The sequence below is a fragment of the Sminthopsis crassicaudata genome, chromosome 1, assembly GCF_048593235.1.
Source record: "Sminthopsis crassicaudata isolate SCR6 chromosome 1, ASM4859323v1, whole genome shotgun sequence".
NCBI classification, from domain to species: domain Eukaryota; kingdom Metazoa; phylum Chordata; class Mammalia; order Dasyuromorphia; family Dasyuridae; genus Sminthopsis; species Sminthopsis crassicaudata.
The window spans coordinates 281,694,033-282,204,551 of NC_133617.1; the positions used below are offsets into that span (position 1 = coordinate 281,694,033).

The 510,519-nt window shown below is 34.4% G+C and overlaps 1 protein-coding gene across 10 annotated transcripts; it reads right to left on the reverse strand.

Annotated features, from left to right (window-relative positions):
• Window positions 1–15,636: 15,636 nt before the first annotated feature.
• STAU2 (staufen double-stranded RNA binding protein 2) lies at window positions 15,637–470,467 on the reverse strand. 10 transcript variants are annotated; one of them, XM_074278883.1, is made up of 15 exons: window positions 470,341–470,467; window positions 432,828–433,030; window positions 431,511–431,656; window positions 408,803–408,962; window positions 404,598–404,733; window positions 329,502–329,661; window positions 326,593–326,700; window positions 325,845–326,057; window positions 294,863–295,000; window positions 289,936–290,067; window positions 286,206–286,376; window positions 254,484–254,544; window positions 229,483–229,787; window positions 50,383–50,471; window positions 15,637–16,186 (listed from the first exon to the last, which is right to left on the reverse strand). In XM_074278883.1, the coding sequence occupies exons 2-15, from the start codon at window positions 433,006–433,008 to the stop codon at window positions 16,183–16,185; spliced, it is 2,004 nt and encodes a 667-aa protein (XP_074134984.1). In that variant the 5' UTR covers window positions 433,009–433,030; window positions 470,341–470,467; the 3' UTR covers window positions 15,637–16,182. The 10 variants fall into 10 exon arrangements, 9 of the variants coding, with proteins under 9 accessions (XP_074134984.1, XP_074134982.1, XP_074134983.1 ...); XM_074278881.1 differs by lacking the exon at window positions 15,637–16,186 and adding an exon at window positions 47,659–48,767; XM_074278882.1 differs by lacking the exon at window positions 15,637–16,186 and adding an exon at window positions 47,659–48,767 and having other exon boundaries at window positions 431,511–431,641; window positions 470,341–470,466.
• Window positions 470,468–510,519: the final 40,052 nt, after the last annotated feature.

Genomic DNA, 510,519 nt, shown 5'->3' on the forward strand with positions numbered 1-510,519 from the left:
AATTATTGCTCTCTCCTCTAGAAGTTATATTACATCAATAAAATCATTGATTTAGAATTGGGTTAGACTTTTGAGGTTAATCTGTCTAAATTCACAGTTGTGGGTTCTTGAAATATTTGTTGTTCTTCAGTCATTTCAATTGTGTCCAACTCTTCATGACCTCATTTGGGGTTTTCTTGGCAAAGATCCTGGAGTAGTTTGCCATTTATTTTTCCAGTTCTTTTTACAGGTGAGGAATTGAGGCAAATAAAGTTAAATGACTTGCCTATGGCCATACAGCTAGTAAATATTTGAGGTCAGATGAGTCTTCTTGACTCCAGGCCCAGAATTCTACCCATTGTACCACCTAGCTGCCCCTCTTAAAATATACTATGCCATATAGGTGTCTGTATCTACATTTCCACATAAGTTAGGAATTGATTGTCTTGAAGAGCTCAGAGTTGGTCCTCTTTCTATATACTGAGCCCCTCTCTGTTGTGCTGTATGCTTCCATGTTTGATTCATGTGTGTAAATAACTAGTTCTAGATTTATGCCTTGCCAATATAGGCCATGAAATATCATATTCAGTTGAAGAACAATATATTTAAATTCATGATCTCATAATTCTACCTATAATTTATCTATTTCAACCAATTCATTTCAGCTTCAGCCTCAGTTTTCTCACTGATAAAATGGAGATAATAATAATAATGGTACCTACTTCACAGGTTATTGTGAAAATCAAATGAGATGATAAGTGTTTCCCTTTGGAAACCTCCCAATACCATATAAATTTGAGCCACATTGGGATAGAGAGGAGGATGCCCCCAAAAACTTTAGTAAAAATTGACAGTCTATGGAGACTAAAAGACAGATACCTGAAAATGTACAAGGAAAAGACTTTAGATGCAAAATAGACATTCCCCTCCCTAGAAGGAGCTGAAGGCTTAATTAATTCAACTGTTTAGGAAGAAGCCAGTGAGACAATGGCTTACTAAAATGAACAAGCAAGAATTATTGAAAAGGAGTTGTAAAACCTCTTTTATCTCTTGCCTAGAGTCAAGGTGAAATAGCCTTTGCTAAAGAACTGAGTCTACCAGCTGGCTGTTAGGGAGAAACACACTGATGGGGGCTCATGGATTCGTATTTAGGTGGATAACAACCCACAGCCTTACCTATGGAATCCTGAAACAGTATCAGTTACCCCTCCTGAGACAGTGCCGTGTGAGTTGAGCAAATGAGCCCTAGAGACTGTTACAAAAATGTTGTTGCTTTATTGTTATTGTTAGTATCTAAGGTGTATAGTTTTTCTTTCCACAATACTGGGAAAGATACTGGGCCCAAATGATTGTTGTCAAAGTTCCTTCAAGCAATACTAGGGATGGAGAGGGTGTTTAGGGGACAGTCAGTGACCAATTAGTGCCTGAGAATCTTCATCTGAGCCAAGTGTCTTGGTCCAGAATCTAAACCACAGAAACCAAAAATGTCATTGGGGAGGGGAGGGGAAACAACATTGTTGCCCTTGTGTGTATGTTCAACAGCTACAGACAATTTGTATTCTTGGATTTGTTAGTGTTGTTCAGCTGCTCTGTTCTGGGGTATAGAGACCAAAAGGAATCCAGACCTCTGTTCTCAGCTCTTTGCAGGGTTTATAATTACAAGAGATCCGGAGAGAGCTCCCAAGCAGGCTGGGGCCAGCCAGAGACCAGCTGTTCTCACACACAGGACAGTTTGAAGGCAGACCTGTAGGACAGCGATGCCTGCAGACAGTAAAACATGTTCTCATATTAGCATCTCACTTATGAGTGCTTCCCCCACCACTGTTAACACAGCCACTGGAGTCAAAGTGGTTTCACTGTGTGTGTTTCTCCCAAGAACTTCAACACCCCCCCTTTTTTTTAACGTGGAGTTTTAAATTTCACGTTCTGTGATCTAACTTCTCATTTCCCACTCACAAACAAATGACATCTGGCCACTCTCAACAATAAACTTGGAAAGATGAGACATTTCCTGTTAGTTCTCCATGTAACCCCTGCTTAAACTTTCAAATTCCTTAAAGAATTGCTTGAAAAATAAATGGGTCATTAAAAAGCAAGGAAGGGGGGAGGAAGAAAACCTCACAAAAGCCCTTTGACATTTAACGCTGATAAGTTTTGGTCAGTATTTTAGCACTCCATATTTTAACAGCCAAAAAGTACAATTTGACTTAATACATGTATTTAGCTATCTCATTTAAAACCATTATGAGTAAAATATTCTACTATATTTAAATGCTATTAATTGTCTGCTTCCATTAGCTGGTCCTAGAGAATATTATCATACAGTAATATCTACATCCTTGGCCCTCAGTCAGCCCTTCTCTCCACATTTTCTCCCTTGGAGGTTTCAGCAAGTCTTACTGGTTCAAAAATTTCCTCTTCAGGGAGAACAGGCCATCTCCAGTTAACCTGATCTTTATCTGGCCACTGGATGGAGATAGCTTCTGAGGAGAAAGTGAGGCTGGTGACCTTGCCCAGCCTTCCCTCACTTGTATGTCATGGTGTCTCCTTCCCAACATCATGGTCTTCTTCCAGAATGAAGGACAAACAATAACTTCTGTGAATAGGAATAGGAGTTGCCCCACTGGGAACCAAATTAGAACTGGTCAGTTGGTCAACATAGCTTCTTTGCTTTGCTTTTGTTTTTCTTCTTTCTTCTTTCTTTTCTCTTTGTCCACACTGGATGTCATTTACCTGTGATAGCTCTGTCCAAAGGAATGTAAATTTTGATCACTAAAACTTTGCATGATATCTTGGGGTTTATAGGTTAGGACCATAACTTAAACCCCAATCACTCTGGCTCTCATTGATTGACCAACACAGGCCAAGCTCCACTTGGTCATTGATTGGGTTATGATTGCCTCAGAGTCAATGCAAATAATGATTATTATTATTTTGGTCAGAAATCCTAACCCTTTTGACTAGATAAACAAGGCCATTCTCTGCCACATTTCTTACCTAGCCTTAATCGTTGATTGGCATTGTCTCTGTCAAACTGAGACTTCTTAAAAACCTTAGCTTAAAAAAGGCCAAGGTCTCCCATTGCATCTAAAACATTTACAGTCATCCTGTTGTATATCTTGCCTCTGAACCCAGATGGCCCTGGAGGAGAGAATGAGACTGCTGACTTAGTACAGTCCTGTCTTGTTTAAATCCAAGTCATCTGCATGTCAACTTTAAGAATAAATTTAAAATTTCATCTCTGAATTCTGCCTTCTTTCCTAATGTTCAGACTTTTAGCTACAGAGGGAAGTTTGGAAAATGCAGCAATTTTTATCTAAAACAATTTTTGAAGACATCTCCTAAAGTTGTAAAACGGTTGAGATCTGTCAATGGCAGTGTTCTCATGTAGATGAAGTTGAAGTCTTATTAATACTTGGAAATAAAAATGGTCATCAGTATAAGCCCTCACAGGTTCATTGAAATCAAGTTCTACTAATCTCATCTCTCCTTTTTTGCTTATTTCTTCTTTTCCTCCTCTTCTTCCTCCTCCTTCTTCTTTTGGATTGGATAGATGGGGTGAATAAGGCTCCAGCAAAAGAGGAGGTTCTTGGTAGCTTAGGTAGACCATATGGAGGGGCACTGACAAGAGGCCTTGAGTGGGCCTTTATTGCAGTGGGCCCTTTTATTCTCACAGTCACTGTATATAATCAGGAGGCCAAGCTACTCTCCACTAGCAGGAAAGGGCATTGAAAGCATTATCTTTATCTTAAGCAAGCCTTTGTTGTAGTAAATCCTTGTTGAATTCCTTATATTAACAAGGTTTTCTTGATCTCTACAGTGTATCCAATCTGGAGGCCAAACCTTAAATATCAACTCCCAAGTTATTCTTTTACTATACAAGGCCTTAACCTCTTCATTGCTAATTGAATTCTGCCAGGGTGCCATTTTCCCCCTCATTAATGGCAGGTTCATTGGGAACTTTGCTTGTCTTATGGCAGCAAATTCTCTAGGAATTTTGCCTACTTTATGATGTCAAGTTATTCCTGTCTTTCTCCTTGATAGTGGTGAGGCTAATGCCTTTTGGAACTTAACCCACCAGTCAATGATGTAATAATAAAATCTTTGCTTCTTGATTTGGAGATGGACTCTAAGCCTATAAATTCTTTTGAGACACCTTTTGAAACCAGCCCAGATTCCCAATATTTTGGGGGTTCCCCCTGTACTCCATCAGGATTATTAATATATTAGTAATGTAGTGCTAGTGGTAGTGAGAATTGAGGTGGGGAATCTCCTCTGGTCGGCACAGGTCCAATATGGAAGAATTCACAAACCCAAAACCTGAATGGCAAAAGGGATTTTTATTGGCACTGAAAAGCCAGCTTTGCTAGGAAGACAGACTTCTTAGTGGCAAGATCCTGTCAGGGAGAATGGCAAAGGTTAACACTGAGAAGAGAATATCTTCACAGCAGGCAGGAGTCCTGGCAGGCAGCTGTGCCAATAAGAGAGCTTTGTTGGCAAACATCCTACTTCAGATTTCTGCAAAGATTTGGGGTACAGAGTTGTCTTTTTATTGGCAGTCTGGGGGTAGGGCTTCCACTGAATGAGATTCCTTCAATGTTGTCAATGCCCCCAGGCCTAGATTTCCAGTGGAAAAGAGAGTACTTGGAATTTCAAGACACTCAGTAACTGGGAGTTGGAGCTACTGGGAGTGGTCCTGGACTAATCTTCAACTCAATAGAGGCCATGTCTCTGACCAGATCTCCTACTGAATGAGACAACTTCACTGCCCTGAAGGGTGGGTCTGTGTCAGAGGAGAGTTTCAAGGTTCACCCCATTATTAGGAACTACATGAAAATGGTTTTGATCTACATTAGTGGAAACTTTCCTCATCTGGGAGTTCCTTATACTAATGGAATCATAGGTCTAATCTTACCTTATCTATCACATATCTACATACATAATTATCGACATAATATTTGTTTTTGGCTCTGGTGTCAAAGATCATGAATTAAGATCCCATCTGGGTACTACTTAGGGGATGTTAGGAAAGTTATTTAACCTTTCTGGGTCTGCTTTCTCACCTAAATGGATTCCATGGTCCCTTCTAGCTAAAAGTCTATGACCCTTCCTAAATGATTAAATGATTTCAGCAAGACATTTGCAAAAGCCTCTTATGACATATTTATGGACAAGATTTTGAGATGTGGACTGGATAATATAGTTAGGTGAATTTAGAAACACAATTGATGTCAGTCTGGAAGGAAGCTTTCAGAGGAATACTGCCAGGCCCAGTTCTTGACCTAGTTTTATACAACATTCTTATTAATGACTTGGATGAAAGCAATAGATGGCATGTTAAATATTTGCAGCTCATGTGAAGCTTGAAGAAATAGCCAATATTGAATACTGCATTCATTGAACTGGATTTCTAAGAGGATCTTGATAAGCTGGAAGAGAGGATTGAAGCCACAAGATTATGTTTATTAAGGATAAGTAAAATCATGGCTTGGCTTAAGAAAATCAGCTGCTTTTATAAGATCTTAATATGTAAGTATGTGAGATGAGGAGCAGATGGAGATATGGACAGAAAAACATTCCATGTGAAAAGGACTTACAGGTTTAGTGGGCCAAAAGCTCAGAATGAGATAGGAGTTAGATTTTGCAGTCAGTAAAAACTAAGATAACTATTTGGGCACATTAAAAGATGTGTACTCCCTGGGCAATCTTAATCTCTATCTCAGTTTTCTCATTTATAAAATGCAGATAATAATAAAATCTTAATTCTTATATCAATGTTGTGAGAATAAAATGTGATTACATATATAGAGTACTTTACAAACCTTGAAGTATGCTATCACTGCATTATTCTGTATAAATATACAGAGCAAGGAAACATAGTACAACTGCACCTCAAAGAGAAAAGAGGCTTAGGATATATGGAAAGCAATGAAATCTGTCCACATGTATTTGAAGGGTGTGGAATCATATGGAAGAAGATCCAAAGCTTATTCGCAGAGGGCAAAACTAAGACAATATAAAATTATATAAGGCAGATTGCCCCTCAATATAAGGAAAAACTTCCTAATGATGAAACTAGAGACCCTTAACATATAGACTACAATTTACACATCATTTACCTCTTGATATTATATATTTTGTGATGTTCCTTAGCTGTTTACCTGATAAGGTCTCCACCATCAGGCTACAAAGTTTTTTTTTTTTGGGGGGAGAGGCAATTGAGGTTAAAATACCTTGTCTAGGGTCACTCAGTTAATAAATATCTGAGGTTGGATTTGAACTCAGATTCCCATTACTCCAGGGCTGATGCTCTGACCACTGCACCATGGTACATGGTTCTTGAGGCCAGGAGCTGCTTCATGTATCCGTACAGTACATTCAGCATAGTTATGGGAACATAGAAATCAACAATCAACTGGACAAATATTTCTTGAGCACTTACTATTTATAAAGCCCTGTAATACAGCAGCATTTCTCAAACTTTTGCTCTTATGAACTTTCCCTCCACTTTTCCTTCAAATTCCCCTCCCCTATCATCTTCCTTCTCCTCTTTCAGAAGCAATTAATTAAGTGACTTGCCCTAGCAACTGAGGCTGGGTTACAAGTCAGGTCCTCCTGACTCCGGAGCTGTGCTCTATCCATTGTTTCACCTAGCTGCTCCTCTCTTTTTTACTCTTTAAAATCACTGAGAACATCTTAAAGAGGTTTTGCTTATGTGAATTATAGTTATTGATAATTATATTAGAAATTAAAAGTGATGAAACTTTAAAATATTTCTTTATTAAATCATTTCATATACAACAACTGACCACTACATGACAATCCAAACAACACAATTTTATGAAAAGGAACTATTTTCTAAAACAAAAAATATTTAGTGAACTGAGTTGCATTGTTTCACATCTTTTTTGCACCTCCTAAAGTTTACTGTAGTTGAAGACAGCTGGATTCTTATATCTGTTTCTTTATTCAGTCTGTTGTGTTATGGTATTTTGATTGAAGTATATAAAGATAACCTGGCTTTATAAAGCTGTATATTTGGAGAAAGGAGGAGCATTTTAATAGATAAATAACATCTTAATATTATTATGAAAATAGTTTTGACCTTGAAGACTCCCTGAAAGGGAACTCCAAGAGACCATATTATATGCTATGGATATAAAAATAAATAAGACACAGTTCCTGCCCTCAAAAAGCTATCAATCTAATGGCAAAACAAGAGCAAAAATGACTATTTCTCACTAAACTTTGCCTGACCCTGTCCTTTGCATTTACCTACCTCATCAATGATTCAGTGAAAATTGGGATAGTGGCCCCAGACGTCTGTGCTTCATCCTATGTTGTTTGACACTTTTAATCAGTGAATTTGATAAAGGCATTTTTTATCATATTTGAAGATAACACAAAGCCAGAAGGCACAGTTAATCCATATATATAGACAATAATGATAATATCATTTATGTAGCATTGTATAGTTTGTAAAATGCTTTATAAATATTATTTCATTTGATCCTCAGAATAAACTGAGACACAAATGCTATTATTATCACCGTTACAAGTGGGTAAACTGAGGCAGATAGGGGGTTTGCCCAGGGTGCTATAGCCAGGAACTTGTGAAACAGGTTTGAATACAGGCTTTCCTGACTCTAAGGCCCATGGCTCTATCCACTGTGCCACCTAGTTTCACATAGATGGAGATGTCCAGCAAGCATTTGGTGATGAAGAGCTGGTGTTCAGGAGATATTAGAGTTGGATATATAGATTTGGGAGTCACCTGAATACATCTCATAGAATTAATGAGAACTGACAAGCTCACTAAGGAGAAAGACCTTGTGAAAAGAAGGGATTCAGGACAGGATCTTACAAGTGGCCAAAACTGAGGATGATCTAGCAAGAGAGGGGAGAGGAGACAATATATGCCATTTGTATGACTCAGCAGCTAATGCAAACATAGACTGCATTCAGAAAGGCTTCATGTCTAGAATTAGGAAAGTGACAGTCTCACTTTGACAGGGTCAAACCTTGTCAGACAGTTTTTAGAGTATTGTGTCCTGTTCTGGGTGCCACATTTTAGGCTATACACTGATAAGGGAGGGAATGTCCAGAGGAAAGACATTAGGATGCTGATGAACCTCAAGACATGCCACATGAGAAATGAAGATTGAAACTGGATAAGAGAAAATGTGGGAGGAGGGGAGACAATAATTGTCTTCATGCACTCGGAGGGCATTTGGAAGAAGGGTTTAGACATTCAATTTGGCCTCAGAGAGAGCTAGGTACAGTGAGTAGAAGTTGAAGAGATGCAAATTTCAGCTGAATGTCAGGGGGGAAAACCCCCAAACCTTCTTAAAAAAACAGAGCTATTCAGGGAGGTGGTAAGTCCCTGCTTAGTAGAGGTGCTTTAAGCCATTAATGAACAATTGTCGGAGGTGCTGTAAAGAAGATTCCTGTTCAGGTATAAGTTGAATTTTATCATCAAAGCTTCTTAAATTGTAGGTCATGACTCCATATGGAATCATGTAACTGAATGTGGGGGTAAAGAAAAATTTGGCAACAATAAAAGGTATCAAATATTCCACCAAGATTTAATCCTTTATGTAAGAATGTAATGCTGGAGAAACTGAGGCAAGATAGAGATAAGAGAGTTTTTAGCATTTTATTTGAGGGGGAGGTTGATTGGGAGCAAAAGAGGATCCATATTGGCTGGATGGGACTCTTGTCTCAAAGCATTCAGGAGAGAGCAAGGGACTCCAGAGACTCTTATAGGGCTCCAACTATCAGGGGAACAAAGACAGGGTGGAGTTAGAGCTCTGGTGAGCGGGAACTTCCAGGAATGGACCATAGATTCGGTTCTGACAGATTGGGGATTAGGAAGGATCATAAATTCTGAGAAGTTGGGAGGCTATGAGCCACTGAGTCTGAGATAGGAAGTATTCCCCCCACTCCCATCCTGAAATTAACCACCTGTAGTTTATGACTTTTTGGAATGCTACAGTAGCCAAGGCTCCCAGCCCTAATTATCTCCATCCTAATGATCAGGAAGGGGAGTTGATACCAGGAATATTGAGGCAGAACAATTCAGGGAAACTGAGGCAGATCAATTAAAGGAAACTGTGGCATAATATTAATAAGCAAGTACATTCTTCTCATCAATATGCAAATTTGCTTTCATCTTTAATAAATGGTAAAAATTATATGTATACCAAATAAATTTAAAATTTTTTAAAATTTAAAGTTGTAAATAAATATTTAAAATAAAATAATTAGTCATTTTAATTCAATTAATTAATTAATTACATTACATTATCAGTAAATCTTTGATTTGTATATCTGTTTTATATGATATACCTTTATAACTAGGCTCATATTAACATTTCTCCAGCAAAAAGAGGTCATGAGTGGGAAAAGTTTAAGAAGTCCTGAAGTGGATGACCTTGAGGGCTCTTCTAACTAAGACCCATCTAGGTGGTACTCTAGACCTGGGATCAAGAAGATCTGAATTCTAATACTGCAGTGACACTCTCTGACACTTCCTAGCTATGTGATTTACTCAAGTTACCCATGATCCACTTCAATTTCCCCATCTGTAAAATGGTGATATTAATAGCATCTACCTCCCAGTGTTGTTCTGAGGATCAACTGAAGTAATACATGTAAATCATTTTGTAAGCCTTAAAAGGCTATATTAATGTTAACTATATTTTAAAATTCTGTTATTTCACCCACTGTGACAGTAGTCTTTATCAAAGTACCTTTTTATCCCTATCCCTAATACAATTTTAGAATACAATAGGTATATAATACCTTCACCACTCTCACATCTTGTCTCTCTTTTCTTCTTACAATGAGTCTATTAAATGTCAGTATTTGTTGCAAGGATGCATCCGTGAAGTTTTATTGCATTTAGGTAAACAGAAGACAGTGATGGTAATGGCAAGGACATAAGATTCTACTGCTTTGTCACTTGCCTGCAGCCACAGGATTTTGAGGTAGATAAAAATGATAAAGTAGTATAGGTGATATCTCTTGACACACATAAATTGGATTTAAGTGAGGCAGAATTGTTCAAAGTCATTAATTTCACTCTTTCTTCCAGAATAATTGGAATCCAGTGGCAAGACAAAATTCAAAATTATTGCTGATGGCTTGGGGTGTGGTGAATGACCCTGGCAGCTTCAATATCTAACCAAGTTAGATTAACCAAGTTCTAATCACCAAAGTAACTTCAGACACCTTTATGGGCATTGGAATAAACTGTTCTCATCTCCCTATTCCAATGAGGAAAGTTTTCACATGCTTACTATAGATATCCTCTTAACTCATTGGTTACCCTCATTCTGGTTTAGCTCATCTGGAAAAGTAGTTTACTGAGATGTGGCCACCATATATGTTACATCTTCTTGGTATGACTGGTGAGGGTTTGGATGACTGGTTGGACCCCAAAGTGAAAAGGGTTTGTTAGCCCTCACACCAAAGGTACTACTCTTCCTGAACAACCGTATGCGCCACTGTTTCATGAGCAGCCAACCTGGAGGAAAACCACACAATAGACCAAATAAAAGAAAAAAGTTTTAGATGAAGATATTTGAAGAAGGGAAAAATAGGACTCTTGGAAAAAGTCAATAGCATTTGTGTGAACCCTCCATTTTCATGTCACACATAAACATATATGCCCCTAATTGTTACACAATATTAGTAACAATAAGGGTGACAATAACAATAATTATAATTTGCATATGTTATATCACTTTAAAGTACACAAAATCTTATTTCACCTTCATGACAATCCTATGAGGCAAAGAAAATATTATTGTTCCCCATCTGCAAATGAAGAAATGAACGTCAGAGAGATGAAGGGAGTTAGTGATGATCTCACAGCCCAAAAGGACCTTGAACCAGGTTCAGTGGTGAAAGATTCTTCTCCAAATTTCTTAGTTTCAATAAATGCCACCTGTCCTCCACAGCCTCATCTACAGGTGCTATCCTAACCTCCATTTTACTTACTTTTTTATATTGCTCATTCTTATACTAAACTGGTAGCTTCTTGAAGGTAGGAACTAGGACACTTTTTTATCTTTGTATCCTAGATGCCTAGTATAGGGCTATGTCCATTAGCAAGTACTGAATAAAAATTCTTTTAAAATTGAATTGACAGAGGAAGGAGCAGGGCAGCTAGATGGTACAGTTGATAAAGCACAGATCTGGAGTCAGGAGGATCTGAGTTCAAATCTGGCTTCAGATTCTTAATATTTACCAACTGTGTGACCCTGGGCAAGTCCTTTAACCCCAACTGTCTCACACAAAAAAAGAAAGAAAAAAGCTCCCATCTTTGGGTTGGAACATGTGAGTTTGGGTCTCAGTTCTGGCCCTTAGCAGCTATGTGACTGAAGACAGCTTTTGATCTCTCTGGGCCTCAGTTTGTGGCTCCTAAAAATAGGGATAATAATACTCTCACTACTTACCTCATTGTATTATTATTAGGAAAGTACTTTATAAAACAGCGAACTATGTCATTACTATTTTAAGTCACTGAATGGCTAGAGCTTTTGTTACCCTTGAATTATAAATGGTAGTAACAATAGTAATAAGTGATAATAAATTTAATGTTGGAATGAAAAGCGACTACTTGAGGGGGATCAAGTGGGTAAATGATGAATTCTCCAGGGTTCTCAAAGGAGAAGTGCTATTGGTCTTTTCTTTCCATGGCTGACAGTAGGGAGAAGACACCAGTAATCCTGCCTTTTTTTTAAAGGTCATGTTATCACCCTTAGCTGAGAAGTCAAGTAATTGGTTAAGTCCCAGGAGTAAAATAAGCTCTAAGTAAAATGAACAGTTAGACTTAAGGACTGGCTGCAACTTCTCAATTAAATTCTTGGGATCCTGGGCCAAGAAGACAGCATGGGCAGTTAGTGGAAATGATGCTTAATCCCTGAGTCAGATTGTGCTAGGGAACTGTGTGTTCAGAGGCATTGCTACAAGAGAGATGTCAGAGACATGTGAAAATACAGCTCATACAAGAGCAGAGGAGCAATAGTGGAAGTCTCCCAAATGGCACAGAAAAAGAACGGGGGAGGGGGGTGCAATGTGTAGCCTTTTCAAAAAGACCAACAGTGATGAAGAACTCCTTACTTTTTCAGAACAGAACATCCTACATCTATATAGCTCTAATTATTAAATTATTTTTTTCTTCATTTGGATCAAAATCTGCCTCTTCAGATAATTTTTCAATTGTATTCATACAACTTTGAATCTAAGTGCAGCCCTAATAGATCTTATTTTTATTAACTTTTATGCATCATTTTAGTCCACTGAATTCTTTTTGTAAAAATCTCTATTTTGTCAGCTAGTCTTCAAGCTATCTTTACCAGTTTCATGCCTCTACAAAATTGACAACAGTGTCACTTAAACTTTCACCCAACTCACTGGTAGAACGGTTGAAAAGCCTGGTTTCAAGGAGAGATTGCTGGTCCATTCCACTAAAGAGCTCCTTCTAGGATAGTCTTTATACAAGTCATTCAATCAATTCCCAATCCACCAAATTGTATTATTGTCTAGCTCCCAGCTTCTTAAACTGTGAGTCACAATCCCATATGGGGTCTTATAACTGAATATGAGAAAGAAAGAAAGAAAATATGAGAAAGAAAGAAAGAAAAAAGGAAAGAAGGAAAGAAAGAAGATAGGGAGAAAAGGGGGAGAGAAGGAGGGAAGGAAGAAATGAAGGGAGGGAGGGAGGGAAGGAAGGAAAGAAGGAAGAAAGAAAGAAAGAAAGAAAGAAAGAAAGAAAGAAAGAAAGAAAGAAAGAAAGAAAGAAAGAAAGAAAGAAAGAAAGAAAGAAAGAAAGAAAGAAAGAAAGAAAGAAAGAAAGAAAGAAAGAAAGAAAGAAAGGAAGGAAGGAAGGAAGGAAGGAAGGAAGGAAGGAAGGAAGGAAGGAAGGAAGGAAGGAAGGAAGGAAGGAAGAAATGGCACAATATCCTTGCTGGTTCTTATTGATTACTCCTTCACTTTGCAAGTATTCACAGACCAATTCTTTAGGAATATATTTTAGAATTTTGCTGAGAATAGAAGGTGAATTTGCTAACATGGTTTGATGTTTCCATCTTTCTGAAAAGCAATTTCTATTCCTGTGACATTCATCTAAATCTCTATTTTTTTTTCAAAGATGACAAGAGTGGATCAGTAATCCTATCCAACAATTTTTTTTACTTGTCCTTAAATAACAGATTGTCATTCATCCTCCACACCACAACAATTTTTTTCCTCATAAGTGCTTTTTTCTGGATTTTTCCCCCTGTCATGTTTTTTTTTTAATTTATTTAAGGTTCAAGATTCCTTGACCTCTGCACAATGGTGGGGAAAGGTAAAGGGTTTGTTCCTGACCCCCTTCAGATAGTACTTAGCATTTTGTAGACCTGTTTGGCCATGATGATTCTGGCTACTTTAGGCCATGGTGGCAAGCTGTAACTTTAGAGCAGTGATAACAGTTGAACTCCCCATCTCAAAGGGAGAAAGGAAAGACTGAAATTCTTATGTCTTTGAAAGCAGAATTTCTGGCTCCCACCTCAGGAATTTGACCATCACAGGCTTTCTTTTACAAAGTAGGCTGTTGTTCACTTGGCTGGTCCCTAGGTGAAACTTGGGCTTCGATTCCTGCTACAGAACTCTTAGTCTTCACTTCAGGTGTGCACCCTCTTTGGCTATTCTTGGAATAAGGTACAAATAAGAAGTGGTAATGAGGGGTCCACAGCTCTACCATCTATTCTACCTGTGGCTTGCTCCAAAAATATTAGGAGCCATCAGGTTAGGATAGGAGAACTGATGATGCTAGGCAATGAGTCCAAATGCACTGAAGTCATGCTTTCTTTTTTTTTTTTTTAATTTTATTTATTTATAATTTTTTTTCACAGTATATATGCATGAGTAATTTTTTATAATATTATCCCTTGTATTCATTTTTCCAAATTATCCCCTCCCTCCCTCTACTCCCTCTCCTAGATGACAGGCAATCCCATACATTTTACATGGGTTACAATATAACCTAGATACAATATATGTGTGTAAATACCATTTTCTTGTTGCACATTAAGTATTAGATTCCTAAGGTATAAGTAACCTGGGTAGATAGACAGTAGTGCTAACAATTTACATTCATTTCCCAGTGTTCCTTCTCTGAGTGTAGTTGTTTCTGTCCATCATTGATCAACTGGAAGTGAGTTGGATCTTCTTTATGTTGAAGATATCCACTTCTATCAGAATACATCTTCATACAGCATTGAAGTGTACAGCGATCTTCTGGTTCTGCTCATTTCACTCAGCATCAGTTGATGTAAGTCTCTCCAAGCCTCTCTGTATTCTTCCTGCTGGTCATTTCTTACAGAGCAATAATATTCCATAACCTTCATATGCCATAATTTACCCAACCATTCTCCAATTGATGGACATCCATTCATCTTCCAGTTTCTAGCTACTACAAAAAGAGCTGCCACAAACATTTTGGCACATACAGGTCCCTTTCCCTTCTTTAGTATTTTCTTGGGATATAAGCCCAGTAGTAGCGCTGCTGGGTCAGAGGGTATGCACATTTTGATAACTTTTTGGGCATAGTTCCAAATTGCTCTCCAGGATGGCTGGATTCTTTCACAACTCCACCAACAATGCATCAGTGTCCCAGTTTTCCCACATCCCCTCCAACATTCATCATTATTTGTTCTTGTCATCTTAGCCAATCTGACAGGTGTGTAATGATATCACAGAGTTGTCTTAATTTGCATTTCTCTGATCAGCAGTGATTTGGAACACTCTTTCATATGAGTGGAAATAGTTTCAATTTCATCATCTGAAAATTGTCTGTTCATATCCTTTGACCATTTATCAATTGGAGAATGGTTTGATTTCTTATAAATTAGGGTCAGTTCTCTACATATTTTGGAAATGAGACCTTTGTCAGAACCTTTAACTTTAAAAATATTTTCCCAATTTGTTAAAGTCATGCTTTCTTGTAACTGTTCACTCATAAATGACAAATATCTCCAAGAAATAATTAGAATAAACCCATTCTCCTTCCTTGTAAATATACATAATTCAGACCTTTCATTTTATTTTACATTTATGTGGTTTCCTAGGTTTTAAACAAATTGAAGGCAATCTTACTAGTCCTGAGCAGTAACTAGGAAAGGGTGGCTTGGACTATGCCCTAGAGCACCGAATTTAATAGTACTGAGGCATTTGGGCATCTAGAAATGAGAGGTTTAGCCACTAGTTAGCAAGAATACAAAGTTAAAATGGGAAAATTCCAGAAAACACATTTTAATCTCCTAGAGACTCACCTTTGCTAAATTTTGTCTCTGTTCCCTTCCCCCTACCATTAAGCCCACTTGAATGAAGACAGTTACTAAAGGCTGATGGATACAAAAATTTCTGGTTACATCTATAGTCAAGTAGAAGAGAAAAAAATCCCACCACCAAAACCTTTATTTCTATTTCCCCTGGCTCCAAACAAGTCACTAGGAAGCTCTGTCTAAGCAATAGGTTGTTACCTTGACACGCAATCTGTATTCAGTGGAACCAAAGGTTTTGACCCCACACCAGGGCACCTTAAAGGAAAACTACATTTCAATGAAGAGCTGACCTCTTCTGCAAGAAGGTGCAATATCACTATCTAATGGTACTCATTAACAGAGCCATGCTTGGCCAAGACAAAGTGTTCCAGGACCAATGAGTAGTGGGACTTATTTGTTCCATAGACAGCCTTTGTCTCACACAGATTACAATTAGCATGCTTTTGTAAGTGTTCAAGCAAGTCAACTTTTAGGAAATTGCTTCCAGAGTGAGGGAATAGAACAATTAGTTGTTATCCTCAGTGTAACGAATTAACCATTGAATTTGCATTTCTGGGAATGGAAATGGTCAGTACTGCTGTCCATGGTGCATTGTAGTATGTATTGGCGGTTGGATCCCTGCATACTAAGAATTTGATTTTTCCACTAAGTCTGACTGGGGAGATTTATCTGTCCCAAGGAACTCGTGCTCCAAAAGGTTGCTCAAAAACGGCTATCCATGATGAAATCTTGACTGTCAAATATGTCGGTTTCTTCAGTGGTCCCAGGCTTCAGAGATTACATCTTTAACACATCAATAACTTAGCCTTTGGTTAGCGAGGTTCACTGGGGCATGACTAATCAGCAGATGAAAGTGTCTTTGTGGGGATTAGCTTTAATGAAAAGAAAAGGGATAGTTATTTGGGGAGTTTGAAATCTTTCATAAATCAAAGCAAACACTGACAAAGCAGGTTCATAAGGTAAGAATGAAGCCATTGTAGGGAAAATGAAGGGCACAGCAACTTTGTATATAAATCACAGGTCAGGACAACATTAGTAGAAGAATCCATGGGAACAGGATCATTTAACTTCTTCAGGTGTAAATAAGTGATGTTTAGAGGCAAACAACATTTCCCTAAAAAAAACCAGATGCCTCAATATCTTTATTAACTCTTTCTAGAAACTTTCAGGGACATTCAACAGCTGGTTTACTTAATCTTTGAGACAGTGGTCACACTTGTCTAGAGAGGAAGAAAAGAGAGGGAAGGAGAGAAAGAGAGAGACAGAGAGAGAGAGAGAGACAGAGAGAGAGACAGACAGAGAGATACACAGAGACAGAGAGAGACAGAGAAGGAAGGAAGGAGGGAGGTAGGGAGGAAGGAGAGAAATGGTAGAAGTATAGATTTGGAATCAGACAAAGTAGCTTCTAGAGCATCTAGATAGTGTAGTGGATTAGAATGCTGGCTTGGAGTCAGGAAGATTATCCTCTTGAGTTCAAATCTTGTTTCAGACACTTACTAGCCCAGGGTCAAGTCCCTAAACCCTTTTTGCCTCAGTTTTCTCATCTGTAAAATGAGCTGGAGAAGGAAATGACAAACTATTCCAATATCCTTTTTTGGATATTTATTTTCCCCCTAATTACATAGAAAGACTCTAATATCTCTGCCAATAAATATTAGAGATACTGAAGACTAGAACACAACTGAAAATGACTAAATAATCAGGTCTCATCTCTGATACTTACTACTATGTAATTTGGGGCAAAGCAAGACCCTCTGGGCCTCATTTCATTCATCTGTATAATTAGGGATTTGGACTAGATGATCTCAAAGGTCTCTTCCAACTCTGTACTTGGTATCTTGTGATACCAGGAAACCTGTTACAATATTCCTTTAGGCCAATGGCATGTAGCTCTGCACAGCATAATAATATCAAATCAAAGGAGAGGTTTCTCTGTTCTGTTGAGGGTTCAGGAATTAGGATTTCATGTTATTATATAATAGGGATGTTCTGGGATCATTTGAAAACTATAGAAGAGGGGAAAAGTTCCAATCAGTGGCTTCCTGAGTACTGGAAGTTCCTTAGCTGGATTCCAGCAGTGATGCAGTCATAGTCTACAGACCAGTGAAAGTGTATATTGTGAAAGGGAAGCTGCCCAGTCTTCCCTCCAAATCATTTCCTCTGAATCATTTTTAGATAAGCAAACTGGAAAAAGGATCCATATCTTGGCTACAGGCAACCTTTTTTGAATGTTTAATTAAGGACTATTGCAATGAGTAGTTTTTGATAATGAAGGAAACCAGTAACCCAGTGTGTGAAGCAAGAGCCCATTTCTTGGAGCATTACTGATTCTGATGAAAACCACATTACATTTATAAAAACAACTACAGTATGTTAAATTCTGGGCTTCCCAGAATGCTCTGTTCCAGCTTAATGGTTCAAAATAGGCTAGCTCTCTAGTCTTTTATTTATTTGCATAGATTCCTGGGATCATTTCCTCTCTGCTGGGGCACCTTTTTTTGGCTGACTTTTCTTTCTAATGCCCTAGTATGGGAAGCTGCCTGAAAGTAGCCTGCCAAGTCCCCTGGGGTGTTTGATATCATATCACAACACTCATAAATATTGTGTACATTAATTAATTAATACATTGCTGTATTACTCTCTTCTCTATGAGAATGTTCAAAAAGGAAAGAGTGTAAAGACAGGAGAGAATATTTTCAAAAAAATGTTAGCTTGAGTAATTGCAACATCCTTGAAGAAAATGTAACAGAAAATTCTCTGGACTAGAAAGCTGGAGATCTGGGAACTAAGCTATGTTGTGTCATAGAGCCTTAACTAGTCTATGGTGAATTGACCTAGGATCCTGGTGGGAGGGAAGTGCTTTCTTGTCTGGAGAGTATGTTCACTCTGCATTGACTACAGTCCTTTAGCCAACCTTAAAATCATATATATTAAAATCAAATATATATATTTATTTATTTATTTTTGGTTTTACATGTACATTCTTTTTTTTTTTTTTTTTTTGAGTTATATTGGGAGAGAAAAATCAGAACAAAAGGGAAAAACCACAAGAGAAAAAAAAAAAAAACAACAAAAAAGTGAACATAGCAGTATTAATTTACATTCAATTTCCATAGTTCTCTCCCTGGATGCAGATGGCATTTTCCATCCAAAATGTATTTGGATTGCCTTGGATCACTGAACCACTGAGAAGAACCAAGTCTGTCATAGCTCATCATCATAAAATTTTGCTGTTACTGTGTACAATGTATTTCTGTTCTACTTGTTTCACTCAGTGTCAGTTCATGTAAATCTCCCCCAAACTTTCTAAAATCATCCTGTTTATCATTTTGTATTGAACAATAATATTGCATTACTTTGATACACCATAAAAATTCAGCCATTTCCCAGTTGATGGGCATCCATTCATTTTCCAATTCTTTGCCACCACAAAAAGGAAGCTACAAACATTTTTGCACATGTAGGTTCTTTTCCTTCTTCTATGATTTTTTTGGGATCAAACAGTATACACAGATTTATACCTCTTTGGGTATAGTTCAAATTATTCTCCAGAATAGATGGATCATTTTACAACTCCGCCAACAATGCATTAGTGTCACAGTTTTCCTACATCCCCTCTAACCTTTATCATTATTTTTTCCTGTCATCTTAGTCAATCTGAGGGGTGTGAGGTGGGACCTCAAAGTTGTTTTAATTTTAATTCTCTAATAAATAGTGATTTAAAATCATATGACTTTAGATGACTTTAATTTCTTCAAATAAAAATTGTTCATATTCTTTGACCATTTATCATCAGTTGGGAAATGACTCATTCTTTTAAATTTGACTCAGTTCTCTCTATATTTTAGAAATGAGGCTTTTATCAGAAACACTGGCTAAAAATTTTTTCCCCAGTTTTGTGCTTCCCTTTTAATCTTGGCTATATTGGTTTTGTTTGTGCAAGATCTTTTTAATTTAATGTAATCAAAGTTGTCCATTTTATATTTCATAATGGTCTCTAGTTCTTGTTTGGTCATAAATTACTCCCTTCTCCAAAGATCTGATAGGTAAACTATCCCTTACTCTCCTAATTTGCTTATGATATTCCTTTGTGCCAAATCATGTACACACTTTGACCTTATTTTGGTATGGAATGTGAGCTGTAGATCTATCTAGAGTTTCTGGCATATTATTTTCCAGTTTTTTCAGAAATTTTTATCAAATAGTGAGTTGTTATCCCAGAAGCTGGAGTTTTAGGCATGGGAATGTTTAAAAAGCAAGTATTTTAAAGAAATTGTAGTTGAGAAGTAAAAGGACAGATAGAAAATGCCAGAGAGAGAACTATGGAGACAATGCAGATTGAAATATAGTATTTTCATCATTTTGTTGTTGTTGTTGTTGTTAGTTTTTTTTCAGTCATTTGCTTTTTCGTTTTCATGGTTTTTCACTTTTATTTTGATTTTTCTTTCAGAACATGACTAATATGGTACTATGTTTAAAATAATTGTACATGTATAACCTATATCAGATTGCTTGTTTTCTTGGGGAAGAGGATAAGGGAGGGAGGGAGAAAAAAATTTGGAACTCAAAATCTTATAAAAATAAATGTTGAAAACTCTTTATGTGTAATTGAAAAAATAAATTATTATTGAAAAAAATTTTTTAAAAAGAATATCTATTGTTCGCCTTAAAAAACTCAAACCAAACCAAAACAAAAAAATAAAGGACACCATGCTTAGGGATGATAGGGCACTGATTTAGGCTTCTTGACCTTCTGGTTTCTAAAAAAATATGAGCTTTACAAGGACAGGTCTAAAAGTTGGAGTAGACTGTACTATGGATGGTTTCCCTTTGGTTTCTAAGAGAAAGTGTTCTCAAAGTTCCCATGCTGATATATATACAGTACTCTCAGGAGACTAAGTGTATAGCCGTCATAATGAGAAACTATATTCTTCATGCATCCTGTTCATTCTATGGATTAAATCTTTACCTCTGTTTTATCATCCCTAGTTGACAGCACTGAGCTGATAAAGCAATTGAGGAAGTAGAAATAAGGAAAATCCCAGGTTTTGGTCTGTAGGAGTTTGTGAAGTGGTAGTCTGGGAAATGGATAGTGAATTCTGACAATGTCTATAGTTTTGTTTTTGTTTTTTGTATCCTGTTTTAAGTAAGTGGCCTTTACTTCACTATTTAGTCATATTCTGAATTTTGTTCATGGTCTTCTGGAGAGTAAAAAAAAATGGAAGTTCAAAATTATGAACCATACCTTGAAGATTTTAACTCTTTCATCTTCAGAACTTTCCCTCTTCTCCCCAAACTCCTTAATAATTACCTCACCAGCTGAGCTATTTCAGGAAGACCATGTTCACTTTACTTTCTGATCATTCTCAATAACCTCTAGAATTGGCTTGCTGCCCTCTCTCATAAAAACCCCATTTCAACTGTACATGATCCAATCAACTCTCTTGTTTTTTTCTGGAAGAGGTTTACCAATCTGTTCTTCTATGATACTATTCCCCAAAATGCTCCTCCCTGACCACAACTTCCCCTTATATTATCTATATTAGACTGTAAGATTATTGAAAACAAGAATTATTACTTTATTTGCATCCTCAATACTTAGCCCAATACTCAAAACATTGTAAGCATTTAATCAATTTTTTGTTTTACTTATTCATACATCTATAATGAACTCAGTTTCATCTATGAGGCACTAAAAAATGAAAAGGGATGAAATTTTTAATTAACTTCTAAGTTCTTTATTAAGCTTCCTTCCCACTCTAATTCTTCAAGAATAGCTGTTTTTTTTTCCACTTTTTGAGAGCACTTTCCTTGCCTGGTGAGGATGAGTACATGGAATTAGAAAAGAAAAAAGTATTAGGATTTCATTAACTCCTATGCTTTATTCATATATAGACATCCTCAATGATATGAATCTGGTTATCAGAGTAGTTTGTCCAAATATGCCCTTTTCCAGGCCTATTAGGGAATTTGTAGATAAATTTTCATTGTGTATCCATATATAGTATGTTATTTGGAAAAAATCTAACTTATTCTTCCTCTTGTCCCCAAAGAACTTTCTATCTAAAATGTTTTATTTTTCTCCTAACCTTCTTTGCCTTCAGTCATCTCCTCTGTGGAAAAACAGAAACAATATTATCCAAATGGTCCCTTAAAGTTTACTGACTTTGGGAAAAGGTTGGGGTTGAGATCTAGTTAGAAAGGGCCAGGCTGACCTTCCCTCCTTCTTCCCCAGGCCCCTAGCAAAACCAAAGAGAGGAAGTTTGTACCACCACACACCCGTCCCTCTGTCATCCAGCTGGAGCCCTGAGCTGGCAGCCCAAACCCATTGAGTTTTTCTCCTGGAAATTGTTTTTATGGAAAGTTTGGAACTCGACAAAGCCACTGAATACAGAGGGGAAAAAACAACAGAGGAGTGAGATGAACAGTGAGAAAAAAAAGACATCAGGGGGTGCCAGACAGCAGGCACTCTGCCTGGCAAAACACACTGTTTCAAACCCACAGCATAATTGCTTTGAAAATAGATCCTACAAACTTTAAGATCCAATGCATACTTAACCCTGAATTTTCTCAGAAGTATGATATGAAAGCACAATGAAATATATCAAATGTAAAGTATTAATAATTATTAATAATATTGTTTTCATCATTATTATTTTCTTGATGCAGATTGGAGAACAACCAGAAGATGAGAGCACAAAAGAAATTCAATAAAGCAATTTGTAAGCTTTTTGGTGTCCCAAAAGTCTCAATGCAAAAAGGAATCAATGGAAGGGAGTTTAGAAACTAATCCAATTTTTTCATTTTACAGACAAGAAAACAGAATTCTCAAGAAATTAAATAGTTCATCCAAGATGATAGTACAAGGGACACTCTGGAGCAAAAGATTCGATCTCAGTTCCCTAATTTTTGTCTCTGTACAACTTGAAGCTACATACTGAAAGAAAATAGTTGCAGAATTTCACTAGTAAGAAAAAAAAAAAGTGCTCACTATAAAATGCTACCAATTTGAATTATAATAGTTTACATTTCTACAACAATTAGGAATTTCTCTAGTGGGGTGTGTGTGTGTGTGTGTGTGTGTGTGTGTGTGTGTGTTGTTTGTTGTTAGCTTTTAGATTCAAGGTACTGTGCTCTATGCTAGAAAAAAAAAAAAAAGAAACAACCCTTGCCCTTAAGGTGCTTACGTTCTGTTATTTGTTCCAGGATATCTTAGATGGAGGAGTTTAGCTAAGGCTAAAGGACCATTTTTTCTTTCTTTCTTTTTTTTTTTTTTAATTAAAAAAAAAATATTTCTTTTATTAAAAAAAGTATAAAAAAAAAAAAAAAGAAAAAAAGAAAAGGAATAAAACCCCAAACAGAACATTACCGTGTGCCTAGCAGGAAATCAGGGAAGATTCTAAATATATAACAATAAATTACCAGTTCAAGAAAAGATATATAATAATGAAATAAATTATATTCATAAGGGTCCATCTTTTCTTCCTTGTAGGTTGTTCTTTTGTTCTGTGCTGTTCACTTTTTTTACTTTATTCTTTTTTTTTTTCCCCCTTTCATTTCCCCATCCTCCTAACCATCCTCAAGCAGACTATAGTTAAGCAAGGATATATTTATGTATACATATGTAGATATATACATTCACACATCTTTCCTATCCCTAACTTTTTGCTTTTTTAAAAAAAATTCTATTCCTTAACTTGCCTTTGTATTACCTGACCTCCCTAACCCTTGTCTTCTTCCCCCATCTTTTGCTTCCCTATCTGCCCATCCCTCCCCCTTTATTTCTTTATAGATTTTTGAGGGCACTATACCCTTCCTGGTATATAGGTAGTGTTGTATATGTGATTCATTCTTGATGTGAGTAGGTTTTCAGAACTACTAGCCCTCCTCCCCCTCTAATGCCTCTTTGTCTATTCTTCTTCTGTACTTCATTTACAGAACATAATTATTTTTTACCTTAACTCTGTCCCAATCTTTATTTTGAGCTACCCTGTTGACAATGTCAACCTTAAACATATAGTATATATTTTCATGTAAAAAACACAAACAATTTGTCTATGTTAAGTTCCTTGAAATTGATTTCTGATATTGGCTCATATATCTTAAATTTTCCATTGAGTTTGGGTTTGGTTGATAAAAAAAATCCTGAAAATTTGCAAGTTCTGTGAATGTCCATTTTTTCTTTATTCAAAATTATGGATAATTTTTGCTTGATGTAATATTTTTGGCCATAGGCCTAGATCTTTGGATTGCCAGTGCATATGATTCCAGGATCTGCAGTCTTTTATTGTGGCTGCTAAGTCCCTATACAATTCAAAATGTAGCTCCAGTGTGTTTGATTTATTTTTTTCTTGTTTCTTGCAAAATTTTTTCTTTGATATAAGGATTTCAAAATTTGGCAATAATATTCCTATGTGTTTTCCACAAAGAATTTCTTTGAGGTGGTGATTGATGGTTTTTTCTATTCCTACTTTTCTCTCCTATTCTATCACTCCAGGATAATTTTCTTGGATTATTGTGACAAGGTTCTTTTTTTGGCCATAGCTTTCAGGTAGTCCAATTATTCTTTTATTTTCTCATCTTGATCTGTTCTCCAGATCTGATGTTTTTCCTATGTTTCACATTCTGTTCTATTTTTTCATCCTTTATATTGTTTTGCTATTTCTTAATCATTTTCACTGGCTTCCCCTTGCCCAAGTCTAATTTTCAAAGAGTTATTTTTGTCTTTAAGACTGTGTCTCCTTTTCTAGTTGGATAACTTTTTATATATATATAATCTTGTTTTTTTGGATGGTATATATTTAGTTTTTCATCAATGTTTCTCATTTGTTTTTTAAATTCTTTTTTGAGTCCTTCTATAGAATTTTTTTGGGCAGGAAGCCAATTCATGTTATTCATTGGGTAGAAGCTTTTTTTACTTCAGTGTCCTCTTCTGAAAATGAACCACAGTCTTTCCTATTCCCATAGTAAGTTTCTATGATGGAGTTCTCCTTTGCCAGTCCTTTTTTTTTTTTTTTTTTTTTTAAATAAGAACTATTAGTATAACCATCTCTAATCAAGGAATGGAGAGTTGGTGCCTCTAGCTTCACTTCAGCTCTCTCCTCTGACCTAGAACCCCAAATCAAAATTTCCCTCCTCCAACAAGTGCTTGCAGCCAGCAGTGTCACTTCCCCCTGCCCCCTGCTCTACTGCCTCTGCAACTTACTGAGCATGCTGGTACCTTCTGGTCCAGGGCTGTGTCTCTGCAGTTCAGCTGGCCCTGGCATTTCTAATTAGCTGAGGTTCACTCAGTCTTATTGAGACTCAAATCCCTGATTCTATGAGCAATCTTGGAAGGAAAGTCTCTTTGGTTCCTGCTGAGGCTCCAGCCATACCCAGATAGCCCCAACGGTCTCCACTTGGTGTTTCTATGGAGCTAGGCCAGGAGTATTTGCACTTTATATGGGTTAATCCCAGCTTGGGGTCTTTCTTTGATGTTCTCAGGTTGTACCTAGAGGACCCCAGTTTTGCCCCCAAATCTTCTTGATCTTTCACCAGTCAATGTTCACCCTGAAGCACAAACTTATATATTTGTGGGAGAAATCTGGAGAGCTTAAAATCCACATTCTTCCCAGAATCCTCCCAGGACTTTCCTTTCTAAGAATTTCCATTAGCTTTAGTAACTTTCAGTCTGCTTCTAATTAAATTTTCTGGATTCAGAGGTTATATTCAGTTCAATTAATCTATAAATACAAAGACAATTTATTCAGTACCTACTATGTGCATGATACAATACTAGATTTTAAGGATGAAATCTTTTTAGATGATATAGTCCCTTCCATCAAGAAATGAATAGTCTGCTTAAGGCAGAAAAGAATGCACAAATGAATAAAATACAAGGCACATTGTGATAGTCAAAAGTAAAGCAAAGCAGAGTACTAAGAGAAACTTGAGAAGGAGGGAGTTCACATTGATGTGGAGCATTTAGAAGGCTTCCTGGGAGTTAGGTCTTGAAAGAAGCAAAGATGTTGATTGGCAGAATCTATTAGAGCATAGTGGATGGTGTGAACAATGAAGGGAGGTGAGGGAAGATGAGAGGGAAAAGCATAGCACTTCTAAGTCAAAAAGTCTGGGATCTATAAGCTCCCAGAGACTTCAGCTTGTTCATCTTTCTATCTCTCACAGCACTCAGGATGGTGCCCTGTACCAGCAGGTGCTCAATAAATGTTTGTTTGTTGACCTGTTGAATTGGCCAAGAATATTCAGAACAAAGAATAGGGTTAGGTCTTTCTTTGCTAATTTTGTATGTGTAACAGGTTATTGGCCAATGAGCCCAGACTTATGAACATGCACAGAAGGCCACTGATACAATTCTCCATGTGGAAGAGACTGGGGATACTGCTGTTGAAAGAACTATAAATGTGTGTAATGAAAGGAGAGTAGTGATGACATGGAATGGAAGGGGAGAGTAATAGGATGGAAGGAAATGGCAATAAATACCTTGGAGAGACTTTGCAGCACACAAGGGCATTCTAACTCTAGACTGCTCCAAAGGAGGACTTGTTTTGTTTGGCTATGGGTAAGCTCAGATAGAGCCTCCTTCCATCTCTTGGTTAGATTCCCTTCTCTTCCTTCGAGTTCTTCCTGAGAAGAGAGGTAGGGGGAGAGACCTTGGGATCTCATCCGACGAGTGATATGAATGCAGACTTCTATTCTTTGCCTGTCTTGCATTTTTTCCCCTTGATTTTCAGCGAAAGAGATTAATCTGAAAGCTACAACTTTGTGGATTTCAAAAGGTCAAGAGAGTGAGCTGCCACTTAGGAGTCTGGGAGCTGAATCCATGTTGGGTTTGCAGTCAACCCAGCACTGATGCCCCAAGGATCAAGGAGGGACTTTGAGAGCCAGCCCATTGATAGATGAGACAAGGGCTAAGCTTTTGAACTTGTGAACTTGGTGGGGCCAATGCTATGGAGAAACTTCATTAAGTCTGAACCAACTTTCCTCAGAGATCAAGGTGTTATAAAGAAAAGAATGCCCCCTGAGGTGTTAGGGAGAGATGTTAGTCCTTATATTCTTGCTATAACTTTGACATGGATATCTCTTTGTAAAAGCTAATGGATGTTAATTGGGTAAGTGGAAGTAAGGGTGTGGGGGAGAGGAACCACACTGGAATAGAGATTTGAGCCAATGGCATTAGAGAAGATAGATTCTAACCCCTCAGAAAGGTCCCTAGTGCTCTGAGAGAATGCCTAACCCAGAGAGGATGAGGCCACAGAGTATTAGTTACCTAGGAGGCCTTGATACCGCCTATTTTTATCATCACAGAAACCTCGTGAGATATTATTCCTATTTTATAGGTGAAGAAATGGAAATAAAGTTAAATGATTTTTCCAAGACAAAATAATAAGCAGCATAGCTGGGATTGCAACTCAGATCAATGCACATAATTCATTTTTTCTTTGGTTTCAGTTACTTTAAAATAATGCACAAATCTAGAATAGAAGATCCTAGAGTCTCTTTCAAATTTTCTGAGTAGCCTTTGTCTATTTGACATTGATCCAAACACAGTACTCAGGAAATTAGAAAGAGGATCTAAAATCTGCTATATTTTATAGAACATCATTTTAATTACCCATCCAGTAAAAAGACATTTAGATTATCTCTTTTTGTAATTAAAAATATGGACATCACTGTATATGGAAAATCTACTTCCTTCCTAAACTTTGTCCTGGATATACTCTATTATAACTACCTTTAGGGAGCACACATCTCTCTGCTTTATGTATCATGTGATACTGATAAAGGAATATTGAGTCGTTATCTCTTTGGTTATATCTAACAAGGGATTTTTGCATGACCTTAACATAGATACATGGGAAGCCTTATTTGTGGGAGAATAGAAAAATGCATTTTGATGTGTATGAGAGAAAGGTGGGAAGAGAAAAAGAGGGAATGAGGGAGATAGGTAAGGAAGAAGCATTTAGTTATTTAGGTCAATGACTCAATGATTCGAGTCATTTCCGGTGCCTTCTGTTTCTTTCCTTTCACCTTCTTTAAACCCTTTCCAATTTGCCTTCCAGTCTTATCCCACTGAAACTACTCTCTCAAAATTATTAATGGTCTCTTAGTTGCCAATTGCAATGACTTTTTCTCAATCTTCTGAAGCCTATGGCATTGTTGATCACTCTTTCCCTTGATATTCTCTTCTATCTAGGTTTTCAGGACACCTCTTTCTTCTGGTTTTCCTTCTACCTATCTGACAGTTCTGTCTTTGTCTCCTTTGCTGGATCCTCCCCCAAATCAAAGGTTCCAATTATCCATGTGCCTCAGGGTTCTGTTCTGGGTCCTCTTCTCTTCCACCTATCTGTACTTCACTGGATGATCTCATCATTTACCACCAATTTAATTCTGATGAACCTCAAAACTATTTTTCCTGCCCCAATCTCTCTGCTGACCTTCATTCTTCCAACTCCATTCAGTTGCATCCAAACTGGATGTCCAGAGACATCCAAAAAGGGAGCTTGCTCCTTTCCCCCAAACTCTCTTCCTTACCACTTCCAACCTTCCATATTACAGCGAGGGCAATACCATCCTTCTAGTCCCTCAGGCTTTTAATCCAGGAGTCATCCTAGACTCCTTACTATATCTCACCTGTCCATAACCAATCTATTGCCAAGGCCTGTCAAATTCATCTTTGCAACATCTTTTCAATGTCTACTTTCCTTCAACACTGGCCCATGCTGGTGCGGACACTTGTTACCTCACTCCTGGATTATAGTAATGGCCTGCTGATAACTCTGCCTGTTTTAAGTCTATACCCATTCTAATCTAGCTGCCATTCAGCCATTGAGGTAATTTTTCTAAAGCACAGATTTGAAAATGTCTCACACACACATATACACACATACACACATACAAACCACATCCTATTCAATAAACTCCTGTGGCTTCCTATTGCCCCCAGGAACAAATACAAAATGCTTTGTTTGCCAATCAAAGCCCTTCATAACCTAGTTCCTTCCTACCTTTCCATCTTCTTAAGCTCTTATTCCCAATATGTATTCTTTGTTCTAGTGATAATGGCCTCCTGGTTATTCCACAAACAAGATACTTTATTTCTCAGAATACTCTTCCTCCTCCATCTGATTACTAACCTCCCTAGTTTCCTTTAAATCCCAATTAAAATTCCATCTTTTACAAGAAGCCTTCCTCTATTCTTTTTTTCAGTGCTTCCCTCTATTAATTATCTCTTATTCATATTGTATATACTATATCTTGCTTTGGAAATATTTGTTTGCATGTTGTCTCCTCATTAGAGTATAAGCCTCTAGAGGACAGGGAGTGGGTTGTATTTTTTGTTGTTTTTTGTTTTTGCCTCTTATTGTATCCCCAGTACTTAGCACAGGGAACAGCACAAGGGTGCTTAATACATTTTTAAAAAAATGATTCATGTGTAAATGAAGGGTCAACAACTAGAGTGGTGCACTGGTAATTCCAAAAAGTTCAGACAGAAGGCCTTTAATCCATTGGGTAGCTCTGCCATAGTGACTTATAAGGTGTGATAAGAATTCTACAGGATTAGAATGTGTGGATGAGTTGCTCTGGGATTAGAAACACTTATGTGATGCAATCACAGATATATTAAATCATGATGACATACTAAAACACAGTGTTTTGAATAGTGAATATGATTTTTCAATAGCTTTTCTGAAATTTCAATAGTTTTATCAGGATTGCTTTGGACAGGGGCTGGAGATCCAATTTCTGAACCACACTGTGTTCTTAGCTGGTTCCATTCTCAATGCCCTTGAGCTACAGTCTATACCTACTGCCACCACTGCCCGGATATCTCTCAACAGGTCACTCCAGGCCAGGGCCTGTGAGGGTTCACAGCTTCACACCTCCCCCTCTCATGCCCAAATCTTGCTTCCCTCACTTGTGGCTCAGACAGATCCTATTGGTCTTATTTATTTATTTTTATTAATTTTATAATTATAACATTTTTTGACAGTACATATACATAGGTAATTTTTTACAACATTATCCCTTGTACTCCCTTCTGTTCCGAATTTTTCCCCTCCTTCCCTCCACCCCCTCCCCTAGATGGCAGGCATTCCCATACATATTAAATATGTTATAATATAGCCTAGGAACAATATATATGTGCAGAACCGAATTTTGGTGTTGTTGTTGTTGCAAAGGAAGAATTGGATTTGGAAGGTAAAAATAATCTGGGGAGAAAAACAAAAAATGCTTATAGTTTATACTCATTTCCCAGTGTTCCTTTTCTGGGTGTAGCTGATTCTGTCCATCATTGATCAAATGGAATTGGATTAGCTCTTTTCTATGTTGAAGATATCCACTTCCATCAGAATACATCCTCATACTGTATCATTGTTGAAGTGTATAATGATCTCCTGGTTCTGCTTGTTTCACTCAGCATCAGTTGATGTAAGTCTCTCCAAGCCTCTCTGTATTCATCCTGTTGGCCTTTTCTTACAGAGCAATAATATTCCATAACATTCATATACCATAATTTACCCAACCATTCTCCAATTGATGGACATCCATTCATCTTCCAGTTTCTAGCCATTACAAAAAGAGCTGCCACAAACATTTTGGCATATATAGGTCCCTTTCCTTTCTTTAGTATTTCCTTGGGATATAAGCCCAGTAGTAGCACTGCTGGGTCAAAGGGTATGCACATTTTGATAACTTTTTGGGCATAATTCCAGATTGTTCTTCAGAATGGCTGGATTCTTTCACAACTCCACCAACAATGCATCAGTGTCCCAGTTTTCCCACATCCCCTCCAACATTCATCATTAGCCAATCTAACAGGTATGTAGTGGTATCTCAGAGTTGTCTTAATTTGCATTTCTCTGATCAATAGTGATTTGGAACACTCTTTCATATGAGTGGAAATAGTTTCAATTTCATTATCTGAAAATTGTCTGTTCATATCCTTTGACCATTTATCATTTGGAGAATGGCTTGATTTCTTATAAATTTGAGTCAATTCTCTGTATATTTTGGAGATGAGGCCTTTATCAGAACCTTTAACTGTAAAAATATTTTCCCAATTTGTTACTTCCCTAAATCCTACTGGTCTTTACAGTCAACCAATGCTACTCACTCTTGCCCCACTACAAAGCCACATCTTTTTTTTCTCCCCCATCATCACTCTTTCCTCACTTTCAGTTTTGTGTGATCCCCTGAGGTAGCTCTCTCAGTGAGAGCTACAGGATTAACCAAGGATTCTTGAAGACTTTCCTAAGTAGGGAGTATATCAGTTCTAATTGTGGTTTGTCATTGAGCTCACTACACCCAAGCTTTCTGTTTATTCAAATCAAATCACCAAGTACTTAATGAATGTCAACTGCAATTATAACTGACATTTTTTTAGTGCTTTATGTTTTACAAACCTCTTTCCTCATAATAACTCTGCAAGATAACACAAGCATAATTTTCTCCATTTTTTACAGATGAGCCTGCAGCATATAAATTAAATCACTTGTTTATAACTGGCGACCTAACAAATAGAAGGGCTAGTCTCAGTTCAAGTTTTGTGACTCCAAGACCAGCAATCTTTCCACTTTACTAATAAGGAGATGTATAAGACATACTCTTTATTCTCCAGGAGTTTATAATCTATGCAGGTATACAAGATACATTGTTGTTCAATCATTTCAGTGCTGTTCGATCCTACTTGGCAAAGATATCAGAGTAGTTTGCCATTTCTTTCTTCAGCTCATTTTACAGATGAGGAAATTGAGGAGAACAATGTTAAGTGACTTGCTCAGGTCACATAGTTAGATAAGTGCCTGAGGCCAGATTTGAATTCATGAAGTTTAGTTTTCTTGACTTCAGGCACAGCACTCTATCAACTGGGCCATCTAGCTTCCCTGTAGACATATACATATGGAAAAGTTATATGTTTTTGCAAAAAACAAAAGGCACAGTTGCTGGTAAAGAGATTAGCCAGAGATATTGTAAGATCCTCCTTAGCTGCCTGCTCTACTCCCATCTAACTCATATATCTACTGGTCCTGGGTCCCTCTGGCTCAAGTGCTTTATCCTTTTTGTCACTTGCTTGACCCCAAAGGAAACTCTTGAGAGGGCCAAGGAGCCTCTGTCTAGGAGTCTATATTAATTATTTGAGGAAACAGATAGACAACGGTTAAGTGACTTATCCAGAGTCATCCAGCTAGTAGCGTTTGAGGCTGGATTTGAACTGTGATTTTGCAGCACTCTGTTCACTATACAACCTAGTTGCTTTCTAAGCAGGACTAAGGCAGGCTGATATCAGGGGAAAGTAGAAGTTATTTGGCTTAAATGACTTTGGTTATTTAGGGAGCCCCACAATGAAGACTGTCACCTGTGTAATAATGGGGTGGGGCTAGAGACAGAGTGAGCCTATGGAGTGGGCCCAGGCTAAGCCACCCTAAGATGAAGGTTTCTATGTTAATATTAGGAACAAGGTGGTCTAGTTGATTATATAATGATATAATATATTGAAATATATGTACTACATATCATACTAATAATGCCATATATATTACTAATATGTCTTTATATATTATAAATTCTAGAATTTGTATGATGTAATTATATAATATACATTCTGTATATAATATAATTATAATAATTACATAAAATTAGTTATACTATAATTTGTATTATACAATTATGTATAACATGATATATAATTATATGTAATATTTAATATACTTAAATGAAGATTATGAAATTATATTGGCTGGGACAATGTTATTTAGGGTATACTGATTACAGTAAAAATAAAAATGAAAGAATTGTCACAAGACAATAACATGCACCAAAAAAAAAAAGAAAAAAAAAATGAGGCAGCTAGGAACAGTGGAAAAGTTTCAGACTTTTAATAATTTTTTTTTATTTTTTAAACCTTTTCTATACTGCTTAATTAAAAAAAATTTTTTTGGATAGTAGTTTAATTTTCCAATTACATGTAAAGAGAGTTTTCAACATTCTTTTTTTTTAAGATTTTGAGTTCAAAATTTTTTTCTTACTTCTTCCCTTACCCCCAAGGCAGCAAATCTGATCTAGATTATGCAATATACAATCATTTTTAACATTGTTCCATAATAGTTATGTTGTGAAAGAAAAAGAAAAAAAAAACAAAGAGGAAAAACTACAAGAGAAATAAAAGCAAAAAAAAAAAAAAAAAAGGTGAAAATAGTATGCTTGGATCCATATTCAGTTTCCATAATTCTCTCTTTGGATGTGAATGGCATTTTTATCCCAAATCTATTGTAATTGTCTTGAATCACTGCTTTGTTGAGAACAGCTAAGTCTATCATAGTTGATCCTCACATAGTCCTGGATTTTAGCAATGGCCTGCTATTGACTGCCTGTTTTAAGTCTATACCCTCTCTAATCCAGCTTCCATTCAGCCATTGAGGATGGCTGTTACTATTTGCTATTACTGTGTCCAGTGTTCTCCTGGTTCTGCTCACTTTACTCAGCATCAGTTCATGTGAATTTTCCCAGTTTTTTCTGAAATCAGTCTGCTTATTATTTCTTATAGAACAATAATATTCCATTACATTCATATAACTTATTTAGCCATTTCCCAATTGATAGTCATCCACTCAATTTCCTATTCTTTGCCACCAGAAAAAGAGCAGCTACAAAGATTATAGCAAAAGCACGAGTGATCCTTTCCCCTCCTTTCAGATCTCTTTGAGATTCAGACCTAGTAATGACACTGCTGAATCAAAGGTTATGCACAATTTGATAGCCTTTGGGCATAGCTACAAATTACTCTCCTGAATGACTGTGTCCCAGTTTTCCCACCCTCCCTCCAAAATTTATCATTATCTTTTCCTGTCATTTTAGCCAATCTGATAGGTGGTACCTCAGAGATATTTTATTTACATTTCTTCAATAAAGAGTAATTTAGAGTATTTTTCATATGACTTTAGATGGCTTTAATTTCTTCAACTGAAAATTGTTCATAGCCTTTGATGTTTATCAATTGGGGAATGATTTATATTCTTATATTCTACATATTCTTAGAAATTTGACTTTTTTTTTCAAATACTTAGAAATGAGGCCTTTATAAGAAATACTGGCTGTAAAAATTTTTTCCCTTCTAATCTTGGCTATATTAGTTTTGTTTGTGCAAAAACTTTTTAATTGAATGTAATAAAAATTATCCATTTTATATTTTATAATGTCTTCTAGTTCTTATTTGGTCATAAATTCCTCTCTTCTCCAAAGATCTGACAGGTAAACTATCCCTTGTTCTAATTTGCTTATGGTATCACTTTTTATGTCTAAATCATAAACCTATTTTGAATGTCTTGGGATAGAGTGTGAGATATTGGTATATGCCTAGTTTCTGCCATATTATTTTCCAATTTTCTCAGAAATTTTTCTCAGAAATGGTACGTTCTTATCCCAAAAGCTGGAGTCTTTGGGTTTATCAAACATTAGATTACTATAGTCATTAACTATTGTTTTTTGTGTAAGAAGGTTGTAATATTCTTCTCTCAAATGCAGCCAGGGATTAAAGTCCAAATACATTATCGTTTCCTTCAAAATCTTATCTCCTTCACTTGGGGCTTGGCTTGTTTTCTGGAGGCCTTCCAAATCTTGCCTCTAGTCCTTTGCCTCTGCAGCTTCTGTCTCTTGCTCCCTCCTAATGTCTCTGAATCCAAAGGTTTGTACTTCAGCCTCCAGCCAGCACAAAGGTAGAAAATGGAATGAGTCTGTCTTCCCCTCCAAGAATGGGCTTCTGTGTCTGACCCTGAGAGCTTCTTGTTTATATGCTGTCCACTAAGTAAACATCAATCATTATATCACTAGGAAACCATTATTTGTTGTAGGATTAAATCAATGCTAAACTAGATTTAATCACTGTCTCCTCAATTCCACTTAGTACCTTGTTTCAAGTTCTGGCCCATAACATCTCCTTGTAGGATTAAATCAATCATGCCAAACTATGCTAAATTAGATAACTATTGTCTCTCTCAATTCCACTGACTTAGTACCTTGTAAGAATCCTTTGTTTCAAGTTGAGAGTTCTGGCCCATAACAGGAACTGATCATCTCATTGTTGAAGAGAGCCACATCCATCAGAATTGATTTTTGTATAATCTTCTTATTGACCTGTACAATGATCTCCTGGCTCTGCTCATTTCACTCAGCATCAATTCATGTAAGTCTCTCCAGGCCTTTCTGAAATCATCTAACAGGTCGTTTCTTACAAAACAATAACATTCCATAACATTCATATACCACAATTTATTCAGCCATTCTCCAATTGATGGGCATCCACTCAGTTTCCAGTTTCTAGACATTACAAAAAGGGCTGCCACAAACATTTTTGCACATACAGGTCCCTTTCCCTTATTTAAGATCTCTTTGAGTACAAGTCCAGTAGTAACACTGCTGGATCAAAGGGTATACACAGTTTGATAACTTTTTGAACATAGCTCCAAATTGCTCTTCAAAATGGTTGGATCCATTCACAGTTCCACCAACATTATATCAGTGTCCCAGTTTTCCAACATTGGTCATTATCTTTTCCTGTCATTATAGCCAATCTGAGAGATGTGTAATGGTATCTCAAAATCTTAATTTGCATTTCTCTGATCAATAGTGACTTGGAGCTCCTTTTCATATGACTACAAATAGTTTCAATTTCTTCATCTGAAAATTGTCTGTTCATATCCTTTGACCATTTATCAATTGGAGAATGGCTTGAATTCTTATAAATTTGAGTCAATTCTCTTATATATTTTAGAAATAAGGCCTTTATCAGAATCCTGAATGTAAAAATGTTTTCCCAGTTTATTGCTTCTCTTCTAATCTTGTCTTCATTAGTTTTGTTTGTATAAAAACTTTTAAACTTAATATAATCAAAATTATTTATTTTGTGATCAATAATGATCTCCAGTTTTTCTTTGGCCACAAATTCCTTCCTCCTCCACAAATCTGAGAGGTAAACTATCCTATGTTCTAATTTGCTTATAATATCATTCATTATGTCTAGTTCACGAACCCATTTTTACCTTATGTTGGTGTGGGTCAATGCCTAGTTTCTTCCATGTTAGCTTCCAATTTTTCCAGCAGTTTTTTTCAATTAGTGAATTCTTATCCCAAAAGCTGGGGTTTTGGGGTTTGTCAAACACTAGATTACCATAGTCATTGATTATTTTGTCCTATGAGCTTGACCCATTCCACTGATCAACTAGTCTATTTCTTAGCCAGTACCAAATGGTTGTGATGACCATTGCTTTATAATACAGTTTTAGTAATTTGTATTTTTTTCATTAATTCCCTTGAAATTCTTGACCTTTTTTTCTTCCAGATTAACTTTTTTTTATTTTTATTTTTTCTAGATCTATAAGATCATTTCTTGGGAGTTTGATTGGTATGGCACAAAATAAGTAGATTAATTTAGGTAGTATTGTCATTTTTATTACATTCCCTCGGACTACCCAAGAACACTTGATATTTTTCTAGTTGTTTAGACCTGACTTTATTTGTGTGGAAAGTATATGTAGTTATGTTCAGATAGCTCCTGACTTTGCCTTGGCAGGTAAATGACCAAATATTTTATATTATCAACAGTTATTTTAACTTTGTATCTCTTGTTGGTGGACTTTGTTGGTAATATATAAAAATGTTGATGATTTCTGTGGGTTTATTTTGTATTCTGCAACTTTGCTAAAGTTGTGGATCATTTCTAGGGTTCTCTAGGGTTCTCTAAGTATATCATCATATCATCTGCAAAGAGTGATAATTTGGTTTCCTTATGCACTACTCTAATTCCTTTCATCTTTTTCTTCTCTTATTGCCAAAGCTAGCATTTCTAATACAATACTGACTAGTAATGGTGATAGTTTCACCTCTGAAGTTAATGGGAATAGTTTGTTTATCCTCATTACATATGATGTTTGCTGTTGGTTTTAAATAGATGCTTCTGAGCATTTAAAGGAAAATTCCATTTATTCCTGTGCTCTCTAGTGTTTTTAATAAGAATGGGTGTTAGATATTATCAAATGCTTATTCTGTGTCTCTTGAGATAATCATATGGTTTTTGCTAGTATGGTTATTGATATAGTCAATTATGCTAATAATATTGAGCCAGCCCTGCATTCCTGGTATAAGTCCTTATTGGTCAATGGTGTATTATACTGGAGATGATTTTCTGTAATCTCTTTACTAATATTTAAGATTTTTGCATCACCTGTTTTTCTAATCCCATCTCTTTCCCTTAGTTTCTGGGTGTTCCTGGGCAAGTCACTTAATGTCTCTTAGTCTCACTTTACATTTCTTTAAAATGAGGGGGATGGGCTAGATGGTGTCTAAGATCCCCTTTAGTCTTAAGTCTATGATCTTATGAATACCTTAAGATCAGAAGAGGAAAAAATCATTGACAGTTGCTATAGCCTGGGAAGGCTTTATAAAAGAAGAAAAACTTTATCTAGGTGTTGAAAAATGAATAGGAGGGTAGTTCTCAAACTTTATTTTGCTCACAGAACAACATTCTTTGTAAGGAGGATTGCTGAACAGTCTAGAGGCCTACAAGCTTCTCTTCAACAAGAAGAATGCTTTTTTGGTTGTTTTTGGGGAGGTGAGCTCAAGGTCTGAGGGATTTTTGAAATTAATATTTATGTCAGACTAGACAAATTAGGTTTATAATTTGGGAATGTTTTAGTTATCACTCTAAATATTCTTTACACACAGAGAATAGCTCTTTTTCTTGTGAATTTGATTCAATTTCCTTTCTCTTCTGACTATACCACATTGGTTTTGTTTGGGCAAATTTTATTCAGTCAAAATTGTCATTTTACCTCCTAAGATTTTCTCTTGGTAATAAACTCTTCTTTTATCCACAGATCTGATAGGCAATTTCTTCCCTGTTCCACTAATTTATGTTTAAACATGTACCATTTTGAGCTTCTCTTGGTATATGATGTGAAATGTTGGTCTATACCTAATTTTTGCCAGACAGTTCTCCAATTCTCACAGCAGTTTTTCATTGAGTTCTTTCCTCAATCACTTTTGAAGCACTATGGTTTCCTGCTATTGTCCAGTGTGAGCCTCATCTCTTCTGCTGAGCAGTCTCTCTTCCTTCCCCAGGACCCAATTGTTTTGGTGATTATGTTTTGATGGTTGAGTAATTTGAGAGCTGGCACTGCTCTCTGACCCTGTCTCCTCTATTTTACTCTTTTCAAGGCAATTCCTGAAGCCGAAATATTATGGTATCATCTATAAAATGTGTGGAAAAGAATCTCTTCCTCCCCAGGCTACTGGGAGTCACTAATGAGATTTCAGGAGCTTATCAAACCTTTAAGGTTCTAGAAAGAAGCTTTAGTTGTTATTATTTCATCCTGTTGGCCCAGTGCTGTATTCTGTCCATTTCATCATATTATCTCCCCTCCCAGGTTTGTGATTTCCATGGTTTTAACTGACCATTATGCCTTGTCTAAACCAGTGATGAAAATACAAAATGGCACCACATCAGATTTCTGGAAATTTCTTTTCACATTTATATCAAACTATCAATGACTGATATTTGACTTCTGAATTCATTTCACTATATTATTTAGTTTGCATGGGGAAGCCAGATGACACAATTGACAGTGCTGGGCCTGAAGTCAAGAAGATTCATCTTCCTAAGTTTCAATCCAGCCTGAGACACTAGCTATGTGACCCATGGCAAGTCACTTACCCCTATTTGTCTCAGTTTCCTTATCTATAAAATGAGTTGGAGGAGGAAATAGCAAACCACTCCAGTATTTCTGCCAAGAAAATCAGATATGACTAAAATGATTGAGCAACAATGTGTCTTATGAAGAGTCAGACAGAACTTTGAAATTCTTGAATAATAAAAATATTCTGGGTAAGTAATAACACAATTATTTAGAAATTTTCTTTTATTTTCAATAACATCTCCCATTTTGTGGCACACTTAGGGAAATTTGTGTACACCAGTGATCTATGGTATAGCTTTTTTTTTTTTTTTTTTTTTTTTGAGGCTGGGGTTAAGTGACTTGCCCATGGTCACACAGCTAGGAAGTGTTAAGTGTTGGAGACCAAATTTGAACTCGGGTCCTCCTGAATTCAAGGCTGGTGCTCTATCCACTGTGCCAAGCTATGGTATACCTTTTGAGTGGGATAGGATTTGACTATGACTATGGAGAAGGCCAACCCAGTCAGGAGAAACACAGGAAGCTGAGGCACACGAGGAGGAGGAGGAAGATACAGAATATATTTCAGAGACAGCCAGGAACAATTAAGTTATTTTGCAGCAAAGATTTCTTGTAAATAGGTAAGCCAGAAAGGTAGTTTGGGGCCAGGTTGCAAAAGGCTTTGAATATCAGTCCAAGGAATTTGATGTGGTTTGGCCTCTCTTTTTTTAGAGAAGAAGTGAAAAGAGTGATCAACAATTAAAATCCTCTGGCCAGTCAGAAAACTAGATGCAATTAAGCAGGCCTTCCCAAAATGTTCTTAAATTCTGAATCACACACTTATTTTTTTTTCTGAAATTTTGGATTTCACTATTTAGAATATGTGACTTTCCCACTCTTGTGAATGTAGTTTTTTTGTATAGATTGACAAAAGCTGAACAGGGTAGGAAACCTTTCCTTATAGGTTATGCAATTGTCCTTTGTAAAGGGGACAGTATCCCTTTTTGTTTTTAATCAGTTCTACAACTCACAACAAACTGAACACAATTGAAGAGGCCCAAGGAATATGGGCCTTTAGCCAAGATAGTTAAATCTGAACACTCTGAGAAGGTTGTGTTCCATTCTATGAGTCTTGTCCACACCACAGACTTGTACCTAATGGATTGGCTAGCTCTTTGGGATTCCAAAGAACAAAATGAAATAATGTTTCAGGCTCATTTACCAAGCATTTCTGTGACAACAAGGATCTTATTCCTCATATCCCCCCCGCCCCAGGTTTTGCTTAATAATTATCATTTTCTATAATTAGTTAAGTAAAAATCTTATTAGAGTATTTATAGTACATTTAATTCCACAAGCATATATTAAGTGCCTACTGTGTGGGACACTGTGCTAAGCCCTAATGGTATGAAGATTAAAAAATAATATAGTTCCTATTCCTTGATGAGCTTAATTTACAAATTGTTAGGAGGACATATTATTGTTGTCCAGTCATTTCAGTCCCTTGTGACTCCATTTGAGGTTTTCTTGGCAGAGGTATTTTTTAAATGACATTTTAAATGACAAAAGTGGTTTGTCATTTCCTTCTCCAGCTCATTTTACAGATGAAATGAGGAAACAGGGTTAAGTGACTTGCCCACGGTCAAACAACTAATAAATGTTTGAGCTTGGATTTGAACTCAAGTCTTCCTGCTTCAAGGCCTGGCACTCTGGCATGTATACAAATAAATATGAATGTAAATGGGGCAAAGGAAAGCTCCAAAGTTCTGTAAGAAAATTCAAAGAAGGAGAGAATAATTTTATTACAAAGGAGCAAAGAATGTTTTAGAAGGTGTGTGAGCTGTGCTTTGAATGAAGGAAAAAATAATACAGTAGAAAGGATTTGGGATTCAATTCTTTGCTCTATTCTGTCCTTCCTCCTGTCATTATGGGCCAGTTAACCTCTAAAAAAGCAGTTTCCTCATTTATAAAATTAGGAATTGGAAGTTGACTTCTAACCACTCTTCCCAACTCTGAAAATCAGTAGAATGATTTCAGTATGATGAAGAGAGAATGCCTTCCTTACATGGGATCTTCACACATGAATGAGAGTGGAAGATTAAGAGGTGAGGCTGAAGTCCAGTTTAATGGCTTAATTGAAAAATATTCCAACCATATCTGGTAAGTCTTTACAAGATGCTTTGGTGACCAACACTCTAAATGACATTTTCAATAAGCAGACATCTTGGAGCTGTAGTTCTGAAGTCTCATCCTCAGTTACCTGAACTTTTGGAGAAGTTAAAAAATTTGGTCTAAATAGATTAGGTTCACTGATATTAGTGTCTTCATTGAGTTATATGAACTTTTCCACCCAATTAATTTTTCTTTGACTTTAGAAGATAAGAGCTTCCTCAAAGTTCTCTATTGTCTGCAATGATGGGTTAAGAAAAAGAAAACATTTGACCTGAATTACCAGGTAAAATGGTGGAGGGAAACCAGATGGTATGGAGCAAAGAATGATTCAAAGACCCTCAGAACGTTGAGTCTCCAGGGATTTAACAGATCATTTAATTGAGGACAGGAAATGTTGGCTCAGGGAAGGGGGCAGGGTTTGTATGGATTGATAAAGTTTAAACAAAAAATTGGTGCCAGTGTTAGATGACCATGGCATGGGTAGTGGGCACCTCACAAGAGGGGATTATATAGCTAGAACTGGAAAGGTCCTTGGAGGTCATTGATTTTTCTTCCTTACATTTCTGTTAGAGGAATGCTTGATAGTCAGGATTTCAGTGCACTTTTGCCTAAATAAAGAAATGTTTTCAACAGTGAAAGTAGTCAATGTCCTCTGGATCTCACTGCTTATTAACAATACAGCTGAGAGAGGCCAAGCAGATGGCAGTGGAACTGAGTGGGGGAGATGCCGTGGGACAGCATTCAAGATCGGTGGCTTCTGGATGCAGCTGGCCCAGTAGAATTGTGTCAAGGGGAATTTGAATTGCACATTTTTGTTGCAAAGACTTTTTCTTCTTGATCAGCATCCATGGTCTTTTATAAGACTAGATTTCTAACATCTGTTTTATTTGCTAGTTTCAAAACCAAAGCAAGCAAAGCCATTGACTCAACCCGATTCTCCAGCCGGCATTTAAGAGGTCGTCAGGTTGTTATAAACTTGTAGAGGCCTTATGTTGGGATACTCATTTTGGATGAGAAAAATATATTTTCTTATATCATCTAGAATGAAGGGGTGGTACCCATTAATCAGTTTGTCAGTTGCAGTGAGAGATAGAGAGCTAAATTTGGACCCCAAAGGTTCAAGTCACAATTTTCTAATGTCAGCAGATCCAGAATGTGTGGCAAAAGTGGTAAATGTGTGTGTGTGTGTGTGTGTGTGTGTGTGTGTGTGTGTGTGTAAAACTAATAAATTGGAGAGAGGAAGTCTGCCTGGAGTTCATATTGGATAAAGTACTAGAAGATAAGTCATCTAGATTGGGTTCAAATCTCATCTGTACACTTATTAACGTGATTATAAACAGATCTATCATCTCTGAGTTTTGGGTAACTTTTTGATATTCTAAATTATTCTCTACAAATGTCATCCTAATCCTGTTAAAAACCAAAGTCTATGACCAACTTTTAAAGACAATTATTTATTTGAAAAATTTTTGAGTTCCAAGTTCTCCCCTTCCCTCTGGCCCCTCCCACATCCATTGAGAAGACAAGCAATAAGATATCAATTATACATATAAGATCATGCAAAACATTTCCATATTAGCCATGTTGAAAAAAAACAATAAAAATGAAGTAAAAAAAGCATGCTTTATTCTGCACTCAGAGTTCATCAGTTCTCTCTCTGAAGATGGATAGCATTTTTGTTCATGAGTCCTTTGGAATTTGTCTTGGATCATTGTCTTAGAGTAGCTAAGTCCTTCACAGTTGATCATTGTTACAATATTGCTATTGCAACCTTTACTTTGTATCTGTTCATAAGAGCCTTCTCTAATACAATCATGGGTTTTTGAGGAGGTATAATGTAGGGCAAAGAATACTAGATTTGGAGGTGGGGGTTATGGCATTAAATCCGATCTCTGCCACCAGCCACTTCATTCCCAAAGGATTTCATTTTCATCATATTCTAACTCTGTGAGCCTATGATCAGGTAAAATGATGGAGGGAAGGACTTATAGAACAGGTCTTACCAAGCTTCTGCCTGAGAGAGTTGTTTTGGATGAAGGCAGAATGGAATGTTACCCTGCCTTAGGTTTGGGGAACCTGCTGTGACAACTGTCTCTTTAGTGTGGAACTCCGCATGACTGAGAACCCAGATGACTGACCAACTTTCCATTCTTGATTTGTATCCATGTGGCCCACAGCCATTTATGACTGTCTGGCTTACTTCGAGTTCCAGCTAACATCCTCCCCTCTACAGGATGCTAATCCCTACAGGATCTCCTCATCCTTAATTCTAGTGCCTCCCTTCTGTTCATTGTTTCCTATTTATCTTCCATAGGTTGTACACAATCCCTTGCATATCTCCATTAGATTGTGGGTTTGAGGGCAAGGATTTACCTTTCTTCCTATCCCCAGGGCTTAGCACAGTACTTCACACACAGTTAAGTAGATACTTAATAAATGATTATTAAATAAATTGACTGCCTGACTTCAAGCCAGTTCAGGTGCCAGCCTTCAAGAAGGTTTTACCAATTCCTTTAATTGTTAGTGTCTCTTCTCCATCAATCATTATAATTAAAATATGTAATAAGTTGGCTTGTTAGGTATATATGTATGGTATTCATTTAATTTTTAAGTAAACTCCTAATTGTATCCTAATCAATAAAATGTAAGCTTCTCAAGGGCAAAGACTGCCTCATTTTTGCACCCCTAGCACAGTATCTGAAACATGATAAGAGTTTAATTAATACTTGTTTATTGATTAATTCATTTGTTCTGAACACGAATCACCTGTGCCTTTTGCTATTTAGTTTATGGTCTTTCCCGTCTTCTCTCCTCCCTGTCAGTCTTATAGCAACAAAGCACCTTTTAAAATAAAACAATTGACCCTTTGGGACATATTGTTGAATTTGATGCCCATAACCATTAGACAATCTCAGGTATTTGTTCTCATGCTTCCAGAGGCAGCCAAGAGATACAATGTGTTCTTGGTTACAGAATAGACAGCATGACAAGGAAGTAATTCAATCTAGCAGGTTATGGTGAAATTGCCAACCAAAAGAATAATTTATGAGATCATCCAAACCTGGAGATGGAATTAATTCTGTGTACTGTAACTCACTACAGACCACTTTGTTTCAGCACATTTATTTTCATAGCACTAAGAACCTCCCCTTTCAAACACACAGACACACTATAACAATCATGCTATCGTGACCATAAATATGAATCCAAGGATCATCCAGGTGAAAAATGAAATCTTAGCAAATTGTAAGTATTAGACCAATGGCTGACAATTATATAATGACTTCTCCAGGATCAAATAGTAAATGTCTGAACTCAAGGCTTCCTGATTACCAGCTCACTTAAACAACTGAATCTTCAAAGTGCTTCCATGCTCCCCCAACAAGTCAAGAAGGTGCATTATCGCAATACTGCAGATGGAAGCTGGATCAGAGAGTTTTAAGTAACTAACTCACCATCAGAAGGCCAAGTGGTATTTAGAATGCCAGTGGCACTTTGAGTTCTAAGCTTCTTGAAGGCAGATTGTGTTTTTGTCTGGTCTTTGTATTCCCAGGACTTAGCATGGTACTGGTACTATGTTTATAAAACTGTAGTGGATCACCCCTTAAACCTACGTCTTATGTTTTCCAAAGAAAATTCTTTCTGCTGTACTGTGCCTAAAATTCCAAGTTCACTTGAAACATTATTTGAAGCCCAAATATCTCTCTGGCCTATTCCATTGTGTTGTCCTCCCATATTAGAATGCAAGCACCCTATGGATAGGGCTTATGTTGTTTTATATTTGAATCCTAAAAGCTTAGTACTGTGTCTGACACATAATAAGCACTTTATTGATAAATGAGTTTTTTCACTCTCTCATTTGAATTGTGATAATTCTTATTAGCCAACAAAGATTTATCAAGTGCCCAGCACTGTAGTAGATGTTGATTACATAAGACAGCTGTTTTTTAGATAGGTAATGCACTGGACTTGGCATTAGAAGCACCTCAGGTCAAATCCTGTGTTGGGATGTAGATACCTAATAGCCATGTGACTAGGAGTTGACACCTATCAATTTTGTGGCCCTTAATAAGTCACTTAACCTTTGTCTTCCTCAGTTTCCTCAGGGCTAGTGATGATAATAATAGCACTTACCTCCTAGGATTGTTAAAAGGATCAAATGAGATACCTCTTTCAAATGAATTATTTACAAATCTTAAAATGTGACATAAATGTGGCATCACCACCACCACCACCATCATCAGTCTTTTACCACCGAATTTCAAGTAACAAAGATTCTATCCTTACCTGAAAAGAGAGATAGCGCAATGATAATTATTTACTCTTCTTGGTTAAGATAGAATTGTGAGCAGTGAAGAGAGATTTGATGCTTTATTTCAGTCTAAATGTTTCACCAACAGTCCTAACTCTTCAGCATTAGGCATTCCACATTATTAGCTTAAACTTGCATCAAATACATGGCTGAACTCATACCAGTTTGTATCTGTGGAGATGAGCTAACTTTTTGAAGTTGACATGTTAAATTTGGAGCTTGATGGCTTTTTGAAATAAACTGTTCAGTTTGTACCATTTGAGTGAGTTCTCCCTCAGTTTGAGAGCGTTGGTTAACATCAAGCATGGCAATAAACCTCACCAGGAAATGAATGTGTGAAAGTATGTATTTGTGTCTGTGTGTATGTCTATGAATATGTTTTGTTTTCTTTTGATCAAAGCAGAACTATCACTCTTGGAAAGCATGAGTCAATCGATTGTCTTATGCATCCACTTATCATTCTTGTGACTTCCTCAACCAACACATCCCTCCCTGGTCTCCTCTCCCTTGAATTGTCTTATCCTATTAGAATGTAAGCTCATGTTGGACAGGAATTGTGTGTGTGTGTGTGTGTGTGTGTGTGTGTGTGTGTGTGTATTTGATCTAAGAGCTTAGTACAGTGTCTATTACATAGTAATCACTTCATAAAATGTGTTTTCATTCATTTATTTGGATGGTGAAATGAAAGATTATGCTGGCCAATTGTTTTTTGTGGAAGCACTCAAAACTGATAGAAGCCTTTAGCTAGCCTTAAGCTGTCAGGCTACTTTTCCATCATGCTTTTTTGACACTACAGTTCTGCGGTTCCTTGTACAACATTCAAGATCTATCAGCAGCTTCAACCCTGTTGGATTGATTCTGATATGGGTCTGGAGTTGCCAAAGGATAGGGGTCTTTTTTCTGATTTGGGCTTGCTTGAAAGTTCCACAGAATTACTGTTTGTTCAGAAGCTCACAAAAGCTTACAAAAAAAGGTGTGTGTGTGTGTGGGGAGTGTCTACTGATCTATAACAAGGCCCATAGGATAACTGGAGGCATCCTAAGCCTATTAAGATAACAATATTTTCATAATCATAAAGGCATAGGTAATCCAATAAAAAGTATGGCTAATCTTACCATGGGGTATGTGGCAGGGAGTTTAGGTACTTTCTTATCTTAATCATATAGCACTATGTAATTCAAGGCAATCCCCACTCCAGTGCCTTATCCTAGGTGAGTACTCAAAACAAACAGAAACAAACAAAAATAGTTACCACAACAGTTTTCTATTGTCTTTGTCTGTAGAAGTTGAAAGGTCTTCTTTACTCTTGGTTTAAAAAGATAATTGGTAATGTTTGAAAATTAAGTTTAAGAATGCTAATTATATTATAATTAGGAGGTACTGTGACAACTCTACTCTATCAGAGTTTGGGGAAGAAAAATAAAAGAAAATGTGCACATCAAGTTTTATGGGTCATCAGATGTAACCAGGAAAATGAATCTTGTCAGTCTCTGGAAAATAAGGCTTATTTTTCATGGACCTGTTTTTATTTTTCTGTGTGTTCAGGAAATTGGTTACTGTTTTCAGAACTCCACCTTTAAGAATATTTGTTAGAGAGAAGAATGTTAAAGCAACCCCTTGATCAGGTCACATAAGGAAACAATAGGAATAGCGGTGTCACAGTATGATACATGGTGTCTCAATGCTGAATCTTTGGAAAGTTGTACTGGAAGAGGATGGCCCAAGTTCGAAAGGGATTCTATATTCTATTTCCAGATTGAAACACTAAACCAGACCGTTTTATAAAACAGGCTGGCCCCGACATTGGGAAGTGACTACAAAGTAATACTGATTGAGAAAAGCTGAAAGCAGAGACTGTAATTGATAAAGGAGATAAGTCAATCTGTATTCCTTTAAAGAATAATGAGTTCCATTTTTCATCAAAAGATCTCTTTGTGCTGAAGAAACATTCTCTCAATAAATCTAGTTAATGGTTTCCCCACTAATGATATATAGCATCACACACTTCCATGCACTGACTCTTGGCAGATCCATTTCTATGCATCGCTAATTTAATCCAAAGAAAAACACAACATTTCACTGGAAAAGGCAGGAGGAAAATCAGATCTTTGGGGGCTTTTAAAATCTATAGAGAAAACTGGATGTTGGATGCCTGATACATCTTTACCTTTTCTGTTGCAGTAAGACTGATATCTTTGTTGTGCTCTAGAGGTGAGGTCAGCACCTTGAGGATGCTGAGATTACAGGACAATCAAAGAGCTAAATGCTTCAAATACTTCAGTCCTGAGAAACAATTAGCTTTGTTTATTTCTGAGCTCATCACCCTCCCACAGAAATGATTGTGTTTGTGTTATTCCAGGCTGTCTGCTGCAGAAGCTGGTCTGTGTTTATTGCGTTCAGTAAAATGAAGATGAAATCTACTCTTGAACCCTACTGTTAATACTCCTCCTCTATATCCCTGGGGATATTGATTAGACAAGTGAATCTTTCTTGGTTAAATCGATCTGTCAGTCCTTAACATGAATCTCACGTGGTGACGTCCGATGGGAAGAGTGCTATTAAGGATGGCTGACGGTTGGTACTTCAGGTGGGAGCCCTGACTTTGAAACGACGTTGAATGTTTCTTGAAACTGTTTTTGTAAGCCACAATTTAACAGATGTTTTGTTATTTCCATGAGCGCATACCTTTTTGTAACTAGATCTATTTCATCTAAGGGTACCTAACCCTCCAAATTCTGTTGGACTTCCCCACATGGGACTAATTAAAAATATCCCTGAAGTTATTTCCTTATGTTGCTGTTTGTTTATTCTCTGGTCGCGTGTGAGTCAGCCAGATCATGATTTGTGGTGGTTTTGCTTGTGAAATCTTACATAATTGTATTCCTATTGTCATGCTGGATTGAGCAGTTAAAATTGTAGACTGCTTTCTTATTGCGCAAGATTTGAAAATTAATAAAGAGAAAGCGAGCACAATAAGATTACACTGCTTGGTCAAGGACACTGCCCCCGGCCCGCAGCCCTCAGGGAGGCAGGCAGGTAGGCACTCAAGCCAGCCCCGACGGTTCATAGGTAAGGCAGCATGTGTGGCACAAGCACCAAAGGCATTTGCATTACTACCCATCAGGGAGGTGATTTTTTCCCTTACCTCACTGGGTTAATATTTTAAATGACACTGAAAGAAAAAGACCACAACTTGCATATGGACTGACATGGTTTTACTGGTTGGCCACATGTGGAATCCCAACATGCGGGTACAGAATCAGAATGCAGCTCCAGGTTCTCACAGGGCCAAAATGATCTCTAGATTTCTTTCAACAGTTTTTCTTGTCTTTCCTACAACATTAGCGGTTTCATTTTAATTCTGTCTACAGTCCCAGGTCATATTCAGTTATTAAAAATACTTAGTTGATACGAATAGTGGTTTGATACAACTACACAAAATGGGTGTAAGATGTACACAACAGAGAGTAGACTCAAGAGGAGAACCGTTCCCTTGGAGGCAAGATGCCTTATTAATTGCCAATGGAATCATGGAACTCAAATATCATAACTGCTTTTACCTGGAGTATAGTATAACTGATTCTTATTGACAGTTCATGTTGGATGCAGATACTTGTCATGATTTAAGACATTTTTTTGCATACAACTCTGAATAGTGCATCTTAATGTCATAATATTCATACTGCATGAACAATGCATGATTGCATAAAAAGATGAGCTGTATGATTATATATGAAGACAACAACTACAGTTTTCACAGCACTGCCATTGGTTAATTTTAAAATACTCAAACAGTGTGTTTTTTTAAAAAAGAATTGAACTTGAAACTATACTATAAAAAAAAAATCAGACTAAGTGAACCAAATCCATCCTTTTCTTCACTATTCATAGATTTTAAACTTGATCTCTTTTTTTTCTAACACTTTTCCACTAATTGTTATTTTAAGCTCCAGTAGCACGATCCGATTTCGGCTGCCTCTGGGCAAATGAGTTATGATTTGATATCAAGTTCCAAGGAAAATGCTCAAAGTTTTATTTTTCCCCAGTTGAATAAACAGTACCATGTATATTATCTCTTGTGTTAGAATAGTGTTGTCTTCACATAGGATTCAAATAATGGTATTAGTCATTCATTTCCTTGAACACATACACCCTATTGCGTGTTGACAGGTTTATAAGGATGCAGTGGCAGCCGTGGGTGCTGGGAAGCTCTAGACGACAGCCTTTGAATCCTTGCAGTCATGAGCCATGGTGCCTGAGTTAGTCTGTTTATTGTCTGCTTTCTCTCCCAGATGCTTGGCTTGTCTGAAAGATTAATACATTAACAAGAGCTTAAGGTCCAGGGTTGCACATCTTAAGACATGTTTATTAGCAGATGGCACATAAGATTCAAAGGTCACCACAAAAGTGACATTTTAAAGTGAAACAACAATATTTATGTTCAGATAGTCTGCTGATGAGATCATGTGGAAATGTTTTTGATTAAATTAACTTATAAATACTTGCCAATCTATAGACAACTTAAAATACCCTCGAGGTCTTTTCAAAGATTTTCTTATCATGTTATTATCAAAGTTGCAATTAAACCAAATACTATTTAATTTTTACATTTTGATATTAAGCATAGAATAAGTTTACCAGAATAATATATAACCCTACAGGTATAATTTTCTAAAATATTTTAAATATCCTACAATTGTTCTCTCTTACAACATATTATAAATCAAAAATCTAGGAAATTGTTCTTAAAACCTGGAATACTATTGTGTAAGCATAATTGCTTTCAAATTTTTAAAATAATATCAACTATTTATGGATTACAAGTTTAATTTATTATACAACACAACATAGCAAAAGCTGTGAAACAAAAACAGGTGAACCGTAGAACAAAGAGAAAAAGATCATTTATTTAGTTGTTTTCTGTTTCAATCAGCACCAACAAAACAAATGGTGCCATTTTGGCAACACTTGGGTGTCGGATGGTAGAAAAGGTGACAAATTTGGAAAGGAGAGGGCAAAGGTATGAAATGTTTCTTCCTGACTTCTTTGCCTCATTCCTCTATTATACCCACCACATTTAGAAGCTGAGTGGGCAATCTGAAGAGATTCCTTTCTAAATATTTGGGGTGATCATTTTTCAAGTCATCCTTACTTTTAATCATTCTATTTGCTCTGTATATTTTGTGTTAATTCATCAAAATTTATATATAAAATAGCAAACACTAATAATTCACACAGATAAAGACTGATAAAGACAAAATATTTATGAACAAAATTATATGTTAGTTTTAGAAGACTAAGAGGATTATGATGGAGTCATATTCAACCATGGCTGAAGCCACAGTTCCAGAGATTGTCTAATCTACCACGTCATTTGATAGGTAAATTCTGAGTTTGAATAACTTGCCCAAGGTTGCATGGGTAACAAATAACAAACAATTGGGATTCAAATCCAGCACCCCTGACTCTAAATCCTGAAGTCTTTCCCTCCATCATTCTCCATCCTACCACCCTCTGCCTCCCAAAATGTTTTTCAAGAATTGACAAAGTTTATATCAAACTATTGAACACATAAGCTTAAAAAATTCCAGAGATAAATATCAGTAAGGCTACTCAAATCTTTCACAAGTTATTAACAGAGGATCTTTAAGTTGTTTTGGTTACTTCAATTTACTTTAGAGAAATTAATTAATTTAGAAAGCTATTAACATGATTTTGAATTCAGTATGTATTTACTATGAAGCTATATGCCCAGCATTTTGCTAAGGACTTGGGATACTATGACAAACCAAAAAAATAATCCTTGCCCTCAAGAAGTATTTATTTTTTGCTTTTGGTGGATCACACTTGTACAGAATATCTTGCACAGAATGGAAAAGAGGGTATTAGAAACCAGAGAAATAGCAGAAATGGTACCTACTGTTCAAACGATCCATTTTCAGTTTTTATTGCCCCTTCTAGAGGATCAAGACCTTGCTCCGAAAACTGTTTCAAGGCATTTAAAGCAGCCTAGAAAAGAAGAACATGGTGAAATTTCATTAATTTTAATATAACAGGAATAACATTGTGCATGTAACCAGATAAAAGCAGCAGCAGCAGTTGGTATATAAACCAACCCGCTTTTTCATTCTGAATACCTTTTGCCAACTTAACTATAGACACAAGTAATATTTGCAAATGTATATATGTATATATAATTGAAGCCTTCTGTTTTTATATCCTTGCTTCCTCCACTATAATTCCCATATAAAGATTAAAGAAAAAAAGGGAAAAAACCCAACTGACACACTCACCACATTTGATAATACATGCAATATTCCAGGGAATAAATACACTTTGGGTGTACCTAAAATCTTACAGCTTTAATAGCTTACAGCAGCACTAATATTTTTAGGACACACTGTATTTTGGAAAGCTGAAATAAGCCTATTCTCTACTTGCTTTTTACTGCAGAATATATTGATTGGTGAGACACAATAGACACAGTGTTAGAGCTGTAAGGATTTTCCTTAGGGCAAAGGGTCTAGGACCCAGAAGATGTACATAGAATGTATGTTGTTCTCTAGTATTTGTACAAACATCATAAAGGCTTTTCTCAGTAAATGCAGAGACAATTTAGTATAACTTAAGCATAAATTTTTCTAAGATGTCTTTTTTATAAACTGGGATGATGTTTGTCAGTGAAGGCTGCATAGTAACATTTTCTTTCTTTTAGCTTTAAAAAGTTATTAGCCTGTGAATAGCATTCACAGCAGTAGCTTACCCGTTACCTAGTTGTAACAGCATTCTTATTAGCAAGGAAACTTAAAAAATAGATAATGGAGCAAATAGTGTTGTAGAAGGAAGAAGAAATCTGTGAGCTCATCTTAGAGGTTTTGGGAGGTACAACCTTCCACAAGGGCTAGATATTTCTGAGGTGTTGATATACTTTATGATGCGTGGGTTGGTGAAGGGTGTTGACAGGATGGTGGAGTCTAAGCTGGATATCTGGGAGGCACCAAAAATGCAATAATGATAAGATCTACATAACTTGTTGACACTCTTGTGCACTTTCCAAACTGTTATTTCTCTGAGTAAGAATTCACATCTCCCCCCACCCCCAACTTTTTTTTTTTTTTTTAAGCTTGATTAGAAACTTTCTATTGAGTCCAGAATATATATATATATGAGCAGTCGGGACTATTTTTATAAGTGAGAAATTCACTGCTTCAGGCTCTGGTTAGCATCCCCAGATGACTGAACAACAGCTGATACAGATAGCCTTTAGCAGCATTTCCCTAATTTTTCTTCAGGGGCAGCTCAGTGGCATAGTGCTTAGAATACTAGAGGCTGGAGTCAGGAGGATTGGAATTTAAATCCAATCTCATATACTTTATAATTTTGTGAGCCGTGCAAGTCACTTAACCCTGTTTATCTTAGGTTCTTCATGTGTATAATGAACTGGAGAAGGAAATGGTAAACCACTCCAATATCTTTACCAAGAAAACCCCAAGAGAGGACCCAAAGAATCAGACATGACTGAAATAACTAAATAACAACAATTTCTCCCCTGGCTTGAAGTTTCTATTCCTGTCCTTGAATCCCTCCCTTCCTACCTCCTCCAGAAGCTTATCTGTTGGATCACCCTAATTTTCAAACTTTTCTTATCCACTGGTTCATTCCCTGCTGCCTACAAACATGCTCAGATCTCCCCATTCTTAATTTTTTTTTATCTGATGCTACCTCAAACTCTTATCCTCTATCTCTCCTCACAAGTTACAACCCCCTAAAATTTTTTATTAGATAGTTGCCTTCACTTTATTACTCACTTCTAAACCCCATTATAATTTGGCATTTGGCCTCATTTCTCAACTGAAATTGATCTCTTTTGGATTATCAATGACCCATTAATAGACCAATTTAATGGCTATCTCTTAGTCCTCCTATGTCTTGATCTTTCATTTGGACCTATTGACTACCTCTCTGGATTTTAATGACTTTGCTCTCTCCTGGTTCTCCTCCCATATGTCTGTCTGATTCCTTCCTAGTTTCTTCTGCTGTTTCATCATTCTTGTCCTGCTTATTTGAGGGTATATACCAGAGCTCCGTCTTGGGTCTTTTTATAGGCTCTCTTTTGATGATCTCATCACCTCCCTTGAAGTCATTTCTTACCTCTAAGATGATTTTCAGATCCTTAGTCATATCTCTCTTTAACTTTAGTCCCATATTTATCCCAACTTCATATTAGACATTTCCAGATAAGTATTACACAGGCATCTCAAACTCAACATGTCTAAAACAAAGTTCATTATCTCTCCTACTTTGCCAACCCCCCATCCATTCTCTAGTTGTTTTTTCTTTTTTTCTTTTTCTTAACTTCTATTAAGGGTACTGCCATTGCTCTAGTTTTCTTATGAAATCAAGACCTGGATTTTAGTGTCACAGAAAACTGGCACTTGGGAAGCTAGTGTAAGCATGAAATTTATCACTGTGCAGTAAATAGCAAGCAGGCAGAAATAAAAGCACACACACACTATATAACAACACAGACAAGCCATTCAGCTTTTTAAGGGCCAGAGTCACTCATATGTGGGAGATGTGTACAACAACAAAATCTTGGTGAAAATATGCTCAGTGATGGGTCTGAGAAGGGAAGTTTTAAATACCTTAAAGATGGAGTGGGTTGAGAACAGATAATGCTAGATATGGCAAGGGGCATTTCTAATCAGATGCAGATGTAGTGGAGAGATTCCCTATGATGTTTATCAATGTCAGACTCAGATGGGGGAATTTCCTAATTGGGACCAGAAATTAGTTGAGGGTCTGAATCTGTATTTGGGGATCCCAGAAATGGGTGATGATACACAGCTGCTGGGGAGCCTGGGCCAATCAGGAGCCATGATAGTTTACATATTTTACATAGGGTCAGAATGAGTCAGAAGAGTAGAAAAGTACAGATTGTTTGTTATAATTCATATGTTTATGGTCATTAGCACCACTTAGCTTAAGTGTTTCTATAATCAAGTGCTATCATTTGTAACTACAAGATCAAACAATAGATTTCAAAAATCTCAAAGATCACAACATTCTTCTAGTTATCTAGATCCACAATTGTAGTGTTTGACTCTTCCTTCTCTCTTCAGCCCTCACATCCAATCAGTTGCCAAGTCTGGTTGGTTCTATCTTGACAATGTCTCACATCAATCCTTTTGTTTTCACACAGACATTGCCCTGGCTCAAGCCTCATCACTTTCCATCAATTAGCCTCCTAACTGACCATGCCTCCAGTCTTCCCATCTCTCCCATACCTTTGACAAAGATGCCAGATTGAAGTCTCTAAAGCACAGGTGTGATCATATAACTCCCCTGCTCAAGAATCTCTAGTAGTTCCCTCTTGTATCTAGGATAAGACTTTTTAGTTCAGTCATTAAAACCCTTTACCATCAGGTTCTAGCTTACCTTTTAGGGCACATTATTTCATTCACCCCACATTCTAGCTTGCTTGCAATTTGTAGATGACACTATATTTCCTGTCTTTGGCTTTTACAATAAGCTATCCATCATGCTTGGAATGCATCCCCTCTTCACCTCAACTGTCTGGTAGAATCCTTAAGTTTCTTTTAAACCTCAGCTCATCACTTAGTTCAGTGATTCCCTCCTTTCAACTCATCCTCAAATAAGGAGACTTCAACAAATGTATTGTTATTCCCTCAAATACTCTAACCTCTTTCACCTAACCTACTCCTCCATTCCACTTCAGCTATACCCAATGATACGGCTAAGAATCTGAGAACCATCTATTTAGAGATAAGAAATGACTCAAAAGAGAGCATATAGAGAAGACCCAAGATGGATTTTGATCTTGCTATCACCCATAAATGTTCCACTTCTAAGTTCATGAAAACTCTGAAATTCTTTTATCTGATCACAATCTCATCATTTTCTTTCTCCCTCCTTCTTGGGATGGAGGGACTCCAAATCCTGTTCTTTGTCTTAAGTAAGATCTCCAATCCCCTCTTCCCCACAATTATTTTTAAAGTCATACCACTTGCATTGATTATATTTTGTTATCCCCAACTTAATCCCTTGGTTAACCAGTTCCAATCGACACTATCCTCTTCTCTTGCGTTCCTTGCACTCATCCTATTGAAGACTTTGCACTGCCAAGCCTCGTCCTTGCATTACTCCCTCCATCTGTTGCTGAACAAAGTTGTAGAAAATTGTGAAACCATTGTTGACTGGGTCTACTACAAATTTGTGTTACATAATTTCCTGAGCCCTCACTATGGCAAGACAATCCATGTATATCTTGATTCACTATCCCACTCATCACAGCTATCCCTTCCCTCGCCCTCTCAGCTGAGAACAGTCTCATATTTTACTAAAAACTGGAGGCCATTTGCTGAGGGGATCCTTTTCTCCATTCTTCATATCTCCTGCCACTGTCTCTCCTTCACTCTTGTCTCGTAGGAAGACGTGGTTTTCTCCTTGTCAAGGAGAACTCCCTACAAATGACTCTATCCTATCCCATCTTCTCCAGCAGACTGCCCCCTTTATTATCTTTACTCTCTCATGACTGTTCAATCTCTCCCTCTCTACTGGCAACTTTTCTACTGCCTACAAACAAATTTATCTCTTCCCCATGCTAAACAAACCTTCACATCTCACATGATCTATCCATTCCCTGTAGCCAGTGTCCCACATCTTTTCTCCTTTTTATGACTAACTTCCATGAGAACAGTTTATAATTCATCCCTTTATTTCCTTTCCTCTCATTCTCTTCTTAGTATTCTGTGTGGCTTTTGATTTCATCATTCAACTGAAATTGCTCTTTCCAACAATACCAAGCACCTCTTAAATGCCATATCCAATGGTCTTCAACCCACCCCAGTGGTCTTTTTTTCAATCCTCATTCTTCATCATTCTGTAGCCTTTGTCACTGTTGACTATCCTCTTCTCCTCCATACCCTATTCTTTCTAAGTCTCTGTGACACTGCTCTCTTGGTTCTCCTCCTATTTCTCCAACTGTTTTTCAGTCTCTTTTTCTGTATTCTCATTGAGGTCATACCTGCTAAATGGGGATGCATTCTAAGACTCTGGTCTAAGCGCTTTTCTCTTTTTCCCCTATAATATACCCCTTGGTGATCTCATCACCTTCCATAGATTCAATTATATCACTATGCTGAGGATTCTTATCTTATAGCTCTATCCAAAGGTATTTATCCATCCTTAACATTCTCTGGACTTCTAGCCTTATATATCCAATTGCCTATTGGACATCACAAACTGAATATTCCACAGACATATTAAATTCTTCACTCTCATCACACTCCTCCAACTCCCATTCCAAACCTGTCTTATATTTGTCCCTTTCTGTTGACATCGCCATCACCCTAGTAAAGGTCCTTCCCACCTCACACTAGACTACTGAAATAGATTGCTGGCTGGTTTTCCTGCCCCCTCTCTCCTCACTCAAATATCAAATCCTTTGTTTGGCTTTGGAAATCTTTTATAACTTGACTCCTTTCTACACTTCTGGTTGTCTTCCATCTTATTTCATCCCCTAATTCTCCATTCCCCAAATCTGTGATCCAGGGGCTTTCTTGATGTTCTTTCCATGCAACATTCCACCCTTGACTCCAGACATTAAAGCTTTTTATTTTCAAAATATATACATAGTTTTCTTTTCCTTTTTCTTTTTTTTTCCCCTGAGGCTGGGGCTAAGTGACTTGCCCAGGGTCACACAGCTAGGAAGTGTTAAGTGTCTGAGACCACATTTGAACTCGGGTCCTCCTGAATTCAGGGCTGGTGCTCTATCCACTAAGCCACCTAGCTGCCCCCCATAGTTTTCAACATTCACCCTTGCAAAACTTTGTGTTCCAAATTTTTCCTCTCCCTCCCTTCCTTTCCTCTCCTCCCCTAGATAGCAAATAATCCAATATAGGTTAAACATGTGCAATTTTTCTATGTATATTTCCACAATTATCATGCTACATAAGAAAAATCAAATCAAAAAGGAAAAAAAATGAGAAAGAAAAGAAAATGCAAGCAAACAACAACAAAAAGTGAGAATACTAGGTTGTGGTCCACACTCAGTTCCCACAGTCCTCTGTCTGGGTGCAGATGACTCTCTTCATCATAAGATATTTGGAACTAGTCCAGGAATTTTCTACCAAGCTTTGAATTCTTTCCCTCTTCATTGTTTCCTCCTGATTTTCAAGGCTTCCTTCCTTCAAATCCCATCTTTTACAACAAACCTTTCTGAGATCTCCTTAATCTTAGTACCTTCCTTTTGACACTATTTTCAATTTGCCCTGCATATATTTTGTTTCTACACATTTTTATGCATATTGTCTCTCCATTAGACTATGAACTCTGTGATAGCAGGGACTTTTTGTGTCTTTCTTTATATCCCCAGTGCTTAGCACATTATTAACCATATAATAGGTACTTAATAAATGATAGTTGGCTTGTTAACTTGGCTACAGGAAATAAATCCTGATCCCCTTAGTTGCTAGTTTTCTCTTTTCATGAATTACTTTTTATACAGTTTATATTAAATTTTCTATGTACTTGTGGTTTTTAATCCAGTTGGATGAAAAGAACTGGAGATCACAGTGTTTTAATTTTGAATAGTATCTAGTACTATGTAGATACTTAATAAAAGTATGTTGAATGAATGAAGGATTATTATTTGCCTTAGTCATAATAGCAGACCTTTGTTTTATACTTTCTTACCTACCACAAGTAAGTATTTGCCTTTCTTCCCTTCTTTTCAGAACATCTACTTCAACCTTACAACTTTAGGCCACGAGAATTTTGTATCACCATAATGGCCAACGCAGTAGACTGTTTCTTTTTTTAAATTTCTAACTAAAATAATAATCTTTTGATAAGTTACATTTAATTCAAGTTAAAAGGAGGGCTTTTTAAGCTAAATATTTGTTGTCTGGCTTAATGCAAGCATGATACTTGCTACGAATAGAAGAGACAGCAAAAAGAGCCAGAAAGTGACCTTTTTTTAAAAAATTAATTTAATAATTATAACATTTTTTGACAGTACATATGCATAGGTAATTTTTTTTTACATTATCCCTTGTACTCCCTTCTGTTCCGAATTTTTCCCCTCCTTCCCTCCACCCCCTCCCCTAGATGGCAGGCATTCCCATACATATTAAATATGTTATAGTATAGCCTAGGTACAATATATATGTGCAGAACTGAATTTTGTTGTTGTTGTTGTTGCAAAGGAAGAATTGAATTCGGAAGGTAAAAATAACCTGGGGAGAAAAACAAAAAATGCTCACAGTTTACACTCATTTCCCAGTGTTCCTTCTCTAGGTGTAGTTGATTCTGTCCATTATTGATCAATTGGAATTGGATTAGCTCTTCTCTATGTTGAAGATATCCACTTCCATCAGAATATATCCTCATACAGTATCATTGTTGAAGTGTATAATGATCTCCTGGTTCTGCTCATTTCACTCAGCATCAGTTGATGTAAGTCTTTCCAAGCCTCTCTGTATTCATCCTGTTGGTCATTTCTTACAGAACAATAATATTCCATAACATTCATATACCATAATTTACCCAACCATTCTCCAATTGATGGGCATCCGTTCATTTTCCAGTTTCTAGCCACTACAAAAAGAGCTGCCACAAACATTTTGGCACATACAGGTCCCTTTCCCTTCTTTAGTATTTCCTTGGGATATAAGCCCAGTAGTACAACTGCTGGGTCAGAGGGTATGCACATTTTGATAACTTTTTGGGCATAATTCCAGATTGCTCTCCAGAATGGTTGGATTCTTTCACAACTCCACCAATAATGCATCAGTGTCCCAGTTTCCCACATCCCCTCCAACATTCATCATTATTTGTTCCTGTCATCTTAGCCAATCTGACAGGTGTGTAATGATATCTCAGAGTTGTCTTAATTTGCATTTCTCTGATCAATAGTGATTTGGAACACTCTTTCATATGAGTGGAAATAGTTTCAATTTCATCATCTGAAAATTTTCTGTTCATATCCTTTGACCATTTATCAATTGGAGAATGGCTTGATTTCTTATAAATTAGAGTCTATTCTCTATATATTTTGGAGATGAGGCCTTTATCAGAATATTTAACTGTAAAAATGTTTTCCCAATCTGTTACTTCCCTTCTAATCTTATTTGCATTAGTTTTGTTTGTACAAAAGCTTTTTAATTTGATGTAATCAAAATTTTCTCTCCACTATACCATTCTGCTGCCCTAATAGAAATAACATAACAGGTTTCGTATATATATATATAGGAGATTGTGATTAGAGAAATTCCAGTATTTTCAATGAGAGAAGTAAGGTTACAGGTAAGATTAAGGATATCTAAAGGGATAGAGAGAGAATTGGTTTCAAGTCCAGGGAAATGAGTTCAAGCTGTGCTTCTGACAGATATTAGCTATGTGACACTGGGTAAGTCACTTAATTTCTTTGTGTTTTAAGGTAAGAAAAGAATGCTTTAAAATTTTGAATTATGCTGCAAATGCTTTTTTTTTTAAACAAGTATAAGATATTAATTTGGCTTTAAAAAATATTTTACCACTTTGTGTTTATTTTGTTTTAAAATTAGTAAGTAATAAGTAAATTGCAGTGTAGAGGGAATTTTTTCACCTCAAAGTTTCCTCTACCAATGAAATAATGGGTTTCATCCATATCCTTCCCCATTCCTAGGCAAATGGCTCCCAGACTAATATATTCAGCCTTGATTTCTCTCCTGAACAACCACCAGGTTTGTAATTTCCTTCACATATCCAATATATGTTCAATAAACATTTATAATTACACATAAAATAGAACCAATAATCTTTCCCCCTGAAGTCACCTCATTCTAATTTCCTAATTCTATTCTGTTCTAACCGTCATCTTTCCAATTATGCAGGTTCATAAGCCTAGAGTCTTCCCTAGTTAGTTCTATCTCTACATTTCCCTCACAGATCTTTCATTTCCACATTCTTTGAATTTATATGGCTTTAATTTAGGGCTTTACTACCTCTCACCTATGCTACTACAAAAGTCATAATTGGATGTCTTACTTCCAATCTTTCTCATTTCTAATCCATCTTCTGCAGAGCTGACAAAATAATGTTCCTGAAGTACAGATCTACGTATTTTCCCACACAATAACATTTAAGGACTTACTGTTTGTCTCTAAGAAATTTACAAATGTCTATTTAATTTTAAAATAAAAAAAATTTTAAATTTTTTTTTTTTGCTCTTTAAATTTTTTTTCTTTAATTCTAATAGGAATTCTTGTTGGGATTGTATCCAGTTTGCATTTTCTTTCCCTCTGAGGATTTGCTTATAGATGTTTTCAAATCATTATCTTCTATGTTAGTGACTGGAGCTTCCCCATTATCATAGTAGCTTTTTGTGGTTTTTGTTTGTTTGGTTTTGGCTTTTGTTTGTTTGTTTTGCTTGTGCTAATTTTCCCAGCATACTTGACTTTGCATGTTATGTTAATGTTAGGTTCTGCTCACTTCAGGGGGAGAGAGGAGCTGATGTCTAATCTGAGCTTCTTTTTTGTGCTTCTGCTGCTCTCATAGTTCAGTGTGGGAGCTTGTAAGTCTCCAGTGCTTCCAAAGTGGCATGATCTGGGAAAAGGTCTGTTCATCACCTTCCTGCCTTATGCTCTGCAAATTCCTGACTCAGTTTGGGTCTGTTGGTTTGTGTGTGATTGAGTTTCTATATCTATAGACTGTTGCTGGATTGTGAGTCCACTATGAGGTTCTGCATGTACGAAGACTGAATTACTGACTCCTTTGTAGTTTTGGTCTTCTGTTCTGGTTTGTTCCATTATAGGCTTATGTGCACAACTAAAGGCTAGAGCTGAGCCCCCACTCTGTTATTGGGCTCAGAGCCACACATCTGTTTTTAGAACTTGTTCCTTGCTCCATACACAGGAAGGGCCTCTTCTCCCCCCAAACCACTACTCTCTGCATTCCTGCTCCCAATACTAACACAGGGGTATCTGGAGATCTCTTTATGCCTAGATGCTAGTGCCATTACCATCCTTGGATGCGAGGTTACTCCTTGCTGATTGGCATTGGCTGCTGCTCTGCTGCTGAGCTGGACTACTATTAGTTGTTGTCCTTCATTCTCAAAGAGGACCAAAATGACATCACTATGCTAGAATCAAGTTATGAGTTAGAGTTGACAGACTGTGGCTGATCAATATGAGCTTGGAATGCTCTGCCACAGGTTGGATACAAATGGTTCATGTGAACTTTGGGGGTAAGTTCTCTAATTTTGAGCATCTCGCATTTCCTTTGGGCTAATTCAATTTTGCTTTGCTCATAGAGCATAGGACCTTTCTTCTCTGATAAGGGCATGCCATGCTGGGTGGTTCTGTGCTAATGTCTCCCATGTCATACAATCAATTCCAAAGTTCTTAAGAGATACCTTGAGTGTGTGCTTAAATCACTTTTTCTGACCATCATGTGAGGGCTTGTCCTATGTGAGTTCTCCATAAAATAATCTTTTAGGCAAGTATATATTTGGCATTTGAACAAGAGGGGCACTCAACAGAGTAGCCCTTTCTTCAGTAGAGTTTAAATGCTTGGCAGTTTCATTTGAGAAAGACCTCAGTATATTGTATCTTCTCCTGACAGGTGATCTTCAGAACCTTCCTAAGCCATTTTAAATGGCACAATTCAGTTCCCTAGTGTGGCAATGGTATAATATCCAGGTTTTTACAGGCATACAACAATGTGGTCAGCACAATGGCTCTGTAGACCTTCAGTTTGATAATCAGTCTAATGCTTCTTCTCTCCCACACTTTCCTTTGGAGCTTCCCAAACATTGAGCCAGCTTTGAAAATGCATGTGTCAAACTCATTATCAATGTGTACATCTCTGGAAAGCATATTGCCTAGGTAAGGAAACTTATCCATTGTATTCAAAACTTCTCCATTTGCTGTAACTGATGGTTCCACCTATGAATGATGTAGTCCTTGATGGTGAAGTACCTGTGTCAGATCAAAATTACCACAAGCAGCAGAGAATATATCCATATTTTGTCTCATTTCAACTTCAGAGGCTGCATTGAGTGCACAATCATCTGCAAATGAAAAATCATGCACCAACACTATTTCCATTTTAGTCTTGGCTTGCAGCCTTTTCACGTTGAAGAATTTACCAACAGAGTGCTATGTTTGTTCTCATTGAAGGTGTCTGACAACATGACTGAAAAGATCATGCTAAAAAGCATGGAAACAAGCACACAGCCTTTTTTCCTTCCTCTGGTGACTAGGAAAATACAAGAGCATTGACTATTATCCAGAACCTGGGCAAGCATGATGTATAATACTGATGAACTAAGGCAATGAACTAAGTCCTTCTGACTGACAGTATCAAAGGACTTGGTCAGATCTATAAACATTGTGTACAGACCTCTGTTCTGCTCCTGGCATTTCTCCTAGAGCTGTTGAGCAGCAAACATCATATTGACCACTCTTCAGCCCCTTCTGAAGACACACTGATTCTGAGGTTCATGATCATCATCCAAGTGAAGGATCAGCCTTAAGGAGCACTCTGTCAAGAATTTTGTCCGCAATGACTAAGAGAAAGACTCCTCCCCCACTCTCTGTGATTGTCATAGGACAATCTATTCCCTTTACCTCTCTAGAGATGGGCAATGGCAGTGTCCTTGAATTCCTGAGGGAATAATCTCTTCTTGGAGGAAAATTTCAGTCAACTTGGAAACTTTCTCTTTTTTTTATTATAGCTTTTTATTGACAGAACATATGCATGGGTAAGTTTTCAACATTGTCCCTTGCACTCACTTCTGTTCCAACTTCTCCCTTCCTTCCCTCTCCCCTTTCCCCTAGATGGCAGGCAGTCTCATACAAGTTAAACATGTTAAGATATATCTTAAATATAATATATGTGTATATATTTGTACAGTTCTCTTGTTGCACAAGAAAAATCGGATTCAGAAAAGTAAAAATAACCTGGGAATAAAAACAAAAATGCAAGCAGTCCACATTCATTTCCCAGTGTTCCTTCTCTGGGTGTAGCTGGTTCTGTTCATCACTTATCAATTGGAACTGAACTGGATCCTCTCATTGCCGAAGATATCCATGTCCATCAGAATACATCCTCATACAGTATTGTTGTTGAAGTGTATAGTGATCTTCTGGTTCTGCTCATTTCACTCAGCAGCAGTTCATGTAAGTCTCTCCAAGCCTCTCTGTATTCCTCCTGCTGGTCATTTCTTACAGATCAATAATATTCCATAACATTCATATACCATAATTTACCCAACCATTCTCCAATTGATGGGCATCCAATCATTTTCCAGTTTCTAGCCATTACAAAAAAGGACTGCCACAAATATTTTTTTTGCACATACAGGTCTCTTTCCCTCCTTTGGGATATAAGCCCAGTAGTAACATTGCTGGATCAAAGGGTATGCACAATTTGACAGACCTTTGGACATAGTTCCAGATTGCTCTCCAGAATGGTTGGATCCATTCACAGTTCCACCAACAATACATCAGTGTCCCAGTTTTCTTGCATCCCCTCCAACATTTATCATTATCTTTTCCTGTCATCTTCAACGTGTTAACTTTCAGTCAACTTTTATATGAGCTTGTGAATCTAAGCTAGAAAAAATTATCAGCATCGGGTGCTTTGCCATATGAAAGGAGCTAAAGGCATTCAAAACTGCTTCTCCAGTTGGAACGTCAGCTAGGGAGGGATTAATTTCAACCTGAGGTAAATGGTCAGGGGTTTCAGCATTGATTGATGACATCTTGTTGAGACCCCTGTGGAAGTGTTCAGTCTAGGATCATGTCCTTATCTCTAATCAATGTGGCTCCATCAGGACTGAGCAGATGAGATGCTCGATGGATCTTTGGTCCACAAATAGCTTTCAGTGCATCATAAAAGCACTTTGGATTGTTACTATCAGCATAAAACTGAATTTCATCTGCCTTTTTTCTAAGTTTCACTTGTATTTTACTTTTGATGGAATTAAATGTTGCCGTCTTAGAGATGGATGAACTATCTTTCTGGTACATCCTGGGGAGTTCTTGTTTTTCAGTTAGCAGCTTCTGAATTTCCCCATCATTTTCATCAGTGCAGTCTTGATGTTTGCAAGTGTTCTGAGACAAATCAGCAAATACAGCGCTGTACACCAAGTCTCAGAAAGTTGCCCATTCATTTTTCTGCTCCACTCTTGGCAACTGTATGTTGGCTTCACTTTTCCTCCAAGTTAGCACCAAATTGTTCCTGCTCAGAGAAGCACTCTAATTTGTTGACATTTAATTGTTCTGGTAGTCATTTTGCCTTGGGGGTATTGCTTTTGTTGAATGTGAATATTCAGCTTGGACAGGCTAAATCTGTGATTAGTCTAGCACTCAGCACCACACATTGCCTTGGTTACTCTCACATCCTGTCTGCCTCTTTTACTTACAATCATATAATCTATTAAATGCCAATGTTTGCTGCAGGAGTGCATCCACAGTTTTACTGCATTTAGGTAAACAGAAGACAGTGTTGGTGATGAGAAGATCACAAGATGTACAAATCTTCAGTAGTAAGTGACTATTGCCGTTATTGTTTCCAACTCCATTCCTCCCAAGGACTTCCTTTGTCAGGTCTACCAGTTTGAAGCTCTCCTGGCATTACAGTCACTTAAAATTACAAGCTTGTCTTTTTTTGGTACATTGATGATAAGGGTCTCCAGGGCTTCATAAAACTTTTTTTTTTTCTTTCTTAATCTCATCAGGGTTCATTGTGGTGGGAACATAAACACTGATGATGGTGGTGTGATATTTTCTTGCAAGTGGTAATTTCATTGTCATAAGCCTGGTATTCATTCCTTCGGGTAAGCATATAAGCTTGTAGACTAAATTAGTTTTGATTGAAAAATCTACCCCAGATTTATGGCACTGCCCTTCTCTGCAGCCACTCCAGAAAATTATGTATCCAGCTGTGACTTCAGTGAGCTGGCCTTGATTTGCCAGCCTTGTTTCACTCAGGACTGCTATTTGGATGTGATACCTGCTGAGTTCTCTCACAACAAGAGCTCTTTGTCTTTCAGGTCTCTGGACTTTATATTGTCTATAAGTATGCACACATTCCATGTACTGATAGTAAGTGGAATCAACTTCGCAGAAGTATTTTTTGCATGTTGACCACAGGCTGGGATCCCTTCTTACTACAATAATCAGGCCAGTTTGGATAAGCAGGCAATTTTTAGGGCATCTTTTCTAGCCTCTTCCTCATACCAGGAGATAAGCAGTGCAATTCTTAAATGTTTGCTTAGACACTGAGGAGCTACTAAGTCCCACTGCTGCTTCCAGTAACATGGCCCTGTGGCCTGAGCTGTCTGTAAGCAGGATTATGACTGCAGCTCCCAGTATATCCTTACTTCTTCATCACTTGATGGTTGCCACAGGATTTGAGATAGGTGGAAATGGTAAAGTGGTATAGGTCATGTCTTTTGATTCATGAATACATTGGATTTAAGTGAAGCAGAATTTCACAAAGTTGTGGCCTCCTTGTCTCTTCCAGTGACAGACAGAATCCTGAAAATTGGTAATGGTTTGGATGCAATAGATGACCTCGGTGTCTTCAGTTCTCACTAACCTCTAAGAGCTTTCAAAGTACCTGTGTCAACGGTTTTCATGGCTGTTGGAACAAACTGTTCTCATCCACCTATTCCACCAGAGGAAGTCTTCCTTCATATACTTGGAGTAGACACTCCTCTAACTCACCAGTGGGTCTGAGAGCTGGTTTCAACCTGGTTTAGTCAATCTGTTGAAATGGTGCGGTGGCTATGCATGCTGTGACTTCTTGAAGCCACAGGTAAGCATTGGGTGCATCAGGTAGACACCAAAGATAGAAAGTATCCTATGAAAAGGTCCTGGCAGTCCTCACAGCAGAGGTACTAGTTTTCCCTCAACACACCCTTGGCTACCCCAGTGTCTGTATCCTTCTCTATTTTTTTAAGATGCTTGAGATTGGAAAAATGACTCACTGTGACTTTTCCTTGGTTTCCTGATCAGAATTCAGTGTTCCATGTTGCTGTAGAGGAGGTTGTGGAGGAGCTAAGGCAAAAAATGCTCTCTTTTACTCTGCCATCTTGACTATAATCCATAGAATACAAGTTCCTTACCTTGCAAAATATGGCTCTATCTTATCTTTGTAGACATATTTCATGTTATTCTCCTTCATACAATACTACAGTCCCAAAATTTGGTATTCCATTTTCTATCGCTATCAACTAATCAATAAGCCTCTTTAAAGTGCTTACTATGATCTAGGCAGTGTACTGTGGAATAAAAAAAAAAAAAAAAAAAAAAGAGAGATAATCCTTATACTCAAGGAGTTTATATTCCATTGGTGGGAGAAAGGCAACATATATATACATATATATATATATATATATATATATATAAAAGTATATTCAGCATAAATACAGAATGAACACAATGTAGTAAGTAAGGAGGGTACTAAAATTGGGGTAGGGTTATCAGTCTACATTTTGGGTAGAAGGTATACCCGCACACAAGCTTCCTGAAGGCAGGAATTATTTTAAAAAATTATCTATGCAGACCCAGCATGAAGTAAAGTGCCTTACACAAAGCAGATGCTAAATAAATGCTTATCACATTGAATTGGAATGGAAGCAAGCTTTGGAAGTTAGGCATTTTATTCACTGAAGACCTGGCATGGAATGATTATGAAACTCATAGATACCACAATCTGACTCAGCCCCATAAACCAATGGCACCTGTTCTAATTTCATATCAAATCTCTAATCTCTAATTGTATGTACATAATCAAGTCCAGACCTCAAAAAATATGCTAAGTATTTTAGCTCCTGCAAAATTTTATGATTTTTCCCCCTAACATTTTATTTCTCTCATGCATTGTCAAACTAGCTGTCATCACTTAAGAAATTTTATGCAGGGCTGCCAGCAAGCTCTAAAAGCAGTACTGTCTTTCATTCAGCACTACACACATGTTATCTGAATTTGTCTATAGTCCCTCCCCCACCAACATATGTTTACATAATTTAAATGTATCTATAAATTCCAAATGTTCTTAATCACTACAATCTACAGACAATTTATAGCTAAGGATACAATTATTTATAAGGTCTTTTTTCTATCTCATATCTATCTATAAAGTTTTTCTTTCTCATTTGCTAACATGTTATGAAGATGGTTTAACATTTCCTGAATAAAATAATTTACCTTTCATTTCCCTAGAAACTTTAAAGAACATTTTTTTCTTTCTTTTGCTAATTCGAATTGTCAATAGGAGAGGGAGAAAATGTCCTTTCCCCTTAGTATTGGATTTAGAGTCAAGAAGACCTGGATTCAAATCCTACCTCTGGTTCTTAAGTACTTCTGTGGCCATGGATAAGTCATTTAACTTCTGATCTTCAATTTCCTTAACTGTAAAATGGTGATTAAGAATATCTGTGCTAACTAACTCATAGGGCCATGTATGTATATATCAAAAGATTTGCAAATATTAAAGTGTAATAATATATATTGTTATTATTTATTAAATGGGGAGGGTTAGGCAAAAAAGGAGCTACTCCTTCATCTTTCCTCAGTTATACACAAGGATGGTCATATCTTTGATCTTGTCTCCACTCACAAACACGCCACCCTCCAGAATTCCCTTATCTGCCCATAATCTATTGACTGTACATCTCTCTCCCGGTTTCCTTCCATAAATGTGCTCTTTATCTGTATTATGACCTCTAATCCCTTAACCCCTCAATATTCTCCCAGGCCATCTTCCCTGCATCAATTCAACTCACCTATCCTCCACTCTTGTTTCATTAACTCCTTTATCATATCACCAATCTTAATTGCCTAAACAAGCCAAGCCTTAGATCACTCCCACCATTTATTGCTTTCACACTCCACATGTGTTGATGAATAAAGGCGGAGAAAATCCTGCAACCATGGCTAGATTCACTACAAATTTATATTAGATAATCTCAATTGGGTCTTCACTGCTGTTAGGCAATTCTACCATATCTCCCTAATCAACACACTATCCCTCCTTCCACAGCAACTCTTCCAAACCTTTTCATCCCTCTTCTAACCTCCTCTGGGTTCTCTTTCCCGCACTTTCTCAACTGATTACCTTGTTTCACATTTTACAGAAAAGACTGGAGCACTCCATCATGAGCTCCTCTCCTCTCCCTCATGTCCCTTTGACTTTCTCCTTTTCACCCTTGTTTTATGTAATTAAGTGGCTTTACTCTTTACTAAAGCTAATCCCTCTACTTGTTGAAGTAATCCCATACCATCTCGGCTTCTCCAAAGATGGCCAGCTCTGTCACCTCCATCATTTCACGTATTTTCATTCTTTTCATCTTCACAGACTCATTTCCTACTGCCTACAAATATGCCCACATCTCTTCTAACTTGAGAAAAACTCAATCCTGCCATCTACAAGTATGTTTCTTTATCTCTTGTGCCCTTTAGAGCTAAGTTCCTCAAAGGAGTCACCTACACTAGGTGCTGCCTCTTTCTTTCCTCTCTCTTTTCAACCCCTTACAATCCTGCTTGTCAAGCAGCTCTCTCCATAGTGACTAATAATCTCTGTGTGGCCAAATCTAGGAGCTTTTTCTTAATCTTCCCTCTCTCCCAGTCTTTGCAGCCTCTGACACTGTTAGTCTCCCTCCTTTGACACTCTTCTCTCTGCAGGTATCCAGGACACCAGGTTTTCTTCCCTGGTTTCCCTTCTATCTCCTGTTTCCTTTGCTGGATTCTCCTCCAGATAACGACTTCTAACTGCAGGAATCTCTCAGGGTTCTGTCCTGGATATGCTTCTCTTTCCCCTCTATATTTTTTCTACTTGATGGTCTCATCAACTCCCATGGATTTAATTGCTACTCTAATGCTGCTAATTTTCACATACTGCAAACTGGATATCCAGTAGACACTTTAAACTTACTATGTTCAAAAGAGAACTCATTATTTTTTCCTCTAAGTCCTCCCTGTCACCTACTTTCCCAACACCATCCTCCCAAAGGTTCAGGCTTGAAAGCTAAGTCATCTTGGATTTCTCACCATCTCACACTCTACATTCAAGCTATTGCCAAAGTCTGACAAACTCACCTTTGCAACATTTCTCAAATATACCCCCTTCTCTCCTTTGACACTGCCATCACTTCATACCTAAACTACTGCAATAGCTGATTGGTATGTCTGCCTTCCTCAAATCCTTCCTCACTCCAAATAATTTTTTTTTCCATGCAGCCACTAACATGAATTTCCTAAAATGCAAATCTAGTCAATTCATCCCCGCACCCCTCACTCAATAAACTCCAGTTTATTGCATCCAGGAGCAAATACAAAATAATATTTGGCATTCAAAACCAGTGACACTGGTCTCCTGATTTGTTCCACAAATAAGTTACTTCATCTTCTCTGTCACTTGCATTTTTCTCTGGCCATTACCTTTTCCTGAAACGTTTTCTCTCCTTGATTCCAACTACTGAATTTCTTGCCTTTAAGTCCCAACTAAAATCTTATTTTCCACAGGAAGTCTTCCCTAAATCCTTTTAATTCTTCTTTTAATTATTTCCTATTTATAGCTTGTTTTGTATATATTTGTTTGCATGTTGCTTCTCCTATTAGATTATAAATTCTTTGAAGGCAGGAACTATCTTTTTGAGTCTTCATGTATTCCTAGTGCTTAACACACTGCCTGGTACACTTAAATGTTTATTGATTGATTGATTAAGAAATGAGAGAGAGTACTTTTTCTAGCTTTAAGTATAATAAGAAGTCTTTGCACCAATACACCACTATGTTTAAATGATTTGGAAGATGTTAACCTTTTGACAGCCCAGTCCTAGAAGCATTATGCTTCCTCTCATACATATGTAAGTAATATTACATGACTGTTGTCTCTGTCACTTGTCATAGTTTCAGCTATTGAGTCAGAATATCTCTCAATTCATTACCTACTCTCTCCCTGGAAGTGAACTCAGAAGTTAAGAAGGTCTACGGAAGAATATGTGTTTTATTCTGTTTCACCACAGAGAAATAATAAGATAAATGATCTATACAGAAATGCCTTAAATAACCACATTAAATTTAAGGAAGAGTCTACCACAGACTGATGTCAATATAAAAATGTTAGGTAAGAAAGAGTAACATAGATGTCTTTCAAGCAAGACCAAAACTATAGCAGCAAACAAAAATGTTTTATTATCTATTTAACCTAAAGAAAAGTTGAAAAATAAACATTATTCTCATTTTTTCATCACTTACCCTGAAAAATTGCTGTCAGAGACCAGTTGTTTTTTGCACAGCTATTAAATAATACTATTCAAAATCTTATCAATATGATTTGAGATTAGATTTGAAAATAAAACTACTATTTCTTATGGGAAAACAAATATAATAGCAGCAATAACTAATAGGGTCCCTGACACAGAGGCTGTTAATTTTTCTAAGGTTCTGCAGGGTGAAGATTAACCTAAGGATTAAAACTTCATTTAGAGTAGGCTAGGTTTTCCTTAACTTCCTTTATAATTAATTAGGGTTAAGACTTGACTTCTCATGCACATTAAGACAGCTCTGAGATACCACTACACACCTGTCAGATTGGTTTGAATGACAGGAAAGATAATGCGCAATGTTGGAGGGGATGTGAGAAAACAGGGACACTGATACATTGTTGGTGGAATTGTGAATACATCCAGCCATTCTGGAGAGCAATTTGGAACTATGCTCAAAAAGTCATCAAACTGTGCATATCCTTTGACCCAGCATTGCTGTTATTGGGCTTATATCCCAAAGAAATACTAAAGAGGGGAAAAGGACCTGTATGTGCCAAAATGTTTGTGGCAGCTCTTTTTGTGGTGGCCAGAAACTGGAAACTACGTGGATGCCCATCAGTTGGAAATTGGCTGAATAAATTGTGGTATATGAATATTATGGAATATTATTGTTCTGTAAGAAATGACCAGCAGGATGATTTCAGAGGCCTGGAGAGACCTACATGAACTGATGCTGAGTGAAGTGAGTAGGACCAGGAGATCATTATATACTTCCAACAACAATACTGTATGAGGATGTATTCTGATGGATGTGGCCATTTTCAACAATGAGATGAACCAAGTCAGTTCCACTAGAGCAGTAATGAACTAAACCAGCTACACCCAGTGAAAGACCTCTGGGAGATGACTATGGACCACTACATAGAATTCCCAATCCCTCTAATTTTGTGCGCCTGCATTTTGGATTTCCTTCACAGGCTAATTGTACACTATTTCAAAGTCTGATTCTTTTTGTACAACAAAACAACGGCTTGGACATGTATACATATATTGTATTTAATTATACTCTAGCATATTTGACATGTATTGGTCAACCTGCCATCTGGGGGGTAGGGGAAAAATTGGAACAAGGGGTTTGGCAATTGTCAATGTTGTAAAATTACCCATGTATATATCTGGTAAATAAAAATTATTAATAAAAAAAAAAAGACTTGACTTCTCACACAGCTTCTTGGCAACCTATGTGAAAAATGGAGAACCCAAGGAGGTAGGAACTTCTCCTTGAAACCATTCCAAAATGGCTAATTCTGGGGTATGGAAGTTACACTCAACTGAATCAATGTTGTATCATTGCTGAATATCTTTTCTATGCCATGGTTAGGTAAGCCTTCTTTTCTAACTGATAAATTCCCTATGAGTTTCTCATTCTATTCAATTCTTGAGTTTTAACTACCAGATTAGCCTTCCTCAGGTTTGGCCCATGACATTTAGCTTTAGTTAAAAGGATTAGATTAGAATGACTTGGTGAAAATTGATAAAAGATTAATTTAGAGGTAGAAGGGAAATCCCAAGTGGTCAGTGTGGACTCTGACACAGACGTCCTGTACCCAGGGGTCATGATGCTTCAGTGACCCATGAATGTGAGACGTCAAATTGCCTATGAATATTCAACAATTAGAAAATGGATGTGAATGTACTCTGTATCTCTAAGAACTGGATTATAAAGATGATACATGTAAATTGTTCTCTGAAACTTTTCTTTTGGGGGTGATAATGATCACCAAATCTACCAGTTGTGATTGGCTTGAACTCTCCATAAAACTGTCATTTTGGGACTCTTAGGGAAGAGAGGTGCAGTGGTTTAGTACTGGCCACACTGCAGGTGAAAAGTAGAAAAATATATGGCAGTACTGGGACCAAGCAACCTTCTGATGTTGATACACAGGGACAGCTCTCTGGCCTGGAAAAAGAATATTTCCCTCACTTCCTCTTAGCTTAGCATGCACTGGGGTGGCAAGGACATAGTCCTGGGTACAATACTCAGGTCTGAAAAATGAAATGACATTGCAGCATTAGTGGACCCTAGCACGGGGGTCACTGCTTGGCTTGGGTAGCAACACAGGCAAAGAAGTGTGCAGCAGCTTAGGTGCTAAGCACAGCAGGCAGTGGTGTGAGCCTCAGCAGTAGTAATGTGGATCCTAGTGGCAGTGGAGAAGGCAGGCCCTTTCTTCTATAAAGGAAACAATTCTTAGCAGAGGCCCCCAAAAGGAAAAATACCTTTATAAAAAGATATTCTTTCATAGAATTCCCAAGGAGGTGAAGGTCCTATCTGATGAATTGAGGAACAATGAGTTGGTAATACTACGGGGCAATTTTTGTATTGATCATGAAATCTGAATAAGCTTCATATGAAAGAGAGTATTGATCTCTCAGCTATCTCTCTTCAGATGACTTTTTTAACCTGTGATGTAAAATAGTGACTTTACTTGAAGTCTTATCATACAAACCGGCCTGAGATTCTTGGTGCTGCTTCTGATTATTATTACTGCATTACTCAGGAAAGCCACTATTAACTGCAAGACTGGGCATCATCCATCACATATAAGATATAAAACTGATTTCTGTTCATCATTCTGTTAGGTTACTCCTTCAAGATCAGTGTTTGTTTTGGTTATCTTTTTTGTTTTTGTTTTCCTCCTCCAGTGCTGCTTATAAAACGCTTCCTATATCTCCAGGGCAGGGAATTGTCTAATAACCGTTGTAAGGCTTTTTCAATGATAGAAGATAATTTAGAACAACAGAGGTGTGAAAATTATGGCCTGTAAAACTCCTGAGTGTGACCCAAATAAAATTTAAAAATATTTGACAAAGACAAAAACAAAAACAACAAAAAAAAAACACACCCCAAACCAAAACTATATAACCAATAAAATTAATTTGTGACTTTCTAAGTCAATATGTGCTGTGCAGGGAGTGGTTTCTGATTAAGTTTGAAGCCATTTGGATCTTGCCACCAAGGAGTGGAGTATGTTAGGATCAATTTCCTGCAATATCCTTGCCAAATAGGCTAACTAGTTTTTCTCAAGGTCCCGTTCCATGTGGGCTAAGTTAATTTTTCTTTGAATGGTACTGAAAGTATTCTTGAGACGGAATTGGTCCAGCAGGTTAAGGCTCAAAGCATTGAAATAACTTCTTGGTGGCCCAACTACTAAAGCCACCAGAGGAGAAATCAGGAGCTTCTCCTCCGGCATGACTAGCATATCAGCATGGTGAGCACAAACCCAGGGAAACTGTACAGATGAATCAGTGCTATACTTTTGTTGAATATCTTATCCATGCTATGGTTAAGTAAACCTCTTTTTGCTAACTGTTAGTATACATGTATCTCATTTCATTTCATTCTAACTACAAATCTGAACCAAGAGACTATAAAGAATCAGGCCTACCCTACAGTAGCAAATCAATTAATATTTAATTTGTAAATATGGAACTTGATGAAATAGCACATCTAAAATGTGATATATAGAAAAAAGAATGGAGCAATAAGGTTTGAATGCTAGTTTATTCCTACTGCCTTCAACTCACCATGCTTGATGGAGTTATTTTGTAGTAATAAATGTAAACTAATCTCTGGGAGGCGTGGGAAGGAGGTAAATCTGGCCTCTCTAATGAGGAACATCCTGAATGATAATTCAACCCAAATTGTGCAACTTCCCACACAATGTGGATTAGAGCATTTCAAAGCTACATTAATTCAAGTAAGTATACAGAACCTTTCATAAGTCTTTGGCTATAAACAAATAGAAGTCTAAATTATTTCTTTTCCAAGGGCACAAAATGTTTTCCTAGCGAATCAAAACAAACTCTTAGCCGGTATCCTTTTGCACATTACCACAACTTACCAAGTAGATTTTTAAAAAACTTAACATTACAACAATTGAAGTACTCTGTGGTGATGAGAAGTAATAAGCAAAGCAATAAATGTAACTTTCACAAAAGCAGCTCTTTTCTGTTTAGTTTGTAAAAAGAAAAACTGATGTCACATTTGAACAATCAGAAATCAAAATGAATTGAGTGGCATTTCCTATTCTTCACTGGTATCTTTACAACTCAATACTTTAATCAATTTTTTTTTCTTCCTTCGAGGAGAGCATCTGCATAGATACATGGAAATACTTTTGCCCCCCAAAGATTTTATAACAGTTTTGTGAGTAAAGTCCCACAGGTCCCGGAACAGATGTTTTTACACACTTCATGTTAGTATCACTTGTTTTCTGTGTAGTTATAGCAATGCCAGAAGCATGATGCCAACAGGACGCACTCCACTGCTATTTGTTTGTCTTGGCTGCTATTCCCTATGTAAGTATGTGTATGGCTCATCTGTGTGGAGGTGAGTGTTTCCAGTCATTTCTGTAATTTCTAACTTTCCTCCTGTCACTTAACAATTAGTAAATACTGCTGAAGCTTGTTAATATTCTTCCTGCTTCCTTCTACAGGGATTAAATGTTTTGTAATGACAATTCAGCGGTATTAGATCATTCTCAGAGAAACAACAGAAGTCTTCATTACCAAAAAGTGAATCTTAAATCCTGTAACTTATTAAAGTTTTCAATGTAGCCTCTGATCACCAGGACCATCAGATAATTTTCCTTTTTTATACATCAATGTTTCCCACTAAACTTCAAAATATTGTCTAAAAGATGAAATAATTTCCCATTAACTATAATAGTAATGTCAAGATTGTGTGTCAAGATGTGCCCTACACATTCCAAAGTGCTAATGCTATGGGTATTTGTGGTTTTAATTTTTTATTTTCATATCATCTTCATTTCCAAATATAAACATTTCCTGTCCCTTGCCTTTCCTTGTAAAAAAGGACAAAAGAGAGAAAAAATGCAGTGCAGCAAAACTAATCAATATATTATCCAAATCTGAAAGTGTATATGATATTCCACACTCCATGGTCCTTTACCTCTACAAAGAGGGGATGGAGGTACATTTTTTCATCCCTTTTTCATGACCAAGTTTGGTTATTATAAGTTAATCAAAAAGTCAAAGACCATTTATTGAATGTCTATATGTGTCAGCCATTAGGTAGGTACAGGAGACCCAAAGACAAAAATAAAACAATCACTACCCTCAAGGAGCTGAGATTCTTTTTGGAGGATTTGTTTTGTTTTTCTTCTAAAACAATTAAATTAGATAGGTAGGAAGGTAGGAAAGATTATTGATTTATTTCAGAGGACATACAAGTACTTTCTCCCCTGACCCCAACTTCTCATTCTCTCTCCATACATTACAAACATATATAGCTATATCATGCTTTTGGTTAATGAAATCAGTCTTGCTATAACTCCTTTAAAAAGAAAATGTTGATGTATGAGACTGCTTGCCATCTAGGGGAAGAGGTTGAGGGAGGGAAGGGAAAAGTTGGAACAGAAGTGATTGCAAGGAACAATGATGAAAAATTACGCATGCATATGTTCTGTCAATAAAAAGCTATAATAAAAAAAATGTTGACTGATTTCTAATTAAAATAGCCACATTTTCAAGCAAACATCAAAGAGGATTATTCTGATAACTATCTGATCACTGTCATTAGAAATTAGATTGTCTAGAAAAATTAACCTTATTTATAGCATTTGTAGACTTGATTCTCAAAGTATGCTTATTATTGCTTATCTAAATTATTGTTTTTCATATTTCTAAATTTCTCTATTTTTTGTGAGATTATTTGCTACTGTTGAAATTTACTAGTAAAGTGTGCTATTAGCTTCAATTGAATTATTTCTTAATATTTATGCATCCACATTAAGCCAATTATATCTATGTAAAATAAGGTTATATTCTAAATTAAGGAAGATTACATTTTAATATAGTTGTGAGGCTTATAAAATCCTAAAGCTGGAATGGACTTCATAGGCCATATTAACTACTAGTCCAAAATCACATAGTAAAATCAGAAGCAGGAGGATTTGAACTCAGGTCCTCTTTCTCCTGTGCTTTGCTATCTTTATCTTTTTGACCATGTCTTTTTGTATGTACTCCATTGAAGATTTACCCAGTGTGCTCAACTTTCTTCTGGCTTTCCAGGAAAAAAAAAGGAAGAAAGGATATTATGTCAGTAAATTAAAGCATTTAGAAAAGTTTTTGGACATGGCAGAATTCTATCAGCTTGGTTAATTTGTATTTGTGTACATCTGAAATGGATTACTCACTGCACAAAGAAATCTATTTGCTATACAGAGGCAAGGGCAATTGTTATTACAAGAGAAAGACAGAGACAGAGACAGAATATGTTATTACTTCTTATCTAAGAACAGAATTCAGAGAATAGGATTCAAAGCATAGAACCCAATTGGGCATATAAACTAAGGAAATCCACAAACATTTCTAACTTGATCAATCCATTCGTGCCATTTTTATTTAGACGCTAGCTTTGAAAGTTATGCCGGGTAGAGCTTTAAATAAAAATAATCTATGTTTGAAGGATTTTTCTTATGCATTAAGAACATCTATCCAAAGCTCTGTCTTCTTGCAAATGTTTTCCTTTTCTTTTATCTCATCATAAATTTAAATTGAAACAGCTTTCTTCTGTTACCAATGATGTCTTAATTACCAAATAGTCTTTTCTCAATCTTTCTCCTTCTGGACTTTTCTGTTGATTTTGTCAGTATGATTTGGTCATGCTCTTCTCCTCGACATTCTCTTTTATGTTTTTGTGACACTGTTCTCTTCCAGCTATTCCTCCTTCCCCTCCAATCACTGTTTTTCAGGATCCTTTGCTAGATTTTTTTTTTGTCCAAGTTCACTTACTAACTACACTACTTGACTTGATGACATCAACAACTCCCATAAGTTTAATCACATCTCTATGCTGATGATTCTTAAATCTACTTATCCAGTTCTAACTGAATCCAGTTTTGTAGCTTTAGCTGTCAATTGGACATCTAGAACTGGATACTCTATAGACAGACATCTTAAACTCAATATGTCCAAAACTGAACTCATTCTCTTTTTCCTCAAATCATCCCTTCTTCATAATTTTCCTATTTCTGATGGGAATAACATCCACCTCTCAGTCATTCCAGCTTGCAACCTAGGTCATCTCTGACCTTTCAGTCATATCCTGTTGCTCAGTGCTGGTGACTATCTTTTTGTAACATTCCTCATACAAGCTCATTTTTGCTGTTTTTTTTTTTTTTTTTTTTTTAATTCTGAAATTGCCAATACCCTATTGTAATTCCTTATTACCTCATCTGTTATTTTGCAAATAGCTTGCTGGTTGGTCTCCCACTCCAATGTATTTTCTATTCAACTCTCAAAGTGATCTTCTTAAAAGCACAGGAATCATACCTCCCTATTCCAAAAAATTTCAGTGACTCCCTATCACTTCTATAAGCACATATAAAATTCTGTTTAAGTTTCCAAGACATTCATAATCTATTCCTCCAATCACTTTTCCAGGCTTCTTACACCTTATACTTTTTGCAATTCAAAGACATCATCCTCTTTTCCTTCCACACATAGGACCAGATGTTTTACTGTCTCTTCCCCATCCAGGAATGCTCTCCTTTCTCATCCAAGCTTCTAGACTGACTTGGCTTTCCTGGAGCTCCCTCCTAAAATCTCATTCTCTACAAGAAAGTTTTTGTGATTCCTTTTAGTGCTAGAGACTTCCTTCTCTTTATTATTTCCTTGATTGGTTGTTGTCCTTTGTTCTTGAAGAGGACCAAAATGACATCACTATGTTAGAGTCAAGTTACAAGTATATCCGACTATGGCTGATCAGACCAACATGAGCTCGGAATGCTCTGCCAAATTCAGACACAAATAGTCCCTATGAACATTTAGAGTGGCTTCTCTAACTTTGCACATCTCCTAAATATATTTTTATCCAGCTCTACTCTTCTGACTTCCAATCTTATAACTTTAGCTGTCAATAGATACCTAGAACTGCATTAATCTCTTAAATATCTTATTTATAAATAGTTGTTTGCTTGTGATCTCCCTTTAGCTGAAGAGTTCCTCAAGATAGTAGGTACTTAATAGATGTTTACTGCAATTTCTTCAATTATTCAAGAAAAAATTCTGAACCATTTAGTCTGGATTTTTAGGTCATTCACAAAAATATATTCATAAATTTTCCCTAAAGTTTTATTGATGCTTTCTTTTATATCATAATCATTTCCTGATAAGATTTTTCACTGAAATCTACCTTATGACTTTCCTAATTAGCTCAAGAACAGGGGCTATTCAGCTATTCTTCATATTATACCTGACAAAACCTGTATTTACTATTTTGTTAATGCTGATTTTTTTCTAATTACTTCTGGTAATTCTAAATCTCAATTCAAAAAAACATACAATTAAATGGCATTAAAAAAAATCCAACATGACCCTTTACCTAATAAATAAAAATTATCTTTTAAAAAGGCTGGGACAATATACATTTTTGTCTTGTGAAGTTTTCATTTATGATTTCTTGAAATATAGCTCTAAAAAACAGGCTTTTAAAAAGTCTATTAGATTTCAAATGGAGCTACTTTCTAATGCAAGCCTCTAGACTAACCTGGCTTTTCTGTACCCAAATCTCTCAGGCTTTCATTGAGCGCCAAAAATAGGCCTAGCTTCATGGCTCATTGTTTAGGTTCCAATGGTTTAGAATGAATGTAAAAAGAAATTGTTTTCTGTTCTGGCCAGAAAGTTTGCGTGTTCTTTCTTCCAACATTGATATTTTTTTTGATGGTCAATTAGGCCAGTCTTTTGTCTCAGTTCTTACCTATCCCTTAGTAATGAATGAGCATTGGCTCAGACAAACGGACTTGGGAAAGACCTTGACTTAGAAAGACCAAGATCACCCACTGCATCCCAGACCATAGCTAATCATCTTGACTTCTGTCTTGCTTCCGAAGGCTTTGGATGATCTGGGAGGAGAGAGTGAGGCTGATACTTTGCATAGCTCTGTCTCAGTTAAATCCTATGCAAGCACAAGTCAAAACATCACCCTGGTGATGCTGCTGTATCTCTTCAAGAATGAAGGATGAGCAAAAACATAGACCACCACCCACTTTGCTTCTGGAATCCTTTGTTCTTTCTTCTTTCTCTTTGTCAGTATTTATATATTCCCCCTTAATTCTATGTTTGTCTTTCTGTTGATTATTTCCAATTTATCTTGCATACATAGCTTTTTGGTACATAGCTGTTTGCATGCTGTTTCCTCTATCAGACTGTGAGATCCTTGAGAACAAGGACTGTGTTTTGTCATTATTTGCATATCCACCACAGAGCCTGGCAAATAGTAGGTACTTGATAAATTTTTACTGATTGACTAACTGAATTCTAATCACAACATATTTCATTCAAGGGTAATCTATATCTTCCAACCTGAATATATATTCAGATTGTAATCAAATAGCCACTGCAGGTTTTTAGGGTTCTCTGTTTTTTTCTTCCATAACTTGCCAGTTTCCTACTCCAATGACTCATTGTGGTGCTAAAGTGATCCTGAGTTCCTGAAAGCTAAGCCAATGGACTGAAAATTCTGGAAGTTTCTGCCATGGTGAAAACATTTTTCTGAACATGGATCAGCATAGCAAAGTATGGACAGGTGCATCAACAGAAACTTGAACACTGGGTGACAAATATTTTCAACATATCAATCGATGAAGCAGATGAAAATGCAAAATGGCCCGTGGGTCTTTAATTTCTCATTTCTTCCACTTTTGCAGACAATGGAGCCTAGACAGTTCCTAGGCTGACATCCTCTCAAAGGCAACAAGAACTATAATATCTTGTGCCTTTCTATAAGTTGTTTTCTAAGCCTGAAGTACCCTCTGTTTCCTCTCTTCTGCCCATGAGAATCCCTAGCTTCCTTTAAAATTGAATTTAAATGCTATTTCATAAAGGAAGCCTTCCCCAATCCTTGCAGTTGTCAATACCCCACCTCCTGAAATTACTTTGTATATGTTTTTAATGTGTTTCTCTGTGTATGTGTTGTTTCCCTCATTAGAAAGCAAACTTCTTGAGGAAGGGTCTATTTCATTTTTTTTCAATATCTCCAACATCTAGAACAGTGACTGACACACAGAAAACACAAGAGATTTTTTTAATGAATGAGACAAATGATCATCTTGTCTTGCACTGTTCAAAATGAGAATAAGCAAACAGAATGCCATTACAATAACTTCAATTTTATGTTTCTAAATATTGCAGAATATTAAGAAATAGAGAAATTCTATTAAGAAGTTGGCAAAATCCTCTAGTCTTAAGTCAATACATATCTGTGAAGATGGCACATGGAAACAGGATGAAAACATTGTTGGAAAATGTATTTTGGCACAAACATCTATAAATGACTCAGAAGCCTTTCACCTGTATTTCACAATTGTCTTCTATATAACTAGGATTTGAAAATACTGGATGTGATGGCACTAAACATGAAACTGACCATTAAGACAGGACACAACAAGTAATTCATATGGTAGTCATTTCAAAATCTGTCTGCTTGCAGTCAGGTCATAGATTTGAGCATAAGTTAAAGGTGAAACCAACTTTGAAGGGGGAAGTTAAGAAGACAATAGATGCAATAACAGTAGATACTATTCAATCTTCTTAAATAAGTTTTTGAAATGAAAATGGGAAAATGACAAAAAATTTATCTCCATTTCATAATTTTTTTCCCTTTAATATTAAGTAAAATGGCTGCCATAATAACAAAGATAGAATTCCCTTTGGTCAAACAACATTCGATCTCCTGCCCAAGCAAAAAGAGAGCTGCCTAGCATGAAACCTTAATATCCTAAATCTTTAAAATATAGATAAAACTTTCTTTTTTGGGAGGGAGGGTTTAAGTGACTTGCCCAGGGTCACACAGCTAAGAAGTGTTAAATGTCTGAGGTCACATTTGAACTCAGGTCCTCCTGAATTCAGGGCTGGTGCTCTATCCACTGGGCCACCTAGTTGCCCTTAGATAAAACATTTATCAGGGAAATATTCCAATATCTTTCTATAAATGAATCAATCTATTAAGGCATAGAAGAAAAAGCACTAACATTTGATAAAAAGACTTTCTAAGTATGGATTCTTTTTAATGTTGCAATTCTTCCATGAGAAAATTTTCAAATATTCTGAATTTATTTGATATAAATTTTTAAGTTTGATTTAAATTATATTAAAATTAGACCTCTTATTTCAATTACCTAGAAAACCTAAGTTTTAAAATGTGACATAGACACAAATTTAACTTTAAAGTTCAAGACAAAGTTCTTTTGTACTTCACTCAGTTAAATCTCCAGAGAAAATCCCACAGAAATAATGTCACATTTCAGTTTGGAAAATTTTAGGGATTATAAATAATTTTTTTACCAGTTGAGAAACTACTCCACTTGTAATTTTTGTGGTACGTTTCCCCAGAAATTTCCTTTGGTATAGAAGCATATTGATTACAACCAGACTATCATAAAAATATGTTTTACTTTCATGCAGATGAGTAAGCGAAGAATGATTCTTTTACCTTTAGAATACATCTACAATTTTCTCCAAAGTTCTACCCCCAAATGGCCCCTTTTCAACAACAAAATTGTTCCACACCAATTGAGATATAAAACAAAGTTCTTTCTAATTGTTTGGCAACATATATAGATTTTAAATCATAAGAATTTATGTGATCCCTAGCAAAATCCTACTACATTAACGACACAGAAATAAATGATAATCCACTATGAAACAGAGTAAAAGAGTCCATTTTTATGCCTAAAAACAATGTTTACAACAAGATTATATGATGATCAATTCTGATAGACATGGCTCTCTTTAACAATGAGATGATTCAAACCAGTTCCACTTGTTCAGTAACGAAGAGAGTCATCTACGTCTAGAGAGAGAACTATGGGAAATGAATGTGGACCACAACATGGCATTTTCACTCTTTCTGTTATTGTTTGCTTGCATTTTTTGTTTTCCTTCTCAGCTTCTTTTCTTTCTTTCTAGATCTGATTTTTCTTGTGCAGCAAGATAATAGTATAAATATGTATACATATATTGGATTTAACATATATTTTAACATATTTAACATGTATTGGATTAACTGCCATCTAGGGGAGGAGGTGGGGGAAGGAGGAAAAAATTTGGAACAGAAGGTTTTGCAATATTGCAAGTCAATGTTGAAAAATTACCCATCCATATGTTTTATAAATAAAAAGTTATAATTTAAAAAAAAACAAACAAAAACCATAATGTTTTAAAATAATTCTGAACTAAAAAGCTGGCACTGATATGGCATTTGCATTGATGTATAAATCTTTAAAAAAATTTAAAGTTTACAAAGCACTTTGCAAACATTATTGCATTGGAACTTCACAAGAAGAAAGATTTTATCGCTACTTTTACAAATGATAAAACAAAGAAGTTAAGTGGTTTATCAGTGGTCATGCAGGTAATAAGAAGCAGGATTCATATCCAGACTTCTTGTCTCAAAGTGCAGCAATCTATTTGCTTTGCTGCTAACTTATACCTAATATAGTACTTTGCTCCTTTCTTATTATTATCCTCATTTTATAGAATCAAGACATGAGATATGAGATATGAGAATCATAGACATGAAAGTCATGTAAGTAGATGAGGTCACTCAGGAAGAATTTATAGAGAAGACAGAAAGAGACTGTTAGTGACTTCAGGGTCCATTAACAGAGGCACATTGTAGATGTCTAGCAAACAAAACTAAGAAAAATTGTCTGGAGAAGCAAGAGAAATTGGTATCATGAAAACTCAAAAAAGAGAGACTATTTAGGAGTATGCCAAGTGCTGCACAGAGGTCAAGAAGGATGATGAATGAGAAAAGGTAATTTTGCAATTAAGAGATTATTGGTAAGTATGAAATTGGCAGTTTTGGTTGAGTGATGATGTAGGAGGCCAGACCAGAGGAAATTTAGAAGAGAGGTAGTTAAAACTAAGAGAGATAATTAAGAAAAAGCATAGGTAGCTTTTTCGAGGAAAAAGCTTGAAAAAGCTTTCTTCTGGCTAAGAAAGAGAGAAACATCAAGAGATTGTAGGATTTAATGGGAATTTTTTTAAGGGGGCTTGGGGATGTTTAAAAGCAGTTAGGAGAAAACTAATAGAAAGGTATAGAAAGGGAGAGTTTGAATATTGAAGACAGATATTATAAGAATAATCTTGGAAAAGACAGAAGAGTATTTGATGAAATATATACAGAAATTATCTTTGTCAAAGAGAAGGACTACCCACAGAGACTGGTATCTAGAGCAAGGAGAGATAGGATAATTTGCAAATACCATAAGATGATGAAAAAAGTAAAAGAAGAAACTCAAGGAGACAGGCTCCTATATCCTCAATAAAATATCAGGCAAGGTCTTTAGTTGTGCTAATGAGCCCATGGGTACAGTGAGGATGGGGAGAGCAAGATGAGAAGGTATAGAATAACAGTTTTGGAGAATGTGATATAGAAACAATTAGGGAGAAGTAACAAGGATACAGTGTCATTGTGGACATTCCTGTCTTTGGAAGTCTAAAACCTCTAAACAATCTAGAATAATTTTCATGGTCTGGTAGTAGCAGGCAGGTATTTATATAGTGTTTTTAAATTTGTAAAGTGCTTTATACATGCTATCTTGTTTGATCCTCACAACAGTCCAGTAAATAAACTGTTATCCCCACTTTTTAAATGAGGAAACTGAGGCTAAGAGGAGTCAAATGATTGAACCAGGGTCACACAACTATTAATCTGCCTGAGGACAGAATCTGAACTCAACTTTTCCTGATATGAAACCCAGTGCTTTATCCATTGTGCCATATACACACTCTCATATAGAGGTCCTATGGAAGTGATTGAGGGTATCTGAGGGTTCTAATATCAAAGCAAATCTACCAGATCCTACCAAGACAGAAAAGCTTTGACAGACTTAACCTCAAATTCTTTAGAGAAACCAACCCACCCTTCCTTCCTTCCTTCCTTCCTTCCTTCCTTCCTTCCTTCCTTCCTTCTTTCCTTCCTTCCTTCCTTCCTTCCTTCCTTCCTTCCTTCCTTCCTTCCTTCCTTCCTTCCTTCCTTCCTTCCTTCCTTCCTTCCTTCCTTCCTTCCTTCCTTCCTTCCTTCCTTCCTTCCTTCCTTCCTTCCTTCCTTCCTTTCCTTCCTTTCTTCCTTTCTCTTTTTCTCTTTCTTCTCCTCTTCCTTCCTTCTTTTTAACCACTTCTTTCTTCTAATTTTTTTTTTCTTTCAAAAAAATACTCCCTGGGGCAGCTAGATGGTGCAGCATATAGTGCACTGGCTCTGAAGTCAGGAGGACCTGAGTTCAAATTTGACCTCGCACACTTAATACTCCCTAGCTGTGTGACTCTGGGCAAGTCACTTAACCTAATTGCTTCAGCCCCCCCAAAAAAAAAAAACCCCTAAAAAAAGACTTCCTAAATAGAGGCATTTATATTTCCTATTTAAAAAATTATTTCAAGAATTAGCTATTTCAAGAAATATAAAGCACTACTTAATTGCCCAAGAAAGGGAAGTAAGAGCGGTAATGACTTCTATTAGGAAGAAAGAAGAAAAACAATAACAAAGGGGAATAAATGTGTCAGACCAAAAAAGGTAGTCCTTGTATTGGGAGAATTCTCTGGTGCTGGAATAATGCATAGTCCAGAACAAAGGTTAAACCTAATCTTTCTAATGTACTTTTTAAAGTTTTCCATTAGAGGTAAGGGTATAGATTAGAGAGTCATTTCAGTTTCAGTCGTAGTAGACTGATAAAGGGTTGGTTGGTTTGTTTTTTGGTCAAGTTTATAAAACAAAGAAAAAAATTAAGATAGAATATTAGGCTAAGTATACATTTTCTTCAAAAAAAGATTTAATTGTCTTGCTTCACTGAGAGCTGAGTAGTTACCCCATGATTTTAATAAGAAGGAAACTCCCCAAATGATTTCTAAGTACTCTTTGCTTCACCCTACACTGAAAATGACAGGTGGCTTTGGACCCTTCGGAAATACAGCCAGTGACAAAGCTTCATGGTGGAGCGAGCGTTCCATCTAATTTCCTTCTGGGGAAGGAAGGATTGGAAAACAGAGTCATTTCTCCAAAAGTCAAATAGAGATCCTGAATCTATGGTTCCTGAAAGTTTTTCCAGTTACAGAACAATTTTAACAGAAATATATCCTTAATATCGTGAGTAAGGGGAGTGGCTTGCCAAAGATAAAACATTCCTATGATGTCTAATGGTGGCCCTGCTGGGTCCTTATTGCTCCTCAAATAGGACACAGATGACCTAAAAGGGGAGGAAGAGTGAAATATGCCCAAGCTGTACCATAAGTCTTAGTGCATTTTCTATTATTAAAATATTAAAATAACATTAGGCTTTTGGGACTTTTGAATAATGCTTCAGTTTTGTCACTTGTTAGTAGCAAAGTCACTTAACTTCTACTAGCCTCAGTGGCCTCATCTGTAAAATGAGGTGTGGGACTGCATGGCCTTTGGCCTTTCTTCCTACTCTAAAACCATGAATTCAAGTGATCTAATCACAGATTCTCCACAGGTGCAGACTACTAAAGAAAACATAATTACAAAATTCAGAAATATTTAAATTGCTTTAATAAGATAGTATTATAAACTTAGAAATTTAGTATAAAATGTCTCTTCTCTGAGGGAAATGAGTGAAGTAATTACCAATAACACTAAATTACCTCAATATTCCTATAAATTGAGCAAGTGTATACCTTATCTGAGAAATGAGGAAACAAGCACAAACAAATTTAATGTTTTATTCAAGGTTCTCATGCTGGGTCTAGAAAGGACTCTTAAATTCTCAGGTGACAGCACATATCTTTGCTATGTGACTGGGCCTCAAAGGGGGACAACTGGAAAATAAATCCAAGTTTCATGATTTTTTTGTCTAGGTCATCTTTCATACTAGATAACCGGGTCTCCACAATGAAAACAACTTGAATGGCTAAGTTGCATTCCAAATAAATATTTTTCTTAAGTCCATGTTACTCATTAATAATAGTTTCAGGGAAATTATTTCAAAGAACTTAGCTGTAGTTGCTCTTATACTAGGAATGAATTAAATTATCAAATTCAAGGTTCTAACATATGACAAATCAATAATGCAAAGAAAAACAAATACTTTTCCTTTCAAGATAATTATACTTTGATTTTAATTATTCATCCACTTGCATGAAAACAATCCTGAAAACTTCTTTTTGCATAACTCATCATCTCAAGGAACCAGCTCAATTTTTCCCTATTGCTTCCAACCTTGGATTTGTTTATTTAAACCTAATAATATGGTCCCCCTCCAAAAAAAAGGCATTTTGATAGTATTTGATAGTATTTTCACTAGAAAACATATGTGTGTATACACATACACACATATGTATACACACACACATATACATACATATATGAAAAAATGTGTTCTGTCTTTACTCCAAGCTGGCTGGATGCTTCTAATATTATGTATCGGACACAGCAGGGTGTGGTGGCACAGTGAACTATATTACCACCCTTTGGGTGTCTTGGGAGACATGAAGGTGACGGCATTTTCAGTTACCAATTTACCTCTTTTTTTCTCTAGATGTTTTTGTATTAAACATTCAAATACCAATACACAATGATATGAAAACCACAATCACAAGATAAAACTGAACACAAAAATACTGTTCTTTGTGTGTGTATTTTATATCTTGTCCATGGAAAATTTAAGTAGTGCATATCTGATAAGCATTTTTGCTTTTCCCTAATTTCTCTCTTTGAAAAAGAACTGTTTCAACAATTCCTACATGATTGTGTGCCTGCTAACTTTTGGTGAGTTCTTTTTGCTCATCCCATTTGAACTTAAAGCCATCAACTCCTTTAATGGGTATGTCTATAAAGACCTGCCCTAAAATATGCTTTTCCACTGCACTTAATGTCTTTCCAATTAAATCCAGATGTGAAAAGCTGAAGGAACAGTTCTCAGGACTGAAAAAGATGACATAAATCTTGCAGCTGACAGAGATCCCACTGAGCTCAGTTGGGGAAACTCACAGTGGACTTGTTTTGGGCCAGAAAAGCTGCTGGGTATAAAGACAGATGTGTACACTTTGATTCAAAAAAATATTTTTAAAAAGAAACCCCCCTACTATAAAGCACCTACAAATATGACAAGAGGCATTAAATAACCCAGAGAATAGCTAGTTAGTTTAACCCCTCCTCTCTCTACCCCTTCCTACATCTAAATCAAAGGCATTGATTGAAAAGGTTTTCTTAGGAAGGAAAAAAGACAAATACAGTCATACTTTCTGTTTTTTGGCTATTTTCACTTATCAGACAGGAAAAGGCTCATGACTTAAATGACTATTGTTACAAAGCAAGAGTAATTTGTGGAACTACACAGTTACAGTTTGGGAAAGCTATCAGCTATCAGGTATTGTGTACTTTCCAAAAAGTTCATTTTTTAAAATGGTACATCCTTACTCTTCTCTAGATGCTAGGAAGTGTAGGTTCAATCCAAACCAGGTCTATCTCAAAGGGGCAGGAAAAAATTGGCACCACTACAGTGATTACACAATACTGGCATGTAGTCTAAGAAATCAAGAATTCATTTCTCTTACCTTCCCAGCACTTTTTTTTTTAAACATTTGGAAAGTAAATATCAAAAGATCAGTGTAATCTACTATAGTATGTAGAAGAAGCTATGAGTCAGAAGATAGTTCTATTTAACAAGCATTCATCAAATATCTGCTCTAAACCTAAGCATTAGGTCAGGTGGCAGGGAAGGCAAAGATTATAGATAAAACACCAGTGTCTGCCCTTGTATAGCTTATGGTGGGAGACAAGATAAACACAAATGACTAGAATACAAAGAAATATAAAACTTTCAAATCCTTTTAATGAAAGTCTAACTCTAGTTGCTTTTGTATAAATGTACAATCCTTCTTGGACTTATTATCTGAATTTTATTAGCTTCTTAAGGGCAAGAAGTATTTTCTGAGTTTCCTTGGCACATATGCCAGACCCCTGCTATGATCTCTCCAATTATGCTCTATGTTACTGAGCTTTAAAGTACTTAACAAATATTTTGTTCAATTGAACTAAATTAAATGTTTACTATTTCCAAGGCCACAAAAGAAAGGAACTTTCTTCCATGGGGACATCTTTCAATTCCAGGATTCAACTCAGTTTCTCAAATCTTTGCTTAGAGCCTCAGGATTTAAATTTCCTGATTTGTATCAACTAGAATAAGTTCTAATATGTCTAGACACACAAATCAAGGACAAGTTTTCTACTCTGCCACTTATCAGATACTTCAGCATAATCATCAATAAAATCAAGCGGTTGTATTGGCTAGTCTCTATGATGCTCTAACATTCTGTGTTTTGATTGAAACCTCTAAACATCAGAAAATCATGGAAAGACTGGCAGAGAATTCAAAAAGTTAGTTGTTGGGAAAACAAAGCATTCGATTAGAGGAAGAGACTATCTGTCACTATGATGAGAGGACAGTTGTAGTATAAAGACTATTTCCATCTGTAGTAGGGCATTTCATTTTTCCAAGGATTTCAAGTTCTTAAGAGAGCTTGTATGTTTCCAAGGGATTTTTTTTGAAGGGAGAGTTTGGAAGGAAGAGAAGATTTTGTCGACATTTTCCTTTTTTTCCAACCATTTTTACCCACATTTTGCTGGACTGTTCTGCAAGAAAAGACACAATTTCTTCTAAAGTTCAAGTCGATTCATTTAGGGGACTTGGTCAAGTGATGTTTTTGTTTGTGAAAGCACTCTACAGCTTCACCAAAACTGGCTCAGGGAAATAAGGACTCAATTCAGATATGTACTGAGAGGTTTTGCTCCAATACTGATCTTAAGGCCAGGCCTAATTATATATTATATTTTATTTACATTGTTCTGACCTTTCTCATTTTCTCCCTGGAATAATATCTTTTAAATGGCTCCTTGTCTTCATGTGGGGAAGAACAATGCTGTTTTCCTCTTTCTGTTTCCTGTTTGCTAAATTTCTCTCTTTGTACTGGTTGTCTTAAAATTTTAGAAAGTGAGACTCTGGATCATGGAACCACATAACTTTGACCACTTATGTTTTCCATGTACAGATAAAAGCCAAAACATCTTTTTTTCATTTATTTTAGTACTGTCTTTCTGGGAGAATTCTAGGTATTGTTAAGATGCCTTCAAAGATGGACAACAATTTAACTTTAAAGAAATTGAAACAAATTATAGCATATCTCAGTTACATGCTAATTTATGGCACCTCATGAATACAGTTCAAGGTTCTTAAAAGGCAGAAGGAAGTCTGTGGATTGATGGTTTGTGGCAAGAAAAGATTTAGAGCCAATAAAATGTAGCTAAGATTTTAGCTAGGAAATGAAAAAGAACTCATTTGTTCCAGGTTACTGAGTTTTTAACTTATATCTGTTTTAAAAATCTGTTGCTTTCTCTACTAGTAGTAGCACTGATCCTAACTCTATCTTTATGGGAAAATTGTAAAAGAGAAAGATAATATCTCAAGGATCATGGTACCAGGTGACATGGGATAAATAGGTAAATTTTTGCATTCCATCTTTTAAAAAAAGTTTCACAGTATAAGTTTGAGGAAAATAACACAACTGTCACTCCTGAAAAAAGAGTAGATATACCAGCACCTACAAAGTTTGACATTTTAATAAGTTTGTTGTAGACATTTTAAATTCCAGTTATAGTTATTATAGTTACTGAGCTAGAATGTCAAACCTATGGTGAGAAACTATCAAATTAATGCAAAAGTATGAATTTTTATTTCTCAGGTCAATAAAATTGATATTTATTTAGGTTCTGAGGTGTGAGTAGAAAGAGTTAATAGAAGGAATATGTTGCAAAAATCTAATCTTGTAAGAACTGGTATTCTGGCTAGTAATAAGCTTGGTGCTTTAAGATATGAGCAGCTAAATCAGCTTGAAAATTGTTCTCTCCTTATTAAAAAAAGGCAATGAAAGGCTTTTGTTTGGATAACACAAAATTTTAGTGGGGGAAGGGGATGTTTTTCATCTTGAGCCCAAGAAACATAAGCTCTGATTTGATAATTCAGATAACACCTCTGATTAAGATACATCAGGCTGCCAATTTTCTTTAATTTTAATGGATCCAGCTCCTGAGTAGGCACATATTTCTATTTCTGTTTGGAAATGAAGTTTTCCAGCTACATGTAAGCTGTTTGTTCAGAGACACCAGCAACCAGGTACCAGCTTTTCCTGAGAATTCTAATTCTTTGAATTAAGGAATTTCTCCAGCTGGCACTCAGTACTAGTGATCAAGGCTACTTATCTCCAATTACTCAGCTTGCATAATGGTAGCCTTTATAGATGCAATTTCTAGCTAAAAAGCAAACAGACTCTGTGAAGTAGTGGAAAGGGCACTGATTTGGAGGCAGAAGACCTGGATTTGAATCCCTGGTCTGTCATTTACTTGCTATGTGCCTGAGTATAAATACCTGAAATTCTCTGACTCTCAGTTCCTTCATGTAAAATGAACAAGGGAAGAAAACAAGCATTTATTAAGTCCTTGTTATGTGTTTGGATATACCCAAATACAAGCAAAGAGACAATTCATATTCCAAAAAAGCCCTTACATTCTGATAAGAGAAGACAACATATAAAAAGGAGATGAGAAGTGGGAAGGCGTAAGGGGAGGAATGAAGGTAACCCATGTCGGGGCACAGTTTTCAAGTCTGGAAAGTCAGGAGCAGAGCCAGGAGGGGAGTGAAATTTGGCCAGCCTGAGTAAAATGGAGGCTCCAAGAAGAACTCACCAATGGGACAAGGGGGCTGGCTTGAGGGAGGGATATTCCAGGATGAGAAAGCCACAGGTGTGACTGGATGTGCCAGGAGAAGGAGGCTAAAATGCAGATAATGTCTCTGCCATCAATCTCAAACAGTTATGGCTGGGATCAAATGAAAAATGCATGTAAAATGCTATGTAAGGTGAAATACCATAAATGTCATAACCATCAGCCACAGACACATAAGATATATAGGCAATCAAACAATACAAGGTAAACTTTTCATCTATAACAACTTACAAAGCCATTGTGTGATCTGCTCCAGTGCTAAAGTGATTTGCCAAAAGTATATCTGACTACCATTATCCCACTCAGTAAACTCTACTGACTCCCTAACAGCAATAAGATCAAACATATATATTCTTAGGTAGGACATTTAAAGCCTTTCACTGTCTACTTCCACCTACTTTTTCTTTTGTATGCGTGTAGTAATTGGGGTTAAGTGACTTGCCCAGGGTCACACAACTAGAAGTGTGAAGTCTTAGGTGTCTGAAGCTGGATTTGAACTCCTGACTCCAGGTCAGTGCTCTATCCACTGTGCATCTAGCCGCCTCCTTGTCCTCTCTTTGTAGCACTTTCACCATATTCTACAGTCCAAACATATGGTGATTTATCAACTATATCCGAGCCTTTTCTGAGTTGTACCCCTTGACTAGGATGTATTTTTTCCTCACTTGAACCTTTCAGAATCCTTAATTTCCTTCAAAGCTCAGCTTAATCCCCACTTATATAAAATCCCTCCTGACCTTCCAGTTGCTGAGCCCTCCCAAACCAATTACCTTGTAATAAATGTACACACATACACACACACACACATACACACACACACACACACACACACACACACACACACACACACACTCTCCTTAATATAGTAACAGGATCAAATTATACATATACATGTATGTATGTGTACATATGCAGGCAACTAGTGAATTGATCCATGAATTCTCAAGACAGGAAAACTAAATTTCATGAGTTCAAATCTGGCCTCAGACACTTAACAAGTGACTCTGGGCAGGCCATTTAATCCTGTTTGCTTTAGGTTTTTTTTAATCTATAAAATGAACTGGAGAAGGAAATGGCAAACCACTCCAATATCTTTACCAAGAAAAACCCATGGGCAGTATTGGCTTGCTATGGTACACGAGGTCATGAAGAATCACAAATGACCGAACAATTGAACTCTCTCCATATATTTAACATGATAGGGGCAAATAACTAAAGGAGAAAGGATTGAGCTCTGGCAGAGAAACCAGAGGGCCCTCCAGGCGTCTTGGAGCAGAAGACTCACAATGACATCACCATTTGTACCTATCTCCTCAAGTCCTGAGAAAAGTTTAAGCTAAATTATGTTTTCTCCCAACTTTCTCTTCCAGTTACTTTCTATTAAGAGATTTGTAATATACTGTGCTATACCCAAAGGTTTTCAGTAATCTGAATTTTGCCTTAACCACAATGAGGCCAAGGTTAGCTAGAGATTAATAGAAATGTAAATTAAAGCAGAGAACAAAACCTCTGTATTTTCCTAATGAGAGGAGGGCCAGGGCAGGAGGGGGAAGGTTGGAGGGATTATGATTACTCTCCTAACATTTCAATTAATTTAAATTTCCTAGAATAGCAGAGAAGGGAACCACATGGACCTCCAGGGCCATGATTTTGTTCCAAAGCTTAAAAATGCTAATTATTGTAATAAAGCACAACCCATATTATTGTTGACAGCTTCCATAGTAGTGTTAACATTTGTCTGTATTTTAAGAAGTTTGATTTTGTGATTAAGCTCTATCCACCAAAGCTAACCACAACTTCTTTAAGACACAGCAGATAATTTTCGAGAATTGATATAGATAAAAAAATTCATCAATCTGTGGCCCACCTACTAATGAAAACTTTCCTTCATTTAATTAGGGAATTAATTAAGAGATGTTAGGAATATTCTCTTGGCCCCTGTGAAAAACCTACTCATTTTATTAGGATTTGCCTACCTTTCACTCCTTCAAGTTGATATTCCACAATGATCCCATCAATGATATCCCACTATAAAGCACTGTAAAAGTATTTTGGTAGAAGAATGGAATAGGACATGATTTAAGAACTCAGGATATTTTGGAGCTGCAGTAGCCTATGGTTTAAGATAGGGAATTGTTTATTTTCAGGCAGATATCTAAAACCAAGACTAGTAATAAATGGGAATTTAAATAGCGCAGGAATTATAAATATATTGTCATACTCTAATGATATTTTCTTCTTTGGTTCAAAGCCAACTTGGAAAAGAGTTTCCATTGTTATGCCTCAAGGTTCTATGTTAGGCTCTGTGTTAGGATGTTTTGTCCTTCCCTGGTCTGCTTAGCATCCCTGATTCCCTTGAAAACTCGACTTAAGTGACAGCTGTTTCTAAAGGCTCTTCTTGATTCCTTAGTTTGTTAATATTATCTCCAATCCTAAAATGCTTTATTTAGTTGTCTATGCACATAAAATGTAAACTCTTCAAGGACAGATTATTTCCTTGACTACAAGTCTCTGGCACATGGTGGGCAAATAATAACATTAAATTGATTTTAATCATTAGTTACTTGGATAAAAGTATAGATAGAATTGTTTACCATATTGTCTATAGCACATACATGAATGAATGAATGAAAAAAAAAAACATTTATTAAGGGATGAGGATGAATGATTAATGTGGAGGGCAGAGAAAAACTAAAGAATTGCCCTAAACTAGGGTAGGCAAGGAAGGGCACTGATAGAGATCAGTTTAGCTCTGGGGGGATCACCCTCTGGGGAGATTGTCCAGTCAGAAATCCAAATTATAACAAATCCCTGAGGCCCATTCTCTGTAGGAATTTTGGGCAGCCTCACCTTGCCATTTCCTGTCAGGTGTGTAGTGGTATCTCAGAGTTGTCTTAATTTGCATTTCTCTGAGCAATAGTGATTTAGAGCACTTTTTCATTTGATTAGAAATGGTTTCAATTTCTTCATCTGAAAATTGTTCATATCCTTTGACCATTTATCAATTGGAGAATGGCTTGAATTCTTATAAATGTGAATCAATTCTCTATATATTTAAGAACCTTTGTCAGAATCCTTAAATGTAACAATGTTTTTCCAATTTATTGCTTCTCTTCTGATTTTGCCTGCATTAGTTTTATTTGTACAATTTTTTTTAACATAATATAATCAAAATTATTTATTTGGTGTTCATTTATGAGTTCCAGTTCTTCTTTGGACACAAATTCCTTCCTTCTCCATAGATCTGAGAGGTAAACTATCCTATGTTTTTCTAATTTGCTTATAATATCACTCTTTATATCCAAATCATGAATCCATTTTGACCTTATCTTGATATATAGTGTTGCCTAGTTTCTTCCATACTAGTTTCCAATTTTCCCAGCAGTTTTTGTCAAAAAGTGAGTTCTTATTTCAAAAATTGGGGTCTTTGGATTTGTCAAACATTAGATTACTATAGTCATATTTTGTCCTGTGAACCTAACCTGTTACACTGATCAACTATTTTTTAGTCAGTACCAAATAGTTTTGATGACTGCTGCTTCATAATATAGTTTTAGGTCTGGCACAGCTAAGCCACCTTTATTTGCATTTTTTTTTTCATTAATTCCCTTGAAATTCTTGATCTTTTGCCCTTCCAGATGAACTTTATTATTTTTTCTAGGTCTGTAAAATAATTTCTTGGGAGTTTGATTGGTATGGCACTAAATAAGTAGATTAATTTAGGTAGTACTGTCATTTTTATTATATTTGCTCAGCCTACTCATGAGCATTTGATATTTTTTTTTAGATTTGACTTTATTTGTATGGAAAGTACTTTATAGTTGTGTTCATATAGTTCCTGACTTTCCTTTGGTAGATAAGATTCCCAACATATTTCCCATTCCTGGTGTCTATTGTATCTCATCATTTTGTCTGTAACCCATTCCCTAAGAAAACCTGCCTTCTGTCAAAGAGAAAGGGCACTATGAATTCTTCACATTACCAAACCCCAACTTTTAGTGCTTGCTGTCATCTGGTCTCTACATCAGCCACATCATTAAGTGCTTATTATGTTTAAATCACTATGCTATGTCCTGGGACACAAATGGAAGAATTGAGATGATAATTTCTGCTTTTGAGGTACATTCTAATCAGAAGAGACAACAAATATAAGATAATTCAACGGTAAGGCCCTGGAAAGGTCTGGAAAGCCTAAAGGTACACTGTGCAACTGATGACAAGCCTTGACTTTCATTTTCCTGAAAGGTTTCTATCTGGTAATTCATCATTCATTTAGATGTTTTTTTGGGGGGGGGTTAGGTTTTTGTTTTTTAGTTTAGTTTTTTTTACTTTATTCTTTTTTCTTCTCTTTTTTCTCCCCTACCTCTTCCAAGTAGGTGTAATTAAACTTAGATATATTTATATATAGATATGTATACCCTGCCATAAACACAGGCACACATACACATATACACATGCCTTCATATATTGATATACAGTTCATTTATATGCATATACACATACATCTAAAACAATATTAATATGGCTGATATATGATGTAGATTTCTCTCCTGATTGAACCTTTTTAAAGTTTAACTTTGTCTAAGATTACTGTTTGCTACCTCATCTTTTTTTCTAATAAATTCTATTAATGATCATAATTATTTTGTTTGTGTGTATCTCTTATTTCCTATTCCTGCTAACTCTTCTACTTTACTTCCGTCAACTTACTTTACAATTACTTAACAACTCCTCATCACTCCCCCCATACAACCCTTCTTTATGCCCCCACTTTTTCTCTCCCTTTTTATTTTATTTCTATTAATCTACATACCTTATCCTGCTCCCATTAATCTAAACACCCTTCTGAAAACCACTTTATCTTATGTCCTCCTTTATCTCTTTCCTATTAATCTATACATCTTATCCCTCTTCTATTGATTTACAATACCTTTTTATTATATAATATACATATACAAATACAATACTATCTTATCCTATTCCCTCCCCCCTATTTCTTTACAGAAGATTATAGCATATACTCTTCTTGGTGTGTATGTGCATACACACACACACACACACACACAGACATACACATATATTGCTTCTTTTCTTCTTTAACCCATTCCCAATTTGAGTAGATTTTCAGAACTACTAGCCTCCCCCCCCCTAATTCCTCTAGGTTGATTCTTGCTATCTTAACTTCATCCATGTAGCATAATTACTATTTTTACCTTTTCTAAGATAATTTTGCTTTTTGGAGTCACATCATACTCAGCTCTACCCAAATCTTTCTTTTGGACAACCCCATTACTATTGTCAATCTTAGACATATGGTTTATATCTCCATTTATAAAATAAACAACCTGGCCTGGAGAGACTTACATGAACTGAGGCTGAGTGAAATGAGCAGGACCAGGAGATCATTATATACTTCAACAACAATACTATGCGATGATCAATTCTGATGGATGTGGCCATTTTCCAACAATGAGATGAACTAAATCAGTTCCAATAGAGCAGTAATGAACTGAACCAGCTACACCCAGCGAAAGAACTCTGGGAGATGTCTATGAACCACTACATAGAATTCCCAATCCCTCTGTTTTTGTCCACCTTCATTTTGGATTTCCTTCACAGGCTCATTGTACACTATTTCAACGTCCGATTTTTTTTTTTTTTTGTACAGCAAAACAACTGTTTGGACATGTATAAATATATTGTATTTAATTTATACTCTAACATATTTAATATGTATTTGTCGACCTGCCATATGGGGGGGGAGGAGGGGAAAAATTAGAACAAAAGGTTTGGCAATTGTCAATGTTGTAAAATTACCTATGCATACATCTGGTAAATAAAAACTATTAAAATATAAAAAAAATTAAAAAATAAAATAAAATAAATATCTTGTCTTTAACTGAGTCCCTTGAAATTAGTCTTTGATGTTGGCTGTTATGTGTTGAGTTCAGGTTTGAGACAAAATCCTGAAAATCTAAGAGTTTGTTGAATGTCTTCCTCCCTCCCCCATTCAATATTATGCTTAATTTTGCTGGACATAATATTTTCAGCCACAACCCTAGTTCTTTTGATTATCATCATATAGTATTCCAAGACTTGTGATCTTTTATTGTACCTCCTAGTAAATCCTGGGTGATTCTTATTGTAGCTCTAGTATATTTGAATAAGATTTTTGTTTTTGGGTTTTTTTTTTTTTTTTTTTTTTAAAGAGCAAGCAAAAAGGAATTAACTCAATCATAGAAAGTTACCATGGGAATAGGGAAGACAGGTTCATTTTCAAAGAAGAATATTGAAGTTAAAAAAAAAATCTCCCCTAACCCAAAGAGTATAATGTTCTGTTGTCTCTAATTGTGATCATTCTCTGGGAGCAGATCTCTTGGGGAGCTTCTGGAGGCAGCCTTAGTTTTCGTTTCAGTTCAATAATCCCAAAATGCAGCCAGGAGTTAAAGTCCAGATCCTATGTTGTGTACTTCAAAGTCTTGAATCTTTTCCTGTCAGAATGTCTCCAGCCAGCTTCAGTCTCTAGCTCCCTCTGATTCCAATGCCTCCAGCCAGCACGAAGGTAGATGTGGGAATGAATCAGACTCTGTCTCCAAAAGTGTGGGATTGTGGGTTTCCCAGAAGTCAATCCTAGATGTGAATCTCCTGGAAGTGCATGAGCAGGCTTTTTCTTTAGACTTGTGAATCTGCTGGACTTGCAAATCCTCTGAATCCTCCCTCTGAATCTCTTGGAGCTTCCCTGACGTTCTCCTGGGAAATCCTGTTCTTGACCCATTCCAGACTGACTTCCCCACTCAATATTGGCTCCTTATATCCTCCGAGAGAATGGGCTTGTGGGAGCTCTTTACAGAACTAATGAGCAAACTCCTTTAAAGGTGTGAACTCTGAGCTAGAGAATCGTTAAGTACCATACAACTGACTTAGCACCTGGTAATAATCCTAACAAAAGAGTAATGTTAAATGACAATAATAATCACCTGGGGGGCAGGGAAAGGGGAAATAGTGCCTCTTGAAATTTGCTTCTGCACTCACTGGTTTTGCTGGTTCTAGAGCAGCATCTCAGCAGCACAACTGGGCCTGCTTTCCTTATCATCAGAGGTTCTCTCAATCTTCCCCAAGAGTTAGGACCTGAATTTATTCTAATCTGGATTCATTCTACTAGACTATTTTTTTAAAAATTTCTGGCATATTTATTCTCTGCTTTGTTAAGAGATTTTCCCACATAGAACCCAGTAATAGGAAAAGAAAAAGAAAATGAAATCTTATTTGATGAAATGTATATGAATATAGGTTGTCTCAGTAGCAGTTTCTTAACAGCAGAAGGGAAGCTTGGTGGAGAGGAAGGTGTCCTGGTTGTAGAGTCAAGTCTGCATATATTTGCTATGTGACTCTAGGCAAAGACTATTACTTCTCAGAGTTGCAGTTTGTTCACATATACAGTATGTTGGAATGTAACGTGCTCTCCTGGCAGTTACAATTACTAGTCTGTCCTAGACCCACCAGAGTACCTTTGACCACTGTCCTTTGCAGTGTGAACTCTACCCAGCTCGCCTCCTCTGAGGCCTTCAAAAGTCTCTGGCCACAATCTCTTGAATTTATAGCTTAATAACCGGTAGTGCACTCAAGAACAGCCACATGTAATCTTAAAAGCCTTTATTATACCTACTCACATAATGCCCTAATTGATGCCCTGACTTGTTGGTTCCCAAGTGAACACCTGGTCAGAGGACCCACGTGTTCACTACCAAACCCTTACCTCTTTCGGCTATCCATCTCGGCTTGGCCACCCAGGCTAGGGAGCCAGGGTGAAGAGCGCCAGGTTAAAGAGAGTGACTGCTGCCTGCAGTGGGCTTACATAGGGCCTGTGAGGTCACACACACAGCCAATCAGCGAGAGAGTCACCCATTACGAAGCTATCTCAAAATGGACAGGATCCCACCTACAAGGCAGTCCTAATATCCATAGAAATTACTTCCGGGCCTCAATGATGCACTGTGGCGCAGCCCATTTAAAGGTCCCTTACATCTTAAATGACTTCCAGAAATTGATAGGAGATATCCAATGGATGCATCCCGTGCTAGGCTTGACTACCTGTCAATTGCAACCATTATATGACATTTTAAGGGGAGACAGTGCTTTAAATTCACCACGCCAGCTTACAAAAGAAGCTCAAGAGGCTTTGAGACAAGTTGAACTGGCTTTATCCAATGTGGTTGAATGAGTCACTCAAAAACCCTTGGAAATATCAGTTTTTGCTACACAAGAGGCACCCACAGCAGTCCTTCATCAAGAAGACAGTGTGATAGAGTGGGTGAACCTCCCAGCACAACCAGAACAAAGCCTTATTCCTTACCCAGTGCTTGTGGCTAGAATTTTATTAAAGGCCATTAAACGAGCAGTACAATTATCTGGGACAAGACCTGACAAGATATACACCTTTTATACTAATGCACAAGTTAATGTGTGCTGCGAAACCATCCCAGAGTGGCAAATTTTATTAACCATGGCTCCAAATTTTGCACACTGGTCTCCATTAAAGATAACCAGACTGCTAGATAATTGGCAATGGATTCTTGAAGAAAAGGTTTCTAAAGTTCCTCTTAAAGGACCAACTATCTTTACAGATGCATCCAAACATAATATTTGCGCTGTGTATTCTCGTGACTTAACTATAAAGAGAGTAATCAGAACTCCTTTTCAGTCCACTCAGCAGAATGAATTGTATGCAATCATTCTAGCTCTTGCTTATTATCCGGGAGACATAAATATAATATCTGATTCGGCCTATTCAGTAGGTGTGGTACAAAGAATTGCCACAGCCCAAATAAAATTTGTAGCCTCCAATATATATCAGCTCTTTAAAGAGCTTCAAGAGCAAGTGAGAAAGCATCCAGGTAAGATTTATATTTTGCATGTCCACTCCCATAGTGGACTTCCAGGTCCTATTTTTGATCGTAATTCAAAGGCAGATAGCCTTCTAACCATGCTGGCCAGTACTCCTTTATTTCAAGAAACACAAGAGTCTCATTCTAAATATCATCAGGCTGCCCGAGCTTTACGTTTGCAGTTTGGAATAACAAGAGAAGAAGCTAGGAGCATAGTAAAAGCCTGTACAGCTTGCCTTCCTTTCCATGCTCCTACACTCCCTCCAGGGAAGAATCCTCGTGGTTTGAGACCTAATGAAATTTGGCAAATGGATGTGACCCATTATAATTCTTTTGGTCGTCTATCTTTTATCCATGTCGTGGTAGACACCTTTTCAGGATTCACATTTGCAATGCCAGCAGCAAAAGAGACAGCCCGAGTGGTAATTGAATTCCTTATACAAGCATTTGCAATTATGGGTGTGCCACAAGCAATAAAAACAGACAATGGACCTGCATATACTTCTAAACATTTTACACACTTTTGTGCACAGTATAAGATTTTACATACCACGGGCATACCCTTTAATCCTCAAGGGCAGGCAATAGTAGAGAGAAGAAACAGAGATATTAAGACACTCCTCCAAAAACAAAAGAAAGGGGGAGCCACGGGTAACCCTAGAGAACTTCTAAATTTAGTTCTCTATACCATTAATTTTTTAATTTTTGACAAAGATGCACTGGCTCCAGCAGACAGGTTTTATAACCCACCGGAAGGGCAGTGTCCAGTGCAAGCAGCTCCACTGTCTTTAGATAATAGCCAAGTGATGTGGAGAGACCCAGAAAGTGGTGAATGGAAGGGACCAGATAGGTTAACTGCTTGGGGGAGAGGGTTTGCTTGTATCTCTACAGATGGAGAAGGAATCAGATGGGTGCCAACGAGCCGTATTCGCCTTGTCCATCGGAGAGAGACGGAGCAGACCCTTGAAACGAAGGAGAAGACCCAAGAAACATCGGGTGGTTCCGTTGCTGACTGTGCCCACCATTGAAAGAACCTGGCAGTTATGGCGTTTGACCCATGGACATCAAAAACTGTTGGACTTGAAAATCCTCAGGAATCATTGGATTCTCTGAGACATCATAAGACTATTGTAGGACTGAAATCCTCAGGAATCATTGGATTCTCTGAGACATCATAAGGCTATTGTAGGACTGAAAGTCCTCAGGAATCATTGGATTCTCTGAGACATCATAAGACTATTGTAGGACTGAAATCCTCAGGAATCATTGGATTCTCTGAGACATCATAAGGCTATTGTAGGACTGAAAGTCCTCAGGAATCATTGGATTCTCTGAGGCATCATAAGACTATTGTAGGACTTGAAAATCCTCAGGAATCATTGGATTCTCTGAGGCATCATAAGACTGTTGCTGGACTTCAAAACCTTGTGGGGATCATTGGATTCCCTAACATATAAAAAGACTGATGTGGGATTTCAAAACCTTGTGGGGATCATTGGATTCCCTAACAGTGAAGCAATGGACAATAGATTGGTTTTGGACTATCTCTTGGTTGCTGAAGAAGGGGTATGTGTGTCTGGTGTTTACATACCCTCCTTCTAGGACTTCTGGAAATCTCTTACAATACCATGTTGATTTATATTGTTTGTTATATCACTACTTGCATGTACAATTCCTGTTTGTTACACCACATCGAGTCTGCACTTACTGTGGGGAGAGTCACCACTAATAGCCTCTGCGTTATTGCTATGTGCTTGTGTAATAACTCCCATGCTGATGGGTTTGTGCATACTTGTCTCTAATAAGGCCCTTCAACCCAGAAACCCGCTAGCAAATCCCCACTTCTCTTTGGTGCTTTTCATCTCCCTTCCTGAGATGTCAGGGGGGGCGTGATCATCTCCTTTTTAGTGCTTCCATCTCCCCTCCTGAGAAGTCAGGGGGGGCGTGATCATCTCCTTTTTGGGGTTCTCACCTCCCCCAAAAATCAGGGATGGCGCGACCACCTGTGGTCTAAAACAAAAGAAAGCGGGAGATGTAAAGGGCTAGAACTGAGCAATGCACTTGGATAATGAAGCACGTGAGACTAATTGCCAATTGGACGGTTCCCTATTAACTTGTTTGAAGGTTGACCCTCCCCAGCTGTTCTGTGCTGACTTGATTGGTGGGACAAAGAGGGGGAAGTGACTTGTGTGGGAGGAGTAAGAGAAACTTGGGTGGTGGAACTCACGCTCTCTGGCACTCGTGACCTGGCATTGGAGGCGACGGTAAAGATCTAGAATAAAGACATTTAGTGATCCTGACTCCTGCTGATTTCTGGGAAGATAGAGTTCCAGCATTGGAATGATAGTATCTATCTAAAGGATTGTCATGGAGTCTAAATGGAATAATGTATATTAAGCCCTTTGAAAAGCTTAAAGTACTGCATAATGCGCAGAAGTGGCAGTTAAAATATTTTCTTAAATATATAAAATATTAAATGATTTCTTGCTAACAAATGAATTCAATAGGTTGAAATATATCAGAATAGAATATACAAGCATATAAATATGTGATCTCCCTTAATAGGTAAAAATAATTATTTAAATGAGCGCTTATTATTTTCTAGAGAGAATAAAGTCCATTCCCATAGAATGATCTCAGAATTGGGCTGGGCACCTGGGTGAAACTGACAATAAAGTAACTTTCAAAGATTAGGGGAAACAATTATCCAAGCTAGATTGTCTTTTGTGATTTATTTTAATTTCTTCTGCAAATGGTGTTAATAGTAATTTAAAGAAATAATTTTAAAAATTCATGAGATCTATGATTTTACTTTATATAGAATCACAGAATGAAAGGACTTTCACAGTAATTCCTTAATTTTATACCAGTAGTGACATAACTCCTTGAATGTTAATTTAGTGGCCTTTGCTTCATTTCAGTTTCTATGTGACTACTCAACTTTTTTCCACATTAGAAAAAGAAACAGTTTTGTCAGCTGAAACTATGATAATGAACACTAACAAGACAAAAAAAAAAACAAAAAAAAAAAACCCAAAAAACCCCAAATAACTCCACAAACCCACAACACAATAATTCATGTTATGTTAGTATCGAATGAAGTACCCCTGGGAAATAATGATCACGAAAAGATCATGGAAAGGAAATTCAGAAAGCATATGTATGAAGCATAGCATAGATTATTCATGCCCATTATTGCCTTTTTCTGGGCTGGACCTAAGATTGGCTGACTAAAGCCAATCCCCTGGAAGTTTAGGTTTAATTCTAGAACAAAATACTCTATAACATATTCTATAACTATAACAAAAGATTCACTTAGCCATAACAGGAGAAGAATATTTAATAATGACAAACATTGAGAATTCCTTGAGTTGATTCATTTGAGAGAAGTTCTTATTGAGATCCATCATTCAAGCATTTCAGAGCCCTTCCATTTTTTTGCTTTTACTTGGTACTTAGGAGATCAGGAAGTGACATAACTGTCCAAACCAACCAAGTTTCAAAGAATATCTTAATACATTTTAGGGAAAGGCTAGCCTTAACTGCATGATGGTTAAAGGGTGGAGGGAGAAATGGCTAGGAGATTGTTCCTTCAAATACCTCTACATCTTTTATTCTCTAACACTTAGGCATTCCTGGATAGAGTATGGATAGACTCATCTTCCTGAATTCAAACATATCATCAGACACTTGCTAGTTGTGTGAGGTACTTACTCAAGTTCTTCCTCATATGTAAAGTGAACCAGAAAGGAAATGGCAAACCAATCTAGTATCTTTGCCAAGAAAATCCCATATGGGGCTCCAAAAAGTTGGACATGACTAAACAACTACAAAACACTCATTTTTATGCTTTTTCCTTACATTCTCTATAATCTATCCAAACCCATCTCAAATTCTTCTTCCTCCATATATGTTGGTCTGATTTTTCTAACTAAAGTGTGAATTCTTTTAGAACAGGGCTTATAACTTAAGCTCTTCCTGTATATGTCATATCACTGAGCAGAGTGAAATGTATATAATAATTATTTAGTAAATATTTGCTGAATCAATAGATACTATTTATATGTTAGATTTCAAAATTGCTCACCCACAGTTCAGTGGAGTCAGTGTGGTAGTGGGAAAAGTACTGGATTTAAGATTAGGAGAACTGAGTTCAAACTCTACTAAGTAACTTCCCCCTTTTGGGAACTCATGTTCTTCACAGGGTGTTTTGACTAGATGACTTCAAAGGTCTCTCCTAGTTTTAAAATTCCATGACATTAGCATCAGTTTCTTACTCTATATAATTATCTACCAGTCACATCTTTTAGTGAGTTCTCCTTCTTTCTGGAAAAACAATGAGTGCAGAATACAGCTCAAGGCACAAAGTATCTTGCTTTTTAAAAATATCTTATTAAATTAGGTATCTACTAGAATTCTTTCATATTTTCAGATACAAAACTATTCTCTTAAAATCATTTTCCTAAAATTAAAGTCATTCCCTTCTGTTTTAAAATTATTTGATTCTATCATATGATATCATTTTAAAATATTTGGATATTTGTATTTATTTATCTCCAATAACATTTTGGTGAGTTTTTTGAAAAATAAAGTAGTTTTGGGGAGGCAAGATTATTTATCCCACAAAAAGAAGAGATATGAAATTAAAAAAAAAACTTTATATATATACATAATATTTATAATATATATTATATTGGATATAATATATATATTATATTAATATATATTTATAAAATATATTTATATTTTAGCAAACCTCTAATGATTAAGGGCCCTGAAAGGGGGGAATATTCCTTTGAAACTTTCTCCATTAAAGTTTTGGTGTTTTTTTTTCAATTGAAGTAATTTTGAGGAGACAAGATTATTTGCCCCATAAAAGAAAATATATATATATATATATATACCTCTAATGATTAAGGGCCTGGGAGTGGGGGAGGGGGAAAACCATAAATGATTACAATGGAATAAGGAATCTATTTTCTGATCGGAAAAAAGGCAAGAAGAGAAGGGTATTTAACTAAATGTAAGCATGCATAGAAAGAAACCTCAACAACCAAGAAAGCAGTTCTATTATGTTATTATAATCCAACTGTATAATCTAAATGCCAACAAGTAATGTAATAGACTATAAGCACAGGTTTTTAAAAGAAGGGATTGGAAACCACAATGCTCTTATGGTGAACCATTTTTATTAAGACTTGACTTGCTCAGCAAATGAAATAGTCAAAGAAAGGCTGACAAAAACTACACAGAATTTAATTTTGAACTTTTAAACAAGTGTTTTAGCAAAACAAATTACTTGCTTTAAGCAGTCATTTTTGACAGCAACTGTTTCTAGAAAGAAAATAATACTATCAAATAAAAAACTGGAAGAACAATTCAAATTTCATTCTACTCTACTCTGAAAATTAAATTGTTTATATTAAGTTTGGCCTCATTTTCCAACCAAACTATAAATATTCTTATAACCACTCATATTTCAATTTGTAATCTTGTAATGAAAAATTTAATTTTGTGCTTCTTCTGAGACAAGGTGATATTTTTGATATAAATGGCCTGTATCTATCAACAATATCTGAGCATAAAAGATATTGCCATGATAGGAACAAATGGAGGTGGCGTGAGGGGAAGAATTTTTGTGGACTTCTATGGATTTGTAAAGTAATTAATCAACTGAAAAAAAAAGCTATGGAATGACTTTTTTGTCGTCTTCTAGTGAAATCTAATATGATTAGGTAGCCTCATCTACTGCTTCCACATTTTCCTGTCCACTAGCATATTATTATTTTCTTCTTTCATCAATATGATCCTTAATTCACTAAACAAAATTTGTGTCCTTCCTTTGGTTTGTTTACTTTGTTTTGCTTATGTTTCTTTTCCATTTCTGCTGGTATCTCCTATTATTTGGTCATTTTCTTTAGTAAGGACTTGAGATATGACTCATAACTCTGGAATATAGGCTTTGATGTCATTGGTCTATTCAAGAACTTTTGTACCACAAAATCTGCTCTTGAACAAATATGATATTTGTAAACCTTTTCAACTTATGGAAAAGTATTACACTATTAATTTGTACAGCAAATTTTGGTCACAGAATTTCAATGCTCATCAAGCTTTCAAAGGGCACTACAGACCAACCTATCCAGCAACTTACCAGGATGTTGGGTCATTCAATTGGAATAGAGCTCAAAGTGAATAGCTCAATTTGACTGAGCAAGGCTAACTAACCTAGTCATAGTTCAGAAGCATATGTCAGACCTTCATTTCCCCTTTCTACTTTCCCCTATCAAACCAGAAGTGGATAGCAAAGAGCCACAGGCATTGTGATAAGGTTTCACTTCTCTTGAATTCTAGAGAGTACTAAAAGACAATCTCAAAACTTAAGATCTTGCCCAATGAGATTAAGTTTCTTGTTTCTTCCTTCTCCTATACCTTTCAATGACTTAAACAAAGAGTCTCCTGGCCCTGAAATGACTCACCTTTTATTTAAAAGTTAATTAATAAAAATTCTCTAAGAAATTGACAATCCTTTTTCATACGACATTAGCCCAAATATTTTTCTTTATCTCATTTATATCCTAGTTCATTAAAAAGTTTTACTCTCTTTGGTCTTGAAACAACTATATGCAATTAAGTTGAGGGACAAAATTACTCTGTAGCTCTAAGTTTCTAAGTTCTCATTATAGTTCTCCATTTCATTTTGTTTCTCTGAAACGTCCTTTCATATTTCAAGTTTTTAATAAAATAATTCCTCTATCCTTCTAAAACCATCATACTATTTTCATACAAACATCACCCTGCATAGTTTATAATATCTGTCTTTATATTTATGCCACAATTAACTTTCTGCCCAAACCGCTTATAAACATATATTGATAGATTTTATTAAATCACAGTTTTTTTCTTCCTATTCCTTTTAGGGATCAAAATGTGCATTCATGACAGCAGTAATGTTTGACATTCTCTTCTTGTTGTCATAACTATTTTTATTTATAGAAAAGTTCTTTTTTTCTGCTCTTCTCAGTATTAAACTACTCTATGTAAAAGAGCCAGACAATAAAATTTATTAAATGCCTATTATGTGCCAACCACTTTACTAAATCTGGGAATGAAAATAAAAGTGTTATCACAGTCTTCACCCTCAAGAAATGCACAATCCAATGAAGGAGTCAATATGCAAATTACTATTTATAAAATTCTCAATAAAGGGAGGCATTACATTTAAGGGGGATTGGGAAAGACAGATTACATAAAGTGGGTTTTGAAGAGGGACTTGCAGGAAACCAGGGAAAGAGATGAGGAGGGAGAACAGGGAGACTCCATTGCAGGCACAGGGGACATGGTAGAAGGAAAGTAGAAAATATTTATTAAGAGCCTACTATATGCCAGGCACTGTACGAAGTACTTGACAAATATGATCTCATTTGATGCCCACAATAACCCTATAAGGAAAGGGCTGTTATTTACACTCTACAATTTTACAAGGGAATTGAATCAGGCAAAGGCTACGTAACTTGTGAGAATAACAGAGCCTCATAAGGATCTGAGGACTGTGTCTGAGTGCAGTTCTTTCTATCTCTAAGCCCAGAATTCTATCCTCTGTGACACTTCTAGCATCTTAAAAGGGACAGAATCTTATACCATTATATAACTTTCACTAAGATCTATTAATTGCTTTTACTTCTAAAATCTTCACTGCTTACTTTGTTAGTTTTAAATTGTTTTTAACTTGATGACAGGAAAAAATAATGACGAATGTTGGAGGGGATGTGGAAAAACTGGGACACTGATGCATTGTTGGTGGAGTTGTGAAAGAATCCAATCATTCTGTACATCAAGTTAAAAAGCTTTCGTACAAACGAAACTAATACAAATAAAATTAGCAGGGAAGCAACAAACTGGGAAAACATTTTTACAGGTAAAGGTTCTGATAAAGGCCTCATCTCCAAAATATACAGAGAATTGACTCTAATTTATAAGAAATCAAACCATTCTCCAATTGATAAATGGCCACAGGATATGAACAGACAATTTTCAGATGATGAAATTAAAACTATTTCCACTCATATGAAAGAGTGTTCCAAGTCACTACTGATCAGAGAAATGCAAATTAAGACAACTCTGAGATATCATTACACACCTGTCAGATTGGCTACGATGACAGGAAAAAATAATGATGAATGTTGGAGGGGCTGTGGAAAAACTGGGACACTAATACATTGCTGGAGAGTTGTGAAATAATCCAATCATTCTGGAGAGCAATCTGGAATTATGCCCAAAAAGTTATCAAACTGTGCATACCCTCTGACCCAGCAATTGTACTACTGGGCTTATATCCCTAAGAGATACTAAAGAAGGGAAAGGGACCTGTATGTGCCAAAATGTTTGTGGCAGCCCCTTTTTGTAGTGGCTAGAAACTGGAAAATGAATGGATATCCATCAATTGGAGAATGGTTGAGTAAATTGTGGTATATGAATGTTATGGAATATTATTGTTCTGTAAGAAATGAGCAGCAGGAGGAATACAGAGAGGCTTGGAGAGACTTACATTAACTGATGCTGAGTGAAATGAGCAGAACCAGGAGATCATTATACATTTCAACAACAATACTGTATGAGGATGTATTATGATGGAAATGGATATCTTCGAGAAAGAGAAGATTTAATTCAGTTCCAATTGATCAATGATGGACAGAATCAGCTATACCCAGAAAAGGAACACTGGGAAATGAGTGTAAACTGTTTGCATTTTTATTTTTCTTCCCAGGTTATTTTTACCTTTTGGATCCTCTTCCTGTGCAACAAGAGAACTGTTCAGTTCTGCACACATATATTGTATCTAAGATATACTATAATGTCTTTAACATGTATAAGACTACCTGCCATCTAGGGGAGGAGGTGGTGGGAGGGAAAGGGAAAAATTGGAACAGAAGTGTGTAGCGAGCTGTCGTCTCCAGAAGCTGCCGGATCACTCTCTGGGAAGAGATCTGCTGTGTCTACTCAAATCTTTCAGACAGATTCTTCTTCCTGTAGTGAACCGTTGTCTCCAGGCAGTTGCTGTTAACTCTTGTCCTTAGAAGTGACTTCCCTTCCTGCAGAGAGCCCCGTCAGGCCTGATGTAATGCAGAGAGTCTTCTTCTTTCTCTGAGAGTCCTCTCTTTTATTCTCCCAGAGAATGGGCGTGGGATAATGCAAGGGCTTCTGGGAAGAACCACCCCAGCCAATGAGCTTGCCCCCTCTATCAAGTCAACCTGAGTTCTCACCTTGTAATTGTCCAGAAAACCTGAATTCTCACCTTGTCACTGTCCAGACAACCTCAGTTCTCACTTAGTAATCCTAACATCTCCCCCTTTCTTTTGATTTAGAACATAGGACAGTCATGACCTTGAAACATAAATCCATCAATATGGGAAGTATTACAGATAATTACATAAATGACCTTGAAACATAAATCCATCAATATGGGAAGTATTACAGATAATTACATAAATTACATAAGCATATAGTAACATAGTAACATAACACATGCTAGAAGTATATAACATAATCATAAATTGAAAATTTATAAATGTCCATAAGTCCATTGTCCATTAGTCTCATCTTGTGTGAGGAAGTCCAATGATTCCTGCTGGTTTTTAAAGTTCTTTAACAGTCTTCTTATTATCCATGCTCTTTCAGTGTCAGATGTTTCTTAGATCTTCTCCTTTATTTTGAGGTCTTTCTCTTTTTCTGTCTCTCTCTGGTGGACAAGGCGAATATGACTCGTTGGCACCCATCTGATTCCTTCTCCTGCTGAAGAAATACAAGCAAACCCTCTCTCCCAGGCATTTAACCTATCTAATTTTCTTCTATTTACCACTTTCTAAATCTCTTCTCATCATCTGACAATTACATTGGAGTTGTTTGCACTGGGCACAGCCCTGTTGGTTTAAAAGGCCTGTATTCTCCCCAAGTGTAATCCATTTTTGCAATCTGATTGCCTTTTGACTGACTTATCAGGTAATCCTTTTCTGCCATGTGATTGCTTCTCTGCTGATTGATTAAATCAGAGTCCTGGCCTTCTAAAGGTTCTTTGGGTGTAACATCAGCTGCCATCATGCCCCAAGTCTTTTTTGCCTGGGGCCCTGGACCTGGGCCCCTCATCCCATTTCCCCGAATTATTCTACACTCTGATGCCCAATGGAGTCCTCTGTTGCATTTTGGACATGGGGTTTTAGGTCTTCTTTTACCCTGTCTTCTCACTGTATCTCCATACCTACACTGAGCTCTTAGATGTCCAATTTTTCCACATTGAAAACATCGCCGAGTTTCTCTAGAAGGCCCTTGCCAGGAGGGACCCTGTCTTTCCACATTCATCATTGTCCGGGTGTAAAAAGCATTTGTTCCCACTGTAGCACAGCGTCTTATGATCTCCTCTAAAGGAGCATCTTTGTCTAATCCCCATATAATTCTTTTGCAAATCTCATTGGCATTTTCCTTAGCCAGATGTCTGGTCATTATTTCTGTAGCTGAATTTTCTCCAATAGTTCTTTTGACAGCAGTTTGCAAACGTCCCACAAAATCTGCAAAAGGTTCATTGGGACCTTGCTGTATTTTAGTGAAAGCCTCTCCACGATCTTTCTGTCCAGGAAGGACACCCCAAGCTTTTATTGCAGCCTTAGCAATTTGTTCATATATTGTCATGGTATAATTAATCTGTTCCGAATTCTCTCCATACTGACCTTCACCAGCTAAGTGCTCAAAAGTGAATTGTGTGTTAACTCCTATTTCCAAATTGCATCTGACTTGAATTTTACATAATTCATGAAATTCCGCAAGCCATAATAAATTTTCTCCAGGTTCCAGACATGTCCTTGCTATGGATTTCCAATCATTTGGGGTTAGGACTTCATAAGACAAACCATCTAGTAACATTTTGACATAAGCTGATGTAGCCCCATAAAGGGTACAACCTTTTTTCAAATCCTTAATTTTATTCAAATCTAAAGGTGCATATCTTCTCCTTTTTTTACCTACAGAGTCAGTATTTTCAATCACAGGATATGCATGTATAAAATCACTTATATCCTGTCCTTCTCTCTTAGCTTTAACCAATGCTTTTTCTAATCTTGTCATAGGCTTAGGCTTCTTCACAGGCAATTCTGTTTGTGTTTCTGCCTCTTCCCCTCTTTCTTCCTCCATCTCTGAAGGTGGGGTTGATGTGGGCCTGTCAATAATCTGTTCTCTAGGCAGGGTTGAAGCTTCTTCAAGAGAATCATACCATAATTCCTCATTTAAATCCTCTTGCTCTAGGGCAAGATCTTGATCTTTCCTTTTTTCCTCACAATTCCTCCTCTGTTCATTTTTAAAACTTTTCCTTCTCCTACAACTTGCTTGATAGTTTAAGGCTAATTGAACTATGTTGTAGATATAAAATACTTCTGCAGAAATTGAACGAGGCCCATTTTTTGCTTGAAATTCTTTCATTTCATATCCCACTAGCTTCCATTTATCTACATCTATCTTTTCTTCCTCTAAGAACCAAGGGGATGTACGTCTTAATGCAGCCAAGAGTTTAGCAATCTGTACCCAGGTTACAAGTAAACTCTGCTCCTCAATTATCTTGATTATACTCTCTATAGTACCACTCCTGAATGGAGCTGAGGTTGTGTCTGGGGCTGGGGATGAGTCGGCTGAAGTCCAGGGATTGAATATAGCTAACATCTGCCCCATTTCAGCTATAAGAGATTCCTGGTTTAGCCCTTAACAAGTTAAGTTCCTTATTTATCTATTAGCACGCTCACTTAATCTTTAACAAAGTTTCCTCGTTACTCACGGTTCTGGGTCAGAGAGACTGAGATCTATATCGGAAGCTTTTCCACTGGAATCAGGACCGTGTCTGTCCCTGTTCGGGCGCCAAATTGCGAAGGTCTGGTCTAGCTCCTCTTGTCAGGATAAGCAAAAGTCCTTGCCCCACGTTGGGCGCCAATTGTAGCGAGCTGTCGTCTCCAGAAGCTGCCGGATCACTCTCTGGGAAGAGATCTGCTGTGTCTACTCAAATCTTTCAGACAGATTCTTCTTCCTGTAGTGAACCGTTGTCTCCAGGCAGTTGCTGTTAACTCTTGTCCTTAGAAGTGACTTCCCTTCCTGCAGAGAGCCCCGTCAGGCCTGATGTAATGCAGAGAGTCTTCTTCTTTCTCTGAGAGTCCTCTCTTTTATTCTCCCAGAGAATGGGCGTGGGATAATGCAAGGGCTTCTGGGAAGAACCACCCCAGCCAATGAGCTTGCCCCCTCTATCAAGTCAACCTGAGTTCTCACCTTGTAATTGTCCAGAAAACCTGAATTCTCACCTTGTCACTGTCCAGACAACCTCAGTTCTCACTTAGTAATCCTAACAGAAGTGAGTGCAAGGGATAATGTTGTAAAGAATTACCCATGCATATGTAATTCCAATAAAAAGTTATAATAAAAAAAGACAAAAAAATTCCAATACATTCCTAAGTCGTTCATTTCCAAAGGTTTTATGACAGAAAACCACAGTTTGTGTGGTTTTAGAATCTTTACTACTATCTTTTTTTGTATAAGTACCCCATGATCTAGCCTTTCACTCTCCATTTTGCTTTCTTTAAGTATATATATATATATATATATATATATATTTATACACATATACTTCATATGTAGATAGATAACATATGTGTGTATGTGTGTATAAATAAAGATGGTTTTCCTACTGACATATTTGACATATATTCTCATGGACAAAAGATCCTGATAGATTAATTGTAAACTTTTGGTTTAAGGATTAAGAGAATGACTTGTCCTTGGAATATTAAATATTGTCGGGACACAAAATCAGAATCATGGTATCTCACAATGGGAAGTTATCTCACAAACTATCTGGTCTAACCTTCCCCTCTACAATATTCCCAACAACTGGCCAATTGATCTTTGTTTAAAAAGCTCTGAGGTAATAGAAACTGTTATTGCTGAAGACAGTCTACTACATTTTTCGATCACTCTAATTTATAGCTCATTTTTCTTTCAAGAGGGTGAAATGTGTCCCTCTGTTATCTATTGTTTTGTCCTCTGGAAACAAGGAGAATTAATCTAATCCCTCTTCCACATGATGTACTGGAAAATAACTATTGAGTCCCCCAATATCTTCCCCTCTGGATACCATAGCTATTGATGTCTTTTTAAAAATGTGCTACCCAGAACCAAAAAGAGTATTGCATATGTGGTCTGATCAGGGCAGAACACAGCATGACTGTCATCTGTCTTGATCTCTTAATAGCTTTTTTGGCTGCCATAACACACTTGACTCACATGGAACCCACAAACTACTTACACCCACAGATATTTTTCAGATGAACTGCTATCTAGCTACACCTCCTCTATCTTGTACTTACAAACTGAGTTTCTGAAGCCAAGTATAAGACTTTACATTAATCCCTAATAGACTGAACACTGTTAATGATTTAGTTCAGTGTTCCAAGATCTCTGTGAATTCAGACTGTCATCTGAAATGTTGGGCAATATCTCCCAACTCTGCATTATTTGCAAATAGCATAAGCATGTCTTTATACAAGTCATTGATAAAATAAATAAATAAATAAATAAATAATCAGTGCATGATCAAGCACATCTCCCTGGGGCATTCTTCTAGAAACTGTCTTTTAAAGTTATTTAAAACAATTAATGGTTACTCTTTGGGTTTGGTCATTCAGCCAGGTCCAAAACCATTCCTTTTATTATTGCCTAGTCTTCAATTTTTCATCTTGTCAAAATCTTTTACTCAAATCTATTCAAATTCTAGAGCAGTCTAAGTAAGTCTGTTAGGAAAGGAAATAAGTCTAATCTGGCATGATTTGTTCTTAATGTGGCTATGTTGGCTCTTTTGGAGAACTACTTCCTTTTCACTTAACATCTCCATGATAATATGTTCTAAAATTTTGCCAGCAAAGTCAAATTTATCGAGCTACAGTTTTCAAATGAGACAATTGTAAAGGGCTTAGTGGTGTCTGGAGCACAGTAAGTGCTATCCAAATGTTAACTATTATTGTTATTGTTATTTTCAAACTCAACTCTGCCTTTTCTTGAAAAATGAGATATTTGCCCTTCTCTCATTCTTCAATATCTTTTCAGTTTTCAGGATAAAGATCTCATTTAGAGGGGCAGAAAAAGCTGGGTTTAAGTTCTGACTAACATGTATTGATTGTGTGTCATTGAGAAAATCACTTGCTCTCTACTTTTGTTGGTAGAGGGATTTCTCAATTGGATTTTCACTAAACCAATTAAATTATAGGTCTAGGTCCTATCCTTATCGCTATTCTTATCTCTATCTCCATCCTTCAAAGATTTACTAAGTATTCTTAGGTAGGAGAATTCTACTTAGACATTTAGTTAGTCCAAGCCTAGTAATTTAATAGCATCAAGGGAATCAAGGCACACCTTTTCTTTGATTTCCTTACTTTGAGTTTAACTTCCTATTTGCCATTTTTGTCCTATTCTCTATAGACCCAAGATCATTATACTTGGCAAAGAATACAAGGGAATTGGATTTAGTTATTTCTATCTTAGATTGAGAAAGCATTTATTAAGCACATATAATGTGCCAGGCACTGTTAAACATTGAAGATTTATGAGCAAGAAGACATTCCTTATAATATATAACTTACATCCCAAGAGGGGAACAGGAAAGTGGAAGAACCGCTGGAACATCAGTGGTAACATGCCATGAAGATGGCCAAGAAATGGTGCAGAGACCTGATTTGGGACAATCTGAGACAAAAGTTCATGGCTCCCCAAAGACAGTCTAAGGGGCCTGATGAAAGAAAGATGAGGATAATGACAAATGACTGGGGATGGCCTTATTTACATTGGCCATTTTTGCTGTACAATATCCACTCTGAGAACATCTTATGCCTTTTTTGATTTCCTTTTTTTTTTTTTTTTTTTTTTAACACTGCTTTGAAAATCACTTTTCTTTTGGTCTTTACCATTCTTCACCAGCTTTGGTTCATTCTGAGGTTCTTTGACACTGATGACATGTTTACAGAATATTGCTATATATAACTTAAAAAAAACAAAGTTGGTTAATGATTCTTCTGGGTACTCATATTTGTCTTTTAAAACAGATGTTTTTTTGTTTTGTTTTTCTAAGTAGACTTTAGCTCTTTTTTTTTTCAGACCTTTATTCTTTTATTCTTCTATTCTTTGTTCTTTTTTTTTTTTTTTTTTTTAGGATGTGTCTTACTAAACCTAGGAATTCATTTTCTTATTGCAGATTTTAAGATGATCTATCATTTTCCCCAAAGGTTTTTGTCAATTCTTTTTTCAGCAATCAGTTCTTTTTAACTAAACTCCTTGTTGGTCAGAATCAGGTTCAGAATACAATTAATTCTCACACATGTGTGGGTGCATGCACATATATACACACATACACACAATGTTATTCCTTTCCTTCCCTTTTTCATGCAAAACTCTTCTGATTAAGTTTGCAAGACTCCAAGCAAACACATTTTATCAATCCTCAGTTCCATTGCATCTCTGGATGAGAACATATCATTTCTATATTTTAGGCTATGCTCTAGAAATTCAAACTCCATTCACAAATGCCACCTTACCTAATTGTGTACTTCAATCTACATATATAATAAATATTATATTGGATTCAGAGATCAAATTTCTTCTTTTCCTAGCAATTGCCTCAATTTGTAGTTTTTAAAAATTTGTCCCCTTATTTGTTTTGTGCAAGTACAAATTTTGATGAATGGGTAGATGCCATTATTTTACTTTATTAGTAAATGTTATAATCAAACACAAAGTATGTTACAATTAAAAACTTATATTTTTAGGTTTTTAAAATATGTAAAATTAATCAGATACATTATTTGATAAAATTAATCACATATCAAATTGAATTAAAATGATTCTTCATTTTCATTCCTTTGAATGATAGATATGATGTGTGATACTATTTGATATCATTCATTAGCACTCTTTATCATATTAGTTGCAGAATGTCCAGAAGATAAAGGAAACAAATCAAACCCCTAAGGGTTCCCCTAAGGAACCCTTTTCACAGATAATCTTGCTCTAACTACAAAAATGAGGACTCATCTTGTCTCTTTAGCATATCTCTTTTGCCTATAAGAAAAGAAATGAATAAATGAGATAAGAATTTATAAATTTATAATGGACACTTATCATTCAGCAAATACTCTAAACATTTAAACTAGTAATATGCAAGACCTGATTCCCAACTTGGCCACCTGTAGCTACCCAAATGGAGAGAGAGAGAAACTGCCTTTTTGTTTCCAATTACAAAAGAAGTCAGTTTGTTATATAAGCCTGTTTTCCTTTCTGATAAAAGTTCCAGAGATTCAGTCACCTGGTATGGCCCAAGAGTGTGGCAGATATTTTATATGTACTCTGAAAAAGGGAATGTAGAAAGTTTTACCCAGATATAATCAGAACCAAAATGGTGTAACTCAAACTCTTAATACAGACAGAACAGGAAGAAGCTGATACGAGTCAGTGGGTGGATGGCATTGGAGAAGGACAATAACACTTGACATTAATTATATATCGTCCCACCCAATCCTAGTCAGGGTATATGCCAAGAAGTTCTTACATTCCTGTGGCCAGGAAACAGGGCCACACTAGAGTTTCATGGAAAACAAGAGTGCATTATAAAACACTTTAATCACTATATTTCCTTGCAAGGAATAAGTAATTTAACAAAAAATATGTGAAATATAATCAAATTCTGATAATAAAATATTTTTAGACATCTAAATTAGAAGCTAATCTACTAGATTCATATTTTTTTCTTAATTAATGGCATAAAATTAATTTGTCAAGATTTTTGTGCCCTTATACTTCAAGCGAATTCAAATGGAATAACAAGGCACTAAAGGGACTGTCACTTTGAGTCTGTGGAAAGGGAAAATGGGAGGACTATGCCATCCTATTCCTAGCCAGAAGTATCAAAGTATAAATTTTTTTCTATGAAAAATATACAAAAGCATTTATTTTGTTTCTTTTTGTGAAAAGCATCTACAAAAGTGTGTTTACATAAATATTTACATATATGTATGTTTATGCATATATATTATATACATATACACACATATCTGCAACTAAACACATAGATTTTGTTGTCAGCAAAGGGGTTTCAGCTTTAGAAAATTCATTAAGCATACTGAAACTAGAAACTCCTATAATACCTACTGTAATATTCACTTAAATATTTCAGTTCTTTTTCAAGAAAAAGCTTCAAAATGCTTCTACATTAATTAAGATTTCTGATACTCACAAGTACAGGGGTTGAATTTGTACTCCTGCTTTGTGTCAGGAAGTTGAACCTCCTACATATCTTTAAGATGATACCCTCCATAAAGAGTTCCAAACTGCAGTCCTAACACGTGCACAACTCCCACTGAAATAAAAACCAAACACCAAACTCATCCAACTCTGCCCCCCTGATATCACCACATTCCACACATGCTGCTGTCATCACATCCCACACCATGTTGTCACAACATTCAACTGGTTGTTACTAAGGACCTTGGTATGTTACAGAATATATGCATTAAATAGGAATTTTGAAAACATATTTTAGAAATACCTGCCCTTGTCTTAGCATCTTCATGCAATGAATGGGGTTACTGTCTTTTAAAGAGCTTGATGGGCAACTCTTATGCAAGCAAGTCTTTCTTTAACTTACCAAGGTCCCATGCTACAACTGGTACGAAGCAGTTAATGCACAGTGGAATTTAAAGGAATCTACTATAATTCATAGTAAATCATTTCCTTTCCATCAGACTATACAGATAGTTCATCAAAAGTACATCATCATCATCTCACTGTAGACTGCCAACTAAAGATCAGATTCCATTTTAATTTCTGATTTTATCTTTTGAAAGCTCTTGAGGATTATCTGAGATACTTGGATATACTGGCTATCATTTGCTTGGATAGAACTGATAAAGAACTTTCCTACCTTTACCTCTTTTCCACATTCTGTTCTTGTCATCTCTCATTCTGCACATTCTCCCTTGACAAACTCTCGCATGACTCCATAAGTTTGGAGCTAGAAGGGACTTTAAAGATCACTCATTTTACAGCTGAGGAAACTGAAGCCTAAAAAGGTTAAGAAAAGTTTTTGATATGTTAAAAAATTAGGGTGGTTTGGACAACATGAAATTTAATAGGTGGACATAAACTCTTACTTTTGAGTTTGAAAAATCATATTTACAAGGAAAAAAATGGGAAAAGCATGGCTGGACAGCAGTTTGTCTAAAAAAGATCTTTGATGGTTTTAGCATCTAACAAATTAGCTAATGAGTCAACAATATGATGAAGCAAAGAAGCTAATGTGATCTTGAGCTCCATTGAATAGTCTAACTACCAGGACTAAGGATATGATGGTGTAGCTATACTCAGCAGTAATTAGGTGACATCTGGAGTAGTATGTTCAATTTTGGCCCAAGTCTTGAAATTTTTTGAAGGATATGGATAAGCTTGAGTACATCAAAAACTAGGATAGTGAAGAGGCTTGAGTCCAGGTCCTACAAGGATTGGTTGAAGAAGCTGGAGTTGCTTAGCCTTGAGAAGAGAGGACTTGTGAGAGACATAATAACTGTCTTTCAGTATCTTAAATGATGTTAAAAAGAAAAGGTGATGATAAGGAAATATATTTCAAGCATGAGGAAAAGTTTACACATAAGCATGAGTGATGGAGGGAGAAAGAGAAGACTAATTCATTGAGAGCCTACTATATGTCAGGCACTATGCTAAGTGCTTTACAAATATTAACACATTTGATTTGAAATGGAAATGGAATGCTGAGTTTGAGGAATAGCAAATAGGCTAGTGTGGTTAGAATGTAGTTTGTAGAATGGTAAGTGAAGTGAAATATGTCTGTAAAAGTTTTAAAGGATTTAAAATGGCAAGCTGAGGAATTTATATTTTATTCTAAAGACAAGAAGGAGCCCTTAATGGTTCTTGAGTAGAAGAAAAATATGGTGAGACTCATAATTTGGTAAGACTAATTTGGTGGCATTGTGGAAGATGGACTGGAAATAGAAAAGACCAGAAACTAAGAGTATAGTTAAATAATAGTATAGATTAGGAATAATAAAGGTCTGAACTAAAGCACTAGCCATTTAAGTGAAGAATAGGTATGTAACAGATATTGTGGAAGAAAAACTAATGGGACTTGGCAACTAATTTGGCATGGAATAGGAGAGGAGGAGAAAGGGTAGATTTGAAGATGATTCTAAGATTGCCGAGTTGGATGAATGGAAAGATGGCGACGCTCTCAAAACAGGGAAATTTTGCAAATTAATTTATATGTATTATATTATTTTATCTTTACATCAGCACTATAAGATAACTTTTATTATTATTATTAGTTATTCCCATTTTATAGATGAGGATACTAGGGGTGAGATGTTAATTGATTTGTTCAAGATCACATAGCTAGAAAGTATCCGAGATAGGATTTGATCTAAGATCTTTTTGACTCCAAGTTCTATATTCTCTCTCTGTTTTGCCACCAAAAGCTCACTAAGAGAGTCAGTGGGGAGAAAAGAAGACCCAGGATACAGACACGAGAATATTCATAGTTAAGAGGTTGGACATGGATGATGGTCCAGTAAAAGATTGGAGACAAATCTGACAGGTAAGAGGAAAGGCAGGAGAGTAGTGTCACAAAAAGCCAAGTAGGAGAATAGTCAACAGTATTAATGCTAAAAAATATCAATTAGGAAAGAATAAAAGGATTTCCAGATAGCACTAGGGGACTAATTGAGTTCATATAACATAAATTTGTGGTGGACCCTGTCAACATAGTTGTGTGACTTTAGCAGCTTGTTTATAAGAAAGAAGAAACTTTGCTAAAATGAATTTCTTAGTGCTGTCATAGACTTGATTTTTCACTGGATTTAACCCTGACCAAAAACTAGAATTTTGTGTTAATGATATGGGACTATGAGGGACACCTATACTACATTCTGGCAATGAAACATTTGCAAAAGGACAAGCCTAGAGAAAACTTGCTTAGTGAGTCAATATTTTTATGTATATATTTGAGTCACCCCTCTTGTTTAACCTGTATGTGAAATTCTGGCATAGAGTGATACAATAGTTTTCTTGAAGTTTGATGATATTAAGCTCAAGGTCTCATTTTTCTTTCTTGTAAGTTGTTGATACTTGACCATCTTGCTTCATGAATAATTTGAAAGGAGGATTGAAATTAAGATTAAAGGTAACTATAACAGAAACTGTTCCAATATTTTGGGAAGTAAAGCATTTACCTGGTATGGAAGAGATATTTTGGAGTATTCTTTGGAGGCTTTAATTACCACTGAGGTTCATAATCTTCTGGTTTCCTGATTGCTTTGGGGATCCAAATAATGGAAGTTAACAAAAGCACTTCTTCTCTATTTATGACTTTTATTTGAGGTGGGAATCATATTTCTTGTTTTCCTAGTCTTCAGATTTAATTATTTTAAAAACTCTCCCTAAAATTATATGGTAATAATTGTAACGAATAAAGTACATTAGTCACTCCCACGTAAATTTCTAATATACTTCTGCGAAAGATTAAATTCCTGCCAATTAGCATAACTTCATTGATATTTCCCTAGCTTTTCAGTTGGACCTGTAATGTCTGGTATTCTTTGTCAAATGAACTGGTATTCATTAAAGTATCAATAAAGCTTCCTCTCCACATTACCATCACTCAGAATTTTAGAAACTGGTAAAACTGGTAAAACTGGAAAAATATATGTTCAGTCATTTTAGTTTGGCAAATATGTAGTTGCTTAGAAGAACTTCTGTTTACAGAAACTGTTATTTATTAATAATTTCTTAACAGCACTCGTTAGAATTTTTCTATAGATCTTGAGATAAGCAGAATTTAGCTGTAATAGTTGTTATAATCAAAAGTGAAATAAAATATGAAAGAAGGTATAATATCAAAGAGAAAGTTCCCACTTTATCTCTGTGCCTGAGTAGATAAAAACCCAAGAGACAAATCAAAATGAGATAATATATGAGATTTAGGCTATGTTTACCTAGTGGGAAAATTAGTTTGCTGAAGACCCTGAAAAGCAATACATTACTGGATATCTGAGGAAAGAGGGAAGAAGCCATAATATTCAATTATCTCTATAAATGTAGTTTTAGGGCATAAGGAAATATGTTATATTTAGGACAGACATCTACTCTGTAATGAGAACATGTATTAAAATATTATTTGTCTACTAAGTGACCTCAAGGCATCCCTGTATAGCAAAATGGTAGGAGCGACTTGAGATTGGTTAGTAGAACAATAACAGAAGGAAAAACAGAGGAATCATCATCAGGATTATGATTCACTGAAAGGTCAGGAACCCTTGCTTGGAAGGAATCATGTTGAGCTCCCAAGGGAAGAAATTATTCAGGATAGTCTTAGATGAAGGCTTTACTGCTGGCATCTCTACTATGACTTATTAAAGGCTTGACCCTGAGGAAACCATATGTCTATCAATTAGTAGTCAAGGACTCCTGGGGAACATAAATTCTTAGAAAGGGTTAATGTACGATACTCAGGCTATACTTAGCAAAAGATCCTGCTGGGTAATACTAGCTAGCTAGTAGAAACCCTTCCTTGGATAATGTCAGTGTTACTCATTTACACAAGTCCTCTCATTTTGAGATCATAGAAAGGCAGTTAGGGACCACATGTATTGGTACTAAATCCTCATCAAACTCATCTCCAAGGCCAATAGAACATATATTTGTGAATACATCCACATGATAAGGATATCATCAATCAATCAATCAACATTTATTAAGTACCTATATTAAGTACCAGGCACTGTGCTAAACTCAGTAAGATACAGTAAGAGACAAAAGTAGTTCCCATCCTCAAGGAACTCCCCAGTGAATGGGGGGAGACAACACACAAACAAATATACACAAACCAAGCTATATAAAGAGTAAATAAGAGATAATTAGCAGAGGGAAGACATTAGAATTAAGAGGGATGGAGGAAAGCTTTCTATAGAAAGTAGCATTTTAGTTGATACGTAAGGAAACCAGGAGGTCAGTAGTTGGAGTGGAGGAGGGAGAGCATTCCAGGCCTGGGGGACAGAAACAGAGGATGCCCAGAACTCAGAGATGGAGTGTTTTGTACTTGAAATAGGCCAGGAGATCAATATCACTAGATCACAAGATAGGCATTGGGGAATAAGAAAATGGAAAGGGAGGAGGGGACTAGGTTATAAAAGTCTTTGAATGACAAAACAGTGCATTTTGCATTTGTTCTTGGACTCCATAGGAAGTCTTTGGACTTTACTGAATAAAAGGCTGAAAAGATGAGACTTTGGCTTTAGGATAATCACTTCAGTGGCTTGAATGTAATATTGGAGTTGGGAGAGACTTGAGGCAGGCGGACCCACCCAGTAAGCTATTGCGATAATCACTGTGTGAGGTGGTGAGGTCCTGCACCAGAGTATTGGTAGTATCAGGACAGAAGAGGCCATACCTAGTATAATTATGTAATAGCATGGAAAGAGTTTAGCAACGAGAAGACGAAACATGGCAATAAAAAGTAGGAGGGAAAAAAGGAGGCGAAAAAGGAGGAAGAAACAGAAGATGAGGTAGCATGCTTTCACCCATCTGGCTAGAGACTTGAAGGAATGCAGGGGAACTCTAAAGTAAGAGCCTGCAGGGATAGAACAGGATAGAGGAAATTGGATCTTTATGGTTGGGACTGTACACATTCTCACCCAGCCACACCCCAGTCTTCTATTGTTCCTGGTCCTGTTTCATTCCAGCCCTTCCCACTTTGTTAATAGTTTCTCTTAGCTAATAGTTTGCTGTTAGTTTCAATTTTGTTAGTTCACTCTGTCACATCACCAGTGTCTCAGCCCTACTTAGTCGAAACTTCTCTTCCTGTTTCCCTTCAGAAAACTACATTAAATTTTTTCCCTTTACTTCTTCTCTGGGTTGGGGTTGCCATCTAAAGTGGAAGTCTCTCCAACATTATGAAAAGCAATATTTTTTTCAGTTTAGTTTAGTTTAGTTTAGAGTAGCACCTAATATTTTCAGAATAAAACAATTTTCTATTATACAATGTTCCTGATTTATAAAGACTGTTATGCTGGCATGTGTCACTCATGTAGACATCATCAGAAGTATTTTTAGTGTTCACAACTATTCTTATTAATTATCTTAATCCTGTTTAGAGAAACTAAATTTCACTAAATGATACATTCTTTTCACCCATTGCTTCAGTTATGTCAGTCTACTAATTGACTCTTATAGTGGCTTCTCAGAGAACAAGAATTAGAACCAATATTCTTGCTCTCTGTGTCAAAATCTTTTACAAGTGAATATCTCATTCACTGAATTTGTCCTATTCCCTGACTCATCACCTCTCCTTTTTAAAGCAAAACTGTTTGATGATCATTTTATCTAGTCTACCATGGGGCACTAGATCTATATGTAGGTGTCCTTGATCTTAACATCTTAAGAGGAAACAATTCTTAGATACTTCAGAATTTTAAATATTTAATTGGAATAAGAAGATAGAATTTTGAGCATATTCCAATTTAAAATAACAATAGTATGCATTTTAATATCACTTTGTACTTTTTCAAAGTACTTTCAAAATCTCATTAACTATTATACAAATGCATATAAACATGTAATATATATTACATATATGTGTATATATATGTATGTGTCATATATGTCATTCTTCATATGAGAAAATGATGATAATTCTGACTCTTAAGTAGAAGGATTCATTGTTACTGTTATCTTCAATAGTGGAAACAGATTCAATATGGTCCCTTTCTATCCCATTAAGACTGATGACATGAAAATGCAAGATAAGTTAAAATTATATAACCAAACACAAAAGAAGTTTATTACCTGTTTTTCTGTTAATTTGTGTTAAGCAGCATACATGATTATAAAAACCATTTTTGTAAGTTTTTATGTGTGAGTTTTTTGATAGGATCATAGATTAAGAGTTCGAAGAGGCTTAGAAGTGATTTAGTCCAGCTGTATAATCTTTCAGAAGAAACTGAAGTCCAAAGAAGTTAAAGGGCTTGCCCAATATTTCACAAATATTAAGAAGCAGAGCTAGGATAGTAGAGGATATTGTTCAAGATAGATTATAAAAGAAATTAGTCCATTTAATTAGCCCATTATGCTAGATGTGATGATATAAAAACTTAGAAACAAATGTTCACAGTTTTAGGTTTGAGTTTTTCTCATTGGTCAGAACTTTAGCTTGATTTTCTTCCCATCCTAAAAGTATATTTGTTGATATATAACCCAAGAATTTGTAATTCTTCCTTTTATGGGAAATTTATGCTGAAAAGGCATTTGAGATACCACTACTTCATTTGGAAGGTGATTTTCAAGAAGGTCAGATTCCTTGGTCTAGATTTATCTCATATCTGGAATAAATAAAAGTCTAGTGGCTTTTAAACTATTTCTAATCAGTGAGCAGCTGCAAGCTAAGGTCTTGATCTGTAAGCTAAAAGAACAGAAGAGGATAACACTACCAGTCTTAAAAGACTAGCTTTAATCATTCCTTTTTTGGACCTTGCAAAACATGTTCCAGTTGTCTTTTCTCTCTTTATCATCACCATCTTGGAAACTTTAAAACAAGGCATCTTGAATCTTTACATCATGGTTCTGACTTGGACATGAAACCTCTCTAGTTAAGTAGAAAGGGCTAGTTTTCAGCAAGATGTTGGGGCTGAAGAGGAAAACTTTATGCTGCCTACTAGCTTAAGCCATGGGTTTCAGTTTTTTAATTAAACATTTCAGTAACATTGTCTAATACAGGAGACCCTTCTTTTATTTACTTTTTTCCACATGACCTCTGTTTTTATGAATGCAGTTAAGAAATAGGTTGGCAGGGAAACTATGATGAAACCTATTAAGTCCTTCTTGTCTTCCATTCTCATACTAAAATGCAAAGTTGGTTCTCAGCAGTCTCCACTTTCTATCTGAATCCTTTCTGAATGAAGGTTCTTGCGGCTGCTTATTATTCTTTTAGAGGCTGACACCTATTCTCTATTCTCCTTAACTTTGAATATCATTTTTCAAGCTTTCTGTGAAGTGCAGTTACACTTCTATGAAGAGAATCCAACTGCCGGTCTTGAAAAATTCTTTGAAACCAGTAACACCAGGTGCTCTGTTCAAGAAGGGAGGGCAGGCTGTTCTATATAATGTACAATACAACATTTGTTCTGAGGCAGCATTGGATTCACACACACACACACACACACACACACACACACACGGCCTCAATAGCTCAATGTTTCCCATTAAGCATTCTAAAGTCTTCAGAAAATGCAAGAAAACTTAAAATACAGCATCAATAAATGGAAAAATAGAAAATAAATATTTTAAAAGGACTCCAAGTTTAACATAGTTTATCATAACATTTTTAATAGAAAGGAAATAAGATGAAGTTATACATTAGATTAGCAAACACACAAAAAAAATCTCTTTACAAAAAGAGAACATATATTTCATATGTGTAGTTTTTAATGGAACTAATTTGTCTGCCATCTGATAAAGATAACATATAGGAAAAAGAATTAATTGACAATTAGAGGTTTTTCCAGTATTTTCTCAGTATAATTTATTCAAGTCATCTCCATCTTTCAAGAGAAGGTCTTATAAGGAAAATGATAGCTATAAATAAAGATATTTTCAAGGTGAGGATGATCTGTTATAACAATATGTTTATCATACATTTATAAATATCTGTGTACATTTTTTAACAGAAGTGACTACTTTTTTTTCAATTTTTATTCTGCCTTGAATTTCAAGGAATTAGAGAAAAGAGAAGTTGTCAGAGAAGTCTGCTGATTCCCACCCTATAGCTTTGAGAACCATACCTGATGAACTTTTGAATAGGGAGCAGCAGGTCTATAGTAAAAACAAAGATGTATTTTTAAAAGACTCAATGTGTTTAAATTAAATGTCAATTGTCAAAATTCATTTAAAGATTTCATATTCCTTCACCTATTTAATATTATCTTTGTTAGACTTTAATTGTATTTTTTTTTCCCCCTTGAGGCTGGGGTTAAGTGACTTGCCCAGGGTCACATAGCTAGGAAGTGTTAAGTGTCTGAGACCAGATTTGAACTCCAGTCCTCCTGAATTCAAGGCTGGTGCTCTAAACACTGCGCCACCTAGCTGCCTCCTAATTGTATTTTTCTATTAACATTTCTCTTCTGACATACAAGGCATCTCAAATCTTCATGCCTTGAGCTTGCCTATGATTCACATATTCTGGTAACAAAATTTCTCACTATGAATCAGAATGAAAGAATCCTGCATTTGGGAGGAACTTCAGAAACAATCTTTCTAGGTTCAAATCACACCTCAGAAACACACAGTGTGATCTCTGAGTCTCTTCTATAAAATGAGAATAATAATAGGGTTTTTGTGAGGATAGAATGAGTTAAAGTATGCAACATACTTTGTAAATTTCAAAGTACTATATAAATCCCAACTATTACTCCTACTAACAATAACAACAACAACAACAATTTACAATCTTAGACTTCTTCTATAAGTGGTTATAATGGCTTTAGCTTGACCACTTAAAAAGGCAGGGAAGCCATATCTTCTTCATTCATTAGAGAAAAATTCTAATTATGAAAGAGGTTTTTTCCTTAAATCATACCTACACCTGCTTCTCTGAAACTCTATAGTTTAGAGGAGGAAGACTACTTAAGTCATTACCTAGTTTAAACCTTTCATTTCACAAATAAAGAGGTCTATCTGGAAAGCAAAGTCAACCAACATTTAGTGCTTTGCATGCTGCAGTTACTGTGCTAAGCACTGAGGATACAAAGAATGACAAAGAACAGCTCCTACTCTCAAGGAGCTCATAATGGAGGAGACGAGTGAATAGTCACATACAAACAAGATATATACAGGAGCAAATCTTAGAAGTTAAGTTGGTTTGTCCAATATCATACAGAGTAGTTAAGTGGTAGATTTTGACTTAGGTTTTTTAAATCAAAAATCTGATGCTCTTTATTACTACTGCTGTGGCCAAGTACAAGTCTAATTCCTCTTTTATATGGCAACTTTTACAATGCTAAATAGCTATTATGCAGGCTAAACATTCTCAGAGCTTTCAAATGATCTTCAACTAGAATAATCTTGAGATTCTGGTGAAGTTACATCCTATGTAGTCTAAATCTTATTAATGATCTTAAAATGTGGTGTCCAGAACTAAATAATACTTCATGTATGGTCTGACCAGAGCAAAGAACAGCAGGGCTGTCACTTTCTTCCTTCTGCCTTTTTTTTTTCTAATAGAGAGCTATCTATCTTCAGGGACCTGAAAGATTATCATGTAGAAGAGTTATGTATCAGATCTGTGATTGGCCCTGTGAGAACAGAATTAAAGGCAATGAAAGTTGCAAAGAGGCAAATTTAAGTTTAATGTAAAGAAAAGAATTCAAATAATTAGAACTATTTAAAAGTAAATTGTCTATCTTAGGAAGAAATAGAGAATAAAGAATAGAGAATAGAGAATAAAGGTCTTCAAGCAACAGCTGGAGGACCACCTATTAGGGATGTTATTGTGAGGATTCTTTTTTGGGTTGGGTATGAGCTATAGACTGCTGAAGTCCCTTCTGGCTCTGAGATTTTGTGACTTTTACTGCAGCCTACATTTTTGTTGTTGTTGTTGTTGCCACAACAGTGTTAAGTCATGCTGAGTTCATAGTCCACTAAAGCCCACAGATCTTTTTTCACACTAACTGCTGCATAGCCCTAGCTCTTTCATCTTACACTTACAAAATTTTGAACCAAAATGTAACTAGTTTGTAAAGATATTTTTACTCTTTCAAATTAAAACTCACTCTCTGAGCTTTGTATCAGCTACAAATATGACAAAGTCTTCTACTCAAGTCATTGATAAAAATGTTAAACAACACAAAGGCAATCAGAGATCCCAGAAATGCCTTACTAGAGATCTTCGTCTAAGTGGTTTTCAATTTTATAATCACTACTATGGATCCAGCTTTTCAGTTAGTTTATTTTTTAATAGTACTTTATTTTTTTCCAAATACATGCAAAGATAGTTTTTAACATTCACCTTTGCAAAACCTGGTATTCCAAATTTTTCTCCTTCCTTTTCTCCCTTCCTTCTTCCCTCTTTCTCTTTCCCCTCTCCAAGTCAGCAAGCAATCTGATACAGATTAAACTTGTATAATTCTAATATTCCATATTCATCACACTGCACAAGAAAAATCAGATCAAAGAGGAAAAAGCCACCAGAAAGAAAACAAACAAACAACAACAAAAGTGAAAATACCATTCTTTGATCAAAACTCAGTCCTCACAGTTTTCTCTCTGGATGTGGATGGCATCCTCCATCCCAAGTCTATTGGAATTGCCTTGAATAACCTCATTGTTTCAACTAGTTTCAAATGCAACTAACTATATCATCAGTTATCTCTCTCCTTCCTGTTCCTGATAGCAGGAATGACTCTATCAAGGCTTTGAAGTATGTAAATGAAATTATCTTCATTAATAGAGGTATTACTGTATCTAATTTCATTTTTCTTAACTTTTTCAAAAACAGTTTTGGGGGAAGGAAGGAACTCACCAATTAATCTCCCTATGCTATTATTTAAAAAAGCTTTTTCCTATTTCAATCCTTTACATGTTCTTATTCTTTCCCAGATAAAATTCAAAACATCCTTGTTTCTTTCTGTCTTTCCTGACAAAAATTTAACAGAAAATGCCATTCAAATGAAAATCTCTAGGCTCCTCATTCCAAGTATATTTCATTATATCTTTTTCACATTGCCCAAATTTCTATTACCTTGGTATTTATTTCCTTGATTTCAATATGTATTGAGATGGACACTGTATAGAACTTGTTTAACAGTATAAATATCTGGGACAGAAAATATGAATGTACAATGAGTCGTACCCAGAGTTAAACAGAAGAATAGACTGGTATGCTTTCAGAAAAAAAAAAAAAAGCTTTTAATATCCATCTTTTTAATACTAACATTCTACTAGTGTTGTAATATGGCAGCAAGATATTGACTACAACTGCCTCTAAAGAACCAAAAATGAGTTATCATACAGAAAGAAATGCAAAAGCACATGAATATGTGTGACCAGAACACAACATATATTCAATGATGAATTTTAAAGAACAGGACTAAAATCCATCATCAAAGAGTTGTATTATTCTTGGAAGTTAACAGAAGAAAGAAGAGATGTTTAGATATAAACAATGAGGGAAAACAGTTGACAGTTGCAATGCTAGGAGAAAGGCCTCTACATGAAGTATATCTTCTTTTGAAAAGATGAGAACAAGATGGGCATACATGGACAGCTTGTGATCTACATTTTTTTGGTGGTAACTCTAGAACTTAAATGATCACAGATTCATTTAGGCATTTGGCTATTATTTTAAATTTTATTGAGACCATAAAACAATAGAAAAAAGTCTTGCACAAAATTTTCTAACTTAAAAATTAAAAAAAAAATAGAAAAAAATGTTATTTGCGATAAGTATGTCAGATCAAAATTTGACATCCAGAATTTTCACAGAACTTATACATATCTCTGAGGCTAATAATATATTCACCCCAATGGAGTAATAGTTAAGAACATGAACAGACAATTTGTGAAAGAATAAATACAAGCTATTAATAACTATGTAAAATATCCTTAAATGAACTAATAATAAGATAAATCCAAGCCAAGAAACTTTAAATTATTATCTTATACGTATTAGGATGGTAATTTTGGACCAAAAAGATAAAACCCTTTAGATGGGCTGAGAAGATGTGGGACAAAAGTTGACAATGAGTGGAACTATACACTGCTACAAACATTTTTCAGCGAGGTATGATAAAATAGAATTACAAAACAGAAAAAAAGGACCTATTTATGAAAAAAAATCACAGATAAGCATAAAAGCAAATAAACTGGAAACAACTAATAACCAATAACTCCGGTAAATAATAATAAAATATATTAATGTGATATAATTCAGGGGTATAAATAAGTATGATTCATATAAGGAAATATGGAAAGATTAATAGAAGATGATACAGAACCAAATCATCTGAAATAGAATTGTACACTCACTAACTATAATAATATATATTTTTAAAAAAAACAAGAAAACAGAATTAAAGATGATCTAATTTTCTGAAAAGCTATCAGGGGACACAAAACAAAAACTTTCTTTTGCTTATTTGCTAGTTATTTTGTTTGATATTCCCTTCTTAGAGGTTAGGCTTTACATTAAGATTTTACCCATTGTTTTATATGTTTACTCTTTTAAAACATTAATATTAAGCTTTTAAGTTAAATTACTAAATAGATCCTATAAATATTCAGTTCGTGAATGAAAGACAATTGAAAGTTTATTATCCTTAAAGAAAATTAAATCTACTCTTTCAAAAAACAATGAAATAAGGAGGGGATAGGAACAGCAATCTAGGATGCAATAGGTAATAGGAAAGGGGGTAAGATAAGGAATAAATTTTTTGTATTGATTTTTTGTATCAGTGTGCTTACTTTTAATGTTAGAAAATTCTTCAGGCATATACTTTTGTATTTTGCAATAATACAATTATTATATTATAACAGTAAAAGTTAAAAGGCTTTGCTTGATCAAAATTTTACATATATATATACACACACGCATATATGAGTCCATTTTGAATCTTCCCAGACCACAATATATCATAACCTGGCTTTATGTCTTAGAGATATATACAGTTTCAAAAATTCACCCTATGATCATAGATTTAAGACCTGAAGGAATTCCTTCATGCTTCCTGTGAAGGAAAGATGAAATAACTTAATGAAGGCCCCATAGTAGCAAAAGTAGAACAAGATTAGAACCTGGGTCCTATGATCCCAATCCAATATTTTTAGTATATCATGCTGCCTTATCTATGTTTTTCATATTTAATTTTTTTATCTTTTTCAAGTATACCTTCTCAATTTAGTTTTGAATTATTTTTCATCTCCTTCAAAATTTGAGAATTATAATATATTCTTCTTCCACTATCATTTTGAATTTTTCTCCCTTCCTCCACAGGGATCACTTTGCACTGATTATTGACAAATCCAGATTAAATAATTCTACACATTTACAATAGATTTGAAATAGCTGTATCTTTGTATTGCTATTATAATGATTGCCTGGCCTTCTTATGTTCTTTCTTTATGGTCAGAGAAGAAATGCTTGGGAGGAGATAAAAACAACACAATTATTGCCAATCACTTGCCTCATTTTCCATTTTAATTCAATATTGTAACTGAATTTATATATTTATAAACACAAAGTATCCTAGAGTTTTAGCATTTGATTTTGTTGATCACCCCATATTCCTGTATATTCTTTCTTCCTTGTGTTTTCCTGACATTGTGCCCTCAGGATTCTATTATTTATCTGACTATTCCTCAATCTTCTATGGCAGATAATCATTCATGCTCTCCTCTACCCAGCATTTGTCTTGTGTTTTCTCTTCTTGCTATATTCTGTAGAGAGCCACAGACAGTGGGGATACTCTGGGTGAGGTATAAGACCCTTCAGCCCAGAGGGGACCTGCTGACAATGTCTGGTTCGACTCCCCAACTTCCCTAAGGGCTCTCAGCCTTCCAGAGAACTTGGGAGGGGGATGTGACAACTTGTATTCTACTTGAAATAGAGATACTTGCAATAAAGAGGCATTTACATATTAATAGCAAGGTGCTTATAGTTAGCACGTGCCCAGTGTGCTGTAGTGATATAATTGTACTAAGGTATTTAGATCTGAGAGAACTTGAAATGAAAGGACTCCATGTTTGACCATCCACATGGATCCCCACCTCATCACTTCTCCTCTAAGACCAAGGACTCAGGCTGATTTTTATCAGCAGCATCCACCATGGAACCTGGCATATGGTAGACAATCAATAAAGTTTGTTGAAGTTAACTGAATCTTCAACTTTATCACTGACATCTCTCACTGAGAACTGCCAAATCAAAATGCTGATCTGCCTTACCTATTTATTGAACCATGAGCTCCCATAATCTTCTTATGAACAGGATGGCTTTTGATAGGTAGTTTAGATCTGCCTTTTATTGGACTTTTTGTTGTTGTTGTTTTTTCAGTACTTTTAAAAAATATTTATTTTACTTTAGATTACATGTATACATTAATTTTTAACATGTTTCCACATAAGAAAAATCAAAACAAAAGGGAAAAATCACAAGAAAGAAAAAAAAAGGTGAAAATAATATGCTTTGATTCATATCTAGTTTCCATCGTTCTATTTCTGGATACAGATGGAATTTTTCATCTAATTTTTATTGGAATTGCTTGAATCACTAAATTGCTGAGAAGAAGTAAATCTATCATAGTTGATCATCATAAATCTTGCTGTTGCCATGTACAATGTTTTCCTGGTTCTGTTCATTTCACTCCATATCAGTTCATGTAAGGCTTTCTAGACTTTTATGAAGTCAGTTTGTTCATCATTTCGTACAGAACAACAATATTCCATTACATACTTTGCCACCACAAAAAGAGCTCCTACAAACCTTTTTGCATATATGTGGGTATTTTCCCCTCTTTTATGATCTTTTTGGGATACAGACCCAGTGGTGGCACTGCTAAATCAAAGAAATGCACAATTTTATAGCATTTTAGTCATAGTTCCAAATTGCTCTCCAGAATGATTGGATCAATTTACAACTCCAACAACAATGCATTAGTATTCCAATTTTTTTTATATCCCCTCTAACATGTATCATTATCTTTTCCTGTCATCTTTGTCAATCTGATATTTCTGAGGTGGTACTTCTAAATTATTTTAATTTGCATTTCTCTAATCAATAGTGATTTAGAGTATTTTTTAATATAAGTATCTTTTCTTGGACTCTTTAAAATTATCTGAAATTTCATACTTAGAAATGGAAATGAGCAACTTATGAAAAGAGCTTGTTGAAGAAGATCATAGAGAAGAGTATTAAAGAAATATAAGGGTTAGTTTCCTAAATAAAACAGAAAATAATGGACTAGTGGATTAGGATATAAAAAATGATGCTTTATCCTTTATCTTCCTCAGAACAATTACTTGCATATAGTAGGTGCTTAATAAGTGTTTCCTGAATTGATTTAAATTCTTGGGGCCTGTATCCAAAATATAATGATGAGCTTTTGGGACCTATCATAACTGATGAGTACAATCCATTTCTGGGAATCCTGGAATGAATGATACCATCAAAAGAAACCTGGGAAGAATCTCTAGGGATTAAAAGGGGTACATGGAATGTTTTCGCCACTCCTGCCAATTAAAGGGCAAGGATTTTAGAAAGAAAAGAGGATATGGGAAGTCAACAGCTGGCTAGGAAGTTAAATTTCTGATTTCAGCTTTCTAGAACATGGCTGGGAAAAGGAATACATTTAACAAGTATTAGAATAAATGTTTGCCTGAAGACTCACTGAACTAATAAAGGGAATTTATTGGAAAACTGCCAAATTGGAATGTGTGGCATGTGATAGATATAACAGAAAAGGATGACTGGGAGTTGAGATGCCCAGTAATTAACAGAAAAAATTCTTCAGAAGGACAGAAATGATACTCATGGCCTCATATGTTTATACACAATGAAGTGTAATAAAAAAAACCTAGATGGTACAATGGATAGATGGAATGCCAGGAAGTCTGGAAGTCTGGAGTCAGGAAGATCTGAGTTCAAATCTGGTCTCAGATACTGGCTATATGACTGGAAAGGTCAATTAACCTTTTTTCCTTAGTTTCTGCATAAAGTGAGCTTCAGGAGCTGGCAAACCAATGTAGTATCTTTGCTAAGAAAAACTCAAATGGGGTCATGAAACGTTATAATCAAGGCTGAACAACAGCATCAAAATAAAAGTGAAGATGATGAAAAAGCCTTTGACTACACAAGTACTTTCAAGATTTTCAGAAACATGTTAATGGCATGTGATAGTGAAAGGAAGTTTTTCTTTTAACAATATATTAGATTGGTGTTGGTGGTGGATTGTAGAGAAGAATTGGAATAATAATATGTTTTGAGAAGATATATGGGATTATCCACAAGTCTTTAATAAACTAAAACTGTGCTAAGGTTTTTGAGACATATATAGATAGCTCTCTGAAAATCTTGGAATTTAAGAGCAAGAATAGTGGAAAGTGGTGAATGAAGGCAAAGAAAAGGAGAAGGAACACAAGTCATGTCTTTGTGAGAATGACTGCCAGGACAGCTGGAAGAAATGGATGACAAATTCCTAAGGAAGATAATAAATGGGCAAAGGATAAGGATACAATTGTGCTGGGGAAACAAAAATGATCTAGATATCTGCTAGAGGTATGCTTAAAAGTACAGTGTTTGATAAATGTTTGAATTACCTTATTGATAACTTCTTTTGAGGGTAGATGAAGCAGTGAGAAGAGCTTTAATTTTGGACCAAATTCTGATGAACTTATTGGAAGAACTGAATGAATTTTAAATGACTTCCCAATAGGCTAAGAAGGGGAAAACTGGGCATAGTTTGGTGATGTTCTAGAGATAGAAGATGAATTAATTTAACAGGAATGAGAGATTCTCAAAAATGAAATTCTGATGATGCACTTATAAATACTTCAAGTAAGGAAACTAATGTGATTACAAAATGAGTTTAACTTTAAAAGAATATATACAAAAGATAGGAGGATAAGCACTTGACATATGTGAATATAAAAGATAGCACAGAACTAGATTACCTTTCAGACCCCTTTTAAGGATCAAGTTCTATTACTTTATTTTCTTTAAAAGAGGCTTCTTTTTTGTCTTATTCCTAGTTTTTTTATATGGAGAGAATTTGAAATTTTTTGAAATGTTTTCCCTAACTGCAGTATTCTTCTTATTTCACAAAAACATTAAATTGTAAAATAGTTCTAGATTAGTGAAATCTACCTACCACACTGCTTCTGCAAGAAAATACATTAGCTGTCTCATGAAAATGTTCGCCTTCTAATTCCAACTGAAAGCATAGTATAATGCAAATAATATTAGACCTGAATTAGAATAATACTAGTTCCCTGGCCCAGTAGTAAGTCAGAGAGAACTAGCTTCCTCCACAAAGCTTGTACATAGAGATGATTTGATGGTAGTATAGTCATCACACAACATACCTAACTTCATTCTGTGGATGTCACATAGGTTGTCAGTTTGGGAGGAGGGATACCATAAAAAAACAGTATTGTTAGAGCCAGTGGTCAGTAGAGGGAACTCAATATTAGGTGAGCTAGAAAGGAAAATTTCAGGTCAAATTAACAATAAGCTGAAAGCAATGACAGTGTAATGGAGTAGTTCACCTAGACAAATGGCTGAATCAGAATTTTCAAGGAGAATGCATATAGTACTTCATCAAAAAAAAAAAAAAGTAGATGTAATATGTCTCCCATGATCCTTATTTTCTCCATCTATGATTTTTCATCACTTTCATTTTCACTTCGTTAGCAACACACTAGCAATCTTCTGATGGCTCAAGGAGCTTTCTTCTTCTTCTTCATAAAGATCCACTTGTCATTATGAGTTACATATTTACAGGGCTCTATTTTCTGCTACTACTAAAGTGATAAAATAATTTGAGCAAATGTACTAATAATGGTTTAATTGCCTTTACTCCCCATTAGTATTTTCAATTTTGTAGCATCCTTCAATGCCTTAATCAAATGGAGTAAGTATGATGGGAATTTTAGGCATCACTGAGCAGAGGTAATGGAAGAGATATTGTTGAATAAGGAAGTTGTAGTTAACATCTTTCAGCTTTTAATACAAAAATAGTTACCTAATCTGCTTGTGTATAAGACTCATCTTGAAAACAGAGTTCAAGAGTGATAATGAAGCCAAAAAATACAAATCACTGAAAAGTCAAAAATAATAGGTTTCTTTTTTCCTAATCAGTGAGTTTATGAGTGGGAAATCAGTCAAAATGCAGAAGGAAAAGAGAAGTATAATATGCAAAGAAGATATGATATTAGGTTGGTATAAGCTTTTCAATTGGGTAACCACTGATCAATAGCCACTCTTTGCATAGAGATATTTGCTATGAAATGAAGGCACTATAGGACAATGAAATCAGAGGAAAGCACTGATTCAGAATACATTAAATACAATGTTCTTGGCTTGCTTCTTTTCCAGTGAAATAAATTTTTTTTGGCTTGTGTACTTAACAAGAACACAATTTAATTGTGTGTCCCATTAAAAAACAGAAAATGAATACAATAAACACCATCCCTACAACTAATGTTATATGCTAAAATGAAAACTTAGGGAATGATTATTCACAATATGGAAAGTTACCAATTTTCTAAAAGTTTCAAAATTCCTTTAAATATCTTCCCTAGTGTATTTAAAGTATTAGTTAATTTTTACAAGCATTATTTTAAAATAAATTTGTAACTTGTTTATTAATGTTCAAAGCTGTTAAATAAAGGATATGTGTATAACAAAGGTAAACATTTCAATATTCTTATTTGGATCAGAAAAACTAAAAATATGCCCATTTGTAAATAAAGAAGCATGGAAGACTCAATTTCCATTCCTATTATATTGAAATATATCTTTATAGCCATAACTAAACTCTTTTTACACAAGGAAGAATTAATTACAAATTGAACAATTCAAAAAGTGACATAAATAAGATTTTTAGTAAAAAAACTATATCAAGATGCAATTCAGTATCAACTTTAAGAAATGAAACAATGTGCAATAGGATTTTTTCATAATTCTTGCTTATTTGGCAAATAACATTAAGTAATAAGGAGAGTACATATAAAAATGATGGAGGCTCATTCCTAAAATAGTATGACAGTACTGGCAGTTTTAAGAAATGTCAGTGATGATCTTAATGATGTTGGCAATGAAAATTGATATTACTGATAAACCTAAGTAATATTTTGAAAATTTTCTGTATTGAAACCTTGCTAGGAGGCAGCAGTATAAGGAGTAGAATATAGTGCCAAGAATAAAAGTCTTGAATTTAAGGGTTTTGATATGATATACAACAGCTATGCGACCTTGGACAAGTCATATAGAACTCTACTTATTTATCTATAAAATCTGCCCTGATTACATCATTGTATCATTATTAAGATAAAAAGCTACACAGTACAGGAAAGTGCCTTGAAATCTGTAAAGTATTATTCAATTTAATGCAACATAAAATATCATATGTCTACTCTGTGCAAAACACTAGATTAAGTAATGGCAAAAGATCAGACAAACTATTCCCAGACCTTTATCAAAAGTCTCTACTAACATAGATCAGCAACTACTCTGAAATTTATAATCTAAAAGAGTTGTTGGGCAGGCAATGTGCCATAAGGATAAAAAGCTAAACCTAGCACGAGGATGATCTGAGTTTAAGTCCTGCCTTGGACACATATGACCTTGGTCAAGTCACCTAACTTAATCAGTATCCTTAGTGCCTCTAAGACCAATACTGATGGTAAAAGACAAAATAATTCGTGCTAAATAGATTATAAAGGTGAAAAATACATTTTTTATGTGAAGTTCAAAGGGGATCAGAGAAATCTTCATAGAAGAGTTGTAATATGATTTGTGCTTTAGAAAAGAAAGGTTAACAATTCAATAACAGAAGAGGAGGAGGGAGAAAAGATATTCAAGGCTGAGAGAGCAGGATAAGCAAAGGCATTAGATGACTAAGAGCACAAGCTTTTTTTAGGACATAGAGAGTGGATTAATTTGGCTAGAGCACAGAATGAATACAAGAAAGGAAAAATAAGAAGTAGAGTTGGAAAAATTGGGAGGCACTAGACTGTGGATGGCCTTGAATACCAGGAAAAGGAATAGGGACTTTATTTTTTAGGAAGTATAGAGCCACTGAAGATTTCTGGGTAGAGAAGCATATTGAAATCAGGTACGTGTTAAAAAATATATATAAAAAAAGATTATTCCAGCAATGACATATGGAAACTGAAATGGGGTGGGATGAGTGGAGGTGCAAAGGGCTATTGTAACAGTCCAGTAGATGATAAGAAAAGTAGTAGTAGTGTTGACAGTTATTAGGAAGTTACCACAGAGAAATAAGTAGAACCAATATTATTTGATAACTGAATGACTATGAGAAATAAAAGGAGAGATTTTGACTTTTCAAAGATAATGATAAGATTCTGAACTTGGGGAGCATGGTAAAATATGATGGTACCACTGACTAAAATAGTGGTGTCAGACAAAAAAACAGCTTAAGGTGGAAATATAACAAGTTCTGTTTGAAACATGGAGTTTAAAGCTCTGAATGGAATTTCAGGTAATTGGAAATGAGGGTTCAGAGCTCAGGAGAGGTTTGAGCTAAATACACAGATTTAAGAGTCATTTACATAAAGGTGAGAGTAATGAATGAATTTAGGGGGTTAATGTAGAGAAGAAAATAAAAAAAAAGGCAAAAGAGAGAATCTCAGGGAAAAGCCTCTCCAAGGGATTGGAAAGAGAACAGAGAGCAAGCCAAGACAAAATAAAAATAGTAAGAAGGCAAGAGAAGATCCAAGAGTGTATGTTATTTCTGTCGTCAACAGAGTAAACAAGATTTGGTAGGAAGAAATTGTCACCTGTGTCAAATAATTCATATGAGGCAAAATTGTTCCAATAATTAGAAGCATCTTAAAAAACAATGGGTTGCCCCAGAATGAAACTATTATTGAGAAATTTTAAAGCAGAGGACTACTTGTCAGGTGCTTTATAGAGAAGACTCTTGCTCAGGTATAGGTTAGATGATGATCTCTAATGTAATTTTCAATTCTGAGATTCTATGAAATGCCTGTAAAAAGTATGGGTTTGAAGAGGTTGTAGACTTAAATTCATTTCTATCCTTTGATATAGAAAAATGACTCAATCAAAGTTTTGAAGCTAATTAACACAAAGTCAGAATTAAAACCCAAGTTTCCTTTTTTTCTAGGTTCAATGCTCCATTACCTCACTATTGTCAAGAAAATAAATAATGGCAGACAAGGGATTCTTTATTCTTTGTAACAGAATTGTAATACAGTAATGCTCCACTTATGTCAAAACTCTGAGTTGTATCCAGATCTCATCACTTTGTTATTCTCTCCATTGGTATAGTTAAACACTCTAGCAACACTTTTAATGCTGTGCAAACATTGTTTACACCTTTCTATAAATCCTCCAGAGAGAATCCACTCAAGTTGAACTGTTTTCTTAAATTATTTTAACATTTTGTGAGTTGTAGTATAGTACTGAAATGGCTTATTTCTTATTCCTCATAAGTGAGGCACCTCTTTTTCTAACCATGTATATTCTGGACAATGTCTTTTATGTTACTTGTCATATGCAAGTCATTACTGCTAATAAGATATTGCAGCCTTCTTATACCCATGATGAACTTTCCATTACTCTTTGGGTACTCTTTTACTTTCAATTTTTATACAATAAGAATCTTGGCACCAGGATTCACAACTAAATTGGAGATTATAGATGTCAATTGGAACCAGTGGATGTTAAAATGATTCTTTTTTTGTGTGCATGTAGCAAAAAGCACTTTGGAGTCACAATGTATGGCATATTCCCTAAATATGATTTATATCTGATCTCTATCTCCTAATTCAATTCTGATCCCAGTCAATGTCCATATGTAGGATCAACATAAAGAACTAACTCATTTGAAAGGTGTTTAATTGTATACCTTAATCTGAGAAATATTCCATTTATTTTCTACTTTTTTCCATATTTTCCAAATAATTTTATAATGCATTAAAAGGGCTTTGCAGTAGTCTAGAGCTCAAAAGAATCAGTATGATATATATTAATAGGCATATTTGGAGAATGTTTCTATTGATAGGGAATTCTTATTCTACTTAGAATTTTCACACATGATTTAGGTGCATTGATGTCTCCCTGTTTTATGACTTATTTTATAAAGAAACAGCAGAACACTGAATAAAATATGTTCATAGTCACTATTCCCTCTGTCATAGATTTCAAAGATAGGGAATACTATGGAGGAAAGATAATCTTATATTAATTTCTACAGAATCCATGTAGCTCTGACTAGTAATTGGGGTGGGGATTTGCTGTACAAAATAGCTTAAATCTAACTTTCCCTATGAAAACAGGACTTCTTATTCTATAAATTGCTTCACAATCTCCAATCTCTGTGGGTATGGCTCTTCCCTCAACCCTCCACAAATTTCACTTAAGTATTAGTTCTGGAAATATATATTCTGTATAGAGTATATACTCTGTATAGTATTATTGTTAGAATATCTCTAGATATTTATAGATACATATAGCATATATATATAGTATATATAGATATATAATAACTGTAACAAGATTGTATAATATACTATAACAATGATGTCACTGTTGTGACATAGTTTTTTATTGACAGAACATATGCCTGGGTAATTTTTACAACATTGTCCTTTGCATTCACTTCTGTTCCAACTTCTCCCTTCCCTCTTTCCACTCCCTCCCCTAAATGGCAAGCAGCCTTACACATGTTAAACATGTTAAAAATATATCCTAGATACAATATATGTGTGTAGATATGTACAGTTCTCTTGTTGTACAAGAAAAATTGGATTCAGAAAGTAAAAATAACCTGGGAAGAAAAACAAAAATGCAAGTAGTCCATATTCATTTTCCAATGTTCCTTCTTTGGGTGTAGTTGATTCTGTCCATCATTGATCAATTGGAACTAATTAGATCTTCTCTTTGTTGAAGATATCCACTTCCATCAGAATACATCCTCATATAGTATTGTTGTTGAAGTCTACAGCGATCTTCTGGTTCTGCTCACTTCACTCGGCATCAGTTCATGTAAGTCTCTCCAAGCCTCTCTGTATTCATCTTGCTGGTCATTTCTTACAGAACAATAATATTCCATGACATTCATATATCACAATTTACTCAGCCATTCTCCAGTTGATGGGCATCCATTCATTTTCCAATTTCTAACCATTACAAAAAGGGCTGTCACAAACATTTTGGCACATACAGGTCCCTTTCCCTTCTTTAAGATCTCTTTGGGATATAAGCCCAGTAGTGACACCTCTGGATGAAAGGTATGCACAGTTTGATAACTTTTTGAACATAATTCCAAATTGCTCTCCAGAATGGATGGATTCTTTCACAACTCCACCAACAATGCATCAGTGTCCCAGTTTTCCCACATCCCCTCCAATATTTGTCATTATCTTAGCCAATCTGACAGGTGTGTAGTGGTATCTCAGAGTTGTCTTAATTTGCATTTCTCTGATCAATAGTGATTTAGAACACCCTTTCATATGAGTAGAAATAGTTTCAATTTCATCATCTGAAAACTGTCTGTTCACATCCTTTGACGATTTATCAGTTGGAGAATGGCTTGATTTCTTATAAATTAGAGTCAATTCTCTATATATTTTGAAAATGAGGCTTTTATCATAACCTTAAACTGTAAAAATGTTTTTCCAGTTTATTGTTTTCCTTATAATCTTGTTTGAATTAGTTTTGTTTGTATAAAAGCTTTTTAATTTGATATAATCAAAATTTTCTATTTTGTGATCAATAATGACCTCAGTTCTCCTTTGGACACAAATTTCTTCCTCCTCCACAAGTCTGAGAAGTAAACTATCCCATGTTCCTCTAATTTATTTATAATCTTGTTCTTTATGCCTAAATCATGAACCCATTTTGATCTTATCTTATCTTAGTGTTAAGTGTGGGTCCATGCCTAATTTCTGCCATACTAACTTCCAGTTTTCCCAGCAGTTTTTGTCAAATAATGAATTCTTATCCCAAAAGTTGTGGTCTTTGGATTTGTCAAACACTAGATTGCAATAGTTATTAACTATTTTGTCCTGTGAACCTAGCCTATTCCACTTAACCACTAGTCTATTTCTTAGCCAATACCAAATGGTTTTGGTGACTACTGATTTATAATATAGTTCTAGATCAGGTACAGCTAGACCACCTTCATCTGACTTTTTTTCCATTAATTCCCTTGAAATTCTCGACCTTTTGTTCTTCCATATGAATTTTGTTGTTATTTTTTCTAGGTCATTAAAATAGTTTATTGGGAGTCTGATTGGTATAGCACTAAATAAATAGATTAGTTTAGGTAGTGTTGTCATCTTTATTATATTCGCTCGGCCTATCCAAGAGGACTTATTATTTTTACAATTGTTTAAATCTGACTTTATTTGTGTGGAAAGTATTTTGTAGTTTTGCTCATATAATTTCTGACTTTCCTTTGGTAGATAGATTCCCAAATATTTTATGCTATTGACAGTTATTTTGAATGTATCTCTTTGTATCTCTTGCTGTTGCATTTTGTTGGTGATGTATAAAAATGCTGAGGATTTACATGGATTTATTTTGTATCCTGCAACTTTGCTAAAGTTGTGAATTATTTCTAATAGCTTTTTATTAGAATTTCTGGGATTCTCTAAGTATACCATTATATCATCTACAAAGAGTAATAATTTGGTTTCCTCATTACCTATTCTAATTTCTTTAATTTCTTTCTCAACTCTTATTGCTGAAGCTAGCATTTCTAATACAATATTGAATAGTAATGGTGACAGTGGGCAACCTTGTTTCACTCCTAATCTTACTAGGAATGGTTCCTGTTATCCCCATTACAAATGATACTTACTGATGGTTTTAAATAAATGCTTTTGACTATTTTAAGGAAAGGCCATTTAATCCTATATTCTCAAGTGTTTTTATTAGGAATGGATGTTGGATTTTATCAAATGCTTTTTCTGCATCTATTGAGATGATCATATGGTTTTTGTTAATTTGGTTATTGGTATAGTTAATTATGCTAATAGTTTTCCTAATATTGAACCAGCCCTGCATTCCTGGTATAAATCTCACTTGGTCATAGTGTATTATCCTGGGGATGATTTTCTGTAGTCTTTTTGCTAATATTTTATTTAAAATTTTAGCATCAATATTCATTAGGGAGATTGGTCTATAATTTTCTTTCTCTGTTTTCAATCTACCTGGTTTAGGTATCAGTACCATGTCTGTGCCATAAAAGGAATTTGGTAGGACTCCTTCATTCCCTATTTTTTCAAATAGTTTATATAGCATTGGAGTTAATTGTTCTTTAAATGTTTGGTAGAATTCACATGTAAATCCATCTGGTCCTGAGAATGTTTTCTATTTCTGTTCTATTTCTTTTTCTAAAATGGGACTGTTTAACCAATTTATTTCTTCCTATATTAATCTGGGCAAGCTATGTTTTTAAAGGTATTCTTTCATTTCATTTAAGTTATCAAATTTATTGGCATAAAGTTGGGCAAAGTAACTTCTAATTATTGCTCTAATTTCCTCTTCATTAGTGGTGAGTTCTCCCTTTCCATTTTTAAGACTAACAATTTGATTTTCCTCTTTCCTTTTTAAAATCAGATTTACTAAGGATTTATTTATTTTGGTTTTTTTTTTTTTAATAAAATCATCTCTTAGTTTTATTTATTAATTCATTAGTTTTTCTACTTTCAATTTTATTAATCTCTCCTTTTATTTTTAGAAGTTTAGTGTTTGACTGGGGGTTTTTAATTTGTTCTTTTTCTAGCTTTTTTAGTTGCAAGCCTAATTAATTGACCTTCTCTTTCTCTATTTAATGCAAGTTGGCCTCTAGAGATATACAATTTCCCCTTATTACTGCTTTGGCTACATCCCACACATTTTTGTATGAACGTCTCATTATTGTCATTTTCTTGGGCAAAGTTATTAATTATATTTATGATTTGCTATTTCACCCAATCATTCTTTAGGATGTAATTATTTAGTTTCCAATTATTTTTTGGTCTATTTTCCCCTCGCTTTTTATTGAATGTAATTTTCATTGTATCATGATCCGAAAAGGATGCATTTACTATTTCTGCCTTTCTGCATTTGAATTTGAGGTTTTTATGTCCTAATACATGGTCAATTTCTTTCTCCATTTAGTCTTCTCCAAAGATCTATCATACCTAACTTTTCTAGTATTCAATTTATCTCTTTGACTTCTTTCTTATGTATTTTGGTTTGATTTATCTGAGAGTGCAATGTTGAGATCTCCCACTATTATAGTTTTGCTGTCTATTTCCTCTTGCAGCTCTCTTAATATCTCTTTTAAGAATTTAGCTGCTATACCACTTGGTGCATATATGTTTAATATTGATATTGCTTCATTATCTATGCTACCCTTTAGCAAGATATAATTCCTTTCCTTATCTCTTTTAATTAGATCAATTTTTGCTTTTGCTTGATCTGAGCCTGGGATGGTTACCCCTGCTTTTTTGATTTCACCTGAAGCATAGTAGATTCTGCTCCAGCCTTTTATCTTTACTCTGTGAATATCGACCTGCTTCAAGTGTGTTTCCTGTAAACAACATATTGTAAGATTCTGGCTTTTAATCCAATCTACTATCTGCTTCTGCTTTTGGGGGGAGTTTACCCCATTCATATTTATGGCTAAAATTACTAATTCTGTATTTCTTGCCATCTTGTTAACCCCTGCTTATGCTTTTCTCCTTTCCTTCCCCCTTACCTCCCTCCCCAGTGAGCACCACTTGCCTTTCACAGCCTTCCTTTTTAGGTTCCTTCCCCCCACCTTAGAATTCTTCCTCTTTTATTACCCCTTTTCCTCATGATTTCTGTATTCCCTTCCATTTAGCTTACTCTTTCTCTTTTCATTTTTCCTCTCCCACTTTTTCAATGAGGTGGGAAAAGTTTTTCTGTAAATCGAATATGTCTAATATTTTTCTCTTTACGCCAATTCTAATGAGAATAAGATACACACTATGTTCATCCCCCTCCCTTCTTTACCTCAGGTATAATAGGTTTCCTTTGCCTCTTCGTGAGATGAAGTACCCCCACTTTCTCCTTTTTCTGGTACAATTTCCTTTCAATTTCTAGTTTCTTTTTTATAACAGTAAAACCAAATTATACATGTGTTCTTTATGTATATTTATAACAGAAATATAGTTCCCAAGATTTCTTTTTACCTTTTTATGTTTCTCTTGAGTTCTATATTTGGAGATCAAAATTTTTATTTTTTCATCAAGAATAGATGGAATTAATTTATTTCATTGAATGTCCATCTTCTTCCCTGGAAAACGATGCTCATTTTTGCTGAGTAAGTTATTCTTGGCTGCATACCAAGTTCCTTAGCCTTTCAGAATATCATATTCCAGGATCTTCAATCCTTTAATGTGGACACTGCTAGATCAAGTGTAATCCCTATTGTGGCTTTTCTATATTTGAATTGATTTTTTCTAGCAGTTTGTAATATTTTTTCCTTGGTCTGATGGTTCTGGAATTTGTCCACTATATTTCTGGGTGTTTTGATTTTTGGGTCCCTTTCAGTAGGTGATTGATAAATTCTTTCAATTTCTATTTTACTTTCTGTTTCTAAAACATCTGGGCAGTTCCCTTTGATAATTTCCTGGAAAATAGTGTCCAGGCTCTTATTTTCATCATATTTTTCAGGGAATCCAATAATTCTCAGATTGTCTATCCTAGATCTGTTTTCCAGGTCTGATGCTTTCCCAAGTAAGTATTTGACATTTTTTTTACATTGTTTTTTTTTTTTTTTTTTTTTTTTTGGTTTTGCTTGACTGATTCTTGGTGTCTCCTTGAGTCATTCATTTCCATTTGTTCAATTCTGATTTTTAATGTATTATTTTCTTCACTCACTTTTTTAAAATATCTTTTTCTAATTGTCCAATTGAATTTTTAAGTGAGTTGTTTTGTTTTATGGATTTTTTTTTCCATTTCAACAATTTCATTTTTTAGACAGCTATTTTCTTTTTTTCAACTCACTAATTTTGTTTTTCAAGGATTTGATTTCTTTATCCACTCTATCTTTAAATGAGTGGGGTGACTTATCCAGACTCTCTTGCCAAGCTTCCCTTTCCTTTTCCCATTTCTCTTCTAGCTCTCTTGTGAAAGCCTTTTTAATTTCTTCTATGACATTTTTGTTTGTTGAGGAGCAGATCATATACCCCTTTGGGGATTCCTCTGGAGACAGTCTGTTTTTAGTCTCCTCAGGATTTAAAGTCTGCTCTCTATCAGTATAGAAGCTATCAAAGTTAGAATGCACTTAAATTTTTTGCTCATTTTGTCAAAGAAGAATCAAAGAAAACAAACAAGTAAAAAGCAAATGCAGCCTGCTTTTTTGGGGGATGGGGCTGGATAGTATTACCAAGCTTCCTCTACAGACTGCAGGAGGGGGAAGGGTGGGCAGCAGTGAGGTACTAGCAGGACAGAAATGGCTGCACTGTGTCAGAGCTCTGAGACTCAGAGCATGTTGAATCACTGTGGATGGGTGTGGCCACATCCCTAGAGACTCTAGCTTTTTGGGGTTATGGTCTTTACCCCCTGTATTTATAGCTTCTCTGCTGGTTATTGGCTTGCTGCTGACAAAATAGCCACACTGTGGTAAAGTTATCCCCACAGATGTTCTGCTGGTTGAGATCACACCCCTCCCCATTTTGGTCTGCTCAGTATGAGCTGCCTTCTGTGCTCTCACTGCTTGCCTGCAGTCTGTGCCTGATCTAACTGTCCCCACCCACGAGCAAAATCAGACCTTTTCTGGCAAATCTGGAGGATATCTTCTGTGTGTATTTGTGGGTTTTTTCAGTCAAGCACTAATTCCTAGGCCTTGTCATGAAAAAAAGTATTCTGAGGGCAAAAAAAAGCTTAGATAGATGCGAGTGTCCTCTCTGCCATCTTGGCTGGAAGTCACTGGTACTTTTTAAGAACAAAAGATGAAGGTTTGTGAGGGTTATGGTATCATTAGCATAGCTTTTCATTCAGTCTAGGCTCTTAAAGAGATTTCTCCATTGTTCTGGGAATGATACTGAAGTATTTGGGTATTATTCAGTTTTTTTTCTCAAGTTATCTAGACCTAATCTCTGCAAGTCTGTTGGTAGCCTTTCTCTCTTGAGGGTATCTTGTGACATGTTATCTATGAATCCTGTTATGCTGGACATCCAAGGTCTGTTCCATCTGTTCCTACCTTCTCCTGCATTTCTTGAGATACAATGCTTATGAAAGGTTAAGTCTGTACATTTACAAAGATATAACTGAAACCATTAAGATTTTTACAAATACTATGTAAGGGATTTTCTGTTTTCTAGCTTTGTAATTAGCTTTTGTATCTACCTCTGCTTAGTTTAATATTAACACTAATAATAGCAAGTATTTATATATTGCCTTAAGGTTTATATATTGCTTTACACTGTTGTTGTTTTTTTTTTCCCTAAGTATAAAAATATTTATTTTACCTCATTTTATTGTGAACAAAGCCCTGGGAGATAGGTGCTATTATTATACAAAAAGGCTGGAAGATCTGTGTTGTGTGTGTGTGTGTGTGTGTGTGTGTGTGTGTGTATGTGTGTGGTAAGTATAAATAGTAGTAGTAGTAAAGACATACTGAAAGCTTGTATTGTTGTACACTATCCCTCCCCTACAAAACTTATATTGTTGTTCCATCTTTTGTTCTTGAAGAGGACCAGTGACATCAGGAGGGTGAAGTCTTGATTTACAAGTGAATTGGATTTAAGTGAGCTGTGAAAAATCATCAGCCTCACTCTCTGCTCTACAGTCCAGTGGCAAGACATAGGTCAGGATGACTGGTGAAGACCTAGAAACAATGGCTTTTTAAAACTAAGGTCTTTCCCAAGATTTAGTTTGTCTGAGGCAAACTACCCATTTAGTAGTTAAAGGCTAGATGAGAATTGAAGCAAATGATGGCCTATTACCATTAGCAACAAAACCATCCTTCCAGTTTCTCAGACTTGCAACTGAGAAGTCATCTGGGACTTTTCACTATCTTTTACTCATATGCAAGCTATTGCCAAGACCTATAAATTTCACCTTTGCAACATCTCTCCAGTAGACCCCATTCTCTCCTCTAATACTGCTGGTGGGTCTGCCTGCCTCAGGTCTTTCCTCACTCCAATTCATCCTCCATTCAGTCATTAATTTTCCATAAAGCACAGATCTAGTCTTATCACCTCCTCTCCCCCACTCAATAAACTCCAGCAGTTTCCTGCTACCTATAAGATCAAACCCAAAATCCTGTTTGGCATTGAAAAACCTCTTTATAACACAGTTCCCTCTTACCTTTCCATTTTCTTATATTATTCTTTGTCACATACTATTCAATCCAGGGACACTAGCCTCCTGGCTCTTCTACAAACAAGATATTCCATCTTTCAGTTCCAAACATTTTCCCTGTTTATCTACCATGCTGAAAATGCCCTTCCTCATTTCTGCTGACTGGATCCCATAGTTTCCTTTAAATTCCAACTAAAATCCCTTCTTCTACCAGAAGTCTTTTTTCAATTCTTCTTTTTTTTCTTAATTATTTTTTATTTCTCCTATATATACATATATATTTTTGTACATATCTATTTGCTTGTTGTCTCCACCACTAGATTGTGAGTTACTTAGGGAATGGACTGGGATTTTTGCTTCTTTTTTGTATCCCCAGTGCTTATCACAGTGCCTGGCACATAGTAGTCAATTAATAATAATAAGTTAATAATGATAAAATAAATTAATAAGTGTTTATTGACTTAATATATTGCTGCCTCTTTCATATAAAGTTCTTCCATTATAAATTAATGAAAACAGGAAATAAAATTATAAAAAGCACAAATTATCCTGCCTAATTCATAAAACTTAAAAATATGTAATGATGTGATTTAGAGTTGAAAGGAATCTAGTCTCTCATTTTATAAAGAAACAGAGTCCAAAAGGAGACACATAACATGTCTGGAAGAAACTGATGCTCCTTAATAATTGCTAGTACCTTCCTTTTTTTGAACATCTCCAACTCAGTTTACATATACTCATTTATACTCATATACATATCTCATTTACAAATAGCTGTTTGCATAGTCTCTCCCCTTAAACTGTGAGCTCCTTGAGGAAAAAAAATTTTTTTCTTTCTTTGAATTTCCCAGAGCTTAGCCCAATATTGGATATGTAGTAAGTGATTAATAAACATTTGCTGACTGACAAATAAGTAGCAAGAAACAGATGTGTTTTTTCAAGCCACTAACTCCAAATCTAGAACTCTTGTAACCAACTTTTTTGAAATTGCTCTGCTATGCTATGACATATGACATGAAGCTTATAATGATCAGTGTGGGTCATAAAAAACTCAATTATGTTCAGAAAACTATTAAACAGAGGGGAATATATAGTAACTGTTGCAAAAGATTTCTACCAAAGCCAGTTACAATTAAAATACTTTGATGTTTAAACATATACACTTTTAGTTCCCAAGATAATATGGAACTTGACAATTCTCAGATATAGATAAAACATTTTAATAGAGCACTAATTCCACTGCCATGGACACTCCCTTAACTATTCTCATGGATTATATGCTAATAACTGCCTTATCTATGTACTATTTATGCAACCCTCATCTCTTTCCTAAACTATAATCCCACATTATCCATTGAGTGCTGAGTGTCCTAAATAAGACTTTTTAATCTTACCACTGCCCCTTCCATCCCTGAATGTGCCCAACAATCTGTCAATCAGGATCATATTTTCAGTCATTCTTGACTTTTTTCACATCTGTAAACAGAGGTTACATTTTCTGTCCTTGGATTTTTGCACAGGTAATCCTGTGCCTGCAAACAATCATTCCCTTCTCATCTCAGCCTAGTAGAATCCTTAGCTTCCTTGAAGATTTTATGTAGGTACTACCTCTATGAAGTCTTTTCTTATTCCTTAAGTATTTTATTCTTCCAGAAAGTACCTTGCATTTACTCATTTCTTTACAAGTATGTCCCCCTCCTGTCACAACATTTTCCTCACATTCATTCCTTTCTTTCCATTCATACTGGTTACTATTGTAATTCTGATCCTATCATTTCTCATCTGGACCATTATTATGCTTCTCATAGGTCTTTCTGCTTCCAGTTTCTCCCCTTTTCAATAAATCAATTGCTCATCCAGTTGCAATCATCTTCATAAAACAGAGGAATGATCATATCACTTCTTGGCAGAAATATTTTGTTGCCTCTAAGATTATGTAAATTCCTCAGCCTGACATTTAAGGCTCTGCACAAACTGGTTTCAAATCTACCTTTTCACATTTATTTTAAATTACTTCTCTTCATGAATTTCACATCGCAGCCATACTGGACTATTCATAGTTCACTAAATTGATCATTCTATGTCTTGAAGGTGCATTTGCTCAAGCTCTTGGCCAGACTTGGAATTCACTCTCTCCTCACTTGTCCATGCCTTTCAGAATCCTTATCTGCCTTCCAGTGTCATCGATTGAAATGCAATATTTTCCAGAAACATTCCCTGCACCTCCCAGACATTAGTGAACTAATTACTCATTAATTACTGTTGTAATTAATCTAAAATATTTCAGAAATTTCCAAGTAACAAACCATACTTTTAAATCACTTTGTATTTATTTATTTGTGTATGTATTACCTCAACAAAGAAAATGTCGGCTTCTTGAGAGTAGGAATGGTTCTTATTTTGGGGAGGGAAGTATTTTTATCTTCAGCATTTGATACAGAGGTTTGCCCATATAAGCTGATAAATGTGTAAGGATGGAGGGGGCCCACGGATCAAGCATCCCACTTAACAGTAATGACTTGGCTTAGCGAGAACACTTTTTGATTACATCAATCAGAATCAGCTGTGAACTAGGCCAGGCTATTTCCTTGACCCAAACAAAAACATTTCAAATGGGTGGGACGGGAAGTCTCTTCAGACAGATGGAATGGACTTGGTTCTCAAGAGATCTGAGTGCCTGACAACAGAGTGGGGAGAGCATTCCAGCTAAATTATTGTGAAGAAAACCATTGTAGGATAGGAGCAAAGCCTCAGTGTCACATTTGGTCTCTTCCCTGTCTTGGGTAGGGGAATCTGTAAACTTGGAAGAGCCTCAAGGATTGAAAATTTTGCCTTACAGTTTTAGAGGCATCTCTAGAACAGCCCATAATAAGGGTAGACTGAAAACAATGAGGAAAGCAGGCTCTTTACTATACCTAAAGGGAACATTTTGAGGGCTCTAGCAAAAGGATTTCATGGCCTGAGTAACCACTTTGCTAAATATTCTCAAACTTGAGCCCACTTTCCCCTAAACTTTAGTAAACAGTCCTTTACAAAAGCTAATTAAGTCTCAGTGACTGATATCAATGATAGTTAGGGTGAAGCCTTAGGAGTTACAGTCTTAGAAAGGCACTTCCCCTCAATTGCTCAGGATTAACTCTACAACACTGATGGGATGTAGGAATCACAATCTTGAATTTTGTGACTATATAAGTGGAGGTTGGGATAAGTACTCCCAAAGCAGTTAGTACAAATGTTTGTTTAGCTGAATTAAACCACTACAGGCCCCAACCCACAAGCCTTCTCATTCTGAGGGATGTTTGTCCCTGTCGTTATATAAATCCAACACATAAAATTAACCCAATATATAAAAGGCTTCCTTCTATTACCATTGTTATCCTTCAAAACCCTACATCACTTGTCCACATCAATTTCCAGTTATACATATCTTTGATGATGTATATCTTTTTTATATTTTTATATGCAAATCATTATTGTTAGCATGAGGAATCCTAATTTACATTTATCATGTAACTTTCCATAGTCCTTCAGTAGTCCTTCAGGTCATTTGTTTTTTTTGAAAATTGAGTTGTTTCATGATTCACAACCAATTAGCACCCTTGGGAGAATACTGCTCTTGAAAAAATTGCCTTTCATCGAAATTATTCAATTAATCAAAAGTGTTTATTAAGCATTATGTTCCAGGCATTGTGCTAAGAATTGGAGACACAAGAGAAAACATATATGTAAATAGGTATATATAGAGTAGATAGAAAGTAATGTAGAGAAGCCTCAAGAAAGAAGAATAGAATCACTGAAGTGATTTTGTAACTTCCGAAATGCAATCTACTCTGCCTTTCTTCTCTCTCTTTAATGCTAGGCCCAGCTCACTCTCCATCTGTAGTGTCAGTCTAAGATATTTCTACTGAAAGAGCAACTTAAAGAACTATTCAACTGAGTTATAATCAAGGCAATGTGCATTCTTCACTTTTTTTTTTTCCACTATGGATTGCTAGGATGAATTCTTTGATGGTTGTACCATAGTATCCTAGGGCTTGATAAAATCAGCTCGATATTAGTTATAGACAAGAAACTGTCACCATCTATGGAGAATTTCTCTCCTATTTGGACTCTGAGCAGACATTTACAAAACAACAAGTAAGAGCAGTGATAATTATATGCCTTCCCATTGCATGCCTCAAATAATATTTGTAAATAAAAAATCATTTATCAAAGATATGTTTGTTGTTACATTAAGAAATTTTACATGACCTTTACACATAAATGGGCAATGCCTTGTTAGAGCATATCCTCTTAGGCATTTTTTCTTCTGACTCAATTAGGCTTTAAAAATTAGTTTTTTATTAAAAATTTAGTATTAAACATCAATACAAATATATTTGTTTGATAACTATTCATCTTTATGTTAATTCAGTTCAAAGGACAAACATCCACAGATATTTTTCAGATTTTTCCTTAACTACCTTTAGTTAAAAAAAAAAAAAAAGAAGAATCTAAAAAAAACAAAACCCAATAGATACAATGGGATCTCATATTCTAGCTACTTCAATATTAATTGTAATTGTTAAGGTATTCCTTGCTTTAGACACTTGTCTATGGAAACATTTCCCTGTCATATTTTCAACAAATAAATCCTTTATGTATGTATATGTACATGTACATGAACATATAGGTGTATATAGCTTATTATAAAGATTTATAGAGATCAGAAAACAGGCAAGTGGTATTAGCTAATGTTTATTTTTGGGGGAAAATATTTTTATTCATGATTTTTAACTGCTATGAAGTCTTTTCTCTTTGGGATATCTTGAAAATCAAATCCTTAATGCATTTAGAGTTTTATCCCCTCCACCAAGGATTTCCCTCATCTGTCAGTCAGTCCCACCCCTTCTTCCATCTCCCTAAATGGCATTTCCACCTCCCTATGTAATATATCAAATCCTGAGGTGCTAAAGTCCAGTCATTTTCATTGTCATTGGTGACAAATAATAAATCACCATGGAATAATAAATCACAATAAAGAATAAATCACTATTTGTTTCTCTATTTCTTGTTTTACATCTGTTTAAATACTCTTAAGATTATCTGGTTTAGCTGGACCTCATATCAAGTTATTATGTAGTCTCATCTTCTCCTGTTCCTGGTTGTTATTGTTGTTGTTGTTGTTGTTTTTTAACTGTTTTGTGAGAAAATACTGTACATAATCTAGAGGAGATAGTTTCTGAATTCTTGCCTTCTTTGTTGTGGTGACTACTTTTGTATTGGTTAAGCTTCTTTAAGAAAGTTTATGTTTATAGTCAGAAACTTTGTTCTTTAATCCAGTCCCTATTTTTTCATAGTCAATAGCTTATATAAATATCAGGTTTAATGTATTAACTGAGTAAGTGTCATTTCTATAACTTTTCTTTTCTTCTAATTTGGAATCATTTTGACTTTTTTCTCTAAACAATAATATGACCACACACAGACTGGCTGATTCTGATTCTGAAATTACTCTTAAATAGCTAACTATTTCCTAGCTGTTAAAATGTAATCAATTTCTTTCTTTTTTTTTTTTTTTTGGTGATGTCATTTGGTACTTTCAATGGTCAGAGACTTCTGACCCCCTTTTAAAGAAAGTGAGTATGACATATGTAGTGTTCTCTTCTCTAAATTATAATCATTCTCTGCATGCAGGTTTCTTGGGGAGCTTCTGGAGGCAGCCTTAGTTTCAGTTCAGTTCAATCACTCCAAATGCAGCCAGGGATTAAAGTCCAGATCCTTTATTGTGTCCTTCAAAGTCCTGAATCTTTTCCTGGGTCCAGTTAGCTTTCTTAGAGGCTTATCTCTCTCCTTGGTTCCTGAGAGCTCTTGTCTGAATGTCTCCAGCCAGTTCAAAGGTGGAAGTGGGATTTAATCTTGACTCTGCCTCCCGAGAGTGGGATTGTGGATTTCTGTGGCTTGTAAATCTCCCTGAAATCAATCCTAGTTGTGAATTTCCCAAAATCCCCTCTGGCCCCAAGAACTTCTTGCTTATATGATACATACCAATCATTTCATCACTAGGAAACCATTATTTGTTGTAGGATTAAATCAATGTTAAATTAGATTTAATCATTGTCTCCTTAGTACCTTGTTGCAAGTTCTGGCCCAAGATCTGGGTCAGATCAATCATACTGAGCCATGCTAAATTAGATAATTATTGCCTCTACTCATTCCATTACTTAGCACCTTGTAAAAATCCTAACAATATATAAGTATGAAGCTTCTGAGTTATCTATAAACCTTTTTGCCTCTTTCATTTTTTAAAAATCCAGAATCATTTTCCAACCCTTTTTTCAGGATCCTGTGCCCATTTTGGATCATTAAGTATCAAAATTTATATCTGTCTCAGTTTGGAGGATCCTGGTCAATTTTTTCAAAAATCTTTTTACTTTAAAATAGGTACATTTAGGGGTAGCTAACTGGTTCAGGATAGAGCACCAGCCCTGGAGTCAGAAAGACTTGGGTTCAAATCTGACCTCAGACATTTAACACTTACTAGCTGTCATTTTATCTCAATTGCCTCACCAAAAATGAAAATACACACACACACACACACACACACACACACACACACACACACACACACACACAGAGATACATTTAAATTCATTGAAGTGGATAAACTTAAGGTATAGAAAGTGATTTCAGATCATTCAACAAGGATTAAAATGCTAAGAAGATTGTGTCAAGTCATAAACTATTATATAATAAACCAATAAAAAAATGTCATGCAAATTTATATTATGCTAGAAAGTATATCCATCTCTCAGTAAATAAAAGTACATATTATTACCAGGGAAGAACAAATGGAGGAATTATTTTTTTAATTCCAAAATTATAGTTTTCATTACATTTTATTTTATTGACTCCTCTGTTTTAATTAAAATTTGTTTTCTCAACTGAAATCATTAATGGCATGAGTCAATAAAAGTATACTTGAATTTTCATACAGACATTAAATTTCATTGAAGGGATTCTGGTTCACACAAACATTTTCATATAGTAAAGTCTATAATTAGTGTGCAAGATTTCATTTAAAAATAATTATCATTCAAAATGGAAATGTAAACAGAACTATTTTAGGAATTTGTCAACTGATTTTCTTTTCAACATATATCCATATTAAAATAAAACAACAGCATTAATTAACTATAGTTCTGAAAAAATAAGTTGTGAAAAATATATGACCAACCCATAAAAATAAAGTTGGAACAAATCTATATTATTCTAATGGATATTCTTCAGAGATTTAATCAAATATATATTTTTAATCAAATACATATATACTTCTTGCTATAGATATTCATTTATATCCAAGAAACTTTCAAAAATTCAAATATGTCTGATTTTAAAGTCCTTTCCATCTAGTAAATATTCAGCTTAGGAATCAAAACAGAAATTCTAAATATTAAATATGAGCCAGGCAATTTAGTTTATAAGTGGGATAAACTAAAACAATATGGAGGATACATTGTTATTTGAGTTTTTTAGTTTTTTTTTAATCCAGATATATAAAACTTTTAGATATTTGATAAAACAGAATTTATATTTCCCATAGTCCTTAATAAATTGGACCATCAAGGATGTTTATAATATACAACTATTATAAAGAATATTAAGTTTGCACAAATGCAAAAAGAGCAAAATAGGAAAAAGGGATGGAGATAAAATTTTCACGTTGCTCCTTGATAATGCTGAAGCATAAATTTAAAATGCTTTTTTTAATTTGAAAAAGTAATTGAATGTGTTAATATATAACTAAAGTTAATAGTCACTGGTTACCAAAAGGATTTCTTTGCAGTTACTTCTTAAGCCTGTCACTGCTGACAACTCTGGCAAGATTTTAACTGATGAGTCTACTGTCCCTGACAACTGGAGGGGGCTGCTCCACCCATTTCAAATCCAGTCCTGAAAAATGAAGGTAAAGAAAGATAGACTTGAAATGGACACACTCACAATTTCTGGCTGTCAGGGATAGCATTGGCTTTTTTTTTTTTTTTTTTTTTTTTTTATTCTGAGGCTGTAGTTAAGTGACAGCTAGGAAGTGTTAAGTGTCTGAGACCAGATTTGAACTTGGGTCCTCCTGAATTCAAGGCTGGTGCTCTATTCACTTCGCCACCTATTTTAACACACATTTCATTCTCTGCTTTCTTTTTATTTATTTCTGTACAAGTTTTATCTCTCCTAGAATAAGAGAATTATAGACCAGAAGCTTTTTGAAGGCAGGGGCCATGTATTATTCATTATTGTGTCCTCCATATCTCCTAATTTGTGTCTTGCATGCAGTTAGTACTCAGTCTGGAAATTATGAATGCTAGACAAAAGAAGTAAGTGGAATAACCAAAAAGTTTGATTCCTGATTGTGAAAGGAATTTCTTCAACTAAAACATTTATATATTTTTGCCTGTACTAAAAAAAAAAAAATAGTATTTTTATGGAATATGAAAATTACATTACTTATGATTAAAGAATAATATCAGAGCAAGAAATTATGTAAGGAACCAAAAGAATATATTTGTTTCATTTGGAACAGCACTGGGCTTCAGAAATTTGAAAAATAAGTATACTGTCTATAAATATGGCTGAATAACTAATTGAACAAGGGACTTAGTCATTACTTATAAGTTCATTTGTCATGGATAAATGAGATTTAAAGGTGGGAAAGTATTACTTTTGGAAGCATCATAATGAATTTTCACCATATGTGACAAGTGAGTCTTGGGAATGGCTCACTAAATTCCCTCCCCCTCAAACAACTCCACAGTGTGGAACTTGTTTTCCTTGAGATCTTGTGCAGTAGGTGGGCCGTTCTCTGAGCAAAATCTCCCTACTGTGTGGTCAGTAAGTATATGCAGTCTTTTGAGAGTTGTACCACACAGGTGGTTTTCTTCAGGGTTTAATTTGTACATGGATAAATCCTTGTTTGCTGATGTGGCTGAGGGTTATAACCTTTAAAAAAAAAAAAAAAAAAAAGCTGTTGTCCTGAGACAGGTCCCCCCAGGAAAAAATAACAAAAGTGGTTTCAGTTCACCACTACCATTGAAAAGGTACCTATATTAAACTAGCTTAAATTAAAGTTTGGTTTTCTTTTAAATAAAAATCCTTTGTAACTAAAGTTATCTAATATTTTTAAAAATTATTGTACCTTAATTAAATCAACAGTCATTTCCTAATGATTCAATAAGTCTATTGTATGGGTGTTAATATGAATTTTGATGTTTTAATTTAATAGATATTTTGTTAACAAAATCTGCCTACTCAGATATTAAGGGTTCATTTTTTATACTACATAGAAAAACTGGGACCATATGAGGTGTATTTGTAGTAACAGTGAATGAGAATTCAAGCATAGTGTTTTGTCAACTATGACATCCATTAGTTGCTTTCTCTTGTGTGTGGGGGAATGTTATGTGGAACTTGCATATCTCTTTGAATTTTCTTCTGTTAGAAACAAAGATAACATTAGTTTAGCTAGACATTTATTTTTCACCTTATACAATAAAAGGAAATGTCTCCCAAATTATTTTCTTAAAAGAATGAAAATATCTTAATAGCTGAAAGACTTAGCAATTCATTATGCTAAAGGGGAAATATGGTTGAATTATTTCCATTCTTAATTTAAAGGGGATATAAATAAAGGTCCTAAAAAGTATTATTTTTAGTGTGCTGAGACTGATAGTTAAGAAACAAGAATATTCATAAGAAAATAACAATTCAAGGAGAGAGGGTAAACAATAAAACCAAAGAAGTATATTTCTAAGATACAGAATTTGAAGAATTCCTGGGGGGGAAGGGGTGCAACATTTCAATATTTAAACAATATCTACCAATCATTTTCTTGTATCCTTTTTAAAAGCTTTGTTTATAATTTGAGATTAATTTCTAGTAAAGTGTTTGATAATTATTTGGTGTCCTAATCTATGACTCCAGAGGTTAAGTAGTTAACAATAGTCAATGAGCTTTGCTTGACATTAAATTTAGTTTAGTTTTTTTTTTTTAAACTAGAATTTCAGATTTCACTAATGTACAATTAACTTACATTTAAGTGAAACTAACCCTTCTGGAGAAAGTGCTTTCTTTTCTGATTAAATTCCAATTATTAAGCATTTAAAAGAATGACTATTTGAAGCACTTCATAAAGAGATTATCAACATACATTATAAAAGTAAGTACAATATTGCTTGATTGAGAGAATGTTCCCTTAAAAAGCTAGCACAATTTAAAAAACAGAGGAAGTATAAGATTATTGAAACAACTATAAAGAATTCAATTAAGGCCCGAGGCCAGGTATGTGACAGAGGTGTGAATGACATGCAGGACTTGGAGTAAAGCATATGAAAGTTCTGTCTCTCTGTACCTAACAATGTTCATATGGGAAGAGAATTTGGAGTAATATTTATTTTAATCATTTTGTCTATTTTTTTATCTTCAGTCCTAAAGATTTTCTCTTATTCACCTCAGTTTTAGTGCAAAATGTTTAAAATACTATCAACAAAGAAGCATTTTCATTGGGGAAAGGGAGAATGCAGCAATGCATGAGTTAGTCTTACTTTAAAACCTACATTTTTGGGGGATTGGCATTTGTTTAGGTAAATCTTGATAAGGAACAGGTACTCACTCAATACATATCTAATCTGCTTCTTGGTTTAATATTTTTAGATACGGGTACGGGACATTTAGTGGCTAAATGATTTACTCAGGACCACAAAGCTAGAAAGATAGAGGATGAAGTTAAAATTACTGACCAAAGCATCTTCTCTGTCTACTATACTATTCTACCTCAAATACAAGTGGGACTAGATAGATTTCTATAATCACAAAACTGACAGAAACAATGGGTTTGTGTAAATCAGGGTTCTTAATCCTTTTTTGTGGCAAAGACCCTCAAATGGTGAAAACTAGTGATTCCTTCTCAGAATATTTTTTAAATCATTAATTGAAGGAAATGTTGAATTTCAGATATTGGCTAGCAAAAATAAAGATGTAATTATTTTTCTCATCAAAATTATTGGACTCCCAAAAATCTAGCCATGGATCCTTGTGGATCAGTGGACTGTAAGTTTAAGAATCCCTGATCTTGATAGAACAATTGTATTCAATGTCACAGCTTTTTTGCATGTATTAAATTCAAAAAGCATGTCTTCATTAACATGTAAGAAATGTAAAAGTTAAAATGAAGTAATTCTGCCCTCAAGGAGCTTATATTCTATTGGAAGAAAACATGAACAAAAATATGCTATGCATATGAAAAATTGAGAAAGGAAGGAGAATACACTGACAACTGTGGGAATTAGAAAGGATTCACATAGGAATTGACACCTGGGTTGAGCCTTAAAGGAAGACAAGGATATTGAGAAGCAGAGATAAGGAGGAAATGCATTCCAGGCACAGAGGACACCTTGTGGGAATGAATGGAGGTAGGAGATATAAAGTTGAGTTCAAGGAGCAGTTAATAATACCGTTTGGCTGGAATGCAGAGTTTGTGAAGGACAGCAGTATGATTTTTTTTTTTTTTTAATGGTTGTATGATAGAACAGAGGATAGTGAATTGAATGGCTTTAGATATTCTCAGACATCAGACTATTCCTTGTGGATTAATATGGAGATAAAATGTCTCTTTATTATAGAGATTCTAATATGGTCAGTCACAACCTGCCTTCCTGCCATGAAAAATACAAGCTACTTCTACTAAAAGCATGAAAATAGGAATAATTATTCTACCTATAGTGAGAAATCTGTTGTAAGATAGATTTCTAGTGCTACATAAATGTGATCATGTTGTACATGTTGTCTGGACTAAGAACTAAGTAATTTGAATTTGAGTCCCAACTCTTCTACCAACTTATATGGTAATTTTGACAAGTAACTTAAATCCATGCCTCAATTTCTTGTCTTTAAAGTGTTATCACTTTAAAAATTGGATATGCTGGAAGCTAATTCATTCCATTATACAATGGATGCTTTCCCTTTTCTCTAGGCATGATGAGACCTTGTTTTGCTACTCACTGTAACAGAAAAAAAAAAAATTTAAAGCCAACTCTATTATCTAATTTATCAGTTGGCAGGTATACACTGTGCTATTTGTTCATTTTTTTATTCTCATGCTAAGTTTAGATAAGAAAAGTAATAATTTCAAGGTAACCAAATGCCACGTTATAGTTTAGCTATGCCAATCATGGGATTGTTACTTAATTCAGTGCTTTAATTGTAGTGATACCTTATTATATTTCTGGATTACATTCATTATTGCACAAGACAAAAATATACTTTTAGATGCAAGGAGATGCTTCTACTAATTAGAACAATATAGATTTAATTTCAGAAGATCAAAAATTGAGAGCTAGAGGAACATAGAACATCTAGTCCAGTTCTCACTTTATTGGTAAGGAAACTGAAGGATGGTAAATAATGTTGAACTCAACTTAAGAACCAAAGATCTTTAAGATAATGTATTTGTATAAGAAGTAGAGAAATATTTTCTTGTTTCTCCAGAACAGAATTTAAATAATCTTTGCCTCTTCGGTTCTTTCCTACATAATTTCATTATGCTTCCTAAGGCTCACTTTAAAAAGATTTTTTTTTTTTTTTAAATACTACGCATCTAAGAAACTCTTTTATAATGGCCATGGAAAACCAGATTTGGCATTTTAAAAATTCTCCTTCTCATACTTGGCCAATGAATTCATGAGAATGGTGGGGGCGGGAAAGGGGAATAAGTTCCTCTCCCCACCTATATTATCAGTCAGGCAAGGAAGAATTTTAATGGAGCCATGTCCTAAGGACACCCAAATCTTTTTACTGCCAATCTTATTTGTAGGTCAGTTAGGAAGCTGAAGCAAAGATCTTCCCTTCACAGGATTCTTCAGAAATAACCTGTTAGCAGGGTTTCTGGTGGGGAGAGTGGGAGAAATAAGGCAAGCCCATGTTTCACATGGCACAGTGTTAAGATCTCTTATAATTTTGATCCCAACCTAATACTGGAAGATGAACAGATAACTTCCTAACAATTTTTAATAGAGTAGGACTCCAAACAATTATAGATGAATTGCCTTCTTTCCCCCCTCAAAATTACACATCTTTTGATTTGTTTATTTAATGTTTAAGCTTTATTCTAAGGCAGAAGAGCTTTTCTTCTAATGTAAGAAGTTACTTATTTTTACAGACTGCCCATCATGGTGCACCATGAGTTTTCTCTACCCATCAAGATAGCTGCAAATAAAACAGTGCAAGGTAGTGATTTTACTGCTTTCAGCCTTTATTAATAGGTCATTCTGCCCAAGCCAAATTAGCTTGCTACAGAATAAATTAATAATCCTTGGTAAGAATACCATACATATACATTATTAATATTGAGGACCTGGAAAAGAAAAGGTTAATATTCAATTAGTATCTGACTTAAAATTAGAACATATACATATATATATGTATATATATATATATATGTACATAATATATGTAATTAGTTTGTGCAATGCCCATTTTAACTATATTGTTTTAGACTCCATTTAGTGAGATACTTAGAGGGAACTTATTAGTAAATATAAAAATTATGTTATTCAGTTAGAAAGAATCATAATGTTCTCTGATTTTCTTAGCAAAATGTATATTACATAATATAGCCATAGGTAGGTGTTGGCTAAAGGTGACAATCATGAGAAGTAGATTAAAAAGATATTTTGTAATGTTTCTGTTTGCTAATCATCAGAACAAATTTTCATGTAATCTTGTGATAACAGAATTTTTAAAAAATTACTTATAGTAAAAAATCTGGGAATAACATAGAAAATGTTTTATATACAATTAGACTGGTTTTATAATAATGTAATTTATGTATTCTTAAAAATAAAAATATGTTTAAAATCTTTAGATTACTATATTAATCTTAAAAATAGATTTTGATAATATGGAATATAGCATGAACATCCTTTCTTGTTCAAGGAAATAAAGGTGTAATAAATTGTTCCAAAGCAAAGTTATAATGACCATGCAGTACCACACAATTAAGCAATAACTTTTAAAATCACCCTGAGGTTAAAGTCAGAGGAAATATGAGGAAGAGAGCAATTAAAGATCAGTCTTTTTAATCTGAGGTCTCCACCTCTACAATCAAAAATTTAGTTACCTAAATTGTTTTTCATTATTTCATTAATGAGTTGCTTTTAACAATATTTCATCTCTCAACAAGGGAAGTAAGGAATGCTCATTTAAACAAAAAGCTTTACTAGGCTATCAAAATCTTTACTAGGAAAAATAAACTAATCAAGATTGATCTGTTGGGCCTCTCAAAAGTTCACAAATTCCAAATGTTCACATAAATTTCGAAAGAGAAGAGAGCAATAAAATGTCTTCATATTGGAGTATTTAGTATATTAGTGTTCATGTTAATTACATGTAGGCTAATAATGAAAATATTTAATAGCACACAAAACTATTATGAAAATATGTACACACATTCATCTCTTCAAAAAAAAAGTTGTTTTTCAAAATGGGAAATAAGTACAGCTGTGTTTTGCTATGTAAACTATTATTTAAACCTTAAATAACTATTAATTCTGGGAGAAGAGACATTCTCTCCAAGTGCACTAGTTTTAATAAGCCAATAATAGAGTCTGATAAATATTTCAGTCATTATATTTATTTCATAAAAGTAAAAGAAAAAATTTCTTCTACTATATTTTCTCCTTTATAGGCTTTATATGTATGGTCTTTCACAGGACAAATACAAAGTACAGAATGTCCTCATATCTTATGGTATCTGAGATACAGAATATCTTTCCTTGCTTTTGAATATTAGCTCTACTTCTGAATTCTGAATTACACCATAGCTTACGACACAAATGAGATGGATAAATAGTTAAGTATAACTAAGGGATAGCTTAATCTAATGCACTGTTGCCTGTCAATTAATCTCTCCAGGTTTAACAATCTGAGTTTAACTACTTCATGATGAATGAGACAGGGTACAAAAAACTTGAGTGCTTCAGCACCATAAAACAAGCTTACTAAAATAAAACCTACAGATTTGATCATTGACTTTATATTTGGCACAGATCAACAATGCAGTTAAGTTTTTCAATGAAGAATAGATCATAAAGGAATTCTATAAAAAACTATACTAGTTTTTTTATCTTACATAGATATTATATGTAGTAGACCCAATTACACAAAAAAAATTTACATGGTGTTGATCTGGAAAGTCATAGAGCCTAGAGTAGGAAATTGTAGAAGGAATCTTTATAGAATACTTAGGATTACAAAGTTCTCTATACATTCACATATAGCCTCATTAAGCATAAGAGATCTTCTAGGTATTAACAGTTAGTTGAAAAGTAGCAGGCATATTATTAGTCAAGCAGAACTATTATCTCATGAGATTCAGATTAGTCTCAAAGATAGGGAAACATTTCTTGTACTCTGCACAGAAAATTCTCTCTGAAGACATCTGTGATTTTTAAAAATTCCACCTACTTCTACTACAACCTTTGCTAATTTTCTACAATTTTCTGCTCTGCTAACTTAAAAGTAATTTCCTTAAGAAAACAGATGACAGACAACTTGAGTGACTGATTATATTGTGCCATCACTTTGTTTTTCTCGGGGGCCTTGGTTTAAGAGGATGGATGTTAGTGTAAATGTCAGAAAGGGGAGCTTCGCATAGGATTTCACTTCTGTTCAAAGACAAGCTAATGTAACCTCACCGAGGTGCAATCAACTTGACAAATGGATGCTGTGCAACCCTCTGCCTCCCACTGAAACCTGAGAGCCTGATTTATACAATATTCTCCCTGTAAACTGAAGGAAAGCCAGATTCCAGACAGACTTAATGCTTCTATGCTGTATAATGGGTTGATCTGATAATTCTTTCCATTATAATGAAATCTGATCATATGAGGGAGAAATGCATCAGAAAGAACATAACAAGTTAATGAACTTATAAAACTACACTTAAGTCTTTAAAATATTCAATGAACAGAAAGGGAATTTAGCTTGGACCATAATTATTTATACACAGCAGTTCTCATATTTAACTATGCAATTAATTAAAGATACATGGATTTTATTTACAGTTACTAGAAGATTCTACCTCTAAGGAATGGCAATCTATCTAAACAACATGATAGGCTTTGTGAGACATTTGTGTGCCTGCCTTATCTCTAGTATCAGTTCATGCAGATCTCCAGTCTCTGAGTCTAAGAATGCTGCATTACTTTGTCCTATTACATTATTTTCTAAAGCAATAAGCATTTTTTCTTTCAACATGGATAATTTAAAAAGAAAATTTACAAAACCAGCATGGATAAAATAAAATATGGCTAGTTCACAGGGTTTTTTTTTTTTAAATGACTGTTAAGTCCACAAATATTATTCTATAGAAACATCTCCATTTTAAAGAAATGGTGACAAATGTCAAATTGTTTTCCAAGTTACAATTGTGTTGGCAACATTAAAAAATATTAACTGGAAAGTACCTTTCCAGTAGGCTAAACTGTTTCCAAATATGTTGTAATAAGTGTCCATTGGCATTACTGCCTACAAATAAACACTGTGGATGTAAACTGCAATCAGAAGCAGTTTTAACACATGTAAATGTTGAATGAAGTAGAATTTTAGTCTTATATTTACTTTGCTGTTGTCACAAATAAAAAAAGCCCTTAAAAAAACATTTCATGCTGAAGTGAATGGATTTCAACAGCTGCTGATTTGGTGACATTGAGAACCCCAGTGGAGATGTCCTGCTGAATTAATGTTTTGGAAATGTTAAAAAGAAACTTCAAACAGACCTTGTTTAGCAGGCGGTCAAAGATTTTGCTCTGTGGGGATCATGTGAAGACTAGTAGAGCAGTCACTCAGTCATGAATCAGACCTGTCAATAATTGCCTATTTTCTCAACAGGTGTCTCAATTATCCATATAATCCATTTCCTCTAATTTTTCTGTATGTATTTATTGCAAAAATTCTCCTGACACTTCTGAAATTTCATTATTTGGGAAGGAACAGCAAGACAGTGAAGGGAATTTTGGTTTTAGAGGTAAGTTACACATTTTTGTATCTATACTTCTAATTCAACAATCATTTATTAAACACCTATTACCTGCAAAGAGCTGTGGAGATAAAATGATAAACTAAAACATAGTTCCTACCTTCAAGGAATGCATTTTGTTTTACACAGGTGAGAGGGATACAATATATCAAAAGGTAATGAAAAACAGGAAAGCTTCAGTAGGGACAAGTACTAAGGAGGATAAGAAAGTCCATATAGAAAAAAAGGTGGGACATAGTTTGAGCTGGAAATGATGCAAGGGATTCAAAGAGGTAAGGGTGGGGAGAGAGTATGTTATATAGACATGTCTATGTAAAGAAATAGAAGTGGGAGATGAAATATTAAATTCAACAGATAGCAAGTAGAGCATAGTATGTAAAGAGTAGTTACGTTAAATAAGAATGAAAAGTTTTTTTTTTTTTTTTTTTTGAGCATGACTGTGAAGGGTTATAGACTAAGCTGAGTTTATATTTAATCCTGGAGGCAATAGAAGAATATCTGAAGTTTCTTGAGTAGGTTCACAACATGACTAGTCTTGTGTCTGTAAGGTTATTTTAAAAGCTGTGTGGAGTATGGGCTGAAAAAAGATGAGATTAAAATCCAGGAATCCAATTAAGAGACTGTTGCAGTAATCCAGGCAAAAGTTATAAACAGCCCAAAGCAGGGTGATAATTGTTTGAATGAAAAATAGCAGATAGATGCAAGATAGTTACCAGTAAAATCAATAAGAAGTGGCACCTGGGCAGATAAGAGAGTCACAGGATTCCAAGGCTGTGAACCTGCGTGATTACGAGTATAGTTTCAATAAAATAAGAGAAGTTAAGAATGAGTACTTTTAGGGCATAAGAAAATGAGTTCTCTTTTAGACATGTGGAATTTGGGATGACTAATAAACATTCAAATGGAGATGCAGTAATGAAACTCAGGAAAGAATTTAGAGTTTTATGTATATATGTATATTTTCATATACATATATATAAATATAAATATATGTGCATATATGTTTATATGTATATATCTATATCTAAATTTATATCAATTTGGTAGTAATCTGCATTGAATTAGCTTACAAAGATTAATGAGATTATCAAGAAAGTCCAGAACAAAACCCTGAAGAACTCTCAAGATTTAAGCAAGAGATGTAGGTAGGGAGTGGGAGGGATGAGAGTAAGAAGCTAGAGAAGTGGGAGAAGAACCAAGAGAAAACAGTGTCACAAAAATTGAGGACAAAGTATATCCAAAGGGAAGGCATGGTCAAGAATGTTTATTGTTGCAGGGTGATCAAGAAAGACAAAGACTGAAAAAAAAAGAAAACCATTGGATTTAGCTATTAATGCATGTTTGGAAACCTTGGAAGGAACACTTTCATTTTGGGCTTTCAGTCAGAAATCAGATAGCAAGAGACTGAGAGATGAGTAAGAAGTGTAAAGTGGAAGCAATAAATAAAGCATGTTGGGTTTTTTTTAAGTTTGGCAGTGAAAAGGAAGAAACCTAGGATTATAAGTTAAGGAGAAAGTAGGGTTGCAATGCTTTTCTAAAGATAATGGAAACTTGGGCATGTTTGTAGACAATAGGGAAAGAACTAGAAGAGAAAGGTGAAAAATTACACTGGACCATTGAAGGGGCAAGCTTCTAGATCTGGCATAGGGATGAGATCAAGACATAGCGAGACTAGCCTAGGCAAAGGAAAAGGCCACCTCTATTATCAACTTAAGTATAGTAGTAGAGAAAAAGAAAAAATATTTATTAAGCACTTACTATATGTTAGGCACTGTGCTAAGCACTTTTTATAAGTATTACCTCTTTTGATCTTCACAACAATTATATGAAGTAGGTACTATTATCAACTTCATTTTACTATTGAAGAAACTGAAGCAGGCTTTCATGGCTCTCCTAGGATCACAAAGCAAGTATTTGAGACTGGATTTGAATTGGGGTCTCCCTGACTCAGACCCAATATTCTATCCATGGTATCACCAGCTACCACTACAATAGGAAATGAGTTAACAGAGTAAATGAGAAGCATCAGCTTAGGAAATTGAAATGAATATGGCATAGAAAGTTTGAAAAGAAATAAGAAAGCTTAAAACATCCTGTGAGAAGTAGAATTTTAAAAATCAATTACAGGAGAATAAAGATAAGTTGGAGAGTAGTGTCCAGTTAATATTGAATAATAAAGTTGTAGAAGTCCCAATGGACATGGTCGTATGACTTGCTCCAATGATTTGGGATTGAGAACTAACACTGTAGGGGATGACCTAGGGTTGGGTTTTTGCAAGGTTTAAATGAGAATGATTCAAAATGATTAAAGGAGAATGATTCAAAAATAGGATATAGTAGAAATTGTTAATTATCCAGTCAAGATTATGAAGTTAGGAAAGTGCAACCAGTACAGTGATGACAGACAGATTGGAAGAGTTAAGAGGCAAAAAATGCCTGAAGATGATGGCAAGGATGAAGAATAGATTTTAAGCTTTTGTCAAAATTTTAAAACTACCTTTCAAAGAAATATACAGCTACTGATTTTCTAGGAGACCTAATCAGTCAACAAGTATTTATTAAGTATCTACTATATGTTGGGCATTGAATTAAGACTCTTTCCAGCACTGGAAAACACCTGGGTGTATATTACACTCACGGAACTTTAAAGCCAAAAGGAAACCTGGAGAATATATAATATAATACTTTTGTTTTATAGAAGAGAAAACAGAAGCCCAGAAAGATTAAATGATTTGCCTTAAGTCACAAATAGCACATCTGAGATGCAAATGCAAGTTATCTGAAATCAAATTTAGTGTGCTCTTCTCCCTATCAAAGCAACCCAATCATATGGACAAGGAAACAGGTCCAGAGAAGTCAAATTCCTAATTAATGGCAGAGCAAGATCTATAATCTGGATCTTTTGATTCCAAATCTTTTTTTCTGTTGTTGTTGATGTTTTTTAAAATGTTCTTCAGAACTGAAGTTCTGACTAAGTAGCAAATACATAAGGGCAAGAAGGTCTTATCGGTTTGAATGTAACATCATTTTCCCCCACCTTCTCCAATTAGGATTGCATAAAACTTGAATGCAATGATAAAACAAGTGGGTTTTACTGGTTCATGCTGATGTCTTGTTCAGTCATAAAGGTAAGTGGCTTTTCAAAGACTATGCCAGGAAAGCACAAGCTTGGAAGTTCTTACTAACTTAGGAAGGTTTTTAGAATCAGGTTTTAGAGGATTTACTGTAATCTAAGGATCGACCTAATTAACATTCAGAGAATATCATCATGAGATTAATAGGGGGGTGAATTTTTTTTTTTTTTTAACATACTGATTGGTAGAGGACATACCAGAGAGATAAAAATCACAGATCTTTAAAGTTGAAATACTGAGGTTTTATTATTATTATTATTTTAAATAAACTTTGTGTTAGGGGAATGGCTTATATTTAGATCAGATCTAATACTTTTGTGATTTATAATTTTCTTTTTCTTCTCATTTTCAATTGGGAAAATAGAGAGATGGACTTGTTAGAAAACCCTTCATTTTTATCCCCAGTCAGCAAATGCACATGTAATAGGAATAAACTTTTCCTATCTCTCCATTTCATTGACAATATAGTGAGTCACATTTTTCTCCTCAATTTTAAAAAATGTTTTTGTCTACTTTTTAATGTTAGTATCATCCCTTATCAATTTTTCAGGTTTATGAGACTGGTACAAATATAAAAATATTTGAATATTAAAAGACTCAGAAACTCATAGAACTTTGGACTGGAAAAGCCCTTAAAGTGCGTCAAGTTCAATCTTTCACTTTATGAAGGGCAACTGGTTTTATCGTTATTATTCAGATCAGTTATTGAAACTATGCTATACAAACTACTATTATGTTAGCAAATTACCAGGGAGCTATTAAACATGTTCAGACAGTTTTCTATTGTTTACAGGATTTTAGCTGTGGTTTTTTTGGTTTTGTTTTGTTTTAATAAGTGCAGAGTTCAATAGAAATTGTTTGTGATGACTATAGATCTTACCAGCAAACTCATTCTCTTAGTCACTACTCTTCTATTGCTTCTCATCAAGATAAGAAGACTGGTCATTATCAATAATGTTGGACTTTACAAAAGAGTCCTACAAATAAACCCCTTCATATTGAGACTCTCTACAGAAATATCCTGGATCAGATATTTTATATATGACTCATGCATAAAAAGGAACAAGCAAATATTTCCTATTTTTAAAGAAACCTTTCAGAATCCATTTGCCCTTGTATTCTAGTCTCAAGAAAAACAACTCACATTTTGGAAGTTTAGCCTATCTAAGGCCCTACTCTCTATCTTTCCAGTAGATGAAAATTCACTTCTCCAAGTAGTTAGCACAATTGAATCATTTCCAAATGCCTTTCTGCCACACATTAAGTGAAGAAAGTAAACTTAGTTCAATGTGATCATTCTAGCAGAATGTCAAAAAATTTTCCACATTGTTGGACAACATGAAAGTACAGTAGAATTTACATTGTCTTCCATTTTAAAATGTATGGTTATTTTACAGTAAAGATTCATTTAAACATTATCTATAACATCAGTTAACATTATGCTTCATTGTAATCTGAAGCACTGAATTTACTATAAACTATAAAATCAGAGTTTAAAGTTTCAATCTAACAAGCTCCATTGAAGAACCCATAGTAAACAAAAGGTGAGAAACTTTTATTTCTACCAACAAGAAAAATGTTCTCATTAGAGATTGTAGTCACCAAATATATTACCCAGTAGAATATTACCTTGGGAATTGCTATTTTTTCCTATTGTTATCCTGAGTGCCTTGCACAGTATCTTATAGATAGCATGCATTTAATGAAATGCTGAACTCCACAATGTGAAGTATTGTTTTTTGTGTTCAAGAAGTATACTCTAAACTGTAAAGCAATATATCACACTTGGAGTAATTTCATTTTACTGGTGGATAGTATGCTTTCTTCCTTCAGGAATCTACGTATTTTAATGTCAGACATTATAGAAACCAAAGGAATGTGTCATTTAATTAGGATTGTGAATCGTTAATCAGTGTAAGAAATGATTTAGGTTCTAAAAAAATACAAGAACAATTGTGACTACTCAATTTATTTTATCTTCAGAGTTCACATTTCCCTAATGACAAGTCATTTAGAAAGACAGAGACTTGAGTTACTTTATGAAATGCTTTACTTGCATATAATTACTTTTTATAACCCATTTAATACTTTCTCTATTTTATGAACTAATTGCTACATAGCCTGAATTGTCAAATGAATCACAAATCGGGAAACCAAGAGTTTCTTTATCATTTATTTCTGACTTTTTTGAGTACATATGCATAAAGTCACTTAAAATCTCATATAAATAATTTTGGCAGTAACACAGTGATAGACAAAAAGTAGCTACCAACATCACTTAGTCTTTCCTGACTCCCAGTTATTATAAACAAGACTGATATTTTAATACATATATTGGAATCTATACATATAAATGAGTGTTGTCCTTCAAAATTGTCTATTTAGGACATTACTTGCCTATTATACTCATTGTATTAACATTGTTCAAAGATTTTGAAATGCTTGCTATGTAATTGCTTTCAGGCATATATGTTACACATACACGTGTGTATGTGTATGTATAAAAACAATAACTCATTTTTACACCCAAATTATCTAGATTGATCAAATACTTCATACAATAGATCTGCACTTAAATAACCACACTCAAAAGATAAAAAAATTTGCCACCAGTTTAGATCTTCAAAAGATTGTGCCCCAGGCTCATATTCTAAGTATATAAGAGAACATGGGATAAAAATAAAGCTTTCCAATGTGTCTGCTCAGACATGAACACCACTTACTTGGATTTATAAGTTTGTATATATCTGTTTAAAAAAAAAACAGTTCCATTATCTTGAAGTTACACATTATAAGCACTATAGTATAAGAAAGTAGATATCAGAGATAGCCTAGAAGGCAGGAAGATCAAGGATCAAGGCCTGTCTCTGATGCTTTCTCTCTGTTCAAGGGCAAATTAATTAAATTCTCAGTGCCCCAGGCAACTTTTTAATACACTAAATTGCTGAAGAATTGCTCGAATGCACTGGTAGAGGAAGTTTGGTCATTAGGAGTCCCTAACATAATGAAATCACTGGTTCAGACCCCCCAAACCTCAACAAATTCAGCATGAAAAGAATATGAAATCACATATAAGGTACTTCCAGTAGTAAGCCACTCTCTTAAAATTTTTTTCTATGTTATTTTTGAAATAATGCATATTTCATAACATTTTAAGTTCAAAAAATTCTATTTGAAGTTTAGCTCTTCATTCTGATGAAATTATATTCCAAGAGATTCCCTTCCCTCAATTTATACACTTTAACATTCAGCATCCATTAATGCAATTGAGAACCTTTTTTACATGTTAGATACAAAGTATGTTCTGGAAGTGAGCAGGACCATCTTAATGTCTCAAAAAAATTCTTTTCAAATTTTTTGTGCCTTTTTATTATGTATTATTAAAAGCAAGTTTAGGTGCTAATTTTAAAAATCGAGTTTATTTAAATTTTAGTTTCTTTGACTTGTTCCACAAATAATCACTTTTGTGATTTCATATTTAATAAATGATTACCTTCAAGAATAAAATTCTCTGGGTTCATGACCAAATGAAATATACTGCATACATTTATTAGATATATTTTATGCATGATATTCTAGAAATTTAATAAACTAGTTAATATGGCTTAAAGTAAATAATTCCAAATATCGCAGTATTTTGTATTATGGAAAACATTTAATTGGTTCCTTAAAAAACAACGTGATGATATGGTTTCATCATAGAAAATAGGATACCACAAACAAAATGTATTTAGTTCTTCGGTACAGTGAAAAGTATCAACAGATTCTTTCTTTTTTATAATGTGTATAAATTTTGCTAGAAGCCTAAAATCTTTTTCTCAATTACATAATTTAATTGTAATTTCAGTGAGAGAAACGAGCAAACTTAATGTCTCTTTGAAAACAGCAACATTGTAGTCAATGACTATAATAAAACACTGCATTAATTTTTCATTTTTATTCCCATGTGTATAAATGTTTGGAAGAAGTAAATTTATAGCCATTATATAAATGAGAACAGAAAAAAAGATCAGCTGAAATGTCTTCCCTTCATTAAACATTAACATAAAGAGATTATTTCTAAATCATATAATTATTTGTTTTCTTAAATTATGTGGCCATCCTTTTGCTTACGATTTTCTCATACTTTTTTAAAGAGGAAGCTAGTTGGTTAGGGGCTATAGATTTTTAGGTTCTCCAGTGATGCATTAACTAAACAAAAAAGACAACTTTACTCATTTTAGAATGTTTTATTATAACAGCAATCTTTGAAGGAGAACACAAAAGATTCTAGTATGCTTAGATTTTATAACATCAATAACCAATTTAATGCATCACTAATGATGTACAATAGATGCCATCTTGCAGCACGAATTCAAGCAAAAGACTGATGTAATCTGCCAAATACTTCAAAGTAATTGATTTGAGAATAAGAAAAGAACTTCTTTTGTGTAAATTCCCTTGCTTTAGACAGAGTGAGACAGAAAGAAAGTATCTCCTTAACAGTTGGCTAACTACTATATAAAGCTATCAATTCATCATTAAAATATTTTTTAAAATTAAAAATAAAACATGTTTCTACATATACTCTAATGTCTCTTTGGTCTCTGATGTTCTATGAATCTATGCATTTCTATACTAACTAAATTATAACTTTAAAATTCAATTTTAGCCAAGTGACCTATGATTATAAGACTCCCATTTATAAAAGAAATATGAATATTTCACTGACAAAATATGGTTGTTTTAAAATATTAACTGAATATCTACAATATTTAAATGCCACATCCATACAAACAGGCTTTCTTAATATGCCTCAGTAAAAAATATTTCCCTACATTATGCTGAAAAAGCAAAAGTTTGATGGGGATCAGAAATCCCAGAGTGTGTTCAATGAAGAGATTCTACCTGCCATTGTTCCTACTATAGTTTCTGGTGTTGACAAGCACTCACTACAATTTGCACAGAAAGAACATAAAAACTGTACTCTATATTATTGTTTTCCTGTTGCCCTGATGGTTGGACAAATCCCTAGACATAGTTGAATAAAATAAAATCTCAAATTCATCCTTTCTGTCCATAGACACAAGCATATTAAAAAGGAGATATTGCCATCCTTCTTAATAAGGGGAAATTAGATAGCTAAATGGATGCAGTACCAGGCTTAAAGTCAGAAGGCCTGAGTTCAAATGCTACCTCAGATCTTTACCAGCTTTATAACCATTCAATTGCTTTGAGCCTCAATTTTCTCTTCTGTAAAATAAGGAAAATAATAAGGTTATCGTGACAACTAAATGTTGTCATTCAGTCATAGGCATGTACATGTTTAGTAAGTGGCTCTCTGAACATATGTGATAAACTTTTAAATTTAATCTGAATTATTAACATTTTCCTCATCATCTTCTTATGTCTAGATAATCAATAAAACAGTAAGCTATTAGCAGAATTTGCTGATCTCTGAGATAAAAATGTTCACACTGAAAATTTTTAAAAATATGTTCTTCCAAGTCTGTATCAGCTGTCTCTAGCATTGTCAATAACTTTTTTTCTTCCATAAACATTTATTAAGTACCTACTGCATACCAGACAGTCTGCTAAGCATGGGGGTTACAAAGAAAAACATAATATATGTAAAATACTTTGCAAGTCTTAGAACACAAAATTCTAGCTCTTGTCCTCATTAAGTATTCTAAATGACATTGCTGCTCCCAGAGCTGTCTTTTTTTGAAGTTGCATTCTGCATGTCTATCAAATAAGCTATAAAACAATGTTTTTCAAATATCTACTGGTTTTTTTCCAAGTTCATCTAAAAGTACCCAAGATTCCACCCCAAAGACAAGACAGATTAGGGGATTCCCACATCTCCAGAACTTAGAGAAGCAGAGTAGTTATATCAGGCGAGGTAGCTCTAACATTCAAATTTAAAGGCAAGATAGCAGAAAGATGGTGCCAGTGAGTTCTTACTGTTCACTCCTGCTTGCTTTCACAATCAGGTAACTTATGATTCATTTTGGAGTAGTTAGAAGATTTCTTCATTGTACAAATAGATCTCTGTGTATAAAAGAGCCCATATCTTTTTTTAAAAATCCAATTTGAGGAATCAAAAAGAACAAAAATACAATGAAATTTCTTTATAAGGTTTTCAATTATTTTCTTTAAGGAAATAATTTCTACATCTGTTTTTCCAGTTCCAGTTGAAACCCAGATTACTATCTACTGTATATTTCAAACTGGATGTCCTACAGGTATTTCAAACAACATATCCAAAATACAATTAATTTTTTCTTCACTTAAACCCAAACTCTGACAAATTTCCTTATTACCTATTAAGTACCACCATTTTTATATGTTTGAAATCGCCATGGTACCTTTGATTCCTGACATTCATTCATCACACAGTCAGATGCCAAATCTTGTTCTTTTTTCCCCTCAATATGTCTTAATCCTACTCAAACAGTCACCATCCTAGTTAAGTGTGTAGAGTATTGCAATAACCTCTTAAATGGTCTCCATGCCATATCTCTTCTCATTTTATTCCATCCTTCACACAGAATATCAACATGATTTTCCTAAAGCACAGATTTGATTATATCACTACTAAGTAAACTTCATTGAGTCCCTATTGCCTCTGTTGGTTTAACACTGAGTATTAACCAGATTAAAATGTCATTGGGAAATATTTAGCAAAATAAATGGATAAAAGAAAACATAGGTAATGTTAAGATGTGATTTTCAAGTCAATATATGGTTCACAGGGATTCTTTTGTAAATTTTAGTATTTAAATCTGACTGACAGGATCAAAAACAAAATTCTCTAACATTTAGAGCTCTTTTCAACTTCATCCTTCCTCTATTTTTAATCTTCTTACACCTTATTATTCTCCATTTGATCTATGATTTAGTAATACTGGCTTATTTCCTCCTACACCTGCCTCACCTACTTACATGCCTTTTTACTGCTGTCCCTCTGGCCTAGAATATTCTGACTCTTCACTTCCCATTCTTAGATTACCTGGCTTCTTTCAATTCTCAAATCAAATTCCTTCTTCTGAAAGAGCTCTTTCCTTTTTTTATCTGAATGCTAGTGCCTTCCTCTCTAAAGTTATGTTCCATTTACTCTATATGTATTATATATACCTATTTATGCACACATCTTTCTCCTCCTCTCCATTAAAATATAAGCTCCTTGAGTGTGAACTGCTTTTGCTTTTTCTTTTTATCCTCAGCACTTAGCATACAATCTGTACATGATAAGAACAATAAATATTTATTGATTGGTAAGATTAGATTACATCAGATTTTCTTTGCAGAATTATGTTGTAGGAATATACTATTAATCAGTAAATAGTTCAAATGGGAATTATTTACTATAGGGAGGTCCTTCCTATTTATAGGAATACATAGCCTCCTATTTGTGGGAGAGAAGTACTGATTATTGTCTTGAAATTTTGAAAATCCTTATATATAAGATCAATAACCATTTAAAAAGTAAAGCCTAACTATTTACACAGGGAAAAAAACACATTGATGAAGGTGTATTTTCTAGGTTTTAAAATATGGTTTGACTGATAGCCCATTGACCTCATCCATTAGTAGATTTATCCTAGACAAATACTACACATGGATCATTCACTGGACCCCAAGGAGCAAGTAAACAAGTGGCTTTGGCTTTAGAAAACTACACAGGGCTTGTAATGACTCCAACCTTCTCCTTGACACCAAAGCCCATCACTTAAGAATATTTTTCAAGTAAGGATATATGGCTATGGATTATTGAGGACACACAGTCTCCAAAGAAAAGAAGTTAAAGATTACTCAAAAGACAACACAAAAACACATCATAAATGAAGAATTATATAGGAAAAATAGCATAAAGAATGTTATAAAAGGAATATATGACTGAGGAAAAAAGACAGCCTAGTCAAATAGTGAGACTAAGAGATAGTCAATGAAAGCCTCATATGCAGGAAGGGCTTTACATTGTTGGGTGGTAGCTCACTGATAAATCTGTAGGAAGATAAAAGTTACAGAGGATGGACAGGTAGGCTTGTGGTGTGATCTAAAAGTGTCCACAATGATGAGACCACAGATCTGTTCAATTATCAAAGTATAAAAGAAGTATTTCCAAGCAGATTTCTTCTTTTCAAGTAGATAAAAGATTCTAGTTATATAGTTAAGATTTGCTGGAATCATTAAGAAAAAGAGAAACTCATGTAGAGATGTGAGTATATGTAATATAAACATTCATGTATATTTGAAAAAATTTCTAATAAAATGTTAGAATTTTAGAACTACAAATGACCTTGCAGATAAAAATATACACACATACATATAAATATATATGTGTAATTTTTTTTCAAAAAAACATTCTGGACTTATTATATGTAACAAACAATATTTAGTTCAACTACACCATTTTATTGGTGACAAAACTAAAGATACTAAGATTAACTGTACAGATAGCTAGTCAACAGAAAAACTAGGACCAGAATTAAAATCTGTTGAATCTCAGTGCTATTCATAAAATTAGCAATAAGTTAGCACTATGTAGACTCAATCAAGAAGAATTTATGATTTTTGATGTTAGCACCATGTTCTCTTGTAGCAGGCACCTTCCAAGAAAAATTGACCAGAATGATTTTCACCTAGCTATTTAATTTGAAAGGAATACAAACATATTATCAAATAGTTTTAACTTCAAACAAAAATTCAACAAATCAGGAAAAGTTACAAAATATCTTACATGGGATCCCGAGTAGAAAAATTGGGAAATAAGTATGTGTTTAAAAGATACAGAGAGATTAAGTTTTTCTTAAATAGTAAAATAAAGCCTTACTTAAGGATGAATGAAGCATTAGCAAAGATGCTTACTGCTTTGGGCCTTACCTATAGGTTACTTTTGCCACCTAGTGGGGGAGGCAGATTCACAGTCAAGTTATGTGCACCAAGGAAATTGGAATACACATAGACCTGTGATTTCATCAACAAGGGGGCTTCCAAATCATGCAGATAATAATTCAATCTTACCTTATCCTAGGCCATTCTTGTTTATAGCCTCCTATTATTATGTTTATATCCTCCTATATCTATTAGAGAATCTGGAGAGACAATTGCATCTTAGTCCTTCACTAGGGAGCTATTAGAATATCCCCTTTCTCATGCCCAAGAGTACAGGTCAACTTCATATACAGTAAAAGATAAATAGAATCACAGATTGAAAAGCTAGGTAGAAAATTAGAGAATATCAGTAAAGCCTCCTCATTTTCAGATGAGGAAACTGAAGCCTAGAGATATGAAATGACTTGACTGATGTCACACAGATAACAAGTGACAAAGTCAAGATTTAAACATAAATCTTCTGACTACAATTCAAAGACTTTTTCCCACTTCATAAAAACATGCTTTTCTCTCTTACTATGGATTAAAAAATAAATATGCGTGACACAAAAACTTTTCAAGCACACTTAAGTCATTTTCCAATGCACTTTCTATTACTCTGACTTTTAGATTCTAATGAGTGTTAGCTTTCAGCACAGGGATTCACTCTGATAAGGTCAGAAAGCATAATAGCCATTTTAGATGAATATATAATTTAAAATTCTGTGAGGAATAGAAGGAAACAATTTATTGGCCACTCTTCCACCAGTGTTTTAACTTCAGGTATCTTGAAAGATTCAATTCCCTTTGCTCTTGTCCCTATAAACTCACTTGAAGAGTTCTCCTCTGATTCACCTACCATTTATCTGCAAATGACCCCCAAATCAAAGTCTTCATCCCAGATCTATAACTCTAGCTTCAGACTCATATTTTAGCTTATCTATAAGTTTCCAGGAACAAGACTTGCCAGCACCTGAACACTAAATTTATTTTGGACCTTTACTGTTGAGATGTAAAGTTAATTAAAAGAGAAGAACAATTCATAGTTAAGACCACTCATATCTATGCAAAGATGTAATTAAAGGAATAATGTACAAAACTAAAAGAACAAGTCATATGAATGGAATAATCAGGAGTCAAGATCAAATTAGAGGACTACAGTCTGAAATATGAAAATCAAGAATTAGAGTGGTATAAGCTGAAACAAATTGGAACTGAGACCACAAGTACAAAAAGTCAAAGTCAGGTTATTAGATGAAGACCATTGTCTAATGGTCCAAGGGAGATGCCACAGACTGAAACAAAGTTGCACTAAAGAGGTCAATCATTGGTAGAGAAGGGAATCTCTTGGGTACTTAAATATCTGACAGAATGTGATTTCTTTTTCACCTGAGCTTGATTCAAAGGTTAATCCTTGTGAAATCAGGTTATTTGCTTCCTCTGCAGAAGCCTTCCATAATATTGAGACTTTCCCAATTTTCACATTATTATCAATACATTACTATTCTCTTGGTCCCTGAAGCTATTTGTTGTTCTTCATTTGTTTCAGTAGTGTCTAACTTTGTGACCCCATCTGGGATTTTCTTGGTAGATATTCTAGAGTGGCTTGCCATTTCCTTCTCTAGTTCATTTTATAGATGAGGAAACTGAGGCAAACAAGAATAAGTGATATGCCCAGGGCCATTCAAGTAGTTGAGTGTCTGAGACTGGATTTGAACTTAAGTATTCCTGATTCCAGGTCATCTACTATGCCTCCTACCTGCCTTGAAGTCCTCTTACTTCCAGGAAAAACATTCCCACTTTATTCAACTGATCCTCATAAAGCAATGATTTTTGCTGTCTTCACCATGTTGGTTTCCCCTTTCTTTATACACAACAGCTTGTCAATATTCCAGCTAAAATGAGGCAGCCAGAATTGAACACAACATTCCAAATATAGTATCATTAAGACAGAGTATGGTTGGATTATAACGTCCTTTGCTCCAAACACAATTAGTATTTTAGCTTTTAGGGTATCATATCACACAGCTAATTTCTGGACCACTAAATGTCTAAATCTTTGTTACATGGAATTCCTTTTAAACTTGAATCTTTCAGCCTGCATTTGTATAGCTGATTTTTTGAGCCAAAGTTCAAGGCTTTACAAGTATCACTATTAAATTTCATCTTGTCACTTTCAGCCCAGTGTTTCTAACCTGTCAAGATCTTTTTGGATCCCGATTCTTTCATCTAATGCATTAGCTATACCTCTTAGCTTCATGTCATCTCTAATTTTCATTAAGATGTCATCTGTGCCTTCATCCAAATTACTAATAAAAATATCAAATTTAACTTTACCAAAAGTAGAGCACAGGAATACCTGACTAGAAACATTGCTTTAGAATCACAGTGATCCATTAATCAACACTCTTTGACCCAATCAATAAATTCTAATTCCATCTAATTGTTATCTAGTCAAAAGCATCTTATTCCATCCAAGAGGATATTATGAAAGAGATGCTTTGCCTAAATCTGCATATGCTATATCCACAACATTCCCTCCAATCTAGTAACTCTGTCAGAAAAGGAAATGATGTTAGGTTGACCAGATATTCTTAGTAAACTCATGCTACTTCATTCTAATCTGTAAAAGGTTCCATTAATGAGACATTGTATTGAGGGGAAAAAAAGGAAAGGAAACAAATGATTGTTTTTTTAAAGTTAGCATGCAAATTAAAAAAGAGAAAAAAAACTGCTAACATTGGAAGTTTATGATTCATGTATGATCTTTAAGAAATTCTAAAGTGTATTTTTGAGTAATACAATTTGTAGACCATTTACAAACATTGCTAGCTGTTGTGTTCTACTACAGCATTCTAAGAGTGAGATCTTTGTCCAGTAACCAAAAAATAGACACACTATGGGAGGAACTGAACCACATTAGATATTCTTACAATAACTGAAATCATTAGACAAAAAGTAAGTTAAAGTTAAATGAAAAGATGGATCACAAGTTCTCCTTGGAAAATCAAATAAAGGAATTGGCAGAGAGTTAATTTTATTATGCACCCAAAGAAGAAAGAACATCATTTAACTTATATCTCATCTTGTAGTGCTTATGATATGCATTTGCAAAGAGAATACTAAGATCATTGAAGATTATATTCCAAATTATGTTATAGAGAAGAGTTAAGATAAGTTTTATAAGAATAAGATCCTTCATCCTGTTCTTTGGGCTATAGGGACTTTACAATCTAATAGGTGAGACAAATACATAAATAACCATAGTAGAAAAATAGACTCTTTACAAAAAAGAGGTATAAAGTATTATTCTTTTTCCAAGTAATAAAGTCAATCCCTCAACTGGATGATCAAAAAAGATTTCATTCATGGAGTAAAGTCTGTGCAAGGATAAGATAATTTAAGAAAGTCTAATTACAGAGAGAAAAAAAAAAGAATAAGATCCTTCAAATTTAACTAAAATATACTTTGAAATTCATATATATATGAAATATATTTGTATATATTATATAAATATGTATTTATATTTATACATATATATGAAATTCATAAATATATAATTTATAAATACATAAAATATATTTTGACTTCACCTAATCAATCAATAATTATTTATTAAGAGCCTACTCTGTGATGGATGCTTTGCTGGCTTCTGGGGATACAATACAAAGAGAGAAACAATCTGTATTCATAAGAAGTTGATAATTTAGTGCAGTAGATAGGAAGACAATACACACACCCATAATAAACACAAATCTAGAGGTATATTTATAAAGCATAAAAAGAAAGTGAATAGATCAAACATATACAAAATCATGAAATATAAGGTAGCTTGGGAAGGAGAACAATGAAGAATTTGGCATAGGATAGGATAGAAAAATCTTAGAAAACATATTCAGGAGAAAGAGTAAAGAATTCTTACCAACATAATACGTAGATAAGAAAACCAAGGTTCGTTGAAGTTAGATTATTAGCTCATGGTCATAAAGCTATTAAGTGATAGAAGAATTTATGACCTCATGTTAGAAATTCAGGGAGAATTCTATATTGGATCTGATTTTCATCAGAAAGGACCTGGTTACAGTGGGAGAAATAATGGGAACTTGGGGAGGTTGACACCTCCTGGTGTTTATAACAGAGAAGAGGAAATCCAGGCATAGAATGACATGCACTTTACCACATGTTCTCTATTCTATCTACTTTACCTCATAGCTCCAGAAAAAGAGCAGATATTGATATAGACTTGTAATGTCCAGGCTAGCTTTCTGGAGGATCTCTGGATGGGCTTTGGTCTTTAGGTGGAGAAGTGATGAAGGCAGGAGAGCCACCATGAAGCTGGTCAAGGATGAAGTCCAGAGTCTTGAATCTTCTCTGAGTCTGAGCCTCCTTTTAGTCCTTTCAGCCCTTAAATATCTCAGTATGATTATATCACTACAACAACTGAGCATGTGCCAACTGTAGCCATTACATCACTATATCATACTAAGTATATGCCAACTAGAATGATTATATCATTACATCACATTAAGTATATTTTTAACTAGAGAACCATTATCCCATCAGTCACATTGAGTAGGTGCTTAAGTATAAGCACCCTGCTGTCCTTGATTCAAGTACACTTTACAGAGTTCCAGCACTCTACACAGACTGTTGGCACTTTTAAAGATATTTAATCTACCAAAGCAACTAATACTTAATATCCTTGTCAAATGGAAAGATAGGACAGCCAGAGGAGAAACAATTCAGAATGTGAAGGAACCTATAATCAATCAGGATTAAATATGGGATAAGGTAGAAAGACAATAAATATACATATATGTAAATTACAAGGTATAGGCATAGTAGTTTTTAGAGGGATGCTCATAATGAAGGAATGATGATCAGGATAACTGTCAAAAGAAACCTAAAACGTTTTGTCAAGGATTATGAATTTTGAGCAAGAAAATAAAGATGACAGGAGCTTAGGCTGTGTATTCCCATTGTTGCCCACTGATATCAAGAATTGATCATCATATAATCTTGTTGTTGCCTTGTACAATGATCTCCTGGTTCTGCTCACTTTACTCAGCATCAGTTCATGTAAGTCTCTCCAGGGCTTTCTGAAATCATCCTGCTGGTCATTTCTTACAGAACAATAATATTCCATAACATTCATATACCACAATTTATTCAGCCATTCTCCAATTGATGGGCATCTGTTATGAGCCAGAACTTAAAACAAGGTACTAAGTCAGTGGAATTGATAGAGACAATGGTTGTTTAGCATGTTGCTTAATAAGTTCTCTAGTTCAGTACATATACTTAGTACTTACTATAGTTCCACAAGATTCACATCTTGTGAGCATATAAGCTCAGACAAACTCAGCCAGAATCAGAACTGGAAGACAGAGACCATGGTGGTGGTCCTCCTGCCTCCCCAAGAAACCAAGACACATTCAGGAGGACCTCAAGAAGCTAGCAGAGGCAGAGAACATAAAGGACTGGCTACAGGAGCACAAGGTCTCAGAACCAAGTAAAGAGATAGTCCTCTAAGAAAGCTAACTAGGGCAACATGCAAGGAGACAAGACTTTGAAAGAGATAATAAAGGATTTGGACTTTAACACTTGCCTGTACTTGTGATTATTGAACTGAAAGGAAGGCTGCTTCCAGAAACCCCAAGAAAACCCAATAAGAGAATATTACAGGCATCCATTCAGTTTCCAGTTTCTTGCCACTACAAAAAGGGCTGCCACAAACATTTTTGCACATACAGATCTCTTTTCCCCCTTTAAGATCTCTTTGGGATATAGGCCCAGTTTGTCAAACACTAGATTGCTATAGTGATTGACTATTTTGTCCTGTAAATCTAATCTATTCCATTGATTGACTACTCTGATTCTTAGCCAGTACCAAATGGTTCTGATGATTGCTGCTTTATAATATAGTTTTGGGTAGCTAGGCTACCTTCATTTGCATTTTTTCATTAATTCCTTTGAAATTTTTGAAATTTGTTCTTCCAGATGAACTTTGTTATTATTTTTCTAGATCTGCAAAATAATTTCTTGGATGTTTTATTGGTATGACACTAAATAAATAGATTAATTTAAGTAGTATTGTCATTTTTATTATATTCACTCAACCTATCCATGAGCACTTGATATTTTTCCAGTTGATTAGATCTGATTTTATTTGTGTGGAAAGTGTTTTGTAATTGTGTTTAAGTAGTTCCTGACTTTGCCTTAGCAGGTAGATTCCAAAATATTTTATATATTTTTAAATGGAATTTTTCTTTGTTATCTATTGATGTTGGCCTTTGTTGGTAATATATAAAAATGCTGATGATTTCTGTGGGTTTATTTTGTATCCTGCAACTTTGCTAAAGTGTGAATTGTTTCTTGTAGTTTTTTTTTAGTTGATTCTCTAGGATTCCCTAAGTATACCATCATATCATCTGCAAAGAGTACTAATTTGGTTTTCTCATCCCTTATTCTAATTCCTTTAATCTCTTTTTCTTCTCTAATTGCCAAAGCTAGCATTTCTAATAATATCAAATAGTTATGGTGATAATGGGCAACCTTGTTTCACCCCTGATCTTATTTGGAATGGTTCTAATTTGTCCCCATTACATATGATGCTTGCTGATGGTTTTAAATGAATACTATTGATCATTTTAAGGAAAACTTCATTTATTCCTATACTTTTTAGAACACACTATATCTTACAGCTACATTGGGGACGAGACATTCATAACAGTTCCAGGGCAGAAAAAAGGGTCCCTAGAAGGATCTCTGAAAATAACTGGCACAAAATCCCTGAAGCTTAGGACAGTGCACCCTCCATCCTGGAAACAGAGGCCTATTTTAATAAAGAATTAAGAATTAAATTAAAATGAGCAAACAAAAAAAGTTTCTAATCATAGAAAGTTACTATGGTGACAAGGAAGACTAAAACACATGCTGAGAAGAAGATAACAAAGTCAAAGCTCCTTTATCCAAAAGCTCCAAGAAAAAATAAGAATTGGTCTCAGCCAATGAAAGAGTGCAAAAGGGATTTTGAAAATCAAGTAAGAGATATAGAGGAAAAAATAGGAAGAGAATTGAGAGTTGTTCAAAAAGAAATACAAAAAGCTATTGAGGAAAAAAGCAAAATTGGACAAATGGGAAAGAAGGTACAAAAGCTTATTGAGGAAAGATAGCCTTAAAAATTAGAATTGAGCAAATGGAAATTAATGACTTCATAAGAAATGAAGATATAATAAAGCAAAACACAGACAAAAAATAAAAATATAGAAAAAACGTGAAATTTTTCATTGGAAAAACAACTGACCTGGAAAATAGATCTGAGAGATAACTTAAAAATTATTGATCTCCCTGAAAATCATGATCAAAAAAGGTCCTGAACATCATCTTTCAAGAAATTATCAAGGAAAATTGTCCTGATATTCTAGAACCACAGGGTAAAATACAAACAAACCACAAAGAGATCCTAAAATAAAAACTACTAGGAATATTATAACCAAATTCGGTAACTCCAACATCAAGGAGAAAATATTGTAAGCATCCAGAAAGAAATAACTAAAGTATAATGTACCCATAATCAAGATAACAAAAGATTTAGCAGCTTCTACATTAAAGGACCAGAGGACTTGGAATATGATGCTCTAGAGAGCAATGGAGCTAGGATTACAACCAAGAATCACCTACCCAGAAAAACTGAGTGTAACCCTTCAGGGGAAAAGATGGATATTCAATGAAGTAGAGGATTTTGAAGCATTCATAATGAAAAGACCAGAGCTAATGAAAATCTGATTTTCAAATACAGGACTCAGGAGAAGCATAAAGAGGTAATCAGGAAAATATCATAAATTACTTAATAAGGTTTATCTCTTTATATTCCTACATGGGAGGATGATACTTGTATAACTCATTAGAACTTTTTCATTATTATGGAAGTTAGAGTATCTATAGACAGATATGAGTTGAATGTGAAAGAATAATATTTAAAAAATTGAAATTAAGGGATGAAAGAAAGATGTCCTGGGAGAAAGGGAAAAGGAAAAGTGGAATGCTATAAAAAGAGGCAAGAAAAAGTTTTTACAGTGGAAGGGAAGCAGGGGAGGAGAGGAGGAGTAAGTGACTTACTTAAACATACTCAATATGGGTATACAAATCTATCTTTTTTATTAATTTTAATTTTTTATTTTTTGCAAGGCAATTGGGATTAAGTGACTTACCTAGGGTCACATAGTGAGTATAAAGTGTCTGAGGCCATATTTGAACTCAGGACTCCCTGACTCCAGTACTCTTATCAACTGTACCATCTAGCTGCCCCTAGAAATCTTATTCCACAGAAAAACAGAAGGGGAAAGGGATAAAAAGAGAGGAAAGAGTGATAGAAGAGAAGGCATACAGGGAAAGGGAATGGTTAGTAGCAAAAAACTTTTGAGGAGGGGCAGGATGAAAAGAGAGAAAGAACAGAATAAACAGGGAGAAATACAGTTGGCAATAGTAATTGGAAAAAGAATTTTAAAGCAAGTTTATCTGATAAAAACTCATTTCTCAAACATAGAGGGAACTGAGTTAAATTTATTTAAAAAAAAAAAAAAAAAAAAAAGAGCCAAACCCCATATAACTTCACATGTGCTTTCTTAATGAGGACTGGGGGTGGGGTAGGGGGATTGTCTGAAACTCAAAAGTTTTAAAAACAAATGTAAAAAAGTTGTTTTAAATGTAACTAAAGATTCAGGAGAACCCGAGTTCAAATCTGGTCTCAGACACTTAACACTTCCTTGCTGTGTGATCCTGGCAAGTCACTTAACCATAGCCTCAGGGGGAAAAAAAATAAATGTAACTAAAGAAAATATTAAATATATAAAATTTAAAAGCAAGCAATATCAAAAAAAAATTAAGCAAAGGAAAATAAAAACTTCACAGGAAACAAAACCCCAGAAAACAGCCAGTGATAAAGCACACAACCTCTAATGTCTATATACAAAATACTCAAAGTTTGGAAACAAAGGGGTAAAAAGTAGAACTAGAGATCCTAGCATAATTTGCATCGCTAAATTATAGTTTCAGGATGAGCATAACTTATTCCAAAGAAACAAGATAGGAAAAATAGGGTAATAGGATAGCACTACATATTAAGAAGATATATTCATTTGAATAAATCCAGGAAACAGAAAGTAGAGAGTCTAGGTAAGGTCAATGGAAGAAGAAATAGAAGTAACTTTTGTCATTGGAGCATATTATTATATGTGCTGGATCAAAAGAAGATATAGATGAGGAGTTAGGGAAACATATCCCAAGCATAGTAGATAGGTATGCTATAATAGTGATGTGAGTTTTTGATTAGCAGGTTATCTGCTGGAACTCTCTGCCAAAAGAAGAGAGCTTTTTGACTTGCTTTAATTTTATTCTTCAAAAGTGATAGAAACCAACAAAAGAAAATTGTGTGCTGGATTTGATTTTCATTAACAGAGAGGAACTTGTTCTGGGACAGAAATGATGGGAACCTTGGAGAATTGACCACATCCTTCCATAGACTGGAATAGAAGAGAGGAAACACAGACATAATCTGATATGCAGCCTGGATTTGAGGGATAACAGATTTCAAAGGATTTAGAGGAAAGTTAGAGAGGATCCCATGAACCAAAGCCACAGGGCAAGTTGGCTTAGGAAGGATGTGAGATGCTTCATATTGAGTTTCTGAAGACAAAAGGAAACAGATGCAAGGAGGAAAAAATGGAATTATATTTTTATGGATATACACAACTTATATTTAACTAAGATACATCCAGGAGATGGAGTAAAGGTCACATGACAGAATATGGATATGAGATCATGGCCTTGTCCTGTGCAATCATGTCAGGAATATGAGCTGAGTATGGTGAAGAAAGCTAACAAAAGGGACCGAGTCTTTATTTTTGTTTTTAGCTATTTGGGAAAAAGAAAGATAATCAAAGACTATTATTTAGATAAGGGACAACAGAAAGGTGGGGCACAGAGTTACTCACTATATTCTGCTTGTTTTCTCTGCCAAGGGAAAACATTGGAAATGAAGATATAAAATGACTACAAAAGAGTTGATGCCCATGAAAAGTAAAGAGACAGTGATAATCAAGGACATAGAAATGCTCTTGATAAATCAAAGCAACTTGGTTCAGATGAACATCCTCTGCTACTAAAAGAATAGGATTGCTGGACCACAGTCACTGAGAGGAATTCAAGATCTTAACTGGTTATGCCAAACTAACTTCATTTCCCTTTAAAGTAGAATTACTACACTACAAGATAAGGAGAAATTCTCTGCTTAGTTTACTTACATTTTAACAAGGCTTTTAGTAAAGTTTATCATACTATACTTGTGGAGACTGTGGACTATATGATGATATAATTAGATGGATGTAGAACTGGGTTGGAAGGAAAGTTAGAACTATTCAAGATAAACCCAACAAAAGTTCCGTAGAAGAGTACTGAAGTGATATGTGATTGATCCTCATGCTGTTTAACATTTTTTTCTCAATGGCTTAAGACAGTTTATTGAATTTGCTGATGACACAAAGCTGGGAGATGTGACAAACAATGGACAATAGAATCAGAATCAAAAAAAAAAAGGATCTTGGCAAGTTAGAGAATTGGGCTGAATTTAACAAAACTAAATTTAATAATCAACACTTGTATATAAAAATCAACTTCCCAAATATAAGACAGGAGGAATAGGAAAGAGATTTAGGGGTCTTAGTAGGCTGAAAACTTAGTATGAATCAGCAGTATAATAATAGTGTTACAAAAAAAGGTAAGACAAGCGTGGGCTGCATTAAGAAAAGCATAGCTTCTAGGAGTAGAGAGGTGATGAATTACTGTACTCTGTCCTCATCAGTGCCCATCTGGTGCTGGAGTTTAAGAAGAACATTGGCCAAGTAGAGAGGGCCAAGAAAAGGGTAACCAGGATAGTGAAGGCTCTTAAGTACATGTCATTTCAGGACTGACTGAAGTTTAGCCTGAAAAAGAAGATTCATGAGGGACATGATGGATATTTTTGAGTATTTGAAGGTTTGTCATATGGAAGAGAGATTACACTTGTTCTTTGTGGTCCAAAGAGCAGAACTAAAAGCAATTCATAGAAATTGCAAAGATATCAATTTAGGCTTAAAGTCTGGGGAAACTTCCCACATTTAAAAGTATGAAAAAGTAAAATGAGCTATCTCAAGAGGTAGTTAGAGTTACTCCATCCCAGATATCTTCAGATAGAGAACAGACAACCCCTTGTTGAGAATCTCCCAATAGGGATTCTTTTTGCATGTAATTTGGACTTGATGAACAATTAGGGTTCTTCCAACTCTCAGATTCCATAATTCTGGATATCTGTCATAGGAAGTAGCACTTGAGTGAAAGAACCTAATGATTCTAAGAGACAGAGGGGAGCAGTGAAGAATTCTAGGGGTGGTAACTCATGCCCCAGTCCTCTTCTAGGACTTTGGTCTACCAGGAAATGAGTCTAACAAAAAGGGACCCAAAGGGCTCATTATTTTTCTCTGGCTATTTATATACCCTAACCAGAATTCAGTCTAAGAAAATATGAAAATTCAGGTGAAGCATGGCTTAGAAGCAGATGGTAAAGTACGGTATAGAAAGTACAGGATTCAATCTTGTCTCAGACACTTAATAGCTCTGTGATTCTGGACAAATCACTTAATCCTTCTCAGTTTCAGTTTCTTCATCTGGATAATAATAGCATCCACCTTGTAGGTTATTGTCAGGAACAAATAATATGTAAAGGGTTTTCAGAACCTTCAAGCAATATATGGCCATATATGGGAAACTGGGTTTTTGTACAAAGACTCGGGGTAACAAATGAATATGGAAAAGAAACTGATCATGTCCTACTAAGTTTACATTCACTATGATTCCTGTCTTACATTTTTAACTTTCTGGATTTTTTTGTTTAAATCTCAGTGTTGGAGTTTACCTTTTTGCCTTTTGCATGTCTTGTTGGGTTTCATCCATAGATCTTTTTGAATTCTGAATCTGTCTTCTTGATGTGGCTATCCTTCCCAAATTTTTGTCAACTGTAAGTCTGCTTTCACTGTATTCAGCCAACTCATTAATAAGAAAATTGAATAGGAAAAAGTAGAGAACAGAGCCATGTGACACAGCATCTATTGGTGGACATGTTGCCATGAAGCAACATCATCTGAGCGCATTCATTTAGCTAGCTATAAATTAATGTAATCATCCTGCCTACATTCCTCTAAACTATTCTAAGAGAGAGAGAGAGAGAGAGAGAGAGAGAGAGAGAGAGAGAGAGAGAGAGAGACAGAGAGAGAGACAGAGACAGAGACAGAGACAGAGACAGAGACAGAGAGAGAGAGAGAGACAGAGACAGAGAGACAGAGAGAAGAGAGAGAGAGAGAGAGAGAGAGAGAGAGAGAGAGAGAGAGAAAGGAGAGAGAGAGAGAAGAGAGAGAGACAGAGAGAGAGAGAGAAGAGAGAGAGACAGAGAGAGAGAGAGAGAGAGAGAGAGAGAGAGAGAGAGAGAGAGAGAGAGAGAGAGAGAGAGCAATTTCCTTTCAGAAATCTAGATATAAGTGTTCCTGGTAGTTTCTGATCACAAAAAGGAAAAATTGGTTCAGTTTAAGGTATATAGCAAAGAAGTAGAAGGTTACAAGCTTTCTATTTAAATAATGAAATAAATTACACGTAAGATTGTAACATGATTTTATGAGGTAGCTAATACTATTTGGATTGTAAAAATTACCTCCAAAGGGCTATAATGTTCTTGAATCCATTGCTCTGGGAACTATATCCTATTGATCATTACTTTTAAAAAATCTATATGGAAAAGTTTTCTACTATAACTTTCACATCCATTTAACCAATTATGCACATATGGCTTTTTATTGATTTAATAATGTATTTGGTTATGATGTTCAGAAAGAAAGTATCTGCATATCATATATCTATATCTATATCTAGTTATATAATAAGTACCTCATAACTTTTTTGTTTTGAGAAAAGAAACAACAAATAAGTAAAACAAAGGATTTGAGGAGGAGTGCTATAGACAATGAAAATAGGCTCTATTGCATGAGTCTCTTATTTTCTCTATTGAACAAAACTAAAACACATCCTATAAAAACAACAACAACAACAACTAGGAAACTATTTTGGCCTATATTTGCACTCATTTATTTACCTTTTCCTTAAGATGACTCAACATGGATTTTCAAAGGTATGATCTGGGGGAGTGAAAGATTAAGTTATAGAAAAAGTTAAAATCTAGGTTGAAAGACCATACTAGAATTCTTTTTGTCAAATATATAGTAGGATCTTTCTTCTATGACGAGAAGAAAGTAACTTTTTCTTTCCTGATTAAAAGAGTTGTTATTCATCATGGAGTTGAGGGGCAGGGAGAAGAAGGGAGGAAGGGACAGAGGAAGTTCATTGTTTTTGACTATGGTCCAAAATTATTTTACAGCTCTACTTAATAAGTCACTTGTGTGTAACCTGGATATGTGCAACCTCTTAGAAATATAGTTATAACATTCTCTGCATAAAATGAAATTACGATTGTTATAAAATACATAACATTTTATCTTTGTAACCTCTTCCCCATAACTTACTGTCCTGGAAGATGTTTATATATTTGAAATGAAAAAAAAATGGAGGCCTGTAATATAAACAACATGTCAAACAGCCACATTATTTCAGTAGAATATTCCCTATTAAAATTGTTAAATTGCTCAGTATTTTTAAATGAGTGTTCAGTGAACCCCAAAATAACTTCTAATGCTCTAATTTTTTTTTACTAAGATAGGCTTTTATTTTATGAAATGATTCACAATCACATAAAGCTGCTTTTAACTCTAATTAATATTCTTTTTATTTTCCAGGAGATGGTTTGACTCCCATTTCTAGGAAATAAATCTATGTTACAAATTTTACTTAATAAAATGATAATAGAAATAAATACTAAAGTCAAGGAACAAACTTTATAAAAGAAGAGAAAAGGTAATATGATGTGGAGATATGTTCTTAGAGCAGGTATTAAAGAAGATACTTTTAAAATAATAACATAATATAGATCATATTTCATATAAATCAATCAAAACCAAACCATATAATGATTCATGGTTGTTTTAAATGATTTCTAAATTAAAGTATTATCATATCATTTCCCTGCTGAAAAATACTCATCGGATCCCCACTATCTAATCCAAACTCCTAACCCTGACATTTAAGAGGTCTTACAATCTGGTATCAATCTTCCTTTCCAGTTTTGTCTCCCACTACTCCTGTACACATAACCAATGGGCTACCCAAATTAGATTAATCATTGCCGTCATACTTTTCTCCATCTAAAACTTTGCTCATGTTGTCTGGTCTTTTTTTCTAGAATAGCTTCCATCCTTTTTTCTTCCCCAATACTGCCCCTAAAACTTACTTTAAAACTCATCTTCCTCAAAAAACCTTCCCTAAGTCTCTTACTTCCAATGGAAGTCCTTTCATCCTCGCTTATGATTAGAAATACATCAAAGTTTTTAATATATATGTAGAATATTCATGTTTGCATTAGCAAAACATGGATAGTTAATTCTGAAATAACTAGTCATATATCTATTCTGTGTCATTAATTAGCTTGCTTTAGATCTCTGATTTCATCAATACAGGGGATTCCTAGTATTGTAACTCTATCCAACAATGTGTAATAGCAACCCAAAAGTAATTCACAATCTAAAAGACTAGCTTGGGGTATTTGGGGTGAAGCAGCTTGAACATGATCATGAAGCTAACAGGTATCAGAAACAATACTTGAATCCAGGACTCTTTCTGATACCAAGGCCATTTGGTTTCTCACATATGTATGTATCTTACCACTGATTCAAAAAATGACTTTTCAGATATATAATTTATTCTGACTTCATGGTTATTTAATTGAAGATATGGAAATAAAGTAGAAACAAGAAGCATTCTCAACCTACCATCTAAACAATTAAAGAATTTAGCTTATAATAAGGAACTATGAATGTTTCAAATTTTATAAAATTATAAAACTAGTAGAAAAATATTATATTCCTAGAACTTCTGATATAATGGACAAGTGGTAAAAGTATCAAATGCGTCATGTGGAATATGCTTATAACTTCTCTGACAAGAGAGTAATGCATAATATATGCCCATTCAGTTGGATTAGGAAAAATTCAAATCACAAACAATACATGAACCTGAAGCCTCATTAACCTTTGAGGATAGTCACAAAGATCTATTGAGTCTTTAAGGTTAATTTTTGGGGTTTTAATAAAATTAATAAAATAGAAGATGTGTATAAAGTGTTTAATATTTTATTACTTGGAAAAATTTTATAATTAAATGCCATATTTATCATCAAAGGCCAGATTTTCTATAATATATAAGGAAGCTAAATTAAAGGGATCACAAACTTCAGTAGAAGTTCTTTTTATATTGGCTGATTTTTGTCAATTTAATCCCCTCCCCTTTGACCTTTTATGTGATATTTTTAGTATTGTCACTTAATTTGGAATGGCATTCTTCTATTTTGACATCATACTGTGATCCCTTATGGACCACAGTGTTGAATTTATTTTTCTGTATCAGGTTCTCTTCTGAAATCCACTGATTCATTCTGACATTGTCAAGTGTTTAACACAGACTTGATTGATACCATTTTGACATTTCAATCATGCTGAATTAAAATGAAATGATTTGTAACATGGAGACAGAAAAAAATATTTCTTCTGGAGCTTTTTTCCCTTTTAAATTAAACACAACTGCTTTATTAAAACCATATGGGCATAGCATTATATGGAGAGGAGGAGTTTGGGGTTCCATTTTTCTTTGGGCTAACTTCACAACTCCTCTTTAGCTAAATTCAACTAGATTGTTTTGAACAGATTTTTATTTCTACCTTTGAGCAAAAAAGGAAAAAAACTGAACAGGATTGATCATCACTGAAATAATAAAAAATTATATAGGATAAGTAGCACTATTATTGAAAGTATCTACAAGATGATTGAAATTTGATTTATCCGAGAAATTAGATTAATTAGGTATACCCTGTTTATTTATATTATATATATATATATATATGCAGTATTTTGACAAAGAATTATGCATAAAATTGCTGTCTTTATGAGATGGAAATTTAAATATATGCTATGTTGAATGCTTTTCTGAGATTTGAGTGCTATCAACTTAGAACTCCCATGAATACTTATAACATATTTAAAACTCAGATATATTTTTTAAAAATTAGAGGTTATACACACATGGAATATATATGGATAGTATAGTGTACAGCAGCTGAACTAATCTAATTTTAAAATGTGATAATCTGAATGTTAGTATAATTGTAGCACAATGGACTCCTTGGGATCTATAATAGAATTTTCTGACAGTAATGGTTGTTAAGATTTGGCATAGGTTATTCCAGAGGACAGAGAAATCTTCTTCCTGGAAATCTTTAAAAGCAGGTCAGATGTCAAATAAAGACAATATCCCAACCCAAGAGCTTTTCCATAACCATTTAAAGATTTGGATTATCATAAGACTACATTTTCCAATATAGGCTTGGGAGGGTATATCATTAAACATTATTTTTACCCTAGTAGTTAGAGCTACTTAAAGCCATATCATTTGTGTATTTTTAACATGCTCAAATATGTATAAGTATCGTGCCATATTTTAGCTGGAAATAACAGGAAATTAGAAGCTTATTGCAAATCAGGTTTATGGAAAAGCCAATAAACAGTGACATTATAATAGCTGTAGTTCAGTGTCATTTATGAGACAATTAAAATACCATATCTGATATACTAGAATCATAAAATTTAGCCTAGCCTTTTAAAATTTCATGAGATATATTAATCTTTTTGGTATCAATAATACCATAAGTTTGTGTGAAATTCCTTATGATTGCCCTAAGAAAAAGAAATTCCCAAAAGTTTGACAGATATTATCATTTATAAGGGAGTTAAATTGGCACCCAATTTAATAATAGTATCATCTAAATACATATATTTATGAAATTAGAAATGGCATAAACGCCACAACATAAAACAAACAAAAAAAAATTTTCTTGCTTCCCTTATATCAATAGGTCAAAAGCGATTTCCAAAGAATTTCAATCTTAAAAAAAATTATGAATAATTTGTTATTTACTTCCTAGTACTTAATGAAATATCCCGTGGTCACTGGATAAATACTTGACTAATTGGCCATATATTTATCAAGGATATGAAATCTCAATGTGAATAAAACATTCTTCAATGACTTGTTGTGATAGAGAAGTGATGCTATGTTCTCCAGTGGAGAGATGGCAGTAGAATACAAGTTTGGGAAGGTTATATCATGTAGTAGAGATTTCATTATAGGCATGAGGAAAGACTATGTACCTGTAATTAACTCTCTTAAATTTGTAAAGTCCTATATCCAGAGGATTAGCCAATAGGTAATGATTTTTTTTTTGGCTACCAAAACTCATTAAGGGTATGTACAAGAAAGCTTGAGATTTTTATCAGTAGAGAAAAATATCTATAGTGACGGAATCATGGATCCTTCAGTACTAAAATGTAAAAAGAGAATAATATGTAGTTAATCAGAATATATAATTGTACACCTGAAAAAATGTAAGAAAAGATTTGAGGAAAATGTCTATACAATGTTGAAAATTTTTGTAAAAACAAGTTTGATCAGGTCAACTTCTGTTCAGAATTTCTATCCTAGAATGAGTGAAAGCTCATAAAATTGTTCTCCTTCCCCAACCAAAATGTCATGTGTGACATTCTGGAATTCACATTTCCAAATCTAAAAATGCTCCCTATGATTCAAAGAATCAGCAGGAGCTAAGAATCTCAGAACATTAAAGAGAGAAATAAGCAGGATAATAAAATGCTATTATGTTCTGCAATGTACAAATCTTTGGGATTGACAAGGGAAAATGAAGACACCAGAACAAAGGAAAGTATTTTTTACAAAACTGAATTTTTCAATTCTAATAGTCAAATTGCTCCTGATGAAAGAAAATTCATAAAGTCCATTTTTATAACTGTTGAAAACATCTTCTATGTTGACTTCATGAGTTCAGTTTACAAATAAGACTTATTAATTACTTCTTGCCCCCTAAAAGATGTTATCAAATCTTTTTGTTTTGCTAATTTTAATTTTTTTATTATTGAGGCATTTTTAGATCGAACATAAACATATAAAATGAAAATATTTATGCTTACTTCTTTACTTTTGCTAAAAATAGAAGCCAAAAATATCTATACTTGCAAAAAATAAAAATAAAAACAAAGTACTTCTGAGGTCTTTACATAGAATTTTTCCTTCAAAATAATATACAAAATTTTTTAATTTTAAATTGTAATTAAATTTAAGTCAATAAAACTAAATCCATTTAAAGTGCTATAGCTATGTTTTTTATGTTGACTTGTAGTACCACAAGTTTTTTTTTTTTTTTTTTTTCCTGGAGAGAAATATTCAAAACACTTCAAGTACTTAGATATTTTAAGATACAAAGAAAATATTGCACATAAGGTAAAAGTGATTTATATAAAAAGATAGATGTATATTTTTCTTATTCCTAAATGAAAATTTAAATTCCCTACCTCCCATCTCCAAAAAAAAGTTGAATCAAACTGTTTCCTGCAAGGCTGGAGTTCCTTGATGTTGTAGGACTACTAAATATAGCATTTCACTCATCTCAGCAGGGAACTGGTTAACAGCTTGTCTGTCAGATGTTTTTAATGGTCACCCCCCATTGAACAAATCTAAGGAGGCCATGAAAAACACCCACATTTAAAGAGGGTTGCTTGCTAGATCATTAAGGAAAGATAAAGGCCTGTACATTCACATGTGATAGATAACGCAATCACTGTGTCAAGAAAACATATGTTTGATTAGTACATCTCAGGTTCATTAATCGCTGTGTCTACTTCACAGCAGTAGGCAGAGTTTCCATTGTAGCTACTATATGGAAGAGCAAAGACAGTAAGTAACTAAAAGAGTGACAGTTTATCACTAAATCCTGGGATATTCAAAACATGCTCAAATCTAGCAGTCTGCACACCAGCTGGACAAAAGACTTAAATCTTTATTAACACACAAAATAACACATTTCTGGCAAACATACTAATAGTTATGCCTCATAAATATTGCCTCAATAGATAAAGTTAGCTATTATAGGATTCTGGATTATTTCTTAGTCCATGTTTGCAACCATCTTTATAAACTGCAAGTACCTATTATTTTTTCATAATAAAATCCATATGCATTAAATAGAATAATAAATATGGAATACATTTTAGGAGATATCATTAAGTTACCAAAGATTAGCCAGTTTTTCTATTGATTGTAAATTTATTGTTATGACATTATATGGGGCAAAACTTTGTTTTTAGGAATCACTACCATAAAACTAAAGGAATTCACAATAAAACATTAATAAGAACTCAAAGGAACATTACACCTCAATATTCTCTGGCACATAAATCCGATGATTTCTTTCCTTTTAGATAATGTAATTTGCTAGCCAGAAAGGACATATATTTTTGCAAAGTTATCTCCAAATTAGTAGATATAGAAACTTGGCAGTTGGAGTCTGCCAATGGACTCCACCAAGTCTTGTGCCTAAGGAAGAATTATTATTTCCTTTATTTTGGGACCCCTGTAAATTCTTAAGAACTAAAACCAATTCTAGGGGAAATGTTCAAGGCACCCTGGGAGGTGTATTTTTATAGTTGATATAAATAAAATGTCAAATTTACCCATCTATACTCTGGGGCTTATGTAATATATACCCTGTGATAATAATAATAGTCAAAATTATACCACAGTACAAATACAAAATTCCTAGCAAGCATTAATGGCGAAATTTAGCAAAGAACAGATTAAAAAAAATATAGCAACCATAGCATGGTCTTCTTTGTCTTGTAAGTACTCAGATACATCTGAATAGAGATCATAAATTCATAGCTTTAAAGATAGATTGATAGGAACCTAGAGGTTATGAAATTCAATTCCATTTATAGATGAGAAAACTTGGATAAAAGAGGTTAACCTCTTTCATGAAGTGAACTGGTTAGGGTCACAACTGTAATTAAGTGTCTCAGATTTTCCTGATTATTGCTGAAATGCTTTAGAAGTTGCTCCATTAATAATAAATTCTTGTTACTCAATATTGAGTATTATATTGAGCACTTACTTAGTTTCTCTTCAAGCAATGAACTTTAAGGAACTCTTTGGAATACTATCTATTCTGTTTGATAATTTGCTTGAAGAGGGCAACCATGAGTCTTAGATGAGATTCCTGTTCCTACTCCACAAATTTCTTAAACTTGTCCAAGATAAAGGAAAACACATTTTTAGACACAGCAGCATTTTTTACACTGCAGATAATTGACACAAATCTGTGCCAACTGCAGCAAAGATTTAAGATTACAAAAATAAAATGTTAAAGTTGTAAGACACTTCAAAGGACATTTAGCTTAATCTGTATAGGCACAGGATTTCTCCCACAGAATCTTCAACAAGTGATCATTATGCTTTCCTTTAGGATGTCTAGTGGAAATGGGAATGAGGGGTGGCAAATTTATTAACTCCTGAGACAGCTCATTTACTTTTCTATTTATGCTTTTTTCCCCTACCTTATTTCCCAAATTCTTATTTGTTTAGTAGATAATTTATCTCCCTCACCATGTTTGGAATAATCATATTATTCATTTTCTTCCATATTTTCATAGTTTAGTTTTTATTTACTTATACTTTCTACAGCGTTAATTATAGAAAGATTTTCTTTATACCAAATTAAAACATTCCCCTTCAATTCCAACCGGTGCCCCTGGTACTGTCTAGAACCAAACAAAAGCAAATGGAATTCTGTCTCATGACAGCCCTTTGAGTACCTGAAGATTTCTAATAGGCTTCTTCTCCTGACCATCAAGTTATCTCTTCTTCATTTAAGCATTTCATTTAATTAATCTTTGAACAGTACCAACTCAAGATACTTTCAATATCTATACTATGACCTCCAATCCCTTCCAAACCATCTCCCTTGCACTAGTTATTCTATCCTCTATTCCTCATTTTAACCCCTTGGTGAACCAGTTCAACTTGACATTTTTCTCTTAAATCCTTTGCCTCTTAACATGTTATATCATATATCATGTTGTTCTTTGAAAAATATAGTCTTTCTCCTCAATTCTGGGCATCTTATATGGCCATTTCCCATGCCTGGAATTGTCTCCCTTCTCAGCTCAACCCCTGTCTTTCTTGGTTTCCTTCAAGTTGCAGATCAAATCCTCTCTTCTACCGGAAGCCCTTCTTGTTCTCCCTTAAATTAGGGCCTTAAGTTTTTTTTTTTTTAATTATTTCCTATTTATTCTGCATTTCACTTGATTGCATATAGTTGTCTACACATTGTTTTGATATTAGACTGTGAGCTCCTTAAGACCAAGGACTGGCTTTTACTTTTCTTTGTATCCCCAGCACTTGGCATGGTACCCAGCACATAGTAGGTGATTAATGAATATGTACTGATTGACTTCATCATCCTGGCTGCCCTCCTGTAGATATTACTAAAATGTAGGTATCTTTAAAATATTACTAAACTCCAGACATGGCCTGACCTAAAAAGATTACAAAGTGACTCTTATCTCTCTCATTCTGGATACCATGATACTCAAAGTAGTTTAAAATCATTTGAGTCTACTAAAACTGTTCTAACAAGTCAGAGATTATAGGATCCTACATTTAGAATTGGAAGGACCTTTAAGGTTAATATTTTCCCTTTTCAGATGAGGAAACTGAGACCAAGAGAGATAAAATAATTTGCTCAGAACTGAAAAAAACATTAACTGACAAGGTCAGGATCTGAATACAAATTTTCTAGCTCTAAATTCAGCAAACCTTCCACCTTGGCACACTAACAAATCATCAGTTTTCTAGTCACACCTCATCCATCTATCCTTGTTAAATTGAACCCATGTGTTCTTTTATCCTTACAAAACTTCTTTATTTTTTATTTTATTATAGTCAACCCAATATTCTATCTTTTCAAGATAGTTTTTTGAATCTGGATTCTGTCACTCAACATTTTAGCTCCTACTCCATTTTGGGTCATTTGAAAAGTTTACCTATAATCTGTTTTTGTTCTAATCATTTATAAAACAATTAGAGAGACAGACAAGAGACAGAGAAACAAAGAGAAAGACACAAGAAAAAAATCCCTGGGGTACTACTCTATTGGAATACTCCTAATGTGACATTGTCATTAATAATTAATTTTTGAGTCTCAAACTTACTTAAATGTATTATTATCAAATGAAATAATATATGTAAAGTGTTTTGCAGATTTTAAAACACTTTATAAATATTCATTATTATTGTTATTGGCCTTTCTACTACTACTAATCATCTCTATAGCTAATCCATAGGTATCCATGAGAGCCTTTGTTAGTTGTTTTGCTGAAAGCAAATAGGAAGACTTAAAATCATTTTGGGAAGGAATCTTACCACAGTAAGAAATTCTTCACCTGAAATAATTTTAAAAGACTAATAAGGACTCTTGATCAAGGCTTTTTAGTTACATGCAAGTTGTACTCAATTCCAAATGATGGGACATGTAGCATGTAGTATAGCCAGGCTGCCTTCCTTAATCACAATATAATTTCTCTATAGTGGGGAAAGATAATAATGAATGAATTGAATGTCTAAGGAAGATTTTCTACTGTTAATTCCAACAACAAGGAAACATTTACTAATCACTTACAATGTATAGAGACCTCTGCTAAGTGCTGGAGAAGATAAAAGTTTAGATAAAACAGATCCTCAAGTCACGTCTAGAACTCTACAAAGATAATCATGCATTACTCAACCTGTGCAAATACATGATTACAGGATTTGAATTCAGGAAATAGCAAGTGGATGATGTTGGTTAAAACACAGAGAGTTCTGTGGACTGGATATAAGGAAGACTGAAGGACTGAAATGTAATGGAGAGTCACATTGTGAAGTCAAATTGAAGGGTTTTTGTTTTATCCTAGAGACAATAGTGATCACTGAAAAGACTAGAATAAGATAGTAACACAGAATCATATATTAACACTGAAAGAACTCCCTGGGCTTTTGACTACACACCTTTTTATAGAGGGAGAAACTGAACACTAGGAACATCTATCTGCTAAGGCAATAATTCCTCTGTATTTTTTCTCATATGGTAATTTTAAATTCTCATACAATGAGTTCCTTTGGCTTTTCTCCTTAGGTGTTTTTCTGACCTGATGCTTATGTTTCCTCTCTTTTTATCATTAATAGACGTAAACAATTCCTCATTCTACCATCTTGTTTTTTTAAAAAATCTTAACCTGGTTCATTAGCATAGAAACAAACCAAGTTCAACTATTAGGAAGACAGTTGTACTCACAACTATACCATAAAACACACATGCATTCTATGACAGTAAATTTCTAGCTTTGAAATGAATTAGTTCAATAGCTAGATCCATATGGAATGACAATAGCTCCCTCTTAGAAACTCTCAAATCAACAACAGACAGAAATCTGTTGTGAAATGTTATGAAATCTTTTGATACCTTCTAGTTTCTAGGAACTTCTAGTTATTATGAATACCTTTGAAATGTATTTCCTTTTGAGGCAAAATAATAAATTTTTTTTCTCAAAGGCTTTTGAGACTCCATCATTATCATGGGTAGGATCTTTTCTTTGAAGGAAGTACCCTAGCTACCTTTCACAACACAACTTCTGGCAATATCAGTTGGTCATTCGCTATAATCATGACGAATACAATAATTTGAAAAAGGCTTTGTGAAAAAAATGCTGTAAAATATCTTTACCATTCATAATGGAAGCCAAGTTTTATTTCATATGCTGAACCATTAAAAACAACTATTAGAAATATTGCAGGATCTGAAAGCATCTTTTCCTTAAACCAAATATAATATCATTCTGGGGTTTTAAAATCATTGTGAATAATAAAGAATGAATAACAAAGATAATTCCCAGGATTTCTTCTCCAGTCAAGTCAATAAATATTTAGTAAGTTGAAGGAGATGTGCTAAGTTCTGGGAAAATAAATACAAACAAACAAACTAAAAGACAGTCCTTGAGCTCAAGGAGTCTACATTTTGAGGAGAAAAATTCAACCTTTAAATAAAGCTAAAAAGAGTGTCAGGAAGAGAAGATACTCACTTGGAGAAATTAAGGAAAAGTACTGAAAGTCAGGAATAGAGCAGGGAGAAAAGTGAAGGAGTGACCACGATTAGCCTGGATACTTGTCAAAATGGAGAATCCAAGATAAACCTACCAAATGAATGGGAAACGGAAGAATCATCAAGGTTCTTCAGGAAGAATCTTCAGTGTACATCTCTGAATCCGTAAGTATGGTGCCAGTGTAATCTTCTGAAGCATAAACAAAGGTTGGTGCATCTTAAATGATTTAGAGATATTTAGAGATAAATTGTTGACATTTAGTCTTTGTCTACATGTAATGATTAGCATTAATGTCATAAACTGTCTAATTTTTATGATATGCAATAATGTAGCCTCAGAGCAACCTTTCTCGCCAAATAAGATTCAGTCAAGAAGCACTCCTACAATATTGTGAAATCTCTATATAAGGCATAAAATATCATGTAATAATGCTGAGAAAAATGGCACAGTTTCTACAAGGAGCAATGCTCTGAACAGGTTATTTACTTTGTGAGATTTAAATTTCTGAACAATGATGTTACAAGTAGGTTTTCAATTCATTAGCTTACTTGGTCTTAAGTGATTAAGGAGCAGTGAAAAAAATGAAGCGACTTTCCTCATTGTCTACTGAATAAAATATAAGTTCCTTAACTCTGCATTCAAGGTTTTCCACAATCTGACTCCAGTCTTGATTTATGTCATTTCTTTTAATGCATGTTGTGTTCTTGCTAGTCTGTGTCATGATCTATTCAACTTTTTTTTTGGAAAATAGCAAGCATCTGTTTGGGACAGTAAACTTTTTTTTTTTTTTTCCATGATAGGACAAACGTGGTTCTGTAATACAAATCCCAGGAAGCTAGATGACTGGCTCAAACTCTTCAATATGATGAAAAGCAGCCATTTAATTATAGGGTTGGGTCAGCTATTCAGCTGGTTATTGGGAGTTACTTGAGAGTGGAGTTATACTGCCAAAAGTAGTCTAGCTCTATCTATACCTAAAATGTTGGGTTAAGGGATCAGGAAAAAATAGCTCATGTGATGGTAAGGGCTTCAGATGAAAATTATTGCTACAAAATGATTGTGGGAAAAACTCTGATGTGTCCTCATACTGTCCTCAAGCTCTTTTTGACCTTTTTCATCCCTGTGCTTTTATTCATATCTATCTCCCACCCTCCCTTATGCATGAAATAGACTCCTCCCACATATTTTTGGAAATCCTTTACTTCCTTTAATACCTTGCTTAAGTATCATTTCAACCTAGAAATCTTCTTTAATTCTCCCTTTGTCCACATTTTGACCTAAATCAGGAATGGTGCCAAGAAGTAGGTAGCATCTGAGCTGGGCCTTGAATCATGCATGAGAAATATTTCAACAGGTGGAGATGTTCTATTTGTAATAGATATTGGGGAAGAACTGTGAAAATACACAGAGGTTAAAAAAATAATCAGGACAAGAATGGGAAACAGATTAGAAGGAATACAATGTTATTGAAATCAAGTAGAATGGATTAAAGTTGAAGTCAGATTTAAATGGTTTTGAATATAATGGTAAGGAGTTTATATTTTATTCATTAGGCAATGGGAAGCCAGTGAAGATTTTTAGAATAACAGATAAGAATGGATTGAACATGTATAAAACATAAAGAAAAAAAGAAACATTAAAAGGATATTCTGATAGTCTTGGGACTCTAAAATTGATTAAAAAGGGAATAAAAAAGGGATTATTATAACAGATACTGTGTAAATAGATTTTACAGGCCTTGGCAATTATATACTTGCAGTGAAGGAAAGAAGGAAGGAGACAGGGAAATGGAAAGTAAAGGGTGATTCTGAGGATATCTTTTAAATATCATCAATCATCAATACCTGAACACCAACAACCAAAAATAAAGAAGTAAGAAAGAAATGTGAATTCTGAGGGAGAATTTAAGTTCAGTTTTGAACATTTTGAATCTGAGGTGAATTTCTAAAGGGTAGTGTCTCATAGACAGCTGTCTCAAAAATATTTCTAAGAATCCTTCTACTGGCACACCAGCAGTACTCAATTTACTTAGATGTAAAACAGTGTGGTTATGAAGACAGTATTTTTTTAAGAGTAAAGAGTACTTATACAAATGTGAGATAATGTTAGAAATGTAGGACTAGAGCTCAGGGAGAAGATCAATATAGATTTGGAAGTAATAATGCATTCTTTGGTATGTTAATGGATTCATGATTTCATTGCTACACTACAGATACTATCTACCATTTTACCCATTATAATTCTTGTTTATATCTTATTTATAAATCCTCCATAGAAGATCACACAGTAAATATAATGGAGACATCCTCTTTAGTTATATTAGCATTTGGAAGATACCTTAGTAGAACATACATTGCCCATCTGTTACCTTATGATGCTTTTTAAACCACTTCTTACATGGCAGTACCTCTTCTTTATGTTGTCTTTTATTGAGTCAGCTCATTGGGTCAGCCGCAATTTTGGCTTATTTGGAGACAACTGTTATACGATTCACATTGTTTTAGAATCACTGGGGGATACCGAAAAGGAAAAACTTGACCTCATTTCTCTAAATGAGTCAAATTTATAAGAATACAATTAATTCCTCAATTGATAAATGATCAAAGGATATGAATAGGCAGTTTTTGGATGAGGTAATCACGGTTATCTATAATCATATGAAAAAAATGCTTTAAATTACTATTCATTAAGAAATGTAAAATAAAATAAATCTAAAGTACTAGCTCACACCTATCAGATTGTCTAATGTGACAGAAAAGAAAATGACAAATGTTGGAGAGGCTGTGGGAAAATTAGAATACAATTGTACTGTTGGTGCAAAAGGGTATGAAACTGTGCATACTCAAATACATATTTACCTATAATATATATATATATGTATATGTATGTATGCATATGCATATGCACACATATGTGAAAAATATTTATAGTAACTCTTTTTTGTGGTGATAAAGAATTAGAAATTGAGGAAAAGCTGAAAAAATTGGGACATATGATTGAGATAGAATATTAATGTGGCCTAAGAAATGACAAAACGGGGGGCAGCTAGGTGGTGCAGTGTAATAGAGCACAGGCCTAAAGTCAAGAATTCTTGGACCTGTATTCAAATCTGATCTCAGACACTTAACATGACCTCAGACACTTAAGACTTAACACTTCTTAGTTGTGTACCTTAATCCTAATTGCCTCAGGGGAAAAAAAGATAATGCTTAAAAACAGGATTTTCATTTTTAGACCATGTTTCAATATATAAGTATAATAGATTCATGGCCCAAGATGGTGTGTACTTGGTAAAAACAAACAAATAAAACCAGCTTGCACTCCTAAACCAAAAAACATTTGCCTGGAGTCTTGCAAATCTATTTTAAAAGGTTTTAAAATAAAAATGGAGTTAAAGGAAACTGACTATATTTGGATAATTAGATATTAAATAGAGTAGCTTATAATATGAGAATAACAGTAGGAATATCCAAAATTCACAGGAGATAAAAATTCAAGAAAGAAGTCAACAATAAAACCAATAGCCTTCTTTGCCTAAAAATAAATGCATTTAATAAAAACCACAAACAAAACTAACTAGAAATTCTTATCCAAGAAGCCAAAGGTAACCATAAAAGCATCACTGATATATAGAATCATCATCTACATCCCACTCCTTTACTATCTTCATCAAGGCTTGGTTCTAGGCCTTCTTATTTTCTCTCTTTTTACACTTTCAGGTGATCTTGAAGTGGGAGGGAAACTCTTCCCTTTAAGATTATCACTCTGAAACTATGTTCCCTTTTGATCTGTGATCCTTTTGGAGTCTCCCCCCCCAGATAAGTTATCTTTCGGGGATGCCAAACTCTTTGAGTCAATTAGAAATTCTGATCAAAAAGCACCCCTTTGAAGTGTTGTTAATTCCAATAGGAGATCTGTGCCGGAAACTAATAAGCATCAAGGCCTGGAAACTTTGGCTTCCTTCTCAAGCTGAAGTCTCAAGACTCCTTTTAAAGGGCAGTTTCTAACCTCATTCCTTGCAGAAGGTCCAGAGCAGCTTGCTAGGACCCTGCCTGCTGAGAAGGCCTTCTCTTCTCAGTGTCAGCCTCCATTTCCCTAATAGGACTTTGCTACTAGAGAAGTCAGTCTCTTAGCAGAACTGGCTTCCTATACAACAATAAACTTTCATTTTTGTCAATTGATAATTTGGGTTTCATGAATTCTGTCATGAAGAACCTGTGCGCTGACCATAAAGGGATTTTAACAACTTTCTGACTGCCACTAACCTCATCAATCTCATCAGCTACCATTAGTTTATCACCTCTACATAGATGACTATTCTCAGATTGACATATACATACCACATCATCAACCCATTACATATTTTGATCTGTATATACCAAATTTAGAACAAATTCATTAACTTTTCCCAATCACCCTCCATCTCAACATATCTATATTCATTTACTTGCCTAATCTTATAATTTATATCTCTATGATGTGTTTCATATCTGTATCCTCTCTCTAACATATATGTCCTAGAAGTAATAGGATGCCACTAAAATTTATTTATCAGGGGCTTGGTATGGCCTTAGAAACATTATTTTGGAAACTGTGTGAAAGTTAAGCTTAACCCTTAAATGCAATCAATTTTGTGCTATATCAAGTGTCCAGAAGTCAAATGAACAAGCATTTATTAAGTACCTACTTGGTCCCAACTCTGTCCTAGTTATACCACAGATGGAAACTTGTTTTATTTTGGGGATATGTATTTTAGGAGGGATTCTAGAAAGAATTAGGAGATGGGCAATCAGGATATTTTATTAAAGACATTGATAAACTGTAGAGAATTCAAAGAACTGAGAATGCTTAAAAACCTTAAGATTGTAGTTTATTATTATATTTGAGATTCCAATGGATGAATTGGGATATATTTAGCCTTTAAAAGTGTCAGGAGAGATATGAAAGTTGTCTTTAAATAGTTCATAGAAATAATAGAATCGGGGTGGGGGGAGTGATGTTTGATACCATCTAGGCCAGCACTTTCATTTTATATAGAAGGAAAACTGAGGCTTTTGAAACATGAGGTGATATAGCCAAGGTCACAAAGGGACTGACAATAAAGCTGGGATTCAAACCCAGGACTTCTGACTTCAAACTGAGTGCTCTTTAAAGATATACTAGAAGAGTTTTCATTTGGAAAAGGGAGAAGATGTGTCCTACTTGATCCCTGAGTGCAGAACCAGGAAGAATGGAAAGAGTTATAGGGACAGATTTCAACTTAAATCTAAGTAAGAAAAAAAAAATTTAATGATTAGAGCTATCCAAGAATGAAATGGATGGTCTTGAGAAGTAGTGGGCTCTTTAGTACTTGGGGCCCTCAAGAAAGAGGGACATCTGATCATTTATTGGAGATGACATACCAAAGTACCTATTCACTTATGGACTGGACAGCCTCTGCCATCCCTTCCAACTCTGAGTTTCTACAAGTCAGCTATTAACTGCTGTTTTGTTTTACATTTCCTGCCTCATTCTTTGCTCACTGGATTTGGCATTCCCAGTGAACTATGGCTTGACCCAGAATGGCCTCTGGCTTACTCTCTCTCTGATCAAAGATTGGACCCCTTTTGTCAGGAAAGATCTCCCCTTCAGGCTTGGTATTTGCCTTGATCATCAATCAACATATGTAGGCCCTACTCCTTCCCACATGTCCTAAATCTATCCACCCCAAAGGGAGGCACTCCTATAAAACTGACTCCAACTCAAATGAACCCCTTCATTTTACCTGATAATTAAACCATGGTCATATACTTCATCTCCAGTAATGGAGAGAGAACCTTAAAACATGGTGTTGCAGCAATAGTTGAAGAAAGACTGAAGAATTAAGTAGGGTTGCTTCAGAGTTTTTGTAGTCTTATAGAAAATGAATTACAGAAAATGGCAGATAGTGTGTTGCTTTGCTTACCAATACTACGGTGAGATGGCCAGAATAGTCTTGGCATTATTTGAACTGTTCAGGAACTGTCTTATCTAAAGAATTTCTATATCTTGGGCCAAAGTAGCCTTCACTATATCCTATTTGGCTGGGATTTACTCCTACCCCCTAAGGAAAATAATTGGAAAATGTGGAATAGTGCCTCTGAAACCTCAGGAAAACTACCTAAATCCAAGACTACTAATCAGTTGATTTGCCAGAACAAACAGGGATCATCATAGATATTAAGTCAGTATTTACCATTAAATGTACCTACTCTGGTGAATCAATTTTCAGAAGCATTGGACTATATATTATAAATGAGTCCAAGGAAGCATAGCCAAAAATGTGTCTGGCAATATTTGGTGATATGTATACATGGAATCACTTTGGTATAGTTAAAGATGCAACATTTAGTTTACTTAATGGTCATCATAAATCCCTGAGGCTATAAAATCTGATTTGAACATGGAATATTCCATGTCTGGAATATTTTGTGTAACCTCTTCAGTTTGTGGCAATGGTCCTACAATTTAGAGATTTAATAAAAGTGGTCTTTCTTGATGAAATTCTCATTTATTTAATGGTCCTCCCAATAAGCCAAATACTTAACAAAAAGTATTTCCGATTTGGGTACAAAGATGGATCTTGAAAGGCTTTTGGAGCAGCGGGAATCCTACAAAAATCTTCATAGGATGGAAAATGTACTGAAGATTCCCATGGTTCTAGCAAAAGGTTTACAATAGTTCCTCTGTTTGATAGGACAAAATTTATCATCATAGTCTTTGCCCTTTTCATAAGCCTGAATCAATTAAATGATTTGAAAAATTGGTTAAACTTGGCCCATTTGCTAATCAACCAAGACTAATATTAACAATTAATTAGGCATCCATTGTCATCGTGGGGACCTTTCTTACAAAGACTATACTACTTTTCCTACTTTTCAGTGCTGAGTGTGTGTGTGTGTGTGTGTGTGTGTGTGTGTGTGTGTGTGTACACATCTATACATACACATATATACATACCATATGTATGTGTAATACACAGATGTATTTCTCTAGAAAGTTGATTGGTACAAAAAAAAAAGATGAAATAATATAGAAGGAGTTATTCACAAAAAAAGGTAATTTAAAACATAGAGGCACCAACTTAGGGAGTATAGTAATGAATCATTATGGACAAGAAGCATAAGAATAGAAAAAAGTTTTTGAATACCTGTCAGTGTAAATCATGCCAGGTTTCTGGACATTATTTTTTTTTACTAGGTCCACTACACCATTAGATAATGCTATAACATTACAATATTTTGCAAAATGTAGGTAGGCATTCCTTGGAGGAAATCAGAATTTGGACAACTGTTAGACCACCTATAAGAACTCCTCTTGCAAGATTATGAATTTTGTAGCCCTTCTATCTCAAATGGGCAAATGATATTTGAATCACAAATAGTAGGCAATGGAACAGATACTAAGAGACTCACATAGGTCTGTTTTTTAAGCTTACATCCATATATAAAAAAAAAAAAAACCCAGCCTTCAATGGACTCTTACATCTCTACTTTTGCCTGAATGTTGCTACAAGAAAGACAAAGTAGATATTGCTTTACTTTTACTGTATCAGAATCAAGACCTCAGGATTGGAAGAGATGTTTGACAGTTCTCATCCTTCCTGACCAAACTGCAGCTTCTGGTGTGGCTGACCATACTCTTGAATACGTTCTTCTGGGTTTGGATAATGCTATTCTTTCTTGTCTATTTTCACATTTGTCTGACTGCTCCTTCTTAGTCACAAAATTGTCATCCATGGAACAATCTCAGTCATCAAGTACCCCAGGAGTCTGTCCTTGGTCCTCTTCTTTTTATATATTCTCTCTTGGTGATTTAATTAACTCCCAGGGTCCCATTATCATCTCCATACAGACAATTCCCAAATCCACATATCTAGTCCTCATGTTTTTCTTGAATTCTAGTTTTGTTTCCAACTGCTTATTTTATATTTTTACTTAGACATCGCTTTGTTTACAAAGGCAACATATTCCAGCTAAAAAACATCTTTCTCCCCAAATATACTCCTCTTCCAAATGTCCTGTTTTGTTTATCTATTTTTCTAGAATAGATTTACAATTTCCATCATCTTCATAATTAATCAGTGGCAACAACCAAATCTTGTTGCCTCTGCCTTTACAACATGTCTCATATCCATTCCTTTCTTTCCATTCATGCAGCTATCACTTTAATCCAAGCCCTCTTTATCTCTTCCCTGTTCTACTACAATAGTTTCCTAGTAGGATTCTCAGCTTCTAGTTTATACCCCTTTCCAGCCATATCTCATATTGTTCAAAATAATTTTCCTTAAGCACAAGACTGACCATGTTACTCTCCTACTGGAAAATCTTTTAAGAGTTTATAGAATAAATATAAACTCTACTACTTGGTATTTAAAGCTATCCACAGTGCAGTTCTAGCTTATCTCTCTAGACTTTTTTGCCCTTATGCACTAGAATGTAACCAAAATGGCCTACTGGCCAAATGTGGCATTCCAGTCCTGCCATTGTGCTTTTGAATAGCCTGTGCCTGGAATGCTTTCTCACCTAACTTCTACCTCTTATACTCTTTAGCTCATTTCAAGGCTCAGGTCATGTGCCACTTACTCTCAAGATTTTTCCTGATATTCCTGGTTGTTAGTACTTTCTCTTTCTATAAATTATCTTGTATCTTGTCATATATTTGTGTATATGTAACTGTGCATCTCCTAATACAATATGAGCTCCTGGAGAGTAGATATAGTTTCATTTTTCTTTATATTACTGACACCCAGCATAATGCCATATACATAAATAGGACAGTAATAGATGAAGTGAATTAACCTCAGAGGCTATCTAATCTAATCTATAAAGGAATACAAATTTCTATAAGATCTCTGAAAAGTAATCATGTAGTCTCTACTTGAATATCACCAATGCTAAGAAGCCCACCACCTCCTTAGATATTAGATAGCTCATTCTACTTTTAAACATTTTTAGTTGTTTGAAAGTTTTTCCTTACATCAAGTCTAAATAGGCACCTTAAATTTTTCTATCCTTTCCCCTTAGTTTTGCTTAAAGTCCAAGCAGTTCTATCTTATATAGATGACTTGAGATTTTGTCATTAGTCTCACTTGACTCCAGGTATATTATATCCATGGCATTTCCCTGATCTATCAGTTTAGTAATTTTGTAATAAAAGGAAATGAGGCCAATCTGACATAACCAGTTTTTAATGAACTGACATTCTAAACAATAAAAACCTTTATTTTGCTAATATGTTCTAGAATGTCTAAGAGAAGATTATCACCATATATTTCACCTTCTCCTTCCTTGCAAATCTAGATATCTTTGGCTCATTTTCAGTTTAGTGGGCCCTCTTGCACATCCCATGATTTTTCAAGGTAGTAATTCATTAATCATAATCTGCAAAATTATTTCTATAGCTTATGATGAAGCCTTTCTGGACCTATGGATTTAAATTCACTGATGATGCTCATTTATTAATTTCTCGCTTCTATTGGGTTTTTTCCCAATTAACCATTTTTGTTCAAGCTTTCCAAGTGCAAAGACCATATTACCTGGTAAAGAAAACAGGAGTAAATTAAATAGTTCTGCCTTCCAACTGACATATATTATTGTAACATTATTTATCCTTAGTGCTTCTATTATTTCTTGATATTCTATAAGGCACCAAAATTTATTCCCATTCAACAAAGATGTATTATTAAGCAGTTAGTATATGCAAGACTCTGTGGTAGGCAGCAGAATTGCAAGGAAATACTAAAAACAAACCCTGCTCTCAGAGACTTTATATAAGGGCTGAATAAATCTTTTTGTGTATGTGTGTGTGTGTGTGTGTGTGTGTGTGTGTGTGTGTGTGTACTTAGAATTCTTTGGCAGCTTATCTTTTTTAAAGCTTTAGAATTCCTTATGCTTTTTATAACATCTTGATATTCATCCTTGATTATCTTGAGCAAAAGAAAAAATTTTGAGTTAGTTTTGTTTCCTGGGCATTCATAATGGTCTTTTCCAATGTTACTCCTTTTCTTTCTCAGCAGAATCATTCATGTTCATTGTGTCATATTTCATTCTTAGTATCCCATCATTCTTAAACTGACTTCTATAGAGTTATACCTTTAGGACGTGGAATCTTACTCGTTCTATCTAAAATACTTTTAAATTTGGTCTCCCAAAGTCTTAGGTATATATAAAGTTATATCCAGTATTTCCCTTTTAGTTCAAGGATGTTAAATCACTTTTACTGAAAATTCTAATTTTTTTCTGCTTTGTCGGTCATTTTCATTTTATTGGTAGAAATTAAATCTAGAATAAGAATTTCTATTATATTTTGTATATTTTTGTTATAGTTAGCAAGACAAATAAAGAACTTCAAAGCCATTCTTTTTGAAAAGAGCAAACTCTAGCATGTGTCTAAACAATTCAAATACCCAACCACTACAATAATTTGATACTGAATCATCTTGAGATTTGCTTCCATAAATCAACAACCAGTTCTAGCTGGTATAGTGGATAAAATGCTGAGCCTGGAGTCAGGAAGACTTGAGTTCAAATCTAGTCTCAGATATGTTCTAGCTGTGTGACTTTGGACAAGTCACCTAACCTCTGTTTTCCTTAGTTTCCTTAACTATAAAATGGAAGTAATAATAGCACCTAACTCCCAGGATTTTTGTGAAGATCAAATTTAATAACTATAAGGCACTTAGCACAGTACCTGGAACATATTAAATGTTATACAAATGTTAGTCATTATTAGTAATAATAATCAATATTATTATTATTATTATTGTTTTGTGCTGGATAACTATAATATACACTCACCAGAATTTTTCTTCTCCCCAATCCATACTCTTATTCCTTCATGGATTCCTACAAAGCAGTAGAGCTCTTTTGAGATCCAAAGTTCCTTCCTGACCATTTCATCTCATCTATTCCTTCTGAATAAAAGATACCTTTTAACTGTAATAGTCTAGTAATGAGAAGTTTTGCAGAAGAAAGGACTAAGCTTAAAGCTATAATACCTGGGTTCAAATTCCTACCTGATATTTATTTATTTAGCTATAACAAACTTCTGGTTAGACTATGTCTCCACAATGCATCAGGGTTTCAGTCATATTCCCCTAAACTAAAGGGAAAGGGGAAATGCTGTCTTTACCTTGCACACACTACATTAACCATTAGGGTCTAAGGAAAAATGATTTCAGGAAGTAGGGTTAAGCTGTGACATGACAAAGTGTATGCAAGAAACTTTCTGGTCTAGTCAAAGTTCATCGTGAATGTCAAATTCAATAATAGATAAGGATGGAAATGGTATTCAAAGCGACAGTCTGAAGTCAAGGAAGTTAATACCGAATCAGTAAGAACAAGGCCAGCATACCTGGCCCAATTTCTTTGGCTAAGGTATCTTTCTTTCAAGGTAGATATGTGTACAATACTCCCAGCTTGTTCTCCTGGGTTAATGAGCAGAGACCTAATATGCAGTCTTGCTTCAGGAGAGACTGCATCTCTTCCCGACATCCTTTCTTAGAACTTGAGTCTAGGGTTTGACTGGTTAGCAGTGGCGGAAAGTCTCTACCAGTTCTACATGTCACCCGCTGGCTTCTATGTCTGCTTCTGGTACCCAATACCCTGACAATCTCTTAGATATTGAAGCAATCACATGATGCTAAGCTCTTTGGGACTATGCATTCCTCTTGCTTATCTAGAGTAGGTAAGGATTTGATAAATAAAATTTGGGATCAAGATGAATATTTTAAAAAGAAAAAGTGCAATAGCATGTATAAACTCTGGGATGAGGGTAGCCCTGTAAGGGCCCTTTAAATGGGCGGACACAGTGCATCGGGAGATTGAGGCCCAGAAGTAATTTCTGTGGATATTAGGACTGCCCTTGGGCGGGATCCTGGCCATATTGAGATAGTTTCGTAATGGGTGACTCTCTCGCTGATTGGCTGTGTGTGTGACCTCACAGGCCCTATGTAAGCCCACTGCAGGCAGCAACCGCCCTCTTTAACCTCGTGCTGTTCACCCTGGCTCCTAGCCTGGGTGGCCAAGCCAAGATGGGTAGCCGAAAGAGGTAAGGATTTTGGTAGTGAACACGTGGGTCTTCTGACCAGGTGTTCACTCGGGAACCAACAAGTCAGGGCATCAGCTAGGGCATTATGTGAGTAGGTATAATAAAGGCTTTTAAGATTACACGTGGTTGTTCTAAAGTGCGCTACCGGTTATTAAGCTATAGATTCAAGAGATTGTGGCCAGAGACCTTAGAAGGCCTCAGAGGAGGCGAGCCGGGTAGAGCTCACACTGCAAAGGACAGTGGTCAAAGGTACTCTGGTGAGTCTAGGACAGACTAGTAATTGTAACTGCCAAGAGAGCACGTTACATAGCCCTAATCCATAGGCTATAGGACTTAATATTTGAATATTTAGAGGCTAAGAGAGGATAGCTAGAATCCCTTTTGTGCCTGGCTTCCCAGGAAAGTTATGATAGGCAGTCTCTGATTTAAGAGTACTTTGATTGCCCAGAGGATAACTTCAAAGTTTCCAAGTGACTCAAGTAATGATTGATTCTAAAGATTACAATACATTAGGTAATTATGGGGGGAAATGAGGCTAGAAGTCATAATTGGTATAAAATATCACATTTTTGATTGAGAAAAGAAATAGGTTATGACAGAAGTTTGATTATTTTAGGGCAATTTCTGTCATATTGATTCTAGAATGTGTTCTAGAATAACTCGGATTTTTTTCAAGGGCACAATTCTTACTCTGTTCATTAGACTAGGCATAATGTACTGAAAAGAGTATTTATTGGAAGGAAGCGAATTCAGTTCAGAAATGAGAGCTAAGTTGGGGACTCCAATTAATGGTGCCATGGAAAGTGGCTGGAAGGGAGTTGGTATAATGGTGGTCTAAGCTGTGACAGATTCAAATGGAAGCAAATGATATAATTTAGGATATTTATAATTACCAAAATGACATCATACTAATTGGATAGTCTGCTATTAATATCTGCTATTAATACCTCTCAGGATCAATAGAGATTATAGGAGTTGCAATAACCTTACCAATTTCATCCCAGAGTCCCTGAACACACATACTGATCAGACCTCATGTTGCCTTCATGGCTACTAAAATTTCTAGGAGACCACTGGTCAAGCTTCAGTCTGATCATAAGATCAGCAGCAAGAGCTTTTCTCTAGATCTGAGAGTTTTAAGTCAGATTAACAAGAAGAAAAGATGAGAAATAGGTTTCTAAACAAATTTTCACATAAGATAAAGATAGCTTCTATTAAAATGGGGTTTTAATAAGTGTTTGCTAATTACTAATCAAAGACAAATAAAAAGCAATTCTCTTATGGATGGCAAGCTTGAATAAATGAATAAATCATGTGTTGTAGCAGCCAAAAATACTCATGCAATCTTGGAACGCATTAAGGGAACTGGTTATATCTCACAGGAATAAGGAGGCAACAGTCCCTCTGCACTCACTCCAGTTCAGACAATATTTGAAGTATTCTATTCAGTTCTAGTACCACAGTTTAATGTGACTGTTGATAATTGAAAAAAAAATCCAGAGAAAGGAAACTAGAAGATCTTAGTTCACATCATATAAGATCCAATTGAAGTCAGTAGGAATTATATGATAGCTATCTTTAGAACAAATGCTGGATAAGCACTAATCAAGTGTGTTGGAGTAGGTGGCCACTGAAGGCTCTTTCAAAAAGTTCTCTGATTTTCAGGGAAGTTAATGGGTTTTTTTTCATTTTTTTAATTGGAGGTATCAGACAAAACCACAGATAGATATATTATATATATGGTATATGTATATTATATATACATATATATTACATATATATATAATATCATCTGATAAGTATACAGAGAGGCTCAAAACAATTTACTCTGTCAATGTGAGAGGGAGGGGTTACCAATGAAAGGAAGAAAGAAAAAGATGAGAACAAAAATACTGAAACAAGTTATGACCAGGTGTATTAAAAGGTAAAGAGGGTAATAGCAGTAGTCCAGTTTGGAGGGACTAGTAAAAAGCCAGGCAGGGAGTGAGGGGAGAGAGCATGAGAGACACATTTGTGGAGAGCCTTGAATACTAAGCAAATAAATTTCAGTTGAATTAAGCAAACAGAAAGCCACCAAAGACATTTGAGTAGGCAAGTAACACAACTAAATTTATACATAAGAATATAACTTTCCAAATAATAGAGATTTCATAGCAATAATAAGAAACAAATAGTTTCATGTAACTCTGGTGCATGAGGAAACATAATGGTGACATCTGACAAATGAATGCTCTCGGGGCTTTTTACAATCAAGTTAATGTTCCTATCTAAAAATCTTATCACTGCCAAACTTGTACATTGGCAAGAAACATGAGACTCCCTAATTATACTGTAACAATTTGGAAGAAGTAGTTCAGAACTAAGGATTTACCTATAGATAACAGAATTTATTTTCTTTAAAAGTTTAATGGTAGAATTTATCATGTGAAGCTGAAAATTTTTTTAAAGACAAATTGAAATTTCTTTATGAAAACTGTCTCATAAAAATAAAATACTACAAGAATCCTTACCTCGAGATGGCATATATATAAATAATTTTCTAGGTTGCAGTGCTTCACCTCAAATTTACATTAAGTATATCATGACAAGGATAGTGCTACACATATAGGCTCATCATTTCTTATTTATCAAAAATCACTGTGTCCTTCATAAATCTATTCTAATGCTTATTTTTTTCTTTGAGGATTTCAAAATTTTGAATAACTAAAAATCAATAAATCTATTGTATTTTAATAAGTTGTAATAATGGATAAGTATTGTAGAGAATGATGAATGATATGTAATAATAAAGGGAAATGGTGAGATTGATTCATATTCATGAGGTCAAATTCATCAAAGTGTCAAATCCCAGAAAGATTTGGACCAGATTATTCCAAAGTTCTCAGTATTCATGAGATGGTTCAAATGGGTCTAGGGGTCATTCAAAACATCACAGACTAAACATGAAGCCTGGAAAAATCATAGTGCATTCAAAAATCCTAAGAGAGTTCTATACCTTATTCAATTTCCCTAGTGTCCTTGGGATCAGGGATGGCTTAAGATCAGTATGGACACCCAAGGATATTTGCAAACAAGAAAGAGTCCAATAAACCCATTTCAGACCTATATATCCACTGCAATGCACTATTTAACACCCAGAATAGTTTGGGATCTGAAAACTTTAAAGTAAGCTTTATGGGGGGAAATGTTTTGAAAATTTTTAAAAAATGTTGTCACCATATGGCCTTAATAGAAAATATTTTCATTTGCGCTAATCTAAAAAAAAAAAAAAAAAAAATTAGCAGGGCATGGTGTTGCACACCTGTAGTCTCTGCTTCTGAGACTGAAGTTGGAGGATCTCTTTAGTTCCAGAGTTCTAAGCTACAGTGAACTGAGATCTGAAAAAGCCAGCAATGTGGAGAATCCCATGGGAAATAAGTGATCAATAGCTGCCTAAGCAGAGGCAAGTTGGCCACAGACAGAAATGGAACAGGTCAAAACTCCTGGGATGATCAGTAGTGAATAGCAACTATTCTTCCAGCCTGGGCATGAAAGAGAAATCAGGTTTAAAAAAACAAACAAAACCTTTTTAAGATGCCTCATGCTTCTCAAAAAAAAAAAATTGGTTTATTGCCTCGATCATAAAAGATACAGATTATAAAATTAAAGCAATGCAAGAGGATCAAGGAAGTCAAAGGGACATTCTCAGATTCTCAAGAAAGCCAGATAAAAGAATTCCAATGTAATATGCTAAGCTCAGATTCTGAAGAAGAAACTTAGAAGATAATTTTCTTCACTATAATATTATAAATATTACAAAATAAGAAAGAAACAAACAGGTAGCATTTATGGAGTACTTTAAACTTTGCAAAGTCTTTTAGCATTACAGTAACCTAGAAAGGTAGGGGCTATTACTATTCCCATTTTAAAGGTAAAAGAACTAAAGCAAATGGAGGCCAAGTGACCTGTTCAGGGTCAGAGATAGAATAAATTTCTGAGGCATAATTTAAAACCAAGTCTTCTTGACTCCAGGATTAGTGCTTTATCAACTGCACTACTAGCTTCATTAGCTGAAATGTACAGAATTTGAATTGCATTTAAAAAAAAAAAAAAAAGGTTTTGAATCTAAGAAGTTATTCAAAGGACCCCATTTGCAGCCTCCTCTTGCTGAAAATGGTCCCAATATATAATACCAGAAATGAGGAAAGTCTCTGTAAGAAACAATCATGGATTTTTTCCAACAAAATAAATTTGCTATTTTATGGTTTTGCTATTTGAGTACCTAATTATCTTCTTTACATAAAACATGCATAAGAGCTACTTTTTCATTTTTTACACTGAAGATTTTGCAAATATCACTTTTTACTATATGATAAAAAGGACATCATAAAAAAGCAATCTAAAATTAAATTAAGCTAGAAATGATCATCTGAAAGTGTGACAGGTACATTTGCATGTGTATCACAATAAATAACTTTGACATTTAATCTAAAGGAAACAGATGTTAGTTACTAAATTATTTATTTTTATTTTTTATGCAAGTCGTTCTCTAAAGATTCATTTAAACAAAGACTCTTCATTGCTTCCCAATCAATTAACTACATTTACTTTCTTCCCTCTCCAGGCTTGATCTGCAATATTATGTTATCCCTGAACAGTAAGTACCTGCTCTGTGAATCCATAGCCTTAGCCTAACTTCATCTTCTGATGGATGTCAAACAATGCTGGAGTAAAATCACAAAATCATAGAGAGTGGAAAAGATCTATTCCCATTTTATTCTACCCTCAAGTGTTAGGTTCTTACTAAGTACTAATGAGATAATGAGATATTGGGTTTTTACTAAGTGCTAAGTGGGTACTTAACAATTTTCTAGTTCCGGCCTTTCCTGGTAGTTTGACTTGTGAATTCCTGGGGAAGAGCTTGTGTGCTTGAGAGGAGCAAGCTCATTGGTTGAAGTGGTTCTTCCCAGAAGCCCTTGCATTATTCCATGCCCATTATCTGGGAGGATAAAGAGGGCAGCACTCCAGAGATAGAGAGTCTCTGCTTTAGACCAGGCTTGATGCGGCTCTCTGCAGGAAGGGAAGTCACTTCTCTGGACCAGAATTAATGGCAACTGTCTGGAGACAACGGTTCTCTACAGGAAGAAGAATCTGTCCTAGAGATTTGAGTTGACACAGCAGATCTCCTCCCAGAGAGCAATCGGCAGCTTCTGGAGACGACAGCACGTTACAATTGGCGTCCACACGTGGGGCAAGGACTTTTCCTTATCCTGACAAGGACTTATTCTGAGCCCTTCAGAGGAGCTAGACTGGACCATCGCAATTTGGTGCCCGAACAGGGACAGACACGATCCTGATTCCAGTGGAAAAGCCTCCCATCCAGATCTCAGTCTCTCTGACGCAAAACAGTGAGTAACAAGGAAACTTTGTTAAAGATTAAGTGAGTGTGCTAATAGATAAATAAGGAACTTAACTTGTTAAGGGTTAAGCCAGCAATCTCTTATAGCGAAATGGGGCAAACGCTTTCTGTTCAAGGAAAATGTTTGGAGAGCATTATCAAGGTTATGAAAAGCCAAGGATTGATTGTAATTTTGGAGGAGATTACTGAACTTTTAAAAACTGTGAAGGTCAAATGTCCTTGTTTTTCTCTGGAAGAAGAATTGGATCCAGATGAATGAGAATTAGTAGGAAAGCAATTAGGTGAACACTATACTCAAGGGTGTCTTCACTGATCTATTTCAGTTATGACAAATTATTTGTGATTCATTTGTGGTTTTCTTGGCAAAGATACTATAGTGATTTGCCATTTCCTTCTCCAGCTCATTTTACAGATAGAGAAACTGAGGCAAATGGGGTTAAATAACTTGCCCAGGGCAACACAGTAAGTTTCTGGGAACAGATTTGAATTCAACATGAGTCTTCCTGACTCCAGGCCTGGCACTTTGATCTATTGGACCACTAGTTGCTCCTTTAACAATTGTATTGCAAATTGTATTTATTTATTATAGACACTTTCTACAAGGACTTGCATCTTATTTATAATAATAACTAATATTTATATAACCATTTACAGATGAATAATCTGAGACAGGAGAGTTTAAGTGACTAGCTTTCATGGTTGCAGAACTAATAAATGTTTGAGACAGTTTGAACTCAGTATCTTCCTGATTTCAAATCCTATACTCTTTATGCTGACTAGTTGCCTCTTAGATCAAAGCTATTTGATAACAATTCTATCCTTTTATATCCTCTGTTACACTTAATTTTTCTATCATTCCAGTAATCCTCTTACCTCAGAAAATAAAATGGCCTTCCTCCTTTGCCAATGCTAATATTTCTAATCTTCAATCTCTTATCCTTTCATCTCTTCTGTAACTTTTCTCTATCAATCATTCCTTCTCACTCATGTACCTTCAGCCTTTGCTTTTATTAGATCCTTCTACAAATGTGCTCAGTTCCCCACCTTTCCTCTCCTTCATTTCTGCACCATCTACCACTTCATCTCTTATAATCTGGCTTCCATCTCCACCACTACTGAAATACCTCTCTCCCCATGTCTTTTTCATAACATTATCTTCTTTGATAGCTATGTGGCACTTGACACTATGACCATTCTTCTCTTCCTTGAAAAACCGTCATTGATTGCTTCCTGTGACACTGTTTTCCCATAATTATTCTACCTCTTTGACTATTCCTTTTCTGTCTCTTCTACAAATTCCTAAATCTCTTAAATTTTTATTTTCTTAGGGTTTTCAACAGTGATATACCTTCTCCCTCTCTCTCTCTCTCTGGCTCTCTCTCTCTCTCTCTCTCTGTTTCTCTCTCATCCCATACTACTTTCAAACACTCCCATAGCTTCAACTATGGCTTCTACATATATACCTCAACCACTTCATACTTCAAACTTCTGCTGGACATTTTCATCTGAATGTTTGTCAGTACCAAAAAGCCCAAACTGAACTCATCATCTTCTTAAAATTTATTCCTCCCAAGGAATGTGTGACCAAAGAAGTACTAGAGATCATTATTGATCACAAAATAGAAAATTTTGATTATATCAAACTGAAAAGTTTTTGTACAAATAAAACTAATGCAGACAAGATTAGAAGGGAAGTAACAAATTGGGAAAACATTTTTACAGTTAAAGGTTGTGATAAAGGCCTCATTTCCAAAATATATAGAGAATTGACCCTAATTTATAAGAAATCAAGCCATTCTCCAATTGATAAATGGTCAAAGGATATGAACAGACAATTCTCAGACGAAGAAATTGAAATTATTTATATCCATATGAAAAGATGCTCCAAGTTATTATTAATCAGAGAAATGCAAATTAAGACAACTCTGAGATACCACTATATACCTGTTATATTGGCTAGGATGACAGGAAAATATAATGCTGAATGTTGGAGGGGATGTGGGAAAACAGGGACACTGATACATTGTTGGTGGAACTGTGAACACATCCAGCCATTCTGGAGAATGATTTGGAACTATCCTCAAAAAGTTATCAAATAGTGCATACCCTTTAATCCAGCAGTGTTACTACTGGATTTGTATCCCAAAGAGATCTTAAAGAAGGAAAAGGGACCTGTATATGCAAGAATGTTTGTGGCAGCCCTCTTTGTGGTGGCCAGAAACTGGAAACTGAGTGGATGCCCATCAATTGGAGATTGGCTGAACAAATTGTGGTATATTAATATTATGGAATATTATTGTTCTGTAAGAAATGACCAGCAAGATTTCAGAAAGGCCTGGAGAGACTTACATGATCTGATGCTGAGTGAAATGAGCAGGACCAGGAGATCATTGTGTACTTCAACAACAATACTATATGATGATCAATTCTGATGGATATGGCCCTCTTCAACAGTGAGATGAATCAAAGCAGTTCCATTTGTTCAATAATGAATAGAACCAGCTACACCCAGTGAAAGAACTCTGAAAAATGTGTGTGAACCACTACATAGAATTCCCAATCCCTCTATTTTTGTCTGGCTGCATTTCGGATTTCCTTCACAGGCTAATTGTGCACTATTTCAAAGTCTGATTCTATCTGTGCAGCAAAATAACTATATGGACATGTATACATATACTTTAACATATTTAACATGTATTGATCAACCTGCCATCTGGGGGGTGGGAAGGAGGGGAAAGTTGGAACAAATGGTTTTGCAATTGTCAATGCTGAAAAATTACCCATACATATATCTTGTAAATTAAAAAACTATAATAATAAAAGAAAAACTCATTCCTCCCCTTTATTCTATATTTCTATTGATCTCGTTCTTCTTGTCACTTAGGATTTTAACTTCTATTATCTTTGACTCTCCTTTCTCTCTATTCCTCTAACTTCTTATATTCCACCAGTTGTCAAATCCTATTTATTCTGCCCTCACAGTAGTCCTCATTAAAACCAACCTTGTTCTGGCTCTTATTCTTCCTCCTATGGATTATTCTAATGGTTTAAATGTGCTTATCTTTAGTCTATCCTGACCAGTCAAGTCTTTAATGATGCCTGTTTTCTAAATAAAGTATGAATTTATATTTTTCCCATTACAGGCACTCTACAATATAGCTCTAATCTACCATTTCAACCTTATCCATTTCTTTAATCTATGTTCCAGATTAAGTTTTTATTCAGCTCTATTTTGTCACCATGCTTTTTTGCATGCTTTGCTCTAGGTTGGATTCTCCCACATTCATCTCTTCTTTTCTTACTTCAAGATGCAATGTATGTGCCTCTACATGAAATACTCACTGATTCTCCTCTCAAGTCTATCCCACAGCATTGTGGATAAAAATTAACTTTAAAAACTCTAAAATGATCTATAAGTATAAATTTTTATTATTATGTCTCATTTAGGCCCTCAACTGATACATAGACATTTTTATATTTTTCTTTTATTGACTCTTGTTAACATTTCACATGAAAGATGTTCCCAAACTTCTTTTCTAACCAAAATGTACTTTAGCAACACACATTATTCCCCTCTAAATTGATTGTTTCTGGACTTCTGAGAGCCAAGATGGTGGAATAAGAAGTAATTATTCCATATTCGCCCCTAAACAACCATAAAATAGAATACCCCCAAAAAAAAATCCTAGAAAAGTAAAACCAGCAGAAATATGAGGTGAAAAAATCTTTGAGCCCAAAACACTTAGAAAACTAGCAGGAAAGTTGTGTCTCATTCAGTTAAAAGGGAGTACAGTCCAGGACAGGAAGCATCCCAGAAAGCCAGCAGCAGCCCCATCTCAGCCCCAGTGTGGTGGAGCAGGCAAACACCAACACCAGAATCGCTCACATGCTTCATGATAGCCAGGGAACAGCAAACTCCAGGTGAGAATCATCCACATACTTCAGCCTAGCCCAGGGCAAACAGGCAACATCCAGATCTAGAGCTCCACATTCTTCAGAGAAGTCCCAGCAACCCTACAGGTGCCTAAGCAAAGAGCCAACTTTCAGTGGCCAAACCGCCATGTGCTTCAGTGTAGCCCCAGACTCCACTGGCCTCAGTATACACTAGATACCAACATTATTAAATATATCCTTTTCAGATCATGATGCAATAAGCTCAGCACAAGGTAAGCTGTTAGACCCCTATGGCCTCCAGCAGAATCACCCATTACCCACCACATCCCCTCAGTGCAGCACCAGACACCAGGGTATGCATGGGTCTCAGGGCAACAGGTAAAGAGCTAGATCTTGCAGCCTCTAGTACAAAAAGCCCCCTTCTCTCTAGAAGCAGAGCTCAAATTTAAAAGAAAAGAAAAAGGCAAAAAAAAAAATGAGCAAAAAAGACACAGCAACAAAAAAGAATTTGATTAAAGAAAATTAGTATGGTAACAGGGAAGATCAAAATACAAACTCAGAAGAGAACAACAATGTCAAAATACCTATGGACAAAACCGTAAATAAAAATGGGATGTGATTTCAAGTCCAGAAAGAATTTAAGGAAGAGCTCAGAAAGAAGCTTAAAAATCATGTAAGAAAAATAGAGGAAAAAATGGGAAAAGAAATGAGTGATCCAAAAAAATTATGAAAAAAGAGTCAACACCTTGAAAAATACTTAAAAAGCAGAACTGGCCAAATGGAAAAGAAAGTACGAAAGCTAAGGAAAACAATTCTTTTAAAATTAGAATTGGGCAAATGGAAACTAATAAATCTATAAGACATCAAGAATCAGTCAGACAAATTCAAAAGAAAGAAAAAAATAGAAGAAAATGTAAAATACCTCATGGGAAAAACAACTGACCTAGAAAGCTGTTCCAGGAGAAACAATCTCAGAATCACTGGACTACCTGAAAGCCATAATCAAAAGGAAGACCTTGACAGCATCTTTCAAGAATTGTGAAGAAAAACTGCTCTGATATTCTGGAACCAAAAGACAAAACAGGCATTGAAAGAATCTTTTGTTCACTTTAGGAAAGAGATTCCCAAAATAAAAACTCCAAGGAACATTATAGCCAAAATTCAGATCAGATCAAGGAAAACATACTGCAGGTGGCTGAAAGAAACTTTTTAAACACTGGGGAGCCACAATTAGGCTTAATACAAGACTTAGCACTTGCAGATTGGAGGTCATGAAACATGATATTCTGGAAGGAGCAATAATCATTTACTCAGGAAAATTAAACATAATACATCAAGGGGAAAAATGGTTATGGAATTAAAGGAAGGAAAGTATATCTTGCTAAAAGATACCATAGATAATGAAGCAAGGTCAACACTAAACATATATGCACCAAGTGATATAACATCCAAAGTTGTTAAATAAGTTACAGGAAGAAAGAGACAGCAAAATTATACTAATGAAGGACCTCAACTTGTCTCCTCTCAAAACTCAATAAATCCAACAAAAAAAAAAAAACAAAAAAATAACTAAGGAGATTAACAATATTAGAAAATTTAGAAATGACAGATCTTTAGATAAAACTTGAATGGGAAAAGAAAGGAATATACCTTTTTTTTCTCTGTAGCACATGGCACCTACACAAAAACTTACCATGTATTAGGCCATAAAAACCTCACAATCAAATGTAGAAAAGCAGAAATTTAAATGTATTCTTTTCAGATCATAATTCAATAAAAATTACATTTAAGGGGCACTGGAAAGATAAAATAACCAGACAGTATAATATTGGAAGGCAGTTTTCAGATGAAGAAATCAAAGCTCTCTATAGGCATATGAAGATAGGTTCCAAATCACTTTTGATTAGAGAAATGCAAATTAAAGTAACGCTAAGGGACCACCTCATACTATCAGATTGGCTAATATGACAAAAAAAAAAAAAAAAAAGGTAAATGATAAATGTTGGAGAAGATGTGGGAAAACTGGGACACTAATGTTCTGTTGGTGGAATTGTAAACTGATCCAACCATTCTAGAGAGCAATTTGGAATTATGCCCAAAGGGTTATAAAATTGTACATTACCCTTTGATCCAGCAATACCACCTCTAGGTATGTGTCCCAAAAAAATTATTACAAAAGGAAAAGGACTTACAGTTACAAAAATATTGATAGCAACCCTTTTTGTGTGGGCTAAATATTGGAGATTGAGGTGATGCCCATCAATTGGAGAATAACTGAACAACCTGCACTACGAATGTAATGGAATACTAGTAATAAGAAATAATGAACAGGCAGATTTCAGAAAAAAACCTGTACAAACTTATGTACAATAAAATGAGCACAACCAGGAAAAACCTGTACATAGTAACAGCAACATTATGTGATGATCAGCTATGAAAGACTCAGTTCTTCTTAGCAACACAATAATCCAAGACAAGTACAAATCACTCATTAAAAAAATGCTATTCCCATCCAGATAAGAATTGATGGATTCTGAATGAAGATAGAAGAATATTTTTTCACTTAACTTTATTCTTTTTCATGTTTTCCCCCTTTTGACCTATTTCTTATTTCACAACTAGGACTAATATGGAAATAAGTTTTACATGATAGTACATACATAACCTATATCAAATTGCCTAAACTGTTTTCTAAAGAGAAGCAAGAAAAAGAGGAGAAAAATTTAGAATTCAAAAATCTTGTTAAAATAGATGCCAAAATTTATCTTGACATGTAGTTGGAGAAAAAATGCTATTTGAACAATTCTGTTTCAACTTCTCATTTATTCTAGTTTGACAGGATGAGATGGTTTTCTTTCTTGTCAAAGCCAATTTCTCTATTTGTGCCCTAGAATTTCTTCCTTCCTACCTTCTTAACCCATTTAGTATTTTCACAATCTCATCTCAAATTTTCCCTAGAACTAGTAAATTCCATTTGCTCTACTTGCATGCACACTGGAGAACTCTATTCTGAAAAACAAAAACAATTTTCCCTAGACCATGTCTATTATTATTTCAAATGATCTTATCTCTCACAACAGATTAATGTACTTGCATCTTTCCTCATAATCCTCATAATCACACTCACTCTCTCATTATCAGGAAACTACTTTTACTGGACTTCCCAGATTCTTCTATCTCTCTAACCTCTTCTTTTAATTTCTTTTGATAGTTCCTCTTATTCTCCTTCTTCTAAATGTTGAGTGCCCTTTAAGGCTATGTCCTAATAAGTACTTCTTCTCTGAAATCCCTCTAGGTAAGCACATCCACAATTATTGCTTTAAATATTACTCTTATACAAACTTCTCTGAAATGTTTATTTTTCAATGCTATCCTAACAACTGTACTCCACTCTCTACTTGAATGTTTCAACAGTTCAAACAAAGCATGTCAAGAACTGAAGAAATTACTTCCATACCCAACCTGCTCCTCTTGTGAATATTATTACCATTTCTGTTAATGATACCACCATTCTGCCAGATACTTAGGTTTGTGCAACCTCAGAAATATCACTGACATAATCATTTAGAAATAGTTCATTCAGGCCAGTTTCAATGGTCTTGTGAAGAACAGAGCCATGTACATCCAGAGAAAGGACTGTGGGAACTGAATGTGGATCACAATATAGTATTTTCACTTTTTGTTGTTGTTTGTTTGAATTTTGTTTTCTTCCTTATTTTTTCCATTTTTCATCTGATTTTTCTTGTGAAGCACAATAATTGTAGAAATATGTATAGAAGAATTGTACATGTTTAACATATTTTGGATTAATTGCCATCTGGGGGGGGACAGAAGAGGGAATTTGGAACACAAGTTTTTGCAAGGGTCAATGTTGAAAAATTATTCATGCATAAGTTTTGAAAATAAAAAGCTTTAATAAAAAAAAGGGAAAAAAAGAAATATCACTAAAACTTCCTCATTCCTCAGCACCCATATTTAATAATTTGTCAGATATTAGCAATTTCCACCTCAGAAATACCTCCTGTATATCCCCCTTTACATGTCTCCTCTCAAATTCAGGCTTTTGTTATCCGTGCAATGAGCTATTTTAATAACTCACTAATTGGTATCCCTTTATCCAGTCTAACCTTTTTCTAATCTATCTTTCACATCATTGACAAAGTAATTGTCCTAATATTCAAATCTGATTTCCTTATCTACAGGTACCAGGGTTCTCTCTTCTCCTATCTTGTACTAATCTTTGTTGACTCTCAGTCTCACATTTCAGATATGTTAAACTTAATATGTCCAAAACTAAATTCATCCTCTTTCCTCCCAACCCTCCTCTCTTGCTAAATTCTCTGTTACTGTTAAGAGAACCACAATCCTCCCAGTCACCCAAAGTCTCAACCTAATCATCTCTCTCCTCACTCTCACCTCTCATATCCAATCTGTAGCCAAGGCCTGTCAGTTTTATATTCATATCTCCTGTACTCTGAAACCGTCACCATCTTGATGAAGGCCCTCATCACCTCATCTCTATCTTATAGCCTTCTGCCAGCCATGATTTTCTCCTTACTGCAGTTTACATTTCTCTTGGCTGTTAAGTGAACCACTTAAACCACAGGTCTCACCAGATTACTCATCTACACACACACACACACACACACACACACACACACACACACACACACACACACACACAAACAAAAACTGCAGCATTTCCCTATTACTCCAAGGAACAAATATAAAATCCTCTGGAATTCAAAACCCTTCAGGAGCTTTACTTGAGCCACCTTTCTAGGTTTCTTACACCTTCTATCCTGCCATATATTCTGTAATCCAGGAAGATTAACTTTTTTACTGCTCCTCAAATAAAATATTGCATTTCCTGACTCAAAGAATTTTGAATAGCAATCCCCCCTCTCTTCATCTGTCTTCTGTCTTCTTTGGCTTCCTTCAAGTCCCAGGTAAGATCCCACCTTCCACAGGAAATCTTCTGATCTCCCTTACTTAAAGTAAGTAAGGTAAGAATTAGAAGAATAAATGCCTTTCTATTAATTAATGGCTAAACAAACTGTGGTATGTGAATATAATGAATATTACTGTGCTATAAGAAATTATATATGTTATGAACAAAGAGAAACATGGAAAGATCTATATAAAATGATACAGAATAAAGTAAGTATAGCCAAAAAACCAATATAAATATAAAGAACTACACAACAAAAATAAACGCAAAAAAAATTATAAAGATCCAAAAGGACTTGAACAAAAATATATGAGAGGAGAAAAGACCACCCTTCACAAAAGTCTGCAGGTATTATACAATGCACATTTTCAGGCTTTTTCAATTTATTGGTCAACTGTGATGATTTTTTTTTTCCGGGCTAAAAAGATATTTTTTTTATATGGGATGGCTCTCTTGGTAGGGGATGAGGGGAGGATACTTGGGATAACTATGGTGATGCGAGAATTAGAAAATATCCATAAAATAATTTTTAAAAATAATAGCCAACAAAATTTGAAAAGGCTTTTTTCATAAAAGTAAGATTTATAGCTTATGATACAATATGAATAATGATACATAGATTGGCCTGACAAGTTTATTTAAAACATATAACCTTAGCTTAAAAAAGTTGAAAATAGTTTCCATAAAACATTAAATAAAAATATTTTGTACAGAAATAAAAATCTATTTATTTAGTGCTATAACAAACTCCCAAGAAACTATTTTACTGATTAAGAAAATATAACAACAACAAAAAACAAAAACAAAAAATAATAACAAAAAAAAAAAAAAAACCAAACAAACAAACAAAAAACCAACAACAAAACAACTCTGAGATACCACTACACACCTGTCAGATTGGCTAAGATGACAGGGAAAAATAATGATGAATGTTGGAGGGGCTGTGGGAAAACTGGGACACTGATGCATTGTTGGTGGAGTTGTGAATGGATCCAACCATTCTGGAGAGCAATCTGGAACTATGCCCAAAAAGTTATCTGATTTCTTTCCAGTAACTTAGCTCTATAGTTATGCCTTCACTTAATGAAAGAAATTCCCTTTAATTTTCCTTAAAGTAAAATACCTGAAAATATTCAAAAGCATGACTTCTTAGTGGAAGATTTAAAATCTTAGAAGAATAAACAACTTGGAGCCATTTCATTTATACCATATATAACTGCAACAATTAAAAACTCAAACAGCATTTAACAATGTAGTTCATATAATCTAGTTTCTGAAAAAGAAAATAATAGATATTAAAAAATACTGGGGGGAAGCAAAATAATTTCTTGTTTTCATAATATGAATACATATGTAATTTTTCCTAATGACATCATTCAATCTCAAGTATTATTTTATTCTCAAGGAAAAGAGCAGAGAAAAGCAAACTCCAAATAATGAAAAATTAGAGGAGGGACATAGGTATTCAGCTTTAAAAAATACAACCATTTATCTAGTAAAGTTAATGAATGGTTACAATTTATTATCCAAAAGTATTAATCCTCCATCTCCCCCAAATAAAGGCATTCCAGAAGTCTTATTATAGTAATATAACCCTGTATTTTAGAAATAAAATTTCCCATCACCTATTCATATGTGTCATAGAATTACAAGTTACTTTGTTCTCCTTTTGAAATAGGATACACTGATAACATTTGATGCAGATGTTATACTAAACGGAGAATCATTTGATAGAATAAAACAAATTGCCATTTCTAGGCCTTGAATCTGGACAAAGAATATCCAGTTTAAATTATATTTTATAGTGAGCTATAGATCACTATGATACCAAAGATAGCTCATTTCTTTGATAAATGGAGTACTAATAGCAAAAACTGTTCATGAGTAAACTCTCTGTTAAAAAAAAACTCCTAAAATAATTTTAAAAAGAAGATGAGCTTAAGAATAACAATAAACATCTCAGAAAGGCTGGCTTCTTTTTTGTTTTCAAAAGAGGGAATGATAAAACGAATGCACTTGAAAAATCAAAAAGCAGGGAAAAAAATTGGAAATGAGAAGGAAATGGAAAATTAAAATGGAAGAGAACTATATATAGCAAAGGCATTACTGGATAGATAGAAAATACAAGATAATGATTCATGTATAGCTTTATGTGTTTTCGTGGCTTAATCTATTCTTTGTACTTATATTAAGTTTTCAAAGTTAAACTAGAAGTCTAGAAGACAGGATCAAACTCTTAGACAGATAAAAATGTTGAGTTTTAAGTTGATGAACAGATTTTGTTTCGTACCTGAAAACCTTGAATCCTTGCTAAATATTCCATTTGCCTTGAAGGTTGCATTATAGGGCAGGGGGAAGTAGAAGTTCCTTTCAGGCCTATGGCTTCAGCTGATGGAGATGTCCCATTCATAAGGAATTCTCTGGCTAATGTAGTAGTACTATTTGATGGTGGAGATAGGCTGAAGAAAGAGCTTGAAGGTTGGCTCATTTCACTGGAAGACAAATAGTTTCCTGCAAAGTCAGAAACTACTTTGTTGCGGCTTGCTTCCATCTCTTGATAAATATCAGGAGACAAATGAAGAATTCCCTTTGGAGCTGTAAATAAAAAAGAGGGACTATTTTATGATCATGGAAATAGCTGGTATGAACAGTTTTTGACATTACTAGGTTCTAGTACTGGTAAAATATCAAAGAATCATTAGTCAAATAAATACCACCTGATAGTTGTAGTTGTCCCTGCAATGTTAACAAGGAACCTTCACAATTCTCAGAATTGCCGGTTGAAGGGATAATACAGAGGGCCAGCACAAGACATTTGTGTCTAAAGAGGCAAAATCTTAAAATTATACCCTTGTTAAGAGTTGTATCTAAAATTTACATTTTTTGCATAACTTGTTATTCAGTTATTTTTCAGTAACATTCACCTCTCCATGACCCAATTTGGGGCTTTCTTGGCAAAGATACTGAAGTGGTTTGCCATTTCCTTCTCAAGGTCATTTTGCAGAAAAGAAACTGAGGCAAACAGGGTTAAGTGACTTTCCCAGGACTACACAACTAGTAAGTGTGCTCTACCTGTCAAAATACAGAGAACTAAATAAATACCTTTGTGCTATAGAGAGATGAATGTTTTTGATATTAGAATTATATGCATTTATTAAAAAGTTATATCCTGGGCAAGTCATTTAACCCTGTTTGCCTCAATTTCCTCATCTATAAAGTGAGCTGGTGGAGGAAATGTCAAACCATTATCTTTGCCAGAAAAACTCCAAAATGGGGTCACAAAGAGTCAGAAATGACTGAAACACAACTGAACAAACAAATATTAACAATAGCAAATAACAATAACAAATATTAAACAAATAATTGTTAGTTAAATATTTCTCCGTGGAAATGCAAATTAAGACAACTCTGAGATACCACTACACACCTCTCAGATTGGCTAAAATGACAGGAAAAGATAATGACGAATGTTGGAGGGGATGTGGGAAAACCAGGACACTAATACATTGGTGGTGGAGTTGTGAGCTAATCCAACCATTCTGGAGAGCAATTTGGAATTATGCCCAAAGAATTATCAAGCTGTGCATATCCTTTGATCCAGCAGTGCTACTACTGGGCTTATATCCCAAAGAGATCCTAACAAAGGGAAAGGGACCTGTATGTGCCAAAATGTTTGTGGCAGTCCTTTTCATAGTGGCTAGAAATTGGAAACTGAATGGATGCCCATCAATTGGAGAATAGTTGGGTAAATTGTGGTATATGAATGGTATGGAATATTATTGTTCTGTAAGAAATGACCAGCAGCATGATTTAAGAAAGGCCTGGAAAGACTTACATGAACTGATGCTGAGTGAAATGAGCAGAACCAGGAGATCATTATACACTTCAACAACGATACTGTATCCTTATATACTGTATCTTTATTGTATACTGTATCCTTATCTGATGGAAGTGGATATCTTTGACAAAGAGAAGATCTAATTCAGTTCCAATTGATCAATGATGGACAGAATCAGCTACACCAAGAAAAGGAACACTGGGAAATGAATGTAAACTGTTTGCATTTTTGTTTTTCTTCCCAGGTTATTTTTACCTTTTGAATCCAATTCTTCTTATGCAATAAAAGACCTATATGGTTCTGCACACATAATATTGTATCTAAGATATACTTTAACATGTTTAACATGTATAAGACTGCCTGCCATCTAGGGGAGGGGGTGAAGGGATGGAAGGGAAAAGTTGGAACAGAAGTGAGTGCAAGGGATAATGTTGTAAAAAATTACCCAAGCATATATTCTGTCAATAAAAATAATAAATAAATATTTCTCTGTGAAGCCCCAGAGAGTTGCCTCCTTTAATTATTTCTAGTCCATACTGTGATAAGAAGACATATCATGAAGCTTAATGTATGGAATTATAAAATATGAGTAAGGGAAGTAGGCAGAACAACTTTCTAAAATAATTAAAGATTAATTTATTTTCTTAATATTTTATACCATGTTTAAAAATTATGTATCAGGTACCCTCCCCCAAAGGGTTCAAAGGACAAGAAAAACACCCATAAATGAAAGTATTTGTATCAGAACTTAATACTAACAAAAACTAAAAACAAAATAAATGCAAATAAGCTCAAGAGTGGTTGAACCAATTATGATATATGAAGGTGATGAAGCATCATTTTAATATTAGAAATGATGACTGTGAAGAATTCTGAGAAACATGGGATGATTTTATGAATTGATTCTGGGTAAAGGAACACTATTTCATGGAAAACTCCAATAAAGCAAACACTCATAAGGAGATCAGAAGAAGCAAGCCATGGTCTCTCTGAAGAATTTTGGAATCAACTGTGAGATATGGGAAATATTGATATAGGACCACACAGCATGGCACATCCACATCAAAGAAGTCACTGTGCTCTATGAGCAAAGAAGAACTGCAGCAGCTCAAAGGAAATGAGATACACAATTACAGAGATATTTCGACTCCAAATGTTCCACACAGACTGCTTGTGCCCAACCTGTGGCAGAGCTTGTTTTGGTCTGATCAATTATAATTAGACATTCTATACCCTGACCCTAACATAGTGATGTCATGTAGGTCCTCTTTGACCATGAAGGACAATAAACAACAATGAACACTAAAAGGTAGCTGAATTCTAATTCAATGCAATGTCCAATTTGATCCCAGAAATCACATAATGAAATATACTTTCATCCTCTTGAAATAAAGTCAGAGGTCTAAAGATGTAGAATACATTGATAGATAAGATCTCTTTGTGGGTTGCCTTAGCTTTTCTTTGTTAAAGAGAGAGTTCTGGGAACAGGGGAAGAATATTGTGAAACAGAGAAGCTGCATTACATGTGGGAGCTCTTGCAGGAAATTTACTTTTTTTAAAAATCTATTTGGTATAGCCTAAAGATATTTCCTTTACAGATGAAGTTTCGTCCTTTATTTTTTATTCCTAAGAGGAGTCTCATTCTGAAAAGAATTGTATTTTCATAGTGCTACTAAGTTTATTATATTACTGTTTTAATTTATTATTGTTAATAATAATGAAAATAATAACAATACAATTTACATAGCACATATTATGTATCAGGCTCTGTACTAAGTACCTTAAAATTAATATCTCATGTGATCCTCACACCTCATGATCTCATCAACAACTCTTGAGAGGTAGTTTTCATAATTTATAATTTACAATTGAGAAAACTGAGCAAAGAAAAGTTAAATAGCTTGCCCAAGATCAGACAGTTAACAAGCATGTAAGTTTGGATTTGAACTCAAGTCTTCCTGACTTTAGCCCAGTGTTCTCTATCTACTATATCACTTAACTGCCACTACTGATTGCATGTTTGTATGATTGTACTCACATTTGTGTTGTGCACAATTAAAACTAAAAGGACCAACAGTCATTAAATCCTTGCAGTATTGGCAAAAAACTCAATTTGAACCTTCAAATAGGACACTTATTTTCACTATGATGTCTATTTCCTTGGGGAAACAAAGATATTTAGAGTCTCCTACAAAGTTCTGGGGTCAATTTGGAGAAACATGAAGTAATTAGTAAAATGTCAAGAAGAAAGACAAAATTCTGTTTGTGTTCTATAAATTAATTTATTTAGATTATCTTGGACTAGATAAAAGAGGATATTCTTTACCCTATTCTTAATCACTGAAGAGGTGAGACCTCAGTCAAACTGAGACCTACTGAAGATCTTAGATTAAGGCCAAGGAGTCCCATTGCCTCCAGGGCCATCTCCAGTTATCCTGATCTATGTCTTGCCTTTAGACTCAAGAGAGCTCTGGAGGGGAAAGTGAGGCAGGTGACCTTGCACAGCTCTCCCTCACTTAAATCCAACTCACTTGCATGTTGTGGTATCTCTTCCTGATATTATAGTCCTCTTCCAGAAAGAAGGACAAGCAACAACAACAAATCAGTAGTAATAACAGCAAACCTAGAGATTAAAGAGGCAATGAATTATTTGGAAACTAAGTTCTAGCTCTTGCATTAACAATGTGAAAACAGCAAGAAAGTTCAAAACCTTCCTGGAAGTAGGATTATCTGGGAATAGTTTAAGACACTTGTATGGAGAGAAATTGACATCAGGAATTAATCTGTACAACATCCATTACATAATTCAATGGTCCTTATCTCAAGCTAAGAACTTCTTAGGAGAGCATTCATACATTGCTGGGGAAGAACCATTTAAATTCTGGATAGAACATGCCACTGAAATATACTACCACGGGGAAGGAAGTATCATGAAGAAAGAAAAAAAAAAATTCAAGGAATCTGCATTTACTTTCACATATTGTCTGAAATCACAAGATTTTATGACCATGATGATTACAAAGATTAAAAAGGCAACTTAGAAACTCACAGAATGCATAAACAAGACTATTTCCAGTTCCAGAAGAGGGTGAAATAGGAAAACACATGTATAATTCTACACATGAAACCATGTAGGACATGCTCAATATCCCAAATGATTCTTTTTTATTGTTACATCACTAAAACCCAATTTCTTTTTTTTTTTTTTTTTTTAAAGCTGTCACTTTTCTCATTATCTTATTTTTCCCCCACTTTGGGCAGGAAATTAAGAGCTCATTTTTTTTTCCCATCTAGATCTCTTATACCATAACTTGAGAATAATAATTAACACCCCAATTCATAAATAGGACATGATTTTGTCACACTCTCCTCTTCATCATTTTGATGCCTTGTTGAACCAATTCAGTTCTATGCTGTTTTCCTCTCTTCATCTCTAGCCAATTGTCATTTCACTAATTATGCCATGCTACGCCTAAGCACTGGAATATTTCCTATTATTTACTGTCTTCACTCCAACACTCATGCTATCATACAAAGGTAGAAAACCATCCTGACTAAGTCCATTGCAAATTTATGTTAGACAACTTCAACTGGATTCTTCTGCTAGACAGTTTTTCTCTACTAGTCTTAACAACTTACTATCCCAGTATCTCCACATTGGCTCTTCCAAACCTCTTCATCCCTCTTTAAGCTTTCAATGACTTCCTCTACCCTCACCCTCTGAGCTAAGAACTTTGTCACATATTACAGAAAAAAAAAATTGAGGCCATTATCATGAGTTGTGACCTCCCTATCATATCATTCATATACTTTATACCACTGCCTTCTCCATCATTTCTGTTTCATATGATAAGGTGGATTTACTCCTTACCAAAGCTAACTCCTCTATCTGCTCAAGTGATACCATTCCATTCTGTCTCCTCCAACAGATTCCCACTCTGTTATCTCCACTCTCTTATCTATTTACAATAATTCTGTCTACAGAGAGATTCCCTGTAGCCTCCAAACATGTCCACATCTCTTATTTGTAACAAAACTCTTCTTAAAATTCCTGCCTCAAAATGTTTGTGGCAGCCCTTTTTGTAGTGGCAAGAAACTGGAAACTGAGTGGATGCCCATCAATGGGAGAATGGCTGCATAAGTTATGGTATGTGAATGTTATGGAATATTATTGTTCTATAAGAAATAACCAGCAGGATAATTTTAGAGAGAACTGGAGAGTCTTACATGAACTGATGTTAAGTGAAGTGAGTAGAACCAGGAGAACATTATACACGGGAACAAGATTATATGAGGATTAATTCTGATGGACAAGATTCTTTCCAACAATGAGATGATTAAGGCCAGTTCCAATGATCTTGTGATAAAGAGAGCCATCTGTACCCAGAGAGAAGACTGTAACAACTGAGTATGGATCACAATATAACATTTTCATTATTTTTCTTGTTGGTCACTTGCATTTTATTTTCTTACTCATTTTTTTTCTTTGTTGATCTGATTTTTCTTATGCAGCAAGATAAGTGTATAAATATCTTTACATATATTGGATTGCTTGTCATCTAGAGTAAGGGGTAGGGGAAAGGAGGGTAAAATTTGGAACACAAGACTATGCAAGGGTCAATGTTGAAAAATTATCCATCTATATGTTTTGAAAATAAAATGCTTAAAAAATTCCTGCCTCCTTGTCTAGTCTTTATATCTTTATATCTCAATACATACTCTACAATTTGGCTACAATAACAATTTTACTACTCCATGAACAAGATATCCTACGCCAAAGCTTCAAAGGCATATTCTCTGGCTCGCCTTCATGCTTGGAATGTTCTCTCTCCCCAAATTTACCTCCTGACTTCCCTGGTTTCCTTTCTGTTCCAACTAAAATCCTATTTTTTTTATTTTTTTTTTTTACTGGAAGTCCTTCTAACCTCTCTTAATTCTAGTGCCTTTTCTCTATTAATTATCTTCTATTCATCCTACATATAACTTGTTTCTGGGCCTACATTTCTTCATATATAAAACAAAATGGTAGGAGTAATGGTTTTTAAGATGTCTTCCAACTATAAATTTATAATCTTATTAGTATTTTGGAATATTTGCTCTATGTGTAAAGGTTAATTCAAAAATTGACAATCAAAGATCAGGGATAAGATAAGGAAAGCCTCCAATTATCCCGGATGTGTTGCCATGAAAAAAACACAGAAGGAAATTTACTTGGTTTTTTAGATAAATGGAAAGTAGTGAGGCAAATGGTCAGATAATGACAAGTTTCTGCATACTTAGATTGCTAACTACAAGTCACTTGGGCTTCTGTGTACATATTTTTTAGTTTACAAGGAATTTAACAAGAATTTAAGTAACATCCTAATGGTGACAGACAATGTCATCTAGTAAGTACTGACATGTTCAAATAGGGCCTGGAAGACTTCTATCATATCTACTTTGCTAAGGAAGAAATACTCTTCTGTATATAGTTTTAAGTCACAATTCACTCTAACCAAGATAGGAACTAAAAAAGGAAAGGGAATTTCCTGTTTGACCACTCCTTCCATGTATTCTTTTACTAGATTTTCATCAATGACATAACCACTAAGTATGGGTGTTTCCTAAGGCTCTGTTATGGGTTTTCTCCCTTTTTTTCTCTATACTATATCCTTTAGAACTCTCATATATTGAATTGTCATTTCTATCTCGTTATTCCCAAACTTATTTATCCAATCCTAGTCTCTCTTCTGAACTCTATTCCTGAATCTGCAGCTATCTATTAAACATTTTGAACTGGATGTTCCATAGTAGTAGTAGTAGTAATAATAACAATGATGATGATGATAATAGTGCTTTACATAGTGTTTACTATATTCCATGCATATGTGTTAAATTCTTTACAATCATCATCTCATTAGCTCTCACAACAATACTGGGAGATAGGAACTATTATTTTCCCCATTTTATGATAAGAAAACTAAGACAAATAGAGGCTAAGTGTCTTGCCCAGGGACATATAGCTAAATAAGTATCTGAGGTTGGGTTTGAATTCAGGTCTTCCTGACTCCAGGTTTAGCACTCTATTCACTGTACTACCAAAGCATCTCAAACTCAATTATGTCTAAAATAAAACTTTATCTCTTGCTCCCAAATGTAATCTTCTTCCAAATATTCCTTTTATTGTTGAGAGTACCACAATCCAGACTGTTACCAAGGCCTAAAATCTTAGAATCACCTGTGATCCCTCACTCCTACTCACCCAACATATCCAATCAATAGCCAAATCTTGCTGCTTCGATCTTCACAACATTTCTTATATGTCTCTTTCTTTGCACTTCCAAAGCCATCATTTTAGATTAGGCCCTCCATAATTCCCTATCACTTGATTTATAACAATAGCCTTTTAAATAGTTTTCATGCCTCATATCTTTCCACTCCAATTTATCTTCTACTCACTTACAAAAATGATGTTTCTAAAACAGAGTCCTGACCAGGGCCTCTTGCTATGCAGTAATTTCTCTCACCAGGATACAAGTCCTTTGCTTGGCATTTAAAACTCTTTACGGGGGCAGCTAGGTGGCGCAGTGGATAGAATACCAGCCCTGAATTCAGGAGGACCCGAGTTCAAATCTGGTCTCAGAAACTTAACACTTCCTAGCTGTGTGACCTTGGGCAAGTCACTTAACCCCAGCCTCAGGGGGAAAAAAACAAACCAAAAAACCAAAAAACAAAACTCTTTACAACCTCTATATACTCTGTGATCCAACTTTTCTGGTATGTTCTATATTCCATCTACTATCTCCCATTTTTCCATTGACTGCCTTTTATGTCTGGAATGTCCTTCCTTGTAATAATCTCTCTAAATGTAATGTTCTCTGTCGAAGTTTTCTTGGGGTCTCTGGAGCAGCCTTCGTTTCAGTTCAGTAATCATCACATGAGTAGATAGGGGTTAAGGTCCAAATCCTTTATTGTCTCCTTCAAAGTCTTGTCTCCTTTCCTGGGGCCCGGTTAGTTTTCTTAGAGACCTATCTCTTTCCTTGGTTCCAGTGCTTCAGCCTCCAGCCACCACAAATGTGGGCAAGGGAATGAATCTCTCTCAACCTCCGAGAGCTTCTAATGTGCTTGTCTTTACTGGCCCTGAGAGCTTCTCGCTTATATGCTGTACACTGAGTACAAATCAATCATTATATCATTAGGAAACCATTATTTGTTGTAGGTTTAAATCAATGATAAACTAGTTTTAACTATTGTCTCCTCAATTCCACTTAGTTCCAAGTTCTGGCCCATAACATCTCCTTGTAGGATTAAATCAATCATGCTAAACCATGCTAAATTAGATAACTATTGTCTCTCTCAATTCCACTGACTTAGTATCTTGTAAGAGTCCTTTGTTTCAAATTCAGAGTTCTGGCCCATAACACTTTCTCCTGATTTCTTCCTTTTTGAATCCCTGGCTTCCTTCAAGACACAAATTAACTATTAATAGACCTTTCTTAGGCTACCTCACCAAAGGAGTCTCCCCTTCTTTGGATGTATCTTGTATCTACACACAATTACACACACTGTTTCCTCCAGTAGAATATAAGCTCCTTGAGGAAGAACTGTTTCTGTCTTTCTATTTTCAGAACCTACCACAATGCCTAGGAATAATAAATGGTAAATAATAAAATATGGTACTTTATAAATGCTTATTGATAGATTAACTGATTAAAATGGGATTAACTTTGGTAAGAATATCTAAAGCTACTATATCTAACACACTCAAAGAAACCCACAGCATCCATTAATATGATAAACTCAAAGATCCAAGCTTTTGGAATAAAAATTCATTATTTAACAAAAATTGCTGAAAAAACTGAAAAACACTATGGCAGAAAGTAGGTATAGACCAACATCTCACACCATATACCAACATAAGGTCACAATAGGTACATGATTTATACATAAAGGGTGAAACCATAAGAAAATTAAGAGAGCACAGTAGAGTTTATCTGTCACACTTAGGGGTAAGGGAAGAATTTAGAACAAAAAAAGCATAGAAAACATTATAAAATGTAAAATAGATAATTTTGATTATATAAGATTCATTTTTTTTTTACACAAACAAAATCAATGCAACCAAAATTATAAGAAACTGAGGGGAAATTTTTGCAACAAGTATCTCTGCTAAAGACCTCATTTCTCAACTATATAGAAAACTGAATCAGATTTATAAAAACACAAGTCATTCCCTGATTGATAAATAGTCAAAGAATATGAACAGAGAATTTTTAGATGAAGAAATCAAAGCTACCTATAGTCATATGAAAATAAATCACTACTGACTAGAGAAATGCAAATTAAAACAACCCTGAAGCATCACCTCACACTTATCAGAATGGTTAATGAGACAAAATAAGAATATGTTGGATGGTGGAATGGATGTGGGAAAACTGGGACACTAATGCTCAATTGGTATAGTTGTGAACTGATCCAATCATTCTGAAGAACAATTTGGAACTATGCCCAATGGGCTATAAAACTGTGCATACTCTTGATCCAGAAATACCACTGATAGGTCTAGAGACCTAAGAACAATTAATTAAGCAACAAGTAATGCAAAAGACAATAAGCATTTACTAAGTGCTATTATGCAGGAATTGTACTTTGTGCCAAATATACAAAGAACAGTTCATTTCCAGAAATATTTCACAATACTATTGTATCAGGCTAATTTATATGCCAACTTTCTACTTTTCAATTTTAGTAAGTAATCAAAGACAGAAAGACATTTGCTTAACGATTAAGAAAGACTACTAATATTCTTTCTTTGACCTAGTTTTAGTTAAATGACATAATGGCATAAATAGGCCTATACCTCTGAGTTATGAGGCATTGTATAAGTATCCAATTACTTTATGATGAGTAACAGAATATCATAAAATAAAATCTTCATATTACAAATCAATGCTATAAATTCCCTACTTAAATTTAAACTAAAAAACAGACATTTAACCTATTTACAAATTGGTTTGCAAAAGGTAAATTTATGAACACTAAATATAGCAATAGGGAAGTATATTATATGATAAAGAAAATTCAATTATCTTAACACAAAGCAGAACATCTTGAAGTAAAATAATACACTTGAAATAACATCACAGCAAAAAGAATAATTTTTTTTTTAAAAGGACAGTTACTTAAAGTTTTCAGAAAAAAACAAGTATAGCAGATGGCTTTTCCATTGATGTAATAATACTTAAAACAAACATTTCACATGCTTTCTCAGGCATTTCAATGTTTTTACATGATCCACCCAAATATCTAACTGCTATCTGGAACAATAGTTTGGACTTTTTCCACATTACCAAGTTTTGTAAATGTTAAAATAACTAATATACAGCATGTGGTGAATAAAAAAAAATTCTGTGTGACATCAAACATCAAAGAATGCATATTTTATTTTAATAGAATTGCTAAATTAATGATTTAAGATTTTTTAATATCTAATCTTTCAAGATAGAGAAACTGAGTATTATTCCTCCAAAACACAATTAACTTAGACCTTACTCGCATATGCTTCTAAACTCCTTAAAGTTGCTTAATTTTGCAGACTTATTAGATATTATTCCTCTTTCTCTACTTATAGTAAATTAAATTGCCTTCTCTTTCTCCTTTTCTCACAAAGAGTACTATTTCCTATGTCAATACCTTTGAATTAGTCAATGGAACTAGAATGAACTTCCTTCTCAGCTCATTTGCCTCACAGACTCAAGCACAATGATGTCAAATATAAAGAGAAACAAAGGCCACTAAACTGTACAGAAGGATCCCTGTGGTTATATATTTAATTGCTCTTTATATGTAATATTATGTATGTTTTATTGTATTTTAATTTATTTTGTTAAATATTTACCATTTACATTTTAATCTAGTTCAGACCATACTGGAGAGAGTACAGTAGTCTCCCAGAACATGTCTGACACTTCTGTTTTGCAATATGAGTTGATACTCCAACTGCTAGGATCCCTAACTACTTGCACATAGATATGCATGCATACATACATATGTACATAATACGTACATACCTAAGATTATATGTGAATTCTACATTCATATAATACATGTATTCTTTCTGAATAATATGCAAACTCTTTTAAAGGAATGACTTTTGTCTTTGTATTTCCAAACATACCACCTAGAGGCTGACATATAAGAGATACTCACTAAATTCTTATTGACTGATTAATCATAAAGGCCATGGAAAGGTAGTAGGATGTAAAATTAATTCATGGAAATTATCATGAGCAAAAAAAATTATCATCAGCATTTCTATGTAGTATTTATTAATCAAAAAAATCAAGAAAAACAACAAGAGAAATTCTAGTTGAAAAAAAATTACACAATATATAAAATAAAATCTGGGCATTAACTTATCAAGATATTCCTATAAAGTTATTTTACATAAATAAAATCAGACTATTCTTTACAGAAATAAAAAAAAAAATGTAAGTGTCTGGAAAGATTAGTTGCTCATTGCTGGACCAGTAAAATAAAACAACAATACTATTTGAATAAATTTACAGATTTAGTGTTAGACCAATTGAATTACCAAAAAGATATTCTATAGTACTATACAAAATAATAACACTTGTCTGGAAGATAATCAATCTAGAATCTTAAGGAAAATAATGAAAATAAGTAGAAATGAAGGAAGCATTAAATGAACTATATTTTAAAGCAGTAATCAAAACTATCTGTTAGTGGTTAAAAAATAAAAAGTAAGTCAATGCAATAGTATATATACATACACACACATGCACAACACCATAATCCAGAAGCAATCTAAAACAATAGTTCAGTATTAAATTAAAACCTGAGAATATAAATTACTGGGGACTCCCTATTTGACCACAATTACTAGGAAAATAAAGAAAATTGTCACATACTTGGCTTAAATTGGCATCTTAAACTACATACTGCAATAAACTCCAAGTACAACACCTGACTATAAGAGGGATCATATCATAAAACAAATAAACAACAAAAAATTAGAGAACAGAAGAAGGCACCTTTCACAATAATACCACCTTGCATTTCTACAATGCTTTAACTTTCATAAAGCATTTCATAAACAATCTCATTTGATCTCTTCAACAATTCTAGGAGGCTATTTTTATCCCTATTTTACAAATGAGTAAATGAGATCTTAGATTAAATGATTTGTCTAGGGTCACACCATTTCCCAATAAATACACAAAGGATACAAGTGATTTGAAAATTGTATTCTGTTATATGTTTAAAAGCATATTCCAAATCACAAATACTAAAATGATAATAAGTTAAATCAGCTATTAGGTTTTTTAGATTTTATTTTTTCACACTTTGTGTAAACTGGCAAAGAACACAAAAACTTGAAACAGTAAATGTTGGCGAAAATATGAGGAAATAGACATTTATATATTGTTGGTAGAACTGGTAGTATATTTCTTCAACTGTTTTGAACATAATTTTGGAATTGCATGGGATTAATTTCTTGACATTCTGTCTCAGTGACAGTGCTGCTAGATATGTATCCCAAGAAGATGAATGCCAGAAGCAAAGAATTGGTCCATAACAAAATAATCCTATTATCACTATTTATTGATAGCAAGAACTAGAAACAAAATGAACATCAGCTGGAGAATGGTTGAATGTACTGTGATATGTAAATGTAATAGAATATTATCATGTGGTAAGAAATGATAACAGGGCAGCTAGGGGGCAGAGTAGATATTGTAACAGGTCAGGAGTTATGGGAGTTGAGTTCAAATCAGACACTTATTAGCTGTGTGACCCAGAGCTAGTCACCTAACTCTGCCTCAGTTTCTCATATATAAAATGAGCTGGAGAAAGAAATGGCAAACCTCTTCCATATCTTTGTTAAGAAAAGCCCAAATGGAGTCAATGGAGAATAAGAAACAACTGAAACAAATCAACAACAACAATGAAAGAAATGATAAATATGAAAACTTCAGAGAGACATACATATAATCTGAGAAGGAGCAAAATAAGCAGAACTAGAAGGACAAGATGTAGAATAACTAGAAAAATGTAACTGAAAAGGTTATTAAAAGAAAGTCAAACTGAGTAAAAAACTAGTAATTGTCCCAAAGAACTGTAATGAAAAACACCTCTCTCCCTTAAGAGAAAAGACTGACTAGTAAGGAAAAAAGCTGGATACACTGTCAAAAGGTGGAGTTTATTACTAGTTGTTGCTTTTCTTTGTTGGGAATGGGGAAGGTGTGTGTGTGTGTGTGTGTGTGTGTGTGTGTGTGTGTGTGTGTGTGTGTGTGTATGTGTGTTTTAAGAAATGATTGTAAGATAAAAAACAAAAGGCATCAATAAAATTCTTTTCTAAAGACCACAAATGAAAGAAAATTTAATCCATTGTATTTGTGAGTAATTTTAATGAATTACAAATATTTAGTTATTTTTCCCCAAAAATAACATGACACTAGAAGGTATGCCTGCTCACACTGTAGAGAGCAAAGCTAATAAAAATAACTGATGTTTAAAATGGCTAAACATAAACAAATGAGAAACTTTCTTTTCATTGGCTTATTACAGAAATGAATGAATGAGCTATCTGTAGCTGATTTTCTTTCATCTTTTAAAGTCATGAAAACAAGAACAAGCTCTATAGCACAGCTCTTCCCCTGTAGTTTTTTTTTTTGTTTGTTTGTTTTGTTTTGTTTTGTTTTGTTTTTTTACAGTAGTCCTAATGGCTAATGTCTTTTTACATTCCTACTTGCAGCACTAGGTTGATTTTGTTCTATTTAATTATTTTGAATTTCTATAGTAGTTGAAGAGCTCAATGAACCAAGTTGGTGGTCTAACTGTATGTTAAATCAACTAATTTAAAGAGGTTACAAGAAGTTTTTGGATCATCCTGGGAAAATGTGCCCAAATCCTCCCCCTCCCCCTAGAAACTTCCAAAGCTTCTGAGGATATAATGACTCATCGTTCAGTTCTCTCCATGGCAAATTTCAGCTTTTTCCAGCCTATAAAAGCAGGCTTGGCATTAAAAGGTTTATACTTTAAGACAGCAGAGAATCTCCCAATAGGCTGCCAAGCCAGAAGATCTGATAATGCCATGGATCTCCAAAAGGGAGTAGTCTATCCTTCAACTCTTTTTCCAGCAATGAACTGTGTAAAGGCTATTTTGAACTGTTTTCCAATGGGTGAAGGGTCAATTTTTCAAACTTCTATTAGGCATCTATGCCATCACAAACATATTCTACCTGGGTACAACTGATTAGATTCTGAACAAATGAATCACTGATTATAAGAACAAATTTAAATTGAACTTCATTTAACCAGCATCCTTGAGTAAAAATAAAAGTTTGCTTTTGTTTAAACAAGAATTTTTAAAAATTTTCTTACTATAGTACTTTGGAAATTAAGATTTTTAAAGATTCCTTTCTAGTTAGACTATTATTCCTTAGATATGTCAACATTGCTATCATTTTCTCCTTACCTGTGTAACAGGGTTTTTTGTTTTGTTTTTGGCTATCATAAAGAAAACTGACTGAAAACGTTTTCTATCTCAGAGAAATTCTTATCTGTTCTTGATTTGAAAATTGACCTCTTCTGCATGACTACAGATGAATAAATGAAAATGCACTCAAAACTGTTCAGGGCACAAAGCTAAGCATTAAGGATGTCAAAAGAAAAGTAAGAAAGCCCCTGCTTTCAAAAAGTTCCCATTCTAATAGGAAATCACAAAGCATGCAGGAAGGAGCATTTCAAGTCAGATGGTAGCACATCTTATTTACTGTCACTTTGTTTGATAAAACCACAACTATTCTTGATGTTGAACTATTTGACAATGCTGAGGGCTTTGGTGTGAATAATTCTATTTGATCACAAGATACCTGGATGAAGAGCACATATTATTATTGCTTTAAGCAGCACCTGTTCTTTATTCTTAAGTAATAGCTAGTTCCCTGCCTGTGGGGGGAAAATAAAGGAATCTGTATATGTGTGTGTACATATGTACATGCTGCAGATTGCTGAGAAGGTGCTTAACTTGCAATGGTAGAGAGTTTCTTCATCTGGAAATATCTTATACCAGTGAAATCACAGATCCATTCTATATCTCCATTTTATATGAATTTATATATGTGTGTGTGTATACATCTATCCATATGTAGTGCTATATAAAAATGCAAAGAAATGAAACTTTGGTATTTTGGGATGAACACAAACAAGAGATTGTCCAACTAGAAGAAATCAGGCCAAATATTCTTATTGACTCTGAAGAGATTGAGCAAAAAATAGTTATTGTTTTTATCATTTTAATTCTATAAATATAGTACCAAAACATCTGAGAGACCATATAAAAATAATCATCTAATAAAGGAAAACAGATTTCATAGTCCAACAGTAGTTGTTCAAAATTAAGGATAGAGACCAAAGAAAACTGAGAACAAAGCCAGTATGGGCCTGTTGGAAATGGGAACACTTTTTTAGTTTCAGGATAGGCCATTAGGGTTAAATAGTGAACAGACAAACAAGAAGTGACAAAGAATAAGACAAATAAACAATTATACTGAAAGTCACAAGGAACTCTATTCCATCCCAGAATTATTTATCTAGGGTCATCTCTAATGAACCTAGAAGAACCAGCAGATTTCACAGAGGCTAAATAAAACTTTTTAAAAGGTTAGCAAAAACATATTTATGTGGCAAATGCCTCTGAACAGTCTTTTAGTGGGTGGATTCAGCACATACCAGTACCTTTGAGTTTAGTCCAATTTTGAATTAAGCTTCACAGTTCACCTTTAAGAAACAATGAGCCTGTTTTAAAATAAAATCCTTCATTAATAAGAAACAGGGAATGAAAATTTTTAAAAAATAAGATATGCATCAGCTGAATTGTCTCTAAATAGAATGTTTTACAAAGTTTTCCATTAGCCATCAGTGGATCTTTAAAACACACAAACTTTTTTTAAACTTGTTAGTCATTCATCTGTAAAATCTAGCTTTTTATGTGCATGCCAAGCATAAAATTTCCCCATGCTAAATTTAACACAAATCTCACATTACAGAGTTATGTGCACTTGCAATTTAACATGCCTATGACAAAGGTGTAGGCTTATACATCCAAAGTATCCACATTTCGGGTGAAGAAGAAAGAGCATGTTTATTTCAGTACCTTTTCAACTGGAGGTACATTCATGAAAATCTTCAAAAAAACAAAACAAACCTAGTTCTATAATTTAAATCTGCAGGCAATCAAGCTAGGAAAATACATAGAGGAGCCAGGCTGTGTAATCACTAACACTTGCAAAACCATTTAAACTATTCTTTAGTTGTAATTGCTAGCAGTCTCCTATGGCTGTAATCTCCAAAAAAATCTTCCATTGAAAAAAATCAAACACAGGTGTATATTAACTTCCTGCCTATTTCTAATCAGGTGTCACACAAATCTTAGCTATGCCACGTTAAAAATATCATGTCCTTTAATGCTACATCATTCTTCCTTTTTAAGATAGTGAAAAGAAAAACAATACGGGTTCCTAGAATACAAGTTGTCATTGTTCCTCCCTACCTTGGGACACCAGAAGAAAGGAGGAAATACATATCTCCAAAATAATCTATTTCCAAAATAATTCCATAGCAACTAACAGAGAGAGGATTTAATCTGGAGAAAGGAAAGACCTGACTTTAAATCCAGCTTCAAATGCTTACTGTGTGACCCTGGGGAAGTCACTCAGACTTAGTTTTCTCATCTATAAAATGGGGTATAATTTATCATCTGCCTTCTAGGGATGTGGTGAGGATAAAATGAGGTATGTGTAAAGTTATTTGCAAATCTTAAGTTACTATATAAATAACTATTTTTTATTCAAATGAATCTAAACTTTAAAATGTTTATTATTTATTCAAATTAATTCAGACTTTAAAGTGTTCTCTTTTTAATAAAAGATGGAACAGTATATTTCATGAAAGAAATCTATGTTTAAATCTGTGATGATATTATGTTAATTATAAAATAATACTTTACCCCTTTTTTATGTTTCACAAAAATAACTAATCATTCTACAAAAGTTTTTTAAAGAAAAATTTTTAATGATTTCCAATATGAAAACTCTAAAAAGATGACTAAACTGAATCATAATGAGGCAAAGGAAATTGTCCAAAGTCTCACAACATTTCAGCTAGTATTTAATACCTAGAAACCAATCCTCTAATCACAAGTGCACATTTTTACATTCAAAATACTAACACTGTATACATTCCCTCACTCGACACAAGTTCCTATAACAGAAATTCAAGCTCATGGAACTGATTAAGTAGGGTAGGCTTTGTTTATGTTACCTTAAGATTTGAACTTACAAAAATCTATAGAAAAATAATAGATTTTATTCCCAAAGTTGTTAATTCTTACGCAGAGACCAGCTTTTTATTGTTGCTGTGTTACAGCAAGACCAATCTAGTCCCAGAGCCTCTAGTGTTGCTTAGGAGAAAATTATATGGGAAGCTGAGTAATGATTTCTTGGAGCTGGAGTCCCATCTTCCCTATGGTACAACAGCATAGGAATCATTCAGCTTTCTTTCAACTCATCATTAAAACTGGTAAAGATGAAATGAACATGGGGAAAGGGGAGGGAGGTAGGGTAGGGTCGGAGGTAGGAGGTAACTTCCTCTAAGCTTCAACATTTCATGTATTGTTCTGATCATGAAGGTAGCAATCCCTAAAATTTTAGTGATTAAATAGTTTTGAATTTTTGTTTTGTTTTTTGGCCAGATAAAAATTACCTTACCATTTCTAATTTTATATCCAACGTTAGACTTTTTTGTCTTAAACAGATAAGTAAGCTAAGATATAAAATATCTAAACTTAGCTAGAAGAACTTGAAGATTAGTTTTCTGTACTCTATTTTAAAGTTTAAATATTAATAATTGATTTGTTATATGATTTCCTTCTTATCATATTACTATTCCTTCCATTATGCATAGTTTCTGTAAAGCTTCAATATTAATGCCATGTTTGCAGTAGTAGCTTATTGATGCTCAGACCCAAACCCAGGTCAGGAACTTGCAGAACTTTGAGCAAGGAGGACTTAATCAGATTTAACCTTATATTAGACCTTTATGAGGAATGAGAAAGATTGGGAAAACTAAAAGTTTGCAATTCCCCAGCTTTAGCTGTTCCTGTGACCCTAGAATAGTATAAAAAAGTATAGTAAGCAGAACAGCATAGACTTTTACTCTGTAAATGTGTAGAATCCAGTCCTAACATCAAGTTGAAAGTCAGAAAATAGGATGAAAGAAAAAGCTTAAGAAAAATTGCACCATTAAAAGCTATCATGGTGAGGGGCACTCAAGACACACCCAGAAAAAGAGAGTGACTCTAAAATATCTACAAGCAAAGCCTTAAGTAAAAATATAGCTTAGGATACGAATTCAACTGTATAATCCCTGAAAGGGATGAAGCAAGAGTTTAAAAAGAATTTAAAATGTTAGGGATCTTTAATAAATGGAATGAGAAATCTAGAGGAAAAAATTTGAAAAAGAAAAAGATTGAAGAAAGCAATTTTAAAGAAAAAATTTAATTTGGCTCAGCAAAAGAGGTTCAAAACCTTGCACAAACAATAATTATAATGGACCAAAGAGAAGCTAATGACTTTGTGGGACAACAAGCAATATTAAAACAATTAAACGATAGAAAAAAAATAGAAGAGAATGTAAGGTATTTCATGATTTAAAAAACAGAATGAGAAAGAAAAACAACAATAATCATTAGACTACCTGAAGCCATGAACAAAAGAAAAGTCTTCATATTATATTTCAAGAAATCTTAAAAGAAAATTCCCCAGAACTCATAGAACCAGTAGGCAAAGTGGAAACAGAATCCATAGGTCACCTTCTGAAAGAAATTCTAAAATGAAAACTCCCTGGAACATTATAGCCAGAATCCAAAGCTTCCAAATAAAAGAAAAAGATTTCAGAGCTAGACAAATCTAAACACAAAGGAAACAAGAAAGAAAGAAAAGAGGTGAATAGAATTTTAGAAAAGTTAGGTATGACAGACCTCTGGAAAAAAATGACTGGGGATAGAAAGGAATATAACTTTTTTCAGGAGTACATGGGCACCTATACAAAAATTGACCTTATAATAGGACATAAAAGCCTCACAACCAAATGCAGAAAGGCAGAAATATTCAATGCATTCTTTTTGGATCATGTTGCAAAAAAAACTACATGTAATAAAAGGTCATGAAAAATGGATTAAAAATTCATTGAAAATTAAATCTAATCCTAAAGAATAAAAAAGTCAAACAACAAATCACACAACCAACCAATAATTTCATCAAAGAGAATAATAATAATGAGACGACATGCCAAAATTTATGGGATGCAGCCAAAGCAGTACTTAGGGAAAATTTTATATCTCTAAATGCTTACATGAATAAAATAAAAAGAAAATCAATGAGTTAGGCATGCAATTGAAAAAGCTAGAAAAAATTAAATTAAATATCAAATTAGAAATTCTGAAACTAAAAGAATAGATTAATAAAATTGAAAGTAAAAACCACTGAATGAATCAATAAAACTAAGATGTTGGTTTTATGAAGAAAAACCCTATAAAATAGATAAATCTTTGTCAATTTGATTTAAAAAACAAAGAAGGAAGCCATATTACCCATTTCAAAAATGAAAAGGATGAATTCACCATAAATGACAAGGAAATTAAGCCAATGATTAGGAGATATTTTGCCAAATTGTATACCAATAATCTGGCAATCTAAGTGAAATGGATAAATATCTCAAAAACATAAATTGCCAAGATTAACAGAAGAGGAAATGACTAAATAAGCCATCAATGAATGAACTCCCAAATAATATCTCCAGGGCCAGATGGATTTACAAATCTTTAAAGACCAATTAATTCCCATACTGCACATACTACTTGGAAAAATAGGCTTAGAAGGGGTCCTACCAAATTCCTTTATATCACAAATATAGTGCCAATACCTAATGCAGAAAGAATCAAAACAGAGAAAGAAAATTATAGACCAATTCCCTAATGAATGTAGATGCAAAAGTCTTAAATAAAATATTAGCAAAGAAAATATAGCAATTTATCACCGGGTAATATATACCATGACCAAAGGGCTGGTTCACTATTAGGAAAACTATTAGTACAATTAACCATATCAATAATGAAACCAATAGAAATTATGTGATTATCTCAATGGATGCAGAAAAGCTTTTGACAAAATACAGCACCCATTCTTATTAAAAAACAAAACAAAACAAAACACTAAAGAACATAAGAATAAATACATCTTTCCTTAAAATAATAGGTAGTATCCATCTAAAACTATCATCAAGCATTATCTGCAATGAAGACAAACTAAGTTTTTCCAATAAGATCAGTGGTGAAAAAAGAATGCCCACTGTCATTACTATTATGTGAAATTTTAGCTTTAGCGATAAGAAGGAAAAAAAATGAAGGAATTAGAATAAGCAATAAGGAGGCAAAACTATCACTCTTTGCAGATAACATGATGCTATATTTAAAGAACCCTAGGAAATCAATTTTAAAATTTCTTGAAATAAGTAACAACTTTAGCAAAGTCATAGGATATAAAATAAGCCCACATAAATCAACAGTATTTCTATATATTACCAACAAAGCTCAGTAGTGAGTGATAGAGAAATGCCATTTAAAATAAATAAAGACAATATTAAATATTAGGTACAATACCCAGGAACTATGTGAACACAATTACAAAATACTTCACACAAATAAAATCAGAACTAAAAAATTTTTAAAATATCAATTGCTCATAGGTGAGTTGGGCTAATATAATAAAAATGATAGTTATGCCTTAACTAATTTACTTATTAAGTACCATATCAATCAAATACCAAAAATATGTTATAGAGCAAGAAAAAACATAATAATTCACTTGGAAGAATAAAAGGTCAAGGATATCAAAAGAATTAATGGGGAAAAAAAATACAAAGGAAGATAGACTAGCCACATCAGATCTACAATTATATTATAAAGTAGCAACCATCAAAGCAATTTGGTACTGGCTAAGAAATAGAATGGTGGATCTGGAGTAGATAGATAAATAAAACATAGTAGTAAATGACTGTAGTAATCTACTGCTTGATAAACCCAAAGACTGCAGCTTCTGGGATAAGAACTCATTATTTGACAAAAAGTGCTGAGAATACTGGAAACTAATGGCAGAAACTAAAAACAGCTGGCAGAAACAAACATCTCACACCATATACCAAAATGAAGTCAAAATGGGTTGAAGGAATTAGAATAGGCAATAAGGAGACAAAACTATTAATCTTTGCAGATAACATGTTATCTGCTATATTTAACATGTTATCATGCTATATTTACAGAGTTAGACATAAAGGGTGATTCCATAAACACATTAGGAGAGCAAGGAATAGTTTACCACTAAGATTATGGAAAAGGGAAGAATTTATGCTCAAACAAGAGCTAGAGAACATTATAAAATGTAAAATGGGTTATTTTGATTACATTGAATTAAAAAGATGTTGCACAAACTAAACCAATGTAACCAAGAATAGAAGGAAAGCAGAAAGACAGGAAACAATTTTACAGCAATTCTTAAATGTATAGAGAACTGAGTCAGTTTTATAAGAATACAAGTAATTCCCTTATTGATAAAAAATCAAAGTTTTCAGATGAAAACTCTAAATCAGTAATTATTAGAGAAATGCAAATTAAAACAACTCTAAAGTATCACCTCATACCTAATTGCTAACATGACAGAAAAGGAAAATGATAAATATCATAAAAAAAAGAGGTGGGAAAATCTGGACACTAATACACTGTTGATAGAGATGTGAATTGATCCAACCATTCCAGAGAACAATTTAGAAGTGGGTTCATAGGGCAATCAATCTTTGTGTTGTATCACAAAGAAATCAAAGAAAAGGGAAATGGACCAATATGTAAAAAAATATTTATAGTAGCTTTTTTTGAGGTGGCAAAGAATTGGAAATTGAGCAAATACCATAAATTGGGGAATAGCTGAACAAATTGTGATACTTAAATGTAATGGAATACTATTATGCTATATGAAATAATGAGTAGGTGGATTTCATAAAAACTTGGAAAGACTGAATTGATGCTGAGTGAAATTAGGAGAACCAGAAGAACATCATATATAATAACATTGTGTTATAATCAACTATAATTCACCCAACTCTTCTTGATAATAGAATGATCCAAGACAATTCCAAAAGGTTCATGATGGAAAATGCTATCCAAATCCAGAGAAAGAACTAGGGAGTCTAAATGCTGATCAAAACATATTATTTTTACTTTTTTTTTTGTCTTTTGCTTTGTGTAGCCTTCCCTTCTTGTTCTATTTCTCCTTTCACAACATGACTAATGTGGAAATATGTTTCCATGACTACAAATGTATAATCTACATCAGATTGCCTGCCCTCTAGGGGAAGGAGAAGGAAAGTGAGGGAGAAAGAAAAATTTGAAATTCAAAATCTTATAAAAATGAATGTTGAAAAGTAGCTTTACTGTAATTGGAAATTTATTTTATATATTTTTATATTTTGTTTATTTAATTTATCATAGTACTGAAATAAAAAAGAAAAATATTGCAAGATGCCATAAAAATGGAATCACAGTTAAGATCATTAGTATAAAAGAGCAAAGAGCTTAGAATACACTATTCCAGAAAGCAAACCATAGGGGTTTAATACAAAGAATGACTTAACCAGCAAAACTGAGTATAATATTACTGGAGGAAAATAAAATAGAAGTCTGCTAAGCATTCCTGATGAAAAGACCAGAGCTATGTAGAAACTCTGAAGTTCAAACAAAGGAGCAAAGAGATACGTAAAAAGGTAAACATGAATAAATAATTATAACACTAAATAGGGATGAATTTCTTAATTCACATTTAGGGAGCTGATACCTGTCCTCCTAAATCTAATGATTATCAGGGGGGAGAGAGAGAGGGAGAGAGAAAGAGAGAGAGAGAGAGAGAGAGAGAGAGAGAGAGAGAGAGAGAGAGAGAGAGAGAGAGGGAGGGAGGCAGGGAGGGAGAGAGAGGGAGAGAGAGAGAGAGAGAGAGAGAGAGAGAGAGAGAGAGAGAGAGAGAGAGAGAGAGAGAGAGAGAGAGAGAGAGAGAGAGAGAGAGAGGAGGGAAGGAGGGAGGAAGGGTGGGAAGGAGGGAGAATCTTCTTAGAAAACATTCCTCTTAAGGATCTTATGTCTATATGTGAAACCAAAACCAAAACAAGTATACAGCAAAGGGAGTGGAAGTCAGAGAAATCACTAAGAATATGGGGAGTGGAACTTGAGAGTAAGCTATTAAGATAGCTTTTCCAGAGGCAACAGTAATGGTAATTTGATTACAATTCTCCAATAAAGAAGTTCAAGGGAGAGGGAACAAGAAGAGGGTATACACAAAATGATGGCCCTTTTTGTAGTGGATAGAAACTGGAAAATGAATGGATGCCCATCGATTGGAGAATGGCTGAATAAATTATGGTATATGAATGTTGTGGAATATTATTGTTCTGTAAGAAATGACCAACAGGAGGAATACAGAGAGGCTTGGAGAGACTTACATCAACTGATGCTGAGTGAAACGAGTAGAACTAGGAGATCATTATACATTTCAACAATGATACTAAATGATGATGTATTCTGATGGAAGTGGATATCTTCAACATAGAGAAGAGCTAATCCAATTCCAATTGATCAATGATGGACAGAATCAGTTACACTCAGAAAAGGAACACTGGGAAATGAGTATAAACTGTGAGCATTTTTTGTTTTTCTCCCCAGATAATTTTTACCTTCTGGATCCAATTCTTCCTTTGCAACAACAAAAACAACAAAATTCGGTTCTGCACATATATATTGTACCTAGGATATACTATAACATATTTAATATGTATGGGAATGCCTGCCATCTGGGGGGGGGGGGTGGAGGGAAGGAGGGGAAAATTCGGAACAGAAGGGAGTACAAGGGATAATGTTGTTAAAAATTACCTATTCATATGTACTGTCAAAAAACTGTTATAATGATAAATTAATTTTAAAGATTAAAAAATAAATTAATTAATTAAAAAAAAAAAAGGCACACAAGGGCCCAAGTGAACATGAGGGCTAGTGTCCCAGATAGTATAGAGACCAATGTTTTAGTTTTTCCCTGCATGATCACTGGTCTAATTTAGTTAGTAGAACAATAGCAGTAGTAGGAACAACAAGTGGAAAATGGTCACCTTCAATTAGAACTAGAATTTGCAGGAGTACAGAGGTTGTGCTATTTACAATTTTTTAATCCTTCACAATAATTTAATATAGCATCTTGAGCCAATTAGGTATTCAATAAATATTAGCTAAACAACTTAATTGATTGAAGCAATATATAAATATAGGAAGCCTAAAAAAAAAAAAAGTGAATACTTACTATTACTTGTTGTTTCAGGAAATCCAATCTTTTGACTATTCCATCCCTTGTTTTCCACTGTCTAGAATTTTAAATGGATAAGTTAATGCAGAGAAATCATCTTTTTGAATTTATTCACAACTAAAAAAAATCTAACCAACCATATTAACTAAAGACAAAGATCTCTCATGTAGTCCTTTAACTATGTTTCTTTAAACTCCAGTGTCAACAGATGGATACAATTGCAGTAAATGCATATAAATCTCTGCATTATTTCACCACTTATCCTTTAATCAAAAATGTATATTTCCTTGTATTATCTTCCCAGTTTTTAAATTGAAGTTAGCAAATTATAGGTGCTTAACAAAAGGAAAAGGATTATCATCATGAAAGCCAAGGCTATTATTGATCCAAAATTCTGATTAACAATAACAATAACAGTAGCTAACATTCTATAATATATACTATTTAGCATTGTACATAGTAGAAATATTTCAGTATTACTGAGAAACATTTTTCAAATTTGCATAATAACAGATGAGCTACACAAGTTAATGATTATTGCTATGTAGCTTAGCCTGAAGAAATATATCCTGAAACATATATTTTGCCATACACATATATACATATATGTATGTATATATACTGAAATATATATTTTATCCTGCAAAATACTTAGAAGTGCAGGGTTTCAAGAGATAACAGTACTCCAGAAATGTGAGTATTAATTACTCCTATTATAAGTTTTTGATTATTGATGTTATTGTTAGCTAGATATAATTTTAAAAATCTCTTTAGCAACTATTTTTAACCTTTTTTACTTCTAATATTTTACTGGTAATTATAATAAGTAATAAAATGGGAAATTTTATAATTCATTTTCTTTCTTTTTCCCTATATATTTTCTGTTAACAGAATTAACAAGTAAAGGAAAAGGGGAAAAGGAAAATGAAAGAGCTTGGATGATATGTAAAATGCTCGAATAATTAAAAATGTATCATGTGCGAGAAACTATTAGCTTCTCTTGAACTAAGGATCTTCTCTGCCTTTAAATACTTCCTTAAAATTCACCTCTTATTAACAGACCCTCATATCTAGTATTCTGAACATTGGCATAGGACTCAGGAACTCTGAGTTCCAATCTTGGCTTTGTCACTAACTTGATTTATGTCACTTAACCTCTCTGTGCCTCAGTTTCCTCACCTGTAAAATTTCAATACAATCTATAAGTTCAGTTGTTTATTCTTCCCATACTAACAAATATTCAATTTGTATTAAAATTGGACAAGTATCTAAAAACAAAAATGTGATATTCTCTTCATTATTAAAATATATGTGTGTGCACTTAAACAAACTAAATAATAAAAATCATTTTAATCACAATTTCTGTTATCAAAATTCTATTGTTTCTGATATGTTTAAAGTACTAAAAATAAAGATTAACTAAAGTCCATTTAGATTTTAATACATTATATTTTAGAACAAGGCAAATTTTGCCAATAATAAGTTATAAATAGCTAATCTAAATTATAAAATCTTAACAATGAAAGCAAATTAAAAAAAAAAAACGATTGTGTAACAAGTGACATTTTCATATAGTCAATAAAATTCAGCTAAGGAATTTCACTATGAAATCTGATAAAAACCTAAATATGTGAACTATATTTAATCCAGTGGCTAAATTCCAGGACATTATTGATTAGTTAGAGTGTACATGTACAAGAATAAAAGCTTGTAAAAAAGATTAACTGGATGAATTTCTAAGGAGTAAAAGAACTAGATAGCAATAGTTTCATTAAATGAAATATAATATATATATAGAAAACAAATAGAAAATTTATACCTGAAAAAGCAAAGTTATACACAATCCATATCATCAAAACAAAAAACCTTGATCAAACCTGGCTGACCAGTATCCTGCAATCATTTCTAATTAAAAGTCATGGAATAGTAAGACAAAACTGAAACAGATTGGGAGCAGGGGGGAGAGGCATATCTTTTGTCAAATGGTATATTAATTTGGGGGTCAAGATGAGCAATTATTCCTTGAATGTGACAAATGGTGCTAACTATCACAATGTACTAGAAAGACAATCTCACAGCTTCTAAACTTTATGCTTCGAATCTATTATATTATCCCTCTTGTCATTCTGTCCATTTTTTTCAAATTAAGCCCAAAGGATAGGCTTTCGGAACTTTACAATAATTAACTTTAAAGGATCTATTTTTTCAATGCTGTTGATACAGCTTCCATTGATGTAAGTTGCCACCCAACTATGCCCTAATATACCCAATAGTCATGAGTTGCTATGACCAAATATTTCACCATCCAGAGGCTAAGCTTCTCTAAATGAGGTTCTTCTAATATCTGAAAGGCTACAGTATGGAGAGATTGTATTTCTTCTGTTTAGCTTCAGAAGGTTAGAATCAAGAGCAATGGGTAGAAGAGGCAAAGAAAGCAATGTAGGCTAAAAATCAGGAAAATCTTGCTAAAAATTGGAGTTGTTTTAAGGTGGAATATGCTTCTTTGAGGCATGGTGCACTTCTCTTCCTTCAAGATCTTCAGTCAGAGACTGGGGATTATTATAAATTTTATAAAGATTTTTTGTGTGCGTGTGTGTTGGATTCAACTAGATACCTCTGAGGTCCCTCCTAGGTCTCAGGTTCTGTGGTTCTATGATTTTCTGATTTTGAGTTGATGTCTGGTTCTGCTGGGATTAGACTAGTTTGATAGTATTTCCACAACTTAAATTCTTTTGACCAGGCTTTTGAGATTTCATGGGTCATCTCCATACTGTGATGAGAAATCAGAGTGGAACATGAAGAGACTAAAAGTTGTATTAATTCAAGAAAGAATTACTTCTGCTCTCTGACTACCGATGAATTTTCTAGAAATTATCCCTATAGAAAGGGCTCTACATTCTACCCTCTCACAATTTCCAGATACATTTCTATGCCACGTATGTATGCAATGCATGTACATGTAGGTTAAAGATAACTACAATGTACATGGTGTAGATGTGTTTTTAAATGCAAGACAGTTGTTGTTTGTCCTTCATTTTCAGAAGACCAATGACTTCATGGGGTAATGTCTTGACTCATACATGAATTGAATGTGAGTGAGGCAGAGTTGCACAGAAGCATCAGTCTCACTCTTTCTTCCAGAATCCTCAAAGTCTAGCTGCAGGACAAAAGTCAAGACAATTGGTGATAGCTTGGGATACAGTGGATGACTTTGGTAGCTTCACTGTTCAGCCAGGCTCCAGGTATTTCACAATACCTGTTTCTTTACGGCCATTGGAACAAACTGTTCTCATTCACTCATTCCACCAGAAGTCTTTGCATACTTGGGACAGACACCACCCTCGCTCACCAATAGGTTTCAGGCCTCCACCTGGTTTAGCCCGTCTGGGTGTGGCCACTGCTCGAGCTATAGCTTCTTAGACCAAAGGGGAGAGTTGAAGGCCAGGAAGAAGTGATAACTAGTCCTCAAAAGGGCTCGGCAGGCAACACTCTAGAGGTAATAGTCCTCCCTAAATACCTAACACACCCCAACACAAGACAATAATGCCCCATTTAACTGCAGTCAGGATTCTGGCAACCTCAGCTGTCCAGACACAACTACACGTTAGAAAGTAAGTGAAAAGGATCTTTGAAAACAAGGGAAAACAACTGTCACAAGGCTTTACTTTGTGATATTTCACTCTGAGAGGAGGTGCCTCTAAGCCTCTATTACAGCTTGCATTTCTTTTTTCTGTTTTAGAATATAATAAATTTAACATGCAATTTTCAAAGTTATCCTATTTATCTACCCTCACTTTTCTTAAAATGCCCAACGCTGGATAGGAATTAAGTTATAGAGTAAGAATCTGAATCTAAGCACTCTGGTCAGAGATACTCTTTTCACTTACACTATCCTGGATCACCTAAACCCAGTATGCACTTGATTAAGAGTAAGACATGTTCTTAACTTAACACCTTTCCATTTTTGGATAAGGTTACTTACCTAGGTGAACAGATTGATGATATAGTTGTAATGCATTTCAATTTTAGTAATTTATATTTGACAAAAAATTTGTCTTGGTATCTTAATGGAATGACACTTAGGAGAATGTAGGCTACTAGTCTCTGGGGATAACAAAGATTTTTTAAATGATAGACTATCTGCTCTCTTGGAGCTTATGTTCCATTAAAAAGTACAACATGTACAAAGAGAAGTAAAATATGAGAGAATGTGATCAGGCAAAGAAGAAATCTAACCAAAGGGCTCAAAAAAAAAGTGCAGGAGGGAAAAAATACACTAAGCTTTGGGAGAACTTCAAAAAGGTGGTAGTACCTAGGCTTAACCTTGAACAAAAAGGATTTTGATAAGATGGAGCTGAAGAGAAAATAAACTGAAACATAAGGCAATACTTATATATCATGAAGGTAGAAGATAGTACGTTAAATTGGGATACAGTAAGTAGTTGCTTTAAGAGGAATAAGGTAAAATAAGACTTGAAGAGTAAAAGTAGTCAGAAGGTGAAGGACTTTAAAGATAATCCTTTCTATTTTACTTTATGAAATTAAAAGGATTATTCTAAGGAGGGACCCATAGGCTTCTCCAGACCTCCATAATGATCCATAACACACACAAAAAAAGATTAAGAATCCTGGATCTAGTCTACCTTATACCTGAACAAGGATTTCCTTTGCAACAAGTGATTTTCTAATCTCAATATAATGATTTCCAGTGAAGAAGAAACTATTGTCTTTTGAAGCAGCCTGTTCTACTTGTGGATAACTGTCATTAGTAAGAACTTTTTTTCTTATATGATATAAAATTGTCCCTACCCATTGCTTCATACTTCTGCCCTTTAGGGTAGAACAAGTTTAATATAGCATCCAAATGATAACCACATATATTTGGAATAGCTGTTGTCTCTATACATCCTACCTATATAGACTTCTATTCTGAACCCTAGTTTTTAATCAAATAATAGTCACATGTATGTTCTTCAGGCCTTTCATTGTCCTTGTCATCCTTCTCTGGAAACTCTCCATATTATCAATATTGTTCTTAAAATGCAGTGGCAAGATTAAACACTAAACTTCAGGTGTGGCTTTACCAAGACCAAGTTCAATGGCAATACTACCCCTCTGATATTAATGTAATTTTAAAGGCTTTTTTGCTGCAATATCATATGGTCGGTTTTTACTGATAGCAGTGCCTTAAAACAATTAAATCTTTCTAAATCAAATGCTATCTAGCTATTACTCCTCTATCTTGAACTTGGGAAGCTGGTTTAAAAAATTTTTTTAAATTTAAAATTTAAAAAGACTTCATATTCAGTTTTTTTGTTTCCAGTCATGTCTGTCTCTTTGTGACCCCATCTGGGGTTTCCTTGGCAAAGATACTAGAGTAGTTTGCGATTTCCCTCTCCACTTCATTTTACAGATGAGGAAACTCAGGCAAACAGGGTTGAATGACTTGCCCAAGGTCACACAAGTAGTAAATGTCTTAAGTCCTGATTTTAACTCAGGAAGATGGGTTTTCCTAACTCTAGGCTTGGCACTCTACCCACTATGTCATTTAAATACCAGTGACTTTGTATTACATTTATATTAAACTTTAACTTAGATAACCCTGAATTTTTAGTGGACCCAGTCAGAACAGTTATAGAACTACCATCCAGTAGGGCTTTGTAATTAAAGAGTGAGAGCAGACAGTGGGTAGCATACCTGATCTAGGTCTGAAAATTAGCAGGGTGTTAACAGGGGTAAGACAAGAGGCTAGGAGATTCAAGGGTGAGGATAGTACCTTGCTGAACTGGTTAATTATATGGTTGAGACAGTGATGGGAGTTAAAAAAGAAAGGTAAGTGCAGTATCAAGATATTGGGAAAACAGGGAGGGACAAAAAGACCAGAGGTCATAGTAAGGATGCTAAATAAGCAGGTTTAGAGAGAATGAAATGAGCCAGTGAAAGAAGTAGGAGAGGATCAAAGAAGAGTAATTTTAGAATTCAAGATAATGTATGTAGAAAAGTTAAGAGTAAAGGGGAGTTAAGGTGTGACGTAAAGCTGTCTGAATATGAAATGGATTTGTCTTGAAAATTGTGAATGTCACGTTACTAAAAATGAGAGAACAGATGTAGCTTCTACTCATTGTTAGAGATAATTTGGTAAGAATTCACAAATTCAACTTTAGTTTCAACAAATATTTATTAAGTACATACTCTGTGCAGGGTACTATGGTAAGTAGTGGACAAGTTACAAAGCTTAAATAAAAAAAATACAATCCTTGCTTTCACTGAAGAAGCATTTTCCTTAATAAAAACAAAAAAGCAGAAATCCAAGTATTACAGGAGCTATGAAGATCACTTGATGAGTGGGACAGAGAGGATAGAAGATGGCATGTGGACATCAGAGGAAAGGCATAATTATAACAGGGAAATATGTGTGAATGAGGGTATATTCCAGAAACAAAAAAAGATATGAACAAAGATAATAGGTTCTTACTAGTGCTAAGTCCATACTTAACAATTCTCTAGCTCAGGGTTCACACCTTTAGTTCACACCTTTAAAAGGAGCTAGTCCATTGGCTGTAGGAGTTCCCACAAGCCCATTCTGTGGGAGCAGATTTCTTGGGAGGCTTCTGGAGCCTCCAGCCAGCACCAAGGTACAATCTCCAATTCTCTTCTTCCTGAATCCTGGCTCTGAATCTCCTCCAGCTTCCCTGAAGTTCTCCCCCGAAGTCTTGTCCTTTCCCAATCCAGACTGCTTCCTTCCCAACTGCCCTCCTCTATTATCCTCTCAGAGAATGGGCTTGTGGATACTCTAGGGGCTTGTGAGAACTCCTACATGACTAGCTCCTTTTAAAGGTGTGAACTAAAGATATGAACCCTGAGCTAGAGAATTGTTAAGACTTAGCACTTAGTAAAAACCTACCGCAAAGACACTGAGGAGAGAGAATATAGGATGTATATAGGAGAAGATGAAAGAAACCAGTTTGGTGAAAGCAATGGAAAGTAGTAAAAGAATGGAAAAGTAAGGAAGGAGTTAAAGATAGGAAGATAAGGTAGTAGCTAATTGTTAAAATTCTTAAAGATTAAAATAATGAAACTGAACAAAAGGAAACCATTAAAAGATTTTGAGTAGAAAAATGGCTGTTCAAATATATATAAAATTAATCAAGGAGAAACATGGAGGATGAAATAGAGAAGAGAGAGAGCAGAAGTAGAAAGAGTGGTTAGGAGGCTTTTACAATAGTAGAAGCAGGATTTATTGAGAGTTAGGTATGCCCTTCTTTCTATTTTTACCACTACCACCCAAGTTCAGAATCAGCTATCATAAAGTAGTCTTGATGATTTATATAATAACATACAAAATAGCACAGTCACTCCTAAGGTAAACACAGAATAATATGATAATTGAGAATAATAAGGATGATTATAATATGTTCAGTATGTTATCAGGGCAAAATTCATGTTCCTTTTTTCAAAATTTCAAGAGATATATGATGTCCTGTTCCCCATTCCAGCCCCCAAAGTTTTGGCATTTAAAAGGCTATGTCAATTACTTAGCAAATTCATTAGTGTGGAAAATCTCACTCCTTGATAATACTGGATAAATGAGGCATTACTATATTGTAAAAAGGAACTAACCTCATCTAAATTTCTTTTTACTAATATAAATTAATCAGGAATGGAATGATACTGAATCCAAATGCAAAAAAAAAACACTAATGACTTCTAAATATGTCTCTTCTGTGATCCAATCTAGTCACTCAGAAACATCTGAATATAACCCAAAGAACTGGTGGAATTCTACTCTTTATGTAACTTCTGGGGAAATCCTATATAACTTTATGGCAGATTCTTATTCTACCAAAGAATTTATACACACACACACACACACACACACACACACACACACATATATATACACATATATATGCATATATACATACATAAACACGCACACATATTTTCCCTACTAAGCTAACAGTTGAACAATTGCTAATTAATTTGACATTTTTGTGTCAAGATAGATTACCAAACATCAAGAGAAAATACTTTTTTGCACATTTTCTCAATGTCTATTTCCCAATTTGAATCAAACATACCACAGATTTGTGAGGCATAAGGAAAGGTAACCCTGTTCCAATACACTCCTTTCCCAGGGTCTGCTTTTCCAAATAGTTTTTCAGTTATATGTTTCTCTCCCCAAATGGGAAGCAGAGTTGTTGTGATAGAAAGAATAACTTGGAATCTGTTCAATCTAGTGAAAAGAACATTCCATTTGTATCAGAGAATCTGAGTTCAAATCCCATCTCTGTTGACTATATGTGCAAATTTAACTATATGTGTGGACATATGTTATGGGCCAGAACTTGAAACAAAATGCTAAGTCAGTGGAATTGATAGAGACAGTGGTTGTTTAGCATGGTGCTTAACAGTTCTCTAATTCAGTACATGTACTTAGTACTTACTATAGTTCTACAAGATTCACACCTTTGATAAGAGAGCACATAAGCTCAAACTCAGCCAGAATCAGAAACTAGGGAAGACAGAGACCATGGTGGTGGTCCTCCTGCCTCTCCACAGAAACCAAGTCACATTCAGGAGGACCTCAAGAAGCTGGCAGAGGCAGAGAACACAAAGGACTGGCAGCAGGAGCTTAAGCTCTCAGAACCAAGGAGAGAGAGAGGCCATGAAGAAAGCTAATGGGGGCCCCAGGCAAGGAGACAATAAAGGATCTGGACTTTAACATCTGGCTACATTCCTGTGGTGAATACTGAACTGAAAGGACGGCTGCTCCCAGAGACCCCAAGAAAACCCAACAAGAGAATACATTACATTTTGGCGAGAACATTACAGATTTAAGTTTAGTTATCTCCCCTCTCTGACTTCAGTTTCATTGTCTGAAAAATGAGGAGGTTGGACTCTGTGACCCGTAAGGTCCTTCTATTAGTCAGAAAACCTGAGCTTTGAGTTTGTTATACTTATTGACTTGGGCAAGTCATTTAAACTTCTCTGAGTTTTGTTTCCTCATTTTTAAAATGGGGGATACTTATATTTACTGTACTTACTCTCAGATAAGGGTTATGTGGCCACCAACTATAATGATTCCATTTCTTCTTTTATGGGAATACCATAAAAAGTTGGGAAAGGCTCATAATGTGAATCAGTTTTTTATGACCTTGTTTAGAGTGTTGACATCGTACAGCATCTTAGAGAGTTCTATACCTAAGATCTCAATCACCATACATGGAAGACAGATATAAAAATTTCCCCCTAGGACTCACAGTGCAGGAAAACACAAACATAAGAAGGGAAAATACAAATATCTTGTCCATTAGTGCAGGTCGGTTCTTTTTTGAAACAGTTAACAACACCAAGAGGACCTGTCTTTTAAATGAGATAATATTTTTAAAGTACTTAGCACAGTGTGTGGCAAACAGTAGATTCTATATAAATGTTTGTTCCTCCTTTTGTCCCTCTCCTCTCTCATTTAAGGCACAGAGTTGGATAATTTACTTAATGGATTTAAGAGCATATGGAGATGGGAAATCCCAATGGAAAATGAATAAGACTTGAAGACAGAAGATAGTAGTGAGCCAGAATCTAGAGAAGAGTAGATCTCAGATTTTTTAAATATTCTAATAAAATTCTAATACCGCACCAGAAGGGACAATAGTAAAGAAAACCAAAGAGAATTGGCAATAAGCCCTTTATCCCATGCAGAACTGCACAAAAAAGCTGCCAGAAACACTTAGCATAATTGTGAAGCATTCCAATCATATAGCAGTAAAAATGTACAGAGCAGTATTTAGGGGTAAACCCAATGACCTTGCCCTGAAAGAAGATAAGGAGGGAGCAGAGGAGAAATGAAAAGAAGAAATCACCTTTCAATCTGTAAATAGGGGAAAAAGTATGACTCAAATAAGTAATTTTAAAAAAAAAAACTTATTCAAATTTATAATGACAACCATTCTATGTCAAAGAACATAGGTTGTTTTCTAAGATAGAATCCCAAGCTATCACCAAGCATAAGAAAAAAAAAAAATGCCCCAAATGACTAATAATTAAATTCAAATTAAAGTAATTCTGAGGTTCTATTTCAAATCTGTCAGAGGTCAGAGTAATAAAAATGACAAAAAAAAAAAAAAAAAAGGAAAATGATAATTGTTGAAGAAGTTACAGAAAAATAAATACAATGACGCATTATTTCGGGGGCTATGAATAGATCCAGCCATTCAGGAAAGAAATTTGGAATGACACCCACAACTATGCATATCCTCTGACCTAACTACACTATTATTTCTCTAATACCTCCAAATAGATCAAGGAAAGATGAAAAAGAATGTATATTCACAAAATTATAGTAGCAATGAAGTGAAAATTAGATGGATTATATACTATTGGTGAATGCCAATACAAATTATGGTATATGAATGTATAAAAAATTATCATGCCATAATAAATAAATAAAGAAGCAATTTCAGAGCCACCTGGGGAAGACCTGTGTAAATTGATGTATAGTGAAATGAGCAGAACCAGGCAAATAATTTATAAATGACAATATGAAATTTTTTAAACTGAAAAACTTGGGGACAATGTAAAAGCTACCCATGATTTAAAAAGACAGATGATGTAGCATAAGTAGCTCCTGACAAAGAGGAGGTAGACTCAAAATATAACATGAAAAACATATTTTGGTAATGTGAAAATTTATTTTGTTTGCATGTCTACATGTGTCATAAAGGCTTTGTTTTTCTTTTTTTTCCCCCAGTGTAGAACGAGGAAGGAAGGAAGGAAGGAAGGAAGGAAGGAAGGAAGGAAGGAAGGAAGGAAGGAAGGAAGGAAGGAAGGAAGGAAGGAAGGAAGGAAGGAAGGAAGGAAGGAAGGAAGGAAGGAAGGAAGGAAGGAAGGAAGGAAGGAAGGAAGGAAGGAAGGAAGGAAGGAAGGAAGGAAGGAAGGAAGGAAGGAAGGAAGGAAGGAAGGAAGGAAGGAAGGAAGGAAGGAAGGAAGGAAGGAAGGAAGGGAAGAGGGAAGGGAAGGGAAGGGAAGAGGGAAGGGAAGGGAGGGGGGAAGAAGGGAGGGGGGAAGGGAAGGGGGATGGATGAAAAGGAAAGAAATTATTGAGACAACTTATTAAAAATGAAGAGAAAATAAAACAGAAAGGTCAGAAAGAAGTACAGACAAGCAGGCCAGTTTTTGAAGTTATAGGACAAATTTATCATATATTTTAAAATAAAAGCAAGTTGTGTGTATCAGAGATCTACCATCTTGGATATAGTCCTTCAATTTTATTGTATTATGAAAATGCTCATTTTAGTTGTAGTTTAAGTTTCGAATTAAAAAAAAGTAAGAGAAAATGAGAGCATCCTTCTGAACCCTTCAACGACTAATTAGTAAATAATGACAGAATAGGAAGCATGAAGCACAGATACTAGCAAAAGAAGAAAGTAATAGGATAGACTCATCAAGAACAAAGCTATAAAGAGCTACAGGTAGTAAAAGGAATCCTGCTAACAATGTCTGGTTCAGCTTCCCATCTCCCTTAAGGGCTCTTGGTCTTCCTGAGAAGTTGAGCAGTGAGAACCTATGTTGTAATTAATTGATACCAAGTGGCAAAAAGTCATCTACCTACAATAGCAAGTCGTTTATGTGGTCCCTCAGGCGCAGTACATAGTACATGCACAGTATGCTATGGTTATATAAAGATATTAGGGTAGATAAGACTGAGAGAATTTGGAATAAACGGACTCCATATTTGACAATCCACGTGAATCCCCCCTCTTCACTCCCTTTCTAAGACCAAGGACTTGGGCTGGTATTGAGATCCTTCAGAGAGCTAGTCCAGACATTATGCAAACCCAGGAGTGGAAAACAGAAACTCACTAGAACAATCCAGAAAGAAGCATTTCCTAAGCCACCAGAGGAGACCTTTGGCATAAAGGGTCTCTTGCTGTGGGATCCAGATGTTCAGAAATCAGAAAGTGTTAAATAGCCTGTTGCCATTCCAGCCCCAGAGGCATGAAAGAGTTGTAAAACTGGCAGCTAAGGCTCTAGTGTAATCTCTCCATGGGCCCCTGCTCAAAAACTAACCCCCAAAGTTAATTAGTGCTTTTTGGACTGGATTGCATTGGAGTTAACTAGCACCAATTGCAGGGGAGCAGTGAACAGAGAAGTCGGTATGGGGTGGGGGTGGAGCAGTTTGTCAGGCATATGGAAAAAAGAAGAAGCCAGCAGAGAAGCAATCCTATAACAAGCTATGGATGAATTCCTTAAGCAAAGGAGAGCTGCCAGTTACATGGTGAGAGAACACCAGCATGAAGAGATGAACCTCAAATCTTTCTCTCTCACCGAGAATTCACCACAAATGGAACTATTAATCCTGCCAAAGACTTTTGGGAAGAAGGTAGCAGCTGATTTGAGGGGTCTCTGGATACTCTTGGTCTTCACTCTGTCCTTTACTAAGTAAATAAAAATATCCTGTCTGAAGTCTTGAAAGCCTGAATGACTATAAGTGTAACAAATGGAGACAGAAGTAGTTCATGCCTTGGGATGCTGTTGCCATATGACAAACAGTAGAAGAACAGTATTAAAAAGATTGGCCTTGGCATTCAGGAAGCTGAAAGACAGAATAATGGCACAGTGGATAGAGATTACTGGGCCTGGAATCAGGAAGACCTGAGTTCAAATCCAGTCTTAAACATTTATTAATTGGGTGACACTGGGCAATTTACTAAACTTCTGACTGATGCCTTTTCCTCAACTGTAAAATGAGGATAAAAATAGCACTTACCTCACAGAGTTGTTATGAGCATCAAATGAGACGTTTGTAAAAACACTCACCATGGTGACTGGCACACAGTATGTGCCTAATAAATGCCTGTTTCCTTTCATAGTAAATATGAAGTCAGTAAATAAATTTTTAAATTTGCCAAAGATTGCCACTACCTTCTTCATTCAATTTTAACTCTGAATCCAACTCATTGTCCATGTATATTATTTTCATCTCTATGTAGATACTAATAAATAAACACTACAGGTTATCTAATCAAATATACATTAAAATCTGGGCATTAGTTATTATTCATCTATTTGTTCTTTCTGAATGGATGGTCAGACCAAATTCCTTTGAGTGATTCTAGATAAGAGTCAAAAAGACTCTATGGTGTTCTTGGGCTTGATGCCACCTGCACAATGTCATCTATAAATAGAAGCACCTGGAGTATTTCAATAAATTTAGGGAACTCAATATAGACCTGAATTGTGTCCTGGATCTCCTCCATTCTAGCATCAATCATCTTGTAAGCATATATCTTCTATTTTATGCCTTGTCTAATGCTTAGCAGGTTATTAACCAGAGTTATTTCTGTTGTTATAATATGCCAAAAAACATTTTAATACTTTTGATGTGTAAATGGAAGTAACTTTAAAGGCAGTGTTTTGTTGTAATAAATCAAAAGAATAAAAATGGTGAATTATTACATTCTCTACATCTTGCAGGTAATTGTGAAATGGTAAAGATGGATCCATTGTTAAGTGTCACTTACAAAAAATTCCTTTTTGCTAATACATACTCATTAAGGATGCCCTTAATTTGTGTATAAATGATTTTCAAAAATTTTGTATAGATGGAAGAATAGGGACATAGATTGATAGTTACTGACATATTTTCAGTATTAATATTTTGGCTTAAGATTTGTTTCATGTCTTTGATAGCTTTTCTTTATTTAAATACCTTTATTATCTGTCTCTCAGTGCTCTTACAAACTGAGTTGCTACCAGCATGGCTCTGCATTATATATACTTGGCCCAATCTGGCTGGTTCCCTCCATATAAACATATTCATGACTATGGTGTTAGGATCCAAGTGTCCTTGAAAGTGAAAAGTGAAATATGATAATCTTTATGTCATTCTATTTGTTTTTTTTTCATTCTCAAATGCCCCCTAGTATGACTATATTTAGTTGAACAAATCTAATAAAATATTTGGTAGAGATAAGGTAGAGTATTGATTTCAATAAATTAATTTCACAAGAATAAAATGAGCAATTAATCTGAAAAATATCTAGGAACTTTAGTTATCTAGAAGCATTGTCTATATGGCATGTCTCATAAGAAAGTTAATGCCACCTTGGGTAACATTAAGCTAAAGATGCTTTGTTCATTGTCAGTAAATAATTCCTCTTAAATCTGCCCCAGGAAGATGTCTAGGGTACTGTGTTCAGTCTGGGATCCATACTTTGGGGAAGCTATCCAAAAGATGGAAAGTGTCTGTAGAAGAATAATCAAAAGAGTGAAGATACTTGAGTTTACACCATAAGATTTGTTAATCAGAGATTAGGCAGCTGTTTTCAAGTATCTGTCATGTGTGGAAGAGTCAGAGTTAATTGGTTTTCTTGGTCTCAGAGAGCAGAACTAGGCACAATGGTTTGAAATTAAGAAGAGGCAAACTTAAGTTCAATGTAATGGAAAAACTCCCTGAGAATTAAGTTCTTCAAAAGTGGAACTGATTTTCCCCCCCAAGAGATAGTGAGCTTTCCCTCACCTGAGGATTTTGAGAAGATACTGAATGATTGCTTGTCAGGTATGTAGTAAAGGGGTTTCTTAATTAAGGATAATATGGCATATCTGGAGCTTTCTCTAACTTCTCTACAAGTCTGCAATCTTCCAACATTCCCCTTCATAATGGTTTGTAAATGAGCTTAATCCGATGTTTTTTAGCTTCTTACTTTTTTTTAACTTAGTAAAATCATTGGGAATTTGCTGATTGAATTGGGGCTTCAACCCCCTCACTTTGGAGAATGTTTTGCATTAGCTACATTCTTCTTGGTAATAATGAAAGACAATGATTTGCCTTTTTTTTAAAACATCAAAACCTTGCTTAAATAATTCAAATCATAATTGCTACAGGTTTATAATATATGTCGATACATAACATCCTCATCATTATGTTTTCCTCTAATTTGCTTATTCATTTTGTCTTTTGCTCAGTATTCACTTATCTAATTGTGTACAGCTATTTTATTTTGAAATAATTCTCACATATCAACTGGACATTTTCTGTTTTAAATATGTATTATATATACACACATACAGTTAAGGATTATCATGTCCAATGCTTACCATTTCTCTTCCTAAAAGAATTATTAATGATATCCTTGGACTTCTAGTTGTCTTTGGTCTCTGTTGATCATGAGCCAGATCTTTTTTTGGTATATTTTACATATTTTCCCCAGTGAGACCTTCATAATGAAGTCACTGAATGGCAAAGTGTACATAGTTTAGACACTTCTGTTGTAAAGTTCTTCAGATATCTCTTTATTTCATCATTCTTTTTAACAGCTATTAGTCCAACAGGTGAAAATATTTTCATGATGATCTGTCTGAATATATATAATGATCATGTAAGTTGTAATAACCAAAACTAGTAAATGATAACTTCTAATTTCTTGTTAGCAAAAAAAAAAAAAAATCAAAGGAATTTCTTCTATACTATTTTGTTTCAGGAGCTGATCAACTCTAATTCAATTATCATTGATGGATGTCATTCATGGATGATGAATTCTATTCAATGGATTCAATTATCATTTCTAAGTCAATGATTTGTCAAGTCCTAATCTCTCTCCTGATCTCCAATATTGTATCTCCAAACACCAATTATTTGACAGTACAGAAAAACTTAAACTCAACATGTCATTATTTTTGCCCCAAAATCTTACCCTTATCCCCCCTACTCTTCCATATTACTCTCTAGGGTACCATCACCCTCCAGTCACTCATATTCTCAATCTAGGCATTATGCTGGATTTCTAATTTTCTCTCACCTTCACTTTCTCTCCCCATCTAATAGTTTGCCCAGGCCTACTGCTTCTACCTTCAAAAGTTCCCTCACATATGTCTCCTTCTCTCCTCTGATACTGGCATCACCCTGGTACAAATCCTAATCACCTTATGCCTAAATTACACTGGCTGGTCTCCTTTCTCTAGGCCATCCTTCACTCAGCTGTCAAATTTATCTTCCTGAAGTGCAGTTCTGACAATGTCATCCCCTTATTCAATAATCTCTATTTCTGGCTCCCTCTTAGTTTCCTATTATCTCCAGAAACAAATATAAAATCCTTTCAGTGGCTTTTAAAATCCTTCATAACTTAACTCATTCCTACCTTTCTATCTTCTTAAATCTTAATGCTCTCCACATGATCCATGATTCGGTGACACTGCCTTCATTGTTTTTCATATCTAACAACATACAGGCTGTTCCCCAAGCCTACAATGCTGCTTCTCCTCATATGTAATTCCTGGTTTCCCTGGCTTCCTTCAATTCTCAGCAAAGTCCTATCTTTTGTAAGAAACCTTTCCCATTCTTTAATCTCAGGGCCTTCCTTCTGAGATTATATCCAGTTTTTATTGTCTATACCTTATTGTACTATTTGCATGTTGTCTACCCCATTAGATTGTGAGCTTCTTGAGAAGAGTCTGTCTTTCCTATTCCTTTTTTCCTGTATTTACTTCATTCCTATATTTAAACATTCTTTTTTCAAATTTTAAGTTCTAGATTACTATCCTCCCTCTGCTCTGCCCCTCACTGAGAAGGCAAGCAATTTGATTTAGGTTATACATGTACATTTATGATGGGAAAGAAAACTGACAAAAAACACAAGAAAAATTAAGAAAAAGTATCTTCAATTTGTATTCAAGCTCCACCAGCTTTTTCTCTGGACATGGACAGCATGTTTCGTCATAAATCTTTTAGAATATCTTAGATCATTGTATTGCTAAGAATAGCTAAGTTATTCACAGTAGATCATCATATAATATTATTGTTACTGTGTAATAATGTCCTCCCAGTTCTGCTCATTTCACTTCACATTGATTCATGCAAGACTTTCAAAATTTTTCTGAGAGCATCCTACTTATTTTTTCTAGTATAACCGTATTTCATCATAGTCATATAAATAACTTGTTCTTCCATTCCCAATTGAAGGACATCCCTTAGATTCCTACTGAAAGAGCTGCTAGAAAATTGGAAAGCTATTTTTACAGCAAATGTTTCTGAAAAAAGCCTCATTTCTCAATTATATAAAGAAATGAATTAAATTTATAAGAATACAAATCATTTCTGAATTGATAAATAATTTAAGTATATGAATAGGCAATTTTCAGATAAAGAGATCAAACTGTAGTCATATAAAAATACTCTAAATGATTCTTGATTAGAGAAATGCAAATTAAAACTTCTGAGGTATCAGCCCACACTTAATCATACTAACTAGTATGAAAAAAATGAAAATGATAAGTATTGGAGAACATATGGGAAAACTGGAATTCTGGAGAAAAGGGAGGGAGAGAGAAAAATCTGGAATTCAATAACTATCTTTAGATATAATTGGAACAAATAAAGTATTAGTGCAAAAATTCTAAAGGAAAACAAATAAAAGAGCTGCTATAAATATTTTGTACATATATGTTCTTTTCCTTTTTGTTCTTTATTTCTTTGGAATACAGAACTAGTTGTTGCTTGGTCAGACAGTATGCATTGGAGTTGTGAATTGATCCAACCATTCTGCAGAGCAATCTGGAATTATGACCAACGGACTACAAAACTGTGCATTACACTTTGATCCAGCAATGATATTTCTAGGTCTACACACCAAAGAGAGCATAAAAAAGTGAAAAGAATCTACATGTATAAAAATATTTATAGCTCTTTTTCTATGGTAGCAAAGACTTGAAAGTTGAGGAATGACTTAACAAGTTGTGATATATAAATGTATTAAAAATTCTACTGTTTTATAAGAAATGATGAACAGGTGAACTTCAGAAAAACCTGGACAGACTTCCATAAACTGATGTTGAATGAAGTGAAGGGAACCAAGAGACCATTGTGTAGAGAACCAGAACTCTGGAAAAGTATACTTGAAAGAAGTATACTTGAAACAAGGTGTTAACTCAGATGTTAACTCAGAGGAATTGATGAGACAATGGTTATCTAGTTTATATATACTTAGGACTTAGCATGGTAATGTAATGGTTCTCTAAGTTCACACATGCACAGTGCTGTAATGATGTAATTGTAATAGAGTATATAAGGACCAACAAGGACTGGAAGAGAGACATTCCATTTTCCACCATCCTGGTGGCTCTCCTGCCGTCTGTATTCCTTCACTAAGACCAAGGTCCATTTAAAGGTCCCCCATAAAACTAGCACAGTCCCAGGCAAAGAAGACAGACTGTGAAGGAGGTAACAAAGACTTTATTCTTGACTATTCATGTGGTGATTATTCTGTTGAAACCAAGGCCCATTCAGAGGACTTCCAGAAAGCTAACCAGAATATTACACCATTGTGCATGGTAACAATATTGTCATATTGTATGATGGTTTACTGTGAATAACTGAACTATTCTTAGAAATACAATGAGGTGATAATCAACTATAATAGTCTTAACTCTTCTCAGCAAAACAATGATCCAAGATAATTAAGCACAATGGTGATGAAGAGAAAGACCTATGGAGTCTGAATGCATACTAACGCATACTATTTTCACTTTTTTTGTTGTTTTTTCTTTCTTCAGTTTTGCTATTTTGTTCTGATTGCTCTTTCACATGGAAATATGTGGAAATATATTTAATATGATAGTATGTGTAAAAATCTATAACAGATTGCTTGCTGTATTAGAGAAGGGGATAAAAGGGAGGGAAAAAAGGGAATGTTGAGAATTACCTTTACATATAATTGGAACAAATAAAACACTAATAAGTGCAAAAAATTCTAAATGAAAACAAAATAAAAGAGCTGCTATATTTTTGTACATATAGGTGTTAAGGGACAGATCAATTCCCCAAGAGTCTCCACAGCTGTGGATCATAGCATCTGAAGGAGTTGCAGGGCAGCCTTTGCTGACACAGATGTTGAGCACTAGGAATGAGATAAATTGGAGGTAGAGGGAAGAGGAGAGAGGTCAGACAATGGAACGACCTCTCAGTCTCCTTGTATCATCCTCTCACATGAGGAGATCCATTCTGGGTTGGGTCTCCAGCAGCCACTGTCAGTGGCTCCCATGTATTTCAGCAGCTCTGCCATGTATTCTAACATACAGGGCCTTTTCCTTTTTGTTGCTTATCTGTTTGGAATACAGAACTAGTAGTTACTTGATCAAAAAGTATGCATGGTTTTATAACCCTTTGGGCATAGTTGCAAATTGGTCTCCCAAATGGTTGAATCAGTATTACAACTTCACCAACAATGCATTAGCATTTTAATTTTTTCTCATCTCCTCTGACATTTTTCCTTTTCTTTTTCCTTTTCTGTCAAATTAGTCAATCTGAGAGGTGTGGTGGTAGCTCAGAATTGCTTTAATTTGAATTCTCTAATCAACAGTGATTTAGAGTACTTTTTCATGACTATAGATAGCTTTGTTTAAAAACTGATTGTATACCATTTGACCATTTATCAATTAAGGAATGTTTTTTATTTCTATATATTTATATATTTTTGTATATTTGACAAATTAGGTCTTTATTAGAAAGACTTGCTATGAATTTTTCCACAATAATGATTATTAACTATGTATTTCCCTCTATTCTATTTCTCCCTGTTTATTCTATTTTCTCCTTTCATCCTATCCATTCTCAAAAGTGTTTTGTTTCTGAGTTTTATCTCCTCGTCTGCCCTCCCTTCTATCAATCCCCACCTTCTATCTTTTCTTTTCCCCTTCCCCTCCTATTTTCCTGTTATGATAAGATAGATTTCTACACCCAACTGAGTGTGTATGTTATTTTTTCTTTAAGCCAATCTAATGAGAATAAAGTTCACATATTTCTCCCTCTCTTTTTTCACCTTCTCCTCAATAAAATCTCTTTGGGGCCTCTTATGTTGGATAATTTTTGCCCATTTTACCTCTCCCCTTCTTCTAGTGCATTATCCTTTTTCACCCCCTTAATTTTATTTTTTTAGATAAATCATCCCATCATATTCAACTCACACCTATCCCTCCTTAATAATGAAAAAAACCCTAGGAGTTACAAGTAACCTTTTTCTAGAAATGTAGGAAAATAAACAATTTCATCTTATTGAATTCTTTATGGTTTCTCTTCCTCCTTTACCTTTTTATGGGTTTTTTTGTGTCTTATATTTGAAAGTCAAGTTCTCTATTCAACTTTGGTCTTTTCATCAGGAATGTTCTAAGGTCCTCTATTTCATTAAATATTCATTTTTTTCCTGAAATGTTATACTCAGTTTTGTGGCACAAATGATTTTTAATTGTAATCCTAGATTTTTTTGCTCTCTGTAATATAATATTCCAAGTCTTCCAATCCACTAATATAAAAATTATTAAATTTTGTATTATTCTGATTGTGACTCCACAAAATTTGAATTATTTCTTTTTGGCTGATTGCAACATTTTCTCCTTGACTTGGGAGCTCTGGAATTTGGTCATAATATCGATGGAATTTTCCTTCAGGAGGTGATAATTAGATTCTCTCAATCTCTATTTTTCCCTCTGATTCTAGAATATCAAAGCAGTTTTCCATGATAAGTTTTTGAAAGATGACATCTAAATTCTTTTTTGATCATAGCTTTTAGGTAGTCCAATAATCCTTAAATTATCTCTTCTGGATCTATTTCACAGGTTTGTTGCTTTTCTACTGAGGTAGTTCACATTTTCTTCTATTTTTTTTATTGTTTTGATTTTGTTCTGTTGTTTCTTGATATTTCATAAAATCATTAGCTTACACTTGCCCATTTCTAATTTTTATGGAATTATTTTCTTCAATGAGTTTTTGTACCTCTTTTTCCATTTGTCCTATTCTGCTTTTCAAGACATTAATCTTTTTATTGGATTTTTGTGCCTTTTACCATTTGGCCTTTTCTATATTTTAAGGTATTGTTTTCTTCAGTATTTTTTTGTGTGTGTGCCTCCTTTACCAGACTATTCACTCTTTTTAAATTATTTTCTTGCATCATTCTCATTTCTCTTTCCTATTTTCCCTATCTCTCTTATTTGATTTTTAAAATCCTTTTTGAGCTCTTCTATGACCTGAGCCCAATTAATATTTTTCTGTGAAGCTTTCAATATAGGAGCTTTGACTTTATTATCTTTCCAGTTTTTGTTTTGATTTTAGCTGTACCCATAGTTACTTTCTATACTCAAGATTTTTTTTCTCATTTTCCAACCTATTTCTTGACTTTTAACTCTATGATATAAAATTCTCCTTCAGGAATAGAGAGAACATCACCCCAAGCTTCAGATATTTTTGTGCAGCTGCTTTCAGGTAATTCTGGAGACCTGCAGGTTTTCAGTTTTTCCAAGATAATATGACCTAGGGAGAGATGTGTTTATGACTCTTCTGGTCTGTGAATGACCACACAAATACTGTGAGCAGAATTTTTGCTTCCCTGTAGTCCACAAGCTCTGGTATGCTAGTGTTCCTCCTTGACCTAGGACTACAACACTTATCCAGAAATTGTTGAGCATTGTTTTACTCCATCTTTTTGTGAGTTCGGACATTTTAGAATTTGTTTTGAGGCACTATTTAAAAGTATCTGAAGGAGTTTGGGGGAGAGCGAGGTGAATACCTGCCTTTCCCCCACCATCTTGGCTCTACTTATTTGTTTTACTTACTGTGTCCTCAAAGGTTATATCAGTAGAATGACAACTGAAATTTCTGTCAAGTTGGACAGGCTTTGAGTATTTTATTGCATACAGATTATTTCTTCTACTTATGGACAGATTTTAGCTAATCAAAGAGAGCCTTACCAAAAGTAAACCGACCATTTCACGGAATTATTTCCTGATGATAACAAATATAAAACAAAAATATAAAAAGATCTTCAATTCTATAAGTCCTCTACAGCTTCTATAGTTATATGGTGGCAGTATAATTAAAGAGGGGCCATAGAGTGCTAAAAATAGTTTTTATGTCTATAAATTTTAATTTAATTGTCGGTACTCAGAATGTATAATCCTTGTCCAATGAATAATGTGTTGCTAGATTATTAAAGTAATTGAACCATTTCTACATAGAGACATTTTCAATATAAATGAAACCAGATGGTATAAGAAAGTTGCAACCAAATGCCTCACAGGTTCTCCTTGGAGAGGCAAATAAAGGAATTAGTGTAGTTTCATCCATCATCTGGGGGCAACAAGAAACATCATTTTATGGCACATTGGTCTTCATTTCTGTACTCGTTTTGAACCTCGCTCCATTCTTGACACTTCAAATTTTTCTACCTCTGCTCTTGCAATTGGTGAGTTCCTACTTGAAACTTTCATGTGAGGAAGGAACTTTCATGCTCACTTTGAATCCATTCCAGCTCCTGATTCTGGATTTTTGCACCTTGTTCTCGCATGGGTACCTCCCAGATTTAAACATTTTTCATCCTTTTTGTGTCATTTTCCCCTATTAGAATGTAAAATCCAGAATTTATGTGCAGATACTCTTTTCTTTTCTGCTTTTATTTGTATTCCTAGTGCTTAGGAAAGTCCTAGAATCAAATTGTTATGGCCTTTAAATGCTATATAGACTGCTCTCAAGGAATTTCCAGTCTGATGAAGAGACAACATGCAAACAACTATGTATAAATAAGAAACAGAGAGTCTCTGAAGAAGAAGACTAAGATTACAAAGGACTGAAGGGGGGAAAAAAAGGCTTTTAACAAAAGGTAAAATTTAAGTTGAGACTTTAGTATCATGGAAATTCAGTGAATGGCATTTGAAAAGCTAATGAAATCCTGGGCTACTTTTAAAAAAGCAATGTTTTCGGGGACAAGAGTCTTTTTTCAGCCATAATTACACTCAAATTGTATAACAGATAACTTTTTCTCTTAGATCTTTAGTTTTCCCATTTGTAAAGGAAATAATTGGATTAGATATTGTCTAAAGTGTCTTCTAATTTAATTTTCATTTTGTTTTACAGTCCCTAGTGCAAAGAAGCAATCTAATAAATGGTGAATTAAACAGCCTAAGTGCCAGGTCCTATATAAGGCAAAAAAGATTTAAAAAAAAAAAAAAAGATATTTCACAAATTTTGCTCTTAATCTAAATGAAGATAACATACACAAATAACTATGATAAAGTGAGATACTTAATACAAAGAAAATATCCAGACAAGCAACATGAGAAATCTGAAGTAAGGAGCAGGTGTTGAAGAACTGTCACATATAAAGAGGGAAGGGGAGATAAGCATTTATGAAACCCCTACTATGTGCCAGACACTATGCTAAGTACTTTACAGATATTTTCTCATTTAAAGAAAAAGGACTAATTTTTTTTTTCTGATTAGTCTCAGAAGGCAAAATTAGGAACAGTAGGTAAAAGTTATCTATAGACAAATTTATAATTAATCTAAGAAAAAATATCATCACAGAGATACCCAAAAGAGGAAACAGGGGCCTCCAGAAGTCTACAATTCTTTTCCACTGTCTCTGAGCAAAGGCTGCATGACCACTCATCAATATATTCAAGCATGTAGTGGATTAAATGGCCTCTTAGACTCTTTCAACTCTGAAACTTTGACTTTCACCTGAGAGAAAGGGATAAAATTTCAGGGAAATTTTCACAAGGGAGATAACAACTGGTTTGGGTCTTAAAGAAATATTATGGCTTTTGGATTGTGACAAGATTTATCCCTTCACTATAGAGATGAAGCATATGAAAAGGAGAATGACAATGAGAGACTACTTGAATAGGGATTTAGGAGGCCAAAGAATACAATTGAAGGTGAGATCATTAGTTGGAGTTTGTAGGAACTGAGGGACTTCAACAGAAAGAGGTAGGAGAGAATGTATTGAGTATAGAATGTTCTTTCTAGAAACTGGAAGTAAAAGGGAGAGAAAAAGGGTGGATAGTATATTGAAGTATTGCCAAGGTCAAGAAAAGGGGTTTGTTTGTTTAAGGATAGTGGATATAGGAGTATATTTGTATCATTCTCTAGTTCTAAGAGTGGAATGTTAGGTTTATGGACATTAATCATTAAATTAAGTACTTAGACTAATCTAAAGACTCCTCCTTTCACAGATTACTCTTCATCAAAAGTGAAGATGGGAGAGATGATTGGGAGAAAGGTAAAAAATTTAATTCCCCACATTCATAGTCTTCTAGACATGAAGTATCATATGTAATATGAGTCATAGGTCATTAATACAAACTGAGAACAGACTACCGGTTCAACAGAGATAGGTAACAAATTTAAGTCTACATATTTAAAATATTGTTCTAACATACAGATAATTATGAATATTATTGTCAATGGTAGCAATAACTTTTATTTAACTCATGGAAAAAAGAACATTCATATTATTGTAATAAGGTTACTTTTAGGAGATAATATCAAAAGGTATAAATGGAAAAAAACCAATAAACATGAAAATCCTACTAATAACGTAGTTAAAGTTAATAATTATTTGCATGTAGGTTATTCTCATTAATGAAATGGTCCAGTTCCAAATAAAATGAAACTGTTGTAAATATTTTCAGCCCCTCAAGTAATGGGTGCTTCCTCTTAACTACTGTATTATTACTGATCTGATTAAAGTTAAAATTATATTCAGTATTTTAAATAATATAACATAAGCTTAGAGGATTGCTTATAATGTGAAATACCAAATATCTAATTTTGCACTGCTTTTGTTTCCTAGAATAGTGGCCACCTGTTTAATATACCTACAGGTAATGTTAACTCACATAATAACTTATTAAAGGGGCCCAATAGTTCAAAATGAATTGCAGTATTTTCATAGGACATAAAAATCATTTAAAAAGAAATTTGGCTCCTGGGACTTTTAGGATATGAGGTAATCATTAAAATATGACCCCAGGAATAGTAAAACCTCTTTAGATGATAGTAGGAGTGAAACCTAGGAAAAATTTTAATTGGCAAAGTCTTTCTTCAGAGTTCTCTGCCTTTACTTTGATTGTCCCTATTTCTCCTCTCATTAGTATCATTTAATATTCTCCTCCCTAGCTTATTAGAATCTCCTCTCCTAATCATGGGAGTAACACTGATGCTTACCTTACCCAGAAAAAAAAAAAAAAAACTCTCTTAAAACTATCCCTACTTTTACCAATTTACAAAATAAATATATTTATCCATGGTCCCATTCTTTTGCTTATCTAAAGCCTCATGCTTTAACAAAGCAGTGAGATTTGAAATCAATCTAAGATACCAATACTCACTGACTTTAATCTATTATTCCAGTGCTTCTCTTTTCCTCACTCCTTTATTACTCTACCAGAAATATTTTCATTTTAACAGAAAATACAATGCTTAAAAAGAAATAAATGTCCCTGGAAAGATATAACTTTCCCTCAAAAAATATTAGAAAGTAGACAAGAAACAATGAAGGACATAATTAAAGGAAACTTCCCAAAATACTCCCTTAATAAATTATCATTTCTGAGATGATTCATATGTCTCATGGAAATTTAATGATTGCATAAGTATATCAGAATTACCCAAACATCTAATTATGATAGTTGTACAAGATATAAAAACCAAAATCAGAATATGACATTAATATTGTATGCTAATATATTGTTACTTCAAAAATAATGCGATTTTTAACTTATTTGACTGAAAAGAACTAATTATGGTAGAACTTTATGACCATCTTTTGGAAATCCTTTTCTGTAAATTAGCTATAATGATAACAATAATAACTGACTGTGCTACAGGCTTCTTAAATTCAACATATCCAAAACCAAACTCATATTTTTATGAAGCTGGAAACAATAGCCTATATTAACTCACACAAATTATTGGTAAATTTTTAGTTTGAGCAGTCATAATATCCATCTTATAGACTTTAGAGGATCACATGAGATAATATATACAAAGAACTTTATAAATCTTAAAGTGCTACGTAAATGTTAGCAATGGTAATGATGAGGGTGATAAAGATCATCCTCCTCATCATTATCATGATCATGATAATAGTGGCGGTTTTCCCTAACTTTCTTTTCTCCACAGAGAAAAGTTAAAAAGTTCTTTAACTAATCCTTATGTGGAATGGTCTACAGTTTTCTCACCATCTTGGATTTCCTCTATTGGACAGGCTCCAGTTTACCATATTTTGAGAAGAATATTAATAGTCTAGAATTGTATAAAGTCCTCTAGATCTGGGTTGACCAAGCTAGAGCATAGCATGACTAACATGTTCCTTGTACTGGATATTATGTCTTTATTAATACACCATGCAATGAAAGCAGATCATGTGTGAAATATGGTTCTAAAAATTACAAAAGGCTATTTTTTATTAAGTATTTGTATAATAGTAAGTACAAGAAACAAATTACTTAGCCATTTTCTAGGAAGATTTTTTTTCTTCCAATCTATTCCATTCTACTTTCCTTATTGTCAAACTTAAATTATTTGAAGTATCTGGGATTTCATTTTCCTATTATTTTTTAGTGATTACTTAAGAAAAAATGATTACTTAAGCAAAATCTCTGTATGTATGAAGTTGATAAAGCATCAAATCCTGAATTCAGATACTATAGTCAATATTGAAGAAAGATCAGTTTTTTCCTTCTCCTTGCCTCCAAATTTCTGAAAAAAACCTGTTATCTATACATAACAACCAAATATTTCATGAAATGTTTCTTTTTTGCCTCTGCATATAATTCAGCCAACTCCTTTTTTGATTGTCCATCTGAAAATCAACATTTCCTGTTAGGATTCTTACAAGGTGCTAAGTCACTAGAATGAATAGAGACAATAATTATCTAATTTAGCATGGTTCAGTATGATTGATTTAATCCTACAAGGAGATGTTATGGGACAGAACTTGAGACAAGGTAATGTACTTAGTTCACACCTTTAAAGGAGTTCACTTATTAGTTCACACATTAGACTTCATACCTTTAGAGAGCATATAAAAGGACAAGTCCACTGGAAGGAGATTGACAACTAGGATTGATTTCTGGGAGATTCACAAGCCCACCCACAAGCCCACTCTCTGGGAGGAGATTTAGAGTCAAGATTCATTTCCAACTTCAACCTTTGCTGGCTGGAAACATTCGGACAAAAGCTCTCAGGAACCAAGGAGAGAAGAAGGCCTCCAGAAAACTAGCCAAGTCCCAAGTGAAGGAGATAAGATTTTGGAAGAGACAATAAAATATCTGGACTTTAACTCCTGGCTACATTTGAGGTGATTAATTGAACTGAGCTGCAACTAAGGATGCCTCTAGCAGCCCTTCAAGAAATCTGCTCCCAGAGAACAATTACAATCTAGAGAAGAGAACATTACAATTTCCCAAATTATACTCATTATTTTTCATTTGAAAGTTCTCCCTTCTTCCAAAAACACCTATTTTTACCAAAGGCACTAACATCCCTCCAGTTTCTGAACTGAGTAACCTCAGTATTCTTCTCTCCTCACCCCATATATCGAATCAGTTTCTAAATCTTACCATCATGAAAATCTCTTCTATGTGACCTTTCTTTCCATTTATATAACTGCTACTTTAATGCATATTATCTTCACTGCTCAATTAGATTACTGCAATGGTCAGTTAGGTGCTCCTATGGATGGTCCAGTCTCAGTACTTACTAGCTTTGTAACCCTTAAAAAGTTACTTAACCTCTGTTTACTTCACTTTATTCATCCGTAAAATGGGGATAATAATAATATCTCCTCAAGGATTGTTGTGAAGATCAAACGAGATAATAATCATATAGCACTTAGTACACTTCTGGGCATATAGTAACTACTATGCAAATGTTAGCAATTATTAGCTATTATTATTGCCTAATTAATCTCTGCCTCAATTCTCTTATTATTCCAGTCCATCCTACAAGCTGTTGCTAAAGTAATTTTCATTGAGATCATATATGATCATGGAATTTCCCTACTCAATCAACTCCAAAGATGTCTATTGGATAAAATATAAAGCTCTCTATTTAGCTTTTGAAGCCCTTCACAACCCGATCCCAACTTATTTTTTTCCAGCCTCAGTGGATATCACTCTCCTCTATAATCCAGTCAAATTGGCCTTTTTTTTTCTTTTTCACATAATACACCCTATCTCCCATCCCTTTACTTTTGCAATGCATATCCCACATAACTAAAATGCTCCTCACAGAGTTTCTCTTTCTTTAAAACACAGATCAAGCATAATCTTCTGCATGAGGACTTTTCTGATCCTCTTAATTGCTAGGGCCTTCTTTCTCAAACTTTCTAATATTTAACTTCTTGGTACAGATTTATATTTATTCACTTTATATTCATGCTAGATATATTCATATGCATATTTGCTGTCTTTCCTATTTAAATGACTATTCCTTTTTTTGTTTTTTGCCTCTTTTTTTTTTTTTTTCAGTAAAGTATGAGTTAAAGTCTCCTATTGAGAGGAAGTTTGGGGGGGCGGGGTTGTGATATAAAATCATTCAAGAGAGGTAGAGACAAAATTGAACAGCAGGAAGTAATGAAACAAACTATTCCCCCCACAGACACACACACACATTCACCCATTCACACACATTCACTCCAACTTCTCCATACAGATCTAGAAAATGTACTAGACCAAATCTTGATGGAAAATCCAAGAAAAAGTTACAATTAGTCATTTTCTAGTCCATATTTTCATGAGGAGACATGTGCACACTGGGGTTAAAGTCTGACTAGGACCAGCCATGCTCAAGGAAAAACTATTCATCAAAGCAAGAAAATGTCTCATTCCCTCAATGGACTCAATTTTTTTGCATTGGGAATGTGTTATAGGGCTGCAAGTAACAACTTGCGGCCCTATAACTCCTTTCCAAAATTTGTGTCACAAATCCAGGGTACAATATGAAGGGACTGAATTTCTCTGGTAAAGATTTTTCAGAGGTTGTAAGACCTTAGGCCTAAGTTTCAGGAAGTCACATGACCCTATTTTCAAAGGACTGGAAGGCAGAAAAAAGTCAGACCCTAGGTCTAAGCTTCAGGAAGTCTCATGACCTACAGAAGTAGTGTAGCTAACCATTGGTCAATGGTTACTTCCTTTTCAAACCATCCAAAGAATTAAAAAAAAAAAAAAAAAATCAGCAGGAAGGAGGGCTGTGTCTGAGTTTAGAATATGACCACATTCCTTTGGCCAGTGAGGATGAGGGTCAGTGATAGGAGGGATCTTCTACATTAGGAACTACATAATTTGCTGTTCTGCCTCTATATAAAGAACTTCCTCCCTTTGATTGCTTATTGAACTGGAGTGATAGCTATAAGAAAGTGTAATAAACCTTTGTTTTGCTCCTAGAGATATCTCTGGCTATTTTATCATATGGTGGTTACTCACCTCCCCTTTTGAACCACACAACCCCATGGAACCAAAAGTGGCATTTCAGAATAAAAACATGTTGCAGGCCCAAGGTTATTTAGTGAAAGAGAGGCTGGTTCAGATGCAAGCATCTAGAGTGAGGGTCAGATTTCAAAAACAGAGTCTCAATTTCAGCCTCTACCCTACCCTAAAATTTACAGAGAGAAGTCAGGACAAAAATTTCAAATGAAAGGGAAGCCTACAGTTCTGTTAGCCCAAAGCAGCAGAGATTCCCAGCTGGCTAAGAAAAAATAAGTCCTGAAGCTTCTTATTACTGTTCAGATTTAAAGCCAGATCAGGACCTTAAAGAGTTCAGACAAGTGGAGAAATTAAGAGACTTTGCCCTGGATCAGACCACTTTTTAGTGTACTGAAATCTTACAGAATCCAGCCTGAGCTATTCTTAAGAACCTACACTGAATCTGAGAACACAACATTCAAAAGCCTGAGTCAGCTCAGACTTTCCCTCCTGAGATACACAGAGCCTCAGCCCTAACATCAAGTATTTAGTCAAGAAGGAAATTAGAAACCCTAGCAAATAAAAAAGAATTCCACAAAAGACTAAAAAAAGTGACTGAGACCTTCAAGATCTAGACTCAGAAAAGAATAACTACAAAGCATCTACAAAGTCCCAGAGAAAATATGGCTCAGGCAAAAAAAAATTAACTAAAATGCCCAGACTAGATGAAGCATGAATTTTGGGTTTTTTAAGTGTAAAATGTTTTAAATCAATTAAATGAGAACACTAAAGGAAAAGAGACAAGAGCTATGGAAGAAAAGATTAGAAAGAATTAACAATTTGGAACAAGAGGTTCAAAACTTTGCAAACAACAAATACCTGAAAATTATAATGTTGCAATTAGAAGTCAATACTACTACATGAGACAACAAAAAATATTAAAACAAAGTCAAACGACTGAAAAAAATAGGAGATAATATAAAGTATCTCATAGCAAAAACAATTGATCTAGAAAACAGATTAATGAGGAAAAAAATTTAAGAATTATTGAATTGGCTGAAAGTAGAGAATTGTCTCTATCTTTTAGGAATAGGGGGAAAATGAAAATAGAATCCATAGGTCACCTCCTGAAATAAATTCAAAAAATATTCCATGGAATATTAGAGTTAAAATCCAGAGCTTTCAAGTAAGAGAAAAATATTGCAAGATGCCAGAAAGAAAGAATTCATATATAAAAGTCACAGTCAGAATCATAATGACTTAGCAGTCACAAATATAAAAAGTTTGGCCTGTTCTATTCCAGAATTCAAAGAATATGCTTACAGATTTACTCTAAAATTGAGACTCATGCTTCAGAGGGGGAAAGATCTTTAAAGAAACAAAAGATTTCCAAGAATTCCTGAGGAAAAGAACTGACCAGAGTAGAAACTATAATATTCAAACACAGTATTTTAAGAAACAAAAAAGGTAAATGTGAATAAACAACTCTAAGGAACTAAAAAAGAAAAATTGTAAATGTAATTATCAGCTGAGTCACAGGAGTTTTATTAGACAAAACCAGAAAGTAGCTCCTTAGTATCTTAAAGATCTTAAAAAAAGAAAGAGGAAATGGAATACACTAGTGGGGAAAGGGTAATGAAGGGGAAATTATGCCACATAATCAGGGTGCACAAAAAGACATCTATACAAACAAGACTAGGGGATAAGAGGGAAAAAAAAGTTAACACTTGAACTTTTAGTCAAAGGAGAAGGCTGCCCACACAGAACTGGATATAGAAACAAACTTCATTCAACAGGGAAACAGAAGAGAAAAGAGGAAAATAAAGGAGGAGAAATGAAAGGAAGAATAGATTAAGGAAAAAAGTAGTCTTAAGCAATATCAACACTTAAGAATATACAAAGATATTTATGTTTTTGAGTTGGCAAATAATGGGAATTAGAGATTTCACCCATGCTGTGAGGGGTGGCTACATAAGTTTGATGAAATAATGTAAGAAATGGGGATGGGGATGGATTCAGAAAAATGTGGGAAAACTTATATGAACTGGTGCAGAGTAAACAAATAGAACCAGTAAGCAAATTATATAATAACAACAATGTAGTATAGACAAACAAACTGATTGGCTAAGATGATAGGAAAAGATAATGATAAATGTTGGAGGGGATGTGAGAAAACTGGAACACTAATTCATTTCTGGTAGACTCAAACATTCTAGAAAGCAATTTGGAATGATGCCCAAAGAACTCTAAAACTGTGCATGCTCTTTGATCCAGTAGTGTCACTACTAGGCTTAGTAGCAGAGATCTTAAAAAGGGAAAGGACCCATATGTGCAAAAGTGTTTGTAGCAGTTCTTTTTGTAGCAAGGAATTAGAAATGAGTAGATGACCATCAATTGAGGAATGGCTGAATATGAATGTAATGAAATATTGTTGTTCTATAAGAAATGATGAACAGGCTGATTTCAGAAAACCCTGGGAAGACTTACATGAACTGATGTTGAGTGAAGTGAGCAGATCCAGGAGAATATTATACACGATAACAGGAAGATTAGGTGATGATCAATTATGACAAACTTAGTTCTTCTCAGCAATGCAGTGATCCAAGACAACTCCAATAGATTTGGGATGGAAAATGCCATCCACATCCAGAGAGAGAACTAGGGAAAAAGAATATGTATGGAAACACAGTATTTTCACATTATTTTGTTTGTTTTCTTTTTATCTCATGGCTTTTTCCCTTTTGGTCTGATTTTTCTTGTACAATAAGACAATATGGAAATATGTTTTAAAGGATTGAACATGTTTAGCTTATATTATCTTGGAGAGTGGGGAGGGTAAAGGAAGGAGAAAAAATTTGGAGCTAAACAATCTTAAAGAAATGAATATTGAAAACTATCTTTACATATATTTGGAAAAGTAAAATACTATTGAGAAGAAAAAAGAGCTAATAATGAAATATGCCACTAAACTATTGACAAATAGGCAGATTCAATCAGTGAAGAACATTTTTTTTTCCTTTTTTTTGTACATGACTAGTGAGGAATTTGTTTGGGACAGGAATGTAGTTTTTCTTTTATTATTAAATGAAGGGAGGAAAGTTGAAGTCGGAGGGAGACAAAGCAGATTTTTGTTTATTTAAATATATAATTTAAAAATAAAATCAATTAGAGAAGAATAAAAAGAATTATCCTAATTCAGTGAAGGCCCTATTGATTTAGAAACATAGTGTGACTTTCTAGATCACAGCTGAGAAGCAAGTAAACAGGAGCAAAGGAGGAAGATTGTGAGGGTAACTAACGCAGGCTGCATTTTGGCAAATCACAACTGACATCAGGAGAAAGGGGCCAGGAATTCAAGAGTAGAAGATGGTGTGATATTGAATTGTAAACAATAGGGTAAAGATAAAGGAGAAAAGTGAAGCCAAAGCAGGAGTGATAACATAGGAGAAACCTGAGGACTAGAAGTCAAGGTGAAGAAAAAGAATAGATGGGATTAGGAGAAAGGAAACCTAGGGAGAGATGAAATGATAGAATATTATGGTCAGAGAGATGGTTTCAGAATTCTTATCATGGCAGTGGAATACATATGGTAACAGATAGATCATGGGGGTGTCTCTCCTTGTAGATGGTTGGCTGAGGTAAGCTTAGGATAACAAGGAATTTGGAGGCTAGGAAATCTGAGGATACATAAGGGTATATTTTAAAATACCCTAGTATAAGAGAAGGCATTTGGGTAAACTTCTTGAGAAACGAAAGAGATCTAGATTGGGGAATATATGAATATGATTAAGTGCTGAATGATGGTGGGAAAAAGGAGAATTTAGAAGCAGCAACAGGAATAAGGTGTATGCTAACTCACCCTCCAGGACTCATGTGTCAGGGGGCATGAGAGAAGATGCAACCAGTACTGGAAAAGATGACCAAGGATTGCAGGGATCGTGTCACTTCCCTGCTCAAATTCCTTCTGTAACTCCTTATTGCCTGTAGGACAATATACAAATCCCTGAGGCTGGTTTTTCATGTCCTCCACAACCAGACTCCAAACTAATTTTGGGGTCTTATTTCATATCATACCCTTCATACACTCTGTTCTAGCCAAGTTTGATAGCTGTTCCTTTGTTCTTATACATCCTTGACATTTTATCTTCCACCTCCATATATTTGTACCAGTTGCCCCTGAAGCCTAAAACATGTTCCTTTCTCATGTCTGCTTTTTAAAACCCTTATCTTTTTTCAGTGCTCATTTCACCCACCATCAAGCCTTCCCTGACCCCAACTACATTAGTGTAGTCCCTCTCTTTAAATTATTTTATATTTATTTGTCCATGTATATATTGTGTATCTCTCCTCTCCACTCCACAGTAGAATATAAGCTTTTTGAGATCAAATATTACTTTATTTTTGCAGTTCTAGTGTCTAACACAGTGCCTTGTACAGAGTAGGTGCTTAGTGCATGCTTGTTAAATTGAATTATCTTGATCTTTGCAACCAACTAGTTGAGCTGAAGCTGCAGCTAATACTATTACCATTTTACATGTGCAAAAGCTGAGGCTCAATGAATTTAAGTGTCTTTACCAAAATCACATGGCTAGTAAGGCATGGAAAATGGACTCAACTCCAGATTTTGTGACTCCAAGAACAGTGTTGTTCTACTACTTCATACTGCCTTTAAAAAAAAAAAAAGTGAAAAGATAACACTAATAATAGATATTTAGTATAGAGTTTTTAAAAAATCTCATTTACCACATTTGCTTATATTGTTCAGTTTTCCTCAAAAGCAACAAAATAAAATTGAAACTTAGGATGTTTGGCAGAAGAATATGTTTATTTCGGGTGATTTTTTTTAAATCACAGGTGTTTTTTGAAGGGGCCTATTTTGACTTAAACATTTTAAAATCACAATTTTAAATCAATATAAATGTGTAAAGTTAAAATAACACATATACATTGTAAGAGCAACAAAAATCTTAACACATGTTAGGTTTCATATTACAAATATATTTAAAAGAAAGGAAATCATTTGGAAGACTGGTAAAGAAAACAGAAGTCTCTAGGGATAGTATTTAGGCAATTCTTTGGGAACTAAAATTAATTTTCTAAAAATTTTAATACCTTAAAAAATAAAGAACAACCAAGTCTTTAAAAAGTAATTTTACTTCTTACTTTACTCTCTAAAACTCAAGCATCTATAGCTTTAGTACCTAAAAACTAAAAACAAGATTCTTAAGTGGTAAAATTACTCAAACATTAAAACTTTTACTTTTGATGATTGTTAAGCTCAGTTAAAAGCAATATGAATTTTTTCAGTCATTTAAAAAATTTAATAAAAAAGTGTTTATTTACCTGAGCAGATAGCAAAAATAATAATGAACAAATTTTAAGATTACATGAAGTTTAATTACTTGTATTTTGTTTTTTCATGCCAAGACCTGAGTTCGGGGTTCTGTTTTTCTCTTGCAATAGAGGGAGGTGTTAGTGATGTCATTAAGTGCCATAGAAGAAATAGGGAACCATGAACAAGGCTCTTGGCAGAAAAAACAACAACACCCTTTTAGTTTACCTTCAAGTTTAAAATAAATAGAAAAATTACTTTATAGAGTGTCAGTCCAATATATGCATGTCCTAAAGGGATAATCTAGGTCTTTTATTTCAAAAGTTTTTAGCTGGGTTCCAGAATTCAGGCTAACAACACTGAGACAAATCTGTGGACTTATGAGAAAAACTTAATAGTTTAAGACTTGGTTTATACAGTAAAAATAGCAAATGAATTCCATTTAAAAAGGAAACCAGCATTATGTAATACAAAAACTAAAATGAATTTTAATTTTTTACTTTTCAAATGACTTTCTAACTTAGTATACAAAGATATAGACAAAAGTCTAAGAGGAGAACAAAATTTAAAAGGACTGACATTTCAACCTATGTGGTACCTATGTCAATAAATTCATATACTCATTAAGGTATTAAATTATCCAATTTTTCATCTCATATTTCATCAAATAAGGAGAAATTTGCTGTAAAATGCTACTCTTAAACGAATGGAAAGTAATAGTTGCTTTCAGTTTTAATAAATCCCCATAATGTATTAGATTTTTGTTTATAACAGTAAATTCTATGTTTTAATAATATATAATAAAAATATACTTGCCTTTTTTTTCAATACCTTTGGTAATCTACAACATAGAATGTAATGCACATATTTATATATAACACTCACCTTTTCAAGATGTTCCTGAACAGGAGTGGAGGTTTTATATCCAAGATGTAACAACATTGCCTCTGCTGCATTTCTTTTAGCTATCTTCTTACTAAGACCTATTCCAGTAGCAACCGCAGTGCCAACTTTAACCTGGTAAAATGAAAAGAAATAATTAAGAGCAACCATCAAACAAACAGTTTTTTGACATCCCCGAATAATAAGCTCTGAAATGATTCCATTATAACTATATTCAGTTTTAAAATCCCTAAAATTCACAAATTTTTAGCTTAGAGATGGAAAGAACTTAGGAGATCATCTAACCCAAATATTCTTATTTTTTATAAGAGTAAAGTAAGAATTAAAAACTGACCTAAAATCATAATGTTAAATGAATGGCAGAGTTCAGTCTAGAAGCCCCACTTTTCCTATTTCCTAAGTCAGTGCTCTCATGCAATTCAGAGAGTGTTTAAGGTACATTCTAAATTTTATCTTACGATATAGTTCCTCAAATGAATTACTATCATTTTTACCAAAAGTAAAATTTTTGGGGTTTCTATATGTTTCATAGATTTATATGCATACTTCATATGTACAAAGTAATAAATATTGATCTTTAACAGTAAATAAAAATTTCAAGATCATAACATAAATCACTAAGTTTCCACATCATAAAGTTAGACAATGTTGGAGATGCAATATTAGTCCTTTTAAGTCAAGACAACAATAATATAGACACATTTATTATTTATTGGGGGGAATGGTAGGGAGTAAAGTTGGTGAGAGGATGCAGACTTTGATTTCATAAATGTTCTCTATAAAGGAAAATGAGCAAGTGAGCCACAAATTAGAGTTTGAGTGAATTGTCTGGGACACTGTGAGATCAAGCAATTTGCCCAAGGTCACATAGCCTCTATATCTTAGCAGCAAGACTTGAACCCAAATGCCCTGACTCCAAGGCCAGATCTTTAACCATTATATCACACTACCTCAATACCAACTTTAAAAAAGTAAATTAATCAAAAAAAGCCTAAGATACACTAAAAATTAATTGATTCACTATCAAGAACTAGTTCATTATTTAATAATGGAATTGAAATAAACATTGTATATGTGTAAATGTGAAAAGTTAAATCTTTTGATAAAATTCACAAATTCAATATTTTCACAATAAGACTTTTATTTAATTAATTTACCAGTAACTTATTTTGAAACTAGCTTCAATTATTTTGCTACTTCGGAAAAATTAATATAACTATGGGAGGGTTTTTAAAACTTTACAGATTATTGTAGTTAATAAGTCCACATAAACTAAAGATTATATAAAAGTCCTAAAATCCTACTTATCTGTTAAGTAATTTAGTACTTGATTAAGTAATAAATGTCACAGAATTAACTATTATATTAAAAAAAAAAACTGAAAGGAGAAAATTATCATGGTACATGCTAAATTAAAATCCTAATATTTTCTATGAAACCAGGTTTTGGACCTCACTATGTTTTCTATCAAAGATTAACATTAAAAAAAAAAAAATCTTTCTAAAATAAGCTTTGGGAATAGACCACTCAGCCAATGTCATCAGAGATTTTTTTCTGTTTATCTAATGGCCAATACAAGTAATTGGATCCATTTCATTACATTCAAATTTACCCTTTCTGTGACAGATAAAAATGAGTAAATTATCTCTAGATACTTTACTTCCACATTCAATTAAAATAAATGAAAACATTGCTTAAATAGTTTATACAAAAAGCCTTTTACTTTGATAAGGTTGCTGAATGCTATAATGAATCCATTGGGACTTCTGGGGGGTGTGAGGGAGGAGAAGCAATATGAATTCAGTGTGAAAACATTTAAAAGCATAGCCAAATGTCCTTGTTTAACTAGAGTATTTACGAATACCCATAAAAAAGAAACCTGCTTAAGAAACATTCCGAGTTTCTTTTTCAAAAGAATACTCAATATACTCCATAGACAGAGGTTTGTTTTATTTTGTATAAAGGCAAAGAAACTTTATATTTCTTTTTTTTTAAATTTTAATAGTTTTTATTTACCAGATATATGCATGGGTAATTTTACAACATTGACAATTGCCAAACCTTTTGTTCTAATTTTTCCCCTTCCCCCCCGCCCCCCCCCCCCCCCCCCCCGCCAAGATGGCAGGTTGACCAATACATGTTAAATAGTTAGAGTATAAATTAAATACAATATATGTATACATGACCAAACAGTTTGCTATACAAAAAGAATCGGACTTTGAAATAGTGTACAATTAGCCTATGAAGGAAATCCAAAATGCAGGCGGACAAAATTAGAGGGATTAGAAATTCTATGTAGTGGTTCATAATCAACTCCTAGAGTTCTTTTGCTGGATGTGAAGCTTTATATTTCTAATACATATCAAAATTTTAAATCAGATTTTTCTAAACCTTTGGTGTTCAAAGAAAACTTTCAGAAAATCTTCAAATCTAAGAAAGTCAAAGTGAAGAAGATAAAAAAAGATTTCATGAATGATCAACAAAATGAAAATGCTACAACAGCACTGTTCTTTGTAAATGGCAACCAGTCAATGAAGTCACCATTTCCAAAGTATAAAAATAAAAAAGTTACAGATTAGTTCTTATAATTTTCAAAAGCAGGAAAGGAAAAGTACAAACTAAAGTGTGATTATAGTCAGTTTTTCTCTTTCCACTTCTGATGTATTGCTATTCTCTATCAATACAAAATTTTAAAAATATATATCTAATTATAAGGCTAGTAAAATAGAAAATATTTTCTCAAAAGGACAGGCTCCACATATGATAATGCAAAATTTTATTTGGCAATGAAACTAAAATAAATCATCTATACATTTCTACACCTGAAGAAACAACATTATTTTAGTGGGCCAAAATCTCTTTTAGAATTGTTTCTGGAAGAAGTACAAATATGAAGTTCTAGAGACCTCATGACAAAATCTAATTTTGTCAAGTTTGTATTTGATTTGTTAACTAAAAAGTTTTAAGTAAATAAACTTAAATCAAAGAGACTTAACTAATTTCCTTTGGAGCAATTTTCACACATAACATTCCTTATTCCTTTTCCACATTTGAAAGTACAAATGAAAGTGAAAATGTGTTTCTTATGAGGGCTTACCTACAGAGTAAGTAGAGACTAAATAATGAACAACTAACTAATTTTGAGACAACTGTAGGTATCACTTTGACATCTGGCTGTGAATCTTTCATTCAACCTCACTCTTGTTTCTATCCTTCCATTTTAGGTATCACCTTACCATATCATTCATAAATTGGGTTTTTATAATAAATATCAGAATTGTTATGTGCTTTACTTTTGATACAAATTAAACTCTTCTAAATTTCAAGCTATCTATCTTAAATAATTATACTGCCAAGATATCAAGATAATATCCTTTCTAGAGAAGAAAATATAGATTGTGTAAAAGACTAAGTAATAACAAATACAATTATTAAAGTAAATTTAAAATACTATGAAACATTTCAAATAGCCTTAAGTAAGTCCTAAAGGCAAATCATTTATTTTATACATTTTAAAGAAACCATTTGCATGAGTCAAAACAATTCTGTGATTATATTTGTAACTTCTTGAGTATAATAAGTGCTTAATAAATGGTTATTATCGCTATATCATCACAAACAACCTAATCCTTCTTCAGTAATTTAATTTTGTTTCTTTTTACAACCTACCCAAATATATCTGGTTGGAAAATGCATTCAGAGCTCAGATCCCCAAAATTACTGAATATAGTATGTTACAGTATTTTTAATTATAAACATAATGGAATTAGTCATTGTTTAACTTTTATTTTATTGGATGCTTCATTAACTGTTAGAGGAAAAGGTAAGAGTATATTCAAATCACCAAAGCCTTGGAGTATTTAAAATATACACAAAAGTGAAAAGATAGCTTGGCTATCTTAGCACAGACATTTGACTACAACAGGATTCATCTTGACTAAATTTCTATGTTCTTATAAGTGACTGACTACAAGTTACTTAAAAGCAGGGTCTCTGCACTTAACCCCAATTGCCTCAGTAAAAAAAAAAAAAAAAAAAAAAAAAAAAAAAAAAAAAAAGCAGGGTCTATGTCACATTTATTTTTGTACATCCAGCATTTAGCAATGTTTTTGGTATCTAAAACTTGGACTAGACAAAAAAAAAAAAAAAAAAAAAAAAAAATCTCTCAATATCCTCTAAAAGACTGGAACCCCTATAGGTTCTGTAGCAGATAAACAGTTCCCCCTCCTAATTCTTTCCAAAATACTTGCTCCAGGTCTTGTTGTGTCTGATAAAACTATCTATTTGCCACTTTTATTTCTCAGAATAATGGATTCACAAAGACTCAGAGTTTGCATACATCTCAGAGGTCATCTAGTCCATCCTGAATATGAACAAAAATCCAGGCTTTTAGCCTGGAAGGGAGCTATGAGACCACTACCTCCTGAAGCTGCCCATTATACTTTTGGATAGCTCTAATTCTTAGAAAGTTCAGATCAAGTCTAACTCGACATATCTGTAATTTGTCCCAGTGCAGCTCTCTGGGGACCCACAGAACATGTCCCATCTCTTTTTCATGGGCCAGCCCTTCAAATATTTGAAGAAAGCTACCATGTCTCCAATTCCCAGAAAGTAAAATGCCCCAGCTGCAAATTGCAACATAAATATGTTCAAGATGATAAATTGTGTCATAAATAACCTGTGTGAATCCCACATGTCCTTGAACTCCTCACACTGTCTATTATAAATGTCCTTGATACTTCACCATACTAAGCATGAGAAGCTGACAGGGAGAGAAGCCAAGATCATGTTGTTTGTTTGACACCATTCATTCCTGTTTGACCTCTATTTCACATTTTTACCCAAACCTGAGGTATTCCATATTCCTATAATATTAAAGGAATTTCCCCTATGAAATAGTTAGTGATACCTGCATCAAAAACTCTCGCCGGCGAGATTTTCCTCTGTCTGAAAGAAGGGCATAATCTGGTTCCTTTTCTTTTCTGGCCTGCTGAATCTGAGCCAGACAGCTAACAGGGTTCATCCCCTGGCCATATTCTGGATCAGCCTAAAAAAACAACAGTAAAAATAAATTTCAGAATATATTAATATTGCTTGTCCCAACTTGATATTTATCTATTAGCAAATTCCATGAATGTAAAAATTGATATTCTGAAAAGCATCTTTTATAAAAAATTAAATAAAGAGATAAAAATAACAGCAAAAAATTATATTTTAAAGTAAGCTATTTAATTATATATCTAGGTTGATGCATTGTGCATTATAAAGAAGGCAATGCACTCCTATGTAAAGTCTTTGAGAATTATTTATGTACCTCTAAGAAAAAGAGCTGTGGACAGATATTTCCAGCTCCTACATACATACTTAAAAAACCAAAACAAAACCTGAAATTCACATGAGATCAAGTAATGATCAAGAAATCTAATGATAAACTACTACTCCAGCATCTTTGTGAAGAAAAGCCCAAATGGAGTAACAGAGAGTAACACTTCTCAAAAAGAGACAAGGACCCACATGTACGTGTATGGATAACTGTGTGTGTGTAGATAGCTGTTTGCATGTTATTTCCCTCATTAAATTTTGAGGTCACTTTACCCTTTCTTCTATCACTTTTCTTTATATCTGTGTTGTTGATCTTATAGAGATAGAGATAAATATAAAGCAAATTAAAGATAATCTTAAAGAGAAGCAACTAGCAATATTAGAGGTGAAGAAAGAGAGCAATGCCGGAAATAGCATCTTGCAAAAAAAAAAAAAAAAAAAAAAAAAAGAGTTGAAGCAAGCCCAGAAAGACAGGAAGTGGAAGGGAGCCTCTGAGAGAAAGTATTCTGGGAATGGAGACAGCTAAGAAAAGGGCACAAAGTTAAAAGAAGGGATGTTACATGTGAGAAAGAACACAAAGGTCAGTGTTGGTGTACTGTAGAGTACAAAAAAGGATGAGTAAATTGTAAGAAGACTAGAAAGGTAAGAAGCCTGGTTATAAAGGTCTATAAAAGTAAAACATAATAGTTTATAGATTTCATCTTGGAGGTAATAGAAAACTTTTGGAGTTTATTGAGTGGGGGGTGACAAGATGATACCCATGCTTTAGGAAAATCACTTTGGCAACTAAGTGAAAGATGAAGTGGAGTGCAAAGAGATTTGAAGCTGACAGACTGAGCAGAATGCTATTTAATAGTCCAGGCATGAGGTGATAAGTACATATGTGATGGTGACAGTTGCATGAATGGAGAGAAGGGAAAATATACAAGAGATGTGAAGGTAGAAATGATGACAGCTGAAAATAAATTGGACATATGGCATGAATAACTATGAGACACTGAAAATAATACTAAAGTAGTAGCTGGGAGCATGGTTGTATTATGGAAATTAGGAAATTTCAGAAGAGGAGAGGGTTGGTTCAGATATGTTGAGTTTGAGTTTGAGATGTACAGCTTGAGCTGTACAATAGGCAGTTGTGTTCTGAGTTCTATAGAAGGCCCGAAGATTCAGTGTGCTGAACCTCAGAGATCCAGACATCTAAAGACAGGGGTATAGGAAACCAAATGATCCAAGTTGATCTCTATATATAGTATTCCTCTAGAAAGGAGCAGTTCAAGTAGTAAGAAGTCATAATCAGTATCACACAAGACCTCCAGATTCTACTATAAACAAGAGAAATTCTGGAATGTAATATTTCAAAAAGCAAAAGACATGGACTTACAACCAAAAAATAGCTTATCCTGAAAATTTTTGTTTAATTCTATGGAGGGAAGGAACAAAATTTTAATGGAAGAGAACTTTTAAACATTTCTAATGAAAAAAACAAAACAGAGTAAGAAGTTTGAAATACTACCAGAAGAATTTTTTTTTTTAATACAGAAAGATAAGATTATTTGAACAATTAAAAAAAGTTGTATGATGCTGTAGGTATTAATTATTCTAAGAGAAAGATGAAATAGATGTCCTTTTGGAACCTTAATGTCTTGAAAGAGTATTTGAGGGATTTAAATAAGAAAGATCACAGGAGTGAAATGGTTCTGTTGCAATGGTTTTAAAGAATAAAAAGAGAAGGAATGGTAAAAGGAACACACACTATAGAAAAGAGGACAGGGAGAGAATTTGATATTTCTTATAATTGGAGTAGATTAAGAGTATACAAACATGAAAGAAGGTTTAGGGGAAAAGAGTACAAAATGAATCTCACTCTCATCTGATATAGACTTTAAAAAATAGAACACATAAATAAGCACAAACAGATGCATATAACAGTCTAGTTTGTTGTTGTCGTTCGATCATTTCAGTCAGGTCCAATTCTTTATGATCCCATTTGGAGTCATCTTGTCAAAGACAAGAGTAGTAGTCTGCCATCTAGCTTGTTTTAGAAATGAGGAACTCAAGAAACAAAGTTAAATGACTCACCCAGGGTCACACAACCAGTAAGAACTCCTGCCTTCAGGCCCTGAACTCTATCCACTGCCACCACTAGTGATGAGCTTGTTTTAGAAATAAAATTCAAAAAGAATAAGAATGGGCCAAGGCTATAAAGAGCCTGGATAATTTCCAAGAAATACTAGTCACAAGTAAAACAATCTTTTTGAACTTGAAGGGAAAATTAAATGGGAGAGGAAGAAAGAAAAGAAAAAGTTAAGAGCTAGAATCTAAAGGTTGCCTTAGGTTGCCATTAGAAGTAGTAAAACAAATTATGAATCCAGGAATAAGGTGATGAGGGCCTGTACTGGAGAAAGGGGGGCTTCTGGAGAGAGGCTGCATAGATGAAATCTATAGACCCTGGCAACAGTTTGCCTATGAAGGGTGAGAGATACTGAGGAATCTAGGATGATTCCTGGGTTGTAAGTCTGAGGGACTAGGAGGATGGTATTACCCATTAAAGTAACAAGGGAGAAAGGAAAGAAGGAAAAATTTAGGGGGAAAGAAATAAATTCTGCTTTACATATATTGAGTTTAAGATGTCACCTGGACATCCGAGATGTCTGAAAGGTAGTTGGAAATATGAGATTGGAGGTCAGCAGACAGTCTGGAGTAAGATAGGTACTTCTCAAGAATCATCAGCACACTTTATTAATCAGAGAAATGCAAATTAAGACAACTCTGAGAAACCACTACACACCTATCAGATTGGCTAGAATGACAGGGAAAGATAATGCAGAATGTTGAAGGGGATGTGGGAAAACTGGGACACTGATACATTGTTGGTAGAATTGTGAACACATCTAGCCATTCCGGAGAGCGATTTAGAACTATGCTCAAAAAGTTATCAAACTCTGCATACCCTTTGACTCAGCAGTGTTACTTCTGGGTTTATATCCCAAAGAGATCTTAAAGAAGGGAAAGGGACCTATATGTGCAAAAATGTTTGTGGCAGCCCACTTTGTAGAAACTGGAAACAGAATGCATGCCCATCAATTGGAGAATAGTTGAAGAAATTGTGTTATATGAATATTATGGAATATTATTGTTCTTTAAGAAATGACCAGCAGGATGATTTCAGAAGGGCCTAGAGAAACTTTCATGAACTGATGTTGAGTGAAATGAGCAGGATCAGGAGATCATTATATACTTCAACAACAATACTATATGATGATCAATTCTGATGGATGTGGCTCTCTCCAACAATGAGATGAAACAAATAAGATCCAATAGAACAGTAATGAATTGAACCAGCTACACCCAGTGAAAGATGGGAGATGACTATGAACCACTACATAGAATTCCCAATCCTTCTATTTTTGTCCACCTGCATTTTTTATTTCCTTCACCGGTTAATTGTACACTATTTCAAAGTCTGATTCTTTTTGTACAGCAAAATAACTGTATGGACATGTATACATATATTGTATTTAACATATACTTCAACATATTTAACGTGTATTGGTCTACCAATATTGGTATTGGAAGGAGGGGAAAAATTGGAACAAAAGGTTTTGCAAGGGTCAATGCTGAAAAAGTATCCATGCATATATCTTGTAAATAAAAAGCTATATTAAAAAAAAAAAAAAAAAAAGACTCATCAGCACAGAGATGGTAATTAAATCTATGCAAGCTGATGAGATCACCAGGTAAAGCAGTACAGACCAAGAAGATAGTCCACCCTGGGATAGGCCCCAGAAAGGCACATGTGATTATGATTAAAGGGTGTGATCTGGAAGAGGATCCAGTAAAGGAGAGTTTGAAGGTAAAAGAAAAACTGGGACAGTGCTGATCCAAAAACCAAGGGAGAAGAGAGGATCAAGGGATTAACAGTGCCACAGTATATAGAGCTCAAGGAGAAAAAGGATTGAGAAAAGGCCATTGGATTGACAACTAAAAGATCATTAATATTTTGGAGAAAGTAGCTTCAATGGAATGATAAAAGATGACTAAAGAGTATCTTGGATAATATGAACTGACACAGAGTGAAGTGAGTAGTACTGTGGAACAAAACATACACAGACAATAACACTGTAAAGAAAAAGAAACTTTGAATGATTTATAGACTACAATTAATGCAGTAACAAAGCATATCTATAGAGAGTCTATGAAGCATTCTCCACATCCTGACAAAGAACTGATAGACATAAAGTGAAAAAAAGGACAGATATTTCTGGATATAGCTACTATGTGGATTAATTTTATCTACTGTGTGGATTAATTTTATTTACTGTGTGGATTTATTTTATCTTACAACACTGACTTTGTTACAAGGGTTTTTTTCTTTTTTAAAGTTTTTAAGTGGAGGTTGGGGGTAGAGGCTAATAATAGTGAAGCAAAAAAAAAAAAAAAAAAAGATAAAGCAAGCCACTGAAATTTTTTTTCTTAATATGTACAGAGAGATAAGAAGAAAGCAGATAAGCAGGACAGTTTTGAAAGTAAGAATCGGAATTTATTATACACTTTAAGAAATAAGTGTATAAAATGTAGAATCATGTTGGTATATGGAATTCTCATTTGGTGCTCTTCTCTCTATATAGAAATGTTCTTCTTTGATGTTTAAGTCCAGAAATTACCAAAAAAAAAAATTTAAAGAGTCATCTATTAAAAAAAAAAAGTCATATATACCCAAATCAAAAGAACCATTATTAATACTATTAATAGGAAACAAGAACACTTTGGCTATCAATATTAATAAATAGACTTCATCTTTACTGTTTTACAATTGAAAGATGTACAGAAAATAAGATCCCATTGTGATTACCATTTTTTCATTATGAAAAAGTATTACATTCATTAAAGCAAAATGCTTTTTAAGGACTCTTTTACAACAAAGTATCTTCCACCCATACTTTAAAATCATTCAAGATTTTCTGAAGGACATAACCAAAATATGTTATCCAATTATTCTCTGATCATAAACATCAGGTGAGCAATAAATGGGGAAGTCTATGATTGTCAAAGTAATGTAGCACCTAGCAAAAAGTTCTAGTTGAAAAAAATTCTCTATAGTGAGGTTCTCCAAATATTCATTTTTAGAACATATTTTGCTGTGTCAAGCCTTACAACACTTGGGATCTTCTGAAAGAGAACCATAATAAGGCAAATGTTTTTGGACTAACAACCTACACAAGAAAATCACTGCCAAGATGACAACACACATATCAATAGATAATTTATAGAGTTTGCACAACATGTCTAACAGTAACTTAACCCAGAACTGAAGAGAAAAGAAAACTGGATAGCCTCGAGGAGATTGCAAAAATTTTTAATGACTCCAAATTTCTCCTAGAACAAAAGTCCATTTTAAAAATATTAATCTAGCAATTTTGCTGTATGCCAATGAGGCAAATAATTAAACATTCTCTAAAGAATTAAAAATTAATGTCATGCACAAAGTAATGGAGAAGTATATAGATATAAGAAGGTTGCAACATTTAGCCAATGAGAAACCTCAAAAAAAAAAAAAAAAAAAAAAGATAAAAATGTTCTCAAAAAACCTTAAAATGGGAAAATAATAGGGGGGATGTGAGAAAAGTGGGGTAACATCTAGACTACTACAATTAAGACATCAGGAGAAAGTAAAAAATTCCTCTGGCACAACAAGTAGAACCCCCTCTATGGTGAACATAAGGACAACGTGGACAGAGTTGTACTGGACATTCAGAACATGAGTTGCACAAGATGGATAGGTACCGCATAGGAATCTGTATCACTTAAAGGATCATTTGAATTGATGAGATTTTAAATCTATTTCAATTTTCAGTGTCAGGTTTCCCAGCATATCAGAGGAAACTCTCAAAAGCCATGATGTAAGGACTACTATGATTCATTCTGAGGTCATTGTAAAATGTACTGTTCAATGGTGTCAAATATACAACATGAAACTCCAGAATAAATCCGAGATTAGGGATACTGATGTCTCCCATTTATTTGTGCCTAAGGGAATACCTCAGGTAATGAAGTCAATGGATTTCTTCTTGGTGCATGTGAAATTCCAAAAAAGTATTCCATTTATTGCTGGAACTCTATCTTTCCAGAAATCAGCAAGAGTCAGGATCACTAAACGTCTTTATTCTAGATCTTTACCTTCGCCTCCAACGCCCGGTCACGAGTGCAAGTGAGCTTGAGTTCCACCACCCAAGTTTCTCTTGCTCCTCCCACACACGTCACTTCCCCCTCTTTGTCCCACCAATCAAGTCAGCACAGAACAGCTGGGGAGGGTCAACCTTAAACAAGTTAATAGGGAACCGTCCAATTGGCAATTAGTCTCACGTGCTTCATCATCCAAGTGCATTGCTCAGTTCTAGCCCTTTACATCTCCCGCTTTCTTTTGTTTTAGACCACAGGAGGTCGCGCCATCCCTGACCTTTCAGGGAGATGAGAACCCCAAAAAGGACGTGATCACGCCCCCCCTGACTTCTCAGGAGGGGAGATGAAAGCACTAAAAAGGAGATAATCACGCCCTTCCTGACATCTCAGGAAGGGAGATGAGAAGCACCAAAGAGAAGTGGGGATTTGCTAGCGGGTTTCTGGATTGAAGGGCCTTATTAGAGACAAGTATGCACAAACCCATCAGCATGGGAGTCATTACACAAGTACATAGCAATAACGCAGAGGCTATTAGTGGTGACTCTCCCCACAGTCAGTGCAGACTCGATGTGGTGTAACAAACAGGAATTGTACATGCAAGTAGTGATATAACAAACAATATAAATCAACATGGTATTGTAAGAGATTTCCAGAAGTCCTAGAAGGAGGGTATGTAGACACCAGACACACATACCCCTTCTTCAGCAACCAAGAAATAGTCCAAAACCAATCTATTGTCCATTGCTTCACTGTTAGGGAATCCAATGATCCCCACAAGTTTTTGAAATCCCACATCAGTCTTTTTATATGTTAGGGAATCCAATGATCCCCACAAGTTTTTGAAGTCCAGCAACAGTCTTATGATGCCTCAGAGAATCCAATGATTCCTGAGGACTTTTCAGTCCTACAATAGTCTTATGATGTCTCAGAGAATCCAATGATTCCTGAGACTTTCAAGTCCTACAATAGTCTTATGATGTCTCAGAGAATCCAATGATTCCTGAGACTTTCAAGTCCTACAATAGTCTTATGATGTCTCAGAGAATCCAATGATTTCTGAGGATTTTCAAGTCCAACAGTTTTTGATGTCCATGGGTCAAACGCCATAACTGCCAGGTTCTTTCAGTGGTGGGCACAGTCAGCAACGGAACCACCCGATGTTTCTTGGGCCTTCTCCTTCGTTTCAAGGGTCTGCTCTGTCTCTCTCCGATGGACAAGGCGAATACGGCTCGTTGGCACCCATCTGATTCCTTCTCCATCTGTAGAGATACAAGCAAACCCTCTCCCCCAAGCAGTTAACCTATCTGGTCCCTTCCATTCACCACTTTCTGGGTCTCTCCACATCACTTGGCGATTATCTAAAGACAGTGGAGCTGCTCGCACTGGACACTGCCCTTCCGGTGAGTTATAAAACCTGTCTGCTGGAGCCAGTGCATCTTTGTCAAAAATTAAAAAATTAATGGTATAGAGAACTAAATTTAGAAGTTCTCTAGGGTTACCCGTGGCTCCCCCTTTCTTTTGTTTTTGGAGGAGTGTCTTAATATCTCTGTTTCTTCTCTCTACTATTGCCTGCCCTTGAGGATTAAAGGGTATGCCCGTGGTGTGTAAAATCTTATACTGTGCACAAAAGTGTGTAAAATGTTTAGATGTATATGCAGGTCCATTGTCTGTTTTTATTGCTTGTGGCACGCCCATAATTGCAAATGCTTGTATAAGGAATTCAGTGACCACTCGGGCTGTCTCTTTTGCTGCTGGTATTGCAAATGTGAATCCTGAAAAGGTGTCTACCACGACATGGATAAAAGATAGACGACCAAAAGATTTATAATGGGTCACATCCATTTGCCAAATTTCATTAGGTCTCAAACCACGAGGGTTCTTCCCTGGAGGGAGTGTAGGAGCATGGAAAGGAAGGCAAGCTGTACAGGCTTTTACTATGCTCCTAGCTTCTTCTCTTGTTATTCCAAACTGCAAACGTAAAGCTCGGGCAGCCTGATGATATTTAGAATGAGACTCTTGTGCTTCTTGAAATAAAGGAGTACTGGCCAGCATGGTTAGAAGGCTATCTGCCTTTGAATTACCATCAAAAATAGGACCTGGAAGTCCACTATGGGAATGGACATGCAAAATATAAATCTTACCTGGATGCTTTCTCACTTGCTCTTGAAGCTCTTTAAAGAGCTGATATATATTGGAGGCTACAAATTTTATTTGGGCCGTGGCAATTCTTTGAACCACACCTACTGAATAGGCTGAATCAGATATTATATTTATGTCTCCCGGATAATAAGCAAGAGCTAGAATGATTGCATACAATTCATTCTGCTGAGTGGACTGAAAAGGAGTTCTGATTACTCTCTTTATAGTTAAGTCACGAGAATACACAGCGCAAATATTATGTTTGGATGCATCTGTAAAGATAGTTGGTCCTTTAAGAGGAACTTTAGAAACCTTTTCTTCAAGAATCCATTGCCAATTATGCAGCAGTCTGGTTATCTTTAATGGAGACCCGTGTGCAAAATTTGGAGCCATGGCTAATAAAATTTGCCACTCTGGGATGGTTTCGCAGCACACATTAACTTGTGCATTAGTATAAAAGGTATATATCTTATCAGGTCTTGTCCCAGATAATTGTACTGCTCGTTTAATGGCCTTTAATAAAATTCTAGCCACAAGCACTGGGTAAGGAATAAGGCTTTGTTCTGGTTGTGCTGGGAGGTTCACCCACTCTATCACACTGTCTCCTTGATGAAGGACTGCTGTGGGGGCCTCTTGTGTAGCAAAAACTGATATTTCCAAGGGTTTTTGAGTGACTCTTTCAACCACATTGGATAAAGCCAGTTCAACTTGTCTCAAAGCCTCTTGAGCTTCTTTTGTAAGCTGGCGTGGTGAATTTAAAGCACTGTCTCCCCTTAAAATGTCATATAATGGTTGCAATTGACAGGTAGTCAAGCCTAGCACGGGACGCATCCATTGGATATCTCCTATCAATTTCTGGAAGTCATTTAAGGTGTTTAGCTTCTCTGTTCTTAAGGAGAGTTTTTGTACTGTAAGCACCTTAGGATATACTTCATATCCTAAATATTGAAAAGGAGCATGTCTTTGAATCTTTTCTGGAGCTATGTGCAATTTATAATTCCTTAGTGTTTCTATGGTTTTTTGTAGACATGCTTCTAACATTTGTTCCTCAGGTGCACATCCCAATATATCATCCATGTAATGTAATAACATTACTTTTGGAAATGCTTTTCTTACTGGAGTAAGAGCAGCAGCAACATACATTTGACACATAGTAGGGCTGTTTTTCATTCCCTGTGGCAAAACTGTCCATTCATATCTTTTATAAGGCTCAGCTAAGTTAACGCTGGGCACTGAAAAGGCAAATCTTTTCATATCCTCCTTATCTAGAGGGATAGAATAGAAACAATCCTTAATGTCTATAACCCACAGAGGCCATTCTCTAGGCAACTGAGTAGGAGATGGAAGTCCAGGTTGAAGAGTTCCCATAGTTTCCATCTGTTCATTTACCTTTCTTAAATCAGTCAACACCACTTGCCATATGGTGGCCTGGGAAGAGGCTTTGCCCTATGCTTTCTATTGAAGGACTATGCTTTTAAATTAGTGGGTGAAAAACCAACACACCCACCTGCCATTGTTATTGAGACAATGTTACTGGACATGACTGCTTATGTGCACCTGTGAAACTAGAATTGTTCTAGAATTGTGAAAAGTGCAATAGAGAATTGTGATAAGCTAGAATTGTTCTAGAATTGTGAAAAGTGCAATTGAGAATTGTGATAAGCTAGAATTGTTCTAGGAGTGTGAAAAGTGCAACAGAAAATTGTAAGAAACTAGAATTGGTCTAGAACTGTGATAAATGTAACTAGAATTGTGACAACATACCTACTGATATTTGTTAACTAGAATTGTGATGTTTTACCTTGTTGACTTCCCACCTCAGTGTTGACATCCTACCTCATTGGCATCCAATCTCTTTGGCCTATTATCTCGAGTATGACTTTGATGAATGGGTTGAACACTTGGGCCACTGTTGAGCCTGGTTCTCATTGTCATACTTCTGTTTACTGATCTGCTGCTTTGTACCTCCTTGGGCATAACACTCTGTCATCTCATGGACCAAGTGAACTATAGCTGGTGCTAAAAGTTTAGCTTGGTGAGATGTGCGGTTCCCGCAAAACAAGAGAAAGGGAATTGTAAGGGCCCTTTAAATGGGCGGACACAGTGCATCGGGATTGAGGCCCAGAAGTAATTTCTGTGGATATTAGGACTGCCCTTGGGCGGGATCCTGGCCATATTGAGATAGCTTCGTAATGGGTGACTCTCTCGCTGATTGGCTGTGTGTGTGACCTCACAGGCCCTATATAAGCCCACTGCAGGCAGCAACCGCGCTCTTTAACCTGGTGCTCTTCACTCTGGCTTCCTAGCCTGGGTGGCCAAGCCAAGATGGGTAGCCGAAAGAGGTAAGGGTTTTGGTAGTGAACACATGGGTCTTCTGACCAGGTGTTCACTAGGGAACCAACAAGTCAGGGCATCAGTCAGGGCATTATGTGAGTAGGTATAATAAAGGCTTTTAAGATTACACGTGGCTGTTCTTGAGTGCGCTACCGGTTACTAAGCTATAGATTCAAGAGATTGTGGCCAGAGACCTTAGAAGGCCTCAGAGGAGGCGAGCCGGGTAGAGCTCACACTGCAAAGGACAGTGGTCAAAGGTACTCTGGTGGGTCTAGGACAGACTAGTAATTGTAACTGCCAGGAGAGCACGCTACAATTTATGGCTACCTATTAGGGAACTAACTTGGTAGATAGTAAATCATATTATGTAGAACTGAACATTAATGTCTCCTTCTTTACAAAATCAAATTTAAAAAAACAAGAACACTGTTAATTTGATAAATGACTGTTTAAAAATCAGCAAAAAAGAAATGGTGAAGGAAAAGAAAAAGAACATTTTAAAGACTAGGTTTCATTTCATTCTTGTATTTGCATACTCTACTCTTGGAAGCAAAGAATCCCAAAAAGTTAGGCAACAATATAAATTGTAACATAGGGTAGAATATGCTAAGATTTAACTTTTAAAATATGTAAATTGTGTTCTCTTCTGTTTAAATAATTTTTGGGATGCTGGTAGTATATCTCCATATGATATACATACATACATATATATCATCTCTATTTCACAAATTCTAGACTCATAATGAAGAAATGAATATTTTAAATGTAATTTTTGGTATCATTTATTTTCTTAAACTAACTTTATCCTTTAGACTACAAAAAGGTAGCCATTTCACCTTGCTTTGGGAAATAAAGCTCTCAAAATCATGTAAAACTTTGTTTGGATTCAGAAACATATCAGAAACATAATCATTTTATCAAAAAGCCCAAGTAAATGGTTTCCTTAACAATTTCCTTATTAATTCATGAGAAAAGGCAGGATGTTTTGCATAAAGTGTAGCTCTAACTCTCTTAGTTCATAAAAGGTCATCATTATCTTCATTGTGAAGTAATTTTATTATTATTTTATTAAAAGCAACAGTATTTCTAATCTGACCTTTAACTAATTCTGACCTTAAAGTGACCTTCTAACTGGGGCAACTCTTATCAGCAGGCAGATATAACTTTTCCAGGATAGCAACATTTAGCATTCCTTTTGTTAAAAATTCTACCACTTCCTAGCTCTTTGTTTCTCACAAAGTGAAAGTCTCTTTCTGCCAAAATGAATTTACCAATTGTCTGTCTGGATGTTTTAGATACAATTATAACCACAAATATTTGTTAAAAGCACAAATATTTGTTAAATAGACAGGGTGCTCCAGACTATGTTACTAGAGATAAGAATGAAGAGATTAATACAAAGCTGAGAACCCAGGCTCCTCTGTCAGCTGATTCCTTTCACCAGCACTAGTCACAATAATCTATAAAAGGGATAATAATACTTATTCTCTGAAGGTAAAGATCAAAATAAACACTTTTAATTACTATATTGGATTTCCATTTACATGACAGTTCTGCCATTAAATCAAAGTCTGAATTTTTAAAAAAATATATATTCTACTTCTTCAATATTTCAAAAGATCTCAAATTTCTTTGATAAACATTTCTTTCAACAATTCAAGTAATTCTTATTAAATAATTCTCATGAGTAGCTCTGGTTTAAAATTTACACATATATGTATGTGTATAATGGTCAGGTGTGTGTGTGTGTGTGTGTGTGTGTGTGTGTGTGTGTGTGTGTGTGTGATGGTCAGTCTAATGAAAAGCCTATGTACTCCCTGATGTTCTCACTAATTCTAGGAGAGAGAATCACAATCTGTCCATGCCTTCCCATTCTGTGACTTGAAATCCTATAAGTCTGCTTTAGGAAATCCATTCAATGTATTAGGAGACTTTCTTTAGGTCTTTTGACACTACCTAGATGCCAATAAAACACTCAGACTATCTCAAATTCTTGCTATACAACTAGGTTATCCTGCTTTTCAATCATAAGTACCAAAATGTTTTCTGCTACATCTTGCACATAAGTTTTCATCAATAATTTGTCAAAATCTATTTCCATGTAGAATACTACATTGACCTACAATTTAGGTTGTTTGGATACTATAGTGTTCCATTATTTGAAGAGATATATCTTTAGGACATTTTAGGAGGAAAAGTACTTACAACGTTTAATTGATATAGAGAATTCTTGAAGAGGAAATTCCATATAAAAATATATATCAATGACTACTGTACAAATTATAACTTTGGAGAGTTATTCGCAAGTTGCTTAAGTGACTTGCTCAGAGTCACGGGGCCAAACTTTTCTGAGTAGTAATGGATCACATTTAAGAAGTATCATAGTATTACAAACGTGAATCAATAAATGTACTACATGCAGAGTTAAGCACCTAGAGAAATTCAGAATCTATATTGAATCCATATTTCATTGGGACTTGACTATGAAAAAATAGTCTATGACAAAGATATATATTTTAACAAGCATACATCTTTTGCCTCATTGAAGGTTAATAAAGTATATTAATATTCATACTTCATTAACATTAGTAATATATATTAATATTAATAATAAAGTTAACATGGTTGAGTGACTAAGCGGCTGGCCTCAGGAGTAGGAATATCTAGGTTCAAATTTTACCTTTTATTTATCAAAAAAAAAAAAAAAAAGTTTGCTCCTCTAATTACTTTTTTGTTTTACTACTATAGCTAGCACTTCTAACACTATGTCAAATAATATTACTGATAACAAAAATCTTTGATTTATCTCTAATCACATTAAAGACTTCCAGCTTTTCTCCATATAATGCCAGCCCTTGGTAAGAAACAGAACTCACCATACTAGGAAATGGTTACTATTCTTATGCTTTTTAGGATATTTAACAGAAATGGCCACTGTTTTTTGAAAAAGTTTTTTTTTTTATCTATTCATATAATTGGTTATTTTGTATTATTATTATGATGTCACAGTCATATGTAGCATATTACTTATATTCTTACCATTTTCCTAACACTGAACCACCTCTAAATTCTGAATATTAATCTAACAGACACAGAATATCAACTTTTTGGTATGTTGCTTTATTGTTTTTTTTTTTTTAAGCCTACTCTGATTTTTCTTTATCAATTCAGTAGATAAATCTGTTGATCATTTACTAAGTATCAAGTACTATGTTAAAAGCTGGGAATATAAAAACAAAATTTTAAATAGATAATATGATTCCTCCCCTAAAAGAGTTTACATTCCAATAAAGGAAGACCAAATATAAAAGGGAACTGCAAAGAAGGGAAGTAAGGGAGAAGGAAAGGTGATATCAGGAGGATAAAAGCAGTCAGCATGGAGGTGGAGCAAACCAGAGAATGAGCAAAAAGTGAAGTAGCATGGCTGGGGTACTTTATGATATGTTTCCAGGAAGGGACCAGAAAATCATTTAGTAAGTGTCAAGGTACAATCATTCTCATTTCATTTTGGCATTTAGTTCAGTTTGTATATTTGTTGCTTTTCTCATTTCTGTTTTTGTTTTACCTTCTTGCCCAATTCCCTGATCTATTCTTTCTCCCTTTGGTTGATAGAAGTATTTAGTGACATAAATTTTCCCTTAAGAATGTCCTGATTGCATATAAATTCATCAAATCATGATTCCTACCATTATGTAGGTATCTGAAGCATAACAAACTTTGCTTCTCATTTTAATTCGTTGTGAACCTTTTCAAGTTTGTTTTTGACAAACAATAAATAGTTAATTCTACTACCCTGTTTTAACTGTTTAAACTGTTAAAAAGATGTTTAAACTACCAGTAGTTTTTCTCAAATGTGAGCATTAATTGTTCATTTCCCTCTATCTTATCCTTTTAGTTTTCTCCTCTTTCTCCCCTACTACCTCTACAAAAAAAGAGTGGCAAGAAAGGAGTAACACCAATGATCTATAATCAATTTGCTTCTATCTCTTTAATTTGTTTTCTTCCTTTTGTCCCCAGTCCCTGGTTCTTACTTTCTTTCCTTTTCACCCCATCCTTCACAATCTACTCTCCAAAGTTAAGGTTTCGGACTAGCAGAGATGATAATATAGAAGAAAGCTGCATAGGCCTATTTTGTCAGTGACTCCACCAAAAGCTGAACAAGAGTTCAGATTGAGTATTGAATCAGGAACTCCAGGACGGGGGAAGAGGGAGACTTCTAACCTTAGCCCAATTTTATTACTTCAGCTCATAATAGGGCTACAATTCCCTTTCTCTCTGATGACAAAGAAGGGTCAGAAAGAGGTTAAATCAACAGTCTTCTCTCCCTTCCTCTCACCTTTCTTTCTTTCTTTTCCCCTCCCTCTCTCTTCCTTTCTCCTTTCCTCCCTCCTTCCCCATCTCTCTCATCATCTTCCTCCTCCTTCTCCCCCTTCTTCTCCCCTCCACCCTCTCTCTAGTCCCAAAGAGAAAAAAATAAAATTTCTCTGTGACCTTAGAGAGATAGGTATCATAGATGCAGCCTCAGTTTCAGATTAGCACTACGTAGACTATATGAACACTTTGACTTCAAGCTAAGTCTCAGAATAGCGCTAAACCAGCTGCATAGTCATTCTGACTTCAAAGTGGAGACAGAGATTCAGTCCTGGGTTCAGACCAGGGGTACATCTACAATTTGGTCAACTGAACCTACAGAACCTACCAACTAAATGATATGGGATAAAGATACCAAATGTCTACAAAAGTTCTACCTAAGAGCAATTCTGCAGTTGTATAACATAGAACAAACTGAGATCTAGTCTTAAAAGTCCAGATAGGTAGTAAACCTGTACTTAAGAGCAGACTGCTGGTGCCCACTGCAAATTTGTGACTCTGGCAACTCCTGGAAAAACAGAATATTTTATACAGGGAAAAAGTTTCAGCCAGATCCCCAAAAACCAAAGTAGGCTCTGTCTTTCTCTCAAGAAGTAAAGAGAGTCTGATCATGACAAAGTCCCAGTGTGGAAAGGAAAACTGAAAGGTTGGTTAAAAAACTAAATACAAAAACCTCTATAATAAGGAAATATCATGTACCAAGTATGTACACAAATATAGAAGAGGAGGATAACTGTGAAATACCTATAATACCTCAAAGAAAAACAAAGCTTGGAAATATAGTCTTACTCTAAGAGAAATAAAGCAGGAGATTTTTTTAAAGGACTAAAAATGTTTATCTGTAAAATAAGGATAATAATATGACTCTTTCCTTCCAAGTAAACAAAATGAGATAATACTTATAAAGTGCTTAATGGATGCTACATAAATGTTAGGTGCTAATAACAATAATAATAAATGAGAATTCTGGTGGAAAGATTTGGAAAAGAAATGAGAACTATGAAGGAAAGATTTAGAAAAGGAAATAACAGAATTGCACAAGAGATGTAAAATCTTACCCAAACAACTGACTCTTTGAAAAATAAAATGGACCAAATAGATAGTATTTACATCATGAGAAAATAAGAAATAATTATACAAAGAAGAGGAGGAGAATTTAAGATGTTTTATTAACAAAAACAACTAATCTGGAAAACATCAAGGAGAGATAAAATTATTTAGAATACCTAAAAGACAAGACCAAAAAAAAAAAAAAAAAAAAATCCTAGACATCAAATTTTGGGAAATCATGATAGAAAATTGTTCAGATTTCTTAATCTGAGAGAGAAGAATGAAAAAAAAAAAAAATCCACTGGATCACCTAAAAGAAATCCCAAAAAGAAAGCTCCCAGGAATATCTTAGCAGCTTCCAGGTAAAACTAAAAATACTAAATCAGTAAGAATGAAAAAGTTCAAATACCAAACAGGATTACACAAGATTTAGCATCCAGCAACATAAAGGAGTAGAAAAAATAGAATACAACATTCTAAAAGCTAAAGGATATGGGCTTATAATCAATCTTCCAAGAGAAAAAAAATGAATCTTTAATAAAATAAAATTCTTCCAAGAACTCCTAATGAAAGAACTAGAGCTGCATAGAAAATTTGAAACACAGAATGTCAAAAGAAATAAAAAGGTAAAAATGAACAACTAGAATGAGTTATAAAAAGGGAGATGATATAAGTTTCCCCTCAGAAGTCATTAGACAGCTTTTAGGAGTCATGGAGGGAGTTAAATTAGGAAGAAAGCCTAAAAGTATTTTTTGTTTTATTCTTGAAGATTAATAACAACAATAGCAACTAGCATTTATATATCAATTTAACATCAATAATTTGCAAATTCCTTTATAAATACCTCATTTAATCTCACAACAAATCCAGGAGAAAGATTTTATCTATTATCCCTATTTTAAAGATAAGGAAACTAAGGCAAACAGAGATTAAGTGAATTACCCAGAGTCACCCAGTTAGTGTCTGAGGCTGGATTTGAACTCATTCATCTGAACTTTCTGATTATAGGTTAAGTGCTTGAAAGTTCTCTAGCCACTGTTCTATCAGGAAAAAAAAAAAAAAAAGTTCAAAGGAGGAGAGAGGAAGAATGAGGGAACTTATTATCTCATACAATCAAGCTAAGTAAAAGTTCACATAAATGAGGAAGTGGTGGAGGGAATTAGGCACCATTTAAGCCTCTCTTTCATCTAAACTGATCAAAGAAGGGTAGAAGAACACACAAAGACAAATACTTTGCTGTAGAAAATATCAACAATTCAACCAATAAGCAAAGAAGGGAGGAAACAAGCATTTTTTAAGTTCTTGTTGTATGTCAAGCACTATGCTAAATATTATCTCATTTGATCCTCATTACAACTCTGGGAGGCCAGTACTATCATGAATCTCATTTGACTGATAAAGAAACTGACCCAGGGGTTAAGTGACTTTCCCAGTCAAACAGCTAGTTACATGTCTAAGGCTAGTTTAGAATTTGGGTCATTGTGACTTCATGACTAACATCCATGAAATGTAGTAGGTGCTATATAAATGCTTATTCTCTTCCCTTCTCCTACCTTATAGCTATCTGAAAAAAAATTCTCCAAATAAGTACAGAAGAAATGAAAATTAAAATCCTTCTGCAGCTCATTCTTAAGATGACAAAAATGGAAATAACAAATGTGGGAATAGTATAGGAAGAAAAGGAAGGCCAACCCAGGGGTAGGGCTGACAGCCACAGAATGTTGCATGACCCAAAAGACGTACTCTAACATATTACAAGTGTCATCCACAGATGATTTGTGGGAAGATAAGAATAAGAATCACATAGGATAAGTGGGAACCTGTTTACTCTTTATTCCTTCCATGGTAGGCCAGTGTTCAGGCCAGTTATCTCTTCATTTCCCATCAGGCTGTGTTCGTTCCTCCCACCTTCTCTATCATGATTCAGAAATTCTATGTCCTGAAAGAGAACATTAGCCCTAGAACTCACATGTTGGAAGTACCCTGTATTCTAGAGCCCTTTCACCTGACTGGAGGTTGGAGGTTCTCCCAGAGCTTTACCAGGCCAAGCATCTGTTCTGCCACACCCTCTTCAACTTCTTTTTATGTGTTCTTTTCCATTAAAATATAAGTTCCTTGAGAAGTGGGACTGTCTTTTTGGTTGTATTTACTTCCAGCACTTAGCAAAGTGCCTGACATAAAATTGCCTCTTAATAAATCAGAGAATAAGAAGAAATTATCATGTTATTAAGCACATAATATGTGGTAGCCTCTGTGCTAAAAGCTTTAAAAATATTCTCTCTCTCTCTCTCTCTCTCTCTCTCTCTCTCTCCCCTCTGAGTCAATTGGGTTAAATGACTTGCCCAGAATCACACAGCTAGGAAGTATTAAGTGTAAATATTGTCTTCTTTGATTTTCATAACAATCCTGGAAGTCAGGTGCTATTATTATCACCCTTTGATAGATAAGAAAATGAAAATATTGAAAGGCAAAGTAATGTGCCCAAGATCACACAGACAGCAAGTGTCAAAGGTAAGATTTGAATTCAAGTCTTTCTGATTCCAGACCCAGTGCTCTACCCACTGTACCATCTAACAGCCAAATGCTTGTGAACTGTTAATGACTATATAAGTTGTGATCTTAGTGGGCAGAGTGTCTGCAGCAATGAGATTCACCAAAGAATTAAAATACAGATTGTTTGAAACAGTGTGTATAGAGGGCTGAAACTCTGAAAAAGGTGTATTTGAACCTAAGACAGCAGAGTACTTAAGGCTAATTACTTACTTGATGTGAGATAATAGTTCTGTATACATATACTTATTTAATATGGTGATGTGATGGGTAGGATGGGAGCTTGCTGAATGTGTTGTGATGAGGTAATTGAAGGCAAGGATTGGAGGGTGGACTGCTGCAGCATGATCAGGGGAGAGACTTCAGCCTCCAGACTCCAGAATCCAGAATTCATCTTTAATGAGCCCTGTGGAAGCTTGCCTGCCTCCTTCACTTTTTCTCCTGAAGACCAAGGACTTTGACTGATCCTGAGGCCCTCTAGAGAGCTAGCCCAGATATTATAAGTGTGAATTACTGTTGTTGGGTTATTAAGAACAAACTTAGATGTAAAAGTAGGTAGAGATTAAAATCATCTTCTTTTGTAGTTTCAGATATTCAAACAATATTGACATTTTTCAAGCTGAAAAAATCCTTAGAGATCACTTAATCCATAGTTTTAATTTTGCAAATAAGGAGACTGAAGACCAGAGAAATTAAATGATCTATTCAAGATCATATAATATACTAATGTCAGTGTCAGTTCTAAAGCATGTTTCTACAAACCCCAATCCATTGCTCCATCCTTAATGTTAAGCTATCGCTTAAGGTTACCAATAGAATCATACTCATCAGGACCAAAAAAGCTACAATTTAAATTTTTAAAGTATAGTTGATCAAAAATTAGACCATATTAGCATAAAGTATAATTTTAAAATTCTAAGTACCATAAAAGTCAGACAAAGGAACTAAATTAAGTCAACATTAAGGAGGAGGAAAATTATATACTTTGAGTAGATTTCATATAAGAAATTTCACATAGTAATCTGACATGCAAAAACAGATAAAATAAATATACATAATGAGAAGACTGACATTGCTATGAAAATTTAAGATCAGAATGTTATGCTGTGTTGTCAATGTCAAGATCAATTACAATAATGATGCTAATGTCCTTTCCCTCCAAAAGTCCTATGCCGATAATTCGTTGACATAGAAGTGGCCTTGATTTCCTGAAGGATATGACAGCAAGTGAAAATTCTGGCAGGGTTTGCCAGATTGGAAAAGTTTCAAGTCCAATCCTAACGACAAACTGAGTCTGTTATCCAAGAAACAACTCAGCTAAAATGCAGAAAGCATCAAAACCTGGAGGCTGGCCATTAGGAGCTGAATTCTTTGATACTGGAAACCAATAAAACAAACAACAACAAAAAGTGCTCAATTCTATGCAGCTCCCTTCTGCCTCTTCAGTGAGAGAAAAGAAAAGAAGCATGAAATAGATGCTAAGAACACACAATGTTTAAAAGGTTTATAAATATTAAACTATTGGTTAACAGTCTATATATGTCAACAAACAGACATAGTACTGGAAACATTGAGTCACATCATTATCAATGTTTTACTGATAAATGAAATTAAAAGATAATAGAAAAGAGGAAGAATGGCTGGGGTGGCAAAAAAAAAAATTGTTGGTTATTTTGGTTTCATTGAGTGATGAGAGGTCATAAGAAACTGCACTTCAGTCATAAGGTCATAAGAAACTTGGATATCATACCTAGCAGTGCTCATGATGAGCACAAGTAAAAGAAATGACATCAAGATAACTGCACTTTATACAAAATATTTATATTTCAATAAACAAAAATGTATTGATATGGAGAAATACCAGGGAGAACCAGACAAGATTTTCCAAATCAAGTCAATATTTACTTTGCTATTCAGAAACTTCAATAAAAATGTTGGCACATGCAGTAGAAGGATGGTGAAGGATAATAAAAAATGTTAGAAAAATTTGTCTAAAATTTAAGAAAATCATCTTTGAATGACTTTGCTATCTTAGTGATACAATCAAGACAATTTTCAAGGACTTATGATGAAAAATGCTATCCATACCTAGAGAAAGAATGGATTGTGTCTTAATAAAGATTGAAGCATTCTTTTTTATTTTATTTTCCAGAGGGTTTTTTGGGGGGAGGGAACAGGGGAATCTATGTTTTCTTTCATAACATAACTTTTATGAAAATGTTTTGCATGACTTCACGTGTGCCTCCTCAGAGGAGGAGAGATAAGGAAGAAGAGAGAGAATCTGGAACTCAAAGTTTTAAGAACAAATGTTTAAAAAAATTTTACATGTAACTGGAGAAAAATTAAGTTTAAGAAAAAAGACAAAGACATGTAGAAAATGCTACACTTATTATTATCTTTGGGGGCAGCTAGGTGGCGCAGTGGATAGAGCGCCAGCCTTGAATTCAGGAGGACCTGAGTTCAAATCTGATCTCAGACACTTAACACTTCCTAACTGTGTGACCCTGGGCAAGTCACTTAACCCCAGCCTCAGTGAAAAGAAAAAAATTATTATTAATATCTTTTCCTGAAAATAGTTTAAAAATCCTGAAATGGTAACATGCACACATACACACACACACACACACACACACACACACACACACACACACACACCTGTATCTTAAAGGATGAAAAATACCTATTTAGAAGTATAACAGTCATATAAAAATTAGCTGATTGATTGCCAATATGCTAATTTATTTTGCTTAATTGTATTTTTTTAAACAAAAGAAGGCTTTATTGAGGAATGATTGTAGGAGGGAATAATTGGGAAGTGACAGTGAAAAATATTTTTTAAATGAGTATATGTCAGTCTAGGCAAACCATTGACTGGTCATGACAAACTGGCTCAGGCTTAATATAGATTTTGGAAAAAATAATGATTAAAAAAAGAAGCATCAAACAAATATATGAGTCAAATTTCTTTTAGGAAAGCTGAGAGGTTAATTATTGTGGTTCAGGATTAGATTATTACTACTATAGAAAGCTGATTCTTTAAGAGCACAATGATGGATCAGTGAAAATTTTCAAGGAAATAGAAGAACCTGTGCATTTGAAGAGTGCAAACATTTAACAACCACAAAATACTTAGAAAGACATAATAAAATGACTAAAATTACACACCAGAGGCTTGCTATTGTTAATAAGCACAGAGATGACAAATTCCTCTACAACAAATACTGATGAGAGTTAGGAAAGGGGGAACCCCTTTTGGTCAGCACAAGGATAGCCTAGTGCCGGCGCAGAGTCCCCTGTAAAGGAATTTACAGGCCCGAAAACCTAGATTGATTAAAAAAAAAAAAAAGGTTTATTCTAGAGTTTGGAAATAAGATTAAAAGGAAAACACCAGAGCCAAGGTGGCTATGGTTGGCAGAAATCCTTAACATGACCAGTATAAGGATGCCATGTTTGGGTGGAGTCCCAGGCTGGCCTCCATCCTGAGCTTCAGTCAGGGTTAGAATTTGAATAGAATTCAATGGGTCCTTAGATAAGAAAGAAGCTATTTGTGGGGGTTGGGGAACCTGAGCAGATAGTGGGGGCTGGGAAAGCCCGGATATCATTGGAATTCAAAAAGGGTGCTTTTTGACCAGAATTTGTGAATCAAAAGATCTTAGCTTCTTCAGCCATGGGGGGGAGGGGAGTTTGGAAATCAGAAAGGAATCTTAAAGGGACCTCAACCCCCATCAATACTACTGTAGACTAAGCCTAAAAATAGATTAATCCTACCACTCAGGTAGGAGTTCTAAAATTCTATGAGTACCTTTTCCCTATAAAATCCAATGAAAAAACAACTTTACTAATAAAGCATTTTTTAAAAATACTTCAACATTTAAAAGAATATAATTAGGAAATTCAAGAAAGCATCTGTAAGTTGAAGAAATTTAAGCCTAGAAGAAAATTGGTGAGCTTGTTGTTACCTTATAAGCAATGTCACTCAATAGTAATATTACTCAAGCCAGTCAACTTAATATAAAAAGCAAAAATTCAAAAATATTCTCTGATTACAATTTTTACCTAGGTTAAGCTCTTGTACTTAAATCTGCAGAAAAATGCTTATCCTCTTAAAAGGAGAGCCTAGTTCACTTAAGCAAATAATAAACACAGAAAATGCTATTCAGGATTGTCCAGAAAAAAAAAAAATCAGAAAGAGTAAAGGAATGAGGTATGGGTGGGAAAAAAGAGAAAATTAAAAAGCAACTCTGGACAAATTAGGAAGGGTGGTATTCCTTAATAATGTTCAGAGATAGAAGACCAATTGCCCCTCTCCAACAACAGCTCTCATATAAAACATCATAATTTCCTCCCACAAAAACAAACCTTACAATATCCTTGAAAATTTAGCAAATAAACTTTATAGGAACTAGAAGATTTTCACAAACAAAACTGTTATATATAGTCACCCAAACATACCACTGGCTCACAAAAATTTAGGCACATTTTAAATTATATTTCAATACCAAACATTCATAAATTCCAAAATAGGTGGGAGAACTCCACAAATCTAGAGACCTGATTGAAAAAATCAAAACCATGTTCCCACATGTATATTAAAAAGTGTATATTATCATCTTTGTCATGTCTGTTATTGGAGTGGTCCTGAAAATGCTTTCAATGAATCTACTTTAGACATTATATTCAAGTTATATTCAATTTCAAAAAATTAATCATTTTTGAATAATCTGCTGAACTTAATAATAAATATGACAACAATAATAATTAACTAGCATTTATGTAGGTCTTTAAGTTCAAAGCATTTTACAAATATTATCTGTTTAGCTTCCCAACAACCCAAGAAGATAGGTGCAATTATTATCCCTGTTCTATCAATGAGGAAACCAAGGCAAACAAAGGAAAAGTGATTTGATCAAGGTTGTACAATAAGAAGTATCTAAGAACAAATTTGAACTTAAGTCTTTGAGCCTACAGGTTCAGGACTACTAAGAAAAACAATCAAGCTGTTACTTTTAGTAATTATTAGTAATTAGCTAATTATCTTGATCTAAATTACTATATTCCTAATTACTTTCAATGATCTATATATATCACACTCTGTAGAATAAGATAAGAATATCAGTGTCTATTGTAACTGAGAATTACCATGAAGGAGTCTATTCTTGACCTTAGTCCAGTCACAAAATTCTGGAAGTGTCCACATTGAATACAAGTGGACTCTAGAAACATTTGAGTGCCTCTGGCAGTGTTAGGTATCAGGACAGGCCCAGAGGAAAGACAAACCAAGAGTTACCAAACCCAGGAATGGGGCCAAAATTCCAAGTAGTAAAATTCAACAAGATTTCCCACCTTGCCATGGTTTCAGTCAATCAGAATAACTCTGGGGATCCCCAAACCTGTCCCTCTTCATTAATGTTTACAATTTTAGTAGTTTGCATCTACAATTGCAATGGTAGGATGCCAGAGAGATGGTTTAAAAAAAAATCCCTGATTCCCAGCATCATCTATAAATATTAACTTAACTTTAAGAAATCTAATGATATCTTTTACAAGAACCAACAAGTTTATGGGGATATTTATAAATACTATAAAGGCCAAGGCATTTCTTAGATGCAGCTGATTATAGTATTTTAAATGTAGAATAATACTTGAAAAGTGATACCATTCCTATACAAAAAATTTTTAATATATTGAGAAATGTAATTCATCTCTGTGATCTTTATTATGGTCTAGTTACATGTAAAAGAATCTACTAATCATTAGAGGATGATTTTCTGGCAATTGATTTTCTTGTGGGGTTACTGTCCTTTCAAAAGGACTTTCAAGTAGGATTTATCAATTGCCATGGTAACACAAACAGCAATTATTGTCCTGGGATATAAGGACAGATTTTTGAAAAACAAATATCTTAGAATTTATGTTTTTCTCACAAATTCATATTTCCAAAAACGAAGCACAGCAGAAGAAAAAAGGCGGGGGGGGGGGGGGGAGAAGAGGTGAAAGGGGAAGTTATAAGGAAAGAACCATATAGACAATAAAATAGAAATTGATTAGGAGAGCTCAAACCTGATATTTTAGAACCTTTAACCTCATAAGAAATAGAAACATTAAAGAATTTAGACAACAAATTAGAGAATAAAAGTTTAGAACAGAATGGAAAGGAAAAGAATTAATGAAGAGAACAAAGCAAAGAAAAACTTAGAAACAACTGCAATAAAAAAGGATTTTAATAAGTAAAGTTGAAGAGTGGAAAGAGAAAGGACAAAGGGAGAAGAAATAATAACTAAATAACTTTTTAAATAGAATTTTATTTGATTGGATTGTGATGGAATACTACTGTGCTATAAGAGATGACAACTATGATGGTTTCAGAAAAATTTGCCAGATCTATATAAATTCATTCAAAGTGAAGAATTATAAGAGAACATTATATATAATAACTCAAGATTATGTGAAGATTATGAAAAAGGTGCTCTAAATCACTACTGATCAGAGAAATACAAATTAAGACAATTCTGAGATACCACTACATACCTCTCAGATTAGCTAAAATGACAGGAAAAAATAATGCTGAATGTTGGAGGGAATATGGGAAAACTGGGACACTGATGCATTGTTGGTGGAAATGTGAACAGATCCAAACCATTCTGTAGAGCAATTTAGAACTATGCTCAAAAAGTTATCAAACTGTGCATACCCTTTGATCCAGCAGTGTTATTACACTTATATCCCAAAGAGATATTAAAGAAGGGAAAGGGACCTGTATGTGCCAAAATGTTTGTGTCAGCCCTTTTTGTAGTGACAAGAAACTGTAGTGAATGGATGCCCATCAATTGGAGAATGGCTGAATAAACTGTGATATATGAATGTTATGCAATATTATTGTTCTGTAAGAAATGACCAGCAAGATGATTTTCAGAGAGGCCTGGAGAGACTTACATGAACTGATGAAGTGAGCAGCACCAGAAGATCATTGTACAGGGCAATAACAAGACTATACAATGATCAATTCTGATGAACGTGGCTTTCTTCAACACTGAGATGATTCAGGCCAGCTCCAATAGTTTGGTGAGCCCATCTACATCCAGAGAGAGGACTGTGGAAACTGAGTGTAGTTCACAACATAGTATTCTCACTCTTTTTTTTGTTGTTTGCTTGCATTTTACTTACTTTCTCAATTTTTTTTTTTCTGTTTGATTTGATTCTTCTTGTGCAGCAAGATAACTGTATAAATGTGTATGAATATATTGGATTTAACATACATTTCTACCATGTTTAATATATACTGGACTACTTGCCATCTAGGGAGAGTGAGTAGAAAAAGGCGGGGGGGGGGGGGGGGGGGGAGGGAATTGGAACAGAAGGTTTTGCAAGGGCTAATATTGCAGAATCTATGCATATTTTTGAAAAATAAAAACGTTTAATAAAAATTTATTTAATTTTTAGAAAAAATTTTAAAAGATTGTATAATGATCATCTGTGATAGACTTAGCTACTGTGACATTTAAAAAGTTTGAAAGAGGGTTTCAGAAAAATTAATCATTTTATTTAAAATCTAGCATATTATTAATACAAAAGAATGGTCATTTGGCCATCTCTTTCTTGACCCTAAGACCCCTTATAGGCTCAGTTTCCTTGCTATGGAAAAATGAGTGTTCTTGAGAATGGCAATCAACTTTGATTGGTTAACAACTAATGATAGAACTAACATTATGATGAGAGGTGGATCTATTTTAATGATGGATTGAAGAGGGTAACTTTGATCAAGTCACTTACTAACAAATCACTACCAACATCAAGGAAATCTAGATGTAGAAAGAATCTATATTTTCCTCCTCCCCTCCCCCCACCCCCTACACACACCAGAGCAGAAGGCTATGGGTCAGAGTTTTACCTTGGATTAAATTCTTTATAAGGTTGGATGAGATAGCAATACCTAGATAGAACCGAATGTTAATCCTTTGTGCTATCATCAGTATTGTCCTTCAAAGGCTGAGCCATTAAATGAAGACTTTAGAAAAAAAGGGGGAGAACTCTGAATATCTTCAAATCATAATCATTTTTCTGATCAAGACAAATCCAAAGAATATATGTTAAAATATGCTATACTCAGACATAGAATTTATGACCTTTGAATGGAAAGTGAAGCATACTTTTTCCGTTTTCTTTACTTTTCTACTTTTTCTGTTTCCTTTTATGTCAATATAAAAATATGTTTCACATATATAATCAATACAACATTACTTATCTTCTCAAGGGGAAGGGAAGAAGAGAGAAAGGGAGAATTTGGAACTCAAAAAATTTTAACATGTAATTGGGAAATGTTTGAGAGAATAAATAAATACTGTACTGAGCACTGTGCTAAGTACTGGAAATACATATAAAAGAGAAGAAAAGAAGGGAAAGAGGGAAGGAAAGAGGAAAGGAGAAGGAAGGAAGTAAGGAAGGTAAGGAAAGAATAATTTAAGTAAAATGCCACATTATTGAAAGACTAGGTAAAAGGAAGCAGAGGAAGAGAAGTGAGAACTAGAAAAAAATGTCTTATCTAAGGATTTAAACAAAATACAGGGTAGGGACAAAGTACTAGCTTAAAAGAAGGGGATAAAAGCATCTAAAAGTACTAAAGAAGCAAATGAAGCAAAACACAGAACTTTCACTCTCAGAACTTTAAATATCATGGACTAAATAATTCAATTAAAGAAAAGATAGTGACAGGACAGAGAAGAAAATGACTTTGGTATTTGTTGTAAGAAACATAAAAAGCAGAATCAGAATGAGAATCAGGTATAAAATCATGTGGAATACATCATGTGACTACAAAAATGTAAGAATTGCAATTATGCTACCAGACAAAATACTTTTATATTATCAGAAATAAATTATTTAAAGGAATGAAAATTAATAATATCAATTTTAAACATGTATTCACCAACTAGTATGGTTTCTACATTAGTAAAGAAAATGTTAAATGAATCACAAAAAATTTTAAATATAAGAGAAGGATTTTAATATTCTGTTCTTAAGGCTAAACAAATCTCTAAAAGATAATCCAAAAGGAAAAATAGAGAACTAGACAAAGTATTAAAGAATTTAGAACTGAGATATTTTTACTGTATACTGACTGGAAATAATTAAAAAATAAAAAAGAATCTATAGAAATTTGCTCTTCTCAAGCATCTCAAATAATCTGATGATTACTGTAGCATAATCTAAGATCTGGTATTTTTAGCCACTCTTTCCTTTTCACTTTTTTTCATTACTTATCTTGAGATTCTTGACCTTTTGTTCCTCCAGATGAATTACATTATTACTTTTTTTTTTTTTTTTAAGCTGTATTTTATACTAGTCTTTGTATGCTTACTGCTTCGTGGTGCCTGGCACTTATAGGCTCTTTGATTGATTGATTGAATAAAACTATTTCTCAATACTACATGACACATTTATAACAACATACCATGTTAAAGGCACTTCCTTAGCTGTTGGTATGGAAAAGGGTACAAAATTATAATACAAAAAGTAAAAATATTAAACAGATCTTTTATGGACCATAACATTAGGCTTTAATCAATCAAAGAATTACAAGCAAAAAAATAGTCCTAAATAGAAACTTAATAACAAAAGGATGAGTCTAAAAAGTTATCATAAAAAAAATTAATGAATAAAATAGCTATGTGAAAGAAAGTAACACCATGCCTGAATTTCTGAGATGTAGCTAAAGCAATTCTTAGAAGAAAAAAAATTAATCTAAGACATTTATTACCAAAATACAAACAGAAAGGGTTAAAAGACTATGCAATTTGAAAAAAAAAATTCTTTAAAATGAATGAATGCTAAAAAATAGTAATAAAAATATAATAAAAATTAGAAAACAAGCTCTTCTATCTGTTAGATTTAGATCAAGAAATACTATCAATAGAATATTGATTAGCTATGGATGGGCTCAATTAATATAATAAAAATTTAAGTACTACCAAAATTTATTTGTTGAGTGACAAATCAATCAAATTATTAAGAATCATTTTATCGAGCTAAAAATATTAACAGAATTATTATGAAAGAACAAAAGGTAAAGAAAGCTAGGAAAATAATGAAAATAAATCTTACCAAAATTATTTAATACTACTGATAAAATAGAAAAGAAAATCAACGGAACAGTTTAAAAAAATTAAACTCAAAAACTCAGTGTACAATATGTACAAATAACTTAGGAAAGAACTCCCTCCTAAACAAAATTGCTGGAAAAATTGGAAAATAGTCTTTCAGAAGTTAGGTTCAGAGCAACATCTTACATTACATACCACAATAGAATCAAAATGATTATTTGACCTGAACATTTAAGGTCATATTACAAAAAGGAGGGAACCATGATGGACAATTTTGAAAATGATATTTAAGTTGTGAATTCTTAACCTAACAAGACATAATATTTATGACATGAATTCCAAAGTGTGTGCATGAATAAATTTAATGCAAATAAAAAGAAAACCAGTTGACTAAGAAAAGCAAACCAAAGTTGAATTGAATTATTTCTGATAAAAGCATAATACCTCAAATATGTAGGTGACTAAAGATACATAAAAACAAAAGCCATCTCCTAATAGATAAGTGCCAAAGAATATTTTTAAAACTATTCTCAAAAGAATCACAAATTATTAACAACCATATAAGAAAACAAGTTGAAAAAAGTCATCAACATATACCTAGAAAACTGACAAAGGTAACAAATGAAAAGATAATAAAATTGATAAAGCTAAAAAAGGAAAATAGTCAATATTAAAGGAGAGACAAGAATGCTACTATACTATTCATAGAACTATGAATTGGCCCAACCATTCATGGAAGCAATTTGAAATTAAATAAAGATAGTGACTAAGATATTCATATTTTATGATCCATTGATTCAATGGTTAAAAAAAAATAAAGGCCTCATACACACTAAAATATTTACAGCAGGACTTTTTGTAGAAGCAGAGAATTAGAAAGAGCAAAAAAGCTCATCAATTGGGAATTGGATAAACAAGCTGTATCATCCTGATAAGAAATAATGAATGTGATGAGTAAAGAAGCTTAGTAAAATTTGCAGGAAATTACACAAAATAAACAGAAGCAACAAATAGTATAAACAATGACTCTAACAATGTAAATGAAAAAATCAGGAACAATAAAACAAACAGAACTACAAAGGCTACAAAATTATGGCCCTAAAAAAAATGTATGAATTAAAAAGCATTTACTGTTTACTTTTATAAATACCAAGTTAGAAAGAAGAGATAGAAAATACCTTTCCCTTTCTTGCAGAGGGAAGGACAATGAATGTAAAACATTACATTTAATGTTAGATTTTTTATAGTGTGTTAGTTTTGCTGCATTTCTTTTTCCTTTGTTATAAGGAATGGTTTTCTGAGAGGAGGAAGGAGACACTGAGAAACAGAGATGATATAAAATAAAATATTAAAAACATTTTTTGAATATTCTTTATAATAACAAATCTTAGGCTTTTAAAAGATATTTTAGTTTTGTGAATAACTAAGAGACAAGACCAGAAGAGACAAGTTGTTCATCTAGCTAAAAAAATCTTTTGTCAAAATGGAGGCATGATGAATAAGAATTAAGACTGAGTTATTTTTCTCACAAACTGATTCTGAAGAAATTACAAATGAGGATCCAAAATTATTTTAAGCAACAGAAGTACAATTGGATTAAGTATAGACAGTCTCCCAAATACATAGTCCTCTTTAAAGCTTTGCAGGTATAATTTCTTATATGCACCTGTATCTGTGCTTTATTAAGTCTTATATCTATTGGGGAGATCATCATACTGGACTTTGTCTGCATATGCATATTCTTTTCTAAATGTTATATAAGTTAAGAGAAAAGCCTTACACAGTTACCTAATTTCAAAAGTATTTTAAGAATTTTTTAACAATTTAGTCACTCTCACAATATCTTACCTTTAATATTGTTTTAGGACGTTTTCTAAAATATAATTTTGGTTTTTCAATCACAGGAAGAGGTGGAAGCTTTCTTAGTTCCTGTAACACAGAGCTTGCAGCACGTTTTTTTGAGAGTTTTTTGCTATTTCCTTCTCCTTCTGCAGAGAACTCTCCAACTGATACTCGAGTAACAAAACTCTTCATATGTGGAGGTCCACTTTCCTTAATGACCTAGTAATTTAAGATAAGACATAGTATTTATACTTATTCTTCAAAACTGCAAGGATTCATGTTTTCACTGGTCAAAATACTTTCTTCATGACCACAGGAAAAAATCCCTCTAAGACTTAGAAAATAATTATAATGAGCTACAGCAGTCAAAAATTCATCATTCAGTGGTCAACCTCATAGTGATAAGCCTCTCCACACAGTGGTCAACTCCATAATGATAAACCTCTTCATATTTAGTTAGGTGGGTTCTCTGACAACAGATACATAGTCATGAAGCCTTTACAAGTCAGTAGTTCCTGTCATGTTATTTGTACCACAAGGATAGTTTTGGACAAAATCAAAGTGCCTTCATTCCTTAAAGAAATGATCTAGGGTTTTGTGGAAGACCAAATGCTTGTGGGTTCATAAAATTAGGGAAGCAGAATTTTTCAAATTACTCCTTCAAATTACTAAATTATGATTTATTTTTACAAGATAATTTATTTTCAGTAATTGGGGAGCAGAGAAAAAAACCAGAAAAATATTGAATACATACCTCAAAAGTGACAGGCATGTTACGTTTCAATCCAATTTCAAAAACTAAGCTGATCTCAGATTTGTTTGCATCTTTTTCTTCTTCTATTTCTTTTCCTGATTCTCCATTCTAAATCACGAAAAACAAGAAAAATTATGGTATATCATATAATACTCAATTATGAAGGAACTTTGCTTTTATAACATCAGGTGAAAAAACAAGGAAACTGCTTTGATAGAAATCAACCATAATGGAATTTTCTAATAAATTTGTACTCCTGTCAAAAACTGTGGATATCTTTCCCAAAAGTATAATGGAAAAATATAATGATAAAAATTATAAATTGATTTTATAAACAAAACTCATACATATGCATTCAAGGTAGTCAAACTTTTTTTTTTTTTTTTTTTTTTTTTTAAGGCTGGGGTTAAGTGACTTGCCCAAGGTCACACAGCTAGGAAGTGTTAAGTGTCTGAGACCATATTTGAACTCAGGTCCTCCTGAATTCAAGGCTGGTGCTCTATCCATTGCACCACCTAGCTGCCTCCAAGGTAGTTAAACTTACTGACATTGTAATCAGAAGGTGACAACTTGTAGCTCTTTAGATACATAGTTTTGTGCCTTCTAATTGATCCAATTTAACAAGCAATTATTGGCATCTTAGACAAAAGAATGAGTATGAATATATGTGCTAATACCATTTATTAATACATTCTAGGCATTATGAGAATGGCCAATCCTGGGAGACACTAGAGCCCCAACTTAGATATCTGATTTTCTTTTCCTGTGCTTACTCACACAAATGTTTAAAGCACGAAGTTTCAACCTGGGATCTGTTGTGGTATTTAGTCTGGAAAAGAGAAAATTTAAAAGGGGACAAGCAAACTCACTTCAAATATTTAGAAGATCACAATTTATTTTATCATGAAGAACTGATTTTTTTTTTCTTGCTTGAATTCAGAAGGAAAAACCCAGAATCAATGAAGAAAAATAGGAATGGGCTATATTTAAGACCAACATAAAGAATTTTTTTTTTCCTAATTAGTCCTGAAATCATAAGATCTACTGCTGAGAAGGATTTTAGAGATAATATGAACAATTGTCTCATTTTGCAGGTGGAACTTGAGATTCAAATAAGAAATCAAAAAATTTTAAATGACTTGTTCAAAACCAATCAGATAAGATGTAACAAGGATGGAATTTAAACATAGACTCTTGGACTCTAAATCCAATGTTATTCATTTGTTATTTCACATTGTCATGAAAGATCTAGGGCTTAAATATTGTAGAAATCCCACTTCTAGGAGTAGTAGTAAAAAGAAAACTAAAAATCAATCAGAAGTCCTGGGTCTGAATCCCGGCTTTACTACTTAGTAGCTGTAAGATAAGCTACTTAACCTCTCTGAGCCTCCATGTTTTCATAAGCAAAGTGGTAATAATGATATTTTTATGACCTATCTCACAGTATGATTGTGGGGCAAGCATGCTGAAAATTGAAAATTTTAATATAAGCATGAGTTATTCTTTTAACTGTCATCATATTCAATTTTGTACCCAATTCTACTGCCTTGAAACTACATATGATCATACCAATTTTCTAATTTTATCAGTTAGGTGGTTCAGTGGATACAGCCCTGGGGCTGGAGATCTGAGTTCAAATTCAGACTCAAAAATTTAGTAGTTACATGATCCTAAGCAAGTCACTTCATCTCTCTTTGCCTCAGTTTCCTCAACATTAAAATAAGAATCATAATAGTATCTACCTCATAGAGCTATTGTGAGGATAAAATGAGACAAATATTTGTAAAGCATTTAGCAAGCACCTGATAAATGTCCACTCTCTTCTCCTCTACTCATCCTCTAATATGATGCCTAGTCTTCCATCAGATATAGTGCAACATCTATTGTAAGTATTTAACAAATGCTGAGAAAATTAATTAATGTTATTCTTTCATCCTTGTATCCCTGCTATCAATGCCAAAACAGCTCAGTCTCGGAACCAAAATGTTGGGCTTAGAAATTCATAGAAGGCTCACAAAGCTTCCTCAGCTACAATGTAAGATCAGGAAAGAGTGATACACAGAACCCCAAACTATAGTTTCACTAGTACTTTAAAACAGTCCTGGCTATGAACCATGACACAGCAGAGGAATAGAAGGGCAGCCTAAGAAGGATGCCAAACTGTACTATCATATTTGCTTCTAAACATATCAAGAAATATTTATCTTTTTCTTTTTTATGCAAAAATGGTACATATTCATGAAGCAGAATGTGTTTGCCTCCTTAACAATTTAACTATTGAGAGAAGGCAACTAAGGGACTAAAAAAAAAAAAAGGAATTAAATGCTAATCTTCCTTTGTTATACTTTAATTATAAAACTTCTATTTGCTTTGCTGGGTTTTGCACCTCATAAATATGAGCTGCTATTATCACAGTTATTAGTTTTATTATGATAATCCCAAGCTTTTCCCTAAAACTAAGGGCCATCTTTTTAACACTGAAGTTCTCTTGTGCTATTATGTGGGACAAGTTATGGGATATGTCTTAAAAGAATTAAAATTTAAAGTCTCCCAAAAAGTAATGGAGAAATAAATGTATGACATGTCAGCAGACTTCAACAGAACAGAAACAAGAAATTAAAGAGAAACATACTAAATATATCTAACTAAAGAAATATGGAAATAGGAGGTGCATGGAAGTATAAGGACTATTCCAATAAGCAGAGGAAAAAATAATGATAGTCTACTCAATGAGCAAATCTACATTAAGCAGATGCCTTCCCACCTATTCCCACCCCTTGGTATGAAAGGACGATAAATCAGAGTCATACAGTGAATAAAGATCTAAATGAGTTGCCATTGGCACTATTGGAAGGAGTACCCCTGTCAATGATATTTCATGTTCATTTGAGTATTAAAAGCAATGGCACCTGAGGTAATTTCTCTGGGATGGGTTCATTCTGGAGAGCTTGGAGAGCCTTTGTTGCAGCATTGTGTCTAGCAGCCTGACGAGTCTTTCCTTCCCCAAAGAACTCATTGTTTCCAACAGTTAGTTGGACATAAAAAACCTTAGGCACTGGACAGTGATACCTAGAATGGGAAAGAGTAAATGTTATAATTGGGAGGAAACCACTCTATAAAGTTTTAAAATGTAGTTTGCTTTAAACTACATAAAGCCTCAGTCACTATAAAAACTTTATCTCCAAGTAAGTACTGATACAACTAAAAAATAAAAGCATTATCTTTACCTTATATTGTTACTACATAATAGAAAAACTATGTATAAAAATAAATTTATTTTGAATAATTTTCACTCAAGTATTAGTAAACAGCTAAAAATAAATAACTTGAAGTTAAAGATAAACTACATATTCCCTTAATGTCAACCATTTTATCATATTGGATTTTAGCCAATATGGTAATGCAATAGTGTTAGAATTAATACAATTCAATGTTGCTGTTTAGGTTCTTTAGATCCAGTACTTGTAGAATACTGTAGTTGTTAAACGTCTCCAGGTTTCATTAGGTTGTTACACTGATATCAGAACTTTTAAAGATTCATATTTTTTCAGCAGGAATGGAATATCTTTCTACTAATGTGGACTGCAACTCTGTTACATCTTAACACAATTCTTCCTTGTTCTATTTACTATGAAATCTTTCTATAGGTTCATAATCTTTTATCAGTTCATTTTTCCCTTTTCTTTACATCTTCATCTTCACTAAGACCTCTAATCCCTTAAACCCTTCATTCTTTTCTAAATTATCATCTCCCTTGCCCATCAGAAGTTAAACTAGTTCAACTCTTACACTACTATCTTCTCTTGAATCCATTGCAAATTATTAATACTTATCTTATCACTAATCTTGTCCTGCCAAAACCCAGCCTTAGATTGCTCCTATAATCCACCACCTTCACTCCTACTCAAGCTAAGTAGAAAAAATTAGGAAACTCTGCCCACTGCATTCATTACAGATTTACCTTGCATAATCTCCTCAGGGCCCACCTTCCTAATCTATTCACTATCTCCCTCATTAGAGTGGCTCTTCCAAATCTTTTTAAAAATATCCTATGGCTCCTCCTACCCTAAACTAACTAGTCAGGCCATTTTCTGTATTCAGGCTTGTTTATTTTTTGAAACAAAATCCTAAAATTCTGACAGCTCATTGAATGTCCGTTTTAAAAAATCAAATATTATACTTAATTTTACTGGATATGATACTTTTGACCACAATTCTAATTCTTTTGATTGTCAATATATAGTATGTATAGTATTCCAGGACCCATCATCTTTTATTGTAGCTGCTGAGAGGTCCTGTGCAATTCTAATTGTAGCTTCAGTATATCTAAATTTGAGTTTTTTGGTTGCTTTTAAAATTTTCTCTTTAATTTAGAGGTTTCAAGATTTAGCAATGATGTTCCTGTATGTTTTCCTTATAGGATCTCTTTGAGGTGGTGATTGATGGATTTTTTCCTATTTGTACTTTCCCCTCATTCTTTCACTTCAGAACAATTTTCTGTAATTATTTCTTCCATTATTGTGTCAATATTCAATATTGTGTCAATAACACAATATCAATATTGTGTCAAAATCTTTTTTTTATCTTAGCTTTTAGGTGTAATCTTAGCTTTTAGGTGTACCATTCTTATGTTTTCTCTTCTTGATGATCTCTAGATCTATTGTTTTTCTTATAGCTCACATTCTCTGTTATTTTTTAATTCTTTACTTTTTTTTTTTTTTTTAATTTCTTGGTCTTTTATAGTTTCACAGCTTCCCTTGCCCAATTTTAATTTTCAAAGAGTCACTTTCTGCTTTAAAACTCTGGATCTCCTTTTCTAATTGGATGACTTTCTTCTCATAATCTTGTTTTCCTCAGATCCTGTTTTTGTTTGTTTAGTTTTTCCTCAATCTTTCTCCTTTTGATTTTTTAAAGCTTTTTAAAAAATTCTTCTACAAATTCTCTCTGGGCAGGGAATCATTTAACATTATTCTTTGAATAGAAGCTTTTTTTTTTTTATTTCAGTGTCCCTCTCTGGGACTTCTGGGTCTTCCCATGAAGTATTTCTATAGTTAAGTTTCTGTGGTTGAGGTCTTTATCCTTTGTCTGCTCTTTTTAAAAAAATTAAATAAATAAGAACTTGTTAATGTAATCACATCTAGTCCTATGAGGGTGGGGGATTGGTGCTTTGGGCTTCACTTTAGCTCTCCCCTCTGATTCAGACCCCAAAGCCAAGTACTCCACCCTCCTTTAAGTGCCTGCAGCCTGCAGTTTCCTTGCCCCATTGCTTCTGCACTCACCAGGCATATACTGGTTCCTCCTTGCCCAGTGCCATGTCCCAGCAGTAGGGTCTGGTAATCCTTATCAGTAAAGACTCCCTCAAACTTCCTGGATTCAGAAGGTGAAAGTTCTTGTGCTTTGGGCTAAGGCTACTTCCCAACCCAGCTAAACTTCAGGACTCCTCACTAGCTGTTTCAACAGAGTAGCCTGGAGGGATTTACACTTCATATCTCTGATCAGAGGTCTTTCTACAAGTTTTCTGAGGTTGTCCCTGGAGGACCACTGTTCTCTCAAGTTATAGTTGTTTTTCACCTGCAGACATTTGCCCTGAAGAGCAATTTTGTTGTTTGGGGGAGAAATCTAGAGAGCTTGTAATGTTATGATCTACTCCCCTGTTTTCCCAGAATTTCCTTCTATCTTCCTGAATTTAAATCTGATCTCAGATTTATTACCTGTGTGACTCTGGGCAAGTCAATCAACACTGCTTCATCCATAAAATGAGCAAGAGAAGGAAATAATAAACTACTCCAATATCTTTGCCAAGAAAATTCCAAATGAGGTCACAGAGACAGATACAACTGAAATAAATAAACAATTAAAAAACCAAATAAACCTAGGATTGAGTGGAGGGGGGAGAGGAAGAAGAGAGGATGTCATAGAAACCAAAATAAAAGAAATCCTCAATAAAGAAGAGATGATCAATAATATCAAATACAGCAAAGTTCTGGGTTGAAAATGAACAAACTTCACTATTTTTCATTCATAATATACAATTACAATGGTGTACTACAATGAAATTCAGAGCAACTGCAAATTACAAATGATATTCAGAGCAATAACAGAGCACATCTTTGCAATTATACAATTCATACTACTACTAATGATAATCACAACTGACATTTGTACACTAAAATTTTCTAAACATTTTGAATATATCATCCTACCTGATCCACAAAACAATCCTGTGAGATTGAATCTTGACTGAATTGTACTCAATAAAGGAAACAACTGTAACTATTCTTTGCTGACTATTAAAATAAATAATTTGACTCTTTAGTGGAGAAAAATATTATCTAAAAGGTTTCAACAAAGTGTCTCATATATATGTCACAATCAGACTTCTTTAAAAATGTAGGAATAGAGGCAGCTAGGTGGCTCAATGGATAGAGCACCAGCTCTGAAGTCAGGAGAACCTGAATTCAAATCTGACCTCAGACACTTAACATTTCTTAGTTGTGTGTTCCTGGGCAAGTCACTTAACCTCAGCTGCCTCAGAAAAAAAAAAAGTAGGAATAAAAATTTGCTCTGGCCTTTCATTATAAAAACTGAAAAGTACGGTACAATCTATGAGACGTTGTTCTTGTTGTTCAGTTGTATTCAACTCTTTATGACCTTGTAATAGACCTTATGCTACATTGTCCATGTGGTTTTCTTGGCAAAGACATTAGAGTGGTTTGCCATTTCTTTCTTCAGTAGATAGTAGATACAGCTAGTCTGAGTCTGAATTTGAACTCAGCATTCTATTCACTGAGCCACCTATTGCTGCTTCTAATTCGAGACCTAAAAGTAAATTTTTTTCCTAGAATATTTCCCACAAAATTTGTCTCCCTCCATGAAATCAGAAAATTTCCCCTGGACTGAGGTCTTTTTTGCCAAGTTCCAACACAAAGAAAATGTTTACAATTGGTTATAAACCCTGAAAACTGGGGTTCATAACTGGAATGCTGACAGACCCTTAACTACAATGATGTAAGTGGGCGCCATTATAATCATGAAGGTCTGTTGACAATTACAAAACTCGTTTTGGTTTGCCACAGAGACAAACAAAATTTCTGTTCATTATAATTTTACTGGAATATGATGTCATAACATATAACCATACTGAAACAATCTGCTGATTTTCTGGCCAAAATATTAATTGCACACTATAGAGCCCTTGGGGCCTCTCCCTTTTTAGCTATCAAATATGGATATAAAAAGATGAATACACACACATACACACACACACACACATAAATATATAACAGAAAAAATAAGTTATGCTATATTTTTAATTCAGAATTTGATAATATGTATATAATAAAATAATCTTTTATATAAAATTTTGAGAACGGATGCCTGACTTGTTTCATTCTTGTTACACTTCATCCTCTGATTTAACAATGGTGTCTAATGATATGCCCCATATCATTTTTCCTTATATCATCATGACAATTAAGATTAACCAGAGCACTATTTCTAATGGTATCCAGATTGAATTACAGGAGGTAAGAGGTAGAATTCTTTTGTGTCAGATTCTAGTCTGAAATTTTCTTTCTTTTGGTTCAATAAGCAAAGTTTGTCGATCTTCAAGGATGATTTCTGTTTATTTAATAGGGTATCTTTGTAATTATTTTCTTCACTTAAATGAGCTGTTAGGCTTATTATATATATATATAAAATGCTTACTAGTAAAATTACGAACATCTTCATAAATAAATCATTTTTACCCATTCAAATTCTATATATTGGATATTCATGGGTAATTTAATAATTTAATCAATGTTAAATGAATGAGGATTCAATGATTATCACTATGCAGATGATTCTCCTAATTACTTATCCAGCTCTAACTTCTCTCATGACCTCCAGTCTCACATCTCCAGATGTCCATTGAACATCTCAAACTGGATATTCTATAAACATCTTAAAATCAACAAATTCAAAGTAGAACCCATTATTTTTCCAAAAGCCTTTCCTGACTTTCCTGTTGCTAGTGAGGGTACCATGTTCATAATCTGGGTGTTCAACTCCTCACTCTCTCACTCTCCACATCCAATCTGTTGCCTCTTGATTCTACTTTCCTAACGTCTCTTGTCCCTTTTCACTGGCTTTTAACTACAAGTTCCCATCATCTTATGTCTACAAAATTTCAATCTCTTCTGCTGGATTTTTCTGCTACAAGTCTCTCCTCACTCCAGTCCATTTTTCACTCAGCTATCAGAGTGATCTTCCTAAGGCTCAAATTTGACCATATCATACCTCTAATATACATACATATAGTGGCTTCTTATCACCTCCAGGATCAAATATAGAAATCCTCTTTTTGGCTGTTAAAGCCTTTCAAAAACCTAGCTTCTTCTTAACTTACCAACCTTCTTATTCTCACCTACTCTCTCAATACCCATCCATACATACTCTGTGATCCAGTGACAGTCCTCCTAGCTATTCCTAATAAATGATAGTGAATCTTCTGACTCCAGACACTTTCACAGCTTTTCCCTTAGGCCTCTCCCTCCTTATCTCCAGTTCCTGTCCTCCCTGGCTTCTTTTAAGTCCAAGATAAAATCCTACCTTCTATAAAATGTTACCTGATTCTCCTTAATTTTAGTGCCTTCCAAGTAAAATAAGCAGAGCCAGGAGAACACTATGCAAAGCACAGCAATAGCAATATTGTATAATGAATGACTAAAGCTATTCTCAGCAATACAATGATCCAAGAGGACTCATAATGATAAATATACCTCCAGAGAAATAACTGATGATGTCTGAATACAGACCAAAGTATACCATCTTTCTTTCTTTCTTGCTAGTTCTTTCTTCTTTCCTTCCTTTTGGTCCTTCTGTCTTCCCTCCTTCCTTTTTTTCTTTTGTTTTTGTTCAAATTTTCTTGCACAAAATGATTATGTAAATGTTTACATGATTGTATATGTATAACCTATATTAGCTTGCTTACTGTCTTAGGTAAGAGGTGCAAAGGGAAAGGACAAATAGAATTTGGAACTCCAAACTTTTTTTTAAAAAAATGAAATTTTCAAATTGTTTTTGCATGTAATTAAGGAAAAAATAATTTTCAAAAAAAAATTAGTATTTTCTCTTTGTGTGTGTGTGTGTGTGTGTGTGTGTATTTGCCTATTGTCCCGTTAGACTGTAAATTCTTTGAGAGCAGGGGCTGCTCTTTTGCCTGTTTGTATCCCCAGCTCTTAGCGCAATGCCTGACATAAAATAGAAATTAGATGGATTTTTTTTTTATTCAACAACTAGCTCATCTTTTCTTTTTTAATTAACTCCTAGAGAAGCATGATAAATATAGTATAGTAATTTTAATTCAAGTCTGAGTTAGAACTTCATTCATATATAGCTTTATGTATATGTATTATAATAAATAAATTTCAAAATACATATACATGAATTCTAAAGATAATGTCTTTGTGGTCTATTATAAAGAACTACAGTAAAAATTTCAGAATGAGTTGAAGAATAAAGACTTGTGAAATTATTCTTAGGTTAAGCAATGCCTTAAATAAAACCATAAGTCACACCTATTAGACACATAGTTTCTATCTTTACAGTGCTTACAATGGAAGGAGGTCTCCAACAATCCTTCCATTCCCTCTATCACTCTGATATTCTACAAATAAATGTTGTTTCAAGAGTTAATTTTTCTCTTCTAGACACATTTCTAAGATTATCATTCTAAATCAGTGCTAATTCTGAGGCAATCTAGCTTTCACATGTTTCCCAACATGGTATACACAAAATAAGGGTTTATATTTAGTCCTTATAAATAAACACCACCAGTTTCATTAATAGTCTTTTTTGGAGCATATACCTTATTGGACTGTGTTTGACTCACAATCATAACAGATTTTTATGCTAAGCATTCAACCCATTAGACAAACCTACTTTACCAAGACTTTCTTTGTCAACGCATTTTATCTTTCTAAACAATTAAAGCCCATTAGTTCTTCTACTTCTCTGATTACCCTATATACTCATCATCTCCATGTTCTTGAATATCATTTTTACAAGGTGAGAAAGACATATTCCAAACAACTCTAGCAGAATTTTTTAAATGAAAAAATAATTACCTCAGTTCATTTGATAGTATTGTTCATAAATCTCAACACAGTTGGCCATTCCTGGGAACTTAAACCTTTTGGAATTTTAGCTATCATATCTTTAAAAGTTTATGCCGTATGATACCTGACAAAGTTATAGTCTAGCCTAATTAGGAGTCTCAGAATTTTTGTGTTTATTTCTACAAGAGACTTGAGATAGTTGTCACTTAAATTCTATATCTCAGACTACTTATCTACAAACCATTTACAGAATCTATATTTTAGAATTATAAAGCACTTTTTACACCAAAAGACAAAATTCAAATGAAATATAAACTTTTATTATAAAATATATAAAATGAAATATAAACTTTTAGCACCATTATTCATTCTAAATATACACTCTAGTTATAATTAAATTTATGTTAGTATATACTACAAAATAGACTCAAGTACAGAATTATACTACAAAATAAAAAATTAGCATCATGATGATGATGTAACAATTAATAAACTCTAGTTTTAGTAATGAAATTACTAGAAATTTTTAAATTTGCAGTGAGGAATGAAGAAACTAGGCAAATTTTAACAAAATTAGAGCCAATTAAAAGCTGAGCTTTAAAAGAAGTACTTTTTGTAGTAGCAAAGGATTAGAAAAAAAAGGTAACATGATATAGTAAATATAAAACTCAGAGCCAAGAAAAACCTAGATTCTAAGCCAGGTGCACATACTGGCAGGGTGACCTAAGAAAACTGCTTAGCTTCTCAGGGTTCTCAACAGTTCTCAAAAATTAGAAATTGCAGGAAAGATGCTGACCTACATTGGTTGAGGAATGTTCCTTAGCAGGGTGCTACCTATGCCAATTGAACTAAACAAATCCTTAAAAATAAAAAATAAAGTGAGTACCCATCATTTGGGAGAAGGGATGAATAAACTGTGGAATATGCAATGTAAAAGGATGTTAAAGCACAGTAAGAATGATAATTAAAAAGAATGTTGAGAAACATGAGCTTTATATTAACTAAAAATAAGAAAATAAGAACCAAGGCTATAATAATGTAAATGAAAAGACATGGAAAGATGTCCAAAATGTACAGAATTGTATTCACTCAATTTGGTCGAAATGTACAGAACTGTAACCACTCAGCTAGGTTCCAGAGAACAGATGATGAAATATAGCTTTATGTCCTTGGAGAAAGTAACTATATGTAAGGATAAATGGGGTTCAAGCCAATAAATCAATCACTTTCACCCCAATTAAAGTAACTAACAAGAAATTTCCTGGCACTAGTACCTTTATCAAATGAGAACATTTCTGCTGAATCAATCAAAGTTATCAAACTAACAATGAAAATTCCTTAACCCATTTGGATGAAAATATTTCCAGCCATAAGATGAAATGAAGTGGCACAAGTAATGTACTGGGCTTGACTTAAGAGTTGGTCATTCCTTGTAGAGACGAGAAAAAAACAGCACTACTCTGCTTGGGGAAAGTGAGAGGGGAGGAGAGAGATCCTCTGTCTCCAATCTTATCCCTACCCTTGGCTGGGGCATGGGCATGTGAACTTTGAAATTTTAGGAAATTTTGAACTTTCCATAAGCATTCTAGCAGTGTCATAGGAACAGCAGTAACTGACAGCAGGGTCCAGATGGGGAGATGATGGGCTATATTCCCCTACACTCTGTATATATGGGGGAAGAGTATATAACAAGTACATACTTGTTTTAGGGGGTGTTTTGTGCCAATTCTTTTAAGCACAGCTTTACAAAATAAAGGTTTCAAAAAGCTAATTAGGTGTGGCTGGATAACTAAACAAATAAGCATCGGAAGAAGCATACTAGTGGGGGCTTATGAACAAAAGTAAAGAACCACCTCTAAACACTATTAGGTTAGTGGAAGAAGAGAAGTACTGGCTTTGGGGAGCCAACCTGTTATTGTGAATGAATTGGAAGAGCAAATCCATAGTCTATATTATAGTTGTGAATGAGATGAGGTGAGACCTTTCAAGGCAGTTGTGAAAATCGAGTAAGGCTTCATCTACTTCAGAGTTTGAGTAGGCCTGAAGGACTCTGAAGTTCGAGTCAAAGGCATAATTGAGTTCCCCTCCCATGATATCATCTCCTCCCTATTTCAGCCAAATATTGGCAACTACGTACTTATTGGTCAAGTTCAATTTCATGGGCAGATCTCGAATTTAGAATGTAAGACTCTCAGCCAATGAGGATGAGGGTCAGTGGTGGGAGGGGGAGTTTGCATTTAGGGATTAAAGGGGGCTGTCCTGCCCACAGGAGGCGCTTCCTCTCTTCCATTGTCTGCTCAAAGGGTGGGGACGCCTTTCTCCCGAGAATGTACAATAAACTTTGATTTTTTTTCTAGAGCTCTCTCCAGCTTTTTTTATTAAATGGTGACCCCCTCACCATTTCTGTACCACACAGTTTGGGGCCTAGTCCGGATCCTTTACTCGGTGAATAAGTGAACTCCTGGTGCTAGCGGGGAGGCGCTCTGCCCAGATTAAGGCAGCCCACCAGCGCCCAGGGGCTTCTCCTTGCTCCCCCAATGTAAAATGGGCCCGAAGTGGAGAAACTCAGAGAAAGTCAAAGAAGTGGGAAACTCCACGGTAAAAAACTCCGACCGGTCGGTGGAGGACAGAACAGTCAAGTAATTTGCTGCGCAGCAACTCAGAGGTAAGCGTCCTGTGAACCCCTTAAGTCTAGTTATAGATTCTGGAGTGGGGCTCTGGACAGGAAGATAGCTAGGCCTTCTGGGTGACTGGAGTCAATTGGCGACAACTGCCGTGTTTGGGGCGTTTAGGAGTTTATTAAACTCCTTCCAAATTCAATGGGTGTGGCCTAGTCCCAGTCAGCCCTCTCAGAGAGAAATGAGAAAAATACCAGTAGATAGTCCCTTGGGAGATAAATTAAGTAATTGGAACAAACTGCCAAAATATGAGGGGGAAAAAAAGCCAAAAAAAAGATAAGGTATTGTTGTTTTGTTGCAGACTGGGTGTGCCAAAAGGATTAAATGGCAGTAACCTGAAGGGAAGGGAGAGGATTTAATTCCATTAGCCCTTCTAGGGGCCTTGGTGAGGAGGGAGGCGGGAGAAAATATGTCTATTATTTTGAATCCTCTCCTCACAAGAGAAGGGATTAGTGAGGAGTGGGAAAAGAAGAGAAAAACTCCAGTTGCAGGGGCTGTTTCAGCTGACCCCAGACAATACCCCTTAGTAGATCCCATTTGGGATCTAATAACCCTGTACATCAGGAAGTGTGTGGGATTGAGCTAGTAAAGATGGTGACTTCCTTTCTTTTCCTCCCCATGGGTCCTAACTGCAGCAGGGCCACGTGGGCCAGGGGAAAGAAACTGCTATTTAGTGAAATTCATTGTTTTAAATATGATGGCAAAAGTAGTTTTATATTATTGGGAATTTAAAGCTGTGTTTGGGATTTTAAGTTAAAATATAGGTTATTAAAACAAAATGCTGGTAGCTTACATAGGAGAGGTTGTGGTTGTATCTCCCTACTTAGATAGTATGTTGTTTTCTAGAGGTATTGGGTAATTTGTAACTGAGCTATGCCTTAAGTATTTGTCAGCTCTATTGGGCATGTATAGGTTTTATGAAGTTTGGGTCACTTACTTGCAAAGATTGAAGTGTAAAGTTTAAAAATATATACATATATTTACTTAAAGACATGGGACAAGAAAGATTGACTTGCAAAAGTAATTAATAGTTTAAATGGAGCTATGACATATTGGGTCCGGAAGCATGGTGGTGTGGGGAAAGGATGACCACGTGGAGAGGGACCTGGTCTGATGTTCTAATCCCCTCCTCCCATTAAGTATAGTAGTTTTTTTTAATAACTGCACCTCCTTGCTGATTTAGATATTAATTATCTCTACTGTTTAAAGGAACAGCCTACATTTATATGGTGTTAATAACTGAATGTTTTATTTTTATTTTTCAAGTCTATAGATGTTCTAAGGAGTTGGAACTGTAAATTTTCTGAAAGTAATTCATTTCTACTAAGATCTCATCTGACTAAAGCAAATTATTTAATGTTTATTTACGTGCATGATAGTCTCCTTGTTTAAAGATTATTTTAATCTGATCTGATAATTTGATAGGGTTATTTGCAAAAATTTTAATCCTGATTTTCAGAATGAAGAGAGTATTAATGTTAACTCTGAAAGACCTGAAAGTTTCTTTTCTGTGGAAACGGGATGGACAACATGCGATTTAGAATTTTTCTTTGTATTGAGTATTTTGAAGGCAAAACAATCTGTAATGTTAAACCTAGAACCATCTACTTAGATATGAAAGATAAACTGTATAATTTGTGAACTTTCTAGGATGAATCTTTACTGTGATTCTTGAGAATAAGATTCACCCTGAACCCTTGATTAATGATAATTGCTGTAGGAGATAAAACCTTTTGGGACTGTAGCTAATATTTACTTAAAGACATGATAATACATAATATTTACCGATCCGAGGACCTCACTAAACCATCCAATCGGTAGTAGCGACGGGCGGTGTGTACAAAGGGCAGGGACTTAATCAACGCTAGCTTATGACCCGCACTTACTGGGAATTCCTCGTTCATGGGGAATAATTGCAATCTCCGATCCCCATCACGAATGGGGTTCAACGGGTTACCCGCGCCTGCCGGCGTAGGGTAGGCACACGCTGAGCCAGTCAGTGTAGCGCGCGTGCAGCCCCGGACATCTAAGGGCATCACAGACCTGTTATTGCTCAATCTCGGGTGGCTGAACGCCACTTGTCCCTCTAAGAAGTTGGGACGCCGACCACTCGGGGGTCGCGTAACTAGTTAGCATGCCAGAGTCTCGTTCGTTATCGGAATTAACCAGACAAATCGCTCCACCAACTAAGAACGGCCATGCAGTTTTGAATTCTGGTATAACTGTTTGCATAGGTCGTTAAACTCCATCATCTGGAGGTGGGATGGTTAAAAATTAAGAGAGCTACCTGAAGTAAAACTGCCTTAAATAAATCATGCCCCTGATTTTTCCTCTTATGTCTGTAATCAGAGCAAGTGGTCAGTGAGATATACAGTACTAAGGACCGCTCCCACTTTGCCTCTCTTTTGAGACGAAGCTGGCAATCTCTGGAACCCCCAATCCTAGACTCCTGGCTATAGATCTATATTGTCTTCAGATGCGTTTTTCATGTTTTGCATGATTGTAGGGAGGGGCTATATGGAAAGAACTTTTGACACTCAAACAATCCCCTTAAATATGCAGAGAAAATGAAATGAAGGGGAATTCAAGTTAGAACAATATTAAATCAGAGGGCTGGGAGATGGCTCACAAGATTCCAGAATGTTGAAATACTATTAGAAAAGGATGATCTATAATTACCCAAGATCATAATCTTAATCCTGCTTCCTTTTTGTCCCCTGGAGAACAGAACTATTGCTGTACAAAACTGTCTGACTATTGCTATTTCAGGAACTTTACTCATCTGTTATGTATAATCTGATAATTTCTGTAAACAGGGAGGGAAGGAAACTGAGATTTCAACTGGTTAGGAAATTGGGAAAAACTGATGTCTTATTTCAGTTCAGGCCGAAATGGAAACTATTTACTCTTTGCTTACCTCATCATTTTGGTTCGCTGACAAAGGACCTCGAAAACTAGACATAATTTGGGTACTGAACGGAACTCTGGAAAAGGTAAAAGATTTTTTCCTATTTTTCAATGGATATCCAAGCTGCTTCAGGCCTGGATCGGCGTTAGAGCTCTATGCTCAGGCACAATTCTTTAAGAATTGCTGAGATTGAAGAAAGGTCTTTTGTCTCACTCTCTTGTCTCTACAGATAAGGAAGAGGCTGCAAAAAGTTGAAAAAGCTTTTTACCTGTCCACTACCTAGACACATCTGATTTTAGCAGATCCTGGGTTTGGAGAAGGCTGCAGAGACAAAATTCATAGGGAATGTGAAATTATGTTACAAAAAATTTGAAGAGATTTCAGTGTACAAAATAAGAGGAGGGACTGACTGAGATGATCCAGGTAAATCAATTGGAATTTTAATTTTCCTTAAAACTAAAGAAAGGATCAACAAATGGGAGAGAATGATAAGGAGGGTTAAAGAGCCTATAAAATTGCTGCATTAAAGTAATTTAATCACAAATAACCTCAGAGTTAAATCTAAACACACACATCAAGCAGAGGCAAATACAAACTTAATTTGAATAATTAAATGTGATGGGCAAAAAAACCAATAAAATGAAAGACTGGCAGGAGGGATAAGAAAATAAAATCTCATGCTTTGTTGTTGATAAGAAACACATCTAAAAAGGGAAAGACACACTATTAATCTGAGAATTTGACAAAATTTACCATATATCAGACAAGTCAAAAAAAGCAGGAATTGAAATTATGCTATCAATCAAAGCAAAAAATAAAACTTTATATACACACACATAAAAACAAGAATATAGTAAGCTTAAAGAAACTATACACAATGAACCAATAATAATATTAAATGCATAGGTACCAAATCATTTAGCATATAAATTTATTTTTAAAAACTGAATTGCAAAAAATACATAAATAACAAATGGTATTAATGTTTCATTCTCAGAGGTTGACTAATCTAATGGGAAGATAAATAAAGGAGAAGACAGAGTTGAACACAGACAATTTAGAGATAAAAGATTTATGTTATCTTCTGAATGAAAACATTAAGAAGCATATGTTTTCCAGGACTATGCTATATCTTTACAAAAACAGACCACATATTCGGGCACAAAGAAATTACAAATAGGGGCAGCTAGGTAGCGAAGTGGATAGAGCACCAGCCTTGAATTTAGAAGGATCTGAGTTCAAATCTGATCTCAGACACTTAACACTTCCTAGCTGTGTGACCCTGGGCAAGTCACTTAACTCCAGCCTCAGGAAAAAAAAAAATTACAAATAAATGTAAAAAGTAGATATACCCAAACATATTCTTCACTGAGTATAATAGAAAAAAAAACCTTCAATCAATATAAGAAGCACAAGATAAAAGATAAACAATTAAACAGAAACTTAATAATGAAATCTTATACAAGTCAAAAAAATTATAGAAAAAATTATATGTGTAAGATGACATACCAAAATTTCTGGAATACATTAGTTAAAATAGTCCTCAAAAGAAAAATTGTATGGCTAAAAGCATTCATTATAACAGAGAGGATTAATGAACTGAATAAGAAATTTAAAAATTAGAAATACAACAAACAAACAAAAGAGGAAATCTTGAACTTTTCCCTATTTATCTCTCAATTCTATGACCAGCAGATAGGGATGTGGGGCAAAGTTGTACAAATTCAATCTCTTTCTTTGGCTCTCCTATATACCAATATTACTGTCTATAGATAGAGTTAGTATGAGGGGATAGAGAAATGGACAATGATTCCTCCCCCTCATCATTGCCACCCCTACTTTCCCAGTTTCTTCCTGGAAGGAAGGCAATGCTAATTCTTTGAAAAATACATATTCCAATGGAAATATGTTTAGAAGAATTGCACATGTTTAACTATTGGGCCCTGACATTTTCTACCCCACCTGTTTTCCATGACTACTATTAACACAATACCTTGGCTAACAATACAAATCAAGATGTGGTTGAGGAATCCGGGCATATATTCTGCAGACAGGTGTGCTCTAGGGGTTCCAGCAAGAGAAACACAAATAGTCAGGCATCGAGTATGTACCAAGAATGGGGTAAGCGCTCCCCTCCACTGGAAGGACTGTTGCCTAGACATGTGACCTGGGGGAAACGGAGGACAGCTGGGGGAAGATATAAGGGACAAGGGACGAGGGAGAAGAGCTGTACCAAATAAAATGTGTCTGCTGCAATCTTCATTGGGTATGCTGATTGATTATGTCATCTTGTGTATCTGGAGACATCCAAAGAGTCGTAGAGGTGACAAGGTAAGGAAAGATACCGCCCGGTTAGGAATAGCCTAACATTTAACTAACATCAGATTACTTGCTGTTTTGGGAAAGTAAGGGGAGGAAAAATTTGGAACACAAGGTTTTGTAGGAGTCTTTGCATGTATTTGGTTTCAAGAAATCAATCTCCTTTCTTTCGAATATTAGGATGTTTGGTCATCTAGTGCTGAGATATCATTCCCATTTCCAGTTCTTCAAACAAAAAGCTGCTCTGCACTAACACTGTCAATTTCTCTGAGTGCCCTGAAAGGAAATTTGTCCATGGAAGATGACTTGAGCTTAATGAAGCAAAAACAACCTGTCTCAGCTTCAATTTTACCTGTAAAATAATATTTACCTAACATGGTCATTTATGAAAAAGGAGTTTTATAAACCACAAATGATTACATAAATGGAAACAATAGTTAGAATTCCTCTACTAAAGTCTTAGATTGATGCCTAATCATGTTGTAGAAGTAAACCAAGATTATTCAGCATCATGCTAATAAACTCGGAGTTCAGGCAAGTCCTAACAAGTTGTTATAACATCAAATACAAGCCTGATGATGGAATTTCTATCATCCAAGAACCACTCTAACTATATTCTGAGTTCTTTCAAGGAAACTGCAACATGATAAAAAAATTATCTTTCAGCCATACCAATTTTTGTAGACTATTAAATTATGGAAAGTTCATAAATTATGTTAATGAAAGGAACACTCACGCCTACCAATCATAGAGCATAGAAGTACTGACATAATAGCATGATGATATCAAAGTCTAACAGATGTCAGATTCTGGGTCTTATTTAGGAAATCACATCTCAGTTCTAGGATACCACCAATATCTACCATACAAAGACAAAATGAGTACTATGTATTCAAAGAATAAAGGCTTAAATTCAGATTAGTGAAGGAGGAAGGGAGCAGAAGAGAAATGCTAAGCCCAGAAAGTTAGGTATACAAAACAACTGGTAAGCCAAGTTTCAGCAGAGGGAATTTTGACACAAAATAGCAAGCCAGAGTCAAGATCCCAGAGTTCATTACAGACAGGTAGCCTCATTGAAATAACAGAAAAGAATTAGGACTACTGATCACAGTTATTTGCCTCTTTGCTCCAGTTCTATGAACTCTACTTAATGCCAATGGATATTGTCAGGTATATGTGGACAGGATGCGGAAGGCAAAGACCTACAGATGTTGGATGATGGCTGATCACAGAAAAGGCATACTGTGGATTGTTAACAGCATTATATGAGATACCAGATTTTTAATTTTTGATTCTCTTCTTTACCAACTATTAGAGATTTTTAAGAAATTTTATAAGCAATTCAAACTCAACATGTTCAAATCAGAATTTATCTTTTCCAAAAAAATCATTCCCTCTTCTGTAAAAGGCAAGAACTTTGGAGAAATATACTTAAGGCTCAGTCATGATTGATTTAAACAAGGTGTTAATTCAGTGGAATTGATAAGACAATGATTATCTAGTTTAGCATGTGAGTTCTCTAGTTCAGTATGATTGCCCTAGTGATATAATGATTGGTTTATACTCAGTATACTGTAATGATGTAATTGTAATAGAGTATATAAGCTGGAGCTCAAGCTCTTGGACATTCCATCTTCATCAGGCTCCAGAAAGCTAGCCTGGGGCCCCAGGCAAGGAGACACACTGAAGGAGACAATAAAGACTTTTGGACTTTATCCCTGGCTATTCTTGTAGCGATTATTCTGCTGGTCTATTATGCCTTCCTTAGCACTGTATTTTATATTCTCCTATTTTTTAGTTCCTAGAAGTTCAAATTATTTTGAAGATTTCACACTACATTCACCAAGTGACTTATATCATTGACAAATATCTTTTAACTTTTATGCAAATTTTTCTTTTGTTTTATTGAGGTCACATTTTAAAAATAAAATCTTAAAGAGTAATCAACAAAAATTTCCTCATGATGTACTCTTGCTTAACTCCCCTCTGGATTTCCAATTTCTTGGTTTCTATATAGTCATTTTCTCAGATATTTCTAACATATTACACGATGGCTTTGTTCATTTAGATCTGAATGACTCAGATTCCTTTAGTCCTCTGCAATCTGCCTCCAATTTAGCTATGTAAACTATGTTCCAAATTGAACTACTAATCTCTAATGACATGCCATCCAATGGTTTATGTATAAATCATTTCCTCATAAACTATTCTTCTCAAACCTATCTTTCAAAATCCTTGTGTACTCAAATATTCCTTAAGCATCTTGTCTGACATTCTTTTACCACCCTCCACTTTACTTTAATGGCACTTAACTAAGTACAAGGGGGGATTCTTTGAGTAGAAGGTAGGAATTGCTTTATTTTTTGGCTTTATATCTCTGTCACTCAATCTGGTGCCTTGCACATAATCGATGCTTGTTCAACTCAACATACATTTATTAATGGCAATTTAAAAATCATCCATATAAAAGGTGTTCTCAAAAATCAAATATTTTTTTAAGTGGATGATAGATCTGGAGCTAGAAGGCACCTCAGTGTTCCATTTTATTTTATAGATAAGGAAACTGAGTCCTAGGGATCTTAGATGATTTGCTCAGCATCACACAGCTAGGAACACAAGGGATAAAATCTGAACTCAGGTTCTCTGACTCAAAAGTTCTTTGGTAATATAGTTATGACTCTATAATTTATGATGTCTAAAGGCAAAAAAAAATTTTTTTTTCTTTTGCCCTAATCTTTTCTTAAACTACTATTCTTGAAAATGGGTTTCTATGACATCTAAGATGTTTCTCAAAATTCCTAGGATAACCTTAATATACTTGCTATTAAAATTTTTTTCCTATTCTCCAAATCTTTCTTGTTCTCTTTTTTAAAAAAGAAAATGGGTATCTTTCCAATAGCTGGACATTCTCTTTTACCTACAGAATAGTTTATGACCTTGAATAGCATGTTTGAGCATCGTGAATCTATATATATATATTAATAACCTAAGGTATTGGTCTCATCATAACTTACTGCTTTTTCACAATTTTAGTTTACTGGGAGCTCATTCTTCAAATTCTTCCCAGGCTTTTTTTTGGCTGCAGTCACAAGGACCTTGACCCATTCTCTTTAATTCTTATTATTGTTTTCATTCTCAGGTTCTCTGATCAAGGGCCACTTACTCTTTCAAATATGAATGAATCATTATCGTACTATCTTGATATGTGAAGACTCCTAGTATAACTGACCAACACAATGCAAAACTATCTCTGTATAATATAACTTAAAAACATGAATGAGTTTTGAGTCATAGGAAACAGAGAACTTTTTAACAAAATGAAATAAATGATATAAGTAAAGCTTTTCAGAATGTACATATCTTCTGAAATTGATGGAGTTTTTCTTGTTCTTTTTTTTCCCCCTGAGGCTGGGGTTAAGTGACTTGCCCAGGGTCACACCACTAGGAAGTGTTAAGTGTCTGAAGCCAGATTTGAACTTGGGTCCTCCTGAATTCAAGGCTGGTGCGCCACCTAGCTGCCCTTGGTAGTTGTTTTTCAATTGATTTTATAAACTTTTCAAATTTTTAACCAAATTAAAGTATATGAAAAAGGAACATGAATTTTCTCCTTGGTATGTCTGTAGCACCAAAAAATGAAATATAAGATTTGTGAATGCTGAATAAAATGTAGAAATAACTAGGAATGCTATAGACGTCTCCTGTTTTACCATAACACTTTCTTACTTACTCTTCTTACACTTCTCCTTACTCTGTTCCTCATTCATAAAGATTCTCTCCATTTTCATGTCCTTGGAGAGGGCTTGCTTAACCCTGTGTATTCTCTCCATAATTTCACCACAAAGAGTTCCTCTCCTCCTTTATGATGCAGCGTAAGTACAACCTTCCATATAAAGTCCTGTTTCCCCAAAGTGTTGATGCTCTGCCTCAAAAAATAGCTTGTATTTAATTAATTTGCATATATTTGATTTATTAATTTTATATTTAAGCTGGATGTTTTATCTTGTCTCTTATTAGAATGCAAATTCATGATTTTTTCTCAGTTCTTTAATGTTTTCTGTTTTATCTTTTCATTCTCTGTATCCTCAATGTCTAGCAAAAAGTCCAATATATAGAAAGTATTTTTACAAACCTTTGTTGGTGGGTTATTACTAAGCATCTACAATGTATTTAAAAGTTCATTATAAGCTAGATTGCTATGACATGATACCAAGTAAAATGTACCATGCCAGGGAAAAGTTTTCATGAGGAGTACAATAATGTAAATAGAAAAAATACTACAAAGCCAGAAAAACAATATTTGAAAAATTATAAAGAATAAACTTAGTCCCAAAGAAGAAAGACAAGAAAGCATGTATCCCTTTTCTTCCTTTGATGGTGTAGGGGTCTATAAGTGTGGAATATTACCTGTAACATTTTTTATATCCTGATGGTTTACCTGATTTTTTTCATATTCCTTTTTTATTTTTTAATTCTTATAAAGGATATTCTCTGGGAAGGGGAAGGAGATTGAAGGATATAGGGCAAAATAAAAAAAGATACCAGCAAAAATTTATTTTTTAAAAAGTTCCAATAATCCTCTATTGACTCTAAAATCAAGTATGAACTTTTCTGTTTGGCATTTAAAGTGCTTTGGATTCTAGCTTCTGCACACAAGGTGCCCTTTCCCTATCCTTGGAATCTATTTCCTCATCTTCTGTTTTACAATATTATAGTTTCATTTAAAGATCCATTCAAATGTCCCCTCTTCTGTAAGGCTTTTCTTGATCTCCACTCAGCTTTTAGCATCTTAGCCACCAAAGTTACTTTAAGTATGTACATTTATGTATGTGTGTTATATATGTTACATATTGTTTCTCCAGATAAAATATAAGCTCCTTCTAAGCAAGGGCTGTTTCATTTTTGCTTTTAAATATATATTGCCTAGCAGATAGCAGGTGCTAAATAAATGCTTGTTGGTTGATTGATTTACTGATGCTAAAGTTCAACAGAATAGTCTTAATCACAACTAATTTCATATTTTCTCCCCTCACACATTCAATATTCTAGTCAAACTGGACTATTTGACATTCCCTGAACATGTCAATTCAAATCCTGTCTCTAGACCTTGGCACACACAACTGTCCCCCTCATGCCAAGGATGCTCCTCATTCTCATCTCTTGCTTCTGAAGAACCATGCTCCCTTCACAATTAATCTCAAGGACCACATTCTTGAAGATATCTCTTCAAGATATCTTGTAGATTTCTACAGCTGAGAGGATTCTATAATGCTCTAAAATTACATTGTTTTGTACTTAATAATCAGTGTGTACATGTGAAGCAATGTGATACAGTGGATACCACAGTGAACTTGAAATCAGGAAGACCTAAATTCAAATCCCTCCTCAAATTCATATTATTTATGAAATTGAACATGTCACTTAAGAAATAAATGAAATGTTAGATGGAAAATACTTTGCAAATCTGAAAGTACCAATGTAAATGTGATGTTATTAATAACAATGATAATAATGACATTGTTTCCTCAAAGTAGCATATAAGTTCTTTGAGGCCAACCACTGTTAACATTTTTTTGTCTTCATATCCTCGAAACCTAGCATAGTACCTGGCATCTAGAAGATGCTAAAGATATATTTATACAAATGAATTGAATTGACATTGCACTAAATGAACCGAAGCCCATAATCCTATAAAATCTTCTCAGTGAAGTCAGTAATAACAAATTGGACAAGAGCATAATTCATTATGTCAAAAAACCATCAAAAGAATTGAGATCAAAGCAGTAAGACCTGGATTCAAGAGTCATCCATGGTACACTAACTATGTAAAACTAGATAAGTCACACTCTCAATCCCCAAGAAATTTTCTTATCACTTTAAATTGCATGGGTGAATTTATTTTGCTTGATTATACGTACAATTAGGAAGGGGAAGGGCCCCAACTGAGAGAAGGAACAAGTAAAGATAACATTATAATTTTTTTAATTTAAAGGGCTTTAAAGTTTGAAAAGATACCTAAAATTCTTTTTTATTTTACTTATTAAATTTACTATTAAAATGGCTTAATACACTAAGACTTTTAAAACATTCCAAGTGTGTATATATAAATGTTTGTGCACACATACACACATATTTTGAACAAACTCCAGAGATGTTATGATTAATTGAATATAAGAAAAAAATGAGAATTATCAAAATGAATAGAATCTTCAATTATCCTTGAGAATTCAACATGGCAAAAGTCTTTTATAAATTAGTATTCTGGGAGCAGCTAGAGTCAGGAGAACCTGAGTTCAAATCTGGTCTCAGACACTTGACACTTCTTAGCTGGGTGACCCTGGGCAAGTCATTTAACTCTAATTGCCTCAGCAAAAAATGTAAAATAAAATAAAAATAAATTAGTATTCTTCTGAAGTCATTGCTACATTACTTCAAATCCCTAGAGTACTATGATCATAATAAAAGGATCAAAACTTCAGGTGACCTAAAGAGAACTAGAAAAACATAGTTGTGCAACAGCTAGTTGGTAGCTATAGGATTTCTAATTTCAATAATTATTTCTATATGATTAGTTTCCTTTGTAATCCTTTGAATTTTATTTTATGCACTTAAAAATACTGTTTGGAATCAGCTACACTCAGAGAAGGAACACTGGGAAATGAGTGTAAACTGTTCACATTTTTGTTTTTCTTCCCAGGTTATTTTTATCTTCTGAATCCAATTCTTCCTGTGCAACAAGAAATTTGGTTCTGCACACATATATTGTATCTAGGATATACTATAACATATTTAACATGTATAAGACTGCCTGCCATGTAGGGGAGGAGATGGAGGGAAGGAGGGGAAAATTCGGAATAGAAGTGAGTGCAAGGGATAATATAAAAAATTACCCATGCATATGTACTGTCAAAAAAAAAGTTTTTTTTTTTTAAAAAGAGAAAAAAAACATACTGTTCTAAGAAGGAAATCACAGAATTTTTTTTTTTTTAAGTCAAAAAGGTCCATGACACAAAAATGGTTGGGAATCTGTGGTCTAGTCTAAACCTTTCATTTTATAGTTGAGAAAGATGAGAAAAGTTAAATGCCCAAGATGAATCAGCTGGTTAATGTAGAGCTGAATTAAAACTCGGATCTCTGATTCCAAGTTTAAATACTTTTCCATTACATAATTCAAGGTGAAAATACTCTCAAAAATAAGTATGTAAGAAAATGGGATAAGACTGAAATCTTTCTAAACATTAAGATTTTATGCACTTCATTATTGTAACATCATTTTTTAGTCATATCTGACTTTCCATCACCCCATTTGGTGCTTTCTTGGCAGAGATATTAAAGCATTTTGCCATTTCTTTTTCCAGTTCATTTTGCAAATGAAGAAATTGAGGTAAACAGGGTTAAGTAACTTCCCAGAAGCACACTATCAGTAAGTGAGGCCAAACTTGAAAGGAAGAAGAGTCTCTCTGACTCCAGGCCCAGAACTCCATCCACTGCAGCACCTTACTGCCCTTTAAATTTAAAAAAAAAAAATACTCCTTTAAAAAAAATGTATTTTATTTTCCCCAGTCACATGTAAAACAATTAATTTTTGCATTTGCTGAATTCTAGATTCTCTCCCTTCCTCCCTTTCCAGTTCCTATCCTATCCCTACTGAAAGGGCATATGTGAAGTTATGCAAAACATTTCTATAGAAGTCATTTTGTGGGGGATGGGGAGGGAAAGATTTACACACACACACACACACACTCAAAAAAAATAAAGGGGAAAAAAGTATGCTTCAATCTGTATTAAGACACAATTGCTTCTTTTCTTGGGTATGGATAGCATTCTATCATTAGTCCTTCAGAGTAGTCTTGGATCACTGTACTTGCTAGAGTAGCAAAATCATTCACAGCTGATCATCCCACAACATTGCTATTATTTTGTACACAGAACATCTCACTTTTGCATGAGCTCTTGGAAGACTTTCCAGATTTTTCTGAGAAAATGATTTCTTATAGAACAATAGTATTCCATCTTAATCACATACCACAATTTATTCATCCATTCCCCAATTGATGAGCTTCCCTCAATTTCTAATTCTTTGTCCTAAGAAAAAAGCTGCTTTAACTATTTTTGTTCATATAGATCCTTTTCCTTTTTAAAGAAATCACTTTTGGTAAACATGCCTAATGGTAGTATTGTTAAATCAAAGGGTATGCATAATTCGTAGCCCTTTGCTGCCATGTACTCTTAAGAAATCATTAAAGTAACTAACTGAAACAATTCCTATTTTCAGCAAAGGGGTAGGGATACAATAAATCCACAAATAGCATATAGTAACAAAAATCTAAAAGGTAATAATAGAAACAAATCCATGCAAAATAAGTTTTTAAAATGTATAAAATATTTAAAAATCAATTTTCCAAAGCCCAGTTAAAACTTAGAACATTCTATTAAAGAAGAAAAAAGTGATCCAGAAAAATTTAAATAGCTATAGTTAGTGTTCATGGCTTCACTCAGTGCTCATAGAGAGGCCACACTAATTAAAAAAAAAAAAAATACTATTGATAGGGGTTGAGATCCCTTTAAGAAACCCCCACCATGGCTGACCTTTGAGTTACAAATCCTGATCAGTGGGTTTTCCCCATCCCCCACCAGATCTGAACTAACTTGAGTTTTCCCAACCCCTACAGTTTAAACCCATTGAATTCTATTCAATGCTGACCCTGGATGAAAGTCCTCCAGGAGCCTGGGACTCTATCCATAAGTCCCTTTAGGTATAAAAGAGCCAAACTGGAGCTCTCTCTTTGCAGGAGCCCTTCCCGCCAAACATGGTATCCTTCGGGCCATGTAAGGGTTCTTGCCCATCCAGCTACCACCTCTGGCCCTGGCATCTTTCTACCTTTAACTTTACTTCCAAATCCCTACAATAAGCCTTTTTTTTTTTTTTTTTTTTTTTTTTTTAAATCTAGGTTTTCGGGCCTGTAAATTCCTTTTACAGGGGACTCTGCGCCATCATGCAACTATCTTTGTGCTGACTAAAAAGGGGTTCCCCCTTCCCTAACTCATCATTATCAAAGTTAATTTACAGATTTAATCCTATGCCAACTGAAATACAAAAAGGGATATTTTACACAGATTTTTTTCTTAAATTGTTACACATGTGAAGCTCTCCACCTGACCTTTGTAATGAATATGTCAAAGTGTCTTCTCACATTTCTTTTTTGGGAACAATCTTGTTATTTGTAATTTTCTACTGTTTATTTTCAGTTGTTTTGGGGTGGTGGTTCTTTACATTTACATTATTATAAACATTGTATATTGTGTTTTCCTGGCTTCACCTACTTCTCTCTGAATCAGGAAATCTGGATAATTAAGAATTGAACTTCATTTGAAGAACTAAGTACTCAGAAGGAAAAAAAAGGCATCACTGGTGATGTTTTGTTGAGGAATTTTACCCATAAATCCCTTGCTTAAGAATTAATATTGGGGCAGCTAGTGGTGCAGTGGATAGAGCACCAGCCCTGAAAGCAGGAGGACCTGAATTCAAATCTGTTCTCAAACACTTAATACTTAATACTTCCTAGCTGTGTGACTCTGGGCAAGTCATTTAACCCCAATTGCCTCAGTTAATATTATATTTACCATTCATCAGTAAGACAAAGATACTTCTATATACAGCAAAAAGGAAACTAGAACTTTATATTAGAGCTGTTCACAAGGTTATTTCTTGAGGCCTTCTTTTTCAAGAAAGGGAACAATGATTTTCATATGAGTTAAAGTATTTGGGTGGATTTTGTTGTTGTTCTACTCTGTTTTGCTTGCTTTCAACCCTTAAAAATTAGGGAAAGGATTGGTTCCATTTGCTAAATTATGTCTAATTTTGAAACAAAGATGAAAACCTTTTAACTATGGGCTTAACAGTCACCAAATGGAATATAACCAAATGGAATATATTATAAAAAAATGGAGCATTATGAAAGATTAAATTCTTTGCAATGTTTGAATCAAATAGATATGGCATCCCAAGAATGCTGTTTCAGTAAGCATGAAGAAATTTTGTCTATGGAATGTAGCTGATAGAAGGAAAAGAAGGAAATGTAACATTCAAACCAAAGTAAGCCACAGTACTGCAATTACTAACGAAAAATGTTATTAGAGAAACATTTTTATTTACCAATTGAATATCTGGGAAAAATACAAAATGGTCCAAAATTGCTATTCATTCTATGGAATAGTACAAAAAATAGAAAAAAGAAAAAGAAGTGCTGCAAAACTTCACCAGTAATGCTTTAGTATGTCTATCTTTCCATAGACTTCTCCTCCACTTTGTCATCTTTGTTAAATTTGTGGCTGTGCGGTAAAATCCCATATTTGTTTTGATTTGTGATTCTCATATGATTAGGCATTTGGAATTTTTATTTACATGGTTTCTTTTAAGAACTGTTTGTTCATGTTTTTGTCCACCATGCTATTGGATTATGCCTTTTGGTCTTAAGCATTTCTCACAATTGACTATATATATAGGAAGTGGTTTTTTTTGTTTTTTTTTTTTTAGTACTAATATGTAGAATGAACAGTAATTTTGGATATTTTTGTATTTTCACCAGAAACTTAGTGGATAGGAAAAAAAAAAACATTTCTCTAATAATATTTTTAGTGAATTGCTAATAACTACAATATAACATGGTTTACTTTGTTTCATTTCTTTCTTTCTTTTTTTTTTTTTACTGACTAAATTACATCGTTAGATTTTTTTTTCTAATTTTATCTCTACCAAAATAGCAATCTTAGGATGCCATATCTGTTGTTTGAAGATTTCAAAGACTTTTCTCATCTTTTCATGATGCTTTTTATCTTTTTTTGTTCTATTTATTAATTTATCTAAAAATTAGGTCTGACCACGTCAAACCCTACTCCTACTCCCACCTCTCAGTGAGTTCCAATAGCTCCCTATTAGTTCCAAGATAAAATATAAAGCCCCTTTCCCTTTGCTTTATGTTTTTCTCCTCCCTTCACTCCCAGCACTCTGTATCTCCCATTTCCATCATAGCAGTTTTCCATGCCTTGCATGCTCTATTCTAAGAGGTCTTTTTAAGCTTCTGTGGTTTTCTTCAATACTCAGTTCAAATTCTAACTTTCCTTGTGCCCCTCATCCCACCCGTGCTCTTTGTATATTCTTTCTAAGATTATCTCCCATTGTTCTGCATATATATCCTAGTGCATATTTTGTTCACATTGTCTTCTCCACGAGAATGTGAGATTTTTGAGTACAAAAATATTAATTTTGCCTTAGCTTATATCTCTAGCCTGACACATAGAAAGAACTTAAATGTTTTTTAACTGACTGGGTAGTCCTAGATTTGTCACTATCAGGTTAATATTGGGCAAATAATTTATTTCTTTTCTCTTAATTTTAGTTTCCTCATTTATAAAATGAAGTATCTTGACAAGATTGATGTAAACTGTGTCCTCTTTAATCTTTGGGGGGTAGGGTCAGAAAGGAACCTTTGGGGGAAGGATGTTCCTAACTCTCAACCCTTCCCAGACAACTCCCAAATAAGTAATCTCATTGGATTGGATTAGAAATCTCAGCCAGGGCATAGTCAACATCCTCTATAGAGTAACTCAAACTGCTCCCCAGTTCCAGGCCAAGACTGACCCTATATAACCAGAGGTTTGTCAACCTACCTTTGCAGAAGTCCAAAAGGATTTTGCCAACTAATGAAGATATTTCTTCTTAATGTAAACCCTTCTTGTGCTAAATGACCCTCAGGATTTAGCCCACTGACCAAGATATTTTCTTCTTAGTGTCAACCCATCTTTGCAAAAAACTATCCGAACAGGATTTTTTGCCCACTCAGAAAGCTGTCTTCTTAACAAGCTGTCTTCCTAGTGTAAATAAATCTCTCTCTCTCTTTTTTTTTTTTTTTTTGGCCACAAACCTCATGCCTGTATTTATTGGGGTTTGTGAATTCTTTCACAAACCTGAGCAACCGGCCATGGGGATCCCATTGCTGTTAGGGATCTCTTACACTCAATTCTCACAACTTATCAAGATGGTAACTGCAGTTCTCTCCAATTCAAAAATATTATTACTCTCTAATAACCTATATCTTATTTTTGATTTGGTGATTAAAAATTAAATATTAACATCTTATAATAAAAATAGTAAAATTTCATAGTAATAACAAGTAATAATATAACTCTTAAAGTCTGACCTATAATTGACAAAAAGGGGAGAACAACATACGTGTGTACCAGGCAAGGCAATTCACACTAAGTACTTTATGTACTCTGAGATTACTACAGTGCTTGGGAAAGCCTGAGGAGCTCAGAGCTAGACTCAAACAATGCCATGACTGCATCACTTTGGTCAATGTGATTAAACTGGAATTTAAGGTATATAGAGCCTGAGGTTTTGAGTTAGCTCTACTTCAACCAATATGATGATTAGCTTAGAATATATACATATGACATATATTGCAGATTACTGTTGAGAAAATGTAGGAATAATTGCATATAGCTAACATTTCTAGCTTACTACATGCCAGGCACCATACTAATCACGTAACACTTATTACTTCATTTGATCCTTATAACAACCTGTTAGGTACTGTTACTATTCTTATTTTATAATGGAAAAAAAGAAAACAAAACAAAACAAAAAAAAACTACATTTAACAGAAACTCCAGAAGTATTACTTAAAAACAAGTGGTGAAAAATGTCAAAAAATTCTCAAATTATTCTAAACATATTTACACATACTTAGAATACAAAAGAATAACAGAAAGCTGTTCTCAAACTATTTCTATGTATTCATTCATATAAGAAACTTTTCTGTACCAAAATCAGAGGTATGACTAGCTGGCAAGTGAAAACTGTATTAGTTAGTTTATTGTTACTCAAAATTCAGCCCCTCCCTCTTCCTTAGGCACACATTTCTTTTCTTTGCCACTGAGCGTCAGATTTAAATATTCTTTGGGTTTCTACCAGATGTGTATCCTATTTTCTTAGTGATAACCCATTTTCAATACTGAACAATTCCATGAGATATCTTTCTGCAGAAGCAATTACTCCCACCTATATCCTTAAAAAAATGGGGCAAACCCCAAACTTTTAGAGGCCCAATACCAAATTGCAAGCTCCTTTGAGAATCTGAAATACTAATTAAGGACCTGGGGTAACAGGAGTGGAGAAACAGATCAGAGAGACTGACAGTCCCAAGACAGGTGTCTGATTTCTGGTTGTTGATAAAAAATAATCCCCAAAACTGAGTCTGCCAGGGCAATTCCAACAGAATAAGGGATTTCAAAATTAAAGCATAACCAGCAAATCATAGTCCAGTAAATTTAAGGACTTCCAATTCAATCTGAATTAGTGAGATAGGAGGTGGGGCAGAAGTGCCTAAGACAGAGTGAATAGGATTCCCATTTCAGCTGTTTTGAGAAAAAAATACATCAGTTTCCCCAATTTCCTATCTCTTCCTCCCCCCCCCCTTTTTTTTTCCTCATGGAAAGGAATTATCAAATAACCATCCCACATATAAATTCCAAGAGTGAATAAGAATTACTATATATAACAGAATAGTATAGTTTTAACAAATTCTATCCCAAATCTTAAATATACAGTAATAGATGACCCAATCAGGGTTCCCAAATTCCCCATATCAGTCAAAAGTACACTAAGAGCAGGGACAATGGTCTCTCAAAAATTGCTTCATGCTGAGGATGGGTCCAGGGAAGGGATGGGTGTGGTATGCTGACAGCTACCAAAGTTTCTGATGGGCTGATCCATGTCCTAGAAGCGGTTCAATAATCTATAATTTGACCAAAATGTAGAAAAACAACAACCCCCCCCACACACAAATTTAACAAATAAAGTTAGAATAGTCTGAGATAGAAAGACTTGGTTCATCAGACTGCTGGAAAATGTGAAGAGCCAGCGGCTTCCGATATGAAGAGATGAGTTTGCTTAACAGGACAGGCAAATAAATGGCTGTCAGCTATAATCCCAAATAAATAGCAGTTAGGTCTCGCTGTTCTAATTGTCCTCTCATTATTTAGAAACCTTTAAAAACCTGAATATCCACAGACACAAATATTCAGTAACAGATAGATGACCAGGGTAAATACTCATTTGATTAAGTCTTGAGGATATAACGATTACACACAATCAGATGAGCTTTAAAACTCCCAAACAGCATTAACTATAAACCCAAGAAATTTTACTTGCAATAACAAATCTCATTAACTACAGTTTCAGATAAATCCTAAACAGATATTTACCATAACCTTATATTGATAACAGTAAGAAATCTGTCTCAGTAAGTTCACTTCTTTCATATCTAAGTAGATGTTTCATAAGTGAACATTATACATACAAACCAATTTGTTTCTAAAATACCCAATACATAGACAAATATCCCAAATTGCATATTGTCCATAACGGAAACATTTTCAAAAAGGACAAAGAAAAAAAATAACTTTTTTTTTCAGAGGCTTTTTATATTACCTCAGGATGATACAGAATATCCTAATACCACATAAAAGAATCCAAGAAGTTCTTAAAAATATTAAACTTTTAGTATGGATCACATTTATGACCTTTCCTTAAACAAGGAAACCATTATGTATCAAAAAAATTATCAAAAGAAACAAATATTCAGTCAATTAACTTAAAAAGCAGGCCTATCTCTTGAAATCATTTGCAGAAGCCAAGCCTCTGCAGAAAGCATCTGGAACACACTAAGTGGGGATGGGGGTGGGATTCCACATGGCCACCCTTCCCCCCACTCCAAAGAGGCAGAGGGTAGGGAAGTTGAGCTAAAGACAAAAGATCCCATTTCTCCCTACTCCACCCAACTTCTTTTCCACATGCAAATTTTCCTTTTAGTCTCTCCTGAATTGCCTTTTCCTTCAAAATTAAGATTCACAATATAGTGAATAGCTAAATGATAACATAAAACCCACTTTTGTGCAGTAGAGCTGAATTTAAGTCATAACTTATAATGTTAAAACATAGTATAAGAAATTACCTAATGTGTTTTAGAAGGTTTAGAATGTTTATCTAATTAGAGCCACATGACCCCTTGCAGGCAAGTTAACAGAACTTCTCTTTAGGAAGCCATTGTTCTTAAGATCTTGTACTCAAAGATAACCAAATCAAGCCTGCATAGGCAACAGTAAATTATTTCCTACAATTTTAAAACTGCTCAAAAGAATAATCAGAACAAATCTAGCATGCAAAGGCAATAGTAAAATTATTTCCCACAATTTCAGAATCATCCTAACATTCTCCTGCCTGAGTTTCAGTTAGATAGTTTTATTGCCCTTTACTCTAGCTCTACCAGGCTTTCAAAACCTGCTCCAAAGAAAAAACCATCTGACAGTTTAAAATAGCAACAGGTTAAGTAGTTAGAAATCACAAGCAAATTTTATACTAAACATAGCTGCAACATTGAAATAACTAATTCTTGTAATCATTGTTCTTAAATCTTTAGCAGAGCTCTTTAACAGAACAGAACAGAACAGACACACGTCACACAAAACCGAACACAAATCACACAGACATAGACTGCACAGTTTTGTAACAAAGACACTCAAAATCAGATCAGACTAGATATGTCTTAGAAGACAAACCAGAGGGGATCACCCAATGTCCTGGAATGACACCCTTCTTAGAATTTATGCCCGTCAGCATTTCATTATTCTGAGAATCCAGATACTAGCACAGATAGAAAAACAGGTGAACAGATTAGATTATGTCCTAAAACATCCAGACTTCCTCTCCAATGGCCGAAATGGAGTATCCACCATCAGGACATCAGGCCTGATTGTATCTGAAAACTGCTCTTTCCCAGAGTCTCAGAAAAAAAAAATCCAGAGAGCCAGCCTCTCCAGGTCAAGAACTCAGATCTCTAGCTGCCCTGAGGCCCAAGGTGACCTGAAGGTCTCTATTCTCTAATCCTGCTCTCATTTTCTATTATCTTGGTGGAAAGCCTCTGAAATGTAATGATGGAGAAACTGAAGCAAGATAGAGATTAGAGAGTTTTTTAATATTTTATTTGAAAGGGAGAGATTTACTGGGACCAAATGGATCCATGGTTTAGTCCCAGGGCTGAATGAGACTATCATCTCCAAGAATCCAGCAAACAATGTGAGTTCACAATGACTGATATATATAACAATGTAAAATCTCAGATACATGGGGTAGACCAAGGCAGGGGTGGAGTCAAAGCAGGGAATGGGATTCTGACAGGAATGGGGGGGCAGCACCTCACATTCTGATAAGTAGGGAAGGGCTGGGGTCATGATGTCTAAGATAGATGGTCTTTCTCCTTATCTGGACCATCATGATTAGGATGGAGGGATGGTTTTGTAGGATTGAGCAGAACAATTAGAAACTGAGGCAGGACAATTTAGGGAAATTGAGTCAGGACAATTAAGGAAACTGAGGACAATAAAAGAGAACTGTGGCACAACAGAAGATACTTTTTCTTTATTTTTCTTAAATTTCTTTTTCATTTGTGTTTTCTTTCACAACATGATTTACATTATTATACATGTACAGCCTATGTCATATTGCTTGCTTTCTCAATGAAGCAAAGAAAGGAAGGATAGAGAGTGACTATTTGGAACTCAAAATTTGTACAAAAACAAAATGTCAAAGCTTTTTTCATCTATGGAAAAAAATAAAAATTAAAAATTTTCAAAAAAGAACCAATCTATGAATTAATATTATATATATAACAAAATCTCATTTCTTACTAGGTTGATTTTGGTTTTTCCTTGTTGTTTTAGAGAGTTGAAATGTTACAGTGTCAAATATCACATCCCAATCTTTTTTTTTTTTTTTTCCCCTGAGGCTGGGGTTAAGTGACTTGTCCAGGGTCACATACCTAGGAAGTGTTAAGTGTCTGAGAGCAGATTTGAACTCGGGTCCTCCTGAATTCTAGGAGCTGCCCCTCCAAATCTTATTCTACAAAAATAGAGCTTTTTTAAAAGTTCTAAATCCTGCAATAGTATTTGCATCTCCACCTGCTTCTGAAGGAAGATAGCAGCCTGATCTTTAAACAGAAAAAACATGTTGCACTTATACATTGCTTAAAAACATATATAGATTCATGGATAGAAGGAACCATAAAGGTCCCCCATATATAGCTCACTTTAAAGGTAACAAACTGGGGTCCAGAGAGTAAAGTTACTCATGAAGGACATTGAGAATACAGTGAGCAACTGACAGACTTGATTTTAAATCATGCCCCCCAATTGAAAATCCAGAGCTATTTCCTTTATAATCCATTGTGTCTCACAGAGCATTTTAATTATGTGATGCATAAATGAAAGTAAATGTGGTAAATTAGAGGTAAAGGTAAAATTTTTAGGTGATGAGATCAGTCTTTTAAGTACTTCATAGACAGGCAGTATAATGTATTGGAAAGCACGCTAGGAGTTTACAAAGTCCCAGATTCAGATCCCACCTTAGAAATTTACTAGCTATATGACCCAGACAAAGTCATCATAAAACACATTTTTAAAATGAAGATAATAATTAGCATACACATTACTGATTATTATAATAGAACAGATAACGCCTTTGTTGTAAAATGTTAAAATGAAATGTAAACTACATTTCAGATCTTTAAGAGTTATACAAACATGAGTTACTAATGCTATTGCTATTGCTGCTATTTACCATATGCCTAGCACTATACAAGTCATAATGAGGGATTCAAAAGAAGCATAAGAAATTCCCCCTGAGATGGGGGGAAGTAGGGGAAAAGTTGGAACAGAAGGTTTTGCAAGGGTCAATGTTGAAAAATTACACATACATGTTTTATAAATAAAAATCTATAATAATAATAAGAAGAAAGAAATTACTCTCCAAGAAACTACAATTTGACAGTGGAGGCAGGATAATATGAACACAACTAAGTGTTAAACAACTAAGTGTAATAATGACTTTCAGAATAGTAGCTGTTCATAGAAAGGAGAAGCTGTATTGGATGAATTCATCAGAAAGCATGTAAGACCTGAACCTTGAAGGATATGTACATTGGCAAGAACGAAAGAGAAACCTGACTGAGGGAAGGTTTAGACATGGGAATGATCTTTTTTTTAACTGTACAAAATGCTTCCAAATGAGCAGTAGGAAACATAACAAAGTCTTAATTGAAAACCCTGATTTTGTCCATAAAAATTATTTTATGAAATAAATATTATTAATGAAAAATAATCACAATGAGGACAGGGACAATGCATATATCTATTAATGTTCAAAATACCTGCACAATTTTTTTTTTTTTTTTGCCAATTAAAATCAGATTTAATTGGTTTTAGTTCCTGCACAATTTTTAGCTATGCTTTGGGAGTTTTAGACTTTTGTCTAAGACCTATACATTTCAAATTCCTGTTATTTCATTTCACATTTTACATGTGTAGTATTTAAATAAAAAGCTTCACTCACAATAAGTTTGGATTCTCATAAAGTAAAAAATTTCCATTTTATTTAAGGGAAGATTTGTCCAAGAATAATTCAAAAGGTAAGATCTACCAAATTGAAAGGGAAAACAAGCACCAAAGAAGAAAACTGCTAATTAACACCTGGGATTTCTGTCAAGTTTTTTTTTTTTTTTTTTTTTAATTCTGGGCCCTGATTAGACTTTGCCTCAAAATTTTAGTTACTCTTATCTAAGAGACCTACAAAAATGTTTTAGCAAATGTTGCCCTGTTTTGTGGCTCCAAAAATACAAAAGAATGAGGAATACAAAGATTTAATGAACGTTTCACCTTGCACTTAAATTTTCTCAGTATCAAACCTCTTTCCACAGCTAAATAGAACCCTCTTCCAGCATCTCATCATTTTTAGCTTTTATTTGGCTTTCCTTTTAAATTTTGGAATAAATAAATTCTGCCATAAATAGCAACCTCTTTTTTATTAAACTTGAATGATACTGGCCACTTAATATCATTTTTTCAAGCTAAGTTTTAGCTGCTGATTCTAATCATTTGCAGATTTTTCTGAACATATTCTTTGTGTACTCACCTTATTTTGGTACTTTTACATTATTCTCAAAAGCATGAGGCTAGAAACACATGTAAAAAAACCACCTGTATAATGATCCTATTAATATTCTTTTAGCCCTCAGCTCCCCAAGACATTCATTAAAATATGAGAAAAGATTCTCACTGCTTCCAAAATTAAGCTATTATAGACTTCTTCGAAATAGGACCTAATCAATATAGTACAAAAATTGATTTTAATGATAATAAGCCTTTTTATTATCATCATGTAACTACAGGTATTTATAGTTTTAGCAAATTCTAAAGAAAAGGGCCAATTATCTGGTATGGGAAAAAGTAATGTGGAAATACAGGGGATGGAGAGATTACTTATAGCCCAGGACAGCTTATTGAAAGACTAAGAATCTGAGCTGAACATTGAAAGAAGGGCAATATTCTCACAAATAAAGAATTTGACATTCTAGATGGAAGAAATAGTATGTACAATTAATTCCCCAACTTGTGATTCAATCACTTTCAAAAAAAGGAAATCTTCAATACTCAATAAATATTCATTAGGAGACTACTTATGTCAGGCAAGGAACTAAACACCTAGATACAAATATGAAAAAGACAGTCCCTGCCTTCAAGCAGTTTACAATCTAATGAGGTGAGATAACACGTGATGAAGTCCAAGAAGTCTGATTGCATGCAGGTGGGAAATAAGGAGAGGCTTGAGAGCTTAAGTAATATTAGATGCCAGGCACTATGCTAAGCACTAAGAAAACAAACACAAGGAAGCAAGCAAGACAATCTTAGCCCATAAGGATAGTTTACATTCTAATGAGCAAAGACAACTCTAAAAGGGAGTTGAAGGAAGCAATTCCACAATTCTCTGTGTTCATCATGATTCTTACAGAACAGTAACATTTCATTACCTTCATGAACCACAAATTTTACCCATTGCTCAGTCAGTGGTAATCTATTTTGTTTCCAAAATGCTTCTATAAATATTGGGGGGGATGTGTAGGAAGAGGGTACATATATGTGTGTATACCTTTCTTTTTTATCAATGAGCTCCTTGGGCTTAGCCATGTAATCTCTGGGTTACAATATATGGACCTTTTAGACACTTTATTTGCATAATTCCACATTGCTTTCCAAAATTATACTAATTGACAGCTTCACTAAGATACTTCATTAGTCCATTGGTCCTTCCATCATTAACTGTTCCTATCTTTTGTCATCAGAGCTCAGTTTTTGAATATGAGGTGAAACATCGAGGTTGTTTTGACTTTCCCCAGTCTTATAATGAGTAATCTGAACTTTTTTGTCTATCATGTTAATAGTTGGTAATTTTTTTAGAAGAAATACTCATATCAATACTACTACACACCTGTCAGATTGGCTAAGATGACAGGAAAAAATAATGGTCAATGTTGGAAGGGATGTGGGAAAACTGGGACAGTAATATATTGTTGGTGGAGTTGTGAACGGATCTAACCATTCTGGAGAGCAATTTGGAACTATACTCAAAAAGTTATCAAATTGTGCATACCCTTTGATCCAGCAGTGTTACTTTTGGATTTATATCCCAGAGATCTTAAAGGAGGGAAAGGAACCCACATGTGCAAAAAATGTTTGTAGCAGCCCTTTTTTAGTGGTAAGAAACTGGAAACTGAATGGATGCCCATTAAAAAAAAGATAGAAATGAAGCTGATGTGTCAGTATTCCTATAACAAACCATTTATCATTAATCATAGTAGAACAACATACATGTCTAATTTCAAGCCCTAATGAATGATAGAAAGTAGAGCAGAGAACCAAAACCAGAAAGATGAAAAGAGTAATTGAATCAGGTTAAGCACACAAAGAAGAAATCTATGAAGGAAGCAAGACAATTTTTAAGCACTGAGGCATAAGTTTTTAAGATACTTCAAAGAGGGAAAGATATGTAAAAATAAAATCAAAGCCAATATTACCAAAAAATGTGATCAAGAGAACATCACTGTTACTAAGCCACATATCTACTTTTTCATCTCAAAAAATATTTGAAACTAATCTACAAATATACCAAAGGTATCTTTAAGAAGAAGTATAAGAAGGAAACTGGCATGCACAATATTTTATGTGAAATCAAATGCATCACTGAATTCATTCAAAATAACTAATAAAAGATCCTACTATGTTTGCTGATTTTTTTTTTTAAGTCATTTGAATCAGTAGAGCAAAATGAAACTTGAAGGGTTTCGATAAAATAAGTTGCGTCTCCAATGTAGATGTTAAAATTATACAGATTATATCTATAGATACAACCACAGAGATAATTTTGTTCAAAAATCTTCTGATTATCAATAAAAAGACAATAAAATAGGGAAAACAGAGTCTTCAAAGGAGGCAATACATAAGAGTTTAAACAAGGAAGAGATTCCTTAAAGATATGAAGTTCTTGAGATGTTACCATATGTGAATGATACTGATTTTATATCAAGTTTCAAGATATTACTGATCCTTCTCCTACAAAGCCAGAATCACTCAAAATAGATTACACTCACAATCCAAAAGGATGAAGAATCAAATGGAAGAACAGTACCTATTTTCCAGACTCATATGAAGGTAAGATGGGCAGTCGATTGAATTAGTTAATCAATATATATCTATATATCTTGGACAAGAACTGCAGATGGAGAGTAAGCTGGGTTCAGTACTGAAGAGAGTCTTAAATAGTGCAATATCCTATACAAATGTCCAGCATTTGGAAAACTGTGCAGTGCTTTCAATAATTCCAAGCTGCTCCCTGAAACAAAAACCCATCTTTTTAAAATCCCAGTGCTGTTTTATGGTTGTGAATCATGGAACATCACAATTTGTAAGAAAATTAGAATTCTATGTACACTATTTCAAAGTCTGATTCTTTTTGTACAGCAAAACAACTGTTTGGACATGTATGCATATATTATATTTAATTTATACTTTAACATATTTAACATGTATTGGTCAACCTGCCATCTGAGGTGAGAGGGAAGGAGGGGAAAAATTAGATCAAAAGTTTTGGTGATTGTTAGTGTTGTAAAATTACCCATGCATATATCTGGTAAATAAAAACTATTAAAATTTAAAAAAAGAAAATTAGAACTGTAGGGTACTCAATTGGCAAAAATGGATTTAAAGTGGGCTGTAGCATATTACCATTGATAACTTGCATGCAAGAAGTAGTATAAAAATATTATTCACAAAATTTAAAATGAAGTTGGTTTGTCACATAGTAAGAGTACAAGATGTCAGATGATCAGCCCAATTGTTGTAGTGGAACCCAAGGAATGTTTGGATTTTTAAAAATCTCAGTTGATACTTTTTTGTTTTTATCTCATATTCATTTTTATTATATTCCTCCCCCACCACTGAGATAGCATCCTTTTAAATATAGATTTTTCAAAACAAAAAGGAAAAAAAGAAATTCAGAAAAATAACAACATAAGCAATATACTGTATGCAACCCTCCCCTCTCCCAATCACTTTAAAAAAAGGAAAGTTCATTTTTAAACTCTTCTCCAGGGAAACTTTAGTCAGTATAATTATAGAACATTCAATTTCTGTCTTGTGCATTCTTTTTACCCACACTATTGTAGCTATCGTATATAATGTCTTATTGGTTTTATTATCCTATCAGTTTAAAAAAGTTACTCCAGTACTATCAACCTCCATTAATTTATATGTTTTCCTATGGATCTCTGAATTTTTCATAATCATCATTTATTATAGATGTAGTAATAGTCAATTAATATCAGGTACCACAATTTGTTAAGTTATATTATTGAACACTTTTTTTTCAATTTCTTACTACCAAAAAAAATTGCTGCAATGAGGAATTTCTATATCCGTTGAATATATGGGATCTTTCTTTTCATTTTTGACCTCCTTGAGATATATTTACTGGATTTTGCTCCCTAAATTAAGGTATATATGTTTTAGCCACATTTTTTAATAATCTGAAATTGCTTTCCAGAATAATTGGGTCAATTAAGGACTTTATTATCATTATATTATGATACCTGTCTTCCAGTTGAAGATTTCTCCAAAAGTAATTGTTTCTATCTTTTGTCATACATGTCAACTTGTTGGGTTTGAAGTAAACTTCAAAGATATTTTAGTTTGCATTTCTATTATTAATTATTTGGAACAATTTTTCATGTGAATGTTTCATGTGAACAATTCTTTCTTTTAGAATTACTTACTGAAATCCTTTGACTTCCAAGACCTCTTTATTGAAGAAGAATCTGAGAACACATATTTGTGTTAAGATTCTTTCTAAACTGACAGTTTCCTTTCCAATTCTAATTGCATTTACTTTGTTCATATAGAAGCTTTACTATCTCATGTAACCTATTATATCTTCCATGGTATCCTCTATTCCCTTGCTTAGTAAACTTTGCTATTAGTTGTGAAAGGAACCTGATCTTATTTTGTCCTATTTTTAAAAGTCACAGAATATAAAATGAACTGAAGAAAGGCCAATAGCATATTGGGTAGATCTCCTGTAGGCAGTACATGAAAGGAGGAGTCTATAGATTGCCCAACTATTATAATCTAGTCTCTCTCTCTCTCTCTTTTCTACAAGATTAAAATACTTTATCAAGTGTTTTACAAAAATTTATATGCAGTAATCTTTCTGATTCACTCATTTAGGTAAAGTGAAAAAAGGGAAATAGTTTGTCTAACCTCTTGTTAATAAATGCTATTTAATCATATAAGTATATTCAATATTCAAATGTAGAATTTACTGAGAGATGGTGAGATACAAGGCATTTTAGTAGAAGTTGAAGATACAAAAATGAAAAACATCAATGTCCCTATCCTCAAAAGCTTACAATCTAACATACACAATTAAGTATGAGACAAGGTGGAATGTGAAAGGGACTACGTGAGGTATGAAAATTTAAATAGAGTAAATTCACTTCATGTAAGTGATAGCACACAAATAGAGCTTTGAAAGGAAAGAAAAGAAAGATTTCAAAAGATGAAAATGATAAGGCTATATGTTTCAGGACAAGGTAACAGCCTGTACAAATTTAGGAATGCAAGGGATCAAGAGCATTAGGACAAAATCAGGATATAGCTAATAGTCTAATAATCTAACTCAAACTTAGCTAGACTAAAGAGGGTCTTAAATAGTGGAATATCCTATCCAAAAGCAAGAGACACTGCATGCTTGTTAACATATTGGTAGACTCTTGAAATAAGAAGACTTCACAGTTGCATGAAAAATGGATTGAAGAAGAAAAGTCAAGGTAGGGAAGTTAGAAAGTTTTTTTTTTAGTAATAGTCTATGTAATAGTGGCATGTGAGAAAGTAATGAGGATATCACAATAGTCTAAAAAAAAGGTGGTAAAGACTTCTGCTAGGCTTGTGGTAGCATAAGTAGAGAAGAGAATTGAACTAACAGAATAAAGGATAATAAAGCGAAAAGCAAGGAAAACTCAAAGCTGATGGCAAAAACTTGAATTTGGGTAATGGAGATGACAGTTCCTTTTAGAGTCCATATCCACTATATCAGAAATATATTTCCTCTGATTTTGCAAAAAAAACATTTTCTTCAAGTCCTAATGTCTGATTATAATCAATATTCCTTTCTTTCCTCTTGTGAAAGCCCAGATGACATGGACATTTTCTATCCTATTACTTCTATATTGCTAGCCAGGATAGAAATTCCCCTTGTTAGTTCCTTTACCTTTTGAAGTAAGAAGATATTTTTAGGAAAAATGAAGAAACAATCATTTCTACTATTGGCAGAGAAAGAAATCCAGTAGATTTTCCTTTTTCTTTTTAAAAAAATTTATATTTTTCAATCAGTAAATCCCACTATTTCCCCCCACACTTGAGAATGAAAGAAAAATGATCTTTTTTACAAATACATATAGGCAAGCAAAGTAAATTTCTTCATTGTCAATGTCAAAAATGTGCATATATTTGCATATATGTCTCATTCTGTACTTTGAATGCTTTACTTATCTATCAGAAGATGGATGGCATGTCTTATTAGTTCTTCTGCATTTGTGTCAGGTTATTTTGCTGATTAAAGTCCTTAATCTTTCAAATGTATTTGTGTTTACCATATTGTTTTCCTATATAAATTGCTTTCCTGGTTCTGTGCATTTTGCTCTACAACACTTTATATGTCTTTCCCATCTCTGTTATCATTCCTTATAGCACAAATTATTCCCCAATTTATGGACAACTTCCCAGAATGTTTGCCTCTCAAAAAGAGCTGTTAATACTTTTGTACTTTCTTTAGAATGTTTTCTGAGGACCAATCTTTTCCTTAATTTATCCTCCCTCAAAAGGGACCCATAGGTGCAAAAATGTTTGTGGCAGTCCTTTTTGTAGTGGCTAGAAACTGGAAAATGAATGGATGTCCATCAATTGGGGAATGGCTGAATAAATTGTGGTATATGAAGGTTATGGAATATTCTGTAAGAAATGACCAACAGGAGGAATACAGAGAGGTTTGGAGAGACTTATATCAACTGATGCTAAGTGAAATGAGCAGAATCAGGAGATCATTATACACTTCAACAACAATACTTCATGATGATTAATGCTGATGGAAGTGGCCCTCTTCAACAATGAGAGGATCCAAATCAGTTCCAATTGATCTGTAATGAATAGAACCAGTACACCCAGCTAAAGAACACTGGGAAATGAGAATGGACCACAACATAACATTTCCACTCTTTCTGTTATTATTTGCTTGCAATTTTGTTTTTTTCTTCTCAGGTTATTTTTACCTTCTTTCTAAATCTGATCTTTCCTGTGCAATAAGATAACTGTATAAATATGTATACATATATTGTATTTAACATATACTTTAACATATTTAACATGTGTGGGACTACCTGCCATTTAGGGGAGGGGGTGGGGAGAGAAGGGGAAAATTTGGAACAGAAGGTTTTGCAAGAGTCAATGTTGAAAAATTACCCATGCATTCTCCAATTGATAAATGGTCAAAGGATATGAACAGACAATTCTCAGACGAAGAAATTGAAACTATTTCTAGCCATATGAAAAGATGCTCCAAGTCATTATTAATCAGAGAAATGCAAATTAAGACAACTCTGAGATACCACTACACACCTGTCAGATTGGCTAGAATGACAGGTAAAGATAATGCACAATGTTGGTGGGGATGTGGGAAAACTGGGATACTGATGCATTGTTGGTGGAGTTGTGAATACAGTCAGCCATTCTGGAGAGCAATTTGGAACTATGCCCAAAGAGTTATCAAACTGTGCATACCCTTTGATCCAGCAGTGCTACTACTGGATTTATATCCCAAAGAGACCTTAAAGGGAATGGGACCTGTATGTACAAGAATGTTTGTGGCAGCCCTTTTTTGTAGTGGCTAGAAACTGGAAACTGTGAGGATGCCCATTAATTGGAGATTGGCTGAATAAATTGTGGTATATGAATATTATGGAATATTATTGTTCTGAAAGGAATGACCAACAGGATGACTTCATAAAGGCCTGGAGAGACTTATATGAACTGATGCTGAGTGAGATGAGCAGGACCAGGAGCTCATTATATACTGCAACAGCAATACTATATGATGATCAATTCTGATGGATGTGGCCATTTTCAACAATGAGATGAACCAAATCAGTTCCAATAGAGCAGTATTGAGCTGAACCAGCTACACCCAGTGGGAGAACTCTGGGAGATGACTATGAACCACTACATAGAATTCTCAATACCCCTATTTTTGCCCACTTGCATTTTTTATTTCCTTCACAGGCTAATTGTACACTATTTCAAAATCTGATTATTTTTGTACAGCAAAATAACTATCTGAACATGTGATACATATATTGTATTTAATTTATACTTTAACATATGTAACATGTATTGGTCAATCTGTCATCTGGGGGAGGGAGGTGGGGGAAAGAGGGGGAAAATTTGGAACAAAAGGCTTGGCAATTGTCAGTGCTGTAAAATTACCCATGTATATATCTTGTAAATAAAAAAGCTATAATTTTTTAAAAAGAAGAAAAATTACCCATGCATATGTTTTGTACATAAAATAAGAAAGAATTTTTTTTTAAAAAGCAAATTAAAAAATTTATCCTCCCTCTAATTCTCCCTTCTCACTTATTCTTCCTACTTATCGAGTCATTCTTCCTTCCTACCCAAGAGCCATAGAATTAGCATATCAGTGATAGAAAGCTGGATAAATGTGTCTCCTTGCTTCTGTCTCTGGTAATTTCTTTTGGAAATTCAGCCTGCTTTGTAATGGCGTTATAATTATAATAAACTTTGTCTCTTGGTTAAGGAGATGGGTTCAAGCCTGCAAATTTTTTTAAGACACCTTGAGACACTAGTCTATGATCCCAAACTTTTGGTGTCCCCTTCCCAACCTCAACATTTGGTGGCCCAGTAAAGGGAGTGTCTGGCCTTCCCTAGTTTGATTCCCTCCTTATCAAGGTAAATCCCTCATTTTTTTTCTTCCACGGTCTTATGGTGGGACGCCACTGGGAGAAATCTTGTCTGGGTTGTCATGAGCTCCATGCTCAGCAAGTTTTCCTTGACTGGGGACACCCAGACTGGGAAATTCTTGCAATTTTCGGCAAAGTTCCTAGGGAACCTTTGCCACTCTTTCACCTTCTCTGGAATGCCAGAGAAGATAGAAGTGCTATAGGAAAATTTTGGCAACATTTTCATTTTAACTCTGTCTGCATCTTTGTGCAAAATGTCTGTGTCATATTTGTTCTGTGTATTAGATTTTAAATGCAACTAGCAAGGAAGAAAAAAAAAAAAGAAAAACAAAACAAAACTTCTATGCTTTAATTAGAATGCTGGGAAAAGTTCTTTAAAAGCCTAACTTTTTTCTGTGGACTTTAGCTCTGGCCAAGCTGGGGGCCACACAAAAAAAGTTAGCTAATTAAAATTAAAATAGCATTTTTACAGATTCTCAAAAGTTTTGAGAGCAAAACATCTTAGCAAATTTTCAAAAATTTGAAAGCAATGATTAAGAAGTTTGACAATTAGTCATTTTAAGGTTGCAAGAAAAATACCTGAAACATTGAGGATAATTCCAGGAATTTACCCCATTCTGAAAGAAAAGGGAAAAAAAAACAACAAACCACATAATTAGCAACTTTTTGCTAACCCTTCCTTAACTCCTATTTTGCCTGGAATCCCCCTTATGCTCCTTTGGGAAAGCACTCTAGAAGGTATTAAAGGACCTTCTCCACTTCACCCTCCAAAGTGTATCTCAATTGTGGGGATTGCTAACAAAATCTCCCTCTGTTTTCTAATCTCTCTCATCCTAGATCCAATTAAAGCTCAAAATTCTGCCTCACCTGTAGAAATAGGGAAAGCAGCCATAGGGACCCCCACATAACTTTGTCCAAACAACTTTCCAACCCAGCATGGAGAAATGGGATGGAGTCAGGGTCAGGTTCCCTGATCAGCATGAGCCCTTGGGACCTAATCAAAGGAATATCCTGGCACCAGTTACCCCAGCTTTCAGCAAGTTTCTGTCCAGGAACTTCCTGGGAAGAATTTGGGTACCCCTGGCAGCACCCAGAAAGCCAATCAGTCTCTACATTTGGGGTTAAGTGACTTGCCCAGGGTCACACAGTTAGGAAGTGTTAAGTGTCTGAGATCAGATTTGAACTCTGGTCCTCCTGAATTCAAGGCTGGTGCTCTAGCCACTGCGCCACCTAGCTGGCCCTCAGTTTTCTACTTTGTAAAGAGAAATAACTGTTGTTGTGAAGACCACATAATTGCAAATGTGCTCAGCATAAAACATACTATATAATTGCTTCATATTTGATAACTGTTTTTTTTTTTTTTAATGTGACCAACAGATAAATGATTTCTGTGTGTAAAGTAATTTGGAAATCTGAGATATGCTAGTAAAAGCAATTTTAAAGGAAAAACCACTAAAGGGATGTATTTGCACGGATATTGTTAAAAGAAGAGTTTTGGAACTTTAGGATAACAGAGAAGCAGTTTGCCACTACTTAAAAAAACAAAACAAAATTCTAGTTATCTTGAATCAGACTTCTGAGGACTCTGTCAGTAAAAACTGGCACCTTAATCTTTTTCCTGGCTTGTTACAAAAGAGAAATTTCTGATTTGTGCTTTCTAACTGAACTTTACTTCCAAATTCCTACAATAAACCTTTTATTTATCAATCTAGGTTTTTGGGCCTGTAAATTCATTTACAGGGGACACTGTGCCTCATGGGATTATCTTACTATCTATGCGCCAACAAACGGGGTTCCCCCTTTCCTTTCCCTCATTAGTGTGAATTGGAAAATAACCAAATTGCAATTCAGTTTGTCTAGACTCATTAACTAAAGTTCTCAATTTTAAAATCTGTTCTATCTTAATTTTAAGAATTGTCTTGTTTTCTGCCTAAAATAAAAGGGAAACATTTAAGAGAATAGAAACTATAGCTAAGACTATTTGGCTAATACAGGAAAAATTTAAAATTGTTAAAGAAGTTACCTGGAGTTATTGCCATCCTGTTAAACCTGTCAGCACATCTAGATTGAGATGTGAACTCCTTTTCCCTTCACAGAGTGGGTCCATGAAAGCACTAAGAATAGTTAGGATGGGCAATTTAGCAAGCTCAGCTCCTTCCCTGGGGTCTCAGTCAAGTCCTCTTAATTTGTAAGCTTGCCAGTATTCTTGAAACCATCAGGGTAAGCAAGATCATCAGCTCTGAGATATAAACCTGTTTAGGATTTATAGTTTCTAAACAAGGAATGCATTTACTAAGAATTTATAAGCTTGTATAATTATTTATCCTTTGCACCAGGATAAGTTTAATCATATAAAACATGTTAAACAAAATCTCCTATAGGTTTAAATCCTGGTAAACTTTTAAAATAATGAACCTAGCCCTAAGCTGCAATTGGTAGAATGTGCTATTAAAAATTAAATCTCTTGGGACTGTAACTGATATTCTTTTGAGTTCTGAATTTGATTGCCTGATCATTAAGTCAGTAACTCATCCTTCAAGAGAAATGCCATAAATTACTTAGAAAATGTCTTCCTGAAATGTCTAGGTGGACAACTTATCTGGGCAAAAAGCTGGGAGGACACAACGTTAGCCTCTGCTTAAGACAGGATCCTTCTGACTCAGTTTCTCAGTTCTGTTTCTTTTTTTCTCACCTCGTTATTCCTGAGTCGGCCACAAGGTAGAGTTATTACTGCATGATCAGCTGTCAAACAAATCTAAGGATGCTTTACTCTCAGATTGGGGCCTGAGGACCTGTTTTGATACTAAGGATAACTATGTCCCTGCTTTTTCCTCTTATAGCAAAATTCCATAATTAGCGCAAATGATCAAGAGAAGCCATGGGCCCAGTAGAAGCCAGCCCTAGGGGACACAAGGGTTTTCTCTAGATCTTCAAGAGGTTTCTTTTGCATTATGCATTGCATAAAGACTCACAATTTCTTTTTCCCTTCAAGTGGCAAATCTAGGGGAACACAAGTCCCACCGATGCATTTGGTCAGTATGGATTAGATGATATCTTTATCTACAGCCCCAACCAACAGGCTTCTCTGACTGCAGTCATACAAACCCTGAACTTCTAGCCCCCTCCTCACCCCACACAGGGTAATGGAGTTTCTTTGTCTAAAGGCCCACACCTTCTTATCAGTTTGTTAAAACCCTGAAAGCTAAACTAGTCTCTTGTTGGGCCTTAACCCTACCTAATGAAAGGTGGAGCCAAGCCCTAGGACCCTTGACTCAGGCCCAGACCTGCTTACTTCTCAATGAAACTTGGTGTCTTTGGAGTGGCCCTTCTGCCTTAGAGCTAGCTGCCACATCCCTTCCAATTGAGGAAGTCTCCAAGCTCACCCTACACTAACCATTGGAGGTTCTAACCCTCCACCAGATTCAGAGCATTTTTGCCCTCACAGTTTTAGAATTAGGGGAAGGAACAAGAGTGAACATCTATACTGATTCCAAATATGCTTTTCATATTTTTGCATACTCATGGGGCTATATGGAAAGAAAGGAGACTTTTGATAGCAAAAAGTTCTCCTATTAAATATGCAAGGGAAAACAGGCTTGCAGATTCAGCTACCCATGCAGCTGCCCATTTGCCCCTGACCATGGCACCTTTACTTCCCCAGCTTGGAACAAAGGGGATACACCCTTTCTCCTTCTAGGTGGTTTTCAAACACCCTCAGGCCAACTTCTAATCATAGGGGCAAGTCAGTGGGAACTTCTTTTGGTCTGTCCAGCTCTTTGCAGAGGTACCATTGCCCAGCCTTCACTCTTCAAATAACTCAAAAGGTGGCTGAGGCACTTTAGTATTTTCTCTCCAGCTCTCCTGGAATCACGCTGTGGCCCCCCATCAGAGGGGATGTAACTCCTTAGTGCTTAGCCAGGCTCCTAGGGAACTCCATGGGCAGCAGGGGCATCCAGGATTGTTGTGTGAGACCTCAGTATCCTCAAGGCAGCCCAAATATAGCACTTGATGCATTATTTGCAAAGGCCCCATTCCCAAATGCCAACCTCTCTGCCCAATGCTTAACTAAACCTTTTAAACATGTTGCTAGGCCATCTGAGTTTTACTTTCACTGTGTACAATGCCATTGCTTCAGACATTGCCTCTTCAAGGAGACAAAAGCAGGAATTTGGGGGAAAACATTCTTTAGTATTTATTCTAGGAAGAGAGGCATTCATGATAACCTCATTCCCCACCCATACCCCCCAGTCTTCCTCTGGGTATTGTCTCTATTAACTCTACTTTTAATTATTCTTTTTTCTCATATTTGGCTCCTGCATTTTTAACCTACTTGTGAGATGTGTTTCCTCCAGGATCCAAGCTATGAACTTCCAACTATATTCATTCTGAATCTCACTGGCTAACTGATTCTGACATCCAACACCCCACTGAATGGTGCTGCCTCCATCTTGTCTGGCCTCCTCAGTCTGGACCCCACTAGACAGGAGCAACTCTCTGCCTCTTTTTGGCATGAAACAGCTCCAGAAAATGACACCTCCAGCCCTTTGTGCCAAATGAATTTGGGGGAATGACTGCTTGAGGGGAGAAGATGTAATATGATTTTGTGATCTCTGATTTTAGGGGGGACTTCTGTTCTAACATTAAGTCTGGCTTTGGAATCAGCCTCAGGGACTTCCCATACTCCCAATCAACAACAATCTGTCTCATTTTGAATAGATCACTCCTCAATTCATTGCTGACTGTCAGATAACTTCTGGCCTCAGGACAATCCTGTGGAACAAACTCCAGAGACAATACTGATAATCTGTGGGTTAGTGTGAACCAAATTCTGGAGACCACTCCTCCTTCCTATCTAAGGAGCCATAGAATTAGCATATCAATGATAGAAAGCTGGATAAATGTGTCTCCTTGCTTCTGTTTCTCTGGTAATTTCTTTAGTAATTCAGCTAATTTATTTGCAAATTCAAATTTGGAAATTGGTTACAAGTACAATAAACTTTGCCCTTTGGCTAAGGAGATGGGTTGAAGCCTGCAAATTCTTTTGTGACACCAATGTATAGCGACAAACTTTTGGGGTTCCCTTTCCAACCCCAACAGTTTGAAGATAAAAGTTACTATACAACTCTAGTCTTTTCATTGAGAATGTTTGAAAATCCAGTTTCACTGACTGTCCCATTTCCCCTCAATAGGATTGCACTCAGTTTTGCTGGTAAATTATTCTTGGCTATAAGCCTAAATCCTTTGCTTTCTTAAGTATTCTGTTCTACTCCTTCAGAGTAGTGACTGCTAAAAGTGTGTGATCTTGTTCATGATTTTTTGGTATTTGAACTCTCTTTGAGGGAGGAAGAAAATGGAGGACTGCTTGCAGTTTGGGTTGTTTTTGTGTTGTGGAGTTTCTTTCTCCTTAACCTGGAAGCTTCAGATTTAACTATAATTTTATGTGTGTGTTTGGTAGAAGTCTTTCATGGGATTAGATTATCTGTGGAGTCTTTCTTTTTAAAATTAAATGTTTTGCTTGCAGATGTTTTGGAGCATTCTCTTCTGAGTTTCTTTGTTAAGCATTCTTGTCACCATAATAGCATTTTTTCAGAGGAGACTTTATTGTTTGTTTGCTCATTCTTCCAGCCTACTTCTTGATTTCAGACTTCATATTAGGGCTGGGCTCTGCATAGTTCTGGAGGAAGGGTCTGATCTGGTCTTGTGCTAAATTTTTGGGGTATTTAGTATTGAATTATTCCCAGATTTGGAATTCATTTCAGCAAAGGACCTGCAAGTTTTCAATACTCAAAAGTGGTCTAATCCAGGGCAAACTCTAATTATTGCCTTCCTGGTATGATTTTGCAAGTCCCTGACCAAAATCACAGCTGAGCAATAATATACTGCTACTAGGCTACTAGCCAAATAGGAAGTTTTACTAGTTGAGAGTAACAGAACTTCAGGCTCCCCTTGTCTAGGATCTTACTCTGGTTATTCTTCTGCAGGCTTCTGGGCTAAAAGCTATACTGAAACCCTGCTCTATTCCTGGACTGCAAGTCATACTGCTCCTAACTGCTTCTGTATTTGTTCCTCTTCCTATACATAGGCTAGAGTCTGCCACACTTCTTACTTCAGAATGGTGTCCATGAATACAGGTAACTACCTCAACCTGCCTAGGACTGTATAGTGAGCAACAGAGCTTCCAAGTGTTCCCTTCATGGTGCCCCATGTGGGCTTGTAGCTTCCTCTTGTCTTGGTGTACATGTTCTTCCTGAGCTCAAGTGTCTATAGTCCTCTCTACCTCCCTATGTGCACCTAGATGAAAAAAAAAATCACTCTGACTTTTTCTTGGCTTTTCCTATCAGGATTTGTTCTGGTATATTTTTTAGATCTGTTAAGAGAAGGTTGTCTTTTTTTGTTTATTTGGGTGTGGGGGGGGAGACAGCGCTTACTGTATAATCTGTTATTCTATCATTTGGGATCTACCTCAACTCTTGTCATCTTGGTTTTGACACCTATCACTATTAATATCATATCTTTGCCAGATATGGCATTTCCCAAATTTCCCTTCTATTTTTGCATTCACTGAACTTATCTAAATGCTCTCCATGATGCTTCCTACCTACCTCTAGTTCCTGGATTAAATCATATGAGTAAATCTTTATATACAATCTTATGACCTTCCAGAAGAACATTCCAGTCATAAATCTCAAAACTGCAGTGATACCTATAAGATCAAGTTTGATTTTTTTTTTTTTTTTTTGGTTTGGATCTCAAATTTATCCTGCATGTTACCCTTACTTTGTAAACTTCTGAGCATCTTTATGGATATTCTCATTCAAACATTATTCTGAAGGGCAATGGTCTTAAAGCTTTATGTAACGTAACTACTACCTTTTTTAAATCCAAAATTGTAATTTGCTGTTGTTGCTCAATTACTCATATCCCCTACTTTATGATCCCTTGGACAATTTCATACCAATACTGTCCCTGGCATCTTCTTGGCCAAAACAATGAAATGGTCTCTTATTTCCTTCTTGAATGGATTAAGGCATCGATTTGTACTCAGCTCTTCTTGACACCAGGCCCCAAATTCCATTCACTGAACCACCTACCTATCTTTAAAAACTGTTATATCATCCCACATTTTTCATGGAACAATCCATGTAAAATAAAATTAAATTTTATTACAACTTTATAACAAATCATACATCTAAATATATTATTCATATTCATATTGGTAAAATATTTTATGGTTTTCATTATTTATATTATGAAATACTAGCCATGATAATAATATGAGTAGACTTGTGTTTTGGTATAACATTTTTCATAACATGAAAGCATTTATAATACTGTGTTCTTTTGAAACTATTAATCAACATCAATATTCAGTCTTTAAAATAACTCCATTGGAAAAGTCTGTCTCACACAAATTAAAGATAATTATAATAATATATGTACTACATTGATAAAAGAAAATTCTTTATTCAGATGTAATGAAACAAAAGAGATTTTTCTCAGTGTTGAAAGATTATCCATGCATATGTTTTATAAATTAAAAGTTATAGTAAAATAAAATTTTAAAAGAGAGAGAGAGATTTTCAGGTTCAAATGCTTATTTCAATAGTCATAAGACAAGTCTTTTAATTTTTTTGTCAAGATAGAATAAAGACCAAGTAAATCATACATATGAGTGGCAACTGCATTTCTTATTCACTCATACTTAGAAACATATTTTTAAAAATAAACTGAAAACTGTTTTAGACTAGTAAGAGAATAAGTAAGTCTTTCCTTATTCTATTCACTTGCAGAACAGAAATTTTTAAATTAGGAAGCAAGTCAAAAATATTATTTGAAATTTTATTTATTCATAATTCTTTTTATAACTTATCTTTCTGGCTTTCTTTGTATTTAGGAATTTGTATTGATTTACTGAGGACATTCATTCTTTAAAAATTATACAAAAATTACACTAGTGTCAGGAAGAAATTTCTTCATAATATAAATTTTGCTTCATCTTTATGATGAGCACCAAGAAAAGGCAATTTTCAAACACCTGTCAAGGTACTTTGGCACAAAAAAGTCAAAACATTTCACAAAAGAAACATTCACCATTATTTGTATACTTATTTCCTCCTGCCATTGACTAAGTTCTATTAATGTAAATCCAATATAATTCTCTCATATTGTACAACTTCCATTTTTAAAAATGCTGATTATATTTAAATTTTCTCTTGATATACCTATTATCTAGTCTGGGGAAAAAAAACACAACAAGTCTTCCCTAATATCAACTTCAATAACAAATCATATGTATCTAATCAAATCTTTATATCAATTGCTTTGCTTCATTCACTAGCATTGAAAAGAAAGGTTTTAGTTTCTCAATTAATTGGGTCAATTCTTTAGATATAAAAGAATGCTTCCTTTACCCAGGAGTATTTTGAAGTGGAGTCATTTGAAACTACTTTGCATATTATTCACCATATCAATAGCTGCAGATAACCCATTTGTTCTTCTGAATAAGGCTTTTCACATTTAATATTTAGCAAACATATCATCCAAATAATTACTTTAATATCACTGACATTTTTAAAAGTTTGTTCTTGCCTATTAAAGGCATCTAAATGTTCTCTTTAAAATGTTCTTACCTTCACAAACTCATTCTATATTCACACTCTCAAGATCTTTCAATTTAGTTCAATTCAAACAAAAGGCAATTTCTCCTTTCTATCAGTAACTGTACTTATGAATCCCAGTGATAAGTACAGCAGATTGTATTTTCTAAATTTGAACTTTTACTTTAGGTTTCTAGATTACTACTACATTATCTGTCTCAATGATTTTTACTTATATTGATTTCAGCTATTCCAGTGAATTTTCTCCTCAAAATGGTTAGAAATTTATCCTTCATGAACAAATATAATTAAAAATATATATCGCTGGGAAATGTGGTGAAGTAGCTATGTAGTAAGAAGCAGCACCTAATGGTCAGCCTAACTATTGAAATCAACAAAATACCAAAGTGTGGGGGGTCTTGAATGAGATGAGGTGAGATCTCTCAAGACAGTTGAGAAAATCGAGTAAGGCTTCATCTACTTCAGAGTTCGAGTAGGCCTGAAGCTCATTGCCTTTCCCTCCTTTGATATAATCTCCCTATTTCATCCAAATATGGGCAACTATGTACTTATTGGTCAAATTCAATTTCATGGGTAGATCTCTTTTAGAATGTAAGACTCTCAGCCAATGAGGATGAGAGTCAGTGGTGGGAGGGGGCGTTTTGCGTTAGGGATTAAAAGTGCTGTCCTGCCCACAGGAGGTGCTCCAAGGGTGGGACGAGAATGTACAATAAACTTTGCTTTTCTCTAGAGCTCTCTCCAGCTTTTTTATTATATGGTGATCCCTCACCATTTCCATACCACACAGTCAGAAAATGATACATTTTTTGTATAGTTCCTAGTTAAGGAGGATTTCTGCATTTTAAAATAAAATCTTTATTGTATTTAAAAAAAAACTGTTCTTAGCCAGTGTACAGAAGCAGACATAAGGCAGAAATGACCTTTAGATCATAGTTTGCTGAATCCCCTTTAGTGCACTATAAGTATCTTTAGAGGAAATCTTATGCTGTATGCAATTTTTCGTCTCTTGTATCAATTATTTTTATACATGCTCTCCTCCCAATTCCCAATATATTGTAATTCAATTCACCTAGCATTAGCACTTAGCATCAGTACCTTATACATATTAGGCACTATCTAAATATTTATTGATCGAATTGAATCAGAGACAGATTCGAGTTCATGATAAGCAAAAAATCTGACTATGTATTCTAGCATTTAGGCTAACAGATTTCAAGACATCAAAGACAGCATAATTGGGACGCCATCACTCTAAATGACAAGTCAGTTCAGGAAGGAACAAGGATTATTTGGACTATTGTAAAGTCATGTTCAAAGAAAGACCCTCAACATCATATTTCAAGAAATTATAAAGGAAAATTGCCTTGAATATCCTAGAGTAGAATCTACCAATTACCTTCCAAAAATATTTAAAAATCAAAACTCTCAGAAATATAGCAAAATTCCAGAGCTCTTGGTCAAAGAGAAAGTACTTCAAATAGAAAGAATTTATGCAAATAATTGTGAACATGAACCAAAGTCAGAATCGTCAAAGATTTAGCAGCTGCCACCTTGAAAGAATTCAGCTCCTGGAATATGATATTCCAGAAGACAAAAAAGCTAAATTTACAACCAAGAATAACTTGCCCAGCAAAACTGAATATAATCTATCAGGGTGGGAATGGATATTTAATGAATTAGAGGACTTTCAAGAATTACTGATTTAAAAAAAACAAAGATGAATGGAAAATTACTTCAAATACTCAAAAGAAAGCATAAAAAGACAAACATGAAAAAGAAATCACAAAGGACTCGTAAAGGACAATAAGTTTAAATTGTTTATGTTCATATATAAGATGATATATGTAATTCCTAAGAATTGTAGCAATTTTACACAGTTTGAAGATAGAGGACATGGGAATGAATTGATAATATTAAGATGATCTCAAAAAAAAAAAACAGGAGAGGTGAGAAATAGGGATGTATTGAAAAAAGGGGAAATGGAAAGGAAGAATGGGGGAAATTATCTCACATAAAAGAGACATGAAAATAATAGTTCTTTTTTCTTTCTTTTTTTTAATTAAAGCTTTTTATTTACATATGCATGGATAATTTTTTCAACACTAGCTCTTTTAAAACTTTTTGTTCCAAACTTTCCCCTCCTCCCCCGCTCTCCTAACTGGCAAGTAGTCCAATACATGTTAAATATGTTCAACTACATGTTAAATCTAATATATGTATACATATTTATACAGTTATCTTGCGGCACAAGAAGAATTAGATCAAGAAAGAAGAAAAAGAAAAACTGGGAAAAAAAGTACAAGCAAATAACAGAGAGTGAGAATGCTATGTTGTACTCCAAACTCTTGTCATGGTTCTCTCTCTACTTCACTGAACAAAGTAAAACTGGTTTGAAAATTCTGATATGAATTCTAGCATTTAGGCTAACAGATTTCAAGACATCAAAGACAGCATAATTGGGATGCCATTGTTGAAGAGAGCCACATCCATCAGAATTGATTATCATATAGTCTTCTTATTGCCATGTACAATGATATCCTTCATTTAAGTCTCTCCAGGCCTCTTTGAAATCATTCTGCTAGTCATTTCTTACAGAACAGTAATATTCCATAACATTCATATAACACAATTTATTCAGCCATTCTCCAATTGATGGGGAGCCACTCAGTTTCCAGTTTCTTGCCACTATAAAAAGGACTGCCACAAACATTTTTGCACATGTGGGTCCCTCCTTTAAGATCTCTTTGGGATATAAGCCCAGTAGAAACACTGCTGGATCAAAGGGTATGCACAGTTTGATGACTTTTTGAGCATAGGTCCAGATTGCTCTCCAGAATGGTTGGATGCATTCACAGTTCCACTAACAATGTATCAGTGTCCCAGTTTTCCCACATCCCCTTCAACATTAGTCATTATCATTTCTGTCATTTTAGCCAATCTAATAGGTATGTAGTGGTATCTCAGGGTTGTCTTAATTTGCATTTCTTTGATCAATAGTAATTTGAAGCACCGTTTCATATGACTACAAATAGTTTCAATTTCTTCATCTGAAAATTGTATGTTTATATCTTTTGACCATTTATCAATTGGAAAATGGCTTGAACTACTATAAATTTGAGCCAATTCCTTATATATTTTAGATATGAGGTCTTTATCAGAACCTTTGGATATAAAAATGTTTTCTCAGTTTATTGCTTCCCTTCTAAATTTTGTCTGCATTAGTTTTTTTTGTACAAAAGTTTTTTAACTTAATATAATCAAAATTATCTATTTTGTGATCAATAATGATCTCTAGTTCTTTGGTCATAAATTCCTTCCTCCTCCACAAGGTGAGAGGTAAACTATCCTATGTTCTTCTAATTTGTTTATAATAGCATTCTTTATGTTGAGATCATGAACCCATTTTGACTTTATCTTGGTATATGGTATTAAATGTGGGTCAATGCCTAGTGTCTGCCATACTAGTTTCCAATTTTCCCAGCAGTTTTTGGCAAATAGTGAATTCTTATCCCAAAAGTTGGGGTCTTTGGGTTTGTCAAATACTAGGGTGCTATAGTTATTGACTATTTTGTTCTATGAACCTAACCTATTCCACTGATCAACTTCTCTATTTCTTAGCCAGTACCAAATGGTTTTGATGATTGCTGCTTTATAATATAGTTTTAGGTCTGGTACAGCTAGGTCACCTTCATTTGCTTTTCTCTTCATTAATTCCTTTGAAATTCTTGACCTTTTGTTGTATTCTCATTCTCATTCTTTTTTTTTTTTTTTTTTTTTTTTTTTTGAGGCTGGGGTTAAGTGACTTGCCCAGGGTCACACAGCTAGGAAGTGTTAAGTGTCTGAGACCAGATTTGAACTCGGGTCCTCCTGAATTCAGGGCTGGTGATCTATCCACTGTGCCACCTAGCTGCCCCTATTCTCATTCTTTTTGATGTTCACTTGCATTTTGTTTTCTTACTCATTTTCTTTCTTTTTTGATCTGATTTTTCTCATGTAACAAGAGAACGGTATTGGATTAAACATATATTTTTAACATGTATAACATAAATTAGATTGTTTGCCAGTTAGGGGAGCGGGTGGAGAGAAGGAGAAAATCTGAAACAAAGTGCTATGCAAGGGTCAATGTTGAAAAATTATCTGTGCACATGTTTTGAAAATAAAAAGCTTTAAAAAATTTTATTTAATCTTGGATAAGACTAAAAGTAAAAATTACAATAATAAATAAAATTAGAAGCTAGTTTTATGAAAATATAAAATAAACCATTGGTTAATTTGGTATAAAAAAGAAAGAAGAAAACCAAATAACCAGTATCAAAAATAAAAAATGTGAAGTCACCACTAATGAAGATGAAATTAACACAATTGTTAGGAGTTATTTTACCTAATTATATGGCAATAAATCTAACCAGATAAGCAAAATGGATAAATATTTACAAAAATGTAACTGCTGAGATTAACAGAAGAGGAAAGAGAATACTTATACATATAACCCTATCTTAGAAAATTAAATTGGGAGCAGCTAGGTGGTGCAGTGGATAAAGCACCATCCCTGAAGTCAGGAGGGCCTGAGTTCAAATCTGGTCTCAGACACTTAACAGTTCCTAGCTGTGTGGCCCTGGGCAGGTCACTTAACCCCAAATGCCTCAGCAAAAAAAAAAAAAAAAGAAAATAAGAAAGAAAATTAAATTGAATAAATGATAAATGAACTCTTTAAGAAAAAAACCTCACAAAATATACAGAGAATTGACTCTAATTTATAAGAAATTAAGCCATTCTCCAATTGATAAATGGTCAAAGGATATGAACAATTTTCAGATGATGAAATTGAAATTCCATGTTGGAGGGGATATGGAAAAACTGGGACACTGATGCATTGTTGGTGGAGTTGTGAAAGAATCCAACAATTCTGGAATTATGCCCAAAAAGTTATGAAAATGTGCATACCCTTTGACCCAGCAGTGCTACTACTGGGCTTATATCCCAAGGAAATACTAAAGAAGGGAAAGGGACCTGTATTTGCCAAAATGTTTGTGGCAGCCCTTTTTGTAGTGGCTAGAAACTGGAAAATGAATGGATGTCCATCAATTGGAGAATGGTTGGGTAAATTATGGTATATGAATGTTATGGAATATTCTTGCTCTGTAAGAAATGACCAGCAGGATGAATATAGAGAGGCTTGGAGAGACTTACATCAACTGATGCTGAGTGAAATGAGCAGAACTAGGGGATCATTATACACTTCAACAATGATACTGTATGAGGATATATTCTGATGGAAGTGGTTATCTTCAACATAGAGAAGAGCTAATCCAATTCCAATTGATCAATGATGTACAGAATCAGCTATACCCAGAAAAGGAACACTGGGAAATGAGTGTAAACTGTGAGCATTTTGTTTTTCTCCCCAGATTATTTTTACCTTCCAAATCCAATTCTTCCTTTGCAACAACAACAACAACAAAATTCGGTTCTCCACATATATATTGTACCTAGGATATACTATAACATATTTAATATGTATGGGAATGCCTGACATCTAGGGGAGGGGGTGGAGGGAAGGAGGGGAAAAATTCGGAACAGAAGGGAGTACAAGGGATAATGGTTTTTTTGTTTTTTTGTTTGGGTTTTTTTTTTTTAGGATTTTTAAAAATTAATTTTATAATTATAACATTTTTTGACAGTACATATGCATAGATAATTTTTTACAACATTATCCCTTGTATTCTCCAGAATGGTTGGATTCTTTCACAACACACCAACAATGCATCAGTGTCCCAGTTTTCCCACATTCCCTCCAACATTCGTCATTTTTTCCTGTCATCTTAGCCACTCTGACAGGTATGTAGTGGTATCTCAGAGTTGTCTTAATTTGCATTTCTCTGATCAATAGTGATTTGGAACACCCTTTCATATGAGTAGAAATAGTTTCAATTTCATCACCTGAAAATTGTCTGTTCATATCCTTTGACCATTTATCAGTTGGAGAATGGCTTGATTTCTTATAAATTAGAGTCAATTCTCTATATATTTTGGAAATGAGGCTTTTATCATAACCTTGAACTGTAAAAATGTTTTTCCAGTTTATTGTTTCCCTTATAATCTTGTTTGAATTAGTTTTGTTTGTACAAAAGCTTTTTAATTTGATATAATCAAAATTTTCTATTTTATGATCAATAATGATCTCTAGTTCTCCTTTGAACACAAATTCCTTCTTCCTCCACAAGTCTGAGAAGTAAACTATCTCATGTTACTCTAATTTATTTATAATCTTGTTCTTTATGCCTAAATCATGAAGCCATTTTGATCTTATCTTAGTATGTGGTGTTAAATGTGGGTCCATGCCTAGTTTCTGCCATACTAATTTCCAGTTTTCCCAGCAGTTTTTGTTAAATAATGAATTCTTATCCCAAAAGTTGGGATCTTTGGGTTTGCCAAACACTTGATTGCTATTTTTATTCACTATCTTGCCCTGTCAACCTAACCTATTCCACTGATTCCACTAAAGGGGATAATGTTGTAAAAAATTACCTATGCATATGTACTGTCAAAAAAAAGTTTGAAAAAAGAAAAAAGTTTTAAAAGAAAGAAAAAACCTCCAAGAACAGGTGAACTTGTAAGTGAATTCTGTTTAACTATCCCAATACTCTGCAAACTATTTGAAAAAAATTAGTTAAAAAAGAAGATTCTTACTACATTCTTTTTGTGACAAATATGGTTTTGATAATTAAAACAAGGAGAGAAAAAATTTTTAAAAACCCCAACAACTATACATCAACTTCCTTAACTAATAATGATGCAAAAAATTCTAAATAAATCCTAGTAGGGAGATTATAAAAATATTGTGCATTATGACCAACTGGAATTTACACCAGGAATGTAGGCTTGTTTAATATCAGGAAAACTATAAGCAGCATTAACCATATCAATCATAAAAATAAAAATAACATGATTATGTCAATAAATACAGAAAAATAGCTTTTGACAAAATTTAAGATCCATTTCTATTAAAAAAAAAAAAAAAAACCAAACTCCTAGAAATCATAGGAATAAATTGAGCCTTTCTTAAAATAATAAGTAGTATCTATCTAAAATCAAGAGCAAGGCTTATTGATAATTTGGATAAACTAGAAGCCTCTCCAGTAAGATCAGGGGTGAAGAAAGGATGTCCATTATTACCATTATATATTCAATATTGTACTAGAAACGCTAGCTATTGCAGTAAGATCAAAAAAATTAGAGAATAAAAAATAGGTCATCAGAAAACAAAACTACCACTTTTTGCAGATAACATGATGATAAACTTAAAACCCTAGAGAATCAACTAAAAAACATGTTAAAACAATTAACAATTATATCAAAGTTGCAGAATATAAAACAAAACAATAAAAATCATCAACATTTCTATCATCACCAACAAACCCAACAGGAAGAGATAAATTCCATTTTAAATAGTTGGAATACTTGGAATTCTACTTGCCTAGACAAACCAAGAATTAAATTAACACAATTAAAGAATACCTTTTACACAAGTGTTCATATAGATAGAAAATAATAATAATAATTCACCTGGAAGGTCAAGAATATCTAGGGGATAAATTAAAAAAAAAAAAAAAAAAAAAAAGAAAAGAAAAGAAGAAGGAAAGTGTCCAACAGTACTAGATTTAAAAATATATTACAAAATAGTAATCATCGAAACAATCTGGTATTGGTTAAGAAAGAGTGGTGATCAATGGAATAGATTAGGTATATAGTATATAGTATTAAATGAACATAGTAATCTAGTATTTTATGAACTCAGAGATCCAAGCTTTGGGGGCAAAAACTAACTATCTGATAAAAATTGCTGGGAAAACTAGAGAGTAATTTGGCAGGAACTAAGCATATGCTAATATTTTATATCATATACTAAAATAAGGTCAAAATAGATAAATTATTTAGATCTAAAGGGTATATTATAAATTAGGAAAGCAAAAGAAAATTTATCTGTCTCATCTATGGATATGAGAAGATTTTATATTTAAACGAGATAAAAAAGATCACAGGAAGTAAAATAAAGAATTTGGTTACATGAAATTTAAAAGATTTAGGACAAACAAAACTAATGGAGTCAAAATTAGAAGAAAAAGAAGAAACTGGGGGGGGAGGGAAATTTTACAGCAAGTTTCCCCAATGAAGGGTTTTTTTCTCAAATATATAGGGAACTGAGTCAAATTCATAAAAATGAGAGTTGATACATGGTTGGTTAAATTGAAAAAGAAAATCTTGGGAGTAAGAAGGGAGCTTTGCCCCCTTCTTCCTTGATCTTCTCTTCTCTAGAACCAGAAGCAATGAGTAAAATTTATAGAGTGAAGATTTAGTACTGATTAAAAAAAAACAAAACAAAAAAACAACTTTCTACTAATCAAAGTTACCATATTATTTATCATGACTTTATTCATCTAGTCTTGCTCATATTCCTAAAAGTAGGTGTCCTTAAACAAATCTCTGTACACAAAGAAGTATCAGCAAAGAAAAAAGTTTTTCAAAATCAGAAACTTTCTGAAATGAACTTCAGAAACTAACTTTTCTTATCTGAACTTGACCAAAAGTTCCTCTCTAATATACCACCACCAAGTGGTCATACAACATCTCTCAGTATTTGGTTAAAGTTTGATTTCAAAAATCCCTCAAAATTCTGATTGATAAATAATTATATCAAACTTGGTGATATTTTTAACCTCATTTACACCCCATTCATTACAGCAAGCTTCAAAGGAGTACTCATTTTTTTTTTTTTTTTTCATTTCCTTGGAAATTCTTCATGGTGAATAATTTTAAAGAAGTTCACAACTTCTTTAGATTTACAATGATCAATTGTGCCTTTGATATATGTAATAAAGAAGTAGCAGTTTTTCTAAGAAGTAAATTCCAGCAATAGATGGTATCTGCTTTGTGCAGATCAGCCTAAATAGAGAGCCTCATAATCAGCACACAGGTCATTTAGTAACCCATTCTTGGCCATGGCAATTCATGAAAAAGGAAAACTAAAAACTGGTCCTCAGTACTACACTACCTCTTCTGCCTCTGCAGTGAAATAGGTCAGATTCTTCTGTCACAGATTATCTTTTGTCCTGCCAAAATCAAATGCTTCTACTACTTTTGTCTCTTATCCATAAAGAAATGGCCTACATTATTATTTCCCTTGTTAATCTTAGATAGAAAGAAATTTCTGCATGGAATAGAAGGGTTCGTTGATTCTTCTATAGATAACTAAACACAAGTATTTATTGCACCGAATTATGCTGAAAGTAATCTTCCCCTCATTTTGTCTAGACCCCTCTCTTGCTCTTATCATGGTTTAGTTTGTATTATAGATGTATATGTGTACATATATGTATGTGTAGTTTAGTATATGTACACACATATACATATCTATGGGTATATGCATGTGTATGTGTAAATATTTTCTCATTACTTTCCCTTCCTCTTGCAAGGACTGTAATATTAGTTTTCCATCTTTGTTTCCCCAGCACCTAATACAATGTCTTATACATAGAATTAACTTCAAAATATCTGATTAATTTAATTGAACTGATGGTTCAAATGTAAAACATGAATAGAAAATAGATCCTCTATTTAAACAAAAGAAAATCTTTGGGGTCTATGAAATAATTTTCTTCTTGGGGCCCATACAAACCTATTCACCTCGAAAAGGGCCGTGGTCCCTCAGGATTGAAAGGAATAGAAACCCTAAAAAAAGGGAGAATGACCACTAAAAGTACAAATCTAAAACAGAAGTCAACAAAGTTGGAGGAAGAATTGGAGTAAAAAAAGACAGAATGACCACGAAAACTACAGATCTAGAACAGACGTCAACAAAGTTGGAGGAAGGGAGAATTGGAGTACCATGACTAAGTTGGCAAACTGATACAAATCTGGCAAAACAATGCGATATTGCTTCTTCTTAGTTCCATTCTCTTGTTCTCTCTTCAAATAAGAAAATAAAAGTCACTCCAACTATGCCCTCACCCCCAAAAAAGCCTTTCAATAATCTGATCTCTATTTGGGGGAAAATAATTTAATAAAAGTATTTTTATCATGACTCTAATCTGTTTAAAGATTTCCAATTTATAATACCATGATTTTTAATTATTCATACACACAATTTACATATGTACATGTATATATGTAGAAATCATAGTATTTGGATTATAGTAAACCATATATACATAATTAACAAATATTTTATAATATTACAAAACTTTAAGTTGATCTAAATAATTCTTTTATTAAGGTTACAATTTTTAAAATTTTGTTATATCACTCCAACTAGTTCCTGGGATGATGTCTTTTAATGGTTCGAAATTTTAAAAATTATCTCTATTACCATTACAAGTATTTAGAGTTAGAATGAATATCAGTAGCTATCAAGCCCAACTTCTTCATTTTATGGAGAAGAAGATTAAGAGCAAGTTTTTCATTTCACCCAGATTAATAGAACGGCAGAATGGTTGAAAGATCATGGAAAATGAGGGGAGATACCACAAGATGGGAGAAAGCTAGAAGAACTAATCCAATTATAATCAGCACTGATTCTATGACAATAATGATGAGTTTTAGTCCAAAGAATTGCTTCTTCCTCTCTCTATAAAGAGGAAACTTGTAGCACCAACATTTTCCAAGGAAATGGAAAAAGGGCAGTGGTGATTACAAAAAGCCAATATGGCTTCATTATTAAGAACAAGTCATGCCAGAACATTTTCTGTCTTTGTCCTCTAAAGAGAGGAGAATTTTGTAAATGGTTTACCTAAATTTTAGCAAAGCTACTGATAGTGGATGGTATCATACTTGTAGAAAAAATGGAGAGATGGAGAATAAAGAATAATATAATATAATTAAATGGATTCAGAACTAGTTGGATGATCAAAGTCAAACAAATAGTCAACAACAAAACAAGTTCTAATAGAGTAATACAGGCATCTGTGTTTAATGTTTTTATCAATGATTTCTATAAAAGGATAGATGCTCTTATGTGCATTCATTCATAAAATTTGCAGAAGATACTCCATAAAAATCACTAGGAGTGATAATTAACAGAGTCAGGATCAAAAAAGATCTTGATAGGCTAGAATATTGGCATAAATCTAATAAGATGAAATTCAGTCAGGATAGTCTTATAATATAGTACTAAAAAAATCAGTTTCATGAATACAACATAGGAACCACAATTAGACTGCAATTCTAAAAAAGATCTGGAGATTTTAGTAGACAAAACAGGAGTGTGATATGGCAGCCAAAAGCCTAATTTGATCTTAGACTGTATATGAATACAGGAATAGGGAGGTGATAGTCACACCATATTCTATCTTCATCAGACTGCCTCTATAGCATTTTGCTAAGTACTAAGCATCACAGTTTAAGATGAACACTAATAAGCTAACTAGAAAGTGTCCAGAGGAGAGTAACCAAAATAGTAAAGATTCTGAATACCATTTTATATGAATATTGGGGGAAGAAATTGAGCATGTTTAGCCTTGAGAAAAGAAGACTAAAAAGGGACAGAATAAATGTCTTCAAGTATTTGAAGGTATTTAATGTAGAAGAGAGATGAGACTTGTTCTGTTTTGCCCAAAGGAAAGAATCAGAAGAAGATGGTAAAATTTGCAAAAATAAAAATTTAGGCTTGTTGTCTGGTAAAATTTCTTAACAATTAGAGCTGTCCAAAAGTAAAATGAGATACTTTGAAAAGTGGCAGCTTCCTATTACTTAGAAGTCTGCAAGCAGAAGCTGGAGGAATACTCAACTTAGTATGTTAAAAGAGATTTCCTTTCATGAATGGTTTAAATCAGATGGCCACTAAAATCCCTTCCAACTCAAAAATTCTTGCATTCTCTAAGTTTCTGAATGTCCAATAAGTTGCCAAATTTTATTAATTTAATCTACAAAATATCCTTTCATCTGTTTCCCTCTCTCTAAAACCATGCTGATTCTAGCTTATTACCTCTCATCTTGTCTATTGCAATAGCCTTTTAATTGATCTCCTTGTCTCTAATCACTTTCTCTTGCTCTGAAATATCCTATATACATACCAAAGTATAAGGATGATCATGTCACTGTCCTGCTCAAGAAGTTTCAATGCTTTCCTATTACCCCTTGGACAAAATATAAACTACAATTTATTTTGGTACTGAATAGCTTGGAAAGGGACATAGAGGTAAAGAGACTCATTAACCAGACAGTAGAAAGTCCATTTCAGTAGCCCAAGTAAAAAATAATGAAAGCCTGAACTAGGATTATGATGATTGAGTGAGAAGAAACAACAAACAACAAAGGTAGAACTGGTTGAAGAGAATTGTGTTGTCTATTGTCAAAAACATAGAAATCAAGAGTAGAAGCAAGTTTAAAAGTTGTGGTAGCTTGCACAAAAAAAACAAACTGATATGTACATTTTGATATCAAAGATCATTGATTTAGAGCTTCTTAGCTCTCTTGAAACTTTACAATAGTCCAACTCTTTCATTTTATACACAAGGAAACTTAATATTAGGGAGTTGAAGTTATATATGTTGAATTCAAATTTCACACTCCTTTCTATGAAATGGGGTGACCAGTAGACAATTATAAAGATAGGGCTACAGCTAGAGTGGAAAAAATAGGTTGAAAGAGATCTAAGGGAAAGAATGTAAACAGCAAAAATCTGTAATATTAGTCTATCCTTAGCATTTGGCATAATACCTGGTACATAGTAAACAATTAAGAAATGCTAGTACATTTGTGTTCATAGGGACTGAAAAAATTCAGGATCTTCTTCTCTCAGACTGATTTTTTTTTTCGCTAAGGCAAGCAAACTAGATTGTCTTTTGTCTCAATTTTAACCTAGCCTTTAATAACTGAATGAACATTGTCTTAGACAAAGTGAGATCTGGGAAAGACTTTAGCTTATAAAAACCAAGGTCTACCATTCATCCTGAATCACTGCCACCAGAGTCTAATGACTCTGGGAGAGAAAGGAAGGGTGAAGACTTTGTACAGCTCTGTCTCCTTTAAATCCAGTTCACTTGAAACTCAAGATATCATCCTCCAGATATCATTGGTCATCTTTCAGAAAGAAAGATGAACAAATAATAACAACAAAACCCCAGTTAAATGGCTGGACCCAAAGACATTAAAATTTTTATCTTAACATGGAATGCCCCAGAGATCTGTGCTTAGTCCGATAGTATGTAGCAGTTTTATCAACAACTTTGATAAAGACATATAAAATGTTTTCAAATTTACAAAGCTAATATATATAGATAATATCTTAAAAGGTTAGATTGTTAGCTTGAATCAAATTGAAATAAAGTTGAATCAAAGTGAATCAAGAAGAAATTTAATATAAATAAACCTAAATTCCTACATTTGAATTCAAAAGACCCTGCTTTAAAAATTCCAAGTGGAAAGAGGGAAGAAAAAGTTGTTTTCATCAAAAATAAAAAAGGAGAATTCAAAACAATTGAAGAGAACTAAAAGAAATGATTTAAAATTATCATGTCCAATTCTATGCTAATAAAACTGAAAAGAATTTTACATAAACAATTTACAAAAATACAAAAAATAAAAGATCCTTCCAATATCTTTCTATGAGACCAAATATGGTTTTGAACTAGAGAAAGACAAAACAAAGTATAAACCCACTTCTCTAATAAACATAGAAATAAATATTTTAAATAAATATCAGGGTACAATAACATATTAGATTATACTTTATGACCACATTGGATTTATTTTTAAAATGCAAGGCTATCTTAATATTTAGGAGACTATAAATATAATAAAACATGTTAAATGGACATATAATAAAAACTCATGATGTTATCAATAAATACAAAAATTTTTTTTTGACAAAATACAAATCTGCTTCTATTAAAAGCACCAGAAAACATGGAAATAAATGGACTTTTTCTTAATACAATAAAATAATATTTAACTAAAACCAACAGTTAATATTCCATTACAATAGAAAAAGTTAAAGGCCTTTCTTAATAAGATTCGGGATAAAATGAAGATGCCTATCATCATCACTACTACATAACTTTTAATTAGACAAGAAAGAATAATTGAGGAAATAAGTATATGCAAAGAGGAAACAAAATAATTACTTTTTTCAAATTACATGATTATTTAGAAAACCTCAAAAGGCAGTTCAAAAATTAACTGAAACAATTCAACAAAACTGCAGAATATAAAATAAATCCATATAAATTCAGCATTCTTGTACTTTTTGGCACATTCCTGTACCAATTAAGGCTAGAAGGGAGAGATAAAAAGATAAATTTCATTCAAAATAACCACACTAAATATGAAATATCTTAGAATTTATCTGTAAAGAATTATCATGTAGGAGTAGGACTGTTTCTTTTCTCCATGGCCCCAAAGGGCAAAACTAATAGGAATGACTAAAAGTGACAGAGGCAACTTTGTGTATGAAATTAGGGAAAAAAGCAAAACAAAACAAAACTACTGACAAAGCCAAATAAAAGGGAATAAGTTGCCCTGTGAAGTAATGGATTTTTCTTCACTCAAGATCTTAAAGCAAAATGGGAATGACCACTTATTAGATGTGATGTAGAAGTTCAGGTGCAGATTGGACTATCTGATCTCTGAAGTTACTTCCAACTCTAAGGTTCTGTTTGATTAGAGGACTATGGTCAAAGTACTGGATCAAAACAAAATCATGGAAGCCAAGGGAGGAAAGGCATCAATCACTAAAATGTCAAGGAGCATTAAAACAGAAAAAAAAAAAAAAAACATCATTAGATTCAGGAAATAAGCAAATCACTGATGATCTTGAAAGGACTAGTAATTAATTGGTAGGAAGCAAAACCAAATTTCAAATGTATTATAGCTTTGAATTAGTAGAGAAAAAATTAGAAGCAGTAAGTATAAACTAATATTTTTAGAAGTTTGTCCGTGAAGAGGAGGAAAAAACCTATTTTACACAAGCAGTTGGAAGGGACAAGGGAAGGGTATTGTTTTGTTTAAAGATAGGATACATTTAATGTGTTTGTAGGTATATAGGAAACAGACAAAAGAGAGGGAAAGCTTAAAAAGAAAAGAATGAGAAAGGTTTAAAAAAAAAAAAAAAGCTAGGTCCCAAAGGAGTATATGATCACATAATGTAGATCTAGGTGAGACCTTAGTTCAATAATTCTTTTATTTCACAAGAACAATCATCTAGGGAGATGCAGAGTCTTGCCAAAACTATAAGATGGCAAAGATGAATGATGCTCACCTTTTATAGACAGACCACATATCCATTTGGAATTTATCTCAGCATAAGACATGAAGTGTTGATTTTCCTTTCACATTGTTGTCCTATTTTCCCAGAAGTTTTTGTCAGTGATTCGTTATCCCCAAAGCTAAACTGTTTATGTTCACTAAATACTGTGATATCAGATACATTTATTTTCAATTTTTTCATACCTTATTTTGTTGCAGTGATTGATCTATTTTTAATTCAGCATCAAATTGTTTTAAAGATTAAAAAGGAAACAGTTACCTTGGGAAAAAAAATCTTAAGTTTCTCTAAGGTATTATCTCCAAAATTCATAAGTAATTGAAGCAACTCTCATGAAATAGACAAGGGGCTTTAAAAGACTGCTTGACAATTTTCCAAGGCAGAAAATCTAAACTACCAACAGCCAAATGAAAAATTACTTTTACTAATAACATGCAAATTAATGCAACTCAGAGGTTCTACCTCATATCCATGAGACTGGAAAAAAGTGACAAAAAAGAAAAATAAGGACTATTGGAAAAACTGTGGGGAAAATAAACACATTATATATTGTTAATGGAATTGTGAATTGTTCCAGTTATTCTGAAAAGTAATTTATATCAAAACTTACTAAACCCTGAAGAGTCTGAGTCAGCTATACCATTACAAGACCTATATTACAAGATCAAAGGGGAAAACAAAGAACTTGTGTGTTCAAAAATATTTATAGCAGCCCTTTTGTGTATTAAATGGCAAAGAAATGAAACATCAATTTGGAAATGGCTGAACAAAGTACGGTATATGAATATAATGGAATACTATTTATGTTGTAAGAAATGATAAAAGGAACAATTTCAGAGAAAACTAGAAACTAGAAAAAAGTGTATGAGTTAAGACAAAATGAAGTGAGCAGAACCAGGAAAATAATTTATAGGATCACCTTTATATTGTAAAGACAAATACTTAGGGAGACTTAAGAACTCTAATCAATACAATAACTAATCACAATTCCAGAGGATCAATGAGTAAGCATACAACTTAGCTCCTGATATAGATGTGATCAATTTAAGTTGTAAAATAAGACCTACATTTTAAGAATACAACCAATGAGAAGATTTGTTTTGACTGACTATGCATATTGTTACAAAGGTTTGGTTTGAATTTTTTCCCAAATGGTAGGAAGAGAAAAGATAAAAAAATAGTTGGGTTAATTGAAAAAAAAATTCCTACAATGAGAATGTGGATAAAGATACCAACACTATAAGCCCAAACAAAAAACATACAAATAACAAATTTAATATTTTCCTACTCCTAGTACAAGCTCTTTATCAGTCATATTATCAGGTAAAAATAATAATGATCTAATCAGATCTGGCAAGAACTCAGCTAAAAAAAAATTCTAAGCCACCAATTAGATTATTTGAAATATAGCTTTATATCCACTATAATTAATAATTAAACTTATTATAAGTGTATTTCAGTACCTTGTAATATTAGCTAATAAAGTATAAAGCAATAAGGATTTAGAAGACATTTAAAAGCTAAGCCTTTGTTTCCAAAAATGATTGGTCATTCATTTAGAAATATTTACACTTCAACTTGAAGGCAGAATTTTCTAAATTGATCAAAAATTACCCAAATGAAAAATTTCAGTGGAATAATTTGTGTGTATATATCCACATATATACATATGCACATATATATGTATGTATATTTACATAAACACATGTGTGTATACATACATATTAATGTACACATCAAATGTAACACCTTCCAATTAGTTTACAAGTACAACTTGTTGACATCATATTAGACAAAAATTACTAGCCAAATTTCAACAAAAACCTTTGTGTAAATTGATAGGAGTGAAAAATGAGAATTGAGAGGGTAGTTAGATGGCACAGTGAATAGAGCACTGGCCCTGAAGTGAGAAGGATCTGAGTTCAAATCTGAAATCAGACGCTTAACATTTCCTAGCTATGTGACCATGAAGCTCCTGAATATATTTTATTTAGACTAGTTAAAGGAAAAGATATCTCTTTAGATAGTAAATGAAAACATTTGACCTTGAAACAAAACTTAGTGGTGTTACCTAAGCAAGGCAAATTAGCAGAATGTGGGGTGGGTCATATGAATGGGAAAACATATTGTATTCATACAGGTGTTTTTAAGGAAGCATTAGGTTGATGAAATGTGGAAAATAGTAATATCTTATCACATTTCATCAATCCATTCCTTCATTAATAATGCCTGTATTTCAGTTCTAATTGTCTTAATAAAGCCATTTATGTGTTTCCACATAAAATAGATCTATGTTAAGAACAGCATTTCACCTCAGCAGTCAAGATGCGCCATCTAGTGGTAAAGGTGAGCAATTTAGAGCTTATCCAAACTATAGCTATAACTTTCAGAGTTATCAACTATGACAGTAAATGAAATTAAAGACGACCACAATTTTTTTTTTCTTTTTTGGACATGATTAGGAGGAATATATTTTAATAAAAAGCAGAAATTTCTTGTAGCAAAAATTTAAGAAGGAGGGATGGAGAGAGGGAGGAAGGAAGGGAATAAGGAAGGAGAGAAAAAGAATTTTAGTATTCTATCAATACAACAATGATTAACATAGTGTGCTTCATCACATTTTTTTATTTTGCTAAGTAGACCTCTGAAATATGTTAGTAATTTTCATTACCTAAAATCTTATTTGTCTTGAAACATTTTAAATATAGATATATCTTCAATTTCCATTATTTACTAAGCAAAAACAGACTATAAAGATACTTCATAAATCTCCTAGATGTCTTTGAAAATTCACAGAAAATCAAACTTTCAATACATTCAAAAATCAAAATAAAATAAAAAGTCCAAGTAAAGCATCAAACATAGTATATTCCCCTCCTCCCAAAAAAATCTTATTTCAGTGCCTCATTATGCCATGAAGATGACCTTATATTCTCAAAGGCTATGCCCACAGACTAGGAGCTTTAAAGGTTCTAACAAGCTTGACGGATTCAAAAACAGTTCTAGAGATAAGACATGTGTGTCTGCAGTCTGAGGACTAGATTAACTAAATACAGAGAGGTTCATCAACAGAATATTGGACATAGCAACTCATTACACAAAAAAAGTACAAAATAGTCTAATACATCTTCTTTCTCCTTCTGCAGCAAAAAATGAATGAATGGCAGAAAAGACAACAGAGTACAATGAATCAACCAAATTTTTGACTGTCAAAAACAGTAATTTTACTGTTGGTACTTTTGCTGTCATATTTTTTAAAGCAATGATCAATTAATCTCTGCAAATAGCATAATGACATCCATATTAAGAATATCATTATAAATAAAATCAGAAGACCAAAATATAAGCAGTAGCTAAAAGTAAAGAGAGCTCAAAGGTTCTCCGTAGAGAAGTGAATAAAGGAGTTATGTCCAAAGGCAATAAGACACATCATTTTATTTAACACCTAATCACAGCAGCCTGCAATATGCACAATAAGCAAAAGCAAATATCATTAAAAACATAAATGATAACATCTAATGTATTATCAAAGCTAGGAACCAAACATGTCTCAAAAGAACAGAATCTTGAATCAAAGATGAAATTTAATAGGGATAAATCTAGAATCTTGGACTTGGGTACAAAAAGAAAAAAATCAACTTCACAGGTACAGGATGAGAGAAGCCAATTAAACTAGAAAAGATCCTAGCACTGTAGTGGACTGCAAACTTCGGATAAGTTAACTTGGCAAGTGAAAAGGGCTATAAGATATATTATTATGTATCTTATAGATATATTATTGCTATTATATGCTGCCCCGATTACATCATATCTGGAATATCATGTCAGTTTCTGGATTTTACATTTTAGCAAAGACATAAAGTAGAGAATACTCAAAAAAGGATACTAGGGATGGTAAAGAGTCTCAAGATCAGATCATAAGAGGATCCACTTAAGAAACAGGTCCAGCTTAACACTATCAATCAAATATTTATTAAACAGCTATCATGTGCCACCTAAAGGGGAAAATAACAAGTAAACAAATATATACAAAACAAGAAATATACAAAATAAATAGGAAAAATTAACAAGGAAAAGGCAGGGAAATTAAGAGGAGTTGGGGAAGGCTTGCAGTAGAGGAAGGGGGGTTCTAGTTGGGATTTAAAGGTAACCAGGAAGGCCAATAGTCGAGATGGAGAGAGAATGTTCCAAGAATGACAGACAGCCAGAACAGCCCGTGTTATTGAACTAAAGAATATGTGTTAAGGAATAAGGTATAAGACCAGAAAGGTAGGAGAAGGCTAGGTTATGCGGCACACTGAATGGCAAATAGCATTTTGTAATTGCTTTTGGGGCTATAATCAACTGGAGTTTCTTGTGGGTGGGGAGCAGTGGTATGGGAGTGGAGGAGGGACCCTTTCTCAAGCACAAAACACAGGACATAGTGTGCCAAAGAACTAAAGAGAAAAGAGTACTGAGGAGAAAGTGATCAGCAGTGTCAAAGGCTGCAGAGAGGTCAAGGAGAATGAGGACTGAAAAAAAAAATCCATTAAATTTGGCAACTAAGAGATCATTAGTAACTTTGGAGAGGCCAGTTTCAGTGGAATGAATGATATGGTCAGAGGCCAGACTGAAAGAAGAGAAAGAGGAGAGAAAATGGAGGACTATACTGTAGACAGCCTTTTAAAGGGGTTAACTACAAAAGATAGAAGAGGTATAGGATGATAGTGGGGATTGAACACTATATTCCCTAGATTCTACCTACAACCCAGCATTTCACCTTAATTAAGGATCTAGGTTATAATGACCAGAAACCCAGTCAAATTCAAAAATTGTTGCAGGTTTCCTCACAATTGTATATCTTAAGAACTTATCTGAAAACTGGCCAAGTGCTGATTAATTGATTACTGTTTCCATGTTTCTTTGATTATTTACAAACAATTAGAGGGAGTGAGATACTTCTTTTTCTAATTTAGAGGAATTGTACCTGTTTATCTAATCTTTAGTCCAATTATAAATTAAATTACCTAGTACTGCATTGTTTTCTTTTAGTTATTTGATCTTTGATAAATTGTCTTTATTTTATAAAACTATCTTCCTTTGTATTCAGGATCCAACCTTAAGCTGAGCAAGGGACCTGGTGTGAATTTGTTAGACAACTGGCATGCAATGATTAATAAATTGAAATGATCAGAGCCGTGAGCTTTTGTTTTCTCAGTCATTTCATCTTTTACCTAGCACAATAGGAAAAAATTCAGGATCAAGTTTCTATAAATAGTTTATATATATATATATATTCTCCCCACCACCTTCCCTAGATACCAAGTAATCCAATATATGTTAAAAATGATGGCTCTCTTCATTACGGTAGCATTGGAACTGGTCTGAATTGTCTCATTGTTGAGAAGTGCCACAACCATCAGAATTGATCATCTTATAATCTTGCTGTTGCCAGCCATCACTATTTCTAAGAGATGCTTAACTCCAAAAAACAAATAAATAAATCACTGCAATAAAGAAACCAAAAGAGCCCCCAAACTACCTTAATCAGAAAATACATGAAAATACATGAAACATGAAAGTCAAGGATGATGACAATTTAGATAATGAACTCATATATTTAAAAAAAATAAGGGAAGACATAATGAAATGTTACAAAAATTATTATATATTATGGAACATATTTACTTTTGCCCATTTCACATTTTTTGGAGTTGAAAATTTGTTGAAATCAGGTCGCAATTTCTACAGTCAAATGCTATCTTTTTTTTGCTTTTATCTTTTTTTGCTGATTTGCGATTGATTTTGATTCTTGTTCTAATTATCACAAAAAAATAAAATGTGGTTTTAAAAAAAAAGTCTACTGAAATCTTGGCATAAGACCCACTCATGACACATTTTCCCAAGATCATAAGAAGGTAAAATTGAAAGGAGGATAACAAATAACTTTAAAATAGAATAAATATGCTGGTATTTATATGACAAACTTTTCTCATTAGCAAGACTAGTGGAACCACCACATTTTACTCTAACATTTTTCCTGATGTAGGGAAAAATCTGATGAAATAAACCAATGTAGATGAAAGAAAGAAATCTATGCTGGACCTGACAGAATTTCATCCATCCATCCATCCATCCATTTATTTTTCCAAATACATGTAAAGATAATTTCAACATTCATTTTTGTAATTTGTCCAATTTAATTGAATTTTAAAAGCACACAGGGGTTGATTTTCAAGCTATTTCAAATATGAGAAGATTCTTTAAAAAAATGAAAGATAAAAAATACTGACATTTTTACCAAAGAATGATACATACTTGCATCTAGGAAATCCTTGAATAAGAAAACAGGAGGCATTCACAGACAATTTTCTAAGCAGACTACTTCAGTCACACAATAAACCAAAAGATATATGTACCTATTTTTTAAATAATTACTAAAGAGTACTTGTCTTTGTCCTTAAATAAAATATTACCTGCGTATATTCTAAAAATAATACCAGATTCCAAGATAAAAAAAAACCACTTTTTCAGTTATCCTTTGAGCATCAATATCAAATGAGACACGACAGGGCAACATATACTTGAAGATGTCCTGTTCATAGTACAAAGAGAAAGTTTGCAGATAATTCATTAATTCAAGCATGGGAGATTAAATGGCTTTCTCAATGATACAAGTTCATTCAAAAGAAATGGTGCTCGCCAACCACACTGAAAAAGCAAAGCAGATGAAAAACACATGTTGCCCAGATTTCTTTTCAATTGTTCCAACCTAAACAAACCACAAATGCCAATCTTTTTAACATCAATATTTTTTCAGTAATGCTACATGCTTGTAAATTATGGAATGCTCTGATGTCAGAATAATGAAGATTGCGGGTGACCCAAAAGATAATAGAAAGACACGTGGTAAGCAAAAGCAGTTTATAGCATATTACTAGGTGTGGTCGACATGATTAGAAATTATAAGAAATCAAGAATATGTATGACTAGAAAAGAAGGAAAGATCTTAGTCTCAATGCAACTGTTAGCTGCAAAATATTAAAAGAAAAAAAATTATTAAAAGAAATCTTCCACCCACTTGGGTGCTATATAGAGAGAATTTGAAGACATAGGACAAGACTCAAGACAATATACTCATAATTTGCAATCTGCAGTGAAAAGGGATCTTCCACACCAATGAGATTATAGGTCCATTAATAGACAATATATATTTTGAACTCTCAGGAGTAACATTTGTTTTATAATTAGTTTTTTTATGTCACTTCATTACTAAAAAATAGATATGAGTAAACCTTAGACAAAATTCTATTTATAGTCTATTAGACTAATTCCTTGAAGATGGGATTCATGTTTTTCATTTGTAACTCAGTACCTTGAGCTGTGCTTAATCAATATTTGCTGAAATTAAAGTTGAGAAAGTAATTATAATAATCCATATTGGTACACCACTTTACAAAAAACCTTATAAGGTGGATAATGCAAATAATACAACTTTGCAAATGAGTAAACTGAAGTTTTGATAACATAAAATAAATGGCTCAGAGTAAGGACTCAAATCTATGTTCAGAGAAGCTCTATTAAGGCATGCTACTTCTCTAAATTTAAGAAGCAAAGAAAAAAAATGTTCTGGTAAAAAATTCCAAATGATTTCATACAAATATCTATAATCTTAACTAGATTCAAAAAATTAGTTGGTATAATTCTAAATCTTCTACATTTAAAATTCCCACAAAATTATCCAGTTTAGAGAGTATTTAGATGTCTTTTTCATATGTCTATAACCCCCCCAAAGCACACTAATAATTTTACATTATACATAGTTTTCCTGCCCAAACTGTCCAAACTGTGAAAAACATCAAAAGAAAGTAAAAAGTATGACACTAGGCACAGACAAGTCATAAAATAAATCCTTGTTGAATAAATGAAAATATCACATAAAATAACACAGCATTAAGAACTGTAAATTCAATAAAAAATAATGGGCCTGCAAAACAAGAACTCAACAAAAATTGTGAGGTAGAGAGAAGTAAGTCATTTTTCAACTATATTACTTATAATTTTTTTCTTGAGAATTTATGAGCTTAATACATACAAATTATATTACCTGAGGTAAATTTGAACACATATAAAATATTTATGATCCACTTATGTCAAAGGCACTCTGCCAGCCATTACTATCCTCAAGAAGATTATGTTCTTAGAGAATAAAGAGATATAACACAAATAAAAATAAGTACATTATATATGACAAAGCAAGAATTGATAGAAAAATAAGATAGAATTAGAAAAGTATCCTACAAATATTTGAAAAAAGAGAACATTTTCACATGGCCTGATCAATTGGGAAAGGACTACACATAGGAAAGGTGAGCTAAATCAAAGAAAGAAAAGTCTTCTCAAAAGTGAAGATGAGGAGAAAGTCCATTCCACAGAGTTCTACTTTGTGTGAAATCACTGAAGTAAAGATGACTGTTGGGATCTCAATTTTAAAAAAAAAAAAAAAGAAAGAAAAAAAATTTTTCAAAGAAAAAAAAAAATCAGGGACCAACCGTCCAGTTTGGCTAGAATATGCAGCACATGGAGAACATAAATAAAAAGGTTTTTTTAATGACAATTTAAACAAATTATAATAACAAAATCAAAGTTAAAAAGCAATTAAAGGCATACAAACCTCTGATTATACATGCCCCGAAAGTTGTAATTTGCTCTGTAATTTGGAAATGGCTTTGGATCTAAAGGCCTGTAGATGGCAGGCTCTCCCCTTTTCATAGCAAGACCATTTAGTTCCACTGTTGGAGTTATACTGCCTGTTTAAATAAAAGAAAAATGTATGTAAACTACTTCTACAATAAAGAATGCAATCTATACTTATAACTATATTTTATTGTCATGAATGGAAATGTAAGACAATGAGATTCTATATAGAGAGCCACATACATGATTTTCTTATTCAAAAAATACAATTACTATTAGAAGAGGAAAAAAAATTACAGTAGTTCTCATTCTTTCTTTTTCTGAGTATTTTATGTAGTGCTTTCTAGTAACTGACTGCAAAGAAATAAAGCACACAACTCTTTACAATTCACTAAGTTTTTTCACAATTCAAAGCTGGATTATTTAATGTTATAATTCTAAGTAAACTGACAAATGATAATATATTATAAGCATATAATTGTAGGTAAATTATTAAATTGGTACTAACCTAAAGGAAATATGTAATTAAAATTCAAATAGTGAGAGATTATTTCAGGGGATTCATTATTCACACTAATAAAGATCTAGCAATATTTAATTTCAGCAATGAAAACAGATTATATAGAAAGTTATACAAAGAGAATTTAATAAACTCCATACTAAAAAATAACTTTAGAAAGTAAATTTAACTAACTTGCTAAGTAAGGATCACTTTCATAAAATCATGCTGTTTTTAATGACATGTATTAGATGAACACATAAATTGATTTAACCTCTTTTAAATTTAGTGTTTTATTTTTAGAATACAAAGTACAATACCATAGTTTAAAAAAAAAATCCTTACTTAGAACACCCAATGTTAGAGTTGAAGTCAACCTTTTACACTGTTTTCCTGGTATATTTTAGTGTCAAACCTTGGAGATCACCTCAGCACAGAGCTTAAGTGATCGCCTAATCCAATCTCAAATTACTAGAAGAGGTATTTCTTCTATAACATAAACCAACAATTCTTCATCTAGCTTCTTAAAAGAAGATCTCAAGTGAAAAGGAATCCAATCTCTTTCAGGAAGTTCTAGTTTTGAGGAAATTTTTCCCTACATCAAATCCAATTTGGTCTCTGAAACTTCTGCCCACTGCTATGAGCTCTGACTTTTGAGTCCAATCATAATAAAACTGTCTTCTCTTCTGTTAACTTCCCTCAGGTCTTCTTTTCCCCAGGCTCAACATCCCAGATTCTTCAACTAATCCTCATTAACTAAAATATTATCTTAGGGCTTATATCATATTAGTTGCCCTCTTCTAGACTTTTCAATGCCATTTCTGAAATGTGGTATCCTGAACTGAATGCTCAGCTGTGGTCTGACAAGGAGAGAGAATTATAAAGAGACTCCTTACCTATCACCTGCCTGATTCCACACACTATTAAACTATTAATGTAACCTAAACTCTTAAGTTTATAGATAAGTAAACTATGACCCAAAGAATTTAAATTTAGATACTTGAGAGCTGTCAGATTATTTAGGAAAGGGAACACTATTTCAATTGTTTAATTTAAAAAACATTTATTGAGAGCTTACTAAATGAAAGGCAGTAAAAGTAGGTTTGTTTTGAAATACCCCTTATTTAGTAACTTGTGCCACACACACACACACACACACACACACACACACACACACACACACACACACACAAAAAGTTACTTTTAAGAGTGGACTCTGTAATATATTGTCTTAATTCATTGCCACTTTCCTCACAAGCAATTAAGGCATAATATCCGTTAAAAAGAAAACTTGAATTGGGAAATAGCTAAGTGAGGAAATATGGTAGGAAAGGAGATAAACTAAGAAAAATAAAGTAATAAAAATATAAAAATAAAGCAAAACCAATTATCACTTGAAATGGAAGCACAAAGAAAAGGAACAGCTGGAGCATTTGAATCATTTAATAAGGTCTTATAGTCAATAACCTATATCCATTCCCTTAAATCATATTTTTAAATGGCTATATTAAGTTTATCTCTTCCCTAATAGGTATTATAATATTAACCAGATGTCTAAATTTTGATTCAATTCACTTAAAAAAAACAACACATTTATTACATACTTACTATGTGCAAGGCAACAGAGAAACAAAGATATCATCATCATTTATATAGTGCTTTAAGATGGAAAAATGCTTTACATATATTAACTAATTTGATCTTCACAACAACCACTAGAGGCAGAGAGAGGTTAAGTGACTTACTGAGGATAATACAACTAATAAATGTCTCAGGAAGGTTCAAACTCAGGTCTTCCTGACTAGAAGTTCAATATTCCATGCACTGTACCACCTAGCTGCCCTGAAGAAGTTAATAAGGTAAGGCATGTATGTAAACAACTGTGACATGAGGTAGAATGGAATGGCATGAGTATAATAAGTCTTCCCTTCCCACACCAATCCCTCAAAAAAAGACTATTAAGAATCTCAGGAAGCAGAAATTACTTCTGGAAGGGTCATGGTTTGGTTTCAAGGTTAAAACTTCATGGAAAAATAAGGTTTCCAACAGGACTCAACTAGAGGCTGTAGTTAAGGGAGGAACACAGACTACTAGAAATGGAAGAGGTAAAATGAGAACCAGTAATAATTAGTTAGTAGCACCATTTGCTTGTCATGGAATATTCAAAGGAGAGTCATCTGTCTAAAATGGGCAAAGTGGTTTGGAATAATCATCTATGTGGGTCAAACAAATTCAATAAACATTTCTTAAGCATTCATTAGGCTCTGAGAACCCAGTGATAAAATGAAACTGTCCTTGCCCCCCAGGATCCTACAGGACAAGAGAAGAAACATAAACATAAATAAATATAAAGTTATACAAAGTAATTTCAGAAGGAAAAGGGGCTAATAACTGGGGAAATTAGGAAAAGCTTCCACCAGTAGGTGGAACCTGAGACATGTTTTGAAGAATGTTAGGGATTTCGAGAGAAATCACCACAGAAATACTCTGTTCCAGCTAAGCATGCCACTCATTATTTTCCAAATATATCACCCACTTCCCAGGACTCTCAACTCTGCTCACGAGTTTTTCTCCTGCTTCCTTTCCTCTCCAGTTATCTAATTCCTTCTTATTTCTCAAAATTTAGATTAAGTCCTAATTTCACCATTAAGCCTAATTCAACTGCACCAGTCCTCAGTGATTATTCTGTCCTTGAAAATCCTATAGCATTTACCACTGTTATACCATTTCATTTAACACTTAAATACACTGCATTTTTACTTATCCTATTTTTTTATGTCCTAGTTTCCAAAATAAATAGTTTGTCATTTATGAATAGGACTACATATTCTATTTCCTTGCATCTCAAGCACCCAGAACACTGCATAACAGAAATAAGGAATCAACAACAAATGGTCAGTATAAATGATGATGATGATAATCCAGAAAAATTAAAGAAGTTAACAGAAACTTAAATGTTTCTCATTTGCCCAGGAGTAGTTAATTGTTCATCATTTGGAAAATGATTATGAATGTCATTTTGATCCCTGGTATAAGAATAAGCTGAAGACAGAAGAGTCAATCTAACAAACTATTTCTGTATAAGACAGAAGAATATAAACTAGATATTTAGGAGGTCAAAATGGGATAAAATAGATCAGGGCAAACCATGGGGTTCTTGGAAATGAAAGAAAAGACTAAGAAAAATTGAGCAATCTCCTTTATCTAACACAATTATGGCAAATTATGTTTGCCATGGCAAAATATGGAAGTGAATGAGCATTTGTGTGACTTGAATGAGTCTATATATGTATGAAAGATTAAATAGACTGCAAACTCTTTGAGGGAAGAAATTGTGTCTTCTTTTGGATCCAAATGATGCCAGATGCCTAGGGTAAATTGTTGAATTAATAAGTGAATACCTGTGTGAATATGCAGGTTATTGCTAACTCTTAAAAACAAAAACTTGAAGAGGTCAATGTAGCACTCTGCTAAAGCAATTGTTTTAAACCTCAGTATTTAGCATTAAGCTTTTACCTTTAATTGACATAACTCTGTTGTTTCCCAGTTTATCATTCTAAAAATCTTTGTTGATTAAAGAAGTAATCTGTTACAACACAACCAAAGCTCTCTTTTTTCCCAAAAGCACAAGGAAAGGGCACAAACATAACACAAGAAAAGGAAACCATTCAGCACTGAATTACCTGGATTACTATTAATATTGTTTTTGGGGGGTCGAGGAGTTGGTTTGGGAAGGGTAGTTTCCCTCAAGGCTTTGTTGGCAGCAGCATGCTGGGCTTTCTTTATACTGCTCCCTTCAGACTGCCAGGTCTGTTCTCCAAGAGTCAGCTGTACAGAGAACATCTTTAAAAAAAAAAAAAAAAAAAAAAAAGTTAAAAAAATTAATTAAAACTTTCTATTAAGCAAATATTATAAAATGTTACCTGTCTGAAAAATAAATATATCCATAAAAATAAATATATGTACCAAATAAATAAAAATAAATACCTTCATAGAAAAATGGAATTTGAGCATTAGTAAAGATTTTTAAGATTATCGAGTCCTATCTAACAAATTGTATAGATAAGGAATGTCCAAGAGTAGATAGAGTGTCCAAGATAGACTTGGAGACAGGAAAACTTTTTTAATCCTGCCTCAAATACTTAATAGCTGTGTGACCCTGGGCAAGTCTCTTTATCTCTGTGTACTTCAGATTATTCTTCTGTAAAATAAGGGGGTTTGATTTAATGACCTCTAAGGACTTTTCCAGCCCTAAGTCTATGATACTAGGAAGCAAAGAAGTCCAAAGAGATAAAGTGAATTTCTTTCAGTGTGGTCACATAACTAAGTATCCTTCAAAAGAAGAAAGTTCAGATACTATTAATGGTTGTAAACATGGTAAAGTCACTTAACCTCTGGGTCTCTTGGTTCCCTTATTTATAAAATGTTAATAATAATAATAGCATCTAATCTACAGAATTATTGAGAAATAATATATGTAAAGTGCTTAATAAATCTTAAAGCCCTTCTCATCTCATTTTGTCTGGATCTCTTCTCTCCTTGCCCTTTTCACATTCTATCTTATATTATACTTGCCTGTATTGATGTCTTGTCTGCCCCGATTACATTGTTGATTCCATATTCTCAATGTTTACTATAGTACTTTGGAGTTTTCTAAATAAATGGTAGTTTGTTGGCAGATTATCATCATTTCACATAAAATATTTTTCTCAGGTGGTTAAAATAATTATTTTTATTGATCTATATTATGAAAAATGTTCAATCTTAATACTTGTGACTGTTTTGATAACTTTTTTTTAAAATTTTTTTTAATGGTTGCAGTTTTCTTTTAAGTTTGAGTTAACCAAGTACAATATAGAAGTAACTTTTTGATATATTATTAGATGTCACTCTCATTGCAGAACTAGTAATTAAATAAAAATGAAAAAGAAAGACAAAATATTATTGAGCTGGCCTGCTTAATTTACTTTAGCATGTGAATTTTTATATACGCTTAGTGAAGCTAATTTGAATGGTATTAAAAAGATGTTTTGTTACAAAATCATATTCTTTATTTGTTCCTATCATCAATACCAGCTTCTACTGATATGGTAAAAAGACAGAACTTGGTATCTATTACTTAGATTGGAGGTCTAGAACTTTCACTAGGGTGATGAGGAAAGTTTCTTAAATATCAAGTTGATTCAATTCAAAAACATGTATTAAGATTTTAGAAAGGGCGGGAAAGATTTACATGAACTAACTAATGCTGAGCAAAACAGGCAGAACCAGGAATATATTGTTTGCAATAACAGTAAGCATGTGTGATGATACTATGAAAGGCTTGGTTCTTCTCAGTGCTTCAGTGATACAAAGCAATCCCAATAAATTTTGGATAGAAAATGCCATCTGCATCTAGAACTAGAACTATGAAAATTGAATATGAATCAACACATTATGTTCACTTTTCTTTTTCTTTTTTTTTTTTCTCTCATGGCTTTTCTCTTTTGTTCTGATTTTTTCTATTCCAATATGATTTATAAAGAAATGTGTATTTAAAAATTAATATATGGAATTAAAGTACAGGAAAAAACCAATGTTTTAAAAAACCACTTATTAAGTGCCAACTGTACTACAGTATAGGCTAAGCTGGAAGACATACAAATTAACATTCTTTGGTTAAGAATTAGTCATTGTTCAGAAAGGCCTGGAGAGACTTGCATAAACTCATGCTGAGTGAAATGAGCAGGACCAGGAGATCGTTGTATACTTCAACAACAATACTATATGATGATCAATTCTGATGGACATGGGCCTCTTCAACAATGAGATGAACCAAATCAGTTCCAATAGAGCAGTAATGAATTGAACCAGCTACACCCAGCAAAAGAACTCTGGGAGATGACTATAAACCACTACAAAGAATTCCTAATCCCTCTATTTTTGTCCACCTGCATTTTTGATTTCCTTCACAGGTTAATTGTACACTATTTCAAAGTCTGATTCTTTTCTTATAGCAAAATAACTGTATGGACATGTATACATATATTATATTTAACTTATACTTTAATATATTTTACATGTATTGGTCAACCTGCCATCTGGGGAAGAGAGTGAGGGGAAGGAAGGGAAAAACTGGAACAAAAGGTTTTGCAATTATCAATGATGAAAAATTACCCATATATATATCTTGCGAATGAAAAGCTATAATAAAAAAAGAATTAGTCATTGTTCTAATGGAGTTAAAGGTCTCATGGGACAATATGGCATATACACAAATAGCCACAGCACAAAATAATATCTAAGTATATATATGAGAGGAACCAAAAATAATTGCTAAATGAGATCTGTTTAGTACAAAGAGGCTAAAGAAACCAAAGAAATCTTCCTTGAAAGGATGGTATTAGCTTTAAAGAATGCAAAACTTGCTGTCTAAGGGAAGAGGTGGGGAGGGCAAAAATTTTGGAACACAAGGCTATGCAAAAATGAATGTTGAAAACAATCTTTGCATATATTTAGAAAAAAATACTATTAAAAAACAAAAAAAGAAGGCAAAGATGGCTTTTTCTTTTTGTTCTGATTGTTCTTTCACAACATGACTAATATGGAAATGCTTGAAATGACTGTACATATATAATCTATATCAGATAGCTGGCTGTCTTGGGGAGGAGAGAGGTAAAGAAGGGAGGTAAAAAAATTTGGAACTTGAAATCTTACAGAAATGAATCTTTAAAACTATCTTTATACCTAATTGCAAAAATAAAATACTATTAAGAAAAGAAATGAGAAATAAAAGAATGCAAAGAAAATTGATAGCCTAGAGTGGAGAAAGGGAAAATATAGATTATTTATGGAAGATGGTGAATAATCTAGTCTGAATGAAGGGTACAATACAAGACCAGTCATGTGAGATACAGTTGGAAATAATGGATAACTTCAGATTGTAGGAAAATTGAAATTGATTTCTTTCAACAGGCATAAAGTAGCTCATTAGTAATACAGGAGAAAATCTTGAATAAGTTATATACAAACAGACAACCAACTTGTTACAGCAAAATATCTAAGTTAATACAAAGAAGAAAAAATAAAAATACAAAAATGGTATAGTATATAATCAAAATTCCCACCTGACTTTTTAAAAATTAGTTATTAGATCACAGAATCATAGATTTAGAACTGGAAGATAACTATCAAGGCCACCTGCCTCATGTCACTGAGAAAGAAACTAAGACAGAGAGGATTTTACCTCTAAGATCACACATCTTGCATACAGTATACTTGCTATCTATATGTTTGTTGACGGACTAATTAGAATCTAAAATAAGCTTAAAAAAATTAAGTCTTCCTGATTCTAAATCTAGTGCCCTAGCACTACACCACACTGACTTTATGACCCTAAAAACTTAGAAATTAATGGAGGAAAGATATGGACACAGATTATAACAATCTCATTCAAAGAAAACCATTGAGAAGGCCAAAAAGCCTAAAAATCACAGTAGTCAGAACTTGACTGGCCCACCAAGAAAATAGAAAGGCCATCAAGAACTACAACAATCTATTATATAAAGGTATTTGTAAAATTAATCATCATTATGCCCCCAAATGTTCTCTTCTCTAGCTTAAATATCCCTAATTTATTTACTAGATCTTCATGTGACCTAAACTCAAGGCTCTTCAACATCCTTGTTGCCCTTCTATGAAAAAGTATTCTATTTAGCAACATTCTTCCTAAAATGGGGCATCTAGAACTGAACGTAATGCTCTAGATATGGTCTGAGCAGGACTGAGAACAACAGAATGATCACCTTTTTATTCCCAGAAGCCATCCCTTTTTTATTGCTGCCCAAAATCTCATGAGCTCTTCTGAATGCCATATCAAATGCCACTATCAACCTATGTAATGAGCTCAGAATACAATAAAACCAATACATTTTTTTTTCAAGAAAACTACTGTCTAATAGTGTTTCCCATCTTAACCTTGTAAAATTGTTTTTGGAACCCAGATGTGAGATTTTACCATTACCTACCTCTACCAAATTTCTTCTTGTTAAATTCAGGCTAAATCTTCTAGGCCTTCAAGGTCATTTTAAAATGAATACTAATATACAACTTAGAGAAAAAGTTATCTACACTCATTGTCTCTACTTTCTAACCTCTTACTCATTTCTCAACCCTTTGTAATCTGCCTCCCACAACTATCAGAGGATACTGCTCTCTAAAAGGTCAGCAATGATCTTATTAACCTCCTAGTAAGTGAACAGGTAGATGACCCTCCTAGTAGGACCATCTACAACTATAATAAGAAAGTCTTCTGTGCCTTTATCTAAGGCATTATAATTTTAAAAATAAATGAATAAAAGCTAAACCGTACAAGGTTAAGTGTGGCTCTTCTCTAGAAATTTTTGACTATTTTCTAAATCCAGACATTCAACCCTAACAAATCTAAGTAGTACTATCATCTGGCCCACAATCTCTCTTTTCCACAAGAACAGCAAGGGAATACTAAACATTTTCCTAAAATCTAGGCAAACTTTATAACAGGGGCTCTTTTTGGTGGTACAAAGAGAGACCTTTGATGGTCTGTTAAAAACCTTTGAAGTAGAGGCAGCTAGGTGGTGCAACAGATAAGAGCACCAGCTGTGAAATCAGGAGGACTAGAGTTCAAATCTGAACTCAAACACTTAACAGTTTCCTGGCTGTGTGCCTTTGGGCAAATCACTTAACCTCAATTGCCTCAGCAAAAAAAAAACAAAAACAAAAACAAAAAAAAAACCACACAACTTTGAAGTATTTCTTAGAATATTTTCATGCATAAAACAAGATCAATAAGCTTACAGAAGAAATCAATATAGCTATTATTATTATTTTGTTTTATTTTATTTTTGCTGAGGCAATTAGGGTTAAGTGACTTGCCTAAGGTCTCATAGCTAGGAAGTGTTAAGTGTCTGAGGCCAGATTTGAACTCAGACCTTCCGGACTTCAGGGCTGGTACTCCATCCACTGCAACACCTAGCTGCCCCATAGCTATTAATTTTTTTTTTTCTGGGACTTCTAAGGGTTGAGTTAAGATGACAGTTGAGAAAGCATTCAGCTTCCCTTCCAAACAACTCTAAAATCTAGAGTGGCAGAGCTAACAAATGGTCAGAGTGAGATTTTTTTTTCCAGCCCAAAATAATGTAAGAGATTGGAAAGAGAAATCTGTGACTCAGGATGGAGGCTGGCCCGTAGCCCAAATAGATGAAACACCAGTAGTGAGACTAGGTGATAGCCACGGAAGGAACAGAAGCTCAGAACTCTCAAGTCAGAAATAAAACTGAAGGCAACAAGTCAGAAGGAAAAAACAGAGAAATCCCATGCTAGCTGTGGATTCAGGATCAGACAATGTTTGGCAAATCCATTGTTTAAGCTCACTTTTAGATCATAGTTCAAAGAGTGGAGAAAAGCACTTTTGGTCAAGAGGGAATAGAAGCTCTGAACGGCAAAATCATTTTTGGTCACAAGGGATCAGTGAACCTGAGAAACAGAATTGTTTCTGATCCCAAGGGAGTAGGGGCCCTGAGGAGCAGTACTGATTGCAAGTTCAAGCAATCAAAGGCCCTTCTGGGTAAGAACTAGAGAGAAGCCTAAGAAATACATACCTCTCCTCAGGTCATATCACTCTTTTCAAAAACTTCCAAACCCCCAGAAGTAGCTCTGTAGTGCAAAAACTCCTGAAGCCTGAGATAGTATTCCTTCTCCACTCTTACCCACAATCAGGAACCGAGCCCAAGATTAATACAAAATTCAAAATCAAGAAATATGGTGAAAAATGAGCAAAAATTTTTTTTTAAACAGAACCTGAACATAAAAAATTACTATGGTGACAGAGAAAAATCAAGACACAAACTCAAAAGAACACAATGAAGTTAAATAACTACAAGTAAAGCCCCCCCCCCCAAAAAAAAAAAGCGAATTGGAGATAAGTCCAATAGAAATTCCTGGAAGAGCCAAAAATATTTTTTTCAATATTAAATAAAAATAGTAAAATAGCAAAGAAAGAAAATTGTGAAAAGACCAATTAAAAATTTCATCAAAGAAGAAAAAAAAAATACTGAAAAAAATACCTTAAAAGATAGAATTGGTTAAATACCCCCCTTCAAAAAGAAAAGCAGAAAAATTCACTGATGAAAATAATTCCTCAAAAAGTAAAATTGGCCAAATGTAAAAAGAAGTAATGAAAGCTCAGTGAAAAAAAAATCATTCCCTAAAAATTAGAATTGAGCTTTAGAATCTAAGGATACTATAAAACATCAAGAAACAATAAAACAAATACAAAATAATGGAAAAATACAAGAAAATATGAAATATCTTATTGGAAAAACAACTGACCCAGAAAGCAGATTGAGAATAAATAATTTAAAAATGAAATGACCTGAAAGTCATGATTTTAAAAAGAACCTAAATATATATTTCAAGAAATTATCAAGGAAAGGTGTACTGATAATCTTCCCCAATCACAGAATAAAACAGAAATGGAAAAAATTACTAACCACTATCTCAAAGAGGTGTCGAAATTAAAACTCCCAGAAATATTATAGTGAAATTTCAGAATTCCCAAGTCAAAGAGAAGATACTTCAGGCAGCTAAAGAAACCCTTCAAATACTGTGAATACAGTCGAAATTACATAAGATTTAGCAGCTACCATGTTAAAGGAGGAGAGAACCTGGAATATGACATTCTAGATGGCAATAGAGCAGAGATTACAGCCACGCAAAATTGAGTATAATTTTTTAAAAGAAAAAAAAATGGATATTAATGAAATAGAGGGTTTTTAAGCATTCCTGATTTTGGCCAGTGGTTAATAGAAAATACAAAACTCAAAAAACTCAAGAGAAGCATAAAAAACTAAACATGAAAGAAACATCATAAGAGACTTAATAAAGTAAAAATAGTTACATTTCTAGGAAATGAGTGAAAGAAGGAATAAATCAATTTACATCCTTAGGTTCACAAACAACCCCTGATCTATATATAGATCCCCCTATTAAACAAGGTCAGTAACCTTGTCAAAAAAAAAAAAAAAGGAAAGAAAAAGAAAAGAAAAGAAAAGAAAAAAAGGTTAATCTGGTTTGATTTGTTCTTAATGAAGCCATCTAAGTTTTCAGGGGTTTTTTGTGCCATCACTACTTCCTTTTATAAATTGTCTATTTAAAAAATAAGCTCTACAGAAAGTTCTCAGAACAAAACAAAACAACAACAACAAAACACCTGGAAATTCCTCCATGAATTCAAGTAAAGTAAAATGTACTGTATACAAAGTGATAGCAATGTTCTGGAATGACTTTGCTACTCTCCATAACTACAATCATCTACAACTACTCTGAAGGACTTATGATGAAGAATCCTATCCATACCCAGAGAAGGGTTGTATCTGAATACAGACTGAAGCATTCACTTTCTCTTTCTCTCTCTCTCTCTCTCTCTCTCTCTCTCTCTCTCTCTCTCTCTCTCTCTCTCTCTTAGCGTAATTTTTCTTGAAATTTTTTAGTTTTATTAGTGGAAGAGATCTATTGTTTTCTTTCACAACTTGACTTTCATGGAAATGTTTTACATAACTTCACATGTGGTTTCTTAATTGTGGGTGGGGATAAGGGAAAGAACCTGGAACTCAAAAATTTTAAAAATGTAAATTTTTTTTTGTTTTGAATACAATGTTTTTGAAAATATTAAATAAAATGAAAAAGAAATTTCAGAAATTATTCAGAAAAAAATCAGAGCATTTGCCTAACTTCAGTTCTGTAATACTTCTCTCATGCTCTTCATGGTGTTTCAGAAATTATCAGTGGTTCAACAACTGTTCTATTAGTTTTTTGCCATACCTGGGCAGAGAAACTTGAAGGCAGCTAAGAGCTCTTTTATGATATTTCTTTATTACTTACTGTATTGTTACATTATTTCATCTTTTATTATTTACAATATTTTTTTTTTGGGGTAGCAATTTTCTATTAGTCATTTTTATTCAGTTTTATTCTTTTTATTCAGAAAAAATAAACGTTGTAAGTTCTATCATCAATTATCATAATATCAACCACCCTAATCAGTGATGTTATTAATTCTTTTCTTTCCCCAAAAATGTTCTGAAAAACCCTTATTTTTTATCAATTGCTTTCCTTATCACTCTCGCCTCATTTTGAATTTTAGCGCCTCATTTTGAATTTTAGCATTCTTGATATTTTTATGACTATGCCATATTTTTTTAATCATCTACTGTTACCTTACTTTGTACATAACATTCATAATGTAAACTGCTTAGTGAGAACATTGTGAATTCACACTAGTCTCTTCAAAAACCATTGCTTTTTCATTCCTAAGAGTTGACTATCCATCTTCAGCTGAATTCCCTTGTAAAATTTTAGCTTGTTGGACCATGCCTATCTGAACCCTTTGAAATCTGTTCTCCTAAAAATCTAGGGCACATGTCAAAATAGATTTCTTCCTCTTCTTTATCATAAACTCTAAGAGGAAAAAGTCAAACAGATATAATGATAAAACTGGAAAGAGAACCACAAACTGACAAAAAGGTAGAAATGGTTTGCAAACATCCTTATTACAAATGAAGGACAGTGGAGCCACTATATTTATATTCTTAATATCACCATCTTGAATGTGTTTACACAGGAAATGGAAATAGCAATAAAGAAAATAGCTATATTAGACCAAGGATGCATAGAGGGGATCATTGCTAGAAGCAATTCAACTTTGAGATACTGAATAACCAACTCTCAAGATATTTAAAGGAGGAAGAAATAGCAAACTTATGAAAAAAAAAATCTCTCAGACTGTGAACCAGAAAGTTTCACAAGTGACCTATTGAAATTGATTAAATTTTCTGCCTATTTTCTATCTATCTATACAATCATTTCAGGAGAAACATCCATACATTTATTGGAGATATAGTTGATACAAAAAGAAGAAATAGGTTTTTATAAGTGATATCATATGCTAGATCACCAAAAATGACTAAAAGATCCAGAGAATACAAGGTCCCACTTAAATTATTATTTGGAAATCATAAAAAAGCATTTTGTTTGATGTGGCAAAATGCTATCTCACAAAAGCAAGTGAAGCATCTCAAAGGAAATAATGAAAAAAAAAAAAAAAAAAAAAGTAGGCAGGAAGGAGACCTACTATCACCAGAACTAAAAATATACCAGAAGCAATAATCATCACAACAATTTAGCAATAGTTCAAAAACAGAGTTCAATATAAGTAACAGATAAGGTATAAATTGTACAGCAACAAATGAACCAAATAGACTAGAGTTCAACAAATCCAAAATCCCTATTTCCTTGGGGAAGGATTCAGTACATGATTAAAAAAAAAAGTTCTAGGAAAACTGGACAGCAACTCAGCAGAAATTAGATTTAGAACTATGCTATATATATATATATATATATATATATATATATATATATATATAAATAAAAATAAGCTCCAAATACAAGACTTAGAAGTAAAAGATCATATCATATACAAGTTAGAGGAAGTAGGAGGAAATTACCTTTAAGAATACCTTCAATAAGGGAAAAGGTTTACAATCAAACAAAGGATTACAAAAGATAAAATGGAAACTTTTAATTACCAAAAAAAAAAAAAAATCTTAAAGTTTTTACATGTTGAAAATACAATGCAGCTAAGATTATTAGGGAAACAGTTACCTGGTGGAAATCTTTTTACACATATTTAACCTAATCAGATTACTTGCTGTCTTGGGAAGGAGGGAAGTAAGGAAGGGAGAAAAATTTCGAACACAAAGTCTTACAGAAATGGATGTAGAAAACTATTTTACATGTATTTGAAAAAACAAAGTACTATTAATAAAAAAAGGAAAATCTTTGTAGTAAATTTCTCTGATAAAGATCTCATTTTCAAAGGTATAGAAGAAATTAATAAGAAAAAAAAGTCATTCCTCACTTGATAAATTGCCAAAGGATATTAACATGAACAGGCAGTTCTCAAAGAAATCCAAGCTATCAATATACATATGAAAAAAAAAATTCCTGAGATCATTAATTTACTATAGAAGAATACAACTTAAGCAATACAAAGGATCTCCTTCATACTTGCCAGATTGGCAAAGTTGGGAAAAAAAGGAAGATTTCAAGCATTGGTTGGGCTAGAGGAAATTAGGTATATTAATGCATTATTGAAAGAGCTATAAATTTCCATTCCTATGCAAAGTTGAGGAAGTAGGAGATAGAAGGCCACAGTAAGGAAAGAAAAAGTTATTACCTATTTGACTGGAATATAGTACATAAAATGAAACAATGAAACAAAAAAGAGTTCTATTAAAGAGATGCGGTACACATTGTACAGAAGCAAATGAAACCCAGAGTTTAACAAATTCAAAGATCCTAGCTCCCAGGGGAAGACTTACTATTTGACAAAAACTGCTGGGAAAATTGGACAGGAAACCAATGCTAAATATAATATAGGAAGATAAGCTCCAGATGCATTCATGACCAAAAACACTAAATTAAAGCAAAAGTATGAAGGGTTTTAAAATGCTAAATGGACAAATTTGTATTTTATCCTAAGAGCAATGTGGTTCAGTGGTTCCCAACCACTGAAGCATCTTGAGAAAATGATTGACCTGTACTTTAAGAATATAACTTGGCAACTTATTGGAGAGTAAAGAAAGAAGAAACAATGCAAAACTGATCTTTCTGATCAGTTAGGAAACTATTACGATAGTCCGTTTGAAAGATGGTAAGGGCCTACCTAGCCTGAGTAATTATGCTATAAACAGTATAAAAAAGGAAAAAAAAGGACAAAGGAAACAGTATTAAAGACCTTGAATCAATAACACTTGGAAACTAATAGTATTTGGGTATGATGGAGAGTGAAGAGTCAAGGATGACTACTATATTACAAATCTGTTAAGAGTAGAAGAATGTGGTGCTCCTAATAAAAAGAAGAAAGCAGAGGGAAGAGTATGTTTATAAAGAAAAATAACAAATTTACTTTTGGACTTACTGAGGTTGATAGGTTGCCTATCAAATATACAGGTAATAATGCCAAATACATAGTTGAAAGTGAACAAATGGAGCTCAAGAGAAAGATGAGAACTAGAAATGTAGATTTGGGAATAAGCTGTGTGCAGATGATATCTGAATCCATAAGAGATGATGTGATCACCAAAAGAAAGAAGAGAGAGAGAAGGGGAAAAGGCATCAGGGCTCAGAAATCAGGACATGGATGACAAACCTACAGAAGAGAACAATAGTTATCAGTCAGAAAAGAAGAAGAGAACTATGACTGTTAGGAAAATCCAAGATTCTCCCTCTCTCTACAATATGGTTTAAGCAATTTAAAAAAAAAACAAAGCTGTGTCCAGGATTTGACTAGCCCAGAGGGTACATAGTTCAAGTTGGATTCCCCTTTATTCTACTTTCTGGTAGCCTTTGACCTAGACTGGCTTGCTTTCCTAGTCACCTAAAGGCATAAAAAAGACCCACCCATATAGAGTGGGGACTTTTCAGATTTGGCAGATATCCCAAAATTCAAATCATCATAGCATACCCTGACAACTGGACATCTCCATATGAAGACAAGGGGAACCAGATCTACCCAAGCTATATACTAAAATATCCTTGCTAAGCATCCTTTCTATGCTATGACTAAGTACATATCCTTCTGTTGCTGAATGAGGTATGAATACATCATTTTATTACAACATTGAACGTGAATAGGATTCTAGTCCAAGTCAGGCATGAGCCTAACAGGACAGAGCCTTAAGATACAATAAAGCATAGGAAGTCTGGATAAGAATGTTGACTCTCAAGAGACCAAGAACAATCACACAAAAAGGGGGAAGAAAAGGGATAATAACTGATATCAGAAAAATCCACAAAGGATGAAGTATCAATAAGAAGAACTTGTAAACAGTGATAAATGTTGAAGAAATATCAAAGAAAGGATTGATAAGTGGTCATTGGATTTAACAATAACATCATTGGTGATCTTGCAGAAAGTAGGCTTGAGAAGCAAATGATGTTTTTAGGACTTTGTTTTGAATATGAGAAGAGATATCAAAGAATATCTTGATGGGACAGTAGAATCATCTGAAGGTTTTTTTAAGGATAGAAGAAATATGGGTGACAGCAATAGGAAAGCAGGTTAAAGTAAGAAGGCAGTTGAATTTAGAGAGAGAATATGATCAAAGGGGCAAACTGCCAGCAGAGACAAGTTAAATAGGTCACAGGTTGTCAGGTTCTTACTAAGTGCTAATGAGATATAAGGTTCTTACTTTCGGCTTACTCTAAGTCCTTGTAATTCCCCAGTATTTGTGATGAAAAAGAAATCTGGAAAATGGAGGATGTTAACTGATCTAAGAAGAGTAAATGAACAGATGGAATCTACGGGAACTCTTCAGCCTGGACTTCCATCTCCTACTCAGTTGCCAAGAGAATGGCCTCTGTGGGTTATAGACATTAAGGACTGTTTCTATTCTATCCCTCTAGATAAGGAGGATATGAAAAGATTTGCTTTTTCAGTTCCTAGTGTTAATTTGGCTGAGCCTTATAAAAGATATGAATGGACAGTTTTGCCACAGGGAATGAAAAACAGCCCTACTATGTGCCAAATGTATGTTGCTACTGCTCTTGCTCCATTAAGAAAAGCATTCCAAAAGTAATATTGTTACATTATATGGATGATATGTTGGGATGTGCACCTGAGGAACAAATGTTAGAAGCATGTCTACAAAAGATCATGGAAACACTAAAGTAGTACAAACTGCATATCGCTACAGAAAAAATTCAAAGACATGTTCTTTTTCAATATTTAGTATATGAAGTATATCCTAAGACACTCACAGTACAAAAGCTTTCTTTAAGAACAGAGAAGTTGAACACCTTAAATGATTTCCAAAAATTAATAGGAGATACCCAATGGATGCGTCCAGTGTTAGGCTTAACTACCAATTAACTGCAACCTCTATATGACATTTTAAGGGAGACAGTGTTTTAAATTCACCACACCAGCTTACAAAAGAAGCACAAGAGGCTTTGAGAGAAGTTGAACTGGCTTTATCCAATGTGGTTGAGTCACTCAAAACCCTTGGAAATATCAGTTTTTGCTAGAAAAGAGGCACCCACAGCAGTCCTTCATCAAGGAGACAGTGTGAGTGAGTGGGTGAACCTACCAGCACAACCAGAACAAAGCCTTACTCCTTACCCAGTGCTTGTGGCTAGAATTTTATTAAAGGCTATTAAGAGAGTAATACAATTATCTGGGATAAGTCCTGAAAAAATATACACATTCTATATTAACACACAAATTAATGTATGCTGTGAGACCATCCCAGAAGGGCAAATTTTATTGGCCACAGCTCCAAATTTTGCACATGGGTCTCCATTAAAGATAACCCGGCTACTATATAATTGGCAATGGATTTTTGAAGAAAAGGTTTCTAAGGTTCCTCTTAAAGGGTCAACAATCTTTACAGATGCCTCCAAAGAAAATATTTGTGCTGTATACTCTCATGATTTAACCATAAAGAGAGTAGTCAGGCCTCCTTTTCAGTCCACTCAACAGAATGAATTATTTGCTATCATGCTAGCTCTTACTTATTACCCAGGAAATGTAAATATAATTACTGATTCAGCCTATTCAGTAGGTGTAGTACAAAGAATTGCCACAGCCCAAATAAAATTTGCAGCCTCTAATATTTATCAGCTCTTTAAGGAACTTCAAGAGCAAGTGAGATTTATATTTTGCATGTCCACTCACATAGTGGATTTCCAGATCCTATTTTTGATGGAAATTCAAAGGCAGATAGCCTTCTAACTATGTTAACCAGTACTCCTTTATTTCAGGAAGCACAAGAATCTCATTCTAAATATCATCAGGCTGCTTGAGCTTTACGTTTACAATATGGAATAACAAGAGAGGAAGTTAGAAGCATAGTAAAAAGCTGTACAGCTTGCCTTCCTTTCCATGCTCCTACACTTCCCTCCAGGGAAGAATCCTTGTGGTTTGAGACCCAATGAAATCTGGCAAATGAATGTAACCCACTATAAATCTTTTGGTCGTCTGTCTTTCATACACGTGGTAGTAGATACCTTTTCAGGATTCACTTTTGCAGTGCCAACAGCAAAAGAGACAGCCTGAGTGGTCACTGAATTCCTTATCCAAGCATTTGCAATTATGGGTGTGCCACAAGAAATAAAAACAGATAATGGATATACGTCTAAACATTTTGCGCACTTTTGTGCGCAGTATAAAATTTTACACACTACTGGAATACCTTTTAATCCACAAGGTCAGGCAGTAGTAGAGGGAAGAAACAGAGACATTAAGACACTCCTCCAAAAACAAAAGAAAGGGGGAGCCATAGGTAACCCTAGAGAACTTCTAAATTTAGTTCTCTATACCATTAATTTTCTAATTTTTGACAAAGATCCACTGGCTCCAGCAGACAGGTTTTATAACCCACCAGAAGAGCAGTGTCCAGTGTGAGCAGCTCCACTGTCCTTACATAATCGCCAGGTCATGTGGAGAGACCCAGAAAGTGGTGAATGGAAGGGGCCAAATAGGTTAACTGCCTGGGGGAGAAGGTTTGCTTGTATTTCTTCAGATGGAGAAGGAATCAGATGGATGCCAACGAGTCATATTCGCCTTGTCCATTTTAAGCTTTAATAGAAATATATATATAAAAGAAAACCATGTTGCCTGAGAATTATCTTCATAAGAAGCATGTGATAGCTCTACAAAATCTTTTGCTGGCTTACAAATTTCAAAAGTAAGGCACACTGATCTTGTGTGTATGATCTTTTGCAGTTGAAAACATATACTACTAAAAGTCAACTGGCATGTTTATATAGAGTACTCACTTCTAGTAATATAATACTTAACACGTGAATTAATCACTAATTATGTCATAATAAATTATTATAAGTCTCATTTTACAAATAAGGAAACAGAATTTAAATTACTCAAAACTATACTGCCTTTTCACACAATTATGTAAAGCAATGAGCCAGTTAAACTAGTCCAACAAGGTCTAAAGTTCTTAGCGTCTTGTTCTCTGGGATATACAACCCTCTCAGGAATCTATTTTACAACAAAATTTCCCTTTCATACTAGCAGTAGTATCATCTATATCATCTACTTCTTTATACTTGCTTATTCTTCTGGCACTAACAAAATCCAAAGTTGGAAAGCATGCTGAAAGAATAAGCAAACAAAAAAGAAACCCACCCTAAAAAGCTTTTATGTTAACAAGGACACTTAAGACTTATAGAAGCAAAAGAAGAAAATGGCTCAAAATTATCTACAAGCAACTCAAAGAAAAATTCAGTCTGAACATAAGTTTAAATAGAATACCTGGAAAACATGAAGCAAGAGTTTTAAAATGTTTTGCAAATGAAATGAAAGGAAAAAATTACAAAAGAGAAAGCTGGATCAAGAGAGCACTATGGAAGATATCACCGGAAAGGAAAGTAACAGAGATACAAAGCTTTGCCCAAGCAATAAAATCAATGAAAATTAGAATAATTCAAATAGAAGCCAATGATTCTGTGAGAAAACAAGAAATGTTCAAAGTCAAAAGACTGAAAAAATAAAAGAAAATATAAGATATCTAATACTAAAAACAACTGAACTGGAATACCACATGAGGAGAAAAAAAAATTAAGAATCACAGGGCTAAAGAAGGAGGAAGAGGAGGAGGAGGAGGAGAGCTTTAACATCATATTTCCAGAAATATCAAAAGAAAACTACCCAGATTTTCTAGAACAAGAGGACAAAATGAAAACACAAAGAATCTGCTGGTAACCTCCTAAGAGAACTCACAATATGAAAACTCTCTAGAACATAATACGCCAAATTCAGAGCTTTCAGGCCAAATAAAAAAATATGACAAGCAGTCATAAAGAAAGAATTCAAATACCAAGGAGCCAAATTCAAACTTACATATAATGTAGTAGCTACCATTATGTATTTTTTATTTATTTTATAATTATAACATTTTTTTTGACAGTACATATCCCTAGGTAATTTTTTTTTTTTTTTATAACATTATCCCTTGTACTCTCTTCTGTTCCGAATTTTTCCCCTCCTTCCCCTGTGGTTGCAAAGGAAGAATTGTATTCGGAAGGTAAAAATAATCTGGGAAGAAAAACAAAATCAAACAAAAAAAATGCTCACAGTTTATACTCATTTTCCCAGTGTTCCTTTTCTGGGTATAGAGTAGCTACCATTATAAAGGACTAGAGAGCTTAGGACATAATATTGCAGAAGGCAAAAAAAAATGTGTATGTTTATAGCCACAAATAATTAACCCTGATAATTTAGTATAATCTTAAATGGAGAAAAAATGAATCATTCATGAAATATGGGATGTCCATATTCCTGATTAAAAAAAAATTAGACCTGCAATGAAACTTTGATATTTAAACACAGATGCTAAGAGAAATACAAAAAGATAAATGAGAATAAATATAGAGAGATGACAAATGTTTCCTCTGAACCCTATAATTATCAAATATAGAGGGAATCTATTTAGACAGAAGACCTACCAGTAGCTCAATTATGTCTTAATAATCTTAAAAGAAGAATAGAAAGAAAGAAGATGAATATCCTTGAGGGAAGGAAAAGATGGAGAAGAGGAAAGATTAAGGAAAATTATCACCAAAATAATCAAAGTACCGAAGTAGTAGTCTAAACAAATAAAGAGGAAGGGAAGGGGAATGGCTGATAACTTGAAACTTATTTTGATATGAATTGGTGAAAATATGTGTGTGTGTATAAAAACATAATATATAGGCACCATAAAAATACTCACTCAGTAAATAGCAGGGAAAAGGTAACAGAGAGAAATAGGTAGATTATGTGAGGAATATTAATTCTAAGTACAAAAACCTCTAAGGGATGTGCCTCCTCCAAAAAAATTATATATTTCCTTTTGAGATGGCAAAGAATTAGAAAAGAAGCTGCCCATCAACTGATAATTGGCTAAACAAATTATGTTACATATATATAGTATTCTATGAAATGATGAAGGGAATGGTTTTTAGAGAAAAAAAGACTTGTATGAACTGACATAGAATAAAGTGAAAAACCAGGAGAACAATTTATACAAAAACAATATTGTAGAAGAAATTACAGCTATCTATAGTCATATAAAAAATGCTATAAATCACTTGATTAAAGAAATGCTAATTTTAAAAATTCTCAAATACCACCTCATATCTATCAGATTGACTAATATGACAGGAAAAAATAATGAAAAATGTTGGAGGGGATATGGGAAAACTGGAATAATAAGCACTGTTGGTGGAGGTGTGAAATAACCCAACCATTCTGGAGAGCAATTTGGAACTATGCCCAAAGACTATAAAACTATGTGTACCCTTTGATTCAGCAATGTCACTACTGAGGTCTGTATGTATTCCAAAGAGATCATAAAAGAAGGAAAAGGAGCCACATGTGCATATTTATTACAAAAAGTTTTTTTTTCTTTTTATTATCTTTTTAATTTTAAATTAGGAGAGGCAGATTGGCTAAGATGACAAGAAAAGATAATGACCAATGTCGGAGGGGATGTGGGAAACTGGGAAACTGATACATTGTTGGTGGAATTGTGAATGGATCAAACCATTCTGGAATTTGGAACTATGCTCAAAAAGTTATTAAACTGTGCATACCCTTTGATCCAACAGTGTTTCTGCTGGGGCTTATATTCCAAAGAGATCTTAAAGGAGGGAAAGGGACCTACATATGCAAAAATGTTTGTGGCAGCCCTTTTTGTGGTGGCTAGAAACTGAAATTTGAACGGATGCCCATCAATTGGAGAATGACTGAATAAATTGTGGTATATGCCTGTTTATGGAATATTATTGTTAAGAAATGACCAGCAGGATGATTTCAAAGAGGCCTGGAAAGACTTACATGAACTGATGCTAAGTGAAATGAGCAGAACCAGGAGATCATTATACACTTCAACAACAATACTATATGACGATCAATTGTGATGGAAGTGTTCATCTTCAACAATGAGAGGATCCAAATCAGTTCCAATTGTTCAATAACGAAGAGAACCAGCTATACCCAATGAAAGAACATTGGGAAAAGAATGTGGACCACAACATAGCATTTCTACTCTTTCTCTTATTGTCTGCTTGCATTCTTGTTTTCCTTCTCAGACTACTTTCTTTCTAAATCCGATTTTTCTTATGCAGCAAGATAACTGTATAAATATGTATACATATATCGTATTTAATATATACTTGAACAGATTTAACATGTATTGGACCATCTGCCATCTAGAGGAGGGGGTGGGGGCAAGGAGGGGAAAAGTTGGAACAGAAGATTTTGCAAGAGACAATGTTGAAAAATTACTCATGCTTATGTTTTGTAAATAAAAAGCTATAATAATAATAAAAAAATTTAGGATAGGGTGAGAAGGAGAAAAAGTAAATGCTTATTAATTGAAAACTATTTTCCCCAGAGGTAGATTCTTCAAATTAGTGTTTTATTTTATGTATCAGACGCTCTAATCAATTTCTTCTATTTACTTTTTGCATTATAGTACAGAGTTTTGAGTTTTCTTTTGCTTCTTTTTTTTAATGTTCTTTTGGGAGATATCCTTATCTCTATCTGTCCTGTCTTCATTATCAATATTTGTTGAGTTTTTTTCTTTTTACTTATATAGAGATCATGTCTTCTTTTAAAGTTTTTGTTTGCTTCTCTTTTTCCAGATAGTCTTTCACTTCAATACATTAATTTGTTGTCTTCCCTTTTGGAAGAAAACTTCTTCTTCTGGAGAAACTTGCTACTATGAAGTAAAAGTTTTATATTTTTGTTTTTTATTAATTATTTCTACTGTTTAAGCCATAATTTTTGCCATTCGTTCCCATTCAACTTCATTCAAGATTTTGATTTCTCTCTTTGAGCCATCCTACTAAAGTTATATGCTCTCTTGGGAATCTACAGGGTTCTATGTTTCATCAGATACTGATTCTATATCTATATGTACCATCTATAACCTTTTAAATATCTTCTTTCTCATCTTCTCTTCTAATCTTTGTATTTTCCTTGTTGATTTAGTAAAGTGTGCTCTAGATTTTTTAAATTGAATTTTCTTCCTTCCAAGTTCTATCATGATTTTAGTCTTTTTTTCTTGTATTTTTGTCACACTTTCTAATTCTTCCTTCTTTAATAGTGGATTTACCAGTAGATTTGGATCTCAAAGTTGTCTTAGCTTCCTCCCAAGTTAATGAACTTGCTTTTCATCCATTTCAGCCATTGCCTGAGGTAATTTCTGGAGAGACAGGACTGAATGTCAGTACACTTTCATTAAGGCTTGCTACAACCATCCTGCCCTTCCTTTCCAACCCAATTGTCTCCATTCTTTGATTCTCTGGATGAGCTAAATTAATGTTTTATCTTTTTCACAGAGGGGATTTCAGGGGTTATAGTGTTATAGTCAGAGTTTCTGTCACCTTGAGATTCCCTAATCTAAGGGACATCTCAGGTCGTACACAGTTCCCTCCTTCCATACCTCATTCTTTACCTCATAAGTAGAACTGAGGTTCTTTGTTGTTGCAACACAATATTGAGAGAAGAACAGGAATAGGGTATGCTCTCAAAGACTACAACAACAGCAGATTGATTAAGTAGGTCCTAAAGAACAAGTCTATAGTTTTGTTAGTGTACCCAGGCTGTAAGTAAGGGATGTAGGGAGAGGTGAGATATTGAGTTAGCAAACTAGGGATTAGTACTATCCAGTATTAATTCATTAGTCTCTTTCTTATTGAGTAATCTTCTTTGTTTTCTCATTCTTTGGGAACAGTTAAATTGAAATTCTGGCTCATAATTTCTCTTTGAGGGTTTTAAGAGTTATTGGGAACTAGAAAAAATGTTCTTCAACATGTTGGTTACATGATCCTTGGCTACTACTACTAAATTTACAAATAAGTAGCTACCTTAATATGTTTAATATCTAAAAAAGCTTGGGGTGAATATGTAATACATACTTCCCATCCTTAGGGAATTTTTCCCATCAAAGGACTGTGCATATATGAAAAACTAACAATTTTGCACTACTTCCCACAGAGCTGCAAAACAACTTGCCACATAGTCTAATAACTATGTAACAAAACACTACTTAATGTAAAATGCAGTGAAGGACAATCAATAACTTCACTAATTAAACTTACTTTATACTTTCATTGTCAAAACTAATCATATTGTCCTTTAACGCTTTTTTTTTTTCTTAAGTCAAGTACGGGGAGTTCACACATTTTGCATTTTTAATAAAGCAATAAAAACTGACATTAACAAATAATTATCTTACAAAAGAACAAACAGAAACCTAATTCATAAATTGGCTAATATTCTAGCCCTTACTCTTCATAAACATTCAGCTGAAGAGTTACAAATCTTTTACAACAAACTGAGCCCAAAACATGCAGAATAATGGCTGCAGTTGGTGATAAAGCCTCTTCTAAGCATTCTATTTTCCTGAAACTCCATGTTAGTGGTGTCAAACTCGAATAAAAAGACTAACCATTAAAATGTACACAACACTCCCAGAGGCCTGCATATTAACTTAAAAAAATAATAAAACATAGTTTTAGATTTTAATGTATTTTATTAAATAGTTCCTGATCCAGTGCTGTACTCCAATTGTGGCCAAATGTAATAGTGTTTAAAACCTCTGCTCTAAGGAATACCTGGCTAGAGGTATGAGGCTAAAAAATGATAAATTTTAGCTTTATTTTATTTTCTTTATCTGAGCTATATTTAGAAAGAGTTGCTAGTGAGCAATTAAATAACAAAAGATTAAAGCACAAAAAGAGGAAAGGGAAGTAAAGAGAACAGATAATACATAATCTTCATAATCAATTCCTATATTGAGACCATAATCTCAAATTTCTAAGAGAGCAAATGATTGACTGCAAACAATAATTATATTAATTATTATATTATATTATGTTATATGTTATATAAAATATAATATATTATATTATATTCTAATGGACATGGTAGTTAAACACCATACTGAATAACGAAGAAACTGTAGGAAAATATATGAGCTACAAATAACATTTTATTATTTATTAATTTATTTTAAAATCCATTTTAAAAGGGTACATAACGTAAATCTGATCCCGATTTTTTTGTAAAAATGATTTCCCTTTAAAGATTTCTGAACTAATGAAGGTAAAAGGGGACTTACAAATTATCTTCAATCCTCTTAAATTACAGAAGAAAGGAAGTAGGACCAGAGAAGCAAGTGATTTGCCCAAAGTGGCAATGCAGAATTTATTGTGTAAAGAGCCTCTTTTTTCCACTAATGTTTACTCATAAAAAGATTTTCCTTGCCTAGAGCTTAAATGATCAATTTATTTATACTAAATGGGAGAGAATGGCTATAAATAAAATCCTTCACATATTTCATCTTCTTTTTCATTAAATTAAGAATAACAAATTTTAGTTTTATTTTATTTTCTTTATCTGAACCACATTTAGAAAAAGGTGGTAGTGAGCAATTAAATAACAAAAGATTAAAGCATAAAAAGAAGAAAGGGAAGCAAAGAAAAAAGATAATCCAAAATTTTCATAATCAACTCCTAGAAAATTGTTGATTTGAAGTCTAATCCTAAAGTATAATTGTGTAACTATGCTATCATAATCTCAAATTTCCAAGGGCAAATGATTGACCATAAACAATAACATATAATTAATGTAGCTTTACATTTATATTTTTAAAATTTATAATTTAAAAACCAAGATTTTTTAAGTGTAAATATAAGACAGTATTATGGGAATATGCTTTAAAAATAACTTATTCTAAATTGTTTCCTTGGAAAAATAAATATTAAAAATAAATACACAGATAATAATAAATCATTTGGTTTCAATGCTAACATATCCAATATAATATGAATTAGATGAATCTTATAAATAAACATTACATTGGATAAGGTTGTTAATTACAATCACTAAAGAAAAGACTCAATTTCTAATAGTTTCTAGAATGGAGAGAAAAGTTGGGTTCACCAATATATCTGGACTCATGAGTGTTAAAAGAATTTGCCCTTTATAGACCTAGGTATTACAGACAAATAAATAAACAAACAAACGAATGAATGAATGAATAAGCATAATAGATGGGAATTAAAAAGGAATATCTATTTTCAATTCATTCTACTTTTATTCCTACATTATTGATCTCAACACAGAAACAATGATTTTAGTCTCCATGTTTCTTAAGCTTTCCCCATTAAAAAAAAAACCCAAAAAAGGAAAAAAGAAAAATTTAAGATTATGAATTTGATTTGTTTACTAAGCAGCTTGCAAGACCATAAAATCACCTATTCAGTACTTAAAGTATAGCTCACTACCTAAAATGGTAACCTTACCTTGGCATGAGCAGGCCCTCTTTCATTCAGAAGCTTATACTGGGGTTGCACTCTATTGAAACGGGCTAATTCATTTACCAAACACATTGGAGTTTTCTCTTTGGGGTTTTCCATGTTATCTTGGAGAGGAGCTGTAAATAAAGAATCTGTAAAGTTTTGGTGGATAAATACCTTCTTTACAATGTTATAAAACTTTGCAAAAATGAAAAAAAATATGTATTTTTAAAATATTTCACAGATTATTATTATTATTATCTTATCAAAATCATATACCTGTATAAAATACTGAGTAAAATTTTTATAATTGAGAAATTCTTTTTTATCTTTTCCATTACATACAACAGAAGTAATTTATCACTTAGAAAATATCAAATAAAAACAAAAAGCTTTTCCTTCACTTCAACAACTAATAGTGCTTATATATGGCAGCATATTTATAGTCTTTAATATAATTAAAAACACATTTAAGTGGAAAAAATAGTTTAAAAGTCAAATAATTTAACTTTTAATTAGAAGTTTAGTAAAATATGTATTTTCTCATTAGGCAACTCTGAATCAGAGAATGTGAGGTGTAGAAGAGGTTTAGAAATCTAATCTAATGGGGTTTTATATAAGAGAGCAGAGAGGGAGGACTAGGAACTGGGTCTCCCAAATCTCTTCCTAGTTCTCTGCCCATAACATGTCATACTTCAACACAAACTCCCCCCATTTGTAACTATACAACTGAGGTAAGTAACTTGCCTAGGGGGTCACATAGCTACTAAATGTTAAGTATCTGAGGCCACATTTGAACTCAGGTCCTCCTGATTCTCCACGGTATACTATCTAGCTGTCCCACCATCTCCATTTACTTTCAATTTTTCCTAATATATTGAGGACTGTTTCATTTTCTATACTGTGTTAATATGGTCTATCCTGCTTTTTCCTGTTATCTATGTAATATGTTTATAGCATATAAAAACTTATTGTTTTTTATCCATGATACTAAATTAGTGTATTTATTAGGGGAAGGAAGGAAGGAACAGCATTAATCACCACCAGCTAATACCAAAAAAAGTTATAAAAATGAAAAATATAACTTGACTTACTGCTTAGGGAATACTCGGAATAAAGAATAGGATGTTAAAAAACCCCAAGGAATATAATGCCTTCATTTTAAGCACATTAGTCATTAAAACTTCCTGTAATTAGGCTAAACTAAGCAATTATTTTTCTATAGTCTTTAGCATCATTCTTTTGCAGGCTCAAATAATTGGTTGTAATGGATTGACCAAAATTATGATAATGAACTGTTTTATCAGCAAATTACAACCTTACCAGATAAGTTCTTAGAAGGAGAATCCAACAGATCAGTTATATGACTATTACAATTGACAGTTAACTCTGGAATTGAACCATTCATGGTGCCTTGCAGACCCAGAGAACTTGGAGATGTTAATGATGAAGATAGCACCGTAGGAGAGAGAGTAGATTCAGTGAAGTTTACTGAAGTCTGCATTTTTATTTGCCACGGTTTATCACTGCAATAAAAACAAATATTTGGTAAATTATTCTTTCTTTTCAGAAAGTTAATAAGATAAAGGAAACTATAAAATGATTCAATACTAAATTCTGATGTTTACATTGTCCCCTTACAACATTTCCTTATTGTAGCAGTCCATTAATGACAAAATTACTAGTCATTATGGAGTTATAATGCTAATGACTGACTGCAGCAAATGGTATGTTACTTAAATATCCATAATTAAAATAAGAATTTTTAAAAAGAAAAAAAAATAAAATTTATTAGAAGATGTCCCAATTTTACATCACCTTACAATTTCATTCCTAGAATCACTGTGCAACATTCACATTTCTGCTATGCTAAATATTTACCTTTTATGCAAAAAGATATATAGCATATAAAAGTGTAAGGACAAATGTTATTTTAAGTGCATTTGTTATTTTTTTCAAGAATAAAAATAAAGACGTTCATTTTTTTCCCTTTTGACTATATTTTTGAGAAACAACAATCCACTTGGTTTGGAAATAAAAGTTCTGAATATAGGTAAGGAGAGCAGCAGAGTGTAAATGTCATGTAGTTAATTCACTCTTTAATAAAGCTTGAAAAAAAATCTATACTTACAAAACAAATTATGGAATAATTATTCACATTACAAAAAAATGCTAAAAGGGGTTTTGCTTAATAATTTCTTTAAATATATCTACTTAAGAGAATTCCTTGCTTACAAAATTGACATAGTGTAGTCAAAGGAACACAACACTGAAGTATTAGTAGCTATTATACTAATTAAAAATTATGATCAAGAAGCTCTAAAATCTTGTTATTTTAGCACAGAGGTTTTTTAACCTGAGGTCTACAAGCTGGGTTTTTATTTGTTTTATTTCACATTGCGATAACTCTATTTCCATATAATTGATTACTTTTTATAAGTTTACATATTTTATTTTATGAACTTAAATACATTCTGAGAAGGGCTGGCTTTACCATACTGCTAAACGGGTCCATGACACACAAAAAAAGTAAGAAACCCTATCATAGAAGGTGGTTTTGTAACTGAGCTTTGTAAGAGGGATTCCAAGAGGGAGAAGTAAAGAGAGAGAGCATTCTAAGTATGAGGAACAGCCAAGGGCAAAGGTAAAGAGAAATCATGGAAGAGAAACAGAAAGAAGGCCTTTGTGGGCAAAAAGAAAGTGAGAAGAGAGAAGAAGGATGTATCAAGGCCAAGTTGTGGAGTGCTTTAAAAAGCAGAGGATTTTTATTCTTATTTTTTATTTTATTTAATTAATTAATTGATTTATTTATTTTGTTTTTTATTTTACCCTAAAATCAACAGGGAACATGGGAGTTTAATGAGGAGAAAGCTAATTAAGCACAAAGGAATTTGTTGAGTAGCAGAGAGTTTACCAAGGAAGAAGTATTTGCATATTAAGTACTAACAAGATTTTAGAACCCAAATTGTGCTTTTTAACCTCCTTTAAGAAATAAAATACACATATCAGAAATAATGAATAATATATAATATTGCAAGGCAGCAGGACATGGTAAATAAAGATCCAGTTTTGAAGCCAGAAAGACTTGAGTTCAAGTACTGCCTCTGATACATGTTCAAGTACATGCCATCTGATACTGGCTCTAAGACCCTGAGGTTAAATCTTTTAACCTTTAAGAGCTCTAGGCAACTTGCAGTTTTATTTTGTTTTGTTCTTTAAAATTTAATCATTATATTTCAATATGACTGGTTTCCTTGGCAATCATATATCTTTTATTTTATGTATTTAAAAACATTATTCTGGTGTAGAGTCCATTAGCTTCATAAGGCTGCCAAAGGAATTCATGAAAAAAAGGATATGTTTGAGAACCTGGCTAATGTGAAAATTTTTTATATTTGATCATGTATATTTGCTACAAGAATTTAGTTTGCCTTTTATTTCAATGGGAGAGAAGAGAAATAAGAAACATGCTTGATAATGGCAGGGATGAGGGAAAGACACAGAAAAGACTAGAATTTATTTTTTTTTTAAATTCCTATCTAAAATTTGTAGCATGATAGTAAAGGAGTCAGCTTGTCCCATTATAGCATTGGAAGAGGGAATTCCCTCCTCTAGAAGTTCCTATACTAATGAAAACCATGTATTGGCCTCAATACATATATTACCAACATATAAACATACACACATCTATAAAAATATAAGTATATATTTGTATAGATTATATAAATTGCATATATAAAATCACATGTGTATATATGATTTCCACTTGAAATCATCTCATTCAAAGGGTATACTATAATTCAGTTTATGTAGCAGTTTGGAGGAGGATGAGAATATCTTTTATCTATCCTAAAAATTTTAAGCAAAAAAGTTTAGCCAAACAGGAATTGGACCTTTGCACAATACTTTATGTACCAGAAAATCTGCGAGGTAGATAGCATTTCATAAAGACCCCCCCCCAAAAAAAATATCCAGTATACCAAAACATACCATTGCTATTAAAACTCTAAATGATGATTTTGTGAACTTAAGCCAAGAAAGAATTATAAGATTATGGATTTGGAGCTGAAGGGACTAACCCACACATTTTATAAATGAGATAACATATCCACAAGGCCTCATAAAGAGTGAGTAACACCAAATAAGAGCTAGAGAACATTATGAAATACATTAATTATTGATTATATTACATTAAAAATAGTTTTGCACAAACAAAACCAATGCAGTCAAGATTAGAAGGGAAGTAGAAAGATAGGAAACAATTTTTAAAGTCAGTATTTCTGATAAAGGCCTCATTTCTAAAATATACAGAGAACTGAGTCAAATTTAAAAGAATATAAGCCATTCCCTAATTGATAAATGGTCAAAGGATATGAACAGACAGCTTTCAGATGAAGAAATTAAAGATAATTATATGGGGAAAAAAAAAAGCTCTATATAGTGATTTCAGAAAAGCCTGGGAAGATTTACATGAACTGATGCTGAGTGAAGTGAGCAGGACCATTTGTACACAGCAATAATAAAATTATATGATGGACTTGGCTCTACTCAAAAATGTGATATTCAAGACAATTTCAAAGTATTCCAAATCACTATTGATCAGAGAAATGCAAATTAAGACAACTCTGAGATACCACTACACACCTGTCATATCGGCTAAGATGACAGAAAAAGATAATGATGAATGTTGGAGGGGATGCAGGAAAACTGGCACACTAGATGCATTGTTGGTAGAGTTGTGAATGGATCCAACCACTCTGGAAAGCAATCTGGAATTATGTCCAAAAATTTATCAAACTGTGCATACCCTTTGATCCAGAAGTGTTACTACTGGGCTTATATTCCAAAGAGATCTTAAAGGAGGGAAAGGGACCCACATGTGCCAAAATGTTTGTGGCAGCCCTTTTTGTGGTGGCTAGAAACTGGAAATTGAATGGATGCCCATTAATTGGAGAATGGCTGAATAAATTGTTGCATATGAATGTTATGGAATATTATTGTTCTGTAAGAAATGTCCAGCAGGATGATTACAGAGAGACTTGGAGAGACCTACATGAACTGATGCTGGGTGAAACGAGCAGAACCAGGAGATCATTATACACTTCAACAACAATATTATATGAGGATCAATTGTGATGGAAGTGTCCATCTTCAACAATGAGAGGATCCAAATCAGTTCCAACTGATCAGTGATGAACAGAACCAGCTTCACCCAGTGAAAGTACACTGGGAAATGAGTATGGACCACAACATAGCATTTACACTCTTTCTGCTGTTGTTTGCTTGCATTTTTGTTTTTCTTCCCAGGTTATTTTTACCTTCTTTCTAAATCCAATTTTTCTTGTGCAACAAGATAACTGTATAAATATGTATACATATATTGTATTTAAAATATACTTTAACATGTTTAACATGTATGGGACTGCCTGCTATTAAGGGGAGAGGGTGGAGGGAAAGAGGGGAAAAGTTGGAAGTTTTTGCAAGGGTCAATGTTGAAAAATTACCCATGCATATGTTTTGTAAATAAAAAGCTATAATAATAATAATAATAATAATAGAATATTCAAAAAATTTTTAAAAGACAATTTTAATACACTTGGAAAGGAAAATGCCATTTGCATCTAGAGAGAACTAAAGAGTCTGATTGTGAATCAAGGCCTTATATTTTCAGCTTTTTTGTTTTTTTCTTTCTTTTTCATGGTTCTTTCCCTTCTGGCCTGATTTTTTTTCCCTGCACAACACGACAAATATGGAACTATGTTTAAAGGATTGTACATATTTAACTTATATCAAATTGCTTGTTATCTTGGGGAGGAGGAAAGTAAGGAAAAGAGGGAGAAAATTTGGAATACAAAGTATTACAAAAAGAACATGAAAACTATCTTTACATGTAGTTGAAAAATAAGATACTCTTGAGAGAAAAATAATAAATAAAATTGGAATTAATATTTTTTAAATGTTCTAAATCACTATTGATTAGAGAAATGCAAATCAAAATAATCCTGAGGTACCACCTATCATGTTGTCTAATATGGCAGAAAAGGAAAATTATAAATATTGGAGACAATTGGGGAAATTGGAACACTAATGCATTGCTGGTGCTGTGAAATGATTCAATCAATCACTCTGATGAACAAATTGGAACTATGCCCCAAAGACTCAAAAACTGTGCATACCCTTTGTTCTAGGAATACCATTAGTAGATTTGTATCGCAAAGATGCGAAGTGAAAAGTGAGGAAAACCAAGATAACATTATATTAGTAACAACAAGACCCTATGATGATCAACTGTGATGGAACTGGCTTTTTTCAACAATGGGATGATGCAAGGCAATTCCAATAGACTTGGAAAGAGCCATCCACATCTAGAGAGAGAACTATGGAGACTGAATATGGATTAAAGTATAGTATTTTCACCTTTTTGTTGTTCTTATTGCTGTTTGTTTATTTGCTTTTTTTTCTTATTTTTTTCCCCTTTTGATCTGATTTTTCTTATAAAGCACAACAAATATGGAAATATGTTTAGAAGAATTACACATGTTTAACCAGTATCATATTGCTTACTGTCGAGCATGGGAGGAGGAGAGGAAGAAAAATTTGGAACAAAAGTTTTTGCAAAGGTAAATGCTGAAAACTATCTTTGCACATATTTGGAAAAATAAAACATTATTAAAAATAAAGAAAAAAGGGTGGTGGGATGTGAGGAAACTTAGAACTAAACAAACAAACTTTTGCAAAATTTAGGGCTAAAAGATTTATGGAATCTTATGAATAGGATCAATAAAAGAACATACATATTTCTCATCACCATATTGCACATCTATAAAATTTAGAACAAGTATTGGGACATAAAAATGCATTAGTGAACCAAATATGCAATTTAAAAAATTAGTAACCAAATATATCCAATATAAATATCTTATAAATGAGGAGAAAATAGATAAATCAGAAACCAGGAACATCATAAAACTGATAAACAACTAAAAACTGAATGTAATAAAAGATTAAGGAAATATATTTTTAAAAATTTTGACCCTCTTCATTAAAAAGGAGGAAAACATAAATTTACAGGTTCCCAAAGCACAGATATGACCATCCACTACCTTGCTAAATAAATTCCAATGACTTTCTATTACTTCTTGAATCAATCACTCATTTAAAAGTAATTTATTAAGAATTTTTTATGTGCCACCACTTGGAATACAAGTACAAAGAATAAAACAATTTCTACTTCCAAGGAGCTTACATTCTAAAACAAATTCTTTTGTTTGTATTTACAACCTTTCACAACCTCGCTTTACACTACACCTTTATAATCTTCTTATAATTGCCCTCTTCCTAGCATTGTGCAGTCTGTCCAAACTAGCTTTCTTATTATTCTTCAAATACTGCATGCCATCTCCCTTCTCTCAATGGCCTTACACTCCCTCTTCATCTTTAGCTCTTACAAGTCCTTTGTTGTTGAGTTGTTTTTGAGTCATTTTTCCATCAATGTTCAACTCTTCATGACCCCATTTCAGGTTTTGTTGGCTAAAATATTAGAGTGGTTTGCTATTCCTTCTCCAGCTTATTTTATAGAGGACAAAACTGAGGCAAACAAGGTTAAGTGACTTAATCAGGGTCATAAAGCTAGTATCTGGGGCAGGATTTAACTCACTAAGATGAGTCTATCTGATTCCAGGCCCAGTACTCTGTCCACTAGGCCTCCTACCTTCTTCTACAAGCTCTAGTTTCCTTTAAAACTGGACCCAAAGGCAATCTCTCAGAAAAGTCTTTCTTGACCCTTCCCACTGCTAATGCTGTTATGGTAGGTAGATTTTTTTGTCCATAAGGGCATATATAAATATGTCCTTATATAAATATGTACACTATATATGTTGTTTTACTGTATAAAATGTGACCTCCTTGAAAGTAAGGACTATTTCATTTTTGTCTTTGTGTTTTTAATGCCTACCATAGAGTCTGGTTTAGATTAGGTATTTAATTTTTTGTTTAATTAAATGACTCACAATCTGGGTCCAATCTGTCTTTCCATACTTATTTCACATTATTCCATCTCACATATATATATTTCAGACAGAATTGCCTCTTTGCTTATCCCCATACTACACACGATGGTCAATCTCCATAAAGACTATTTTCTACATCAAGAATGTTCTTCTAGGCTCTACATTTTGCCACTTTTATTTCTGCTAAAGTTTTGTCTCAGATGCCATTTTCTATAAGGGACCTTTCCTAATGCTCCTCCATGTCCCAGTTTTTACTTTAGCCTACTTCACTTATCTTATATTTAATTTACATGTTTCATATTTTATTTTCTGCATACACACACATATATATATAATCCTATAAAATGTAAATTTTTGACAACAAAACTTTTTCAGTTTTTCTTATATTAGTATATATAAGGTAACTAATATTTGTTGTTGAATTAAATCGGTTTCAAAACTTCATCTTTCTGACTTACCTACTCTAGAGAGGCTAACAAGTGCCCAACATCTAGAAATTCCCAAAATCCCTGGAAATACTTCAGAGACATTTTAAATTCCAGAGTTTGCCACCTAAAATCATATCACAAAAAATATATCACACAAAAAATATATCACAAAATTTGATGTATCTATCTTCAAGTCATGAGAAGTATAAGTGAACTACTTCTGGTACTTCTGGTTAATTTCTCCAAAACCATTCTCACAGGTTTCACCACATCTTGCCCAAAACCAGGTCATATTTCTCTTCCCAGACAATTTGAGAACAAGTCACCATTTTACTTTGGAACTCTGGCTTCAGGGATGACATGGTCTTGTTTGTTTTAATTTGTTTCCTTAGTTCTAGTACAGTGCCCAGAACATGACAAATGCTCATTTTATCTTTTTTCATTCTTCCATTCAGAAACTCCTAGAGTATACTATCTTTCAAAATGCCCTACACCAAAAAAGAGTTATTTAGCATATTTTACAACTTATTAAATCATGTATGTATGCATTGTATTTATTTATATATGTATCTCCCTATTGGATTGTAAGGCTACCTGAGGCTAGCTTATAAATTTTATACCTACTCCAGTTTCTACCACAATGATTTGCACACTAGGCACTTTATGTTTGTATGTGTTCTCATCTCATTGTACTTGACCTATTACTAATTTTTTGTGTGGTCAGCAGAATAAAATTAAGAGGAAAAAAAGTTTTCCTTTTTTGGATGTGAGCTCCTTCTGGGCAGAAGCTATTTTATTCTTTCTGTATCTTACAATGCAGTATCAAGTGATCTTGTACATAACCTACATTTTATAAATTGCATTGAATTTAATTGGGTCCATTTAAGACCTCAGGTTGATTCCAGAAGATCCCCAAACTGCTTTATTGTTTTAACATGGATTATGATGCCAAAGTCTTCTTCTGCAAATCAGAATCTGCATTGTTTTTTGAAAGACTTTTTTCTACTTAAAAGCTCAAATAGAGAATCAGTTCCAATAATTAAGCTAAAAGAATTTTGCTTAATGTTAGAGAGGATGGGAATGAGATAAAATTGAGAGAACTGCTAAGAACCACAGCACTGAGATCCACAGATCTCATAACACAGGAACTTTAAGCTAGATGAGAAAAATGTCTTAGAAAAACAGAAAGAGAGTCTTACTTGGGAGTCATAGGGACTATAGGAAAGACTATTTAAGATCTACAGTTGGGTATATATTATTTGGGACAAATAATTTAATATAGCTTAATTTTGAGACATCTAAAGTCATGCATGTATAATTTCACTGACACTAGGTTGATTCATAAAATCTAACTTAAGCTAGCTGAAATCAAACTGAAATGGTTTCCTGAACTCTAGTTAATTCTGTCAGCTAAGTACTAGACTTTGTGTCATATACCTGTGTTTTATTCCTCCCCTTGGTTGTTTTATTAAATGTTATGGTTTTTAAGAATGGATATTACTTGAAGGAAACATATAAAAATTGAGTAGCATAAACTTCTTAAAAATGAAAGAACATCAAAAAAACTACTGATTTTAATCCCACTCAATTTACAAACTACCTACTCAAACTTAAAAAAATAGACTTGACAAAGGTAAGTTTAATATCCAAGTAATTTAAAGTGTGGTTTCATGATGAAGAATTAAAAGATGTATCCAATTCGTATAAATTCATAACTAAATATGTAAAACAAGTGATTGCAGCAAAAGGACAAATTACATATTTAAAATCTTTTATAGAAATGTTGCAAAGTGTATTATTTTACTTTGTTCCAGTTAATTTGCACATTGTTGCATTACTTTTGGGTTTAAAATGAAAGAGTCATAAAGACCATGAAAAGACTGAATTGAGAGATCGAATACAAAATATTTTGCAACCAAAAACAATATAAACATTATAAGGAATTATATAATCAGTTACTGCAATATAAGCTATTATAAAGACAAAAGAACTGACAACATGATTCATATCTAGGTAGAAAACATGTTATAACTGAGTGAATCAGAAAGGAAAAAAGAGCTAAGAATAAGATATGGGTCTTTATGGAACATATAAAACCAGAATCAATTCTCAAAATGACTAAGTTTATATGCTTCTCCTTTAATTTACTATTGTATTCTACCTTGCTTCCATATAAACCCCTTTTTAAAAAAACAGTCATTCATTATTTTAGGGAGAAGGATCAAAGAGAAGGGAAAATTATTATGAACCTTCCCCACAGCCCAAATGAGATGTGAGGAACCCAGAGTCCAAGTGAGAGATAATGAAGGCCCAGAGGAAGGAGTTTGTATTGTGAGAAGAAAGTGTTTGATATATCAGATGTTAGAGTGGTAGAATTGAGACTTAGAAATTGGCTGACTGTGGGATGTGTAGAAGAGAGAAAACAGCTTAGGATAATTTCTAGGTTGTGAATCCAAGTGACTAAAATAGTTCTAGTACCTTCAACAGTAATTGGGAAGTTAGAGGGATAGGTTTTATAGAAAGAGAATAATTTTATTGTGCATATATTTGGAGGGAAAAGAATGAGTTCTGTCTTGTCTAGTTTGAGATGACTATAGAAAACTTGGATAGAAATATGAATCAGAGTGCTACGTCAACACCAAATCCAGATCATCTGCCTCTATCTCCACTCTTGAAACTTCCAAAGGAGCCCTGTTTCAACCCCAGATCCACATTGCCCACCTGTGGCCTCTATATTTGTCCCACGACTTACCAGGGAGCCCCATGATTTGCCTCTGGTCTCTGTCTACATCCCAGGGCCTTCTTAAATGCTCCAATTCAGATGAGACCTATCACTAATTGTTCTAGGCTCATATTTGGATTTCTCTAAGCAATGTCTTTTGTCCTCATTGCAATGAATGGCTCCTCCCAGGCTTCCTAATTCCTAAGATCCATCATCTCACATGCTGCAAGTAGGATACAGAGTTGGCCTTGAACAAACCAATATTTGCTTTCTTCAAAAAACTTCTCATTAGTTACTGATATTTTGATTGAACTCATTCTTCAATGGTTAAGATAAGTCTTTCTTTATCATATTCTCAAAATCCCAGTGATTCTTAATTCCCAGCTATGATACTGTATAAACTCCATTCCATGCTCCCTTTTTCCCATTCTCTCCAAATATCCAAATTATTTTCTCCATGACACAGTTTGTGACACTTCAGCTACTAATACTACCTACTGATGCGACCTATTATTTATTTCATATATAATACATATTATCTCCTCCAGAAAATGTAAATCCTTGTGGGCAGGGATTATTTGTTTCATTTTTGAACCTTAATCTCCAGTGCCTATGGTACCTGGCCCATAGCAGGCACTTAAAAATTCTTGCTAAATGGCTAATTAATTGGTGGAGTTTTTGGAAAGATAGAATACAAGGAGCAATTGAAAATATAGGACTAAAGCTATGGAGAGAGAGTAGAAGCAGGGATATAAAATTCACAGTTATCTATATAGGTATAGTTTTTGAAGCCATGAAGAGTAATTATGTAGCCAAGAGAGACTACAGAAAAGTAAGAAAAGAGGAACAAGTGCAGAACCTTGAGATACACATTAAAGATGGTGGATAAGGAGCCAATAAGAGATAAGGAAAAAGTTCTCACAGACAGGGGAATACCTTAACAAAATCAAAGGAATCCAATCCAACAAGTACTTTTTAAGGCACTCACTATAAGTACAATGCTAGGTAATAACACAAACACTCAAGGAGTTTATATTCTATTGGATGGATATAACATGAAAGTACACAAATATATACCCTGTGAGGTAGATGCAATTGTGTTTGGCTCAATCATGAAGGCAAATAAATATATTTATATCCTGTGAGGTAGGTGCTATTGTGTTTGACTCAATTCACTCCCCCCCCCAAAAAAAAAGGTCAAAAATTTGTCAATAAATAGGTCATTAATAGCCTTAGTTAATCAATTTTTTACTGTTCATTAGTTTCAATTGTGTCCACCTCTTCATGACCCTTTTGAGAATTTCTTGGCAAAGATACTAGAGTGGTTAACCATTTTCTTCTCCAACTCTTTTTACAGATGAGGAAACTGAGGCAAGCAGTTATTTATATATATATATATATATATATATATATATATATATATATATATATATATATATAGTAAATAAATGTTCAGCGTGGAGGGGGGGGGGAAGCATTAGTATCCAGAAGGACAAGAAAAGGATTTAAGAGCAATAACTCTCAATTTGGGGTTCATGGCTTTTTAAAACATATATTTCTTTAACTATTTCAATATAATTAGCTTCTTTGTAAATCTATGTAATTTACTTAATGCTTATAAAAATATTACTCTGAGGAGTTCACAGGCTTCACCAGACTGCCAAAGTGGTCCAGGATACAAAAATCATTAAGAACACTTGCCTTTAGAGACAATTATTGCACACAGAGGATTTATAAGTGCTGGTGAGGAAGTAACTGTTAACAAATGTATAGTACTCTCTATATCTATATATAGCAGTTTGGCTCATAGACCTCAAAGGAAATTTAGAAGTCATGTTGCAAAACCCCCTCAAGGAAACTTGAGGGTCACTCTTTGTAGTGGCCAGAAACTAGAAACTGAGTGGATGCCCATCAATTGGAGAATGGCTGAATAAATTGTGGTATATGAATGTTGTAGAATATTATTGTTCTGTAAGAAATGTCCAGCAGGATGATTACAGAGAGGCTTGGAGAGACCTACATGAACTGATGCTGGGTGAAACGAGCAGGACCAGAAGATCATTATATACTTCAACAACAATACTATATGATGATCAATTCTGAAGGATGTGGCCCTCTAACAATGAGATAAACCAAATCAATTCCAATAGATCAGTAATGAATAGAACCAGCTACACCCAGAGAAAGAACTCTGGGAGATGACTATGAACCACTACAAAGAATTCCCAATCCCTCTAGTTTTGTCCGCCTGCATTTTTTATTTCCTTCACAGGCTAATTGTACACTATTTCAAAATCCGATTCTTTTTGTGTAGCAAAATAACGTATACATATGTATTCATATATCATATTTAACTTAAACTTTAACATTTAATATGTATTGGTCAATCTGCCATCTGGGGGAAGGGGTGGGGGGAAGGAGGGTTAGTTGGAAAAAAAAGTTGGAACAAAAGATTTTACAATTGTCAATGCTGAAAAATTACCCATGCATATATTTTGTAAATAAAAAGCTATAATAAATAATAATAAAATAAAATTTATAAGAAATTTTTATATTTATAAATATATTATATTGTTAATTAATATATTTAAAATATATTACATTTTAATATTTATTAAAAATCAAAAGAAAAGAAAAGAAAAGAAAAGAAACTTGAGGTCCAGAGACAATTCAATGACAGATAGGTGATAATAAGAGTTGAGATGTGAACCCAGATATTCTAACTCCAAATCTAGCATTTATTCCACAATACCATGTTGCCTACTGCAAGCTCAAGAAAAGGCTTTTTTAAGAATGGTATAAAGGTGAACATGGTAATACCCACCAGACAGGGAAAGGTTAAAAGTACATTAGTGGGAATTACTGATCACTTATCACAAGTACTTGGGAAAATACAGAAGGGCTCAGTAAAAGTGTAATTAGCTATCAATAATATAAATGTTTTTTGCCTTGACTTAATTAAGCTTCTAATATGCATAAGTCCCTGTATAAGGGCTAATGATAGATACAAAAACAAAAATGAAACAATAATTGCCTTCAAGGAGCTTATGTTCAAGAAGAACAAGAATGCAATATATGTACAAATGAATGAGAACCCTCTAAGAAACAGAGTACACTATTAACTAGAGAAAAGATAGCAGCATGCATGATGGTAGAGATAAAATCAGCATTGTATCGAAATAAACATAAGAATTCTGAGAGGCAAAGATGAAAAGTTTATTCCAAGTTCAGAAGGCATCTTTTGCTAACCTACAGAGATGAGAAAGGAGATGAGATTCAACTTTGGGGAACAGCTATTAACCCAGGTTGGTTTAAACATAAAGTACATACAGGAGAGTAATATAAAATAACTTTGGAAAGAAGTGTGGAACCAGATAATGATGGACCTAGAAGACCAGGCTTAACGGTAGATAAATTATTTGAAAAACAAAAGTGAGAAGTCATCGAAGGTTTAAGGAAGGAAGCAACGTGATCAAATCTGTGCCTTTAAAAAAATTCTAGGCTGGTATTTGGAAGATAGATTGGAAAAAAGAAGACCAGAGACAGAAACACCAATTCAGAGACTAACAATAATCTAGGCTATTCAGGACTTAAATTAAGGCTGTCTATGGAGCACAAAGTAGGACTTATAAACTGATGGTATATCATAATGAACCAATAGACTCAGCACAAAATATGATTTTTAAAAAACTTTGAAATTCGCCTGGCAGTTACAAAACATGACAAGTCAATGCTATAGGAAAGAACGAAGGCCACTTACTCCTCTGAGGCTGGAGGACAGGAAAAAAAAAGTATCAAGGACATTAAAAAAGTTAAAGAAGACAAGGAGAAAACTTGAAGTTTATGACAAATAACATTAATTTTCTCAGTAAAAGAAATAATGAAATAATAAAAACTCAAGCACAGAAAGGAAGAAAAACCAAGAGGGCAATATTACCCCCTAACTGGGTAACTAATTTACAAATAACTGAATTAACTGAAATATATTTCCATACAGAATTATAATGAAATCCATTCTTCCCTCATTTAAGGTTCACCATTTCCGCTTACATTATTATATTCATCTACTTATCAGTAATTCAGCAATTTTTTTTTAGTGTACTAGATGTGCAAGACACTAAGCTGGGCATTTATATTCAGATCTAAAATGGTAGGTAACCAAAATAAATTCAGAACACAACATGATCAAAATTGTTAAAAATAGACCAGGGACTGTAAGAGTTAGATGAGCCAATGCTACTGCAAAGGATAGTCATCCAATCAGTTGTCAAAGAGACCTTCTTTCAGGTCCAGTAAAACTAGTTCCTAAAATTCCATAACTGATTTTTGCATCTTCATACATTCACAAATGCTCTAATTAGGAATAAAATCAGGACTAAAGAAGGCAAGATAGGAGTATGTTTGAAAAGTAATCAGAAGTGGATGTGGCCCTATTCAACAATGAGATGAACCAAATCAATTCCAATAGAGCAGTAATGAACTGAACCAGCTACACCCAGTGAAAGAACTCTGGGAGATGACTAGGAACCACTACATAGAATTCCCAATCTCTCTATTTTTGTCTGCCTGCATTTATTATTTCCTTCATAGGCTAATTGTACACTATTTCAAAGTCTGATTCTTTTTGTACAGCAAAACAACTGTTTGGACATGTATACATATATTGTATTTAATTTATACTTTAACATATTTAACATGTATTGGTCAACCTGCCATGGGGGGGGGGAAGAGGAGAGGAAAAATTAAAACAAAAGGTTTGGCAATTGTCAATGCTGTAAAATTACCCATGCATATATCTGGTAAATAAAAACAAAAGAAAAGAAAAGAAAGGTAATCAGAGGGTCCCTTTACAAGTGGTTTGTAGAGTTACTGGTCCTTCTCACTCTCATCATTTCATATACTTGCCTGCTCACACCCAACAACAAACATTTATTAACTACCTACTATGTGTAGAGCACTGTATCAGGAACAAAAGAAAGTACAAAGTTTAAATAAAAAAGTCCCTGCACTCATGAAGCTTAAAGTCTAGAAGAGAAATAATACATTTGGCTATAGCTATATAGATCATTATAATACATAATGCAATATACATGAATACCACAGAAAGTACAAAATCTACTGGTAAAGGTATAAGGTTGTTACTGACAAGAAATATCAAAAAAGGAGGCTTCTGAGATTGTCTTTAAAAAGGAGAAGAATATTTATGGAAGACCTTCACTGTTAGGCAAAGGAATTTTCTTTATATAGTGTAAACAATTTCAGAGAAGATGAGGAACACAATCAGCTCTATGCACAAAAACTGGCAAGAAAGGTAGATTAAAATGGAGAGAAGATAGTAAATCTATTTTTTAAAAGTTCCTAGAAGTATAATAGATAAAGAGGACCTAAAAACGAAAAAAAGGAACTAGGAAAAAGAAAGTGAAATTTTTTTGAGCACAATGTTCTAGAAATCTCAATCTCTAAGTAGAATCTCCAACCAATCTAAAAGAAATTGTCAAATGTACATGGTAATAGCAAAACTCTACCATGACAACCAAGTACATAGAAGAGAACTACAGAAGGAGAAATGATTTCTGCTATAAGCATAGGTTGGTTTTTATGGCCTAGCTGCCAAAAAGTCATGGGGAATAGGAGAGTGCTGAATAAGCACTTTAGATACTAGCAAGTAGTCTACTTTGTTGTTAATTCACTGAACTGTTACCACATTTGGATTCTTAGTGTCCTAGACCAGGATTCAGCAAACAGGCCTTTGGGCAAATTGCAACTTTTTGTATGGTCCAAAAGAAAAAAAATATTTTTACATTTTTAAATAAATCAGAGCTTGACAATCTCTCTCTTAAACCACAGAGATATCTGAAATCACTTTATCTGTTGCATATAATTCCTTTTAGAAAGACTGAGGGCATAAGAATAAGAGAAAATGTATAATCTACCAACTGGATCACATGAGTTAGAACAATAAGAAAAATGGCAACACAATCCCCCAAATTCATTTCAAAATATATGTAATCTCCACTTTTTGGAAGTCAAACACTCCTGTCTCTAAGTTGTTAAAAATACATGCATGGTAAGTTTATGTTATTAAATAAGAATGAACTTTAAAATCACAATATAAACAAAATCTGTGTTAATATCATCTAAGTTTAGAATTTTTGTTGTAAGACAGTGTTGGATGGGAGCATTTTGTGATATCTCTTTAGAAGGAAAATATATTCTTTCCTTTGGAGGATATAGGTTATTTCATGAAACATCCTATTCTCATTCTCTTTCATTTTGACTTTGTCCATTTTGTTCATTTTGACTTTGCTCCATTTAAGGATTGAGTTCTAGAATCTCTCCATGAGAATAACTCCTAAATCTCTCTCTCTAATCTTGTCTCTTCTCCCAAACAACCAATTGTAAATTTAGAAGTCATCCCCCTCAAGCTTAACATGTCTTAATGTGTATGTATTTTCTTTCCTGTAATTTAAGCTCTCCTTCCTAACTTTTCCCTATCTCTATAATTTCACCATTGTTAGTCAGTTGATAAATATATATTAAGTACCTCCTATGTAGTAGGCATAAGTATAAAGAAAGCTTCAGAAGTATAAAGAAAGGCCAAAGATAATCTCTGCCTTAAAGAACCTCAGAATTTAGGGAAGACAACACATAAAAAGAAGCTGAAAAGTGGGGAAAGCGATGATGAAATACTACCAAGTGGAAATTTATGAATATATCTGCCCCTTAAATAATCTGGAAGGAGCTCTATAATAAATACCCACTCTATTATCTCCAGTCCTAGAAAGGTGGGATCCAAGGGGAAGTGTGAGTTTTATGATTGATTTAATCTTGCAAGAAGATAAATTTTGGGAAACAGTGAAGTCCAGTGGAACAATCAGTTACAAAATAATGAGCTATTTGTCCAGGCGCCTCTTTTTAAAGAAAGGATCTGGAACTATTTCTCTGATATCCAGATTCTCCTTTCTCTAATCATAGGGGGGGAAAAAAAGATCCAAAGGGCATGAGGTACTAAGGAAGTGTGAGTTTCTGAGGATTGATTTTGATCCTTCAGGAAGATGAAAACAAATCTCCAGGATCCTGAGGGATCCACTTTTTCCAGAGGGCTCATAGGTCAAAAATGTTTTCATAATAATATTTTGATTTCTAATGTGACAAATATCAACATTGATATTTAAATAATATTTAAAATTTTTATTAATTTTTATTAATATTTATTTTTAATTTAATATAATTTATTTTTATTTAATATTAATTAATAATTTTATTAATATTTATTAAATATTTAGAGATAATAATTAGAATTATATAAATTAATTTATCTAAATAAAATAATTTAAATAAAATGAAATTAATGATATTTAAATAAATAAGTAAAAGTTCTACCATGAGGCTGTGGGGAAGAGTGGGAAGAAGTTTTCAATTACTTTTAAGAGTATCAAAGGATCCTGAGACCAAAAAGTTTAAGAACTATTGTTTAAAAAGAAAGTAGAGAGGAAAGTGATTTTTGAGAAAGGATTTCAAAAGTTCATCCAAGGTATCACAATTATCAAAGGGCAGAAAAGGGATCAGAAGAACATAGTACAATGCTTTTTCTACTTTACTATTTCACCCTTTCAGGTCTCCCCCAATATCTTACCCCTTACCAAGTCTTCTTGATATGTGTTTGTTATTTCTTTCCCATCTAGCTTTAACTTCTCAATCTAATACATGAATTCACCATGCCATACTAAGGTTATAGCATTTTCTAACCATATCTCAGAACCTCTCATATCTCACCATCCCAAACACTCTTGCCTAAGTCATATATCTTGCCCAGAAATCTTCTATGTCTTTGCATAACCTACAAATAGTATGAATTCCAAATTCTTTTATACTATCCTTAGCTCTTCAAAATCTGGCCCCAACCAAATTCTCCAAATTGATCTATCTTTGCTTCTTTACATGAACTCTAATCAGACTGATCTAACTCTGGCCAGACTGACCTACTCACTCATCTTGTTTCTGTAGTGATAACTGGCATTACAGAATAACATAAATCAAAAACTTATAGTTCTAAATATACTACTATCAAAATATCCCATTACTATAACACTAACATTATTTAACAAACAGAGCATTAAATTTGAAGGCTTCTCATTGTTTAGATCCTATCCACTGAATTATATTTCCCCCCTAAAATCTCTTCCTTTTCCAAATTTCCCTATTATTATAAAGGACACCACCATCCCCACAAGTCACCCAAATTTCAAACCTCAGTGTCATCCTCAACTTCTCACCCCACCCCCAAATATGTTGCCAAGGCTTGTCAATTTTCTTTGCAGCATTTCTTGCATATATTGATTTCCCTCCTCTGACACTGTCATTACCTTGCTCCTGGAGTATTTCAATAATTGCTGGTTGGTCCCTCTGCTTCAAATCTCTTCCCATTCCAATAAATTCTCCACTCAGCTATCAAATTGATCTGACCATATTAGTATAGCTATATAATAACCTCCCCTCAATAATCCCCCCAATTCAATAAATTCCAGTGGCTTCCTTTCATCTCCAAGATCAAAATAAAAAATGCTCTGTTTAGCTTTTAAAACCCTTCATAACCTGTCCCCCTTACATTTCCAGTTTTCTACCTTGTACTTTCCCTATCACCATCATCACCATAAACACATACACTTAGTATTTAATGATACTAGCTGCTTTGCTATTCCTTGATCAAAATACTCCATTACCCAACTCTGGGCATTTTACATTGTGGCTGTACCATACCTGGAATACTCTCCTTCTGCATCTCTGCCTCCTGGCTTCCTTGATTTCCTTCAAGTCCCACTAAAAATCCTATCTTTATGGGAAGCCTTTCCTTATCCCTAATTGTAGTGCTTTCCCCCTGTTCATTATTTCCATTTTATCCTGCATGTATCTTGTTTGCACAATTATTTCCATGATGCCTCCCCCATTATTAGCCTGTGAGAGCCCCTTAAGAGCAGAGACTGTCATTTACCTTTCTTTGTATCCTGGGTCTTAATAGAGTGCTTGTCACAAACTGGGTACTTAATAAATATTTGTTGGCTGACTGAATCTTTGCCCTGTGACTTAACATGTCATTTCCCCTGCCATAAATGTCCTTTATATTTATTAAGATTCCATTTCTTCTCAAAAGCATAGCTTAAATATTACCTCTTTCATAAAACCTTCTTTAAACACTCTCCCTCCTCTGAATTCTTTCTATCAATAACTAGATAGCTCAACAGTGAAATGGGGGAGTTGTACTACAAGCTTCTTAAGCTCCCTTCCAGTTTTCTGTGATCCTATGATATGCCTTGTGTTATTATTTTATATTGTTATTTAATTCTCATTTCATTTTTAATTTAGGTATTTGTCTTGCATCTCCAACCAGGAAGAGGGAAAACAAGAGCAAGAAGAAAATATATCTTCAGCAGATTTAAAGCTAGAAACTATCTATCTAAATGGAGTAAATAATAATATAGAGAATACTGGGCTTGAAATCAGGAATACTCATCTTCCTGAATTCAAATCTGACCTCAGACACTTACCACTGTATGATCCTGGACAAGGCACTCAATCAATCCTGTTTGCTTCAGTTACTCATTTGTAAAATGAACAGGAGAAGGAGATGGTGGCAAAGCATTCCTTGGGATCTTTGACAAGCCTTAGGGCTTTGAAAATCCCAAATGGGGTCTTAATAAGTTGGGCACAACTGAAAAACAACTGAACAACAACTGAAGTTTCTATGACTGAACATGTTATGTAAATTACATGCTTATATGGTAGATGAATAAATATGAATGTCCTATATATAAGTATGGATTATATGGCTTATAAGTATGACTTAATGCCATCAGAGATCAAAGCTTAGAGGGAAGAACACATTGAAAACACTTGACATGATATGATATATCTTTTACAATATTAACAAAGTACATTCTATCATACAAAGGAAACTATAGGAAATTTAATGTTTTTTCACACACATCCCCAAAAAAAGAAAGAAAATTAATATATACTCTAAGAGCACATTATAAGCAACTCAAAAATCTAAAAAAATACTTTTGAAACAAGATGTCACTTCACTAAACAATAATAAAGGTTGATAACAGGCATTTGACAAATGTGACCAAAAGTGGTTAAAGATCTAAAAAGAGAAGTAAAAGGTCCTCTGTGGATGTCAGTCACAAGAATTCAACCAGATATATGCCAAAAAGTAAACAAATGGCTAAACAACATGAATTCACTTATGAAATCTGGAAGTTTAGAACAGCAGTTAAGGACTAGAAAATATAGAAAGGTTATTCCTAGAAAGCATAAACATAATGATGTAAGCAGATTACTAAAGTTAAAAACTATTCAAAGTATCTGCTATCAAAAGCAACTGACCTGGAAATCATTCTAAAAAAAAAGAAATCATCAAATTACCTGAAAATCACATTCTAACAAAAAACTAGGATATCATAACAGATTGAAACATTTCAGCTCCTACTAGGACTTGTTGGTTAGAATGATACATCAAAAGTTCATTATCTTTCATAACTGACAATTAATGTGTATTTCAAGTAACAAACTGTACTGAGACTGGAATGTCTGATAATTAGAATGGCGCCAACAGACAAGACAAGAAATAAGAACAAAATCAAAAGTGCAAAGTATTTGCTATCAAAAACAATTGGCTTAGAAATTGTACCAGAGAAAATTTTTAAATAATCAGATTGCCAGAAAATCACAGCCCCTCCAAAAAACTTGAACATTGTATCATGTTTTAAAAAACAGTCCTGACCCAGTAGAAAAAAAGGGCCAAATGAAAATTAAAAGAATCCACAAATCAATCACCATATGAAATCTCAACAAAGTCACAACCAAAATCCAGGGCTTCTAAGTCAAAAAAAAAAAAAAAAAAAAAAAATATATATATATATATATGCCTAGGAGCCAGGGCTTCTAAGTCAAAAAAAAAAAAAAAAAATATATATATATATATATGCCTAGGAGCCAGGGCTTCTAAGTCAAAAAAAAAAAAAAAAAATATATATATATATATATATATATATATGCCTAGCAGCCAAAGGTAACAAGCATAAAGGAGCCACATTCAGGGTCATACAAGATATATAATGACCATGACATTAGAATTTTGAAATACAATATTCCAAATTCCAAAAGCTCACAACCAACCAACTGAAAAACTGAATATAAATGGGATTAGAAAGGGAAACAAAATTTCAAAAATTCATGATTAAAAAGACTAAAACTGAGTAGAAATTTTGAAAAGCAAACAACAGGATTATGAAAAAAAGAGAATAAATATATTTGACCTAAGTAATGAATGATAATAAAGTGTTTACATTCAAAATCCTAATATAGAAGGTAACAGTGAATTTTAAGAGACAAAAGAAAAGGAAATCCACTAGAGAAAAAAAATGAAAAAGATAATACTATCTCAAATAAACAGAACACAATAAAAAAAGAGTACACAAATATGAAGGGGAAAGTGAAAGAGCTAGATAGATATCTCCTGAATCTAACTGTTATCTAACCAAAGAACACACACACACACACACACACACACACACACACACACACACAGAATTTGGTGTAAAGAAAGTACTGAGGAGCTACAGTCAAAATCACATATAATTTCATAAGAAATGCAAAGGAGTGGGAAGCTTGGAATAGAGTATTCCAGGAGGCAAAGGAAATAGATCTACAACCAAGAATAACTTACCCAACAAAATAGAGGATAATATTAAAAAGCAGGAGTTGGAGATTGGGGGGAGGAGAGAATGGACTTTTAATGAAAGAGGACTTCCAAGAATTCCTGAAGACCACAGTTGTGGAGAAACTTTGACACTCAAATAGAGGAGGGAAGAGAAACATAAAAAGGTAAACACAAAGGAATAATCATAAGGGATTAAACAAGGATAAAGTTCTTAGATTTTAGAAGAGGAAATGATGGCTATATCTCTTCTAAACCCTATCAAAATCAGGAGTTTGTTCAAAACAGAAAGCTTGGGAGTTCTGTTACGTAATGATGGTCTTAAAGAAGAATTGAAATAAAGGGAAAAGGAAATGCATTGATAGGGAAGGGAAAGAAAGGTTACAGATAATTATCTCATATGATCACGATATATAAGCAAAAATCTGAACAAAAAGGATGAGAGTAAGGTTAAGAAAGGGGAAATAGCTAACACTAACCTCACTTTCATCTGAAGTGGTTAAAAGGAGTGAGGAACTCACAAAGCTGGATACAGAAATACACAAAATAGGAGGAGAAAGGAGGGGAAGGAGGATTTTGAGGGAGATTAGATTATGGAAGGGATTAGTCCTAAATAAAACAAACTCTAAGGACAAACAAAAATATTTGTAACTCTTTTTGAAGTATCAAAGTATGGAATTATTGAAGGAGGGGAGGGGTACCATCAATTTGAGAATGCCTATCCTCTTAAGCATAGCCAGTTATATCTTGCTTGACATACAGGTTTGTGACAGATTTTGTTTTTCTTTTGGGCATGAGGGAAGGATGAAGATGATTTCTGTTGATTAAAATAAAGAAGAAGAAGAAATTCAATTTTTAAAAATGGAAGGGTTTTTTTTTTCTCTTTGTGTGTGGATGAATGGAAGATAGTTGATAACTAATAGTTATAATACATTGCTAACTTTATATTTATGCTATATTTATTCTTATTTTAGTTGTCTTCATTAGAATGTAAGTTCCTTATGAATAAAAACGGTGCTCATACACCTGTACTTAGCACAGTGGCTGGTGTAAGGCAGCAGACAAGTTTATCAGAGAAAAAAAAAAAAAAAACAGTCTGAACACAGACGAAAAACCCTATTTAGTATAAAAACTTCAGAATAAACTTAAATTTAACATAAATAAATTGAATTTCTCTCCATCCAACTTCTACACATGAAAGTTCTGGTCTCTGTGCCTTTGTTTATACTGCCTTCTTTCCCTGAAATGGACTTCCCCACCGTGTCATGAAAGTTTTCCTTGTACCTCTTTGCCCCATTCTGGATAAAAATAATCTTTTCCTTTCCAGATTTCTTGGAGCAACCTTCATAGACCTCTGCTTTGCATATCCCCCTCATTTTCCTTTACATAAATTGTGTCTTTGGTTCCTTCTCATTAGCTTGTAAGTTCCTTGAGAACAGGGCCTATGTCATGTCTACCTTTGTAACCCTAGCAACTAGCATAATGCCTTGAACATAGTAGTCACTTAATAAATGATTGTTAAATTGAATTTATTTCAATAAATGATGTGGAAAGAATTTACTGTAGGCATGGATATACATATAAATGCAGGAGAAGGCAGAACAAGATCTAGGAATAATTAGTAATCTCAATTATCTGGAATACTTCTTATGTGGAGAAAAGTAGAATGAAATAAAGCCAAAAAGGTAGCCTAGAGCTATATGGAGAGTTACATACAGTGAGTGGTTAAATAAATTGTATTTTACCTTATAGGCAATGAGAAGCTATTAAAGGTATAGAGAAGAGAAAGAAAAGCAATAAGTATTTATTTAGTGCCAGTATAGGTCAGCACTATACTAAGTGTTTTACAATTATCTAATTTAATCCAATTAATACAAAGTATATAATCCTATACTAATAATCAGATGTTAACAAACAAAAATAAATAAAATCATAAGATCATTGAGATCCCCTCTAGCTCTAAGTAATAATAATAAAAATAATAGCTACTATTTGCATAATGCTTACTATGCTCTAGGCACTGTGCTAAGCATTTTTATCACTTGATCCTTACAAGGAAACTAAGGTTCAGGTGATTTGACCAAAGTCATAGAGGTAAGATTTGGACAGAGGTGCTCTGACAATAGAAATCATGTTGAATGTCTACAATTTAAATGTCAAGAATATTATCAGTGAATCAGGAAATGGTATTTTACCAAAACTATATTAAGAATCATAAGTATATCATATTCATATCTAGGCAGATATGAATATCAAGTCTATAACATTCCCTTTCCAATTATATTTCAAATACATTAATCTTGTATTTTTTTAAAAAAATTTTATTAATAACTCAAAATAAATCCAAAAGAACTGAAATCAATTCTAATGCTGAGGTCAGAATACCACTTTAAATACTTTCCTGCTAATCACTGGTGATTATTACAGCTACATTTTTAAAAGCTATATTAAAATGTTTAATATGTTGACTATTGGTCAGTTATTATTAACTAAAAGTTCTCATCTTTATGAGTTGAGCTCCAAGTTCCAGTGATTCTCAATGCCTGTAAGTTATGATCCAAACTCATTCCCCATATTTTACAACCCAAATACTTTATTCTCAACCTCTTCAATCCTCCCATTCCAAAGTTCTAACCAAATATACCTTTCCACAGTGCTTGTTGGAATGCCTGTTCTGCTGTAACAAATTTCCCTTCATCCTAAATCTTTTCTCCTTCCATTCCTTTCATCTTTTAGCTCTGAGGCAGGGGAATTGGAATCTTCCTTGCTCCCCATTACCACCTCCAGGTTCTTTCCCTATTTGTCTCATTCAGTAACCTTTCTTTCCTTGAGATGAGTGCTATTCATGTCTACCATCCAATCAAAATCTTCGTAGCCACTGTCTATAGACCTCCAGGTACTTTCATTCTCATTTCAATGAATTTGGTACATGTTTCAAAATGTTTTTCCACTGACATTCCTCTCTTCTATTCTACCCTCATCTATTAGGGACCTTCAACATGAATATTGACTCAAATATACTTACATACTTCCCATGACCGACTTTTCTACCTCATGTCAATCACACATAAAAAATGGTTATATCTTGCCATCACCTACAATTAGACCACCTCTTACCACAATCTGTTGGTTTTCCTTTCTCTGTTTTCCTTACCAAATCCTATTCTCTTACATTGTGACCTCCATCCTCTTTTAATCCCCTCCCAGGTCATCTCCCCTGCAATAGCCACTCTTTCTTAATTTCTCCATCTTGACTCCTCACGGAACCAATTCAACTTACAATATCTTTTTGAATTGAGTCCCTGGCCTCCATAACATTTCACCAATTGTGCCATGCTAATTCTTAACTTCCAATCACACCTTCATTCCAACGTATGTACTATTTTTAAAAATCTTTTCTTTACTTCCTTGTAAATTGTTCTTTTGTTCTCTGTTGTACATCTTTTTAAATTTTATTCTTTTTTCTCCTTCATCCCCTACCCAAGCAATAATTATTTATGTATAATCTAGATATATACACATACATACACACATACCATCTCCCCTACACACAACTTTCCTATTCCTGCTCACTTTGCTTTAATTCTACTCATTAACTTGTCTTGCTATTATTTACCCTCCTCCCAAGGATCCTTCCCTAGTCTTCTTCCCCCACTCTTTGCTTCTCCATCCCCATCCCTGCCCCCTTGTTCCTTCGTATATTTTGGAGTTCATATCCTTTGACCATTTATCAATTGGAGAATGACTTGATTTCTTATAAATTAAAGTCAATTCTCTATATATTTTGGAAATGAGGCCTTTATCAGAATCTTTAACTGTAAAAATGTTTTCCCAGTTTGTTGCTTTCCTTTTAATCTTGTTTGCATTAGTTTTGTTTGTACAAAAGCTTTTTAACTTGATATAATCAAAATTTTCCATTTTGTGATCAATAATGATCTCTAGTTCTTCTTTGGTCACAAATTCCTTCCTCTTCCAAAAGTATGAGAGGTAACTATGCTATGTTCTAATTTATTTATGATCTCGTTCTTTATGCCTAAATCATGGACCCATTTTGATCTTATCTTGGTGTATGGTGTTAAGTGTGGGTCCATGACTAATTTCTGCCATACTAATTTCCAGTTTTCCCAGCAGTTTTTGGGATCTTTGGGTTTGTCAAACACTACATTGCTATAGTTATTATTTTGTCCTGTGAACCTAACCTATTCCACTGGTCAACTAATCTATTTCTTAGCCAATACCAAATGGTTTTGCTGACCGCTGCTTTATAATATAGTTTTAGATCAGGTACAGCTAGGCCACCTTCATTTGATATTTTTTTTTATTAATTCCCTTGAAATTCTTGACCTTTTGTTCTTCCATATGAATTTTGTTATTTTTTCTAGTTCATTAAAATAGTTTCTTGGGAGTCTGATTGATATAGCACTAAATAAATAGATTAGTTTGGGGAGTGTCATCTTTAATATATTTGCTCAACCTATCCAAGAGCACTTAATATTTTTCCAATTATTTAAATCTGACTTTATTTGTCAGCAAATTATATGAGCAAAATTGCAAAACACTTTCCACACTTGTGTGTAATTTTGCTCATATAATTCCTGACTTTCCTTTGGTAGATACATTCCCAAATATTTTATGCTATCAACAGTTATTTTGAATATCACTTAATTTCAATCTCTTCATGTCTAGTGGCTCTTTCCTTACCTATAGAAATATGCCGTATTCCCTTTCTTAAAAAAAAAAAAAAACCTTCACCTAAACCTTTTATCTCCATAATTAATCCTATATCTCTTCTGCTCCTTATGACTAAATTCTTTGAAAGTGGCTCTACCCTCTCTCTTCTCTTACCTTTTACTTTCTTCTTAACCTTTTACAATCCAGTTTGCATTCTTATTCCCCTAAAATTGTTCTCTCCAAAGTTACCAATAATTTCTTAATTGCCAAATCACAAATGGCCTGTCTTTAATTTTCATGTTACTTAATCCCTATGCAGTCTTTGATACTGTTGATTATCTATCTATCCCTGATACTTTTTTCTCTTTAAATTTTCAGGACACTATTCTCTCCTGGTTCTCCTCTAATCTATTTGACCACTCATTCTAAGTTTTCTTTTTCAAAGTCATCATCCTGATCATGCCCTCCAACTATAGGTTTCCCAAAGGATTATGTCCTTGGCCCTTTTTGTTTCTTCCTCCATATTACTCCATTTAATGAATTTACTAGCCTCCTTGGATTTAATTACCTCTGTGCTGACAATTCTCAAATCTTCCTAAACTATCCTAACCTCACTACTGGCATCCAATCACACATCTCCAACTGCCTTTTAGACATCTTGAACTGGATGTCTAATAGATAGTTTAAATTCAATCCAACATATCCAAAACAGAATTCATTATCTTTCCCCGGAGACTCCTACCCACCCACCCACCTCCTACTTTTCCTATTACTGTAGAGGGTAGGTAATACCATTCTTCAGTCCCTCAGACTAACCACTTAAGAGTCATCTTCAAATCCTCAGCACCTCTCACTTCCCATATTCATGTCCAATCTGTCACCAAGATCTATCATTTTCACTTTTACAACATCTTTTAAATATATTCTTTTCTCATCACCTCAGACCTGGTATATTGCCTATTCAAGGGTTAATCTGCCTCAAGTCTCTCTTCACAAAAATTCATACTCCATTTAGCCATTGAAATGTTTTTCCTAAATCACAGGTCCAATCATGTCAATCCCTTCTTCAATAATCTACAGTGGTTTCCTGTCATCACCAGAATCAACACCAAATCTTTTTGACATTCAAAGCCCTTCAGAATCTAGTTTCCTCCCACCATTCCAGTCTTCTTATAACTTTCTTTTTTTCATTAAAGCTTTTTATTTTCAAAACATATACAAAGATAATTCTCAACATTTATCTTTGCAAAACCTGTTCCCAATTTTTTTTCCTTCCTTTCCCTCCAACTCTCTCCCGTAGATGGCAAGTAATCTAGTATGTTAAATATGTGCAAATTTTCTATAGATATTTTCATAATTATCATGGTGCACAAGAAAAATCAGACAAAAAAAAAGGAAAAAATGAAGAAAAAAAAATGCAAGCAAACAACAATTGAAAAGGTAAAAATAATGTGTAGTGCTCCTTACCCAGTCCCTACAGTTCTCTCTGGGTGTGGATGGCTTTCTCCATCACAAGACCATTGAAACTGGTCTGAATCATCTCGTTGAAAAGAACCATCTTCATCAGAACTGATCATCACATAACTTAGTTTCTAATATGTTACTCTTCATAATTGGGTATCTTTTCTTTCTTCCATGCTGAGAATGTTCTCCCTCTTCATCTTTATTTACTGACTTCCTTGGGTTTTTTAAATTTCCCAACCAAGATCCCATCTTCTAAAAGAAGTCTTTCTCAATCTCTCTTAATTCTAATGCCTTCCTTTTTTTTAAAATTTCCTCCTTATTCCTTATATAGCTTATTTATATATAATTTGTTTGCTTGTTGTTTTCCCCGTTAGATTGTGAGTTTCTTGAAGTCAGGAATTGTCTTTTGCCTGTTTTTGTGTCCTCAGCACTTAGCACAGTGCCTGGCATATAACAGCTGCCTTAACAAATGCTTATTGACTGATCTTAGAAAAATGATAATCACACATTTACATATATCTATATATGTAAATGTGTGATTATCATTTATATCATATATATATGTATGTGTATATATATATATATATGTATGTGTGTGTGTATATATATATATATATATATATATATATATATATATATATATATATATATATATATATATATATACTCTGCCAAAGGGGTTGAACACAAATAATTCATATGAACATTTAGGATAGCTTTTCTAATTTTGCATATTTTGTGTTTCTTTTGGAATTATTCAATTCTGCTTTGCTTATAGAGCACAGCACTTCTAATGAGGGCACACTATGATGGATGGTCCTGTGCCAGTGTCTCCCATGTCATACAGTCCATTCTAAAGTCCTTAAGAGATACTTTGAGAATGTCCTTGAATCACTTTTTTTTTTTTTGACTACCTTGTGAACGCTGTCCTATGTGAGTTCACCATAAAATAATCTTTTTGGCAAGCAAATATTTGGCATTTGAACAAAACCCTCACAGCAAAAATTGGCATTTAATAGACTATGTGATTGTAAGAAGAGATAGACAGGATATGAGAATGACCAAGGCAATGTGTAGTGCAGAGCACTGGGCTGATCATAATTATCCTCTCCAAGCTGAATATTCACATTCCTCAAAAATGGCGGCCTCACAGCAAAAAGACTATTAGAAGAATTGATGTCAATAGATTAGAGTGCTTCTCTGAGAGGGAACAGTTTGTTGCTAATTTGGTGAGTAAGATGAACCAACATACAGTTGGCAACAATGGAGCAGAAAAGGAGTGGACAGCCTTCAGAGATTTGGTGTACAGTACTGCACTTGCTCATAGGGTCAGAACACTTGCAAACATCAACTGGTTTGATGAAAATGAGGGGGAAATTCAGAAGCTGCTAAATGAAAAACAAGAACTTCACTGGGTTGTACCAGAAGGATAGCTCATTCATCTCTAAGAAGATAGTATTCAATTTCATCAAAAGTAAAGTAGAATCGAATATATGTATGTGTGTGAATGTGTATTGTGTTTGCTCATGAATGTATGTAGGGTATATCTATAAATACAAAGAATATTTGATCTTATAGGAAAATACTAAATGTGAAAACTGTGAATCATCCAGTCTGCTATAAAGAATTCAATGCACTGAATTCAACATCTGAAGGCAAAATTTTACTTAAAATTACTACCATCCATGAAGTCTACTATCCAGACAAACTGGCCTTCTTTGTGTTCTGCATACCCATTTCCCATCTCATACCTTTACACAGTTTATTCTCAATGCCTGGAATTCCCTTCTTCCTATCCTCTCTTTTTTATAACCTCTAGTGTTCTTCAAAACTCAGGCCAAACACCATCTCCTGTATAAGGCTTCTCATGGAACTTAATATTTAATGATTGCTAGTATCTAATATTTAACCACACTATCCCCATTTTTTTGATATAGCTCACTTATGCCAATTTAAACAACAATAAATGAAATGAAGAAGAAATGTTGTTAGTTACAATGGGATACCTTCATCTCTCTTTCATCTCTGCTAAGCAATTCCAGAAACTCATTTAAAAGTATATCCAGTTAGTGAAACTCCTTTAGGCCTAATCCAAATTCCAATTTTCAAAGCTGCTAAAAATAAAAGAAATAAAGTTGTGTTTTGTGATTTGTTTCAACCAACAGCAAATGAAGAAATAAACTCTCCCTGTTGCATCTATGTAATCAATACTATAACTGCTATATATAGAGATGTCTGACCACAATCTCAGAAAAACAATGCTAATGATGAGTCTTACATGTCCTCTACATCAACAGGAATTATAGTTATAATTCAATCTTAACTTTTGAGGGCTACAATAAATATGCAAAAAGCTAGGTGCAAATCAACATCCAAGATCCTCCAAGTATACTTGGTTATTAACATTATCTTTGACAAAATCATGACTTCAGAAGTAAAGAGATTTTTAAAAAATTCTTATTAGAATAAAAAAAAATCTTTTGTTAGAAGGATTTCATGTGGGAAAGATTGCTATAAAGCAGTCATTAGATGATTCTAATACAAAAATCATTAAGAGGCCTATTAAAATGTCTTCTTCCCATTAATGTATTATCATCATTGGAAAAGATGTAGACCTTTCTTACTTTAGTGGCACTTCTTGCACCATCTAAATCTTTATTTATTCAAATGAGGAAAAGGGAAAAAATTAAAAATGCATTCTTCCCTATATCTGCAGTCATAAGAAAGAAAAATGGAAAATATCTTCTTTAACATGTCTTTACAATACAATGTCCTGTTTAGAAGAGGCTTTTGGAGAAATGCCAAGATCTACAATATATGACTGCTTGATATTCATGGATTATATTGCATCACATAATATAGCAGGAAAGAAGCCCTTTATAGCATTTCAAAAGAGGTAATATCTTTTGTCAACAAAATAAATCTCATCTATCTCTAACACTATCTTCTTAAAATAATTCTCAAGTATATGAATTCTGAGCATATTAACAAAGTTAGCCAGTTATATCTTAATTTAATATCTTAAATGTTAAAAATAACACAAAATCCATAAAACCCTTAACTTTAGTATTATAAACTAATAACCTCTCAATTTATTCTTATTTCAATGCTTATGCCATTAACTCCAGATATTCTCCTGCCACTTATCACACTAATTGCATGACCTTGGAATTGTCACTTAACTCCTCTGTGCCTCTGGGCTGGACCTAGGCAGACTTGGTATCATTTGAGTGCAGATGATAACCCAACCTAGAGGAGCTGATGAAATTACTAAGAGAAAATAGAAAAGGGAGAAGGGGGGAGAAAGCATGCTCAGAATAAGCCTATTTTTCAGAAGTAGAACCAGAAGAGAGATGCTGAATTGACAGAGGAGGCTAAAAAAGAAGCAGTCAGGAAAAAAAACAAACAAACAAACAAACAGGAAAACCAGAAAAGAGATATCAGAAGCTATAGGAGAAGAAAGTCAACAGCATCACAAGTTTCTCTTTGTTTATTTTCTTTAGGTTTCATTGTCTATTTTATTTGGAGGTTATAACTTTTTCATCTATGTTACCATAATTCTGCTTGAGATTTCCAATTTACTTAAAGTCAATGAAAACTGGCATTTTTTATCACACTTTAAAATTTGACATGTTATTTACATGGATTATCTCATTTGAACTTCATAATAGACTTATCAGTTAAGTAGTACAAGTACTTTTATCCCTATTTCAAAGATTTAAAAAAAAAAATATGAAGAGTGACTTGCCCATTATCACACAACTTTTCACTAGAAAAAGGCAGAAGAAGACCTAGATTTTCTTGAATTCAAGTCCAGTACTGTTACTACTACAGCACCACAGTTTTCTTATGTGTAAATCTGTGCCCAAATATGCTATTTCTCATCAGTTGTAGGCCTCCCTAGATCTCAGGTACTCCCTTTTGTAAAATGAGGGAGTTAGACTAACTGATCACAAAAAAAAATTCATTTTACAGAAAGTTGGAACATCATCACTTGTAAAAGTTTAACAAATAAGTAAACACACACACACACACAATATGCCTGGTGCATAGTGCATATACAAATATATATATGAGAAGATATATAAATATATACATGTAATGTAGGTATACAAAAATTTATATATAAATGTTAAGATATAAAAATTCAACAATTTTGAATTTTGAATATATATATATGCAAAGTTACATACACATATGTGAATATATGCACGAATATATGCATATATAAAGATATATATTTGATTAAAAGAAATTGGAAAGTAGAAAAAAAAATGATCATCTTTATATCCACTAATTCCAGGTGTATACCAAGGTTTGACTTTCTATTCACTCACTTGGTGATCTTATCAGTTCCCATGGGTATCTAAATATATATCCCCTAGTCTCTTTCCTTCACTCCAGTCCTGCCTCACAATCTGCCTATTGACTATTTCAAATTTAATGTCCTTTAGGCATTTCAAATTCAACAAATCCAATTCATAACTTATTATTTCTTCCTCCCAACCCCTTTCCCAAACTTTCCAATTACTGTTAGGGTCAGCATCATCTTGCACTCAAGGTTCAAAACACTGGGACTTTTCTCAATTCCATGGTCTCACACAAATTCATGAAGCATTCTATAAATTTTGACATCCACTGTCAACTCTTGTTTCTATCTTCTTACTCTTCATGTGACATGTATATCTCTTCACAACTTGACTCTTTCCAGTTTTCTTACACATAACTGTCCTCCATAAACTCTGCAATCAAGATATACTGGCTTATTGTTCCACACAAACATGCTCCATCTCCCCTTTCCTCCCCTTCTGTCACAATGTTCCCTTGCCTGGAGTGTATTCTTTCTTCTGTAAATCTGGAGTTTTCTTTAACATTCAGCTGTATCAACACTTTCTAGAAGTCTTTTCCAGTTCCCCAGCTGTTATTGTACTCTCTCACAAAAATACTTTATATTTTATTATACATTTTGTACATATTATATATAATTATATGTATGCACATGTGTACAAGTATATAGGCATATATATATATTTATAAGTAAAAGCATATGTGGTATATGTTGGGTATATTTCAGTTTATATGTACATACCTATATAGGTACTTGTCTCCCAACTTAGAATGTAAACAACTAAAAAGGACTATTTCACTTTTGTTGCTGCATCTAAATTACTTAGCACAATGCCTGGTGTATAATATATAATAAATGTTTATTTGTTGATTTATTGATCCTTTAAAAAAGGTTTACTATGATTTATATACCCTACCTTTTAAGGTATAGTTCTTTTCACAGCTTTGGGTTATTAATCAATCAATAAACATCACTTATTAAGCATTCATTGAATAACAGCTGACATTCATAGCTATTATTCAATTGCTGACATTTATAAAGCACTTTTATATATATCATTTAATTTGATCTTCCCAACCCTGAGGTAAAAAGAAAAACCTATACCATAACCTTGCTTTATATATGTATGTATGCATTCACATATGTGTGTATGACTTATTCTTCAATATAAAGTTCACAGAGAGCAAACACCAACAATGCAGATAGGAACCTGCTCTACAATTTGCCAAGGGCACTTAAGATATTAAATGATGTATACAAGGGTCATAAAGTCAGTATACTGTATGCATCAAACAGACTTGAACCCAGCTCTTCATGATTCCAAAGTCATCTATCCACTTGCCATACAGCAATATGTGTACCCACACATATATTCATATGCAAAATATATATGAAATATACATGTATATATTTTATATACACATAGAGCCTATGATTTTTTCAGTGTAGGGAATTACCAGTGAGGAAACCTATACCATTACAGATAGATACCTGACCAGCAACTTATAGTCTCTGTTGCCTCGACAGACTTGAGGTTAAATGATTTGCTCAGTCACATAGTCAGTATGCATCAGGGGTAGATTTCTACATATGTATACTTGTATGTACATATATGCATACACAGAGGCATGCATGTGTGTGTGTGTGTGTGTGTGTAAATGATAAATGATACATAATAGGGAATTGTACTTATGATTCCTAACTATAGGAAAGTTGAGGTTTAGGAAAATCTCCTAACCTAAGGTTCCTATTTTTTCTCCAACTTGTTAGAAATGACTCCAAGAACATGACTACTATCCATTGATAAAACAATCAGCTACAAGAAAAAAATTAAACTACTCTCCATGTACTGAAATTTTTCATTGTATTGAAAATCTTCTAAAATTGCCACTAACATTCTAAAAATTATATTAGCATCCCTCTCACAATCAAAGTACAATTGTTATTTAAATAATTTCACAATCCTCCAAAGTACCAGATTATGAAGCACTGTACTAACAGAGCACTATCAAATGACTAGAAAGGCAACTAGGAGGCACAGTAGATAGTACTAAGGCCTGTAGTCAGGAAGTTGGTTCAGTTTCTTCATCTATAAAATCAGCTAAAGAAAGAAATAGCAGGTGCAGTGGATAGAGCACCAGCCCTGAAGTCAGGAGGACCTGAGTTCAAATCTGGTCTCAGACACTTAACACTTCCTAGCTGTGTGATCCTGGACAAGTCACATAACCCCAACCTCAGCAAAAAAAAAAAAAAAAAAAAAAAAAGCAAGAAATTATCTTTGCCAAGAAAAACACAAAAGAGCTCCATCCTACTCAACAACAATGAATAGTTATCTTTTAAAAAGTCATAAGGTCCTTTAATAAATTAGACTTCATCTACGCTTTACTTTTATTTTTCAGGATTTAAAAGTCTCAAAAAAATACCAACAATGTACTTTTACACAAATATAAATACTCAGTATGAATAAAGTAGGCTTTCTAGTAATTAATAAACTATTTTAAGAAATTTAAAAGAGGCAGTTAGTGCAGTTGATAGAGTGCTGGCCCTGGAATCAGGAATTTTAAAACTTGCTATAATATAACTCATATGTGAAATTATGTACAATACAGTAGGTTCACTTCCAATACAAAGTATCAAGAAGGCTTCAACTGCATGCCTCTCACCTTTCACTAGGCTAAACATTACAAGGCTTGATTATATTTAAATAACAAGCTACCTGTGTATAATTTTAAAGATCTGAAAACTTAACCTAGATAAATTCACTATTTATATAAGAATACAAGTTTGGTACTCTGTTACTAGCTAGCATTTTACTGAGAATTGCATTCAGGATGGAAAGAGTAACACCAGTCTGCATATGACTTGTAGATTTCATACATCTGAATAAACTTCGAAGAGAAATCTAATTTGGTGATTTCCTGTTATTTAAGATTGCCATTTCATATTTTTTCCCTCAGACATCTATTTTAACGGAATTAAAACCTTAGCAACAAAAATAAACTATTATAAATCATGGATATTATAAATCATGGAAAAGATACTTAAAACTCCTAGTCCAACTTCTTCATTTTATAAAGGGGGAAATGAAGTTCAAAAGGATTTAGTGACCTACTATCCTGTGATAATATGAGGGACAGGACTAGAATTCAGGTTCTCTCAACTTTTTTTTTTCCCCCTGAGGCAACTGTGACTTGCCCAGAATTCACACAGCTAGGAAGTATTAAGTGTCTGAAGTCAAATTTGAACTTAGGTCCTCCTGACTTCAGGGCTGATGCTCTATCACTGTAGCTCGTAGCTGCCCCTTCTCTAACTCTTAAACATTCCACTCTTAACTCTTAAAACAATACTAGATTAGGAAAGATGTACTGAGTAAGAGGAAGGCCCAGGAAGTCTAGCTTAGACTTTTTTTTAGACTAAAATAAACCATGCTATCTCACTTTAATTTATAAAGGAAGGATCATGGTTTTTAGTGTTTTTTAAAACTCCTATCATTCTTAATTTAAGGAATGTTAAGCCAAAACTATCAACATTTGAAATTTATAGCAAATACAGATATTCTAAACCTACAGATAAGACCACTAAATTGTTTTCAACTAATTACTCCTTCATAAAAAGAAAAATAACTTCAAATGACAAGATTGACACTAGTATCAACTAATACTAAAACTAAAAAATTATAGTGTTCTATTTGAAGTGTATGATGAAGTACATACTGGAATCATATTGAAAGTTTCCTTAAGTTTAAGGCTATTAGCTCTTATAAAAACAAGAACAGTGGAGAAATATTGGCCATATCCTGCTAATGATCACTAAAAAGCAAATAATTTGACTTAGTGAAATGTAGAAGTGGCACACTAAGTGAACCACAACAGAAAAAACAAAAGGGTTTTGGTATTTGAAAACTGCTTCAAAAATTAAATACAGGCCTGATTCAAAATAAAAAAGCAAATCTATAAATCCAAGTTATCTCTAGTCAAAGTGATATGAATATATCAGAAAGATGCAAAATGTTGACTTTTGATTTAATAAATAAACTGACACTGAAACTTAGGATTCACAGTTCTTTATTGGAAGAATATAAAAATCTGAAATTGTAATGGAATATTTTTTCCCCTAGTCGGTTACTCCTCCCACCAATACAAGTCAGGTACATACAGCTTCTCTCCAAATCTATGGGGAAGCAGCAGAATCGCTCAATTACTTCGATTTTGAAATGAATAGTGAAGTTTCCAATCATCACTGAAGGAAGTAATAAGATCCAGCCAACCTCTGACATATGAGGGACCACTCATAAGACTAAAACTCCTTAATAAACTCTCCGACTCCAACTGGAAATCATTCTTTGTTCCTCTCTCACTCAAGTTTCTCCAGCTGCCACCAGTTCATTTTGCAATTCTCAATGCACCTCTAATCTCTTTTGGAGATGATACACTAACTCCCTTCTCTAAAATTGCTCACTCTCTTAACAGATCCTTGTCAGCTTACCTGACTCTTCTATTGCCCCAGCAAGGTCACTGGTATTGAAAAAAAAGCCACCACCGAGGGCTTCCTTCCTATTACACTGATACTGTCACCAGCTATTTTCTTTCCTGCAGTTCAAGAACTTGTTCTCTTCCCTATGAAGTTAGCAGGCACCCCCAGGCCCAAATTCGACCTGCTAAAACCAGATCAACCCTTTCCCCTCTTCCTAGGAAATCTTGTTTCCCATCTACCTTTCATTCTTCCTGGCCCGGCCCCCCCGCCCCTCCGAGGAGGTCCTTTCCACCTCTTTTCAAGCCTCCCAATCAGGTCTGGTCTCCACCTACTCTCCTTTCCCCGCCCCTCTACACCCCCCCCCCCCATACACACACATTCAGTCTACTCCCTTAAATTCCCCGCACCTAGTCAGCGCTTTAAATGCTTTTTCTCACCTAATCCTGGTGCCCCTCCCCCAAGACCTTGGGGAGCAACCTCCCCAGCTCCGGGTCCCCAAACCCGGAGAAGGCGCGTCCCCTCCTCACTTGCCTTCTCCATTCTCAATTACCCATTTTTCCCCTTTCAAGACACCTGTCCCAATTCCCCTCCTCCCCTTCCGCGCCCATTCATTCTTCTCCAGCCCGGCATCTCTCCCCACAGCGTACAAACACCCCACCCCGGTTCTTCGCTCCCGGTTCCGTAGGTTCTCAGAGCACCCCGCCCCACAGCGCACAAATACATACATATACATACACACACACTCGCACACGCAGGCACACACCACCGCGCGCGCGTACCCTCGCCCCTCCCCCACCTTGCGCACCCACTCACACACACACCCCACGCCCGCTCCGGAATGGGGGGGGCCTGGGACAGGGCTGCGCTCCAGGCGAGCCCTCGCGCCCCACCCCCGCCGCTCGGCGGCGACTCCCCAGCGCCCTCTGCCTCCCGACCGGCCGGGGCTGGTGGCGAGATCGGGGGTGGTTCCGGATGCTTCCCCGGGGTGGGGGGAGGATTTACCTTCTTCCCGGAGATAGTTTGGAAACACCTCCAACATTGGCAAACACTAAAGAGAACTGACCCAGCTCGGCCGCCGCCGCCGCCGGCTTCAACCACTCCCGCTTTCCCTCCCCCCTTCCTCCTCCTTCCCTTCTTACTCCCTCCCTCCCTCCTTCCCTTCTTCCCTCCCTCTCTTCCTCCCTCCCTCCTCTCCCGCCCGGGCCCGCGCCACCCTCCCAACCGCGCGCCCCCTCCCGGCCCAACCGCCTACCCCCCTCCCCCATCCGCCAGCACGCGAGTCTGGCCGCGTGCCGGCGCGACAAATCCCGTAGACCGCGGCGGGCCTGGGTGTTCGCGCGGCCCCCTCTCCCGCGGCTTCTCCACGCGCGCCACGCTCAAAACTCCCTCCGCCCCCCTTTTCTTCGGACTCAAATGGTCGATTCCGGATGGCTGGGGCGGCCGAGGACCAGGGTGGTGGGGGAACTCGGGCCATTGTTCACGGGATTTCTCGCGCCACCTGGCGGTCGCCGCAGAATCCCCAACCTGCGGGCTCCCCTGCTGCCTAGGTTTCTGTCGCTGCTCTAGGGCTGCCGAATCGGAGGGGGGCTGCCTTTGCATTGGCCAGGCAAGCTCGGAGCGCTGCGGCCGTGCCTTCCGCCCTTGTCCCCCAGCGCCTGGACGCTGATCCCTGGAGGCATTCCGCCCCTTTCTTTCCCAGGCTACGGCATTTGCTCCAGTCTGGGCTCAGAGAGATCAAATCTGCGAGTGACCTGGCCGAAAGCCTCGGGGTAACCCCGCCGGCCGCCGGCTTCATTGTTCGCTCCACCCTCCCAGATCTGAAAGGAGGAGGGAGAATGGAACGTTCACCACCCCACCCCACCCCCGCCCCCTCAGGATCCCGGAGGCAGGAGGATACACGCGGCCATCCCGGAATTGGGACATCCAGTCCTGACAAAGCGATGTCTCTTTGGCTTTCAGGGAACAAACTAGAAGAACCAGAAATTCTTGGAAAGTCTCCTGGGCTTGCTCTTAAAAGATTTATTTCTGAACTGAACAAAACTGGAAGCGCTACCTTTGTGAGACTCGGTTTGGATTGGTTTTGTTTCTGCTTTGTAGAGGAGGAGGCAAACCAGACAATACCCAGTCCCACTTAAAAATAAAGCGTAAGATGGTGTGCCTTAATTTATACCACATTTATACGGTGAGAACGCAGAAAGTTATAGGCTGAGGGACTTCGTCGTACTCTGGGGCTTAAATAACACATTGGGGTAGTTGAAACTTATGTCTGGACCTGGAACTCAGAAGGTGCTTAATGAATGCTGCTTGTTCTTTTTGATGTTGGAACAAAGTATTTGGCTAGGGAGAAAAGACTAATAGCATTCCAGCACAAGGCATGGGAAGGAATTAATTGGAGGAGAGAGATGGCTGTCCAGGGCTCTCTCTTCTCCTTGTCCCATCAAGCCTAACAGTGGTCCTCAAATAGGGGGCCGGTTCACTGTCCCTCAGACTGTGGGAGGGCCCGACTATAGTAAAAACAAAAACTCACTCTGTCTCCGTCCCTCAGCCATTTGCCATAAACAGCTCGGTGGGCCGCATCTGCAGGAGTTTGAGAACCCCTGGTAGAATGACAGTACCTTGAAGTCAGGGATCATCTTTTTGCTTTATTTGTATTCCCAAGTAACACTTCAAAAATGTTTCTTAACTTTACTAAAACTGAGGCGGAAGATTGGGATGGGATTGGCTCAGATGTAGTTTGATCGCATCCTTTATAAATGAAACCTAGTGTAGTTTTTTGCTCCATGTTTAGGTAAATGTCATGGGAAAAAAATCGTATTGAGAAAATTTGAATCATATTTCATTAGAAATAACACTGACCTTACACACATATACATGCATATGGGCACAAATACAATTCTTTTCTACAGGAAAAATCTACATAGGAAACATCAATTATATTGTCAAGTGCGACTGAAATGGCTGATAAATTTTCTCTGCCTCGTTTTCTTTGCTGGGAAGGAGAGGAGAGAAATACAGAGAAAAATTGGGCAATATTTTCAAAAATCAATAAAAAAGTTAAAAATACAAATAAAAAACAGCCCATTCTCTTCTCTGTTCAGTTGTTTTTCAATTTTGTCTGATTGTTGGTGACCACGTTTGAGGTTTTCTTGGCAAAGATACTGGAGTGCTTTGCCATCTCCTTTTCCAGCTCATATTACAGATGAGGAAAGTGATGCAAACAGGGTCAAGGGACTTGCCCAGGATCACACTAAGTAATAAGTGTCAGAAGTCAGGTTTGAACTCAGGAAGATGGCATCTCCCTAGCTATATTCACTATTCCCCTCCACATAAGCTGCTCTCTTCTTTCCCATAGCCAATCTCAACATTTTCCAAAATACACACCTAAATTTGAAGTCTTGGTTAATCTTGCAATTTTAACACCAGATAAAAACACTCTTAGGTGAAGGCTCTCAACAAGTCAAGACTGGACTATTGCAGTAGTCTTTGGGTAGATCTCCCTGCCTCAAGTTTTTTCCCACTCCAATACATCCTCCACTTAACAGTTAAAATGATCTTCCAATCAGTTTACACAAGAATTTTCTGGAATTGCTTAGGCAACTCAAATAACATCTTGGTTTACTGTTTTGTTGATTGTTTAGACTTACTTAAAGTGATGGAGAAAATATTAAAGCAAATTAAACTTACAAGTATTTTCATGCATTTTTTTTTCCAGAGAACCAGTTGTTAAACATTTACCATCACACCCCTATAATAAATGCTGGTGGCTCCCTATTGTAGAGGGCTGGAACTCTGAAAAATTGTACTTGCATCTAGGTCAGCATAGTCTTTATAGTTAAGCATCTACTTGATGTGAGATAATGGTTCTCTATGGTGATGTAATGGTTGTTCATGCTCAGTGTGTTGCCGTTATGTAATCCTATTGAAGTATTTAAGGGAGTCTCAGACACAGAAGGCTCTCTCAGCCACAGGAAACTTTGGTAAGGGCTAAACTAGTCACTTGAGTTTTTTAGCTGAAATGGGGCAAATACTAAGAAAAGAGCCTTCCCCATCCCAAGGGAAGTATGTAGAATGCATAGTTAGGTTAATAAAGAAGCAAGGTTTGTTGGTAACTCAGAGGCAGATCACTAGGCTCTTAAATATATTACAATGCAGTCTCCTTGGCTAGAGCCAGATATGTGGGAACTAGTAGAAGATCAATCAATTGAATATTATGAAGCCATGAGTCCTGATTCAATTCCCGAAGAAACATTCCTTATGTACAATATAATACAACTGGCTTTAAAGAATCCCACAAGTTCTAATAAAAGGAAAAGTTCTAAGGCAAGGAAGTATGAGGAAAAAGAGGAGGGGAATGATACTGACAAAGCAGCTGAAAGGCATGGAGAGTTGGATCTTAAGTACCATGCTGATAAGCTTACAGAGTGTGATGGTTCTCACTTTCACAGCTCAGTTACACCCAAGCAGGTGCCCTTAGGGCATTCCCTATCTCTTGACCATCCTTCTTTAATTTCAACTCTTGGGTGGAGGGAGGAGGAGGAGGAGGGATAATGACACCCCCAGCATCACCCGTGCAGCAGCTTTGTCCATCCCCATGACACAATTACAAAAGGCATTAATTAAAGCTAATGAGGAAGGGCAGGATACATCTGATTTGAGAATAGAAAATGTACCTTGTGATTGAAGAGCTTAACTCTTCAGGCCAAGAAAAAAGAAAATACATTCCTTTTAATCTATCAATGTTATCAAAGATCTGAAAAAAGCTTGCACTCTTTATGGGTTTACATCTTTTATGTTAAGATGTTATTAGAGAATTTGGCTTTTGAGGTTTTAACCCCTAACAATTGGAAATTACAGCAAGGGCATGTTTAAAACCTGGACAAAACTTGTTGTGGCTTTCTGAGTATAGTGAACTCTGCAGAATACAAGCTCAAAGAAATAGGCAACCTGGAGTTAATATACCACTCACTTTTGATCAACTACCTGGTATAGGTCATTATACAGACACTTTAGCACAGATTAATTACCCAATAGCAGTATGTGAGCAAATTGCTTCTACTACTATCAAAGCATGAAGCACCCTCCCAGGAAGACAAGATAGAGTGGAAGCATTTATGAAAATAGAGCAAGGTCCAGATGAACCCTTTCCTGATTTTGTGGGACATCTGCAGACAGCTGTCATACAAATTATTGGTGAAAATGTAGCAACAGAAATTATGATAAGACAACTTGCTAAAGAAAATTATAATGAGGTTTGTAGAAGAATTATACTAGGACTACACAAAGATACTCCTTTAGAGGAGATCATAAGATGCTGTGCCACAGTGGGCACAAATACCTTTTATACCCAGGCTATGATGCAGACTTCCCAATAGCCGAACATGGGAAGGCAGGGTCTCTTTTGGCAAGGGACTTCCAGAGAGACTCATCAATGATTTCAATGTGATAAAGTAGGGCATCTGAAAGCTCAAGGTTGGCATAAAGACAGAATGAGAAAACAAGGTGGGAGAACAAGACCTAAACTCCCATGTCCAAAATGCAACAGAGACTTCCATTGGGCATCAGAATGTAGACTGATTCAGGGAAACAGAATATAAGGCCCAACTCCAGAGCCCCAGGAAAAAAACACTTGGGGCATGATGGCAACTGATGCTACACCCAGAGAGCTTTTAGAAGTTCAGTACCCAGACATGACCAATCATCCAGGAAGCCATCTGATGGGAGAAAGAGATTACATAATCAATCAGCCTAGAAGCAACCTGATGGGGGAAAGGGATTACAATTGGGGAGAATTGTATGCAGCTGGGACTACTGAGATATCCCCTGGAGAGATGGAATCTGTCTCTGTCCGGCCTATGGATCCCTTGCCTCCAGGCACAGTAGGCTTGACCATTTCACTTCCTGAGAGTACTTACAAAACAGTATCCATCCATACACTGATGTGGGAAACTGGGGAATGTATAGATAATATCCCAGTCACTAATACAGGTAGACAATGTGTGACTGATCAACCAGGAGAAGTAGTAGCATCAGGTTTACTGATACACACTCCTAATAAGCAATTTGGTGATAGTTCCAGATACTTACTCCAAGCAACAAAATCCAAGAATATTCTAGACAGCAGCTGTGACAGCTGACTGACCTATGCTCACTATATAATTGGCATACCATTAGAAGGATTGGTAGACACAGGTGCAGATTGTACAGTCATTAGAGGTGCCCACTGGCCCAGTCACTGGCCAAAGATTAAGGCAGACACCTATATATTTGGTGTAAGAGGATCAATAGCAGCTGAAGTTAGTGCTACCCCTTTGAGATGGGACATTTGAAGGCAAAACAGGAATTTTTACTCCTTTTATTGTAGAAAAAATCCCCATCAATCTGTAGGGAAGAGACATCTTTCAACAGTCAGGATTACAATTGAGTATTTCGGTTTTTTAGGCAGAGCTGCTGTTGAAGACCTGCCAACACTTTCATCTATTCCTATCCAATGGAAAACTGATTCACCAGTGTGGATAGAACAGTGGCCCTTAGCCAAAGATAAAATTCAGGCCTTTTAGACATAAGTACAGGAGCAACTTGACCAAGGACACTTACAACCTTCTCTAAGTCCTTGGAATTCCCCAGTACTTTTGTAAGAAAGAAATCTAGTAAATGGAGGATGATTTAAGAAAAGTAAATGAACAGATGGAAACTATGGGAACTCTTCAATCTGGACTTCCATCTCCTACTCAATTGCCTAGAGAATGGCCTCTTTGGATTATAGACATTAAGGATTGTTTCTATTCTCGATAAGGAGGATATGAAAAGATTTACCTTTTCAGTGCCCAGCATTAACTTAGCTGAGCCTTATAAAAGATATGAATGGACAGTTTTGCCACAGGGAATGAAAAACAGTCCTACTATGTGCCAAATGTATGTTGCTGCTGCTCTTACTCCAGTAAGAAAAGCATTTCCAAAAGTAATGTTATTACATTACATGGATGATATATTGGGATGTGCACCTGAGGAACAACTATTAGAAGCATGCCTACAAAAGACCATAGAAACACTAAGGAATTACAGATTGCACATAGCTCCAGAAAAAAATCAAAGACATGCTCCTTTTCACTATTTAAGATATGAAGTATATCCTCAGGTGCTTACAATACAAAAACTTTAAGAACAGAGAAGCTAAACACCTTAAATGACTTTCAGAAATTGATAGGAGATATCCAATGGATGCATCCAGTGTTAGACTGGACTACCTATCAATTGCAACCATTATATGACATTGTAAGGGAAGACAGTGCTTTAAACTCACCACATCAGCTTACAAAAGAAGCTTAAGAGGCTTTGAGAGAAGTTGGAACTGATTTTATCCAATGTGGTTGAAAGAGTTACTTAAAAACCCCTGGAAATATCAGTTTTTGCTACAAAAGAGGCACCCACAGCAGTCTTTCATCAAGGAGACAGTGTGATAGAGTGAGTGAACCTCCCAGCACAACCAGAACAAAGCCTTACTCCTTATCCAGTGCTTGTGGCTAGAATATTATTAAAAGCCATTAAGCGAGCAGTAAAATTATCTGGGATAAGACCTGAAAAAAATATACACCTTTTATACTAATGCACAAATTAATGTATGCTGTGAAACCATGCCAGAGTGGTAAATTTTATTGGCCAAAGCTCCAAATTTTACATACAGGTCTCCATTAAAGATAACCCAACTATTACATAATTGGCAATGTATTCTGAAGAAAAGGTTTCTAAAATTCCTCTTAAAGTACCAACTATCTTTACAGATGCATCCAAATATAAATATTTGCACTGTACACTATCATGACTTAACTATAAAGAGAATAATCAGAATTCCTTTTCAGTCCACTCAGCAGAATGAATTGTATGCAATCATTCTAGCTCTTGCTTATTATCCTGGAGACATAAATATAATATCTTTTTTTTTTTTTTTAAATTTTTTATTTTATTTTATAATTATAACATTTTTTGATAGTACATATGCATGGGTAATTTTTTACAACATTATCCCTTACACTTACTTCTATTCAGATTTTTTCCCTTCCTCTCCCAACCCCCTCCCCCAGATGGCAAGCAGTCTTATATATGTTAAATATATTACAGTATAATTTAGATACAATATATGTGTGTAGAACCGAATTTTTTGTTGCACAGGAAGAATTGGATTCAGAAGGTAAAAATAACAGTTTATATTCATTTCCCAGTGTTCCTTTTCTGGATGTAGCTGGTTCTGTCCATCATTAATCAATTGGAATTGGATTAGCTCTTCTCTATGTTGAAGAAATCCACTTCCATCAGCATACATCCTCGTACAGTATCATTGTTGAAGTGTATAATGATCTTCTGGTTCTGCTCGTTTCACTCAGCATCAGTTGATGTAAGTCTCTCCAAGCCTCTCTGTATTTCTCCTGTTGGTCATTTCTTATAGAACAATAATATTCCATAACATTCATATACCATAGTTTACCCAACCATTCTCCAATTGATGGACATCCATTCATCTTCCAGCTTCTAGCCACTATGAAAAGGGCTGCCACAAACATTTTGGCACATACAGGACCCTTTCCCTTCTCTAGTAGTTCCTTGGGGTATAAGCCCAGTAGTAGTATGGCTGGGTCAAAGGGTATGCACATTTTGATAACTTTTTGGGCATAATTCCAGATTGCTCTCCAGAATGGTTGGATTCTTTCACAACTCCACCAACAATGCATCAGTGTCCCAGTTTTCCCACAGCCCCTCCAACATTCATCGTTATTTGTTCCTGTCATCTTAGCCAATCTGACAGGTGTGTAATGATACCTCAGAGTTGTCTTAATTTGCATTTCTCTGATCAATAGTGATTTGGAACACTCTTTCATATGAGTGGAAATAGTTTTAATTTCATCATCTGAAAATTGTCTGTTCATATCCTTTGACCATTTATCAATTGGAGAATGGCTTGATTTCTTATAAATTAAAGTCAATTCTCTGTATATTTTGGAGATGAGGCCTTTATCAGAACCTTTAACTGTAAAAATTGTTTCCCAATTTGTTACTTCCCTTCTAATCTTGTTTGCATTAGTTTTGTTTGTGCAGAAACTTTTTAATTTGGTGTAATCAAAATGTTCTATTTTGTGATCAATAATGGTCTCTAGTTCTCCCTTGGACACAAACTCCTTCCTCCTCCACAAGTCTGAGAGGTAAACCATCCCATGTTCCTCCAATTTATTTATGATTTAGGCATAAAGAACGAAATCATAAATATAATATCTGATTTGGCCTATTCAGTACGTGTGATACAAAGAATTGCCACAGCCCAAATAAAATGTGTAGCCTCCAATATATATTAGCTCTTTAAGGAACTTCAAGAGCAAGTGAGAAAGCATCCAGGTAAGATTTATATCTTGCATGTCCACTTTCATAGTGGACTTCCAGGTCCTGTTTTTTATGGTAATACAAAGGCAGATAGCCTTCTAACTATGTTGGCCAGTACTTGTTTCAAGAAGCCCAAGAATCTCATTTTAAATATCAAAAGACTGTTCAAGCTTTATGTTTACAATTTGAAATAACAAGAGAAGAAGCTAGGAGCATAGTAAAAGCCTATACAGCTTGCCTTCCTTTCCACTCTCCTACACTCTCTCCAGGGAAGAAGCCTCATGGTTTGAAAACCAATAAAATTGGCAAATGGATGTGACCCATTATAAATCTTTTGGTCGTCTATTTTTTCCATGTTGTGGTAGACACTTTTTCAGGATTCACTTTTGCAATACCAGCAGCAGAAGAGACAGCCCGAGTGGTCACTGAATTCATTATACAAGCATGTGCAATTATGGGTGTGCCACAAGCAATAAAAACAGACAATGCACTTGCATATACTTCTAAACATTTTGCATACTTTTGTGCACAGAATAAGATTTTACGCACTATTAGCACACCTATTAATCCTCAAGGGCAGGCAATAGTAGAGAGGAAAAACAGAGACATTAAGATGCTCCTCCAAAAATAAAAGAAAGGGGGAGCCACAGGTAACCCTAGAGAATGTCTAAATTTAGCTCTTTATACTACTAACTTCTTGATTTTTGACAAAGATGCACTGGTTCCGGCAGACAGGTTTTATAACCCACTGGAAGGGCAGTGTCCAGTGAGAGCAGCTCCACTATCTTTAGATAATCGCCAGGTCATGTGGAGAGACCCAGAAAGTGGTGAATAGGAGGGACCAGATAAGTTAACTGCTTGGGGGAGAGGATTTGCTTGTATCTCTACAAATGGAGAAGGAATCAGATGGGTGCCAACAAGCCGTATTCACCTTGTCCATCAGAGAGAGAAGGAGCAGACCCTTGAAACAAAGGAGAAGACCCAAGAAACATTGGGTGGTTCCATCCCTGACTATTCCCACCACTGAAAGATCCTGGCAATTATGGCGTTTGACTTGTGGATATCAAAAATTGTTGGACTTCAAAATCCTCAGGAATCAATGGACAATAGATTGGTTTTGGATTCTCTCTTGGCTGCTGAAAGAGGTCTATGTGTGATTGTTATTTATATACCCTCCTTCTAGGACTTATGGACATGTATATTCATATACATGTTTTGTTTGTTATATCACTATGTTGATTCATGTTGTTTGTTACATCACTACTAGCTTGTGTTATATTACTATGTGCTTGTGTAACACCTCCCATGCTGATGGATTTATGTATACCTGTTTCAATTTCAGCCCAGAGGAAACCTGCTAACAATATTTGCTTTGACTCCCCATTTCCTTTTGGTATTTTCACCCTCCTTTCTGAGAAGTCAGGGATTTAAAATAAAAGAAAGCAGGAGATGCAGAGGGCTGGAACAGGGGTTGTATTTTATGTGGCACATAGTAAGCATTTAAATACTAGCTGATTTAGCAGTTTTGTTTGTAGTCTTGCCACATTGTTCCAGAGCCTACATTATTTTGTAACTATAAGAATTGGAAACTAGAGTTGTTTGTTTTTTAATTTGTAGCAAAAGCAATTTGTTTTATATTTAGACATCAATGATTTAAAGCAAAAGTAGATTCTTAATAAAGAAAAAGTAACATCGACAGCTCACTTTTTTTTTTCCCCCTGAAGTGATTGGGGTTAAGTGACTTGCCCAGGGTCACATAGCTAGGAAGTGTTAAGTGTCTGAGACCAGATTTGAACTCAGGTATTCTTTATTTCCGTGCTCTATCCAGTGCTCCACCTAGCTGCCCCAACAGTACACTCCTAATGGAATAATGAATTGGGCCATACTTTCTGGAAAATAAGAATTATTCAAGGAAAGTCACTGAACATTAATCTACTATTGGGTGTATATTCTAAGGAAGTCAATGGCATAAATATATCAAAATATGTCCATGTATACCAAAAATAGTTATATCAATACTTTGTAGTAGCAACAAAGTGCTCTTTGAATGGGGAATACCTGACAAATTGTGGCTTATTTATGTAATGAAATAATGTACTATAAGAAATAATAAATATTAATTCAGTGAAGAAAGCATAACCAAGTAAAATATATGTATGATATTTATATATGCATATAAATATATTCTGTAGTATATGCATATTATCTTAGAAGTCATCATCTAGGGAGGAAATTCCTCTGAAATGCAGAAAAAGTCCCAGCATCCTCATCAACTGCCAACCACCTGCCATCTACAGGAAAACTGGGCTAGTCTAGCTGAGGCACCAAAGCATCTCAGGAGTGGTTTGATAGGTAGATCAAACTATCACCATCACCTGGATCACTCTCTCCCTTCATACTTCAGTGAAGACAGCCTAGGACCCTGGGCCCTTGGATGCTTCTAGTACAGAACCACAGGTATCATCATAAAAAAAAAAAAAATCCCCTTTGCAGATGCAGCATAGAAATTGCTCCTGAAGGTGTTAAAAGCACAACTTCTCAAGACCCAGAAAAAAAGTTCCTGATACCAAAGTTTTTTTTAGTGTTAAATGGTTCAGCCTCAGGAAGTATCATCTTACTGGTGGAAATGACATTAAACAATAAGCATCACCATCTGCTCTGCTGCTATTCCACAGCTCCTGGGACCTTTCCATCTGACTTAAAGTTGAAACTTTCCATATGTGTTATCCTTTCACTACAGTTCTGAGTTCCTTGAAAGCAGGTTTCATTCCTTCTTGTAACCCCAGCACTGAGGACTATGTGCTTTGCACATAATAAGTGATTAATAATTCTTTTTTTATCATCCATTCATTCATTCCCACAATGACTATAACATAGCCCATAACAACACTGAAAGCAACTGAACATGAATGAATTATAAAGAACAATATTAGTCCTGAAGAATGAATAATGAAATACACCTCCTTCCTCTTGTTAGAGAAATGAAGGACCATGAATGTGGAATATTGTATATTTTGTCAACTAAGAGTGCCAAGTTGGTTAGTTTTTCTTAACTGTTTTGTTGTTGTTGCAAGGAAAAGTTGATGAAAGGTTGGGACACTAGAGTAGAGGGCTATGATATAAAAATGAAAGGCAATAATATTTTTTTAAAAAAGAATACTATTATCTTGTTTTAAAAATTATATCTACTAATCATTTGAGCACATCAAATTTGTCTTTCAGCCCTATTGTATTTTCTCCAGAGTTTCCTACAATGTATCCCAGATCTCTTAAGTTTTGATCTCACATACTTCCAAAATTGGCAAAAATGACAAAAAAGTTTTCATAGGCTGATAAGACAAATGCATCCACAGAAATTAGCAGTTTCTTTCCTGGGAATTCCCTACAAAAAAAAAATAATAATAAAAACAGGTTTTGACACACATACAAAAAACAAAAAAAACCCCAAAACTTCCAAAGGTAAAAGGAACATGAAGGCATAGAAAATGCTACTCAAAAAAGGGAAGTGGATATGCTTTAAAAAATAGAGCAGTCCTGTTCTGTTTGGCAGAACTTAGAGGTGGGGAGTATTAAGTGATAAGGCTAGAAAGATAGAATGTGTCACCCCAGAAGTTAAGAAGATTAACAATAGAGACAGTGTAAAAGAGAGAAAACACCAAGGACACATCCTTGAGAAACACCATATTAAAGATTATGGGGAAAGATGAGCAGCCTGGGAGCACCAAAAGGAATGGATAGAGAGGCAGGAGTGTATAGTTTTTTGAAGTCAGGAAAAGAGAGTACCCAGTTGCATATCAGCTATCAAATGCTACAGAGAAGTCAATAAGAATATAGATTTTTACAAAGCTGTTGAATCTGGTAGTCAAGTAGTACTTCCATTTAGTGAGGGCAAAGTAAAAAGGAATGATGTTTAACAACCAGCTTGGGATGGGAGGGAGTACCCACAACATACTTCTAAATTTAATCTGTAAATTAACATTTTCTCCATCTGTTTCTTAAGCCTAGAGTAGACAATTAACAAAGTAACCAAACAAGTCCTGATTTATAGTGTTGATTTCTGAGGTATAAATGCTCACTCACACTGATGGCTTAAAAATTTAACATTGGGGTCTCATGAACTGTCAGAAACAGCTCCAGCATACCTCTGAATGGAATGTGAAAGCCCAAGTGACTGAGGAGATGTAAAGGAAATTCTTATTCAGGTCCAGGTATAACTAGACAGCTTCTCAAATTCCTTCTAATACTTGATTCTAAGATTAGATTCTTAAGTTAGTAAGGACATCTTCTCTACAATAATATTGATGAGTAGTAAGGCAGTCTTTCCTTGGAATATTAATAGGAATAGAAACAGCTCTAATTGTTTTTTAATTAATTAATTAATTTTTAATAATATTATCCATTGTATTCATTTTTCCAAATTTTCCCCTCCCCCCCTTTACTCCCTCCCCTAGATGACAGGCAATCGCATACATTTTACTTGTGTTACAGTATAACCTAGATACAATATATGTGTTTAAATCCAATTTTCTTGTTGCACGTTAAGTATTAGCTTCCGAAGGTATAAGTAACCTGGGTGTAACATGCCCTCCTGGCAGTTACAATTACTAGTCTGTCCTAGGCCCAACAGAGTACCTTTGACCACTGACCTTTGCAGTGTGAACTCTACCTGGGTTGCCTCCTCTGAGGCCTTCAAAAGTCTCTGGCCACGATCTCTTGAATCTGTAGTTAAATAACCGGTAGCACACTCAAGAACAGCCACATGTAATCTTAAAAGCCTTTATTATACCTATTCACATAATGCCCTGACTGATGCCCTGACTTGTTGGTTCCCGAGTGAACACCTGGTCTGAAGACCCACGTGTTCACTACCAAATCCTTACCTCTTTTGGCTACCCATCTTGGCTTGGCCACCCAGGCTAGGGAGCCAGGGTAAAGAGCGCCAGGTTAAAGAGAGAGACTGCTGCCTGCAGTGGGCTTATAAAGGGCCTATGAGGTTACACCCACAGCCAGTAAGCAAGAGAGTCACCCATTACAAAGCTATCTCAATGTGGCCAAGATCCCACCTACAAGGCAGTCCTAATATCCACAGAAATTACTTCCTGGGGGACTCAAATCTCCCGATGTGCTGTGGCACCGCCCATTTAAAGGGCTTTTACAATTCTCTTCTCTTGCGGGAACTGCACATCTCACCAAGCTAAACTTTTAGCACCAGCTATATAGTTCACTTGATCCATGAGATGACAGAGTGTTATGCCCAAGGAGGTACGAAGCAGCAGATCAGTAAACAGAAGTATGACAATAAGAACCAGGCTCAACAGTGGCCCAAGTGTTCAACCCATTCATCAAAGTCATACTCGAGATAATAAGCCAAAGAGGTTGGATGCCAATGAGATAGGATGTCAACACTGAGGTAAAACACTGAGGAAGTTAACAAGGTAAAACATCACAATTCTAGTTAACAATTAAATATCAATGAGGTAGGTTGTCACAATTCTAGTTACATTTATCACAATTCTAGACCAATTCTAGTTTCTCACAATTCTCTATTGCACTTTTCACAATTCTAGAGCAATTCTAGCTTATCACAATTCTCTATTGCACTTTTCACAATCCTAGAGCAATTCTAGTTTCACAAGTGCACATAAACAAAGTCATGTCCAGAAACATTGTCTCAATAACAATGGCAGGTGGGTGCGTTGGTTTTTCACCCACTAATTTAAATGCATAGTCCTTCAATAGAAAGCATAGGGCAAAGCCTCTCCCCAGGCCACCATATGGCAAGTAGCCAAGGGAGGAACAAGCAGGCCCATTGTCCATTTACAGTCTTTATATTGCATGTCACCCAAGACAGTCCATTTCAGCTGCTACACTGGAACTGTGTCTGCTGTCTCTGGTGTCACAGTCAGGAGGGACATTGCTGTCATCAGCGTCCAGAGGGCTGCGGACATCTGGCTGGTCCCTCTGGGCTGTTGTCTGGTCCTTCTCTTGGATCCCCAGGTTACAAATGTCTCTGGTAGGGATGAACTCTGCTTCTGGATCTGCACCTAGGAAGGAATGTACCCGGGACCCAACTTGGGCCTTTCCAAATGCCATTCAGGCCTTTCCACATCACAGTGGAAACAAAGTTGTTGTCAAAAAGATTAACAAAAGCCAGGCAAAAGTTAGTCAGTCTGTCACTTAGCTGCACTTTCTGTGTATGCCTGAAGTGCATTGCTAAGGTAAAAGGCAAAGAATTTAAAAATGCAAAACCAAAATAATTTAAAAGTGTAAAACCAAAATAGATTAAAAATGTAAAACCAAAATAACTTTAAAATGTAAAATAAAAATAACTTAGTAATGTAAAATCAAAATACTTTGAAGATGTAAAATCAAAAGTGTTTAAAAATGTAAAATCAAAATTTAAAAATTGCAAGCAATCACATATATGTATTGCCACATCTTGTGCATATCCCAAAATTCCCTTCTCTTGTTTAGAAGAGAAGATCTTGGGGATATAGTCTGTGCAGTAATGACTTTACTAATAGGATTATAAGAAATGCCAATGGAATGGGCAAAGTCAAATTCAATGCAAAAACACCTAAAGGCAAAATATTTGTAAGCCAATCCATAAACTGTCTTAAATGCACGTGAAATTTCTACAATGGAAAAATGGTTGATCACATGTCTAGCTGCTTCTCCAGATTGGAATGAAGCCATAATGTCCATTGGTCTTGAAACATTAAATTTCAAACTATAAGGGTTTTGTCCTATAGGGAGTATAGGAGAGTGAAAGAAAGAAACTATGTAGCCTTCTGCCATGCTCTTAGCTTCCTCTTTAGTTATCACAATTTGCAAATATAAGATTCTAGCAGCCTGATTATAAATGATTTGAAGGTCCACTCTGAAAATGGACATGTAGGATATATTTATCTGAGTGCTTTCTCACTTGCTCTCGAAGTTTTTAAAAGAGCTGATACCTTTTCAGTGGTCTGCCATTCATACAGTTAATGAAAAAAGAACACTCGGCTATATCCCTGAATTCTTTTGCCTAAAATCAAAGTTTGAGTTTCTGATACCAAATTGTACTTCAAGAGTGTGAATCAATAAATCTGATATTACTTTTCCTCCTGGGTCAAAGATCACACACTGTCTATTTATTCTAGTGATTAAAACAGCAATTTTCCAAACCATTCTAAACATAAACACTGTTTTATAATTACTCGTAGGGGGTTGGGCAATCAAGCCCACCTGTGGAGGTGAAAAATCCACGAGGTAAGAAAAGATCGTCTCCAAAGACGATCCTAGCAGTTTTACAAGTATAAAACTCCACTTTCTCTAACTGCAAGATCTTATGTTTGTAAGGTTTCTTAGAAATTAACTGAACGGTATTTTAAAAATTTTTCTGATTATACTCAATACACCACAATTCCTTTTTGCCTTGGGCCATAAAGCCTATTCCTGTCTTTTGAAATGAAGACACATGAGTTCTAAATGGATTAATGGGCAGTGCTGATGATATTATCGCCCTTCCCTTCTCCCTTGGCCCAGGAAGGTGAGGCTGAGGGAAGAGGAATTGGAAAATTCCCCAAAGGCTAATTTAAAATCCAACCCGAGCTTTGCACATAAAAAGAACTAAACTTCTCAATGGAAAAGTAATCAATAGATTCCTTAAAACAATAATGCACAAGGTAAACCAACAAAATGCTAAGAATTTCTCCAACTGAAGTCCATGTGGTTCATTTATTTCCCTCCTTAGCTTCAGCCACTGGTTTGAACTCATTCGGTTCTATTTGTAGTAACCTAGCTTTTTCTTCTTTCTGTCTCAATCTGTAGTTTAACCTGCAATTCCAGCAACTCTTGCTGTGGCATTTTATACTCTATACTGTCATACAAACACATTAGCTCTAGGTTGCTCCCTGTCCGAGCTATATTTAATGGCTGTGGGGATAGCCTTCTCGGAGCTTGATTACAAGCTTCCTGCTGTTCTTCAGTGGTGATCTTTGTTAAAAGATCTTCCATCTGTCTCTTTAACCTCTTTATATAAGCATTATGTTCAGCTATATCCTTGAGCCCGATCTCAGAGTTACCTGGGTCCATATTGCCTCTCTGCCTTCCCTCCTAAGTGGCGTTTCTACCAGATCTTTCAGAATCTTAATTCTGAATATTAAATATTTTCAAAACCTGATAATTCCTGATGGCCCATGTTGGGTGCCAAATGCTGGAACTCTATCTTCCCAGAAATCAGCCGGAGTCAGGATCACTAAACGTCTTTATTCTTGATCTTTTACTGTCACCCTCCAACGCCAGGTCACGAGTGGGAGAGAGCCTGAGTTCCACGACCCAAGTTTCTCCTCCTCCTCCTACTCCTCCCACACAAGTCACTTCCCCCTCTTTGTCCCAGCAATCAAGTCAGCCCAGAACAGCTGGGGAGGGTCAACCTTCAAACAAGTTAATAGGGAACCGTCCAATTGGCAATTAGTCTCACGTGCTTCATTATCCAAGTGCATTGCTCAGTTCTAGCCCTTTACACCTGGGTAGATAGACAGTAGTGCTAACAATTTACATTCACTTCCCAGTGTTCCTTCTCTTGGTGTAGTTGTTTCTATCCATCATTGATCAACTGGAAGTGAGCTGGATCTTCTTTATGTTGAAGATATCCACTTCCATCAGAATACATCTTCATACATCATTGTTGTTGGAGTGTATAGTGATCTTCTGGTTCTGTTCATTTCACTCAGTATCAGTTCATGTAAGTCTCTTCAAACCTTTCTGAATTCATCCTGCTGGTCATTTCTTACAGAGCAATAATATTCCATAACCTTCATATACCATAATTTACCCAACCATTCTCCAATTGATGGACATCCATTCATCTTCCAGTTTCTAGCCACTACAAAAAGAGCTGCCACAAACATTTTGGCACATACAGGTCCCTTTCCCCTCTTTGGTATTTCTATGGGATATAAGCCCAATAGCAGCAATGCTGGATCAAATAGTATACACATTATGATAACTTTTTGGGCATAGTTCCAAATTGCTCTCCAGAATGGCCGGATTCTTTCACAGCTCCACCAACAATGTATTAGTGTCCCAGTTTTCCCACATCCTCTCCAACATTCATCATTATTTGTTCCTGTCATCTTAGCTAATCTGACAGGTGTGTAGTGGGTATCTAAGAGTTGTCTTAATTTGCATTTCTCTGATCAATAATGATTTGGAACACTCTTTCATAGGAGTGGATATAACTTCAATTCATCACCTGAGAATTGTCTGTTCATATCCTTTGACCATTTATCAACTGGAGAATGGTTTGATTTCTTATAAATTAGGGTCAGTTCTCTATATATTTTGGAAATGAGACCTTTATCAGAACCTTTAAGTATAAAAATATTTTCCCAATTAAACAGCTCTAATTGTTAAAGTATGTCCTTAAATGGAGCTGAAATTTGTCTATGTTTGCCTGCTCTTAGTTTTGCCTTCAAGGATAAACAAATAAAAAAGTGAAATTACTCTTCTGCAACATAATTCTTCAAATATTTGAATATAGTTATGTTCTTACCTGCAAGTCTTCTGTAATCTAAGTTGAATAACCCTTGTTCCTTCAATAGATCCTACTATAGCATGGTCCCTCATTTTTGCTTTCAGAATTTTTACCTTCTTGTATGTCCAGCATGGAAGCCGTCTCTTCCATGAAGCTTTCCCATATTCCCCCAGCTGCATAGTACTCTCTCCCTCCTCAAATTAACTTGTACTTACTTAGGTATATGTTATGCCCTCCTATAATGAACTACTCTTTCAACTTCTACAAAATTTCTTCTTTTTTTGTAATCCCCTTCTTATCTTCATATCTAAATTTATAATAATCCCAAATTTTTTTTCATGAGAAAAAAACAAAGCCAGATTTTATTCATTCTGTCTCTCTTTTCTGTCTATTAATGAATTCTCTTGAGAAGATGCTTTTTACTTTTCACAGAACTGCCCACTACTCAAGATTGGGAAAGGGTCATTAATGTATGCAGTTATCGGTGCTGCAATTGATGGACCCCTGGTGTTTAATCTCTCCCAGCTCCATTGATTGTAAGAGGCCAATTCACCTTTGAGGAAATTTATATGTCTGGCATGTGGTGGTGCAACTCCAAAGAATCCTTAGAACAATATTTTCTATATATCTCCTGTTTGCTTCAAGAGGATTATCTATCTCATTTACAACCCTATATACTCCATAATTCTATGTATTTTCTTTGTTTCTTTCTTTTATTTTCTTTTTTTGCCTTCAAATGCATCATTTATTTATTTTTAGCTTTTTTTAAATCTTGAGTTCCAAAATTTTTTCCTCCCTCCCCAACCATTGAGAAGGCAAGCAATAAAATAAATTATATATGTGAAAAATAATACAAAATATTTCAATATTAGTGATTTCATTTAAAAAGCAAGAAAAATAAAGTTTTTAAAAAGTATATTTAAATCTTCATTCAGAGTTCATTAGTTCTCTCTTTGGAGGTGGATAGCAATTTTTATCTTGAGTTCTTTGAATTATTTTAGGTCATTGTATTGATTAAGGATCTATATCTTTCACAGTTAATCATCATTAAAATATTGCTATTACATACAATGTTCTCCCAATTCTGCTCACTTCATTTTGCATTAGTTCATATAAATTTTTCTGAAACTATTATCCTGCTCATCATTTTTCATAGCATAATAGTATTCCATCACAATCATATACCACAACTTGTTCAGCCATTCCCCCATTGATAGACATGTTCCCAGTTACCAATTCCTTGAAACACACACACACACACACACACACACACACACACACACACACACACACATAGCTACTATAAATATCTTTGTATGCATTAGTGCTTTTCTTTTTTATTTGATCTCTTTGGAATGGAATGGAAGGAAACACAATTGGCAAACTAGGAAAAATTAATACCAATATTGTCAAGAAATTGGGAATGACTTCTTTGTTCCTATATAATGCTTTTAAGTTACATATTCTACATAAATGCTTTTAAATTACATATTCATAACTTAGGAAGTGCCGTTAAGATTTAATTTGGTTATGCTACTGATAATTTTTCATTTCGGTTTTGTCCCTATTCTCACAATTTTTCAGTTATTCTCTAGGGCAGGAGTTCTTAACCTTTTTTGTGTCATAGTCCCCTTTGATAGTCTGGTGAAACTTATAGCTCAGGTCTCAGAATAATGTTTTTAAATGTACAAAGTAAAATACATAGAATCACTCCAAAAATGCACTCAGATATATTGAAATTCAGCTAATTTTTTTTTTTTCAAATTCATAGACTCTGTGTTAAGAATTCCTGAGAGGAGATTTATTTTCCCAGTTTAAAATTCTGAAATGTGGTCTTTCTTAAATGACTCCATCTGGCCCAGATACAAACATACCAACACCATCTCTGGAGATAATTGCTCCTCAACCTTTCAGACAAAATACTAGAGCACTAAGACAAATTCTTTTTAAAACTTAGCTTAAAAGTTGCTTCTTACCTGAGATCTTTCCTGACCCACAGTTGCCAGTACCTCCCCAACCTCCCTAAAATTACCTATATATTCTGTTTTTATTTTAATGAACAAATGTTATATTGTCTCTGCAGAATGCAATTTCCTAAAGGGCAGAGACTATTTCATTTTTATCATCTTTATATTTCTAGTCCATAACAGTGCCTGTTGTTTAAAATATGAGAGATTATATTATCTAAAATGTCTTTAAATGTTTTAAAGAGAGATATTGATAATTTTTTAAAAAGAGTAAGAAGAGGGGAAAAGCTTTGAAAATATTATTTAAAGCAACTGTTTATATTCCAGTGATACCTATGTATTAACTTGGTTGTATTTTCATGTAGGTACATTTTTAAGGGGCTTGTTAACATAAATTTGAAATAATATCCTCATTTGCCCATCAACCTTCACTATAAGGTTTTTAAGTGTTTCCATCCTTTTTTTTTTTTCTTGCAAATGCTCTCTTTTTCACTCTCACTGTGCAGTATGGTATGGCCATGAATCTTTTGCACCAAATGAAGACTAGTGTAACTTTACTGTTGTGTAGACAAAGAACAAGGAAACCTACAACAGCCAGACACTAAATAAATAAGAGCCTAAAAAAAAAAAAAAAAAAAAAAATGTGTAGTTTATTATGCTATTTGAACTAGGTGTCCCTGCAGTATTTTAGACTATTTTTGTTTTTTCCTTTATGAGGCAGCTGCAGACAGCTGCTGCTCATTTTCACTGTCTCCTAAATGCATCAGGACTACAATGGTTAACAGTTAGCTAAATTGTTCATTAATAAACAAAAACATTTTCCCAAAAAGAATAAAATACATCTCTCTCAGAATCTATATGTCCTTACATATCCACAACTTAAAAATAGTAAGGAAATGTTTCTTAAAATAAATATAATGTTTCCTTACCTTAAAAATAAAACTTTTTGTTAGTTTTTCAGTGGAATGTAAATTTGTGGGTGAATTCAAAGGTAATTTAGTTACATACTATTCTCTCAAACCAGTGAAGATAATAGCTACAAAGGGCTCTAGTAGATACCTGGTAAAATCAAAGAAATTTGAAGTCAGATCAAAATCAACTCTTCAACCCATGTAAATCTTTATATACAAAGTGTCTTTCATAAATAAAGGTAACAGAAAAATAATACACATTATTGTAATTCTCTCAGGGTCATACAGATAAGTAACCATATTGCAGAGAAATAGACTTCCCCTATTTACCATTGCTAAATCCCCATTCAATGCATTTTCTATCTATATAACCAGCCATTCAAAACATAAGAAATCCACATGGTGAGAGATATTTCTATAATCAACCACTCTTAATAGTGACACTTTTAGATCTTAGCATGATTACTTACTTTTAAAAAGGCAAAAGAAATAATATTATAAACTAAAGCTAATGCATAAATAATAAAATGCATAACAATATAAAAATAAATCTGGATCATCTTGCCTTCCAATGTACTCAACATTCATAATAAAAATGGGAGCACACAGGAATGTGAAAACACATGAGAGAAAAAGCTTCATTTGCTTGGCATAATTTACAACTTTAGATTGTGGATTTTGATATCATTAGTCTATTTATAAATATCTGTACTTCACAAAACTGCTTCTCTTCTACTTTTTTTTTTTTAAACCCTTACTACTCTTTAATTAAAGAAATATCCCTCTCTTCTATGGAATCTATATTGTCTGATCATAGCAGAATTCATAGCAACACAGCTGAGAACTCAAAGAAACCCAGTCAGTGAAACAGAAGAGAAAAATAGCTGTAAAGACCCTCTGCTTTTCGTTTTCAGGCCAATGATGGCAACAGAAAGCAATGGGTGCTCATGAGAAGTCCTATCTCTAATCCTAGTAGGTAGAGAAAGACAGTAGCTGTCATTGAAGCTTTTGGCCAATGAATTTAATTCCCTCTCCCATGTATCAGAATCCTTTCTAGCAAATAACTGTTCCTAGCTGCCACAAGTCCCTAGGCAGTTTTTTAGCTCCTGCTGAAAAGTCTCCACAGGTTCTAAATCAAGTTTTCTCAAGTGTCTCTACCCAGACTTCAAAGTCTTAACTGAGAACTTCCAATGACTCTCCACGACTTACTTTAAAAGTCACAAGGCCCCAAATTTCCTTAAATCAATGTCAAATAAATAGCTTTAAAATCTATATCTCAATATACAAATATTTATTTGATTCCTTATTTTAGTCTTAACCTCTTTAGTCATCGACTGAAAGTTTCAGCATAGCCCTGTATATTTTTGGTATCCTTGAATTTGTGTTTCTTTACTTTTATAATTTTCCATTTTTAACAAATAAAAAGATATTTATCTATTTAAAATATCAAATTCTTTCCTTACAAGTGTATTCTACTTTATTCACAAGGAGATTTACGTCTTTAAATTTATTTCACAATTCAAGTCTAAAACTGTTCAAATCCTATCTAAAAGCTATTTCTTCATGCACATGTATTTAAAGTAAAACAAGGTTCTTTTTCTCTTCTTCCTAGATATCAAAACATTCTTCTTTAACAATGGTAAAAAATTTACATTATTTGACACTTCATGTAAATCTTTTCTTTTACATAAAAACTCTTCTACTTTTTTTCCTTTAAATCAATAAGCTGCTCAATATGAAAAATGCCTTAATGAGATAGGATAATTTACATTTGAAACAATTTTGTGAAGCAGATGAGTTATCAGAAATAAAATTTAAAAATCAAAATCAAAAGTACCTGATGAGTATTAGTCTCAGAATCTAGATAATATATTTTGTGGGGGGGGTTTGCCATTTTTATTATTTTGGAGGTTCTTTTAATTTTTAACATTGATTTATATAAGATTTTTATTTTTATTTTTTTCTCCTTTCCTCCTCTCCTCTTTCCAAGAAAGCAAGTAATTTAATATGTTTTATATATATATATACAATCATATTAAACATGATTCCACATTAGTCATATTGTAAAATAAGAATAAGAACAAAAAGGGAAAGCCACAAGAAAGAAAACAAACAAACAAAAAAGAAAATAGTATACGTTGATTTGCATTCAAATTCCATAGTTTTTCCTCTGGATATGGACAGCATTTTCCAGGAATCTTTTGGAACTGTCTTAGATTGTTGCATTTCTGAAGAGAACTAAGTCTATCAAAGTTGATTATTACATAATGTTGTTACTGCATATGATGTTCTGGTTCAATTTATTTTATTCAGCATCAGTACATGTAAATATTTCCAGATTTTAATGAAATCTGCTTGCTCATTATTTCATATAAAGCAATATTATCATATATAGATGAAGAAAAGAAAGGGGGAGAGAGAGGGAGGGAGGGAGGGAGGGAGGGAGAGAGAGAGAGAGAGAGAGAGAGAGAGAGAGAGAGAGAGAGAGAGAGAGAGAGAGAGAGAGAGAGAGAGAGAGAGAAGGAATGAGAATATCTTAGATACCAAATTATTATCAGAGAAATTTAGTATATGTGTGTGTGTGTATATGATATGATATATATATATATATGTATATAAACCAAAATTTATTCAGCCATTCCCCAATTGATATACATTCTCTCAATTTCCAATTATTTGCCGCCACAAAGAGAGCTGCTATAAATATTTTCGTACATCTAGGTCCTTTTGCCTTTTTTATGATCTTTTTGGGATGCAGACCTACTAGTGGCGCTGCTAAAAATCACAGGGTATGCACAGTTTTATAGTCCTTTGAGCATAGTTCCAAATTGTTCTCCAGAATGGATGAATCAGTTCATAACTCCACCAACAGTACATTAGTGTCCCAGCTTTTCTCATATCCTCTCCAAAATTTATCCTTTTCCTTTTCTGTTAGCCAATCTGACAGGCATGAGGTAGTACCTGAGAGTCATTTTAATTTTTATTTCTCTAATCAATAGTGATTTAGAACATTTTTCATGTGACTATATAGCCTTTTCTTCATCTGAAAGCTGCCTATTTATATCCTGTGGCCATTTATCAATGACATATTCTTATAAATTTGACTCCATTCTCTATTTAATTTTAGAAATGAAGTCTCTATCAGAAATATCTGCTGTAATAATTGCTTTCCATCTGTCTGCTTGCTTTCTAATCTTGGTTTAATTGGCTTTGTGCAAAAGCTTTTAATTTAATCAAAATTTAGATAATATATTAATTATATCTTAAAATATCATGTTGTATTTCAATATATCAAACTTCATGGAACACAGATTTGCTGAGGCAGAATTGTGTAAGGGAGGGAGAGATTCCTAATCTTGTAGTCTGGAATACCTACACTTTAATTTGATCTCAGATCTTTATTAGCTACATGATCCTATGTAAGTTACTTAACCTCTCAGAAGCTCTGGTTGAAAGGGTATAGACATTTTAATTATTTTATTTACATAATCCCAAATTGATTTCCAAAATGATTGTTCCATTTCACAGCTTCACCAAAAATGTATTAGTGTGCCTATCCTTCTATAATGACTTGTCTTTTTTTTTGTTGTTATTTTTGCCAATTTGTGGGGTATGAAATGAAACCTTAAGAATTATTTTGATATACATTTTTCTTTTAGAACTAATGCTTTAGAAAATTCTTCCATGTGATTATAAATATTTTATAGTTCTTTTGAAAACTTTCATATTTAATTAATTATCTATTGGGAAATGTCTATTGAGAGAGGAGGGAAGGGAGGGGAGAAAAAGAGAGACAGAGAGAGAGATACAGAGAAACAAAGAAAGAGAGAGACAGAGAGAGGGAGAGAGAGAGAATCTTGGATAAGAAATTGTTATCAGAGAAATTCAGTACAAAAATTTTTTTTTCCCATTCAACCATTTCCCTTTTTAGCCTTAAATGCATTAATTTTGTCTTTGGAGAAGCTTTTCAATTTTAAGTAATTATTGCTATCTATTTTATCTTTTGCAGTTGCCTCTGATTCTGGTTAAGAATAATTCTCAAACCAACTACAAGAGGTATATGATTTGTTTCTCTTCTAATGTTTTTATAGCATAATCTTTAATATTAAAGTTATGTATCTACTTAGAATGCACTTATAGAATATGATATATTCCTGTCAGTCGACTTTCTGTTTTTCCTGGAAGACTTTTGTTTTGGTTTTTTATTAATTAAGAAATTCTTCCCTAGGTAATTTCTGTTTTCTACTTTAAAAAAAATAACTAGAATATTGAATTCTTTTGGCTTTTGAATCTTCCTTGTCTTTTTTTTTTTTTTTTTTTTTGAAGGGGGTCTTTTCCTTTGATCTTTGCCTCTATTCATAACTAGAACTGGATGGTTTTGATGACTGCTGCTTTATAATATAGTTTGAAGTCTGCAAGCACTATTTCCACTTTTTCCTTACTTTTTTTCATCCTTTACATTGATATTTTAGATCTTCTGTTTTTTTAAAAAATTCTGTAACCCTATAGTAATTTAATTGAGATAGCATTAAAAGTATAAATTAATTTTAGTAGTATTGATAATTTTTTATTATATTTGCATAGTTTCAACATGCGCACTGAATATTTCTCCAGCTTGTTCTTAATTTCTATAAGGAGCTTTCTTCAATTGAATCCATACATGTCTTTATCTATATTTAGTCCTCTAATTTCTTTCTCTTCTCAAATTGTTATTGTTTGCACTTCCAGAACTATATCAAATCATAGTAAAGAGAGAGAGCATCTTTCCCTTCATGGCTGTATTTATTGAAAAAGATTCTAGTACATTCCCAGTGTTTATGATGCTGCTTTTAGTTATATTTTTTTGAGTTTCATATTTTTTATTTTTATTGTGATTTGTATTTTCCCGTTACATGTAAAAACATTTTTTGTTATACATGTACATTCATTTGTACATATTTCCATATGATCTGTGTAGAGAGAGAAGAAATCAAAACAAAAGGGAAAAATCACGCACACAAAAGTGAAAAAGTATGTGTTGATCTACATTCAGTGTCCATAATCTCAAATTTTATTGGGATTTCCTTGGATCAGTGAACCCCTGAAGAGAACCAAATCTATCATAGTTGATCATTATACAATCCTGCTATTGCTGTATACAGTGTTTTCTTGGTTCTACTTGCTTTACTCAGTATCAGTTCCATAAGTTTTTCCAGGCTTTTCTAAAATTAGCCTCTTCATTATTTTTTATAGAACAATTATATTCTATTACTTTCATATACCAAATCGTCTTCAGTCATTGATGAGCATCTACTCATTTTGCAATTCCTTGCTACCACAAAAACAGCAGCTAAACATTTTTGTATATGTTGGTCCTTTTCCCTTTTTTTATAATTTCTTTAGGATACAGATCCAGTAGTGGCACTGCTGGATCAAAACTGCACAATTTTATAGAAATTTGGGCCTAGTTCCAAATTGCTTTCCAAAATGGTTAGATCAGTTCACAACTCTACCAAAAATGTATTAGTATCCCAGTTAATCCACATCCCTCTTAACATTTATCATTACTTTTTCCTGTCATTTTAGCTAATCTGATAGGTGTGATGTGGTACCTCAGAGTTGCTTTAATTTACATTTCTCTAATCAATAGTGAGTTAAAGCATTTTTTCATATTACTATTGATGGTTTTAATTTCTTCATCTGAAAATTGCCTGCTCACATCCTTTGACCATTTATCAATTGAGGAAAGGTTTGTAGTCTTATAAATTTGAGTCAATACTCTATATATTTTAGAAATTAGGACTTCAGCAGAAACACTGGCTATAAATTTTTTCCCTCCACTTTCTCCTTCCCTTCTAATCTTAGCTGCATTGATTTTCTTTGCTCAAAACCTTTTTAATTTAACGTAATCAAAATTATACATTTTGCATTTTATAATGTTCTCTAGTTCTTCTTTGACATAAATTCCTCCCTTTCCAAAGATCTGATAGGTAAACTATCCCTTGCTTTCCTAATTGATTCTTATAGTATTAGCCTTTATACCTAAATCTTATAACCATTTGACCTTATTTTGGTATGGGATGTGAGATGTAGTTTCTGACATTATTTTCCAGTGTTCCAGTGTAATGAGTTCTTATCCCAGAAACTGGAATCTTTGGGTTTATCAAATAGTAGATTACCATAGTCATTGATTATTGTCTCATGTGTATCTAACCTACTCCTCTGATCTATCACTCTATTTCTTAGTCAGTATCAGATGGTTTTAATGACTGTTGCTTTATAATCCAGTTTTAGGTCTGATACTACTAAGCCACTGTCCTTTGTATTTTTTTCCCCATTAATTCCCTCGATATTCTTGACTTTTCTTTTTCCTAATGAATTTTGTTATTATTTTTTCTAGCTCTATAAAATAATTTTTTTTGGCAGTTTGATTGGTATGGCACTGATTAAGTAGACTAATTTAGGTAGAATTTCCATTTTTATTTTACTAGCTCAGCCTACTCATGTGTAATTGATATTTTCCCAATTGTTTACATTTGATTTTATTTGTGTGATAAGGGTTTTATAATTGTGTTCATAATTCCTTGGTTTGTCTTCACAGGTAGACACCCAAATATTTTATTTTGTCCACAGTTATTTTAAGTGGAATTTCTCTATGTCTTACTGCCGGGCTTTGTTGGTAACATAAATGCTGATAATTTGTGTGGGTTTATTTTATAACCTACAATTTTAGTAAAGCTGTTAATTGTTTTTAGTAGTTTTTTGGTTGATTTTCTAGGATTCTGCAAACATGCCATCGTTTCATCTATAAAGATGATTTCTTCATTGTCCACTCTAATTCCTTCTATTTCATTTTCTTATTGTTAGAGTCAACATTTATAGTATAATATTGAATAATTATGGTGATGATAGGCATTTTTGTTTCACCCCTGATCTTACTGATAATGTTTCTAGTTTCTCTCCATTACAAATAATGCTTGCTGATGATTTTAGATAGATGCTTTTTATAATTTTTTAAAAAGGTCCCTTTATACCTAAACTTTGTAGGGTTTTTAGGATAAAAGAGTGCTGTACTTTGTTTAAAAAAATTTTTTTTTCTGTATCTATTGAGATGATTACAAGATTTGAGATGTTTTACTTTTTAACATGATTACTTGATTTTCTAATGTTGAACCATTCATGCACCCTGGTATAAAATTTTGTTTAAGATTTTTGAGTCAATGTTTATAATGATATTGGCATATAGTTTTCTTTCCATGTTTTATATTTCCCTGGTGTAATTCTAGGACTATACTTGATTCATAAAAGTATTCTGATAAGGTCCTTTCTTTCTCAATTTTTGAGTAGTTTGTGAAGGAACTTTAAAAGTTTGATAGAATTTTGCTGTGCACATATCAGATTGATGAGTTCCTCTTTCCTCTTTTATAGTAGTTCCTTTATAGCTAGATCTGTTTCCTTTTTTGAGACTTGGTTAAGATCTCTAAATGGGTATTTTATATATTTACAAGTATTGTTCTTTTCTTTTGTGCTCTCCATTTTTAAAAATTAAAGCTTTTTATTTTCAAAACATATGCATGGATAATTTTTCAACATTAAACTTTGCAAAACCTTGTGCTCCAATTTTCCCCTGTTCCCTCATCCCCTCCCCTAGATGGCAAGTAATCCAATATATGTTAAACATGGTAAAATACATTTTACATGTTAAATCCAATATATGCATACATATTTATACAAATATCTTGCTGCACAAGAAAAGTCAAATCAACAAGGAAACTGCATACAATATATTCTGATTATATAATAATAATTATGTGGCAGGCAGTGTACTAAGTGCTTTACAATTATTATAATCATTTGATCTTCCCAGCAACCCTGGGGGATAGGTGCTATTATTATCAACCCCATTTTCCAGATAAAGAAACTGAATCAGTGATTTGCCCAAAGTCAAACATATGTTTAATGTCTAAAGCTAATCTGAACTAGATCTTTCTGACTCCAGGCCTGTCTTCTATCTACTGTACTACCTTGTTCCTGTTATTTTAGCTATATTGGTATCCTCCTCATCATCTTTAAAGGCCTTCCTCATTCCATTTTCTATGCAAAGTCTTGAAGGTTTCAAGGATCCTTCTTGCTAAGTGGTCTAAGTACATACTAGGAAAAGGGATCAGGTTTTTCTCCTAGGATGGTTCATATAATTCCTCCCCTTGGAAGGTTTGGGAGACGATGAGGTAGAATTATGGAAAGGTACTCTACTTTCTTTTTTTTCTTGTCCCAAAGGAAGTCCTGTAGGTTTTATTAATCTTAGACTTTTGGAGGAAGGATGACCTAAAGGGACCCACTTAATTACTTATTATTTTGGATACCTGAGCAGGGTGGTGAGTTTATGAAAGGGTTATTTGGGGATTATATGGGGATAGATCTATGCCTTCAGACCCCAGATCATGGAGAAAACACTGTGGGTTAGTGACCCACAGAAGAAGCAGTGTTAAGAACAGAAGTAATGCTTCTGAAGGGATGTCAAGGATGGGAGGGGGAGGTCAAAGGTCTTGTCTCAAACAGAAAACACAGCCTGGAGGCTGAGAGAATGAACTGGAATAGAGGCTAGAAGCTGGAAGTGTCACAGAGACTAGCTGGTGGAAGAAGAGCTCTCTTCTTCTGTCCACAGTACCCTACTTTCTAATGACATGGAGGAAGTAAAAATGTCTCCACAGCTATGGTGATGATGAATTCACTTGGAAGAAAGGAGATCCCTTAATCTACCTGGAAAGGAGGAGGCAGAACTTCATCAGAAGTCTCTAAACAGCAAAAATTTGTCATCATGCCCCTGATGACCCCTCCAGGAAGGGGTTAGGGTGGATAAGAGCCAGTGGACACCAAATGAGTGGCAGCCCTGGAAGCATCTTGGTATCAACTTAATACCAAACAGGTTGCATGCAAGAGGCTTGACTTAGCCACTCTACTGCAGATGATCTCTATCAATGCCAGAAGTATCCTTGAAGGAGCCCGAGTTCCTGGAGAGACTCCTGTTTGTCTTCATTTCACACACTTTGGTTTATCATCACAACCTTGCTGTAGAAGACATTGTGAACCACATCATTCACCACAAGGAGCAGACTGGAGAACTAGTCTTGTCAGAGGAAAAGTGAAGATCTAGGATTTCTTATATTGTTTTGTTGGTTTTCCTCTTCTTCATTTTTTCTCCTTTTTTTCCCTTTAGTACCACCATGCCAGTAAGACTGTCTACCGTAAGCTACGTAAGCATTTAAATAGTAGAAATTCTTTTAGAAACCTTGTCATCAAGGGATGGAATGTCATAGGATCAGAATTTTCCTGATGCAATTTCCTTCAGCCTTCGCTTACCTCATCTGTCTTTGTCAGCACAACCAACCATCCTTCAGGACTCCAGGTGAAGCATTTCTTCCTCTCTCTCCTTCTCTTTCTCTTCTCTGTCTTTGTATGTATGTGTCTCTTTCCCTCTCTCCTTATCCCCCCTTCTGCCTCTCTTTGTCTTTCTCTCTCTTTTTCAGTATCTTTCTCTGACTCTATCCCTCTCTCTTTTCCTCTCTCTCTGTCTCCCTCTCATTCTCCCTCTTATTATCTCTCTTTTTCTCTCTCAGACATTTACTACTATGTGACCCTGGACAAGTCATTTAGCCTCTTTGTCTTAATCCATTGGAAAAATAGTAAACCACTCTGGTATCCTTGCCAAGAAAATCCCATGGACATTATGTCACAAAAAATTAAACATGAATGAACAAAAACAGTATCTTTAAAGGCAGACACATTTTAAAGGGGTGGGTAGGTGATACATATATATCTTTTCTTTTTTGAGGGGGAGATAAGGCAATTGGGGTTAAATGACTTGCCCAGGGTCACACAGCTAGTAAGTATTAAGTGTCTGAGGCCAGATTTGGACTCAAGTCTTCTTGATTTCAAGCCTAATACTCTATTAATGGTGCTATCTAGATGCCCTGATATCTATATATATCTTAATAAATAAATGATAAATTGGCAAAATATACAATTGGGCATTGAATGAAGACTCATTACACTTGGATTATATGATTAAAGGATGCTTTGGAGGCATGAATAAAAACCATTCAGGATCTAAATGCTGATTTGAATTAGCATAAAATTCCTCACATTATAGCAAAGCAAAGTCCTGATTAATGTGAAAAAAATCCTATTAAGTGGTCATTTTTGAATTTTTATTAGGATGAAATTAATGACAATGCTTTACATGTAATCATAATCAAATAATGTGAACTCAAATCATTTGACCCATGAAAGGAACTTCTTGTTTGTATTTAAAAGGTCCTAGTTATATCAAGGCAGTCCTGGTTCTCTTTCCCTCCCCATCCTACCTGGTACATTTGAAATAATAAAAATTCTTTAAATGTATAAAGAAGCTTAATTTTTGTGTTTTGTATGTTTCATGTGTGTAATACTGTAAGTAGGTATGTAACTGATACCTGGTACATTGGTATGTGGAAAAATCATATTCCATTAGAGCAATAAAGCAAGTGATCTAAAATTCTTTTAAAAAACTGTATTCATTTTAGATTAATTAAAACCATTAACTAGAGATAACCTTCAAGGTAAAGTTATTTTATTTTTTCAAAGGACATATTTTTTCCTTGACATATTTTCTATGTTGCTCTATTGTGTTGTGTTGACATTGCTGAGCTAAGTATTTCATTACTCTAATTAAGCTGAAGAAGAGCAGTAGGAATGGGATGCCAGAAAGAGAAATATATTAGAACCTGCTATAAAAATTCACCAGGGAAATTTTCCAAGCTGAACACTCAGAAGTATGGATGAAGGATTTTTTTTTTATTCCTATCTCATAACTGTTTGCATAAGGAGAAAATATGATCCTGGATTCATTCCTAGGCAAATGACAAAAGCTAAAACATGTCTTAACTGTGTTAAGAGATGAGAATTAAAAAAAAAATCCTGATCCTCAAGTAGCTTATGACAATACACAAAAGGAAACTGAAAAGGTGAAGTATAGGTGACAGAAAGTACCCAATACCAGTGTGGAGCAAGATAATAATGTTGGAATTGAAATCAAACTGAGCAACTGGTAGCAAATCAAGAGAAATTTTGAGTCCCTTATAAAGGAAAGCTCAGGGAGGAATTTTTTGCCCTTCATTCCAGATCCAGAATGAATTGTAGTGATCTTTCTCTTCAGAGATTTTCAATCTCTCCCCATCACTCCTTCTTTTCTCCCTTCCACCAAAGGTAGATCTGAGGGATAGAGGGAAGGACAGTAGAAGAAGCTAGAAGAGAGTGGTAGTAAAGGATCAAAAAAGAGGGAAGACATGTTCCTTTCCTCACCAGCCCAGTAGCACTCAATTTACTAAAAAATTAATGGTCACTTTTTTTTTTGACTTGCATCACCTATATACCATGGGTAGAAAAATTTTAATAGTATTTTATCTTTTCAAATGCATATATAGATATTTTTCAAATTCATTTTTGTAAAATTTTGGGTTCTAAGTTTTTCTCCCTCCCTCTCTTAACTCTTCCCTCCCCAAGACAGCAAGCAATATGACATAGGTTAAATATGTGCAATGCTTTTAAAGTTTTGTGTTTTTAATGGACAATTATTTTCTTTACTTTTGTTATATATTTGAATCTCTTGGCTACCAAGTTTAAGACAAAAATCGTTAACAAGTATCAAACAAGGATGCAATTTTACTTTCTTTTCAATACAGAGAAAACATATTCCCAATCCCCTTCATCTTAAAGCCTACTTGAGTACTTATTAACTAGTGTAATTGATAAGATAATGGAAATATATCCCTATATGATCATAATAATAATTCAAGTTTATTTAGGTTTTGCAAATACTTCCTTCACAAAAACCTTTTATTACTATTTTGGAGATGAAGAAACTGAGGATTATGGAAATTAGGTGACATACGCAAAATCACATAACTGGTAAATGTCAGAACTAGGATTCAAACTTAGGTCACTCGACTCCACATGCAGGCCTGGGACAGCATAGCAAGAAACAAACATTATGAAAAAGTATAGAGAGGTTATGATCTGCCCCAATCACATGGAATGAAATTGTAGTTTTACCACAGAAAACTATGAAAAGTGTCACCCTGATACAGGGCTATTTCTCTACAAGTAAATTCCATTAACACTTGAGTAAATTTATATATTATATTTATTAGAGTGTTGCTGTCTGAGAAATACTCCATAGAACTTTGCTCAATGTACTAGAAGCTTTTCCACTCCATCCTTTGACTTTGTTTGCATGGATACTAAGCCATTTGTATATGGAGTTACCACACTGGGAGTCCTAATTAAAATCACATATCTTTTGCTAGATTACTTAATCATTCTCCAACCATTAAACAGCTATTTAGATGTTTCCAGTTTTTGCAATTACAAATAACATAACTATACACACACACACACACACACACACACACATATATATATGTACAACCAACACTTGGAATACACATTTCTTCATTATCTATTTCATTTTTATTTGCTTTCACTGTTTTGATTAAACTTGAAGTTTTGCTTTGCTAGGAGGATTGTATTTTTTATTGTAACCTTCACTTTATGCAGCTAAAATTCACTCAGTTCCTATCATAGTAGGTAGTAGTAGCTGTTTATAATTTTTTGCTCACTTGTTTTGCTTGTGTTTATAATATTGCATATTGTATATTGTTATTCCAATATCTTATTCAATTTTACTTTAATATGACAATATTCATGTCACTCAAATCACAAAGAATTTTTGTTTTAAAGAACAAATTGCTTCTTTTTTTGCCCTGGCAGTATTTCCATCTGAAACTCTTTATTATTGTCCATTTTGATAAGGGTTCCTTTAAAAGAAAACTAACATAACAGTTGGTAATATCATATATAGAATATCATATCCATACTTGATGAGGTCAATTCAATGAGAATGGCATTTTAAAACTTGACTAGCTCATATGCATCATATTAATTGAAACTTGATTGTATTAGTGACCTGGTTTTCAGTAAGTCAAATTCCACATTATTTGCACACATAGAAGTCATGACCTATCTATACACTTATTTCATTTTAGTTTTCAATTCTATTGACATATCGTTTGGTAAAAGTTTTTAATATTTCCTTTTATTTTCTCCAAAATTTTAAAGTTCGTTTAAAAATTTTTAACACATTGATAGTGTGAATTTTCTTTTAAAATTTTAATTGTTTATTGTATTGTTTTCCCACCAAAAAATGAGTTCCTACTTTTGATTAATTCAATGGATTGTTTTAAATTTTGTCATGTCTACTAATTTTCAGAATTTATATTTCAGTATTTAATAGGATTTCTTATTTCCTAGCTTTCTGGTCTTTAGTGATGTGTTTTCTTTTTTGTTGTTGAGGAAAACATTTAGCAGTATAAACTTTCCCTTAACAACCACTAATTTGTTATGTTCTGATAATGTCATTTTCTTGAATAAAAGCATCTTTTGTTTCTATGATTTATTCTTTGATCCATCAATTCTTTAGGATTATTTAAACAACAGCATTTGGTTTAATGTAACTTTTATTTTATTGTAGTCAGTATAAGATATGCTGAATATTGTTCTTCTGCATCTGTGAAATTATGTCTAATACAATTAATTTTTGCCATTTGTTTAATTGTTTAGTGTTTTCAGTTATGTCCAAGTCTTCATGACCCCATTTGAGGTTTTCTTGGCAAAGAAACTGGAGTGGTTTGCCATTTCCTCTTCCCCCAGATCATTTTACAAATGAGGAGTTGAACCTACAGGATTAAGTTACTTGTCCAGGAACCTACAGCTAATAAGTGTGAGGCCAGATTTGAACTCACAAAGATGAGTCTTCTGGATTCTCTTGATCTGTGTAAGAGAGATACACTGAGGTCCCCAACTATGGTAGTTTTACTATCTATGTATCCTTGTAATTTGTATAGCTTTTCCTTTAGTATTCTGTTATAGCACTTGATGCATATATGCAGAGTATTATCATTAATTCTTTTGTCTAGGGCACCTTTAAGAATAGCATAATTTCCTTGTTGGATCTTTTTCAGTCAAATCTCTTTTTGCTATTATCTTGTCTGAGATCACAACTGTTAGCCCTTAACTGTTAGTTCAACTTAAGCACAATAAAATTCGCTCCAACCCCTTAGTAAATAATATATTGCTGAACCCTGATATCCCCTAATGTTTTATTTATTGCTGAGGCAATTGGGGTTAAGTGGCTTGCCCAGGGTCACACAGCTAAGAAGTATTGTGTCTGAGGCCAGATTTGAATTCAGATCCTCCTGACTTCAGGGCTAGTGCTCTATCCACTGCGTAACTAACTGCCTCTCCCTTATGTTTTATATATAAATTAATCTCAGTTTTGATCATTATGTATTTTCCTTCAGTCTATTAATTTATATTTTTTCTTCATTTTGCTCCCTTTCCCCTATTCCCTGTTATGAAATATTTCTGCCCTTCTCTTTTCTCAGACTTCAGTTTTTTACCCTTCCTCACTTTCCATTCAAAATGGAAAGTGATTCACTCTCCATTCAAAATGGAAAATGATTCACTCTCCAAAATAACTTTACTTATTCCTTCCCCAATTTATTCTCCTTATTCTTTCTCCTTTCTGTCCATTTTCCTCCTATTGACCTTAATATATTTCTACATAAAGTTATGTGATTTTTTTGGTATGTTCTACTCTCCTTTTACCAGTTTAGATGAAAGTGAGATTGTGGTTTTATAAGCTCATTCCACTCTTCCCTTGATTGTGTAATATGCTACTTGTACTTAACAATTATGTGAGATAAGTTCACCTTGTTTTCATCCACCAGCATGCTGGTAAATGTTTAACAACTAGCTCTTGGGGGGGGGGGAAGGAGGGGGGGAATATTTTAAGTTTAATCTATGTTATCAACATTTTCTCTATCACTTAAATCTGGACAATTAAAAGAAAACAATAAATCAAGTCCTCACCTAGCTTCAGTCCCCAACTAAGTCCCTAATCAGCTCTGGGGTTTAGCAACATGGTTCAGAACTGCAATTAAAGCCAAGGCTTCTTTATAAATCCATGCTGTAAATGCAATGCAACTCTGCGATCAGATGGACGATTGTTGCTTCAATGTTCGCCAGGCTAGAAAAAATAATTTATGTTGCCTTTTCCCTAAGATTTCCTGATCTTTTCAGTCAGATGCTCTTCCTCTTTGTTACGATAGTTGTGGGGAGATTTGGGATTACTTTTACTCTTTGCCATCTTCTTTTTTGGTGTTTTTAACAGGCTAAACCAGATGGAAGGTAACTGACAGGCCTCAAACCCTTTGATGAGCTTGGGGGATGTCTATTCCAAGCATGTGAAGACTTTTCCCCAAATAAGAACCATTTGCTCCATTGCTTTATTGGCAGCATTCCACAAATTCTGGGATGTCATCCATTGTCATCACTTTTGAGGGGGGATGTGATTAATATATGTAAGATTTTCTCTTAATCTTACCTATTCTTTACAATTGAGTTTAATCTCCAACAATTTTTTAATCTTTTCTTCAGAAGTCCTTGGTTGAAAATTATTTTTATTGCATTACAGTCAGTAAGTGGTTACATTTAACATTGGCTTTTATTTGTGTAGTGTTTTATGTCCAAATACCTGGGCAATTTTTTCAAAGTTTTATTCACAGTTGAAAAATGATGTATAGTTACTACTTTTTCCATTTAGCAGTGATCAGAACTCTTATCATATCTTAACTTTTCTAAATATTGTTTAGGTTCTTAAGTTCTTGCTTATCTTTTGGTTATATTTGTGAAGGTCTGAAAAAGTGGTAACAATTAAGAGCTACAGCTATTATAATTTTACTATTAAAAATACTATTATTTCTTCCTGTAAATTCTTTCTTCCTGCAAGACTAGGATTGCTCTCCCATTTTTTATTCTTTTTTAAGTTTATCTGAAGCAGATTAGATTTTTGCTATTCCCATATATTTGACCTTTGTGAATCTGTTTCAAATGGCTTTCATGTAAATAATACATTGTTGGATTCTGCTTTTTCATCCATATTTTTACTCTGTTCTATTTTACGGATGGTCAGTTCGGGGTCCAACAAAATAGGCAGCTAACCTGATCCACTGGCTTATGTTTTGGGAACTATTCAGCAACTTCTCTTCTGATGCAATTTCTACTAGAGGATTTGCCTTTACTCTCACCTTACAAGTCTGTGACCACAGAGGACCTCAAATCTGTGTAGCCATAAGCAGAAGATTAAAAGGTACAAGAAGATGTGACCATCTCTTCCTTGGGTGTCAATGGAATCTGCAAACTAAAGAAATACAAGAACTAGAACAGGATGCTAGTATGTAAGGCTGAACCAGGAAGGAAAAGAGATGGGTATTCAGTTGGGGCCTCTAGTTCCGTCTCCTCACAAGACACACTGGTCTGGGATCGAAGCTAGTGAAAAATGAAATCTCAACATGAGAGAAGACTAAGACAGCCTTTTCACAAGCAGTTTTGGGAGGCAAACCTATAATTAAAAGCAAAGGAGTCAGAAAGTAAGTGATGAGATGTCATGAGAAAAAACCACAGCAAATTGTACATTCTCAAAACAACATGGAACTGTCATAGCAAGATGCTCCAAAACAGTTCAAGAAATAAGTCATAACTTAAAGGGAGGTTAAAAAAAAATCCCCCAACAAATGGTAGAATTTATGACTTGCACATAAGAAATAACTAGAACAGAAAAAAACTTGAATCCAAGGTAGTAAATCTCTAAAAAACCAAAAGTCAGAACTACTGGGAATGTGAATATACTGAAGTGAAAGAAAATCTAGAAGAAAAGCAAAATACAGTAACATTTTTTTTTAAAAAAACCACATGATCTTTATACAAGGAAAATACTTTGATATTAAAGACTAAAACATATAGAGACCACTTAAAAATGATAGGCCTCCCAGAAAAATATGACAAATCAAAAAATCTTCCAATCATGATACAAGAAATAATATAAGAAAATAGCCAAGAATTAATTACAGGAAAAAACAAAAAAAACCCACCAGTTGAAAGAATTCACAGACTGCCTCCAGGAAAAAACCTCAAACAACCCCCTTTTGCTCAAATACAAATGGATAAACTTAATAATTCCAATTACAACAAATTCTACAGCAGATTAGGAAACATTGTCTATAATTGACAGGAACTATAGAAGGGAATGAAATAGTTTGAAAAGATGCTCAAATGCAACCCAAATTATACACACTGTTAACCTAAATTGACTTATCAAAGAAAATAATGGCAAAGTGCATAAAAGATTCAGAAATTTATGTTGGACATAACAAGGTCAATGTTAAACAATCAAGGAAAAATAACTTCTATAGTTCCATGGAAAGGCTATTAGAAAATGAGTGAAATGGTAAAAGGAAGAATCAAAATAGAAATGGGCACATCTTGACAATAATGGGTGAGGACCCCACTAAAGAATATTTCTATGGCAAGGAATATTCTGTATGAAAGTATAGGTTAAGAAAACAAAATGGTGGAGGAATATACCATGGACTAAATCTAATAAACACCACTTCCCCTCTTTTCCAGATGAATCAATATTATTATAAAAACCCAGAGGTAAACATGAAGGTAAAATGCCAAATACTGCAGCAAAATCAAAATGACTGAGAAAAAGCTATTGAATTTAGTAATTAAAAGATCACTAACAACTTTGGAAAGAACAATTTCAGTTGAGTAATGAGGTCAGAAAACAAAAAGCTCAGAAGAGTGAGAGAATATGAAGCAGAAGTTAACAGATTTTCCCAAGATTTCCTATGAGAAAATAAAAGACATAAGAAAACAGTTGTAAGACATATGGTAGGATCTAGAAAGGATTTAAGGATGGGGAAAATTAGAACCTATTTATGTAGGCAGCAGGGAAAGAAATTAAGAACAGATTGAAAATAAAGGAAAGAGGACTACTTATTAGAGAAGACTGGGGATCACAGGATCAAGAATGCATATAGCCTTGGTGAGAAAAGTCAGACTAGAATAAAGAGAATGGGGGTGGGGGAGTGATACAGAAAGAGTCGACTTTTCTTCTTGCTAAATATATGAATAGGTGAGGAAGGTTGAAGATAGCAAGTTTTAAAACAGCAATAAGCAGTGGTGTGTGATAGAGAAAAAACTAGGGAGAAGTAAAGGGATTGTTTTTTTGCACTAAGGTCCCTGCTGAAATGACAAATTTTGTAGTGAACCCAAGTAAAATTTAAAACAGCATTCTAGATCCTAGGTTTTGTAAGTGCATTTTGTAAATTTGTATATTCACTACATGGACAGGCATTTCTTTATTTACATCCAGGTATAAGATTTTGGTGTCTATTTTATCAGTATTAGTTTGACCAATTCAAAACTTCAAATTTTTTTTTTGAAATTTCATAATATAAAGGGTAAATTCAATTAGGGGTCAATAAGTGAAAAAAGCTGATGTGTTATGAATGTTTTTTTTCTTTTTCAGAGGCTGGGGTTAAGTGACTTGCCCAGGGTCACACAGCTAGGAAGTATTAAGTGTCTGAGACCAGATTTGACTGGTGCTCTATCCACTGCACCACCGAGCTGCCCCTGTTATGAATGTTTTTAACAAGAATAATATAAAAGGCAAAGATTAATTGCAATTAATTGCTTGAATATGAAAGTAAACACATTTTACTTCAGATCCAGTATGTATTTAATCAGCTATCAAGTATTTAATCTGATCCACAATTTAACCAATACAATTTAACCTGAAAACCATAAAAATGAGTTTATATGTTTAATGGTTACTCTACAAAATTCTTTAATTGACTCAGCTGCCAGGCCAGGAAACTCTTTAGTTCATGTAGATCCAAGCCAATCCGACAAATGTCATAACAAGCTGGAAGACAATGGGATCCAAAACAAGGTTCTGACAGCAGGCCATGTTCCTAGAATAGATGCGTGTTTAGAAAAAGAATTGAGGTAATTCTACCTGCTACACGATTGGTAGGGCTTGAAGTAGTAGTATATGTTCCAGGAGTCTACTAGCACAGTGGTAATAGTACTAGTAAATCTTAGATCTGTCATTGGACATGTCACCTTCAGCAATTATTTATTAGAGCATGTATTATAAGGTGATAAAGGGAAACGAGAAGAGTAGATAAGGCATTAGAACAGCTAGGTGGCACAATGCCAGGCCTCAAATTAGGAGTTCTTCAGTTCAAATCAGGACTCAGGGCACTTATTTGTGTATGACCCTGAGCAAATCATTTAACCCTGTCTGCCTCCATTTTCTCATCTATAAATGAGAAGGAAGAAGGAAGAAGCTGGAGAGGGAAAAGGCAAATTATTCCGGTATCATTGTCAAGGAAACCGCAAATGGAATCATAAAGAGTAAGACATGACTTAAAATGACTGAACAACAAGAACAAAAGGCACTGATCTTGTTCTCATTGAGTTTTCATACAAA

Bases quoted from the DNA above. Each gene is read 5' to 3' on its own strand.
- STAU2 (XM_074278881.1), bottom strand. From the start codon at position 433,008: ATGCAGACTTCAGTAAACTTCACTGAATCTACTCTCTCTCCTACGGTG. The intron at 50,472-229,482 runs GTACGAAACAAA...CTTCTTTTCTAG, and splicing joins CAAGGATTCAAGGTTTTCAG to GCTGCTTTAAATGCCTTGAA. The intron at 48,768-50,382 runs GTAGGTACCATT...TTAATCTTTCAG, and splicing joins GAAAATGGATCGTTTGAACA to ACAAGCCAAGCATCTGGGAG.